We start from the raw sequence: 576716 nt of genomic DNA on the forward strand, positions 1-576716 counted from the left end.
CCACCTTCAGTGAGTCCAGGGCCTCCCTCTTTCCTGGTCTTCCTGAAAATGGGACATCGTTTTAAATTTAAAATCGCAGAGCACCTCTAGCCAAGAAGCTCTCAAATCTTCTTTTGCTAAAAGCTGCCGAGCCCATCACCCAAATGGATACTTAATAAAGATAAACAAGAAACCCATAAAAATGGTTACCTGTGCAGGATGGGGGGGGAGGGGGTACAGGAGTTGGGGGCGCAGAGAAGCAAGACTTCTTTTTGTTTGACTTTGGAAGCTCGTACATTTATTATGTGCTCTTCAAGAAAGTGAAGCCGTTTTTAAAGCTGGAAGCCCACGGTGGAAAGTGGCTGACGGCAGAGCGGCTCTGGCAGAAGGCGGTGGGAGGGGTGATGGGCAGAGACCCATCTTCTATTTTATAGTGGGCAAAATGAAAGCCTGCGGAGCTGGGCTATCTCTCCGGGTCTTTCCACAAGCCGTATCCAGACAGGGCTAAATATACTCCCCAGAAGACACAAAACACCCAATCCTTTTGAAAGATTTATTTTTAATTAAAAAATAGAAGTTATCTTAACAGAATCTGCTTGGCAGCTTCGGGGAGGGCAACTCAATAAAGCGAGAAAACCAGGGCTTCTCCGCTCTTGGGTCACCTGACTGAGAATGGGTACAAAGGCACACGGGTCTTCAAACGAACTTTATTCAGAAACAACTCTAATAACTCAGAACTTGCTTCCCCCACCCTTTTTTGCCCACCCTCACCAGCCCGGCCCCACCCCCCCGCCCCCACCCCCAAAAAACAACCAAAAACATTAAATTCTCTTTTAAAACGACAGAAATAAGTGCTGAGTTAGGAAGGAGGCCAGGCTTGCGGCCCGGGCTCCACCATGATCTCTCTGCTTTGATGACGGGCTGTGCAGGGGCTGGAGGGAGAGAGCCGGGGCAGCCCCCCGCCGTGCCAGACCCCGGGGGTGGGTTCTGGTACCCAGCCCCGCAGCCCTCGCCCCAGCAGGGGCAGGCAGTTCCAAGGCACTGTCTCCCTTCATCAAGGGCATCCGGTGGCTAAAACAGCCTTTCAGGAAGAGAAAGGCCTAAGGCAAGCAGGTCTTCATCAAATGCTTGTGATGAAAACCACTGAGACCCGTGGGGGCTGGGAGACGTGGATCTCTTCTCGCCGAGTTTACCAGGCTTTGGGGAGCGTATCTCTCTCTATTCTCCCTGACTTCCCTCTTTCCATTCCTCCCCATCTTCCCCTTCCCCCAATTGAGTTTTTATTTTAGCTTGATGGTGGGGGTTCCGAAGAGGCTATTGGCAACTCCTGGGGCTGGCCGGGGGGCTCTGCCACCTCTACGGAGACGTCGCATGCTTCCGATTCCTGGGGGTCACAGAGCTCCTCCTGTCCCTGGGAGGGTGCAAGGCGCTCCTGGCTCTGGGCCTGGCTGTGCATTTTCTCTTCAGCTTCAATCTCTTCTGATGTGGGGATGGAGTTCTTCTTGGGACGACCTTTGGGTTTTGTAGGTGCTTCCTGTCCACCTTTAAGAACCTTCGTGGGAGAAAAAAACAGTCATTAAATCTAATAAATAACTCCCTCCCTCCACTTTCCCACTCAAGAGGGTCTATAGGGTTCCTTCCCAGCAGCGATGGCCTGGCAAAAGGTATTTTCAACCCATCACCTGTAGAGTATAAAGACATCTTCATTCTTTTTATTATTGTCATTATTATTATTTTAGAGTGACATTTTAAAAAGGATTTTTTAAAAAAGATTTTATTTATTTATTTGACAGAGGGAGAAAGAACACAAGTAGGCAGAGGGAAAAGGGGAAGCAGGCTCCCCATTGAGCAGGGAGCCTGATGCAAGACTCGATCCCAGGACCCTGGGATCATGACCTGAGCTGAAGGCAGTCGCTTAACCAACTGAGCCACCCAGGCACCCCTTTTAAAAAGGATTTTATTTACTTATGTGAAAGAGAGAAAGAGAGAGAGAACACGTGCTAGGAGGAGTGGGTGGTTAGCAGAGGGACTCCCCACTGATCAGTGAGCCCGACATGGGGCTTGACCCCAGGACCCCAAGATCATGACCAAAGGAACACACTTAACTGACTGAGCCACCCAGGCGCCCCCAAGATATGTTCATTCTTTAAATGTTCAATTTACTTTCAGTGAGTATCTCATATTTTGGCTTTAAATAAAATGATCACAAACACATTAAATAATCCAACTTCAACAATAAGGAAAGAAATAACAATTAAAATATTAAAGCAGTACCTATCAAGCTGACAAGGTAAAAAGCCAATATTTATAGCAAGCAGGAAAATAAATACTCCAGTGTGGAAGTGTCATTGGTACAACCTTCTCAAAAGGGAAACTGAGAATTCAAATTAAGTCTTAAGATGTGTATACTCGGACAAGAAATTTCACTTCTAAGTAAGTCATCAAAGACTGAGATGAAGACTGATCTGTAGAAAAGTTCATCAAAAAGTTGGTTGTAACAGCAAAAATTGGGGGGGGGGATACTTTAAAGTTTAGTTATATGATTGAGTAGATAATTATAGCATATCCCAGAGAGAGAATACTTGATAAACATTACAATCATTTGTGTAGAATGTTTAATGACATGGGAAATATCATTAACGTACTTTTGTGGAAAACAGGTTATAAACCAGCATAACCCAATCTGGAGGACGGATGACCGGTTTTCAGTGTCAGGATCATGAAGAATTTTTCATTTTTCTTTCTTTCTTTTTCTTTCTTTCTCTCTCTCTCTCTGAAGAATTTTTTTTTTTTTTTTTTCTTTCTTTCTTTCTTTCTTTCTTTCTTTCTTTCTCTCTCTCTCTCTTTTTTTTAGTAGTCTCTATTTTTTTGGTACAATGATCATGTGTAAGTATTTCTGTAAGAAAAAATGTTACAAGAGATATACAACTGAATGGCTCAAAGATGGAATAGAGAATAATAGTAAGTTCCAGCCAGTTTCGAAAGTTGAATCACTACGGCAGTTGAATTCTTACAGCTGCGTCTTTGGGAGAGTTCCTGAAAGACTGAGCCTCAGCTTCCTAGTCTACGAAACCGAGATGATACCACCTCCTCTCACAGGGGGATGACTAGGGTGACCAACAGATACAACGTACACAAGAGAGCAAGAACTCTTCCTGCTCTGCAGAACCCAACTCCCCACTCTCCTCCCCTGAGGAACTCAGCTTGCAGGGTGCTCCTGTGGGGAGCCTTCCCTGACCTCCCAGGTCCACGCCAGAGGCCCTCCACCAGGGGCAAGGTGAGCTCTTCCCCTTCCTCCGTTAGAGCACTTTTCACAAACCACTGTCCCTGCACATTTACTTGCCTGCTCCTCCCACTCTGTCGCTCCAGGGAGCAGACGTTCAACAACTGCAGGGGAAGAAAGATACAGAGCAAGAAATGTAACAGCGCGCCAAATAGCCTTGGCTGATCGCAATGGACTTGCACATTTATTGTCCCAATGTGTGATGTCGAGAATACCGTAACTTACAAAGGCAGAACTTTAAAAAGACGTGTATGTTACTTAAGAATATCACAGACGGTCCCTGAGCTCTGACTTGGTGTCCTTGCAGCTTTCCTGGGCAGCTAGTGCCACGCGCTTCAGGAGGACCTGGATTAGCACGGATAATTAGGAGTGAAATGTATTGTGCTACTTACATAACCCACTTAATCTTTTCTTCTGTACTTGAACAGAGGTTCCTTGAAGGTAAATCCTGCAACTTTCCCTTGCTTCGTGCTCCAGACAAATCACTTTCAACTAATTTTACACAGTTAGTAAATACTTATCAATCAATTATACCTCTTTCTTTCAAGAGAAGCACAGGACCTCTGGGTGCTGAACTGTAGGAATGAAGGCAGTAACTCAATAAGCCAGAAATTCTTGTTTTAAACAGCTTTATTGAGATAAAATTCACATACCATACACTTCCTAGTGACAACTAAGTGATCTTTTGTACAGTCAGAATTGTACAACTATCACCAGAATCCAATTTTATTTTACTATTTTTTAAAGATTTTATTTATTTATTTGACAGAGAGATCACAAGTAGGCAGAGAGGCAGGCAGAGAGAAAAGAGGAAGCAGGCTCCCTGCTGAGCAGAGAGCCTGATGCAGGACTCGATCCCAAGACCCTAAGATCATGACCTGAGCCGAAGGCAGAGGCTTAACCCACTGAGCCACCCAGGCACCCCAGAATCCAATTTTAAAACATTCTTAGCACCCCACAAAAGAAACCCCATACCCATTAACAGTCACCTGTATTTTGTCCCAGGCCTTGCCCCCCTGCCAACCCTAGGCAACCACTCATCTGCCTTTTGTCTCTACAGATTTGCCTGTTCTTGCTATTTCATATGAATTGAGTTACACAATATGTCATCCTTTGCCACTGGCGTCTTTTCACTCAGCATGAGATGCTTTCAAGGGTCATCCATGCTGTAGCCTAGATCAATACTTCAATTCCTTTTTATGGCCAACTAATAGCCATTGTGGGAACAAATCATATTCCATTTACCCATTCATCCCTGGAGAGACGCGGAGGTTGCTACTACCTTTTGGCTGTTGTGAACAGTGCTGCTGTGAAGAGGGTACAGAAACATCTGTTCACTTCTTTTGGGTGTATCCGTACAATTGGGATTGCTGCGTTATATGGTAAGTCTGTTTTTTTGTTTTTTGTTTTTTGTACCTTCCGGACTATTTGCCAAAGCGATTGCACCATGTTCCAATCAGCAGTCTATGAGGGATCCAATTCTCCATATCCTCACCAGTACGTGATGGTATGTCTTTCTGATACCAGCCACGCCAGAGGGAAGGCCGTGGTACCCCATGCTTGTGAGTTACATTTCCCTGAGGACTGATGAAGAGGAGCATCTTTTCCTGTGCTTATGGGCCAGCCATATGTTTTCTTGAGACAGAGGTCTATTCAAATCCTTCACCCAAGTGAAATTTGGTGTAAGGGTTCTTTTTTTTTTTTTTTTTAAGATTTTATTTATTTATTTGACAGACAGAGATCACAAGCATGTGGAGAGGCAGGCAGAGAGAAAGGAAGCAGGGCCCTTGCTGAGCAGAGAGCCTGACTCGGGGCTCGATCCTAGGACTCTGGGACCATGAACAGAGGCAAAGGCAGAGGCTTTAACCCACTGAGCCACCCATGCACCCCGAGGTATAAGGGTTTTTTATACACATTCAGGATACAAGTCCATCATCAGATACAAGATTTGCAAAGACGCTCTCCCGTTCTGTGTGTTGTCTCTTCCCTCTCTTGGCGATGTCCTTCACAGCATACAGGCTTTTAGTTCTGATGAAGTCTGATTTATTTTCTCTTTCATTGCTTGGGCTTTGGTGTGCTCAGGCGATTTTGCCAAATCCAAGGCAGTGAATATTTACTCTTAAATTTTCTTTTTGCAACACTCCTCTGGCTATTCAAGGTCTTTTCTGGTTCCATAAAAAAATATGGAGCGCTTCACGAATTAGCATGTCATCCTTATGCAGGGGCCATGCTAATCTCTGTATCGTTCCAATTTTACTATGTGTGGCAGAAGCGAGCACTACTCTTAAATTTTCTTCTAAGAGTTTTACAGTTTTAGTTTTTACCTTTAGGTCTATAGTTCACTTTGAGTTGTTTTTTGTATAAGGTGTGAGGAAACCCAGAGGCTCTCAATGAACACCTCTTTTTAGCTGGGGATCTGCTCAGCCACTGCACTTTCCACGCGAACAGCAAACACACAAATAGGAAGGGGACCTCTAACAGGGTAGAGATGCTGACAGAATGCACCTCTGGGGAGAAGGCGTCCCTATATTCCTTTTCACATAAGTCAGCATCTGATTTTTATTTCAGTCTGAGTGCAGGCTGTTGAAAGTGCCCAGATGTGCCAAGATGGAATTTATGTGTTGAAAGCAGCTCCACTTGGTATGAAAGAGGTTATACAAAATTAAGTTGCCCCATATAGTAATCAAGTTATAAAAGGGCAGGTCTAAGGAAGCCACCTAATTGGCAAAAGAAAGTCCAGCCCAGCAATTAGAGAACACCACCCACACAGCTTGGATAGACCCCACCTGGCTGTTTTCCTACTGCACAGAGGGAAAAAAAAAAAATCAAAACAATCAAGCCATTTTCTAAATGGGATAAAACATTCCAGCGCAAGCAATAATTAGGAGATAACTACCCTCTTGGCTGCTTCCCGCACTCGACCTCTGGCCCCTTGCCTCCCAGAACACCTGAGACAAGCAATTATCTCATAACCGTCCCATGCCAGGAGCCGTGCGTTCTCATGCACCCCGTGGCCCTCCTCCCCGGGGTCCCTTCTGCCCAATTATTCCTAAAGCCAGTTTAGTCCCCTTGGTCGGGGGAGTCCAGACAACACACCACACGTGAGGCCACATGCCCCTTTGAGAAACGGCTAGACACCATCTACTTCCATTAGTAGTGTTTGCTGCTAGCCGCAGCTCCCCTCACCCCTCAAAACCCTTCAACGAGATATTCAAATATGCTGTGGCTGAAGATGTCAGGACAGGCCTGTTTCCTTTCCAAGGCACTTGGGTGGGAGACATGCAGTTAGATGGCAGAGCATGGACCGTGAGCGCAGGGAGGGGCCCTCTACCTCCCCCATTACTCAGACAGGAAACTGAGCAGGCACAGGTAATCTGCCTTGGGCCAAGAGCAAGCCAAGGGCAGGGCTGGGATTTGAACACACAGCCCTGCCCACTTGACTCTAACGCTCTTACCAATATCTCATTGTGCATACTGAGCGAGGGATGTGTCAAATGTGCCTCTGTGATTTCTGATTCTAACACCGCTCTGCAGTTCCCCAGTCTCCCGGCAGACCCTGGGTCACGGGCGCCTTTCCCAGGGGTGCTTTCTGCACCTTTTTCTGTCTTCATCTGCAGCTCTCTGGAGCAGGGAGAGTCGGATCAACTGATGACTATTTCCATGAAGCTGAGAAGTTGGGATTCCCTAGCACAAATCTTTTTCCTGCACCCTGCTCGACAGCCTTTCCCTGCCGGAAGACGCCATGCTCCACATGCTAGAGCACTGAGCCGGAGCAGGCCCGGCAAGAAAGGACAGCCAGGATGGTTCTCATCCAGAAGACAGTTTTGGGGCCCCAGAAACCTGTAGAATTCAGTTTCTGCTTATATGTTCTCTGGCCTCCCAAACTGGATTCTCTGAAGATGTAAATTACATGGCTAACTAAATAATAATAATAATAATAATAATAATAATAAAAGGAAGAGGAGGAAGAGGAGGATGGTGGTTAATACTTCTCAGCTGCGTTCTATGCAGGAAGCACTGCTCATTTAGCACCACAGCCCTATAAGGTATTTATGTATGAGGCATTTTATTAATGGGAAGACAGGACCCCAGAGGTTAAGTAACCTGCTCAAGATTACATAGAGAGTAGCCATTTCATGGAATTGTTGACTATCTGGAGATCTGCAGTGCCCCAAGATGAGGACAGCGCCTGCTCTGTGGCCCACCCAATCCTGTGATCAGGGCAGGAGGCTGGTGTCTATTCGGATCCTCTCACTGAACTGGGTTTTAGAGCTGAGAGAGACCCCTGAATGATAAGGCACTTTCGGCCCGTTGCAAAACTCTGGGTCCTCCTGGAACTCAAGCCAAACAGAAATGGAATAGAGGGTGAGCGTCCCATCTCGTGTGCAAGATGAAATTTACCCAACCCGCTAGAAGTTACCAACGCTGACCGGTAGGAACTAGTCTGAGATGCTATCTGGCCTCTGGCAGCGCTCTCCTTGGCCGCCCTGTGAGTAACTCTTGAGAACCAAGTGCTAATCTTTTTCCAGTTCCAATTAGGTGACTAGCCTTGAGACATCTTTATTACCCAATTAGCTTTTTCTTTTCCTCCCAGTACTTGAAGAGATAGCCTTGAAAGAGTTCTACCAGGAAAACATATGAGGCAATCTGGATCCCAACAATGCTTCGCTGTTGAGGGGGAGTCAGAACTCAGACCCGCAATGGAACTACCACCCTCCCATTTGTAGTTCTGGCCTTTCTGAAGCTGTTCAAAGAGGCCCCGGTGTTCTGGCTCCTTCCTTGTGACTGTGACACCCTCCCCACCTTTGCCTGGCCCTCTTCTATTTGTCTGCTGAAACCATTTTAGACACCTCTTCCCTGATGCCCTCCCTTTCTCTATCCTGATTCCAAACCCAGTAAATTCCACTGTGGTCCCGATCCCTCTGAATAATTACTAGTTTCACAGGTCGGTCGTCACCCACCTGACGGGGTACTCTTTTCTCATTTTATTTTGGAATGGACATGTTCGTGACTTATCTTGGCATCTCCGTTGCCCCAGTGCTCCATTCCTACGCTCAACATTTAACTGCTAGAGCGGACACAGCGCTTGGCACTCCCGCCTCTCCTGAAGGGACCTGGATTCGGCTGGCCCGTGGAATGCTCTCTGAGGTTAAATCTGCTGAGTGACTTCCATTTTGCTTTTGGTTACGGTGCTGACCCTCACTAACCAGCTCGCACTTGTGCCGGCAGCCCAGTAGCTGGTGAACAACAGGTGACGTCAGAGGCAAAGGCACAACGCTCGTCCCATGGGCAGCGGGCGGAGCTGGCAGGGATGTCAATTCCTTAACTGTCTGACTCATGAAGAGATCGCTGATAACTGATTTCAACAATGCCTCTGCCACTCGGGAGACATTGATTTCGATGATGATGATTGACGAGGAAGGAGGTGGGTGGCGGACTTGCCCGAAATCAGCCGGGGAGGGACAGGCATGGGAACTCGGCCCAGAGTTTCTAACTCCCAGATCTGGTTCTTTCCGAGATCAGTTCCCCGGGAGGTTACCATATTATTTTCTTCTTTCTTTCTTTTTTTTTCCCCCACTAGATTTTATTTATTTATTTGTCAGAGAGAGGGGGAGAGAGAGCAAGAGTATACACGTGCAAGTGCGCACACAAGCAGGCAGAGAGGCAGGCAGAAGAGAAGCAGGCTCCCCGCTGTGAAAAGAGCCCCATGCGGGGCTCAACCCCAGGACCCCAAGATCACAACCTTAGCAGAAGGCAAACGCTTGACCCATTGAGCCACCCAGCTGCCCCTCAGCCATCATCTTCATGTACCGTAGCATTCTGGAGGTTTTGGAACGGCATATTTCACCAAATCCCATTTATCCTTCAACTTTTCCTTACACCCTTCTCAAATACCCAACCCCTGAACACTTCTGCTTCATATACCTACAAGAATTGTAATTCACCATCACATGCTCCCTGGCTGCTTTCTGGACCTTGACTCTCCAATGGGGTCACAAATGCCATGAAGGCAGGCTTACATCTTATTTCATTACTTCCTATCGTGCCTAGGATAAGGCACGGTTCACAAGAGATGTGAAGACACACGAGTGGAGTCATTCAGGATATGTGTGTTTGTACTGACATCTTGGCCTCTCTTTGCAAGCTCTCCGGGAGCCGTGCCGCCTCCCCCTGAACATCCTTCCCTGGCAGGCTCAGGTCCCCCCAGAGGAAATGATGAGATTTGCCCAGGAATTCCCTTCCAGGAATATAATAAATGCCACCTGGCTGGCTTTTTTTCCTGTTAAGAATTAATTTACAATGTATTTCTTTTTCTCAGATGACAGCAAGGACTAATGTTTTCAGAAAAAAATTATTGGACAAAAGCACAAAATTGAGAAAATGTCTCTGTATCTAGTAGCTATTAAAAATATCTATTGACTCACCTGTTTTCCTGAAAACTAGGGGCCACAGAAGGACCTCAGTTTTAGTAACTGTAAAAAAACCCATCATATTCTAGCTCTTGAACACCAGGAAAGATGGCTTGTGGCCAGATGGGTTAGTAAATTAGAGTGTCGTCCAAGCAGGTCTGGACTACCTGGTTTGCACCAGAGGAGAAAGGGCCAGAAAATTTCAGTGAGGGTGTGAGGAAGGCCCAGGTCACAGGCCATGGTTGTACCTGGTTTCTCCCGAAAACAGGCTGCTTCCCACCCTCTCGTCCCAGCTCACCTCTTATCTCTGGGCTTTGACCTTTTCCCTTGTGGTTTACAGAACTGGCAATGAAACATGCAACCACTTTGGAAAATCCAGATTTAACAGATTTTTCATAGTTGCTCTTTTTTAAGAAAAAGTGAACTATGATGAAGCTGAATCCTTCAAAATATGGAGATGTCTATTTGGTGTTTTTGTTTGTTTGTTTTTTAGCAAGGGGCGTTTATGATAATAGGTCCATTTAGAAACCAAAGATGGACTGCTCCATTAGCAAGGTAATAAAACAACCTTAGGGAAATCACCAGGGGAACCTGGGAGCTTGCGATCACATGAATCCCCAGCCCTGTCACAGACCTCTGCACTCAGGACGCGGGGAGAGCCTCGACTTCTGCATTTGTACCTGCAATCCAGGTTCCTCTGATCCCCACTAAAGCCTGACAATGCCTACATTCTAGCCCATGTAGCCCAGGAACAAATGTGCCCTATATGTAATCATAAACAAAGAGTCCTGACTTCTAATCTTAGCTCCTGGTGGGAGGGGGAAGGAAGTTCTTAGAAAAGGCCAGCAGGTGGGGTGAAAACTAGCAACTGAGAAGCTTGTGAGCTTTCTTTTATTTCTAAGGAAACTGTGGAAAAGAATATCCTTCTGGTCAGGAAATCCAGGTCAGGAGGAATGGCTTATCTGACCATGCCAATGGCCTCCCTCCCAGCCAGCATCATAAAAGGCCTTCCACTCTCCAACACCCAAGCCATCAGTGGTCCCTCCTGTCTTCTTCCCAGCCCTGTGGTAAGAATTTTCCCCATCATGGTGGGCACGCGGTGAGACTCCCTCTCTTCCTTACCATTTTCTTCCACTTCATTCTGCGGTTCTGATACCAAGTCTTCACCTGCAGTTGAGTGAGTCCCAGAGACTGGGCCAAGTCCAACCTGGAAGGCACGAGATGCAAAGGAAGGATGAGGAAGGAGGAAAGGGGCAGAAGGGATGGGGTCCCGCAGACTAGCTCCAGGCACCGATATCAGAGTGCGGACGTCCCCCATTGAAGCAGTTCTTCCCCAAAGAGCTTTACTTTCCTTCCAAGTATCTCATGGATGAAACTCTGGGAACCTGAGAAATGGATGCCTACAACCCAAGGGCACCTGGGGCCATCATCCTGGAAACATCCACTGTCTGCTCTGGACCCGAAAAGGATTTCTCAGCCTTGATTATAAAGTTCTCTTTCTGACCTGACAGAGTCTTTATGTGGATCCCATATAAAATGAGGACGCTGTCCCCAAATCCAAACTGGAAAGGAAAAGTAAAGACCCGTCATTCTTGTCAAAATCCTCATCAACCCAGATGCAGCACAAGCCCTCCTCCTGCAGGGGGGCCTTCCCACCCCCACGACACCTCCCACAGCTTTTCCCCTCTGGACCTTCCCACCAGTCAGCTATCACCTGGGGGGCTCCACGTTGTCAAGGGTTCCCTGTTTCCCACAAGTACTTTCTGCCTCCCCGATTTAACAGCAAGGGCCTCTTTTCTGTCCACAGATGTGCCTATCAGGTTCTCAGTCCAGACCAAGGGCTCAAAAATACTTTCTGATAGACAGATTCATTCATCGTAACTGCCCTGAACTGTTAAAATTTCGGTTCCAGAAGAAACATTCAATCTGTAACCCCTCCTGCTTCCCATTCGATCGATAACCGTGGTTCTGCATTTCTCTGTAGCCTTCTGTGAAGCCCTGAAGGTCAAAGCCATTCCTGGGAAGTGTGAAGTTCGGAGCTATTTCCAAAGATCCAGCAACCCTTTCCAGGGAACTGCGGTGGGATCCCAGCCTCTAGCTCAGACCCCAACAACCCATGCTGTCTTATTTATTCCTTTCTACGATGCTATGAAGTAGGTATAATTATTCCCATTTTACGGATGAGAGATCTGAAATTTGGAAAGATTAGAATCTCTCGGTAACCACGGTCAAATCCTGTCTGCTGCCTGTTTTTGTAAATCAAGTTTTTATTGGCATATGGACACTCATTTGTCTGCCTACGTCCATGGCTGCTTTCCTGGTCCAGGCTTGGAGGCGAGCCGCTGTGATAGAGACTGAAATGACTTTCTTTCTGGTCCCATACAAGAAAAATTTTGCTAGCCCCGGGCGATGATCCTAGAGTGAGAGGTGCAGCTAGGATGTGAACCTACTTACGTCTGGCTTGTCTGCCTCCTCCTGTATGGGGCTCTCCTCCACCCACCATATTTTTACACAAGTTCGATTTGTCCAAGGGAAGCTCCTGCTCAAAGCTTTTGAAGAGAAAATGCAAACAACCCAACTGGAGTATATCAAATGCGAAAGAGAGCCAGGCTTCCAAACTCAATCCTCAAGACTACAACTATGGACCAATGTTGAAAAAAACCCCAGGTCTACTACCTGAGCACCAACAGGAAGGACCCCTCCTTGAGCCAACATGAGCAGTCTCCCTGTAACCTCTAGAGTGACAGCCTGGGCCAAGCACCCTTGCTATAGGGAGGATGGTCACCACTTTCAAAGTCCAAGGTTTCTGAAGATTACAGTCTGTGGCTCTGAGGTTCCTCCTGTTACACAAACCTTCCCACCCACAAGCCTGAGCCATGGGGATGCCCAAGAATGTGTTCTCGGCCACACTTTCTTTCCCCAACGTCTGACCGTGAGCAAGACCAGCAGGTATTGGCAATGAAGGTTCCAGGTGCCACTTGCTGCACTGCAGCTGCCCAGCTCCCCTGCTCTGACCAGAGGGCACGATTGCAATCTCCAATAATAAAAACAGTCTTCCTTCCCCCAGAACCTCAGAACCTGTCTCACATTGGCAATTCACATATCTCCAGTTGTCCCAGGGAAAGGTGACTGGAAGCTAATAGTTTTATTGAAAGTGATTAACAGACTGAAGCTAGTAAATTCCCTGTGCTGAGAGCACTCAGCCCTCCCCATTAATGAAGCATTGCTTCCCAAGCAGCCGTTCATTAGGAACCAAAACTCCAGGGGGCTGTCCCACAGGCTTCTGGTCTCCCAGGCTCCCACCGCGCCTGGCAGCCCAGTTCACCTGAGGCCATCAGGTGCATGAGTCAATGGCAGGCTCAGTTCACGGCTCTGCATTAGCAAGTGGTGTTAGCTCACTTGGGAAAAATGCACCCCTGACTCACTCTGGCTACAGAAAGGCGCTTCACTGTCATCGGCTTTCTCTCATTACCTGCCACCGTTACAAATTCTCACTTCCCTGCGTATTCGCTTAAATGGGGTCACCTAGGAAACTGGAGAAACAAACAAAAGGGAAGAGGGAGAAAGCTGTGGGAGGAGGGAGTGCTCATGGCCCTGGTCACGTAGGGAGGTGAGGAACACGGGAGAGGGCGGGTGAAGGCGGCAGCTCCCATGCCAGCCAGATGGTGTCCTTCTCCCCAGGCAAGTGAATCAGTCCTGCGTAGGTCACCTGAGAGGTGCCTGGGCAGGTATCAGGAAGTCCCAGGAGCTTGATGAGGAACGAACAGTTCTGTTAAAACGTTCTCTGACTTCCAGAAAATAAGCCTAACATTTTACCCATGCTTGTTGAAGCCCTTTGGGTGTTACTACCATACAAGTCATAAACAATGGTGCCCACCTCCACTGGATGCCCAGCTCCCCGAGGCCCTCCTTTACCTTCTGGGGCCACCAAAACACCTGCTGATAACTGGGCATACCTTCTGTCACTCCCCGATTCACAGCCGCGTCTCCACTGTCTGGCCAAAGCCTCCTTCAGAGGCTCACGTCCCAACAGGACTCCCACTTTCCCCCACCAAACCCTCTTTGTCCGCTGCCTTGCAACTTCGGTTGTGGTATCCCTGTCTATGCAGTGACCCAAACCAGGAGGCACAGGCTTCCCAGCTCTCTCTTCCCTTCCTCACGCCGGTGTCAAGCCTGTCCATGCCACCTTCAAAACTGTTCTTCAATCTATTCCCTTTCCTCGGTGTCCACTGTCACCACCTTAATTCAGGTCTTCAGGGACTATCCCTGGGTTTCCTCCCACTCCCCTGCTCCATCGCTTCCATCTCAGATCAGACACCGAGGGTGCCACCAGGGCGAGGAGTCTAAAAGGTAAATCTAGCCACATCCCTCCCCACTCTTAGAGGCTGCCAATGAAAATGAAGTCAGCATTCTTTGGCCAGACACATGAGCCTTCCACCTCCGGCCTCCTCCCCTGCTGCACTCCCATTTGCACTGTTGGGAACCTGCAGTTCCCTCAGCATGCCCAGTGAGCTGTACCTCAGTGCCCCTGTGGGCCATTCCCTCTGGGACATAAGAGTCAAAGCTCTTCTGAAATGTTGCCTCCTCTGAGATGCCTTCCTGAACCCCATCTCACACATACTCAACAATGTCTCTGGGCTCCTCCAGCCCTTGGTAACATACCGGCACCAGGACCCGTGCCTTGGGTTGTGGGTACTTGCTGTCCTGCCCTCCCCTAGCATCTCCTGCACAGCATAACTCTTTGCTCCTACTTTCTGGATGCACAGGCTTGGACACCATGCCCGGCCCCCAGCAGACGCCCAGCACCCAGCTGATAAGGGCTTGATTAAGTGAAATCAGTAGCCAGATGCTCTTTAGTGAGGGATTTGTACACCCCTTTTTCACTTAAATTTGCGTCAAACAGCTAACTAGCTTAAGAGATGCATGAAAGTTTCCTTCCCTTTCTCTTCAATAGGACTGGGATCAAACCTAATACAGACAAGGAAATGAGCAAAAAGAACAGAAAAAGGACCTGGAAAATCCTCCTAGTAAACAGGATCACATATTAGCTCAGCCCTCTCCAAAGCCCCAGAGTGAGTTTGAAAGAATAAGTTAAGACATACATTCTTGCATATTCTGCAGTTAAGATACTAAAATTAAAGAAAGGAGGTGAGATATGAAGGTCTTTGAGTAAATCAGGGGTCACAGTCCCCTCACCTGGATTTCAAAAGGGTTTAAAGAAAGAGCCCACATCTGGGTCCTGCTCTTCTCTTAGCCAAGTGGTTCTGACTTAATATCCATTAAATCTACTCCAACATCTAGCAGCTCCTGAACCAAATCCATCCAGGCCTTCCCAGTTAAGGGCCAGGCCTGCAGCCTGAGTCAGCTGGGGAATTGCAGAAGCCCGAGAAGGTCCCGGGTCCCCATCCCACAGCTAACCCGTCACTGCGGCTAAGCCTACATGTAAGTGGCTTTAAAAACCAAACCTGTTTGCTAGCTCAGAGCCTGGGCAACCTATTCACTAAACTTGACTTTGATTCTCACACTGGAGTAGTTAAGTTAAATATGGGGATACAGCTGGGGCTTAAGGAAGACGAGCACCAGTGGGCTGGGTGCTGTCGAACAGGCTGTGACATGCACCAAGGGTGAGACTCCTGCCATCGTGTAGAATCTCTCTCTAAAACGGTCCTTGCCCCTCTCTCTAAATGAGTCCCTGTGGCTCTCCATCCCGGCCTGAGAGCAAAAGGTGTCACCCCTTCCCGAAGGCCTTCCCTGTGGACAGTCCCTTCCCCGGGTTCTCACCTGTCCGGGGTGGACAAGTACTTCTGCTTCTGGAACTTCTTCTCCAGGCCCATGAGCTGCAGCTCGGTGAAGATGGTACGGCTCCGGCGGGGCTTCTTCTGCCTCGGCGTGGGCTGCTCCGTCTCCGACTCGCTACTGCCAAGAGCCTCACCCCCTGGGGCCTCGTTGGACGAGGCCTCGGAGACCGGGTGGCAGGACAAGGCCTGGGCAGCTCCCGGGGGGGCGGGGACCAGGTGGGAGATGACCGCGGGCTGCCGGGTGATCACGGAGAGGAGAGGGTATGCCCGAAGGGAAGCGGGGCCTGGAAGACAAACAGGGCGCCAGGTCATGAAAGGAGCCGGAGTGGAAGAGAGCCAGGGCCCCTCAGAGGACCACTCGCCCACTTTCGTCTGACGGGTGGGGCCTCCTGATCATAAGGAGGTAGAATGGAAGAAAGGGAAGAGGACCTAGAACCGCTTGGGGGGAGGCAGGTGAGCGTTGCTCAGTCTGGGGTGTGAGAACATTCAAGTTCCTCGCGGCTAAGAGGAGACTCCTGCAATTCGTCTGGTTTTGAGCGGGCATGTCCCCGCCTCCTCTCCTTGAAACCCCTAAATTCTGGTTTCAAAGATATGGGTCAATGGTCTGAGCAGATGAAATAAAAAAGCTCAAAAAGTTATCAGAAAAAGATATAAACATGTAAGGAAGGATACAGAATAGCTTTGTAATATACAAACTGCCTGAAAACCCCCTGGGTGTTTATAAAAATACATAGTCGAAATTATGAATGAATTCCTCCTGAGAGGTCTCTAGACATTGAATCATGACATTTTTCAGAGCTGGAAGGAAGCTTAAAGGTGATTTAATTCAACTTTTTCATTTCAGAGACAAGACTGAGTGAAAGGCTAAGTGACTTGCCCAAGATCACAGAGCCAGGAGCAAGAAAATCCAGCAGTCAAACCACGTTCTTCTGGCTTACTGTCCAGAGGTCTCATCACATCAGGAATCACAGGGATACACCAATCACCAGAGGGGAGGTACAAACAGAAACAGACTTTAACTCACATGAAAACTTAGATCCATTCTGACCTGCTGCCTCCAGCACTGTGTGAAGGAGAACTGTCGGGTTGGGTGAGGGCTTGGTTGAGGAAAGAGAGCTGGGGTTGAGCAGCCGACATCTGCTGTGGGCATTTGCGGGGGTGTATGGTGGCATGGAGGCCAGTTATGTGCCACTCCTGCCTTAGGAATTTCTAGGCAGAAGTACCATTCCACCAAGAATCTGTTATGTCTTTAAAGTTCAAGTACAAGAGCTCTTCTTTTTCATTATTCGATAGGATTGTGCTTAAAACATGCTAAGTCATTTTATCTTACTGGGCCTCAGTCTTGCCATCCAAATAGCGAGTAAAAGCAAGTAATTTTAAGGAATTCTTCAAGCCCTAATATGATGCCATAAAAGTGCCTCTCATCCCAAGCCCATCTTGACACCTGATAAAAGATAGAGAAGACTCAGGGGTTGCCATTTGGGACTCATCCCAGCCAGGCAGCTCACTAACAGGGCAAAGGCAAGCCTGTGAGCTAACCAACGATCCCACTAGCTCTGGATTAAAACCAACCCAAGTCACAGAAATACCCGGTGCTACTTGGGCTGTACTTCCCTCCCCTGGGTTGGCATCTGTCTTCATAGTCATGCCTGTGCTTCTGTTTTGGGCCCCAGTCATAGTTATTAAAATAGATAACTTCTCTTGTTCTTTGGGTCTTTCTCTTAAGGCCCAGTACAAACCACAGACTTGTTAAATAGTAAATCACCAATGTCTATGTCTTCCATTAACTCTCCAGCCAATGCCAACATTGTGTGTTGTGGATTCTTTCTCAGGGGGGGAAAAATCATCCAGGAATGAGTTACAGCAAGAAAATGAGGATCCCTGGGCCTGTGGTTTTGGATCTCCCAGGACACATTATGAAATATGTCTTCTCGTGAAAACAGTATCTGAAAGTTTCTTTACAGGTACAACATAGTTCTCATCTTGAATCATTTTATTCCTTTAATTCTGACATTTCTTTTTAAAAGGAACTATCTTTATGAAACAGGCTAACTTAGAATCCAGAAGCTTAGGAGCTTACCAATGTAGGAAGTGGCTGGTTATCTACCGGCCTGTAAGATTTGCAATCACCAGAGTTTAGGCTTTCTCTTTCTACTCCCCGCTGGAGTAAAACTTTTTTCCCCCAACATTAAAAAATATTTGGGATGTGGGGTAATACCTGGTGTTGGCCAGGATATGGGGAAATGGGCCCTCATATATTGTTGGCGAGATTGTAAACCAGTATAGTGTTTTAGAAAGACAAACTAAGCAATACCTCTCAAGTACTGATCCAGGCGGTTCTATAATTTGAGACCAATTTTCCCATATGCACAAAGATTTAGGGACAAGCATATTCACTGCAGCCTTGATTATAATAAGGAAACAGGGAAAATAACCCACATATCAACAGGAAAATGATTAAATAAATTATATATCTATAGTATGAACTACAATGTAAGCACTAAAAAGACCTATATAAATACATAGATTACATGAAAAAATAAACTAAAATGGAAAAAAATTCTAAAGTAAATTACTGAGCGAAAATAAAGGTATGGAACAGTTTGCATTTCATTAAAAAAAAAAAAAAAAAGCCTGGATGTGTGTCTGCATTCATAAATGCATTGTTTTTAAACCCAGGAAGTTAGTCACCAAGCTATTAACAGTGATTAGCTCCAGAGAAGGCGTGGGAGTGAAGCAGGGCGAAAAGTACTGTACATGTATGACTCTAATCCTGTATTTAATCCTGCCATAAATGTTTACTGAGCATCTACTATGGGCTGTACTCTGTTCTAGAAGTTGGGGATAGAGCTGTGACCCACATCAAGTCCCACCTTCAGGAAGCTTACATTTCAGTCGGGAAGATAGAAAGCAAACAAACAAATATATGATGCCAGGTAGTGATACATTCTCTGAAGAAAAACACAGCAGACTGTGAAGATGAGGGAGGGAAGGAGGGGGCAGGTATTTCCGAGAGGGGAGGCAAGGCAAGGCAAGGCAAGGAACAGATAACAGTTCTGGCAAATGGGTGACTCAGGGCAGAGGAGAACATTGGGAAGGGCACCCCGGGGGCAGAGAACCAGCTCAAGCAAAGCCCTAAAGTGGGAATGGGCTTGTGTTCAAAGAGTAGCAAAAAGGCAGAGTGAACCATGTGGGGGCGGGGGGAGGGGGAAATAAAGGTTCCAAGAAATAAAAATTTGGAGAAATAGGCTGTAGCCAGATCACATACGGTCTTGAAGGCCAGGGCAAAGATTTTCTTCAGAATGTGATAAAAGCATTAGCGAGATCTGAGCTGGAGAAGGACATGATGTGCTTTCTGTCCTGAAGAGCCCCATGGCTGCTGTGCGGGGGCCTGACTGCAGCAGTGAGTGTGGAAGCAGAGGAGTAAGCTGGGAGGCAAGGCCACCTTCTAGACCAGGCACCACTGTGGCGGGAGCCAGACAGGGAGCAGCTGCATCATGAGAGGGGGGTCCGCTCAGCGTGTGCTTTACAGTGAGGGGTGGAAGAGTCTACGGATGTTGAGTGTCATGTCCAAGCTACTAAGAGCTGCCATCTCAGGTCTGGATTTCTGGCCTTGGCATATACAGGAATGACGGTGCCATTTGCTAAGGAGGGAAAGATGGGGCAAAGAAGAGACCAAGATTTCTGTTTTATTTTTTTTTAAGGATTTTACTTATTTATTTGGAGAGAGAGTTCAAGAGAGCACAAGTAGAGGGAGGGGCAGAGGAAGAGGGAGAAGCAGGCTCCCCGCTGAGCAAGGAGCCCAACATGAGACTTGATTCCAGGACCCTGGGATCGTGACCTGAGCCAAAGGCAGATGCTTGACCAACTGAGCCACCCAGGGGCCCCAAGATTTCTGTGTCAGACAAGTTGCTGTTACACATGGTAGATGTTCTGAAGAGGCAGCTACCCACACTGGTCTGGAGTTTGGAGAAGAGTTTAGGCTGGAGACACAGCCTTGACTCTTGGGAGCACATGTGGTGCGGAGAACCACAGGATTAAACGACATCACCTAGAGAGCTAGTAAAATAAAGCAATAAAGAGATCCAAAGATGGAGCCCTGGGGTATGCCAACATCTGAGGTCATAAAAACGGAGAGAAGCCCATCAAAAGGACCAAGGAAAGGGAACCAAAAAGCAATAGGAAACCACTCTGCCATGTATCCCAATTTCTAGATGATTCTTCTGTCTTACAGCTGACCTTTGAGCAATAGGGGGTTAGGGCACTGACACAGCAGTTGAAAATCCATGTATAAATTCTGACTCTACAAAAACATAACTGCTAATAGCTTTCCAGTGATCAGGGGCCTTGCCAATAAACAGTGAACACATATTTGTTATGTTATTGTATTTCAGTATACTGTATTCTTACAGTGAAGTAAGCTAGAGAAAAGAAATGTTATTAAGAAAACTGTAAGAAAAAGGAAATACATTTGCAGTATTGTACTCTATTTATTGAAAAAAATCTGTAGCTAAGTGGACCATGCAGTTGAAATTCCTATTATTCAAAGGTCACCTGTATTTAGATTTTACGTTAAGCATGTATTATTTTTCTAATTCAAAAAAGGAAAAGTTAGACTAAACAAACTTCAGTTTTGTTCTCATTGTTAAGTTTTAGTATACATCCAATTTGTCAAAAAAAGAATTTTCGTGCTCATAAATGGTTAAAATTTCTTCTAAAATCTCGGCCAAACAAACAAAAACCCTCAACAACCTAGAAATCCCAGCAATGGAGTATAAATTATGTTTGGTTTTATGACACTGTGAGTAAAACAAATATTGTGTGTTCTGAGCAAAGGGGACTCTCTCTCAGCCACCCCTGAGCCAGTGGGTCTAAGGAATTTTCTCCTTTCATGATAGATGATGTTTGAGTTCTCATGCTAGACAGAATCACATTCTTTCTTTTAAAATAAAAACTGTATAATATGGAGAAATTATGGTCTTTAACAAGCGGTCCTGGAATGACTCGATATCCATATGCAAAAAAAAAAAAAAAAGTAACCTAGAACTCATAACTTAATTTAAAAACTAAAAATGGATCATAGATCCAAGTAAATACGAACTTATAAAACTTTTAGAAGAAAACATAGGAGAAAAATCTTTGTGACTTTGGGTTAGGCAGGGAGTTCTTAGCTATATCACCCAAAGAATATCACAGTAAGGAAAAAGGTCAAATGCTGGTCTCCATCAAAAATAACAATTTTTACTTGGCAGAAGATACTACCAAGAGAACAGAAATATAAGCTACAGACTGGAGAAAATATTTGTAAATCATACACCTGACAAATGATTTGTATCCAGAATATACTAAAACAAACAAACAAAAAAAAAACTTCTCAAATTTTAGCAATTTAAAAAATCACTCCATAAGAAAATGAACACTTTTATTTAAAAGATTCTATTTATTTATTTATTTGTCAGAGAGAGAAAGGGAAAGCATAAGCAGGAGGAACAGCAGGCTCTCCACCAAGCAAGGAGCCCAGTGTGGGACTCGATCCCAGGATCTTGGGATCATGACCTGAGCCAAAGGCAGATGCTGAACTGACTGAGCCACCCAGGCTTCCCTGAACAAAGATTTTAAGCAGATACTTCACCAAAGTGGATACACAGACAGTATATAAGTACATGGAAAGCTGCTTAGCATGATTAGCCATTAAGGAAATGTATATTAAAACTATGACAAAGGGCAACTGGGTGACTCAGTTGGTTAAGCGGCTGGCTCTTGATGTGGGCTCAGGTCATGATCTCAGGGTCCTGGGATCAAGCCCCGGTTGGGGCTCCACACTCAGTGTGAAGTCTGCTTGGGATTCTCTCTCTCTCTCCTTTTGCCCCTCCCCTCACATAAAAGCCCAGGTCCAAATGTTTATAGTGGCATTATTAGTCATTATCAGAAATGAAACAGTCCAACAGCCCACCACTGGGATGGAGGGACAAACTGTGGGACATCCATCCAATGGAATCATGGAATACTATTCAGGAATAATAAGGGAAGAAAGTGTTGATACACACAGCATCAAGGACAAATTTCAAATGCATTACACTAAGTGAAGGAAGCCAAGACTCCAAAGCTATGGAAATCCATTTACAAGACATTCTGGAGAAGGCAAAACTTGAGATGGAGAAGACACCTAGAAATCAGTGGCTTCCAGAGAATAAGGGCAGAGGAAGACTTTGACTATAAGGAGGCAATATAAGACAATTGGGGGTGACAAGGAATATCATTATTATTGAAGTGCAGTTAACATACAATGTGACATCAGTATCAGGTGTACAACAGAGTGATTGGGCTACTTTTCACCTTACACTATGCTCACCACAAGTGTAGTTACCATCCGGTGATGAGGCTGGTTTGTATCTTGACTGTGGCTCTGGGTTAGACAATTTGACGCATTTGTCAGAACTTGTAACTGTATACTAAAATAGTGAACTTTTACTGAATATAAGATAAAAAAAATTTTAAACCCCCCAAAAGGTAAATAAGTACTTTGATTGCTATTTTGTTTTGGGGTGCTTTTTTAAAAAAAGATTTTATTTATTTATTTGACAGAGAGAGATCACAAGTAGGCGGAGAGGCAGGCAGAGAGAGGAAGGGAAGCAGGGTCCCTGCTGAGCAGAGAGCCGGATGGGGGGCTCGATCCCAGGACCCTGAGATCATGACCTGAGCCGAAGGCAGAGGCTTAACTCACTGAGCCACCCAGGTGCCCCAAGTTTTGGGGTGCTTAAACACATTTTTTTTAAAAAATTTGAGCATAGTTGAAACAGTGTTACATGAGTTTCAGGCGTACAACATGGTGATTCAAAACACATTATGCTAGCTTGTAGTGTTGTCACCGTGCAATGCTATGACAGTTCCATGGACTGTATTCCCTACGCTGTGCCTTTTATTCCCATGACTTATTCCTTCCATAACTAAAAGCCTGTACCTCCCACACTCTCCCCTCTGGCAACCAAAGGTTTGTTCTCTGTATTTATAGATCTGATTCTGCAATTTGTTTGTTTGCACATTTGCTTTAAGGTCTTTCTTTCTTTCTTCCTTTTTTTTTTTTTTTTGGTTCAACATATAAGTGCAACTACATGGTATTTGTCTTTCTCATTCTGACTTATTTCACTTAGAGTAATACCTTCTAGGTCCATTTATGCTGTCTCGAATAGCAAGATCCCACTCTTTTTTTTTTTTTTAAGATTTTTATTTATTTATTTGACAGAGATCACAAGTAGGCAGAGAAGCAGGCAGAGAGAAAGAGGAAGCAGGTTCCCTGCTGAGCAGAGAGCCCAATGCGGGGCTCAATCCCAGAACCCTGGGATCATGACCTGAGCTGAAGGCAGAGGTTTTAACCCACTGAGCCACCCAGGCGCCCCAATCCCACTCTTTTAAGGCTGAGTAATACTCCATTGCATGTGTGTCTGTCTGTCTGCATCTGTGTATATATATGTCACAATTTCTTTCAACAGGGAAATGCTAGAATCAAAAAGACAAGAAATAACAAATGGTGGCAAGGATGTGGGAAAAGGGAACCCTTGTGCACTATGCTGGAGGTGTCAACCCATATAGCCACTGTGGAAAACAGGATGGAGGGTCCCCCCAAAAATTAAAAATAGAACTTCCCATATATGACCCAATAATTCCATTACCGGGCATTTACTCAAAGAAAATGAAAATGCTCTTTCATTTTAATTATAAAAGTAACACAATCTGTTATAAAAGAAATTTAAAACATTTCGGAACTATATAAAGTTGAAGTCTCCTCTCACCACTGTCAACCCTGGGCCTTAGAGCTTAACTTCTGTCACTATCCCCACGTATTAGCAGAAACATACAGATGCTCCAAATCTAATCTCTTGAGACCTGTAGTTCCCAAGTGTTCATTTGGGGAAGTATAAATGCGTCACTTTTTTTCTCTAAAGGGGTAGCCAACAATGTCAACACCATCTACTGACCAGTCTAGTGACTTCAATGCTACCTTTAAGATTCACTAAGTTCCCAAAGAAATGAGACTGGGAATTTTTGTTCATTCTGGGAATTCTTGGGAGTCTGCTAGGGACTTCTAGTCACCAGAGTTCTGAGACTCTCCTGCTCTCTAGAAAAGCAGCACTACCCTTCCCCCAAGGGCTGCCTTCTGGGGAGGTGATCGCCCACTGCTACATTAAGGTGGTGGGTGTGAGGGACGATGGGAGACGGGGAGACAAGGGTTAGGAAATCAGAGAAAGGGGTACATTTCTAGAGACTGCTGTGAGTCTGCAACTTTGGGGAGAGGAATGGCTATTAGAGAAGATTTCTGAAAACCATTTAGGGTGTATACTTTGTATAATCCATGAATATACCCTTTCAGAAGATCTAAAGAACGTCATGCTCCAGGCTTCTGTAGCCAGATTTTTATTGTCTTTGAATATGATTCTGAATATACACTGGGTCATATGGGGCCCTAAAAATAATTAGGATAGGTACTGGATTCTTCTAACCTACTGAACTAATATACAAGCTGACCACTCCACTTTAATTATCGTGGTTTTTAAAGGGAGTTTTGTTATCTGGGAGAATAAGTCCCCTTCTCTATTCTTTTTTACAGAATTTTCTTGGCTATTGTCATTACTTTATTTTTCTAGCTGAATTTTAGCACCAACTTGTTAGTCTCGAAAAAACCAATCCCACTAAAGTTTTGGTTCAAATTACCTAACCTTATAGATCGATTCACAGAAAAGTGTTCTTTTGAGGATCCTACCCTCTGGTAGGTTGGAATCAATTGCTGTTATTTAAAAATGGCTTTTGGAGGAACACTCATACACCACTGATGGGAATGCAAATTGGCACAGCCATTATAAAAGTAGTATGGAGGCTCCTCCAAAAATTAAAAATAGAAATACCATTTGATCTAGTAATTCCACTATTAAGTACAAAATACCAATTCAAAAAGATACATACCACCCTATATTTACTGTAGCATTATTTAAAACAGCCAATATATGGAAGCAACCTAAGTGTCCATCAATAAATGAATGGATAAGGAAGATATGGGCTATATAAAAACATATCCATAATGGAATATTATGCAGCCATTAAAAAGGATGAGATCATGCTTTTTGAGACAATACAGATAAGCCTAGAGAGGATTATGTTAAGTGAAATAAATCAGACTAAGGAAAAAAAACCCACATGACTACATTCATGAGTTAAGAAAATTAATAAAAAAAAATTATTTTTTATAATAAAAAAATATTTTTTTTATAATAAAAAAATTTTAATAAAAAGCAGAATCAGACCTAGAAATAGAACAAACCAAGGGTGGCCATAGGGGTGGGAGATTGGGGAATGGACAGAATGGGTTCAGGAGAATGGGAGGTAGAGGCTTCTAGTTATGGAATGAATATGTCATGGGATCAAAGGCACAGCATAGGGAAGAGAGTCAATGATATCGTAATAGCTATGTATGGGGACAGAGGGTGGTTCTTCTTGTGATGAACACAGTATAATGTGCAACCTTGTCAAATCACAATGTTGTACACCTGAAACTAACATAACATTGTGTGCTGACTACATTCAGACAACAGATAAATGGCTTTTGGACATTTTACGCAATTTGGTTCTGATGCTTAAACCCAGCAAAAAACCTTCATCAAAAACAAAGCAAACAAGGGCACCTGAGGGGCTCAATCAGTAGAGCACATGACTCTTGATCTCGGGGTCATGAATTCAAGCCCCATGTTGGGCGTGGAGCTTACCTAAAGAAGAAAAACACAAATTTCTAAGGAATGACAGTGATGTAAGACACCATCCTTTACAGAAACCTATAGTTGCAGGCATCCTGACCTGACCTCTTAGGCAAGTTCAAGGACAAAGCTGCACTCTACTCCCTGGCTGGGAGCACCGCGTGATGGTGGAGGTGCACACAGGGCCACTGGGATGAGCATACATGTTTGGGGCTTTCAGGAGGACCTCCCTTGTTAGTAAGTATAGGACCGCAGTGGAGCAATGTGTTGAGTTGTGCGTCCTTGGAAGGAAGGAGCTTGGCTGCACCAGAAGTCAGGGTCTGAAATGTGCGTGCTTTGGAGAACTGAGTCTCCCAAAAGGCAAACCCAAGGGGAGCAGAAAAGTGAGATAAAATGCATTTCAGCCAGCTGTTTGCTGTCTTTTCTTGTTTTATTATATGACCCAATTCCCAACAAAACAACACCAGCCCCGAGCTTTAGTGTCTCGAAGCACTGGCAACTCCCATTTCATATTCCCCCAAAAGTACTATGTGACTGTCCAGCCACATTTTTATATTTTGGCTAAAAACCCAATGTAGGTTTTAAAAATAGTAGGAAAAAGCTTGCAATTAACACATTCGTTAGGGGGCACTGCAGTAGCTGAGAAGGTGGACGGTGTATAGTGCTGGGTATTAAATAGGTCTTTCCCTTTCCCTGAGAATCATCACTATGTGAAAATGTTGACTGACGACAGCTGCTTTGCTCAGCTAGATCATTTACATACACTTGTGAAATTCAAGTACGGTATCTGCCACCGAGGAATGACTGCCCTAAACCAAGGACATTGTTTAAACAAACACATTTTTTAGTTGACAAATGGAGGGCAAACATAACCACAATGAATGCGTTTTCTAATCATTGTTTTCCTTCAAGCAGTCCCCCTCACCAATGCTTTGCTGCAGGATGGATATCACATTAACTGTGTGTATTGTGTACCTACGAGTGGTTCCCTGCCACTTGACTGGCTGTTTTGAGAATCGGGTTTGGGATTCGAAAATCTGAGCGCATCAGCAGTCGGTGTGCCCTGGGACAACCCAGGGTGTATGGGATGATACAGAACATTCGGCAGGCTCAACAGAACATTTTCCAGCTGTGCTGATTCTGGAAACTGTAACCTCGTGCGTGTGACTGTGTCTGGGCCAAAGAGAGGCACAGCCCAGGCACATCTCCTCTGTATAAATCCTCCTTCATGGCAGAAGCCTGTCCCTTCCAACTACAGCTTGATTTGAACTTCAGGGCAGAATCTCCAAAGAACAGTGTCTGTTCCTATGCATCTCCTGTGGGCTTCTCTTCCATTCTTCCAACATACCAGTCCCCAAATTGACTCTCCACACCCACATTTCCTGTGGACACGGGCGAGGGCCAAAGGTCTGAGTGGATAAGAATCTCTAAGCTGCTTGCTTGACTGATTTATGTTCCAGGAATGTGTGACCTATATATCTGTTGAGAGCTTCAAAGGGTTGAACGCAACACATACAAAGACATGGAGCAGAAGTACTCAGATAACCTGGCAGACTCCACGGGACAACTGGGTGGTTTTAGCTGAGTTTCCTGGGGAAAATCATAAAATCACCCATGCCCAGCGATTCCCATAGGCTCACATTCCTGCCACTTGGCTGGTAATGTGGGGTAGGGGAAAGAAGAGGCTCTCTACCATTGACTTGTGGAGTGATCTCGAACAGGTTCCCAACACTTTCCTCGTTTCAATTTCCTCTCCCATGAAGCGGGGTTAGTAAGAGTTCACCCCTGAAGATTTCTGTGAGGACGCAGTGCGTTACCATTTGTGGAATGCCCAGCGGGTTTTCGTTGCTGTTCCCTCCCTTTCCTTTCCTGCCTTCGCTGGAGTTGCCTGATGCTCTCTGAGTAAGCCAAAGGAAAGCAGGGAACATTTTCTTAGAGAGAAAGCAGAATGTACCCGCACGTACTCGGGAGCTAGGCACAGGGGTCTCCTCATCCTCTGAGCCTTCAGAGGCAAAGCAAGACCATCCCATCAGAGTCCACCAGTTTCTCCTCACCACATGGTGGGGGGAGGGAGGGTCTTCAAATGCCTTACAGCTGTGTAGTGAGACTGACAGCAGCAAGGGGTCTAAAGGAAATTGGTGGAAAGGCTGACCTGGTGGGACATGGAACATCCCCTAAAATTATCACGACTCTAGAAATCATGTGCAGGTTTTGCAGGCCTGTAAAAAAAGACTTCATAGAAACACTTAAGAGGCGCAAAGCTCAGCTCTTCCCAAGGGGAAGAAGGATGGAGGCAAAGACGGCTGCAGCTGGGACAGACCAGAGTCAATTTCTGACAACTGTGGAGAAAGGAGATGCGGGGGTTAGGACTCATTTGCCCTGTCTAATGCCGAAAGAGGGAGGAGGTGAGCCGAGGGTAAGTGGTCAGCAGACATGACGATTCGGTCACTGTGTGTCTAGATGGATAATCTGTAAGCATGAGACAGAAGGGGAAGAGGAATGAAAGCAATCATAAAGACGCTCCAAGGGGCCTTTTAACTCTGGCACACGCCAAGTTTCTAGAATGGTTTCGCACAACTAACGAAAAGAGAAAATGTTTAAAGAGGCCAATTCAAAAGCTGACAAAAATGCCTTAGCCAGGGGCGCCTGGGTGGCTCAGTGGGTTAAAGCCTCTGCCTTCAGCTCAGATCATGATCCCAGGGTCCTGGGATTGTGCCCTGCATCAGGCTCTCTGCTCAGTGGGAAGCCTGCTTCCTCCTCTCTCTGTGCCTGCCTCTCTGCCTACTTGTCATCTCTGTCTGTCAAATAAATAAATAAAATCTTTTCTAAAAATGCCTTAGCCATTAACTACTTCACTAAAGGGGGGGGGGCATTTTGATGGGTTACGTGTAAATGAATTAAAAACACACAGAATAAACCTATTCCAAAATCCACACAAGACTGTCATACTGTCGACTCTGGAATAAGCATCAGCTAAATAAAAACTTAAGAAGGTTCACAAAGGTTGAAAAGTAAAGGAGGTAGGGAGAACACATTTGGGAGGAGTATTTAGAAAATCAGAGGATATTGGAGCAAGGCTGGTAGGCTGACGGCATGGCGCCATCTTTCCAGATTCTTGAGCTTTGCACAGAGACTAGCTCAGTCTTTTCACAGTCAGCCTGCAATGTCGTCAAAGCTGCAGCTGCCCACAGGAATACTAGGCTACACCAAGAGCTCGATGAAATCAATTAAGCCAGTTGGGGCAGAAAGGTTTAGGACCTTCCCCTCCTGCCTGGAACGTTGAACTACCCAAAAGTGGTCACCATCCACCCTCCGCCTTTGCCACTCCCCGGCTCCTGCTGCCAAGGAACATACTGGAGATGGAACTGTCTCTCTCCTCCCGGCCATTCTGTTTTCTACAGACGCCCACACCTGCTTTCATCCACACCTCATAACCACTCACTGACGGAAAGCTTCCCAGAGCAGCTGTTGCTCAGCACAAAGACTGAATTAATCACTCCTACCTTCATGCGCCCACACCACTGTGTGTGTCCTTATTCACCCTTAACTTAATTCAGACCTTGGAGTTAATTTGTTTACTCCTCTACTTCTCACGAAAATGCAAACTTCTTTAGGACAAGAGCGAGAAGTACATCTTCCTGGCATTTAACTCGGTGTCCTTACTTGAGCTGATTTTTACCTGGAACCAGAAGATCAGGACTGGAGATGTGCTTCTGCCACCTTTGGGATCTATGGCCTCAGGTCAAACCAGATTCCCAAGTTTCTGTTTTCTCTCCTATAAAAAGGCAATACGATACGTCTCCACAGCTTGCTGAAGGTTCACATGAGATAATGAGCAGGAAAAAAAAAATTCCAACAATGAAGAAGAGTACCAAAGGAGGCACTGATTTTTTTTTCCCCCCAATGCTCAAAAGGAACTCATGTTCCATATTTTGGAGATGCCTCTATTCATTGGAAGTCACAACACAGCTCTCTTAGGCTAGCCTAATCCCCCCTCTGCTTCATATCTTGTGCTTTGCCACTTCTAGTTAAGGTCCTGGTGTTCCACGGGTGCAGTGTACACAAAGCTGACCAAGAGGAGTCCTCTGATTCACTGTCACTGTCATCAGTGAACTTGACCCACAGCGACACAGCTCTATGCCAATTGCTAGAGACAGGAAGACAAACCATTCCTATCTTTGCCCTCAAGAAGCTAATTACTCATTGGGAAAATGAGACATTAAAATTTAAAAAACCAAACAAACAGGAAAACAAAGAAGAATGTGGCAATGCTGGGCACCATGAAAAACCCTTGGAATTCAGGACAGATGGCTGGATTCTAGAGAGTACAGGGCCTTGGCGCAAAAAGAGGAGCTGGGTTGTGGGGAGAAAGGAGGGAATGGATGCCAGAGCCACTGTCAAGGAAAAACCAATGGGACCTGGAAAACCACGAGGCTGGGGTAGGAGGTAGGTGCAGACACAGGCAAGGCACAGGGAGACTCAAAGACTCGAGTGGTCCGTGATGGAAATGTGGCACCCTTGCCAGGTGAGAATGTCCTGGTAGAAAAGACAAGGCTTACAGAGGCTTATTTGTTTGTGGTGACAATTAGATACCCAAGTGATGATACCTAACAGGCGGGGACAGGAACAGATGGTTCTGCCCAGAAACACTCGGAGATGGATATGGAGATTGTCCCGAGAACCACCAGAGTTGAAGGGCTGAAAGTCCGATCCATCTCCTAGAAAGAAAATTCAAACAACAGAGGATCAAGGACTGGGTCCTGGCATACGACTTTGTTGATGGGCCTGGAAAAGGAAAAAGCAACAACGGGCGAGACACACTTGCCTAAGGAGGAAGCAGCACAAGGGGAACGAGTACGGGCTCAATGAAAATGGCCAGAGAATGACAAACTTCTAGTAAGTTTACTCACTCGGGAATCATCTGCCTTAAGTTCTGAAACTTTCCCCCCCTTCTCTGCTACGTCCAGACCGATCTTCATAGTATCTCTACCAGGCAAGCTGGGAAAATGGGCCTCATGCCTCATGCCAGGGCACTGGGCAAAGTTTCTAGAAAAAGCCACAGGAGGTTACTTTTCTGCAAATGGCCCCGTGGGTCCATAGGCAAGCTCCTGATTACCCAGAAGGAAAATCATTTGCCAAACTTAGAACCTATCTCATGCCAAAATGTAATTTTCCAAATTCAAGTTCATTTCCTCCTTCTCCCTGTGCATTCTAATCCTGGTTTAAATGTATTCTCTCTAGCTTGCCTTTGGTTGCAAAGAATAGAAACAAAGTGGGATAAAAGAGAATAAAATTCAATTTAAGTTAACAAATTATGGAATACCTCGCGTAGACACTGTGCCAAGAACTGGGGATAAAACAGTACGCAAGACAGACCAGGTCCTTGCCCAGCTTATGTTCTGGCCAGATGGCAGACACTTAAGAAAGCAGTAATTCAGGGTGCTATAAAGAGCATTCAGTAAGAGGATTTAACCAAATATAGGTGGTCAGGATGCCCCCACAAGAGCGTCATTTAAATGGAGACATGAAGGATGAGATTAGTGGAGATTCTAACCAGAGAGTAATAGGGAATAAAAAGAAACAGGTAAAAGTTTACAAAGTTGCCAAATACGGACTGTAAAAAAAAATTTTTTTTTTTTTTAAGAAAAACAAGAAACCCAGGATGGAATGGCACTTGGGCCTTATCAGAGAACACCTGAAGAGCTTCTAAGGTGGAAGCTGGGTCTGCTGAGTGGGGCCATTGGGAAGAGTTCTCTGTTGGAACACGAAGGCAAGTTGCTAGACCGGACTGCTCTCAAACAAACCAGGGTCTGGTAAGGCCCCCCAGGTATAGGCAGGGATTGGAAGATTTCCCTTTGCCATAACGATCGGCAACATACGGGCATTTTCTAAGAGCCGCCTCCATGTCACACACTCATATCGTTTCTGCGTAATCCCCCTGTTTTCTGATAAAAGTTCCTCCTTAAAGGTTATACAGCGAATGAGCTCAGGGAACACAGAACCACGTGGCAGAAAGGGCTCAAACTCTGGGGAGACGCACCCCTTGAAAGAGAGGAGGAAAGAGCAGCTCCATGTTGGGCAGAAGGATCTTGTTGGATGGAATGGACCAGTTCCTCTCCTTTTCTCTTCTACGCAAGCCAGTAAGGTCAAGTGGGAGGCAAAGAGCAGTCAGACAATTGTACAGCAGGAATATCAGTATGTATTGCTCTTGTAGGTTGTAAAAGGCAAGAGTAATGAAGCATCATAGTAGGAATAACGGTAATAAGATTCTGTAAAACAGTGAATGTGAATCATGGGGACCACGGTTACCCAACTGGCCGACGGGCACCAAGGATAGTTGCTCCCTACAGCAAGAAGGCTTTCCCCTTCCCTGCGCGGAGCCAAACCTTGTCGGTTAAGATGCAGCTCTCCCCTCAACAGCGCCAACATTAAGCTTATGGGGGTCGCCTTTAGTCCATGATGAGATCTTTGTCGGAAACTTCTTCATCTGTACACGGGGAAGTTAGAGGGTTTTAAGGTCCCTTTTGGTACCGAGATGCAATGATTTTATGAGCAATGATCACACTCAGAGCCAATGTGTCTCCCTTCCATTTCTCGACCCGACTGTACAGTCTTTGCCTTAGCTTTCTATTGCCCATGCTATACCTCCCATGCTTTGCCAGGACACCAACCGAATACATTATTAGCTGAAAGAAGCAAGTGTGCTGAGAACAAGAGTGCTACTGCGTGCAGGTAAACTTCTCCATCATGACTATGTTTCTGTTCACAAGGAAGTGATGAATTGTGTACTCATCCGATATCTCCACAAGTGATCCAGATCATAACTACTCAAGGCCAAAGACTATCTTTGCATTCAATCTAACCATGTACAATTAAGACTTTGAGGCTATGTGATTTATAGCTAATGACACAGTGAGTAACACAACACAGACATTACTTTTTCTAGCCCGGCCTTTGATGTATGAGGCAGATGGTATTTGACAGACACAGAAAGTCGATGTCTGAACTAGGACCAGAGCTCAAACCCCTAAAGGGAAGCACAAAGGTTCTGTTTATGTCACGTATTGCCTTTCTAGGTGGGAATGACCAAAATGCTGAGTAGTGGCTGGCCTCAGACATTTCTTTTCTTCCTTAGCGTGGTGTGTTGTGTTGTTTTTTTTTTTTTTTTTTAAATCATTAACTGATTCTGCAACCCAGTGTTACAAACACTGTGATTTTAATAATGAGAGGCCATGGTAAATACCACTTTGGAAGTTTCTGGGCCTTTGCAATTTCCTTTCATACACCGCCCCCCCCCACCCCCAGCTATACTGAAGCATAATTGAGAAATAAAAATTATATATACATATAAAGTATACAACGTGATGATTTGATATAGGTACACATTGTGTAATGATTATCACAATCAATTAAATTAACATAGCTATCAGCTCACATAATTGCCTTTTTTGTGTGTGGCAAGAACACACTTGGCAAATTTCAAGGATATGATACATTATTATTAACTATGGTCACCGCCTGCTGTGCTTTAGGTCTCCAGAACACATCTGTCCCATAAATGGATGTTTGTACTCTCTGACCAACAATTTCCCAATTTCTCCAACCACCAGCTCTCTGTAACTCTTTTCTTCTCTGTTTCTAGAAGTTTCTAGACTGCACACATGAGTGAGACCATCTAGTATTTCTCTATGTCTTATTTCACTCCACATAATGTCCTCCAGGTTCATCTATGTTGTCACAGATGGCACGATTTTTTTCAGGCTGAATAATACTCCATTATATGTATACACTACATTTTCTTTATCCATTCATCTGCCAATGAACACTTGGGTTTTTTCCATGTCACAGCTAGTGTGAATAATAGTGCAATAAACATAATAATGCAGAAATATCTTTGCAAAAATGATTTTATTTCCTCTGGAAGTAAACCCAGAAGTGGGACTGCTGGATTCTATGGCAGTCCTATTTTTCATTTCTTGAGGTACCCTCTGTACTGTTTTCCACAGTGGCTGTAATCCTGTGGCCCATTTTTAAGTTTCCTTAGCTTAAGTGTTTTAGAGATGAACAGCTAACAATCTGATATGTCACAAACCATTGAAAGACTTCTGATTAGAAATTTCTCCTAAATCAGGCAAATACACATTTAGGAAGAGTGGAGGAATGCAAGGGCAGACCTCTGATTTATGTATTACAACTTGATGGCCTACAACGTTGGCATTGATTTGCTCACTTAAAAAAAAATGATAATAATAATTCACCCTGTGTTAAGGACAGTAGGAAGGGTCAATCTCTAAAAGAAGAGAGGCTCCCTTGACAAAACACTGCATTAGTCTCATGCCTCTTAAATTCTACCCATATCCAAAGCAATGGGCAGACAGAGGGGACAAAAGAGGGAAAGCTTATCGAGCACGATCCTGGGCTAGATTCTGTGTGTACCTATCTCTAAGTCTGAGCAAAAACTACCAGTGATGTGGGCACATATCTGGAATCTGAACAGATATCTGTCTGATTCATGGCCATGCTCTTTTAATTATACCACACTACCTTCCAAAATTCTAAAATACAATTTACCAGGGAACTTCCCTTCTGATATTTCTAGTGTTTCCAGGTAATCAGTGTACGTGCATACATAGCTAAAGCCTTCTGCTTCTTCCAGCGGTTGCTTATGAGTTACGCACTGGTGTTGGCTCATATTGCCTGAGCAGAGTCCATCCTTATCTCAAGGCCTCCATAACTTTCATGATGCGGTGCCCAACTCCCAAAAGAAAAAAGCAGGCAAGGAGATATTTTGAATTCTTCTTAAATCACATTAATTCTTTCCCAGTAGGAAGCAACATGTTTCAATGTATAAAATTTAAATCTACAGAAATATAGACACCAAAAAAAGTATATTCCCACATACAGAAGAACCAGTGAAGTTCACAGATTTCTGCAAGATAAAGGGGTTCCTATTTGGAGACGCTCTGCTTGGAAGAAAGATGGCACCGCAGTTTTAGCCCAGGCCAGAAAAGAGAACAAACAGTCGTGTTTCCTGAGGAGCAGTCTGGGTTGAAACAACATATGACATTCTGAAATCCATCTAACACAGAAATAATGGCCCTATTACCAAGACGTAAGAAGTGAGCCAACCCATACACATGGGCAAAGAATTCAGATCTGTAGCCAGATGCCCAGGTACTTTCTCATTTTCCATGAGCCTTTTCCCCATTGACCCTGGGAGAGGTAGAGAGGCATTTTTTATAGAACTTGCAACCATTATTCACAGAGATATGTATCAACATTGCTTTGGGTTTCCCTTAATTACTCAAATACATTTCCCCTCCGCTAATAACAAGTTAGCAAATGCTGGAGAAAAGTAAGGGGAAAAACAAATGCTCCCCTTCTTCATTAGATTCTGAGCTCAGGATTATAGGCTCGGGCACCTGGGTGGCTTAGTGGGTTAAGCCGCTGCCTTCGGCTCAGGTCATGATCCCAGAGTCCTGGGATTGAGCCCCGCATCGGGCTCTCTGCTCAGCAGGGAGCCTGCTTCCTCCTCTCTCTCTCTCTGCCTGCCTCTCTGCCTACTTGTGATCTCTGTCTGCCAAATAAATAAATAAAATCTTTTTTTTTTAAAGGATTATAGGCTCAAAATGGTCATTCTGTCAACAGAAAAAAAATAAGGTCAATAAACTGCGGTGTAGAATTGTGCCAAGATTTACGTCAAAGGGATGGATTTTTAAAATAAGTACATGTTAAATTTTAGGATGTCTTGGGTCAACTGAATAAGATGGATGTTAGGACAAGGTTTTGAAATGTAATCAGAAATGTTAATGCCATGGTCAGCATATTTCACTTTCTAGGTACTATTCTCAGCCGAAAGGGGTAATACAAACGTGAGCTATACTTATCTTATGACAGGGACTTCTGGGCTAGCACAGTCTTTCCTAGAATATCTCCCTTCTTGTTGTCAACACTACAGAACCCACTTCCCACACCAAGTATAACCACCAATGCAGATATGACTTGGTTCTGCCACTGGTCCCCCTCACGCCTGTGATGTGTATTCCTCTCCGCTCTTCAGATGCAGCACAAAAAAGAGGATTTTTGACAAGAGCAACTCACAGGCCCCCAAATGTGCCCTGCTGGCTTGTGCTCCTTGAATTGGGCCATGACTGTCTTCCCTGACCCAACTCCACTGGCTTTCCGTCCAGCTGCCCATTCAGGCCTTTTCGGGCCAGACCCTGCCTTCCCTCTGCCATCACACAGCTGACAGCATGAGATGAGAGCTACTCTGGGGCCAGTGCCTTCCCTGCCCTGGGGGATGGGGCAGAGAGAGAGTAGGAACACCGGGGTGTTCCTCTCTGATCCAGCTATATCCACATTACGACCCCACCTCTCGGAGAAGGACCGGCAGAAGGCAGGAGTGCCACATACAAATAAAACCATTGGACAGACAGACTCTCGGGACACTCCAAAAGTCTCCAAAAGCAGCCTCAGGCAGCAACCAAATTATACCAGAGATTTAAAAATAAAAAGCACATTCAACCTCATCTTCTGTACCAGCCCCCGGCCCCGGATGCACCTGCAGACCACGGGAAGGCCCACAGACAGAAGAGCCGGCCCGTCTAATTCAATCTTACGAGAGGCAGATAAAGCGAAGAGCAGGAGAGTCTTAAGAAATCCACAGCTCTGAAACCGGATGGGTCTTTCTGGACACAGATTCTGAAAAGGGAACTAAAAGCCCAGGTGACACCCGACCCCCAAAAAAGAAGTCTCAAGAAATAGTATCATGGGAGATCCAGGGACATCGGGGGGACGTTATGTTAGGCCATCTGTTCACTTCGAAAACATGTAGGGACACTACTTTTATTTTTTTCAGGAGGAAGGGTAAAAGGGAAAGTTGGGGTAGGAAGAGGGGAGTCTGTTATACCAAATCTTGATAAATGTTTTAACACATCCTGTGCAATGCATACTCTCATTCCTCAGCTTATGAGTCTTTGAGAGATTTAGTCCTAAGAAAGAGTCAAAAGGTCCCAGGTCAAAGAAAGTCAAGAGCTAAGCTGTCCAAACTTTGGGGCGCCTGGGTAGCTCAGTCAGTTAAGCGTCTACCTTCAGCTCAGCTCATGGTCTCAGGGTCCAGGGATCGAGTCCCGCCTTGGACTCCCGATGCCTGCTTCTCTCTCCCTCTGCCCCTTCCCACCGCTTGTTTTTTCTCTGTCTCTTAATAAAGAAATAAAATCTTTAAAAAAGGAAAAAGAGGTTCCAAGATCGAATGCTCCATGATCTGGGAAATGATTTGTAAACATGTGGTCGTCTCTGAGCAAAACGGAAAGGTGCTGAAGGTGACGGCTGATGCATTTAATATTACATACAATACATACATATTGTAATAAGTGGGATCAGCAGGGCAACTGCTGTTGCTTAGCCAAAATCTCTGGACTGAAGTAGGAAGAAAAGCTTGCTGTGTGCGATAGTTATGTGAAAGCATTTCCCACGATATCCTGCAGGCTTTGTTTAAAAAAATTTAAAAATAAATAAATAAAATAATAGGTAATAATAATAATAATGAGGTGAAAGTCTTCTCCTGATGAAAGAAAAGGGCCATGAGGAAAACTGGCTGGCCTAGCCCCACATAATGATGTCATGGAAAACATCTCAGAGCCTTGCAGTAATAGGCAACACCAGCACACTTAAAACTCACCATTGTCATGATTAATACCATCAAAACACTTATTAAGAGCCTAATTATGAGGCCTATCATAGGGAGTGAACTGAGATCACCAAAGCCACACTTGCTCATAGGTTTATAATGGGGTTGAGGTGAGGGGAATCGTCTTATTTTTAAATTAAGATTGGATATTAAATCATAAATAAAAGTAAAATCAATTAACATTAAACTGACCATTTTAAACAAAGGAATAAATGAATTGTACTACTTACTATGACTTGAAATGAAATACTTAATGCCCTGGAGCCAAGAAGAACAATGAGTCCATTCATTAATTGTTATCTCATTATTTGGGAGCTCTGCTGACAGCTCTATTGTTCACCCTAATTATTTTTGGCCTAAACTCTCTAGCCCTTACAATAATCATTAGTAAGGATGCATCTGAATTTCTCACACCTAGCTCAGGTAGTATTTTCACATACCTAGGATATGTGCAGCTGAGGCCCTGGGTCTTTCTTAAGCCAATGCATGACAAAGATCACAAGAGAGCTACAAACTGACTCAAATTCACTCCTGTCTTCCTAGTGCTGGCATTCCCACGGAGAGCTAACATAGGACTTGAGCATACAGGTATCAAGAGAGCATTATGGAGGCCTATGAGAAGGATCTCTAGAAGCTTCCTATCCCAGAGCTGGAGATCTCATTCAGTGGAGAAAGGTCTCTGGTCATTAAAGACCAACCAGTCCCTAGTAGCTGTAATTAATACTCAAGAGAAGACAGCAGGGGAATGAGAAAGGAGGTTGATGGGTGAGCTGAGAAATACTGCCAGAGCCCTCCATTAGAATCAAAGATGGTACTCCTTAAAATTCCTTTGTCTCAGATCCTCTTCGAGAAGCCAGATAAAGTAGCTTAGTCACAAGGCCTAAATTAAATAACAGCCAGAACTGAACTGGGTCAAAGGTCATACTATCCTCACAATCCTAGCACTCTCAGAGCTTAATTTCAGAAAAAAATCACCCCTTCCTTTCTCTTAATATTCACACCAAAAAGTACACTTTTTATTTACTCCAAAATCTCTCTACCTTACTCATGTAAGGAAATTCAAACTAACACCACCCCGAAATTACCCCTGACGTAATTCTGGTCCTATCCCACATACCCGCCATCTCTGGACAGAAGGGCGGGCCATCCTTCTCCCAAGTGCCCCACACCGTTCCCACCCTTTCCCATCCCACTGACTGACTCTGCTTAGGCTTCCTGCAGTGAACACTGACACATCTTTTTAATTGGTGTTCCTGTCTTCAGGCTTGAAGCTTTTCCCGAAAACAACTTTTCATCACTACACCCCTTCCCCCCAAAACCTTCAAGGAGCCTCCAGTGGGCAGAAGATAAAGGTGAATTCCACGAAATGGCAGTCAAAACCCGTGACGAATGGAACTGGTCTCCAAGTTGCCTCGGCAATAATCACACAGTTACCCAACCTAACCCGCTACTTAGTCAATGCACAAAAAATCCACGTTGCTCACTCTGGCCTCCCTCCTCTGCTCACGCTGGTCCTACAGATGGTGGTCACAAGCTCAGCTCAGGAGCCAACACCACCTAATAACCTGTGTGACCTTGGACACATTTCTTTGGCCTCCATAAGCCCTGGCCTCCCCACCTGCAGCACAGAGAACGAAGGCCCGCAGCTCCGAAGCACTCTTCAAGAACTTGATCCGTGCACGGTGCTCCGTGGGGTGCATGTCATCATCGTCTGCTTTATAAATTATAAAATTAAATGAATTCTTTGCAACTCTTGAAGGTGACGCCCAAAGTTCACCTGCAACAATAGAAACTTTTCCCAAATACATCCAAGGCTGCCTCTTGGAATTCTTAGAGTGCTTAAATTTCCAGGCATAACATAGCAGCAAATAACCCCGGTTTTCTTCGGGTTTGTTGGGGTTTTGTGCTCCTCTACCCAAAATAGAAGTTTCTTGTGTGTTTGTTTCCTGTGTGTCTCCAGCAGAACTTCCTTCAGGGCCCAGCGCAGAACCGGCACTTAGACCCCCGCTATCCCCTAAACAAAACTAATCTCCCTATTCCAAACTCACCTCCGCCCATTTTATCCATTACTTCTTTGGCACACCTTACATTATCACTTTAAGTTTTCAGCATTAAATTTCAAGCTCCAATCAAGCACCTGAAGGACAGGAGCCTGATTTTATACCTGATTATCTTCCGAAGAGACTCCTTCCTAGCAGTGTCAATTTCAACTGCAACTTAAAATGACCTTGGGAGCTTTAAAAAAAAAAAAAAAAAAAGGTAGTAATTCCCAGTCTCCATCCCCAGGTGTTCTGACCTAATTGGTCTTTGGCCAGGCCTGGGGATTCTACTGTGCAGCCAGGGTTAAGAGTAACTCGCAACCAAATACAAACTATAAGTCAACAGATTGTTGCTGACTTACTGATCAGCAGGCCGCTGGACTCTAAGGAAGCCTCGCAGTCTTCCTGTCCTCCAAGTTAACCAACCCATTTTCTGTGTTCTTTGCCCTACATGAGCCTCATCCCAGTTCCTACTGTTCTCCTGATTCCACCCAGCCCGTTAACCTAAAATTCAGTTACAGAATTTCCGTCTGAGCCCAGTACCCTGAAGATTTAAAGGGCTACTGACAGAGCATAACTTTGTTGTGTCCCTAATATTCTCATTAATATCCACTTTCTGCCTTACTTTATAGACTCTCAGCTTCAGTGGAGGGTTACCAGAGCACAACCAGAGAAACCATGAAATCCGCTGTATTACAGACCTGTTTCAAGCCTGTCCAAGAATGTCCTTGGAAGGAATCCTGTTACAGTGCAGGCTTGTTTAATACAGCCATTACTTTGGATTCTGGGTAGTGTATTAGACTCCCCTTTAATTAGCTAAGGGCAGCAAAGGTCACTGCCCGTCTCTTAGGGTTCGAGGTCAATCATACTCAAGTAGTATTCCCATAGAAACTTCTCTTTTAAGAGCACCTAAATATTTCCTGAACTTCTGCAGTAGACAAAATAGATAGGGTCTCCCTCCTTGGAGAGCTTACAGTTTAGAGAGAGAGTGGGCATAAATGATAATACAATACACAAGTAAACAAAGAGATAACCCTAACTCATGACAAGTGCTATGAAAGAGAGAAACAGGGTGAGTGACTTAGCATGGCTGGGTATGGCTTGGGGGACTGAGGAGATGGAGATCTTTTAGAAGATATCTCAAGGTTAAGAACCAGCTGCAGAAAATGTTCCAGGTAGTGGAACAGCATATGCAAGGGACCAGAAATAGAGAAGAGCTTAGTGTGTTCCAGGAACAGTGTAGAAGATGTAGATGAAGCACAGCAGGGCCAGGCTGGGCAGGTTGATGTGGACTTTGCTAGGCCTGTGGACTGTCTGCTGACCCATCCTGTTCAGCGTTCACAGCTCCCTTCCAAGGCAGGTTGAGGTGCTCAATCCTTCTTTTATTATCCCTTTTCGGTGCTTTTATCCAAAATTTGTCTGGAAGCAGACAAGGTGTGCTTATCAAATCCTCTCATGTCACAAAAAAGTAATATGTTGCATGAAATAACCAAGATTTTTAGTGCTTGGTATGGACTAAGTTCAACAGGAGTGAACCCATCCTTCAGTGGCTTTCAGGACAGAACCCAATCTCTTCGGCCAGCCGTGCGAAGCCCTGCCCACCCCCGCTGCTTCCGCCCTCATCAGGGAGCCCGTTGTTCAGCCAGTCCTGCAAGTACCCTCCGGCCTTTTCATGCCCCTTGGTCTTGGTCTTGCAAAGTGTACTCTGTCTGCCTGGTTCTCCTCCACCTCCTTAACTTCTATTTGTCTTCAAAGAGGTGACAGAGATACCAGATCCTCCCAGGATCCTTCTCTGGCCCTCTCCCCACATTCTTTCATTCCAACAGGGTTAGACAGCCCTCCTTTGTGACCGCCTAGCACCCTGCATACACTCCTATCGGAGCGCTTGGCCCATACGGGGAATTTCCATTTAATTATGTGTCTTTCCTACAAGACTGAACTTGGTGCCAGTACTGCACGGTGGTTCGGAACTGCATCTGAGAAACAGTATCCAGTAGAGCCCCAAAAGGTACTCAAAATTTACTGAATGAATGAGTGAATGAATGAAATACAGGCTGGAAAGCACCTGACTTAACAGTTGTTTGTGGAGTGCAGATGGGTGAAAGGTGGGATTCGAGTTGATCACAGTTCCAAGAGCCCAGCCAAGCCTTCACTAGTGGAAGTACAAAGCACAGACTGTGCAAAGGGCATTGGGTCCAATTGCTGAAACCATCCTTTAAATGCAACTTCGCTCTCCACAATAAGGTGATGGAAACAATACCATGTCTGGATTTCTAGATGAACCAGACAACGAGCTCCTAGAGGGGGGAAAAGCTGTGTCTTATCATCTTTGTGTCCCTAGCAAGGAGCATTACACACAGAGTAAGGGCTCCATGTAATATACACCCACTGCATATATTAAATGAAGGTGGAGGGAGTTTAGTCCAACATGACTTAGCAGGACTAGAAGAGCCTTTGGATATCTGAGGGTCCCACACCCGGACAATTAGATTCCTACTGCGTGGCTCCAGAGTCTGAAATGAAGACTGTGAGTAGGTGGGTTTTACTTCATGAACACCTACAAAGGAATGGGCTGCCTAGCACAGCAGCGGGTGCCTTCTTCCCCACCGGACGTGCAGGCAGAGGCTTGGACAACCTGGGGGTTCTGAGGAGGAAGTGCCCTCCGGCACGTGGGAGGAGAACCAGGTGGCCTCTCGGGTCCTGTCCAACGGGCTCTAAGACTCAGAGACTCCACACTTGAACATGAAAAAGGTGTGTCTGTTTCAAACATCCTTTTGGTAGGCCACGGTCAGTGTTTCTCATCAGATACCCACTCAGTGCTCCCTGGGTTCTTTCTCCTCCAGCGTGGATTTTTGAAAACAACAGAAAATCACAGTGGCTTTTTTTTTTTTTTTACTGATTTTTAAAGGTTTTGGTTTTGCTTTGTTTTACAAACATGTGTTTTATTTTATTTTTTTATTGAAGTTTTCGGTGTACGACATACGGCTTCAACATTTGTATGTGAAGTGATATGGCTTGAGCCACCATTTGTCACCATACAAAGTTGTTACATATTAGTAACTGTATTCCCTGTGCTGTACATTGTATCCCCACGTCTTCTTTATCTTATGACTGCAGATCTGTACCTTTTAATCCCTTTCTCCTATTTTTGCCCATTTACCTGCTCTCTAAAACAAATTCCTGTGGTCTCTCCAATAGTCTCTCTCTTCATCTATTTTATGCGCTTTATTTATTTTTTAAATTGTATCCATTTTATAGGCTTAACTATTACTTCAGAAGCCATAAAAATCCAAAAACTTGAAGGTAAATTCACTGTTTACCAGAAAATGCATGCTGAGCTGAACGGAAACCCTAAGGAACAGAGAAACCCTTAAGCCTTGTTGAGTCTGGTTCGTCCAGCACAGAGAAAACCCATATGTCCATGCTCCTCACAGGGCCCTTCAAAGACACAGTCCACTGCTTCTTGTAACATGCCCTGACCATTGTCCCTCCCACCCCGTCCCTACAGTGCCTGACCACAGGCGCCTCTCCTCTGGCAGCCTGCACCTTCGTCTCCCCACCAGCCTGCCAGCTCCTGGCCAGCAACTGTGCATTACATACCCTGTCTTGACACAGGACATCTGAGGGACAACATGGCCCCGAAATTTAAATGCAAGTTTGGGGCGTCAGACCTGAATTTGAGTCCAGAAAAATTGTGGGGGTCCTGACAGAATTATTCATCTCTCTGAGCTCCATTTTTCTAAACTGTGCAATGAGGACAAAAGTAATAATTATGCCATAGGATTATTGTGGGAATTAAGTGACACTTTTATGAGTTTTATTAATGAGGAGTTCCTTAAACACTTGCTTCAAATACTCGACACAAAGGCAGAGAAAGACAAATACTGGCTGGTGTCTCATACATGGGTTCTAAAAGAAAGTCTGACTCATAGGGGCAGAGTGAGAAAGTGGTTGCTAGGGGCTAGAAGATGGGGGGAAATAGGACAGGTTGGTAAAAGGGTATCAGATGAGTAAGTCCTGAAGATCTAATAGATAACACCATGTTGTATAATTAAAATTTGCTACAGGAGTAGAACTTAAAAATGCTCTCTTACACAAAGAGGAAGAAAGAAAGAAAGAAAGAAAGAAAGAGAGAGGAAGGAAGGAAGGGGAAAGGGAAAAGGAAAAGAAAAGGAAAGGAAAAAAATAAAAGAGGGAGGGAAGAGAGAGGAAAAGAAAAGTATGTGAGGTGATGGGTATGTTAATTAACTCCGTGGAGAAAAATCCTTTCACAGTGGATACATATACAAAATTATCATATGTACTTGAAAAATCTTAAAATGGTATTTATCAATCATACCTCAATAAAGCTGGAAACAGAGAAAGGGCACTAGAGATATTAGGTGAATGTGTAGTTATCATGATTTAAGAAGGTGCATTTATGTTTTAAAGAATTTATTTAGGAGTTAACCTTGTGCAATGGGCTACGCTTTGCTCTGTAGTAACAAATCCATGTAAGGAAAAAAAGAAGCCATTTGTCCAGGAATTCATAATCTAGTACAGCACTAGATAAGTAAGACACATAGATATTCATAAAGCAAGGCGTTCCATTACATATAGAATAAAAAATCGAAGGCCTATAGAAATTAGGAAGAGGTAGTGAAAACTTCTGCCCACCATGTTCAGGGAAGGGAATGGCAGTGAGCTGTGCTCAGAGTAACGGGATTTTGATCAACAGAAGGAACAAAGACAAGCACTGTAGGCAGCAGGAACATCATGACCAAGATAAAAAGACAAAAACATGCAAGACAGGTTAGGGAGACAAAGTCACAGAAGAGAACCAGAAGACTTGCGCTCGGATGTGAAACAGAGTTTCTGTACTTTGAACCTCTCTTGTCCATTAAAGTCACTGTTTCTTCCAAACTCCACACTTTCTGGAGACGGATCAGAGGTGGGGGTAACGGAGAAATCAGGAACACGCATCCTTGAGCTTGCTGCCTGGGACCAGGCGAATGGTGATCCCATTAAATAACAGATGGATGTCAAAAGCAAGACCTTCTTGGAAGGAAGGGGCACAGGAAGAAAGATGAATTTATCAGACTTGACGACTCTATTGTATGAGGGTAAATTGGTCACCTCCATGAGACAGTCCACTCGAATTACCTACCCTCTGGAGGGTGAGTGGCACAGAAAATTCCCTCAGTTTTATGATACTATGGTTGGAATGTCTCAGAACTGTCAGGTCCAGAGGAAAGAAATGCTTCTGCCCAAATGCTCGGAGGCCTTCAACCCCTCAGAGCATTAAGGGGCTGGATTTCACTGCATCCGATGGAAATCTCTCTCAGATCATGCCATGGTCACAAGGAAGCAAAACACGGATCAAGAGGATATATGCATGAATGTATATATAACCCACATATTTTTTTTTGCATACTTCCAAATTGCATTGTTTATGCAGCTGTTCACAAACTCAGCTTCTCTGTTTATTTTTGTCCTTAGAGGAAACAGAGCAGAGGGTTCTGCCTATTAGGCGAAGGAAGATCAAAGAGTCCCCTTCCCGGCCGGAGAGGGTATTCCGCTAAAGCCTTCCATCTGAGCGGAGATCAAAACAAGCCTGCTGCCCTCCGAATGGCTCCTCCGCCAGCAAGCTTACAATGGCACCTGTTCGAAGCCTCCTTTCACAGCTCCCACCAAAGGGACAGGCTTTGTGCTTTCCTGGGAATGAAACGTGAAATAACAGCCAGGCTCTCCAAAGAGAAAAGCACTTCCCACCAGATTTATTGAACATTCCTCTACCAGAGTAGGTAGTATGGTGGTTGTCCTATGAACCAAGGAGGGACAAGAGCCCAGAAAGGTCAACCAGCAATGGGAAGGTATCCAGCCATTAGTACATGGACTTGGGAAGCAGGAAGACACTTGCTTTCTCTCTTGGGCCAATGGCGGGTGTGTGTGTGTGTGTGTAATCAATGCCCTCTGTGTTTTCTCTTCCCATCTCTACAATGTGTCACCCTCTTAATTAGTTCTAATCACCTGAAGCAAGACGACAGAGTGACATCTCTTCCCGGCACCATTTTGATTGGCACATGAGACAGGCCTACCCTTGTAACCTGTGAATAGAGCATTGTTCACCATGTCAGCCTGTGGCCTCCCGTGAAGCCCTCTCCAATCTGACTGGGGTTTACTTCAGGATGTGCCAATTCCCGTCAGAACTGCAATGCAGCTAGCTGGGTGGCAGGGGGGTGCGTGACTCTGGCCTCTGACGCTTCTCCTTCTGGGAACTTTCAGGGCAGAATGGCCACTAGACATACCATCTCTCTCAGAAACTTGGATAAGATGATTATTTAGGATAGTTCCACACCCCAACCCCTGTTCTGAGGCTGCCCTTACCACGACTGACCTTCCTGTGCCTTCAGAAAAACACAAATTGCCATTTGATCCCAAATCAACTTGGGGTGGGAGCCATGAAGAACTAGCTCTGCAGAAAACGGGGTGGGGACTTCGGTTACTTCTTTCGTGTCTAGGTACCCGCAATCCGCTATCAAGTCTGCAGCAAAAGGTGCAAGTGGGTCATACGGCTGACATAAAGTGGACAGTCACGCGTGGTAGATATGCCTTGCGTAATCACGCTGGACCGGGGCCAAAGGCAGCAGGGCGTGCAGGGACGGAGGTTGCTATCAGAAGGCTGAAGGTGGAGAAGCCAACAGGAGCCTCCTGGAGGAACCGGGAAGAACAACCACAGACAGATCTGGACTTCACTCTGCCTTTAAATAGGACTCCTTCCAAGAAGGAGTGCAAGGATCACCCAGTTTCCATGATAAAAATTACATCTGCAACACAGCTGGGCTATACCCACTTCTAGGCATGGAGTAATGGAAGGGAAGAAAGAATTTACAAGTACACGGCTGACAGCGATGACCATCCCAAACAGCTAACTGCTGATGGAAACCCCTTAAGGAGGCTGAGAAAACCAGTGGAGTTCAGAGCTCTAGAAAGCTGTGGAGCTGCCGGGCATGCCAGTTCCACCCAAGGACTGCAATATTTCATTGCAAGGACACCATCAGCATTCCACCTCTTGCCTTGCTATGTGCCAACGTCTCCAAATACTACACATGCACGTAAAAGAAGTGATTTCCTACCGCCCTCTTCCTCCTTGAGGCAACTTCTTTGGATATCCTGTTGGAGCGCCTCCCTTGGCCTGAACCACTTCCCTCCTTGACTGTCTTCTCCTTGGACAGACCTCATGCTCCTCCTGGTTTCTACTGCTGTTGTCTGTCTGTTTTGGATCGCCCTCAGGGTCCAGAACGTTCTCTCACATACTTGAGACATTCAATTTGCAGTTGTTGCCTGATTTGTTAACTGACTGATTTCTCCACAAGACGATCTACTAGGAACCCGTCATAAGAGGAGTCAGCCAACCAGGTAATCGGACCGCTGAAGTCCCAGGATTTACAAACATAATGAAATGCTTCCTTTAACTTCTGAAATGTTAACATATCATGAAAACATTTCATAAATAGCTCGTTTGTCTCTTTGTACAACCCTGTACACAATGAAGGCGTTATTATTCGCCCTTCTTCACAGATAAGAAAATTGCAACATTCCTGTCTTAAGCAGCCTGCCTAGTCACGCACTGATTTTCACATCAGTGCAGTGAACTCAATCATTCAGTTGTCAAGAGCTGATCAGATCTATACCAGTAGGTGACACCTGAGAGTTTACATACATACTTTCTCATTTAATCACCCTAATAATCCTACATTATGGGTATCATTATGCCTTTTTTTTTTTAAAGATGAGGAAACATACTCAGGGTGTCTAAATAATTTGCCCACAATTACACACCTGATGGGGAGAATTTAAACCAAAGTCTGTTCCTTAAAAAGCTGTAGGCTATGATTCATACACAGTGATGCTTCTCAGGGAAACCTGGAAAAACAGAGCCAAGCCTCACCACTCCAGGGCACCAATCACCCCCACTACGTCCCACACGACAATGGCTTACATTTGTTCAGACACTTCTAGGTAAGGGTATGGATGTCTTCGACATATTTGTTTTTATGTCACCCACCTTCCTTATCATAAACCGCAATCTTTCTAGTTTCCTGTAAGCCAAACAGCAGGCACTTGAGTCTCTGCCATGCTAAAAATGTGGTTTCTTGACATGTCCCCTTCTCTGACAATTTCTTCCTACCCTACTTTAGCCGAGTTCCTTCTCGTCATACAGTCACATCCAAATTCACCGCGATGGTGGTTCTGTCCCAACCATCTGAATGAAAATGATACGTCAAGGTCATTGACAACCAAGTGTGGGTCATGACTCTGCATCTCCAGCCAGCTCCCAGACACTGCCGGTGCTGCTGGCCCGGGGACCATACCCTGTCTGATGCTGCTCTCGACACTTCTCAGTCTTGAGTTCTTCGGACCCCTCAACTGCACTGAACACCCTGATCACTTACTCCTTTCAAAATTCTCTTCTGGACCCTCTTATCTGATTTTTCTTTCATCTCTCTGACAGGGGAGGGGGGCTGTTTTGCTCAGGCTCCAATTCTCTGCTGTTCATTAAATGCTGGGATTCCCCAGGGCTCCCTCCTCGGCCCATTCCCACCACTGCCCCAGTTCACGGTCTCTGGCTGGATAATGACAAGAGCTTCCTAACTGCTTCTCCTGCCCTCAGTCGTCTGCCTGTCAAAGCCATCCTCCAAAATGACTCTCCCCCCAAGCCAGACCCAAGTGTTAGTCCCTTGCTTAGAACCATGATGTGATTCCCCAGGGCCTCCGGAATAAAAGCCCTACTAGCACAAGACCCTACCTTCAGCGCCTTCAAACTGACCCGCCTGTAGGTCCCAGACACGTGCTATGCTGTCTCAAGCCACATCATCCTTGGTCCTATTCTCCCTCTTCTCAGCATGTCCCCGGCTTCACCCCAAGGAGGCTCATTCCCCTGGCTTATTCCTATTCATCCTTTAAGTTTCAGCTTGGGCTTTCTCATCCATAAACCCTTCCCCAGCCTTTCTTTTCCTGCTGCCTCCTACACAGACTGAGCTAAATCCCTTCTTTTGTGCTCCCACGGTGCCGCCACGCTTACCTTTTCCAGAGCTCTCCACAGAGTACTTAATTGACTTATAATATGTTTGTATCCCTTTACCACTCAATGAGCTCTGCGGGGATAATTCATCTTTGTAGCTGCTCCCTCAACCTTTGGAAAGGAGTGGGCGTTCAATGAATGTTTTCTGAGCTGACTTAAATCTCTATTGCTCCTGTGCCAGATGGAGGTGCTCAGTTGGTGAGCCGCCACGTAAGGGTCTGTGGTTCTAATCAGAGGACCGTCTTTCTAGATTCAAGAGAAGTGGCCACCGACTTCTGGCTGAATTTGTTCTCTTGTTCTCCCACTTTGCCCCCTCAGTCAATCCGAAAGTCTTCCCATGAGAACAGGAATCCAAATGGGAAGCTGTCTCCAGCAGGGCACCCCTGGAGAGACGACAATGCTGGCACTCTGTGTGTTACCAAGTAATACTGATGGACTTGCCTAGTGGGCGGGCCGGAGCTGGTCCAGTGGCCATCATATCGGTACATGGATCATCATACAGGGAGCCTGCCATGATGTTCCTTGAGCGGCTACTGACAAACGTCCCCATGCTGTTTCTCTTTCTGAAAATATCCCTACAGTTGAACTGCAATCCTCAAATGGTTACCTTAAGTAGGTAAAGTAGTCTGGCACGATTTTCTCTGAGCAGGTCATCACTAAGGAACAACACAGCCCCACCATTCTGAGAACAAGGAAACTCAGATCTACCCAGGCCCCTTCTCTCCCAAACCCCATCACCGGCATCCCACTCTCTCAGGGTTTTATAAGCCATATATTTAGAACTGGATTCAAACATGGCTTTTGCCACTAGTGCCCCACTGTGTTCTGAACAAGGTGAATGAACACATTTACTGGGCTCCCATGATGATTCTGATAAACTCAGTCAACCAAATGATCAAAGAACCAGAATCAAAATACTCATATGTGAAGCTCGGAAATTCCAATGGGAACAGCAATAATAACTCTTTTTTTTTTTTTTCATTCACTTGTTGCAACTACGATTCTAATGCTTTGCAATGAACTGTGAATGATTAAACTCTCAGTTAAATTTACTTCCGCAAACATTTATTGAGCATCTGCTTGAAACAGGGAAATGTGTACACCATGTAATTACATTGTGCATTTTCCTAAGTTTCCTAGTTGATATTGAAGAAGCTCCAAGTATGCCACAAATGAACACGATATCTGTGGTCAGAAGAAAAGTCCAAAAGAAGTCAAATGACTTACTCTAGGAATGTAAGTCACTCTAGGAGCTCACTACAAAATTAAAAATAAACTCAGTAAATAAATGAGCCTCCATTCCTGGTAAAACAAAGCCCTAATTTCGTCAAGAGACACAGATGCTATCCTGACCTTAAGACAGTAATGATGAAAAGGAGGGATTTTTGAGGCAACAGGGACTCATGATTCAAAAACACACAACTCACCCCTAATGGTTTGCATTGTCCTTCTGCTACACAAGTCTTAGGTTGAGTTTATGTGGGCTTATTTTTACTTTTATTTATTTATTTTTAAAGATCTTATTTACTTACTTGAGAGACAGGGTAAGAGTGCGGGAGTAGAAGCAGAGGGAGAGGGAATAGCAGACTCTACATTAAGCACACAGGCTTGATCCCAGGATCCTGAGATGGTGACCTGTCACTTAAGAGTCAGTCACTTAACCAGCTAAGCCACCCAGGTGCCCTTATATGGGCTTATTTTTTAAGATTTCATTTTTATTTATTTGACAGAGAGATAGTATGAGCCGGGAGAGGGGCAGAGGCAGAGGGAGAAGCAGACTCCTCTGCCGAGCTGGGAGCCCGACGCCGGGCTTGATCCCAGGACCCGAGATCATGACCTGATCCAAATGAAGGCAGACGCTTAACTAACTGAGCTACCCCAGCATCCCTGTGGGCTTATTTTCTCAAAAACACGACTTCCAAAGAGGCATTTCAGACAGTATTACCATTAATAGTCTACTAATATTTTGCACAACTACACTTATAACAATACATAAAGACTGGTGATAAAAATAATTTCCCTAAGGTCACAAGATCATCAACCATCAAAATAATGTTCAATCCCATTTGCTATAATATTCAAGAAAAGGAACTCATTTTAGCAATGTCTGCCTCTGCCTATTCATCCTGGAGGCCTCAGCTTAGAGGCTGCCTTCCCTGGACCTTCCCTCACTGTTGCCCCAAGTTCTTGTCTGGGTTAGGTGGCCCTTGGCACACCTACCTTCCCCCCTCATGGAATCTGTCATTTGATGTTGTACCAGTTACCTTGTATTTCCTCCTCTACCTCTCCCACAAGAATGAGGGCAGAAACTTTGATGCTCTGTCATCACACGTGGGAGATAAGTGCTTGAGAGTTTTTTCTTAATGAACACTAGTTGAAAGAATAAGGGCTGTGGTCTAGGGTTGTTTTTTAAAAAAATATCTATTTATTTACTTGAGAGAGAAGGAGAGCGAGAAGGCACATACGTGAGCAGGGAGAGAGGCAAAGGGAAAGGGAGAGGGAGAGACAGACTCTTCCAGCAAGCTCCCTGCTGAGCGTGGAACACGGGTTTGGTTCCAGGACCCTAAGGTCCCAACTGGAACCAAAATCAAGAGTCAGCCGCTCAACTGACCAAGCCACCTAGGCACCCTGCCATTTCTTTGTTTTAGTCAGAAAGTTCAGTGTGGATCACTCCATCATTTAAGAGTTAAATTGAATTCACTAACTTTTTTAAAATTAATATAATGAATGTACAGTGTTATATTAGTTTCAGGGGTACAATATAGTGATTCAACAATTCTATACATTACTCAGTGCTCTTCGAAATAAATGTACTCTTAATTCCCTTCACCTATTTCATCCATCCCCCACACCCACCTGTCCTTTGGCAACTACCAGTTTATTCTCTGTATTTAAGAGTCTATTTTTTTTTGTTTTCTCTTTTTTCATTTGTTCACTTGTTTTGTTTCTTAAATTCCACATACAAGTGAAATCATGCATTACTTGTCCTTCTCTGGCAGACTTATTTCACTTGGCACCATACCCTCTAGATCTATCCATGTTTTTGCATATGACAAGATTTCATTCTTTTTATGGCTGAGTCATATTCCATTTTAAACACACACACACACATACGTGCACAGGTGCACCCCGCATCTTCTTTATCAACAGATCTACTGATGGACACCTGGGCTGCTTCCATAATTTAACTGTTGTGACGAATGCTACAATAAACATAGGGGTGTATGTATCCCTCTGAATTAATTCTTTATATATTCTTTAGGTAAATACCCAGTAATGGAATTACTGGATCACATGGTAGTTCTATTTTTAATTTTTTGATGAGCCTCCATAACTGTTTTCCACAGGGGCTGCAATACTTGGCATTCCCACCAAAGGTGCACGAGGGTTCCTCTTTCTCCACATCCTCGCCAACACTTGCTGCTTTTTGTGGTTTTGATTTTAGCCATTCTGACAGGTGTGAGGTAACATCTCATTGTTAACTCACTGAAGTTTCTAATGCAGACATATTAAATTCTTGATAAGTTTGTATAGAATCCAGGGCACCTGGGTGGCTCAGTCAGTTAAGCATATATGCCTTTAGCTCAGGTCATGATCCCAGGGTCCCAGGATCGAGCTCCTCATCGAGCTCCCAGCTCAGCAAGGAGTCTGTTTCTCCCTCACCTTGCCACCCCTGTTGCTTGTGCTCTCTCTCTCTCCCTGTCTGATGAATAAAATCTTTTTTTAAAAAAGCTTGTTTAGAATCTGATTTGTATAAAATCTGAAAAAAATCATAGCCATCTATACAATTTCCTGAGCACAAAAATAGGGTAGTGAGTTCATTAATAATTTTATTATTAATTTCATCAATATTAATAATTCTACATATTTAAATAATTATTTAATAATTTAATCTAATTTAAATAATTGATATTAATAATTTTATTTCCAAACGGGTTACACTCTGAAACGATGCTATGACCGATTTAGGGCATCTTCCAGTAACTGCCAGCAGGGGATGGATTCTTTCATGCAAAGATGTTTAATACAAGTTTTATATATCAGGTGACTTAATTCTTGCAATTTCTCCATGCTTTTCACACCTCAAAGTCCTAAGAGGTTTTGCAATTATTCTGATCACCAAATTTATGGGACATGAAGGTGGCAAGAACTCTGTCTCTATTTTACAGAGGTTTAACTAAGGAAGAAAGGAAAGGATGTTGTGTGACAACAGAGTGTAAAGCTCCCCGAGCTACACTGGAACTGGCTGATGATTCCACCAGCCTTTCCTCTGGGGCGTCGTGGAGCTAAGGGTTCAGGGACTCTGGTCTTATGAGACGTAGTCATCGTCTACAACTGCAAGTTCCAATCCCGTGTTCTCTAGCATGCGGTGTCCTCATCAAATTCCAGCATATTCTATTACTCCCATTCCCTTTTCATGTTTAAGCCGTTGTGAGGAGTTGCTATGCACTGGTTAACAGCTGCCATTGAGCTCCTGTCCCCCCCACCCCAGGAGGTTACACTTTAGTCTTGTAGATTAACTTGAACTGAACCATCATCCCTCCTGGGGAAGTACAATCAGTATGAACTTAGAGAATTAGAACAACCGCAGACACTTTAATATAAATAATAAGGGCTTAATTTAAGGATTCGCACACAAAAGTGGACAATTCCACATAATAAAGGCTATAAGCCAAGTGTGACAAGCTGCATATTATAAATTCTTGGACCAAAAAAAAAAGGGGGGGGGTCTGAGGAGGAGCAGCAACATCTGACAACTGGAGGTGTGGGATCAAGATGGTCCCTTGATAGGAGAAAGATCGCCTGAGTGGAAAACAGGGAGAAGGTGAGCAAGAGAAAAATATATTGCCTAGAGTAAGACGAGTGCTGAAAGGAGACACCGGACTAATCTCAGCGGGTTCAGTAAGTTATAGTAAGGTTCAAATCCACACTGTTGGGGCGCCTGGATGGTTCAGTGGGTTAAAGCCTCTGCCTTTGGCTCGGATCATTGTCCCAGGGTCCTGGGATCGAGCCCCATATCAGGCTCTCTGCTCAGCAGGGACCCTGCTTCCTCCTCTCTCTCTGCCTGCCTCTCTGCCCACCTGTGATCTCTGTCTGTCAAATAAATAAATAAAATCTTTAAAAACAAAACAAAACCACACTGTTTTCTTGACCTATTAAGCACCTAAAATATGCTAGGTGCCAGGGGCACAAGGATGAATAAGGCATATTTCTTGCCCGACAGAAGCTCACAGTCCCACAGGGGAGACAGTCAAATAAATATGAAATTTCAGGACAGTATACGGGCTAAGTCAGGTACTGCTGGAGCTGGGTGCAAGGGAAGGGGGCAGCTAGTGTGTGACAGGCTATGCATCTAGCCATCTTGGTGACCTTCCTCTGCAGATGTATTCCCCGACTCTCTGATGCAGAAACCTAATGACATATAGGTATATACATACACACACACACTTCAAATTTATTTCAGAGGTGAATTCCTTTGTCCCATGAGATTCAAGAGATCTAGCTTAGTCAGTCTCTACAGCAAACCCAGGGGCACCCAGCACTATGACACACCCATTTCCCAGCCCAGGAGGGAGAGGCTGAGAAAAAGCAGGGCAGCTTGCCCAGTCACCCACTGCATGCACACGCTCTGTCTCCAGGACCCATTGCATTGCCACGCCGTTCTTAAAACAGACTGTAAACTTTCGGAGACTGTCATTCAGAGGAACCAAGTCAAAACCCAACCCATCCCCGCCACGGCCCCCATTGGCCCATCCCCCTGGTAAATGCAGAGTCATCGGCCCATCAAAATTAGAGGAGCACTGAATGTCTTACGTGCTGAACCCTGGCTATTTCAGGATGGTGGCAGAGGGAGAGGGCTGGACGGGTGCTGGCAGGGTATGACGGGAGGGCCCAGGGAGATTCCAAGAACACGAAGAGTCTCATACCCACCCTTAAATGCGTGGACCTCCCTGGCCCTTAACCCAGTCTAATCCAAAGGACCTCATTAAGATCTCTCTTGCAAAGTCTCCGTTTCCTTCCAAGGGAAAAGCCCAGGACAACCTGCGGACAAGCTGAGGTCGAGGTGCCCTGTGCTACTGCTGGGTGATGCAGCCACGGGATTTTTCAAGCTTAGTGCTTCTCCTCGAACGTGGGTGGCGGCAGCCGAGTCACGAGACCATGGAAATACTGTCAGGGACAGAAGCCCGGCTCTGGGAACCAAGTACAATCTCTCTTAGGTCAGCACAGTCGACCAGGTGGGGAAAAGCAATCGACAAATCACACCGTTTTTTAAATGATGCTGAGTAAGTTAAGATGCACTGAAGCAAAAAAATAGGACTATGACAAGACGCTGCTGGTTTCTAATTTACAAGTGGAACTATAGGTTCCTAGAGCTATTTTAGAGGAGCTATATTTAAAGGCATAGTAAGACCTCACCGTGATCTTGGTTAAGTAACTTAGTCTGGGATTTGGTTCTCTTTCTAGCAAAAAAACAGCGCAGTGGACTATAAATTCTTTCCTGTCTTAAACCTCCGTGCTTTTGTATCTTTCTGCAGATAATTTCAGAAAGTTCTTAAAGACTATCTTTTAAAGTTGAAAAATGCCCAAATTAAACATTTCTTTTCTAGTCTCCAAATAAACAGGGGTTGCGGCAAAGACCGTCTTACCTAAGTAATTGTCCTGTTTACTGTTTGTTGCTCTGGATGACAAAAGCTTATTTAGTATCTCCCTTACAGAACAAAGTACTTCACGTTCTAGTTAAAATTATTTAGTATTTTTAAACACCTATTTGATTAAAATATATATAAAACTTCTGTGGTAAAATGTGACTTATTTTCCAGTGATTTTTACAATAAATACTTCAATTTGTTTAGAAAATACTACTTACAAATCATTCTCAATTCTGGGAAAAAGTTAATCAAAAAATCAATTAAAAATAAATCCATTTAATATGCAGTCTGCATCCTCAAATAAAAACTACACCTATCTGTGCAAAAAATAAGTATTACCATTTTCACTAAACTGTAAGACTATCCTTTTCATCGGAAAACTATTTAAGGGAGTCCTCCTGATCACTGGTTTTAAGAAAAGGCATTTAACAGGGCGCCTGGGTGGCTCAGTGGGTTAAAGCCTCTGCCTTCAGCTGGGGTCATGATCTCAGGATCCTGGGATCGAGTCCCACATCAGGCTCTCTGCTCAGTGGGGAGCCTGCTTTCCCCCCTCTCTCTGCCTGCCTCTCTGCCTACTTGCTTTCCCTCTCTGTCAAATAAATAAATAAAATCTTTCAAAAAAAGAAAAAAAAGAAAGAAAGAGAAGGCATTTAACAAGAATGCTCAAAGCAACAATATCCCCGGGGTGCCTGGCTGGCTCATGGGTAAAGCATGTGACTCTTGATCTCAGTGTTGTGAGTTCCAGCCCCATGTTGGGTATAGGGATTACTTAAAAACAAGATCTTAAAAAAAAAAAAAAGGGCAAGACAACAGTATCTTTAATGAGGACTGGACACAACCTAAAAGTCCATGGACAGAATGGATAAATACATTGCATTATATCTCTACACTGGGGAGCACACAGTCATGAAAAACTGAACAAACAGCAGCAACATATAACATACACGAAGCTTGGGAATGTAATGCTACGTAAAGCACAAGTCATCAAATATACACATGGGACGCTTGCATTTCTATAAAGTTCAAAAATGAAGAAAGCTAAGCAATCTCTGATTTAGGGATTCAAACATATGGTGAAACTACAGAGAAGAGCAGGGCAGAGAACTGAGACACTTGTTGCCTCTAGCGGAGGAAAAGAAGGGGACAGGGTCAGGGAGGGGCACAGGGTAACCCCAGGAGAAATGTCCTTCCCTTCAACTCAGTGGCAGGTACACAAGTGTTCAGTTTCATCGACTCACATTTAATTTTTTTTCTGATATTAACAATAAAATAAAATAGGGTTAAATCATATCCACCCTGGAACAGTACCTAAAGCAGTAAAGTGTAATGAGTAAAACACGGAACTACGTCCATCTTTAGCTTACTTCGCAAACATGGACACTAATAGGTTCCCTTAGACTTTAGCCATGGAAGAACTTCACTGTTCTTTGGGGGAAAATACATCCTAATCATTCTAGGGACAGTTGTATAGCCTAGAAATAAAGGATTGGGTAAGGAAAGCCAAATGAGTCATAATAAAAAAAAATCAGAAACATTTTTTTAAAATATTGCTTATGATCTATTTTGCACCCAGCACCGCTTTTTAAAATATGAAATTCAGGGCATCTGGTTAGCTCAGTCAGTTGAGAATGCGACTCCATTTTTTAAATTTTTTTATTTATTTAAATAAACTCTAACCCAATGTGGGGCGCAAACTCGCAACACTGAGATCAAAAGTCGCTCACTCCTCTGACTGCGCCGGCCAGGTGCCCCAAATGTGTGACTCTTGATCTCGGGGTTGTGAGTTCCGGGCCCCATGCTGGGTATAGCGATTAGTTAAAAATAAAATCTTTAAAAATTCTTTAGAATTAAAAAATAAATAAATAAAAAGAAAGAAAAGAAATTCTTCAGGAGTCTAAGCTCCCTATTAAGCAACAGAGCTCCCTATGTGGGACAAAGTTGTGATTTCTCTTCTCCTCCTCCAGCCATATTTTTTGAGAATCCCTGTTTGTCACACTGTGGTGAACACTGTAGAAATCAGAGATTATCCCCTCCGGTACTTGATCTCTAACCACGTAAACTGTGATTTCCTCTCTCCTGATACCCTATGCCACCCAAGCAGAGGTCTGTCTCTTTACTTCTCTGTTTCCTCATTTTTAAGTGCAAGGAATACTAGTCTCTCACATGACTGTGGCAGGAATTAAATTCATTAATTCATGTAGGCATTGAGAGCAGTGCCTGGCACATAGTAAGTGTTAAATAAATGTTTGCTGTTACATTTATTTTTATATTTATATTTATTTTGTTTTTCATTGTTATTATTGTCCCTTTGTCAAGTTCACCCCCACTCAGAAAAAGAAATCACAGACAGCATGTCCCATGCATGCTTCTCTTTGAGGTCGGATTTTACCCACCAACATCAGTGACTGCTTCTTCTTGAGTTAACCTACCTTCTGGGTACACACCCTTCACCAAGGCCATTTTAGTGGTAAGGCCAGTACCTGAGGGATTCTCTGCTTGGTGGTTGGATAAACACAACGAGGAGGAAGTTATCACCAGTCAGCTTCATTTCACACCTCCTACTTCACAATGGGCTTCCTCAGTCCAAAGGCTGCCTGGGACAGGGGAAGTCTCATCCCAACCCCAAGCACCTAAAACAAAATAAGAGTGCACTGAGCACCAGGGGAATCATGCTTTGTCCTTCTTGAAAGGTCTGGGAGCCCCGAACCTGAATGGTTGAAAATTCCAAAGGCACATAGAGATGGGTGTGTATTTCTGCAGCAGAATGCAAGCTGCATTGCAGTCAAGTGCTTTACCCAGCCGTGCAAAGCCTCCTGGCTAGGGCTGTAGTGATGTAACTGCAGAAGTTGTATTATTATTGCTATTATTTCCAGGGATGGGCAATAAGTTAAAGTTAAATAAGAAGCCTGTAAAATGTCACCCTCAATGTCAACCTCAAAAAGATAAATGTCAGTCATTTGGAGACTCCCAAGCTCTTATAAGCTGTCGTTCTCAGCTTTCCTCTGGGAAAATGAATTGAGAGTTGGGACAGCAAAGAAAATTTCCCAGAATTCAGCAGAATCTTGACCACTTTACTGTCAATATTTCTAACCCTTCTCTTGGTGCAGAAAAATCTTGTGTTATTTCTAGAAAGGTTTAGAAATTCACCCTTAGCTCCCAGAGCCTTGTCTCAATTTAAGAGAGTCCCCGCAAAATTCCCACTAAACTCCCATTTCCAAGGTCGTTCACATGTCACAGGAGGACAACAGAGCCTTGGTCTGTGGTGAATCAAAGGAGGGGTTTGGTGGCCTAGAATAACTAGGATGACATCATCTGTTGTGGATCAGAAGTAACTTTATTAGCCAACTGTGGAACCCTGCTCCAGTAGTCTAGTCCAAGGGCCTGCAAACCTTTCCTGTAAAGGGCCAGGCAGTAAAGAGTTTAGATTTGGGGGGCCATACCGTCTCTGCCAAAACTGCCCCTCTCTGCTGTCACCCCATGAAGCCCATCAAACACAATATGTTGGCAGGTGTGACTTTGCCCTCCTCAAACTTCATAGTCACCGATATCTGGACTTCGCATAATTTTCATGGGTCACAAAATGTTCTTCTTTTGATTTCTCTTTTTTCCATTTACAAATGTAAACACCAACAAATGTTAGTTCCTAGCAGTAGAAAAAACAGGTGGTGGGCCAAATGTGGCCCACTTATGGTCCCGCTGTCTTAAAAAAACACAGTAATGCGTGTTAGTACCCTGAAACAGAGGCAGTGAAGGGCCCAAGACAGGTTTTCTGACAGGATTTGCACTGCGAACTCTGCTCCCACTCGCCCTGTTTACAGCAGGGGACATGTGATTTCCTGCCTGGCACTGTATGCATACGGTTACTGTATTATCGTATTATAATGATCTTTTGTGACCCAGGATGATGAAACTCTTCAACGCATCATTAATGTATATGCTAATGAGGCAACGTGCATGGCTGGGCAGGCTGCTGCCCAATCAGGGGTCATCAACTGCCCTCCGGGACCAGGAACGCCTCTGGTAATAAGCAGGTACTCACCGGGCAATTTCCATAATGAAATATTCCATTCCCATTTTTGAATCTGTTCTCCTGATGGGGACAGCACATACTGCACAGATGTCGAAGGACCCACGCTCCAAGCTTCAGTAGCATAACCTGTTTCCTGACCCCTAACTCTTCTTTCCTTGTTTGCCAATGTTCTCTCCCACACCCCACCTCCCACCTCTCACCCAGTTCTGCCTACTCCCCTCCTACTGGGTTACAAATGCAGGCACAGTACTTCTCTGAATTCATAGCTTTAACAGAATATTCTCAACAGGCTGCCCCAAATCCTTATCTCCCATTGAGTCCTATTTCAACAATGGTTTTGAGGAACTTAGGGAACAAGGTGAGTCCTCCCTACACAATTCAGTCTCACTCCATGGCAGCCATGATGACACACCAGTGGGTCCTACTCCACTGGCTTTCACCTGCCCCTCCCCCTACCACTGAGCCTGGACGATGTCACTAGACACTGCCTGTAGGAATCATCACTGTAAATGGTGGGACAGATGTCCCGCCCTGTTCACCGGGGCTTCCCTCACACCATTGAAAGGGAGAAATCCTCGAGAGAATTTTTCTCACCCTATGGAGGGGATTAATCAATTAAAGTATTTCATTAGCAGATACTGGACCTCCTAAGATACCACTGACTAGTCAAGAAACAATTCCAGGAGAAACCCATGTCCAACTCCAGTCCACGCAGCTCCTTCAACACAACAGCCAGCATTACCACTTGAAATGCAATCTTAAACTAGCCCCAGGAGCAATTTAAAAGCTGTAAACCAGGGCCTTTATTTGGAACTCCCTGTGAATCACAGACCCAATAATATACTGCGACAACAACTGTTTCCCAACCTGCTACCTTTTCCACATCGCCAATTAAAAAAGATCCCAGCTGAATTTTTTTCTCTCAGTACGCTGAAATAAGAGAATATTTGGGCTCTCTTGCACAAGAAAGGACTATCCTGAACTGTACTCTTCAAAGAAGAAAAGAATGCAAACTGGCTGGGAAATCCTGCCACTTTTCTGGAACAGTTCTTGAGATACACAGCTGTATGATGAAATATTTCCTATGGGTAATTATTCCCAGGCAACTCTTGTAAAAAAATAAAGGAACAAAGCACATTTTGTGACGATGTCACATTGACCTGTTTGTCCCACTCGTTTAGAAATTTACAAAATTCTGAATTCATATTATGAAACAGGAAGGTGGGTATCTAACGTTCCCATTCATGAAGACTTGACCTTGGCTCACAGACCACCCGGGTTGCAAGCAGCCTTAAGAGGCAATTGGTGCTATGACATAACTCACAAGAATGCCCAGGAGTGAAGGGGTTGTTTTTAAAAATATTTAGTTTTTCTTGAGTTTAATTCATCAAGAATAGTGACTTTTCTCAAAAGGGCTGTGCTTCAGTCAACCAAGATGCTGTTATGATTATAAGACTATTATTTTTAACAGAAGCTATCAGTTACTGAGCATTTACAAGCCGGGAACTATGCTAAGAGCTTTGTATGCATTATCTCATTTAACCTACATGACTAACACTATTAGGCAGCTAATATTATTTTCCTTTTGTAGATGAAGAAATTGAGTGTCAGGGAGGTTAAATGACTTGCTGAAGGTCAGGCAAACAATAAAATGCACACAAACCCAGTACCCTCTGACTCAAAATCCATCTACTAGGATCATTCCACTAAACAGCTTCCTGTATTCAAGTTGTGGGGTACAAAGGACATCAATCTCACCAGCAAGCTGATATCTATACTACAGTGGTTCCCAAACTTGACCTTTCATTATAAACTCTTTTTAAAAACAGAGACTCCCAGGGGTGCCTGGGTGGCTCAGTGGGTTAAAGCCTCTGCCTTTGGCTCAGGTCATGATCTCAGGGTCCTGGGATCGAGCCCTGCATCAGGCTCTCTGCTCAACAGGGAGCCTGCTTCCCTCTCTCTCTCTCTGCCTACCTCTATGCCTACTTGTGATCTCTGTCTGTCAAATACATAAACAAAATCTTAAAAAAAAAAAAAAAAGACTCCCAGAACTCACCCCAAGACCCACAACATATAATATGAAACAAAATAGTCTCTTAACCTATGAAGTGATGCCAAATAAGAGGTCAGATTTTTTTTCCCCACTAAACTTAATAGTGAGTATTTCATGAAAAATATTCCAAGCTTTCACTCTCCGGGCAACTAGTGGTCATCTAGTTGTTAAGCATATTCTGTGGTTCATAAGAATGAATGGATGATGGGTGGAGGAAGGGAGGGATGGGAATTCCACGCTTGAGCCCCAGAGAAAAGCTTTCTTCCGAGGACTGCAGCTCATGGAAGTCATGTGACCAAAGAAGCCTCAGGCATGTCACAAGGATCAGGACACCTGGAGCAAGGAAATGGGTTAAGAATCACAACGCCAGAAGGCAATAGGTCTACAATCTCGCTTCCTCCAAAGACAGTACCACTTCTTAGAATTCGTCTAGATGCATTTATAGACTCAAATAATCACGGAAAAGGAAAGGCTGACTGGCACACAGTGATTGTAAATATGTGTAAAGGAGTTAGCAGGTGCAAAATAAATTCCTTCACAAAGTTCATCAGACTTTGCTTTATATACAGTATGGATCCGACCCGCCCCCATAGAAAGGAACAGGCTTGACTTCTAACTTGCGTACTTCCCTATAATTACACATAGCATGGAGCTTTATACGAAAGAAACAGACCTGAATTCCAATCTCAATGGTGCCACCTACTCATTTGACCTTGCTGCCCTTTCTTCATCTCCCCGAGTTTCCCTTTTCCCATCCGAAAAGCAGTGCTTATTACAACAGCAACGATTTCATTAATGTAAACACCCTCATGTAGGCAAACACCTTATATCTGCCACAGGGTTACCATTTACACTTATTGTTATTGCTATTTTGCAGCTACTTAAAAAGTGAAACGCACTCTGTTGGCGTAGCAATTGTTCCAACTGCCAAGGCTCAAGGTCCCAGTTTAAAAAAAACAAAACAAAACCCAAACCAGTACTCCCATAGAATGTTCCTTTATGCTGTGCTCAACACCAGGGATCGAAAACGTGCTTCCAAGTTACACAGCTGTCTAACGTGCTAAGAGCAATAATGAGTTGCCATGATATGCAGGGATAACAAAATTAACAACACCCTCCAAACAGTCTCCTCTGGGGCGACTGACCAATTATTTCAATAAAATGCTCAGTCATGAGAAGAAAAGGACTCAGGCTGGAACCTAAGTCAAATATATCCCTATCTGTCTCCCTGGGTGAAAACTTGCTAAAAAGCGACTGCAGCTATTCTAAGTCCTCGCCTGTTTTTTCCCAAGTAGTTGCAAACGGAAGATCCAAGGTGGCTCTCTCCAATTTGTTGCCAGTTACGGAGCCCATTGGCTGCGAGAACAAGTCCTTCTGCAAGTTACTTACTCCGAGAGTCCCACGGCAGCTCTTTGGAACTTTCCTTTGTAATGTGCTCTCCATCGACAGCCTCCAGCCCAGCCAGTCCCTTTTATGAGGAATAAGATTCCACGGAAAAGATCCAGAAGGTTAACTGAGCAAGACGCAGCGAAAACTGCCGTCTGTCTGATTTCCTCCAGCCACAGCGTGCATCCGCGCAGGTCAGATGAATTGCAGACTTGCTCCTGCAAACCATGAAAGTCCACTCACTGGCAACAAATCTGACAGATCCACCGTCCCCTCGGCCGTGTCCAAATTGGCCACAGTCCTTTAGATGTGGTCATTAATTCCTGCTGACTGTGCCACTGCCGAGCACTGGTAAAAGCTCAGTGACACCGGCTGCGGATGATCTGGGCGGGACGCAGGCCCTAAAGTGCTTGGATTGATCTGCTTCTCCGTATGTGCAGTGGGCTCCTGGGCAATAAGGGGTTTGGGGCGCACTCAAAAAATCACCGTTGAGCTTCTGACTCCCCGCAAGTTTAGCAAGTTTTCACCCAGGGAGACAGATAGGGATATATTTGACTTAGGTTCCTACTAACATCCTACTGCTGACCGGAAGCCTTACCGGCAACATAGACGGCTAACCCGTGTTTTGCATTCTGCGAACACGTAAGCTGGAGGAAAGAAAATGTTACGAAGAAAATAGTAAGGAAGAAAAAAATGCTGTATGGAATTTATTTTTAAAGAAAATTCATGCATAATTGGACCTGTGCAGTTCAAACCCGTGTTGTGCAGGGGTCCACTGTATTTAGGCAGAAAGGGATGGTCGAGGAAGAGGAACACATTGGCCAACTCTGGACTGTACGAACTGTTTCACCTGCACTGAAGAGTTTTTTTCCCTCTGAAGGGACACAGAAGGATAAAGCTCCCAAAGGCTACTTTTTGGCCAAACTGTCTTAGAGCACTATTTCTAAACTGGAACTACGTTGCAGAGAAAAGAGAAATGTCCCGGCTGTTAAGACAGACTGAACAGATGTCACTGTAGAGTAGCAAGGTCTCCGTTACCTTCTCCAAACCATAGGATGGTCATTTATTATCCCTAACACACAGCTCTCTGTGGGATTTCCACGGTAACAGTGCTCATCCCTTCCTAACAAGCCCTGCTACCACACGTCAATGCTTCCACAGCAAATCATGGTTCCAAAACATAAGGAGAACTCACCCAGTTTACATGCCAACACCAACATCATTGGTCCCTGTTTATAATCTTCATTTTAACATTTTTAGATTCTTTGGTATTCCTAGCTATCCCTAGACAATTTTTTTTTTAAGTTAAATTGTCCATAGCAATGGACCACAGGTCAAAAGCCAAGGGTTGTATACCAGCTCAGCAAATAGATACAAAAGCAAGATGCAATAAAAGACAACTGATTGTGATTTTAAACATCAACAACATTAAGAAGGGAAAACAACCTAATGGCTCTTGCTCGCATGATTATTGATGTGTACCTGAAATAAACAAACACTTCAAGGAGCAATTTCTTCCTAGTCCTAGTGACGGGCTCAGAGATGGTTTACTCATATGCAAAAGTATCACTTGGGGGAATGGCAGCTATCTTGGTGATAAATAGTATCTCCATCTAGCCAGGGGAGGAAAGTGAGATCCAAAAGCCAATTACAGCAGCTACAGTGGTTGTTTTAGTGAGACATGTACACATGTGTCTAATTATAAAGTGTTCTTATTTCCCTACTGTGAGACTGCCTACAAGTTCTGCATTTAAAAGCTTCTGTGTCAGGACAGAAAAGCTATTAAGAAAACCATCAAGCGTTCCACAAGATCAAGGGCTTTGTGAATATGTGAGGTCTCCCACACTATCACTTTTCAATGTTTACATTATGAAAAATTTCAAACATAGAGAAAAGTACAAAGAGTAATGTAATGAACACCTGTATACCTATGACCAGGCTTTGCTAAATCTGAATGCTTAGCCATATTTACATTAGGCCTTTTCTTTCCCTTAATAAATAATTACACAGGAAAATAAAGACCCGTGGGTAGCCCTCCTCATCCCATACCCTTGCCTCCCTCAATAATATAACTATTAGTCTGCTTGTTTTCAAGTAGTATATAAATAGTATCAATCTACAACTTGTTTTATTCTCAACACTATCTTTCTAAAACTCACCCACATTCAGACATGTAGAATATGGTTCTGGCTCATTCATTTTCATAACATAGAAATTCATTGCATGAATAGACATATTTTTTATCCTTTTTTCCTTCTGAAGAGTGGTTTGTTTTTGATTTGTCATTATCATAAGCAACACAGAAATGACCAGAAATTCTTAAGCATGTGTCCCTTTGCACACGTGTACAGTTTTCTCACGGCATCAACCCAGAGGTGGGGCTGCTGGGCTGTAGCTTTTCTGGGTGTTACCACATGGCTCTCCAAAGGAATTGTACCAAAATAATATTCCCACCATCAGTGTATGAGAATATCTATCACGTCACATCGCTGTCATCAGTTGAGAGTTTCAGATTCTTCAATTTTTCTCTATCTGATTATGTGAAATGGTACCTCATTTTAATTTGTGTTTTCCTGATTCCCAGGGAGGCAGAACATGCTTTCATTTTTATTGTCTAGATATTCATCTCTAAGAACTGCAAATCTTTCTACTTGCCTTTTTACTGCTTTGTAAGAGATCTTTATGTATCCATGTGACTTTGAGAAAGTTACTTAATTTCTCAGCTTCCCATCTATAGCAGTAATAATACCTACCTCCAAGGGATGACCTCTAGCTGATCTTAAAGCTCTTAGCCCAATGCCTATTATATGATAGGCACTCAAAAAGAAAAAAGTCACCCTTTCTAGTATGGTTACAAATGTGAAGAAGGGCCTTCAGGCTATTTCTAGCATTTCTCCCAAGTTTGTAGCTGCCTTTGGGATAAATAAAATAGGACTCAAGAGGAGGAATCTCAGCAAATTTCTTTGCCCAGGCGGCTCCCCCACCACAGAAGACATAATATCAGGACTTGGTTGTTTGTAAACTACCACGAGGGAAATGTACAAAGTTGATTCTCCTAGCCATTGCTTAAACTAAACTTCCACGTTACACTTCCTTCAATATACAAGACCCTGTCTTTGAAATGACCATAATCCTGAATTTCAACAAAGGTTAAGTTACATAGTATAAGGAACTCTGAGAAGAGGGAAGTGAGTGCTGGAGGTTGGCAGGTGAATCAGTATTAGGGACCTGCTGGGCATTCCTGGGGTGGAGATAAAGCTATGGCTTCCTAAGATTCCACCAAGCCCTACACCATTCCATCTTCCCACATCATAAGCAATCCTTGAATTAGAAAAGCAAAAAGAAAATCACATTGCTTATCACACATATAAGTTGTTGTTTTTTTTTTTAAATAATGATACTGACATCACCAAGGCAGCAGGTAATCCTACATGACTCACACTGTGAGAATGCTTATGTGTCCCCCATACCCAGAAGAATATGTTCCTCGGGACATGCTGGTAAGCTAGAAGGATGCAATAAAAAGGAGCCACGTAAGCTTGTCTGCTTGGACTCTTAACATATTTAGTTTCGTGCGGAGATCCTCCCAGATTGGCTTCTACTCAGCTGTATCTTGACCTTTCCTTGGAGAAAGGCCATGTTCATCTTTCTGAACTCTGCCAGTGGGAGTCAGGGAGCGTAGATCTCTGTATTCCAGGCCTATCAAGTAGTCCTGACATCAGCTTCAACTGGTGACTGGCAGAGTCCCTTTTCAGATGTACTTGCACATCATCTAACGTTCAGAATTCTCTCCCTCCGTATTTAATTTCAACGGGCGCTGAAGAAACCAGAGACTTTGCTTTGCAGCTAAAGAAAGAGGCCCTCTATCCCCCTATCTTCTCCAGGGCAATCATGTGTCAGAGTCAACTCCAGCCCAAACATAATTAGACCATCTTCTGATACCTATCTAGCAGCACTGCTTTCTTCCTTAAACGTGTGCCAAGTTTCCACTTTCAAGAAGTTAAATTGCCATATAAAAATGCCCTAGTGATGATGAGTAATTAGACACTGTAATGGAAAATTAACTGTGTTTTTATTTAGAGCATTCATTTTAACAAGACTCTTTTTTTTTCTTTCCTAACTGTTCTTAAGCCACAATGAAAATACATTAAATCCTGAGGGGCTGGGGAGGTTTTCTGGTTAAAAACAAACAAACACACACACACACACACACACACACAAACACACACATAAACTTCTTCCTGGAACCACTTACTTTGCGAATATCCCCAAGTTTATCCAAGGTTCTGATCTGAACCACATTATTATTGCATTATAAGGCCAGTTCTCACCCCGTCATTTGTGCTATGGAGGAAGAAATAGCCATTCCAACCACACAGGCCCCTAATGCAGAGGTAAGCACTGGAGAGGTGGCACACGGGGTCTTGTCACATGTGGGGAGGCTTCCCCTAATACCCTGCAGTCCCCTCTTCCCCTCTCTGTTCCCGTTGCTGCCAAGGGAAGCGGGTTGCTTGCAGCCGTGGCTCTGGACGGCTCCATGAGCAGCCGGGGGCTCTGGGCAGCCCTCCGTGAGGAAGCTGTGAGACTAGGGTTCAGCTCTGGGGCCGCACTAAAAATGACCCCACGACACAGCACATGTGACGGCCTTCCCCAAGGAAGAAGGGTGAAAGAGGCTGAAATCTGGACATCTCATCCCAGTCCCCATGTCCCTCTAGTCCCACGTTCCAGTGACGAGTTCATCATGGGTTCAGCCACAGGACCTGAGTGCACTTTGATCTGGAGCTGGACGAGGGGCCAGCGGGGCAGTGTTCCTCTGGCAGTGTCCCCACCCATACAAGTTCATGGGTGTCATACCAATGAACCTCAGACCATGTGGCCTACCTAAGCTTTCCAACTTTGTTCCTGCGGGACCTCAACAATAAAGTGCAAATGACACCTAAAAATGCTTCTGGCCTGACATTTATTCAGCCCTCCACAGTGAACACCGAATGCTGGGCAGTGCCCAGGCCCTGGGTCTCTCGTTTCAAGGGGCTCCCTGTGTATCCAAGTAAAATCAATCTTCGCCACTGACTATCCAGGCACTGACAAGCATTTCGGAAGCCCCCTTAGGTTGGCCCGTGCGGTCCCACAGAAGGACACTGGGCTTTGGGCAAGGCTCCCTTGAGCAGTTACAGAAGTTTCAGGCAAACCTGCTCTTTTTCTTTTCCTCTATCCCTTCCTTTTGTGGGTTTTTTATTTTTTCCCAGTTTAATCTCTCCTTATAATTTAAACAACCTTTTGTAATCATTACTGCTTTCCCTATAGATCCCTAGAACGTATTCGACCTACAATCTTTTCACTTCGATTCCTCAGTTGGGTTACAACCAACAACTTTGTATAGTCCACGCTTATATCCAAATATGGTTTCAATCTGGACACACAACCCACAAGAACACCGGCAGACTGGCTTCAGCAGAGAAGTACCACAAACACCGTTTCATTCTGGCTGTATTTAACGAGGTTAATATGACATGTTGGCTGGCAATGGCACCCCTTAGGGGGAGTTCAAACAGAAAAAGCTATCTGGTGAGCAAAAATATTTGTCCCAATGCTCCTCGGTCCCAATTCCAAACTGCCCAGTATGTTCTAGAGAATGACAAAGAAGGGTTTGGCAGTGGTTCTACGGATAGTTTAGAGGAATCTGTAAAGTATCCCAACTGTGAGTCAAGATTTAGAATAAATGGGAATGTAATGAACTCGTTAACAGTGCCATCACCAAGCAAGAATGAAGATGTGTTGAAGGAAACTGCTGAAATTCAATAATACTAGAGACTGTAGACATTTGGAGAGGCATTTTAACCTGTGGACTAAATTTCTAATCATTTTCCACTTGGTTATTAGGGAAATCAGAACCAGAGAAGAAACCACTGAGAAGCTATATTCACCAGTTAAAACGGACTCCCGGGGAGACCCTCAGCCTCTCTGTTTCACAAAGGCGTTATAAAATTGAAGGAGTAAGCGAGGCAACAACTGAGGAGGCCCAAAGAGCTCAGTTCCAGGTCCACTCTGACCCTGGATGAGTCCTATAGCCTGTGCGTCCCTCGATTTGTTTACCCTGAGAATGGGAACAGGAGGAGCAGTTACAAATAATCACTAATAAATGCCCATCTGCCTCTGGCAGAAATACACATGCCTGTTGATAATGGTCACCCTCCCAAACCGCAATCTACCTTTTTCCATTCCAATGGAATTATATTCCAATCCCCAACCCTGAGAATAAAACCCTGAGGGTTTTAGGACTGAAAGGACTGAAAGACCACACTGAGATTTGGGGAGTCCCGGGAGCCAACCCCATGAAGCAATGGCTGGCCGCCCAACTCCCAAGTAGTCATTACACGTGTCCCTACCTCATTTCATTTTTCACTGGGATGACACCCAATCTTTGTGATAAAATGAACCCAAAGACACCACCCCAAAGAACTTGTTTCTCTTGGATCCACCGAAGCATAAAATGTTCTCAATGCCACCTCTTCAGATAAACACCCTTCCCCAAGTGCCCCTCTTAATTGGCTGGTTAACTGTCCCTTGGGTGCGAGTGCCCAGACTTATCCCGGGTATGTGACCAGGTTGGAAAAGTCCTCCTGATTTCTGAGTACCCTAACAAGGATGGCTGTGGAGAGCGTGGACTAAAATGGTGTCTAAGCACTGATGTGACCCTAGCGCTTCACAAAAAAAGGATACTGTGTTCCGGGAGATTGGTCTGTGATCTCTGTGACCCCTTCCAGCTCCGTACCTCCACAGTTGGTTCTACAAGGCCAGCCAGTGAAGGTTACTGGGAGACTCAACAGAACCATTCCCGCAGGGAAGGAGAAAGAAATTCATCTGTAGGTTTCAGTGGGTTAATGAAAAGCCATGTGCTGGTCCCAGGCAGCACAACGTCCAAATATCTACATTCACCGCCCCCCCCCCCCCCGCAAAACGCACATGGGCAAGTCTGGGGTCATTCTAGGTTCTAAGTTTAAATATCATAGAATTGTAAGTAATTAGCACAGCAGGCTGGCTTCTCAGTATCCTCAAGAAAACTCGTAGAATAAATTGTTATGTCTTTGTTTTCGTGAAGCAGGCCATTCATCTTTCCACCCTCCGCCTGTCTCTAAATATCAAACTGAAAGACAGAGCTTTCAAAAACGACCCGCCGGCATCTCTGCCCCATACTCCACCCCGAGAAGCCAGATTTCTTTGAGCAACTCTTCCACCAAGAAACAGTAATCACGACCAGAAAAATGAAATTATGCACTCAAGAGTTCAGCAGTATTTATGACAGCCTAAACGGCACCTCATTTTTAGCTTTTACTCACTGTCAAAGTTCTAATGTTTCGGAGAGATTGTTAACCGATTTCTAAATGGCAATATATTTCCATTCCAAATGGGGATGTCTGTTACCACATTTTAAAATAAAACCAATGTGTTATACACTAAATAAATCCCAAACATATTTCACACCTCATCAGGGGTCCGAGCAACAAACTTTTCTTTCAAAAGGAGGATCTCTTTGGGCATGGTGTTGTAAATTTTATTTTAGATGTTCCTTCAGTTTGTCTTCAAAGGACAGGATCCCCTTTCTCACTGTCTAGTTCGTGATGTAGAACATCATGTAAACTTAAATAAATTTAGAGACAGCCTTCCAAGCCTAAAATTACTGTATTTGTAATAAGAAAGGGCCTGTTTAAACAAACAACAATTTTTTTTTTTTTGGAGGTGAGCATTCCATCAAGGTTAGCGTGTCTAATAATAAACTGCTGTCAGGTAATGATCTGCCTAATGAAAAATGTTTCCATTTCTCAATTTACTTGAATACATGCTCTTCTGCCTGAGGAGTTTCAGTACCATAAATTGGCATTTGGATTACTAAATCCAAACAATGTAGACTGCTTAATTATGTAGAGGCTTCTTAAATGCTGTAGCTTTTTTTTCACCCCAATTTTATATGCTTATTGTGCAGGGTGATAATTTTTTTTTAATCTTATTTCATTATTTTACCTGGCAAAGGTCACTTTTGGTAGTTATTTAAATCTCAAAGACAGCAAATCAATGGATGAGGACAAGTTCAGTAATTTCAACTCCATTGTATGCCTTTCACTGGATTTGAACTTTTTACATATTGGTTCTACCAAAAGTGCTAAATATTTATCTCTATCCAGAAAAAAAAATACACACACACATATATATATATACACACATATATTCATATGTATTGTAGATACATACATATATAGTTGTATTGAATGTAGAAAGCCACTAACTTAATACCATTTTTAATTAATAAAAAGGATTAAATTTATCCAATCTAAGATTTTTGATCTTGAACATTTTGATCTTAACTGTTAAAAACAACAAAAATGCTTTGAAAGCATGGTATTTGCAAAACCCTTGAGAAGTCACTAATGGGATTCCCATGATCTAATACATGTAAGGCTTTAACTGTAATTGTAAACCCACTAAAGGCTTATGACCTGAAAGTATGGACTATTGTAGCCAGTTTTTATGGGTTTAATTCCACCAGCAAATCCCACTTTCTGTATTTTAAATTTCAATGAACACAAAATCACAACGTTTTCGTAAGAACCATCTAAAGGAAGTAAACACTGGAATGACAGGGCAAGAAAACCATTAGCAACAACCACCCTTTCACATAAACCATCAATGAACTTAAAAGCACAAGACCAAGCAAAACTTTTAGTTCGTGATACATGTGCAATTCACCCTTAACATTCTCAGAACTACCTATGAATCATCTTATTTTCCTCTGACTTATTTCCATACGAGGCTCAATGAAACACGGAAATTAGCCCCTATTGATCACTGGATCACTGTTTTCTGAGACTATTTATTACTTTTTTTTTTTTAAGCATGTTTTTACTATGATCCCATTCCGTGACTGCTGGAAGCCAGGAAAATCTGCCTTCGGGTGAATGCAGAAGACAAAGTCATTAAAAACTGTGCCAGCCCTGAACTAACCTCAAATATTCAGAATTGTTCTGTTTCCTCCTTAGGTCCTGCAGAAATGCAATTCGTAGCAGGGTGTACTGAAATTTGTGATTAAATCTTTTTTTTTTTTCCCCCTCAAGGAGGTTTGACTTATTATAACAAGTGATGATTTATGCTCAACACAAGACTCAGCCTACCTCCCCTATCTAATATATAGGTAGACTACTCATTCAAGGGCATATATATGCATGGCAAACACATAAATGTAAAAATATAAACATCAAGGATATCTACCTTATTTCCAAAGTTTCTTATTTGTTTCTTCTCTCATATACTTCTTGGTCCTTAAAATTTAATATTACAAGTCCTGTTATGGGCTATCAGGCCCAATTCTACCTTACAGATAAAATTTATTTTACATAGGCATACCTTAATATTGTAATCATTTCATAACCAAATACATGTGGAAACAACTTGGTTTTCAAAGAACTTTGCTGTAAGTATTTACATACATTATTAATTGATGGTCCTACAGGGACAACCTATTAAATCAAAAGAAAATACAGAATTCTAAGCATGTGCACTAGAAGCTTCTAGCCTGGATGTTTAAAAAAAAAATCTTTTAAAAACACTGCTAGCTCTTCACTTCACTTTTTCAGTGAAAGTAACAATTTTTTTTTTCTTTCAGGGCATCCATGCAACAAACATAACCTCGAAGTTTCTTTTAGTTGGGAAATACTAAATTTTTACCTTTAGATGAAAGCACAGACAGTTACTATTTTTGATTTAAAAAATTGCTTGAACTTCTCTCTCTCTCTCTCTCTTTTTTCTATACTTGGTTTTCCATAGCCTAAATCTTTATAAAGCCGGGGCACTTTGAAACTTGGATCTTCTCTTAATGCACTCAGAGTTTTCAAAATACCTTTGGATTTACTTTCCACATAAACCTACGACTTTTTCAAAGTATTTATAAAATGTTCTTTATCTTTCCTAGCGGTCTTGGTTAGGCTCTTGTGGATAGAGGAAACCAGACGTGAAGAATGTTTTTATTGTTATAACTGTTGTTTTTTTCAGTCCCTTAAAACCAAAAGGGGGTGATCTCCCCAGCTTGCACTGCAGGCAGAACTACTGCCCCAGAGGGAGAGCCTTGTAAGTGAAGTTCAATTTCAGGGTTTGGTTAAGAACCTCAGGACACTGATTTACTTGTAAAATCCCCAGTGGAGACAAGAGGAGGCTGGACAACTGAACTCAAGGCGAGCAGCAACACCACCACTTCCCGAAAAGAGTGATTTAGGCGCTGAACCGGGTCAAGGGTTTGAACTTTCTGACCGAAAACCACAGCGGCGCCGGGGAGGAGGAAGCTTTCTCCCTCGAGCAGGATCGCCGGCGTGGCACGAGAGGCCGCTGCTCTGGGCCCGCCGCCTCCGCTCCACGGCCAGCCCTGCGATCCACACCTTGCCTGGCCCGTCCTAGGTCGCCGACGCCTCTGCGATGCCCGCCTCGGACTAGACTCGTCCGGCACCGAATCCCCTCGCCCTCCGGTGGGAGGACAGAGGCGGGAAGGCGCCTGACGCCCTCGGGAGAGCCACCATACCCGACTAATGCCCCCACCACCGGCGGGGCGTCTTACCGGTACAGGAATGCAGGGGCTTGGGTCGCACGACCAGCGACGGGCACACGGAGTAGAGGGAAAGTTTCTCAAAGTAATCGCAGGTCTCCTTGGAAAGGATCTCGTCGATCATGAAAGTCTTGTAGCGCCGCCTGGCTGCTTTGAGCTGGCCGGGAGAGCTCAGCCGCAGCTCCGCGTGGCAGTGCATGGTGAGCCGGGGAGAGCGCCTGCCGGCCGGGGCCGCAGGAACTGGCGCGCCGGCGGGAACCTGGGCCCCGTTCCTCGGCCGCCGGGGAGACTGCGGGCTCGGGAGGCGCGCAGAGGGGAGCGGGCACCGGGCGCGCCGGCCGCGCGTCTAGACCCACCCGCGAAGCAGCATCTTCGCGGAGCCTTTTTGGAACAGCGCAGCTGTCAATCAGCGCGCGCTTCCTGCGGGGCCCGGTGCCGAGCCGCGCCGAGGGGCGTCGGCGCCCACCCCGCCCAGCCCGCCCGTGCAAGTCGGCCGCGGACCTGCACGCCTCGTGCCCGCCTCTCTCGCTCGCCTCCTCCCGCCTCGCGGTGTCTCGCGCTCCTCTGCCAGCCTCTCTATTTTAAGACACTCGCTTTGGCTCTCCTCCCCGCCCCCCTCCTGGGACGCGCTCCAGGTGTGTGTGCAGGGTGAGCGCGCTCGGGTGTGCGCGCGGTGCGCAGTGCGCGGTGCGCGAAGCGCGCGCCGCCCCCGCCCGCGGGCCGGGTCTGGGCAGCTCCTCTGCGACCCGACCCCGCGCACCTCTTGGACTGGGTCGGGTGCGCGCAACCCGCAACCGGGGGAGCAGGCGCGTCTAGGTCTCTTGCTAGAAAGAAGTCGAGTCCTTGCTGAGGCTCCCGAGGCTGCGGGCCACAGAGCCGACACCCCAAGGACCCGTGGGTCGTTCTTCTCGGTTTCCCAAGGACCCGCGGCCTCCTCTGCAGTTCTACGCTCTCAGCCCGTGCTGAACCGCACACTTGACCGCCCCCACGAGATCCTAAATCATAAATGACACTTGCCTGACCGTTATCCCAATAACAAATAGTAAAAATGGGAGGGTAATCCTCCAAAAGCGTGCGTTCTTTCTTGTTTTAACGTTTATGAACTGTTTTCGCCGCAGCAAGGGCCAACGCAGCACGATCCGGGTTGCTCGCGGGCCCTCCGGCGGTCAGCCCCACTCGAGGATTCTGGTCGCCCGATGCTCGGGGCAGCGCAGCTTTCGTTCCCGGGTCGCTCACAGCGCTTAAGGTTCGGGGAGCCCACGAAGACACGCGATTATTGGGTGGCCTTCCTCCCTCCCCCTGGGGTCCTAACCCCGAGTCTGTTCCAATCAGTATCTGTACGAACTTATGTGTTCGATTGGAATTGGTGGGCGAGGGGGACCCCCAACCAGTCTAGGCGCCCGGGACGACTCCCGCTGCCTGCGTCCTGCCACCCAGCCCGGCAGCCAGCCACAACCGCCCGGTGGCACCGCTTTTCCACGATTTTGTCTCCGAACTGGTGTGTGTCCGGCCGGAAGGAAAACGCACAAGAGGGAGACAGAATTATAGACGCATGGCCTTCTCCGAAACCGAGTTTGGGGCTGGTGACATCTCGCGGGAAACCTGTAAGCGGCCCGGAGTCGTAGCGGGCTCGCTGCAGAGCTGCTCACCCAGGAGCCCGAGTCGCCGCTGTAGAAAGCGGACGCGCGCCCCTGGGTGGGTGGTTCAAGTCGGACCGAAGGGACACACCTGGAGGACTAGTAAGTAGGCACTTAGAGAAAATAGCGATCAGCCGAATTAGAGCCTCGTATTAGACACGGATCGCAATGCGAATTTGAAGCTCTTCATTCTCGATGTGTTCACGTGTGCCGAAGCTCCCTACTCCTACCCTCCTCTCAGTTTAGAATTATTTTTCGTTCATTCTCCTCCACGCGCCGGCGGCTAGGAGGCCAGCAAAGACTGCGGCTAGGTGTTCCCGCCGCGGAGGACGTCCCGCCGTGAGGAGGCGAGGTCGCCGCGATGAACCCGAGAGCGCCCCGGGCTCTGGTGACCAGCAGTCCCCGCCGTCTGTGCGCTATTCCCCAAGGGGTTTTCCAGGGCGCGGGCGCAGCGGGGACCAGCGGCGCCACGAGCTGGGGACGGTCCCAAGGGCGCGATGCTCACTCCGAGGGCAATGGGGGCGGGTGGTTATATTTTGCCCCTGGCAAGCGTAGAGTTGTTGACAGGCGCCGAGAAACGGTGTTTGGTGGGGGCGACCCCACCGGCAGCGCGGATCTCGAAGTGTGCTTGGGGCGCAGCACCTGAGCGACAGCCTTTCCTTACACCTGGCGATCCTGGCGAGGGACTGAGCGTTACCCGTGTGGACTATTCGTCCGGTCCTGCCGGGCGCTTACGGGACTAGCTGACTCCAAGTTACTCTTCCGGGCCTCCCCCGCGCCACCCCGCAACCCCTTTTTTCCCTTTCCAGAATTATTCCATCTCCCCCCACCCCGCCCCGCCCCGTCTCACCCTCTCTGTCCCTTTAACTGCCTTGACTCCTTCCCCCTCTTCCTCCCATTCCTCCCTTTCCCCCACTCTTACCTGCACTTGCCCCCCCCCCCCGTGGGACGTCCCCCTTCTCTTTTCTCTTCCGCCCTCCCTTTTCTTCACCCATCTTCCATCCCGGTTTCTCTTTTTCTTTCTGCCCTTCTCTTCCCTCCCTTGCCCCTTCTCCTCTTCCTCTCTTCCTTCCCTCTCTCCAAACGCGGATCTGCAGCCGCGCTCCCGGGTCCTCGCGTCGCGGCGCCGCCACACGTGAGGCTGCCGGCAGCTGGAGGCGGCGGGGACAGCGCCGAGAGCCCCGGTCACCATGCCGGGCGGGAATCGGCCTCGCCTCTGCTCCCGGCTCGGGCTCTTGCCCACAGACACAGAATGTGCTCACACTCTTCCTCAGACTGTTCTTTGATTTGAAATCTGCAGTGTTTCAAATAGCTTAAGAATTTCGATTCAAGTCCTTGGATTTTCCACCTTCTCGATTTTCTGCACGGAGGCAAGACCCCACGTCCCGGGTGTAGGGGGAGAGAGAGATTCCGGCTCTCTGCCGCTTATAATCAAAGTTGAGCCTCAGTATTTTCATTTATAAGTGGAAGTCGTAATACCTACCTACTTCACAAGGTGGGCCTTTCATAATCCATGCCTTTACACAAGCTGCTCCCCTTGTGGGAATGCCCTCCACAGCGCAGTCCCTCCCTCCTTCACTGCCTGAAAAGCTAGTTCAGGACCCATCTCATATGTCACCTCCGCTGAGGAATCTTTCCCCACTCCCCAAGGCTGTTGATTCCTACCTGGACGTGTTTATTTCACGCCCTGGGCAAGGAACTCCTGGTGTGTTCTCCAGCATAGCACCTGGCACAGAGTAGTTTTCAATAAGTGTGTCATAAATAAATGAATGTATGAAGGGAACCTGGGTGGCACAGTCCACTAAGCTTTGGGCTCTTGGTTTCCGCTCAGATCATGATCTCAGGGGTGAGATCAAGCCCTGGGTGGGACACCACCCTCAGCAACCCATCCACCTGAGACTCTCTCTCCAGCTCCCTCTGCTCCTCCCCCACCTCTAAAATCAATCAATCAATACATAAAATCTTTCAAAAAGAAATTAATGCGTGAAAGCTGGGATCATTACACAATGTGTGTGAAAAACCCAAGCCCATGATGGGACTTCAAATCTTAATTTGTTGTACTGAATTTGTCTTTCTCCTCACTCATGTCTCTGCCACTCTCTTTCCTCGATATTTTTGGGTTTTTAGCAATGGCATCTAGCCCAATTCCCATTTTGCTCCCATCTCTCTCTTTTCACTCCCTCTCTCCTTCCCTCAGACTGTGAAGGGCTTCTGTGGGAGGAAGCACACCCTGGCTGTCAATCACAAAGGGGGGCTTTGGTCAGGAATAGTCAGGGGTTTAGTTTCCAACATTAATGAAGTGGCTGGAACAGCAAACATCTGCCAAAGAGACTCAAACCTTTTCCAGCTGCTGGAGACCCACAGACACTTCCCAGCCTCCAGTGGCTCCATCCTGGCAGGGTCTGCCCATGCCCAGGGAGGGGAACACACAGAGGAAAGGGCCTATCTACACTGAGCCACACTTGGGCAGGCACAGAAGGGGCTAACAATTCACACCCTCCAAGAGGCTTCAGGAAATCAGCCTCCTGTTCTATCTGGCACCAGATTCCTGGGGATAGAGCCCAGGCAGAAAGAAGGGGACGGGATATCTCTGCCAAGAGGCTCTGACAATCAGAAACCAAAAAATCGGTCTTTCCTACTTCAGCTCGTACCTGGTATCTCTGCTCAACTAGAACTCATAAAAGTGGTTTGTTTGTTTGTTTGTTTGTTTTTAAAGATGTATTTATTTATTTTTGAGGGTTGGGGGGAAGGGGCAGAGAGAGAAGGAGTGACAGACTCTGATGCAGACACTGCTCTGAGCATGGAGCCCCACCTGAGATGTGGAGTCCGACCCAGGTTATGGAGCCCATTGTGGTGCTCTATCTCACGACCCTGAGATCATTATCTGAGCTGAAACCAAGATCCTGAAGCTTAACTGACTGAACAACCCAGGTACCCAGGTGTCCTTAAAACAAAATGGTTTTTAAAAAATCCTAGGGCAAGGTTTCCTGGGTGGCTAGTTAGTTTAGCATCTGTCTTTGGCTTGGTCATGATCCCAGAGTCCCAGGATAGAGCCCCACATTGGGCTCCCTGCTCAGCGGGGAGTCTGCTTCTCTCTCTGCCCCTCACTCCACTCATGTTCTCTCTCTCTCTTAAATAAATAAATAAAATCTTTTAAAAAATTAAAATAATAAAAATTAAAAAAAAATAAAAATCCTAGGGCAGGCTTTAAGTTGCATGGAGACTCTAACTGTAGCTGAACTTAGCTTCATGTCTAGTTAATTCCTTTTATGATCTTGGGCTATGTGTCCATGAAGATATTCAGAAAAGACATGCCCAGAGTCTTACAACCAGCTTTTCTCCAAAGAGGAGAAGGGGGACAAAAGAACTTTTTATATTCTAGTAAAGTGTATTTAATAACTTGTATTTCAGTCGCTAACTTTTGAAATAGTTTCAGACATGTAAAAACAAGAGAGTGATAGCCTTGTAAGTTAATATTCCCCTGGGCCCCAGGGCCAGGCCAAAACTGCTGTCTGTGGGGCCCAGCACGGCTGCCTTGCACAACAAGAAGCTAAAGGAGGTATACAAGGAGGCTAGCTTATTTGTAATGATGATATTAATTTACCAAAACTGCTCTCATACATTGTAAAGCATCTTTTTAAGAGAGGCACAAATGTAATCCACTTGACAAATGGGTTTGGGAAGGTCTAAGTCCTTCTGTCCTTTCTCAAAACATCTTTCTGGAGGGAAAGTTTAAACTGAAAAAAAAAATTAAAAAAAAATCAAGTTAGTTAAGACAATAGCTGTATCTATAGCACAGAATACATAGCACAGAATATTTTCGTGCAGAGTGGAAATACCATTGGTCCACCAAATGTTTCCAAAAGTCTTAGAAGTTTGGTATACAGATTAAAATAATTTCTTTTGCTGATCCTTTCTCTTCCCCCCCCCCCCACTTTTTTTTTTTTTTTCCTGGTGCTATCCTGGCCTCAAGCAGCTCTATTTCTGCCAATAGCCTATGTGCTTCAGTTATCCCAGCTGACTGACACAGCCCGGAAAGTAGAATGTAATCTCTCCTACCTTTCTCATACTGTGGTGAAAATGAACATGGAAGTTGAGAGCATCCCTGGCTTGGACATTAATTTTTAGCCCTTCACTAAGGAGAAAGCTACAACCAGAGAGAAAAGGCACTTCTCAGTATTCAGTGGAATGGTGCCCTCGCTGCCTGGGGTACGAGGAAAGGACTTCTGAGCTGGCAAATCCGAGTGCCATCCGCCCCCCCCCCAATCACCCAGTAGCTTCCCTGACCTCTGGTCTCCAACAGGAACATGGGGATGATACAGCCAACTGTCAGGTTTGCTGGAGGGTTTCACGAAAGAGCGTGTGCCCAGCACTCAGTTACACTAGGCCAGTCTTCCCTTCACCTTCACCTTGAGTCCAATGCAATAAGCCATTGGCTACCTTCCCAGGGGCACCTGGGTGGCTCAGTCAGATAAGCATCTGCCTTTGGCTCAGGTCATGATCCCAGGGTCCTGGGATGGGGCCCAGGGCCCTGGGATCAATCCCTGCATGGGGCTCCTTGCTCAGCAGGGAGTCTGCTTCTCCCTCTGCCTCCTCTTCACTCTCTCTGACAAGAAATAAATTTTTAAAAAGATTTTTATTTATTTATTTGATGGAGAGAGAGAGCACAGATAGGCAGAGCGGCAGGTGGAGTGAGGGGGAGCAGCAGGCACCCCACTGAGCAGGGAGCCTGATGTGGGGCTCCATCCCAGGACCTTGGGATCATGACCCGAGCTGAAGGCAGCCGCCTAATAGCCTGTCACCCAGGCGCCCTGTAAATAAAATCTTAAAAAAAAAAAAAATCACAAAATAAAACTGCATTTTCAAAAGCATCAGAGCCTTTGCTATTTCACATGTGTTTGGAGTTGGTGTTGACTCAATGTTCAAAAGTCAGGATCAACCACGAAATACAGAGTGGAAAGAGAGGGTGTTGGAGTTCGGGACTGCCGTTAACTATCAGGGAAATGGCCCAGCCACCAAGAGTCCCCGAGGTGCTGTTTACCATCTGGTACCTTGAGCCACAGACACGGCGCATCTGCAGGAATCAATCATTCTAACCGGCACTTCACAAGGGACGGGCTCATTTATTGTTGTTATTGCTTTGTCTGCCACCAAAAAACAAAACAAAAGAAACCCAAAACCCAGGGGGGGAAAACCCAACTATGATGTGCACCCACTGGGTGACATCCCATTGAAATTATCTCATAAAGTATTTTTATGCTCTGTTTAGCCTCAAGTGGGCCTCAGCAAGGTTTCTAGTGAATTCTTGGTAATCTTCCCTCACACGGGGCCAGTCAGCGACCCAGCAAGGCAGGATTTCAGAGAACAAGCTGTTACCAGTTGGACACTCACATCGCCTGTTACCCAGGACAAGAAGTTTCCTGTGTCCGCCAGCACAGGGAAAGCCTCACGGGGCCAGTTGGCCTTCTGAACACAGGAAGCCAAAACAACGTTCATGAGAGCTTTGGATGCATAAAGAAATCTGCTGACGTGGTTATTATCAGCTAATACAGAACAGCATTTACTAAGAACACGGGGTGCCGCGTGGCCGTCAGAGAAGGTAATGTTCTTGGAGCTCCAGGTTCTTAAGAAAGGGAGACTGTAGAAACTCCAGGACATAGGCGCTAAGCGTCTACTTTGGTCTAAGCATGGAGGGCATGCGTTTGCCCCCACACCTGCCTGGGCCCAGAGTCTGTAAACTTTCTTTCTTTTTTTTTTTTATTTTTAATTTTTTATAAACATATATTTTTATCCCCAGGGGTACAGGTCTGTGAATCACCAGGTTTACACACTTCACAGCACTCACCAAGGCACATACCCTCCCCAATGTCCATAACTCCCCCCCCTTCTCCCTAAACTTTCTTTTTTTAAGAGGAATGAAGAGATGGAAAGAAAAGAGGAATTTTTCAGGCAAGGTTGAGGAGAGACATTTCAAAACCTTGTTGGTCAGGACACCTGGGTGGCTCAGTTGGTTAAACGTGTCTTCACATCTGGTCATGACCCCAGAGTCCTGGGGTCAAGTCCACAACGGGGTCCTTGCTCAGTAAGGAGCCTGCCTCTCTCCTTGCCTGCTACTCCCCCTGCTTGTGCTCGCACTCCCTCTCTCTTTCTGATAAATAAATAAATAAAATCTCAAAAAAAAAAAAAAAACCCACAACTTTTTTGGCTAAATAATTTCAAGAGAAAGCCTTAATTTCAGGAGAAAAAGGAAAATGGAGCTGAGTTACCCAGCCAGAGATTCATATTTGTCGTGTCCTGTCCTGGGGTTCAGCAGAGGTCAGCAGGCTTTGGGGCAGGGAACAGAATATAGACAGTTTCCTTCTCTTTCTTTCTTTCTTTCTTAATCAAGGCACAGTTGTTTTGTTTTTTTTGTTAAAGATTGATTTATTTATTTGAGGTGGGGGAGGGCAGAGGGCAAGGGAGAGAAATCTGTAAGCAGAGTGTTGCAGAGCACCCAGCTGGGTAGGAGGCTTGATCCCAGGACCCCGAGATCCTGACCCTAGTGGAAATCAAGAATCTGACGCTTAACTGAGCAAGCAACGCAGCCGCCCCTAGACTGTTTCTTTTTCTAAGAAATAAACCCTAATTTGAAATATTCCTTACAATGATTGGCTTTTAAGAGAAAATCAAGCTCTATGAGCTATTCGTAGTGAATATTTTTATTATCAGTAGAGATTCCAAGACAGCAAATGTGCTCAAGCGAAATGGAGCATCAAAAGATAATGTGGAAAGTTCTGGTATTAAACACTCTCATCTAAAACATCCAGAAACAAAGAAAAATGCAAACATATCATGTTTTAGATAATCTGAGTCAAATTAAATTTTGCTTCAATTTTTTCATCCAGAGACTTTTATGCAGAGAAGTATTTCATTTCACTATGAGCAGACAGCCGCAAGGACAATCTTTATAGATCTCTAATGCTCTTCCTTGCTTACTTTCAAAAGTTACAGGGATGCTCAGGTCTAAATAGGCTATAAATTACTCAAGTATATGAATGAGGGGGGACCAGTCTCTGTGCTTTCAATTACGCAGGCAGCCTGAATTTTTAAAAGGGATTTGAAGTCATCACAGAACAGAGGATCCCTGATACTATTGCCAATCCACATCTCGATACGTTTACTTAAGTCAATTACTGAATCTCTTAGATTATGTCTACACAAGCTGCCAAAACATCTGGTCATTTCAATCAGTTCAATAAAAGGTTGTGCCAAGCCAGGGGAAAAAAATTAGTCAAGTTCGTCCTTTGTAAAGGCAGAACAATGGATTGTTTTCTCAGGGAAGACAGTAAGTGGAGACAGCTCAGAAGGTTTTGGTTTTCTCTTCTGAAACCAAAATGCAGTCCACAGTTCCTGAAGGAGGTTGTGATTTTTATCAAGTTAATGTTTGGGAGGTGTTCTGCCAGAATTTCAGTCCGAAATGTTGTGGGTATGAAGATGACGTAGCCATGTTTCTGAGACAATTCTGGGCTCCTCTGAATTCTATGTTCTCAAGGTTGGGACCGTGCCAGAATTAAGCCGGACTGATGTTTGCAAAATGTTGAAAAATAAAAGTAGCAAAACTAGAAATCATAGACTAGTATTTATTTTCCCTGGACCTCACATCCTGTGAGCATGTGACCTCACTTTGAGGAAATCTGACGTATGATTTAAATCACCAAACACAGGTACATATAGCTTTCATCTAAATCATTGTTGCAAAAGTGTTCCTCTGTAAAATAGAAATAATGCACTTCTTTTATTTCTTCGGATTTTTATGTGATATCTTCAGTGGATATTTGGAATTTCAAATCATTATCTTTATGGGGCACATAGAGACAGCTCCAAGAAGAAACAACTACTCAGAGGACAGTTTTTGGATCCCAGCCCAACTTTCTGCTCGTATTAACCCATTTTCCTTTCATATTAAGGTTCTCACTCAGGGACTAAAAAAATCCTCTGATCCGAAATGCTCTGTGGAATGATTTGGTTCAGAAATCCATATTAGGATGCAAGCTCCTGCTTGAATAAATGCACTTGGACGAACACATTTTCATATTCATTTCGGGCAACATTAAGTACAACTAATCTACCCATGTCCAATTTTATATGGCTTTTTTCCTGTGCACTTATTTGACGTTTCTTTAAAGCCATAGACAATTAGAAATAATTATTGTTATAACTGAATAATGTAAACTTTATATTGTCTGAGATGATTCACCCTCCCACTGAATATTCCAGAGTACATGACCACTTAGGCTGATGTCTGCATATAAACTTGTTAAATGTCTATAGCTTAACTGTTAAGGGTTGTCAATGAATTAGTAAGAAGAAGAGGGAGGAGGAGGAGGGGGAGGAAAGAAAGTCAGTCAATCTGTCTTCTTTGGGTGAGAAAGCAGCTCTTTACTTCAAGGACAAAAAATTAAAAGAAATCCAGTCTCCAGGTAGGAGGAAGATAATTTTTGAAAACGAGAAAAAGAGTTGTATTTAGAACTTCAATCTGAGCAAAATCTTGCTTTATAAAATCTGGGGTCTAGTTAAGGAATAATGTTCATGTGGCCAAGGGGAGGATTTTAGTTTTGACATGGGGAGGCTGGAGGTTAGTAGGGTCAAGACTTTTTGGAAAATAAGGCAGAAAGATTCTGGAACTAAGAACACAATAAAGGAGGAAGATTCAAGGAGTAGAGGATAGATTGTAGTTGACTTCTTGTAGATAGAACCAGAATTTGTTTTCCATCTGTAAAGACTAATTATGCAGAATTTATGCCTTCATGTATCCAGCATAATTTTGGAAAAGTAGATTTTATTGCCCTGAAGTCGATGGCTTGGAGATCAGACAAGGAGCAGGGCATAAGGGAGGGTGCAGAAGTGATGAGAGACACAGACCGGGTATCAGGAACAGAATATGCAGATAGGGTCCCAAGAACCACAAAAGGATTAGCGAGTGCTTGAAGGAAAGTGCTCGACCTTGACTTCCAACTTTAGAATACTTACATGTGCATGCACACACACACACACACACACAAAGTAGCCTACAAATAGGTTACTGTCCTGATGACCACCTAAGAAGTAATTTACAAGGTAATACTGTAGAAAACAGAGAGACCCAAACAGAAGAGACCAAATTAGTCAAACACTGTTTGTAGGACTGTAAACTGGTATGACATTTCTGGAAGGCAGTTTGGCATGGTGTCTCAAATTTAGAATCAATCCAGTAAGCCCAACCTAGGAATTTAAACCAAGGTTGTGGTTCTCAGACATGACTGTACACATAACAACCTAGTAGGAGAGCTTGTTTAAAAATTCCCGGCTCCTGGGTCTCTTTCCCCGGAGATCTGTAGGTGTGACAACTGATATTTTTAAACAAGCAGCCTTCTTAATTTTGCTACTGTCTAACAAACAGGTGCTAAAGAGATAATAATAAAAGTGGGAAAAGCTGTAAGCAGAAGCAAATATGTTAACTGTAAAATTCCATAAAATTTCAGGAATGGGAAATATCTCTTTCACATCTCTGAACCTCGGCTCACTGTTTTTACAATAAAAATGCATACTCAATGCCATTGCTGTGAGATTAAGTAAGGATTCCACGTAAAAGCCTTAGACAATCCTTGACACGTTGTTAAAGATCAACGAATGCTAGCTACACTATACAATGGCAAGTGGGGAAAAGGCATTTAAGTAATAGAATGTATAATTTGATTTAATTTTTTTTAAAGATTTTATTTATTTATTTGACAGAGATCACAAATAGGCAGAGAGAGAGAGGAGGAGGAAGCAGGGTCCCCGCTGAGCAGAGAGCCCGATGCGGGGCTCGATACTAGCACCCTGGGATCATGACCTGAGCTAAAGGCAGAGGCTACCTGAGCCTCTCAGGCCTCTCAGAGGCCTGAGCCACCCAGGTGCCCTCGATTTGATTTTTGAAAAATTCTTTACATACGTATGCATAGAGAGATGCCTGAAGGCCTATTCAGGTATTAACAGCAGTAAGTTCTTGATGGTGGAATTTCAAGGGACTTACTTTCCTTTCTGAAGTTTTGAGTGTCGTTTGAATTGTTTTACAATTAACATTTATCATTCCCCCCCAAACATTCTATTAAGTTCAAAGAAAGAAATTGTACTTCAGTAATGTTTTACATTTGTATAACACTTCCATTTACAGAAAATTTCCAGGTGTGTGCCTTCATGCGAGCCTTACACAGTCCTGTGAGTGAAAAAGGACTTCTTGTTTCCAGTTTACAGATGAGGAAACGGAAAGGAGGTGGTTTATTTGACACTCACACAGCGTTAACATTGCAGATCCTAGGGTTTGAGAAGACACGGGTCTTTTGGGTCTAGCAGCACACCTTCTACTGGACATTGCTTCCTCATTGATCCCAGTTTAATATGTTTAAAAAGGGGGGGGGGGATAGGGATTGCAGTTTTACCGATGTGTATTTTTCTTATCCTCTGCATTTAAAAAAACAAAATCAAAACCAAAAACAAAACACCGAAGCATTTGATAAACCTGAGATAAACTGAATACTAACAAGAGTGACTTTCATTTGATTTTATCAAATTCAGGTGTTTGATGCCAATCTTCACCAATCACTTGCCAGGTAACTTTGGGGGGCAAAAGCAGTCCTCCAAATACAGTCCCAGTCACCTGTTAAAAGTTAACAGACGCTCCAAGAACAAAGCAAAAGAGTTGCCCATGATGTAGAATGTGGCCCGTCAGCGGGGTTTCTTTGAGTTCTCACCTGTTTGTTCAGTTCCTAGCTGTCAGGTCCAGCGTCCAGAGCTTGACACCAAGCAAGTTCAGCTTTCCACCGAGCGTGGAACCGGGAGAGGATTCTAAGGGAGCCGTCGCGTCGGTGTGGCCGACACTGCCCTCTACCGGATGAAGAGGAAGTGCAGCGTCTGTGCTGTGGAATCCCGTCTCCCTCTACTGGTAGAAAAAATAACTACACGGAAGACTCGCTTTTAGTGATGGGGAGTCCGGGCTCATCATTATCTGTCCTCTCTACCTTGCTTCCGCACAGAGGGGCTCACATGGGCTTCGGCATGTATCGTTCTGTGGGTGCTCGGAGCAGACATTTAAATAAGTCTGCGATAGCTAACAGGTTCTCCTCTTCTCCGCTCTGGGGACTCCCTAACCCCAATTCTGTGGCGGAGGTATCAAGAGTTGCTATGCTTTCCTAACATAGTGAAGGACATCAAGGGACACTGTTTATCCTTGCTGATCCTAAACTCTAATCTTAGTCCTGACACTCTCACTCTCAAAGATTTAAATTCTCCACCTAAAATGGTTTATACAATTTAATTCTACTTCTGTTTAATAAAGGCATTTAACAAGGGAGGCTATGAGAAGAGCACATGATACAAGTGGAAAGTCTGTGGCACACAATTACAAGATCCGGGACTGAGCCCCATACAAGCGATTAAGATAGAGTGCAGCTCTAGTCCCATGCAGGTTTGGGGGTCTCAACGGTAAGGAAAGGCTGGCTCTCCTAAATTAGTCTCAGAGATCTAATTAGCGGATGTTGGTAGATCTCTCATGTATCCAGCAATATGTATATAATTTTACATTTTAATTATGGATCAGGTGCACCAACAGTACTCTGAATTCCTACATGACACCTGGTCTCCTTTCACTCGGGTTATAAACCCTTTTGAAAAACAGGTGAAGGTTGGACAAGGGAAAATGTAAGACATAAAATATTAATAAGGAGATGACTATGAAAGAAGAGAAACAGAGAGAACTCAATATTTCCTATGGAGAGAAAGCCCTGACTCTATAAATTGTAAATTCAAAGCTGCCAGTGACTTTGTTATTTTTCTTATAAAAACAAAAACAAACAAAGAGGCTAGTTCCTTAGCCTCTCTCTTTTTGCAATGGATCATCCTGAGCAAATCCGTCTTGCCAGGTATAAAAAACAAGTTCGTACATAACTGCAGCAACTCCCCACTCCCTCCACAAAGTTTTCAAAACAAAACTTCAATTCACGTGACTGCCTAACCGCAAGGGGACTCCATGGGCAGTGATTAAGAAGTTGGCTGAGGTGCTACATTCTGAACGACTGTTCAGCCAATGAGATGACGTAGTTTGGGGACAGGATATTGTGATATTTCAATATATTTAATACTACGTTCTTCTTTGCATTGCATTGCACTGTATTGTCTTAATGGTGGCCGTGACTTGTGCTTTTGTTATATATCTAATGTATGCAAATTGAACAAAGAGATCATCTATCCTGTGAATATTCATTAAGCATCTACTTTGCCCCAGGCCCAGTTTTTGTTCAAAGAAATACACACTGCCTGTCCTCAGAGTAATACACCATGTCTGTCCATAACAGACAGATACTCAAGAGTTGGTACTGGGAACTATGGGAGCACAAAAGAGAGGTACCTGGAGTCGAGAGGGATCAGGGATGGATTTGGAGAGGAAGCGATATCCTAGCTGAGACCTGAAGGTAGAGCAGGAGTTAGCAAGGGGTATAGGAGCTGGGGACAGCATTCTAGGCAGATAGAAAAATTACCTAAGACCTAGAGCCAAGTGAAAGTGTCTTGTCCTGGCATCTGCAGTACTAAGTGTGGTTGAAGCGTAGGTTTAGAGGGTAAAGTGTTAAGAGGAATTGAGAGGAGAAAAGAAGGGCTGGATCATAAAGAATCTCTTAAGCTATTTTTAAAAAAGATTTTATTTATCTATTTGACAGAGACAGAGCGAGAGAGGGAACACAAGCAGAGAGAGCAGGCTTCCCGCCGAGCAAGGAGCCCGATGCAGAGCTCCAACCCAGGACCCTAAGATCATGACCTGAGCCGAGGGCAGACTGAGCCACCCAAGCACCCCTTAAGATATGTTTTTGGTTTACATTTTTATTCTGAAGCAATGATAGGTGCTGAAGCACCAATGATAGGTGTTGATGCAGGATGATGACATAACCTCAGTTGTGCTTCGGGAAGTTCCAGCCACAGCGTTTGCAGGGTACAGACCAGAGCTAGAACATCCACCTGGAGGCAGGAAAACCAGTTTAGGAGTGACTGGATTAACCCACATGAGAACCAGTGGTCTTCAGAAGCAAAAGGGATGAGAGAAAAGGAGAAATTGAAGTGGTTTTCAGAAAATAGAATCTCAGACTCAAGAATGATTTTGATGTGGGAAAATAAGGAAGTCGAAGTAAAGAATGAGATCCATTTAACAGCCAGAAGAAAAAGAACTCCCATAATAAGAAGAACACTAATGACTCAATTAAAAAGTAGGCAAGGGGCATGAATAGATATTTCTCCAAAGAAGAGATGCAAGCAGCTAATAAGCACATGAGAAAAGGTTTCATGTGGTCAGTTGCTAGGCAAATGCAAATCAAAACCACCCTGAGTTATCACTCCACACCTACAAGGATGGCGATAACCAAAGAACACAGAAAATAACCAGTGCTGGCAGGGAGGTGGAGAAATCAGATTGTCCATCGTCAGTAGGAGTATACAACCGTACAGCTGCTGTGGAAAACAATGCCTCCCAAAGCTCAGTACAGTGTTCCCACATGGCCCAGTAGCTCCAATCCTAGGGACATACCATAAATAACTCAAAACAGGGTTTTAAACAGAGTCTATTCCCAAGAGAATTGAAAATATACGATCAGGAGTGCCTGGGTGGCTCAGTCAGTTAATGGTCTGACCCTTGGTTTCAGTTCAGATCATGATCTCAGGGTTGTGGGATTGAGCCCTGCATTGGGCTCCATGCTCAGTAGGGAGTCCACTTGAGAATCTCTCTCCCTCTGCCTCTTCCTCACTCACATGCTCTCTCTCTCTCTCAAAAATAAATAAATAAATAAATCTTTATTAAAAAAATCCTGGAGCTAGGGGTGCCTGGGTCGCTTAGTGGGCTGAACCTCTACCTTCGGGTCAGGTCATGATGCTGGGTCCTGGGATTGAGTCCCGCATCAGGCTTTCTGCTCAGCAGGGGGCATGCTTCCCCCTTTCTCTCTGCCTGCCTCTCTGCCTACTTGTGATCTCTGTCAAATAAATAAATAAAATCTTAAAAAAAAAAAGTCCTGGAGCTATAGACATAAGAACTATGTCCTTTTATGTATTTTATCTCAATATTTAAAAATATTTTTAAATGCCCTTTAAAGTTAATGACTGGCTCACTTAGACAAATACAGAATGAGCACACTGTCCTAGAAAGGGAAGTCAGCTTCAGTTTTGTCAACGTTGACCTTACTGATGCTCACTGTAATGTTGTCTCAGCTCAGGCTGCCATCACAACACAATACCGTAGACTGGGTAACTTAAACAATAGGAATTTATTTCTCAAAGTTATAGAGACTAGAAGTGCAACACCAGGGTACCAACAGGGGCTGTGCAGGAAGTGAGAACATTGGCCTTTGGTTCCAGACGATGCCTGCACCCTATGTCCTCACATGGTCCTTCCTCCATGTGTGTCCCATGGAGAGATAGAGGAAGCAAGCTGTCTGGTGGTGCCTCTTATAAGGACACTAATTCATCACGAGGGCCCCACCCTTATGACTCCATCTAAAACTAATTTCCAATCTTCAAATATGAACACATTGGGTGTTAGGGCTCCAACAGATGAATCTGGAGGGAGTACAGTTTAGTTCTTGGCAGTGGTGCTAGATTCCCAATTTAGAGAAATCTAAAAAGAGCCTGAAGAAAAATGAAAAAACCAAATGATTCATTTCAGATAAATTCAGGGATATTGACGAGATGACATAAACAAGTAAAATAATGCTTAGTGGTTGTAAGAGACTTCAGAGATGTCCCCAAGTTCCCTGCTGCCTGGTATACATGATCTGTATAGTGCCTGGCACTGTGTATCACTCCTGGGAGTATATGGCAAAAGGATTTTTGCAGAGGAGGAGATGATATGGGTGGGTCTGGCTTAATCACGTGAGACTTTAGATTGGAGCGTAGACATCAGACACAGATCTAAAGCACAAAAAAGATTCAGTGCACCATGGCTGGCTTCAAGATCGAAAGGACCACGAGGCGAGGAATGGGGCCCGGCTTGGTAGGCTGAGAGGAGCCCCTGTCAGGAGTACGGAGCTCCAACTAAACCCGTCAATTCTGGCAATGACAAGATTGGGCTTGGAAGAAAAACTTTCTCCAGTGCTTCCAGAGAAGGGTTCAGCTGCCACCTTTCATTTTAGCCTTGAGTAAGTCTATCCATCCTTGATACGCTGGAACTATGAGCTGACCCACAGAACCAGGAGCCGCTAACACATGAACGCTGTTTGTGATGATTTGTTTCACAAGACAACTAATTAGCAGAGCTGTCATAGGTTTAGAAATTATAGACATAAAACGTCATTACAGTGAAGGTTCTCCACCAGTCGTGGCTGTTATCACTGTGTAAACTCACAATTACATGATAATGACCGTAATGAAGATGTTTCTACCAGGTGCGCTGCGAGAAGGCAATCCTAAGTCTTTCTGAGGGATCTGAGCAAAGTTCCTCTGAGAAAGCAGACTCTGACTTAGAGATTGATGAATGAGTGAGTTTGTAAGCTACCTCAGCCTGGGCTGTCAATGAGAAACAGAACTGCTAGTACTTCATTCATGGAGCGTTAAGTGAAAAGTGGTGTCTGTGAAGAGAAAGGAGGAGATAAAGATGATCAGGCCTTCAGGGTCTAGTTCTTCCCTGCTTACAACCGTCTATATGGGGGGAGGGAGAGCTCCTGGCTGGCTCAGTCAGTAGAGCATACAACTCTTGATCTTGGGGTCAAAAGTTCCAGCCTCACGTTGGGTACAAAGATTACTTTAAAAAAAAAAATTTTTTTTAATGATGGTAAGCTACCAATGTTGGAGACAAGACAATGACAGTATGGGTCACCTGGAGACCCTAGCATCTCATTAGGACACTGTTAGCATTATGTATGGAAAGCCACCTTCTTTGTATTTTTGTGCTTGTTTGAATTTTCCAGATTCTCTGCAGTAAATATATTTATTACTATATAAAATTCTATATTACAGGTTATATATGTAAGACATTATTATTTATATAATTGGAAAAAATGTTATTTAGAAAGGGTAAAATAAAACACAAGAATCTAATCCCCAAAAAAAATTTTAAGGTAAACTGAGGCATATTAAAAAATGTTTTTAAACCCTCTATATGGAATAAAATTCAAATTTCTTAGTAACTACAAGAACTGGTTTGTACCTACATCTTCCACCTCACATTCGATCACTACTCTTCAAGTGCTGTTGTAAATTGCATTATTTACCCCAATTCTTCACCCTTCCCTGTAGCCATTCATTTGTCGTGCAACTTTTCAGCACCTTGTCAGCACACTTGGCTATGTGACTCATTGGGCCAATGGAACGAAGCAGAGGTGATGTGTCTATTTGGGCTCAAGACCCTGTCCATTCCTACTTAAACTCTTTCACTTCTGAAATCACCATGAAAACAATATACCTGGCTAGGTCACTGTCCCCAGAAGGCTGAGGAGAGACATGTAAAGGCGAACCAAATTAACTTCACCAGGTTCAACTCCAGTCAGTCAGCCCTCAGCCAACCTGCCAATCCAAGAGAAGAAACCACTGCGGATTTGAGCTTCATAGTTTTGTTTGTTTGTTTGTTTAAGCTAACTGTGGCAATAGCTGATGATAAAAAACAAAATAAAACAAAACATGGGAATATGAGACACCTGTTCATATAATTTACTTGCTAGAATGGCTACAATTCTATGCTGTTTCTCTCCTCAGGAAGTAGAGTCTATTTCTTTTCTCCCATGAGTGTGACTTGGCCTTCTGACTGACTTTGACCAATAGAATGCAGCCGCAACGACACCTTTCTGGGCCTGGTACTGAGGAGAACTGGCAGTCCCTCTTCTCTTTTGGGAGTCACCTGGCATGTAAGAAGTCCAGCTACCCTGACAGACCACGGTGCTGTGCAGAAACCCAAACCAGCCATGTGGCAAGACAGTCACCATGGAGGGGAGTCCCATAAAGCCGGGCATGTGAGTGAGAACCTTTTGAACTATCCAGCCCAACCAAGTTGGTGACCTCACAACATGGAACACAACAGGGGGCAGATGAGCTGCCCAGCCAAGTCCTTCCTGAATTCCTGACCCATAGAGTTATTAGAAATGATAAGTCATTGTTTTGACCCACTAATTTATGGGGTGGTGCTTTGGACAGTGATACACAATGAAAATTCTCATGCCTTCTAGACATCTTCAGGCCTACAATGACATACTGCTCTGTGGCCAATGTTACCATTTATTCAAGTAGTTAAGATTCAGTTCAAGGAGAGTGATTCAGGTGGCATAATTACTTGGTGTCCCAGAGTCAGATATTCTATCTCTGCTAGGGCAGAGTAGCAAGTAGGCAAATCAAGAATAGTTGTCCATAGAAGAGGGTATGGCCCTGCCCTGGGATCTCCTACTGGAGCTTGCCAGAAGTTTCATAGAGTCTCTGTCTGCCACAGACACTTACAATAATTTTAGGTCTGCTGGGTTTTATAGTGCAATTCGTGGGGCAGTTGGAAATAAAGCCTGGACCTCCACCAAGACTTCTTGTACTAAGCCCCACCCAAAATATGCAACCTTATGGGTTACCCAATGCGTGAGTCAGACCAGCCCAGCCAAATGTCATATAGGATACTCTGAAATCCAGAGGCCCACAGACTGCGCCCTCCTTTGTGGTGGGCAATGCAAGATACAGCAACTTGTATCATTTAGAAGCAAATATCCCAATGTGCCTCAGACTACAAGACCCTAGTAATTTCATTGATGTACCAAGCATGTTGGAACTCCCACCCTCTAGCATATAGGCATCATATCAAGGGACCTAGAGTGCTTTCTAATGCCTTCTTCCATATGCAAACAGAAAAACAACACCAATGTCAAGAGCCAGCAGGTATTCTGTGGGATAACAGAATGATCAAGCTCATTCTGATTATATATATATATATGCATATATATATATTTTAAAGATTTTATTTATTTATTTGACAGACAGAGATCACAAGTAGGCAGAGAGGCAGACAGATAGAGAGGAAGGGAAGCAGGCTCCCTGCTGAGCAGAGAGCCCAATGCGGGGCTTGATCCCAGGACCCTGGGATCATGACCTGAGCGGAAGTCAGAGGCTTTAACCCACTGAGCCACCCAGGCGCCCCCGACTAAATTATATTAGAGAGCAGGAGACAGAACATGGCTCTAAGATAAGAAAGTCAAGTTAATACTATTATTCCTGCCATGTGAAGGCAAGCATTTTCTGATTATCTTCTCTGATAGGAGTAGCAGGCAGGGAAATGGCCAAGAGTCGCACACCAGGAGCCAAAGGCCATGTTGATATGTTCCCATAAAGATGCTTTCTCCAGAAATACAGCCGTGATTAGCATCACCGCCTAATTAAGTTGACCCTCATCTATAATCTTTACAACTATTCATCTGGCTCTTGCACAAACTAAATAGGAAAATTTGAAAAGGATACAGAAATGTGAAAAAGAATGTATAATGATGGCATAATATTTTTACTCTTTCCAATAGAATAAAGTAACTAACAGAAAACCCAAAAAACCATGTATAATGTTTACAGGGAAAACTAAAGGACAAAGTATCCCCATGAGCTGTAAAATGCAAGCAGTGAGGGCAACCCACCAATAGCACAAGAGCAGCAGGGCACTGTTACATGTGTGAGAGAATGCAGATGGAAGCAATGGGTTATCTGACAAGCCAACATCAGGTGAACCCCAAAATAGCAACTGGTATTCCCTGGAAAGTGTGATGCTCTCACTTAAGAACAGCAGCTGAAACTGAGAAGTTTTGCCTAACCCAATGGTAGGAAAGCCCTAGGAGTCCAAGGTAAAGACAGAAAGGTTTGGAACTCCTTGTCTCCATTAACTCTCAAAACTGACCCTCCAAGAATCCCTTCTGGAATAGGACCCACACTGAGGAGAAGGTCCCAAGAGTGAAATCAAAATTTTATAGGACAAGGATAATAAAGAGAAAGGAAGGGGCGCATGGGTGGCTCAGTGGCTTAAAGCCTCTGCCTCCGGCTCAGGTCATGATCCCAGGGTCCTGGAATCGAGCCCCGCATCGGGCTCTCTGCTCAGCCGGGAGCCTGCTTCCACCTCTTTCTCTGCCTGCTTCTCTGCCTACTTATGATATCCGTCCATCAAATAAATAAAAATAAATAAATAGATAAAATAAAGAGAAAGGAAGAAAAGGCCCAGATAAAGTAGGGGGAAAGGAAATCTAAGAAAGCAAGCCACTATATTTTTTTAACCCCACTCTGAATTATGCTTCTGTCTAAAATTTCAGGAAAACTACTTTCACATAAAAAACTAGCAATAAGAAAACATCAAGGTCAAATCCCATTGAAATTCTTATAAGAAAAGAAAAAATAAGGAGCAAAATAACATCTTTCCTGAGACATAAACATGTCAAATCTTATTCACAAAAGAGAACTGAACTTCTATTTCAAAATAAGTTAAGAGACATTTTTAAAATAATATAAGCTCTCTTGCTTCTGAATTAATTCAGTCAAAGAGCCATTAGTCAGACCCAGGCAAAGAGGGAGATTGAGCAGAAAGGTGGCCTGTCAGAAGGTTGTAGACAGAGGGAGAGGTGGCCAAGTGAGATCCATGGATGGGGTCAAAAGACTGGTTACATAAGGAGATTGAGTAAATACATAAAAATATTAAAGACAGGAGGGACCAGGTTTTTCACTGTCAGAGAAGGGAATCATACATTTTCACTGTAAGAGAAGGGAAAACTACAAGGAGCTGTTGGTTGTTGGAAGGGAATTGGAGATGTTTTTATGAACTTACAGTCTTCCACATAAAAAGAATAATTAAATATAGATGCTTATATGTGCATGTGTACTAGTCTGTTCAAGCTTGTAACAAAATACCACAGACTAAGTCTCAATCAGAACACATTTATTTTTCATAGTTCTGGAACTGGGATGTCCAAGATCAATGGTGGCCAATTCATTTCCTGCCTGCCAAAAGCCCTCTTCCTGGTTTGCAAGGAAGTCTTCTTGGTGAAGAAAGAGATCCTCTTTCTCCTCCTCTTCTTATAAAACCATGAATCTCATCATGAGGGCCCCACTCTCACGACTTATCTAACCCCAACTACCTCCTGAAGGCTCCATCTTCAGTTACTGACTTATTGAGGAGCAGAGCTCCAGCATATGAATTTGGGAGGAACACGGGTCAGTCAATAGGAGTGTGTGTGTAGATGTGTATGTAATTCCTAGCTCTGTCCACTGAATCTGCCTTGGAGCAGCAATATCCTTGATAGCAATGAGCATACCTTGCATACTTAGACCTTGGTTTCCAAATACCATTCTTCACTAAAAGGAGAAATGGCTAATTCTAGGGCTGGGGCAGAAAAAATACAAGATGAGTCTGGAACATTTTATTGTGGCCAAAAGTTAGGGAGTTAAAAGAATGATGGGGTCAGGGGCAGGCATGTGCCTCGGGGGTGCAGTTGGTTAAGCACCCATTTCTTGGTTTCGGCTCAGGTTGTAATCTCATGGTTCATGAGATCAGGTGCTGTGTCCAGCTCTGCACTCAGCTCAGAGTCCACTTGTCTCTTGCCACCTCCCTCTGCTACTTCCCCCAGCTCACTCTCTCTCTCTCTGAAGTAAATAAAAGTAAATCTCAAAAAAAGAAAAGAAAGAATGATGGGGACATGTCAAAAGTGCAAAGGAACCCGTATGAAGGGGCTTCCATTAGATATAGCTGGGGCAAATTAAGAACCAAAATAATGATAATAAAAAATTACATTCCACTGAATAAAAGAAGGAGTCCATGAGCCAACACTGAAATAAGTATAAATGAAGAAATAAATCAGGAGAGAGAAAAATAAAGAAAGAAATACATCAGGAGAGAGAGAAATAAAATTTTTTCCTTATGGTAAAATGCTAAGTGGTAAATAAAGAAGAAATGATGAAATAAGAAAATCACTATTTAGGAACCATTGGAATAATAATTCAGGCAAGAAATATTAATATTCTTAAACTACTGGAATAAAGTTGGGTAGGTAATAAAACATTTACACAGTTTCAGAAGATCTCACCACAAAATAAATATGAATTATAAAGGGGGAAAGCATAATTTTACAATGGAGATATTTCTCCACTTAACTGACCAAAGTAACATCACCAGTGACAGAACAAATCCACAGCTGCTGGAATGCAGTGGGTAGAGCCCAGTGCCATTATTTCCCTTATTAACTCTCTAGAATGTCTGGAATACTGGCGCCACCACTGGGGAAAACAGTATGGAGGTTCCCCAAAAAATAAAAATAAAATTACCATATGAGTATGGAATTACCTCATAATTTCACTACTGGATATTTACCCAAAGAAAACAAAACATTAATTTGAAAAGAAAGGGGCACCTGGGTGGCTCAGTCGGTTGAGACTCTGGCTCTTGATTTCAGCTCGGGTCATGAGCTCAGGAGCCTGGGCTCCACACTCAATGGGGAGCCCACTTGAGGATTCTCTGTCTCCCTCTACCCTTCACCCCAGTTGCTTTCTCTCTCTAAAATCAATCAATCTTAAAAAAAAAAAAAAACACCTCTGTATATATTGCAGCATTATTTACAATAATAATTAAGATATGAATGAATAAAGATATGATTTATCTATATGATGTGATATTACTCAGCCATGCAAGAGAACAAGCTCTTGCCATTGGCAACATGGATGGATCTAGAGAGTATTATGCTATGTGAAATAAGTCAGACAAGGAAAGACAAATACCGTATCATTACACTTATATGTGGAATCTAAAAAACAAAACAAACAAGTAGAAACAGACTCACAATTACAGAGAACAAACTGGTGATTGTCAGCAGGGTGGAGAGTGGGATACATCTAGAGGCTGACTGTGACCCTCTGGGGGATATTGAGGTCAGGAAATGCCATCACTGAATTCTCCCTCTGCTCTGCTCCCAGATGCTGGGGCCTCCTGGGAGGAGGCTGTGCACACAGCTGGTGCCCCAGCTTCTGGGCTCCTGCCCAGAGTACACCCTCCTTTATCACCCGGCACTGGTGGTCAGCAGTGTTATGTCTATGAGTTCCACAGGATCTTAGCCAATACAGAAACAGTTCGTTTTTTTTTTCTTTTTGTAAGATTTTATTTATTTATTTGACAGAGGGAGACACAGAGAGAGAGTGAACACAAGCAGGGAGAGTGGGAGAGGGACAAGCAGACTCCCCACCTAGCAGGGAGCCTGATGTCGGGCTTGAGTACAGGACCTTGGGATCATGACCTGACCTGAAGGCAGAAGCTTAATGACTGAACCACCTAGATGAACCTAAAGAAACAGTTAACTGGGGACTCCCAGAAATGCCCATCTCTTAGTCTTTCCTTGAAAAAGGCCTATTTGCATACTTTAAAAGCTGTTGCCTTAAAAGGTCTGGCTTCATTCAGCCTGCCTCTAGGTGCTGACCAAGACCCTCCTCTTTGGGATGCTGACAAGTCTTGACACTCCCTCAACTCCTGGAAGCCACTGACAGAAGGAAGAGGACAATCACAAAGGTTTAAGAGAAAACAAAGAGCACAACCCTTCGGCCCCAGGCCAAGCTAAACAAAGTTTATCTCCTACTCCCAACCATTTCATCAGATTGAGAGAAGTGGCTGTAGTAGCTGAAGTACAGAAACCAACACAGAGAATCTATCTGCAGATTTTCCTCATCAGAAATTTTGGAGGACTGAAGGGAGTATCGTGATATATTCTAAGTGCTGAAAGAGCAAAAATACCAGCGAGAACTCTACCTGGTTGGAAGACTGTCCTTCAGAATTGGAAGGGAAATGAAGAGTTTTGTTTTGTTTTTAAAGATTTATTTATTTGAGAGAAAGAGAGGGAAAAAGCAAGCATGTGCCTGTGTATGCAAGAGCAGGGAGAGTGGTTGGGGAGAGAGAAAAGCAGACTCCCCACTGAGAGAACAGAGCCTGGCAAGGGGCTTGATCCCAAAACCCTGAGATCATGACCCAAGCTGAAACCAAGAGTCAGAGGCCCAAACAACAGAACCATCCAGGCACCCTGAAAAGTTTTCTAGACAAGGAAACACCGAAGGAATTCAGCATTACAAGAAATGTTAAAGAGACTCTAAACTGAAATAAAAGGACACTAATTAGTAACAGGAAAATATCTGAAAGTATAAATTTTGCTGGTCTAGTTAAACATAGAGTTAAATTCAGAATACTCTATCAGTGTAATGCATTGGGTAAATCATTTATAAATCAAGTATGAAGGTTAAAAGGCAAAAGTATTAAAAATAACTATAACTCTAATAACTTGTTAGTGAATGCAGGGTAGAAAGATGTAAATCATGACATCAAAACCATAAAATGTCAGAGGAGAGAGTAAAATAATGTGGAGCTTTAGTGTGTAGTCAAAGTTGTTAGCTCAAAATAAGCTGTTATAAATATAAGATATTTTATGTAAGCCTCATAATCAGGAACCTAAACACTTGATAGATACGCAAAAGATAAAGGAATCTAAGCATACCTCTGTGGAAAATCATCAACTCACAAAGCAAGCAACAGAGCAAAAGAAGAAGAAAAGAACAAAGGAATTCCCAAATTGCCAGAAAACAAGTAACAAAATGACAATAGTAAGTCCATACCTATCAATAACTACTTTAAATAAAAAGGGAGTAAATTCTCCAATCAAAAGACATAGAGTGGCTGAATGGATTAAAAAACAAAACCAGGGGCGCCTGGGTGGCTCAGTGGGTTAAAGCCTCTGCCTTCGGCTCAGGTCATGATCCCAGGGTCCTGGGATGGAGTCCCGCATTCAGTACCTTGCTCAAGGGGAGCCTTGCTTCTCTTTCCGCCTCTGCCTGCCACTCTGCCAGCTTGTGCACGCGTGCTCTCTCTCTCTCTCTCTCTGACAAATAAATAAATAAATAAAATGTAAAAAAAATTCTAATGGCATTTATCATAGAAGTAGAACAATCTTAAAATTATATAGATCCACCAAAGACTCCAAATAGTTAAACAATCATAAGAAAGAGGAATAAAGCTGGAGGCATCATGCTCCCTGATTTCAAAGTATATGACAAAACTATAACAATCAAAACAGCATGGTATTGGCATAAAAACAGACACACAGAGCAATGGAACAGAACAGAGAGGCCAGACATAAATCAATGCATATATGATCAGTTACTTTGTGATGAAGGAACCAAGAACATACAATGGGAAAAGGATATTCTCTTCAACAGATGGTGTTGGGAAAACTGGACAGCCACCTCTACAAAAGAATGAAACTGACCTGGTATCTTACTACCAGGTATCCACAAAAATCAACTCAAAATGGACTAAAAGCTTGAATGTAAGACCTGAAACCATAAAATTCTTAGAAGAAATCACAGGTCAAAACCTTCTTGACCTAACTCTTGGCAATGGTTTTTGGGTTTGACACGAAAAGTAAAAATAAATAAACAGGACTACATCAAACAGAAAACCTTCTGCACAGCAAAGGAAACCATCAACAAAATTACAAGGCAACTCACAGGATGGTAGAAAATATATGCAAATCACTTATCTGATAAGGAGTTAATATGCAAAATATATAAAAACACAAATCAATAGCAAACAATCTGGTTTTAAAATACGCAGAGGATAGGGCACCTGGGTGGCTCAGTGGGTTAAAGCCTTTGCTTTTGGCTCAGGTCATTATCCCAGGGTCCTGAGATCAAGCCCCACATCTAGCTCCTTGCTCAGCGGGGAGCCTGCTTCCTCCTCTCTCTCTCTCTCTCTCTGCCTGCCTCTCTGTCTGTCAAACAAATACATAAAATCTTTAAAAAAAAATAGGCAGAGGAACTAAATTGAAATTTTTCTGAAGATCTACAGATGGCCAACAGGTATATATCAGGTGGTCTACATCACTAGTATTCAGAGAATGCAAATCAAAACTGTAATCGGATATCAGCTCACACCTGTTAGTATGGCTATCATTAGAAACATGAGAACTAAGTGTTGTTGAGGATGTGAGAAAAGACTATCCCATTGGCAGAAGGTAAATTGGTCAGCCACTGTAGAAAACAGTACGGTTTCCTCAACAAATGTGTAAAAACCTACCATGGTCCAGCAATCTTGCTTCTGGGTTGATATACAAAGGAAATGAAAGCAGGATATCAAGGAGATATGTGCACTCCCCTGTTTGCTGCGGCATTATTCACAATAGCCAAGATATGGAAATAATCTGAGTGTTCACCAGGGGATACATGGATAGAGATGTGGCATCTATGTACAAAGGAGTATTCAGGCATGAGAAAGAGGGAAAACCTGCCATTTGTGACAATAGCGGTGGACCTTGAGGGCATTCTGGCAAGTGAAATAAGCCAGGCAGGAAAAGGCAAATACTGCATGGTATTAATTACATGTGGAATCTTTAAAAAAAAAAAAAAAAAAAAGTCAAACTCATGGAAACAGATAGAAGGAATGTGGTTGCCAGGGGCTGAAGAGGAGGAAGTGGTAGAAAATAGAGATTGGCAAAAGGGTACAAACCCTCAGCTCTAAGATGAAAAAGTTGTGAGAATCTAATGTAAAACATGGTGACTCTAATTGCTAACACTGTATTGTATAATTGAACTTCAATATTCTCACAGCAAAAAAGGATACATATCTGAGGTATGGATGTGTTAATTAAATAGGGTGGGGGGTTCTTTTCACAATGTATGGGTGCATCAAACAACCATGATGTACACTTTAAATATCTTCCAACTTTGGGGTGCCTGAGGGGCTCAGTTGGTTAAGTGTCTGACTCTTGCTTTTGTATCTGGTCATGAGATCGAGCCCTGCATCAGGCTCTGTGTTCAGCATGGAGTCTGCTTGAGATTCTCTCCCTTTCCCTTTGCCCTCCCACTGTTTGCACCGATGTACTCTCTCTCTCTCTCTCTCTCATAAATGGACTAAAACCTTCCAATTTTATATGTCAGTTACACCTCAATAAAACTGCAATAAAAATTAAAAATTTAAAAAAAAAATAGGGAAAGGATCTGACCAGACATTTCTCTGAGGAAGTTACACAAATGACAAACAAGCACATGAAAAGACGTTCGGTAACATTAGTCATCAGACAAATGGCAATTCAAATCACAGTGAGATACCACTTCACACCCACCAGGAGGGCTCCCTGTCAGAAGCGCTTCTGGGAATTCTAACAGGGTCTCACAGGTGCTCCCCAATACACTGGTCACTTTAATTCTCTCCACAGAACTGGGCAGGCAAGAAATCCAAGTCACAGGCATTCTTTCAATCATTTTTTCCCTTCAGGAGAGTAAGTGGGACTCTCTTATGGGATCAAAGGCATGTGGTTGTTTTCTTTTGCCTTAGGATGACTTCTTTTCCAGAAATCCTTATAAGTCCCCTGCATATAAGTCCCTGGAATAATGAATAATGAATAATAACAGTTGCCTTGCAACTGTTCACAAGCTACTCTCAGCACGTGTGAACCTTAGCATTGGTCATAGCTCTGGTTCCCTCCTAGGCATTTCCTAAACCCACATACAATTAATTTCTAGCTTTCTAATTGTGTTCAATCAAACACATTTCAATCTCATTTAGTTACAAACTAACTAAAAATTAGTTAACTAATTACATATTAGTTAACTAATTACAAATTAGTTAACTATTACGTAACTATTCATATTACTTGTGTTTGTGTAACTGACTAATTTTATTCCTGTCTTTTCTAGGGCTGCATTATGATTTTAGTGGTCTGAGGTAATTTTGCCCTCTTGGACTTCTTCCTCCATAAAAATGCTAAAAATTATATTCTAAAAATAGTAAAATTGTATCTAAAACTGGCATTGGCATAAAGATAGATATATTAATATTACCTGATAACATATTTTCTTCCACCTAAAAGTTAATTTTTATTTCTGATTATAAATAAATTAAAACATTTTCCTGGGTCCCTAAAAATATTGCAGACTCCAAACCTGGGTCTTCTGTACCCATTGGACTTAGTTGGCCCTAGTCTTTCCATCTTTGTACCCCTGGTTCCCTGGCATGAGAACAACCAATATTCAATACATTTTTGTTGATTGTGGTTAATATTCTACACCAGCCCACTTCAAAAAGTTGAGAATCAAATGAGAGAATAGTTTCAGAAGCAATTTCTAGAGCACCTGGGTGGCTTGGTCACTTAAGTGTCTGCCTTCAGCTCAGGCCATGATCCCAGAGTCCTGGGATCGAGTTCTGCGTTGGGCTCCCTGCTCAGTCGGGAGTCTGCTTCTCCCTCTGCCCCTCATCCCACTCTCATGTGCTCTCTCTCTCTCTCAAATAAATAAATACAATATTAAAAAAAAAAAAAAAGAAGCAATTTCTAAACTGTGACTTCTATGCAAATAAAAGGGATTTGGGAGAGAAAGAGAGATGTCAGTTTGGTGAATGGAATTCAAGTTTTCATCCAGAAGAGAGGGAATCCCAGGCTGCTCACATCATTAGAAGGCAAAACAGGAGAAAATCAAAGACATTTTTGCCTCCTGCAATATTTTGTTAAGACCTGGGCCTGCATAGTTCTCACCCCTGAATTTGGACAGCTGTCAAAAAAACCAGCAGGAAATGGGGAAAAACATATGTCAAGACACAGGCAACATCAGACTGTGAAAGCCACACCACAGGCCCCATTCCAGCAGATGGCAGTATGTCAACAGGGAGTCAGAGGGAGCATTTCTAAGAGGCCCCAATTAAAGGGACTTGGGTTGATGCCAAAGCAGGGGCACTGTTTGTTTGAATTATTGCTGATAATTTTTCTTCTCATCTAATGAGGATTTTTTTCATCAACAGCAAAGAATACAAAATGAGGACATTATTAATCGTCATTGCCCACAGTAAGCAAGATAGTTAAGACATGCGAATAAATCAGCACTATTTATTGGACGTCACCATATACAAATTAAATTATTATCACCATCATCATTATTATCAATTAAAAAATACCACTGGTATCAACTTTTCATTGAGTTCACAGTGAAAGACCTTTGAGTACTGTGGGTGGAAATCAATTCTTTGGGTGAGGTTGTAAATTGTGTAGGCGCTGCCTGGGACAGTGTTCCTTCCAAGAGGAGGCAGAGGGCTGGAGCAGTGCCGTGGTGTCAGAGGCCTCCTCTCCCTGTGCCAGGCACAAGCCCCAACCTTCCATGAGCAGCTGAGAACTTGCAGAAAACTCCTGCTTGGCATCCGTGCCTCCTCTGACCAACTTGTGGAGGCAGGTACAAGAACATGGGTCTTGGGGCGCCTGGGTGGCTCAGTGGGTTAAAGCCTCTGCCTTCAGCTCAGGTCATGATCCCAGGGTCCTGGGATTGAGCCCCATATCAGGCTCTCTGCTCAGCAGGGAGCCTGCTTCCTCCTCTCTCTGCCTGCCTCTCTGCCTACTTGTAATCTCTGTCTGTCAAATAAATAAAATCTTTAAAAAAAAAAAAAAAAGAACATGGGTCTTGCGGTTAGGACATCTGTAGCAGTCTGCTAGGGCTACCTTAACAACCTGCCGCAGACTAGGTGACTTCAACAACACAAATGTTATTTTCTCACAATTCGGGAGACGAAAAGTCCAAGATCAAGATATCAACAGGTTGGTTTCTTCTGAGATCTTTCACCTTGACCTATAGATGGCCATCTTTTCCATATATGTTCACGTGATCTTCCCTCCACAGCCGTCTGTGTCCAATCTCCCTTCTTCTAAGCCCATCCGTCAGATTGGATGAGCCCCCTACCCCCGGCCCCCAGTGACCTCATTTTAATTTAATTACCTCCTTAATGACTCTGTCGCCAAATGTGGTCACATTCTGAGGTACTGGGGATTAGGACTTAAATATGTGAATTTGGGGGACACACAACTCAGCCTGTTACACACCCAAATTTCTTTTCTTTTCTTTCCTTTTTTAATCAGAGAGAAAGTGAGCACAAGCAGGAGTGGCAGGCAGAGGGAGAAGCAGGCTCCCCACTGAGCAAGGAGCCCAGTGTGGTACTCAATCCCAGAACATTAGGATTATGACCTGAGCTAAGGGCGGCCAGTTAACCAGCTGAGCCACCCAGGCATTCCCCAAATTCTTATCTTGGTTTTCCCACTAACTGGGTGATGTAGTAACACTAAGTAAGTCACTCTCTGAGCCTCAGGCTTATGGGTCATAAAATGAGGTTGTTAGATTATGTCATCTCTGTGGTCTAAAAGTCTGTGATCACTATAACAACCAATACAAGGTTGCATTTTGCAAGACCAGGAGCAGGATGATTTCCAAACCAGCCACAAAAGACAATTGGTCTGCACATGGAAATCAACATGTGTATGCACACAGGTGTGTCCATATACTCATGTGAGTAAGAAAACTGATTTCATTAACTGATGGTGGCCACCTTCCACACACGCACACGTTCTCAGTGCTTTCAGGATGTCTCAGAACAAAACACAATGAGAATATATTTTCTCCAAGTTAGTTGGTAATTTCCCCTTTATTATAAATTTAAGAGAAAAGAAAAATGTATTTAAGGGCCCCACAAGTAATCAGTCTCCTGTTAGTTTTCCATTGATCCCATCCTCTTTTAAGTGTCCCTGTCCATACATGTGATGTTCTCCGTGTGTGGATTACACTCCCCTGCCCCAATTCATATTCTATTTCTGCTGGGCAAACAACTATATCAAAGCTCAGCTCAGGGGAGCCTGGATGGCTCAGTCAGTTGGGCATCCAACTCTTGGTTTCAGTTCAGGTCATGGTCTCAGGATCATGGGATCAAGGTCCACACTGGGCTCTGTGCTTAGCATGGAATGTGATTGAGATCCTCTTTCCCTCTTTCGCTGCCCCCACCCCTGCTCTCAGTCTCTCTTTCAAATAAATAAAATCTTAAAAAAAAAAAAAAAAAAAGCTCAACTCAAATGTCCCCTCCTTGTCTGGACCTTCCCAGAGAGAGTCATCTGCTCCTTCCTCTGTGCCATGTAGCACATGGTGTAATTTTCTGTAATAATAATAATAATAAAAAGTAGTTGCCAACATGTACATAACACTTATTTTTGTGCCAGGTAGAAGCCTATGTGCTTTATGTATAACAGCTCATTCAATCTTCACACCTATGCTATGAGGGAAAAAGATACTATTATTAGTCCCATTGAACAGATGAAGAAACTGAGGCGCAAAGAGTTCAGTTAACATGTCCAAGTTTAGAAAGTGACAGAACAAGGCTGCAAAGCCACAGAGTCCTACTGCAGAGGTTTAGCCAACCGTTACACAGTAGATTCTATACTACGTTGTTTTGTAATTAGTATTTGTTTACATTTCTGTATCTTACTAGACGGCAAACTTCTCGGTGACAAGGACCCTTTCTTATCCACCTTGTTTCTTGTGACCTAACACAAGACCTGGTCCACAATAAATGTATTTGTCATTCAGCCATTCTCTCATTATTCAAGCATATAATCCCTGGCACCTTCCCTTCTAGCAATGTCTCCCCCTTCCTGTTCCTCTCTTCACCGTTATATCCACCACGGCATCCCTTCACCAGCCTGTAGTCCTCAAGCCCAAACCAATTACCAAGTGCATCTATCTATGGCTGGGGTTCCCTATGGGACTCTACAGAGGATAAGAGATTGGTCCAGATGACCTCTAACAATTACAGTAACTAACATGCATATCTCAGCTTCAAGGTTAGAGGTGCCCCTTCTCCCATGTTCTCTTTGGTCCTCCATCCACTCAGTTTCAGGAACTAGAAGAGGGGAACAGATAGATAAATGGGACACTTATCCCAGGAATCATTCCACCAAAAGAACCCCATACAAAGGGAAGTTCTTATCCTATAGTCCTAAAAACACACATTTGAAACATGTGGTTTTGTTAAGAATTGAATGTTCTAATCTATACACACAGAATAATAAGACATGGCTTTGATACTACATACTCTGTTTCTTTCACTATTAGTAAGTTGGACATTAACTCATGTCCAACCACTGTATTAAGGTCTTCACATGCAATATCTTCTTTAGTTTTCACAAAAACTAATGAGGCAGGCCCCCTTTTTGTCTTCATTTGACCAATGAAAACCATAAACTGAGAGAATTTACATAGTTTTCTTAGGATTCCATAGGCAATTAATGTCAAAACCAGGATTTGAACCAGAGCCAGAGTACTTAGCCCTCCGCTCTATGGCTTCCTATATCACTCTCATTTTGCTCCTCATTTTTCTCCCTGTATCTCACCTAAAACAGAAAGCAGCAGAAAAAGAGGAAAAGGACAAACAGAATCAAAGAAAGAGTAGCAGATTTAGATGGAAGGAAAGAAGGGGACATGAGGAAAGGACAGGCAGTGAAAGAGGAGACAGAAAGTGGGTAATGGAGCTGGCTATTGCTGTACCCCATATTTGTAGTAAATCAATGTCAAATATAAAGCCACTGGGCAAGTCTTTTCCCATTTGTCTTAAATAACAAAATTCTGGGGGTACCTGGCTGGCTCCATTGGAAGAGTGTGCAACTCTTGATTTCAGGGTCATGAATTCAAGCCCCACAGTGGGTACAGAGCTTACTTAGATAAATATATTTTTTTCTAAAAAGAAATAAAAAAGATTCTGTAAATGCACCTGTAAGATTGTGTCCCAGATGAGTCAAAGGTATCCATCCAGACATGTCCTGTGGGCAGGTGAGTGACCTTAGACTCTTAGAGTACCAGATGCAGATACTAACCAGAAAAGTCGATTTAGTCGTTCCTCCTAGCTCTCCAGTATTCATTCATGTGGCGGGACCCCGACAGCCACTAGGCTCTAGGATGTCTAGGCCAATGTAATATATCCAATCAGGACCTGGCCTCAATAACAGAGAACTCGAAATTTTCACTCTGGGCTGTGTGCTTCCATTCTGTCCCAGAAGCTAGCCTGGTTTCACTTCAGAATGTGCCAAGGAGGTAACTTCGAAGGCAGGGAAATATTCTGAAACGCCCCCTCTCCAAAGAACACTGGTGGGTAGATGGAACCATACTACATTCTTTTTTTTTTTTTTAAGGTTTTATTTATTTATTTGACAAGCAAGGGGAGTGGGAGAAGGAGAAGCAGTCTTCCCACCGAGCAGGGAACCTGACTGGTGCTCGATCCCAGGACTCTGGGATCATGACCTGAGTTAAAGGCAGATGCTTAACCCACTGAGTCATCCAGGTGCCCCCATATACATTCTTTATCGGTCATGCAGCAGTCAAATTAAAAACACAGTGGTCTCATTCACCTTCTCTCAGCTCTCCCCTATCCCTGCATGGACATCACATGCACCTAGCAAATAAGCAGACGCACAAAGCAGAGCCAGGAGCAAACCAGACTATCCTCTACTCATCTGGCTTTTATCTCTTGAGTGTCCTCCACACCAATATCCCTCACCTAACTTAGATGATGTGTTAGAAGTAGGCCATAACGCTTGCGCTTTGTGGAGTCTTCACTTTTCTCATGAAAAAGGCAGAGCGGCCCTTCATTCAAAGTGTGGGCATTTGTTATAATTAGGTAAGGAATGCTGGAACTCTGGGGAAAAGGATTGAGTTCTGGACAAAAGGAAAGGAAAAAATTACAGAAGCTTCAACCCCGGAAGTCCGGAAAATGGTGGAACATTCTCGAAGAAACAGCCACAGTTGGCCAGCAACTAGATGTGTGACCGCAAGCAAATCAGGAACCTCTCTTGTTCTTTCACCAGCAACAAAATAAGAGTTGAATTCCATGATCTCCAAGATACACATCTAGTTTGAGAACTCGATTCTGCTAATTCATCCCAGGGAGGGTTTTCTGAAGAAAGAGAAATTTCCAAGGGAGAGGAGAGGAAAGAATGTTAGGTAGGGAATTACAGCTTAGCTACTTTCTCTTGATGAAAAGATCAAACTCACAGCAAATTATCCTACCAAGGGACTAAGAAAAGAAATATAGATGTGAAATGATTATTTATACTTCAGCTTTTTACTAGTGAAAATTCTTGTCTATTTTAATTAAATTGAAGACTGAATTTGCTTAACCACTGAATTTGTTTAATAGGCTGGCATTAGAATAAGAGATCTATCATGTAGCTCCATAATTTCTCATTTTTTATTCTGAATTTAATCATACATTTTGTATAAGTGCAAATGTAAAACATTTTGATGCAAAATTCATAGAACAGAAGCGTATTAAAATGAAATTTAAATGGAATAATTTCTCTTTGACAGCGACACTCAATAACTTCGGTCTTAGATTTAGTTCAGAAGCTGCCGTTCCAAAGAATCTGTGAAAACTGCATCATGAGTCAACTGAAGAATTGTGAGCTAGAGGAAGGTTATCTTCAGCACCCTCTCCCATCCCTGTCACACTCCATGCCTTTCTTCTCAGTAACCTGGTGACTGAGGTGCCTTTCCAGGCACCCCTGCTCTCTCCTTCTGTCCCTCGGCCCTTCAGGATCCCCTCCCTTTCCTCATTTCTCCATCTGCTCTAACCCCCAGCTTGACTTTGCCTTTCACCCAAGCCTCCAATTCCCCAGATATTTCTCCATCCCACTCATCAAAACTAGGCTGTTCTGTCTTCCATTTCCCCCCGCTACATTCTTGACAATCTGTAGTCTGCTGTGATGGCCTCCTAAAAATCCAAGTGCTCTGTGGCGTATCAAGAGAAAAAGAAGGCAGGTAGCAAAGGAGGAAATTGTCCTGGGCTTGGCTGTCTTAGGGAGACTGCCGTGAAAGCTTGGGGGGTGATTTCTGGAGTTCACCTTCAAAGGGTTATTATTAATAAACAAGAGTGGTTTCAGGACAGAGTATTCTGACATATACTCGTTAATATGAACAAATATTTAAGGAGAGTCAACGGGGCAATGAGCATTAAGAAAACTGTCATCTAAGGGAAAATTCAGGGAATTAGAAATGTTTATCGTGGAAAAAAAGAGACTTAAGAAACCAAATATCATACAGGAAAAAGTATTTGATGTGTAGCTTTGACCCCACAGAGTGAAGTAGGAAGAGTATTTGAATTACAGAAAGGGAGATTTCAACTTCATGTGGCAGAAATCTTCCTAAAAAGTCAGATGTGTGTATTAGTGGGAAGGACTAGTCTGTGAGATCAGAAGCTTGGGTTTTGGTGAAGATAAGCAAGCAGAGGGGAACTAGTCCCACTGAGGAATTATTCTTGAAGAGGGAAATGTGATTAATGACCATCCGTTGAACATTTTTTGTTTTTTTTTTTTTTTGAGATAAGCCCCATGCTCAGTGAGCAGCGCAACAGGGCACTTGAACTTACCACCCTGAGATCAAAACGTAAGCTGAGGTCAAGAGTCAGATACCCAGGGGAGCTGAATGGTGTGGTTGGTTGAGCAAACAGCTCTTGGTTTGGGTTGGGGTTGTGATCTTGGGGTCATGGATTGAACCCCAGGTCCAGCTCCGTGCTCAATGCAGAGTCTGCTTGGGATTCTCTCCCTTTACTCCTCCCCCCAACTCTCAAATAAATAAATAAATAACTCTTTAGAGTGTCTGTCCAGTTATTTCTCAGGCTCCTAGGATAAAGCCTTCTTACCTGACCAAGAGGTAGCTTAAGGACAGAAAACCATGGCAGTCATTACAGAGCAGGCTACAGAATTACAATCCCAGTGGGGACGGGAAAACTATTTTGGAATTTGTTTCAGGATTGGAGGCTACTGGGTGAAGCTAATCAGGAGACTCAGAGGCTGGGAAAAGATTCAGATTTCAGTGGCTGAATAGATGCAGTTGCTAGCTTTAAAATAAAGCAGTCAGTTATTTTACCGAGAAAGTAGGATTATTTGGGAACCGCAGAAGAATTGCAATCTGGAAAATGCAAGCCTGGCGAAATCAATGGCAAGTCAGGAGAACACGGGAGCGGAACATTATTTTATAAAGAAAAAGGAGGAAGCCAGGAGACCATGCCTTGTATGAAACTCTACTGGGAGGAAATGAGAGTCTGGGATTGTGATGGTCCCTGCTGTCTGAGCTATGTCAGTTTCTCATTGGTTGGGTCAATGGGACAAAATCTTCCTTCCTCCTGCTGAGATAGTAAGTTTAAGCGTTTTCTTTTTCTTCTTCTTTTTTTCTCTCTTTCTTCTTTCCTTCCTTTTTTTTTTTTTTTTTTTTTTTTCTTTTTTGGTTAAGTGTTTTCTTATTGAAAAAATGCAAGCAAGCTATGTTCTTCTGTCAGGGTCTGTGGTTGACAAGTTGGTAGGGCCTTGAGGATTCTGCTTCTGGCCTCCTGACTCCCTATAAGTGAGGTTTCCTTCCATCAGCTTCACAGAGTTTTCACCTGGAACTGGGCACACTACCTACATCCCAACCCTAAAGGGTGTGGTTTGCCCAGAAAACTGGGCCAAGAATATTGGAATCATAGGGGAGAAGTTTGGAAGTGGTAAGGGCACCTATACACGGTAAGCTGTGGACAGCAGGCGGTTTCCAAACCAAGGACTGTCATTGGTCTGTCTGTTCAATCCTCAGATTCCTCCTTTGTGTTCTTCTCAACAGCCAACTGAGGAGAAACTTGACTCCAGTCTGGTAAGGACGGTTGCAGAAGGAGAGGAAGGGAACAAAGCACGTCTGAAGTCCCAAGATAATGACCAAACTAATGCACCAGAACTAATCAGAGACCAGGGGAATCTGCTGTTTGAGGTGGCTCCTGGTGGCTCCGTCTGTGTTAACAGCCAAAGTGTCAGGAGAATCTTCTGGAGGCCTTTCTTGATGCATGAGAGAGACCTGAGGAGACTTCAAGAGAAGGGACCAGCCTGTGCTACCCATTTCAAGTTCATGAAACTCAGTGGTCAACACAATCTCATTACCCCGCCCCCCTCCATATGACTCTTACTGGCATTTACCGGCATTCATAGCTCAGACGAGAGCCACAAAGGTCAACATCACATTTTCTTTCCAGTCCCAGCATGTCTCTTGGGTCAAGTCTCTGACCCAATACAGATGGGATTCCTTCAGCAGAAGTGACCCTGAGGCTCCTGAGTGATCCTGAGGCAGAATTTTATTTTACTGTTTACAATGCAAACAGGATGCTACATACTTCAAGCACAGCAGAATTAATAAACCTCCCGGAAATGCCACAAAGTCCTTGAGGGGGAAAAATAGCCTTGATTCCAGAGAAAAGGAAAAATTGTAATAATGATACTCCCCCAAAGAAACCACTTAAAGGAGTCAGATGATTTTCTAACACAGAGAAACTAAAGTAAAACACCACGAACTAGAGCGAATGCCAAAAGGAGGTCCCTTGAAATAGTCAATATTGTAACATTACTATCCAGATGGCTCTCTACGGCAGGCAAACTCTATCTGAGAAGGAAGTGGGTAGGAGGGAGGGTGAGAGAGGCAACATTCACTCCAGGCAAGGAAAAGGAAATGTGCATTTAATTTTAAACTGTCCTCCTGGGCACCCCATGGCTTGAGACCACCAGAGTACCAGGAAAGGAAAATAGGAACATTGTGCTCTGGGCGTGTGTGTGTTCTCCCTAGGGCGTTGTTTACTCAGTTCCCACGTGTTACCTCAGGGCAGTGTTTTCCAAAGGGGGTCCTACCCACTACTGGTTCTCGTTCCCCGAGATGTTAATGTGTGTTGCTGCTGAGGGCTGTCTTGTGACCAGCTTATTTCACAAATACCAGATATATCAACATTTCAAATGTTTGCTTACTGTAGAATTTCTAGACTGCTTTAATCTGCTGACGGACACTGTAACTTTCCCAGCAGGGAACTAGATGGCATTGCTCAAATTGAGATGAACCGATACTTCTCACGGAGAACCTTCTGGACCTAGATAATGCTGCCTGGCAGATATCTCTTACCCTCGTATCTTGTCTGCCATTCAGTCTTGAGATCTGTTTCAGATTTGTTTTTTCCTTCTATTCATACCCCCAGTGCCCTAATCTGAGCAGCAAGGCTCTGTGTTCTGAATTCTATTCTGCACACTACCCAGCCTTATCTTTACCAAACCTGGCCTAACTCCTCTGTTTGCCTTTGAGATCCCCAAATCTGCACTAATAATGTCTTACCTGTGTACTCTTACTCAAAGGAATGAACATTCTTTGAGGGCAAGATACGTGTACAGAACTCCTCTAAGCACTTAAATTATTAGCTCCTCTAGTACCTCTCCAGAACCTCATGAAGCAGGTACATTCTTTTGCAATTTGTGAAATGGGGCAAGCAAGATACAGAGAAGTTCAGTAACTAGCCTGTGGTCTTGTGGCACATAGGCAGCAGAGCCACAGGATGAAGTTCCGATGTCTGATTGCAGAACCAAGGCTCGTGACTACCAGTCTGCACGCCTCTGTGTTCCACCTGCCCTAATTCTACTTTCTCACAGAGTTTCCCAGCCTGGAATGCCCTCTCTTGTCTTCCTTCTTCCACTGCACAAGAGCAACAACACTGTCAGAACTCTGGGCTCTAGAAAGCCCAGTAAAGAAGTATGGACTTTGGGGTACCTGGGTGGCTCAGTTGGTTAAGCAACAGCCTTTGGCTTGGGTCATGATCCCAGGGTCCTGGGATCGAGTTCTGCATCAGGGTCCCTGCTTGGCCAGGAGCCTGCTTCTCCCTCTCATCTGCCCCTCCCCCTCCTTGTTCTCTCTCTCTCTCTCTCTCTCTCTCTGTCAAATAAATAAATAAAATCTTTAAAAAAAAAAAAAAAAGTGTGGACTTTGTCCTGAGGCAATAGGGAGCCATTAGAGGAGTTAAGGAAGGTGCATGCAGCGTTAGACTTGGGCTGTTGGTAGCTCTCGCCAAAGACAGAGCACAACACATACTGGGTTAAATTTGACAAAATCAGAGAAGGGCAGAGAATAAGGGTAACACACAGGGCATGTAAATGAATAAATTATTTTAACCTTCCCAACCAGTGAGGTCAGTGAATTGTTCTCATCACCCCATCTTAGAAACGAAGAAACTCAGGTACCGAGAGAGCAAGGAACCTGCCCAATGCTACCTAGCTAGAAAGTGGTAGGACCAGGATTCAGGCAGAAATCGCTAATTTTCTTTAAGATTTTATATTTATCCAATATGGGGCTCAAACTCACAACCCCAAGGTCAAGATTCACATCTCCACCCATGGAGCCAGCCAGGGGTCCCTGCCACTGTTTCTTTCTTCATTTTTTAAAAGATTGTTTATTTGTTTGTTTGTTTGTTTGGTGGGGAGGGGCAGAAGAAGAGCAAGAGAGAGAATCCCAAGCAGACTCCACATGCTGAGCACAGAGTCTGACTCTGACTCAGGGCTCAATCCCATGATCCCGAGATCACCACCAGAAGAGTTGGACACCCAACCTGAGCCACCCAGGTGCCCCTGAAACCGTTCTGTTTCTAAAGTGACACTCTCTTAATACTTCAAAGGGAGCCCTCCTGCCTCTCCTGAGTGCATTTATACTATTTTTATACTGCAGATTGGATGCAAAAAGCCTGTGAGGAGCCCATGGCAGGTCAGCCACTTGGCGGGGGTGGGGGGACATTGTGGCATCCAGAACGAAGGCAGAAGCAGGATCAAGGCAGACAAGCAGGCAGATTTGAGAGCAATCCGGGAGGGAGAGCCCACCCAGAACAGGTGCCCATAAATGAAGGGTGAGAAATAAGGGAGAAAGAAGACCCAAGGGTTAGTCTCAGCGTTCAGGTTGGAAAATTGGGTGCCACTCCCAGCTCTCATTGCCTGGTGTGGGGGTCTGTCCAGCCGTCTTCTGCTGGGCTGCCGGGCTCCCAGATCTTCAACCTTAGCCCTGTTAGCGACACACTGACAGCCTCGCTTTGGCCAAATGAAGAGACAACTAGGGATATTTACAAAACATCCTATGATTATTTTTCCTTTCAGTGGAGGCTTGAGTTATTAGGAGGCATGGATTGTGTGTCAGGCATAGGGCAAGACATCAGACTCAGTGGATGGGGAGACGTGGATTAAGGTACACCGAAATACATATCTCAAAAAAAAAGAAAAAAAAAGCCACTCCACTGACAGCCTGGAAGGTCAATGGGACACATGGTAGCCTTTTTTATGATTTGAAGAGGAAAGGAGTTCTGTCTGCCCCAAAATCCCCCCACAGATGTCACAACTCACAATTTGAGAGTCCCTGGACTTCCAAAAGATCTTGGAGCTCACGTAATCAAATAGATGGAAAGTGAGCCCAGAGAAATTCTGTGATTTGTTCAGTATCACACAGCTTGTTACTGGACCTAGACTGACAGTCCCTGAATTCCCCTGATGTCTCACTCTCTCCAGAATCTTCTTTGATAACAGAAATACCAGAGAGAAGGAGAAGCAATCCTTGGAACTTTCCCAGACCCTTCAAGTGAATTCCTGAGAGGCTTTCATTTGTTCCCCATAGAAGGATCTTACAGGATGCTTTACTTAGAGAGGCCACTGATAAATCCCTCACCTAAGAATTCCTTTCTCCACAGCAAGCAGCTGGGACAGTGCTCCTGGTACCCCTCCAGGTTGCAAAGGGACATTGTCCTCGAGGGACACCATTGATGCCTCTGCTCAGCTATTTGGGGAACAGTCTGCAGACCTCTTTTAAACATCCTGGGGACCATCTATGCCTTTGTCCAAACAGATAGGCCCCAAGTCATTGAATCCTGAATCTTTAACAAGATGGATCTCTTATCTCGCCCCGCTCGTAAGATAAGACTTATTATCCTAATTTTACAGATAAGGGCCTGAGTCCCAGAGAGGTTAACCGACTTGCCCAAGGTCATATCGCTAGTAATTAGAACAGTCACTTAAGGCTATTACCTACTTAGAACCCTAGTGGCATAGAATGTCAGGGCTGGAAGGGATCTTATAAATACAGTGACCATATTTTCAGAACCCAAAACTGGGACATTTAGCCTGAGAAACCCAAGTGCATTTGCAGGGACAGCAAACAGATTATTCGAATTAGTGCTGCCCCAGAAAAAGGGATTTATGGCTGCGGTTCTTAGAGATCAAGTCCAATCCCCCTCATTTCATCGCTGGTTGAGGCAACTGAAGGCCAGAGAGGCTGACTGACTTGCCGGAGGTCGTAGGCAGAAATGTTTTCTGTTTTCTCAACTCTGAAGGTTGAGTCAACAGGGCGTGGGTGGGGGTGGACAGAAAGGGGCCATTGTTCCAGGCTGCTTTTCCTCAAGTGGACTGACCTAACCCCACAGTGCCTGCTTGCATCCAGAGTGGGTGGGACGGTCCCCCAAACAGCCCAGGGGTAACACTGAAGCCAGAGAAAGCTCTGGGTCCTGGGCTCTTGCAGACTGGGGCACCCAGGCCAAGGGAATCTGGAGAATTAAAAATACTTCTCCTTCAGGAGGGTCACATTCTGTAGAAAGTACACATTATTTTCTAGGCATCCTTTCTTTTCTCCCAGAAACAGGACTTTCAAATGACAAGATATAAACTAATAACCCCTCCGGCTTCCTAAATGCTGGTGTAAATCAAGGAAACAAGTCTTTAACTGTCAGGCATTTAATAAGGATCTACATAAGCCCTGTAATGAGCTAGGCCCTATAAATATTTATTATTAAATCTTCAATTTGCCCTTAACCCCTCCTTCGTGCACTGTTTGACCTCATTTTATATTTAGTAAGAGAAAAGAAGAGAGACTAAAAGAATTAGCTCAAGGGCTCCGGGTGAGTCCCTTTCCAGCCAGTGCCTTTGGCCCAGAGGCCCTGATGGCTAGATCAACACTCCTTCCCATATTAAAAAGTGCATTTCATAGCGTCCTTTTAACACTGCAGCCATCCAAATTAGGACTCCAAGTAGCAGATGGAATCCTTCCAACTGTCAGCCTAACCTCTCCTCTATGCAAATGCAGAACCACTCTGCTGATAGAGAAATTGCTTCCCGGAAAACCAATTTCCTCCTTATTGTCCTGCAGGCTACTGAGAGACACCCTACTGGGTGGGGTGGACTCCAGGCCTGCTGGTTCCACCGGGAGAGGGACATTGCACCGAACATGTTGCTGAGGCTGAGATTTGGAAACTGTTTGAATGGGAGTTGTGTTCCCAAGTCCCCCGTTTAGAAATTGTTTTCCTGATGCTGATTTTCCATTGGTCTGATTGCCTTGCACCCTCCGAGGCCTGGACCTAGTGTTCTCAAAGCCTCAGTGCCCACAATACACCCGCTATTGTCCCGGCTCAACAATTATTTCATTCATTACTTCGTTCATTCATTTCCTCTAAATTTGTTTCCAAAGAACCGTAAAACCCACCATTCAAGCGCACCCTCCATTCCACTGGCAGAGAATCAAGATGGGAGGTGAATGGCCAGACTCTACAATGCGTTCCCCAACACTCTGTCCAAATTAGGACACTTTGCTAGGTCCATTCACCCCAACCTTCAATCCTGCCTTGGATGAAAGCAAAGTGACAGCGAACTCGAGACGAACTAATAAAAACCCGATCTTCTCTGATAGCATCTTCTTTAATTATTTAAAAAAGGGACAGCCTGTTTAAAAACCCTTCCTGTTTCAGTTCTTTTGTTAAAACTGTCTTCAAGTCAGTAATAGGTTGTGGAATGAGAGGAGGAAGGGGCTGGCTCTGTGGAGGGTGTACGGCAGGAAAGATGCTTTCTGGATGTAAAAAGAAGGGTAATGTGATGGGCGCCTGGGTGGCTCAGTGGGTTGAGCCGCTGCCTTCGGCTCAGGTCATGATCTCAGGGTCCTGGGATCCAGTCCCGCATCAGGCTCTCTGCTCAGCAGGGAGCCTGCTTCCTCCTCTCTCTCTGCCTGCCTCTCTGCCTACTTGTGATCTCTCTCTGTCAAATAAATAAATAAAATCTTTAAAAAAAAAAAAAAAGAAGGGTAATGTGAAAGACCCCGTTGTTTAGTAGTAAGTTATGCCCACATTTTCCTTGCCAGTCCAAAATGCAAATGTCAGAAAAGATACCTCATAATTTTGTTATTTAAACTGGGAATTCTTGGTCTGGCAGAGGGTCTAACCTTACAGATTTTTATGTTTTTAGGTAGTCTCCGCACCCAGTGTGGGGCTTGAACTCATGACCCTGAGATCCAGAGTAGCATGCTCTCTCAACTGAGCCAGCGGCGGGGGGAGGGGGCGCCTAAACTTACAGATTATTAAAGAGCCGATCTGAGAAAGCCAAGAAAACAGTCAAGGTGAATTTCTATGGAGACTTGCTGGTGCCCGTGAACACAGTTAGCAAGCGTGAGTCTCAGAGCTTAAGGACTGGCCCTGCCACTCGCTAGGCATGGGACCTGGGATGAGTTACTAATTATCTTCTCCAGTCTTTAACTTCCTCATCAGTAAAACAGACATCATAACATTTACCCGGCAGAGGTGATTTGAAGATGAAATGGGAATGGGGGACACATGTAAGAGTTTAGAGGGAAACCTGATACAGAGTAAATATACAATCAACGTTCTCTTAGAAATGAATCGGGCACTCAACAAATTGAGAAGAAATAAAGTCAGTAGAGTGACTAACTGGACTTTCTCACATCGTTTCTGGTAAATTTATTTCCTCATTGCACTTCATACTCTGGTGTATGCATTTGAATTCCTCACATAAATTTAGTAGATGTGTGCTTAATTAGGATTAGACCCCACACTCCGTAAAACTTCTGGGTCTTTGAATTAGAGGCCACAAAAGAAAGAAAATTTGGATAGAAGGTGGTAGGAGGGAGAGATGGAAGGTGTGGGCAGAGCTGTGGGGCCTGCTCACCCGCTTTCTTAGCACACGCAGGGCGTTTGGGAATCAGTTGCTGTCTCCTTGAGTGAGGAAGGAACTAGATGGAGAGAACACAAAAGCGGCTGATGGAGAGAGGGGCTCAGACTGCAGAATCAGCGATCAAAGAATAAATAAGGAGGAGAAGAAAACAGAAGCATGCTACCCACTGTCATCAACCGCCGCCCTTGGGCGTTTCCTCTCTCATCCCTTTCCCAACCCCTGTTGTGCCTTAGACAAATGTCAGCAATGTTACCAGAAGCACCTACCTGGGAAAGGCAACGTCCAGGTATTGTGGAAAATAACAAGATGATTAATTTTACTTAATAACCCTTGGTCAGAGCTTACCATGTGCATGGCACCTTTCTAAGAACTTTATAAATATTAACTCGGCTGATCTTTAGAGCAACTCAGCGAGATGGGTATTTTATTATGCCTATTTTACAGCTGAAGAAACTGAAGCCTGATCATCATAAACTACTTTTTATTAGTGTCTCTGATGTGGTAGGATCTTGCTAGATCTTAAACACAGTCCTCGGAACACTATAAAACGGAGTTATTAGTATTTGTCCCACAGAAGAAGAACCTGCAGTTCATGAGGCTTGAGTGACTTGCCTGTAGTCACGCCGACAGTGAGAGGTCAGAATCAAGCTCACAGCACCGCTCCACCTTCTGGGTCTCCAAGACACACACTTTACCTCCAGGAAGCTTAGATGAGGTGAGGGATAACCATGCCAATGTAAGACAGATTCAAAAGTCATAAAAGCGTAGCAAGAATTTCATAGGTTCTTTCCTTCCCCAGCATCACCACCTTATAGGATGGAAGCTCCTGTGCTGCCAGAAATCATCAGACTTACAGAAAAACTTGAAGTCAGACCCTCTCTCTCCACTCAAAAAGTACCCTGATGGGGTGCCTGGGTGGCTCAGAGGGTTAAGTATCTGTCTTTGGCTCAGGTCATGATCCTGGGGTCCTGGGATCCAGCCCTGTGTGGATCCAGCCCTGTATCAGGCTCCCTGCTGAGCGTGGAGTCTACTTCTCCCTCTCCCTCTGCCTCTCCCCCTGCTTGTCTCATTCTCTCTTTCAAATGAATAAATAAAGTCTTAAAAAAAAAAAAAACAGTAACCTGAGTCCTGGAGGTTTAATGACTGACTCTCACATCCCATTCCATGGCTGCCTCCATTGGCTCCTGCCCCATCACACCCCACACACTGATCCCCAGACTCTCTCTGCCGGTACTCTTCCTTTGTCTCTGTGTCCATGTGGTTAAAACAAAATAATCTCTGGGACACCTGGGTGGCTAGTCATTAAGAGTCTGTCTTCAGCTCAAGTCATGATTCCAGGGTCCTGGTATGGAGCCCCACTCAGCAGGGAGTCTGTTTCTCCCTCCGACCCCCACCCCCATGCTATTCCTCTCTCTGTCTCTCTCTCTCTCAAATAAATAAATAAAATCTTTTTTTAAAAAAAAACCATAATCATCTCTGGGAAAAGAAGGGATCTCAAAGCCATCTCAGTAAGACAAGGGAGACAGAAAGAGAGGGATGGCTGGACAGGGTGAGAAGGGAAGGGGAGCTAGGGACTCGGAGGGTGGGATTCAGAGGTCTTGTTCCCTGGGAAGCCCTGAGTTCGGCCCCTGCTGCTTTGAAGCCTTGCCCTCTGTCCATTCTGAAAGGTCTCAGGCAAACCTGGCTGAGCAGGTTAGTGCAGGGGCGGAGCCCTGCAACTGCTCTAACCCAGGGCCGGTATCACCTGGAACAGCCAGAGTGCACCTGTAAATCACACCTGCCCGGCAGTCCACGTTCCCTTCCTCCAACACAGGAGCTTGGATTATTCTGGGCGGGACTATGAGAGGGAGCCACGTGGCCAGTGCTTGGGGAGGATGAATTCAGATGTTGGGAAAAAAGACAGTACAGAGCAGCAGGTGGGGAGTAAGCAGGGAGTAGCCAGTCTGGGACAATTGCCTAGAATAAGCGCTATTGTCTGCCACGGACATTTCTGTGCCAGCCTGGGCCTGCTGAGCTGACCACATTTAAAGGGCCAGTCGCTGAGCTGACAGAGGCAAGCTGAGATCAGTCCAGGAGGAGCAGGTCATAGCAATGAACCTGAGTTTCATCACAGGATAGGAAGACAGAGGCCAGGAGCTTGTGGGAGCTATCACGGGTCAAGACAGGAAGTAAGACAGAAGGTAGAAAATGGTCCAGGAAGAAGGCTGGGAATAAGTCTGGGTGACAGTTCATTCTGACCAAAGGCTAGCTGGCTGGTGTCATCGCAGATTGTTGGGCTTAAATGAGCAGGACCTAAACAGAAACCTAGCAGCCTCTCTAGATATTTAGGGATAGATCCGCTTTACACTCATGATCTTCTCATACCCTGAAGGGCTACTGGCACCCCTGCTCAGTCTGTCCCTGTGAGCTCTTCCATTGTTACACACCTTCCATGCGCTATTCCTCTCTGTCATGCGAAACCCACATCTTTTACCATCTTCCCTCCTTTGCAACCGAAACCGTGGAGACAGAAAGGTTTAAGCATCTTAAACTCCACACTTTACCTTCATTTTACCCATAGTGATGTAATCCATCTCCTGCTTCCAGGGAGACTATATGGCTTCCTTCTCCCTTTGGACACTGAGTGTGGGGGAGCTGTCACCTGGATTAAAGGCCCACTGACAAGGGTGCTGCGGTTACCTAGAAACAGACCTGTAGGAAAGGTGCCTTCCGGATCAGAGTGGGGCTGGTTGGACTCCTGGGAAACTGGTCCCACCCATCGCCACCCCCAGGACATTTTAGTTTAGGAATGGTAAATCGGGATCTCCTCTAGCAAAATCCTTTCTGGGTCACAAGTCAGAGTTCAGTGGGAATCCATCTGGACAAAGAAGGTTTTCCATCTAAAGGAAAACTAAGGGGATCTATTTGTATGGAGAGAAAGGAAGGAAGGACGGAAGGAAGGAAGGATGGAGGGAAAGAAGGAAGGGAGGAAGGAAAGGAAAGGAGGGAGGGGAAAAGAGAAAGTAAGACAGGCATGTGATGCGGAAGAATAAGGAATAATAATAAAACAACAGTCATGGCTGTGCCCCTCGAGAACAACTTGTCTACCTTTCTCCGAGCTGCATCTTTGACTTGAGAGTCAGTTATAGATGAATAGGAACTAAATAGCGCTGAAGAAAAGCATGGGAGAAGCAATGTGGGTGTGATGAGTTCAAAGCAGTGGGGCTACACTTCCTTTTACGAATTTCCTAGCCAAAGACTAATTGGTAAAGCCCTTTATGATTCCTTGTCACAGGTTAGGAAATGCAGATGACATGTCCTGCTGTCCTAGTGTTGCAGCTGCTTCCTTAACATTTCTTCGAGGGATGTCAGTACCTCCTGGGAAAGGCACCCTGGATGTATGCTTGTGTGTTCCTTGAAGGCAATGGCCCACCCACCTCGCCTAATACACTGCCACCACATACAAGCAATGAATAAACTTTTCTAACTTGAAGAATTTCTCTTGCTCCTTGGGCTCCTTTAATTTGATTTCACAGTAGCCTCCTGATGACATTCCTTGGCTGGTGCTCCAAATAACCACTGCCATGTCTAATCTGGAACCTAGTGGCGGGAGGAGTAAACCTTGTCTTTGCAGTTTCCCATCTACTAAGGTAGGGCCCTGCCAGTGCCGCGGCTGGGCACCAAGACAGGCAGAGCAACTTTGGAGTTTTTGCCAGAAGTTCGCACAGAAGCAGCTTTCGTAAAGGACCCACATGCCTGTTCTTGTGCTCATGCATTGCACGGAAAGGGGGAAACTAAATCTGGCATCCAATGCCCAAAGAGGCTTGGAGAAAAGTTTTTGCAGCCAGAACTGGGACTTTCCTTGAGGTTGGACTCAGCCAATCAGAGTTTTGCCTGATGATGTAATGCTCTGCAAACAAGTTTTATTGGTGGGAAAGCTCTTAGGTGTTGTGAGGGTGTAGAGTTTCCACTGCAGCTCTGGGGGGAAAATTGCGGCTTCATTTAAGGTTGTCCTGAATTCCATCATGCTTATATTTCCACTCCACTCCAAGCTGAGCTTATATTTGGCACTCATTAAAAATTGGGAAATCCAGAAACTTTCTTTTCTTCTGATGTCAAAAGCTGCTGATTCTTCCGCGTCTGCTATTTTGCCGTGGGTATCTTCGACAAGGGGCCTTAGGAAGCTGACCAGCAGAGCACAGGTACATCACAGTGGGCAGGAAACGGTGCCACCACAGGTCAGGTTGTAGAAAGGACTTTCTGGAGGGTGGGGAGGGTGGTGTGGGAAAGGACGTTATGCAGGCATATGTTTCCATCTGATCAATTCGCAGGCACACACATGCCTTAAGTCCGCTCTGCACAGAGACGCAGCACTAAAAATAGCTCAGAGCTGATTTCCCTCCTTTCCAATGTATCGTCCCCGGCTCTAGTGCCTTTCCTCCCCCAGACAGAGCCCCTGCTGTCTGCCAGTCTGGGCTGGAATTAGCACACCCGTGTCTGCGAGACTTCGGCATCCCTGCTGGCTGGTGAAGGCTGATGTGGGTACTACGGAACTCTAGCTGCAGCTGTGTGGCCCTTGGTTACCTGCCTCCAGGAAGCTGGGAGCACCCGCCCCTAACCACATATTAAAGGGATGTCATTGACTGACTCAGTCTCTCTGTTGTTTCGGACCGCAGGCTGTCCCTGCCCTGGCCAGCTCTGCAGCACACCGCCCCCTTTCCCTCTGCATCATCCGCCCCACCCTCACCTCTTCAGGGAACAGCGGAGGAGCTCCCTCCTGCCTTGCTTCAGTCCTCCTAACCCTTCAGTCAATTCCTTTCCCCCTGCTTTCATCTTTGCCACCCCTCTTTCCAAGTATGTGACACGTAATTACGGTCGTCTCAAACTGCGTTAGTGACTCATGAATATGTTTGTGTATTTCAGTTCTTTGAGCTTCTGTGTACTAACTATATTTACTTTCCCTCTCCTAACAGTAGAAACAGCACTGGGCTTGGACTTGAATGCCCTGAGAATAAAAATTGGGATCATGGATGCCTGGGTAGCTCAGTCGGTTAAGCACCGACTCTTGATGTCAGCTCAGGTCATTATCACAGGGTCCTGGGATCCAGCTCCCTGCTTAACGGGAAGTCTGCATGAGATTCTCTGTCTCACTCCTCCTCTGCCCCTCCCCCTACTCACATGCTTGCTCATTCTCACAAATAAATAAGTAATTTAAAAAATATTGGGGTCACAATGCTTACATTGCAGGGGTTTTGTAAGATTAAATGAGATCGTATGTACCTGGCAAAAAGCAGGAACTTGGTAAATATTAGTTGAATCTGAGGGGCACCTGGGTGGCTCAGTCGGTTAAGCATCTGCCTTGGCTCAGGTCATGATCTCTCAGGGTCCTGAGATCGAGCCCCACATTGGGCTCCCTGCTCAGTGGGGAGTCTGCTTCTCCCTCTCTGCTCTTTTGTCTTCTCTGTCTCTCTCTCTCTCAAATAAATAGATTTAAAAAAAATTAAGTTGCATCTGAGTCCTAGAATGTGAACTCCAGGCATCCCCTTCTCCCATATACATTGTCCTATTTTCCCCAGTGCCTAGTCCTCTCAGGACAGGGACATTTAATAAATGCCAACAGACATGCCTTGATTTTTAGGATACCTCTTCAGATCTGGCATCCTTAGCAAATGAGTAATTTGAGGCATCAACAAATGGCCATGATAATGAGATGACACCCTTGATAAGGAAGCTTCTGCAGCCTGTCCCCCCACCCCCACCCCGTGCAGGTCAGGAGAGGGAAAGCGAACAACTTTAAAGGCCAAGGCAAGCAAAACCACCATGAGTACATTGGGATATTCCTCCTGGTCATTGGGAAGGACCTTTCTCCAACTCCTTCCTCTTTCTTTTCCCACCTGCTCTTACTCTCCACAGACTTTCAGCAGATTAATTTCTACGGAGGTGTTAACGGATGCCGCACCACTGATAATGCAGTAGCTGATAAAGGCGAATGGACCCAGCCGGACTTGTCCTGCCGGCTTTTCCACCACATCCACAAAGAAACTTCCAAACAGGGATCCCAGGACTCTGGGATCAGGACCAAAGCGGAAGGTAGTCACTTAACAGACTGAGTCACCCAGGTGTCCCAATGCAATCTTTTCTTAAAAGCGTTCTTTGTGTCTGGGGTTGGCTGGGTGGCTCAGCCGTACAAGCTTCTGACTCTTGGTTTCTGCTCAGGTCATGATCTCAACATTGTGAGATCAAACCCCATGTCTGGCTCTATGCTTGGTCAGAATCTGCTTCAGATTTTTTCTCCCTCCCCCTCTGCCTCTCCCTGCTTGTGGGCACACATTCTCTCTCTCTCTCTCTCAAATAACTAAGTAAAATCTTTTCTTTTTTTTTAAGTGTTCTCTGTGTTTTATAAAATATCTTTCAAGGAGACAAACATGGGGGTTTGGGTTTTCACCCATGGTTCTCAATAAACCAGTAACAGTTCTTGGTAAATGAGGATGACTTGGCGAGTCTAGGTGTTTTCTCCCACCTTACTTCTTCATGTTGGCAACTAACCCACCCTCCTGAACACAGCTATGCCCAGCAGGAAAGGGTGGGTGGATGATTCGTGCAGCTATTTAAAGTCTATCTTGGAAAGCCTTTCTGAGCTGATGTACCAGTTCTGGTAGGAGCTGTGGTCCCATCTCACCAAACCTGCTTTGCTTTGGGCACTGAAGCCTTGTATCCGTAGGTCCACTCTACCCCATTCTCAAGCCAATGTAGGCCAATGTAGGCACGAAAGAAACTGGCTCATCAGTAGATCTTGTGCTCCTAGACCTGGTATTTACTTTCTCAGAGGTGAGGCATCAGGTGACCATCTACCCTCAGGGAAGCCATCTCCCTTCCTCTTTTATCCTTGCTTACAGTGACTGGGTTACAGTTTCCTTGTTTTCCTCATGTGTATTCCAGACCTTCTTCTGGGGTGACCCTTGTTGGAAAGCCCTGTCCCTCGGTAGGACCCTGGCACTATGTCGAACTATTTGCTGGGGCCTGACCCAGCCATTCAGATCACCTAGAATGACCGCATCGACCCTGATGTCAAGCCCCACTGTGTCTACACAGTCTGCCCCAGTCTTTGACTGGAATGGTGCCTGGTGCAGCCTTAACTTCTCATAGTACTGGTTCCTCATTTAGACTGTGGGCTCTTTGCATGGACCAAGATAGTGCCGAGGACGATTCTGTTGACTGTCTTATCTGTGGCCACTTAAATGCAAGTGACTACATGTCATAACCTGCTATGTCTTGAAAGTAAGACTCAAATGGTAGCACACATTTGAAGCACGTTGCTCAAATCCCACTTCCGTCCCCACTCCTTCTTGGCTTTCTATTCCGACGTTAATTTCTACCTTCGGCACTGCCCTAATCTGGCAGCCTCCCTAACTTTTTCATCCTATTTGGACCTGGCTTTCCTCCCTAGTTTCTAGCCAGCTCACCCGTCTGCCTGGTATTTCCACTGTCTCAGGGAGAGATCCGTGGTGCACCTCATAGTCCCTCCAAAACCCACATTCTTTCTCCTGGCCAGACATGTCAGGTCCCAGCCCTCAGTTTTTTGTCCCTTCCAACCATGGCTGAGACTTGCCTTTAAAGAGCTTGGCAGAGAACAGGACTCCTTTAGGTTAGTTTAGTTTTTTAAAGATTTATTTATTTGAGAGAGAGAGTAACGGGAGAGAGAGAGAGAGAGGGAGAGTGTGTGTGCTCAAGTGGGGAAGGGGCAAAGAGAGAGGAAGAGACTCTCAAGCAGACTCTCTGAGGAGTGTGGAACCCAACTCGCGGCTCAATCCCATGACCCTGAAATCATGACCTGAGCCAAAACCAAGAGTAGGACGCCCAACCTACTGAATCACCCAGGCACCCCAAAACAGGACTCCTTGAGTCTTGGACTCTTCTCTTCCTGGTGTCCTCCCCAACACCCTTGCCCAACCCCCCAACTCCACCACAGCCAAATCCATTGTGGACTCTTCTAAAAACCATTGCAAGCACACAACCACATATCCTGGGGTGTATGTGTGTGTGTGTGTGTGTGTGTGTGTGTGTGTTTAAAAATCAGTCTTAAAGTCAGTTGTTTACTTGTCATACTGTAAATTTTGATTTTTGGATGAGGAAACATGCTCACCATAAGTGAATGTAGCTCATTGGATATCCCAGGGAGTCCCCCACATTTCCCAGCCTCTGTTGCAGCTAGAAGAGGGCTGTGTGCAGTTCTTACCTGTACACTATGAATGGGAGTGTCTCCTCCATCTCTCTATCCCCCTGCATTTATCTTGATAGCATATTGAAATGGATCTCTGAGCTCTCTGATAAAGATATGGCCCTATTGACCCACGCTGGATTTGATGTGAATAAGAAATACACCTTCAGGGGTGCCTGGTGGCTCCGTGGGTTGAGGCTTCTGCCTTCAGCTCAGGTCATGATCCCAGAGTCCTGGGATCAAGCCCCGCATTGGGCTCTCTGCTCAGCAGGGAGTCTGCTTCCCTTCCTCTCTCTCTGCCTGCCTCTCTGCCTACTTGTAATCTCTATCTGTCAAATTAATTAATTAATTAATTAAAAAAAAAAAGAAATACACCTTCAGTATGTTACATCATTGAGATTTTAGGATTTTCTCTGTTATCACAGCATTGCTTAACATTACACTGACTAACGCAATATAGAAACCCTAACCAAGTATGGGGTTTTGTTTCTGCTTCTACCATCACCCCAAAATTGCCTTTTAAATCGCTTAAAATTTATACAAACCTTGTGTGCTTATTATGGAAAATTACAAAACACAAATAAACTAAAAAAAAGAAAGTAAAATTCATCTATAACCTGTTAGCTAGAAATAACTACTGTTAAAATTTTGGGGTCTACATTTTATATTTTTTTCCTAAGTATATATAAATGCATCTTTACATATTGTTCTGGAGTCTACTTTTAATTTGACAAAATATTCTGTATATTTTCCCACAGCAATAAAGATTATTCTAGAACATAACCCTTAATCATTGCACAGCTTTGCTTTATAGCTCTAACCTAATTTATCTCTTGTTGGAGAGTCTACTATCTTCCTCTCCCTTCAGTAACATTTCTGTTCCTTTTCTACATATTTTATCCTTTACTTTCCCTCCCACTCACAGACTGGCTCTTCATCATCTACATTCATAAAATGCAAATGAGACAATCCAAAAATAATTAAAGTGGCCATGAAATTCACAAGGTGATATTTTTGGATGGGGAAGGAAGAAGCAAAGTTTTTGCAATGTATTCATCCTCTTAATTATTATTATTGCTATTCTTATTCTTATTTGTTTGGGAAATCTTGGTTTTTATCCTCTGAGTAGTAACAACTGTCTCAGAGGGAGCCAGGGAGATGTCAGGATGTAAGTGAAAGGAAGCTGTTTAAATTAAGATTAGGTTTGGCTGCAAGAAATGAAAAACACAACAAACTCTAATTAACAGTAGCTGAAATGAGCAGAAGTATATTATTTCACTCTTGTACTAAAGTCAGGAGGTAGGCACTCCCATATGGCACTCCACAGAGTATCAAAGATCCAGACTTCTACTAGCTCTACTGAGCCTTCTCCCCTCCTCCATTCTCAAGGTCACCTCACAAGGTCCAAATGGTTGCTTTAACTCTAGCCATCACATCCACATTCCATCCAGAGGAGAGAATATGAAGGAAGGAAGGAAAAGAAAATGCCACTGGTTTTGGAAATTGAACATATCATGTCTGCTTAGTCATCTGGCCACCTTTTGATGCATGAGATGCTGGGAAATGTAGTGTTTATCCTCAGTGTCCATGTACCCAGACAAAAATCGAGGGCGCTGTTACTATGAAGAAGGGGGAAATGGATATCAGATATTGGGATGCAACCAGATATCTCCGCCATAAGAAGCACCAGGTGATTAGTAAATACCAAAAATCTTCTAAAGCAAATAATCCAACCATGGGTACTTTAATGACTGTAACTATAAAACTATTTTAGTCCCTGGTAGAGGAGGATCCAAGTCAAGGAAAATATTGATTACATCAACAATGGGGTAATCAAACTCTCACCGTGAACAGATGGGCTAAGTAAATACACATTCGGTGTTTTAATCCTGTTGGATTTCTGAAATCAGCCAACTCCTTCTGGATGAACATGTGCTCAAGGAAAGAGCAACTGATAGCCCTTTGAGCATCTTAATTAGCACCTGGTCTCATCAGGCTGGCGATGTACAATGCAGCAGGAGCTGAGAGCTATACATTCTAGGGCACACCTAGGTCTCCCTCCCAAATTCCTCGGATAAAGAAAGTGAGAAGAGTAGGCTGTATATATAGCATGAGAAAGCCAGTCTACTTCACATTCTTGTGCCTTGGTTTTTGCGGCTTCAACTGCCTACAATCCTTTGTCCCTTCTCTATGTAAGGAAATTCCGCTCTTCTTGCTCAGTTTTGTTCTTCTTTCTCAATTTAAAAGATACTATTCAAATATTTATTTCTCAGGGTGCCTCTTCCTTGAGGTTTTAGTTTTGTGGTCAATTTATCTGTTCATTCAGCACGTGCCAGGCACAGGGTGGGCAGAGTCACTGGTAAACTGGACAAGTCTGAGCCCTTGAACCACGTAAAAGCTTGATTAGGTTGGCAAGTGTTGCACTTGCCCCATAGTGCAGGGCTCCCTGTCTGAACAAAGGATAGAGAGCTTCTGAGAGCAGAAACTTGATATTTTAATTACCAAATACTTAGAGAGTTCTCCCTGTATGCCAGCACTGTTCTACCCAATGTGCATTAAGTAGAGTGATCCTTCCAAGTCTTAGAATAATCCTATGAGTTGTATTTTCATTGTTATCTCCTTTTACAGATGATGAAACTGAAGCACAGAGAGGGTAAGTGACTTGCCCAAGGTCACACAGCTAGTCAATAGGGAAGCTAAAATGGGATCCAGGGAGTCTGTGCTCAGCCCCTATGCCATTCTTTCTTATTTACCCCATCTGCATTTAATGCACCCCATCCTAGCATTTAATGGGATGCTTGGAATGTAGTAGATATCCAACAAATTTTGTGCTGAATAGAATTCAGCTAGTTGTTCTGCACTGGGCATGCTATCTTCTGAGACATAATTTCTACAAAGATAAAGAGAAGAAATTGGACTGGAAGATCTCTAAATAATCTTTTAATTTAGGTCTGGAAGAGATCTTGAGGGTCCAGCTGATGGAGCCCTGGACTTCAGCCAGGCTTCATGTGTAGTAGATAGGTGACCATTCTTTCCGCTTATCAGGTCCTTTACAAGGCCCCATGTTTTGAGTCTAAGGATTGGATGACTCACAGATTTTATGAATAATGTACCACAGCAGGATAGATAGGATATCTCAAAAGTTCCTTCAAAGGGTGGAAAGGTAAAGTTCTTTCCTCTCACATGGACAATAGTTTTGTAGCAAAGAATATTCTGGTCACATTTCACTTCAGTTTCAAGAGACCTTGGATTATGTTTTGAACTGCTTATTTTCTTGTAGTGGACTATTATAAAGGTCCTCAGATCTCTACTTGTTGTAAATTTGGCTCCAAACAATACCTTACCCCCAACAGATCACGCTAAATTACTCTTTCAGATTACACTTACGGCATGCTATTGCTCCCCAAAGACCTAAGGGTACAGTGCCAGACCTTTGACCAACAGCCAGCAAAATCCCCATCATCTGACCAAATGCCAGTTTAGGTCATTATCCTTTGGCCAGTCTTCTCCTCCCTACAGTGCGAGTTGGCGACATTCGCCTCCACCACCCAGCTCATGCTGCCTGTTAATCACTGACTTGGCAGGACTGCCTTCGCTAGTGTAATGGTTAGAAGCCGGCACTGAGTTGGGGGTAAATCTGACCACAGTAGGGAATATTGGTGGAGATGACTTTCCCTAAGCTTCAATCAGTGGCAGTATTATTTTATCTGTAGGGCTGAAGTCAACAGGGAGCGGGAATGTATATCGTTGTGTTTAGGGATGAAATGTACTTGACGTGGTTTTGCCTCTTTAACTCTGAAAGTCTGTGACATAATGCCTTGCTGAGGCAGGAATTGAAGACAAGTCCTGTGAGGTTCGTATAAAGTTCCCAGTGAGTCTCCTCACCAGCTAGTGAGCCTGACCAGCCACTTGATATCTGGGTCTGGCTCATTTGGGCATCTAATAAAGGATCTCCTTGAATTTTCTTGACGATCCAATGAGATACTTCTTACTATCCCAAGTTTACACACAAGAGAGCCTTATATGTTCTAGTGCTATTCACACATTTTAAAATATTTGAAGGTCTAAGAATATGTCTTTTCTCTCCAGGTTTTATTTTGTGGGGAGGAGAGCTGGGCATGTGTAGAGAGGTGAGGTCATCGCACATGCCATCAGCAGCAGCACAAAATGTGACCTCTTTATTTATTTTTAAATTTATTTTATTTTAGAGAGAGTGAGTGCATGTGCATAAGGATCCCAATGTAGGGCTCAATCCCATGATCCTGAGGTCATTACCGGAGCCAAAATCAAAAGTTGGACACTTAATCGACTGAGCCACCCAGGCACCCTCAAAGTCTTCTCTTTTAATTGCTGCATTAATTTCTTCCCTGCCCCCACCCGGTCTCTGCTTTCATCCTCCCCCCCCTCGAATTCTTGTAAATGATATCGTATTCTGTGTGTATGTGTCTTTAATTTACACACGTGGTGTTGGGCTTACATCTCATTCTCTCCCTTACTTTTTAAACTCCAAACTCTGTTTTAATATCCATCCATGTTACTAAATGTGTATCTAGGTCAGGGCTTCAAACTGCAGCATGTTATTCCATAGTATTACATTCTTAGCGTTTTACTTACCCACTCCCCTAGCTGTGGACACTGAGCGGTCCTAGATGTACATATACTATATGTCTCATCTCTCTATATGTGGAACTGATGTGTCATAGCCCATATGTAAACCTCCCTTCGCTAAATATCACCAGATGGCTTTGCAAGTACTGGTACCTGTCTGCACTCCCACTAGCGGTGCATACCACATTTTTTATATCATTCACCAAGGTTTTATTTGGATGGATTTTTGGCTTTTCTTAAGTGTTTGTGTGGTTGGGCAATTAATTGGAAATAGTAACAAAGAAAAAAAAAAGAGAGGGAGGAGTTGGGTGAGTTGTGGCCCTTTAGGCCCCTCCCCCAATGTTTGACCTCTCCTATTCCTCTACCGTCTTTGATGTTCCTATTCCTTTCAGATTGTTCCGGAACCTGTTAGAGGAAAATTTCCCTGTGAACCTTCACCCTGAAATGCCTCTTTCTTTTTTTTTATCAGAGTTTTCATCAGACCTCAACAGAAAGTTCTCCCTGTTCTTGGCCTTAAATACCCAAACTCTTCCCATTTGTGAGGTCCCATTGAAGATCTGTGTCCTCCACAAAACCCTGTCTAACCACACACTGGCCTATGTGTGTCTCTTTTCATTTTGACTGTATGTCTCTCATTTGGGGGACTTGCTTATATTTGGTTTAGCCCTTTGTTGTGTTCTATGTTGTTCCCCAAAAGAGAGATAAGATGCATAAAACTGGAATGTTCGATCAGCTCCATCCTTCCAGGAGGCCACTAATTTCTGACCACAGCCTTCATTTGACTTACACTCTCCCAGCACTTGTGGGAAAACCAGATCTTCCCAGGCAGTCATACCTACCCCTCAAGTCAATCTCCTATTGGATTATAGAAATATTTCACTAATAGAAGAAATATATTTCAAGCATTACCTCTGTAGTCTTGCAAAATCCCTCTCTCACCAGTTACGTAGATCCTTGCTGACTCAGAGTGCGTGGGGTTAGGGTACAAGGTGGATCCCAGGTGCATCTGTTCCCAGTGGGGGCTGTCACCACTGATCTTCCAACAACCACCTATTCCTTCCCTGAACAAGCAGGTTTCCAAGCAGAGAATGAGCTCCTTCTTTCTCTCTCTCCCCAAATTAAATGAATTGAGAGACATACCCTCTCATGCCACTGAGACAGTATTATTTTCCATTCTTACTTTTCATATAGAAACTCCACATTGTAACAAAATGTACTAGTTTCATAACCAAAATTGACTCTTTTTTCTCACAATTGGAACTTTAGCATTTTTCATGATAGTGTAGATCTACCCATAAAACTACATTTCCCAGTCTCTGTGGTAGCTAGAATTTCATGTGACAGTTATTGCCATTAAAATGAAAGCCAAACTTACCGTCTAAGACTTTTGGTAATATTCCTCCAAGAGAAATCAATTAGCTAGCACTCACCATTGCCCCCTGTCCTTTCTTTTTCTTCCTGCCTAGAATGTGGTCATAATGCCTGGGGGGTGGAGGCGAAGCAGGTGCCATTTTGGTATCATGAAGATGAGAACAGCGTACTGGAAGAATCGCTGAATAAAAAGATAAAGGGAATCTGGGTCTCCAATGACAACACGGAGCTACCAGACACACCCTGGACTAGCTTCCTCTAGGTGCATTAATATTTTAGGTGCATAACAATTACATTATTAATGTAAAAATAATAATAACAACAATACCTCTAACTTGTTCAAACACTATTTTTGTGTTTCCTGTTACATGCAGTCACACTCAAATCCTGAGTGCCATTTGTCTGTCTTTGACGGATCTCTTCTTTCTAAGAATCTTGCATGGTTTCAAAGGCAACCTAGTAGGAAAAAAATCTGATTATCTGTAAGGAGAGCCTAGCAGCTCCCCAGGCCAGAGCCCATATCAAGCAAGTGTATTCCGCATCTCTTCCATCTCAGCAACTGTCTGTATGTGATATGGGATATCATCACCCAGGGGCTTAAAGGTTGATGTCTCCACCCTTGCTAGTGGAGAATTCCTCCAATGATAAAGGCTCAAAATGCCACATACTTGCTGTCCCAGTTTTTCTTGCAGCAAGGGTATGTGTATGTGGACTACTTTGGGCTACAGAGATCTGCGGGGGTGGGGGGCACCTAGGAAGCTTCTCTAATGAAAAGGGACACGTGGAAACGAATGTCCCTTCTTCTTCAGCAGAAATATCGCCTAGAAATGCTGAATCATCTTTTGATCAGCAACATACTGAAGATGGCAAAGACATTGAAGGGAAGCCCTTGAGTCCTTGACTTATTTCCAAGTCACACCACCAATCCTGTACACTAACTGTCTTTGGACGTCTGGTGACTGTTTACTTCACTTTTGAGTATATTTTGTTATTGGCACTTAAAAGACCTCTAAGTGATACAGGGGTGTCAGAATAGGCTGGCTCCCTCTTTAGAGTTTCTAGCCTCTTTTCTTTTCTTTCTTTTTCTTTCTTCTTTCTTTCTATCCTTCTTTTTTTCTTTCTCTCTCTCTCTCTCTCTTTCTTTTTTCTTCCTCCTTCCTTATTTATTTGAGAAAGAAAGCTGTGGGAGGGGCAGAGGGAGAGGGAGAAAATCTCAAGCAGACTACCCCCCAGTCCTGCTGGGCTCAATATCATGACCCTGAGATCATGACCCGAGCCAAAACCAAGAGTTGACACTCAACTTACTGAGCCACCCAGATATTCCTCTAGTCTCTTTCTTTAAATCAAGCTCATTGATTCCTTCACCACATAGACTTCCGGACATCCAGCATGGCTAGTAATCAAGCCCAGACATGTCTGATTCTGCAAGGAGTGTATAGTCCAGCCTTTGTGATGGAGCTCTGCCTTACATGCTCAGTGTAATCCCCACTCTAATTCTTGACTTCTCAGTGTTGCAAATTTTAACGTAATAACCATTGTATGGCATGCTTTTATTTTATTTTTTTAAGTGAAACAATTGGAGTCTTGATGCAAAGTATTTAGAAGGGAATTAGGAGTTATAAAAAGTCAAAATTATAAAGAGGACCCCAAAACATGAATTAAAATGCATAGAGTCAAACATAGTCCTAAACTTTAATCACCTAAGTGAAATATTTGGAAATAAGTTACAAGTTTTTAGGGACAGTTAACAGCATTCAAATAAGACACCAAAAGATAAATATTGTGTTTGCTACAAATAAGAATCATATTATTATTGGCACATCCCCATACATCTCCAGATGAGATATTTGCTTCTTGTCAATCTGGTGGTATTAGTTTATATTCTAAATCAGGTAGGGACTGTGGGATAGTAAGCCAAATATTTAATATTTCCATCCAAACTCTCACAATACATATAAATTTTAAATTGTTCTCTGGTCTCTTTTCACACAATGGCAGTCATGCTGCTTAGATGGTGAGTTCTAAACTTAACTCCAGCTCTGTCTACCTGCACAAAATAATGATTTCTCTCTCTCTCTCTTTTTAAATTTAAATGCCATTTACCTGCACAAAATACTTAAATGAAGAGTGAAAATTGCAATCCTCTGACTGGTTTCAGACTTGTATGCAGAACATTGGAATTACTGAACTTTTTACTTCTCACAGAGATATGGGCAAAGAAGAGATAGACTCTTTGTTTTTTTTTCCTGAAGAAGATACCAAATGACGAAAAGGAAGGCTCTGATTTGTTATAATTAGGGGAAATAAACTTGTATCTCCGGGTAGTACAACTACACATTGTTACCAAGAATGTTAAGCTTCCTGAATGTTGAAGCAGTATTCCAAGAGGAAAGACTGCTAAATAGAGATTTGGGAATTATCTTTTAGAAGAGATTAATTTAGTAAGAACATCATGGGTTAGACTAGGTTTTCAGGCCAGTCAGAAACCAACCCTGGTCTAAATACGAATTAGGTAAATTCTTGGGTAGCTGTTACTAAGGGACTTTGACTATCATTCAGACCACCCTTTGGTTTTTATTCTATTAGCAAGCCTCCTAAGGAGAAGGTGAGTGACTGGTACCCACCCTTCCCCCACCCCCGCCACTCTGCACCCTGACCTAACCTCCAGTAGTGACCCTGTCAACTTCAAAGCAGGTCAGGAGTTACAGGAGAAAGAGGGCTTTGGGGATCTATCCCTCAGAAACAGTCAGACTCTAGGTGGGCGTATGCCTGAGGAATGGCAGTCACAGAACCAGAGCAGAAAGGAGGTTGAAGAATCAAGTCATTTTGATTTTCACAATTGAGAAAATACATCCAGGGTCTTATTCTGGATGACATCTCAGATTCCTTGACTCTTTCAGTTCCGTGTTCTTTCAGCACACCAAAAGGCTGTTAAGAGAGTAAGGATAGGGGTTCCTTGGTGGCTCAGTTGGTTAAGCGTCTGCCCTGGGCTCAGGTTATGATCCCAGAGTGCTGAGATGGAGACCCGCATGGAGCTCCCTGCCCAGTGGGAAGCCAGCTTCTCCCTCTCTCTCTGCTTGCCGCTCCCCCTGCTTGTGCTCTTTCTCTCTCTCTCTGTGAAATAGATAGATAGATAGATAGATAGATAGATAGATAGATAGATAGATCTTTCAAAAAATAGAAAGAGTAAAGATAAAAAAAGAAGATGCTGCAACTTTTGGATCAATAATGTGCATGAATATTCTCCCAAGAACCCAAGAAAATGAAAAGGACTTTGCTACAGGTTTCTAAATCTAAGAAAAGGCTTCACTGAAAATGCAAAAATACCCTCCAAATTAACAGTCTCCCCTGGGTGTGACAGAGTGGTACAGACACTATGGTCAGGATAAGAAATGGCGGTCCCTCCTCCCCACCTTTGGGGTTCTGGCCAATAGTGTGCAAGGACAAAATGCTGGGCTGTGAGTCAGAGCATAGGCATGTTTAGGATTTTAGTGATGGCTGCTTTGGAATGGCAGGGCTGGGTTTAGGGTAGTGGGCAGAGGGGAGACTCTGCTTACTGGATGGCGGCAGTTCTGAGAGAGAGAGAGAGAGCTATGCACGAACAAGCATGCATTGCCCAAATTTTGAAGGGACAGGTAGGTGGTGAAAATAGACATGAGAGTCTCACTAATCACACCAAGGTAAGACACTCTCCGGTTTATTAGAGGACATATTTTAATAGGTAAGGCCTTGTTTTCATTTCATTTTTCAAAAATTACTTAGTTACCTTCAAGTTTATTCTTTCAATGACCTTTAGAGTTTTCATAAAAGTCATCCTAACCCTCAAAATAGGACAAAGGTGAGCAGCGCACCTTTTTAATGTCATACCTTCTTCGCTTTGTATAAAAATAAACTTAGTTCATTTTTTTTCTGCGAACAAAGTTTTCAGACTTGGTGAAATTACTTGCTAAGTTGTAGATTTTTGTCTGGTAGAGATACAAATAATTTTTGTCTTGTGAAACAGGTCATCTCTAAGGTCTATGTCCTGTTGGGAATAATTCAGTCTTTTAAAAAAGACAACTATCATATGATCTCCCTGATTTGAGGAAGTGGTGATGCAACATGGGGGCTTAAGTGGGTAGGAGAAGAATCAATGAAACAAGATGGGATTGGGAGGGAGACAAACCATAAGTGACTCTTAATCTCATAAAACAAACTGAGGGTTGCTGGGGGGAGGGGGGTTGGGAGAAAGAGGGTGGGGTTATGGACATTGTGGAGGGTATATGCTATGGTGAGTGCTGTGAAGTGTGTAAACCTGGCGATTCACAGACCTGTACCCCTGGGGATAAAAATATATGTTTATAAAAAATAAAAAATTAAAAAAAATCAAACTTGGCATTAACATTTTTAAATTTAATTGATTATATACACTGAGATTTTCAAATGCTCTCTGTATCAATCATAACACGTTGGGGCACCTGGGTGGCTCAGTTGTTAAGCATCTGCCTGTGGCTCAGGTCATGATCCCAGGATCCTGGGATCGAGTTCCACATCTGGCTCCCTGTTCAGCAGGAAACCTGCTTCTCCCTCTCCCACTCCCCCTGCTTGTAGTCCCTCTCTCGCTGTTTCTCTCCCTCTGTCAAATAAAAAAAAAAATCTTTTTAAAAAGTCATACCATCTTACTGGTTTCCTCATAATGATCTTTGTTCATTTTATAGTTGCTTGATAGTTATGATTGTATCTTTTTGTAAATTAACCTTTAACAGAATAATTTTTTTCCCTGGTATCTCTGTAAGAAGTATCTTGTTGAGATTTTGATTGGAACTTCTTTTGTTTAAAGATCCTTTTGGGGAGAATTCACATCCTGAGACTTACTAGTCAGGAAACAGTCTTTTTGTAACCTTTCCATAGGGGCGCCTGGGTGGCTCAGATCATTAAATGTCATTAAATGCTCAGGTCGTGATTCTGGGGTCCTGGGATTAAGCCTCACATTGAGCCCCACATTGGGTTCCTGGCTCAGTGGGGAACCTGCTTCTCCCTCTCCTTCTCTTCTCCCCTGCTCATTCTTTATCTCTGTATCTCTCTCTCAAATGAATAAATAAAATCTTTAAAACCTTCCCAGATGTTTTATGGTTTCCTTCATTTAGATGCTGTACGGTTTTTATTCAGTTTATTCTTGGGTAACTTATATTTTTGTTGCTGTCAGTGAGAATTGTTGCCATTTTTATTTTCTAATGGGTTATATTTTGGAATATCAAAAAGTTTGTGTGTGTGTGTGTGTGTATTTATTCTATAACCTGCCACCTTACTGAATTTTTGCATTATTTCTAAGGGTTTTTTTTTTTGGTTTTTGCAGATATTCAATAATATTATAATCAAATAGTGAAAAATTTCCCATTCCTTTGTCAATATTGGTAATTCTTACTTTATTCTCATAGAGCACATTTAGAATAGCACTGGGTAATAGAACAGTGGGCATCTTTGTTTTGTGTGACATCATCATACTTATTTTGATGTGCAATTTTCTTTTTTAAAAAATTTTACTTATTTATTTGACCGAGAGAGAGACACAGAGAGAGAGAGGGAACACAAGCAGGGGCAGAGGGAGAAACAGGCCTCCCCAGCTGAAAGGGGAACCTGACTCGGGGCTCTATGGCAGGACCCTGGGGATCATGACCTGAGCCAAAAGCAGACACTTAACGACTGAGCCACCCAGGCGCCCGAGGTGCAATTTTCAAAAGGCACTAGAGAGAAAGCCTATTTTTGTAAATTGACAAAAGGAAAGGTATTTTCAGCTAGCTCAACTCTATTTTCACCCAGATGTCCTCTTAATATATCTCAAGCATCACATCATCTGTGTATTGGAGACAGGTAGAGTGGGGCGGCTGGCTGGCTCAGTCAGTGGAGCTTGTGACTCTTGATCTCGGGTTCGAGCCCCACGTTGGGTGTAGAGATTACTAAAATAAAATAAAATAAAATAAAATCTTGAAAGAAAATAAAGACAGGTAGAGAGCTCTCTTTAATATTGTAGAGCGCCAACAGACCAGCTAATTATTATTGTCTTAATCTCCACCATATAGGGCTCTTGTAATGTTCTCTAAATGTACCTGGCATCTCAAAAAGAAAGGCATGTCTGGGAGGTAAAAGAAGGTCTTTTAAAGTTGGAAGCACACTTAGAGGAAGTGATTGGAACAGGGTGCACCATTCTGCTCCTCTCGCTCCCAGGATGCTCTGTTCAGGTGAAGGGAAGGGCCAAACAAACAGCACTCCCGTTCCTGCCAGATGGCCCTAGTCACTGCTCTGGCTCTGCCAAGGGCTGGGCCCCTGCTATAGAGTCTGCAGAGCTGAAAGCTGAATACAGAATACTTTTCTGTGCCTCTTGCCTGTGGAGCAGACTTGTCTGGCCCAGATCACACTTGAATAGATGAAAAGAATCCGTTTTTGCCTTGGCCAGAGGCCTGCCGTGGGGGCCACAAAGGCGCTTATAGGCACACTGGAGTGGAAGGGCAGCAAAGACAGAGGAGAGAAGACTTAGGAGATTTTAAGAAGAAATAAACAAATCCTCCAGAACATTTCCAGCTGATGTAGATTATGAGATATTTCAATGGCCCCTTTGCTCTCATTTGGAAAAATGAAAATTGCGAGGAAACTAGTTATAGCCTCTTGTGGTTTCACTCCAATCTTGTCTCCCAACCTTTTTAAGGAAATCTAGGTAAAAAGAAAATTATAGCCTCTCGAGGTGGGACCCTGGGAGATGAGAAAACATATGGTGAACAAGATGGATTTCTCCCCTGGAAGCTTGATCCAGGAATTCAAGGGTTTAACAAAGTAAGAGAAATGCCAGTTCCTGCATGCTAATAATGTTGGGAAACCTAGCAATGATTTTTTTTTTTTTTTTTTAATCAATGTGCTCTGTTTGGTGGGTCATTGCGAGAAGTAGGCCCTTTGTTTCAAAGTTGTCTTTGGTATAGCTGGAAAGGCAAGTCCTCCTCGCCCCCCTTTTACTGTGGTTAGGACCGATGTAATGGGATTCTCGGAGAAATGACTGTGGCTCATGTTCCTTTCCTGAGTGCTTTGTAGAAGTCAGTTGCAGCGATGTTTAGGGGAGAGCTGTCTGCAGCCCTAAACTGTGCTTGAACAAGGTCCTGAGCTAGTGGGGAAGCTCCACCCTTCTAGTCACCAGACTGACTACGCTTGGCTATTTCCAAATGAGAGGAAACATGTTTTAGGAGAAAAAGTAGTAGGCTCTCAAGACTATCCTGGACTGTCAGGTAGATCCTCATCCACGTTTTTTCCCTCTAATTTATTTCCACGCTTGTATCCTTAATGCTCTTTTCTGGCCTTTGCTTGTGTATAGGGTGGTTTATCTTCCAGGGAGATGCAAACCCCCGTAGCAGCCACACTTGGGATGCATGTTAAAATGCAGACTTCCAGGTCCCACCTCGGAAGCACTGAATCAGAATATCTGGGAGGGAGGAGGAATGTGCATATTTAATGATCTCAAGTTTGAGACAAACTGGGGCTCTGAAGACCCAGAGACCTGATTCCAAACTCCAGCGCTGTCGGTTATTGTGTGATCTCAGCCAAATTACTTAACCTCTGTCTCGGTTCTCTGGGAGGCAAAGCTGGGACAATTATATCTACTTGATATTGTCGTTGCAAATATTAAGTGCGACATTTCTAATTAGTGTTCACAGCTTAGCAGGGAGCAGAGTAAGCCTTCAGTATATGTTACTGATTCTTGGGCTAACATCTCACTAAATGGTAAAGTTCAGAGCCCCCTGGGTGTCTGCAGATCAACTTAACCTTACAGGACCGTCTCCCTTCGCCCTTCAGTAGCCTGGCTTCCCACACCAGCTGCCTTACTAAGCAAAAAAGAGCCAGCTGGTGCAAACCCTTGTCCCATGTGTTTGCCCAGGATAGCTCTTGACCCCACTACTTCCTGCCTTGGTCTTCTTATCTCTCAGACACCTGGCTCTGTTCTCTGGCTTCCATATGTGTTGCTTTGCTCAACTTGGTAGCTTCTTCAGGCTCTTGGACTGTCTTTCATCCACATGCTATCTTTATTTTGGCATTATTCACAGTTTTCTGTAAAAGACTCCCTCCTCCATTCTCCTTCCTGCGGCTCTCCCAGGGGTGTGACTAGGTTCTCCCTCCCCTGTCAGAGGAAGGGAATCCAGACAAACCAACCTGGAAGCCCGAACTCTTTGTGAATAGACACACACAGAGCAGTAGAAAACAATCAGAGTATTTGCTTTAAAATACTGGCCTCCTGCAGTTAGAGCTTTTGGTCTGTCCTCCATTTTATGAAAGCTTTTGTATTTCCTTATAAACCCCCTTCCACGCTTTTGCCTTTCAAAGCTGAAAAGTGGGTTTGTGCTGAACCTTTTCAGGAAGGAAGGTGTGCTCACTAGGGTGTGTGAGAACAATAAAAAGCATTTTGAGCATGACAGCTTCCAACTCAAGGAGCTGGTTATTAACTGCTCAAAACTTGAAATGCCAAATATGTGTGAGTGGGTGGTTATGATTCCTTTCTCTCCCTCTCTTCCTCTCATCTTTTCTCCTTCTCCCTCCAACTCAGTTCTTGAACTTGTTAGCTTCAGCCCTTGGGTACTCTTCCCAGGAGAGCAGTACAGAAAAGAAACATCTCCAGCCTTGTTGTCCTTCCTTAACCGTTGAGTGAAAATACAAGCAGTGAAAATACGGAGTCATAATGTATGAATCTCAAAACACCAAAGATTTTCATTTTTTTTTTATTTGACGGAAAGAACTTATTTGACGGAGAGAAAGAGAGAGAGAGAAAGAAAGCACACAAGCAGGGGGAGCTGCAGGCAGAGGGAGAAGCAGGCTACCTGCTGAGCAGGGAGCCTGATGTGGGACTCAATCTCACGACTCTGCGATCATGACCTGAGCCAAAGGACAGATGCTTAACCAACTGAGCCACCCAGGCAACCCATTCTTTTTTTTTTTTTTTTTTTAAGATTTTATTTATTTATTTATTTGAGAGACAGAGTGATAGAGCACAGGGAGAAGCAGCAGAAGGAGAGAAGGAGAGGGAGGTTCCCCACTGAGCAGGGAGCCCCAAGTGGGGCTCGCTCCCAGGACCCTGAGATCATGACCTGAACCAAAGACAGACGCTTTACCCACTGAGCCACCCAGGCACCCCTAAACTAATTCATTCTTATACCTTGGTTATGGAAGGAGCTGGAAAATATTACTGTCCTTGGTGTTTAGGTGTGGGATTAGAGGAGTGGAAGCCTTTAGTAATTTCCCCAAGGTTGCTCTGTGAGTCTCAGTGGAAACAAAACTTTAGTAACAGCAGCAATTAGTACGTCTTAAATACCTGGCAGCCCTTGGCATAGCTGACCTTCTATCTCTAGAGATGGATCTCTGTCTCACTTCCTCTCTCACACACGCACATGCACACACATTGCATAGAAACAGGAACTTCACTTCTCCTTTGGCTCTGTCTTTTACAGAGTAACCAGTGAAGTTTGATGACACACCTCAGAGACACACTTATTGGGATTAAGAAAGTCCTGGATGTGTGAATAACAAAAACCCTGTATCACCCCTTTGGGATTAGATGGAAGCACACCCAAATCCCAGAGACCACCGATCATAGTTACACTGCTTGCAAGCGATACAAAAATTGAGGTCTTAGTAAGATTACTTCAGTGACTATGCAGTAATCAAGATAGTTTATAAGACAGATTTATATTTATAGGAAAATCAAACAATCATAAAATTAATGGGTATCTGGATCAGGCATTGAGGGAATAAGCTAAGGCTGTGTGTATTTCCTCTAATAAACTAAATTTAGGCAGTAATTAGTACCAGACAGCATTGCCTGTGTTTCCAACTGCTCCAGGATTTTGGTCAATTATAAAAGTATAACCATTCTACCAGAATATGCATGAACTTTGGAACTTTTCTGGTTTGATCAGTCAAGACCTAATCCTAGAACCCGTCTTTGAGACCCTTTCAGGACTTTCCAAGGAAAAATGGAAAATCTGTGTCAGATAGTGTTTAAGGAACACCCTGCTGGGGGTCCTCCCTTTTTTACTAAACAAAACCCTTAAGCCAAAGGGTTGATGCACTGAGCATGGAATTCCAGGTATCAGCTGCTAGGTGAAGAAAGACTTCTGATTCTCCCAAGTCCCTGATATGCATGCTTGCTTAGCAAGGGTGACCCACTAGCTATCACTAATTAGAGCAAAAAACACTCCCAGCACTAGAACTGTCCAAAAAGAGGAGAATTATTAAAAGTACGATGACATGGACATGGATCATATGAAAGCGATGAAGATAAGTAGACATGAAAAATGAAAAGCCTTATTAAGGGAAAAACCAGATTGCACACATTATTTTCAATGTGATGCTGTTTCTGTTAAAATTATATATTAGAATATAATATAAAATATAGAATACAAAATATATATATTAGAAATATATGCCATGTATTTATATATATAAATCTATATTTATATAAAATACATATTTTAGAAAGATATGTAGGCAACATATACCAGAATATTAACAGTAATTATCTCTAAATTATAGGATTATGGATTTTTCCATTTTACTGCCATTTCCAAGTTTTAAAGAAACTTGAATTATTTTATCTGTTTTGAAATTTTTATTTTTTCAGACATAGAACACTACACATAATGTTCATGAATTAAAAAAAAAAAAAACCCTCCCAAACCTACTTTTTATTGAAAAGAAGCATCATGGGCCATGCTGCTTTTTGCTTCCTAAAGTAAGGAGAGATTCGTGAGCAGCTTGGGAATTCATCAATCATTCACATCTCCCATGTTCCAGGTGTCAGGTATAGGGATCTAGGCTAAATAAAGCTGTGTTGCATCCCAGAGCTCCTCCATAGAGAAGACAGGAAATTTCCATGGTGCCAGGCTAGCACGCAGAGTTTCCAGTGGCACAAGGCTATGGTAGCTCCTTTCATTTCACCCTGGACACAGGTGGAATAGCAAGATATTCTTTGAGGAAGGACAGGTTTTATTTCGTCTCTCAGGTTAGCTCATTGGGCTCCTGCTGTTACTGGCCACTCAGACACTTTAAAATTAATTACTGACACAGTTTCCTAAAAGAAAAGTCTGGCATGCAAAAGTACTTTCTGAGAAACAAAGTCACTTCAGCCTGAAGACCAAGTTTAGAGGTCACGCATCAGCAGATAACGGTTTACGTAACTGTTTGTCTTTGTTCCTCTAGCCATATGTGACCTTTCCTCTCCTTCCTGCTGACACTGTCCCCAACAGAAAAATACAATCTGTTTAGCCTGATGTACCTTCCTTCCCTCCTGAGCTTCAGCAGAGAGTAATAATAGCAGCCGCAAGACTGTTACTGAATGTAAATACTTTATTTACTTTTGTATTTAATTTATGCATCTGTCCAGTGTTTGCACAACTGTTTGAATCTACCCCTAGATTAGCCTTTGCTGATTTGATCTCTCTTAAACTCTAAGAATGGAGAAATGGAGGAGACTCCTGGTTCACTCTTCTTTGTCCAACCTCCAACCTGGTACCATATAGATGAGGACTCAATTAAAAAGGATGCTCTGACTGAGAGCTAGTCATCCCCTCCCCCCCTTTTTTTAAGATTTTATTTATTTATTTGACAGAGAGAGATCCCAAGTAGGCAGAGAGGCAGGCAGAGAGAAAAAGAGGGAGAAGAGGCTCCCTGCTGAGCAGAGAGCCTGATGCAGGGCTCGATCCCAGGACCCTGAGACTATAACCTGAGCAGAAGGCAGAGGCTTTAACCCACTGAGCCATCCAGGCACCCCACTAGCCATCTCCTTAATGCGATCTTTCTCCCTTGGTAAAAGGAAGGGCCCAAATTTCCCGACCTGTTGAGAAGAAATATGAGGGTTGACTTGGTTTTTCCTATAAAAGGATACATGGTAGAATCAAGGTGATGGTGAGGAGGTTGGTCTCTTCCCACAAAACGGTACCAGAGGATTTGGGCAAGGGTAGGGTATGAAAACTAGCCCGGAAGCAGGGCTGGGACATGTGGAATGGGTTGGGATGGAACACTTGCTCTCTTATTGAGGCTTCCTGCCTGTCAAAAAATACCAGGTAAGGACTGGGAATGTGAAATCCCAATAGTTTGACTAATCAATGTACGAGAGCTGAGCTTGGGACACAGCGCTGGAATGTGGGTTTGTTTTTGACGTTGTCTTTTTGATGTGGGGAAGGTCATGGCCATTTGGACACTAGGTATGGATACTGGAGGCAGTGGAGGGAAATGCAAATGCAGGGACCACTGGTCTATCCTCCAGTTGCAGAGGGGAAGAATGTGGGGGAAATGCTGCTTTTCTGTTTAGATGCGCTTTCTCCAGCAATGTACAGATAATACATTCTTTAAAAAAATTTTTTTAAAGGTTTTATTTATTTATTTGACAGAGAGATCACAAGTAGGCAGAGAGGCAGGCAGAGAGAGAGAGAGGGAAGCAGGTTCCCTGCCAAGCAGAGCTGAAGGCAGAGGCTTAACCCACTGAGCCACCCCATGCTCCCCTACCAGATAATATATTCTTAAAGAACAATCGCTTCCAATTTCAACATACATTTATTGAAAAAGAGATGCCTTTCATTGAAAAAAAAAAAAGGATAATAAAGTGTAGGTTGGATGTTAGTCAGAATCCAAATCTCTGTGCCTCAGTTTCTCTGAAAGTTAATACTGCCTCATACCTGTGGAGAAAGCCTTAGGTCTGCTGTTGAAGGGTATTCCACAAAGCATGGAAAATGCTGAATTACCTAAACTATAATTTTCTCAGCTGCTTGACCCTTTTCTCTCACTACTGTAGTCCTTTTTAACAAAGTATTCTGTAGTCATGAGTAAAATGGTTGCTGTTGCTTTTTGGTTAAAATCCATCAGGAACTAAAGAGAAATACTTTTTAAATTAGATCATGACCCAGAAAAGGAGTGAACTAGTAAGTCTGTTATCAGCTCTGCTTGGGATTGGCCTTTTACACCACTCTGAGGAGCACTGTTGTTTATTTTCATCATGAAATACATAAGAGAAAAAATTGAGTGGAGAAGAGGGGACTAATATTTTGATAGGGTAGTTTTATTGTTTTGTCTGATGTATTATGACCCCAAAACATCTACCTTCCCAAAACCAGGGATTGTCCCTATTTAAAGTTAAGCACAAAATAACTTCCAAGGCCAAGTGCAAGGGATTTAAAAATAATAATAATAAAATGGCATTTTGGATTATCTACTACAGTTCTTCCCAAGTTGCCCGGGAAACGTAGCGTCTGAGTTTCAGAATCATAGGTAACTTCTCAGCCAACATGTATTTTGAACATAGCAGGAAAACACAGATGTTTTAGACCTTCTGAGATGCATTAATTTCTGGAAACTGGAAACGGTAAAAGACAAAGTCGTGGGAGGGGGGAGTTGCAGGGAGCACCCTGGGAACGCAGCAGCCCTGAAGTTGAATGACCTCTCTTTGATCTCTCACTTTCCCAAGTCATTTTCCCATGCACTTCCTCAACACTGGTTTCAGTTCTTTAGATCTAATAAAAGGCTCTGGGGTTGGGAGCGTCACCCAGCAGCTGAGTGGAGTGCTGATTCAGCCAGAGCTCTGAAGGAGGGGTAGAGTGCTCAGTGTGTTTACAGTGAAGAGTGTGTGTGTGTGTGTGTGTGTGTGTGTGTGTGTTCTCATGAGGAATAGCAGCATCTCATCACCCTCACTGCTGGCCCAGCCACCAAGAGGAGATTTATCTTCCTCCAAGCCACTTAAATTAAACATACGCTTTAAATAAAGCAGCCTGTTTGCTGGGAAAACACAGCTTCAAAGTTCTCCAGACCTGATTTCCCTTCCAAACATTTTGCTGCCCCTTAAGGATCCTGCATATAGAAATGGTATAGCTGCCTCGTTGTTAATTCTTTCATGAGCCTCTACGTAATTTTGCTGGCTAAAAAGCAGAATGAATACTTTATTCAACAGCTTACATTTCATTGTGATTCCTTTCATTTCCTGATCTCAGCTCACATCTGACTATGAAATGGAATCTCGGTGGCTCATGATAGTGCCAAGTGTAGAGCTCAGGCAGTGGGTTGCTCTGATACTTTGGAACACTTTTTTTCTGATCATTTTAGAAATGCTGAGTGTTTTTTTTTTTTTTTGAGTCTTCAGTTGTATTTCAAAATTGGACTGATTTCTGCCTCATTTTCAAAATATTACACAAAGAACTTGGGGAGGCCTATTAGTCACTGTCAATTTCCAAATGTCCTTTTTTCCCCAAAGCATTTTCAGAATAATCAAACTATTCTGCTTTTACGACCCAACTAAAGAACAAAGTGAGCAGGCCCATTTCACAGATGGAAACACGGAGATGTCATCAACTTGCTCAAAGTTACAGAGTGGACAAGATAGGAAAATGACAGCAAGAAGTAGCGTCTGCTAACATTTACCTCATTTCTTCCCAAGGTGGTGTTTATTTTAGTTCGGAATGAGAAGACATTTCATATAACTTGGCTTTAATTTTCTGTTTCTTTAAAATAGCAAAACCTAATTACAATGTTAGAATATGATTTTGCCTTATAGGCACTAAATCCCTCACTCGCTATGTATCCCTCACTGCCGAATCTTGATGTTTTCTTAGATTTCTGATGTAATTTGTTTTTATTTGATTTGCAGTAAATTACAAATTATATAATTTCATAATCTGCAGTTGTTCCCATTTGTAAAAAGTGTAAAGATACATCCATAGCAATAACTAAACCAGAAAATCAGTGAGCACATAGATCCTGTACTCTGACAGTACAGAATTTTTGCATTTGTTTGGCGATGTGGATACAGTCTTGAATAAACAAAGTACTTGACCTCATGGAGCTTTCATTTTGGTAAGAGAAGCAAATAAACAGTTACAAAACATAATCATGTACGTGATCTTTTTACCCCCACCCCCCCAAAAAAAGCAGAGTAAGGGGATAGAGAAAGCAAACTTATTGAGATAGTAGTTGAAAAGTTTCCTTTAAGGGGCACCTGGGTGGCTCAGTGGGTTAACCCCTGCCTTCTGCCAGGTCATGATTCCAGGGTCCTGGGATCGAGCCCTGTATCGAGCTCCCTGCTAGGTGGGAAAGCCTGATTCTCCTTCCCCTACTCCCTTTGGCTATGTTCCCTCTCTCCCTGTGTCTTTCTCTGTCAAATAAATAAATAAAATCTTAAAAAGAAAAAAAAAAGAAAAGGTTACTTTAAAAGAAGGGAAGTGGCACTTGCTGATTTAAGAACAGCTGGAGGGGGACGCCTGGGTGGCTCAGTTGGTTGAGCCGGTTGAGCTGCTGCCTTCAGCTCAGGTCATAGGGTCCTGGAATCGAGTTCTGCATAGAGATCCTTGCTCTGCAGGGAACCTGGTTCTCTCTCTGCCTCTGCCTGCCACTCTGCCTGCCTGTGTGCACTCTCTCTCGTGCGCTCAGTCTCTCTCTGACAAATAAATAAATAAATAAAATCTCAAAAAAAAAAAAAAAAAAGGACAGCTGGAGGCTGGTCTCCTAGGGGCAAAGTGAATGTTAAGAAGGCAAGACTGGTGAGACACCTGGCTGGTAGAGAATGTGACTCTTTGTCTGGGGGTGTGTTTGAGCCCAACGTTGAGTGTAGAGGTCACTTAAAAAAAAAAAAAAGACAAGACTAGAGAGGTGCATGGGTGCTAAGTGGATGGGAAGACAAGGGAAGGGCTTTACATTTGATTGTAGTGTGATTAGAATAGAGCACTGGAGACTTTCCAGCAAGGAATCTGATATTATCCTCCAAATATGTGAAAAGAAATACTCTGGTTGCTAAGTTGAGACTAGACCATAGAGGAGAAAAAATGGAAACAGGAGACCGGTTAGTGACCCAGGAGAGAGCTTATGGGGGGGGGCAGATGTGGGTGTTCAACAGGGAGTAAAGAGACTGAATTCAGTATATGTTTTGAAGGTGGAACTTGGATTTGCTGCTGAAATGAAAGCCGTGTTTGAGAGAAGAGATGTTTTTATCATGAGAGGGGAAAGACTTGAAGGAAGCCACTTTGAGGGTTTTGTTTTGTTTTGTTTTTGATTTTGTAGGCTCTATGTCCAACATGGGGCTCAAACTCATGATTCTGAGATCAAGAGTGGCTTGCTCTATCAACTGAGCTGGTCAGGTGCCCCAGTTTTGTTTTTAATGTAGAAAATGTAGAGCTCTGAGTTGGATACATTCAGTTTGAGCTATCCAAGTGGAGATGACACGTAGGCAGCTGGATATATGAGCCTGGAGTGCTGGGGAGAGGTCAGGGTTAAAGATATACATCAGTGTATGAGGCTATTTAAAGCCAAAGGCTGGAGGAGACTGCCCTGGGAAGGAGTATAGAAAGGGATTAGAAAAGCCCAAGGTCAGAGCCCCGGGCGCAGCCAACATTTAGAATCCTGGAAGAGGAGAAGGCCTCAATGGGAGAGACAGCAAAGGAGCTACCAGCAGGCTGAATGATTCAAAGCAGACATGTAGAGGTGCAGCTGGTGTTAAGGTTCAAAGACTGAAAAACACAATCTTTGTGGGGGAACAACCAGAAGTCCTAAATGATTGTGATAGAAGCTAATGTGAACCAAAATGTGACCAGGAGAGGACAGGAGATGCAACGTTTATCATTTCAATGCATGCCCCCAGGGATGTGTCACATTCTCCAAATAGGACTGCGGACTACTTTCTAAGATGTTGCTCAATAGTAGCTTTTTGTTGCAAAGGGCTCTCTGTTTAAGAGAGGCTACTCCAGGGGCATCTGTAAGCGTTAGGAGAAAGAGACACAGAGAACACATCTTTTCAAATATCTATTTTGTTGTCTTGCTTTACAGAGACACTTTATGGAGCTGGACCAAAAACAAAAAACAAACAAACAAACAAACAAACAAGGTAATGTCAAAATGTCACTTTGGGAGAAGTCTATATTAAACCTTGCCCACTTTCAGCAACTCGTATTTCTCAAGGCAGCTGCTGAGCATTCTATCTGGAGATGAATAAGCTTCCCCCCACCCGCTTTGCTCCATTCCCAGGCTCTGTCTATACTCTAAACTCAAGGTTAGGTGTTGCAGTTGTCTGTGTGGCTGCCTTCCTCGCTGGCTCTGTTTATCTGCGCCATGACGCTGCTTCAGTGCCTGGAGGGGACTGCAGGGCAACAGATCAGAGATGCCAGGAGCGAGCCCAGATGCTTCTGCCTGGGAGATGACAGTGCCAGGCTGAGGGCTCCAACAGCTTCAGAGGGAGGGCAGATTTGCCTTGCTTTTTCCCTCTCTTGCCCCTCACCTCGGGAATATTCACTCAAACCATAACAAATGCAGCTACTTGACATTACATAACAAATATTAACATATTTTACACGAAGACAAGCTTTTGCTATTCTAGGTGATATTGCAATTTGGGGGGCATACATGTATTGAATCACTAAAGGTGTTATTAGGACAGAGGTAATTGGTTACAAACATGTGAAACACATGAAACATGTGAAACACAGATGGCTGCAGAGTGGCCCAGAAATCATAATCTTCAGTTTATCTGCAGGTTTAGCAATAATAACTGCTATTCATAGGATATTTGAATGTTTCTTTCCAAGGAGAGGGAGTGCTGACTCAGAATAAAAAGTAAGGGGCATCAGCACCCTTAAGCTTGCTCAAACATCTCTGACATTTGGAATACACATATGGAATCCATTTGTTCTTTCTCTGAACTCGATATAATAGCAACAGGGGGAAAGTTACCAAAATGTTTTGAGACTCTGAAATAAAAAGTCATCCAATGCACACATAAATCCTAGCTCCTTTCTATATTATTCACCTTCTCCACTGGTTGAGCATAGCACTTAACATTCAGCCACTGCAGCTCAATTTTGGGGTGGGATGGCAAAACTGTGGGACATGAAAGCCTTCAAAAAGAATGCAGGATGTCACTATTGTAGTTGAGGGTAGGCAAGGGACTAGAGTCTTGGGCAAAACTTGCTTCCCATGCTGACTTGGTTTATTGTCCCGTACTGGCTTCCTCTTGACATCACAGGAAGTTTTGTGTTTAATGCTCACCAGTACAGGGAACAACACAAGTTACTGAATCCCTCTTTGCATACATGTCCCTCTATCCAGAGGTGGCTCCCTGTGGCCAAAAGAAAAGCCCCGGAGCTGTTGCAGTTTGGAGAAAGAGTAATTTTTAAACTGTGGGTTTGTGTTGAAATTAAGCTCTCCTGTTTTCATGATTTACTGTAGGAAAGTATCTACCTTAGGGAAGTATCTACCTTAGGAAGTATCCATTAAGACTGTTAAGGATCCTAAGTGTACCTGTTTCCAGCAGGTGGCTAGGATACTAGGATATAATTTATTTGAAGTAGGCTTTTTAAAATGTTTGCATCCCAGTTTTCCCCCATATAAATCTTCTCATTCTATCCCTTTTGTTCTCTGCCAGAAGATACCCAGAATCTTGACCTTGAAAGAAACTTTGGTTATTTTTTAAAAAAGATTTTATTTACTTATTTAATGAAAGAGAGAGAGAGAGTGCGAGCACAAACAGGGGGAGGGGCAGAGCGAGAGGGAGAAGGACAAGCAGACTTCCCACTGATCTGGGAAGCAGACCCTGGGGTTGTGACTCAATCCGAGGACTCCAAGGTCAAAACCAAAGCCTAAGTGAGACACTTAATTGACTGAGCCACCCAGGCGCCCCTAAGGAAAACTTTGGTTACACTGAAACTGGCAAGAGTGGGATTATTCAGCCTGTTCACTCCCTAATTTCTCCCCAGGATGTGTAGAAATCTTGTTTCATGGACATGCCCTTGGAATTCTGCTAATTGCGGTCAAGGCCACGTTTTATATTCAATGGCACTCACTGAAATGACTGAATGCTGAGTGGACCCGTATCACTGCAGTGACATTAGACGATGCGGTATCTGGCATCTGTAGGTCTGAAGACTAAGAGTTAAATTATGTAGGCTTACCGCCCCCCTCCCCAACATTTAGATACTAAATGAATCAGAAGTGAAAGGTACATATATAAAAGAAAACGAAAATAGAACGGTAGAATGTCAAGATATATTCTGTTACACAGATGGTTATTGCAGGTGCATGTTCTACTCAGTCTCTGGAGGCTGAACAAAAGGAATTTGGGGTGTAGGGGGCGGAAACCAAGAGCAGGGCCGTCCACAGGCAGGGGCTTCCCTGCGAGCTCCTTCACTTTCTCCAAAACCGCTTTTCAGTCTAGCCATGCACCTCCGGGATTACTACTCTCTCACCCTTGCTTGTCCTTCCTCTCCCCTGACATGTCACTTCCAATCTTCTGGTCCATAACTCTGAAGAAACCAACTGAAGGAACTTTCGGGCCTCCGATTCCCCATAATAACCGATGCGAGCTGGTTTTAGAGCAAATGCGCCAGAGCTGGAGCGGCGAGGATCTTCCTGACTTGAGGCAACGCCCCCTCTCCTCCCCCGCGCGGTGACAGTATTCTGGGGTCAGTTGGGGGTGGAGAGGAGCCACTGCCGTAGTCTCGGAGGATGTCTCTTCCTGGTGTTCCTGCTGCTGCGGCAGGTTTTTTATTTTCGCACCGCAGCACAATGCAGGAGCCCAGGCAACAGACTACGCCCGAATCCCCAGGGCAGCAAGCATCTCAGCCCCCTTCCTGCTCCCCGCCGGCCCTCGCGCCCCCGGGGAAGACTAGCCACGCTCCCTTCGCTGCCCCCCACCTCAAACCCCCCTCCCCGCAATGCACGTGCGCTCGCGGGACAACAGCAGGCGAGGCCTGGGCGCGCCCCCGCCGCCCTCGGCCGCGCGCGCGCTCCGCCCGCCCTCCTCGCGCGTGCTCGTGCCCGCAGCCGCGGCGGCGCGCCTCTTCTCCCCGCTGCGGGCGTCGCGGGTGCAGGAGGAGGCGGAGCGGAGGAGGCGGAGGCTGGGCCGGCGGCGGGCTCCGGCAGGGCGCGCCCCGAAGGCGTCGGGGTGGGGGTCTCGGGCACCGCAGGACCGCGTCCCCGGGGCCGACTGCGCCGGGGGAGGGCGAGCGCGGTCGTGTCGGAGGTGGGGACTCTGAGGCCGCGGCCCGGAGCCCGGCGTCCCCGCCCCCGAGCCTGACGGGGCGGCGAGGCGGGATGAGGCGCTGGCGCGGGGGGCTCCCGGCCGAGCCCCCGCGGCTGCCCTCGGCGGCCAGGCGCTAGGCTCGGCGGCGCGGGCGGTGCTCGGCGGCGGCGGCGGCGAGGAGGAGGAGGAGGGCGTCGGGCCCGGCGCCCGCGGAGGGCAGACACGGAGCGGCGAGCGGGTCGCAGCGACGCCGCGGCGGCGCGGCGGGGCCGCGGGGCTCGGTAAGGCGGGGGCCGCGGGAGGGCCGGGGGCTCCGGTGACGTGGGCAGGCGCCGCAGGGAAGGCTGCGGGGGCCTTGCTTTCCTTTTTAGAAGAATTCTTATTAAAGTAAAGGTTCCGGATCGAATGTTCTTGGAAGACCATCTCGGGTTTCCCCCGTACCACCCCCACCCCCATCCCCGCCGGACTCATTTCTCCAGCCTCCCCGGGTGGACCGCGCTCCGGGCGGACCGCCTCCCGCGCTCGCATCTCCAGTTTCCCCACGGCCTGGATTGACCAGGGATTCGGACGGATTTCTGGCCTGCTGCAGTGCTTCGCGCCTGAGGCTCAAGTCAGGCAAGAGCCGTGACTCCCAGGGAATGGCCGAGTGGGGGCTCTGGGGACACTGGCGCTCCCAGAGGAGCCGCCGCTCGAGCGTTACCCTCCGCTGCCCACAGGCGACCTCGCGGTGCCCGCCTCCTGGTGAGCGTGGAGCTGGCCGGGCGAACCGTCTCTGCTCGCAGGACTCCCTTGGAGTTTTCCCTCTCATCTTTCTAATTGGCTGAAGTTGCCGTTGCATATTGGACGGTACCAGAGACTTTGGTGCCCCCCCCCCAGCCCTGAACTCACCCGCCACCCCCTATAGTGCCTTTCTCATTTTGTTGACTTGTGTAAATATTTATGTTAAAGATTTTCGCAAACAGATCGCAAGAAACTGTAGGGAGAGAAAGTCAAACCTGATTTCTTAGCTTTAGTCTACTTCTGGACCCTTGATAACTTCACCTTCTGTTGCTGGAGCTTTAAGAAGGTGGAGGGAGAGGACTCACAGCAGGATGCTTGGGATGCAGTTTAATAGTTATCTTTTAGGAAATAGAATTTGGATAATTATGATTTTGATTCGCGTGCAGAATTGCAATCTGCTTTAAAGTGCTTCGGGCACTGCATGATGCTACATGGATAACTGGCAGCTGGGCCACATCGAATTGTTGTCAGCATCTCTTTTATTTTCCATTCTTTCAGAGTTTTATTTGGCACAGATTTAGACTTTTTAAGTCAGTCTGAATGGAAATAACTTCTGATACACGGGTTGCTTTTGTAAACATAGTCTATATTCATATTTCTGTTGGAGGAAGAAGAAGCATGTGGTACTAGAGTACAGTGGTTATGAGAGTCCAGAAAGTGTGCTAGCTTGATTCAGTAATAAGAGCTGTAATATTTTTGGGTACTGATGGTTATGATTCATTAATGTATGTTCTCTTATTGGTTAACTTGAAGTCCAACTCGGAATCTTGATATTTGCTTTTTGGACTCGAGAGTGAAGGAAATAGATGCTTAATTGCTGCTTCCACATGACGTCAAAGTTTTTCAAGTACTCATTGGTATAAATCTTTTTAAATAGGGCTATTTGTGAAGATGAGGGATTATGGTGTTCTGATTTCCATTTTCAGGAATATCTGGAGCCTACTTCATTCCTAAAATTGGATATATGGCGATGCCTTATAGAACAAGTCTCTAGAATGGTGTGAGTTTCGAACTGTGCTCAAACCAGTCATCTTCATACTGTAGTCCTTATAGCAGTTCATGGAATAAAGCAGCACTTTGGACAGAGACTTGTCCAGCCATAGCTGGTGTGGAGGCCCAGTTTACTGCATGGTCTTGCACATTGAGGTGGGCGATAAAGTGTAAGTGGGCCAGAGAGGAGATGTTAGTTGGAAGAACCTTCCTTGGTTATATAACTGTTTTGTTTTCTAGGAGTGACTAGGAAGCAGCCAGGCAGGTTCAACTGTCATTAGAGTCTTTGATGTTGGTTTAAATTCCAGTAGTTCTGTTTCTTTTATTTTCTTTTCCCAACCCCCACATCATTTTCCAGTCATCAGCTGGATGACTTTAATGACAATACATTCGTCTCCACCTCCCATTCTCTTTCTCTTGTTTTCTCTTTAGATGTCTTATTCAGCTGGGTTTTTCCTTTCCAAGCTGGGCCACAGTGTATTGTCTGCACAGTATATATAGGTCCACTGTTGACTGTAAATGCATTTAACAAATGCCAAGGAGTAACACCTGTTTTCTTCAGAAGACTGTGGTAGCAGAAGAAAAATGGAAAACATGAACTAAATATTGTATTTTAAAGATTGTGTAATGTTGTATATAGATAATGGCTAATGTTCTTGAGAGTTTGTAGGATGTAACCTGTTACAACTCTTGTAATCTGATGTCCATGGAAGTAGTTAAGAGACAAGAGGATTTGAAACCAGGTCATGGTTGTAGTTTTGCCATTTAGTAGCTGTGTGGCATGGTTCCCTCTTTGGGCAATTTATTTACATTTCTGAGCTTATTTTCCTTATGTACAAAATGAAGATGAGAAGGCTTGCATTGTCTTTCTTAACAGAGTTGTGAAGGATGAGATGAGAGAAAGAACGTGAAAATGCTTTATAAAATTTGTTATATATGTAAGGTATTAATGGCATTACAAAATTGTTTAAAATATTTTAACATCAATTTTTAAAAATGCACATAGGGATGAGAATGTGTTAGATCTTTTCCTCTTCCATTTTTTTTTTTTTCCTACTTGGAAGATTTTGTGATTTTTTTTCCTCAGGAAATCCATATGTAGTACCTATGGCTTTGGATTTTTTCCTTCTTCTTCTTCTTTTTTTTTTTTTTTAGGATTTTATTTATTTGATGGAGAGTGAGTGAGAGAGAGCACACACACAAGCAGGGGGAGTGGCAGGTAGAGGGAGAGGGAGAAGCAGGCTCCCTACCCCAACAGAGAGCCTGTTCATGTAGGGTTTAATCCCAGGACCCTGGTATCATGACCTGAGCCGAAGGCAGACACTCAACCAACTGAGCCATCCAGACCCTCCTGTAGTTTTGGATTCTTCGGAATTTTTGGCCATTCTGGGATAGGTGTCAAACTTATTGAGACTTTGTGAGTTTCTTTAAAGTACCATTTCAAAATACCAAAAGAGGGGCTCCTGGGTGGCTCAGTTGGTTAGGTGCCTGGCTTTTAATTTTGGCTCAGGTCATGATCTCAGGGTCCTGGATCGAGCCCTCTGTTGGGCTCGTCAGGGAGTCTGTTTGAGGATTCTTTCTCTTTCTCCCTCCCCCCCCAACTCCTGCTAGCACACTTGTCTCTCTAAACAAATAAATAAGTAAATCTTAAAAAAAAAAAAAAAAGACCCACAATGTCAAAGGAGGATACAAGTTAGGATTTATGAAAAGAACTGCTTAGAAAAAAGGTATTTTTTTATTTGTCTGCATTATTTAGTATAGAAGTTGGCAGCATTCACTCAGTAGGCCAAATGTAGCCCATAGCTTTTTTTTTTTTTTAATATTTTATTTATTTATTTGACAGAGAGATCACAAATAGGCAGAGGCAGGCCCCCCGCAGAGCAGAGAGCCCGATGTGGGGCTCGATCCCAGGACTCTGGGATCATGACCTGAGCTGAAGGCAGAGGTTTTAACCCACTGAGCCACCCAGGTGCCCCCCATAGGTTGTTTTTTGTGTGGCCTATGAACTAAGAATGATTTAAAAAAAAAATATTTATTTATTTGAGAGAAAGAGAGTGAGAGAGAGAGTAAGAGAGCATGATCAGGGGGGAAGGGTAGAGAGAGAGGCATACTCCCCGCTGAGCATGGAACCCAATGTAGGACTCGATTTCAGAACCCCGGGATCATGACCAGAGCTGAAGGCAGATGCTTAATTGACTGAGCCATGCAGGCGCCATAGAACTAAGAATGATTTAAAAGTTTTTATTTATTTATTTTTTTAACGAATATTTATTGAGTACCTGTGATTTAAAAATTTTAAATGGAAAAAAATCAAAGAAGAACATTTCATAGCATATATAAGTTGTATGAGATTCATATATCTGTGTCCATAAGTGAAGTTTGACTGGAACACAATTATGCATGCTTGTTTGTGTATTGTCTGTGGCTAAATCAGCTATACAACAGCAAGAGTTCTTGCCACAGAGACATTGTGGCCTGCCAAGCCTGAAATATTTATGATCTGGCCTTTTGTAGAAAAAGTTTGCCAACCTCTGATTTAGGACTTAAAATCTTTTGCTTTACTAGCACAAGCCTTATTTCCTATCAGAGCATTACAGGGGTTAGGACCCCTGTAAGTGTGCTCATTTCTGCTCTGGTATTTACAAACTTTGGACAAACTAATTAACATCTTGGTGTCTGAGGTACCTTCTTAATTGAGAGTAATGGTAGAATCTGTTTTAGAATTTGTAGTGATGATTAAATGATACTTGTCAATACTTAACACAATATAAGCATATAGTAAGCACTCAGTGAGTCATAGATGATGATAATAATGTTGATGATTAAATATGCCTAAAATATTGTAGGTCGCCTTTGCCCCTATATTACAGAGTTGTTTTCTTGAGTGGTATTCTACTTGTTACTGAATTTTCTCCTTACTGAAACTATTAGTTAGCAACTGATAATTGGAATAATTTGAGAAATTTCCCATAAATTATACTATGTTTTTATTAATCACTTGCTTATTTAGATGGTTAAAGTGATTGAAAAGAAAATTCTGCTCTATTTTTTGGAGATCCTGGTTCTTAACCATTCCCTGTTACTGTTCTATGTTTGCACACAATTTAAATACCATTTCTAATTTGGAACTGGTATTTTTTTTACTCCCTTTTTTTTCTTAAGAAAGATATCTGAGAAAAACCTATTTTAATGAGGCCAGCGTGTTAGATAACTTTCCTTGCATGTATATGACACTCTGAATTTCCCTTATGATTTGCATTAGCATCTTTGTAACATCTTCAGAGTTGAAATAATAAAACAATATTTTTTCCTAAAGGTGGACCTAGTATACTTTCTAGAGGCTTTGATATTAAGCTGCTTTTTGAAGTATTTGGTTTAAATTATCTTACAACTGAGAAATTGGATGTGCTTCTCATCTTCAAGTGCTGGTTTATTTAACATGAATACTAAATTAAGAGTGAGCAAATAAAGGTCATTGTTCTAACGGAGTTAAACAGAACAGAATTGGGGTCATTGTAGCTCTTGCATTCCTGCAAATGGAGAAGTTTCTGCCTCAGATGATGCTTAAGTGCAGTTGGATGATCCAAGGGAGATAAGGGAGAACATTAATGTTCCCGCACTGTCCTTGGTAGAACAGGGGGTAGAAGCAGAAGGGCCCTCCGGTAAAACCATAGAGAAGCAGTATCTGGAAAATTGAAGTGCAGGCTTCTAATTGTAGCACCTAAAAAAAAAGTAGAAACCTAAAGAAGACCCAGTGTCATGAGGAGATTAATATTTGCTCTTGAGGTTAAAACAAAGAAACCAACCAGACATTATCTAGAGAGATGAAGTTTGAGAGTGAATATTCCCCCAAGTAAGTAAAAAGTAGAGATTTGGTAAAATGCATGTTTATAGTTTCACAGTATACCTTGACAAGGGGGTCTTCTCTAGTAGAGAAAGGAGAACAATCTTAGGACAGGTTAAAAGGAAATGAGAAATGAGGTGTTTGGTTTAATTTCTCCTAACGAACATATGAACGAGAATGCTCAGAGTGGAAGTAGAATTCTGGTTTTCAGAGAGAGCCTATTTGGCTTACAGTCATATATCCATTTACTACCTTATTTTATCTTTGGATTATAATGTACATTAATATTGGAGGTTGCGGAGATGGAAATCATTGAGAGCAAAAGCATGTGGGACTTATGTATTATGAGTGTTATGGTATGTTTACATTGTCTCTATCAGAAAAAAAAAGTGCCCTACTCTGGGTAAGAATGCTAGAGTAGGTATGCTGTTTCTCTATCTTTAATTAGTAAAATCTCTATTATCTGGGGTTCTGTCTTAATAATCTTGGATAAGGCTTGATCTTGACTTCATTGTTTTAATTCCCTCGTGTGTAGAATGGAGAACCCCACAGTCCTAACCCCATTGTTTTATATCCAATGGCCTTCCCAGATTCAGTAACAACGCTGGCTCCAGTAAGATGAGGGAAACCAGATCTTTTTTTATCAATGAACTGAAAAGTATCCATTGAGTACGTACTGTGTATTTTGCACCATACTAGATGCAGTGGAGAATAGATATTTAAAAAGGTGGTATTGAGTCTCTACTCTCAGGAAGTATCATTTCATTGGGAAGATAACTCTATTATGAAAAAGAATATTATAAAAGAGTTGGCAAAAGGAGAGGGGGGATGATCCTTGATGTGGCAGTTTGAGGACTTGTGATGTACTGTGGGAAAGGATACTTAGTGGCCTTGAACATTTGTAAAATGAGCCTAGTGGACTCCCTTCAGCTCTGAAATTTCCTCATATTTTCTCTGACAGAGCAGCAGCTCTCTGAATCAGCTCTCAGGAGACAACCCATTTGACTGCTTAGTTCAGGCCAGATTTTTACACTCATTCTGTGTAATAGCTTGATTTACTAGAAGCTGGGAAAGGGTTACTTAAATTTCCTGGAAATGCATTCAGAGGACAACCTTTCTCATGAAAAGTCAAGCATTTGAGAAGTGGCAAGACACAAGTGTCCCTGCTTCTGAGGCAGTAAATTTGTGTCTTGGAACTCAATCATTTTTGCTTTCTTAAGGTCTTCACTTCTGCATTATTTTCTCTTGTAAGTTATTCTCTTATTGGATCACCTCTTTTTTGTACACTGACATGCCTTACATTACTTGGAGCAGTGATGGTTAATCATTCACCAAGTGACATTTTCTGCACCTTCCTTTTAGTAATAGGACCCTCAGGGTTTATCTGGGCACACGGCCACCCAACTAGACTACATTTTCGCGACCTTCCCTTACAGCTACGTGTGACCATGTGATGAAATTTCGGCTAAATGGATGTGACCAGAAGTAATGTGTGTGATCTGGGTCATGGCTTTAGAAAAGAAGCTGTTGCTTTCTGTTCCTTTTCTCCCCCTTTGGCTGAGGATGGTATAGTTAGTGCTGGTGCGTATTATTCAACCTTACAGGTGAGAGCAGCATTTTAGTGGGAGAAGGATCCTTGGATGGTCTTATGGAGCTTAGTCACCTGCTAGCAATTAACTGGTCATTTATCTTCAGATGGTTAAGTGAGAGGAATAAAATTCTATCTTGTTTGAACAACTAATATATTAACTGAATGAATAATTTCTCTTACACTACCTTTCCTTTACCTTATGATTTCCTTTAGCTGTTGACCAATTTCTTTGGTCCTTTTGCAGTAACAGTTGTTTATATGTCCATGTCCTCTTCCTCATCATTCTTCTCTTCTTTAGCCTGATTCGTTTGAGCTCTTGTTCCAGTATGCTACTGAAATTTTTTTTTCCCCCAGTTTTATTGAGAAATAATTGACATCACTATATAAGTTTAAGCTTAAACATATAGCATGATGTTTTGATTTATGTATGCTGTGAAATGATTGCCATAAGAGGTTCAGCTAACATTCATCTTCCCTTACAGTTATAATAACAAGAAAATAACAAAACTTCTTCTTGTAATGAGAATTCTTAGGAATTGCTGTCTTAACACCTTTCCTGTATATCCTACAGCAGTATTAGCTAACTTCATCAGGTTGTACATGACATCCCTAGTACCTGTTTATCTTATAACTGGAAGTTAATACCTTTGGACCACCTTCCTCCAATTTCCCCTTCTCCCCATTCCCACCTCTGGTGAACAAAAATCTCTTTTTCTGTGAGTTTGGGGTTTTTAAATATAATCTAATTTTTCTAAGATTTTTGCATGTAAGTGAGATCATAGAGTATTTGTCTTTCTCTGTCTGACTTATTTCACTTAGCATAATGCCTTCAAGGTCCATCCATGTTGTTGCCACTGGGAGATTTTCTTCTTGTTGTTTAATGGGTGAATAATACTGCATTGTGTATATATCACAGCTTTTTTTATCCATTCATCTACTGATGGACACTTATAGTTGTTTCCATGTCTTAGCTATTATAAATAATGCTGCAGTGAATGTGGGGGTACAGATATCTTTTCCAGTCAGTGTTTTTGTTACCTTTGGATCTGTTCCCAGAAGTGGAATTGCTGGATCATATGATGCAGCATATGGGAGTACTATTTTTATTTTTTTGAGGATCCTCCATACTGGTTTTCATAATGGCTGTACCATTAGTCCCAAGAGTGCACAAGGATTGTCTTTTCTCCACACCTATGCCAGCATTTGTTATCTCTTGTCTTTTTGGTGATGGCTGTTTGAACATGTGTGAGGTGAGATCTCATGTGTGTGTGGTTTTAATTTGTATTCCCTAATGACTACTGATTTTGAACATCTGTTCATGTATTTGTTGGCCTTTTTGTATATCGTCTTTGGAGAAATGTCTGTTCAGGGACTTGGCCCATTTTTTAACTGGGTTGGTTATTTATTTATTTATTTGCTGTTGAGTTGTAGGAGCTCTTTGTATGTTTTGGGTCTTATCTCCTTATTAGATATGTGGTTTGTAAATACATTTTTCCATTCTGTACATTGTCTTCACTTTGATGGCTTCTTTTGCTGTGCAGAGGCTTTATTTTGTTGTAGTCCCACTTGTTTATTTTTTATTTTGTTGCTTGTCCTTTAGATGACCATGGTGACTATAGCTTTATAGTATAGCTTGAAATCAGGAATTGCGAGGCCTCCTTTTTTATTCTTCTTTTGTAGGATTTCTTTGGCTATTTGGGATCTTTTATGGTTTTGTATAGATTTCAGGAGTGTTTTGTCTACTACTGTAAAACATGCCTTTGGAATCTTGATAAGGATTGAATTGAATCTAAAAATGGCTTTTGGAAGTATTGATATTTTAACAGCCTTAATTCTTCCAGTCCATGGACATGGGCTAACTTCCCCTTTTTATTTGTGTCTTTAATTTCTTTCATCAATGTCTTGTAAGTTTTCAATGTAGAGATCTTTCACCTTCTTATTAAATTTATGTGTAAATATTTTATTGTTTTTGATGTTATTGTAAGTGGAATTGATTTCTTTATTTCTGTCAGAGATTTTGTTAGTGTATAGAAACACACTGATTTTTGTATAATGATTTTGTACCCTGCTGCTTTACTGAATTCATTGATTAGATCTCATAGTTTTTGACTAAGTCTTTAAGGTTTTCTAAATATAAAATCATATCATCTGCAGGTAATGACAAATTTACTTCTTCTTTTCTAACTCTGATACCTTGTTTTCTTTCTTTCTTTCCTTTTTTTTTTTTTTTTTTTTTTTTGGCTGATTGCTCGAATTAGTACTTCTGGTAGTAATGTGTTGAAAAGGAGTGGTGAGAGTGGACACCTCTTATTCCTGATCTTAGAGAAAAAGCTTTCATCCTTTCACCATTGAGTGTGAGTTAACTGTGGGCTTGTCATATATAGCCTTTATTATGTTGAGGTATGCTCCTTCTGTGCCTAATATCTTAAGAGGGTTTTTTTTTTTTTTTTTTAAATCATGAATGGATGTTGAATTTTGTCACTTTTTTTCTGTGTTTAATAAGATGGTCATATTCTTTTTTTTTTCTTTTTTTTTTTAAACATGATTTATCTCATTGATTGATTTGTGTATGTTGAACCATCTTTGCATCCCAGGGATAAATCTCACTTCATCATCATGAATGATCCTTTTAATGTGATTCTGAATTCAGTTTGCTGGAATTATATTAAGAATTTTTGCATCTATATTCATCTAGGGATATTGGACTGTAGTTTTCTACTATGTCCTTTTCTGGTTTTGGTATCAGGATAGTGCTGACCTTGTAAAATGAGTTTAGGAGTGTTCCCTTCTCTTCAGTTCTTTAGGAGAGTTTGAAAAGGATTGGTGTTAATTCTTCTTTAAATATTTGGTAAAATTCACCAGTGAAGTCTTTTGCTCCTGGACCTTTCTTTGTCAGGAGATTTTTTTTTTTTTTAAAGATTTTATTTATTTATTTGACAGAGAGAAATCACAAGCAGGCAGAGAGGCAGGCAGAGAGAGAGAGAAGGAAGCAGGCTCCCGGCTGAGCAGAGAGCCCGATGCGGGGCTCAATCCCAGGATCCTGGGATCATGACCTGAGCCGAAGGCAGCGGCTTAACCCACTGAGCCACCCAGGCGCCCATGTCAGGAGATTTTTGATTCAGTCTCCTTACTATTAATTGGTCTGTTCGGATTTTCTTATTCAGGCTTGGTAAGCTATATGTTTCCAAGAATTTTCCCATTTCTTCTAAGTTGTTTGTTTAGTTTGTTCCCATATAATTGTTCATATGAAATTGTTTTTAATCAAGGCTTCAGTGACGTGTGTTGCCAAAGCCAGTGATGAGTTGGTTCAGTGTCTACATATTACTGACCTCTCACCAACATTTCACATTGGTCAGTTAACTTCCTCTGACTTCCTTGCTACCCATTCTTTATGTCTTTATGCCAACTTATCTCTGTCCTCTACTGCCTCCCGAACATTTGGAGTGTCCCTGGGCTCTCCTCAGGTGATTTTACCCATTTTCATGGTTTCAATTACTGCTTATATGGTGATGAGGCTCAAATTCCCATCTCTAGTACTGATTGTTCTTCTCTTGAGCTCAAAGTTCCTCTAACTCCATTCTTCCACTTGGATATCTAATAGGTACCTCGAATGTAACATGAACACAGCAGGCCGAACTATGCATTATTTTTTTCATTTACTCCTCTCACCACCTCTCCCAAGTCTTTGGTATCTCAAGAAGGGGTACCACCATCTGCCTAGTGGTGTAGGCCCATGGAGTCATCCTCCATTTTTTTCTCTTCTCATCTCATGTTAAGACCTGGCAACTCTACCCTGAGAGTACTAGATCTGCCTACATCTAAGTTTTTTTCCCTGTTAGAAACCGAGGCAGTAGCCTTTCTCCTCTGGAAAATGGCAGCAGGCTTCTCTGCCTCTTCTTTTGTTTCTGTCCTACTCACTACCTCATACACAAGAGGCTGAAGTAATGTTAAGTGTAAATCTGATCATATCACCTCCTTAACTGACTTTCTAATACACCTAACACTAAAACTAAAGCTGAAAATTTTATCATGGAAACAAAACCTCCATCATGGAGTTTATGAAACCCTGTACAAGTGGTTCACAACTGGGGAGGATTTTGCCCTTAGGGGACATTTGGTAGTGTCTGGAGACATTTGTGATTGTCAGACTTAGGGTGAGGTGGTGGGGGCAGTGTTTTACTGGCATCTAGTGGGTAGAGGCCAAGGATGCTGTGGAACATCCTAGAGTGGACAGGACAGCCCCACCAACAAAGAAAAAAGGTGGTGCAGAATGCCTATTGTACATCATTAGTGGACTTTATTTTTCAGAGCAGTTTTAGGTTCATAGCAAAACTGAGTGGAAGGTACAGAGATTTCTCCTATACTGCCTGCCTCCACACAGGCCCAGCCTCCTTTATTATCAATATCCCCTGCCAGAATAGTCCATTTAATTTATAATCCCCTTCTCCAAAAGGTATTTGAGAAGCAGGGCCTCTTGGCTAGATACATAGTGTATCCCTAACATTTTTACTTAATAAATGTTTTTTGATGACAGAGGGGCCTGAGTCCATCATGAGAACCGGAGACAAGGTTTTCAGTGATAATGATAAATCAGAGGATCCAACTGGGAACAATAGGGAAGGTTATGATTTTCTGGAGGATAGGGGAAAAAAATCCCTGAAGTAAGTCTGCTTTAGCCTTTATTTTATAGTTAATATTGTAGAATAGAGGAATTGACCTCCATTTTTGTGAGGAGGCATATGACAAGAGTAAGCTGACAGCAGGAACCTTTTAAGAATGAAAGGTTATCTCAGGTTAAGCTTTCATTTTGCCTTGTGTTTCACACCAGTTAACTCTGCATGTTCATAAAGCTATGTGTACATAGATTATTGAATACTGCAATTATGTCAGCTTCTGGGGAATTCGTGGTCTTAGCTTTCTCCAAAATCAGAATTCCTTTTCATTATCTTTGGAAGATAATTGTCTGCCCTCTTCTGTATTTGCAACACCTGATGTTGCAAACTGTAACTCAGTTACATGACTGCCCAACTCTTTTTAAAAAGAGTGCTTATTGTTTAAAAATTACTCATTATATTAAAGTGTAGAATGTACTCCCTTGCACTTCCAATACAACACAGATCTGCTGTATTTTCCACATGATAGCTTTTTAGCTATCATGTGAAAAATGGCTGGTGTTTTTAAAATCTTCCCACTAGCCTTTTCTCTTTTTATGCTAAATGTACTCTTTTTCTTTAAAAATTTCCTCATATGACAAGGGATTTAGATCCTTTTCCTGGCCCATCCCTAACATTTTTGGGACTCAGGGCAGGAATTCAAATTAAAGTCCATATGCCATATGTCTGAAAATGTATAAGTCACAAATCAAGCTTACTGATTGCCTACCTTTATAAATAAAACTTCATAATGACCTAAAATCAGAGCCAGAGCGGGAATTCTCAGATTCTTTGTTTCATGCCAGAAGAACATAGTGTAGTGCAAAGAACCAGCCTCCCACCTGACATCCCCTTCTCACCCCAGGTTCCTTGCATGAGGAACTTTGTCCTTGTACATAGAGGGACACGTGTCCCCACGTACCTTTCACACAGCAACTTTTTTGCTTTTTAAGTTTATTTATTTTAGTAAACTCTACATCTGATGTGGGCTCAAACTCATGACCTCAAGATCAAGAGTTGCATGCTTTCCTGACTGTGCCAGCCAGGTGCCCCGGCACAGCAACTTTTTTACTATCCCTTGGGCATAGGGCTGTAAATAGTGATGGTAGAATCATCTACCCTTGGGAGGATCAATTCAGAGAAGAGCCTTGAGCAATCCTGTAAGTAAAAGATTCTGGGGTCCTTGGTAAGAGGAGGGCTGGGGTAAGTAAGCTGCAGTTGTGTATACTTTTAGGCCCTGAAAACAGCTGGTCAAGTGTGTGGCCAGTGGGAGGTCAGTGCATGACCCCCCAGGACTCCAGGCCCAGGATGGGTGTTCCAGTTGCCTATATCCACAGAAGTACTGTTCTAGCACAGTCAGACTTTGGTCTTCATTCTGTTTGCCACAGCTGGTTATTGTGGAAAGTGTTGCATTCCCTCTTACAGTGCTCCGCATTACACATGTTGTTTTAATTAGAGCTGCTTAGCCATTGTGCCAGACAATGCTCTGAATGTGTTACAGATGGGCTAGACATACTGATTTCCTGAGTCCTGAGAGAGGATGGTCAGAGACAGAGTGGTAAGAGTTTCGGGGCTGATCACTGCTGGCTGCCAACAGCCTGGCTTATTTACCTCAGTGTGTCTGTACCAGTATTAGCATTTTCTGTATGTGTCATAAGTGAAAAAGATTGGGAAATCCTGCTCTAGATTGATGTACGATCACTGTGTATAAAGTGTTTTGCATAAAATCTTAATAGCATTTCTTATCACATTATTTGGTTTGCCTGACAGTGTTGGAGATGTCAAGGTAGGTTTGTGCTCTTCTTATTAATGAGGATATAGATGTAGGTTAGGTAGCTTAATGTAGCTACATATTCTCAGTCAACTAGGACAGTTGAAACTAGAACTCCGTTCTTCTGACTCTTATTTTGGTATATTCTTTCTACTAACCCAAATTGGCTTTCATGTATTTTTTTTGGACAGTCTATTACTTCTGGTTCATTTAGGGCATGAAGGCAATTTTGGTAGAGTTTTTCTTTCTCAACTTCTATAATGTCATCTGCCTTTGTCGATACTTTTTAATCTAAAGACTGTTTTACATTTAATTCCTATTAAAACGTTTTTCTTTTTTTTTCTTTATTACTGCTTAATTGGTGCATCATTTTGAAACTTGATTCTCTCTATTATTTATTTTGATAGCTCTTGTCCCTAGATTACTGTCATATTCATACTTAACTCTTGAATGACCTCAGTTTGAACTGCATAGGTCCACATATATGCAGATTTTTAAAAACATATACAGTAATGTACTGTAAATATACTTTTCTAATTATTTTGTTAATATTTTTTCTCTAGCTTTATTGGAAGAATACAGCATGTAGTACATATATATATTAATTGACCATGTTATTGGTAAGGTGTCTGGTCAAAATAGTAGGCCATTAGCAGTTAAGTTTTTTGGGAATCAGAAATTATATCTGACTGTGCAGGGGTTCTGCCCTTAACTTCTGCATTGCTCACAGATCAGCAGTTATGTTTGTTCAGAATGGTTACCTCTGAGTTGTTTATAAAAGGTTAGATTACATCAAGGCAGGAGAATGTACAATGTATTTTAGAAATTTTTTTTTCAGAAAGCAGTTATAAAAAGTTCTAGCCCTTAAAGCTAAATTCATTACTCTTTTTATTTAGTGTCCATTCTGTATTGATCTTTACAAATACTATTTTATTTAAACCTTGGAAAAATGTGGTCATTTGCTCAGGTTGCCTAACTAAATGGTGGATTGATTCACAATTCAAATCTAGGTGTGATCTTTCCTTTTTTTAAAAAAGGATTTATTTATTTATTTGGCTGACAGAGATTACAAATAGAGAGGCAGGCAGAGAGAGGAAGAAGCAGGCTCCCTGCTGAGCAGAGAGCCAGATGTGGGGCTGGATCTCAGCACCCTGGGATCATGACCTGAGCCGAAGGCAGAGGCTTTAACCCACTGAGCCACCCAGGCGCCCCTAAGTGTGCTCTTTTAAGTATTGTGAAATGACTTCTAAAGTTTTAATTTGGGCTGGGAAAGAGATGTTTTCCAGATTTATATTCTTCTTTTTTTAAAAGATTTTATTTTTAAATTAATTTCTTCATCCAAAGTGGGACTTGAATTTACAACCCTGAGGTCAAGAGTTGCATGTATGACCGAGCCAGCCAGGTGCTCCCCAGAATGTTACCCATGCATGTTCCCTACTTCCCCTAGGAATTATCTGGTCTAAGTGTCCATAGTGCTGAGGTTAAGATTAAAACCCTGCTGTAAGGGTTTTAAGTAGTCAAGGTTTTACTTTGAATGTGTGGGTGCTTTGATGTTTAGCTGACCGTCATGGTGATAGTCCTTATGCCTCCAGAGTCTATATTCTTAATTTGTCTGCCTCCTTACTTGGGAGCAGGTAGTCAGTGAGAGGAGAGCATGATGTTTATCCATTTCAGTCCTGTGTTTTTTTCTGGGATCTAATCCTACAGACTTTTTGAATGTCAAAGATTGAGCTTTTTACGTTTAAATGCATATTTTTCTTAGAACTTTTGATGGGGAAAAAAGCTTATGAAACATAAGCAACTAAGCTTGGCTTTTGCATATCAACTTGCTAGCCAAGGTAATTTCTATGAGGTATTGTATTTATTGGTTAAAGCACAGATTTGAAGGGATGGTTGCTTAGCATTCTAATATAAGTTCTCTCTCTTTTCTTTTGTTCTTGAATTTCAAGGTATCACCAAAATGTCATGGTAGCCCTTCTGAATTTCTTCACTGTAGCATTCCCAGACTTAGATTTTGTGATCCTTTGATCTAGAGTGCTGTACTCCCCTCCTTAAACTTAAGTTTCGTTGTGTCACTCTTAACCAACAAGAATTACAGTCCTGCTATACTTACTAAATTCTCAGGCTTGTTTTTCAAGGAAATCTTTATAATCCTCACTTCAGGATTTGGCTTCACAAAGTGCTAAATATCTGTCTTATTAAAATTATCAACTGCTGGGATGCTTGGGTGGCTCAGTGGTTTAAGCGTCTGCCTTCAGCTCAGGTCATGATCTCAGGGTCCTGGGATCGAGCCCCGCATCGGACTCTCTATTCAGCAGGGAACTTGCTTCCCCCTCTCTCACTGCCTGCTGCTCTGCCTACTTGTGATCTTTCTCTCTCTGTCAAATCAATAAATAAAATCTTAAAAAAAAAAAAATTATCAACTGCCAACATTAATTATTATTGAAATGCCGGGAACTATTCTTAAGCCCCTTGCATCTATTGTCAGCTTAATCATCACAGTTGCCCCATGAAGTAGTTACTCATACTAATTTTTTTTATTGTAGTAAAATTTACATAACAATATTTGCCATCTTAACCATTTTTAGGTGTATAGTTCAGTAGTGTTAAGTATATTTGCATTGTTGTGAAACAGATCTCCAGGGCTTTTACAGCTTACAAAATGAACACTCTACCCATTAAACAACAACTTCTCATTTCTCCCTCCCCACAGACCCTGGTAACCTCCATTCTTTCTGTTTCTATGAATTTGACTACATTAGATGTCTCATATAAATGGAATTGTACAGTGTTTTTCTTTTCATGGTTGACTACTTCCCTTAGCATAATGTCTTCAAGGTTCATCTGTGTTGTACCATGTGACAAGATTTCCTTTCTTTTTAAGGCTGAATAATATTACATTGTATGTACCTACCAGATTTTGTTTATCCATTCATTCATTGAGGGATACTTGGGTTGTTTCCACCTCTTGGTCATTGTGAATAGTGCTGCTGTGAGCACGAATTGAAAATATCTTGAGATAACTACTTTCAGTTCTTTTAGATATATACCCAGAAGTAGAATTGCTGGTTCATATGGTAATTGTTTTTAATTTTTTGAGGAACTGCCATACAGCTATCCTGTTTTCCACAACAGCTTTGCCATTTTGCATTCCCATCAGCAGTGCACAGAGGTTCCAGTTTTTTCCAATTTTTCCCATATCTTCATCAACCTTGTTATTTTCTATTATTTTATTTTTTAATCTCTATGCTTGTAGCCATCCTACTGGATGCAAAGCGATATCTGATGGTGGTTTTGATTTGCATATGCCTAATGATAGTGATATTGAGCATTTTTTATGTGCTTGTGCCTATTTGAATATCATCTTTGGGGAAATATCTATTCAAGTCCTTTGCCTACTTTTTAATTGGGGTTTTTTGTTGTTGTTGTTATTGAGTTGTTGGGAGTTTTTTGTGTATTCTGGGTATTAATCTCTTAACATATATGATTTCAGATATTTTATACTGTTCTGTGGGTTGCCTTTTCACTCTTGTTAATAGAGTCTTTTGATGCACAACAGTTTTTTTTTTTTTTAAAGATTTATTTATTTATTTATTTATTTGAGAGAGAGAGAGACAGTGAGAGAGAGCATGAGCGAGAAGGTCAGAGGGAGAAGCAGACTCCCCATGGAGCTGGGAGCCCGATGTGGGATTCGATCCTGCGATTCCGGGATCATGACCTGAGCTGAAGGCAGTCGTCCAACCAACTGAGCCACTCAGGCATCCCGATGCACAACAGTTTTTAATTTTGATGAAGTCCAGCTTATCTATTTTGTTTTTTGTTGCCTGTTCTGTTGGTGTCCGACCCAGGAAGTCATTGATGAGTCAATGACATGAAATTTTTTTCCTTATGTTTTCTTCTAAGTGTTTTATAATATCAGTGCTTTTGTTTGGACCTTTGATCCTATTTGAGTTAATTTTTCTGGATAGCGTAAGGTATGGGTCCAGTTTCATTTTTTTGTATATGGGTATCCAGTTTTCCCAATACCATTGTTGAAAAGACAGTCCTTTCCCAACTGAATGGCCTTGGTACCCTTGTTGAAGATCGTTTGACTATATATGTCAGTACTTATACTGATTTTGTAGATGGGGTGATTGACATTGAGGTGTGACTAGAGTATTAACACTTAAAAAAAATAATTAACCTCAAAATAATCTGTATTTGGTACAGTAAGAGGAAAGAAGTTTTTTAGGGTTCTGAGTTCTTTTCTTGTGGTAGTCTTTTTCCAGGATGTTAAGTATCAGGAACTTTGCACCCCAGTTCTGATGGGTTGCCACCTCTTTGTACTAAATTGGTAATTTTCAAACTCTTAGCAACAAAATCCCTATTTTCCCCAAGCAAAATCTTAGGTGACCTCCAGTGTTTCTACTGATGATTAGTATTTTTTAATATATATGCTCATCTGTAAAATAAATGTATACTTACTCATTTTTGCTGATGAATGTTAACACAAGTTCATGCATTTCTGGTTTGTAGTGTGTTGAAAATGTGTGTGTTATGGTTTTAAAAATTTGTGCCTGTTATAGTTTTAAAAACAGGTAATCATGTACCTACAGGAACACCTTCAGATCAGATGTTTGCAGAACACCTGATGCTTTCCCACCGATGTCAGTGTGAAAACCAGTAGCTTATTTAGATATCTTTGAGGTTCAGCTTGTGATTACAGAGAACCATTTTTCTTTATGCAGAATTAGAGTGTTAAATATGAGAAACTCTTGACTTCTTTAGTGCTAAGATGTGAGGCTAATTGAAAGCCTAACAACCTGGCCCAGAATGATTTTTTTCATTTTTCTACTTAGTCATTTTTCTGTGTGACCTACAGTGGTTTAAACTTAAGTTCACATCATGTATTTTAAGATACTGACATTGATAAAGGTATCAGAATTTTTGTAGTTAGTTGTAAGAATTTTATTCTTTGCGATAAGTATGTCAGCAGCATTTGTTAATTTTGGCAGATAGTATTTTTGGGCTTAAGCATTCTTAGATAAAGTAAGTTGTTCAAGAAACAAATCATTCTGGGGCGCCTGGGTGGCTCAGTGGGTTAAGCCGCTGCCTTCGGCTCAGGTCATGATCTCGGGGTCCTGGGATCGAGTCCCGCGTCGGGCTCTCTGTTCAGCAGGGAGCCTGCTTCCCTCTCTCTCTCTCTCTCTGCCTGCCTCTCCGTCTACTTGTGATCTCTCTCTATCAAATAAATAAATAAAATCTTTAAAAAAAAAAAAAAGAAACAAATCATTCTGACATAAAAGGTTATTTTTCCTAATGGAGTGTCTCCTACAAATTTACCATATTTATAATAACATGGACTATTTTTTAAAGCTGTAATTATTACCTAATTACTGTGTATTGATATTAAGTAATTTTGCAGAGCCCAGGATGCTTGAAAATTGGTGTAGCTGGCTGATACTTTAGGTTTAGCAACAATAAGAGATATTGACTCCTATTCAGGATATGGTATAAGAGTGTTTAAAAAGGAAGAAAGCTTAAAGGATTTATTTGATTTCCTTTATGATTTTTTAAAGACTTATTTGAAAGAGAGCCAGAGCATGTGAGCAAGTGAGAGGGGAGGGGCAGAGGGAGAGTGAGAGAGAATTTCAGGTAGATTCTGTGCAGAGCCTGATGGGGGGGGGGCGCTCAATCCCATGACCCCAAGATCACTACTAGAGCCAAAATCAAGGGTCGGATGTTCAACCAACTGTGTCACCTGGGCACCCTGGAGTTCCTTTCTTTTTTATGTCTGGTATTCCAGTGTGTGTGTGTGTGTGTGTGTGTGTGTGTGTGTATTGTGTTTGTGTATGTGTATGTATGTATGTATGTATATACCACATTTTCGTTATCCATTCATCTGTGGATGAATACTTAGGTTCTTTCTATGTTTCAGCTCCTGTGAATAATGCTACAGTGAACATGAATGTGAGGTAGCAGTTTCATTTCCTTAGGGTATGTATCCAGAAGTGGAGATTGTTAGATCATAAGGTAGTTTTAATTTGAATTTTCTGAGAAATAATTGTACTGTGTGCCATAGTGACTGTGTCAAATAATGTTCCCACCAACAGTTGCCAAAGGGTTCCCTGTTCGGTGACAGCCATTCTAATAGATGTGAGCTGCTATCTCATTGTGGTTTGGATTTGAATTCGCCTGATGCTGAGTGATGTTGAACATGTTTTTGTGTACCTGTTTCTGTTTGTAGGGCTTCTCTGGAAAAATGTCTCTTCAGGTCTTCTGCCCATTTTTGAATCAGATTTTTTGAAAATGCTATATCTTTTTTTTTGGAAAAAAGAAGTATACTTAGTATGTAATATATTTATATTTTCTTTCCCTCCCTCCCTCCCTCTATTTCTTTCTTTCTTAATTTATTTGAGAGAGAAAGCGAGAGAGGGGGAGAGCACAAGCCAGGTGAGGGGCAGAGGGAGAAGCAGGCTCTCTGCTGAGCAGGGAGCCTGATAAGGGACTTGATCCCAGGGGATCATGACCTGAACCCAAGGCAGACACTTAACTGACTCAGCCGTCCAGGCTCCCTATATTTTCTTTCTTGGTATGTTTCTTTATTGTACAGTAATATTGACTTCATTGTTGACTCATTTGGGAAAACAAGTAGGTTCTCACATGTGTGTTCAACTATTTTCTCTTGGGATACATTCTGAGCTAACATTTTAAAAACTTATTGAAGTGTATAAAGCCATATTTTGAAATAATTTTAAAACAGTATTAGCTAGTTTTAACAGCTCTTTATTTATAAGTTGGCTTAAACTAATAATATTAATTTAGTAGATATTTACTAATCTATATATTAGAAGTATATAAGGAATAAAGCAGGGTTTTTATGTTCTTTATATTGTCAGAAATTAAAAAAAATAACATGAGTGCTAGAATTGTTTTAGTACTAACTTTTTAGAAGTTGAAAAATTCAAAACTCAAGAGTTATATTTTAATTCTATTATAGTTTATGTCTGGCATGCCTGATTTATTGTTTCATAAATAAGTATTGCTTATGAACATCTTGCCCAATTTTCTTATTTTCTCCTAATTGTGTATGAGGGGCAGATATTATTTCTCCATTTATATAAAGCTCTATCTTCATTTATCATGCTGATACAGTTAGTTATAAAAATCATCAGACTGAATATTTTTTCTTCCAACAATAATAGTAAAAGGAATTTGCATATATTTTTCCTAGTAGCATATTAATTTCATGATAAATATGATTCTAATATATAGTTGACCCTTGAGCAACATAGGTTTGAACTGCACAGGTCCAGTTAGACATGGAATTTTTTAAGGAGTTGATAGCCAAAGCCACCAGGCATTTATTTACAGCTCCGCATGCCCGTCACTACAGGATGGAATTGAAGGTGACTGACCTGAGTACACTGAGAGGCTCTCCGAGGCCCTAGCAGTTCCCAGGAGCCGCACCGGGCAGGGTTGTAGATCTCCCCATGTGCTAACAGGGCAGCTGGGTGGAGCACCCCGGGCTGGCAGGCAGGGGGTGGGCTGAAGTGGAAGGAGGTGACCAGAGAGCAGGGGTGTGCAAGGAGTGTGCAGGGAGCACATGTCCCCCTTGTCCCTGCCCCTCAAGTGTGGCTGGAGCTGCAGCTGGGCTCAGGCCGGTGGTATACCTCCAGGATGTCATTGCTGCCAGCACACACACCAGTTGTCTGTCACTGACCAGGGCCTCCAGACTGCAGAACATCTCCTCACAGCATCTTGCTGTTGCTACTGCCTGCCTGGCCCACATCTATGCAGATTTTGTCCGCTAAAAATACCCACAGTACTGTGAATATATTTTTTCTCCCTTTTGGTTTTCTTAATAATACTTTCTTTTCTTTAGCTTACTTTAGTATAAGAATACAGTATGTGATACATATGGCATACACAATATGTGTTAATCAACTATTTATGTTATAGGTAAGGCTTTTGGGCAACAGTAGAATTAGGTTTTTGGGGAATCAAAGGTCATATGTAGATTTTCAACTGTGGGGGAGTCAGCACCACAACCCTTATGGTGTTCAGGAGTCAACTGTATTTAGTTTGCCTTTTTTTTTTTTTTTTTTTTGCTGCACCATTAATACTGTAGAAATTATTTCGTGAGATGTTCAAAGTCCAAATTACTTTGATTACTAGAACAAATTGCTTTATCAACAATTTGCTCCTGGTAGGAAGTACTTTTCATACATTTATTTGCTTAAGTGTATGTCCTGAAAACTATTTGGTGAATTCCTCATCCCTGCTTGCTTAGAATAGGAGAGTTTGTTTTTTACTGGCTTTTTCTTAAATAGAGGATCTGGTTTTAGCATGTGGAACTAATAAATTCATGTAGCTTGTATTGTTCTATTAGAGGGGGATGCTCTGAAGCAGGAGAAAAGTTTCAGAAAAATTTTCAGATTAGACTTAGCCAGATTATGATATGAAAAATATAATATTCTTAGTGTTTCAGGGTTATGGACTTTAGAAGTAGAAAAAGAAACTCTTGGTTAAGTAAGCCTATAAAGGTCCTAGCAGTTTAGAAATGTTTCTGAGTTAATTTTATACAAAATCTGGAATGACTTTTTCTTTAAAGCCTTTTCTTCTGTTTAGCTCATTTCAGAGCTACCTTGTACTAAATTTTAACAATATTTCTGTATTCCTCTAATCTTTGCTGCGTGATTTATTCTTTTTTCCTCTTTCAGCTGTCTTCCTTTGTATTTTGTGCTCATGAAAATAAAAAATCTGAGATTGGATCTGTTTTCTCTGGGGAGAATCATGTTTAGTACAGTAGTGGGGGCTCAGTAAATTTAAAGTAGTATGACCAACCTTCTGAATGCATTTGCCTTAGTTAGAAACAATTATGGAAAGTTTTCTGTGTGGAGGATGTTCTCTTATCTTGGTATCAGCCAAGTCCTTTCAGCATCTTTCCTTAGTTTGTGTCCGGGTAGTTAGTTCTCAGCTCTGCTGCTAGAAAAATTTTTTTCAAAGATGTTCATGCGATTCCTTTTGTGATTACTTATTGGATAACTTTTTTTGGGGGGTAATTGTAATTATTATTTTTAAAGATTTTATAAATAAACAAATAAATATTTATATATCATATTAATTTATATAATTATTAAATATATTTATATATCATAATTATAATATAAATAATTTATATAATATATTATATATAAAGATATATATTTATTTATAAACATAAACATAAAAATAAATATATATGAGAGAGAGACATTGTGTTATAAATATTATATTATGTATTATATATATGAGAGAGAGAGACAGCAACAGAGATAGAATGCAAGCAGGGAGGAGAGGAATAAAGCAGGCTCCCAGGGAGCCCAACGTGGAGATCAATCCCAGGATACTGAGATGATGATCTGAGTCAAAGGCAGATGCTTAATAGACAGAGCCACCCAGGCACCCTGGGGCGGGGGCAGGGGGTGTAAATTATTTTTTGATTTTCAGCTAAAATAACAGTATTTTATTGTGCTAGAATAGATTTTGGAGATTGCTATTAGCACATGTGAGTAGTAGGAATTTATTTAAAAATTGGTGGTCTAAGTGGACAGTTTTAACAATTAAATGTATGACTTTTATGCTTAAGAGTTATTAAAATGTACAAATAAAGGTAAAATTACTTGTATTTTAAATTATTAATGCATTTGTATTTATCCTTTAGGTTCTTTTCTATTTTAGTAAACTTTATAACTTTGAGAGCTCTCATTTAAGCACATCTATTGTCAGATTTTAAGAAAGAACTTTTAGATTTATAACTGTATAAAATCCCATAATATATTTCTTTCCTTTTTATCGTGTATGATTTAAAATATAGAAGGACAAGGATGAGAGAAATCCTGAAAAATAAAGTCAGTGAAAAGCTTTACAAAATCATAAGTATGATAATTATGACAAGAAATCACAAGACCATTACTGCCAGTGATGGTCTTTGTGTTTTACTAGACTCAACATTCATTTATGTCCAGGTAAATAAATTATTTTATTTCACAAAAGAGATTTAATAATTTACAGCTGAAGTGTAAATGAAATACTGTGGCCCTTCAGTTAAGTAATGCTTATGCAGGCCTCAGATGTAAAAGTTCAGTCAGTGTCATTGTTGCAGTTCATGTCATTGAAGGAATGGGGACAAAAGTTTGTTTGTAACTACCATGGAACTGAGTACAAAGACGCCAGTGACCTTTGAACTTCTGTGGCTGTGCATCTGAACAAGGAATTGTTTGAGGATGGGAAAAGCTGCCAGTAGACTTAGGATATGCTTTCTCCTGGCTTTCTACAGAATTGTTGAATGACCCTACTCCAGAAAAACAAAAGTGTAAAAAAAACCCCCAAAAAAACCCCAAAACAAAACCAAGAAGGCACCCCCAAACTCCCCAACCCCCCCAAAACAAAACAAAACAACAAAACAAGAAACCTTCCACACTAAACGCTTAATTGGCAGAAATTCTTATTAGTCTCAGAAGAATCTTAGGTCCACACAGCTAAATCCAATTAGGTACTCATATCTCAAAATGATAGTCTCTGTAAAAATGTTATCTTCATTTACAAAAATGGCAATATTAATTGCAGCCATTTTATGCATGGACAAGTTTGGTAGAGGCTTGGGGGTTCCTTCCTCTAGAGTTGTTATCTTTTTAAAACCTCTCCTCCAGCTCTGTTGGTTGAAAAGTCCTTTTGTATCTGGGTCACACTAATTCCTTAGTTTTCTGTTACATTGTTTAAAAGTTGGGCATTATTCAGACAGTGAAACCCATAAATGTTTGTCAAGTAAATGAGTGAATTAATAAATACACAGGAAAAATGTTTTTTTGTGTGAGAAAGTAGGAATAATGTCATTTGCAGTACTTTTTTTTTTTCTTCTCCCAAGGTAGTTAAAAGCTGGTAACATCTTTCAATAAAAGAATACCATAAATACAGTATCTCTTTTGCAGATAAAGAGTCCCTTAGGCTCTGAGTTTACTTCTCTTGGTTGCACTAGCCAGTGTTCAAACTGGGGCTGAGATAACAAGGTTTCATTTCAAAGCTGTTGTTTTTGAAAACAATACTGCCGTTACCATTTTGGAGAAAAGCAGTCTCTAGCTTATATGGTTGCATATCTCTTTTAACCGTGATTAATAAAGCAGGACGTTTGTATTTGAAATCAGTATAGTGGTACGCAGTTAAATAAGTACATGTACTTTGAGGTAATTCCTCCTTGCCATCTGATCTCTTTATGATCAGTGGTCAGCACTGTGAATTGGTTTTTAGGTTAGGATACATTGCAGAGATCTGATCATATTACTTAACTGGAGCCATGGCGATTGAGTCTTGAATTCATTAGCAGCTTTGTCTTTGTGAATGAGAAGGGGTAATGTGTAAAAAATTAGTGTGGCAGTTATTGTAAGAAAAATGACTTTTAAAAATGATATTATTTATTTGTTTTAGAGAGAGCAAGAGAGAGAATGAGGCGGCAGCAGGGAGAGGTAGAGGGAGAGAAGCGAGGGAATCCTAAGCAGATCCCATGTACCGAGTACCGAGTGTGACATGGAGCTTGATCTCACAACTCTGAGGTAGTGACCCAAACCTAAACCAAGAGTCAGACGCTTATGTGACTGAGCCACCAAGGCATCCCAGAAAAAAGGCTTTTAAGTAATTTTTAAAGTAACTTTTCTAATGTGTTCATGTATTAAAATAGGTTCAGAGAAGTTTAATGAATTCTTTTTTTAAAGATTTTATTTATTTATTTGACAAAGAGAGAGAGAGATCACAAGTAGGCAGAGAGGCGGGGGGGGGGGGGGAAGCAGGCCCCCTGCTGAGCAGAGAGCCCAATGTGGGGCTTGATCCCAGGACCCTGAGATCATGACCTGAGCTGAAGGCAGAGGCTTAACCCACTGAGCCACCCAGGCGCCCCGAAGTTTAATAAATTCTTAACTGATTGATACTTGGAGAATTTTATTCGTTATATTCCATATGAAAAATTACTTAGGAAGCTTAATGTGTGTCTTGATTTATCAGCTACTCTTATGAAATAGAACAGTATACTGGCCGAAAATGCCTAGTATGACTAGAGCCTCCAGGTGTTCGTTGTCCTGAAGACCAGCTGCTCTGTGGAGGTAGAGATACAGAATGGAGAGGACTGTAGCTTTGAAGGGAAAGTTTGGCTGTCTGGGAAGGTGTTTGGAAGAGAATGGGACCTTGCTGGGAGCTGGATCGGGATGAAAAGAGGGACATAGCAAGTACATAGCTACAGAGGAGCCATCTTTCAGATTCTAATCTGTAGGAAACCAGAGAATGGAATCAGAACAATCAACTGCAGGCATTAGATGATCTTTATCTGACAGAACAGACAATCCTTAAATGTTTTGGTGATTTAAAAAAATTGAACTTCCTTAGGTTAACTAATATATATATTTTTTATTCAGTTTTAGCTTTGGTTTATTTTAATTGAACTCTTTCCTGTGATATGTATTGAGCTTTGTTTAGACTTTATTTTTTTATTTTACTTTTTAATTTTTATATATTTATTTGTCAGAGAGAGAGAGAGAGCGCGCGCGAGCGCAAACACACACACAAGGAGGAGTGGTAGGCAGAGGGAGCCTGATGTGGGACTTGATCCCGGAACCCTGGAATCATGACTTGAGCCAAAGGCAGATAATCAACTGACTGAGTCACCCAGGCATCCCTGAACTTTATTTAGACTTTACTGTATAGTTTTTTGAGAACAAGTAAAACTTAGCACAAAAAAGGGATGGTATTTGACAAAATGCTGTAGAATTGTTACGCAACATTTAGTGAATTGAACAGTCCTTTTTAAAAATCTTGAGTGAAATGTGTGAAGTTACTCTTTTAGACAAAAGTAAGAATTTCTTTGAATAGTCCACCATTTCATTAAATTGATAATATATGCAGAGAAAGGAGGGCTGAGGAATATGAGAAATACTTGCAAAATATAACAGTATTCACACGTACTATATTGAGAGGAAAAGTTTGTTTTCTGCTAACTGTATGTCAGCAGAAAAGGGCCTCATTACTTGAGTTTATGAAATGGCAAATGCTGGTAGCTAAGTTAATTTGAGTGCTGAATAATGCTTTAGATCAGAAAAGGACAGACTGAGAATTCATTGTTTATTCTGAAAAAAATTTGTCAGGAAATAAATACTCTTTTCAGGATTTAAGATGGTCTGTTGTTTTTTTGATTCATTATTAACTACATCCAAGTACTATTTTAGAATAGTACTTGGAGAATTTTATTCATTGTATTCCATATAATGGAATTTTTGGTAATTTTTTAAAAAAAGATTAAAATTGAAATATGAAAGCAGAACCATTTGGACATCTTGTAAATTGCTAGATAAAAAAAAAATACACTGTATTCAGTGTTGGTAAGCACATTATGTACTCCTCATAGCTGTGGGAGATTTCTGATTGCCTCACTAATACCCGTTTCTCCCTTTTCCCTTTCTAATAGGACTAACAGGACGTAATAGGACGTTAAGTTTTGTTACAAGGAGAAGTAGGCCTAGCTAAAGCATTTGTCTCTCATTTAGCTGAAGTAGCTATGTGACATAGGCTGGTCAATGAGGTGTAGACAGAAATGTTTGGATGTTTTTAGGAAGGCCTTTTGCTCATTGCTTTTTCTTCTTGCCTGGAAATTATACATGATGCCTTGGAGCTGATCCAGTATTGTAGAGACTTTCAGAAAAAAAGCCGAGAGATTTCTAGCAATCTTAGCCCATATATTCTTCAGCTGCCAGTCAGTCCATAAGTGCCTCTTTCAGAACTTCCATTTCAGGAGGAGAGTAAGCCCCTATCTTCTTTAAGCCACTGTAATTTGGACTTCCTGTTAACACACATCAGAACATTATTCCTAACTGATAAAATAATTTATATGACCATTATGATGTACCTTCAGGAGATTTGGAATCTTTGGTAATAATTTAACAAGAGGTTTATGTAATTTCAGATCCAGAAAATCCTAAGATTTTGGGGATTATTTCTGTCTTCTAGACTTGATTGCTCCAGCTGCATAATCAGCTGGATGATGGATAATGGTTACTGCTGGAGGTTTGAAGGAGATGCAAGGAAGTATTCAAACTAGTCTAGCATTTCCCACTGTCATTTTATTTTCTTTCATTTCAAGTCCCTGACTTCATCTGGGTCCATAATCTGTGTTGAAACTATTAGACCTCCTTCTGAGTGGAGGGAATTCAGAAAGATACAGCACATTAGGGTCCTCTGGATTGGTTAACGATGGAATCTAATGACCTGATCTCCCTGTGTATCAAGATTAATTGTAGAGATTGTCCTCCCCACCCTCTTTTATAAAACTTATGTGTGATATACATACAGGGAGAGTACACAGATCCTACCTGTAAAGCTCCGTGACTTTTCACAAACAGCGTACATCTGTGTAACGAGCATCTGATCAAGAAACAAAGAAATTCCCTTGTTACTCTTTATTTTTAAAAGATTTTATTTATTTATTTGACAGAGAGGGACACAGCAAGAGAGGGAGCACAGGCCGGGGGAGTGGGAAAGGGAAAAGCAGACTTCCCGCTGAACAGGGAGCCGGATGCGGGGCTCTATCTCAGGACCCTGGAATCATGACCTGAGAAGAAGGCAGACACCTAACGACCGAGCCACCCAAGTGCCCCTCTTGAGGATTATTACCCTCCAGACTTCTAACATTATAGATTAGTTTTTTCCTGTATTTGTATCTCGTATATATGGAATCATTGTGTCTGGTGTCTTGTTCGGTGTTCTCTGTGAGATTTATCCATACTGTTATGTATAATTATAGATCATTCTTACTGCTTTTAACATTCCATTCTGTGACTGACTGTGTACCAACTTACCTCATATACTGTTGCTGAGCATTTGGGTTGTTTCTAGTTTTGACTATTATGAGTGCTAAGAACATTCTAGAACATTCCAGAACATATCTTTTGTTCAACACATGTAAGTGTTTTGTTGGTTATATACCTTGGAATGGAATTGTTGGATCATAGGCTATCAGCAGTGTATGATTGTTTAGCTCCTTTGCATTTTCTCCCGCACTGGGTGTTGTAATTGTTTTTAACCTAGTCATTGTGGTGGGTGTATATTTTGTGAAGCACCTGTTTAAGTCTTTTGCTTATTTTTCTGCTGAGTTGTAGGTCTTTTTATTATTGTTTGTGGGAGTCCTTATTTGAATTCTGGATACTAATCCTTTGTCATATTGTATTGTGAATATCTTATCCTGTTCTCTGGGTTACTCTTACACTCTTTAAGTCTCTTTTGAGGTATAGGTCTTAATATAATACAATTTGTCATCTTTTCCTTTATGGTTACTGCTTTTTGGCTATTGTAAAAAAATATCTTCATCTACTATAGTATCACAAAGATGATGATCTGTACTTTCTTCTATAAAAGCTTTATTTTTTCACCTTTTGTAACTAGATCTGCCCTGATTTTTATGTAGGATCGAGGGGAATGTCCACAGTACATTTTTCTTCCATGTAGGTATGTAGTTGAGTCAGTGGTATTGATTAAAAACATCATCTTTGCCCCCTGTACCATTAAAAGCATCATCTTTGCCTCCTATACCACATTGTCACCCTTGTCGAAATCAGGTAATCAAGTATGTGTAGATTTTTTCTGGACTTTAGTTAGTTTTTCTTCCCTTTTGCAAATATCATACTGTCTTAATTACTATAATTTTATAGCAGGGTTTGTTAACTTTTGTGTTAAGTTCTCCAGTTTTGTTCTTCTTTTAAGATGGCCTTAGCTGACATTGGTGACTATCAACTGGATAGGTGGAGTTTATATTCATTTTGTATGCCTTCTAACTTCTACTGGGTACATCCTTCAACCAACTGAGATACTGGCTTCATCTACTTAGCTATCAAGAAACCCAGTTAGGACCTCTAACCCCTTAATGGATTTTCAGATTTGTTGAGTAAACAGAAAACAATTTCTTGGTGTACACATAATACATCACATTTACAATCAGTGCTCACTTTTACCATAAATCACTGCAGTGTGCAGTAATCAAATATTTAGTTCAAATGTGTGTATTTAATTGCACTGATGCTTAATTTTCTCATTTGTAAGTAATCAGCTGTTTTGTTTATCATGACCAGCTCTGTAGATGCCATGCTTAAGAATTAGTTTGCTTCAAAAAGATGAAACAGGAATAGTGAAATAAAAATAAGATGAACCCATCTGGAAGAATGAATCATTTGTGCATGACATTTAAAGGCAATGATCTTTGTTAGTAATATGATATTGTCAGTTGGAAGAAATTTCTCCTCAGTGTCCTGCCTTTTTTTCCCCTTCCATTTCATGTTGATCCAGTTGGGGGAAATCATAAGGTTCTAATGTAAAATAGTAATTACTTTTCTTCAAAGTTGATCATTGATAATTTTACTTATTTCTTTGGGGATTGGAGACCAGGAAGAAGGAAGAGAAATTGGGAGCATTCTGGATACAGTAACTGTGTGTTCCAAATTTCCATATGATATGATACATGTCATCATGCAGAATACATTACTTAAAACTGAGGTTATGTTGGGAAATTGAAAATACATGATCATTACAATACGGGAACTTTTTTTCCCTAGTTTTTAAAATAGGGGCCAGATGATCAGAGATCTATGTGCATGTGGGCTGTGTGAGTTTCTTTTCTCCTTTAAATTAATAAGTTACAAGAGTTCATGTTTGATTCAGAAATTGGAACTGAACGTGAGTTAGGCATATAAAACTCTGATCACACCTATTTTCATTAGAAATAAATAATATAGTTTTCTTTATAATTAATTTTGATAGAATTAGAGTTGAACAGTTAAAAATTATGTAATAACATCCTGTTTGAGTTAGAATTACTAACCTACCCAAATTTGCTTTGATACTTGGGAGCAAGCAACCCATTTACACAGTCATATGGTGGGGAAGAAGTTCTGTGTGAGTGGGTCAGGCACATATTTTTCCTTAAGAGCTCAGTGGCAGCATTTATTGAACAGGTAATTATTGAGTGCATACTGATTATCATATAGTTTATAAGTGCTGGGAATATGAAGATGAGCAAAACAGATGTGATTCCTGCCATCCAACTTTCCAACTAGAGGTGTGTGCCTTAGGCTTATAACTTGTTGTATTTGCGCACTGGTAACAATAAACTTTTTCTCCAGCTTTATTAAGACAGAATTGACATAATATTGTGTAAGTTTGGGGCGCCTGGGTGGCTCAGATGGTTACGCATCTGCCTGTGGCTCAGGTCATGATCCCAGGGTCCTGGGATTGAGCCCCGCATCGGGCTCCCTGCCTGGAGGGAACCTGCTTTTCCTCTCCCACTCCCCCTGCTTGTGTTCTGCTCTTGCTCTCTCTCTCTGTGTCAAATAAATAAATAAAATCTTTAAAAAGAAATATTGTGTAAGTTTAAGGTGTCTAAGGTGATTGTTTGAAATGGATATATATTGTAAAATGTTTACCAGATAAGGTTGGTTAATACATCCTTCATCTCTCATAATTGCAAATATTAGTTTTTATTTTGGTGAACATATTTAAGATCAACTCTCAGAAACTTCCAATTGTACAATACAATATTTTTAACTGTAGTCACTGTATTATACATTAGATCATTGGAACTTACTAGTCTTATAATAGAAACCTGTACCCTTTGACCAACATCTCCCTTTCCCCCATTCTTCAGCCCCTGGCAACAATGCTACTCTTTGTTTCTGTGAGTAAGTAATTTTTAATTGCTGTTCAAGGATTCAGGGTTTCTACTCCAGTTAAGTGTCAAGTTTCTAGAGCACTATGTTAGTGTCAGATTTTCATATGTTGTGGACTGTTTTTCCTTAACATATAATTAGTTAATAATTTGTAACCTGGCTGGATTTAGCCTTTCACACTCTATATAGTACATACTCTTTCCGAAGATTTTAAGGCTTTGTTTTTGAGTACTCAGTGAAATGAGCATCCAAAATGAATGCGCACTGTATGTCCTTATATATCACATTTCCTTATCTCATGGGCTTTTTGCTTGGATTGGAAAACAATGAGAATATATACCTACTTATCCATTAATTACAGCCCTACATACATAAAGAATATATACCTGCCTATCCATAAATTACAGAGTATGTCCTCATTAGTAGATACGATCTGTTTACTTACGTAACAAAGTTCCTGTTTAAGAAGCAAAGCAAGGTAGTGAATAGGAAGAGGAATGGATCTTTTTCAGAAAAGTTTAGGTGATTACTCCTTAGGCAGCTAGGAGTAGAAGCATTTGGTAGGTTTGGTGTCCCATCCCTTTGTTTTCTTTGTTCCCCTCTCTGCTAACTTCAGGAGCTTCCTTCTGCCTTCTTAACATACTCTCTGGCTTTCCATTCTTCCTCAGAGCACACCTGGGTGTATTTTATCTAGATAGTTCTACTTTTACACCTTTTGTCTTGCCTTTTTCCTTCACAGCTACTGCTCTAGTTTTGAGAGATATTCAGTTATTGCAGCAGCCTCCTTACTACTCTCTCTACCTAAGCCTTTTCCATTCCAGTTCATTTTTCCTCCATTTTGAAGCCAGATTAATTTTACTGAGATGCTCGTGTGAAAATTCAGGGAGCTTCCCTAGTTGATATTCTCTAGTTGGATTTAGAGTTTGGCTAGAGAGAGGCTAAAGCATGGTGTGTGGAGGGAGTAGCATTTCCAAGACTTTAATGTTTTAAACCGTGGCAGGATCGTTACATCAAGGAGACAGCCTCCAAGGAAGACTACAGGGGCGCCTGGGTGGCTCAGTGGTTTAGGCCTCTGTCTTTGGCTTGGGTCATGATCTCAGGGTCCTTGGATCGAGCCCCACATCAGGCTCACTGCTCAGCAGGGAGTCTGCTTCCCCTGCTCTCTCTCTGCCTGCCTCTCTGCCTGCTTGTGAAAAAAAGACTGCAGTTCTTTTAAATGTATAGTCACTTACCTCCAGGCATGCTGGCAAAGTCAGTCATATTACTTTATGGTGGTGTATTGCTTTAATTCAAATATAAATATGCCTTTATTTTATTTTATTTTTTTTATGTAGGCTCCATGCCTAGTATGGAGCCCAGTGTGGGGCTTGAACTCTTGACTCTGAGATGAAGACATGAGCTGATATCAAGAGTCAGATGCTTAACCGACTAAGCCACCTAGGTGTCCCCAAATACAAATACGCTTGAATCTTGTTTCTCTTACAAAGTTGAATTTGGAAGACCTGTTCTGCCATTTGTATCCAATGACTGGTTCCTATTAACACTTTCCTGGAGTATTTCACTTACTCTATTGTGTGTTTGTTGTTGTTGTTGTTAATAGAAATAACTAGTTTGTAATGGTGATCAATATTTTATGCAGTTCAGCAAGGATCTTTGATGACTTAGAATCTCTTGTTGAGGACAGAAGTTGTCAGTTAAACTGTTAATTGAAAGCAGTGTATTAACATAGCATCTAGAAAACAGTACCAATTAGTACAGGTACTATCTGCTGATTAGCTGTCCATTGCTACCTCTCAAAGACTAGATATGGCCGTGGCTTAGAGTAAAACTGTTAAAGGTCGAACAGACTGAGTAGTGTAAGGGGTAGTAAAGGTGTTAAAGATGGTAAAAGTATACCATGGATATAAAGTTAATACAAGTTTAGCACTGGTTCTAAACTATAAATTGGCTTCTTTTTTTCAGATCATGACCTGGGCTGAAGGCGGACGCTAAACGACTGAGCCAACCAGGCACCTCAAGATTTATTTGTTTTAGAGAGAGAGAGAGACAGAGACAGAGTGGGAGAGCACACATGTGGGCATGTGTGGGCACATGTTAATGGAGGGAGGGGCAGAGGAGAGTGGGAGAGAGTATGTCAAGCAGACTCCATGCTGAGTGCAAAGCCTAGTTAGTGTGGGGCTCGATCTCACCACCCTGAGATCATGACCTGAGCTGAAACCAAAAGTTGGTGGTTGTTCAACCTACTGAGACACTCAGGGGTCTCAAGATTATTAGAAATATTTCTGTTAAATATGTAACAAATACATAATCTTAAAATGTAGTTGCATTTGAACATTGAGCTTAAGCGAATTAGATGTCATTATCTGTGCTTTTCTGAATATATTTTCATGTGTTCATATATTCCATATTCCACTTTTTAAAAGTTTACTGTTTTATACCATGTGGTTTTTACATTCAGAGGCACATTTTCTTCTCAGTGAAACTGTTCCAAGGTTTTCTGATGTAGGCTGGTGGAAAAATGACTCATTTAACAGAATTGTATTCGACAGTCAGGACTATTGGAGCACATCATATTTCATTAAGGGAGAGATGCTTGAGAAAAGGAGTCTGTTAACCAGATAAAAGTATTGGTGTCTTCGCTAACTTCATTATCTTATCACCATCAGCTTTGGAGTTACTTAGCAGTGGATGCCTCATCAAGATAGGGTCAACTTATTTCCTTGTCTACTGCTATAGAATCATCACCAATATCTAAGAAATCACAACTCGCTAGTTTAAATAATAATGTATTTTCTGGATCTGTGCCAAATTTGAGGTTAGATTTTAGCAGTTAGTATAACTTCTTAACATCTGTTTCATGAATAAATGACTCTGTAAAAGGCAAAAATAGTGTAATGGAATTCAGACACTGCTCTGGGTATGTTAAATGGTGTGATTTTTCTGAGGGACATTTTAGGAATGATTGTGTATTGAGCCTTGAAATGTTACTTTTGACCTAGTAATTCCACTCTTATGATCTTAAAAGTAATATAACATGTACAAAAAGATTTAACCAGAGTGCCTTGGTGGCTCAGTGGATTAAGCATCTGCCTTCAGCTCAGGTCATAATCCCGGGGTCCTGGGATAGAGTTCCACATTGGGCTCCCTGCCCAGTGGAGAGTCTGCTTCTCCCTCTCACTCTCCCTCTGTGCTCTCTCTCTCTCTCTCTCAAGTAAATAAATAAACTCTTTAAAGAAAAAAAAAAATTTAACCCAAAGATACTCAGTGTAGTATTACATCTAATGGTGAAGATTTGGTAAATCATAATATCCAACAAAAAAATAGGTGATTATGATGTATCCGTATAAGGGAATGTTACCTATTTATAAAATTTAGTTCTGGGTGCCTGGGTGGCTCAGTGGGTTAAAGCCTCAGCCTTCAGCTCAGGTCATGATTCCAGGGTCCTGGGATCGAGCGCTGTATCGGGCTCTCTGCTTAGTGGGGAGCCTGCTTCTACCTGTCTCTCTGCCTGCCTCTCTGCCTACTTGTGATCTCTGTCTGTCAAATAAATAAATAAAATCTTTAAAAAATTTATTTCTGAAGATTATTTAATAACAAGGAAAAACCATGATACAAATGTAAGAGTTATGAAAAATTCGATAAAACGTTGAGCTCTGTTAGATAATAGCAATTAAAAACATAAATCAGACATGTATATACAGACCTGGATAGATCATCAAAGCACATTAAATGCAGAAAAGCAAGTTGTAGAATAATGCACACACATACAGAAAAAAGTAAGATATTTATAAAAATGCATTAAATAAGTCATATTTATACCCACATATAAGCATGTGCAGGCATAGAAAAAACTCTGGTTAGTCAAATTATTAATAGCAGTGACTGCAGTTGGAGATAGGAAAAGGCACATTTTTGACTCGTACTTGAATTTTAACAGTGAGTATATTTGTATATTAACTTGTAATTTAAAAAATTTTAAAAAGCTCTGAAACTTAAGATTCTATTCTGTAAAGAAAAAAAATTCTGTAAGATATAAGCAAGGGGTATCTCTGGAAGGTAGTTCACACAGTTCTTAACCTTTTTTGCATTTTTCTGTACTTATCAGAATTTTGGCAATGAATAAGTATTATTTTTATAATCAGAAAAAGCAGTTAAGATTTTTTAAAAAGCTGAAATCATAGACAGTAGCACATAGGCAGGAGTAAAAATTGCCTTGATTCAGATCCTGCCTCTGCCATTGACCGGTTTTGTGACCTTGGCAGGGATGGGGGTAGGGGGGCCGGTGTATTTTTTTTCACAGGATTATTTTTGAAGATTATTATTTTCTATTATTTATTTATTATTTTAAAAGGTTAAATGAGAGATTAAGCTATATAGGTTAAGTTTTATAGTGTCTGGCATACATTTGGCACCTACACAGTTTAATTTCCTTCTTGTTTTTCTCTTTATGACATAATAGTTAAAACTCTGCAAAAAGTATCGAAAGATACATTAAACTATTGACAGAAGCACAAATGTATCCAAGAATTGGATAGTTGAAGAGCTTATGACATGATGGCTTTAGGCTTTAGAAGTAACTCTGCTATAGGACAGAAAGTGAAAATGTTCATTAGAGCAAAATAAAGTTTTGGTATTTCACTTCTGATGGTAAGAGGAGGCTGGGTATGAAGCCTCCATCTTCTGTATGAACCAGTTCTTAGTCAGCAATAACATGGTTTTCTCAGTACAGCTTATATAATTCCCCACAGGTTCCACCTGATTAGCGTTTTTTTTTTTTTTTTAAGATTTTATTTATTTATTTGAGAGAGAGAGACAGTGAGAGAGAGCATGAGCGATGAGAAGGTTAGAGGGAGAAGCAGACTCCCCATGCAGCTGGGAGCCCGATACGGGACTCGATCCCGGGACTCCGGGATCATGACCTGAGCCGAAGGCAGTCGTCCAACCAACTGAGCCACCCAGGCGTCCCCTGATTAGCCTTTTAAATCTGTGTTGTAGCTATGTTTTTATTCATCATGGCCATCAGTATTAAGAAATAAAAGTCTTCAGGATTTCAGGATCATTAAAGTCTTCTAGTAGTAATTCAGTATGTAAAATGAGATATCCTCATTGATTTCAGAGGTTGTATTTCAATGGCATAAGATAATTAGGGAAAATAGACACCAACATAAAATTCTTAAAGCAGTTAACAATTACATTCTTCTTATGCATGTTTATGAGAAGTACAATGAAAGTGCAGACATTTCCCCCCTGCCCCTTCACGGCTCCGGGTTTGCAGAGGAGGTATCACAGGCTTGAGAGGGGAAGACTAATTGAAATTCAGCTGCCAATGAAGTGGCAAAGCAGGGGTCTAATCTTAGATCCACACTGGACTTCTGAGGCACCAGCATGGCTGCCTCCAGTATTGCTGCTAGATGTTTTCATAAAAAAGAGGTTTGGTGGATATCAAGTATTTTTGTTATGCCATTTGTTTCCTTTTTTAGTCACATTTCTTAAACGAATACATTTGATATCATTTATGGCTATATTTCTTCTTCCAGTGTTTCTCTTGAATTGCAGCCCTGCAAAAATGCCACATATTGTAAAACATTTTGGGATAGATTTTCATGTGGTAGAAAGTGAGTGTACTTGGGAAACCACTTTGTGTGACTCTGAGTCAGCAGCGGGGTCTCAGTCATGACCTGGCCTTGAGTGCCTCTTTTCTTGAGTATTTTTAATAATAAAAAAACTCAATATTAATGCCAGTTCAGTGTTTTTCATAAATATGTGAAATTCTTTAGAATCCATCCTTCTGAATTCATTTCCATTTTGGTATATTTATATTTTCTTTTATGCAACTTCTTTTTCCTAAAAAGCTAGAAATATACTGTCCTTTTCTTTAGCTTGTAGTTGATGAGTCGTCAGTGATTTTATTTTGGGGGGGGTCTCAATTTTGTCCTTGTATTTTTTTTTTTTTTAAGATTTTATTTATTTATCAGAGAGAGAGGGGGGAGAGAGCGAGCACAGGCAGGCAGAATGGCAGGCAGAGGCAGAGGGAGAAGCAGGCTCCCTGCCGAGCAAGGAGCCCGATGTGGGACTCGATCCCAGGACGCTGGGATCATGACCTGAGCTGAAGGCAGCTGCTTAACCAACTGAGCCACCCAGGCGTCCCATGTCCTTGTATTTTTTAACTTGCCATATAGTAGTTTGACTCATTACAAGTGATCTTAGAATTTTGTGCTGTTCTTAATGAATTCTAGAATAGTTGTGGTTTTTTTTTTTTTTTTTTTTTTTTACTGCTTCTCTTATTTTACGGACATATATTAATCTTCTTATTTAATTCAATATATTACTGTCATCTTTGCACTACATCATTTGTTCTAAGAGCTAACCTGACTGGTATTGTGTTGTCCTTTTGTTTTGTTTTGCTGAATGACCATGTGAGAGAGGAAGTGAACTCCAAGCTCCTGGAGGCCAAGATTAGGTCAGCTTTACCCATATACTGTGTCTTGCACAGCCCCTGGAACAAAGTAGATACACAGTAAAACTGCGTTTAGGAGGGTATGGCTAAGCAAGGATATAGCAGAACAAACCATGGGGTTATAGTTAACTGAAGCCAAAGTCAACAGTGTTATTGTTTGGGTGGGAGTTTGGAGTTGGGGAGACACAATGAAAATGAGGAGAGGGAAATCTTAGAAGTATGTGGAGAAACATAGTGGTAATGATATGTGGAAGACTCACATTCCAGTTACTGTGCAGTGAGCTTTATATGCAGCATTTGATTTAATCTGTGCAGAGTACAAACAACAGCAACACAACAAAAGAAAGGGGCTTGAACTCAAGATCCTAAGATCAAGAGTTGCATGCTCTACTGACTCAGCCAGCCAGGCACCCAGTACAATGATTTTCTTTTTTAATTTTTCCTTTATTTTTATTTTTGTAACTTCTTTTTGTTTGTTTGTTTGTTTAAGATTTTATTTATTTGACAGAGAGAGACACAGCAAGAGAGGGAACACAAGTAGGGGGAGTGGGAGAGGGAGAAGCAGGCTTCCTGCTGAGCAGAGAGCCTGATGTGGGGCTTGACCCCAGGACCCTGGCATCATGCCCTGAGCTGAAGGCACATGCTTAATGACTGAGACACCCAGGCACCCCAAGAGTGATTTTCGATTAGATTTATTAGAGTTTGGTTAGGGGTAAGTTAAATTTTCAAATAATACTGTAATCAAAATAATGAGATTGAAGATATAAATAAAAGAGCTCTTGGAACTTCATCTCAGGAAGTCATTCTTGGTGTAAAATTCTGTGAGGCAGATATTAGGGAATGTTAGGCTAATACAGACTCCGGAAGAAAGTAGGTTTTCCCTAGATGGTTAGATAGACTGACAGAGATAAGCTTTCAAAAGTGCCTTTCAGTTGTATCCTATGACTTGATCAGATTGGGTGTAAATAATTTTGAAGGAAGATGTTTGGTTTCATCATTTGCCTTTTATTAAACATTTTTATGGTTAATTTAAAATGAAGGTAGAATAAATGATTAAAAGGAAAATTTCCATTGACTCAGTTTAATTTTTAATTTTAGGAGCTGTAGAGGAGAGAGTCCTTCCTACAAATACTAAAGAGTATTCCCTTCCTACAAATACTTGAGAATTTTCTCAGTTATTCCTAGGAAATACTTTTTTTTTCCCTAAAGATTTTATTTATTTATTTGACAGATCACAAGCAAGCAGAGAGGCAGGTGGGTGGGAGGGGGGGTTGCGGGGAAGCAGGCTCCCCCTCGAGCAGAGAGCCCAACGCGGGGCTCCATCCCAGGACTCTGAGACGAAGGCAGAGGCTTAACCCACTGAGCCACCCAGGCGTCCCGGAAATACTTTTAAAAATGTAATTTTCTTCCTGTTTTGCTCTTGCAAAAGTTTTTATCTTCCTGAAAGTATATTCACTAGAATGCAAAGGCTGTGCTTATAAATTTTACAATGTTGTAATGTGTTAAAAATGACCTTTAAAAGATAGATGGAAAGTTGCTATATCATACCTTTTGTATATTGTAAAAGAAAGTATTTTTCTTCCTTTAATGTAGAACTGGAAGATGAAATAAATTGATTTTTATAGATTTTTTTGAAGACAGATTAGTAAAATTTGATATGTTTTTCTTCTGGAAGAAATACTGTCAGAATAGAAATGTTTTTCCTCTTCCTTTATTGTATGTTATTTGTGAGGTCTATTTAAAATTTTTTAAAAAGTCTCATAGAGGGGCGCCTGGGTGGCTCAGTGGGTTAAGCCGCTGCCTTCGGCTCGGGTCATGGTCTCAGGGTCCTGGGATCGAATCCCGCATCAGGCTCTCTGCTCAGCGGGGAGCCTGCTTCCTCCTCTCTCTCTGCCTGCCTCTCTACCTACTTGTGATCTCTCTCTGTCAAATAAATAAATAAAATCTTAAAAAAAAAAATCCATTTAAAAAAAGTCTCATAGATTAGTTTGAAGTCATCAGACAGGAAGTGTGAGTGCATGTGAAGACGAACCTATGAATGAATTTGATTAGTCGTTTAAAATCTTATGACTGTTGGTAACTTGCCTCATTCCCAGCTTTGAATGATGACTTGAACTAGGTCTGCACAATATTTAAATTTAAAAAAAATTTAATTCAATTATTTTGATTAAAAAATACCAAATAATTCACCCATTTTTTTCTACCTCACAGCCTTCCCCTCTTGCAGCCGATCTGTTCTATCTATGAGCTTGTTTTTTAAAAATTTATTTTTATTTTTATTAGGGTATGAGAGGCCATATGGTATTTATTTTTCTCTGTCTTATTTCACTTAGCATAATGCCCTCAAGGTCCATCCTTGTTGTCACAAATGGCAAGGTTTCATCTTTGTGATGGCTGAATACTACTACATTTTATGCATATCATAATTTCTTTATCCATTCATTCATTAATGGACATGTCTGCTATTTCCATATCTTGGTCATTGTAAACAGTGCTACAGTGAATATGGGGGTATATATATCTTTTTGAGTTAGTGTTTGTATTTTCTTTGGATAACTGCCTAGAAGTAGAATTGCTGTATCATATGGTAGTTCTATTTTTAATGTTTAGAGGACCCTCCATACTATTTTTATAGTGGTTGCACCAATTTACATTCCCACCAGCAGCGCTGAGGGTTCCCTTTTCTCCACATCCTTGCCAGCACTTGTTATTTCTTGTATTTTTTCTTTTTTTTTTTAGAAGTTTTTATGTATTTATTTGACAGAGAGATCACAAATAGGCAGAGAGGCAGGCAGAGAGAGAGGGGGAAGCAGGATCCCTGGTGAGCAGAGAGCCCGATGTGGGCCTCCATCCCAGGACCCTGAGACCATGACCTGAACGGAAGGCAGAGGCTTAACCCACTGAGCCACCTAGGTGCGCTATTACTTGTCTTTTTGATAGTGGCAGTTCTAACAGGTATGAGGTGATACCTCATTGTGGTTTTGATTTGCATCTCCCTTATGATTAATGATACTAAACGTCTTTTCATGTACCAGTTGGCTATCAGTATGTCTTTGGAAAAATGTCTATTCAGATCTTCTGACCATTTTTTAATTGGATAGTTTGTGTTTTTCTGCTGTTGAGTTGTGTTAGTTCTTTGTCTATTTTGGATTTTAACCTTTTATGAGATACGTGATTTGCAGTTATTTTTTCCCTTCAGTAGGTTGCCTTTTCATTTTTTTGATTGTTTCCTTTGCTGAGCAAAAGTGAATTTTTAGTTTGACTTAGTCCCACTTGTTTATTTTTGATTTTGCTGCTTTTGCTTTTGGTGTTAGATTAAAAAAATTATCACCACGACTTGTGTCAGGGAGCTCACTGCTTAGGTTTGCTTCTAGGAGTTTTGTGTTTTCAGATCTCACATTTCACATTTCTAATTCATTTTGAGCTAATTTTTGTATATGGTATAAGAAAGTGAGTGGTTCAGTTTCATTAACTTTAGCACATGGCTGTTCAGTTTTTCCAGCACCATTTATTGAGGAGGCTGTCCTTTTGCCACTGTATAGACTTGGTACCTTTGTTATAAATTAATTGGCCATATATGTGTATGGCTATATCTGGGCTGTCTTTTCTGCTCCTTTGATCTATGTGTCCTGTTTTAATTGCTATTGCTTTGTGATGTGGTTAGAAATCAGGAAGTATAATGCCTTCAGTTTTGTTCTTTTTTCAAGATTGCTTTGCCTATTTGGGGTCTTCTGTGGTTCCAGGCAGCCTTAGGATTATTTGTTCTATTTCTGTGAAGAGTGCTGGGATTACATTGAATCTGTATATTGCCTTGAGTAGTATGGATATTTTAAAATATTAATTCTTCTGATCCATTAACATGAATGATCTTTCCATCTATTTGTTGTGTTGTCCTCTGGTACTTTCACTAATGTTGTAGTTTTCAACATATAGGTCTTTCACCTCCTTGGTGAAATTTATTCCTAGGTAATTATTTTGGATACAATTATAAATGGGATTGTTTTCCTAATTTCTCTTTCTGATAGTTCATTTTCAGTGTAAGGAAATGCAACAGATTTTTGCATGTTGATTTTGTATCCTGCAATTTTACTGAATTCATTTATTCTAACAATTTTTTAGTGGAGACTTTAGGGTTTTCCACTTATAGTATTATGCCATCTGCAAATAGTGACAGTTTTACTTCTTTCTTTCCATTTTGGATATTTTTTATGTCCCCCTGCACCGCCCCCCCCCCCCCATTGCCACAGTCCTTTGGGATGCAGGAATGTAAGCCTATTGGGCCACCAGAGCCAAGTGATTAAGGGGTGTACCTTGGGCATCCAGTTGCAAAAACTGGGCACCAGGCATATATATAATCCCCCTCCAGGAGATATTTTAGCTCTGGAGCCTGGTAGAGGGTGAGTATGAAAATAGTGTTTGTCCTCCAAGGTCTCTGGAAAGGATTACTGTAAACCACTAGATGTATGTTTAACCCTTAGGCCACAGTCATGATGAATAGCTAATAGGCCTCAGAAAGAAAGAGCTCCTGGATTTGTTGCCTCTTGCGGTACCCTTGGGGTGGTAGCCATTTAAGAATGCTGTTGGTTATAGTGTTGTGGGACCTGTGAGCGTAAGCTCCACTTCCCACTAGAGCCAGGCAATGTAGAAGTGATTCCTAAAAAGGAGCACAGATCGGAGTGGTAGACAGGGGTATGAGCTCCTTTTTGGGTGATACTAATTATAGTCCCTCATGGCCAGGAATGCAAGCCCCCAGGTATCTACAGCCAGGTGATTGAGAGGCATCTCCTGGGCAGCAGCCACAGGAATCAGGGCACCAGATGCAGGAAAAGGCTCCATTTGGAGATACTAGTTCTATGGAGCATGGCAAAGGGTGAATGTGGAGATGGGGCTCACTGGTTTTCATCCTAGAGAATGTTCCAGCAGGCGCCTAGATGTGTGCTAAATTTAATGCCTGCTCCTCAGGCTGAGCTTTTTAATGTAAGCAGGTGAGCTTCCTTCACCTTCAGTCAGGACACCGGCATAATCGGACACAGACCCAGACACAGCTGCCTCTGAGCTGGGCCCTGAGGTGGGTGAGTCTATACCTATGAGTTCTTTGAGAATAATTTCTCAGATCACTATTGTCTTGTAGTCTCAGGATATGGGACCTGTTGGTTTTCAAAATTAGATATTTTGGTGGCTTGTCAAGTGCAGGTCTAAAGTGTTGGGGTGTCTGATACGGAGTTCCTTTTCATTCTTCGTGGCTGCAGATTGCAGCTCTGAAGGTGAGATTGTTTCTCATCCTCTCTTAGCTGCTTTGATGTAGTTTTCTTCTCAGTTCCTTGAAGTGTAGTCATCGCTCAATCAGACTTCAGATTTTTTTTTTTTTTTAGGAGGAAATTGTTCCATATGTAGCTGTAGACACACTGTGTTTATGGGGGTAAGTTCAGGATCTTCTTACATTTTGAAACTGGAACCTTGCTGTGGTGTGCAGCAGAAGGCGGAGAAGCATCCTCCAAGCCTTAGGCCCCAAGAAGGGTGGGGTGATCCTTTCATTATTAATATTTTATTTTAAATATTTTATTTATTTATGAGAGAAAGAGAGAGCATGCACATGAACAATCGGGGAGGGGCAGAAGGAGAGGAGCCCATGCAGCAGCCAGATCCCAAGACCCTGGGTCATGACCCGAGCCGAAGGCAGTTGGTCAGCCACTCAGCTGCTCCACTGACTGAGCTACCCAAGTGCCCCTGATAATTTACATTTTTAATGTATAAACATCTTGGTCGTTAGCCATGGAGTATTTGCATGGGAGTATGATAATACTCTACTCACTTCTGAGAATTGTGGAATAAGCATTTTATTGCTGTTTTAAAATCTATTTTGTATAGCTTATTCACTATTTGCTAGATGAAAAGCACTGCTGGGCCCGTAGGGGAGTGGTGAGTAAAAATCAGCTCTTGCATAACAGTGTATTTTTGATAGAAGGTAGACCTGGGTGAGAAGACAAAGGGGGCACTCGGTGGGAGAAAGACTGCCTTTGAACTGAAAATGAAGTCAGCTATGATCAAGTTCCAGATCCAGACTTTGATGTTATATGTTTTTTTTTTTTTTGTAAAAGGCCCATTTTAGTAGCATGGTGATGGTAGAGATGAGTTTGAAAAACAGACGGGCTGGATGAAGGATAGGCCCCTTTAAAAATCCATTCCAGTGTTATGATTGATCACCCTGAAAAATTAGTTTGAAATGTCCACAGAGCCAGAGGGTTGAATTAGAAATTGCTAGAATGGATCAGACCAAAGGTTTAATCTCAGTATTTGATTGCCTCTAGTGATTTACAGTTAAAAATAGTTCTATTGCTATGGGAGAACATGGCATTCATCTCTGATAGTACCTTAAAGGTTGAGTATTGCCCTATTTCTTTGAGCAGTGAGTGATTTATAGCTTTGTCTCAGTTTTTCCCCCATAACTTTTGGGCTCATGTTATTATACCTCTGTTTATTGTATTTTGAGATACTGGTTTTCATAACTTTATTTCATTCTGTAGGAAGTAGAAGTTTCACCTTTTTCCTGTTTATCTTAGTCATCATCAAAGGATCCTGCTGATTTGATGGTTTTAGATTTCATGTACCATCTATGCTTTTACAGATTGTTTTGTCCTAGCCATTACTTCTTTTAACTGAAGACTTTTATTTTTGGATTCTCTGTATTTGATGATGCTCTACTTTAACTTTGACCCTTTTTTTAGTTCTACCACATTTGGGTGTTTCTCTGCTAGAAATTTAAACACTGTTGGTTAGAGTCAGTACTAGAACTGACTTCACAGTGACCCCTCTTTAAGTCCGTTTCTCATCTATGAATCATCTCACTAAAGCTTAAGTTGACTCAGATGTTTAAAACTGTGATCCCTTTGAAAGCAGGGATTGTGTTTTATTGATTTATGTCCAGGGACTAGTATAGTACCTGACCCTGGTGGGCTGTCAATAAAGGTTTGTTGAATAAATGAATGAATGGAATGTTGTCCGTGGTTTAGTGAATATTTGAGTAGAGTAAGTGCTTGATTTACTTATCTAGTAAATACTATGAAATAACTCTCCATAAATATTCAGGCATAGTGTCTCTTAAAACATGACTTATGACAGTGGCAATAACCACCCCCAAATACTGGTCATAATCCTTAAGAAGTACAGTTATTTAAGGGGTGCCTGGCTGGCTCAGCTGGTGGCTCTTGGTCTTGGGGTTGTGAGCTTGAGCCCCATGTTGGGTGTAGAGATTACTTAAATAAATAAACTTATTAAAAATACAGTTACTTAAGAATTAAGAGTAAATAGTAACTTACTCATGGTATTGTGAGGAATAAATGAAATATACTATATGTATATATATGTAGTAGCCAGCCTATGTAAAGTACTCAGATTTGGCTGCCGCTCTTGTTTGTGTTTCATTGTTGTGGATGCACAGGTCTCTCATTTCTCAGAGACTTTTATGTGATATATGCAAGGCATTTTGTTAGGTATAATGGGAGATAAGTAAATAAAAGTTGTGGTTCTTATTTCAAGGAATGTAAAATTCATTTTGTGATGACTGTAATATATATTTATAAATATATTATAAATAATTACAGATCAGTATGTAGTTAAGTGATGCAAGAAAGTTACAAAATACCATGAGACCACTAACATAGGAAAGATCAAAGATTACTTTGGGTTTGTGGAGGTAGAAAAGTGACATCTTAACTGAGCTTTGAAGGATAAATAGGATTTTGAAAGGTAGGCCTAGGAGAGACGCTATTTCCTAGGGCACATGAGCAAAGGCACAGAGGTTGGAAAATAGAGCATGTATGTAGTGGAATAGAATTATAAGAAGATAAGGCTGAAGAAGGAAGAAGAAGTCCCCATGTTGGAATCAATGCAAGCAGTGGAATTTTTATTTTAATTATATAACATTGGTAAATGATGGCTTTTTAAAAAAAAATTATGTGAGAGAGAGACTCAAGCAGGGGGAGTGGCAGAGGGAGAGGGAGAGGGAGAAGCAGACTTCCTGCTCAGCATGGGCAGCCTGATGTGGGGCTCTATCTCAGCACCCTGGGATCATGACCCGAGCTGAAGGGTCAACCAACTGAGGTCAACCAACTGAGCCACTCAGGCACCCAAATGATGACTTTTATGATGTGATAAGATCTATGTTTTAGGGGGCGCCTGGGTGGCTCATTGGGTTAAGCCTCTGCCCTGCTGGGGTTTGAACCCCACATGGGGCTCTCTGCTCAGCGGGGAGCCTGCTTCCCTCTCTGCCTGCTTCTCTGCTTGCTTGTGATCTCTCCCTCTCTGTCAAATTTAAAAAAAAAATTAAAAAAAAAATAAAATTAAAAATAAAGATCTATGTTTTAGGAAGATTGAGTAACTACAAAATGATTTGGTGGATATAGGAGAGGGGGAAGTAGGGAAATGGGAAGACTTTTCCCATGCTTTCAGAAAGTTGCTCACTTATTCTCTGCCATATTTTATGCTTTGTCTTGGAGATAGTAAACTGTATCCTGTTTACTTGAACTGTGATTGTTAGCTGGTATTTCAGAGCATAGAATATGAAGACCGAATTAGCATGTGTCTGTAGGAATGAAAGGTAGATTGGATGACAAATGCATTACAGAGGTGGGACAACAGGCTTGGTAATTTCCTGTATGGGTTAAGGGAGAGGTAGAAGTTAAAGATGACTTTTAGATTAAAAAGAAATTTTTTTTAAAGATTTATTTGAGAGAGAGTACAAGTGCATACAGGGGGACAGGCAGAGAGGGAGGAGGAGAGAGAATCTTTAAGCAGACTCCCCTCAAGTGCAGAGCCCAATGTGGGTCCACCCACCGGATCCCAAGATCACTACCTGAGCTGAAATCAAGAGCTGGGCATCCAACAGGCTGAGCCACCCAGGCATCCTGACTTTTAACCTGAATGACTTGTGGACTCACTGAAGTTATTATTTGTAATGTACGTTGGGAGATAAAGAGGGTAAGCTACTCTATGTGAACAAATGATGTTTGTTACTTGAAACATTTTGAGTTGTCAGTGAAGCATTGAGTTGGTGCTCTTTAGGAAGCAATTCGCAATAGGGAGTTGGAACTTGGGGAGTAGAGACCCAGGGGTGGCTAGAAATATTATAATATAGATTTGTAAATCATACCCATAGATGTGGCAGATGAAGCTTAAATTGTCATGGGAGAATGTGTGGGTATATGTTCTGTTATAATATGCCCATTATAAAAAAAGTCTGGTTGTACAGAGGGTATATCCAAAATCTCACTACCCCCCAAAATTTTACTACCCAGATATAACTATCATTAACATTCAGGAAGATCATTCTAGATTTCTTTTCATATATATTTGTAGATAGGTAACAATTGTTTATGACATTTGCATTCCTAAAATGTGAGTCCTGGACAGGGCTAGGAGGAGGTACTCATTCTTAGAGTCTGGCAGGTATGTGCAAGTGCTTGATGCTGAGAGGGATGCCTCCTATAATTTTAAACCCTAGGTAACTTGCTTGCTCACCCAGCCCAGGTCCTGTCTGTAAAACAATTAAACAATAAAAATTCCTTTACAGTTAGTTTGTATTTTTATTAATCAAATCATGAACATGATTTTAAAAATCCATATGCCATGGGACTTTTAATGAAAAACATCAGTTTCCTGATCCTGTCTTCGTCTCATCTAACTTAACCCTATCTGGCCTCCATTTCCTGGTGTATAGAGGGAACTGCTGTCAACTTTTTTGACTTTTTTCTCCCCATTGTTTACTATTATATTTCTTAGTATTATGCTTTTACTGGTAGTACTTGATTTAGTCTATTTAGACATTATCTAAATTCATTTAGACATCATTGAATATTTTCTTATTTTATCTTTTTCTAGAAAGGCAGTACCTTGGATTTAGTTTGTTACAGGGCTTTTTGTTATTGAATAATTCAGCCAAAATTACTGTGCTATGCCTTTGAAGGTCCTTTGTAAGAGGTAAATCCAGTGGAATATCCAGTTTATTTGTCCAATTTATAGTATCAAAATTGACTATCTTAACGTGTTCTGCAGATTTCATTTTTCTTCTAAAAGAAAAATCTAATGAAATTTTAATGAAGTGTAAGCTACAGTACATTGGTGTCCTTTAATTAAATAAAACTTTTTTTTCTGTTGTTCATCAAATGTGTAATCTATGTACCAGATACCCACTTACGCTTTTTGTATATATGATTTCATGTATTCCTCATAACTCATGGTTGCTAGTATCTTCATTTTATGGGTGAGGAAATAAAGAGTTAGAGAAGTTAAATAATTTGTCTAAAGCTGCAGTTGTGGTAAATAGTGGAGCCAGAATTCAGACTCGGGAATGTCTAACTCTTAAATCTGTATTCTTAACCACTGACTTGAGCTACACATGATGTTCTCTTTTGGTTTCCCAGATTTCTTCAGGGACATTCCTTTTTACTTCCTCTGCTGAAATGTTGCTTTTAAGTATAGTCTTCAAAATTTACATAAAATTTGCTTTTGCAGACTAAGATGTTTTTTCAGTTTTTATTAAAGATAGGAAAGATTTACTGCAGTGGTTTCTTATGATTATGATGACTAAAAAACATAAAATACAGATTTCATGTTCAAGCATTTAGGGCTTGGGAGAAGGAGAGAAGAAATTCATATAACCAAGCAGATTATTTATCTCTTGTTTGATTCACAAATATATGCTTATTTAAGGTCCTGTGTTGTGTCTCCAGAAATTCAGAGATAAATCGTGTAGACTGTGTCCTTATGAATAATCAACTAAAAGTATACCTATAGGCAATAAAAATATCCTGTAATATATTTTTATCTTAAATTAGGTAAATTAGGTATTATGGGGATTTGTTGAAGATATAAGGACAACTTGTAGCAAAGGAAATGACTTGAGATGGGCATGCTAAAGGATCGATAGCGCAATTACGGAATGGTCATTTCAGTAGAAGTTTACTGAGGCAGGAAATTTTGGGGGCATGTTGTGGAATAACAACTAGTTGGTTTGATTAGGGTTTTCTTTCCCAAGTTCACATAGCTAGTGATGTTTGGAATAAGAAATAGAATCCCGGGCATTCTGACTCTGGAGCATGCAGTGGTAGCTGTTGTGCTAAATTGCTGTATGCTCACCTGGAAATTTACCTGTTAACCCCTTGGGGAAGTTATTCATCAGGAAAACAAGTTTCCTGAGGGATCGATGGAAAGAGATGAGGAGGTGATCAGCAGAGTGGGGGATAGGTTAATGAAGATGAGCACTGACAAGAGTGGGATTCACTTTGGGGGCAGTGATCAAGAGAGGTGGCAGGAATGTGACACATGATGGAATTAGTTCTCCTTAGGGTTCCAGATAAACCCTGGTGGGTTAAGGATGACTGCCTATTCTTTGCTACTTTTTAAATGAGGCATTTAAATTATACTGAGAAGAACTTTCTTCTGTTAACATCATTTAAAAAAGTTACTTTTCATAGCACTTCGTGAATTTAAGTGGTATTTTAAAGTTAGTTTACATTATTAATGTCATAAAGTTATTTAGCATTATAAAATGCGTGACCTTTATTACAGTTCTTACCTTTAAACTGTATTGCCTAAGAATACACATAAGTGGTAAACTGTATTTTCTTTTAAACTCTATTTTCAAGAATGTGTTGTTCATACATGAAAAAATAGGGAGCGTAAAATTAAATCTGGAGAGAAATATTTCACGAACTTAATGGTCTCCAATTATTTCTGCTTGTATCAGCTATTACATGTTCCTTCCTTGGGGCGCCTAGGTGGCTCAGTCATTAAGTGTCTACCTTCAGCTTAGGTCATGATCCCAGGGTCCTGGGATCAAGCCCCGTATCAGGCTTCCTGCTCAATGGGGGGTCTGCTTCTCCCTCTCCCACTCCCCATACTTATGTTCCCTCTCTCGCCATCTCTCTGTCAAATAAATAAATCTTAAAAAATCTTTAAAAAATCTTTAAAAAAGTTCCTTTCTTAGTAGGGAAGAGTTTGCTTTGTTGACTCGCCATTGTTAGCTATACATGGGGGAAATGCACTTACAAATTAGGGATTAAATAATTTAGATTAAGCATTTGATGTGTTTTGGTTATCAGAAAGTCAAATTTTTGTTTTTTTAAGGGATCTTTATTTATTTACTTGAGATAGAATGAGAGAGGGAGAATGCACACAAGCACAGGAAGCAGCAGGCAGAGGGAGAAATAGACTCCCTGCCAAGCAGGTTGGGGCTAGATCCCAGGACTTGGGGACCATGGTCTGAGATGAAGGCAGCCGCTCAACCGACTGAGCCACCTGGGTGCCTCTGATATATTATTTCTAATTTTCCAAAGGTATTTGACAATATTAGCTGACATGTTTTAAATCTATCCAGTTGTTATAAAATCCACTTCATTTGTTTTGCATTTTATTTTAAAAAGCAGATAACATTTTGAGTTAATGAATTATTTAAATCAGTATTAGAAATTATTAATATGAGAAAGTGACATGACTTCTGCTTTTAAAGATTAAAAATTTTTTAAGATCTATGTGATAAGCACAGGGTGATGAAGTGTTAAATTATTATATTGTATACATGAAACTAATATAACACTGTGTTAACTGGAATTAAAAATCTTAAAAAAAATCGTAGGATCTGTATTTCTGAAGCTTTGTAATTGCATTTAAAAATTATACTATGAATATGCTCAGTCATCTCATTGATATCAGTGTAAGCCAAGTGCACAGTATGGCTCAGTAAAATAAAATTACATATTAAAGTTTCTAGGATTGCAGTTATCAACTTTATTAGATAATCTTTATATGCTTCTGCAAGCTATTTATGGTTAACATTTTGTGGTGTAGCTATACTCTTTGGATGCTTTCATAGTCTTGCATCTCTCAGGTCAAATAACTGGCTTCATACTATAAAATATAGATTTTAATGAACCAATAGGCAACAATAAGAAAAACATTATTTCTCCTGTGTCCTCTGAATATGAATGAAGAAGGCAATAAGATGTACATAATGGCCTTATAAAAAACAGCACTATAATAATGACTGATAAAAATTACTCAGTTCTTGGGCGCCTGGGTGGCTCAGTGGGTTAAGCCGCTGCCTTCGGCTCAGGTCATGGTCTCAGGGTCCTGGGATTGAGGCCCGCATAGGGCTCTCTGCTCAGCAGGGAGCCTGCTTCCCTCCCTCTCTCTCTGCCTGCCTCTCTCTCTACTTGTGATCTCTCTCTGTCAAATAAATAAATAAAATCTTTAAAAAAAAATTACTCAGTTCTTTACCACTTATTTTATATAGCACTTAGTAGCACAGTTCTGGTCATTACCTATAGAAAATTCTCAGAAAGTTCCTTTGACTTTTTTTGATTGATGCCCCCCCCCAGCTTTGTAGAGAAATATAGAAATTTATGGTTAAGGAGAGTCAGTGGGTGAGAAAATGGGATAGACCTTTAGAACTTAAGGAGCAGTTAAGAAGGTTGTCTTGGAATAAGCTTGAATGTGCCCTTTAGGAGTTTTGCAAATTGCCATTAAGATTTGTGGAAATGTAAATGTGAATACTGGGTCCTTTTGGTAGTTTGCTCTTTCGAGTACTGTACAGGGGTATGTTGCTGGAGGCTGTGGCATGAGATACCATTTGGGAGGTCGTATTGTACCATAGTTCAGATTTCTGGAAAGTAGTAGCAGGGAAAGCAGTCTAGCAGGTAACAGCCTGTGTTTGCTTAGAGGAAGTCATTTGGTAAAACTCAACTAAAACAAATAGTCACAACTGCAGTCTCCTTGCAGAATGCGCGTTTCATCTGTGTGAAAATGATTTTTCATTCTTTTCTTGGATTTCTGTATATACAGATAGGAAGGTAGTTGGTCACTGTTAACTGTTTTTATTTTTTTTATTATTTTTTTAAAAATATTTTATTTATTTATTTGACAGACAGAGGGAGAGAGATCACACTTAGGCAGAGAGGCAGGCAGAGAGAAGGGAAGCAGGCTCCCCACTGAGCAGAGAGCCCGATGCGGGACTCGATCTCAGGATCCTGAGATCATGGACCTGAGCCGAAGGCAGCGGCTTAACCACTGAGCCACCCAGCTGCCCCTGTTAACTGTTTTTAAGGCATTAAGAGTAGGCACCTTGCATTCCTAGTCTACAATGCAAGTTAAGCATTGTGTATAAATCAGTGTGCTGCAATGAAGAAGCCATCAGCAGTATTAGAGAGGCGCCAGAATGAAAGGATGAAAGGCATAGTCTTTGAAGGAATTCTGAGGTAGGAAGCAAGGAAAACTTAATCTGTCAGAACAGCAAAAAATTATTTTATTTCTTCAGTTTTGCATTAATATTTGCTGGATATTACATATACTGTACTGTCAAGTAGTACATACGTCTACACCATTTTGTGGTAGTCCAAACACCAAGGACCTAACAAGAGCTGAAGTCCAAAATAAGGAATATTTTGAAATACACTAGGCATTTTACTTCATCTGTTCTTTTAACTGCTTTTGCATTAAATGCAAAATTCTGGAGAAAAAAGAATAGGGACTTCCTAACTAGAATCCTTTTTTCTTATTTGTGTACATGTACATGTTTGCTAACCTAGAATAAAATCGACTGATGGTAGGCTAGTCACAACTTTCTACCGAGGTATACATAATGTTAGATGTGCATCAAGTAGCTCTAAATGTCTTTGAAATTTCATACTTATCTTAAAATCCACATGACATTTTGCAATGTACATACTGTAATATATTGAAATTTATGTAACAGTGTTTAAAATTGACCCCATAGGAAGATGTGACATTTTAACTTTTTGTATTCCTTGGGACTTACATGTTGAAAAGTAATGTGAAGATGGTCAGTTTTCGGCATAATTATCTGGTGTTGAAATTTAATAGTTTGAGGCGTACCTGGGTGGTTTAGTCTGATAAGTGTTCAAATCTTGATTTAGGCTTTCTTTTTTTATTTTATTTTATTTTTTTTATTTTTTTTTTTTATTTTTTTTTTAAAAGATTTTATTTATTTATTTATTTGACAGAGAGAAATCACAAGTAGATGGAGAGGCAGACAGAGAGAGACAGAGGGAAGCAGGCTCCCCGCTGAGCAGAGAGCCCGATGCGGGACTCGATCTCAGCATCCTGAGATCATGACCCGAGCCGAAGGCAGCGGCTTAAACCACTGAGCCACCCAGGCGCCCCTTGATTTAGGCTTTCTTGATTTTAGATTTCATGTTGTGAAATTGAGCCATACATCAGGCTCCCTGTTGGGTGTGGAGCCTGGTTAAGGTTCTTTCTCTCCCTCTCTGTTCCCTCCCCCCCTTAAAAAAATACTAATAGTTTGAGATTCCCCATGCTAGGAAGCCCAGCCAACATTTCACTTTTGAAGTATGTGGTTGGTGTATGAAGGAAATTATAGGTCATTTAAGATATAAATACTTTGTTATTTACTACCTAATGGAGAAAAAAAAACCCACAATTCTTCTCAAAAACCAAATAAGGGCAATTATTTTTCCAGTTAAAAATATGAACTCTCTAACTAGTGAATCAGAAGATAGACATGAATGGATATGGGTTGTTGGTACAATTTTGGTAATAATAGATATAAATCTTTATCAAGTGGATAAGCCAATCTAATTTATGTATAGGTGAGAATAATAGCATTTTAAAATGTGAAAGGAGTTGTTCATTTTAAGTCACTTGATGAATTCTAATGTAAAATTCTTAAAAAGCTAAGAAGCTTATAAGATCTATCAGAACCACTGAATGAATGGTGCACTCTTTTTCTGTGGACAATATTTTCATCATCCAGGTTGTGAGTGTACAAAATTAGGATGATAAGAATAGCTACCTTGGAGTAGTTTCTCTGGAAAAATACCAGTACTCTTCAGAATGTATTTGTTTTGCATTATAGTCTTATTTAAAAAATAAAGAATTTATTTTTTGAATGATACATTCAGATATTCAGAAGAAATAGAAGAATTTACAATATCCACTCTTTGCATATCCTAGATATCTTGAGTATAATTATTATGTGCACATATATTTTTTCCTTTAAACAGAAATTATAGCAATATTATATATTTTTCTGTACTTGAAAAAATATTTTTACATGATACATAATTCTGTATCATTATGTAAAGTGTCTCCTTGATCTTTCTGTTTTTAGGACTTCCTGATATTTCCTTGAATGGCTGTATCCCAGTTTCTTTTAAATCAGTGCCTGTTGTTATACTTGTAGGTTGTTGTGTTATTGTTCTGATTCCATAAATACGTTAGTGTTGAAAGTCATTTGTTTCATACTTCCAGGCAGAAATAATGTACAGATAAGAAAAAAGTAAAGAAGAATGTCGACAGTGAGGTTGGGAGGTGATAGCATTCTCCAGAAAGGGCTTTCAAAAAACTTGAACTGCCCTGGGTGGCATGCTGGCATCTACTGAGAGAATCTTATGTCATGAGATCTGGGTTTGTGTTTCCATTGAACTGGGATGTACGCAAGCCTAAAATTCTGAACTATCTTTTTCACTTTACCGTCATTATGTTTTTCTAAATTAAAAAAAGAAAAAAAAACTACTTGTGAACATTTTAACCAGTGGTTCTTATGTACATTATTTTCCTGCTTTCCTTTTAATACAGTTTATCTATGTATTTCTAAAAATATTTTATTTAAAAACTCAGTGATTTAAATTTTATAAAAAGATTATGGTGCTCTAATCTTTGGGATTTCTTCCACTTGATATTACAGTGCTAAAATGTATATTTTTACTTGTCACTAAAGTTTATTCATCTTGTATGTATGTTTCATTCTATTACTACTAACCAGAATTTATTTATCTGGTCTTCTGTTTATGGACATTTTGGTTGTTTCCCAGTTTATCTGTGACCAGAGCTTCTGAGAATATTCTTACACTTGTTTCTATTGTACATTGCAAGAGTTTCTCTTAGGAAAATGAGCTGTTAGATCACAGCATATGCGAATGTCCCACTTCAGGAAACAATGCTGCTGTGTTTACCATAGTGCTTGTACTACAACAGACAAGTTCCTGCTTCTTTCTGTTGTGAATACAGACAGGACTCCTGCTCTTATGGGAATTACATTCTCGTTAAGTAAATAAAACAAGGTACTTTCAGAAATACTGCAATGTTATGCAAAGAATAGCAGGAGTATTGGGAGCTGTGTGGTTGGTGGTCTTCAGCCAGTTTCTATTTATTAGAGATAAGAGTGATGGGAAATTATTGTGACGGTTGTTTTAGTGTGGTCATGGAAGGCCTCAGGAGGGACATTTAAGGTGAGACCTAGATTAAGAAGCCTCTGGGTCACAATCTGGGACTCTAATGGTAGTAGTGCAGAGGTTCTGGGGAAGGGATCAGCAGGGTCTGTAGCAGGAAAAAAAAAGCCCCTGTGGTTGGCAAGCAGCGGACTAAGAGGGAAGTGAGAGGTGGGCCGGGCTGGAGCGGTGACTGTGCAGTGAAGAGACATTAGAAATTTAAATCAGTGAGTGATGTGATTGGGTTTAGATAAAAAAAAAAAAATATATCACTCTTGCTACCATTTTGGTGATGATTACCAGACCAGGATGGGCAGGAATGGAAATAGGGAGATGGATCAAAAGCTAGTCCTAGTGAAAGATGGTGATTGTGGCTTAAACTAAGGTCACAGTGGGGAGGAGAGAAATAGAGTCAGCGTCTGTTTTATAGATAAAACAACAAGATTTGTTTTATTATTTTGGATTTTTAGGGATACAAGCTTTTAATTTCCAAAACATGCTTCAGTGGTGAAGAAATGGGTATATATGAAAGCTCCCAAGCACTTTCCTCTACACTTTGCACTAATGCTTCATGTTCTGTGGCCATACACCTGGTTCTGACACTTTTATCTTTTGGCCCTTCTTCTGGCCTTATGTCTTTGCAAAAATGTCTATTCATTTTTAAAGTTGGATGGTTGGTTTTTTTGGTGTTAGGTTGTATAAGTTCTATATATATATTTTGGATATTAACTCCTTATTGGATATATCATTTGCAGGTATCTTCTCTCAATCAATAGGTTGCCTTTTTGTTTTGTGGGTGGTTTCTTTTTCTGTGTAGTCCCCAAAATTAACTTTTGTTTTACTCTAGACATACTCGTAAATAGGTCGCTAGAGTCAATGTCCAAGAGATTACTGCCTGTCTTATCTTTTAGGAGTTTTATGGTATCAGGTCTCTCATTTTGGTGTTTCATCCATTTTGAGTTTATTTTTGTGTATGGTATGTATGGTATTTTTATGTATGGTATTAAATCAGTCCAGTTTCATTCTTTTGCATATAACTGTCCAGTTCTCCCAGCATTATTTATGAAGAGACTCTTTCTTGCCCATATGAAGGGATTTTGGCAGATATAATCAAAGCCTCAAGTCAGTTGACCTTAAGATATGGAGATTATCTGGATGGACCCAATCCAGTGACAAAGGCTCTTTAAGAGAGAGTTTTCTCAGGCTGGTGGCAGAAGAGAAAGTCAGAGATTCAAAGCAGGAGAAGGGTTAGGTGTGTCCTTGAAGGCTCAGAGATAATACTGGGGAGGCATGTTGTGGAGAATATGAGTGTCTTCTAGAAGCTGAGAGTGGCCCTAGGCTGACTGCTAGTAAGGAAACAGGAACCTCAGTCCTACAACTGCAAGGAACTGAATTTGGCCAACAACCTGAATGAGCTCAGAAGAAAAATCTTTCCAGAGCCAACAGGTGGGAGCAAGCTGGCTGATACCTTGATTTTGGTCTCATGAGACCATTTATTAAGATAGTCATTGATCTCATCAGAAAAGCTGTCAAGCTCACAATATCAGATACAGATTTTCCAGAACTCTAACTACATGAAAGTTCAAATTTTATCATTTGCCACAAATACTGACATTTGTTTTCCTTGAAGTGACAGGCTTACTTCATTTTTGAGAAAATATCTGCCAGATAACATAGTTTGAGGATACTGCAGTTTGCCTCCTGTTCTTTCAGATAAAAATTGTTTTCAATTAAAAATGGGGCTAGTTCGTCTTGTATCTTATTCACTAAAGTGATTTCTTCAGGATAATCATCTGTTGTATATTGAAGTCTAAAGATTGAATAAAAATGATTTTTATCCTTTAAGAATTTCGAATGAAAGTAGGTTTTGGTTTTTGAAACTGTGAGTGCTTGTTGGTGAAGAAAACAATGACTTACTACTAGTTGTTTACACTGCTTTTGTTTGTGGCTGTACCACCATGTACCATGTACCATCATGGTAACACAGTGAAGAGGTAATAAGTTATTAAAATTGTTTTATTTTGGCAGACTCCTGAAAGGTTCTTGGGTATCCTTGGCTGTACTTTTAGAACTGCTGTTCTGTGATGTTACCAGCATTTGCATTGTCAGTTTTTCTGTTTTAACACCTAACGGGTGTATCTCATTGTGTTTTTCCTTGTCATTTTCTGATGACTAATAAGAATTGAGCACCTTTTTATATGCTTTTATATCCATTAGGATATCTTCTTTGTAATGGGCCTATGTAAGTGCCTCTTGATGGGAAGTAGACAGTTTTGGACCCACTTCACATCATATATTTACTGAACATCTGTAAGTCAAATTAGGAAAAAATGTCATTTATTACATAGCAATTTCCTTTGTTTTGGAAACTTTTTTTTTAGATTTTATTTATTTGACAGAGAGTGAACACAAGCAGGGAGAGTGGCAGGCAGAGGGAGAGGGAGAAGCAGACTCCCCACTGAACACAGAGCCCGATGCAGATGTTCAGCTGGTTGAACCACACAGGCGTCCCTTTTTTTTTTTTTTTTAAGATTTTTTATTTTTATTTATTTGACAGAGAGAGATCACAAGTAGGCAGAGAGGCAGGCAGAGAGAGAGAGAGAGGAGGAAGCAGGCTCCCTGCTGAGCAGAGTGCCTGATGTGGGACTCGATCCCAGGACCCTGAGATCATGACCTGAGCTGAAGGCAGCGGCTTAACCCACTGAGCCACCCAGGCACCCAGGCGTCCCTGTTTTTGAAACTTTTTATTGAAGTATAACCTTAGTTCAGTGAGGTGCTCTATACTTTCATTAACTTTTTGGTTTTTTTAAATTTACCAATTATTTTACTATTTCATGTATCTTTATTATTTATTTCTACTTGCTTTGAATTTATTTCACTTGTACTTGTCCTAGCTTATGAGTCAACATTTAGATAATTGATTTTAAGTCATTTTATTTTCTAATTTAAACATTTAAAGTTCTAAATTCCCCTTTAAATACTACTTTGACTACATCCTACAAATTTTGATGTAGTGTATTTTAATATCATTTATTATGAAATATTTTCTAATTTCTTTTAAATTTTTTTCTTTTACTCATTTGCTATATTTATATGTTGCTTAATTTCTAAATGGTTTGAGTCTTTTCTTTTTCTTTTCTTTTCTTTTTTTCTTTTCTTTGAGTTTTTTTTTTTTTTTTTACTGATCATCAATTAAATCAAGTTGATGTAGTAATGATATTCAAAATCCCATATTCTTAATGTTTTTTGTCCAGGATTTTCTAGAGAGGAAGAGAGTTGTTAAATTTTCTAGTTATTATATGGTTGTCCATTTTCCCATTTATTTCCATTGGTATTTATTTCATGTATTTTGAAGTTATGTTATTTGGAACATATACATCCATGATTATTGTATTTTCCTGATGAATTGACTTTTTTATTATTTGCAAATGCCCCATTGTACCTTTGATAATACTTTTTTCTTAGTAATAATAGTCATGCCAGTTTTCCTCTGTCTTGCTCTATTGTTTATCTTTTTCTATGCTTTTACTCTCAACCTATCTTTATGTTGGTTTGCAGCCCTTTGGCTTACAAAGAAGTTTATAAAGAAGCCTTAACTGGGTTTAGTAACATCCACCTGGCAGGTATTCTCAACACATCACTATCTCAAGGCTGTGTCCTTGGAGCTACTTCAGGGAGTGGGAAAGGCAAGCAGAATGCCATTGCAAGGACAGGGGAGCAGTGAGGAGCATCTCATAGTCCAGCTCACGGGTCAGTGGTCATGTCTTTTTGATGACGTTTTCCAACACTTCGTCTTTATTTTTAAGGTGTATTGCTTGTCAACAACACTTAGTTGGGTCTTTCTTTTTTATCCAGTCAAACAGCCTCTGCATTTTAATTAGAGTGTTTGGTCTGTTTATATTTAAACTACCTGCTAATTCCAATAACTGGGTCATTGCATGACTTTTTCTGTTGACCGCTTTTTCTCTTCACTATGACTTAGTCATTTTTTTTTCTTTTGTTATTATGTACTAATCATTATGTATGAAGAAGCATCATAGAGATGCCTGTCTTCTGTTATCTTTTTCGGAATATTAATTTTGCTTCTAGTAGACATTTAAATGACTGGCTGATCACACCGAATATTGAGAACCTTGGTTTGACACTACACTAGCATGGACTGGTTTGGCTAGTCCAAGGACTTCTTTAATCCTGGGACACTGTCTTTATTCTTCAGCTCTGCAGTGTAAAGCCAGTAGTTAACTTGGCTTGGCTCAATTAAAAATTCTGTTTTTCCTGTAGTGGGCAGCAGCTGAGATAATCTTACTCAGCCTCTTTCAGCCTTCTAGTTTTTCTTGCACATGTGAGTTAAAGAGTCAGCCAAGAATTTGAATTGAGTTTATTTTAGAGTATAGGTTTCCTCCTTAGCCCTCTTTTTTTCTAGAATTTCCACCTTCCAATTTACACTCACTGTGGTGACACCTAAACTCTGTCATTTAATACCTCTAGCAAATAAGACTATGGCTTTCTGTTTGAACTATAGGCACTCCTGTATCATGGGAATTGGGATGTGCTCTCAGGAGAAAAGGTCATCTTTGTGGCTGTCACCTCTGAGTGTTGTTTTTTAAATGGTTGAATCTCTGCTAGTTTTGCTGACTTTCAGTTACTATTGTAGGATGGGTTCATTTGGGAAGCAAATTATGGGACAGAGATTAATGTGCAGGAAGTTTATTAGGATATTATTGATATTGACACCTGTGAAAGGGAAGGAAGTAATGGGTGGAGGGAGAAGTTAGGCTGTGATGCAATCTGTAAAAAGACTTGAGCTGACCTAATAGGGGCTTCTGAAAATGGGATAATCCTTCAGTATTGTCTAGTTGGAGAGATGGGGCCAATCCTGTTCATCTCTTCATTAGATGTAATTCTGTAGTCCCTCTTCAGTTTTTTCAAGTACTTTTCTTGTATTTTATCCACAGGTGATAGTTCTTAACCTGTTGGGGGGATAAACAACTTGGAGAAATAGAGTCTACTCCATCACTGTCAGAACCAAGACTTTTCTAAGTTTTTAATAAATAACTATAAATATATATATATATATATATATATAATACATATATTTGGTTTGCTGGTAGTATATCACACTCATTTGGCCATGTGAAGACATGTCAGGAATTTGGCATTTACTTTGAACTACTTGCCTATTAGTGTATTTAACAAAAAAGTGCTTCTCTACTAAGGTTTCTTCAGTAATTAGAAACCATAATTGTTAGCTACATCTTTAGTAGCTGTCAAAAATAGGGAAGGATTTCCTAGCATAAAAGAACATCAACACATGAGAGTAAATATTTGCATAAGAGCCGTAAAGCATTTGTATGCTATATAAGTGTGAAAAATTGTTTCGTAGTTTTGAATACTGTATTAAATTATAAGCTCTTATTTAATAGATTTTTACAGTTTACAAATTAGCTAATCATTGAATTGATTTTATATGTAATATTTGATAGTTTCTATTGAAATCATTTAGTTCAAAGATATTTTAATATTATTTTTCAGAAAGTTTTACTCTCAGGCACACACTTGTGAAATATTGAGAAATATTGTTTTAAAAGTATATTCTGGTTTAATTTGATGTCACAAATTTAGCTTGGAGAGGACAGAAATGCCTAAATTCAACAATTGTTTGCTTTCCTGCCATAGCCCAACAAAAATGCTTTTCCCTAAGATGTTTTGTTAAAACATAAAGTAAATTTGTGTAGTAAATAAAATAAATTACTTAAAAAAAGTAAATAGAACAACCAGTAAATGCATTATGGAATACAGTTGCATTATTCATTGTATGTTTTACTTTGCATTCTAATTGTAAACCCAAATGAGAAAGATGAGGGAGAGTGAGGAGGAAAGCTCTCTGACATATATCTATCCAGATCCAAAAGCATTACTTTTTTTCAGTAACATTTGAAGCATGTCTTCAAAGATACAGATTGAGAAAAATATTAAGTACTTTTTTTTATATATATATTTTATACAGTAACCAGTAATGTTAAACCTTAGTTTAGGTTTGTGTTCTCAGCCTTTGTATTGCAGTAATGATTTCTTTCACAAGAGTGCCACCTGATGTTCCGGTTCCTTAGTAGCAGCTGGCTGCATATTTAATTTAGCAGCTTAACAATATTTGTGTCCTGTTGCTTCTTATCATATCACATTAATGTTATATGTAACATGTCTCTTAATATGCCGACTGTAGTCTAGTTAAGATCATAAAAATTAAAATCCATAGCTTAGTTTTTAGAAATTGACTTTTTTATATCTTAAGGGATTCAGATACATGGTTTTTTTTCTTTTGGCCCTGAACCTTGCTGATAGCCTTTCTTTGACACTATGTTTTATGTCCCTGCTGTATCTCTGCAGACCATGAACTCTTGATTGGCAGTTAATGCACATGTCATTGAAGTTGCTTTATGGTGGTGGTGGTGGAGGTGGTAGAGACAGATTTTATCATAACACAGTGTAAAAACAGTATTAATTAGCTCTTTGGTAATTCAGAATGTTTGATAATTGTGCCAGTAGTATAAGGATTAATTAGGAGCAAAGTGTTCTTAAAAGATTTGTGAATCGAATTATGATAAACATGATTTCAGAAAAATTGTTTAAAGTAAGAGCGATCCCCCCCATACCCATTTATATGACCCGTTTATGTGACTGATGCCTTAATTAATACACATCTCTTCACTTATACTGATTTCTCTAAGGCCTTCTATCAGGACGTACTTTCTCTGAGAAGTTAGTAAGTTAATGAAGACTGTTTTTGCAGTAATGTCCAATTTGAGCCAAAAGAACATTATAATGAAGCTTCTATTTGGGGTGCCTGGGTGGCCCAGTTATGCACCTGACTCTTGGTTTCAGCTCAGGTGATAGTCTAGGGGTCTTGGAGTTGAGCCCTGCATCAGCTGTGATGAAACACTGCATCAGCTTGGAGTCCGCTTGAGATTCTCTCCCCCTCTCTGTCTGCCCCTCTCCCCACTTGTGTGCGCATGTGTGTACACTTTCCCTCTCTCCACCAAATAGATAAAATCTTATAAAATAAATGCTTGCATTTGATAAAAGTAAGACATTAAGACAGTTGTATTTTGTAAAAAAATACTTTAGATTTCAGATTTTCATAAATCTAAAAACTGGTTCAGGCAGTGCAGCATTATATAAAGAACACATGGCTTGAGTTTGGACTCTTCTCTGTTTCCTGTTCTTGTCTTAGGGTTTGTGATGTAATGATTAAACAACTTTATTTTTGCGTGGCTTAGGCATAGCCAGATATACCTTCATGGGTGGTTGTGACTTCTAAATAAAATTACACTTCATGGGTGGTTTGTGGCCTTCTAAATAAAATTACACGTATTAGGATAATGGCTTTTGTTAGTTTTTCTCTGTTTTCCTGCTCTCTATATCTTTTTTTTTTTTTTTCCGCTGCTCTGGTATATAGACTTTCTGTCTACTTGGTTTTTTTTTTTTTTTTTCCCCACTACTTTTTTAAGGTAGATGGTTAGGTTATTGATTTGGGAGTTTTCTACTTTTTAAAATACAGGCATAGATGGCTGTACATTTCTTTTGATCTCTGTTTTCGCTGCATCCCCTTGGTTTTGGTTATTTTATTTTCTTTCTCACTTATCTCCATGTATTTTCTAATTTCCCTTGTGAATTCTTCTTTAACCTACAAGTCATTTAGGTTGTGTTAATTTTCACTTACGTGTGAGTTTCTCACATTTCTTTCTGTTAACTTATTTCTAGTTTCATTCCATTGGGTTTAATTAATCAAGACATTTAATGGCCTAACATATGGTTTATCCTGGAGAATGTTCATGTGCACTCGAGGAGAATGTGTATTCCAGTGGTGTTTGGTGAATTATCATAGAGATAGGTGTCTGTTAGGTCAGGTCGTTTACGTTGTTCAGGCCTTCTGTTCCTTCTTCATCTTCTAAGTGTTTTATCACAATGCCTCGTTGAAATCACGGCACTCCCTGTTTCCTGTCTCAGTTCTGTCAGGTTTCGCTTCATGAATTTTGCATGCATGTATGTTTATGATTATTTCATCTTGGTGACAGATGGACCCTTTTATCCTTATAAAATGTTCTTCGTCTCTAGTAACCATTTTTTTCCCTTAAAATCTTAATTTGTTACTATAGCTGCTCCAGCTCTGTTTTTGTAGTTCCATGAAATACTCTTTTCCATCCTTTCACTTTCTAATTAAAGTGCGTATCTTGTACAAAGCATATAGTTGGATCCTTTTTTTTGAGAAACTATTCTGCCAATAGCAAGTTTAGTTGAAGTTTTTAATCTAGGTACATTTAACATATTTACCAAGATTTTACATCTGCCATTTTGCTGCTTATTTTCCATGTCTAATGTCTTTTCCTTTCTTTCTCTGTTATGGCATTCTTTTCTGTGAGCTATTTTTCTAGTGCATCATTTAAATTTACTTGTTTTTTTTTATTTTACAGTATTTAAATTTTTTTTTTATATGTTTAAGAAATCTTTACACCTAAGGTGGGGCTCAAACTCAAGACCCAAATATCAAAAGTCACATGCTCTTCTGACTGAGCCAGCAGGGTGCCCTTATTTTACAGTATTTTTTTGAGTTATTTTGTTAGTGGTTGCCTTGGGGATTATAATTAACAGTATTTTAATATATAACAATCTAGTTTGAGTTAATACCAACTTAATTTCAATGAGCAAAAACTTTGCTTCTGCATAGCTGCTTTTTCTCCTCTTCCTTTGTGCTATTATTTCATTCAAATTACTCTTTATACATTGTGTGCCTATCAGCACACTTAAAATTATTACAGATAGAAGAAAAAAATTACATCATTATTGATTTTTAAATATTGAATACTAGTTGAACTGGTAATGGTTTGGAAAATTAAATTCATTAAAATATATTATGAAAATTAGTTTTACCCATTTTGAATTATTTCTGTAGGACAAGTCACCATTGCAGTAGACCTTTGCTAATCAAGGGAATATATCAGTATTCCATTGGTTTTCATTAGAAATACAGAATCTCCCTACTCCAGCCCTATTGAATTAGAATCTGCATTTTAATATTTATTTATTTTCCAGAATCTACATTTTAACAAAATCCCGAGGTGATTTGTTTGCACAGTAAATTTTGCACAGAAGAAGCACTACACTACTAGATTGTTAAAGGATGAATAGATTCACAGATGAGTGCAGGCAGCCTCCTAGCTTCTGGGGCTCAGCTTGGTGCTGGGGTTTGTTCCCCTCATCTCTGCTGCTAATGAGTTTTATCTTAAGAACAAAAACACAGACAATAATGATAATCACAAAACTTATTTTAGTTTTAGTAGGGTTTTAGGAAGGAATAAAGTTAAAATGTATTTTAAATTTGTTCTTATTCACTAATACATGGACGTTTATGATATAATATTGACATTAAAAATCATGTTCTCAATTAAAAATATATATGATGATTTTCTCTTAAACATTTTTTGAAACTGTTCTCAGCCAGAAGTGTCTGACTCCTTAAAATAATAAAGGTTTTACATAGGACTTTTTTTGGGTACACAGTGTAACATAAAAATTTTTTTGTATGGGCTTGGGAAAAGTATGTGTTTGAAACATCAGTGTCTTCAGTTATTTTGTGTTATCCCTTTCCCCACAAGTTAGAATGTATGTTGTAATTTGAATCAGTGGTTTTTAAACGTGACCTTACAACAGAATCATGTGAGAGGCTCTTAAAAATATTGGTGCTTTCACCCTATCCTTAGAGAATCTCATTTAGTTGGTGGGTCTCAGGCACTGAGAGCTTCTAGATAATTCTAAAATGTGGTTAGGTTTGAGAACTGTTATACTACTTGGTTCGGTTTTATGTGTTAAATAGTTGTAGGCCTGAATAAATATAACTTGGGCCTGATATATTACAGTACAAATTCTATACAGAAATAATGATCAGACTTTAATCTGTCAAGGAATCACCTAGAAGTTAACAATGCATATTTTTGAGTCTTATTTCATTGAATAGTTGTAGAATTGATCCTAGAAACCAGCATTTTTCGAGGCATTGCAGAGGGTTGTGATGCAGGTTGTTCACGATCTGTTGCATTAAGACAAATTGGATTCTGGTCAGAGGATATATGTCTAATGGGGAATTTGCCTCTCATGTTGTGAAAACTTGACTCTGGCAAGTTAAAATACATATTCTTTAAATATATATTCTCTTCTCCTCTAACCTTTCCAGTGTTGGAAAGTTTTTTGGTCTAGGTTAACCCTTGAACATCGTGAGGGGGGGGGTAGGGGCATCAATCGTGTGCAGTCAAAAATCCCACACAACTTTTGATTCCACAGAACCTTAACTACTATTAGCCTACTATTGACCAGAGACCTTACCAATAGCATCCATAGTCAAAACACATGTTTCGTATGTTATGTTTTATATACAGTGTTTTTATAATAAAGTGAGCTAGAAAATCTTATTAGGAAAATCATAAGGAAGAAAAAATATGTTTACAGTATTGTACTGCATTTATTGAAAAAAAAAATCCACATGTAAGTGGACCCATGCAATTCAAACCTGTGTTGTTCAAGGGTCAGCTATATATTGATTACTTAAAAATGTGCAGTTATTAGAGACATTTGATAACATTTGTGCTATTTGCATTAAAAACAAAATACTTGGGTAAAAAACAAAATACTTTAATTTGCATTAAAAACAAAATACTTGCATTAAAAACAAAATATGTTAGGAGGAGTTAATTATTAAGCACAGTTCACAATTTCATTTTAATTGAATACCTGCAGGAGGCTTGTTTGGACCTGGGAATAACTTCACTGAAGCTTTTCTCTCATACCTCCTCCTATCTTTCTGTGCTGCTTTTGAAAGGGACCCTCCAGAATTCTACCCTAACACCAGTTTAACCACTTAATGGGCATATGATACTCTGCTCTTAAGCAAAAAGTACTAAGAGTAACATTTGGGCTTTCTTATTGGGAAGCTGTGTGTATTTTTCAGTTAGTAACCCCCTGATAAAAGTGGCACTTTCTGTTTTTCTCTAGAAGAGAAAGGTAACCTTTTGTTTTCTTCATCTTGTTGCACCAAGGCTAACATAACTTTTTTCCTTTCCCTCTTAATTTAAGAGTTTATTCCTATATCTTAATTGATAGTCTCACTCACAGTTCTCTTACACTCCTAACCCATACCTTTCTTGTGACCTAAAATTCATCTTCAGAGGCCACTGGGTGTCTCAGTTAAGTGTCTGCCTTCAACTCCAGTCATGATCCCAGCATCCTGGAATTGAGCCCCACATTGGGCTCCCTGCTCAGCGGGAACCCTGCTTTCCCCTCTGCCTGCTGCTCCCCCTACTTGTGCTCTCTCTCTCTGTCAAATAAATAAATACAATCTTAAAAAAAAAATCAGCGTTTTTATCTTTTTTCTTTGTTTTGTCCACTTTGTGCTTTCCTGGACACTCCAGATGGTGAATAAATGTGCTAAAGGGGTTTAGGCCACATTATCCAATTAATGGTACTCTAGTTTTTAAAAAGATAATTTATTCAGAGTATGTTCCAGTTAAAGGAAAAGCATATTTGCCATCAAATCATCTGCTCTGCCTGCTCTAGTTTTCTTAAGCAATCTGTGAAAGAGCTGTAGCTCCAAAAACCTCATCTGTCCAGAGTTTAATTCCTTTACCCTGTTTATCCACGTGCTTTAGGATGAAGAGATGTGTTTGGAAATGAGATTGCCAGGATTTGTTTTTTTAGGACAAAGTGGTTATGTATCAGTGTGTTTGCAGCAGACTAAATTATGTGGGATTCAGAATGAGCATTGTGTATGTGTGGATGAGTAGTTAAGGTGAATATTAATAACCTCTGGATATTAAGTATTTTTATTTGGAAATAGGAGCATATCTCTATCTTCCTTTCCCCCCGTGGAAGACCTAATACTAGTAGTTATGTGGCAGAAAAATAAAGTTCTGGTCTGACCTGAGAAAGTTTGAGATAAGTCTTAGTAATTTACAAATAATATGTTAATGTTATAGAACCTATCTATCCAAATATTAGAGAGGTTTGAAAATTAGTGGAGATATTACATTTCTGGACCAGAAGAATAGAGGTTTGGGCTGGTGAGTCTGAGAAGTTGCCAAAGAACATGATCTCTGCTGTTATGTGAGACTTTAATTCTCTACTCTTTTGTGCTCAGATTATATAACAGACCTCAGAAACATGTAGCTGGAAAATAGGTTTAAACTTATTTACGATTTGGAGGATGGGAATACTAGAAAAGTTTCTGAAAGGGTGCCTCCCGCCCCCGCTAAACTTAATAAAATGGTAAGACTAGAAGGAAAAGATAGGCTTTTTTTGTAAATCTTTAGCCTTTTTATATCTGATAATTAATAACTACCTAAACACTGTGCATAAAGTATGATGAAACAATTTTTTATATGTAGTCTTTTATACATACACTTGAGATTTATATTTATTTCTGGTGGGAAAGGTACAGCTTTCAAAATAAATCATTTTTATTTGAAATGCCCCAGATAAAAGGTGAAAAGAATTTTTAAAATCTAGTTTTAAAATTCTCAGGAGCATAATCTGAGTTTGAAATTTAATAGGTGTGTGTTTGTAGATTCAGTACCTCTCACCAGTGTGACCAAGACACTGGTTGATACAGGGTATAAAGAGCTGTCTCTGCGACCCCTCTCTGCTCTGAAGAGCCACATTAGTGCTCTCCAGGGGTTGGCTGTGGCTTTCGCTGGGTCTGCAATAAAAGTCAACTCTCCCTTTTTATTTTTAATTTTTTAAAATGATTTTATTTATTTGAGAGCATGTGTGCACAATCAGGGGAAGGGGTAAGGGGGTTGGGAAGGGAAAGGGAGAGAGAATCTGAAGCAGACTCTGCCCTGAGAAGCCTCACATGGGGCTCAGTCTTGGGACTTTGAGATCAGAACCTGAGCCAAAACCAAGAGTTGGTTTGCTTAACTGACTGAGCCACCCAGGTGCCCCAACCTCTCCCTTTTTAATTAAGACTCATTCTCCATGCTACAGATGTTGATCTCACTAGCACTTCCCAGTGAACAAACCTGCTAGGTGCCGGATATGTCAGAATAGATGTGTGTGTGTAGTGGGATGGAGGATAGAGTACATTAAAGGTACAGGGAATGGCTTTTGTAAAAGAACTTGGTGATTCACAGACCTGTACCCCTGGGGATAAAAATATATTATATGTTTATAAAAAATAAAAAATTAAAAAAAAATAGAAGAGGACAATGAAAACAAATTATATTAGAACCAGTGGGGTGTAGCTAAAACTGCATATATAGGAGGATTATTTATCTTAAATATCCATATTAATGAACAGGAAAGAATTAGAGTAAATGAATTACCCTCTAACTCAAGGAGAGAAAAAAACCACATATATCCAAAGGGAGCAGAGGAAGGAGTTAATAAAAGGTGAATAATGGCTTCTCAGATGTGTCCTGTGAATGTGTTACATGGTGTATTAGTTTACTCTGGCTGCTTCAACAAATTACCACAAACCTGGTAGTGTAATAGAAATTTATTCTCATGGTTTTAGACACAGGATGTCAGAAATCAAGGTGTTGGCAGAAGCCCCCTCCCTCCAGACGCTCTGGGGGTGGACTGGTTCCTCACTTTCTCTTGCTTCTAGTGGCTGCTAGCATCCTACACTTACGGCTGGTTCACTCCAGTCTCTACCTTCAGGTCACTTTTTCCTCTTCTGTGTGTCTCATCTTTCTTTGTCTCTTAAAAGGATACTTGTGATAGCGTTTAGGGGCCACCTAGATAATGCAGGTTATTTCTTATTTCAAGATCCTTAAACGTAATCTGCAAAGATCCTTGTTTCAAGTAAAATAACTCACAAATTCTAGGGACTAGGACATGGATATATCTTTAGAACCCGTAACAGATTACTGCCTGCAGCAAAAAGGACTTTGCAAATGTGTTTAAGGTAAGAATCTTAACATGGGGGGATTATTCTGGATATCTGGGTGGGCCCAAGGTATTCTCAGGGGTCTTTACAAGAAAGAAGCAAGAGAATCAGAGTGACTAGTAGATGTGATGATGGAAATAGGTTAGAGTGATAATGTGGGAAGGCTGTGAGCCGAGGAATACAGCTGGCCTCTAGAAGCTTATGTACGAAGAAAGAGATTCTCCCCATCTTCTCAAGGGACCAGCCCTGTGAACATCTTGACTTTAGGTCAATGATCTGTTAAGTTTCATTTGGAACAGAGCATGGGCACATAAAGAATATATTTATTTATTTATTTATTTTTGAGAGAGGGGAGAGGGCAGACAGGAAGACACCGAGCACAAAGCTGGACATGGGCCCTATCCCACAACTCCGAGATCAGGTCCTAAACCAAAATCGAGACTGAACTACCTAGGCGCCCCGACACATAAAAAATTTAAAGAGCTGTAAGATTTGTTCTGCTGTGATGAAAGAAATACGAGAAACTGAATGAATTGGATGATATTTCTAGGAAGGTTGTAATTATACCTAGAAGACTGACTCTAGAAGAGTGAGCAATTATAGAAGAAATAGAAAAACTTGTTAAAGAACAGCAACCCTCCTTGCCATCCCAATCCATGAGACTGGATGATATATTGGAGAGGAAGTCTACCATGCCTTTATCAAAGGCGTAATACCAGTGCCATTTAAATAGAATGGTGCAGAGCGTAGAAAAAGAAGGACCAATTTCAAAAATTTTAAAAGATGCTAGCAAAACTTCGCAAAGATTGCACAAAGGATTGATTAGTCTCACAAATAGATACCAGTGTAAAGATCCTTAATTATTTTTTTTTTTTTATTTTATTTTATTTTTTACTGCCCCCTAAATATCCTTTAAATATTAGTAGAATCCAAAGTTCATTAAAGAATAATGTACCACGATCAGGATGTGGTTATTTCCTCCCCCTCCTTGAAAGCAAAGATAATTCCTTTTATAAATCACCATATAAATAAAGCAAATGAAAAAATCTCATTTTGAAAAATCATTTGTTAAAATTCAACATCCATTCTTGATAGAGGAAATATGTGACTGTTTGCTTTAACCTGATAAAGTCTCTGTGTGTGTGTGTGTGTGGTGTGTTTCCAAAAGCCTGCACCATGATTACTGAGCAAACACTGGACACATCATCATTAACCAGAATAAAATAATGATAATCACCGGGAAGAAGGACTTCAGCCAGGAAAGTGTTGCCTGTGTTGAGTCTTAAAAGATAACTCCTTATTTACCAAGCTAATAGGTGAAAGGCTGTTCAAAACAGAGGGGCTAAGTATCACAAAGGCATAGCAATGTGAAAAAAGAAAGAGAGGAACTATTATCTAAATGATTGGACTTAAGCAAAGTTACAATTGGGTATATAAACTCTGAAAATATATTCCCTGAAAACCTTTGTTTACTTTAGTATCCTTGAGCTGCAGTTAATCCATGGGTTAGTTTTGAGGTCCGTGCACAAGGTGAAAGTAACGCTTAGTTAAAAGTATCCCTGAAGGGATGCCTGGGTGGCTCAGTGGGTTAAGTCGCTGCTTTCGGCTCAGGTTATGATCCCAGGGTCCCGGGACTGAGTCCTGCATTGGGCTCTTTGCTTGGCAGAGAGCCTGCTTCTCTCTCTACCTCTGCCTGCTTGTGTCCTCTCTCTCTCTCTGACAAATCAATAAATAAAATCTTAAAGTTTCCCTGAAAACCCTTTAAATTTTCTATGAAGAACAGAATAAAGGCATACTATCTTCATAAATCATCAGAGCTTTTTTCCAGCAATGAAATAGATTTGTTATTTTTTCATTTGAGTACCAGGTGACGTACATTGAGTTAGATTTTTTTTCGAAGCTCTGTTTTATTAAAAATGGCTTTCTTTAAACCATTTGAAATCCTACCCAGTGCTGAATAGGTATTGTTGAGTTTGCATGAATTAATCGCATATTAGACTGTGCTACTTACTCTGTAGCTGTTGTACAGAGAGATTGTAGTAGATACTTGCTTTCCTTTCTCAAGTTTTTTTTTTTTTTTTAATTTAGTATTATGTTTTTACAATAGGATTCTTTTTTGGGGGGAATCCTTTTCCCAGTCTGAGTTACTTAGGAATTAAGGAGGGTTTCTACCTTCCTGTTGCAAGGATAAGATCCATGACTCCAGACCTGACCAGAAAGCACAGTACAGTCTTTTGAACACAGTTTGAACCAATGTTCAGGAGTAGGTAAATAGTCTAACATGGCCCAATTAAAGTGAATCTGTGGTGGCTATGAGAAGAGGAAAGAGTGCAGGACAGTGGCCACCCTGTGATGAGAAGGACTGTGGCTTGTGTGTTGTGATGTGGTAGAAGGAGGCTGGTCAGTAATTGGTTGAAAAGTTATATACTACATGTGGATAGGTGTGGCTTATTCTCCTGTGAGGTGCGTTTTCTATATTCCTAAACGGGTTGTTCTGCTGGGTATAGTCTCTGCATTCACCTAACCCCAACCCTGGTTGACGAACTGAGGAAGGTCCTGCTTATTGTGGGAAGTAAAGACTTCCTTCTACTGTTGTCTGTGGCTGCTTTCCTTCTACAAAGGCAGAGTTGTGACAAGGAACATACGGTTCACAAAGCTTAAAGTATTATCTGGTCCTTCATAGAAAAAGTTTGCCAACTCCTGACTTCGTTCTTTTCAGCAGATGAAAATCACGCATGAACAAAAGCAAAATTCATTCTATGTTCACGTTGCTCCTTAATGTATCAATCACTTTGGAATAAACTTGTATTTTCAAAACAAATGTTATAGCAAAACCATATCTGAAACCTAAGATTTTATAATAAATATGAAGATTTATTTATTTTAGAGAGAAGGTGGGTTGGGGGAGGGGCATACGAAGAGGGAGATGGGGGTAGAGCAGTATCCTCACTGAGTGGGGAGCCTCCACACCACACGGGGCCTGATCCCAGGACCCTGAGATCATGGCGTTAGCCGAAATCAGGAGTCAGATGCTTAACTGACTGAGCCACCCAGACGCCCCTGAAACTTAAGATTATAGCCGCCGTCTGGACAGCAGGACAAAGTGAACAAGTGAAGACGCTTTTCCTGATAACATTTGAACCTGCTGAATCTGTGGTTGAAGTGAGGCCATCCTTAAGTAATTTCAGTTATATGAGTCAGTAAATTTCTTTTGTTTAGTCCAGTTTGATTTATGTTTTCTACCATTTGCAATAGAATTCTTTTTTTTTTTTAAAGATTTTATTTATTTATTTTACAGAGAGAAATCACAAGTAGATGGAGAGAGGCAGGCAGAGAGAAAGAGAGGGAAGCAGGCTCCCTGCTGAGCAGAGAGCCCAATGCGGGACTCGATCCCAGGACCCTGAGATCATGACCTGAGCCGAAGGCAGTGGCTTAACCCACTGAGCCACCCAGGCGCCCTGCAATAGAATTCTTAAAAAAGACTTTTTAAGGGTAGCTTTAGATTTACCAAAAGGTTACACGCAGTACAGAGTTCCCATGGACCTACATCCAGTTCCCCTTTTGTTAACATCTTACATTTAATGGTATGTTTGTTACATGTAATGAACTAATATTGATACATAATTGTTACCTGTGGTCCATACATTATTTGAATCTTTAGTTTCTATGTAATTTTTTTTTCCTGTTCCAGGATACCAGATTACCGTTAGTTATCATTTTTCCATGGACTCTTTTTGGTTGTGACAGTTTCTCAGACTTCCCATGGTTTTGGTGACCTTGACAGTTTTGATTAGTACTAGTAGGTTATTTTGTAAAAGTCCCTCGATTTGAGTTTGTCTGACTTTTTCCTCATGGTTAGACTGGGGTTATGGGTTTTAGGGACGAGTACTACTGCAGTCTTCTTTTAAACATCGCTTCAGGCATGGACAGGCATGGACAAAATAAGATAAACAAGAGGTAGGTTGTTTTTATCTTCAAGATTTTTGTAATATATATTTAAAAAAGTCATTAGTACACACGTCCCTCCAGCCCCAAACTAGAGTCTATGGTGTCCTTCCCCGTCTCTTCCTGTCCTCGTTTACCACCTCAGTTGATCATCCCTGTAGTGTCTTGTAATCTTTGATATTTTGGCTGTTACAGGGCTCTGTATCTAATTGAAATAGGTGTTTTTTTTTAAATGGCTTATGTAACATTATGAAAATGTTATACTAGTACAAAATGTTACCTACAACACAGAAATTTTATTGAAGAAAAGGGAAGCTGTTACATTTTCAGGAGATTTTAGTCTAATATTTATGTTTTAATAGTGCAGCATTCACTTAATGCAGCTGAGATAGAGTGCGTTATTTTCGACATATCCTGCAAAGTGTTATTTAGTTACAGTTGTAAGTGTGCTGGGATGACATCTTGGACTCTTGTATCAGTTACTTTTCTCCATTGTTGTTACAGCATCTGCCAACTGCAAGAAATTTCAGTATATTATTAGATACTGTCATTTGCCTTTAGCAAGTAGTTCTGACAAATGAAAGATTAAAATTGAGCTGCTATAGGTAGTAAACCGCATCCTTTGTGTCAGATGAAATACCTCCTGGGGTATTTTTCTGGTTTGACTGAAGCAGTGATTTTGTTCATTTTCTGTGAAATATGAATTTCGTTGAGCATAACAGCATGTTAGTGCCTGAGGGGCATCTCTTGATTACCCTGTATCTCAGTTTACATCATTTAAATTTCAAATAGTAGAACTATCAAGTGAGTTAAAACATTTGAGGCTTAGACAAATAAAAATTCATGGATTCTTTATTTTATTTGAAATGTACTGTTATGAAATATAAGCCTTTGATAGGGTTTGGAGAATAAAATAAGACATTATATATATTTGGGGGGACAACTAGAGAAAGACCAAATAAAAATACAATTTGAGATCCAAATTAATCATGTCTGGTAGTCCAAATAATGTTTCTTTATAGGTAAAATGGATAGTTTTTTTAGCCCTGAAATTAAACCTTTGTTCCCTTTTTTTTTTTTAAAAGGTTTTACTTATTTATTTGAGACAGTGATGGAGAGCAGGTGAGCATGTGAGTGGGGAGAGGGAGAAGCAGGCTCCCCACTGAGCCGGGACCCTGATGCAGGCAGGCTCTGTCCCAGGACCCTGGGATCATGAGCTGTGCTGAAGACAGATGCTCAACTGACCTAGCCACCTAGGCCACCTGACCCCCTTTTTTGCCTTATAAGTATTCTGGATCATGGATCTATAAGAACATAGACTTAAGAATATAACATGATAGGAACTTTCCTAGAGCATTTTGTACAAGCGTACCTTGCTCTAATTATCATCTAGAGTGTTTACATCTAGAGTATGTTGCATATACTATAGTAGCTATAACGTACCAGTTGTGGTAGATTCATGCAGCATTTAAATAAGAACTGTTAATGAAGAAATAGGTATAAATTAAGGTAAGTTAAGTGGTATGGTTAGTAGCAGTGTAAATGTTATTGGTACAGCTTTATTGTGAATAATTTCCCCCAGTAGACCCAAGAATTTCAAAATAAAGAAGTCAGAAGGTGGTGACTTTCTTGCAGATTTCTGGAGCTCTGAGCCAAGAAAATAAAACTTGCTATGTGTGTGTATTATAAACCCCATGATTTTGCTTTTCTTTACTACTGTGAGGGCCTTATTTGCTAACGAGGCAACCAGTGAGAGGGTGTAGTTGATGGCTACATTGCTAGCACCGTTCATTCAGCCTCTTAGTAATCACAACTGATGTACAGCACTTCATATTTGAATTGATCAGTTTGAATTAATTGTAAGTTATAGGGTTAGCAATGGCTATTTATACAATTTTAATACTCTTCATTTAGGAATGCTGTTTCTTTTGCTTGGATCACCAGTCATTTCAGAAAGAAAACCTATATATCATTTTGGGAGTGTGTAATTTCTGTGCTTATTTCTTTCTTATGTAAATACCTGATCATTAAGCAACTGGCCTGTCAAATAAGTAGAATCAACTGAAGAATTTCAAATGCATATTCTAGGTTCTGGTCTCTGGAAATCCAGTGTCTGTGGGTTTGGGAGAATCTGTACTTTTTTTTTAGCTACTCCTGTGATTCTGATGTCTGGTCAAGTTTATGAGTCAGCCATAGTTTGTGTAATTCTCTGATATTGGTTTTAAAACATTTTTATACAGTTTTTGCTATACTGTAATGTATGTGTTTCTGGAAAATCTTGTGCTTTTACAAATCATGTACTAAAAAGGTCTGATAAAAATAGAGTTGTACAAATTGCTCAGAAACTCTACAGCTCTGTATCCAGAGCACTAATAAAATAAAAAACAATCCTAATAATAACAGTGCAGTTAAAAAGACAATGTCAAATTGCTAGTAAGGAAATATTACATTAAATACAGGATTTTATCTTAGAAAAAAAAAGGTGATGGTTACCATGATGACAAGGGGTCATGAAGCATTGAAGCTGCTGAATTACAGAGACAAGGGCAAAGTATGCAAAAACGAGTAAGTAGCATGCAAAAGCCCTACCAGACACAGTGTGGGACCAAGTTGAGAACAGCATCAGAGTGGTGTGAATGGGCGTTATGTACAGTCCAATGAGCCCCTGCATTTTACTGCGTCCACCATATGGTCGTGAACTTCCTGTTACACTGCATGTATCTGACTGAAAGCATTAATGTGTGGGGAAAAAATATTACATATAACCTGAATGTGATCTGATCCGTGTTACAGAAATGTGTTCTAGCAGAAGAGATCATATTTAATGATCATTTTGGGAAACTGTGTAGTGATCATATCTGGAGTTGGTCTCCCAGCTATATCCTTGTGTCCGGGGGCAAATCACTTATCCTTTTAATGCCTATTTCTCTTCTATTTTAAAAAGTATTTTGAAAGTGTTTTTCAAAATATTGTAGGACAGCAGACAGGAGAATGCTTTGGACTGGGGAATAATTTGAAAAGTTTTTGGTGGAGGAGATATTTTAGCTGTTCCTTCACAAATAACCTAAGAGATAAATACCACTTATAGATTATGTGATCTTGGGCAAGCCTCAGTTCCCTTAAATGGAATATAGGGGATAGTGTTGTTTTCTTGATCACACCACTAGGTTTTTGTGGGTATCAGAATTAAAATGAGATACTTCCTGAAAGTTTATTATACAATTAATTGTAAGGTAGGAAAAGGAAACATGAGTTTCCTTTCTTCCTTTTTTTTTTTTTTTAAAGATTTTATTTATTTGTTAGAGAGAGAGTGAGTGAGTGCACAAGCAGGGTAGTGGCAGGCAGAGGGAGAGGAGGAAGCAGACTCTCCATTGAACCCATTGAGCCCAGTGTGGACTCAATCCTGGAACCCTGGGATCATGACCTGAGCTGAAGGCAGATGCTTAGTTGACCGAGCCACCTGGGTGTCCTGGAAACACGAATTTCTACAGTTTAGTTTACTTTCTGACTTCAGATGAGGTAGTCTTTAAGATTTTGTCTAACTTTGAAAGTAGTTGAATTTCTCACATTTTTGTAAGTGCTAATCGTTTCAAGTTCTGTGTATTCTCTGACCCAGATATTTCTCTGGTCCTTTATTTTTTTCAGCATTAAGTAACCATTGGCCAAATTCTCCTTTACTGTTATAGACATTATACCAAATACTCAGACAAATGTTCCTGATTTCAGAGATTATAGCCTAACAGGAATATCAATCAACCTAAAAATTACCACCCCCCCCAATATTGATTCACATCTAGTGTCTGCACAGTTGAGAATTCTGACACCTTGGTGTTATTTCCAGAAGGTTTTGAATAATTTTCTGATGTCCCCAGATAACCTGGTTAATGTTTTATGTCATCTGCGAAATTTAAAAAAAATTTTATTTATTTGAGAAGGAGTGGAGAAGCATGAGCAGAGGGAGTGGCAGAGGGAGAGAAAGAAGCAGACTCCCCACTGAGCAGGGAGCCTGATAGGGCTTGATCCCAGGACCCTGTGATCATGATCTGAATGGAAAGCAGATGCTTGATTGATTGAGCCACCCAGGCGCACCTCATCTGTGAATTTATAAGGAGTTACAAGTTTACTTTTTGCCTTACTACTCTTTTTTACCTTCGCATTTTGCCCTTAGCTAACCAGAGACTCCATTTCATCTAGCTCTTCCTCCCCATCCCTGCTTAAAACTAACTTCTTTTGTGTTGCCAATTTCAATGAAATTAAGTTCTAAATAAAATAATTTTCAACTTAAGGTTTGAATACTGAACAAGCTTGATACTCTCAGAGATAATTTGCTTTTAAATTTTTGTTAATCAAAATAAATCTCTAAATAGGTTATGAGTCAGTTTTATTAACCAATGTGTGCATTTTTTTGAACTGTTTGGGGATAGAAAAAAAGGATTGGAAATTTCTGTTTTAGACACTTGAAGGAGCATCCTTAGTTTTTTCCTTGTAAAACAATGCCGTGACCATATTTTCTTGTTGCCTACTCATTTCCTATAATATGTTACACCTGTGTTTATTATTAAGCTCTTTAATATTAGAACTGCTATGTAATTATGGGAAAGTTATAATGAATTAAATTCTCAGTGCTTTTTCTTTTAAAAGTTTAGTTCCGTAAAATCTGTGTTTTTGATGTAAGATTCCCACCCTTCCCTTGGCTTAATTTCTTTTTGTCATTTGCTTTGAAATATGTCAGAATGCTTTAAAAATAGTCTAAGGTGGCATTTTTATTGTGCTTTTATCTGTTGTATATTTGAAAAGTGACAGAGTGGATGGTGATCCTTGCCTGCTTTGATGCTGGCAGAAAAACCAGTGCATGATGAATTGTCTTCCATTTGTTCACTTAAGAACTCCTTGTTAGTGTGTGGATATAGTTGATAGTTGTAGAATCTTTTCCTATTTTAACTATTCTTTGGCTTGTAGATTTTGATACACTGGCCAAATAGTAACAGTGTTTTCTCAGATGGATGGAGAGGAGACGGTCTAATTCTTGGCAAACTCTGTTACTTGATACTGACACATTGGATTCACAAGCTCATGAAGATATTTATTCCCCTGTATGTGAATCGGTGTTTTCTAAGATATGCAGCCCATTACATAGGTGAATCTTTGGCCTCTTGATTCCTACTAATCTTTTGTTTTCAAATGTTTAAGAGTTTGTAAATTAAGTTTAGTGTACTAGATTTTGGTGTATTTCTCTATTTTAGCTTTATTCATCTAGTTGATAGTTTATTCCAGGATCTCAGTTGTTTCTAATACCTGCCCAGATAGGAGCCCTCATAGTTACTGTCCTTTCCGTTAAAGATATTCCATAGTTCGTACAGCTTTTATGTTGCCCTTCTAAAATGATAGGGACTGAGTAGTGGCAAACATGCTGGGTTGAGTTTTAGTACTAGTCATAGATTGTCCAGATGTGTGCAGATACTGCCGATGGATTTAGTAGATCATGTAAGGGGATATAGTTAATGTCCTAGATGCAGTACAGGATGCAAGAGCCCATGTAGGTTAGAAGTCAGAACAACACTTGAAACCTCTAAATGTGCGTTGCCTCATACAGCTGTCCCACTCATACCTTTTTAAGTCATTGCAAGAATATCTTCTCTATGGCCCTTTGGGTACTTTTGTTTTTGTATTTATAATATTTTACCTTTTTTTTTTTTTTTGTTGTTGTTCATTTGATTAGTATTTATTTTAGAAGCCTGGTTGTTGAGGCAGAAAGTATCAAACTAAAGCATTCCATATAGCTTTTTTCTTTTTTAAAAGATTTTATTTATTTATTTGAGAAAGAGAGTGAGAGAGAACATGAGAGGGGAGAAGGTCAGAGGGATAAGCAGACTCCCCGCAGAACTGGGAGCCCGATGCAGGATTCGATCCCGGAACTCCGGGATCATGACCTGAGCTGAAAGCAGTGGCTTAACCAGCTGAGCCACCCAGGTGCCCCTCATTCCATATAGCTTTTAAGAATTAATGCCTGTGGGGCACCTGGGATGGAGTCCCACATCAAGCTCTCTGCTCAGCAGGGCGCCTGCTCCCCCCCACCCCTTTGCCTGCCTCTCTCTGCCTACTTGTGATCTCTGTCAAATAAATAAATGAAATCTTCAAAAAAAAAAAAAAAGAATTAATGCCTGTAGAGACGCCTCGGTGGCTGTGGGTTAAGCATCTGCCTTTGGCTCAGTTTGTGATCTCAGTTCTGGGATTGAGCCCTAAGTCAGGCTCTCTGCTCAGCAGGGAGTCTGCCTCTCCCTTTCCCTCTGCCCCTCCTCCTGCTAGTGCTCATCCATGCACCAACGCTCTCTTTGTCTCTCTCAAATAAATAAATAAATAAAATCTTTAAAAAAAAGAATTATTGCCTGCCTGTAAAGGCAATATGAGAGCTAGAGGGGCCTGTAGAACCAGACTGAATGTTAGAGAATATACAGGATTTGGTTTCTTGAACAATCGCATGACAAGAATAAAGGAGGAGAGGGAACCTTAAAATCACAAGGTACTTAAGAGACTTATTAACTGTAATACCACCGTGTGTGGACTTTGTGACTCAAACAAGCCAACTGTTAGAAAAAAAGTCCATGAGAAATGGAAAGCCTGGCGCATTGGCTACATATTTATGATATTAAGGCATTATTGGTTAATTACCTTAGGTGAGATCATGATATTTTAGTAATTTAAAAGAGTCATTATCTCATGAAAATGTTTATTCTCCTAAGGAAGTTCAACGTTTTTTAGTAGATCCAGAACATGGATTCATGAAATGTCTTTCTTCTATTATACCTTCTGGTTTTTTTTTTTTAGCACTATTTACAAATGTTGTGGTACATAGATAGTTTATATATCTGATTTCATCTGATCACTTCAATTGCAGTATAATTGGGCATGGTTATTCTGATCAGATGAGGAAATTGAACTTAAGAGATCTCGAGCAAATCGCTGGAATTTACGTAAGTAATAAGTGGCACAGAGGAATTTGAGTCATCTTAACTTCATTAAATTAAAAGAAAAAAATCCAACATTATTTCCTAAATGGAAACCATCGATACTCAGAAATAGTACTGTTGTTTTCAAGTTGCTTTGTATATTTAACTTGAATACTACTTAAAATGGTGAAACAGTATCTTAATAAATTACTAATCAATACATAACAAGTTAGTTCAGTTCTTAAACATGCTTAATTTACCACAAGGACATAGTGATATAATTTGAAGATTCTGAATTGACACTTAAGAAATAACTTTATTATTTTGAAGTACTTTTTCAGAGATTATAAAATATACTTTGCATTTACTACATCTTTTGAAAATACCACATGAAAAGCACCACAGATGATAATATTAATGTCTGGCTTTAGCCAAATAAGAAGAAATAGGCAGATACTCAATTCCAAATTAATGTGTCATTCAAACTTAAATGTAAATCTGTGTATCTTTTAAAGAGCTATCTCCGTTAACTTTTTGCTTCTCTATTATAGTTTACTCATGAAAAGATTTACATTATTATTTTTGTAATTAATAAAATTTACCAGAATAAATTTCTATAACAGTGGGTAATAGGAAAAAATACCTGTTTGCTGAAATAAAGCTAAATGAGCAGATAAGAACTTAATTCTCCTTGCTAAGAAAATAAAATTAAAGAATTATTGATACCAGGAGTAGAAGTACACTTATTTGGAGATACATCAGAATAATTGGGCATGATTCACATTTACTAGTATGGGTTTAACTTTTGTTATTTGAGGACAGGCTGATTGTGCTTTGAGAAAAATACTTGGAATTTTATAAGTAGTTGGATGTTCTCTAAGACATGAAGGAGCTTGCTGTTGGCTCCCACTGTGACTCTTGCCACCCTTGTCAGCTGATAGTAAGGGAGCGAGTGGTATGAAATAGGTAGCAGGCTGCCAAAATTTAGTTGAGTTGCAAATCAACATGCACTAGAGTGAGCCATCCAGGTAAGGATACTACTAGGTAAAAGCATTTGATTAATTGACATTTTTTCTAGTATATTGTGGGAGAGACTCCACTAAATTATGTTATGCCATACCCTGAACTTTTTAAAAAAAGATTTGATTGATTGATTGATTGATTTATAACAGAGCAGAGGGAGGGTCAGAGAGAGAGGGAGAGAGAGAATCCCAAGCAGAATCCATACTGATCACGAGTCTTGATGCGGGCTTGATCCCGTAACCCCAAGATCACAACCTGAGCCTAAATCAAGAGTTGGGCCATTAACTGACTGAGCCACCCAGGCACCCTACCCTGAGCTTTTCAGGCATGCAGACTTAGTACAGCTGTTTATTTTTTGTTGTTGTTTGTTTGTTTTGTTTTTGATTTTTTTCTTTTTGCTTAGCCCTAATTTAATTTTTTTCACGTAGTGATTTCATCCTGTTCTCTCCCAGACCTTCTACTAAGATAGAGTTTACTTGAATCACTTGCTTTCTCCTCCGATTATCACTCATTAAATTTACATTTGACATTTTTCTTTGCAACATCATTAACATTAGGAGGCAGTCTGGTTACAGGAATTACTAGAAGTACTGTACATAAATTTCAGTTTTTGCCAAGACTATAGTTTTCTAAGGCCCTAAACTTGTAAAAGGAATGTAAAGCCTTTTTATTCTCTGTACCTCACTGCTTATGACATTATCAGTGAGAATTCTAGCTCAGAAAATAATTTCTTTAATTCAGCATTATATTATAGAATATAGAATCTTTGTTGTCTTTATAAAGCCTTTTACCGGATCAGTTGTAGCATAATTAGTTCTTAATTTTTGACACTATGCTTTTACTTACTACTTTTTAAGCATTGTTTTCATTTAATCATTACTTATAGATGTTGTATGTTAGTGGCCTTAAACTCATTGCCAGAAGAATTATGACATTTCAGAGTTTAACTTTGTTAACAACAGTATAGTTTTATTTTATCTGTAGATTGAAACACTATTTTAAGTAGTGTCTCAGACCAGTGAGGTTATCTCGAGATATCTGGATTGTGATGAAGCAAGTGTTTTTGTTTTGTTTATTTACAGAGTCTACTAATGGAATGCTCATGCTGAGACAACTTGCCTGTTCTGTGTGCCCGTGGCTTGGTAGTTGTAGGAATTGTTCTATTCAGTCTCTGACGAATTTCATTTGGAAGAGTATGTTAATGCAGATATCATGTTCTTTTTCCCTTGTGCAAGAGCACCTTGAACTCTTGAGTTTTGGAACAAAGTATTCTTGGGTTAGATTTTATGAACTTTTGAAAGGGAAACAGTGAAACAAGGTGATGTGGTATATGAATTTGACAGTAAGCAGATGCTGTCTTTGCCCTTACAGTAGAGGCATTAGGTTTCTTTATTAATGAGGTGCAAATTCCATAGATTTTGGTTCTTCTTTGAGGAGGGATTAAATTCCCACTGTAGAGGAGGAATTAAATTTATTTTAATTCCTATTAAATTAATTCCTATTGCAGATTTACATCTGATTCTGAGATTCCGATACATAAAGAACTTCTAAGTTTCCTTGTTCAGCCCACATAATTGTTTTTGCTTTTCTCCTTTGCTATTTTACTTGTTCCTATTCATCATCATTTTAGATTTGCCTTGGTGTATGCAAGAAGATTGCCTTATTTATGCATACTGACTTTATTTATTTTTGAACTTATATTCCCTAAGCTTGGCACTTATATTTTTCTGTTGTTCACTTGTATGTATTTGTTCAATAAGCATTTATTGTTGATGTCTATTTTATATGAGATGGCAGAAATAAGCATTCAGCTATGCAAGAGAAAAACTATGGAAGGGATCTTTTAACTTACGAGTTAATTTGTTTAAAACTAAAAAATTAAATTGCTAACACATTTTTATGTTAGAAATTAAAAACTTATAGGTAAATTAAAGAAGAAAGTAAAAATTACTCAGTGTTTTTGTTATATGATCTCCTATGTGTTTTTTATACACACACGCACACACACACACACACTATTTTTCTTATAATAATGGAATCTAATCTATATAGTGTTTCTGATTTTTTTTTCAGTTACTGATACCAGACAGACTATAGCACTATGGTTAAAAATTGTGTTGAAGAAGTCTGATTCAGTAGACTGAATTTCAGTATTTTTCTTCAATCAGTATTTGCATGGGATGAAGATTCTAGAATGTGTAACAATTGATGGTAGTTACTGATTCAGTGAAAACATAGCCTGAGATTATATATTGTTGAAGGCAGTATTCTACATTATAATAAATATTAACACATTTTAAAACTTGAATACCAGAAATTATGCTTTTAATCTTTGCTTGGTTGACTAAGGATATATAATTTTAAAACAATAGTTGATTTTAGTTAAATTTTGAGTGAGTTTGTGCGTATTTTTGAGAAATTTCCACTAAAAATCACTCATTAATGAGATTGGAAATGTCATGGTGAACTGTCTTATGATCTAATTTTATATGTATTTTGTAATCCTTATGTTAATGTATTAAGGGGAGTATATGAGCTTTTGCTTCTAATTTTTTATTTTCATCTATATTCATGAAAGGGATTCAAATAAGTAGAATATTATCTCTTAGTTGAGACTTGTTTCCTTTTATATATTAGATTACTACTCTTTTAAAATAGTGGTAAAAATTACAAAGTGATATGACTGAAGAAAGCCAAATATTAAAGATAAAATATCTTGTTTCTCAGTTTTTATACAATTATAACAATAAAAACATTCCAAGGTGTCAGTGATGATGAGGATGATGGCTGTCATTTATAGAGGATCTTTACTGTGCAATAGGGTAGTTTCATTATGCATTATTTCTGATTCCTCTTTTAGAGATTACCAAACTGAGACTCAATTTAAGCTACTTACCTCAAACCACACTTTCTCTAAAACATAGTTGAGATTTGAGCCAATGTCTATCTGATTTCAAAATATTTCTATTTCTATTGAAATTTGTTTTCCAGTTTCATGACACAGCTTTTTGAAATACCAACATATTCTTTATTTTTTTATTTTTTTTAAAAAGGTTTTGTTTATTTATTTGGCAGAGAGAGATCACAAGTAGGCAGAGAGACAGGCAGAGAGAGGGGGGAAGCTGAGCAGAGAGCCTGATGTGGGGCTTGATCTCAGGACCCTGAGATTGTGACCTGGGCTGAAGGCATAGGCTTAACCCACTGAGCCACCCAGGTGCCCTGAAATACAACATATTTTAAAAAATGCATATATTGTTGCAATAGGGGAGATACCTTATTAAGATATCCAATTTTTTGAAATTTTATTTAGCTCTTTTGAAGAGTTATTCTGAGTTAGATCTCTTTGAATATATATTTCTAAAGAGGCAAATCTGCTCTAACATGATACATTCCATTTTCTAGTCAAATAGACTTTTTCTTTTGGTGTTTTAAGTGACATAGAGGATCATGTTAAGTTAATTGTATATCTTAGATATTTTAATGAAACAATTTATCAGGAAACAAATACATTTATTATACTTAGATAAATTTTAATGAAATAAAGTATGCATAATTGTTTGCCCTTTAGATATATTGGTAAACTGAATCAGATGTCTGTGTGTGATGATCCAGAACCCAGGAGTATTCTGTAGTAAAAAAGAAAATAGTTATTCTCTTGAAGTTAGTCATTGCAACGTAAGAATCCTACAAACAATCTACTGCTGGTTAGAAAAACAATTCAAAAAATTTTTAAAAAGTTTGATTTATTTAGAGAGTGTGCACAAATGGGGGGAGGGGCAGTGGGAAAGGGAGAGAGAGGATCTCAGACAGATTCCACTCTGAGCAGGGAGCCCAACTCCGGGCTTGATCCCATGACCCTGAAAACGAGCTGAGCTGAAATCAGGAGTCGGCTGCTCAACTGACTGAGTCACCCAGGCACCCCAGTTAGAAAAACAATTTAAAGGTACAAGTAATCTGGAATTGAGAATAAATACATAGTATAATAATGATTAATGATGGGTAACATTTATATATTATATATGGTGCTTTTTATGTTGGAAGAAAATCTTTAGTTATTGAAAATATTGGAGGAGGAATTGTGTTTAACTTTTCTTTCTAATGTAATTATTTATATAGTAATACTAATAGTATTAATGTATTAATAGTATTAATACTAATAGTGTTAATATAATATATAATATATAGTATTAATACTAATAGTATTAATATAATTAATACTAATACTCTAAAGAGGCAGATTTGCCTCTTTAGAAATATATATTCAAAGAGATCTAACTCAGAATAACTCTTCAAAAGAGCTAAATATCATACTTTTATATATATATATATATATATATATATATATAATATAAATTACACCTAGACATATGCTCCTCACATTGAGAATACATAATTTTCTGAAGAGTCTGTTTGGTATATCTGTATTTAAAGGTATTTTTTTTTTTTTTTTTAAGATTTTATTTATTTGACAGAGGAGAGTACAAGCAGGGGGAGCAGCAGGGAGAGGGAGAAGCAGGCTCCTGCTGAGCAAAGAGCCTGATGTGGGGCCCAATCCCAGGACCCTGAGATCATGACCTGAACTGAAGGCAGATGCTTAACCCAATGAGCCACCCAGGCGCCCTGGTGTATCTGTATCTATTTAGAGTCACAGTTGTGACGCATTCTGTGACCAAAGGTTGGTGCCCAGTTCAGGAGATATTTATTGAGCCTTTGCTATGTTTTGAACAGAATTGATAAAATGAATTCTAATATAAAGTGTGGGAAAAGGAGCACTGAAATGGGAGTATCAGGACCTCAGTTCTCTTGCTGCTCTGCTGCTGCTTTGTTTCGTGATCCCTGTGTGCACCCTTTCTTTGTAGTCCACCCAGATGTGTGGAGGGTGCTGTGTAGAAGTGAACGCAGGTTGTCAGTATACAACAGAATTACGAGATGAGAGCGGGTCAGTCTGGTGAGCTAAATGTAGATCATATTGAAAGCCACATATTTTCCTCACAGAAATATTATTTTACATGGTGGTTAGATTTTAGGTAGATTTTTAAAAAGTACTTTAATTACAAACTTTACAAAGTGAATAACCCTGGACAAATCATTATGCTAACTTCAATTTCTTTACCTTTAATATGAGGATTATAATAGCTCCTATGTATGAGAATTACATAATAAATTATAATTAATTTTGTAAGGCCCACAATGTTTGGCAATTAAGTACTCAGTGTATGTTTGCTGTTATTATTACTACTGCTACTAGGAAATTAAGCCACTTTAAAAATATTTCTCTTGAAAAAAATGCATCTAATTCTTAAACTGTTGTGAAAATTCCTCTTCCTCTTGCTGTGGTAGACTTAGGAACTTCCCTATCCCATGTCTTCCTTACCTCTTGGTCAGTAGATGATGAAGACTCATTTGATTCTAAACTCTCCATGATGGCTTCTGTTTAGATCAGAGACTTGTGCCCCACAAAAGTTTGTTGGAGAAGTGAAGCCTGGTCAGGTTTTAAGCCAACCAGGGGAAAAAGGAGTTAAAGCAGTTGTGGTCTTCAGGAATATGGAGTCTTCTCAGTTTTTGGTAGCCCCTGTGATTGACTCCACTGTGTGCCTTAAGACATGCTCCCTGCTGTTCACTGCCTTAGTTAGCACTGAAGAAGGGAACAGAACATGTTGATTTTGAAGTTAAAACTGTTTTGAACTGATAGAGTCAAAACTGTGAGACCTGTGGAAGGTCTTGGTGCACTGGTCAGATTGGTGGGATCAAAGGCTGTCACTGCAGCAGAGGTGTCTGGGGAGGACAGTTCTGCAGTGGCCCCAGGACTAGAAAAGGTGATTTCCTGAGTGAGCTATGTTGGTCAGACTGTCCTCAGGAGTCTCTGTAAAAGTTCTGCTTACAGTTCACGTTTTCATGTTTGAAAGGAGTTGAAGAGGTGAGGCAATCAATGACAGCAATGAAAGAGCAAAAAAAGTAGTTAAAAGGAAAGGTACATAGGATTCATGAAACACATTAAAGGGGTTAGATTTGTTTAGGAGGAAAAAAAGACCTAAATACTTAAAATAGCACTTAAAAATCTGATTCTTTGCTAGGGGAATATAAAAGACTACGTTAAAATTAGTTATTATTTTGCGAGGGTGGTGTGTGCATGATACAGTGAAAACCTGTCTCCCTCGCGGTCATCTGCGGTCATCTTCTCGCTACGTTTTGCCCTTGGAGATGGCAGCTGTCACGGGTGCTGTCCTGTGTATATTCTGCACACGTAGTCCTGTGTATTTCTCCTTCCTCCTCTTTGCAAATGGGAATGGTAGCATTTCATATATCCTGTGGTACACCTTTACCTCTTTCTTCTTTGCCTTAATAATGTGCCTTAGGGTTTGTGTCCTGTCATGACCAGTAGGGCTGCCTTGTGTTTCTCGTTCCCCCATCTGTACAGCCTTCCATTCTGTGGAGAGTCCATAATTCGATTATCCAGTTTTCTGTTAAATGAGCAAGTTAGGTGGTTTTTGCTGTTATAAATCTTACTGCCCTGAATATTTCTGTTCATTCCTTATTTCTACCTGTGAAAATAAAGTGGTTTCCTAGAAGGGAAATTGCTGGGCGAAAAGATGAGTAGCTGACATGTCAGGGGTTGGTACCAACGTGGCTGTTTCCTGAGGAACAGCTGTGTCATTGCCCGTGTTACAGATGCTATACTTTTCCCTCATTTCCCAGCAGGTCATTTTATGGCTACCATGGGCGTCTGCAGTTTAAATGATGTGTAAAAATGTTGCATGCTTTTGTTTAATGTAATCTTCCAGGCCCTTAACCTTAGAGTGGATACGTATGTATGTACGTACTTATCTATCTTTAAAAGGTCACAGACAAGCCTGGCGGCTGTTAGGTCGCATTTTGGATACCTGAGCAAGGTGTCTCTGGCAGTTATTACTGCGGGGAAGGAAAGATGGGTGTAGTATTAGAAGGCATGAAGTCGGGCAGGTCCCTGCAGCATGCTTTTCTTCGCTCTGAATTGTGATCCTCCTCAACTGTGAGGTCTGTAACTGTGCCTCCCTCTCATTGTGGTTGGCCCAGGAGACTTTTACATATAGCGTTAGTCTTTCCAGTTTTCTGTTTACCTTTCTGAATTCTGAAATAGCAAAATAAGAAAATCCTGCACTTTGAAAATGTGTTTTTAACTTAGTAACTGGAGACTTGTGTAGAGAAAAATTGTTATTAAATCAATAATTAGTGAAAAATCACCTTGATTTGGGTTCTGAGTTTGATTATGTAGGTCACAGAGCCTGAGGCAGTGGGAGGGGCCTGGGTGTCCCAGGTGCAGAGCAGTCAGAGGCAGTGAGTGTGCTATGTGTGATTTCCTGTCTTTACCCCAACTGTAATTAAAATAGCACGTAATAGACTGTGGCCCGGCATGATCACATATTGCTGTGTATCAGCCACACATAAACAGAGCTGAACACCTTGAACGTTGGTGGTGGTCTTTATTCCATGCCTTGAGGTTTAAATTTTTTGACTACAAGATGGAGACTGAAAGTGAGAGTAGCATTTCAGGAGATGATAGTGTCTTTTGGTTGGATTCTGAAGTTTTAACCGAGATGCCTGGCAGTGAAGAGGGAGAGAGGGAAGACAACTTCAGGTAATTATGGAATTCACAGCTCTCCCTTCTCACCTTTGTTTCTCTGTCCACTCCCTCTACCATGGCACTCCTTCCCGATCTTCTCTATTTTTAAATCTCTTTTCTGGTAAGATTGTCTTTTCTCTGGGGGGAAGGTTTGGAGCTGAAAAGAACAGGTTTCTAGTTGTACATAGCACTCTTCATTCCACAACATGCCCTGAGCTTATAAAATGCATTTTAAATGACTTGTTAGAACACCAGGAAGAGAAGGTGTTAGACAGGTTTTGTAGTAGCGTTTCAGGAATTTCAAGTAGAGACTCATAATGAATGAACTATCTACCACTCCTTCCTGTGTCTGATTTGTACCTAATAGATTTGATCTGAATTTGAATGTAGTACGTTTTTCTTCCTTTTTCCTTTGCTTTTTTTTTCAATGTTTGTGTATATATGCCCCTACATGCATGGATGCTTTTGTTGTCTTATTCATGTGTATGAAACATTTGGACTATAAGTACAAATTAATTATTTCATGGCTTTGATCCCTATTCTTATCTCTGACCTTATATCTCACTCTCCTTCCCCTCTTGGGAATCTTTCTTGGCTTTGAATTTCTACTTGTAACTTCATAACTGAAGTTTTTAGGGAATGCCTCCTGATTAAGCAGATCTCAAAGTGTGATAGTACTAGTGAAGAAAGAGGTCTTACCCTGCTTGTGGAAACAGTGCCATTGGTTTATTAATTCTGTTACAAATTTTAGGAGACTTTTTTTTTTTTTCAAACAGGGTTAGCAGATTCATTCTTTTAGAGTTATTAAATCATCTCTTGAAGAAGTTTGTTCTACATATTATCATTGACACCCACACGAGCAATTAAACATCTATTATATAATTTTACCTGTGAGTACTTGGGTAGGTGAACATACCATTATTTACATCAGATCTTATCTTTATGTTTAAAGTTCAAAAAGAGTCTCTCTCAAGTTAATATCTTTATCCACAGATTTGGTTTTTAAAGTCTAGGGTAAGAGTGCCTGAGTTGCTCAGTCGGTTGAGCTCCTGTCTCTTAATTTCAGTTTAGGTCATGATCTCAGGGTCCTGGGATTGAGGCAGGCTCAGTGCTCAGTGCGGAGTCTACTTGAGATTCTCTCATTCTTCCTCTGTTTCTCCCCCCGCTTGTGCTCCCTTGTACCCTCTCTCTCCAAAATAAGTAAGTAAAATCTAAAAAAAATAAAATAAAAAAGTAAAGTCTAGGATAAATGGCAGAAAGGATTGAATATAAGGAAGTCTTGGTAACCCACATTAAATTTGCCACTCCATGGCTAAAATGAATAAGAATGTTTTAAATTTGTAGAAAAGTTTAGTACAAAGTCTGAAAATGTACTATTAACATATGAAATTCTTTTTTTTTTTTTTTTTGTATAAACTTTCTCATTCTTCCCATAATTTTATTTGGCCTTTCTTATTTGAGTAAGCTTCTCTCCCAAGATATGCTGATGTTGCATATATTCTTTATAATATGGTCAGTGTCTCATGGACAGTTAGGAAAAATAAAGTATTTATTTTGTTGGTATTAAACCTGTTTGACTTGGTGTAAAATTATAAAAGTTATTTTGGGATATTAGTCAAAGGAAGAGACAACCTAGACTTTGTTGTTGCAATAGATTTGGTACTGTCATCCTTGATTTACTTGTTAGGCAGCAGGAGCCTGTCTGGATTTTCTTCTGACTTAAATTTAAAAAAAAAAAAATCTGTGCAAGATTGAGCTTTCTTTTCCTCAAGACTCTGTGATAGCATTTTCATCCTGAGAAACTGAACTCTATTGCTTGCACTGTTTTAGGAAACCATGACACACCATAGGGCATTGGTCCTTTTTATAGTGATCTTTCATATCTGAATATCATCAAGGCTCTCCCAGACCAAATACATCTTTGAGGTTTGATTTTAAATTATTTGAAAGTGCAAGAAGAGATCTGGGTAAGGCCCATGTCATGTAGTGTTTCTCACCTGTTAAGACCTGAGGAAATGCAGCCGCACAGTGCTTTGCCACATTCACAGCAGCGTTCCAGCTAAAATGCCTAACAGAAAAAATGCGCGTGTGGGTGTTGAAGGTGAAGGGTTGGATGGTAGGAGTTGTTGCTGTAACCTTCAGAGAACCAAATAGTAGACTCAGTGTTATGTATGAAAATTATTTTAGTAAAAGCAATTTAGTAATAAAGAAAATATACAGAAAAGTCTTCATGTATTTCTTTTAAAAATCTGTGCTAATACACGTTAAATCAAACTGTCATTCTTTATATTCTAGTTAATTTCATTTACACACGCACACTCCGCTAGGGCAAAGGATTGTGTACTGTTCTTTATCTCTCAGTGGTTTCTAATCTAGTTTTAAATTGATTCTTAGAAAAATAGCACTGTGTCATTTGAGACACCATGACTGATAAAGTCAGACCATACCTGTGGTGTAGGTTTGTGGAGTTTCCAGCTATCATCTGCTTTAGGAGGAAGCACTCACAGAGGGGCATTCATATTTGTCCAGTAGGTTTTGGAATGGAGTTTATTTTTAGACTTGGTTGGAAGAAAGGATACTTTTTCTAATATTCTAGTATTGTGGAACATTGCCCAGTTTCCTTCATAGCAATAGTTCAAACTTGTCTACCACTGAGTCACAAATCTCTCATTTTCTGATTTCTGATTTGTAGAGTGAAATTACTACCTACCATTATCACTGTTAAAATAGTTCTTTGATTAGAACATTTAGAGATTGTCGTAGTCCTTAGAATAGAATAGTCCTTAAGGATCATGAAAAGAGCCCTCTGTAAGTAAGTAAGAGGAATATGAGGCAGAAAAAGAAAAGCAGAGATGTTTTAATTATTTTAAAAGGGCACCTGGGTGGCTCAGTCAGTTAAGCGGCTGTCTTTGGCTTAGGTCATGATCCCAGGGTTCTGGTTTCAAGTTCCTCATTGGGCTCCCTGCTCCTTGGGGATCCTGCTTCTCCCTCTGCCTCTCTCTCATGAATAAATAAATAAAATCTTGAAAAAAGTTTTAAAAATGAAAAATTTAACTTTGGAGTTGTTGTATGCAGTGTATTAAGCCAAATATATGTTATATACAGTATGTCACTTATCAGTCCTATAGAGTAGGTAATATTTTTCCCATTTTCCAGATGAAGAAATTGTCACTTAGAAAGTCACACATAGACCAACATTGTAAGCATATGGTAGAACAAAATTTTGAAACCAGGTGTAATTGAATTTGAAAGTGAACGACTTTAGTGAAATATTTAGCTGCTAAATGTTATTCTCTGGTAAGTAATAACTTTTAAGAGACTTTTAAGCTGACATCTTAGTTCTGAAATTTCTTCTTATTAAGGGATTTTGAGATGGCGATGTGTATATGATGAACACAGAAGTGAACTAATGCATACAGTAAATGTGACCTTTCAGAGATTCGACCTCCAGCACACCTAGCAATTATTACTAACTCATGGTCATGAAAGGTTCTGGTTCTTTGGCATTTAAGGTTAGAAATGTTTATCATATAATCTGCTTGAATCTTTTCTAGTATTATTGACACATACATAGACTGGCAAGTGTGACATGTAGTTCAAAACCCAGATGATACAGTGAAAAATTGAACCACATCTTTAGAACTGTGCACTTTTATTTTAATTAATTAATTAATTTAGAGCATGAGCAGAGGGAGGGGCAGAGGGAGAGAGGGAGAATTCCAAGCAGAGTCTACAATGAGCACACGGGCTTCATCCCACAACCTGGCGATCATGACCTGAGACAAAGCTAAGAGTCTCTTGCTCAGTGAACTGAGCCACTCAGGTGCCCCACAGAACTATGTACTTCTAGAATCAGTCTGTAGATACCCAGATACCCCAATCAGATCTTTGCTTGAATCTCCATAATAATGTGATTTTAAGTGGGAAACTTCCAACTTCAGTTAAACTAGATGATTTGGTGAACATATTTTAAATTCTTTTAATGTCGCTATTGGTTTATAGCATCATAAAACTAATAGTAGTTCATGTACTTGATTGGTTAGTTGGTTGCTTTATTAATTTTCTGCCTTATATGAAATGATACTGTGAGTTAGAACATACTGCAGCAGTCCAAATAGGTAACAATGGCTTGGAATATGATATTATATTTCTTCTAGGTTCTTGCTTTTCTTTTAGATCTAGAATGATTTATTTTGATTGGCTAAATTTCTCTGGAAGCCCACAAAGCTATTTCACAATTCCCAGCTTTTAATACCATGACTCTTCTTTTGTTGTCTTCAGAAATTATTGATTTTGGGATCCCCAGTCAGCAATTTTTTTTTTTTTTAAGTATGCTCTTCATACCCAATGTGGAGTCCAACACAGAGCTTGAACTCACGATCCTGAGATCAAGACCTGAGCTGAGATCAAGAGTCGAATGCTTAATCGACTGAACCACCCAGGCGCCCCTCCACCATCCCAGTCAGTTTTTATGAGCCTGGAAGGATGGAGAGGTAGCATTAACAATTAACCAAAGACATATATTACCAGTATCCCAACCCAGGTCTATTTTATGGTCTATGGCTTTTCATAGGCATTTTAATAATCTGTTGTATATGATGTGAAAAAAGATGTGTATATATAAAAAGTGATATTCTGTAACACTGGATTTATGATCTAGATTATAAATTAGCCCTTAATATATTCTTACAACATAAAATATAATTTTTACCAAACATACTTTTACCAATGTCATAAGGATAATAAATTTATTTTGTGATCTGCAAAGTCTGATGTGAACATCACTTAATCTCAGAAAATTTTATGTGGTAGTGGAGTTTAGCCTTTAGGCTGTCTTTATAATCTGTGAAATAAATCTTGTCTTAACTATGAGGCATGCTGGTACAAGGCTTTCTTGGTATTTCAGTAATTAAATTCTTTGGGATGGAATCCAAGGTGAACCTTTCTTGTATTTATCTGTATGAGTTTTTTGATGTTTAAGAAGGGCCCTAGAGTAGAGAAACTATATACAACTATATGAGAGTTCTGGCCATCAGGTTATTTATTTAAGCTCCTAAAAACCAATTTTTCGTTAACTTTTATATTTAACTTAAACATTAAAACTCCCTTAAGCAGTCATTTGCATGTTTAAACTTAGTAAATGAAAATCTCTGAAATGTATAGAACTCTGTTTATAAATGTAATATAGTCAGTTCCCTTAAAAAGAAAAATTAGGTGACAGCCTAGCAAGATTAAAATCAGAACAAGCAAAACCTTTCTAGATATTTAATTTTAGAAGATCTGATGTACTTTTACTTACCATTAATGATCAGCTTCCCTTTCCATGCTTATATTGCGATCTGTATTTTCTTTATTGTTTGAAAATCAAAAAATTTCTTCCACTTAGGTGTGCTGCTTTTTCCTACCATGGTTCTCTTTTCTTCTCTACCTCCCCACCTTTTAACACAAGATTGGCAGAATACTTTTCCATCTTCTTGCCTTCAGTCCCTTTGGATACTCTTAAATTTACCAATATTTTACGCTACCAGAAACCCTAGTTTTTTTGCTAAGGTGTTTTAATTTTTTTTGTCATTTATTCAGATCTAATTAAATGTATCATTGCTTAGTGCCTACTGTTATTTCCTTCTTATCATCTTCCATCTTCATGTGTCTCTTCTGGCTCATTTGTTTCCTGGTGGATGTTTTCTTGAGTACTTTGTTGACATAAGTTCTGTGAGCCACATACTCTGACTTCTTGCATATGCTCATGCCATTTACCCATCTTTTCTTTCATAGGTAACTCATACTTTCTCTCTGAATGCTTCTAACAGTTTCTTTTTGTGCTCAGTTTACATGTGTTAAAAAGAAATGGGTGAATTATTTTTTTAAAATCTAAATAATTGAATTTAAAAAATTTTTTAAAAAGATTTTATTTATTTATTTGACAGGGATCACAAGTAGGCAGAGAAGCAGGCAGAGAGAGTGGAATGGAAGCAGGCTCCCCGCTGAGCAGAGAGCTGGATGCAAGGCTTGATCCAGGACCCTGGGATCATGACCTGAGCTGAAGGCAGAGGCTTTAACCCACTGAGCCACCCAGGCGCCTCAAAGATTTTATTAATTTATTTGACAGAGAGAAAGATCACAATTAGGGAGAGAGGCAGGCAGAGAGAGAGGAGGAAGCAGGCTCCCTGCCGAACAGAGAGAGCCCCATGCGGGACTCGATCCCAGGACTCTGAGATCATGACCTGAGCCGAAGGCAGAGGCTTAACCCACTGAGCCACCCAGGCGCCCCTACATGTGTTTTATCATCAGTTCTTCGGCTTAGAGCTCAGTGACTTTCATTCCTCAGATTCAGGCCTTCATGTTGAGACAGATTTTTTGTTACCTATTATTTATTTAATTGTTGCCTCTCCTCTGTTTTCAGTAATTGTCTTCTTGTGGAACCTATTTCTTGCATATAAAGTCTGCTTAATCCGTCCTTTACTCAATGTATATTTCTCTTTACATTTTTATTTTTTGGTTTGATGTATTTCTTGTTCTTTGGGCCACTAAAAAAAAAAATATTCAATCTTCCAAATTCAGTCTGAGTAGGGAAATAATTTTTAAGTATAGATACAGCATATACACTGGCATATGTAAATAATACATTTATGCTGTTGTGTTCTTTAGCTCTGTGACTTTATTCATTTGGTGTACATGTGCTGTTTGTTCTGACTGAACAGAATTTATGCTTTTAACTTCTAAGCTAGATTTCGGCCCTTCTTTGCCTCCTTCAGCTGTTTTCTTTAGTAGTCTCACGATGCGTAGAGCTTCTTGTGGGTGCAGACACCCACATTAGGAGCCCTAGTCGTCCTAATTGATGGTTTAATTTCTTTACAGAGTAATTTTACAGTTTTTATTAATCCCTTGGGGGCAGATACCTCTTTTGTTGTGGGGAGAAGTGGGAGTGTAACCTCCTTCAGCCTGTTTTCCTCTGGTTTACCAGTCAGTAGGAGCCCACTTGATTTTTGTCTTCCAAAAGATTATCAAGATCTCTGGCCTGCTGATTCTACCCATATCATTCTGTTAAGGATTTATTTCTTTTTATTTAGCTCTCAGAGACTTTTCAGAGACGTAGAGGTTAGTTTCTTAACATATGTGCAGTCTTGAATTGGAAGTCTCCTGGTACTTTTTTCCATGGCTTTTGAGAGGAAACCTCTGAAGAGAGCATTCAGTGAGGCCAAATCTTGGTGTCTGTTATCCAGTCTAGTGGGTCTCTAGAGACGTGAATGGCATGTTTCAGTGTCTTCTGCAGGATATAAAGTGGAAACTTCCAGGAGAAAACAGTCTGCCAAATCTGGAGTGACTGAGATGTGTTAATGCATTTTCCTACCTGCAGAACAGCGCTAAAAATAGCGTTATCAGATAGTAACTAGTTAGAAGATGTGAAAAGGTGCCAATTTTAAGAACAAAAATAAAATACCCAGAAATAAACTTAGTGAGAAACTAAGATGTATTTGAAGAAAATATAAAGCATTACTGAAGGACATAAAAGAAGTTTGGGAGAAATGAAAAGATACACCTTGTTCATAGCTGGGAATAGTCGGTATCATCAAGATGTTATTTTTTTCTTTTTTTTTTTTTTAAAGAATTTATTTATTTATTTATTTCACAGAGAGATCATAAGGAGGCAGAGAGGCAGGCAGAGAGAGAGAGAGAGGGGGGAAAGCAAGCTCCCTGCCGAGCAGAGAGCCCAATGTGGGGCTCAATCCCAGGACCCTGGGACCGTGGTCCAAGCTGAAGACAGAGGCTTTAACCCACTGAGCCACCCACGCACCCCAAGATGTCAGTTTGTTATAAATTCATGTATAATAAGAATGCTTTTAAAAAACCTAGACAAACTGAGGCGCCTGGGTAGCTCAGTGGGTTAAAGCCTCTGCCTTCGGCTCAGGTCATGATCTCAGGGTCCTGGGATCGAGCCCCACATCGGGCTCTCTGCTCAGCAGGGAGCCTGCTTCCTCCTCTCTCTAAACCTGCCTCTCTGCCTACCTGTGATCTGTCTGTCAAATAAATAAATAAAATCTTTAAAAAAAAAAAACAAACCTAGACAAACTGATCAATAGGTTGATCTTGGTTAAATAACTTTACCAAGAAACTTTGGGAAGATGAAAAGAAGCAAGGGCTAATGCAACCAGATACTGTAATATAGAGTCTTCATAATTAAAACCTTGTGGTGCTGGTACCTGAAAAGAAAGCATAATGGGATGTAATGGAAAGCCGAAAAATACACTCAAACACATAGGAAGACTTAGATATGATAAAGATGGCTTCTCAAAAATGAATAGGGACTATGTGTGCTCTTCAGTAAGTCCTTTGCGGGAAACTGCATACACATCAGTAGGAAAAAAATATTGAAGTTCTGCCTCTTAGCAAGGATAAATTCCAAAATGATCAAAGATACAAGTGTATTAAATGAAATCATAAAAATTTTAAAAGAACACATGGGAAAATTAAAAAAAAAATTTGGGGCCAGGGAAGGCTTTTAGAACTATGATTTAAGACGCAAAACCCATAAAGGAAAGAGTTACAAAATTTAACTACATGAAATATAAAACGTGTATTCTAAAAAATAAGCAAGGACAAATGACAACCTGGGAAAAATACTAAGAACTCATATTACAGATGAGGAACTAATCTCTTTAATATATAAAGAACTAAAAATAGGTAAGAAAAGACTGTCCCAATAGAAACATGGGCTAATATATCAAAAGGATATTTTTCATCACTGAGAATTTGTCCTTCAGATATACATGCACATGTGTAGAAACAACATGTTTATAAACTTACTGTAGCATTGCTTGTAATACTAAACAATTGGAAATAATTCAAGAATCTATTGGTAGGGTACTGGTTAAATTATGGAATATATCTACACAGTGGGATGTCATACAATTGTGAAGACAGCAAAGAAGCTCTTTATATACTCCTATGGAAATCAGAATACTATGGAAATATTAGAAAATATTGGTGTGTAAATATACTTTTCAGTAAAAAGTGGGCTGGTAATGGAGGAATAAAATTGTTCTTCCATTTTTTGCACAAAGACCATATTTACACATTGCTTTCAGATTTGTTATGGATATATTCTTAAGACATGAAAAGATTACATATGAGTAGATATATTCATAAAGAATCTGGAAGAATATATAAGGCAAGGAGCTTAATGGCTAGGAATTGGGCAGGACTTCTGTCTGATAAAATTATAATACCTATTAAGAATTATAGTATATCTGCCATTTTCAGCTGGAAGTGACTACAACTCAATTCCACTGGCTTCAGCAAACAGCTGACTCCATTAGTGTTACAAGATCAGTTTCTTTATTTTCTGGGAATTCTGGGAATACTGGGTTTATATAAGCATTTAATAGTGTATATAAACCAACCAGGATAAATATAAAATATGCTATATTTTAAGCAGCTATATAATCTAATTTATTAAATCCTCTGAAGGTAGGAAGATATAGTACTCCTTATGATGACAGTTAATGACTATTAGTTGCAGACATAACTAACACCTTGCATCTTCAGTTTTACACTTCAGCCATGGGTAAAATAAATAGGATATCAAACTTGATACCCACGGGAAGAGCTCTTCTCTGCGGTGGAATTGAGTCATATTCTTTCACAAACAGACAGATATAAATTGAGTCATGAACTCAGTTCTCTCTTGTCTGTGATAGAGTGTAGATGCCTGTCTCTTATTTGTCAAATACCACCACATGCTCAGACCATAAAATGACTTTCTAATCATTTCCTGTACCATTGGGGAACAACTTCCTGGCCATGAAGTGTCACAGAGCCAGAACCAAACTTAGCAAAGAACCAGCAATGAATGCAAACAAAGATTAAGGGAATAAAAGGAGAAAGATAAAATTCTATTGTGCCTGGAGTTTTACTTCAGGGATCAAGAAAAGATATGCCCAAGTGTAAGCAGTATCTTAGGAAACGCTTCTCAGGCAATGTGTCACTTGGACTTCTCTGTGGAATTTAACACTGTCAAGTACAAATTTTTCACAAGCTGTGAACAAGATTCATACAAAGATAAAGTGTGTGTCAGAGATTTAAATAATTTTTAAATGAGTGGGATGGTGAGGCTGGTTCCCATAATTTGAGGAATGTTTTTTTTTTTTTCTCCTTTTTCCTTTTGCTTGAAAATATGCAGGTTCAAATCTGATGTTTTACAGAAAATTTGTAAATAAAGCATGGGATTCTTTGGGTTTTATGGTTGGTAATCTTAACACTCTGTCTTTTCTGTTAGATTTGAAACTATAATTAATCATGTTAAGGGTAAAATTTGCTCATAGTTTAAAAAGCATGGAACAAAAGGATCAATTAAATAAATAGATATTAAGTTTGTATGGAGTTGATTAAGTGTTCTATGACACAAAATACATACAATATAAACATAATTTTAATCTTTTTAAAATGTGTAATATTTACCAACAGACTTTTTATTTTACACTTTTATTAAGGTATAACATATAATAAAATGCATAAATCATGAGTATATAGCTTGAAGAATTTATATAAATGTATATATCCCGGTAAACACAGCCCAAAACAAGATATAAATTAATGTTAGTATGCCACAAAACCCTTGCCCCTCCCAGTCAATACCTGTCCCAGAGGTAACCATTATTCTGACTTTTGTTACAGTGGATTTGTTTTGCCTGTTCTTGAACTTCATGTAAATAAAATTATACAATATGTACTCTTTCCTCCCCAGCTATAATTGTCATATAATATTGCTTAAGATGGTCAAAATGATGATTTGATACACTTATTTATTAAGATTAACATATACTTTTGTCTGGCTTCTGCTTCTCAACACTTATGGGATTCATCCATTTCTTGCAGATGGCAGCAATGATTCTTTTTCACTTCTGTGTAGTTTTACGTGGAGAATAGTGTAAATTACTTATCTATTGTATTTGGCTTCCCCCCCATTAAATGTATAATAACAGTATGTATAAAACATTTGATTTTTGCATTTGACCTTCTTTGCTGCGATTTTGCTGAATTATCTTATTCTAACTGCTGAACACATTGTGTCATCTTTAAATGATGAGAATTCTATTTTTCCCTTCTTTCTTTCTTTCTTACTTCCCTTTCCTTCCTTCCCTTTCTCCCCTCCCCTCCCCTTCCTAAGTTAGGCTTCATGCCCAGCATGGAGCCCAAAGCAGGGCTTAAACTCAAGACTGTGAGATCGAGACCTGGGCAACATCGAGTTCAATGCTTAACTGACTGAGCCACCCAGGAGCCTTCCCTTCTAATTTTTTTACCTTTTATTTCTTTTTCTTTCTCTTGTACTTATTTTTATTTTTTTTTAAAAAAGATTTTATTTATTTATTTGGCAGAGAGAGACACAGGAGAGAGGGAACATAAGCAGGGGAAGTGGAGAGGAGAAACAGGCTTCCCGCTGAGCAGGGAGCCTCCATGTGGGCTTGATCCCAGGACCCTGGGACCATGACCTGAGCTGGAGGCAGCCACTTAACCACTGAGCCACCCAGACTCCCCTCTTTAAAAAAAAAACTAAGACATCAAGTGTAATGTTGTATAGAAGACATTCTTCTCTTGTTTATGACCTTATTAACCATGCCTATCATAAGGAGAGCATCAGTATTCACCATTAACTATGATGTTATTTGTGTGTGTGTTTTAATAACGTTCATGTATCTATCTATATCTAGAAAAATTATGAATAGGTATTAAATTTTACCTATTAAAATGACAATGTTTTTATTCCTTTATTTTAATCATATGGTCAGTTATAGCAGTTGATTTTAGAATGATAAAACAGTTTGCATTTTGGACTAAAACTTACTTGGAAATGGTATTATATATCCTTTTTGTAAACCAGTGGGTTTGATTTGTTACTACTTTGTTTAGAAGTTCTGCAGCTATGTTAATAATACTGACCTACAGTTTTCTTTTCTATTAATGTCTTTGTCCCCTTTTGTTATGAAGACTATCCTAACTTCATGGAACCGGTTGAAAAGGGATCTTCCTTTTGTTTTTATACTCTGGAGGAATATAATATCGCTCTAATTTATTCCTTGAATGTTGGAAAGAACTCACCAATGAATACATTTGGGTCTGGAGTTTTCTCACAGATTCAGCTTTGTTAATAGCTATAGGCCTTTTCACAATTATTTGGTTTCTTGTTTCAGTTTTGGTAAGTTGTGTTCTTAAGGAAATTTCCCCATTTCAATGGAAATTCACACCTATATGGAATAAAGTTGTTTATATAATTGTCCTCAGAATCTTTTTGTCTGTAGGCTTTCTAGTTGTAACTTTCCTTTCATTGTTTATATTCTGTGTTCTGTTTTTTCCTTGATGAAACTTCTTGGTGTTATCTATTTTATTAATCTTTCAAGGAGTCGGCTTTCTATTTCACTGATTTTTTACTTAAACACTTTTTTTCTTCTTTCTACTTTCTTGGAATAATTTGCTATTCTTTTTCTAGCTTTTTGCAATAGAGACTTAGAACATTTGCTTTCAACTTGCCTTATTTTCAGTAATGTACACTTAGAGGTCTGAAATTCGCTGTTTTAGTTGTGTCTTTCACGTTTTTATCTGTTGTATTTTTATTACCATTCAGATAAAAATATGTTCTCATTTTCACTGTGATTTCATGTATTCAATTCATGAATTACTCAGAATTGTGTTTTGTAATTTCCATACATTTGGGAGAATTTCTAGTTATTCTCCAGTAATTGATTTTTAGTACAGTTCTGTGCTGGTCACAAAACACTTCGTTGATGATTTAAATTCCTTATATTTTTTGAGACCTGCTTCATTGCCTAGATTATGGTCTTTTGGTAAATGTTTAATATGCTGTTGGAAAGGACTTATATTCTGCAGTTGTTAGGTTCAATGTTCTAGTTCAGGTTGAAAAGGTAGGTTGTTCAGATCTGTATACTTAGGACACTTTTTTTGTCTTATTCTATTGGTCACTGAGAGATATCTGTTAAAATCTGCAACTGTAATTGTGGATTTATTTATTTTCTTTTTAGTTCTTTCAGGTTTTGCTTTTGTTTATTATATCATGCTTAACACTTTTTAAAAAAAGATTTTTTATTTATTCATTTAAGAGAGAGAGCGAGCATAAGCAGGGGGAGGGAAGGTTCGATGGAGAGGGAGAAGCAGACTCACTGCTGAGCAGGGAGCTCCTTCTTGATGGGGCTTGATCCCAGGAGCCTGGGACCATGACCTGAGCTGAAGGCAGAGGCTTAACCGACTGAGCCACCCAGATGCCCTGTTTTCTTAACATTTTTACCATGAAATGTCCCCCTTTGAGTATTTTAATTAGAATTTTTAGTCCATTTAATTTTTTATTAAGATATAATTTGCATCTGTAAGATTCACTCTCTTAAAGTATACAGTTAAGTGGCTTTAGTATATTCACAAAGTTGCACAACCATTATCATTATCTAATTATTGAATATTTCAGAAAGAAATCTCTTACTTATTAGTTCAGACATACCTCAGAGACATTATGGGTTTGGTTCCAGACCACCACAATAAAGTGAGTATCACACTAAAGTGAATCAAATGAATTTCTTTGTTTTCTAGTGCATGTAAAGTTTATGTTTAAACTATATTGTAGTTTATTAGGTGAGTAATAGCATTATCTCTAAAAAAACATACATACCTTAGTTAACAAATATTTTATTGCTAAATAATGCTACTCATCATTTGAACTTTAAGCAAGTTGTAATCTTTTTGCTGATGGAGTGTCTTGCCTCAGCGGCAGCCGGCTGATCAGGGTGGTAGTTGCTAAAGGTTGAGGTGGCTGTAGCAACTTTTTTGACAAAAGACAACATGGAACTTGGCTTCAGCGATTCAGTTTTCCTTTTATGAATGATTTCTCTGTTGCATGTGATGGTGTTTGATAGCATTTTAACCACAGTAGAACTTCTTTCACGACTGGAGTTGGTCCTCTCAAGTCCTGCTGCTGCCTTGTCAACTAAGTTTATGGGATAATCAAAGTCTTCTGTTGTCATTTCAACAATGTTAACAGAATTTTCATCAGGAGTAGATCCTATCTCAAGAAACCGCTTTCTTTCTTTCTTTCTTTCTTTTTTTTTTTAAGATTTTATTTATTTATTTATTTGACAAAGCGAGATCACAAGTAGGCAGAGAGGCAGGCAGAGAGAGAGAAGGGGAAGCAGGCTCCCTGCTGAGCAGAGAGCCCGATGCGGGGCTCAATCCTAGGACCCTGAGATCATGACCTGAGTCGAAGGCAGAGGCTTAACCCATTGAGCCACCAGGCACCCAAGAAAGCACTTTCTTTGCTCCTCTGTAAAAGCAACTCCTTACCTGTTCAAGTTTTATCACGAGATTGCAGCAGTTCAGTCCCATCTTTAGGTTTAGTTCTGATTCTAGTTTTCTTTTCTTTCCATCACACCTGTAGTTAGTTACTTCAAGTCTTCAGTCCCTCAGAGTCATTTATGAGGGTTAGAAAAAACTTTTTCCAGTCTCCTATTTATGTTGATATTTTGACTTCTTCCAGTGAATCAAATGAATGTTCTTAATGGCATCTAGAATGTTGAATCCTTTCCAGAAGATTTTCAGGTTTTTTTGCCCATAATGAAGTAATTAACTTTCTATGGCAGCTAGAGCCTTATGAAATGTATTTTTTAAACAATAAGACTTGAAAATTGAAAATAACTCCTTGGGGCACCTGAGTGGCTCAGTGGGTTAATGCCTCTGCGTTCAGCTTGGGTCATGATCTCGGGGTCCTGGGATCGAGCCCCGAATCGGGTTCTTTGCTCAGTGGGGAGCCTGCTTCCTCCTCTCTCTCTGCCTGCCTCTCTGCCTACTTGGATCTCTGTCTGTCAAATAAATAAATAAAATCTAAAAAAAAAAAAAAAGAAAATAACTCCTTAATCTGAGGGCTGCAGAATGGATGTTGTATTGACAGGAATAAAAACAACAATAATCTCATTGTACATTTCCATCATACCTCTTGCATGACTAGATGCATTGTCAGTGAGCAGTAATGTTTTGAAAGGAATCTGAACAGTATGTCTCAACATGGGGCTTAGAATATTCAGTAAACCATGTTTTAAACGGATGTGCTGTCACCCAGGCTTTTTTTTTTTTTTATTACATTTACAGAGCACAGGCAGAGTAGATTTAGTATAATTCTTAAGGGTCTTAGCATTTTCAGAATGGTAAATGAGTACTGGCTTCAACTTAAAGTCACCAGCTGCATTAGCTCCTAACAAGAGAGCCAGTCTGTCCTTTAAAGCTTTGAAGCCAAGCATTGACCTGTCCTCTCTAGCTATGAAAGTTCTGGATGGCATCTTCTTCCAATTTAAGGCTGTTTTGTCTGTATTGAAAATCTGTTGTTTAGTGTGTCCACTATCACTAATTATCCTCGGTAAATCTACTGGGTAAGTTGCTACAGCTTCTGCATTAGCACTTGCTCCTTCATTTTGCACTGTTATGGAGATGGCTGGCTTTTTTCCTTAAACTTCATGAATTAACTTCTGCTAGTTTCAGACTCTTCTGTAGCTTCCTCCTCTCTCTCAGCCTTCACAGAATGGAAGACAGTTAGGGGCCTTGCTTTGGATTAGGCTTTGGTTTTAAGGGAATGTGGGTGGTTTGATCTTCTATCCAGACCACTAAATTTTTCTCCATATGAGTGATAAGGCTGTTTTGCTTTTTTAATCATCCATGTGTTCATTTGAGTAGGAAATGCAAGAATTTTTCCTTTGCATTCATAACTTGGCTGTTTGGCATACAAGACCTAGATTTTGGCTTATCCTGGCTTTTGACAAAATTTCTCTACAAAACTTAATAAGTTCTAGCTGTTGATATAAAGTGAGAGACATTTGGGGAAAAGAGGGGCTGCTTGGGTGGCTCAGTCGCTTAAGTATTTGACTCTTGATTTTGGCTCAGTTCATGATTTCAGGGTCGTGAGATCAAGCCCTGCATTGGGTTCTGTGCTGGGTGTGGAGCCTGCTATAAGATTCTCTCTCTCCCTTGCCCTCTGCCTTTCCCTCTCACTCTCCTTTTCTAAAACAAACAAACAAACAAACAAACAAAAAAATAAATAAAGTGAGAGACATTTGACTCTCCTTTTCACTTGAACACTTAGAGGCTATCTTAGAGTTATTAATTGGCCTAATTTCTATATTGTTTTGTCTTGGAATAGGGAGGTATGAAGAGAGGGAGAGAGATGGGGGGAATGGCTGGTTGGTGGAGCAGTCAGAACACAATGGCCAGTTGGTGGAGGGATCAGAAAAATGCATTTATTAGGTTTGGCATCTTGTGTAGCCATAGTTGGTGGCATCCCAGAACAATTATTACGATAAAATCGGAGATAATAGATCACAGATCACCATAACAAATACAATATCCATGAAAAAGTTTGAACTACTAGAATTACTCAAACGTAACAGAGACATGAAGTGAACAAATGCTGTTGGAAAAATGGTGCTGATACCTTACCTTGACACAGGGTTTCCACAAACCTTCAATTTTTAAAAAAATACAGTATCTGTGAAGTGTCATAGAATGAAGAGAAATGAAATGAGGTATGCCTGTGATAATTTTCCATGTCTTCCTCTTCCCAGCCCATGGCAGCCACCAGGTATACTTTTGTCTTCTGTGAATTTTATTATTTTTGGACATTTTATATATATGCAATAATAAAATATACGGTCTTTTGTGTCTGACTTCTTTAATTTAGCATGTTTTAACTATTCATTCTCATGGTAGCATGAATCAGGATTTCATTCTTTTTGTTTTTATGGTTGAATAATATTTTATTATATAGATTGGTACATTTTGTTTGTCCATTCTGCAGGTAATTACCATTTTGGTTGTTTCTACTTTTTGTATATTATAAAGAATACTGGTATGAATATTCATGTATAAATTCATGGTGGACCTATGTTTTTATTTTTCTTTGTTAAATATCTAGAAATGGAATTGCTGAATTATATGGTATTTTCTATTTAGTATTTTGAGAAACTGCCAAACTTTTTCTATAGTGGCTGCACAATTTCAATTCCTACCAGCTATAAATGAAGGTTCCAGTTGCTCCACATGCTTGTTAACTAGTCTGGTCACTTTAATAATTATTAATAATGTGTTTGAATTGAATTCTGCCACCTTCATACTTATTTTTTAATTCGTCTTATTCATTCTTTGTACCTTTATTCTTCCTTTCTCTGCTTTCTTCTGGGTTAATCAGATATGCTTTATTCTGAAAGATTTTCTGTTTTTAGGTTTTTAGTTATACATTTATTTACTATTATTCTAATAGTTACTGTGAAGATCAAACCATATTCATTTCTAAAATAGTGCTTATTTCATTTCCTACCCAATTGAGAATTTCTGTATTAATTGACTGCATATGTCTCTCCTATCCTTTGTGCTTTTTTTATGTCTATTATAAAACTTATAGGACACTGTTTTTATTTCTGTGTCAGTTTGTAAACCATTATTTACTTATACTTTCTCACTTTTTCCTTGTGCTTTTCATAAATTTCTGTAGTTTTCTGACTGAAGGCTCAGTTTCCTTCAGTCAGAAGAACTCTACTATTTCTTTTATTGTAGGTTTCTTGATGATAAATTTTTTCAGCTTTTGTTGAAAATAACTTATTTCCCCTACTTTTTTTTTTTTTTTAATTAAGTGTACTCTATGCCCACTATGTGGAGCCTGAACTCCTGACTCTGAGATCAAGACCTGAGCTGATACAAAGAGTTAGACACTTAACCAACTGAGCCACCCAGGCACCCCATTTTCCCTGCCTTTTTAATGGATGACTTAATGAATGATGTTAGAGGATTTTAGTTTGGCACTATTTTTTCCTCTTACTATGCTGAAGGTTTACTCCATTGTCTTTTCATTTCCATCGAAATGTCCTCCTACATTGTTATTGTTGTGTCTTTGAAGTCAACCTGTCTTTTATTCTCTGGCTGCTTTTAAGAATTTCAAGTAGTACTTTGTTTTTTAAGTAAATTTGGGGTATTTTAATAAGTTGTAAGATATGTTGAATTTTTTTTTATCCTGCTTAATGGACATTGGACTTTTTGAATCTCTACTTGATGACTTCTGAAAGTTTTGAAAACATTTTAGCCATTATTTTTCAAATATTGCTGTTGTCTTGTTTTCTTTTTCATCATCTCCCTTGTCTCTGATTTTCTAATTTAGACATATTTGAGACCTTCTTAGTCAAGTCTCATGTTTTGTGTTGTTTTGTGTATTTCTCTTTTTTATTTGTCTGCGCCAGGGTGGATATTTTCTACTGAGCTGTCTTCTAGTTCACTAATTCTCTCTTTAGCCATATCAGTTGTTCTGTTAAACCCATTCAGTGACTTCTTAATTTCAGATGCTGCATTTTTCAATTTCAGGATGGGCATTTGATTGTTTTGCAGATTCCAATTGTCTCTTAAAATTCTTAATCTTTTCATCTAGTTTTAAAAAATGTTATTGAATGTAATAATCATAAATGTTTTTAGTTTTGATTTAAAACTTGATAAAACTTGGTGAGAATTTAACTGATTTCTTCTTACTAGCTTCTGTCTTCTTTCCTGCTTTGCTCTAAGCAATAATTGCTTGCGAACCAGCTCATCATGGAGAGTCCTGTCTTTAGTGTTCAGACTAGCTGGTTGCCTCAGTTTTCTGATATATCCAAGAAAGTTATGATTTCTTAGGTTATCTTTCCTTTTGTCTTGTTTGGCTGGATGCAGTGCTTTTTACAGCTTTCACTACATCATAAGCAGAAGGCAGAACTCCATCATAAGCATTTTAAAGTCCCTTTCTGATAATTTTAAAGTCTGAAACAAATGTGAGTCTCTGTTTTGACTTTTTCCCCAATTTTTGCTGATTTGTTTATGTTAATTAAAATTTATTTTTAATTTTTTTAAAGCATGCCTTGTAATGTTTATTGGATACTAGATTGGGTAAAATATTTGCAGAGGGTCTGTAGAATGTTATTTTCCTCTGAAGAGAGTTATTATTATTGTTATTTTTTAACTGGCAGTTCTAATGCTATAAAGTCTTGGTTTTTGGATTTATTAGAGTTCATATATTGCTAGTTTGTCCTTACTCCTAAGGCATGGCTTTTCTGGAGTCTCAGGAGCCCAGGGTTTCTTTTCTTTTTTCAATGCTCCTCCATCTTGACAGTGCTTGCTTGCCAGCCTTCATCTCTACAGCATGACTGGGCTGCAGAAATGTCCTATTGGCTCTTTAGTTGCCTATCAGCTGTTTTTGGATAGGTTTCTCAGCATCTTGTCCTGCATACTTGTAGGCTCTGGTATTAATTAATGGTTTCAGGGGAATTTCCATGTAGATTTATGGGTTCTTTCTCTACACGTCTTTTTAGGGGTCATTTGTCACACTGAAGCCCCATCTGCTTTGGCAACTGCAGCTTACAACCTCTGCCAGCTTAGTCCAGTAAGCCTACAATATTATGCTTGGGCCTTATTTTCATTATTGATTTAGAAAATCTCTTATACAAAAGTAATATTTAAATGTGGAATTTGCTTTGTAAGCTCTCAGAGAATGTAGCCCCAGAGCTCCTACTTGTATTGATTGCTTTCCTGTGCCTTTAGAAAAGTTGTTTCATATGTTTTGTTTAGCCTTCATTGTTGTTCTTGAGAGTGTATATTCCTGGAATTTCTTAGGCTATATTCCTAGAATTTTACTAATCCTGGAATTTTACTAATGCTTAGCACAGTTCCATTAATATTGGTGGCTGTTGCAAATCTTTTCTAGGTTCCTACTGGGTTAAACAAATAACATCAGTCTTACATAATAATTACCACAGACCATGAGAATTACAAAATTATTAACTTTACATTTATCTTTCGGAATAAAAGTGGGTATTAGGTACATTAGGAAAGATACCTGAAGGCCAGAGTACAAATGGGGAATCAGTACTAACCACTAAAGCTGTTAATTAAACTTCAAATCTGACATAATTTTCTATTTTTTGAATTATAATTACTGGAAGGTTTTCATACAGTTGGGACTTCTTACCATAGTCTCTCGTGTTTTTATCTCTAGGAAGATGAAGTCTTCGGTACATTCTGAGGAGGATGATTTTGTCCCAGAACTACATAGAAATGTTCACCCTCGAGAGCGGCCTGATTGGGAAGAAACACTTAGCACGATGGTAAATCAGTTTTATGCATATATATGTGTATATAGTTTACTTCTATAAGGAGAAGGAACTGATGAATCCTTACGAACTTTTTTAGTGTTTCTTTCTTATTTTATTCAGAAAGTAGCTATTGAGCAAATAATCTCTTCTAAGCAATGTGTGCAGAGCCCTGAGCAAAACACACCAGCTTCCTGACTTCATGCAGCTTATATTTTAATGGTTTAAGAGGAGACGGAAATAATTAAGTATATAGTATGTCAAATGATGGTAGGTGCTATTGTAGAAATTTATGCAGAGTAGTGGAGTTACAGAGTGGTAGGATAATGTGGGAAAGGATGGTTGGTAGCTTTATAATAGAGGCCACAGAAGGCCTCTGGGAGAAGGTAAAATTTGAGCAGAAGGATGTGAGGGAGTGAGTAGTGTGCTTATCTGGAAGCATCATTTTAGGCATTGGAAGGACAAGTTAAAGGCTATCGCATAGGAATAAAAAGTAAGCTGGAGGAAACGCAAGTAGGACATGTGGCTGAAATTGAACAAGCCAGGGGAAAGTAGAAGGAGATGAGGCCAGAGAGTGGTTTGGGTGGATAGAGAGCAGATCATGTAGTTTCCTGTGGTACTTTATAAAGACTTTGGTTTCTTTGCTGAGTGAGATGGGAAACCATTGAAGGATTTTTGGCTGAAAAGTGACATGATCTGTCTTAAAATTTTAAAGGAAGTCTCTGATTTCTGTGAATAGGCTAAAAAGGGAGGCAAAAGAAGAAATAAGACCAGTTAGAAGGTTATTATTATAGGTGAACAGTAACAGTAGCTTGAACTGGAATGGTAGATAAGGTGAAAAATGGTTAGATTCTAGAGAGAGTTCTGCAGATAAAACCTACTGTTTTTGTGGATTAGTGGGATGTTAGAGAGTGAGCTAAAGAGATGTTAAAGCTGACTACATTTTTTGGCTTAATCAACCTGAAGAATGGAGTTACATTTACTGAAATGCTGGAAAAGCACTTTTTTTTTTTTTTTTTTGGAAAAGCACTTTTTATTGGGGATTGGGTAGAAAAATCCTATTCAGTGTAGTTTTATACATGATGGTTTGAGATACACATTTAATCTGTTACAACTTTTTGTGGTTTGGGTCTGTTAATAAGAATGGTGAAATTCCTTTTGTGAAGAATAACATTTTACTAAATTGTAGTAAAGTTAATGTTTCTTACCACCAAAATTTGAATGCAAATATTCATGTCACTGATGATCTGTAATGAGTTTTTACATATTTGATTTTTGAAAATGCCTTTTCACTCAGGAATTGCCAAATACGTATCCCAACCAGTTCATGAGCATGTGATTTTAATTGAGCATATTTTTCTCTTGGAAAGCATTTATAGAATTCTATTAGATTCTTCTCTTGATATTGACTTTTTAATATAACATAATATTACAAACATCCCATTAAAGATGAGGTTGAAGCTGCTCCATTGCAAAGTTAAATGGATTTTGCAGTGTGGACATTTTCTGGAAAACCTTGCTGGAACTGTAGTTTGAGTTCAGAAAATATGTTCACTGCAAATTTTTGTGGTAATGGAGATCTCTCTTCTTGTTTTAGCGTTTGGTATGTTGGAAAATATGTATGACAGCTCGTGATTGTGATTCTAACATTGATCAGTGTTTCTCATAAGCTATGTTTTGCTTTGCAGTTTTAGGTTAGATTCAGTGAGAAATAGCATCAAATATGCAGCAAAAACTTAATTATAAAAACCATTTAGCATTTGTTAACAGAGATCGAAAACAGGTCCAACTGAACTTTTTCTGTTTCACCCATATTTTTTACCAAAATTGGCATGAAGTATCTTAGTAGATTCCACTTGCACTGAATGAATGTTTGTTGAATTTATTTCAGAACATTGTCAGCTGTGGTTGTCCTAGGCAGACTGCACATGGGGCTAATTCTTCAGCCACTTTAAAGTTGCATTGACTCCTTAGCAGCTTCACAGTATTGGTTACGTTTGTTGACTCATCAAGAGTTAAGGGAAACCACTTGAAATCATTTTGCCTCATTTTCATATTGACTCTTAATTTTGCTCTCAATGCCCTCAAGTGTATTCAAGCCTGTACTTACTGAAAGACTATTAGGCTTAAATCAGTTTGTTTTCTCTGGATTTCTTTGCTACAGTCAAACATGATTTAATTGATTGACCATTAGCCAGTGGCTTTCCTTGCTCTGCTGACAAGTGATCTACTTGAGAATTTACTCTGGATGCAGCCTTGTTTTTATTTTTGTGAAGAAATTTTAATTTTGTGTGATGCTTTACGCACTTACTCCGTTTTAGAGTTTTTTGACTTTTCAGATTGTTGTTTTCCTGTGAGTTGAGAATATTGTGGTGAGTGCATAGTTGGTGATGTTTGATCTATATTCTTTCTTTCAGCACGGCTGTAGTGTCAGCACATAATAAACAGTTTTTTTGCGATCTTATTTGATAACGAAACCCACATTCTCCTATGTCTTAAAAGCATGACATTGGTAGTCCACTTGTCTCTTTTTGGCTTATTTTTGATATATTGTGTACAAATTAGTGATTTTAAGCACATGGTATGGTGATACATGGGGAACTTGCAATGCTGCTGTGTTCTAGCTTCATAGTACGGTGTATGGTATGCTGAGCCGCAGTATGAATTGATGAGTGGCTTGTAAGGTCTCTCTCATAGCTACTCAGCTCTGTCACTCTAACATGAAAGTAGCCATAGATAATACATAAATGAGCATGGCTATGTTCCAATAAGACTTTATTTATGGACACATATTTGAATTTTTTGTAATTTTCACATGTCATTAGGTAATCATCCTCTTTTTTTGTTTGTTTGTTTGTTCCCCCATACATTTAAAAATGTTAGCTTATGGACTATACAAAAACAAACATAGGGCTGGGTTGGCCCAAGTTTTGGCCCCTTCCTTATATAATTGTAACTTAAGATGTAAGGCTTTCTGAAACCTTTCAGATAGAAAAATAAAATAAAATAAAAATAAAAATAGAACCAAATGTTTTGATTTTACTTCTTATAGTATGTTGTTCATATCCAGGTCTTTTCTTTTTTATTTTATTTTTTTTAAAGATTTTATTTATTTATTTGACAGAGAGAAACCACAAGTAGTTGGAGAGGCAGGCAGAGAGAGAGAGGAGGAAGCAGGCTCCCTGCCAAGCAGAGAGCCCATGCGGGACTCGATCCCAGGACCCTGAGATCACGACCCGAGCCGAAGGCAGCGGCTTAACCCACTGAGCCACCCAGGCGCCCCCATATCCAGGTCTTAATACGTCATCTCATTCTAGTTGATTATGGATGTTTCTATTTCCTTTTACTATATTGTGAGTTTTTGAGAAAGGATAGAGATAATCTTTTATTCATTTTATTGAAGGATAAAGTTTACGAAGATATAATCATGACTTTCATACAGATATAAAATGAACACATGCCGAGGATATTTAACTCATTAACTAATGAAGGAACCAATGAAGTGTCACAACTCGATTCAAAGGAGATTTCGTTCAAAGGAGAATTCAGAGTGCCTTACTGTTAGAGATTAATCAAGCTAAAATAGATGCAAATGGATGCAAAAGCTGGCAAAACTCTTTAGTTCCACTAGACACAATTTGCATTTTTGTGGGCAGGAATTATTTGTACTATTAGTTTTCTGCAAGTTAACTTCTCTGCAGAGATGGAAAATAGTCTCAGCAAAGACAAGCCCCACACCCTCTTTCAGATTAATGAATCCCTAGAGGTACTAGCATCCCACTGAAAAAATGCTCAGTACTCCGGCTCACTGTGAGTGTGTAGAAACACAACTCTTTTAATGATTTTGTATTCTGAAGCTTTACTGCATTTGTTTATTAGTTCTGACAGTGTTTTTTTTTTTTTTTTTTAAAGACTTTATACTTTATTTCACAGAGAGAAAGAGAGGGACAGCGAGAGAGGAAACACAAGCAGGGAGTGGGAGAGGGAGAAGCAGGCCTTCCCTCTGAGCAGGGAGCCTGATGCCAGGCTCGATGAGGGGCTTGATGTGGGGCTTGATGCGGGGCTCAATCCCAGGACTCTGGGATCATGACCCAAGCTGAAGGCAGATGCTTAATGACTGAGCCACCCACTGAGGTGCCCCAGTTCTGACAATATTTTGTTGGAGTCTTTAGGGCTATTTATGTAATATGTCGTATAGAAATAGTTACAGTTTTACTTCTTCCTTTCTGATTTGTAGGCCTTTTATTTCTTTTTCTTGCTTAATTGCTCCGTGTAGGATTTCCAGTACTTTTCTGAATAAACATGTTGAAAGTGGGCATCCTTGTCTTGTTCCTGATCTTAGAGGAAGAGCTTTTAGCTTTTCATCATTGAGTATGATATTAGCTATGGGTTTGTCAAATAGGGCCCTTATGTTGAGGTACATTCCCTGTATATTCATCTAGATTGAGAGTTTTTCTCATAAATGGATGTTGAATTTTGTCAGATGCTTTTTCTGTATCTAGTGAGATACTGATATGATTTTTATCCTTCATTTTGTTAATGTGGTATGGACATTGATTGATTTGTGGATATTGAACCATCCTTTGATCCCTGTATGAATCACACTTGACCATGGTGTGGGATCCTTCTAATGTACTGTTGGATTCAGTTTGCTTAATATTTTGTTGAGGATTTTGCTTCTATGTTCATCAGGGATGTTGTTCCATAAATAACTTTTTAAGTATGTATTTATTAGAGTGTGTGTGTTGGGGGGGGGTGCAAAGGGAGAATGTGAGAGAGAATCTCAAGTGAACTAACACTGAGTGAGAAACAGGGCCTGATCTCATGACCCTGAGATCATGACCTGAGCTGAAACGATGCTTAACTGACTGAGCCATTCAGGTGCCCCTGTAATTTACTTTTCTTGTAGTGTCCTTGTCTGCTTTTGATATCAAGATAATGCTGGCCTTTTATAATCAGTATGAGAGTGTTCTGTCTTATATTTTGGAATAATTGAAGAAGGGTTGGTATTAATTCGTCCTTAAATGTTTGGTAGAATGCAGTAGTGAAGCTGTCTGATACGAAATTTTATTTGTTGGGAGGTTTTTGATTACTGGTTCACTTTCCTTACTGATAATCGATCTGTTCTAAATCATTTTAAAATTTAAACAATAAACCCTTCAGTAGCACCCTATCCTTTTGTGATTTATGGTTTATTTATTACTTTTCATAAATGTATAACAAAATATAAATATTATTAAAAAATCTAATAAAAAACTACAGTTTCTCTTAATTTTTAAGTGAAATATTTATTTGCAATTAATTAGCAGTGAAATCATTTAGTGAAAAAAGTTAGGATCTTAAACAGATAAGATAAAAAACCTGAGGAAAGAATCTTTAACCAGTTCTGAATATTTTAACCACTTTACATCATACTCCTTAATGTTTTATTGTATATTTTATTTTTAGTATTGATTATATCAGTATTCTCAGAATGGATCCTGTTAATTCTCAAGGGTTTTTTGTTTTGTTTTGTTTTGTTTCTGGAACAGTTTCTCACTTGAGGGTTTTTTTTTTTTTTTTTTTTCCCATTAAAATTAGCATGTTCAAGGCTTATGGCTAAAGCAGGTCATATTGTATCTAGTAAAGAAGTTGTTACTAATAAAATAAATACAGTGGACCTTGGTGAAAATGCTCTTAGATGCTAACAACTGGAGTTCTGAAAATTAAAACAAGTTACAAATGTTGAATTTCCAAAATATCAAAAATTTTACAAGGGAAGATAACAAGTTAATGCTGAATGTTGTTAACATGTGTGTGTTCCTCTGCACATGCCTTCCCCTTTCCGTGCTTGGCTCACGTGCATACACGTGTGCTCTCCCATATCCACATACTTTCTCTCTCTCACACATGTAATCACAGCCACAGTGTTCCTGTAAGGTTGGCTGGCTCTTTTCCTCTGCCTCTCTTCTTCCCACCTGCTAAATGCAGGCATACCCCTGGGGTCTGTATTTTGTTTCTTTATGCTTGTTTCTTCCACTTCTTTACTGTTCCTGCAGATTGGGCCATCATCTCTCTATCGATGACTTCCATGTCCCCATCTCTAGTTCTGTAAAAATTCATTCCCCACTGGAAGGTCCTGTAGAAACTGTGACCTGTAGAGGTTCACTAAATCTCAGCTTTCGTCCTTCCAGAAATGAGTTTCTTCCTTTTAACTTGACGGTTTATGTTAATAATACTAACTTCGTTCCAGTCACTCAAGTTCAGAGTCCTTGGATTTGTTGTAAATCATTTTGCTCCAGTCATGTGGCCTCCTCACTCTTTCTCAAATATGCCAAGTATTCTCTCACTTCAGGGCCTTTGCATTTGTGTTCTTTTCTCCTGGAAAGTGCCTTCCTTAAGTGATCTGCAAAGCTTGCCCGGCTCCTCCCTTCTGGTCTCTTCAAATATTCCAGTCAAGTTCTGCCTTTACTCACCCTCTTAGAAGAAAGCCCTGCCTTCCTCTCTGCCTTTTTTACTGGCTTTCATTTTCTCCATCGTAAATGTCATTTGTGTCATTATTATCTTTCTTTTCCATTAGATTATAATGGAATTTGAGTACAGGGACTTTGTCACTTCTGTTTACTGTTTCATCCCTTGTGTCTGGTATAACGAATTCTTAGTAAATATTTTTTTGAATCAATGAAATTGTCATTCTCTGGACTAGTAGAACCACTGAATTTTCCTGCTTTATTATCTCATTTGTTAGATGTTAATATGAATTTTCTTCTTTCTTTTCTTTTTCCTTTTCTTTTATTTTTCTATTCTCTCTCTCTTTTTTTTTCTCTTCTCTCCCCTTTTTAAGATAAAAGTGAGACCATTGGTACATTTTTCTTAGACTTTTCAAAAGTACCCTTTGTATTGGACCATTTCCCCCGTCTGTTGCCTACTTTCTAAAGAGGAACGAGGACTGATTAAAACAGCTGGATTATTTCTTCCTGAATAATCTTGAGGAAGAGGTAAATTTTGGAGGAGGTGTGTATTTTGTTTATTGCTCCTTATTAATAATTGTCCACTCTGTTTGGTACTTAGACTGGTTCTTTTTACCCATTGAGCTGTAAAAAACCTGCAGTTTGAATAAAAGAAATAAGAAGTCTTTGCAAATGTTCTTTAAATGAATGTCTAGCTCTCTTGTTACTGCATGATATTTAACAACGCATTTTTGACTGTTGGGTGAATTTTACTTATAACTCAGAGAAACTGAAAATGTTTATCATGTCCCAGTCTTCAAAAACTGAATGTTTTGTTTAGTTTTGCTTTCTGAATAATCACAAATGCAACCATTGATTAATATGCAAAGCCCAGGTTTTGAATTCCTGCCAGATATATTCAGAACTCTTCAATAAGCAACTCCAAGCCCACCACATTCCATGGTGCATCCTTTTCTGGCTGAAGATTGTGGGAATTCTCTGGCATGAGTCAAGTGGCATTAATTATTGAAGATAATTAACATACTACTGAGAGTTCTGAGATATATATTAGGTGAGCCATAGGAAATTGTTAGTTTTATAGGTTAAACAAGCTCAAAATTGGCAGTTTTATAAGATTAAGCCTAAAATCTTTTGAACTGTTGAACTGACTCAAACTGGGTATTTTGTTGTTAATTATTCAACTGAAAACTACTGTTGACAACACAGGTTTGAACTGCGCAGATCCACTTATATGTGCATTTTCTTGGGTAAATACAGTATGGTACTGTAAATATATCTTCTCTTCCCTGTGATTTTCTTTATAATGTATTTTCCCCTAGCTCCCTTTATTGTAAAAATACAGTATATAACACATATAACATGCAAAGTGTGTGTTAATTGACAATTTATGTTATCGTTAAAGCTTCTGGTCAGTAGTAGGCTATTAGTAGTTAAATTTTTGGGGTGTCAAAAGTTATACTCCATTTTTAAGTGTGCAAGGGGTCAGTGTCCTTTAATCCTGTGTTAAGGGTCAATTGTACATTCCAAATATTATGCTACTTAAGGCATTAAGTGATCTGGATATTACTTTTACTGAAGCAATTTATTAGATAGCTTTTCAAAAATTTTTTTAACTTAGGAAACACTCAGGAAGAAAGTACATAAAACATAAAATTGGAAGAGTAATGATTCTTAACAGATCTCAACTGAAGTATCATGGATAATCTAGAATCTTGCTGTTTTTTTCTTTAATAGAAGTTTCCCAGTGAAGTGTCTCCCACATTTGTGGTTCTTTCTTCCCTTCTGCTCTTCATTTATTCATACCCTGCCTTATTTCAGAAAGAGCTATAATACATATTTAAATATTACATGCAAATTTTTATTAGTAGATCTGGTGAACAAAATTCAAATATAGAAATATACAAGTATCATTTTCTAGCAGCACTGAAGACTAGCAGTAATTTACCCAAATAAAGTCCTTATAAAGGTAATAGTGTACTGTTTTTAGGTTTTCCTACATCATTTTAGTGATATTGTTCAACATAATATATGATAGATTTAACAGATTTAGCTTTTCTGTAGTATTGGGATAATTATTATTACTTTCCCCCTTATTGTCTTTTGTTCCTTTGTAAGAAAGGGAATAATACTTAGATCAATTAAAATTCAATAGCTTCTATAAACATGTTTCACTTCAGAGATTTGTTCTATGTGTGTCTTATGGTGAAACTATGGTTGAGTATGGACACTGGCAGCCCCATTTGCCTTTCTTGAATGGATTTCATATTCAAATCTTGATTTTTCAGTTATGTATAGGGTAATGCATATGTATCTGTATAAATCATCCTTGGCTTATGATGGGGTGACGTCCTGATAAGCCAATTGTATGTTGAAAATACTTTAAGTTGAAAATGCATTTTTGTTGAAAATGCATTTGATACTTCTAACCTACTAAATGTTATAGCTTAGCCTAGTCTATCTTAAACATGCTCAGAATACTTACATTAGCCTATATTTGGGCAAAATTATTTACCACAAAGCCTTTTTTATAATAAAGTGTTGGATATCTCAGTGGATTTATTGTATGGCATTTTACTGAAAGTGAAATACGGAATGGTTGTATGGGTGCAGAATCATAGCTTTTCCACACGGTCCCATTGTTGGCTATGAGCTGTGGCTCACTGCTACTGCCCAGCATCACTGGAAAGTATGGTAGTGTATATCGCAAGTGCAGGAAAAAGTCAAAACTCAAAACTCAAGAGTATAGTGCTTATTGAATGTGCATTCCTTTGTACCATTGTAAAGTTAAAAAGTCATTACGTAAAACCATCTCAAGTCGGTGACTATCCGTATATGTATACAGTTCTACCAACATAAAGATAGCTCCTGTGATTTTTTTTTCCTATTTAAGAGGCCAAATATTTTTCCCTTTACTACTATATTTAAGCAGAAGTGTTATTTTTCATCATCATTATGGAAAAACATCATTTATAACCTTAATCTAAAGCTGTTGTGCTCTCCCTCAAATTCTGAATACAAATAATTAAAAAATAGAATAAAGAATATTTGAGTCTGTCAAAGGAAGAAAGTGAAGAGTGGCAAAAAGTTACCATTTTTTCCCCCTGAGTTATTTTTACATGCTTTTTCCTAGCCTTGTACATAAAGAAGATTTTGATCTAGGCTTCCTTTCTCTTCACATATGTTGTATTAGGATTTTTTTGTTCCTTGAAGAAAGGGATGTTTTGGGGCCATTTTGATAATAGTATATTCTGTGCTGCTTGCATTTTGATGTCCTTTGTGAATGCTTATTTGGTGATATTATTGTTGATTTTCTGTAACAATTTCATATCTACCTTTGTTGCTCTTAAGTAACTACTCATTTTGAATAGTTTGCCTTTATGCCCAGTATAGATTTAGTATTACAGTCTTGCTTATTCAGCTTATTAGGAATGTGCATGTATGTGTATGTACCTTTGTGTACATTTTTTCTGCCTTGTGAAAATGAGATTTTATATAAAATAATTTATATTTCATTACTAGAATTATATATGAATACAATGATAGCTTCATCATTTAGTAATTAATATCATGAAGCTGGGTTTGAGATTTCCTGCCCTTCTCTGTTGTTCTCTATTGCAGGAGGTGAATCCCTGCAAACTGCATTTCCTAGGCTCTCTTACCAGCAGGCTTCTGGGTAGGCTTGGCCAGTGGGAGGCACTGGTAGAAGATTGGAGGGCAGGAAAAGGGGAGAAGACCAGTTATTTCTCCTTCTTTTTCTGCTTTGAGATGTTTCTCCACCGTAGTTCTAGCTCCTACCACATTAACTCATGATCAACTCATGATCTTAGCTCAGTGATAAAAAAATCCATTTTATTACTAGAACATGGGTATATCTCATTATAACTATGTTTTTACTCTTATTCTTTCTTAAATTGCCTGTAAATATGAGTACCTAGTTTTGCCTATTGGAATTATATTGAGTATCTAATCTCATTTAATTATGAGTCGTGATGCATTTGCATATGGTTGCTATAAGGTAGGTAATGTGCAGAGGTGGAAGAAGATAGCTAGCTTGCTTGCTTTTTCTCTTCCCCTCTCTCTTTTTCTCAGTAAAGCTCTCTTCCTTTATAGAAACAAAACATCCTTATATAGAAAATACAGAAGAGTGAGAAAAAAAAGAACGACTCACCCATAATCCCATTTCCCACACTGGTGGGATCGTTTTGGTGTATTTCCTTCATGTCATCTTACAATGCAGAAGAGTTTCTAACTTAACACCCATATAAACACAATTTTCTTCTACAAATTTCTCCAAATTGTTACTTTCAGAGAATATTGCTCTGTTAATATATTCTCTTTCCCCCATCATGTCTGGAAATGTAATTTTATACTTATAAACAGTATATAGTTTTATATCTTTTTCTTATATATGCATTCTGCCTTATTATTAAGGTGCTGCAGTGAAGGGAAAAATGGCTCTTGCCCATTGTGCATTATGAAAGGTGTCATAGGTAAAAGGGTTGGCTGGTTCACTGGGAGAGATCTGACTGATCTGACAGGTGTCCCTGTGAAAGGGGAATAAAAAATATTGCCTGGAGAGGGAAAGTAATTTTTTCCTCTTTGTAGGAGAAATGAGTGAGGGACTTTTTTTTTTTTTTTTTAAGATTTTGTTTATTTGAGAGAGAGCGTGTGTGAGCACAAGTTGACAGGGGGCAGTAGGGGCAGAGGAAGAGGGAAAAACAGATTCCCTTCTGAGCAGGGAGCCTGACTCAGGGCTCAGTCCCACAACTCTGAGATCATGACCTGAGCACAGAGCCTTGAGACAATGGCCTGAGCCAAAGGCAGATGCTTAATGGACTGAACCAGCCAGGTGCCCCAAATGAGGGTCTTGAGAGCTGCAGAATGAGTATGGAACTGTTTGTGGTGTGCACACTGAAGTATGGGTTGCAAGGGAGAAAGGAGAGAAGGCTGTTAATACTGAGTCAGATTGGTGTACCTCCCACTGGCTACCAACTCTACCTGCAGAAACCACTTTCTTCCCAGGGCTTGGCAGCAGGAGTCTTGGGAGAGTACTGAAGTCAGCGCATTCAGTGGAGACTGGGAGTGCTGGAAAGCAGAAGCTCCTGGGGCTTTGCATCACAGTCCTGGGAAAAGTGAGGGAGAGTTTTGTTCATTTTTTTAAAAGATTTTATTTATCTATTTGAGACAGAGATAGTGTGCCAGCTGAGGGGAGGGACGGAGGGAGATTATTAGTATTATTAGTATTTGTATTTTAGTATTAGTATTCATTATTAATATTATTATAATAATATAATAATATTATACATTATTAGTATTCATTTTTTATTGCTGTGTGAGAAATTACCACATTATTACTATTTGTTTTTATTGCTACATGAGAAATCATCACAAATGTAGAGACTTAAAACAATATTAATTTGTTGTACAGTTCTGTAGGTCACAAGTTTGGGCAGGCTGAACTGGGTTTTCTGCTCAGGGTCTTAAAAGGCAGAAGCCAAGGTGTTGGCTGGGTTGGGCGCTCATCTCAAGAGTGAAGAATCTGCTTCCTACCTCATTTAGGTTGTGGGCAGAGTTTTAGTTTCTAGGTCTGAGGTCCTAGTGTCCTTGTTGACTGCTGCTGGGGGATGTTTTTGTGATTAGATTAGGCCCATTCAGACAATTATTTTAAGATCAACTGACCCGGGACTTGGATTACGTCCAAAAAAATCTCTTCCCATCATTCCCTAGCTTTGTGTTTGAATGACCAGGAGGTAGGAATCTTGACAGGAGTTTGGGGGGTGGGTAGGGTGCCTTCTTTAGACTGTTGCTTACCACTGTGTTGCATAGTTTTTCTCTATTATATATGCTTCATGATATAGTTAACTCCTGGGATACCTTACCTGATGGAAATTACAAATATTCCAGGAGATTTAAAACCGGTAATACTTTATAAAACTATAAATGTTTTTATGATTGCCTGGGACAAAACTTATGTGTATCATGTGTTATAATTGGTGTAAATGAAAACTCTTAACAAAGAAATTTAAGGACTAAATAATATCCTATAATATAGGAAGTATTATTTGATGTTTTGTTAATTATTAGGACCTCGAATTTGCTTTATATTTTTCACTTCAATGAATATCTTTATGATGAATTTTGCCTTTTCTTTTTACTATTGTCTTATGAGGAACTAACTTATCTAAAGAATATGAAGATCCCACATTACTTATTAGGAGTTTCATTAATTTGTTTTCTAAACAGCAATGTTTAGTATCTTTTGTGCCCTATCTTTTCAGTCTTAAAAATTTTTGGTCTTTCATATTTTGAGAGAATAAAAGTTGTTTCTCATAATTTTTCATTTAAAAAATCAATTGTCTTTGAACGTTTTTTTCTTCCATTTGCCTATATTAAATGTTTTTTGTTTTTTGTTTTGTAATAAAAATTCAGTTTACTTGCTATGACTAATTTAGTGTGGCATGTTGTTTCTTCATTGGTTTCAGTTTCCTCTTCAATAGAATGGCTGAATGAGATTTCTTTTAGTCCTCTGATTTTATGTTAAACACTTTTTCATACCCTATTTTTTTTCCTAAGTTAAAAATCTGTAATACCCTAGGTATTCTGCTGGTATCTGTTAAGATGGATTTTCTAGACTTTGGGAGAAGATAGTCACACACATGGATTTAACAAAAGGGATGGGCATTGCGTTGGGACTGACTTTAGAAATAGCTAGCTTTATGCTTCTAGATCGGGACACCGTGTGTTACACTAAATCACTTCAGTTACACAGTCATGGGAGAGCTTTACTTGGATTTGGGATCAGGATAACAGGCATTTGAAAAATTCTTTGAAGATCTGTACCAGTGGCAGGGATGGTGGAATATTTTTCTGGGTTAGGGAGCAGTAAAACAGAGAGGATAAAACATTGCCAGTTCCTATTTTTGTATGTTTTTAGGATCAAATAATGTTTTCCTGAAATGGATGAACTGTTCCCTTATGTGGTTTAACTGGTTCAGATTAAGGAGAAACAAATACTGACTGTTCTTGTTATGGATGCCACATCTTTTCAAACTGCCCTAGCTTGTTGCCAGTGAAGATATACTTTGGCTTATAGTTAGCTTGTGGTCAAGTACAGGCTTTAGATCTTGTTACATGAATTCTTGTCAAACAGCATGCACCGCCCCCCCCATCATACTTATGAAATTGAGTTTTGAAAATCATTTTGGGGCTTTAATTTTTGTCTTTGATGAACTCTAAAGTGATTTTAGTTTGTCTTTGCAGTGTGTTAAATCTCTTCAACTTTTGTCACTCAGAGTGTTCATATTCCTTCTAGTTCTCTTCTGTCTATATATTTGATAAATATATGCTTTCATTTATCTTTTATAAAAATTTTGAGAAATCTAGGAATAAAAGAGCCCTGTATCTGCTGCCTCCTTCCTTTTGCATAGGGATTTGCCATATAATTGACATTTAACATTTTTTGAGTTTTGAATCAGCTCCAAATGTCTAACTGTATTAATATTGAATTACCATTTTAAAATTCTATCCACGGGTATATCACAGAAGACTCGGCTATTTGCTGGCTATAGTTAAGTTTCAGTGTACCTATTTTTTTTTTAAGATTTTATTTATTTATTTGACAGACAGAGATCACAAGTAGGCAGAGAGGCAGGCAGAGAGAGAGAGGGAAGCAGGCTTCCTGCTGGGCAGAGATCCCAATGTGGGGCTCAATCCCAGGACCCTGGGAGCATAACCTGAGCTGAAGGCAGAGCCTTTAACCCACTGAGCCACCCAGGCGCCCCTCAGTGTACCTTCTGCATTTGTCTAGCAGCCTTAGTCAAAACCACCACCACCAAAAAAAGGGAAATGATAAGGGCTTCTACATAACTTCTTTGATTTATGTTTGTATCTCTTATGCTGAAAAATCTTTGTTTTTAATGACATTAGCAATTACTTATTCGCTTTCATCTTCTACTTTTGATAGTTTCCAAATAATAATGCAAGTATTAGTGAAAATATGTTGTTCCCTTTTATCTCTAGGAGGATATATCCTATTTGAGGTCTGTTGCTTTGCATTACTACTATTTGAAATAATTATAATAATAGATTTTCTGTTATTAAACCATGCTTAGTATTCCTGAAATAAATTAAAACCCAAAACATTGGGCTTCTTTCCAGGTATTAAACCAGTCTTGCATTCCTGGGATCTGCCTCATTATGGTGTTTTCTTTTTAATCTATTATTGGTATCCTTTTTAAACTTTTTTAAAAAAGATTTTATTTATTTATTTGAGAGAGAGAGAGATCACAAGTAGGCAGAAATGCAGGCAAAGAGAGAGAGAGGGGGAAGCAGACTTCCCGCTGAGCAGAGAGCCTGATACAGGTGTCGATCCCAAGACCCTGGGATCATGACCTGATCCCAAGGCAGATGCTTAATGCCTGAGCCACCCAGGCGCCCCTCATATAACAAACTTTTTATAGTCTATTTGTAATTATTGTTTTACACTTCAAGCAGAATGTAGAAACCTTGCCTCCATGTAGGTCCCTTTATCTTTCTCCGTTAATATTACAGTTTTTATAAGCATTACATCTGCATTCATTGATCAGTATTACAATTTTTGCTTTTCAACTGGCATGTATATTTTAAAGAACTTAAGAGGAGGTTAACAATCTCTTACTCATTTATTATTTATTATTATTATATAATATATAAATATTATATATTTATTATTATTTATTATTTCTATTGCTCTTCCTTTGTATGAGAAGACCCATGTTTTACTCTGATATCATTTTTCCTTCTACATGAAGAGTTTTTGTTAGCATTTCTTTTAGAGCCCCTCCACTGGTAACAGATTCTCTTAATTTTTAAAAATCTGACTATGACCTTATATTTATGTCCTTTCTGAAGGATATTTTCATTTGATGTAGTTTTCTGTATTGAGAGTTCTTTCAGCATTTTATAAATGTTGTTCCACTGTCTTTTGGTCTTCTGGGTTTCTAATGAGAAATCCAGCCATTTCAATTCTTATTACTTTATATGTAATAGGTCTTTTTTTCTCTGGTAGCTCTCAGGACACTTCTTTTATATTGCTTGTAAACAGCTTGATTATGTGTTGTTTTGTGGTTTTCTTTTTGTTTGTCTGTTTGTTTTATTTTTGTTGATCTTGAATCTGTAAACATGTATCCTTCAACATATTTGTTATATTTTCATGAAGGAGAGTTATTAGTTCAAATAGGTTTTTTCTTTTCTGTAACAGTGTTTCTTCTCAGTAGGTATCTATGGGTCTGTTCATATTTTTCAGTCTTTTAAAACATTTTAAATATATGCTCCTCAGACATAGTTTCTTTTTTCTCTCTTATTTCCATTCTGCTCTTGAGTCAAGTCAGAGGTTTTTATTTTAGATATTACATTTTTCAGTTTTGAAATTTTTATTTGATCTTTTAGTGTGGTTTACGGTTTTCCTCGAGGAATTTTTGTCTTTCCATTGGTTTCAATATCTAATGCAGTGTGTTTATTCTCTTTATGTTTTAAAGTCTTTGGTAATTCCAGCATCTGTTTCATTTCACAGTTGGCATTTCTTGATTGTCTTTTCCCTTGGGAATTGCCCATAGTTTACTGGTTTTGATGTATCTAGTAATTTTGGGTTGCATCAGGGACATTTTGAATGTTGTTTTGTGAGACTGGCTCCACTAACATCCTCTAGAGAATGTTGACTTTTTTTTTTTGGTCCTGTCAGGCATCAGCCTAGTTGGGTTCAGACTGAGCTTTCTTTCTGGACTTCCTTAGGTGGTAGTTTTGGCATCAGTTCAGTTTTACAGCCTTTGCTACATCTTATTTTTCTTAGGGATTTCACACACAGTGCTCTGAAAGGATGCTTTTCCTGGTTTCTTGGACTGGAAGGGTGGCGTTCTCCGAGTTTTAGCCTCTAGTATTGCACATATTTTTTCCCAAGGGGGCTACTGGTAGGTCTAAGTAGTGAGGAAAAAAAATAAAAAAAATAGGAAATTATCTCTACCATCTTTATATAACAGGGTCCTTTAAAAATTGTTTTTCTATTCAGAAGAATGGGTTTTCACTTAGGATCTTATGTGCCCATGCTACAGCTGAAATGGTATCAGGTCTGTTCTTGGGCCAGTGTGGAAGAGATCAATGAGGGAAAAAAAATCTCTTGACTCTTTCCCCCCACATTCAAGGGGCAGTTTTCAAGTCCTTTCGCCAGAAAGTTGGATTACCCTGAGAGTTTTGCTGACCCTACCTGTCCTTACCTCCTGATTCAGCCTGTCCTTGGGTCAATCCAGGAGGTAACAGAGTGGGGGAAAATGAGGGGCACCCTGCCACTTTATTAATCACTCTTCAGCTTTCGAGTGTGCTTCCAAATCTACCTGCCTCGTTAAATTTTCTAGAGCTCTAAAGTAATTGCATGTTTATATTTTATCTCATTTTGTTATCTCCAGAATTTTTATTATAAATAGTGGAAGAGGCTGGAAACTTCATATTCTTTTTTTGAAATAAATTTTGTTGGATATAGAATTCTCTGTTGACACTTATTTAAGAAAGCAACTAAAAGTGCTTAGTCCGAATGTTCTGCTTTTATTCTATTTATTCCTGTGAATGTAATGTATATTCTTTTTTTTCCCCTTTGGCAGCTATTAAGATTTTCTTTTTATCAGTGCTTTTTAGCCATCTGATTATAATAGGCCCTGTGTAATTTCCTAAGTGTTTATCAGACTTTTTATTTATGAAATTTTCTGGATCAGTGTGTTCATAATCATCATAAAATTTGTAAATTTTTAATCCATTTTTTTAAATGTTTTTTCTATTCCTCTTCTCCTTCTTGATCCCCCCTATCACCATCCCCAGAGAAGGCATTTTCCTCTCCTTTTTTGACTTCAGTGACATGTACGGTTTTGGTTTTTTTCCAGTTACATGTATGTTTAATGGCTTTATGTTGTTGCATATGTCCGTGAGACTTTTTTTTATGGTCTTTTTCTTTCACACACAAAAACTAAAAAGCAAACAATTTTTTGTGCGTTGTTTTCTTGCTACTTCTTAAGTTCACTGGTCTTTTCTTCTGCTGTGTGTCTATGTGCTATAACCCTTTTTAAGTGAATATATGAATAATTTACAGAATAAATAATGAAAACCCACTTTATTAAAAATTTTAATGGGAATTTAAGCACAGCAAACTTCTTTATGTCAGGTAAATTTTGGTACACAAATTTCGTAAAAATCGAGAGAATATTGTTACATACTATTTTAGCAAATTAAGATGATCTAAGTTGTTGCAAAATATTGTGTGATAAAGTCTTTTCAGTTGAATGAGTGACTACTGGAAAATATTTTCATTTTGTTGTTAAAAAGATATTGTTTATCATAATTTTTAAGTTGTACAGTATTCATCTAGGATATTATCAACCTGAATTGTCATTTACATGATCAATTTCACTGCATATTTTTTAAGAGTCTAGAGTTAGAGTTTATCCCTTACCCCTGCACCCGAAACGGCCAGTCTGTTCTCTGTATTTATGAGTTTGGTTTTTTTGTTTGTTTGTTTTTGTTTTTTGAGTTTGTTTTGTTTTTTAGATTTTACATATAAGTGAGATCGTTTGTATTTGTCTTTCTCATTCTGACTTATTTCACTTAATATAATGCCCATCAAGATCCATCCATGTTGTTGCCAATGGAAGGATTTCATTCTTTTTTATGGCTGAATAGTATTCTATTATATATACATCCTTGCAAATCTCCTCTTAAGTCATTTTAACTTCTCATCCTGTTTTTTCCTCCCTATTGCACTCTGTGGCATTGGCTATAATAACTCAGTTTTTCTGTTACAAACCATAGGTAATATATTGTAAATTTTTTTTACAATAGATAATTGGATTTGCTGTTTATTTTGTGCAGAATATGAAGACCTTTCTGATCCTGTTTGTTTTTAAAATCATGCAGTTGAAAGCTGTCACTAGAATTAAAAAATCATATCTGAAAACTGGCAGACAAAAGAGTAAGCTAGAAACAGATGTCACCTGTATTTTGGTGTGAGAAATGCATGTTGTGATCTTCTAATTATGTTCATATTGCCATTTTAACTTTTATTAATCACCGTAACCAAGGTTATTTTTTCCAGTTCCCTGGGGGAGATTTTAGTTTTTGTTGAGGCAGATAATATAACAACTGATTTTGAAACTTGATTATAAGAGTATAATAATTCATATTTCACAGAAAATTTTTTCTTATGCAGTTAAGTATTTGAATTAAATTAATATTTTTTCCTTATTCTTAGTAAATCAAGACTCAAGTAAGTTATAGTTTTAAGAAGAGAATATTAGTATGTATTGCTGTTGGTACAGGCAGCAGAACCATTAAAATTATAATCTGCTTTTTAAAACCTATTTATACTAAGGGAATAGTCCTAAACCTTTTGTTTTTATTTTTTTAAGGCGAGAGGAGCTGATGTTCCAGAGATCCCTGGAGATCTTAGTCTTAAGACATGTGGCAGTACAGCCAGTATGAAGGTTAAACATGTGAAAAAGTAAGTGGAATTGTACCGTGGGTTTTAAGTGAATTTTTAAAATGGGAATCAGTTTTTTAGTTCTCTTAAAACTTTTCTTTAGATTTCTTACTACATATGCTTTTACTGTCCATACATTAAATTATACTGTAAGCCTAAATTATGACTTAACAATTAGTGGGATAGATACTGAAGATTATCTGCTTGTCTAAAAATATACTTTAATTTTGTTCTTGTGACAACTTTATGTCATTGGCTGTTAGAGTGTGTTTGTTCAACAGGAGCAATCCAAGTGTGTCTGTCTTGGTGCCCTTAATACATGCTCTCACTCATTTAGAAAAATCAGCCTGTTGTTTGAGTTACGGGATTGCTATATCTCAGCTCTGCCTTTGAGAAAACCTGAAATGGATGCTAGTAGTTGATTCCTATATAAAATATCTGAAGGTGTTCCATTTCAGTTTCCAACAGACAAATCATTCCATATTTTCCAACTGAAGCTTTAATACCCCACCCGCCACCATCCCATTAAGTTGGTATTAAAAGACAAAACCAGAAAGCCATCTTTTCACCTGGCAGAGCGTTAGGCAGCTATGTTTTCATTGTAAATAGAGAAAAGACAAAGATAAAAATATTCATTCTGCATCCAGACCCACTAATCCAGGACTGATGGGCTGCGACAACATTCACAGGTAAAATCTGGTTTTATATTTTGTTGGGAATGCTCCTTCTGATTAGCAGTTGGCTCTTCACAGTTTTCGTAACATTCCCTGAAAGCATAGATTTTCTATGGGCCTTGCCTTGAGACAAGGATAGGAGAGTGTAGTGATGCTTTTTATTTTTATTTATTCTTTTAATTCATTTTGGTTTTGACCTGCACTCTAAATGTAATTCTCATTTGATTCACTGTATTTCGGGAAAGCTTTGTGTGGATATATGTGTGCTCATGCGCATGTGCTTATTAAATAGTTTCGCTTGCATGAGCTCTCCAACCCATTTTAGTTTTTCCTTAGGTTTAGTAATTTTGACTATTCCAGTATCTTGCATCTCACTTAGTTATTTCATGTACTTCAGGTTACCCTTCACTAAAGGTCACTTTCCGAAGATGGCTGAATGTGCACATTTCCATTATGAGAACGTTGAGTTTGGCAGCATACAGGTATATTTGAAATATTTCCTACATACTGAATTAAGATATATCTATATCTCTGTTCTTTTCTGTATCTCCTTTTCTTAAATCTATGTATCTGAGAGGTAACACTTAGAAGTAGTATTTTTTCTACTGATGTCTTGTTGGTGGATGTGAAAACTTTTATTTTTTTCTGTTGACTAATACTTGATGTGTGATGACTCCTAATTCAAGTGGAAATAGTATAATAGGATCACTATCAATCTCAGCATTTCTATGAGATTCCTAGACAACATTTGCTATTGTTTTCTAGCATGAAGCATTCTAGTTGTTATCTGACTCTTAGGTTGGGCCAGAGTAATGGTGGTTAAATCAGAGTGAAGTGGTGTAGCATGGGGGAGATGTACTAATGGAGGTTTTCTGAATGTTTTTTCTTATTGTGAGGTATAGTATGTGTATAAATATATATATATATGTTTATAAAATATATGCATATATATATTATTATACATACATGTGTACATTTTAAACCCCAGGCTAAGAGATAGAAATTTCCTGGGTGTCCTTCCTCTGTTGCATTTGCCTTCTCTGCCCTAAAGATTACTTATACCATGACTTTTATAGTATTCATTCTAATTTTTTATAGTTTTACTATCTATATCCCTATTCCACATGGTGTTTGGTTTGCCTGTTCTTAAATTTAAATAATTGGAATTATTCTAGTCCATTCAGCAAATACTTACTGAGTACTATATTATACATATACTAAGTACTATATTATACCAGGCACTGTTGTAGGTGCTTTGGTTGTATTAGTGAGCCACAACTACAACCAAAACCAAAGATGCATTCTTAAAGAACACAGAGGATGGCCAAGAAGATAAGATCTATGATAAAAAGGTAGGACATGATAAGCACCAGGGGCACTGTGGGTAGGTTGAACTCTCAAACCTGGGTAAGCTTCATTACTGTGTGTATTCTTTCTTCTTTCATTCAGCATCGTGAAACTGGTCCCTATAGATGTCTATACTTATAGTTGGTTCAGTTTGTTACTATATGTTAATCTACAGTGAACATATGACACATGTAATTTATCCATTCTTTTCTTGTTTATTTGTTGGAAATTTGGGTCATCAGTTTTGGCCTCTTGGAACACTATTATATACGTAGCCTGGTGCATATACACAGGAGTGTCTCATGGTGTGGTAGAATTTCAAGGTGATAGCAGATCCACATGTCCAGCTTTACTGACTAAAGCCAAACTATTTTTTTAAATGATTTACAAATTTATACTCCCCTAAACAGTAAATGAGAGTTGCTGTTCTTCATTCTTGCCAACTTTTGGTTGTTTGATACTTGTTAATTTTTACCCATCTGATGGAGATGTAAGTCTCTCTCATTGTATTTTAATTTGCAGTCTCTTGATTTTTAATGCAGTTGAACATCTTTTCAAATGTTGGACATTTGAGATTTCTGTTTTAAATCTAGATCAGGTCTTTTGCTCATTTTGTTTTATAGATTTGCTTGTATTTTTCTTATTCATTCATGGGACTGCTTTACATATTTTAGATGTTCTTTCATGTTGCATCTAGTCCTTTATTGTTTTTGTATCTCCCATATTGTGGCATGTTACTACACTCACTTTATGCTGCTCTCATTGTACAGGCTTCATTTATTTTGTTCTTCATTTTATGTATTTTGTGTGGTTCTATGTATGAAGAAACCTAACTTGTAGTATTATTTTTTTTAAGATTTTATTTATTTATTTGATATGGGGAGAGAGAGAGAGAGTAAGCACAAGCAGGGGGAGTGGCAGGCAGGGGAGAAGCAGGCTTTCCGCTGAGCAAGGAATCCAATGTGGGGCCCCATCCCTGGGATCATGACCTGAGCCGAAGGCAGATGTTTAACCCACTGAGCCACCCTGGTGCCCCTAGCTTGTAGTTTTGCTGTCATATGATTTGCTCCCCTTCTCTGAACTTATGAAATTGTCTTTTTTTTTCCCTGTTAAGTTTCATAGCTTTGACTTGAACATTGAGGTTACTTGGAATTCATATTTATAGTGTGAAAAAGAGTGATACTAAAAACCCCGAGTATAATAACTGGTCAGAATGGATGTTAACAGTAGCACTGGAGCTGAGCGCTAATGGCCTTCTCCTTTTGATGCATCGCCCTTGTACTTATATGGATCATTGGTGGTCGACTATTTCAGTATTTTCTCAGGTACCCACCAGTCTTTTTTGAAAGGAGTCTAGGGGCATCTGGGTGGCTCAGTTGGTTAAGCATCTGCCTGCAGCTCAGGTCTTGATCCCAGGGTCCTGAGATTAAGCCCTACATTGAGCTTCCTGCTCAGTGGGGAGCCTGCTTCTCCCTCTCCACTCCCCATGCTTGTGCTCTCTCACTGTCAAATAAATAAAGTCTTTTTAAAAAAAGGAGTCTATTTTATTACTATTTAAAAATATGGCTATATTAGAGTTCTCCAGTGAAACAGAACCAATCTGTGTGTGTGTGTGTGTATGTGTGTGTGTGTGTGAGAGAGTAGAGAGAGAGAGAGAGATTTTTTTTAAGGAATTGGTTCATGTGATGGAGGCATGGTTAAGTTCAAAATCTCCAGAATAGGCTGAAAAGAAAGGGAAGGGTTGTTGTTGTAGTTTGAGTCCAAGGGCAGTCTGCTGGTAGAGAGTGCTCTTCAAGGTAGGTTAGTTTAGTTTTGTTTTGTTTTCTGTTAAAAACTTTTAGCAGAGGACAATCCGCTTTACTCAGTCTTCTGACTTAAATGTTAATCTCATCTAAAAGATAACTTCACAGAATTATTTGGAGTAATATCTAACCTGAAGTTAATGTATAAAATTAATAATCACAGTCCATCCTGCCAACTTGGCATTACTCTTTTTTTTTTTTTAAGATTTTATTTATTTATTTGACAGGGAAATCACAAGTAGGCAGAGAAACAGGCAGAGAGAGAAGGAAGCAGGCTCCTTGCTGAGCAGAGAGCCCAATGCGGAGCTTGATCCCAGGACCCTGAGATCATGACCTGAGCTGAAGGCAGAGGCTTACTTAACCCACTGAGCCACCCAGGCGCCCTCAACTTGGCATTCCTTAAGCCATTCTGAGTCTCTAATAAATAAGAAGGTCTTGCTTTTGCCTAACATCATGATCAACTATTTTTCACAACCAAAACATTCTAAGCATTTTCCTAGAAGAGCATACAAAGTCCCTGTGTAATTTACTCTTCTTGATATCCTTTAACTTAAATACTATAATATAAAGTTAAAAATACATAAGTACAGTGATACAAATCTTATGTAAGGTGATAAGAGAGAAGAAAACAGATATTTGCTATGCTACACGCACGCACACACACATGCACACATTCAGAGCAAAATAAGGTTATATTCATGGCATTATAGTCTTGGCTTGTGTAACTGGTCATGTGGCTGTAGCTGGAGTTACAGCTGCATTCTTCTGCTTCTCATTCTATATCCCCTTTGTGCTGAGCAAGAATCTCAGTGGTTTTGTTCTTTACCTGGTGGGATGACCCATACCTGAATTCTGGATCTGGCCATTAATAGCCCTGCCTGAATTGGGTTCTGGTAATTTCCCATTGTGTTCAGTGGCTGGACAGTGGTAGTTAAGGGATGTCCTAAGGGAGCTCCAGTATTCCAGATGTATTCTTCTTTACCTCTGTAGTACAGTAGCAGTCTCAATTTCCCTTCAGTAGTCAGGGTCAGTCATCCCATCTAATGCCAAAACTCACATCTTGGCCTGTTGATTTAGAGGCATAAGGAACCCAAAGTGGCCGGGTGGCAGTTACTTTCAGGTCAGTGGGGTTGTTACTTTGTCTTCTGGTGGAAGTGTTCCTCCCTTTGGAACTAAGACATTTAGGGTAGTAGAGCAAATAGCTGTGGGGACAGGAAGCACAAATTTTGCTAGTGAGTCACTATGAGTTATATTGAATGGTCCCACCCCAACTTCCACCCCCTGATTCCTGGTTCTTCAATCTGATTAGCTTTAAAGATACTACTGACTCTGCTCACGACAGTAAAGAGAGGATGGAGAGTGGATAGTCCCTGGCATGATGGGGCAGGGAATATCACCATTGGATACTTAAAAGAGAGGAAGTTCTGGGTGGCCATATATTTGCGATCTTTGAACATTTTTCCATACTGTTAAGTAAGTTAAAATTTTTATTTCTTTCATGATTAGTGATGTTGAACATTTTTTCATGTGTTCATTGTCCACTTGTGTATCTTCTTTGAAGAAATGTCTGTTCAAATCCTTTACCCATTTTTGAATTTGTTTTATTTTGTTCTGTTTTATTGAGTTTTAGGACTTCTCTGTATAACCTATTTGTATCTTTGATCCAAAGATAGTCTTCTAGACGGCATATAGGTAGATTATGTTTTTTAAATTCATTCTGTCATCTCTATATTTTTTAATTGAAGTACAATTAACATACAGTGTCATTAGTTTCAGGTTTACAACATGTTGATCAAACAGTTCCATACATTACACAGTAACTGCAGTCACCGTCTGTCACCCAACAACATTATTATAATATTGACTATATTCCCAATGCTGTACTTTTCATTTTCATGACTTATTTATTTTATAACTGAAAGTTTGTACCTCTTAATCCCCTTTATCTATTTCACCTATTCCCCCCCACCTCCCTTCTCCCCTCTGGCCACCATCTGTTTGTTTTCTATATTTTAGAGTCCGTTTGTTTTTTCTTTTCTTTCTGTTTTCTAGATTCCACATATAAGTGAAATGATATGGCATTTGTCTTTCTCTGTCCTACTTACTTCACTTAATGTACACCCTGTAGGTCCATCCATTTTGTTGCAAATGGCAAAATCTCACTCTTCTTTTTATTATCGACTGATATTCCATTGTATGTATGTATGTATGTATGTGTATATGTGGATATATTTAATGCATCTTTACTCATTCATCTATTGATGGATAATTGGTTGCTTCCGTATCTTGGCTAATTGTAAATAATCTTGCAATAAACATAGAGTTACATATATCTTTTTCATTAGTATTTTTGTTTTCTTTGGGTAAATATCCAATAGTAGAATTACTGGATCATATGATATTTCTATTTTTAATTTTTTGAGAAGCCTTTGTACTGTTTTTCACAGTGACTGCACCAATTTGCATTCCCACCAACAATGTACAAGTTTCTTTTTTTTAATATTCTTGCTAACCATTGTTATTTCTTGTTTTTCTTAAAGATTATTTTATTTTTCTTTTTTTAAAAATTTTATTTGAGAGAGGGAGAGATTGCATGTGTGTGAAAGAGAGAGAGAGAGACAGCAAGCATGAGTAGGGGGGAGGGGCAAAGGGAGAAGCAAACTCCCCCCTGAGTAGGGAGCCCAATGCTGGATTCAATCCCAGGAACTTGGGGTCATGAACTGAGCTGAAGGCAGATACTTACTGCAGATACTTACAACCTACTGAGCCACCCAGGCACCCCTGATTTATTTATTTGAGAGAGTGAGCGAGCACCCAGATGTGAGGGGCAGAGGGAGAAGGAGAGAGAATCTCAAGCAGACTGCCCACTGAGCACAGAGCTTGACTCAGGGCTAAATCTCATGACCCTGAGTTCATGACCTGAGCCTAATCCAAGAGTCAGGTGCTTAACTGACTACGCCACTCAGGTGCCGCTACCATCTTTGTCTTTTAGTTGGAGAGTTTAATCCATTCTATTTAAAGTAAATGCTGAAAAAGAAAGACATATTTCTGTCATTTTTTTATCTTTTTTCTTTTATGTATTATAGATTTCTTGTCTTTCATTTTCTGCATTACTGTCTTTTGCCTTTGGTTGATTTATTTTTAGTGAAATGTTTAAATTCCATTCTCATTTCTTTTTGGTATATTTTGTAGCTGTTTTCTCTGTGGTTACAATGCGATTACATTTAATAACCTAAAGTTATAATACTCTAATTTAAAATTATACTAGTTTAATAGCAATGACATACAAAAACTATGCTCCTTTATAGCTTGGTCCCCATCCCTTTCAGTTATAGTTGTCTTAAAATTATGTCTGTATGTTTGTGTGTCCAAAAACATAAACTAATAATTTTTTAAATGTTTTAGCCTCTTAAATTATGTTGAAAACAAAATGTGTAGTTATAAACTGAAAAAGCTAGCAATACTAGCTTTTATACTCACAATTTAAAGGAGATATTAATCTCTGAAGTCATGTAGAAAAAAAATTGGAGTTACAAACAGTTGTTACAATAATACTGGTTTTTATAATTGCCCACATATTTACCTTTACTGAGGATGAGTTACTGTCAAGTGTCCTTTCATTTCAACTTGCAGGAGTCCTTTTAGCATTCCTTGCAGAGTCGGTATATTGGCAGTGATCTTCCTTACCTTTTGTTTAACTGGGAATGTCTTAATTTGTCTCTCACTTATGAAGGGTAATTTTTCTGGAGGTAATATTCTTGGTTGACACTTGCATTCTTTTAGCAGTTTGAATATATTGGCCCACTGCTTTCTAGTCTCCAGAGTTTCTGCTAAGATACTTGATAATCTTATTGAGGAGCCCTTGTGACTTGTCAACTGTGTGACTAGTTGCTTCTCTTTTGCTACTTTTAAGATTCTCTCATTGTGCAGGCATGCCTTATAGGTGTTTTAGAATTGGTCTCAAGCCACCAAAATAAAATGATTATTGCAATAAAGTGAGTCAGATGAATTTTTGTTTCCTAGTGTATATGAAAGTTATGTTTACATTATACTGTAGTCTGTTAAGTTCATGATAGCATTGTCTAAAAAACACACGTTTCTTAATTTTAAAATTTGCAGAATTTATTAATTAAATTAATTAAAAATTTAGTTAAAATTAAAATTAAATTAATTAAAAATTGAAGAAATTGCTAACCATCATCTGAGCTTTCAACAGGTCTTAATCATGGTTCACAGATCACCATAACAAATATAATAATAATAAAAAATTTAATAATAAAAATTTTAAAACATTGAGTGAATTAACAAAATTTGACACAGAGACACAAAGTGAGCTAATGCTGCTGGAGAAATGGCAAAAACAGACTTTACTTGATGCAGGGTTGCTACAGACCTTCAGTTTTTAAAAAACACTGTATCCAAGAAGCACAACAAAATGAGGTATGCCTCTATTTGGCTTTAGAGAGTTTGATTCTCATGTGTGTTGATATGAGTATCTTTAAGTTCATTTTACTTGCAGTTCATCAGCTTCTATCCATGTCTTTAATCAAATTTAGGAAGTTTTCAGCCATTATATATTCATATATTATCTCTGCCTCATTTTCATTGAGACCTTCATAATGTATATGGGATAGAACCCCATAGGTCTCTTAGGTGTCACACAGGTCCCTTAGACTCTGTTCACTTGTCTTCTCTCTTTTCTTTCTGTTCCTCAGACTCAATAATTTTCATTGTCCTATCTTCAGGTTGGCTGATTCTTTCTTCTGTCTGTTCATATTTGCCCTTAATTTCCTCTTACAAAATTTTCATCATAGTGTTTATACTTTAAGGCATAGAATCATTTTAAATTATTTTTTAAAGATTTTACTTATTTATTTGACAGTCAGAGATCACAAGTAGGCAGAGAGCAGACTCCTTACTGAGCAGAGAGCCTGATGCGGGGCTCTATCCCGGACCCTGGGATCACGACCTGAGTGGAAGGCACAGGCTCAACCCACTGGGCCACCCAGATGCCCCTTTAATTCTTTTTTAATGTAATTTCTACACCCAGTGAGGGGCTTGAACTTATAACTCCAAGATCAAGAGTTGCATGCTCCACTGGATGAGCCAGCCAGGTGCCCCCATAGTGCCTTTTTAGATTGTATATCTCTTTGTTGATATTTCCATTTGGTTCATTTCATCATTTTCTTGATAATCTCCACATATTTCTTTAGTTTTGGGGGTACCTTTAAGACAATTGTCTTAAGTCTTTTATTAGTAGATCCACCATCACTTTTTAAGGAAGAGTTTCTGTTGCTTTGTTTTGGCCCTTTCAATTGGCCATAATTTACTGTTTCTTTGTATGCTTTGTTGATTCAAACAGGACATTTTAATGTAATAATGTGGTAATTCTGAAAATGAGTTCTTATCCCCCTTCCCCAGATTTTATTTTTTATTTTTCTTGTTCTTCTCCTCCTCCTCCTTCTTCCTTCTTTCTTCTGCATTATTGTTTTAGGCCTACTCAGTGCCAAGGATTAGCCTGAGGTGAAAACTGGAGGTCTTCTCAGATATTCTGTGATCCTTTGCCTTCCCTGATCATATGACACTTTCTAATTTTTCCCATATATGCAGTTCCTCTTCAATGTTCTAGTCTAATGTCTGGCTTCCTTGGAGGGGAAACAGAAAATTGAAGGAGGAAAAAGGTATATAGGCTTTTAAAATTTCTTGGAAGTGACTTCAGCTGTTAGGTTCTTGCAGCAGCATAGGGAGGTTTAACAACACTGGTCATCTACCTGTTTATTTGCGGCTCTGAGATCAGAACCAGCAATTAGGGATCAGAGCACAGATTCTTTGATATTTGTGGGACAGGGTCTTTTTGCCTATCCCAATCTGATTGATTCTGCTCCTTCAGTGCATGCATGGTTGCCTTGAATGCTGAGGGATTGGGCATGGTTAGCTGCTACTGTGCTAAGAGCTGAAATGGACTGAAATTAGCATAACTTACTAATCAGACCTTTCCCTGGAAGTTGCAGGCCTTCAGTACACTCCAGAAATACAAATATATAATTGCATCAGGCAGATTCTGCCAGATCTGCTATCTAGGGAGCTTTTGTTTAGATGGGAGATTCCTGGTGCTTTCCTATTCCACCATTTTCCTGGAATCCTTACCTTTTTTTTTTTTTTTTAAAGATATTATTTATTTATTTGAGAGAAGGAGAGAGAGAGCATAATCGGGGAGAAAAGCAGAGGGAGAGGGACAAGCAGACTCCATACTGAGCTTGGGGTCTGACATGGGGCTTGATCTCAGAACCCAAAGAACATGACCTGAGCGGAAATCAAGTCAGACGCTTAACCGACTGAGTCACTCAGGTGCCTTGAATCCTTACTTATTTTTAAATATAAGATTGACAGTATGTTCTAAGGAACAAATAAGTATGAAAACTTTGTTAAATGTGTTTGGAATAGGTCATCAGCTTTATGCTTGGCAGCTCTATTATATCCCTGTAGGTTATTCACCCTGCCTGTTGACTCAGTTGTTTTTTAATATGTCTCAAATGTGGGACAGTCTGTAGTTTACATACTTTTTTTTTTCACCCTGATCTTAGGAATTTCTCCTAGATTTATGGATTTCTTGTGTTTCTAGCTCACATACTGAAAATATGTAACTGCAGTAAGCCATTGTGTTCTAGAAGATGTCACAGAATACTAAAGTTTTTAAATCTAGACAAAGTCATGTTTAAGACTCTCAGTTATAAAATGACAATAAGTTTTATTAATCTAATATCAATTATGATTTTTATTTTTGTTTAGACTGTAAAACACAATTGCTTATGAAATACTTTAAATATTAAGAGTTCATTTGGGCCAGTAATTTTATTACCATATAATATACAGAGGAAACTTTCATAATCTCTTCTTTGAATTCTGGTGTTGCATAGCTTACTGCTCAGCATCTTCATGTGAATGACTAATCAGCATCTCAGATCTGGCATGCCTAGAACAGTCTCCTCTCAGACCTGCTCCTCTTGCTGTCTTGTCCATGTTGGTCAATAGTAAAACCTGTCTTTCCGGTTCCTAAGACAGGACAAAACCTTTAGAGTCATCTTGGACTTACCTCTTTTTGTTATGCCTCACATTCAGTCTGTCAGCAAAACTCTTGGCTCTGTATTTAAAATTCTTTAAAAAATGGCATCTTTAAAGTAATTAAGGAAAATTTAAAATAAGTTTAAAATAAAGGAAATCCGACTACTTACCTCTTTCTCTTCTATCTGCTGTGGTCGTTATAGGGGGATTATTTCAAAAGCCTTATTTGGCACAACTGCAAGAATGAGTCTTTTAAATATAAGTCAGATCATGTCACTTTTTCAAAACCCTCCAGTTACTTCTCATCTTCTCCATAATAGAAGTTAAATTTCTTAACATTTCCTAAAAGGAATTATCAGATTTGCCCGTAACCTCTTTGACCTCATCTCTTCTTTTACTTCTCTTTTCCTGAGACATAGTATCCTGTCCACAGTTGCTTTTATTTTTTTTTTAAAGATTTTATTTATTTACTTGACAGAGACAGAGAGATCACAAGTAGTCAGAGAGGCAGGCAGAGAGAGAGGAGGAAGCAGGCTTCTTGCTGAGCAGAGAGCCCGATGCGGGGCTCGATCCCAGGACCCTGAGATCATGACCTGAGCCAAAGGCAGAGGCTTTAACCCACTGAGCCACCCAGGTGCCCCCCACAGTTGCTTTTGCTCCAGTATACAGGCTCCCTTCTCAGGACCTTTGGACTTAGTTCTGTTTTCTCTCTTTGGAAAGCTCTTCTCCCTGGAAATCCACATAACTTACTACCTTCCCCTCTTTGAATACTTGCTGAAATGTTATCTTCTTCGAGAAGAAAGTACTTTCTCTCCTTGCAGCTACTGGTCACCAACATTCCTTATCTCCCAAATTAATTTTTCTCCACTGTCTGGCATGCTAATTATCTTATTATTATTTATTCTGTTTTTTTCCCACCTCAGCAATCTAGAGTAGTGCCCGACACATTAAAAATCATTTGATGAGTATTTCTTGAATAAATGGACAAATGAATTTATGTCTGAAAAATAAAATTTGCTTTAAAAATGCTTTTTTAATATTTTGGTTCTTTTCAGCATTTAAATATTGCTCTTATATGGTAAGAATATATTCTTTATATTATTATGAAACAGCAAATAAAATGGATGGTGACATTTATAAATGCAAGTTAAAATTCCCTTTATGTTCTCTCTTGTTAACTATTGTGTGTCTGGGTAGAATTTTTTTTAAGACATATAGCAATATCTCTAGATACAGCTCCAACTATAACCATCTATCTAGCTATCTATAACTTAAAAATATAGATGGATTGCTACTATAAATATTGCCTTGAAAGTTTTTTTTTACTTGAAAGTATATCTGGGATATATTTTTTTATTTTAGTAATTTGGATTAACCTCATTATTTTCAGTTATGTAGTATTTCATTTTATTATTATACCATAATTTAATCAGTTCCTTATTGGTGTATATTCCAGGTTTTATTGATGGGAGTATATGCATTAAATCATATTAGATGTTTAGGTTGGATCAAGGGTGTATGTGTTTAAAATACTGACAGTTGTTTCTAAGTTTATTTTTGAAATTTGCTAGCTTTTACGAGTTGTATATTTTATATCATGGTTTCCACTTGATTTATTTTTATTTATTTTTTGGTATTCCTAATTGTAAACTCTTTGGAGGATATGTCTCACTTTTTATTTCTGTAGGACTCAGCACAGTCTTTCAGTAGCAGGGGCTCATTAATGCTCTTGAATGGAAGATACATCTTTGTGATGTTTCTTGTTAGATATGCTAGGGAGTCAGTCATTTAATAAACATTTATTGTGTATTGGCAGTGTTGTGACAGAATACTGTATGTCGTAAAGAGTAAAAAAAAAGTAGGACAACATTATTTCTTCTTTTGAGATGTTTAAACTTAAATGGAAGACTAAACTGTAGAAGGATAATTATACATATTAGAATCAAGTTATGTTACCTTGGAGTTAATTTCATGTCCTCATTTATTTGTACATATATATATATTCAATAAATATGGAGAAATTAACTATTTTGAAGCAACAGAAAAATGCTGTGCAGAGGAGATGTTGATTGATATTTTAAAGGATTATAGGAATTCTCTTCGTGGAGACTGGGGTATCATGAATAAAGGTCAAGTCTCAAAAGACTATCCAAGTATTCATTACATCATCTATAGTAAAAAGTTAGCAGTAATACAAATGTGGGATGCTTTGCTGACTCAGTTGCGGCTCTTGGAGAGCTCATGGCTGTTGATCTTGGTGGTGTGAATTCACGCTCCCTGTTGGGTATAGAGATTACTTAAATGAATAAATAAACTTAAAAAAAAAAGAAAAGAAAAGAAGTAATACAAATGTTTAGAAGTTGGAATGGGTTATGTAAATTATGGATAATTCATACAGGGAAATCCTGTGCAGTTACTTAAAGTCAGGTAGAATATTTACTGAAGTAGAAACATTATTCTTGCTATATTATAGAGTTTGAACAGAGCAAGATACTGTTTCTATAAGAAAAAAACAAATGTAAGTGTAAAGTAATTGGAAGAACTTGTAGGAAAAAGGTAATGGTTACAATTTTTGAAAGAATGCTTTGGTAGTAGAAAAATGACTTCCGTGTTTAATGCTTAGAGCAAAGGGTTGTGATTTTTTTGAAAGAATGCTTTAGGAAAAGAAAGATGACTTCAATGTTTAAAGCTTAGAGCAAAGGGTTGTGACTTTCCTCATATATGTTTTTTGTAAAATAGAATGTTTTACAAGTTTCTCTCTCATTTTGAAGGACAGAGTAGTTCTAAATCATATTCTACCTTTTGAGAGCAGAATAGGCACTGAGCATCCTCAAGCATTCCTTTGTTTTTGATTTAATTTGTACCTGATAAAATAATTCTCAAGCCCATGTGTATTTTTTTCTGGTGGTTTAGCAAGTCATATGCTTTAGATTGCACAGATGTGTTCAAATCCTATTTCTAAGTCACTTTTGGCAGACCTGAGCCAAATTATCTGACTTTCCTTTTGAAATCTTAGTTTAATATCTTCAGGTGTAATCTGTGGCAAAAGGTGGCATTGTCCTGTTGAGGAGAAATTATTCTGATGTGGCATAGAATGGGTGTGGCCAGCTGTTGGTATGTTCTCATCATGCCATACTGTCTTGACCACTAGGGAGATTGCCAGTTAATCTTAGCCTTGTTTCCCTTGTCTTCATGCTAAAAAGATGACAGCTAAGGTTCCTTCAGCTATTATGGATTGTAGATGAACTCTGAGCTTGATTTAAATGAACTGGTGATGTGACAAGGTAAAGAGGAGAAAGGATATAATATCATAGGCAAGAGAGGGTGTATCATGTCATGTCCTTACTTTAATACCTATATTAATCTTTAATAGAGCATGAATACACTGTCTTTAAAAATTAGGACAAAGAATTACTCTGGTCATAGAAATAGATTGTTGAAATATGTTTTTATTCCTGGGACACAATCTGCTTGCTTAAATATTTTAAAATACTTTTGATGTTGACCTATATATTGTACTTGTCCACTAGACTGAGTTTGGTGCATTCATGGTCACATCTTGTTTTAAAAATAAATACCACGAATGTTTGTGGAAATGGGAATTAACCTGTTTTTTGAAGATGTAGTAGAATTTTCCCATTAAAACCTTTTTGGCCTGGTTTCTGTTCAAGGACTTAACCTTTACCATTTTAATATATGATTTGATTATTAAGTCTAGACTGGTTCTTTCGTGTGTCCTTTGGCCAATTTTTTTCATTTATATTTTCTTAGAAAATTATCTATTTTATATAGGTTTTTCAAATTTATGGGTGTAAGTGATACAAGATATTCTTGAAGTTTGGTCTCATTAGGAAACCCTCCCTTCTCTTGTCTCTCCTTTCTTTGCCTCCTTCTTTCTCTCTTCCTTTCTACATTCCCCCTTTGTCCTTTTCTTCCTCCAACTCTTCCTTCCTCTCTTACTATGAATTCCCGAGCATACGTTTTACTATTTTGCATTTTTTTTGGGTTGTTGTTTGTTTCTTGAATTCAGAGTTCAGTTTTTTTTTTTTTTTTTTCTGGAAGAGTTGTGAATAACCAATATGTATGCACTTGCTTGATGTTGGAAAACTAGTAGTATCATAAATCAGCTTTGTCAGATATTAATATTATTTTATATTTGCTTTTCTTGAGAGAAATAAAACTCTGTAGGTATTGTTGATACTCATTTTTAGCCACTGTTTTTTTAATAAATGCATTGAAGTTTGGAAATTCTTCCACTAAATAGTGCTTTGAACAAAGGCTGCAGGTTTTGGTTTGTAAGTGTTGTACTATGTTTTGTTTAGAGTAATTGAAACCCTAAAAAAAAGGAAAAAGATAAGTAATTTTTAGAAAGAGCTTTTTGTTTTATGTAAAACTACATGTAGTTTTAAGTTCTGTTTCTTAGTTATAAAGATTATTTTCATTTTTTTTATTTATTTAAATTTTAGTTACTATACAGTACAATATTGGTTTCAGGAGTAGAATTCAGTGATTCTTCACCTACTTACAACACCCAGTGCTCATCATAAGTGCCCTATTTAAGTACCCATCACCCATCTAACCCATCTGTCATCCACTTCCCTCCATCAGCCTTCAGTTTATTCTCTGTCTTTAAGAGTCTTTTAGGGCTTTTTTTCCTCTCTCCTTTTCTTCTTTCCCCCCTTCCCATATGTTCATCTGTTGTCTTTGTTAAATTCCATGTTTGAGAGCATATGGTATTTGTCATTCTCTGACTTATTTCACTTAGCATAATACACTCTAGATCCATCCACGTTCTTGCAAATGGCAAGATTTCATTTTTTGGTGGTTGAGTAATACTCCATTGTATCCATTCATTAGTCAGTGGATATTTGGGCTCTCTCCGTAGTTTGGCTATTGTTGATAATACTGCTGTAAACATCAGGTGCATTTGAATCTGTATTTTTGTATCCTTTGGGTAAATACCCGAAGTAGTGCACTTGCTGGATTGTAGGGTAGTTCTATTTTTAACTTTTCGAGGAACCTCCAAACTGTTCCGCAGAGTGGCTGCAGTGGTTTGCATTCCCACCAGTAGCTCAAGAGGGCCCCCTTTTCCCTCATCCTCGCCAACACTGTTGTATCTTGTGTTGTTAATTTTAGCCATTCTGACCTGAGGTAGTATCTCATCATGGTTTTGATTTGTTTCCCTGATGATGAGTGATGTTGAACATCTTTTCATGTGTCTGTTAGATATCAGGATGTCTTTTTTGGAAAAGTGTCTATTCATGTCTTCTGCCCATTTCTTAAATGGATTTTTATAATTTGGGGGGGGTGTTGAGTTTGATAAGTTCTTTATAGATTTTGGATACTAACCCTTTATCAGATATGTCATTTGCAAATATCTTCTCCCATTCTGTAGGCTGCCTTTTAGTTTTGTTGTGTCCTTCACTTTGCAAAAGCTTTTTATCTTGACGAAGTCCCAATAATTCATTTTTGGTTTTGTTTCCCTTGCTTCAGTGACATGTCTAGTAAGAAACTTCTACAACAGAGGTCACAGGGGTTTTTGCCTGTGTTCTTCTCTAGTATTTTGATGGTTTCCTGTCTCACATTGAGGTCTTTCATCCATTTTGAATTTATTTTTGTGTAAGGTGTTAGAAAGTGGTCCAGTTTCATGTTGCTCTCCAGTTTTCCCAGCACCATTTGTTGAAGCAGCTGTCTTTTATCCATTGGATATTTTTTCCTGCTTTGTCGAAGATTATATAGAACATATAGTTGTGGGTGCATTTCTGAGTTCTCTGTTCTGTTCTATTGATCTGTGTGTCTGTTTTTGTGCCAGTACCATTTTGTCTTGATGACCACAGCTTTGCAATATAGCTTGAAATCTGTAATCGTGATGCCTCCAGCTTTTTCTTTTTCAAGATTGTTTTGGCTATTCAGGGTCTTTTGTGGTTCCATGTAAATTTGAGGATTGTTTGTTCTAGCTCTGTGAAAAGTGCTGGTGGTATTTTGATAGGGGTTGCATTAAATGTATTGCTCAGATAATCTAGACATTTTAACAGTGTTTGTTCTTCCAGCCCATAAACATGGAATGTTTCTCTATTTCTTTGTGTCCCTTTCAATTTCCTTCATAAGGGTTCTGTGGTTTTCAGAGTATAGATCTTTTACCTTTTTAATTAGGTTTATTCCTAGATATCTTACTGTTTTTTCACAGTTGCAAATGGGATCAGTTCCTAGATTTCTTTTTCTGCTTTTTCATTATTGGTGTATAGAAATGCAACAGATTTCTGCACATTGATTTTATATCCTGCAACTACTGATTTCATGTATTAGCTGTAACAATTTTTTGATGGAGTATTTTGGGTTTTCTCATAGAATAACATGTCTTCAGCAAATAGTGAAAACTTGACTTCTTCTTTGCCAATTTGGATGCCTTTATTTATTTATTTACTTAGTCTGATTGCTGAGGCTAAGACTTCCAGTACTATGTTAAATAGTTTGGTGAGGGTGGACATCCTTTTCTTGTTCCTGACTGTAGGAGAAATGCTCTCAGTTTGTCAACACTGAAGATGGTATTAACTGTGGGTGTTTTGTATATGACCTTTATGATGTTGAGGTATGTTGTATCTATCTCTACTTTGTTGAAGTTTTTATCTAGAAAGGATGCTGTGCTTTGTCAAATGCTTTTTCTGCATCTATTGGCAGGATCATATGGTTCTTATGTCTTTTATTAATGTGGTATATCACATTGATTGATTTGGAAATCTTGAACCACCCCTATAGTCCAAGACTAAATTTCATCTGATCATGGTGAATAAATCTTCTACTGTACTGTTGAATTCAATTTAATAGTATTTTATTGAGAATTTTTGCATCCATGTCATCAGGGGTATTGGCCTGTACCTTTTTTTAGTGTGGTCTTTGGTTTTAGAATCAAGGTAATGTTGGCTTCATGGAAGGAGTTTGGAAGTTTTCCGTCCATTTTTATTTTTTTGGTACAGTTTTCTTCTTTAAATGTCTGGTAGAACTACCCTGGGAAGCCATCTGGCTCAGGCTTTTGTTTGTCAGGAGATTTTTGATTACTGATTCAATTTCTTTGCTGACTATGTGTATGTTCAAATTTTCTATTTCTTCCTGTTTGTAGGTTTTTAGGAATTAGTCCATTTCTTCAGGTTGCCTAGTTTGTTGGTATATAATTTTTCATAGTATTCTCTTATAATTTGTATTTATGTGGTGTTGGTTGTGATCTCTCCTCTTTCATTTGTGATTTTATCTATTTGGATCCTTTCTCTTTTCTTTTTTATAGGTTTGGCTAGGGGTTTATCAATTTCACTAATTCTCTTGAAGAACCATTCATGGGTGTTTTTTGTTTGTTTGTTTTATTTTGTTTTATTTCTATATCTTTTAATTCTGCTCTAATCTTTATTGTTTCCTTTATTCTGCTGGCTTTAGGCTTTATTTGCTGTTCTTTTGTATCTCCTTTAGGTATAAGGCTAAGTTGTATATTTGATACTTTTCTTGTTCCTTGAGGTAGGGCTTTATTGCAGTATACTTCCATCTTAAGACTGCCTTTGCTGCATCCCAAAGGTTTTGGACAAAGTGTTCTCATTTTCATTTGCTTCCATGTATTTTTTAAAATTTCTCCTTTAATTTCATGGTTAATACATTTATTCTTTAGTAGGATGTTCTTTAACCTCCAAGTATTTGTGATCTTTCCAAATTTTTTTCTTGTGGTTGATATGAAGTTTCCTAGTGTGGTGGTCTGAAAACACGCATGGTGTGATCTTGATCTTTTTATACTTGATGAGGGTGGATTTGTGACCCAGTATGTGATCTGTTCTGGAGAATGATCATGTGCATTTGCAAAGAACATGTATTTTGCTACTTTAGTTTGAAATGTTCTGAATATATCTGTTAAGTCCATCTGGTCCAGTGTGTTATTCAAAGCCATTGCTTCCTTGTTGATTTTCTGCTTGGATGACCTGTCCTTTGCTGTAAATGGGGTGTTTAATTCCCATGCTATTATTGTCTTATTATCAAGGAGTTTCTTTATGTTTATTCCTAATTGATTTATGTATTTGTGTGCTCCCCAGGTGGGGGCATAAATATTTACAGTTGTTGATGGATAGACACCTTAATTATGATATAATGTTCTTCTTCATCTCTCGTTACAGTTTTTGTTTTAAAATCTACTTTGTCTGATATAAGTATAGCTACTCTGGCTTTCTTTTCACACCCATTAGCGTAATAGATGGTTCTCCATCCCCTTACTTGTAGTCTGCTGGTGTCCTTGGGTCTAAAGTGAGTCTCTTGCAGGCAACATATAGATGGATCTTATTTTTTTTTTATTTTTTTTTATCCATTCTAATACCCTATATCTTTTGATTGGAGCATTTAGTCCATATATATTCAGAGTGATTATTCAAAGATATGAATTTAGCGCATTGTGCATTGTGTTTTTTGTAGAGTTGGTGTTTCTGATGATGTTCTCTGTTCCTTTCTAATCTTTGTTGCTTTGGTCTTTTTTCCTCCACTTAAAGAGTTCCCCCCTTAAAATTTTTAGCAGGGATCACTTTACTGATTGGGAATGCCTTTAGGTTTTGTTTATCTGGAAAACTCTTTATCTCTCTTATTCTGAATGACAGCCTTGCTCAATGAAGAAGTCTTGGCTGCATATTTTTCCCATTCAGCACTTTGAATATTTCCTGCCATTCCTTTCTGGCCTGCCAAGTTTCTCCTGACAGATTTCCTAAGAACCTGATCTGTGTTCTCTTGTAGGTTAAGGACTCCCCCTCCACCCCTCCCCAACCTCCGCCTTGCTGTTTTTAGGATTCTTTCTTTGTGCATTCTGTGAATTTAACTATGATATGCCCTGGTGATGTTCAACTTTTATTCAATTTAATGGGAGATTTCTGTGCTTGTTAGATTTTGATATCTGTGTCCTTCCACAAATTAGGGAAGTTTTCATCTGTATTTTGTTAGAATAAAACTTTTGCCCCCTTTTCTCTGTCATCTTCTGGGACCCCTATGATACGAATGTTACTAAGTTTTAATAAGTTGCTGATTTCCCGAAGTCTACCCTCCTGGTCCATTACCTTTCTTTCCCTGTTCTTTTCAGCTTCGTAATTTTGCATAATTTTATCTTCTGTATCACTGATTCGTTCCTTTCTCTGCTTCCTCCATCCTCATTTTTATGGCCTCTATTTGGAACTGTATCTCGGTTATAGCGTTTTTAACTTCGGCCTGACTAAATTTTAGTTCCTTTATCTTTGTAGTAAGGGATTCTCCGGTGTCTTCTATGAGTTTTAAAATCCCAGCTAGTATCCTTATAATTGTCGTTTTAAATTCTAGTTCAAACATATTATTTATATCTGTATTGATTAAATCCTTGGCCATGAGTTCTACTTCGTGTTCTTTCTTTTGGGGTAAATTTCCTCATCTCTTCATTTTATCCACAAAAGAAGAGAAGAAAGAGAGAAGGAAACAAACACACAAACAAAAGCCTCAAAACAATGAAAACAAACAATAAAAAAAACCTAGCTCCTGGGGGTATTTTGGTCTGCTTGTTAAAAGAACCTCAATCTCAAAATAACAAAATAAAATTAAATAAAATGAAAGTAAGTTAAAAAAATGTAAAAAGTGTGTGTATATATATATATATATATATACACACACACACACATATATAAAATATATAAATTGATAACATAAGAATTAAAACTAATTTAAAAAATAAGAAAATAAATGAAAAATAATAAAAATTTTAAATTTATAAATTATATATTTTTATAATGAATTTTTATAATAAAGTATTTATAATTTGATTATTTTATAATAAAAATAAAAAAATAAAATAAAGATTAAAAGTAAAAAGGAAGCTTGATCCTGTTTTCCCTAGAGCTAAAACTTTGCAGCACCCTATGATCAGTAACTTTGGTGGAGCCAGTGAGTTGTTTGTGCTGGTCTTCTGGAAGAAGGGCCTGTTGTGATTCTTAGGTGGACTTAACCCTAGTAGGAATGTGCCTCTAGAGTGCAGGGCATGGCCGGGCTTGGTGTAAGCCATTCTGGCCTCCACTCGGTGATGTTGTTTTCCTTCTTGAAGGTTCTCAGCCTTGTCAGGAAGGATGAATATCGGGGCACCCTGCTCTCCAGCGCCAGTGCTGAAAGTTTGCACCCCCGGCTCTTCCATGAGCTCTGTAATTCAGTCACTGTTATGTCCCCAGTTTCTGTCAGAACTCTGTTCACACTGACTTTATCCAGGTTTTTTCATCTGGGGCATGTGACTGAGTTCCCAAACTCCAAATTTTAGAGACTTTTGCGTGTGGACCTGCACATGTTTTTGCCGTTGGCCAGCTTGTCTCAGGAAAATGATGGCAGGATCCCACAGTCGTTCCCAGTTGTGGCACCAAGACTTGCTGTTCTCAGCCACCTTTCTTGCTACTACGCTTGGGAACAGTGCAGCACATTGGTGCCACCCGTTCTTCTTGTGACCCAGGGGATTCTCAGACCATGCTGTCACACGTGGGCTTCTGCCCTGCTTTGCCACCTAAGCACATTTAAGCTAGGCACATCTCCCACTTCAGCAGACCTCTAGAAGTTCAGATTTTGCTCTGCGCTGCTCATCATACTTTGTGGTAGATTCTGTAAAGCAGGCTCTTTTCCCGCTGTTCTATATACGGCTGTATCTCCCCTAATGCAACTCTCCGTACCTCCCACCTTCCAGAAGGTGGTTGATTTTCTCCATGTAGACTTGCAGTTTTTTTGTTCTCTCAGACCTCCAATTGATTTCTTGGGTGTTCAGAATGATTTGATAACTATCTGGCTGTATTCGTGAGAGGAGACAAGCTTAGGGTCCCCCTACTGTGCCATCTTACCTCCTCCATGCAGTTTTAAATTCTGTGAATTTACTGTCATAATAGCACTTCTCCCTGTTGTCTCATCTCCAAACACAAAGATTTATCACATTTCTTGAAACATTTTTCACTAAGAAGGAAAAAAAAATCTCTTGCAGTATGCAAAGATATATTCAGTTTATTCTGATTTCCCTGTTTGAAGCATTTCTCACTTCCTGCTTTGCTTTATGTGGTACTGCCATCTAGCGTGTGGAATACTAAAATGGATGTGTGTGGTTTACATTTTCTTTTATCATTTGGTCATCAGGAGCTGTGACTTAATGGTTCTTCCTGTCTGATTTTATATAAAGCATTAAGTTAAATGATCCTGAATGCAGGAGCTCAGGTGTTACCTGAAATAAAGCATTGGAAAAATGAATCGAATACCTGTTTCTTGACCATTCTCTACTAAAGCTTATGTACAGGGGTCTTGGAAGTGCCAGTACAGCCTTGTATCATCAGATGCATTCTTGTCTTGATAGTGAGAAATGTGGAAAGAGATCGTGAATTTTGACCTGAATGTAAAAATGTTGACAAGTTGAAGTATAAAATAAGCTCCCATGCCTCAATTTTAATTTCTAAGTGAGTTAATGAGGATTAAAATAAAAATACAGGCCAATATTTATTGAATGCTTTTTGTGAACCAGACATTATTCTAAATAATATTTACATCTCGTCTTATTTACTCTCCACAATAGTTTCAGATGAGGGTATTGAAGTAAAAAATGTTTAAGAACTTACCCAAGATCACAGGTAAGTGGTGCAGCTAGTGTTGAATAAATAAATTGAAAAAATGTGAAAATATTCTGCATATTTTTAATTAAAGAAGTCCTAAGAAAGGATTAAAAATGACAAAATTCTTGTCATCTTGTCATCTGAAATATCCCAATGTAGTTGAAAGTAAGAAAGTAAAGAAAGTAAGAAAGTAAAAAAAATATGATGCATAGTCACACAGCATAACCTGTGTCCTTAACTAACTTCCTCATAAGTAAAACAGGACTAAATATAACCACTTCAGTGTATATTACGGAGTACTGTGGGAATTAAATGAAGTGAAAATTAAAAACAAAAACAGATTGTTCAATAAATTTTAAAGAACTTTAGAGAAAGACAAATGTTTGAAGGAACTTTGGTGTAGACAGACCATAATCTGTAAAATAAGAAAATACATGACCTCAAAAAAAAAAGAAAATACATGACCTCATGACCTGAGTGTAGTGTTGATGGGGTTGAGGCAGTGGGTGAAAAAATTCTTTGCAAATAAGAAGCTGTATAACTAACAGGAATATTATGATGAACTTCTCCTTAACATGAGAGACTGTATTGCTGATATACTTGGTGATCTGATGATCAGTTTATTTAGATATAATATTTCTTTTAACATAGAGAATAACCATAAAAATTGTGAAATGAAGAAAGTAAGTTAAAATAACATGATTTTTCTGTAATTGTAATTTAAAAATTTAGCTTCAGTTTCAAATAGAATTAAACCTGTGGGTTGAAGATATTGAAATTGTTATGTATTTAGAATGTTTAAGGTTTAAAATAATGGTAAAAGAAACCAGAGAAAACACATTATTGTGTCCTTCTCCTTTGAATAGAAAAATTGAAAATCTTTTGTTAACAAATTTTTAATGGGCAAGATAGGATATATATGGATTCTGCATTTTCAGTTTTAGCATTTTTTTAAAAGATTTTATTTATTTATTTGGCAGACAGAGATCACAAGTAGGCAGAGAGGCAGGCAAAGAGAGAGGAGGAAGTGGGCTCCCTGCTGAACAGAGAGCCTGAAGTGGGGCCCGATCCCAGGACCCTGAGATCATGATCTGAGTTGAAGGCAGAAGCTCAACCCACTGAGCCACCCAGGTGCCTTAAGTTTTAGTATTTTAAATACCTGGTATCTTTTAAATACTTGGTATTACCAGTTCAGTTGATGACTGACTAAATGTTGTGTCTTTTTGGAAACAGACTAGGTTTTCTTCCTGTTTAAAAATTTATCTAAATATGGGTGCCTGGCTCAGTTGGTCAAGTGTCTGCTTTCAGTTCAGGTCATGATCCCGGAGTACTGGGATCGAGCCCCACATCAGGCTCCCTGCTCAGTGGGGAGCCTGCTTCTCCATCTGCCCCTGCCCCTGCTCATGCTCTCTGTTGCTTGCTTGCTCCCTCAAATAAATAAAATCTTAAAAAAAAGAATTTATCTAAATGTGAATGTTAAGGTTCATAGAAATAAGTGCCAGCAACACGTTTTGGTACCTATCAGTGGGACTTTCAGTTATTAATAAAAATGAATTAAACCAATGAAAAAGTTAGTTCCCTCATCTCGTTAATACTATGTAGTTTTTTCCAGACTAGTAGATATTTCTATTTTAAAAAAACAGTTTTATATAAAAGTACATATAATATGTGCATAACCTTTTGAAACAAAAGCTGTGATAATTTTAGTGTTGCTACATCTACTGAAGAATTTATTTTTCCTCAAATCAAAACAGATAAACTTTCAATCCTACTTTTTGGCACATTCCATACTAATACCTTTTCATATGCTAGGAAATCATTGTCATTTAAGAGGATGGTTTCAAATGAAAAGTTCACATAGTGAGTTATTGGTACTGCTGTCAGGTTGAGGGCATCTTGTTGAGCTGAGGTGATTCTGGTATTTAAGAACTGATGAATGAACAGGGAAAATGTGGGGTGTGTGTGTGTGTGTGTGTGTGTGTGTGTGTGTGTGTGTGTATCTTGCATATGGCAAGATTACATTCTTTTTGATGGCTGAGTAATACTCTGTTATGAAATCTTGCCATTTGCAAGGACATGGATGGAGTTATAGAGTATTATACTGAGTGAAATATGTCAGTCAGAGAAAGACAAACACCATATGATTTCACTCAAATGTGCAATTTAAGAAATGAAACAAACGAGCTGAAGGGGGAGAAAAGGGAAAGAGAGAAGCAAACCACAAAACAGACTCTCAACTACAGAGAACAAACAGATGTTTACCAGAGAGGAGCTGGATGGGGGATGGGTGAGAAAAGGTGATGGGGAGTAAGGAGGGCACTTGTGATAAGCACTGGGTGATGTATGGAAGTGTTGAATCACTATATGTACACCTGAAACTAATATTACACTGTATGTTAATGAACTGGAATTTGAATAAATTCTTCGTAAAAAAAATAAAGTTACTATATCTGTTAATCAGCTGAGGACACAGTGCTGTATGCCAATCTGGAAGGAGAAACAGATTGTTAGGTTTATTAAGATGCATTTAGGTCTCTAGCTTTTTCCCAAGAAATTTGAAGAGCTATTTTGTCTGTTATTGATTTTCTTCCCTTATGCTGAAATTAGAACTTACTTCACTTACTACCCACCTAAGATATAACTCTGACATAGAGCTGTTCTTCCACTTGGCATCTTCCACTCAGTCGTTTCAAAGTAGAATTTTCAGTGTTGATTATTAGGATGTTGATGATACATGTGAGTAGAACAGATAATATTGTGTAACAGAAATGATTTTTTATTTTCCACATCTACTATAGGCTACAGAGGTGAAGGAAAATGTTTATAAACTGGATAAGTATGTCACAGTGAAACTGCAAGCATAATAGGTCTATAAAAGATGAAGAAGTCTTTGCCCCATTTGCAAGCTGTTGATTAGGCTTTGATGAATAATTTTTTATGTGGGTGCGGTGATTTTTACTGTGCTTTACATTACTGATTTCTGCTCTCCATGTAAAAAAAGGACTTCTCTGAACATTTGAATGCTTGCTGAATAGAGTTGTATTTTTAAATATTGTAACAACACTAATTCCAGATTGGTTTCCATGGTGATAGAAAAGTGAATTCAGTATAGGAAAAATAACTTCAAAAATAGATTTGTTAAGAATCTAAAAGTAAGGGACTTAGAAATTCTATTTTTCATTCTTATAAACAAAGGATTGAGATATCATTAAGTTGAAGGAAATAAACATGATTTAAATCATGATACTTGTGTCATAAGTTTCTTCAGGTGAATGTAGCCTAATCTTTCATAGTGTATACACTTGGTACTTATGGTTCAGGTTCTATATAAACACGCTGATGTTGGGACTTGTGCATTGGATGTCTTAAAACCCACAATTCCAAATGGTTTTACAGAATACCTTATATGTGCTTGATCCTTACATGAATATCCCTGATGAAGTAGATAAGTGATTTTTCCCACGGGGGAAATAAGCATTATACCAATAAACATAGTAAGATAAGAAAAATGTAATGCATGTTGTAAGAGTTCTTATAGGTAGTCAAAGGTAAGAGAGGTTATTTCATATGGCATTCAAGAAAGACTTTGTTGAAGATTGAATAGATTTTAGATATCCAGAGCATTTAGCAAGGAAAAATAAGATAAAGGTACCTGGAAGGGAGAGGGATGGATGGGGTAGAATGATTGGGGAAAAATATGTTTTAGAAGATATATGAAGATATTACCTTCCTTCAAGGCTGATCTCTGGCTTAGGAACTTTGTATTTAAGTTACTTTTTTTTCTTAGAGAGAGAGAGCGAGCGAGAGAGCGCACGCACATATGTGCATGGGAAGGGAGGGGCAAAGGAAGAGGGGGAGAATACCAAGCAGGCTCAAGATCATGACTTGAGTCAACATCAGGTGTTGGTTGCTTAACTGACTGAGCCCCCCTGGCACGTCTAAATTACTTTCTTAGTAGGAACTGAGAAGGCACTATGGGATTTTGGGAAGAGAGTACCATGTCCCATGTGTAGTGGGTAATGGAGAGAAACCATTTAGAAGACTACTGCAGTTATCCATTCTGCAGTCATGTAGTCTAGATCCTGTGAGGTCTAGAACCAGCGAAGTAGCATTGGAGAATGGGGAAAAAAAGGGACAGGTATGAAAGACAAGTTTTGGGGGACAGGGGAGATTCTAGGGAATTAAATGTTGAGGTTAGATCTTCACCATGGGAATATAAAAAGCGGATGTTTGGAGAGGAAGAGTAGTAGAGGAATCTAAGATGATTTGGTTGGTCAATTAGATGGATGTGGTTATGCTATTTATTTACTTTAGGAATTCAGGAGGAAGGATGTGGTTATGCTATTTATTTACTTTAGGAATTCAGGAGGAAGAAGAGAATTTGTAAGGAAAGGTATGTATTCAGTTTGGTTCTTGAATACAATATTCCAGGGGACAGTGTTGTTTATTCAGTCATTTATTAAATATTTAGGGATCATCACTTCAGTTTCAGATACTTTTCAAGATGTTGAGATGATAGGTATGTATGTATCTCACTTTTTCATTATGTATTATAGTTAAAAATCTGTCAAATACATGTTGCAAATATTTTCATCCTAGTTTGTGACTCCTCTTTTCTCTTGGTTTATGGGATCCCTTTTGTGATTACTTAAAAACTTTTGATGTCGCCAGTTTTATCAGTCTTTTGTTCTTTTTGTGTTTTAGCTAAGACATTCTTTTCTTCTATCTCCATGAATATTATTATTTTTTGCTTTTATTTTTATTATTTTACATTTTAAGATTTTGCTTTTCACACTTAGCTTTTTTATTTACCTGGAATTATTCATTGGATATAGTAGAAGGCAGGGGTCTAGTTTCTCCTTCTAGTTATCTTAGACTATTGCTTAAATAATAATTCTTTTCCTCAGTGATATTTTTTTAAAGATTTTATTTATTTATTTGATAGACAGAGATCACAAGTAGGCAGAGAGAGAGAGAGAGGGAAGCAGGCTCCCTGCTGAGCAGAGAGCCCGATTCGGGACTCAATCCCAGGACTCTGAGATCATGACCTGAGCCGAAGGCAGCGGCTTAACCCACTGAGCCACCCAGGCGCCCCCCTCAGTGATTTTTTAAGGCCTAAATGGTCATATATCAGTGTCCAAATGTACGCATTAATTATCTGACTACTTTCTCTGACCTATTGGTCTCCGGCCTATTCCTGTGCTAGTACCACACTATCTTAATTAATAGATTACTATTACTTATTATATAGCAAAACACCTCAAAATGTAGTGGCTTGGGGCACCTGGGTGACTCAGATGGCTAAGCATCTGCCTTCGGCTCAGGTCATGATCCCAGGGTCCTAGGATCCAGCCCTGCACCAGCCTCCCTGCTCAGGGTGGAGACTGCTTCTCCCTCTGCTACCACCCCCACCCCTCGCTTGTGCTCTTTCTCGCTCTTTCAAATAACTAAATAAAATATTTAAAAAAAAAATATATATATATATATATAAAGAACTTAGTGGCTTAACATGCCAACCCTTTTATTATGTTTCATGATTCCTGATTCAGGTGGGAAGCTCTGTGTCGATCTTGCTTGGGTTCTCAGGTGGCTGTAGTCCTATAGCGATGGTGGCGGAGCTGCATGTCTCGCGCTTCTGCGCTCCTTCACGTGCTCTCTCGCCACATGGCGTTTCATCCACCAGGACCCTTTCTGTGAACTCTTTCTATGGCACTGTACTATGGTCCTTTGACATGAAGGCTTAGGACTCTAAGTGTAAGAAAGCAGAAACTGTTAGACTTTTTAATGACTAGTCTTAGAAGTCCCTAGGACATAGCTTTTCCCACATTTTATTGGTTCGGACAGTTACAACTGTAGCATAAATTCAGAAATGGAGAGAGAAGCTCTCCCTCCATGAAATGTAAAGCAAGAACCTCCAGAGAGGTACTGAAAGGTAACTTCACAGCAAAGCTTGATTTCCAGTAGGATACATTTCCTGATTTCATCATAATTATCTTGGGAAGAAAAAAATTTAAACTTTTGAAATTTTGATAAGAATTGCATTTAATGTATAGGTTAATTGAGGATAATTACTGTATTTATCATGCTGAGTTTTTAAATGTTTGAATTTATTTATATCTTTCACATCTTTCAATACAGTTTAATAATTTCCTTTGAAATTCTGCACATCTTTTGTTGGGCTTATTTTTAGGTATACAGTTTCTGTTGTTAACATGAATTGAACATTTTTTCAGTTACATTTTAACATTAGATACTATTGATTACTGAAATTCTGTTGATTTTTTTCACCTTTAAAAAATCCACTTTCAAAACACTTATTGAGAGAGAATTCATACACAGTATAATTCATCTGCTTAAAGTATACAATTCACTGTTGGTTAGTATATTCACAATGTGTGCAAACATTGCCAAAGTCTACTTTAAAACATGCTTATCAGTTACAAAAGAAATCCTGTACTCATTATCAATCATTCTCATTCCATTCTAAACCTGTACACCAACCCCTGACCTTTCTGCTTTGGTCACCCAGCCCTGGTAACCACTAGTCTGCTTTCTGTCTCCATGGATTTGCCTCTTCCAGAAGTTTTATATATATGGAATCATACAATGTGTGATCTTTTTGTAACTGTCTTTTTTCACTTAGCATGTTTTCAAAGTTCATCTAAGACATAGCATGTATCAGTACTTCATTGTTTTTATCATTGAATACTGTTTCATCATATGGCTGCATACCCCATTTTATACATTTAAGATTTTGCATTTTAAATTTAATACTTCTGGGAGACTTCTGCCTTGGGAAGATGAAATAGACAATGGTGAGTTTCCTTTGTTTTTGTTTTTTTCTTTAGTCATTTCAACCATTTTATACAATTCATTGGCACGAAGTGCATTTACATTGTTATGTAAAATTACCACTACCCATCTCTGGAAGTTTTCATCAACACAGACAGAAATACAGCATATGAAAAATCAGTCAATGTAATATAGCACATTAACTGAATGAATGAAAAAAACACCCGTGTGATCATCTCAGTTGATGCATAAAAAGCATTTGATAAATTTAGCATCCTTTCATGATAAAAACACTCAACAAACTAGGAACAGAAGGACACTCTGACAAGAATAAAGACCAAATATGAAAAACCCACTAGCTAACATTATATCCATGGGGAAAAACTGAAAGCATTTCTCCTAACATCAGCAATAAAAGCATGCCTGCTTTCAACACTTCTGTTCAGTGTGATTCAGAGCAATTAGGCAAGACAAATAAAAGGAATCCAAGTTGGAGAGAAAGAAATAAAATTATCTCTGTTCACAAGTGACATGATATATGTAGGAAAATCATAAAGATTCCACAAGAAAACTCTTAGAAATAATAAATGAATTAAACAGAGTTTAAATTTAAATTTAAAATCATCATTCCTATATTAATGGCATTTCTATACACTAAAAGTGAATAATTTGAAAAAGTAAATTAAAAAAATAATTCCATTTCCAATAGCACCAAAATTAATAAATCACTTAAGAACACACTTAACAAAAAAGGTGAAAGACTTGTAGACAGAAGGCTACAAAATGTTTCTGAAAGAATATAAAGAAAACCTAGTAAATGTAAAGATATCCTGAGTTCATGGATTGGAATGCTTAATATTTTTAAGGTGATGATAATACCCAAAGTCATCTATATCTTCATTGTAATCTTATCAAAATCCCAGTGGCATTTTTTTTTTATAAAAGTAGAAGAACCCATCTTAAAATTCATATGAATTCTCAAAGGACTCCGTATACCCAGAACAATCTTGAAGAAGAACAGAGTTGAAGAACTCACACTTTCTAATTATAAAGCCTACTACAAATCTAAAGGAATCAAAACAGTGTGGTATGACATAAAGATAGTTATATAGACCAATGAAATAGAATAGAGAGCCCCCAGATAAACCTTCACATGTATGGTCTATTGATGTTCAACAAGATTGCCAAGTCTATCCACTTGAAGAAGGGACAGTGTTCAGCAAACGGTGCTGGGAAAACTGGATATCTGTATGCAAAAGAAGGAAGTTGGATCTTATAAACTCAAAATGTAACTAAGACATAAATTGAGAACAAAAACTTTAGAACTTAGAACATGTAGGGAAATCTTTATGACACTGGATTTGGCAATGATTTTTTGGATACGACACCAAAAGTTAAAGGCAAAAAACAAAAGATTTCATTGAAAGTAGACACTTTTGTGCATTAAAGGATATTATCAAGAGAGTGAAAAGATAACCCAATAATGGGAGAAAGTACTTGCAAATCATGTATCTTATATGGGATTAATTTCCGAAGTAAAGAACTACTACACCCCAAAACAATAAAACGAGATAATTCACAAGTGGGCAAAGAATTTGAATGGACATTTCCCCAAAGAAGTTATTCAGATGGCCAATAAGCATATGAAGAGAAGCTAATTTATCCATTATTGAAAGTAGTGTATTAAAATCTAATTATTATTGTAGAGCTGTCTGTTTCTCCTTTTGATTCTATCAGCATTAATGTAATTTGGGGGCTGCTTTGCTTGGTGCATCTGTATGTTTTTTCAGGCTTTTTGAGATAATGATTGACAAATATAAGTTGTATACATTTAAGGTACATAATTTGATGTTTTGATATATGTATACATTGTGAAATGTTTACCACAATCAAGCTAATTAACATATCCATCATTTCACATAATTACTCTTTTTTTGGAATTGAGAACCCTTGAAATCTATTGCCAGCAAATTTCAAGTGTATAATATATTATTATTAACTGTAGTCACCATGCTGTGAATTAGTTCTTTAGAACTTACTTTCCAACTGAAAATTTATACATTTTCCTCTGTATCTTTCCCTTTCCCCGTCCCTCAGCCTCTTGTAACCATAACACAACTGTTTCTCAGAATTCAGCTTTTGTTTTCAAAAAGACTCTGCATATAAGTGACATAATGAGGTATATGTCTTTCTGTGTCAGACTTTTCTACATGTAGCATAAGGTTTTCTAGTTTCATCTGTGTTGTCACACAGTGTAGGATTTCCTTCTGTTTGTGGCCGCATAATATTTCATTGTGTTTGTGTAGTATATATGTACACATGTGTGTATACCTGTGCATATATCACATTTTCATTATCCAAGTGCAGATGTACACATACATGGTTTTTGTATCTTGGCTACTGCTCATCGTGCTGCAGTGAACATGGGAATGCAGGTGTCTTTTTGAGATCAAGATTTTATTTCCGTTGGATATACATGAGTGGGACTGTTAAGTCATATGGTAGTTCTATTTTTAATATTTTGAGGAACTTTTATACTTTTTGCCATAAGGACTGTACCGATTTACATGCCCACAACTATTTCACAAGGCTGTCCTTCTCTCCATATTCTTACCAGTTCTTACCTTTTGACTTTTTGATAACAGCCATCCTAACAGTGTTGGACTTATCTCATTTTGGTTTTGATTTTCATTTCTTAGATGATTAGAAATGTTGATCATTTTTTCATATACCCATTGGCCTTTGTATATATCCTTGGGAAAAATGTTTGTTTAGGATTTTGCTTATTTTTTAATCAGGTTATTTTTATTGTTTTTATTGTTACTGAGTTGTATGAGTTCTTTATATATTTTGGATAATAACATCATATCACATATGTGGTTTACAAATATTTTCTCCCATTCTGCAGATTGCTTTTCTTTTTTCTTTTTTTAAGGCATTTTAGTTTATTAGACATAGAGCCTTTCTTGCTTACAGGGGGATTTTCAAAATATAAAAATCATATTATATGTTATATTGGGTTTCTTAGACCCATTATTTTATTTTATTTTTTTTGTAATTTTATTTTATTTTTTTTTCAGTGTTCCAAGATTCATTTTTTGTGCACCAGACCCAGTGCTCCATGCAATACGTGCCCTCCTTAATACCCACCACCAGGCTCACCCAATCCCCCATTCTCCTCCCTTTCAAAATCCTGTTTGTTTCTCAGAGTCCACATTCTCTCATGGTTTGTTGTCCACTCCGATATCTCCCAGCTCCCTTCTCCCCATCTCCCCATGTTTTCCGTGTTATTCCTTATGCTCCACAAGTAAGTGAAACCATATAATTGACTCTCTCTGCTTGACTTATTTCACTCAGTATAATCTCCTCTATCCCATCCATGTTGATAGAAAAGTTGGGTATTCATCCTTTCTGATGGAGGCATAATACTCCATTGTATATACAGACCGTATCTTCTTAATCCATTTGTCTGTTGAAGGGCATCTTGGTTCTTTCCACAGTTTGGCGACTGTGGCCATTGCTGCTGTGAACATTGGGGTACAGATGGCCCTTCTTTTCACCACATTTGTATCTTTGGGGTAAATGCCCACTAGTGCAATTGTAGGGTCATAGGGTAGCTCTATATTTAATTTCTTAAGGAATCTCCATACTGTTTTCTAAAGTGGCTGCACCAACTTGCATTCCCACCAACAGTGTAAGAGGGTTCCCCTTTCTCCACATCCTCTCCAACACTTGTTGTTTACTGTCTTGTTAATTTTGGCCATTCTAACTGGTGTAAGGTGGTATCTCAATGTGGTTTTGATTTGAATCTCCCTGATGGCTAATGATGATGAACATTTATTCATGTGTTTGTTAGCCATTTGTAGGTCTTCTTTGGAGAAGTGTCTGTTCATGTCTTCTGCCAATTTTTTGATGTGATTATCTGTTTTGTGAGTGTTGAGTTTGAGGAGTTTATAGATCTTGGATATCAGCCCTCTGTCTGTAGTGTCATTTGCAAATTGCAGATTGCTTTTCATTTTGTTGATTATATCCTTTGGTGTGCAAAAACTTTTTTAGTCTGACATAATCCCAGATGTTTATTTTTGCATTTATTGCCTATAGCTTTTGGTGTCAAATCCAAAAAATTATTGCCAAAATCAGCATCAAGGAGTTTTTCTTCTATTTTCTTTTAATATGATTGTTAGTGGATTCATATCCTGTGTTTTATTTTTTGAGTTGATTTTTGTGTGTGGTGTTAGATAAGGTATAAGATAAGGATCCAGTTTTATTCTTTGCATATTTCAGCTTTCCTGTAATTTATCAACGAGACCATCCTTTTCCCATTGTGTACTCTTTGCACATTTGTTGAAAATTAGTTGACTAAGGGGTGCCTGAGTGGCTCAGCAGGTTAAAGCCTCTGCCTTCGGTCAGATCAATATCTCAGGGTCCTGGGATTGAGCCCCACATTGGGCTCCCTGTTCAGCAGGGAGCCTGCTTCCCCGCCCCCCTGCCTGCCTTTCTGCCTACTTGTGATCTCTGTCTGTCGAATAAATAAATAAAATCTTAAAAAGAAAAAAAAAGACAATTAGTTGACTATATTTCAGGGTTCTTGATTCACTTCTTTTGGTCCTTTGGTGATTCAGTTCCAGTATCTGTTTTTATGCCAATACTATATCCGTCTGATTACTATAGCTTCGTAGCACAGTTTGAAGTCTGGAAGGAAGTGTGATTCCTCCAGCTTTACTCTTGTTGCTCAAGATGACTTCAGCTATTCTGGGTCTTTTGTGGTTGCATGTAAATTTCAGGAATTTTATTTTATTTTTGTGAAAAATGCCACTGGAATATTGATAGGGGTTGTTATAATCTGTAAATTGCTTTGGGTAGAATGGACATTTTAACAATATCAGTTCTTACCAGTTGATTGTATCTTCTTCAGTTTCTTTCAACAATGTGCTACTGTTTTCACTGTACAGATCTTTTACCTCCTTTGTTAAATTTATTCCTAAGTATTTTACTCTTTTTTGATGCTATTATAAGCAGGATTTTGTTTTTTTTAAGATTTTATTTGTTTATTTGAGGGAGAGTGAGAAGAGAGCAGGGTGCACAAGTTGGGGGAGGAGGTGCAGATGGAGAAGCAGGATCCCCACCAAGCAGGGAGCCCAATGGGGAGCTCAATCCCAGGACTCCAGGATCATGAGCTGAGCCAAAGGCAGGTGCTCAACCCACTGAACCACCTAGTCACCCCTGTGAACAGGATTTTTAAACTTTTTTCAGATATTTCACTATTAATATATCGAATTGCAACCAAATTTTGTGTGTTGATTTAGTGTCCTGCAGTCTTACTGAATTCATTTATTAGTTTTAATGTTTTTTGATAGAATTTATAGGGTTTTTTGGTTGTTTTATTTTTACTTTAAGTTCATGTCATCTACAAAGAGATATGTTTTATTTTTTCCTTTCCGAGTTCAGTGCCTTTTATTTCTTTTTCTGGCTTTATTGTTCTGGCTAGGACTTCCAGTACTGTAATGAATAAAAATGACAAGAGGTGTTCTCTTTTCTAGTTTCTGATCTTAGAGAAAGGCTTTCAGCTTTTCATTGTTGAGTATGATGTTAGCTCTGTGTTTTTCACATATGGCTTTCATTGTGTTAAGGTACATTTCTTTTAGGGGTGCCTGGGTGGCTCAGTGGGTTAAGCCTCTGCCTTCAGCTTGGGTCATGATCTCAGGATTCTGGGATTGAGCCCCGCATCAGGCTCTCTGCTCAGCTGGGAGCCTGCTCACTCCCTGTCTCTCTGCCTGCCTCTCTGCCTACTTGTGATCTCTGTCTGTCAAATAAATAAATAAAATCTTTAAAAAAAAAAGATACATTTCTTCTATACTTAATTTGTTGAACATCTTTATGATGAAAGAATATTGAATTTTTTTCAAATACTTTCTATGCCTCTGTCGAGGTGATCATATGGTTTTTTGTTTCATCCCATTATTATAGTGTATCCCATTATTGATTCTATATGTTGAACCGTCCTTGTATCAAATTCCTCTTGATCATGGCCTTTTAATGTGCTGTAGAATTTGGTTTACTAATATTTTATTAAGAAATTTTACATGCATGTTCATTACGGGTATTGGCTTAGAACTTTCTTTTCTTGTAATGTCCTTATCTGGCTTTGTTTTCAGTATAATGATACTTTCATAAAATAAATTTGGGAGTATTCCCTCTTCTTCATTTTTATGGAATTTGAGTAGGGTTGGTGTTAATTCTTCTTTAAATGTTTGACAAAATTCAGCACCAAAGTCATTAGGCACAGGCCTTTTCTTTTTTAGAACAGTTTTGATTATGGATTCAATCTCCTTGTTATATTCAAATTTTTTATTTTCTCACAGTTCAGTCTTGGTAAGCATAGGTTTCTAAGAACTTATTCGTATCTTCTAGGTTATCCAGTCTGTTGACATATTATTGTTGGTAGTATAGTCTCTTGTGAGCCTTTGTATTTCTGTGCTATCACTTATAATGTCTCTTTAATTTATAATTATATTTGAGTTTCTCTCTTTTTTCATTGTCTAGCTAATGGTTTTTCAATTTTGTTTATCTTTTCAAAAAGAAAACACCTCTTAGTGGTTGTTTTTCTTTATTTCATTCATTTATGATCTATTTCATTTATTTCCATTTCATTTATTTTTTGATTTTCTTTCTTTCTTTCTGCTACCTTTGGTCTTAGTTTTTTCTTTTCCTAGTTCCTTTAAATGAAAAGATAGGTTGTTTATTGGAGATCCTTCTTCTTTAATATAGGCATTTGTCACTATAAACTTTTCTCTAAGCTATTTTTGTTGCATCTTACAAGTTTTGTTATATTTTACTTCCAGGTTTTTTTTTTCAAGATATTTTTTGATTTTGCTTTTGATTTGTTTTCAGACCTATTGGTTGTTCAGGAGTATATTATTTAATTTACACATATTTATGAATTTTCCAGTTTACTTGCTGTTACTGATTTTTAGTGTCATACCATTTGGAAAAGATAGTTGGCATGATTACAGTCTTCTTAAATTTTCTGATACATATTTTGTGACATAACCTTTGATCTGTCCTGGAGAATGTTTCATGTGCATTTAGGAAGAACATGTAATCTGCTGTCGGAGTGTTTTGTGTGTGTCTGTTAGATCCTTTTCTCTTAAAATATAGTTTAAGTCTAATGTTTCATTATTGATTTTCTTTCTCTCCATGTTAAGAGTGGGTATTAACATCTCTCATTGCAGTTGTATTGCTCTTTATTTCTCCTTTTGTTTTTGTAGATACTTGCCTAATGTATTTTGGTGCTCCAATGTTGAGTGCATAAATATTTACAATTGTTATATCTTCTTCATTAATTGATCCCTTTGTCTTTATGTAATGACCTTTGTCTGTTGTGACAGTTTTTGACTTAAGCTTTATTTTGTCTGATGGAAGTACAGTCATCTCTCTTGTCTTTTGGTTTCTATTTGCAAGGAATATTTTTCCCCTGTTCCTTCAGCTTTATTGTATATATCTTTTCACTTTTAGTCCTTAAGCTAAAATGAGCATCTTTTAGGCACCTTGTAGTTGAATCTAGCTTTTTATTCATTTAGCCACTCTGTTACTTTAATGGGAAATTTAAGCCTTTTACATTTAAAATAATTACAGCTAGAGGCTGGGAAGATAGTGGAGTAGGAGGACTCTAAGCTTACCTAGTCTCTGAGATACAGCTAGATAACACATCACTGTCAACAACCCAGAAAATGACCTGAAGACTGGCAGAACAAATGCCACAACTAAAGGCAGAGAAGAGGCTACAGCAAAGAAGATAGGAAGAGCAGAGATGCAGTGGGAGCTAAATAGATGTGTGGGCTGTCTGTGGGAGAAAGGCATCTGTGGGTGCTGAAAAGGAAGAGATACAGACTCTCATACCAGGGAGTTCACACGGCGAAGCTAAATCCCCTTTACATTGGGCTTGGAAAACAAAAACTTTGTGAGTTCTTACAACCAGTGGGACTTAAAGCCTGCAATTTAAAAAATTAGTGGGTTTAGCTCTGGGAGAGCTGAAGGGCAATAGGACTTGAGTCCCTGCCCTTGAAGAGATAGCACAACCAAAAAGCCCACAGACATACAGCATGGAAACAGTTTGAAAAACAGGCCTGGGGCATAGGGGAGGGAGAGTTATTTACTAATCTTAGAGTGTGTCATAGAGGGACAGAGATTGCTGGGCAATTCCTCCAGGAACAAGGCAGCTGGTAGGTGCCACTTCACTCTCCCATTCCTGAGATACACACAGTGGCCACCTGTGGGAACCAGCAAGCATTTGCTACCTAGCTTCAGTCCCTCAGGGAATCTGCCCTTTCCCGTCATGCTTGCCTCAGTCCCACCACTGTGGGTTCTCTCCCCTAGAGGATCACCACATACTTTGCCAGCAGTGTGTCTTTGACCTGTATGCAAGGCCTTGGTTTAGGTGGTGGCAGAAGTGGTGGTGGGCCCCCTTCTGCAGAAGAATGGGTATATGTTGTTAAAATTGTGAGCCCCACACAAAGTGCGATCCCCTCCACCCCAGCTGGCCTTGGTTCAGCACTAGCAGCAAGTCTCATTTTACAAGCAGTTTGGCTGGCATCTTGTTAAAACTGCATGCCTTGCCTGGCCACCAGGTCTGGGGGTGAGGGGGTTCATGTCCCCTGTTGCTGATGCACAAACCTTGCAGGCACTGTGTGATTAGTCCCCTCCAGTATGCTATTGGCCAAAACCCATTCAAACCAGCGCCATAAGCCTGAAAAGTGTGCAGGCAGCTTCCAAAGTGGCCAGCACCACATCAAAGTGACTCCTGTCCTTGGGAGAGGGGAATAGACCACCCACACCAGTCAGACTTCAGTCCCAGCAGTAGGCTGGGGACAGATAGTTGGTCCAATTGCAGTGACCACCCACCAACAAAAACATCTCAGGGGACAACACACAGTGTGCCCTACAGTTTGGTGCTACTTGGCAGATGCGTGGTCTGATGAAACTCATGCCCAAGAAGGCCCCAGATTGGTCCACTGACACCACAGAGAGCAGACATTTCCGACAACAGGCAAAGGAGAGCCACAGCAGCTGACTGGACTGAAGGAAAAAGCAGCCCAGCAGCCACAACAGTGGGGTACATGCAACACACATAGCAGACACCCTCGAAGTGCCAGATTCCAGTAAGCATGGAACATTGCACTGCAGGGCACGATAAGATCTCTTCATGAGGCCATTACTTTCAGGAGCAGGGGATATAGCTGACTTTTCTAACACAGAACAGACACACAGAGTTAGACACAAGAGACAGAGGAATATGTCCCAAATGAAACAATAGGTCAAACCACAATAAGAAATCTAAGTAAAATGGAGATAAATAATGTGCCTGATAGAGAATTTAAAATAAATGTCATAGTGGTACTCACTGGACTTGAGAAAAGAGTGGAAGACATCAGTGAGCCTTTAACAAAGACATATAGAAGAACCAATTAGAGATGAAGAACACAATAAGTGAAATTAAAAATATACTAGATGGGGGGCACCTGGGTGGCTCATTGGGTTAAAGCCTCTGCCTTTGGCTCAGGTCATGATCCCAGGGTCCTGTGATCTCGCCCCACATTGGGTTCTGTGCTCAGCAGGGAGCCTGCTTCCTCTTCTCTCTCTGCCTGCCTCTCTGCCTACTTGTAATCTCTGTCTGTCCAATAAATAAATAAAATCTTTTTTAAAAAGATGCTTAAAAAATAAAAATACACTAGATGGAATAAAGAGCAGACTAAAGGAAGGAGAAAATGAATCAGCAACCTAGAGGACAGAGTAATGGAAAGTAACAAGCTGAACAGGTAAAAGGAAAAAAAAAATTAAGCACAATGCAAATAGATTTAGGGAACTCAGTGACTCTATCAAGCAAAAGAGCATTTGCATTACAGGGACCTAAGAAGAAGAGAAAAGTGGGCAGAAAATTTATTTGAAGACATAATAGCTGAAAATTTCTTGCATCTGTGGAAGCAGACAGAACTCCAGATTCAGGAGGTACAGAGATCCCCCAACAAAATCACCCCATGGAGGTCCACACCCTAGTAATTAAAATAGCAAAAAGTAGTGATAAAGAGAGAATTTTAAAAGCAGCAAGAGAAAAGAAGACTGATACATACAAAGGAAACCCCATAAGCCTACTAGGGGATTTTTCAGCAGCAACTTTGCAGGCCAGAAGGAAGTGGTATGATATATTCAAAGTGATGAAAGGAAAAAACTGCAGCCAAGAATATGCTATCCAGCAAGGCTGTCATTCAGAATAAGAAAGAGTTTGCTGGACAAAGAAAAGCTACAGGAGTTTGTGACCCCTAACCTGGACCTATAGGAAATGTTAAAAGGGAACGCTTTCAGTGGAAGGAAAAGATCATAAGTAAGAGTAAGAAAAGTAGGAAGCACAAAAGCAGTAAAAATAAGTATACATGTAAAAATCAGTCAAGGGTTTCACAGAATAAAAGGATGTGAAATATGACAACCACATACCTAAGTCATGGAGCGAGGGGAGAGGAGTAAGGAATGAGTTCAAACTTAAGTGTCCCATCCACTTAATATAGCCTGCTGTATGCAGAAGATATTATATACAAACCTAATGGTAACAAAAAACCAAAAATCAATAATAGACATGGAAAAAGTCAAGAGAAAGGAATCTAAGTATATCACTAAAGAGAACCAACAAACTGTGAGAGAAGCAAGAGAATAACAGAGAACTACAAAGACAATCACAAAGCAAGTAACAAAATGGCAATAAATACACACGTATGTGTGCTATTTATATGCTGCCTATGAGAGACTCATTTAAGACCTCCCGACACATACAGATTGGAAGTTAGGGGGTGGAGAAACATTTATTATGCAAGTGGATGTGAAAAAAAAAAGCCAAGATAGGAATACTTTTATCAAGCAAAATGAGGACTTTAAAACAAACACAATAATGAGACAAAGAAGGAAACTATACAAAAATGAAGGGGACAAGAAGATACAACAAATTTAAACATTTATGTATCCAATATGGGAGCATCCAATACATAAAACAGTTAATACAAATGTAAAAAAAGCTAATTGATAGCCATATGATAATAGTGGGGATCTTTAACATCCCATTTACATCAGTGGACAGATTCTCTAAACATAAAACCAACAAAAAAACAGTTTTTTTTTTTTAATGACACACTGAACCAGATGGAGTTAACAGATATATTCAGAACATTCCATCCTAAAATAGCAGAGAATACATGTTCTTTTCAAGTGGACACAGAACATTCTCCAGAATAAATCACATATTAGACCACAAAATAAGTCTCCAACAAATTCAGAAAGATCAGTCACATTGTGCATGTTTTTTTGACTGCAGTGCTATGATTGATACTAGAAATCAACCACAGGAAAAAATCTGGAAAGAGCACAGATACATGGAGGTTAAATAATAGACTACTAAACAATGAGTGGGTCAACCAAGAAATCAAAGAAGAAATCAAAATTACCTGGAGAGAAATGAAAGTGAAAATACAATGGCTCAAAATCTTTGGGATTCAGCAAAAGCTGTTCTGAGGGGTAAGTGTTTAGCATACAGGCCTACCTCAAGAAGCAAGAAAAATCTTAAACGAACAACCTTTCACCTTAATCAACTAGAAAAAGAACAAACAAAACAGCAAAAGGAAGGAAATAATAAAGATTTGAGCAGAAATAAATGATATGGAAACTAAAAAATAGAGTAGAATAGATCAATGAAGCCATTAGGTGGTTCTTTGAAAAGATCAACAAAGTTAATAATCCTCTGACCAGACTCACCAAAAATAAGAGAGGACTTCAAGTAAACAAAATCAGAAATGTTAGTGGAGAAATAACAACTGACACTACAGAGATGCAAATAATTACAAGGGAATATTATGAAAAATGATATGCCAACAAGTTGGATACCCTAGAAATGAGTGAATTCCTAGAAATGAGTGAAATACATAACCTACCAAAACCAAAGCAGGAATTGAAGCAGGAAGAAAAAGAAAATTTGAACAGACCAATTACCAGCAATGAAATTGAATCAGTAATTAAAAAACAAGCGAACAAACAAAAAACCCTTCCCAACAACATAAGTCCAGGCCCAGACAGCTTTACAGGTGAATTGTATAAACATTTAAAGAAGAGTGAATACCTGTTCTTCTCAAACTTTCCCAAAAAGTGGAAAAGGAAGTACATCTTCCAAATATCCATGAAGTCAGCATTACCTTGATACCAAAACTAGAAAATTTTAACACCACAAAAAAGAGGGAAACTACAAGTTTATATCTCTGATGAATATAGATATGAAAATTCTCACCAAAATATTAGCAAACTGAATGCAACAATACATTAAGAAGTTACTCACCACAATTAAGCGGGGTTTATTCCTGGGGTGCAAGAGTGGTTCAATATTTGCAAGTCAATCAAAGTGATACATCAATAAGAGAAGGGATAAAAACCGTATGATCATTTCAATAGATGCAGAAGAGGCATTTGACAGAGTAGGTTTAGAGGGAACATACCTCTCATAATGAAGGTCATATGTGAAAAGCCACAGTGAACATCTTCAGTGGGGGAAAAACAGAGCTTTTCCTTTAAAGAACAAGACAGGGATGTCCACTTTCCCTACTTTTATTCAACATAGTACTGAAAGTTCTAGCCATAGTGACCAATAAATCAGATAACAAAAAATTAAAGGCATTGAAATTTGTAAGGAAGAGGTAAAACTTTCACTCTTTGAGATGAAAGAGTGAAAATACTAATAGAACTAATCAATGAATTCATTAAAGTTGCAGAATACAAGATCAATGTACAGAAATCTGTTGAATTTCTACACAGTAATAATGAAGCAACAGAAAGAGAAAATAAGAAAACAATCCCATTTACAGTTGCACCAAAGATAACAAAATACCTTGGAATAAACTTAACCAAGGAAGTGAAAGACCTATACTCTGGAAGACTATAAAACATTGATGAAAGAAATTGATGACAAAACAAAGAATGGAAAGACATTTCATGCTCATGTATTGAAAGAAAAAATACTTTAAAATGTATATAGTACTAGAAAGATTATAAATATTTAATGCAAATCCTATCAAAATACCAACAGCATTTTTCACAGAACTAGCACAAACAAGTTTAAAGTTTGTGTGAAACTGCCAAAGACACTGAATAACCAAAGCAATCTTAGAAAAAACTGAAAGTATCACAATTCCACACTTCAGGCTCTACTAATCAAAACAGTATAGTACTGGTACAAAAAGAGACACAAAGATCAATGGAACAGAATAGAAAGTCCAGAAATAAACCCACAATTATGTGGTCAAGTACTCTTCAGTGAAGATGGCAAGAATAGGCAATGGGGGAAAAAAAGTCCCTTCAACAGATTGGTTTGGGAACACTGGACAGCTACAGGGAAAGAATGAAACTGGACCACTTCCTTTCATCATACAGAAACACAAATGTAAGATGAATTAAGGACCTAAATGTGAGACCTGAAACCATAAAAATCCTTGAAGAGAGCACAAGTAGTTATTTCTCTGACATCAGCTGTAACAACATCTTTCTTGATATGTATCTGGAGGCAAGGAAAACAAAATAAAAAATAAGATACTGGGAATATATAAAAATTTTGCACAGCAAAATTTTGCAAAGCAAAGGAAACAACCAACAATACTAAAAGACAGTCTACTGAATAGGAGAAAATATTTGCAAATGACATATCCAATAAAGTGTTAGTATTCAGAATATATACAGAACTAACAGAACTCAGCACCAAAAGCCCCAAGTAATCTAGTTAAAAATAGAAGACATGAACAGAGATTTCTTCAAAGACGACATCCAGATGGCCAACAGATATATGGAAATATGCTCAGCATCACTCATCAGCAGGGAAATGCAAATCAAATGCGTAATATCACTTCACATCTGTCAGAATGGCTAACATAAAAAACTGAAGAAATAAGTGTTGACAAGGATGTGGAGAAAAAAGAACCTGTCTGTACTGGTGGTGGGAATACAAATTGGTACAGCATTGGGGAAGACAGTATGGAGGTTCCTCAAAAAATTAAAAATAGATCTAACCTATGATCCACTAATCACAGTCCTGGGTATTTATTCAAAGAATATGAAAACACTAATTTGAAGGGATATGTTCACCCCCATATTTATTGCAGCATTATTTACAATGGCCAAATTATGGAAGCAGCCCATGTCCATCTATAGATGAATGGATAAAGAAGGTGTGGTGTATACAATGGAATATAATTCAGCCATAAAAAAGATGAAATCTTGCCATTGGCAACAACATGGATTTATCTAGACAGTATAATGCTAAGTGAAGAAATCCCTTTAATGAAGATGGTGCCAAAGGCCAAGAAGGAAGCCCCTCCCAAAGCTGAAGCCAAAACAGAAGCTTTGATGGCCAAGACAGCAGTGCTGAAGGGTGTCCACAGTCATACAAAAGAAGATCCACACATTGCCTACATTCCAATGACCCAAGACACTCCATCTCCAAAGGCAGCCCAAATATCCTCGAAAGAATGCCCACAGGAGAAACAAGCTTGATCACTCTGCAGTCATCAAGTTCCCCCTGCCTACTGAGTCAGCCATGAAGAAAATAGAAGACAACAATAATTTGTGTTCATTGTAGATGTCAAGACCAACAAGCACCAGATCAAATAGGCTTTGAAGAAGCTCTAGGACATTGAAGTGGCCAAGATCAACACCTTGTGGAGAGCAAGGCTGGCTTCTGTGATGCTTTGGTTATTGCCAACAAAATTGGAATAGTCTAAACTGAGTCCAGCAGCCTAAATCTAATTTCCTTCACCATAAAAAAATAATGCTAAGTGAAATAAGCCAGTCATAGACAAATAGCATATGATTTCACTCATACCTGGAACTTAAGAAACAGACAAAAGAACAAGGAGTGGGGAAAGAAAAGAGAGACAAAGCAAAAACAAGTTCTTAACAAGAGAACAAATTAATGGTTGCAAGGAGTGAGGTGTGGGTGGTTGGTTGAAAAGGTGAAAGGGATTAAGAGTCCACTTGTCTTTTGGGTTTTCCATATAAAGAATCATGTCATCTGCAAAGAGAGAGAGTTTGACTTCTTCATTGCCAATTTGGATACCTTTTATTTCTGTTTGTTGTCTGATTGCTGTTGCTAGGACTTCTAATACTATGTTGAACAAGAGTGGTGAGAGTGGGCATCCTTGTCTTGTTCCTGATCTCAACGGAAGTCTGCAAGCTTTTCCCATTGAGGATGATATTTGCTGTGGTCTTTCATAGATAGATTTTATGAAGTTCAGGAATGTTCCCTCTATCCCTATACTTTGAAGCATTTTAATTAGGAACGGATGCTGGATTTTGTCAAATGCTTTTTCTGCATCAATTGAGAGGACCATGTGGTTCTTCTCTCTTCCCATATTAATTTGTTCTAACCCATTGATTGATTTGCGAATGGTGAACATATCCTTGTAGCCCAGGGATGAATCCCACCTGGTCATGGTGGATGATCTCTTTAATGTGCTGTTGGATCCTGTTTGCTAGGATCTTGTTTATAGCAGCAATGGCCACGGTTGCCAAACTGTGGAATGAACCAAGATACCCTTCAATGGACGAATGGATAAGGAAGATGTGGTCCATATACACTACGGAGTATTATGCCTCCATCAGAACAGATGAATACCCAACTTTTGTAGCAACATGGACGGGACTGGAAGAGATGATGCTGAGTGAAATAAGTCAAGCAGAGAGAGTCAATTATCATATGGTTTCACTTATTTGTGGAGCATAACAAATAGCATGGAGGACATGGGGAGTTAGAGAGGAGAAGGGAGTTGGGGGATATTGGAAGGGGAGGTGAACCATGAGAGATTATGGACTCTGAAAAACAATCTGAGGGGTTTGAAGTGGCGGGGGTGGGGGAGGTGGGAGGTTGGGGTACCAGGTGGTGGGTATTATAGAGGGCACGGATTGCATGGAGCACTGGGTGTGGTGCAAAAATAATGAATACTGTTATGCTGAAAATAAATAAAAAAGAAAAAAGAGTCCACTTGTCTTCATGAGCACTGAGTAATATATAGAATTGTTGAATCACTGTATTGTACATCTGAAATTAATATAACACTGTATGTTAACTATACTGGAATTAAAATAATCTTGTGAGTGAAATAAATGAACAGTTAGACTTGAGAATTTAATCCCTTGGTTAGTGAACTGGGAATAGGACATAAGGATGAGGAATGAAGTAGTTAGAAGGGAGGAGGGGTGAGACTGTCTTGCATATCTCTAAGAGAATCATTTGCCCTGGCTGGTTTTAACTGGACATTCGTCCATACATAGAAGAGTAGAAACCTTAACTACTCTCATTCAGCCTTAATTTTTAAAAAGCCTAAAATTAAAAACTGACTTGCAAATTATAGTAGTACTAAATGAGAAACTTTAAGGGGAAAAGATTAATGACAAAGAGTTTTGCTAATTTAAAGCATGAAGGGTACTTTTACTTTGTTTTTGTAATGAAGTGTATTTAACTGTCAAGCCACAACATATAGAGAACAGTAGATAGGAAGGTTAAAGATTTATCTTAAATTTGTATCTCTACTAATTATTTTATTATGAAATTGATTTCTGACTAGATTGTAAGTAGTTCTGTGATACTCTGCTTCGTCTGCTTCGATATTCTGACATCGTCTTTGAAATAATTGCAGTTTCTGTTAAGCTTGTTTTAGGAGACTACATTTGTTTAGAACGTTTCATACAGAAAACTGTTCACTTTTTAAGGTTATGAACTGTTTCTCATGGGTATAGAATTTGCTCATTAAGCTTATAGCATTGATCTCATTGACTTTAACCTTACAGATTTTGTTCTAAATAAAGCAACCAATCCAAAAAAATAATTATTGATAGTTCAGAACATTTTGTTAATTGTTCAGTTTGATCCATATTTCCTTTGTTATCTTCTTACTCTTGCTATCTTTGTTGATGATTTACTGAGTAGTTGTGGCCTTATACTTTGTTTCCTTTCTTCTACTTTTTCTTTGTGATTACTATGAAGTTTACATAAAATATCATATGATATCCCGCTTTGAGCTGATATGAACCTAAGTTGGATTGCATAGAAAAACTGGTTTTCTTCAGTTCACATTTTAGGTTATTGTTATTACAACTTACATCTTTTTATATTTGGTATCTATTTAAAGGCTATTGTAGCTATAGTCATTTATTGTTGTCTTTCAGCTTTTATACTAGAGTTTAAAGTGATTTACAGGTACGCCTGGGTGGCTCAGTGGGTTAAGCCTCTGCCTTCAGCTCAAGTCATGATCTCAGGGTCCTGGGATCGAGCCCCTCATTGGGCTCTCTGCTCAGCAGGGAGCCTGTTCCTCCCCCCTCTCTCTCTGTGTCTGCCTCTCTGCCTACTTGTGACCTCGTCTATCAAATAAATGAATAAAATTTTTTAAAAAAAGTGATTTACATACCACTTTCAGTAAGAGAGATTTTGAATTTATGCATTTAGCTTTATTCTTAAATTTTATATGTTTATGTTTTTACTTTGTTTACTAGTATCTTTTCATTTCAGCTTGAAGAACTCTCTTTAGAATTTCTTGTAATGCAGTTATAGCAGTGATCTCCCTCTGCTGTTATTTGTCTGGGAAAGCATCTCTCCTTCATTTCTTATGGGCAGCTTACCGTGTATAGTAGAATTGTTTGTCCGTTTTCTTCTTTCAGTACTTTGAATATATCATCGTAGTCTCTCGTGGTCTGCAAAATTTATGCTGAAAAATCTTATAATGCTATGGGGATTCCTTTGTACACGAAAGTCTCTTTTCTCTTGCTGCTGTTGAAATTCTTTTTGCTTGATTTTTGACTGATTATAGTATGTCACGGTCAAATCCTCTTTGGGTTCAATACGTTAGGTGATGTTTGAGCTTCACACAACTGGATATCCATATCTCTTCTCAAATTGGGAAGAGATCAGATAAATTTTTTCCCCTTTTCCTCCTTCTCTTGGGACTCCAGTAGTGCATGTATTGTTACACTTAATATATCCTGTAAATTCTGTAGTCCTTCTTCATTCTTTTTCCATTTCTTTTTCTTTTTGCTTTTCTGACTAATTTCAAAATACCTATGTCTTTAAGCTCATTGATTATTTCTTCTGCTTTGAGATTGAGTCTGTTGTTGCTGTTCTCTATTGAATTTTTCAGTGCAGTCATTATATTCTTTAGCTCTGTGCTTTCTGGGTTTTTAGAAAATCATTTCTACGTCTTAAACTTCCCATTTTGTTCAAGTAATGCTTCTCTAAGTTTGTTTAGTTGTCTGTCTCTGTCTCTGTCTCTCTCTCTCTCTTTTTTTTTTTTTTTTTTTGGTACTTCACTAAATTTCTTTAAGATGATTATTCTGATTTTAAAAAGATGATTATTCTGGATTTTTTGTCTATTACCTCCTAGATCTTTCTTTTTGGGGGTCCCTTATTAAATATTTATTCCATAGGTGATGTCATGTTTCCCTGATTTGTCATGATCGTTATGTTCTTGCACTGTGTCTGCACATTGGTGGAAGTGGTGTCTGCTTCCAGTTTTTATAGGTTCATTTAACAGGAGAAGACTTTGAGCAGTCACCATGGCTGGTGAGTTTGAAAGGGCCAGCTGGTTGCATCTGTACATAGTGTTTGCTGCTGGGGTCTCTGATAGATGAAACCCCCGCACATCTTTTGAGGTCAGGTGGATTGCTGGCTTGGCTCTGTCATCAGGTAGGACCACTTGCAGGGCTGTGATTGCACATAGGTGCAGGCTGGGTTCAGTAATCATCCTTGGTTAGTTGTGCCACACTTGGTACTGAATGGCCAGGTCATGCCAAACTGGGGTTTATATTTTGGTGGGTCTGCAGGCTGGGCCCTATGACTAAGGGAGGCTAAAGGCTATCTGTGCTTTTGGGCAGGGACACAGGCTGGTCTCTGTGATGATGGAGGATATGCACATCTTTTGCTGTATTTGGGCATGGTAACTGGTGGGATTTTCTCCCTGGTCAGGGATTCTGGCTGTGGCTCATCAAGAGTGTTCACTGACTGGTTTCCTAGGGTGGGCAGGGTCACAGGCTGTGTCTTGCATCTGAGTGCTGCTGCCTGGAGGCCAGGCCCTGCAGTCTGGTAAGATCACTGACTGCCCTCTCTAGTTGGCTGATCTCTTGATTGGAGACCCCAACCAGGCAAAACTGATGACTGTGTCCCCTGAGCTGACCTGCCTACCATTTTGGCTCTGAAGATGGGTAGAGGTGCAAGTGGGGCTTTCTTATCAGGCAAGGTTGCCAGCAGGGTCCTGTCCACTACCAATATTCGTTGACTAGTTTCTTTGTGCCCCATCCTCTTTCTTTGTTACAAAATGATCCCATGTGGTCTACCCCTGTCAATTCCTTCAGTGTTCCCTGTGAGGCAAGACAGAAATGGGCCTCCTGAAGTTCACCCCTCAGCACTGGGGATGCTAGATATCTCTCTAGGGCTCTTTTTTTTCCTAAAGAAAAACCATAGCCCTAGGGAATTCTTTTCAGTGTGTTGCTGTGCTGGCCTAGGAAAGGGGTGATGGCCATTACGAAACTACTCCTTTTTCCCTTCTAATATGACTTTTCTCAGTTTTTTGCTCTTAAGTGTTTGTGTTAGCCTCACCTCCCAAGTTCTAGGATTTTCACAAACAAATTCTTATGTGTTGATAGTTGCTAATGTCTGTTTTGGTGGGGAGAGGTGGTCTAGCGTTCACTGATTCTTCCGTCTTCTTGACATCACTATTCATATAATCTCTTTATGTCTTTCTCTCTTTCCTTCTGGGATTTTCACAATGTATGTTTTGGTCTTTTTGAATGTGTCCTGCTGGTTCCTGAGCAACATTTTACTTTTTAAAATTCCTTTCTCTTTCTGTTATTTGAACAGTATTCAGGTTTCTCCTGCTTTCTGAAACTTAGTGTTATACTACTTTGCTTTGATGTAGACCTAATGTTAGTACAGTAATGGCTATTTTGATAAAAGTGAAAATCCTTTTGGGATTTCTTTCTCTTAATGAAAACAGGTACTAACAGAGGTCTTTCATAAAAGTAAGGTGGTATAATGCAGACTTTTGGAAAGTAGAGGATACGCTTTGCTTCATACCATTTTGGCTTTTAAAAGGTTTCAAAGGAACGCTCTACCTTTGGATAGTGGGGGAAATCTGTATTTTGACTTACCCTATCTTTAAGTAAGCTGTTTCTTCTTCTTGCCCAAATCTGCTGTTGATCCCTTTAGTTAGAATTTTTATTCATTCCTCAAATTTGTTTTTTGTTCTCTTTTTTTCTTTTTTTTATTGATATTTTCATTTAATTATACATTGTTTTTCAGGTTTCCCTTAGTTCTTTGAGCTCTTTGAGTGTGTTTTATATAGTACATTTGAGATCTGTTAGGTCCTTATATTGCTTATATTGTTTCTTATTTTTTTTCTTGTGAATTATCCATATGTTCCTGTTTCTTTGTATATTTTGTGAATTTTGTTGTTGCGTACTTGACATTTGGATATTATAATGTGGTAACTATGGAAATCAGATTCTATCTCTTACCACAGGTATGCTGTTTTTGATCTTGAGGGCTGCAGTCTGTGTTTTTAGCGACTTTTCCAGGCTGTTTTTGAAAAGACTGTGTTCTGTGTCCTATGTGCTCACAGATGTCTCTTCTTTTACTTGTGTTCAGATAGTGTTTTGTTAGGGAATTCCTTGAATGCCCAGAACTAAAAATAAAAAATAAAGAAAATAAATAATAAGCCAGTCTTTGCACATTTCCTTTGTATTAAGAGACTCATTCAACAATTAACCAGGCTTTTTACAGCTCTGTCTTAGCCTGGAGGGTAGAGGTGAAAGCTTAAGAAATCTTTATGTCTTTTGTGCGTGTGTCCTACTCTAAACATATTCATGGCTTTCTAAATGCCCCACCATACACACATACTTTTGAATGCTCTCATTTCCCAAGGAACCTCTCTTCTCATCTCTTTCTCCTGGACGTTAAGCAATCTATATTATGTCTTAGCTATAATCTTTTGCTTCAGGTGACTGAAGACTTTTAGTTCACTTTGCAATATTTTAACGATGCTATTTTTTTAAAATCCCCCAGGGTGAATTCCAATTTAGGTGAAAAAGAAACGTATTCTTTGTGTCAGCCCTTCATGTAAATGCAAGGCAGATCAGAACAGACAAATACAGTAGTTTATTAATGATGTCTCTGCTCCTTCCAGACGCAAGGAGCAGAGGGCGCTAGGGCTGCTGTGGACAGGAGTGTTGCTGAGATGGGAAGGGAAGGAGCAAGTGTGGGTAACAATACCACGGAGCTCTCCTGCAAGTCAGAAGTCACCATTTTTCTTGATTCATTGTCTCATGCTGATTGTAAACTTTCTACTGTATTCTACATTACTAAGAAAGTTGCTTGTGAGAGTTACTGCTGGTTTTTCTGTGAAGGGAATGGAGTTTGGAGTTGCCCCCCACCCCAACCATTTTATTGAGACCGTTTGACTGTCCACACCATCTGACCATCCTCCCTTTCTGTTACGTCCACTCCACCTTTGCCTTTTGGGGGAAGTTTTTCCTTCTCTTCCTCACTCTCTCCTTCGCCCTAGTTCTTCTTAAGAAGGTTGATTTTATTTCTAGTCTTCATTTCTTCTGAATTTACGGCCATTTTAAAATTTGAAACTCTTCCTTGTGGTTTGGATATTCAGGAGTTGTGGGGCTTTTTTTGGTTTGTTTGTTTTTTTTAACCTCCATTGAGGGGAATTGAAAATTGGTGAGATATCTAAAGATCTCATTGTGCTTTACTGCTGAGCCACCAGTTTTCTGAACTGAGGGAGAGCATGTGCTCTTTCTCTGTCTCTTTGTGCCTGGTTGCTAGTTCTCTTTGTTCTCCAGTCCTTTCCCCAATCTCCTGTGCAAACACAGAGCTTGCTTCTGTCTGTCCTACTGTGAACCTTGGTGTAGAGTTGCTGCTTACTCTCTGAAGCTCTGGTTGCCTTCAGGTGTTTCTCCTGGCTTTTCTGTGCCAGCCTTTAGTTGTTGAATCTCTTGAATGCCCCAGAAGGCAGTCTCTGAGCCTTCTTGACCTGCTCCCTGTCTGCAGTGGTTAGCTGCAGTGTGCTGGGGAGACACCACACACATCATAGGTTCCTCCTTCTCTGGGCTCCTGCTGCTCTTCCCCCAGCCTAGGCTGTATTGATCCTATAACCTGGGGTCTGGTGGGTATTAACTCTTTGCTACAAGGTTTCTGTGGAATTTTCGTTCATTACTCCAGTCCATGCACAGTCTTGAGCGTTCGGCTGGTTTCTCCTTACCCTGTCTCATGCAGGTTCTTTTTCCTTCTGCATCTTTACCAGGCTCCTGAGCATGTCCGTGGGTCTCTTCTGTCTCATGAATGTTCATTTCCCTTTTTAGTTCATCTAATTCTTTTTTTAAAAGTATAATTTTGTAGTTAATCTGGCTTATTTTGGTTGGTGTGAGAATGATCATTATCTTGTAAGTTTCTACTTAATACCAGAATGTTTTTAAAAATAGTTCTGTCATTCTGCTCTCAAAATAGAAAATATGTGTTTATCTTTTTTTTTAATAATACTAACTATAATGATGGTAACATTAAGCACTTAAGAGTAGTAGGCGTCTTGGTGAACACTTTAAGTGCATTATCTCATTTGATACTGACAAACTTGAGAATAGGTACTGTTAATCATTCTCATTTTCCCAAGGAGAGATTGAGTAGGTATGTCAGTATTATACAGCTAGTTAGTGACAATTGTGAACTCAGGGTTCTAGAGCCTGAGCTCTGTCTCTAGAGCAGAGTTGGCAAATTCACATCCCTAGGTGGGACAGATGTCTGATATAAATGCAAGAAGAGAGTAGTGCATGAAAAAATAACAAAGCAAACAGCATGATGATGGACAGTTACCATTCAGCCTAGGCACTGGGGTCAAAGTGTTTGGAGAATACATACCTCATTTAAAGGGTTTGGTCACTTTTCAGTTCCAGCTGGTTATTGCTCAGATGAGAATATGGGTCTAATATTTCAGATTTTCTAGTAGAAGCCAGAAATCTGTATTTTTCATATGAAATGACTCAGTTTCTAAATTCTTGCTTCTGGTTCAGGTGAAAATAAAATAAAATCTGATGTTCAGATACACATGAGAAGTCTAAAGGAACACGTGTCTGCAGGCCCAGACTGTTCTCTGGGAAGCCAGTTTCCAATCTCTGGCATGAGTCCGAGCTGTCTTTCACCCACTTTGCCCATGCTGCCTGTCAGTGCCCTCACTGCCATCCTGTCACATATGTGCTAAATAAACTCGGGAGTGAAGACCTTCTCTTGAATGGACATATTTTATTTACTGCTGTTATGCAGTTGTGCTACTTTAAAGTATGAAGCCAATACTTAGAAACATATTTTTGAAAACATCCTGAATTCTTTGTTTTATCTTCATAAGCAGCAGAGTTCCATTGAAAGGCATATCTCAGAGTGAGTCGGTGTGAGGGTTTAAGTGTTACTGAATGCCTCGTTTATTTGTGTTCATTAATCATGACTTTCTCTCCCCCCCCCCCTTTTGACATAGCTCTCACTTTCAGAAGAACAGAATGAAGTAATGAAAAACGGCTGTGAATCTAAAGAGCTGGTCTACCTCGTGCACATCGCTTGTCAGGTATTTCTGTGGATGTGTAGATTCCTTTGAATGCATTTTTTACAGTGTCTCATAGAATTCACAGAAAGAGACTCGTATGGTATTGAAATGAAATTGGACTGTGTATGACCATGGTTAAGAAAATAAACGGTATCCTTTAAAAAAGGGACAAATGTTTTCTTACAAAAGTACATGGAATGCCCAGTTTAGTATTGTAACTTGTATATCTTCTGTCTGCATTTTTAGAAATCTTTTAAGGCTTTAGACATTTGTGGACAAATAACAGTGACTATGGCAACACAGATGTTTCGTTTTATTCTTTCTCCCAGTCGTATTGGCAATTCTGCATGTGCTCAGGGTTAAAACAATTAATAGAATCAGTCCTACAGATACTCAATTTACAAACTTAAATGAAAACTCTTCTTTATAAGAGTAAAGGAAATACATCTTCTATTGATGATAAGATTAAATGAATCACCTACTGGTCACCTCTTACAGTAAAAGAGCAAACGTCTCTGCCTGAAATGCTCACTTTCCTACCAGGCAGGAAGTTTTGCTGTAGTGGATATAGTGTGTGTACATGTGTGCATGTTTTAGGAAGATACTGTTTCTTGACTCTTAGTGTTAGAACATTTGTGAGGATAATTACCGTGACTTCTCTTAATGAGATTTGGAGGAAGTCATCTATTTCCTCCACCATGTAAGTAGTTTAGTTCCTTTTTCTTACTTCACTATAATTAAGCCTTACGTGTAGTTTTGATTAGTGATTGTAAAGTAACTGTTTTTTGAGAAAAGCTTTCTTTTGTGCGAAGTTTTTAGTTCTCTTTGGGAAAGAGTCAGGGGCATTTATGGGCCCCCCCCCAAATGTTAATCTTGTACCCGAAGTTAAAAATTACATAATCTTGAAAAGTTTAATGGTCATCTCATATGGGAAATACCTCAGCTCCTAGTGTTAGTGATTTTAAAGAAAACTTTTCAGAATTAAGTGCTTTTATTTATTGGTGTCAGAATATGAGATTGGAAATTGAAAATTTATAAATTTGTATACAATTTGGAAATTGTATACAAATATGAAACTTTGGCCATCTTATTTATAAATTTGTGTACAAATTTTGTTTTATATTTTATTTATTTATATATAATTATATATATATATTTATTTATATATTTTATAAATAAGATGGCCAAAGTTTCATATTGTTAATGTATGTTTTATTGTGTATCATCTCAGTTCCTTTGAGGAAGTAGGCAGCTCTGAATCACTAAGTGTCGTGTCATATTTCATAAAATGCTTCTTTTCATGACTTAATTTTTTTTTCAAAATTTTGTTTTACACAGAGAAGAGAGAAAGCATAAGTAGGGGGTGAGGGAGAAGCAAGCTTCCTACTCTGCTGGGAGCCCAGTGTGGGGTTTGATCCCAGAACCCTGGGATCATGACCTCAACCAAAGGCAGACACTTAACTGACTGAGCCACAGGTGCCCCATCGTGACTTAATTTTTAAGTGAAAATAACACATACATTTTGGTGAACCATTACTCATACATAAATATAAATGATATCTTCTTTATCTGCAGTACATGATTGACATGTCATTATTGACATGTAATTAATTAATCCCTCTATAACCTAACATCTTTTAGCATCTTTCTTCTCACTATTAATTTCCATATGACCTGACAATGCAAATAGTTTTATTCTCATAAGCAAAATCTAATATTACAAACATTTATGCTATTTTTTAGGTGACCTTCAAAAGGTAAGCATGATATTTTGGAACCATATGTCAGAATGTATAATTGTCACTTGATTATACTTACATGAATTAGTGATCTAGCTAGTTAGGCTGTTTCCTGGTTGTAAGTATCTTGTCAATCTGCTTAAAAAATTTAAGACTACTCAGTATAGTACTCATTACATCAAAGTAGTAATTTACTGCAATGTAATAATGCCATTGCACTTCTCTGCAGTACTATAAGTGATCATTGAGGCACCCCCATGGCTTATTTTCTGTTTCCTTGCCAAATGTGTCGGTCATAAATCATATTAAATTGGAATCCTATATTTTTTTAATAACTAATAATATATAGACTTATAATCAAGCCCTCTCTTTTTGCCAATGAGGAAATTGAGGCCCAAATTACTGATGTGACTTTCCTAACTTTATATGAAATCTTAGCAGGAACTGCTAAAGATCTGATTGCCAGTTTTTTCTGCATCTCAGTGGAATTCACAATCTAGAACAGATTTAAGAGATAGCTTACTTAGTCTTCAGATAAGATACGATCACCATTACCTGCTGATATTTTTTCATATATTGCATATTTTTACTAATTTCTAATTTTTAAAGTATCCTTGAAGTTCTCTTTATTTAACCTACTCTTCTCTTGTTCTTCAATCTTAGAAAATGGCCAATTTAAACAACTGTGTTTTTTTTTTTTTTTGAAGTTAAGTACTGCTGATTCTTTTAGGTCTTATTTTTGAACCTTTTAATTTTGCTTTTGCCTCTGCCCTTTAGGTTTTTATTTCTTGTTAAATTGTGAATTCAGAAATGTAAACCATGTCTTTCATACTGAAGTGATCCAAATTCAGTAGGCATTTCGATTATGTGTCTAGTGTACAGATATTATGACACACAGTACAACATTTCATTCCTTCAACAATTGTGTGAGGTAAATAGTCCAGTTTTCATCTTATAGATGATGAATCTAAGACTCAAGAATGTTAATAACTTCCCCAAGGTCGTAAAATTAAAGAGAAAGACCAGGATTTGAACCTCAGTCTAGTGTTTTTTTTTTTTCCCCCCGATTCTTCTGTCATTTTCTGATATGATTTATAACTGATTAGCTACTCTGAAATGTGTAAGCATATCCTAAATGTTAATAAAGAATTACAGAAATGTATTGAGAGTGACAGTCAAATTTCTTTGCATGACATAAGTGGAGAGAGTCTAGGTACCATTCATATATACATATTTGAAGACATATATGTATCTTTTTTCTGATTTAAAAGTGTGGGTTTATGGGTTTTTAGGATAAAAATACTTCTAGAAATTTTGGAAAATATGGGAGGTGGAGAAAAAAAAAGAAAGTTGCCATGAAACTACTGTCCTGAGATTGCCCGTTTATATTTTTGCATATTTTTGCTTTGTTTTACATAGTTGTATTTTATAATTGAATACAGGCATATATATATATATATACACACACACATATATATGTATATATATAACCTTACACAATTTTTAATTTATAAAGCATTCTTCCATGTTACTAAAATCTCTGTAAATACTAGTTAATTACTTAATTTACTGTATAGTTGACATACAATATTATATTGAGTTATAGGTATACCAACAGAGTGGTTTGACATTTACATACAGTACAAAATGATCACCATCTCTCACCATACATAATTATTACTCTATTATTGACTATTCTTTATGTTGTACTTCATATCCCTGTGACTTACTTATTTTATAACTGGAAGATTGTACCTCTTAATCCCCCTCACTTATTTCATGCATCCCCCAAATATCTCCCTTCTGGCAACCATCAGTTTGTTCTTTGCATTTATGAGTCTGTTTCTGTTTTGTTTGTTATTTGTTTTGTTTTTTAGAGTCCACGTATAAATGAAATGATAAGGTGTTTGTCTTTCTATGTCTGACTTACTTCACTTAGCATAACACCTTCTAAGTCCATCTGTGTTGTCATAAGTGGCAAGAGTCCATTCTTTTTTACTGGCTGAGTAATACTCCATGCACCTATATTCCATAACTTCTTTATTCATTCATCCATCAGTGGATACTTAGTACTTTCATGTCACATTTATTGTAAAGATGATTCAGTGAAGTCGTGCATACAATAGCTCTCTGAATTAGTGTTTCATCTTATTTGGGTGAATAGCCCGTTGAGGAATTGCTGTATCATATGGTATTTCTGTTTTTAAACTTTTGAGGAATCCCCATATTATTTTTAATAGTGTTTCCACCAATTTACATGCCCACCAACAGTACATGGGGACTCCTTTTCTTGTCTTTTTGATATTATCCATTATTTCTTGTCTTTTTGATATTATCCATTCTGACAGGTGGGAGTAACCTCTTAATGTGATTTTTATTTGCATTTCCCTGTGATCAGCAATGTTGAACATTTTTTCATGCATCTCATGGCCATCTATATGTCTTCTTTGGAAAAATGTTTGTTCAGGTCCTGTGCCCATACCCGTTTTTTAAATGAGATTTTTGTTCTGTGTGTATGTCTTGGGTTGTTTGAATTCTCTATTCTCTATATGTTTGGGATATTAACCCCTTGTCTGACATATCACTTACAAACACCTTCTCCCGTTTAGGAGGTTGTCTTTTCATTTTGTTAATGGTTTCATTCTCTGGGCAAAAGCTTTTTAATGTGCTGTAGTCTCAATTTTTTATATTTGTTTTTGTTGCCCTTGTCTGAGGAGACAGATCCAAAAAAATATTGCTAAGACTGATGTCAGAGTGATTATTGCCTGTGTTTTCTTTTAGAAGTTTTATGGCTTCAGGTCTTACATTTAGGTCTTGAATCTATTTTAAGTGTATTTTTGTATATGGTATAAGGAAGTGGTTCATATTCATTCTTTTGCATGTAGCTGTCCAGTATTCTTTAGAATACTTCCATTTATGAAATCAACTGTCTTTCCCCAATGTGTGTTTTTGGCTCTTTGTCATAGATTAATTGACCATATACACATGGGTTTATTTCTGGGTTCTCTACTCTGTTCTGTCTCTTTTCGTGCCAGTACTATACTGTTCTGATTACGATAGCTTGAAAGTGTCATTTAGAATCTAGATGCATGATACCTCCAGCTTTGGTTTTCTTCAAGGTTATTTGGCTGGGTGTTTTGTGGTTGCATACAGATTTTAGAATTTTCGTTCTAGTTCTATGAAAAATACTCTTGCTATTTTGATAGGGATTGCACTGAATCTCTAGATTTCTTTGGGTAATATAGACATTTAAACAATATTAAATTTTCCAAGCACGAGCATGGTGTATCTATACATTTATTTATGTCCTCTTTCCTTTCTTTTATTGATATCCTCTGGTTTTCAGAGTAGAGCTGTTTCACCTCCTTGATTAAATTTATGCATGGGTATTTTACTATTCTTGATGCAATTGCAAATGGGATTGTTTTCTTAATTTCTCTTTCTGCTAGTTTGTTATTAGTATATAGAAATGAAACCGATTTCTTATATTAATGTTATATCTGCAACTTTACTGAATTCATCCATTATTTCTAATAGTTTTTCCTCCAGTGGAGCCCTTAGGGTTGCCTATGTATAGTGTTACAAATATTTACAGCATGTTAGCAGCAGATAATGACAGTTTGACTTCTTCCTTAGCAATTAAAATTCCTCTTATTTCTTTTTCTTTTCTGATTGCTATGACAAAGGCTTCCAGTACTTGGTTGAATAAAAGGGTTGAGACTGCATTCGTGATTCGTCACTGATCTTAAAGCAACAGCCTTCAGCTTTTCACCATTGAGTACGATGTTATCTGTAGTAGTGTTATATATGACCTTTATTATGTTGAGGTATGCTCCCTCTGTTGCCACTTTTTTGAGAGTTTTTATCGTGAATGGATGTTAAATTTTATCAAATGCATTTCCTGCATCTATTGAAATGGTCATATGGTTTTTTATTTATTTTGTTAATGTAGTATATCATATTGATTGATTTGTGGCTATTGAAACATCTTTGTATCCCTGTCAAATCCCACTTGATTGTGGCGTATGATCCTTATAATGTGCTGTTGAATTTGGTTGTGTAATATTTTGTTGAGGATTTTTGCATTTACATTCTTTAGGGATATTGGTCTGTAATTTTCTTTCTTTACAGCGTCTTTGTCTAGTTTTGGTATCACAGTAATGCTAGAGTCATAGAATGAACTTGGAAACATTCCTTCCTCTTCCATTTTTTGGAACAGGCTGAGAAGGCTAGGTATTCATTCGGTCTTCTTTATGGTTTTTTTTTTTTTCAAATTCATCTGTGAAGCCATCTGGCCATGGACTTCCGTTTCTTGGGAATTTTTCCATTACTGATTGAATTTCATTACTCGTAATTGGTCTGTTTAAATATTCTGTTTCTTCTTGATGAAGTGTTGGAAGATTTTATGTTTGTAGGAATTTATCCATTTTTTGTAGTTTGTCTAACTTGTCTAACTAATTGTAGTAGTCTAATAATTTTTTGTATTTCTGGATTGTAAGTTGTAATTTTTTTCATTTCTGATTTTATTTACTTGACTTCCCTCTTTTTTTCTTGATTAGTCTGCTTTTGTTTTGTTTTGTTTTTCTTTTTGTTTTATCTTTTAAGTAATCTTTATACCCAGTATGGGGCTCAAACTTAAAACGCTGAGATAAAGAGTTACAGGCTCCACCAACTGAGCCAGCCAGGCATCCCTGGCTAAAAGTTTACAAATTTTGTTTATCTTCTCAAGGAACCAACTCCTAGTTTCATTGATCTTTTCTCATATTTTTAGTTTTTATTTCCTCTTTCTGCTTGATCTTTATTATTTTCTGTCTTCTAACTTTGGTTTTATTTCTTTTTCTTTTTCCAATTTCTATAGGAGTAAGTTTGAATTGTTTGAGATTTTTCTTGTTTATATAAAGATTTTACTTATTTGAGAGACAGAGATAGAGATGGCAAGAGAGAACACAAGTGGGGAGGAGAGGGAGAAACAGACTCCCTGGGGCACAGAGTCCAGCACAGGGCTCAATCACAACCTGAGCCAAAGGCAGACACTTAATCAACTGAGCTACCCACGTGCCCTGAGATTTTTCTTGTTTCTTGAGGTAGGCCTATCTATATTGGTCTAAACTTCCCTCTTAAAACTGCTTTTGCTATTCCCTTAAATTTTAAACAGTTGTGTTTCCATTTTAATTTTTCTCCAGGTATTTTTTTCACTGCTTCTTTGATTTCTTCACTGATCAGTTGGTTATTTAGCCTCCAAATGATTGTGTTTTTTCTAATTTTTGCCTTGGAATTGATTTCTAATTCCATACGATCATGATGGGAAAAGGTGCTTGATATGATTTCAGTCTTTTAACACTTACTTTAAACTTGTTTTATGGCCTAACATGATATGTTCCGAAAAATGTTCCATGTGCACTTGAAAAGAATGTGTGTTGTGCTGTTTTGATAGTTTTCTGTGTATATGTATGTCAAGCCCATCTGGTCTGATGTGTTGTTTAAAGTCATTGTTTCCTTATTGATTTTCTGTCTAGACACTGTATCCATCAATGTAAATGGGATATTAAAGTTCCCTACTGTTATTGTGTTACTGTCAGTTTCTTGTTTTTGGTCTGCTATTTACAGTTGTTACATTATCTTGTTGGATTTATCTCAGCCATTATGTAATACTTTTCTTTGTCTCTTGCCATAGTCTTTGTTTTAAAGTATTTTGTCTGATACAAGTATTGCTGTACCAGCTTTCTTTTTGCTACATTTACATGGGGTATTATTTTTCTTCTTTTCATTTTCAGCCTGTATGTGTCTTTATGTCTGAAGTGACTCTCTTGTAGGCAGCATATAGATGGGTCTTACATTTTTATCCATTTAGTTAGCCATTGTCTTTTCACTGGAGCATTTAGTCCATTTACATTTAAAACAATTGTGGATAATTTTGTATTCATTGCCTTTTTGTTAATTGTTTTCTAATTGTTTTGTATTTCTTTTATTCTCTTACTTTGTAACTTGACTTCTTAGTGTTATGTTTGGATTCCTTTCTATTTATTTTTAGTGTATCTATTGTAGTTTTTTGTTTTGTCTTTAACATGAAGTTCGTATGTAACACTCTTTGTATATAGCAGTCCATTTTAACCTGGTGGTCCCTTAGATTGAAACACATTTAAGAAGTACTACATTTTTACTCCCCACCTCTTGTTTTATGTATTTAACTTCATATTTTCTTTTTACTTAGTGTATCCCTTTACTAATTACTGTAGATATTGTTCATTTTACTAAATCTTTTAACCTTCGTACTAGCTTTATAAGTGATCGATCCACCATCTTTATATATGTTAGCTTTTACCAGTGATATTTTTTCTTCCAAAATTTTCTGACTTTTAGTTATGGCCCTTTCCTTTATGCTTAAAGAAATACTTTGAACATTTCTTGTAATGCCAGGTTAGTGGTGAACTTTTTAAAATTTTGCTTGTCTGGGAAACTTTATATCTCCTTCAATTCTGTATGAAAACTTAAACAGTTCTTAGTTGTAGGTTTTTTCCTTTCAGCAGTTTGAATATATCATGCCACTTCTTTCTGGCCTGAAAGCTTGGTGCTGAAAACTCAGCTGATAGTCTTATGGGTAGTCTCTATACACACTACTGGCTTTTCTCTTATTGCTTTGAAGATTCTCTCTTTATCTTTAATTTTTGCTATTTAAATTCTCAATATGTCTTGGTGTGGTTATCTCTGGGTTTGTCTTGTTTGGGGCTTCCTTGACTTCCTGGACTTGGATGTCTGTTTTCTTTCTCAGGTTGGGGAAGTCTTTAGAGGCTCTTTAAGTGGAAGCCTCAAGAATCCCTGTGGGAGGTAGTCCAGGCCAAGTGGTTACGATCCCAGGCTATGATGTAGTCTGAGTGATAGTTACAATATTATAAGCTGGTATAGCATGGGCCTGAAGCAGTGGAACAGATAACTGTCATACAGTCTCATTTAACCACATTGCTGTGTCTCAGGTGAATATTAACCATTCTGAAAATGACTCAGGGGGCGCCTGAGTAACTCATTTGGTTAAGCATCTGCCTTTGGCTTAGGTCGTGATCCCAGCATCCTGGGATCAAGTCCCACATTGGGTTCCCTGTTCGGCAGGGAGTCCCCTTCTCCCTCTCCCTTTGCCTCCCTCCCGGCTTGTGTTCCTTTTCTCTCTCTCTCTCTCAAATAAATAAAATCTTGGAAAAAAAAAAGTGACTCAAATGCTTTGAAAAATAGATCTTTAATGCCTTGCCCAAGCTCCCAGTGCCCTGCCTTTCATACTAATCATGATCTAGAATAAAGTGTCTTACCAATGTAAGAATATTATTTTTTAAATGTTCCTTCCATTTTTTTTTTAATTCTCTTTTTCAAGTACACAAACTGAAAAAGAGTATTATGTAGAATAAACAGATTGGCCGGTGTGGATGAAAAAACACTCCTGTGTCTTGATATTGATCTGAATGGTAATACTTTATCTTTTCTAAAAATCATACTGATTTTTTCTCTGCCTATTCCTTACTTTTCAGAAAGCATAATGTATTTAGTTTGAATTTAATAAATATTAATAATAATTCTAGGAGATCTGGTCTCATGTCAAAGAAGATACTAGAAAAACTTTTACTGTCTCAAGTGTTGAATATTCAGTAATTTTTAAAAGTTCAAAAAGAGAGAAACCCTCACACTAATTGAGCCCTATTACTTAGAATAAATCATTAAAAGTATAATGTCAATGGTAATGAGTCTCCCTGCCACTCAGTGTTCCATTGTTTTATTCTTTAGCAAGTAAGCAAACATTAGCTTTTAAGTGTTGATTTTAAAATAGCAAATTTAAACCTAGCTGTTACAGAATTTATTTTAACATGTGTCCTAAGGAAAATCCTTTATGATCTTTGCTTTCTGTAAGTATAGTTTTGTTAGTGTAAGAAATTGCTGCTTAATAAAGTCCTATTTTTTTTGTTGTTGTTTCATTGTAAGCTTTAGACCGGTTGAAATGAATGGTTTATTGTGTTTGGATTGTATTAACTACCTTTGTATTTTAATGAGAATTCATCATTATATAATAGTCTATTTTTTCTGAGGATCAAGTTTTTTATAAATATTTACTGTACTCTGAAAGCTCCTTTATGTCCTGGTAGGTGGGGTAAACAGTTGGCTTTAGGGGAATGCTTTCCTGCCTCAAAATATCTCCTGCTTGAAATTCCACCATCAGAAATGCATTCCTTGGTATTAAATATCTCCTCCATTTAGTCTACAAAAAAAAGGCCTTATTGAAGGGTGGGGATGTCTAATCACATTTGTAGAACATCTGTGTATGAACAAAATATATAGATAGGTTTTGTTAAACATCCCAACCTTGTAACTCTTTTGTGAAATGTGTTACTGTTTTCATTTTATAGGTGAGCAAACTGTTGCTAATAGATGTTAAGTAACTTATGTAAAGTCCTATATCTAGGATAAAGCCCTGCTGAGGTTAAATCAGTTCATTTTCTTTTCAGATCATTCTTTTTTTACTGAACGTCATCATACCATTAAAGAGAGAATTTATTCTTTTTCAGTTTACTTTTCCATGATAAAGGGACTTCCATGGACATGGGTGAGGACTGTTCTTCTCAGAAAGAACAGCAAATATATCTAGAATTTGTCTTTTTCCATTTATATTATTACCAAACTAGCCCAAGGTGCTGTATCTTTTTGGGATGTTGTGATTAGTATTTGTGCTTGTATCCTATAATCATTTAGAACCCTTTAAACTGCTGGAGTGATGTAAAATGTAAATTGAAAATGTTATCTTCATGGTTAACACTCTTCAATAAATTTTCACTGTATTTAGAGCTGAACCCAAACTGCTAACCAAGTCCTGTGGAAGTCCCACCTGATCTGGATCTTGCCTACCTCTTCTGCATCCTGTCACGACAGTCTGCTCATTTCTTTGTTCTGGTCACGCTGACTTTCATTCAGTTTGACTAAGTCCTTTCCTACTATAAAATGTTGAATATTGCTCATCTTGTAACTCCGTTCACACTGCACTGGCTGTGTCTGGTGCCTTCTCAGTTTTTAGGTTAGAGTTTAGATACCACCTCCTCAGAAGGGCTTTTCCTGACTGCCTTCCCTGAGGTAGGTTCTTGTTTAATCTCCTCACAGAATGAAGTTATAATTATTTTACTTATGTATTTATTTACTTTAAAAAGTATTTGTTCAAAAAGATACATGCCCTTCTATTTTTATTACAGCATTATTTACAATAGCCAAGCTATGGAATCAACCCTAGGCAGCTATTAATAGATGAACAGGTGAAGTTATGGCATATATATACACAGTGGAATATTATCCACCCGTAAAAAAGAAGGAGCGCTTGCTACTTGTGGCAACATGGAAGGAACTAGAGGGTATTATGCTGAGTGAAATAAGTCAGACAGAGAAGGACAGATACCATATGGCTTCACTTATATGTGGATTCTAAAAAGCAAAACAGAAATAGACTCAATTATAGAGAACAAACTGATGTTTGACAAGGGGAGGTGGTTGGTGAGATGGGCAAAATAGGTAAAGGGAGTTACAAAATACATAAATCATGGAGTGTAGTAATATTGCACGATGACAGATGGTAACTACACTTACTGTGGTAAGCATTTTGTAATGCTTATAATTGTTGAAGCACTGTGTTGTGCCCCTGAAACTAGTGTGTAACATTCCATTTCAGTGCTACTTCAGTAACACTTACTTTTCTCAGTAGAAATAAATTTTGAGAAATCAGAGGTTTGATGGTTCTCTGGCATTTCTAATGCTTACTCCAGTTCTCATACTGTGTAGGTCCTCAGTAATGAGAGGAAGAAGAACACATTTTTGTCTTAGAAATTTGTTCCTCTGTACATTAGTGATTTCTTTTTCTCTCATCCTTTTTTAGCCTTATCAAGAATTGTTGATATCTTGTTACTGGTTGGATAACAAAAATTACTTGATAGTAATAACTATTAAGGTTAGAAGTTAGCAGTAAATTAGAAGTTTAAAAATTTAGGCAGATACACATAATGAGTTTTTTTTAATTGTTTGTGTTTTATTTATAAAAGAAGTAAATTTCTAAAATATTCTGATCATTTGTAGTTGATCCTTGAACAACACCAGTCTAAGTAGCATGATTCCACTTACACATAGTTTTTTTTTTTAAAAAGATTTTATTTATTTGACAGAGATCACAAGTAGGCAGACAGGCAGGCAGAGAGAGAGAGAGGGGAAGCAGGCTCCCTGCTGAGCAGAGAGCCCATTGCAGGGCTCAATCCCAGGACCCTGGGATCATGACCTGAGCCGAAGGCAGAGGCTTTAACCCACTGAGCCACCCAGGCACCCCTAGATTTTTTTTTTTTTAGTAAATACAGTGTATTCCTGTAAATGTATCTTCTCTTCCTTAAGATTTTCTTAATAACACTTCTTTCTTCTACCTTACTTTAAGAATACAGTAAAAAAAAAAAAGAATATAGTATATAATATAACATATAAAATATGCTTTTTGGCTTTTTCTGTTATTCCGTGGCTTCCAGAGTAGACTATTAGAAGTTATGTTTTGGAGGAGCAAAACTTAATATGTAGATTTTTTTTTTTAAAAAAAGATTTTATTTGTTTATTTGACAGACAGATCACAAGTAGGCAGAGAGGCAGGCAGAGAGAGAGGAAGGGAAGCAGACTCCCTGCTGAGCAGAGAGCCCAATATGATCCCAGGACCCTGAGATCATGACCTGAGCCAAAGGCAGAGGCTTAATCCACTGAGCCACCCAGGTGCCCCAATATGTGGATTTTTGACTGTGCATCGAGGTCAGTGCCCCATGTTGTTCAAGGGTCAATTGTATTTTATTCAGTTTATTTGGAAATTTGATGATTAAACTGCATCTGAAATTTTTGCATATGAAATTTCAGGTTCTTTCGTATCTGCTAAAATGGGAGGTATTTTACTATATTTAGAATTTTCTCAGTGAATTTAAAAGTTTTAGATGATTTGCAAACTATATTGAGGTTTTAATTTTGTGAATGATAATCTGTTTAAAAGAAAAGATTTTACTGGGATAAGAACATTTTTAAAAAATCGAAAGAAATCAGTTCACTGTTGTATAATTTTGACTGAATTTTGACATCCAGTCCCCCACCATACCACCACTTACTTTTCTAGGTTCTTTTGCATTTTTGTGGTTGGTGGTTATTTAGTTCCTTGAGTAAACTTCTTAGAAAGAAGAAAACATGACTACTTTTTAAAAATTAGTATATTTTTTAGAATAGTTTTAGGTTCACAGAACACTTTAGTGAAAAGTTCAAGGTTCCTGTATACCTCTTATCCCCACATATGCTCAACCTTGTTCACTATGGACATCTTTCCCCCCAACCTGGTATCTTTGTTACAATTGATACTACATATCTTTGTCACCAAGGGTTTAGTCATCGTGTTGTACATTCTGTGGGTTTGGACAGATTTATAATAATATATACCCACCATATGGTATCATACAAAATAGTTTCATTGCCCTAAAAATTCTCTGTGCTGTATTTATCTTTCACTTCTCCCTAACCAGTGGTAACCACAGATATTTTTATTGTCTCTGTAGTTTTGTCTTTTTTCAAAATGTCATATAGTTTGAATTATTACAGTATATAGCCTTTCCAGCTTGGCTTTCACTTAGTAATATGCATTCAAGTTTCCTCCATGTCTTCTCATGGTTTCTTTCTTCTTAGTGCTGGATAATATTCCATTGCTTGGATCTACCACAGTTTACATACACTACCACATTACATCCACCAGCTGAAGGACATCTTGATTGCTTGTAAATTTCAGCATGCATAAAGTTGCTATAAACATTCACATGCAGGCTTTTGTGTGGACATAACTTTTAGCTTACTTGATAAACACCAAGGAGTCTAGTTGCTGGAACCTATGGTAAGGTATGTTTAGTTTCATAAGAAACTGACATACTGTCTTCCAAAGTGGGTTTACCATTTTGTATTCCTACTAGCAATGAAATAAATATCCTGTTGCTTCACATCTTTGTGAGCATTTGGTTTTACTAGTTCTGGATTTTTGCCATTCTGATAGGTGTGCAGTAGTATCTCATCTTAGTTTGCATTTCCCTGATAACATGTGATATGGAACATCTTTTCATATACTTAATGGTCATTTACGTATCTTTTTGGTGAGGTGTCTGTTAAGGTCTTTGGACCATTTTTAAATCAGTTGTTTTCTTATTGTTGATTTTTAAGAGTTCTTTGTATATTCGGGATAATAGTCCTTTACCAGAAAAATCTTTTGTCAAGATTTTCACTCAAGTCTATTACTTGTTTTTTCATTTTCTTGATGGTGTCTTGACACAGCAGAAAATTTTTATTTCATCGACAGTCAGCTCATCAATTCTTTCATGGATTGTGCCTCTAGTGTTGTTTCCTAAAAAGTCTCTCACCAAACCCAAGATCATCCCTGTATTCTCCCATGTTACTTTCTGAGTTTTATTGTTTGCATTTTACATTAAGGTCTGTGATCCATTTTGAGTGATTTTGTGAAAGCTATAAGGCTATATTTATATTTTTTCCCTGTTGATTTTTTCAACACTAGTTTTTGAAAAAGCTTTTTATCTATTTTATTGCCTTTTCTCTTTTGTCTAAGTTTGGTTGATGATATTTAGGTATTTCTGGGCTCTCTATTTTGTTACATTGGTGTTTTTATTTTTTTTGCCCATACCATACTGTTTTGGTTATTGTAGTTTTCAGATAAGTCTTGAAATCACTTAGTGTCATTCTTCCAACTTTGTTCTTCTCTGTCAATATTGTGGTAGCTATTCTTGGTCTTTTGCCTCTTTATACAAACTTTAGAAACAGTTTGTTGATATTAACAAAAATAACTTGCTTTGGTTTTGATTGGCATAGCACTGTCAATCCTGATCAAGTTGGGCAGAATAGACATCTTGACAATATTGAGATTTCTTATCCTTGAACATGGTATAGCTCTCAAATATTTTAGTCCTTTGTTTACTTCTACCAGAGACTTATACTTTTCTTCATATAGATCTTGTACATAGTTTTTTAGACTTAGACTTAGACTTAACTTTTTCTTTTTTTGGAGGGTGCTGATATAAATGCTATTGTGTTTTTAATTTCAAATTGAGCTTATTCATTTTGGCGCCTAGGAAAGCAGTTGACTGGATATTAACTTTGTATTCTGCTTTTTGGTATAATCACTTAGTAGTTCCAGAAGGATTTTAGATAATTATTTTGTAGTGTATACCCAAATGATATGTCTTCTGTGTGCAAAGGCTGTTTAATTTCTTCCTTGTCCATTTGTATATCTTCTATTTCCTTTTCTTGCCTTAATGCATTAGCTAGGAATTCCAGTAGAGGGTCGAAAAGCAGTGGAGAGAGGGGACATCCTTACCTTGTTCCTGATCTAATTTGGAAAGCTTCAGGTTTCTCACTATTACATATGATACCCACTGTAGATTTTATAGACAGTCTTTATCAAGTTGAGGAAGTATCCCACTAACCTTAGTTTACTGAGAATTTTTACATTGATTGAGTGTTGGATGTTTGCAAACACTTTTTGTACATTTGCCAATGTGGTCATGTGTTTTTACTTCTTTAGCTTATTGATGTGATTAATTTCATTAACTAATTTTGAATTTTGAACCAGCTTTACATGCATACCTGTGATAGATTCCACTTGATTTTTGTATATAATTATTTTCCATGTTGTTGGATTCAATTAGCTAATAATGTTGATTTTTTTTCATCAGTGTTCTTGAGAGATGTGTTCTGTAGTTTTCCTTTTTTTGTAATGTCTTTGTCTTGTTTTGGTAGCTTGTTAATTCTAGCCTTATAGAATGAATTGGGAAATATTCCCTCTGTTTCAATCTTCTGAAAGAGAGTCTAGGGAATTAGTATAATTTCTTTCTTAAGTATTTATTTCTTAAATATTTGTCATATTTGTTATAATTCAAACATTGTGAATCTTGGCCTGGAGCTTTCTCTTTTGGAAGCTTATTAATTATTGATTCAGTATTTTAACTAGATATAGGCCTTATTCAGATTGTCCATTTCTTTTTGTGTAAATTTTGTCAGATTGTGTCTTTTGAGGATCTGGGTTAGTTTCATCTAGGTTAACATATATGAGCATAGAAGTTATTTATAGTGTTTATTATCCTTTTAATGTTCATATCTGTTGTGATGTTCTCTCTTTCATTCCTGATATTAGTAATTTGTGTTTTCTCTTTTTCTTTTACTTAGCTCACTAGGGGTTTGTTGATTTTATCAATCTTACCAAAGAATCAGCTTTTGGTTTTGTTAATTTTCTCTGTTGATTTCCTGTTTTCAAGTTTATTGATTTCTACTGTAATTTTTTTAATTTAGTCTGTTTGCTTCGGTTTAATTTTCTGGTTTTTTTTTTTTTAAAGCTAGAACTGTAGATAATTGAGTTTAGCTCTTTCTTTTTTTCTAGACTTCTATGTCTCTCCAGTTCTGGGAAGAGCAGTTTGCCCTGTCACCTCATTTCTCTCATGGATCTATGAAGAGTTACTGATTTTTCAGTTTGTTACTTGTTAGGACAGCTTTTTACTTGTTCAGATTTTTATTTGTTAGGACAAAAGGGGCCATCTCTAAGCTCTTTATATACTGGAAAAGAAATTGGAAGTCTGATTTACTTTTAAACTGACAATAAGATCATTTCTGAAATACGACTGAATCACAATTGTTTTCATTGGGCTTCTTATTTTTATTGGTGCTTGATAAGACAGAGCCAGAGGAACTAAAAAGCTGACCTTGCAGAACAAATGTAAAGCACAAAATCCTCTTTTAAAAATACATTTTAAATGTATTGTAGGAAGAAGTCTTAAGTAAGAAAGCCCTACCAACTTCTTTCTTACTTCTTTTAAGCAAAAAATTAATAGCTGGAACTGGTAATTCAGCCAGTATGGAAAATAACCTGTGACCTCTAAAGATACATTACTTCCCTAGTTGAAACCCTGATGTACTTAAAGGTAATCAGTAATGGTGTTGTTTCCTTTGAGTTTCTGCACTTTTGGTGACCAGTCATTTGTTCTGCTGAATACTGTGGGGAATTGTTTAGAAACTCTGTTTTCTAATTTTACTATGTTTGGCCCAGAACAAGTTCTCTAAGTCAATAAAGAATAGAAATAACCACCATGTACTGAGCCATTTCTGTTACCTGGTACTCTACTAATCACTTTACATTAATTTACTTCATTAAATTCTTAAACAGCCAGGACTCACAGTGGGGACATTCTGATCCTAACATCAATTTCTTAGCTCTTTCTTTATGTCAAGAGGTAAATCTGTTTATTTTCAGAATCTGTGCAGGTAATGTAAATAAGGTAAATAGCGTGCTATGATAATTACTCGGGCAAATTAGACTTTGCAGTGCTGTACCTAAAGTAGTCATATGCACTTTTTTAAAAACACTTTGGGCCAAACCCAATCAGAAGATGGAGTGGATAAATTTAAAATACTGTGGGTCATGGCAGTAAAACCTTCTTGTCCAGATGATAATATAATTGAATTATTCTTATTTGACATGTATTTTAACTGATACTCTCTCACATAACCTATCTGAAATTTTGAGTGAATTACTTAATTTGTGATTAGATCCATAGAGAAGGAAATAAAATTTTGTCACTTATTTTGGACAATGCACTGAATACTTGCTGTATACTAAAGGTATAAAATGCATCTATGCATTATAAAATGCACATGTACTCCTGTTCTCACCTTTAGAAGAGGAACACAAAAGAATGGGACCTTGTATCTATGATAATTGGTTCTTCTAAAATATATCCAGAGTATGAAACAAAAAAGTCAGTATCTGTTTAATCTCTGTGATAGAGACATAAGTATGTGATAAATTTTTTGATGTACGATTCTGATATTTGAAGCATCCCATAATTTTAAAAAGGTGTATGAAAGAGAAAATAATTGCAACTATAACCTGTTTTTATTTTTTTTTCTACCTTTGTTGTTTGTTTCTTTCTTTTTTTCTTTTTTGTCATGCAAAGGAACAAGTATTTAACCCCCTGTGGTATTTAGGAAATCTTTGGGTTCAAAGGCAGTGGTAGAACTGAGAAAACAGAGGAACTTACTTCAGCAAAGAGTAAAAGAATGACTTTTCATAGCAGAAGAAACAACACTTAAAGATCAGGGAGGCAAGAAAGGGAGCAAACATCTCAAACTGAATAAATGCAAGTAATTGAGCATAACTGGAAGCAAAGAAAGGACATGGAGGAGTGATGACTGAGATCAGCATATAAATTTAGATAGAGCTCAGAGGATGAAAGCCGTGATATGTGCAGATATGTTTGGACTTTATCCTTTATCCTTTATCCTGTGGCTCCCATTTCAGGCTGATCATCAGAATTAACTGAATCCCATTTCAGCTATTTCAGCCTCATGGAACTAGTATTTCTGAGAACAGTGACCAGGACACTGTTTGTTAAAAGTCTCTGCCACATGTATTTTCTTATTTCATTCTAGTAAACCCTCTCAGACAGGGAATTAGTATTGTTCTTCACCCATGCAGTATAGAATTACAGTCCAGAGTAGGACAATACAAGTTTATCATGTTAGTTTTAACATACCTGTGGTTTGAATTCAATATGTCTCTCTCCTGGGAAGTGATGCCTTCTGTTTCTGCCCCTTTAGGCTGGGGCAAATGGAGAAGAGCTACACTGCATTTCTTCAGTTCTGAGATGGTTGCTCTGATGGGTATTTCCTGTACTCCTTCCAGATTTTTTATGAGGTGAATGCCTCTGTATAAAATTAGGTTCAGTTGCAAAACTAAATGGGTGTGCACTTGGGACCTGCTCATTAGTGCTGACCATGGGAGTTTTTGAAGGAATTGTGATAATGTTTACCTGATAAGCTTTGTGTTTTGTACTGATGGGGAGGGAGCAGGGGAGATCAAAGGTAGAGAGTATTAGCAGTAAGAGAAGATGTTCATCCCTACTAAAGCTTGGGTTATAAAAAGTAATAGAGTCAAGAGAAAATTAGAAGGTAGAATGTAGTAAATATGCCCTGTGAGTGGATTTTCATTTTTTTTTCTTTTTTTAAAGATTTTATCCATTCACCTGACAGGCAGAGATCACAAGTAGGCAGAGAGGCAGGCAGAGAGAGAGAGGAGGAAGCAGGCTCCCCACTGAGCAGAGATCCCGACGTGGGGCTTGATCCCAGGACCCTGGGATCATGACCTGAGCTGAAGGCAGAGGCTTTAACCCACTGAGCCACCCAGGTGCCCCTGGATTTTCATTTTTGATGAGCTTGCGAGATTGGGCAAGGAGAGGAAGAAAGCCTGTGATTGTTGGGAGGTATAATGAGTTCTAGATAATACATCCATATCCAATGCATATTGACTAGGACTTCAGTGGTTTCGATTTTCTAGTCTTAGTCTTAGAAAATGTTGGTGATAACTATCGATAACTTCGTTTTATTTTTCTTTAATTTTTGATAATATTCTCCCATCCAAAATTATTTTATGGTTCTTTCTGTGGGTTTAAGGTCACATGCTGTCTTACCGTCTAGCAGTTATTACTCCCAAAGAGAGCCAGTGGACTTTCTACAGCCAGCAGTAGAAAGATGGTCAGTGGAGAGTTTTATCTTATTTTCCCTTACTGACATTTTAATGTACTATAACTCACTAGGGTGTTTCAGAGTTTACCTGTTTACCTGGGCACCTGGGTGGCTCAGTTGGTTGAGTGTCTGACTCTTGGTTTTGGCTCAGGTCATGATGTCGTGGGTTGTGGGGTCCAGCCTGGCATTCACATTAGGCTCCATGCTCAGCAGGAAGTCTGCTTGAGGATTCTCTCCCTCTTCCTCCTCCTGACCCCTGCTCATGTGGTTTCTTTCTCTCTCTTAAATAAGTAAATAAATCTTTAACTACTTACCTATTTACTATGAAGTTGATGAGCTTTTCATCAGCAAATGTAAAATATCCTGAATATAAAGTCATTGTAGAAAAGCTTCTTTTCTTTCTTACCATAGGGCAAAAGTTGGATTGTTAAAAGAAGTTATGAAGATTTTCGGGTACTTGATAAACATCTCCATTTGTGTATTTATGACCGACGATTCTCCCAACTCTCAGAGCTTCCCCGTTCTGATGCCCTGAAGGACAGTCCAGAGGTAAGCATTTAGTACTTGCAGCAGTAATCACTGTATATAAATTAGTAGAAAGTTTTGTGTGTATACTAAATAAAGGCTTATATTGAACAATCAGGATGATTCCTGGGATAATTTAATTATTTCATAATAAAAAAATTAGTAATGCTCTAAAGAATGTTTAGAATAAAAGTAGCTCAATGGATGAAAGCCTCTGCCTTCGGCTCAGGTCATGATCTCAGGGTCCTGGGATCAAGCCCCACATCAGGCTCTCTGCTCAGCGGAGAGCCTGCTTCCCTTCCTCTCTCTCTCTCTGCCTCTCTGCTTGCTTGTGATTTCTGTATGTCAAATAAATAAAATCTTAAAAAAAAATAAAGTAGGTTTGGAGTGTAATTCTATAAAAAAATTCATAATATATAAACACACTACCTATATGAGCAGACCATTCTTTAAAGGGAACAAAAAATATGGAAGCAAAAATACGGAAAAATGTTGACCTCACTAATAATTAGAGAAAGGCGTAGTTTATGATGACATGCCGTTATCTGTGCCCTTACCTCCACTCCTGCCATACTTCTAGTAAAAAGAGAAAAAAAAATTTTAAAAATTTAAATGAGAAGAGATTCTTTAAAACATCAGAAAAGAACAACCATCAAAATTGTGAGGAATCTTTGGGAGTGGGTGGGGTAAGATTTATGGAGATGAGCAAATACAGTAGAAAAAACATGTATAAGAGGATTGAAGAAGACAAACTAGAAGTCTTGATTGTATAAGCTAAATAAATAAAATAACTGAAAAGAGCAAACAAGGCTGTCCTCAGAGAGAAAGTAAGGTGATCAGCCGTGGAATGAGAGCAGAGTTGTATAAAAATAAAAAAATCAGAGATCTTGGAAATGAACATGTGCTTATTTAAGTTCATTTTAGTCATCACAAACCTGAATAGTTGGACTGTGTGCAACATGGACACAGATGAAGAGAGCATTAGTGAGCTGGGAGAGCAAATTTTTTAAGAATATAGCTCCAGAACAGAGAGAAGGATGAAAAGTTGGGAGAGAATAATGGAAATCACAGAGAATAGATCCTGAAGTTCCTACTTCCTTTTTTTAGGAGTTCTATGAGGATACAGTAGATGGAAGTAATTAAAAATTAATATAAGAAATTCCCTAAAACTAAAAAAAAAAGTCATGTTTCAGATCAGATGGGCCCAGTAAGTGCTAAGTATGATGACTGGAAAGATATGCATTTAGAGACACTATAGTGAAATTTCAAAATGCCAAAACAGAAAACCCAGAAAGATTTTGGAGAGCAAAACGCTTTCTTAAAAAAATAAGAATTGTTTTGACATTAGACTCCTCAGCAGGCGCGTTGGATGCTTGAAAAGAGTGCAGGTACTTTTCACATCCCAAGGGGAAGCCCTTTCAAATTTCTAATTAATTCCAAGGCAGTTAAGAAGGTAGGACAAAGTAGAGATCTCCTCAGTCTTGTAAGAACTGACACACAGCAGGGTCTCAGGAACATCTTAAAGTCACAGATTCTTTTGTATCATAGGGAACCTTGGAAGTCCATCTCCGTTTCCCATCTCCACCTACTTGTCACATTTTTCTTTCTCAGGCTGTCTCAGGACATGGCCACCAAGAAAAGTTCCCAGGTTTTTATTCTCTCTTTTTAAGACAGCCACCAGAATGAGTTGAAATTTTGTATCATAATTCCTAATTCTTACCATAACTCTTGTTAGGCCAGCTAATTGGTCCTGGACCATTCCACGGACCCATGGTGTGCAATTGCACATGAATGTGGCTGTCCTGTCACAGCTGCATGCATGGAAGATTACAGCAGGTCCCGGAGAGTTTCAAGGTAGCCAGGAGGAGGTTGGGCAGAAAAGGCCAAGTACGTCTGTGTCTGCTATAATTATCTTTTTTATATTTTCAGTATAAAATTAAAGACAGCAACAAGGTTAGAAGCTATAAACTAGTATGACCCCTGATGACAAGGAGATAGCAGTTAAAGTTCTTTACAAGACAGGGGATTTCTGTGTAAGTGCTTGTGGTTTCACTTAATGGAACTCTTGAGCCTCTGTGAAGAATCCCCTATAACTATTAAAATGCCTAAAAATCTGCAGATTTTTTGCCCCCAGAAACCAATTTATACCAGTTACTTGAACAGAGTGCTGTATCTTGACTTTGAGTTACCACTGAATCTTTTCTTTCCCTTTAGTCTGTCACTCAGATGCTTATGGCTTACCTGTCCCGCCTTTCAGCAATCGCCGGCAACAAGATCAATTGTGGACCTGCCCTTACTTGGATGGAGGTATTATCTAATTCACCTCATATCAAAATTTATTTTTAAACTGTCTACTTCAGAAATTTAATATTAATTTAATTTTGATAGCTATTGAGTTTCAGGAATCCAAGAAAGGGAGTTTATTCTTATTTTTTGGAAAGATAAAGTGATACATTAAGGATTTTTTATCTCAGATCTATCTTTCTTTGAGAATCCAGTAAACTAATTTAAATATATCTTGTAAATTGCAATGGCACCTCTTACTTTGGTATTTAATGTATTAACATATATATATATATATATATATGTGTGTGTGTGTGTGTATATATGTGTGTGTGTGTATTTAATTGACTTAGTAATTGAAAATATTTTTCAATTATTTATGAGCAAGAGATAATTCACCTTTTGAGGAGTCCAATTTAAGATTAAGTATTGCATATTACAGTATCCAGAAAATATGCTAGGTATTTCTCCTTAATTTGCATATGTAAAACTTATATTAATCTGTCCTCTCAGTAGAAATTGGAAGACAGGATGGAAAATAGAATGTGGAACTTAGAGCCAACCTGCATTAAGATACTGGCTCTTCCATTTTTGGCTGTGTGATCTTGGACAAATTATTTAATTTCTCATGATTTATATAACCTCTTTTAGCTTTAGCATCTTCATCTTTAAATGATGATAATGGTGTTAAGTATCTTTTAGAGTTATGAGGATTAAATTAAATCATGTTCTGTGCACAGTACAATGACTAGTATACACTAAGTACTCAATATATAATAGTAGTTTTTTAAAGATTCTTCAGGTGTGGTTTCTCAAAATCAAATTGAATGCTTTTTATGAATAGTCAAAGAAACTTTTGCAAGTCCCATGTCTTTAACCATCTCATAGTTTATTTTCTTTGTTATAGATTGATAATAAGGGAAATCATCTTCTAGTTCATGAGGAATCATCCATTAACACTCCTGCTGTTGGTGCTGCCCATGTTATCAAGAGGTACACTGCTCGGGCCCCTGATGAATTGACTTTAGAGGTAAATGACTAAAGACTCAGGCCCTTTTCCTGTACTTCATTGTCTTTCAGCCTGGAATGCCATCTATTTTTATTAAATGACCATATTCATCCTTGAAAATTCAGCTTGTATCTCCCATTTCTTTTAGGAAGTCATCTTTGATCTTCTCCCTACTCTGTGCAAATACCTATCCCCAAATAGCCTGGATTGACTTTCTTTTTTTTTTTTTTTAATTTTATATTTAAGTAATCGCTACATCTAATATGGGGCTTGAACCCACAACCTCGAGATCAAGAGTTGCATGCTCCATGACTGAGCCAGCCCAGCACTCCTATCCCTGACATTTCACTTATTACACTCAGTCATAGTTGTTATCCTGTTTATCTCCATGACCTTGAGAGTCAGTCTTTTGTCTTTGTGTTTTTAGTACTAAAAATGATAACCAATGATACTTTCTTCTCATTGTTTGTTCAAAGATTGAGTTAAAGAACAGATGGAAAGTGAAAAGAACATTTCTTGCTATCAGATACAAAAGGAGGAGAATTAAGTTTCTTTAATATTGACTGATGAGACAAAAAAACTGCTAACAGTTGCTCAGTTTAAGAAAAAACGATACAAAGTTTTAGGTTCCATACATAAAGGAATGCATGTCTTGAAAGATGCCATGTCTGTTAGCAAGAATGAAGTGAAGATAACTCTTTCATGGCCTGAGAGATCAGTTGTTAATATACAAAGAAAAATTCTTAAAGCAATATGTATACCATAGTAATACTGTTCTGAAGTACTTTACTATGTTTTAACCTAGAAATCGTAACTTATTTTGTTTGAAGAGTGTAACTCCCATTCAATATATTGTTTGAAACTATCATTATGATTTTTGTATTTATGATTTTGCAAAAGTTTGTATACACTGACTAGTTTGTCATTTAGAGTGAAGAAAGTAGGCTATTAAGTGAAAATGTTATATTGTACCATCTATTGAAAAAAGTATAGTTGTCATCCAACTTTATACTTACTGTGGGTAACCAGGTGATTGTAGACATTGTAAGCCTTTGTTATATGATTAAATAAAATATATCAAATGCTTAAAACAGTACACTAAATGTTATTAATAAAAGCTATGGTTGTTCTAAATATGAATGCTTTAAACTGTCCCTTGTAAGTGGATCTGATCCCTTTTAGTAACAGTAACAATATTTTAGCAGAAGTGGTGATGGTGGTATGACACCTGGCATTCAAAAATCGTATGGTCTAAATTTGGCTTTCTGAAGTTCCTGCACATATGTTGCTTGGATCCCCATCTTCGTGCTTCTTAACTTTTTTTAGAACTCTTCTTTACAAATGGTAAAGATTATTAAATTTTTTACAGAAAAAGGTATTATGTTTTTCCAGAAATAATTATCCTGAGAATAAGGATTGTACTTTAATTTTTTCTTCTAGTTCAGATTTTAAATTCTAGACATAACAATTGGTTTAAAATTTGACTAAAAGGTTTCACTTAAAATTCTTCCTTGTAGGTGGGAGACATCGTTTCTGTTATTGACATGCCCCCAAAAGTGTTAAGCACGTGGTGGAGAGGCAAGCATGGATTTCAGGTAGGCAGCAAAGAATTAGGTGTGAAGAAGTTCAAAAAACAGGTTTTGCTTATTCTTCAGTAATATTTCTCTTTACAGCATGTACTGGCAATGGACTTTGTCAGCAGAGATAGAAAAATGTAGATGATATTAGACTTGGATTTCCTTTTCTGCTTACTCTGTGGTTGTTTAATCTTCTTTTTTAAATGGTGATATAACCAAAGTTTGAACAGAATTACAGTTCTGATGACCACTTTTAGATTATCAGGCCTATAACTCCACCTTGCTTTTAATACTGGTTTTGAATCATAATTCACATATTTTTTCTGTTCTCTAGAATTAAGTCAGTTTGATCAACATTTTTTATAAAGGAGAAGGGGGTGGGATTATGGACATTGGGGAGGGTATGTGATTTGGTGAGTGCTGTGAAGTGTGTAAATCTGGTGATTCACAGACCTGTACCCCTGGGGATAAAAATATATGTTTATCAAAAAAAAAAAAAAATTTAGCTTTGCCCAAAAAAAAAAAAAAAAAAAAGGTATTTTAACTGATATTTAAATAATATGTTAATTGCATACCAACAATGGCATCTAAAGCAGTGTCATTTTTCTTTTTTTATATATTCCTAAATAATTTGAGAGCTAATGATGGACTCTTTAGATTGACTAACACTAATATCCATAGGGTATGTAGGTTTTCTTTTATCAGTTAAAATCATCCATAGAAGAGCATCTGAAAATGCCTTAAAATTGTGTCTTTAGTATGTAACCTGTGAATTTTTTATGGATTTTGTGGTCTTCTTATAAAGGTGTTCCTAAAATGCTACATAAATAAAATGTTCATTCTATATAGCTAGAAATACTAGTAACTATTATATAAATATCTTGAGCTTTGCATGTTAAATGGAAACTAGTATTAGGTTTTTATAAAATATATTTTATTTAAAAATAATCATACAGTTTAAAACAGGATAGCATGGTGTTAAGAGTGTGGGCTTTGGTGCCGGATTGCCTGGGTGTTATGCTGTGTTACCTTGAGCTTGTTAATTTTACTTCTCTGTGCCTCAGTTTCCTCATTTGTAAAGTGGGGATTGTAAGACCCTTCTTTGTTTCATAGGATTATGGTAAAGATTTCATATTCGAGGTTAAAATATGTGAAGTACATAGACTAGGCCTGATGCGTATTTTTCAAAAAAAATGTTGATTTTTAAGTTTAAGTAATTCTGTTTTTTTTATAAATTTAATTTTATTTAAATTTTTATAAAATTTAATTTTATCTATCCATTATAAGTCATCTATAGCAATTTAATTTGTTGATGAAGACCAGGAAAATCATATACATATTATGCCACAAATTCTCTTGTTTGTATAGTTGGGGTCTTTTATTTGTCTCATTTCTTAATTGCTATGCATAATTGGTGCATTTGATTAAATATAAAACTAAATAGAAAAGTAGGGTCATCTTTTTTCCTATTAAGTAGTCAATTCTCCATATTCATAAACTGTAGGGTCTAAGAGATGATTAAAAAAATAAATTTGGCTTTAAGATGGCTGTTTTTTTCTTGATTTTGCTATCTTTCTTATAATTATAGACAAGTTATTTGCTTTCTTTGTACTTGAGCTTCTTCTTAATTGGAAAGTTCCATTTAAAATCTCTCTAGTTATTCTCAGCATTTTCCTTCTATTATTGTAAAACTGGTAGTAGGTTTTCCCTTTTTTCATGTGACAGACAATTTATTGAGATCTGACTCTGTGCTAGGCGTAGATTTATCTTCCTAACTCTTTTATTTAGGGTCACACGGAATAGTTTCTTGCCTAAACAGATTATTCTTTTAAATATTAATATATAAATTAACAATTGTTAAAAATTAGCTTGTTGCCAAACTATATTAAAAATAAAAATAGATTTTTAAACTTACACAGGATTTATTTTTAATTGATAATGAAAGGATATTTTATATAGCATTGCTATTTGTTTTCATTCTAATTGGTCCTGGAAGGGCTGTCATTTCTGTTTATATCATGCTGGAAAATACAGATTTGAGAAGAGTTGATTGTGGGCATTGGGGGGGTGTCACCCGTAAAAACTAGGAGCAGTCTTTAAACATAACTGTCAAAATGTCATTTGTAAGAGGAGTCCAGTACTTTAAGGAAATAATGCACACAGTGCACTCTTCCTTGATGTTCCTAAGCGCTCATCCATTCCATTTGTAAGACTGCCTCATGGGTTATTGCAGGGAAGGTGTGAATGGGAAGGCATGTACTGAACATCTGTTATGTGCAAAGTACTACTGGGCACTTTATACACAATGTTTTCTTTAATCTCCACAAAACTATTAACCCCTTTTATGGAGGGGAAGCAGTTTGAGAGTGCTAATAAACAGTCAGGAAGAGATGGAGTAAGGACTGCTCCTTACTTATTCAGGTCTGCTCGATCACATTGCCTAAGAAGCACAAAGCATGATTTCTGCATTTACTCTTATATTACTAACTTTATTCTCGGTTTTCTACCGTATGGAAAGGAACATCTTTCCTTCTCAGGCAACAAAGGAATGCTGTAAAGATTAACCAACAGAGGACTGTAAAGCATACAGAATTACTGGTAGAAGCATTGCTATCACAATATGTTATGTTTTTATGTAATAATTAGTATATTGCATCTGGGGAAAAAACTCCTCTTCAAGCTCTTTGTAATGTTCTCTACCCTTGTTATGTATTTTTAAATGATGAGCATGTGTCCTTCCTTACTCAGATATTTTATCGAGAGAGGAAGATAATTATAATTTATTCCATGTATGTGATAATTATAGATGAGATTCCTGATTTTAAATTTTGAAATAACTGGAATAATGGCTTAGTCTACTGGTTTTCACATATGTATTTTTTAACTCGGTGGAATTGTTAATCAAACAGAATCTCACGCAGAACCTCAGTGTGAGAAAAGGCAACAGTGGAGTTGTGCTGGTGAGGTTAGTTCAAGTCAGGTGCTCTGAGCCTTATTCCCAGGGGAGCATGTCTGATTGACCTCCCCTGGGTCTTGTGCAGCATACCAGAGGGGCCTTAGTAGAGCTGTGTATAAACACTACCATTGGAAAAGCACTTGTTTTGGTTTCTAGTAGTATATAGTGGTTATATTACCTCACAGGCTACTTTATAATTTTAATTTTTAAAAAAAATTTATTTGTCAAAGAGAGAGAGAGAATACAAGCAGGAGGAGGAGCAGGCAGAGCAAGAGAGAGAAACAGGCTCTCTGCTGAGCAGGGAGCCTGATGTGGGACCCTGAGATCATGACCTGAGCTGAAGGCAGATGCTTAACCAACTGAGCCACCCAGGCATCCCTATAATTTTTATTTTTAAAAGACAGTTAACATTCTCAAAATATTAGAAGAACTTGTTCTTTATAGGAAGCTTTTTAAAAATATTTTACTCATTTATTTATTTTAGAGAGAAAGAGTGGGAGCAGGGGGAGGAGCAGAGGGGGAGGGACAAGCCAACTTCATGCCAAGCACGGAGCCTGATGTGGGGCTCAGTCTCACAACCCTGAGGTCATGACCTGAGCTGGAAATCAAGAGTCAGACTCTTGACTGACTGAGTCATCGAGGCTCCCATATAAGAATGTTTTTTATTGACTCCTTTTAAAAAGAAGGCTAATACTCAGATTTTTTTTTTTTTATTTCTCTAATGTAAATTAGATTCTGGAACTTCATAGATTCTGGTATAGATGGGTGGTACAAATTGAGAATGCAAATAATAATCACAAATATACTTCTGTGAGTTTTTTTGTGTTCTCAAGTATTACTATTTCTGAAGTTCGTCTCTTCCTTCATTTGTCTATTAGGTGATGATTGGTGGACGCTGTAGCAAAATACTATTGCCTGGTTGACTTGAGAACTAGGAATTTATTTTCTTAGGCATTTTGGAGGCTGGAAGTTCAAGATGGAGGTGTTGTTAGAGTTGGTTTCTTCTGAAGTTTCTCCTCCCAGCTTACAGATGGTTGTCTTCTTGCCATGACCTCATACTCTTTCCTCTGTGTGCACACGTCCCCAGTGTCTCTGTCCCTGTGTCCTAATCACCCCTTCTTATGAGGACATCTGTCAGATTAGCATAGGCACACCCATATGACTTTATTTAATCCTAATTGCCTCTTAAAAGGCCCCATCTCCATATACAGTCACATTCTGAGATACTGGGGGTGAGAGCTTCAACATATGAATTTGAGGGGGATATATACAATTCAGCTCATCATAGGTGCCAATCAGCCCTTTAGGGCTGGTTTGAAGGCCATTCAGGTACTCTCACATAGACTTGATAAGGAACAGGGTCCCTACCTGAGCCAGCTGTTCTCAGGCACAGCTTAGAGGCATTGGCCATAATTGCTGAGAGGCTGAGGGCTTTTGGAAGAAGAAGCCCCAGAGAGTGGCTGCGCAGCATTTGAAGGGGCCCACTTCATTCTCACAGGCTGGTATTGGGCTCTTATTTTGTTCATGGCAGAAGGCCCTCTCGGCTTTGAGCACCGTGCCCCAGGGTGGAACAAGGAAGGCAAACAGACCTCAGTGTTCCCCTCTGGGCCTCTTAGATACTTGGTAGGTTCAGAACCCAACAAGATTTCCTGGGAGTTCTAGGAAGGTTCCTGGAGGAGGTGATTTTGGATGCAGAGTCTTGTGTATTTCTTTTGAGGATAGGATGTCCAGATGACTGAGGCACACAGGTTAGACATGTAACTGCCCATAGCTAACTTGATTGATTTTGGACGTACAGATGGACTTTGTAAACTGGGCTTTGTCAGTGGACCATGGGGGAGGACACACCAAGGTAGGAAGGCTGTGCTAATAGTGTAGGGGCTGGGCTTGACCTTGAGGTAGCTTTCAGTGGGTTTTTTCTGGGAGTCAAGACATTTAGAGCTGACAGTTCTCAGGAGAGAAAATGAAGAGAAGCAAGGATGTGGGCCACTGCTTCCCAGGATGGAGGCCAGCTCTGGTGTGTATCATGCTCTGAGCACTGCTGGAAATGTGATTGTCCGTGTGCAGGCCCTGTGCATCTCCACTTGCAGGTCTGCTCAACTTGATGTGTTTATGATGTATTACATAGATTCCACTTTTTCTTTTGTTACAGTCATGTGTGTTTGTTGTCTCCTTTCTGGCCAGCTCTCAAAGTATGACAAAGTCCAGGCATCTGTGCAGAAGCCTTCCCTTGGTATTGCTGTGAACCGATGCTGTAAAGTGGCTGTTTTTTGTTTTTTAAAATTATTTTTAATTAAGACAATAATAGACCTTTTTAAAGTATAAATTTATAGACTAATTGAACAGATAGTATATAGAGTTTCATATAATCACCTCCAACCCGGACAGACATATACACAGCTTCTCTTGTTATTAACGTCTTGCTTTATAAAATGCTGATCTTCGTTGACCACCAGCTGATCTGCAGAGATTATAGACAACACAGAATAAGTCCTCTTTCTGGAAGTGCTGTCTAAGGATCTAATGCTTCTTAGATCCTTGGCCAAAGTCACCGGGATGCAGAATGTATGGATATATGTAATACAGAATGCCAGTTTCACATCCTGCCCCATAACGATTGAAATAGTTTTGGGTTTTTTAAATTATAATTAAATGAACCAAATTTCATACATTATTATTAGCTATAGCTCATTGTTTACATTAAGGTTCACTCTTTGTGTTGTATAGTTCTTTGGGTTTTAATAAAGGCATAATGACATGCATCAACCATTCCAGCTTCATACAGAGTAGTTTCACTGCCCTAAGCCCTGCGCTCTACCTTTTCATTCTTCTTTCCCCATAATCCCTGACAACTACTAATCATTTACTGTCTCCATAATTTTGGCTTTTCCAAAACATCATAGAGTTGGAGTCCTCAGTGTGTAGCCTTTCTAAATTGGCTTCTTTTCCTTAGCCATATGCATTTAAGGTTCTTCCATATCTTTCCAAGGTTTGATAAGTCCTTTTATGTCACTGATATTAATTGTTGTGGATGTGCCATTTATTGCAGGACATCTTGGCTGTTTCCAGTTTTTGGCAGTTACTAATAAAGCTGCTGTAAACATCCATGTGCAGGTTTTTGTGTAGATATAAGTCTTCAGCTCCTTTGGGTAAATACCAGGGAGTGCAGTTGCTGCATCCTATGATAAGCCTGTGTTTAACTTTGTAAAGAAACCACCAAACCGTCTTTCAAAGTGGTTGACCCGTTTTGCATTCCTCCCAGCAATGACACTGTTGAGCGTTCTCACCAACATTTGATAGTTCTCAGGGTTTTTTTTGGATTTTAGCCATTTTATTAGGTAGGTAGTGGTATTACATTATTGTCTTAATTTGCAAATAAAGTCCAACTTACAGCATTTACTAATATATTTAAGGGTGTTACACTGCTGTCTTCATTCTTCTGTTACAAGTAATTCCTTCCTTTAGCACTGATTTTCAATCTTTAGTGCACTTAAAAATCACCAGGGAATCTTGTTAAAATGTCAAGTCCCAGGACCTAAGCCCAGAAATAATGTCTCAGTGGTTGTGGTACCTTATTTTTATCTATGTCATTCTGGCCCATGTATTCCTCAGACAGCTCTTCTAGAAGGAGTGCTTACTTTGTACTGTAGGTAAGCTCTGCTAAACATCTGGTGGTTGATAAAGATGAGCATTTTGCCAAGTTTTAGTCTGTGTATTGTTTTAGACCATAATTTAGCTGTGGGAACAGAAGGATTAGTTCATCCATGTGTTTTAATTATACCGTGACTCTGTTTCTTTTCTTAAACTTCTGGGAGTAGGAAGTGTGAAATTATATTAACTATAGTTATTTGAAATTCTGAAATCTGTTTTTAGTTTGTTTCCTAAAGTATATATTGAATCTTTTACCTTTGTTTTACCATAGAATGTACTTAAGCAAAACCCCCCCCCAAGACCCCAAGAAATAAAAACCCTAAAACTAAACAACAAAAAAAAAAAACCACAATTTTTTTTTTCTCATTTTTTAAACTAAATGTCACCAGCTTTTGTGCCTGGCTCTAGACCCTTGTTGGAAATATGAGGTAGAGTATGTGGGGAGCCCTTTTTCTTAGGTAAGAGACATAATACATATACAAAGATAATTGTTATTATCTTTCAGGATTATTTGTTTGTGTAGGCAGTTTCTCAGAGTTTTATCTGGGAGCTGCTAGGATCAGAATGACTTGAGAAGTATCTTAAAGCTGGGTATTACCAATCAGAATTTTGGGGACTGGAGACAGGATTCTGAATTTTATCAAGTTCTTCAGATAATTATTAAACACAAAATGGGATAACCAGGGAGCAGTCTCCATTATTTATACTGTGCACAGATAAAAGAATAAATTAAACACAGTTTAACAAATGTTCTCTTTTCCACCCAGGAAATCTTTCTTGAAACACATTTGGGATGCACTTAATGGATAGAATACCACTTAGAGATTGACTGAATTTTATACAGCTCACATTCTCTTAGTTCTTCACAAGATGGTAAAGGATCAGCTTTTTAATTTTTCATAGTTGCCTTAGAATGTCCTGCTAGTGTCTTTGTGTACAAATATGAGAGAAGCAGTTCTTGAACAATAACAATGTCCTTACCTCAGGAGTTTCATTTAATTATAAATAACTTATTTTCAGAAAAGTATTATTTATCCAAAGGGAAGATATTTGGAAGCCTTTCCCTTATAGTAGTTTAGTGAAGGAATGAAGTTTACCTGCTCATTTATTTAAAAAAAAAAAGTATATTTATTTATGGGATCCAAAGCTGTGCCTTTTTCCTTACTTACTGTTATATGGGACACCATATTTCTTCTCTAGTTAAGTTTTGGGAGATCATGTAAATCTTCATCTGTAATGTTAAATAACTTTAAGGAAAGGGAGTATGTGATACTATAAATAAAAGCAGTTGTAACACTTCTTCATTGCTTCCTTAGTGTGCTGTTCTAAGTGCTTTGCATTGACCTTTAATTCTTACAGCTCTGTAGAGAAGGGACTATTATCTCGTACTGATGAAAAACTTAAGTGTAGGGGGTAAAACAACTAGCCCATTGTTATTCTGCTGTTTAATATCAGAGCTTAGATCAATTCCTAGGTATTCTGGGCAAAGAAGAGATCATAGTAGTAATTTAATGAACCAGTAGTGGCTTGTACTTGTTGACTTGTATGCATAATAGATTTCTACAGTAGAAAAAATGAGAGTAAATCATCTCTTCTTAACCTGTCATTTAAAAATTGCAGAAATCTAGAGACGAAAGATTTAGATAAATTGTTCTGATTCAGAAAGACAGTACGTAATGGTATAGCCAGGACAGTACACAAGCTTGCTGAGTTCCAATTCTGTATTATTTTCGCCCCTTGGATCATAAAAAGATGAAAATTTTCTTAAATTATTTTTTGTATTTCTTGTTGCTGTTTTTATTTTTCTTGTTAGTGCAATTGGCATTAGCAACTGCCATTGATACTTGTTTCTTGATATCCTTTTGCTAATTTATAACATCAGAGTATGTCCTATCAAATGATATTTAAACATTCAGTTTCATGGAAATTATTGGCAAAATGGCTTAGAGCAGTAGTTCTTAACCTTGTCAAACTCTTCACATCCTCGTTATAATAGATATTTTCTAAAATCCTTCTGTATGATTTCTAACATGACATTTACAAATGATGTAACTACCTACAAACAATTTCAGAAAAGGAAAAATCATTTTCACATGTAATATAGAAGAAATACAAATATGTATTTAAAGTATATACATATATCCTTGAAATGTAAATATTGGGAGCAACTCCATGAGAATCTTTTATTCTAAATGTAGTCCATGGACTAGCAAGATTAACATCAGTCAGCAGATACAATAAAATCTACTTAGAATAACATCAAAAATAAGAAACACTTGGTGATATATCTGAAAAAAATATGAAAGATCTCTGTACTGAAAACTGTAAAATATTTTTGAGAAAAGTCAAAGAATATCCAAAAAAAAAAGGAAAAAAAAAAAGGAGAGATACACCCTGTGGGTGGATTGGAAGTTTTTACATTGTTAAGATGTCTTTATTCTCCACAGAGATCCCAGTCAAAATCTTGGCAAACTTTTTTATAGAAATTGATAAGCAAATTAATCCAAATGAAAATGCAAAGGAGCTAGACTAGAATAGACAAGATAAATTTGGAAAAGAACTAAGTTGGAGAGCTAGCATTAATTGATTTGAAGACTTACTGTTAAGGTACTATATCAAGAGGGTATGTTATTAATGGAAGGCAGACAAATAGAATAATAGAATAGAATAGAGGCCAGAAATAGACCCAAACATATACATGGACGAATGATTTTCAACAAAGATTCAAATCAATTCAGTAAAGAGCACATGGTCTGTTTTACAAATGGTACCAGAACAAATGGATGTTCATACACAACCATTATAAAACAAAACAAAAAACCTTTGATTTGTTTTTTAAATCATCTGTAAAGACCCAAAATGGATCACATACCCAAATATAAACTAAATGCTGCTTGAAGAAAACATAGGGGAAATTTTTGTGACTTCGGGCTGGGCAGAGATTTCTTAAATACAATATGAAACAAACAATTCATAAGATAAATTGAATTTCATCAATCTTAGAAACTTCTCTTTGAAAAACATCACTCATAAGACAACAAAAATAAAGCTATAGACTGGGAAAAAAATATTGGCAATGATTATATCTGTGAAAGGACTTGTATTCAGAAGGTATTCAATGAGGTAACAGAGCTCAATTTTAAAAGGAGGCAAAGACTGAAACTTCTCCAAAAGGATATATGTAAAATAAACACGGAAAGACATGCCCAGTATCATTTATTAGAGAAATGCAAAATAAGATATCGCTATGTACTTATTAGAATGGTGACACTGTGGAGGGATTGAAACACACAGGGTTGGTGAGAATGTGAGATGCTACAATTTGGAAAACAGTCTGTCAGCTTCTGGAGTTAAATAGACACCTGCCACTGATCCACGCATTGCACTCCTAGGTCATTACCCAAGAGGAAAAGAAAGCCGACGTCCAAATGAAAACTCTTATATGAGTGTTCATAGCAGCCATATGTATAATAGCCCCAAACTGGAAACATTTTACCAACAAATAAATGATTAATGGATAAACAAATGGTGCTGTCTATACAAAAGAATAATGCTCGGATAAAAAGGAATGAATTACCGATACATAGAGCAACACTAGTGATCCTCAAAATAATTACGCTGAGTGGAAGAAAACACAACAAAAGAATACATTCTTTTTTGGAGGAGTCAAGATGGCGGAGAAGTAGCAAGCTGAGACTACATCAGCTAGCAGGAGATCAGCTAGATAGCTTATCTAAAGATTGCAAACACCTGCAAATCCACAGGCAGATCAAAGAGAAGAACAGCAATTCTGGAAACAGAAAAACAACCACTTTCTGAAAGGTAGGACCGGTGGAGAAGTGAATCCAGAGCGACAGGAAGATAGACCCCGGGGAGAGGGGCCGGCTCCCAGCAAGCAGCCGAGCAACGGCACACAAAATCAGGACTTTTAAAAGTCTGTTCCGCTGAGGGACATCAATCCAGAGGCTAAACCGGGGCAAAGCCCACGCGGTGTCAGTGTGGCCCAGGTCCTGCAGGGTCAGAGAAGGATCGGGGGTGTCTGAGTGTCACAGAGCTTGCGGGTATTGGAACAGGAAAGCCGGCTACAGAGACAGAACCGACAGTAAGATCACAGCTCGGGGTTACCTTGAACCGGTCGCAGGCTCGGTGAGCTCGGAGCGCAGCCGGAGGTCAGGCAGACGGGAGTTACTGGGCGCTGTTCTCTGAGGGCGCACTGAGGAGTGGGGCCCCGGGCTCTGGGCTCCTCTGGGCTGGAGACCAGGAGGCCGCCATTTGTATTCCCACCCTCCGGAACTCTACGGAAAGTGCTCAGGGAACAAAAGCTCCTGAAAGCAAACCCGAGCGGATTACTCAGCCCAGCCCCTGGAAAGGGCGGTGCAATTCCGCCTGGGGCAAAGACACTTGAGAATCACTACACCAGGCCCCTCCCCCAGAAGATCAATAAGAAATCCAGTCAAGACCAAGTTCACCTACCACGGAGTGCGGTTTCGATACCAAGGAGAGCAGCAGAATTCCAGAGGAGGAGAAAGCAAAAAACGGAATTCATGGCTTTCTCCCTGTGATTTTCTTTTTTTTTTTTTTCCCTGTGATTTTTTTAGTCTTGCAGTTAATTTAATTTTTTTCTTTTTTATTTTTTTCTCTTCTTCTGCTAAAATTTTTTTTAACTTTTACCCTTTCTTTTTAAACGTTTTTTAACTAGTTTATCTAATATATATATATTTTCCTTTTTATATTTTTCTTTATTCATTTTCTTTTTAAAATTCTTTTATTTATTTATTTTTTTCTTTCTTTCTTTTTGAACCTCTTTTTATCCCCTTTCTCCCCCCTCATGATTTGGGATCTCTTCTGATTTGGTTAAAGCATATTTTCCTGGGGTCTTTGCCACCCTTTTAGTATTTTACTTGCTCCTCCATATACTCTTATCTGGACAAAATGACAAGGCGGAAAAATTCACCACAAAAAAAAGAACAAGAGGCAGTACTGAAGGCTAGGGACCTAATCAATACAGACGTTGGTAATATGTCAGATATAGAGTTTAGAATGACAATTCTCAAGGTTCTAGCCGGGCTCGAAAAAGGCATGGAAGATATTAGAGAAACCCTCTCAGGAGATATAAAAGCCTTTTCTGGAGAAATAAAAGAACTAAAATTTAGCCTAGTTGAAATAAAAAAAGCTATTAATGAGGTGCAATAAAAAAATGGAGGCTCTCACTGCTAGGATAAATGAGGCAGAAGAAAGAATTAGTGATATAGAAGACCAAATGATAGAGAATAAAGAAGCTGAGCAAAAGAGGGACAAACAGCTACTGGACCACGAGGAGAGAATTCGAGAGATAAGTGACACCGTAAGACGAAACAACATTAGAATAATTGGGATTCCAGAAGAAGAAGAAAGAGAGAGGGGAGCAGAAGGTATACTGGAGAGAATTATTGGGGAGAATTTCCACAATATGGCAAAGGGAACAAGCATCAAAATTCAGGAGGTTCAGAGAACGCCCCTCAAAATCAATGAGAATAAGCCCACATCCCGTCACCTAATAGTAAAATTTACAAGTCTCAGTGACAAAGAGAAAATCCTGAAAGCAGCCCGGGAAAAAAAGTCTGTAACATACAATGATAAAAATATTAGATTGGCAGCTGACTTATCCACAGAGACCTGGCAGGCCAGAAAGAGCTGGCATGATATTTTCAGAGCACTAAATGAGAAAAACATGCAGCCAAGAATACTATATCCAGCTAGGCTATCATTGAAAATAGAAGGAGAGATTAAAAGCTTCCAGGACAAACAAAAACTGAAAGAATTTGCAAACACCAAACCAGCTCTACAGGAAATATTGAAAGGGGTCCTCTAAGCAAAGAGAGAGCCTACAAGTGGTAGATCAGTAAGGAACAGAGACCATATACAATAACAGTCACCTTACAGGCAATACAATGGCACTAAATTCATATCTCTCAAGAGTTACCCTGAATGTTAATGTACTAAATGCCCCAATCAAAAGACACAGGGTATCAGAATGGTTAAAAAAAACAAAACCCATCTATATGTTGCCTCCAAGAATGTTGCCTCCAAGAAACTCATTTTAAGCCTGAAGACACTTCCAGATTTAAAGTGAGGGGGTGGAAAAGAATTTACCATGCTAATGGACATCAGAAGAAAGCAGGAGTGGCAATCCTTCTATCAGATCAATTAGATTTTAAGCCAAAGACTATAATAAGAGATGAGGAAGGACACTATATCATACTCAAAGGGTCTGTCCAACAAGAAGATCTAACAGTGTTAAATATCTATGCCCCCAACGTGGGAGCAGCCAACTATATAAACCAATTAATAACAAAATCAAAGAAACACATCAACAATAATACAATAATAGTAGGGGACTTTAACACTCCCCTCACTGAAATGGACAGATCATCCAAGCAAAAGATCAGCAAGGAAATAAAGGCCTTAAACGACACACTGGACCAGATGGACATCACAGATATATTCAGAACATTTCATCCCAAAGCAACAGAATACACATTCTTCTCTAGTGCACATGGAACATTCTCCAGAATAGATCACATCCTCGGTCCTAAATCAGGACTCACCCGGTATCAAAAGATTGGGATCATCCCTGCATATTTTCAGACCACAATGCTCTGAAGTTAGAACTCAACCACAAGAGGAAGTTTGGAAAGAACCCAAATACATGGAGACTAAACAGCATCCTTCTAAAGAATGAATGGGTCAACCGGGAAATTAAAGAAGAATTGAAAAAAATCATGGAAACAAATGATATGAAAATACAACGGTTCAAAATCTGTGGGACACAACAAAGGCAGTCCTGAGGGGAAAATATATAGTGGTACAAGCCTTCCTCAAGAAACAAGAAAGGTCTCAGGTACACAACCTAACCCTACACCTAAAGGAGCTGGAGAAAGAACAAGAAAGAAACCCTAAGCCCAGCAGGAGAAGAGAAATCATAAAGATCAGAGCAGAAATCAATGAAATAGAAACCAAAAAGATAATAGAGCAATCAACGAAACTAGGAGCTGGTTCCTTGAAAGAATTAATAAAATTGATAAACCCCTGGCCAGACTTATCAAAAAGAAAAGAGAAAGGACCCAAATAAATAAAATCATGAATGAAAGAGGAGAGATCACAACTAACACCAAAGAAATACAAACTATTATAAGAACATACTATGAGCAACTCTATGCCAACAAATTTGACAATCTGGAAGAAATGGATGCATTCCTAGAAACATATAAACTACCACAACTGAACCAGGAAGAAGTAGAAAGCCTGAACAGACCCATAACCAGTAAGGAGATTGAAACAGTCATTAAAAATCTCCAAACAAACAAAAGCCCAGGGCCAGACGGCTTCCCGGGGGAATTCTACCAAACATGTAAAGAAGAACTAATTCCTATTCTCCTGAAACTGTTCCAAAAAATAGCAATGGAAGGGAAACTTCCAAACTCATTTTATGAGGCCAGCATCACCTTGATCCCCAAACCAGACAAGGATCCCATCAAAAAAGAGATCTATAGACCAATATCCTTGATGAACACAGATGCGAAAATACTCAACAAAATACTAGCCAATAGGATTCAACAGTACATTAAAAAGATTATTCACCACGACCAAGTGGGATTTATTCCAGGGCTGCAAGGTTGGTTCAACATCCGCAAATCAGTCAATGTGATACAACACATCAATAAAAGAAAGAACAAGAACCATATGATACTCTCAATAGATGCTGAAAAAGTATTTGACAAAGTACAGCATCCCTTCCTGATCAAAACTTTTCCAAGTGTAGGGATAGAGGGCACATACCTCAATATCATCAAAGCCATCTATGAAAAACCCACCGCAAATATCGTTCTCAATGGAGAAAAACTGAAAGCTTTTCCACTAAGGTCAGGAACACGGCAGGGATATCCATTATCACCACTGCTATTCAACATAGTACTAGAAGTCCTAGCCTCAGCAATCAGACAACAAAAGGAAATTAAAGGCATCCAAATCGGCAAAGAAGAAGTCAAATTATCACTCTTCGCAGATGATATGATACTATATGTAGAAAACCCAAAAGACTCCACTCCAAAACTGCTAGAACTTGTACAGGAATTCAGTAAAGTGTCAGGATATAAAATCAATACACAGAAATCAGTTACATTTCTCTACACCAACAACAAGACAGAAGAAAGAGAAATTAAGGAGTCAATCCCATTTACAATTGCACCCCAAACCATAAGATACCTAGGAATAAACCTAATCAAAGAGGCACAGAATCTATACTCAGTAAACTATAAAGTACTCATGAAAGAAATGGAGGAAGACATAAAGAAATGGAAAAATGTTCCTTTCTCCTGGATTGGAAGAATAAATATTGTGAAAATGTCTATGCTACCTAAAGCAATCTACACATTTAATGCAATTCCTATCAAAGTACCATCCATCTTTTTCAAAGAAATGGAACAAATAATTCTAAAATCTATATGGAACCAGAAAAGACCTCGAGTAGCCAAAGGGATATTGAAAAAGAAAGCCAAAATTGGTGGCATCACAATTCCGGACTTCAAGCTCTATTACAAAGCCGTCATCATCAAGACAGCATGGTACTGGCACAAAAACAGACACATAGATCAATGGAACAGAATAGAGAGCCCAGAAATAGACCCTCAACTCTATGGTCACCTTATCTTTGACAAAGCAGGAAAGAATGCCCAATGGAAAAAAGACAGCCTCTTCAATAAATGGTGTTGGGAAAATTGGACAGCCACATGCAGAAAAATGAAATTGGACCATTTCCTTATACCACACACAAAAATAGACTCAAAATGGATGAAGGACCTCAATGTGAGAAAGGAATCCATCAAAATCCTTGAGGAGAACACAGGCAGCAACCTCTTCGACCTCAACTGCAGCAACATCTTCCTAGGAACACCGCCAAAGGCAAGGGAAGCAAGGGAAAAAATGAACTATTGGGATTTCATCAAGATCAAAAGCTTTTGCACAGCAAAGGAAACAGTTAACAAAATCAAAAGACAACTGACAGAATTGGAGAAGATATTTGCAAACGACATATCAGATAAAGGACTAGTGTCCAAAATCTATAAAGAACTTAGTAAACTCAACACCCAAAGAACAAATAATCCAATCAAGAAATGGGCAGAGGACATGAACAGACATTTCTGCAAAGAAGACATCCAGATGACCAACAGACACATGAAAAAGTGCTCCATATCACTCGACATCAGGGAAATACAAATCAAAACCACAATGAGATATCACTTCACACCAGTATTCAGAGTGGCTAAAATCAACAAGTCAGGAAATGACAGATGCTGGCGAGGATGTGGAGAAAGGGGAACCCTCCTACACTGTTGGTGGGAATGCAAGCTGGTGCAGCTACTCTGGAAAACAGCATGGAGGTTCCTCAAAATGTTGAAAATAGAACTACCCTATGACCCAGCAACTGCACTATTGGGTATTTACCCTAAAGATACAAACATAGTGATCCAAAGGGGCACGTGCACCCGAATGTTTATAGCAGCAATGTCCACAATAGCCAAACTCTGGAAAGAACCTAGATGTCCATTAACAGATGAATGGATCAAGAAGATGTGGTATATATACACAATCGAATACTATGCGGCCATCAAAAGAAATGAAATCTTGCCATTTGCGACAACATGGATGGAACTAGAGCGAATCATGCTTAGCGAAATAAGTCAAGTAGAGAAAGACAACTATCATATGATCTCCCTGATATGAGGAAGTGGTGATGCAACATGGGGGCTTAAGTGAGTAGGAGAAGACTCAATGAAACAAGATGGGATTGGGAGGGAGACAAACCATAAGTGACTCTTAATCTTACAAAACGAACTGAGGGTTGCTTGGGGGAGGGGGGTTGGGAGAAGAGGGGGTGGGGTTATGGACATTGGGGAGGGCATGTGCTTTGGTGAGTGTTGATTCACAGACCTGTACCCCTGGGGATAAAAATACATGTTTATAAAAAATAAAAAATTTAATAAAAAAATAAAAAAAGAAATTGGGCTTGCCAGACCTTGATTTGGAACTTCTAGCCTCCAGAGCTATGACAATAAATTTCTGTTGTTTACATAAAAAAAAAAAAGAATACATTCTTTTTTGACTCCATTCAAATAAAATTGTAGGAAATGCAAAGTAATGTTTAGTGATGCAAAGTAGATCAGTGGTTGCCTGGTGAGCAGGGATAGTGGTTGGGCAGGGAGAGGGAGAGATTACAAAGAGATAAAAGGAAACTTTTTGGGGGGTTGATGAATATATTCAGAAAATTTTTTTTTTTTTTAGATTTTTGAAAGATTTTTATTTATTTATTTATTGGACAGAGAGAGAGAGTACAAGCAGGGGGAGCCACAGGCAGAGGGAGAAGCAGGCTTCCCACTGAGTAGGGAGCCTGATGTGGGGCTTGATCCCAGACCCTGAGATCGTGACCTGAGCTGAAGACAGATGCTTAACTAACTAAGCCACCCAGGTGTTCCAAATACATTCAGAATCTTGATTGTAGTTATAGTTTTACAGGTGTCAGAACTTACCAAATGTATATATTAAATATGTAGCAGTTTATTGTCAATTATAGCTCAGTCATATTGGGAAGAAAAAAACTGGAGAAACACCTTTGACTTAATTTTTTTGTATTCAAACCAGTTGATAGTTTCTTTCACTTCTTACCTCTGTGCCCCTACATTTCTATATGCTCCTTAATTCTTCATGCCATTTTGATACTATACATTATTATCTCTTTTCTAGTTTGCAGATTCCTAAAATGTGCTTCTGCTTCTTGTCATCACCCCTTCCTCCTACCCTAAAAGGTATACACTGCTATTAGATTTTTCTTACTAAAACATACCTGTTCTGCCCCTCTTCTGCTCACAGTTTGTCACTTTCATTTAATAAAGAAGAAAAACTTCAACCTTTTTTGTCATGATGTGTGAGAACATCCATGATTTCTGACCCTGTTTTACTTCTCGTCTTACCGCTACTCTTTTTTTATAAACTCAGTTTCCAGATACATTTAACCATCATCCCTCCTTCCCTCATTACACAGGTTGCTCTTTTCATCTACTTGTTCTACACTTACAATGCCTTCTCTACTCTCATCTTATTCCTGCTAAGGGGGAAAAGTAAGGTAGAGTCATTAAAATTTTAAACCAACTGTAATTTTATTTGATATGTCATTGAGCTAATGGGGAAAATTAATCTCATTTGTTAGTTACTTACGGTATAATTAGCAGTTGTGCTCAATATTATCATTCCATTGGCTCCTCCAATTTCTGCCATTACCTTGCTTTTTTTTTTAATAAATTAATTTCTTTATTTTCATAAAAACAGTATTCATTATTTTTTCACCACACCCAGTGCTCCATGCAATCCGTGTCCTCCATAATACCCACCACCCGGTACCCCAACCTCCCACCCCCCCCCGCCACTTCAAACCCCTCAGATGAGAGACTATGGACTCCGAAAAACATTACCTTGCTTTTTTTTACCAAGACTGGGTTCTAGGGCCATCATTATTACATTGACTCATCACAGGTATGTGCCCTGTTTCTTCTCTTGCTTCACTAGTGGTTTCTGTTTGGCTTAATGTAAGAATAGACATTTTATTACTCCTCTTACTTAAGATCTCATCACTCTTTTTTCTTTCTTTCTTTCTTTCTTCCTTCCTTCTTTCTTTCTTTCTTTCTTTCTTTTTTTCTTTTTTGATATTTTCTTCCCTCAATAGAAGTGACAAGATAGTCTTAGTGTTTCTCTGTCTCTTCAGTCTTCTTTTTTACGGCACATCCTCCTCTAGCAGATCCTTGAAAGTTTGGGGTCGAACTGCCTTCTCATTCTGTGCTCTTTCTCTTAAACTATCTTATTTACTCTTTCAGCCTTAAATTCAATATTATTTGCTCATCTCCCAGATTTGTACCCTGATTCCTGACTTTATTTTTTTAAGGTTTTATTTATTTGGGAGAGAATAAGTGAGCGAGAGAGTGCGAGCACACACTAGCAAGGAGAGAGGCAGAAGGAGAAGCAGATTCCCTGCTGTGTGGGGCTGAATCCCAGGACCCTGAGACCATAAGCTGAGCCAAAGGCAGGTGCTTAACCGACTGAGCCATATAGGCACCCCTCCTGAGTTTGTTTCTCAGTTTCAAGCCTTAACATCCTACTGGAAGACTAATGTTTTTAACAGTACAAATTAAGGAGCTGGCATTTAAGTTTAAGGCAAAAAACCCAGAAGCAATGTGGTGTTCCTTGGGACATAAAGGTGGGGAGACACAATTAGGAATATCTCAAAGAACCAGTGCAAAAATTATTGGATGGAACCAGGAACTGGGAAGTCAGGAATTGAGGGAATTTGCTTACAGTTTTAACTCCTTTCTGTGTAGTAGCAGCAGCTGCTGCTCCTTTGTCTCATCCTTCTCCTTTTTTTGAAAACTACTTTCTAGTTCTAGCAACTTGGAGGTAATTAAAGATTCAGACCTAGTTCCAAAATCTTAAGATATGGACTAATTGACTAATGAACTTATGGTATGATTAACTGGGACTGGGATGGTGTTGGCAGGGGCACGTAGCCTGGACTGGACAGAGATCCTAAGACGGAGTGAGTTCTCAAAGAATATTTGGGGAGTGGGAAGAAGATAATTGACATTTCAAGGTGGGAAAGCATGAATTTGTCTTGTTTGAATATCCTGAGATTTTTCTTTAGCAATACAGAGGCATGCAAATAGGGTGGTATGTTGATTTATTTTGGAGAGGGCTGTTAGATTGGTTTGGCAGAAGGTTAGTATTACGAGGAAATTAAGGGTGCTGATATTTTTTAAAGTACAAATGATCAATCACAGGGTTCACACTAGGTAGCAAAAAAAAGCGATTGGAAGGGGACTAGGTATCCTAATGGGGAAATATATGAAGGGAAGGGGATGCAGTACCTCCGAATTTGACCTTCATTTGTCATGGAATATATGAATACTAGAGGCCTGGGAGGAGAGGAAGTTGTAGTCTGAAAATGAAAAATTGGAAACTCTCTGAGGCCGTTTCATAGTAGTTGTTCTAGTTGATGAAAAATCTGTGGCATGTCTCTGGAAGTTAAGAGCATTACTTTACTATGCTTAATAAAAAACATATTTTGTTATGCTAACAGTTCCAGAGTTTCACTAGCTATTAATTACATAAATCAACCACTAGAATAGGAATTTTAAAAAATCAGTGATAAGCACATTGTTGTTGTATTGAAGTTTCCTTTATATGTTGATTAGTTCCTCAGAGAAACCACAGTTAGGACTAGGCTCCATTGGTAAAAACAATGACTTTTTTCAGTTCCCGCCGTTATCAAAGTTCCAGCCTTACCTTATTGCAGTAGTGCCTTATCTAACATTTCCTTGCTGTTGTACCAAAATATTTTTTCAGTACACTCACTTTTGTATCCAGACTTATTTTACAGTTTGAGCCGATCCTCAAGGTAGAAGATGGTTCAAAGAATCAGATTGGAGTCTTACATTTAGATCTGTCCTTCTTCACTCACAGTGAGGTTGCTGTACACTTGTCAGGCTGCTTGAAACCTACTCCTAGGACTGTTAGAGTTAGGATTGGTCCCGGACCGAGTATATAGGTTTGGATTAGTGGTGAGTGAGCCAGAGCAAGTTGTGAATTTTTTTGGAATGCTGTAGCACAATTGGGAAACACAGTTGCAATTAAGAAATAAAGCATGTGAGTTTACAAGTCAGTGAATTGTATTAAAAATAAAGGTAGTAAACACTTTATTTGTAATGATTTTACTATATTTTGCTGTTATCTGTGCTGTTGAATAATTTCCGTCTAGTGTTCTTTAAGGCATAAAATACTACATAACAGGCCACCCTGTGTTTCTTTTGAGCTCTGCATTCAGCTGTGCCATGCTGCTGGCTTGAAATCAGCCATGGTAGGGGAGCATTTATACCACGGACTCTGGCAAATCTACAAATCAAGGCCTTTCCTCCTGAAGGACCAGGTGTTCAACATTTACCAACACACTGTGGCATACATAGTAGTCTTCTCTTATCCGTGGGGGTACCTTCCAAGACCCCCAGAGAATGCCCCAAACTATGGATAGTACTGAACATTATATCTACTGTGTTTGTCCTCTACATATATACATACCTATGATAAAGTTCATAAATTAGGCACAGTAAGAGAGTTACAAAAATAATAATAAAATAGAACAATTATAAAAATATAGTAAAAGTTATGTGAATGGGATCTCTCTCTCAAAATATGTTAGTGTACTGTACTCATCCTTCTTGTGATGATGTGAGGTGATAAAATGCCTATGTGATGAGATGAAGTGAGGCAAATTCGGTAGGTATTGTGATGTAAGGTTAGGCTGCCATTGACCTTCTGACAACGCGTGGGAAGGAGGATCGTCTGCTTCCAGACCATGGTTGACCGTGGGTAACTGAAACAGAAGGCAGAACCTATGGGTAAGGGTAGAATGGTCAACTGTAACAGTACTTCTTGCTTTTTCTCACTTTATCTCAAAGATTTGGGGGGAAACTACCAAATCGAAAATCTTTTTTCCTTCCTGGAATCTCATCCCTGACTTCTTGCAGCCTTATCTTTAAGATTTTTTCTTCTTTTACTATATTTTTATTCTATTCTATTCTGTCCTATTCTATTCTATTCTATTCTATTCTATTCTATTCTATTCTATTCTATTCCTATGTGTTTTTACCCATTCTTCTTCCCTATGGGCTCTAGATGTTGGTCTTTTCTCTCTCTTCCATCTTACTGCTATAGGTGAATCTCATTTTGATTTCTGCCAATATACCCAATTTCCCTCACCCTTCTCAGCTGTATAAATTAGAGCTTTAGAAATTGTCACTGCTGGCAGAAAGAATATATGAAATGGGATGACATAGCTCATAGATCATAGTGCCAGAGTTCCTGTCACTTTTAACATTTGACATTTTGTGTTTATCAGGATTGTTTATATTTCATGAAATATTAGCTTAAGCATGAGTCAGAAAAGTAAGTGCTCATTAACTGTATTTTTAGAGTTAGTTATATTCTCTTTTTCATCCTTGTGTATATTTTCAACAGAACACAGCCTCATTTTGTTTGTAATGGAAATTTTATAATACAAAAACAGAATTTATTCACTAATTTAGAATCAACTCTTCCAACTAAAAGGCTTATTAACAGGAGTGCTTTTGGTTTCGAGAAACAGAAAAGTGAACAGAAAAAGCTGATGGTCACTGTTGAGTTAGCAACTTAAAGATGCTAGACAGAAATTTCTAAGATTCTCTTGATCTTTCTTTTAAGGTCAACTGATGGTTCCTACAGATCTAATACCTGCATCACAGCAGGACAAGGGAGCTGGAACAGTAGCAGTAGAGCTGTCTGTGCATGTGCTCTGGCTACATCCAGATGCAAGGAGCCTGGGCACTGAATAAATAGTTTATCTAATAGTAATATTATACTTTATGCTAATAGTAATATTATACTTTATAGTAGTGATATTATACTTTATGTTAAAGGAAGACAGGTGAGCAGGGATTGGAGACAGGCCTTAAGTGAAGTTACCATGGACTGCTACATAGTACACAATGTCATGTTCATTCATATATCTAAACCTAATGCACTGAGACATATTTAAAATGTGCAAATGTAACTAATATATGATATAGTTGTCCAAAGAAGTTCATTAAAGTTTGTTCAGTCTAGGAAGTGATGGAAAACTAGTTTTATTTGATGAAAGGTATTCGAGTTTAGAAAATAGTGCTTTCACCCAAATCATTGTGGTAGTTAATATTATTCCCATTTTTACAAAGTAGGAAACTGAGACAGATGTTAATTGATTTGCTCCAGATCACAGAGCTTAGTAAATGGGCAGGCCAAGTTTAGAACCTGGTCATTTCTCTCTAGAAAATGTTTATAAATCAAAATTAATTCTTATTTTATGGGAAAAATGATATTTGATAGGGAAGGAACTCAAGTCCACACATGGACAAGGTAGTAAGTGTTATGTATTGTCCATTTAATGGTGAAGCCTGAGCCCGCTAGGCTTCGGGGAGCCAGTGCATAGGACACTAACACTTAGTGCATGCTTACTATATGCGTTTAGCTTATACTGATCCATCTAATTCTTACAACAACCCTTGTGAACTAGGTACTGTTACTGTGTTTAGATGAAGAAACTGAAAACAGAGAGGCTTAGTCACAAACCTGACCTTGTAAGCAGCAGACCTAGAACTGACCCAGAACTGAACCATTAACTCTTACCATTGAGGCTACACATTGGCCATGACACCATCCACCCTCTCACAATAACTGATTTGTGTAAGAGAGAATGAGGAGGATTTCTCAAGGTGATTCTTACCTGGTTCTTTCTAATTGATCTCAGAAGAATTTCTACTCTTTTATCTACATAGGATGTTGAATAAAATATGGTATGAAATTTCACCAGTAAAACAAACACTTAAAGCTGCATTTTGGAAAGCAATATATAGGGACTTTAAGAATCCCAAATTCAAATATCTTTTCAACAGACCTGATAACATGTTAGTAGCCCCTTTTCAGCTCATGATAACTGGTTACATCTTCATAATTTTAAGAACTACCATGGAATATCGATCCAGAAATTGGAATAAGAATGCAGCAAATACATATGTGAAAATAATCCCACACAGATGGAAGTTATACAGCTCAGAACTTCATGATGAGTCATAACTTTTGGAAGACCATTCCATTCTTCCCGAGTCTGTCAACAGAGGGATGTAAAAAGTGATGTAGTTTTCATGTTCAGCGTTAACATCTGTTGCATGGTAGCCTGATTATATTCCTATCTAAGGAAACATCTATAAATATTGGCAGAGATCTCCTTTTTACTTTTGTTTCGAGGCTGTTTATCTTTGTATTCTATTGGCTCTGCAGTGTATCTCTGTGTAATTTGGGTGGTCTGTGGTGAGCTCAGTATCTCCCTAATACAACTCCTTAGGATTCTATACCTAACGTCAGGAGCGGTTCTGCCACCAGGTCAGAGTGGTGTGTTTTCGGAGCCGGAGTCCGTCATTACCACCGAGATTATTGTTTCCTTCTCTTTTGCTTTCCCACATATTTATACACTACTAGCAAGAGTAAATATCAGGATTTTAAATGAGTGATTGTTTCACCGGTTTATTTTAGCCCTGTCATTTTTCATGAAACCTGTGAGAGAATGAAGAGAAAATTCACCCACAAAAAAGTTGGAATGTGATTTATTGTTGACTTATTTCTTTATATTATATAGAAGACAATAAATATAAAAGTTGGCCATAGATACAACGATACAACTAGGTTGAAATTTCAGCAAGTTTTTAGAGGTAGAAATTGTAGTACTGCTTGTATAGCTTGATATCAGACTAAATATTTTAATTTGTATAAAGAAAGTTTGAGAAATTAAAAGCTAAAACTGAAGAAGCAGACTTGGATATTTGGACTAATAATACACCGCTCTGTATACACATAGCAACAGATTGTTTTATTATTTGTTTGTGTAATTGGTATCATCTGTGATTTAGAGTCTTGGAATAACAGAATCCTTTGGGAGGGACTGTGGAGTACATTACTGGAATGGAATTGGCAGTGTTCACATACTGTTCTGTGCTCTGGTTTAGAATTCTCTTTGCTGCTTTTCTTCCTTAGGTGGGACTCTTCCCTGGACACTGTGTTGAGTTAATTAATCAGAAAGTTCCCCAGTCAGTGACCAACTCAGTGCCAAAACCAGGTGAGTACACTTTTTCATTAGTGTGGTTATCTTATCAACTGTTAAAAGAAACAGATTTTCTCGTTTTGGTAAATACATAGCTTATTTTGCTGTTCTTTCCATTTATTGATACAATATGCATCCTTAATTTTATGTGGTTTTGATTTTTAATATATTATTTCTCTATTGATGATTTCACAAAGGTGCATTTGACATTTTAGATAATTTCAAAGAACTACTTGGTCCATTAGGTTTTGTCATTATTTGTTTTGTATTATAGTAGGAATGTAGCTTATTAATGAGCACAGTGATTGAAGAAAAATAACAAGTTTAAAGAATTCACAGAGATGGTATGATTAGATGAAAATTAATAAATTAAAGAGAATGTATGTTTTATCGATGACTATGAATATCAAAGGTATTTTATTTTTTTAAACTGTTTTAAACAGCGTTTTCATTACTTAGTGTATTCACAGTGCTGTGTAAATATGTGGACTGTTTTATGAATAAGTAAAGCTGTGTCTCAGGGGGTGGAAATCAAGAAAATGGAAGTTTTTATTTTTATTGGGGTGATTTATTCTAGGCAAATTCTATAGAATACTTAGCCTGGAAGTTTTTAGTGTGATACAAATTTTTTAAAGGAAAACAACACAGACTGAAAGACTTTGGAGGAAAGAGGAAGTAATCAAATTTATTTCTCCCTTCACCCTTCTCCCTACTCTGCCCCAGTAGAAGAAAAAGAAAAGATTTCTGGGCCTCGGAATTTATTTGGACTGTTTCCCATAAGGTATTTTCTAGTGTTAGGACCTATGTGTGAGAATTAGGAGGAAAAAATCTTATTATTTTCCCACCTCTGTTCCTAAAGTATGTATCACACTATCTTTGCTTATAGTATTTGGGTAAAGTAAAGGGCAATAACCCCTTTTGAAGCTTATTTCTTCACAGAAAGTTAGGAATTGTAAAATTTTAGGCAGACTACCTTTAATGTTTAGTAGAGAAAAATTGTTCTCTGCAGTTCTACTTGAGGCAGGATTCTTAGTCTCTTTTCAAGACATTTTTATCCTCTGTTAAATCTCCCTTCTTTGGGTAAACACTATTTTAAAAAAACTTTCTCAGTGGGTACTTGCTCAGTAAATGGTCACTAGCGGTTTCAATGACTATAGGCTTCTTTTCTAAAATACGGCGTTATTAACTTAAAAAAAAAAATCCCATACCCATTAGCAGACAGTATCCCAGCCTGTCCCTGCTCCCCAGCCTAAGCAGCCACTAGTTTACTTTCTGTGTCTATAGATTTCCCTTTTCTGGACACTTCATATAAGTGGAATCGTACAATACATGGTCTTTTGTTATTAGCTTCTTTGACTTAGCATAGTGTTCTCAAGGTTTAGCCATGTATCAGAATTTAATTCTTTTCATGGCTAAATAATATTCCATTGTAGGAGTCTGCTATACTTTATCAACTCATTTTTTAGTCATTTCCATTTTTGGCTATGAATAATGCCTTTATGAACACTGATATACAAGTTTTTTTGTAGATAAATATTTTTATCTCTCACGCATGTATCTAGGAATGAAATTGCTGGGTCACATGGTAGCTCTGTGCTTAACCTTTTGAAGAACTGACAGACTGCTTTACAAAGTAACTCACCATTATACAATACCCCTGGCAGTATAGGAGAGTTTCAGATATCCTTGATATCCTTGTTATTGTGTTTTTGATTGTTGCCATCTTAGTGGTAATGAAGTGGTATATCTTTATGAGTTTGATTTGCCTTTTCCTGATGACTAATAATGTTGAGTATCTTTTCATGTGTTTATTAGCCATTTGCGTGTTTTTGAAGAAATATCTATTCAGATTCTTTGCCCGTTTTTTAATTGCATTGTTATTTTATTATTGAGTTGTAAGTGTTCTTTATATATTCTAAATACAAGTCCTTTATCAGGTAACATGATTTGCAAACATTTTCTCACATTCTGTGAGTTGTCTTTGCCTGTCTTTATTCTCTCTGTTGAAGCATAAAAGTTTTTAATTTTGATGAAGTTCAGTTAATTGTTTCTTTCATTACTTATACTTTTGATGTCTTATTTAGGAAGACTTTGCTTAACCAAGGTCAAGATTTACTCCTATATTTTCTTGGAAGAAGTTTATAGTTTTAGGTCTTAGATTTCAGTCTATGATTCATTTTGAGTTAGTTTTTGTATCTGTTGTGAGGTCCAAAGAATCTCAGTTATTTGTTGAAAAAAAGATTATTCTTTCCCCCATTGAATTGTCTTAATTCCCTTGTAGAAAATTAATTGGCCTTAAACATACAAGTTTATTTTTGTACTTTTGGCTCTATTCTACTGATCTATATGTATATTCTCAAGGCCAGTTCGACCCTGTTTTGATTACATTTGTTTTGTGGTAAATTTTGCTCTTAGTTTATTCTTTCTCAGGATTGATTTGACTTTTCAGGGTCCTTTGCAATTCCATATGAATTTTAGAATCAGATTGTCAGTTTCTATAAAGAAGTCATCTGGACTTTGATAGGGATTGTATTGAATCTCTGTATCAATTTGGGAAGTGGTACCATCTTATCAGTATTTATTAAGTCTTCCAATCCATGAACATAGGATGTTTTTCTGACCTTCTTTAATTTTGTTCAATGTTTTGTAGTTTTCAGAGTGTAAATTTTCTTTTTTTTTGTTAAATTTATCTTTTTTCTTTTTGATGCTATTGTAAACAGAATTATTTTCTTGATTTCATTTTCTTATTCATTGCAAGTAAATACAAACACAATTAATTTTGTATACTAGTCACATATCCTGAAATCTGTTGAAATGTATATTCTAATAGTTTTTTTTTTAAGTTGGATTCCTTGGTGTGTTCTATATTCAAGATCAAGTTATCTATGAGTAGAGGTATTTTTACTTTTTCCTTTGCAATTCGGATGCTTTTTGTTTCTTGTTCTTCCCCAAGTTCCCTGGCAAGACCTCTAAGAATGGCCATCTTTGTCTTATTTCTGACTTTGAGAAAACATCCTGTGGGATTTACATAGATGCCCTTTATCTTAGGTCTTAGTTTGTTGAATGATTTTATTATGAAAGGGTGTTGGCTTTGTCTAATACTTTCTAATCGATCTGTTGAGGTGATCATGGGTTTTTGTGGTCACTATTTTGAGGTTACTAAATTCAGCATCAAAAATGTATTGTGGTTTCTCATGCATTATTTTTATATATTTCTGCTGTGTAAACTTAACCTGTTAGGTATTAAGTCTCATCTTTGATAATTCTGCCTTGGAGGTATACTGTAAACTTAGTTTTTAAAAATTAGCTTAATATTGGTATTAAATTGTGCCAATTAAATACTTTCTCATATTTTGAATGAGAAAGTGACATTTCTAATAGTGATAACCTCCAGAAGCTTTTTTTTTAAAATTTATTTTTATTTGACAGATAGAGATCACAAGTAGGCAGAGAGGCAGGCAGAGAGAGAGGGAGGAAGAAGCAGGCTCCCCGCTGAGCAGAGAGCCCGGTGCAGGGCTTGATCCCAGGGATCATGACCTGAGCCGAAGGCAGAGGCTTTAACCCACTGAGCCACCCAGGCGCCCCTCCAGAAGCTTTTAAAACTTGAGAAAGTTGGGCACCTGGATGGCTCAGTGGGTTGGGCCTCTGCCTTCGGCTCAGGTCATGATCTCAGGGTCCTGGGATTGAGTCCTGCATCCGGCTCTCTGCTTACCAGAGAGCCCGCTTCCCCCTCTCTCTCTGCCTGCCTCTCTGCCTACTTGTGATCTCTCTCTCTGTATCAAATAAATAAATAAAATCTTAAAAAAAACAACCAACAAAAACTTGAGAAAGTTAATCAGTTATTGATAGTTCTGGAAGATAAGTTTCTATTAATAAACCTGAATGACACTGTTAATTCTAAATTAGTGATGACATGTAATGACAGCACACCTTCAAAAGCTAATATTTTATCTTTTGTGAGCAGCATTGCAGGGTTGGCATAAGGAAATGTGCATTCTTAATGTATTTTGAAAAGGATGATATGAATTCTCTCAGCCTCAGGCTTGTTTCACACTTTAAAACTGTCTTTGCCTACAGTATAAACAACTTGAATGTTCTATTTATTTTTAACATTGCCATCTGTTACTGTTAGATGCCAAATCTGATAGATGCAGCTATAGTTTGAGTCTGAAATTTAAAGCTCCCTATATTATTACACAACAAGGGCAATAGGAAAAATTTTCCCTTTGGAGCTCTTCTTAATGATCTCAATATGTTCAATTATTTGTGTATGTAAAAATAAAATCAATGAGTCACCATGTCCCAACCAAGAAAGCAAGGATTCATGCTGCCTTAAGAAGAAGGAGGTGTGGTAGAGTAGGGTTGAGGGGGGGGAGGGAGAGAAGGAGAAAGGAAGACAAGAAGAGGAAAGAAAAGAGGAAGAAAGATAGAAGCTTGTCCATAAGAAACTGGCAGTTAGTTCAGTCACTACAGGTTATGGTTTGATGGTGGTCGATGCGATTGAGATAGAGGGAAGAAGGGAAAGCATATGTGTTTTCTTTCAGTTTATCCTGTTCGGAGTTGATGGAACAGTTGGATTTATTTACTGATCTCTTTCTTCAAGTTTTTAGTTTTTCCAGCTATTATCTCTTCAGTGTTTTTTTGTGCAATAGTTGCTTTTTCTCTTTTCCTTTCCACATTGGTTACACTCTGATGTTGTCTCACACATCGTCTTTTCAGTTTGGATACTTTGTTTTGACCTATCTTAGAATTCACTGATTTTTCTCTTCCTGTAGGCTTCTCTTAAGCCCATCTAATAAGCTCCTTTCATTCTTACATATGTTATTTCTTAGATCAACATTTTGTCTTTTTTATAATTTCTGTGGTGGAATTCCTCATTTTCTCACATTAGCTACCTTTTCATATAGAAAGAAAGAAAAAGAGGAGTTGGGGAGGTGGAGAAAGGAGAGAGAGGAAAGTAGGGAGAGGGGGTAAGAGAAAAGCAAAGCAAAGCTTATTTTTGAAGTATGAACTTCTTAAAATGAAGGGCATAGGGAATTTAGAAGGCAGCTATGCTCACCACTATACCACCAACGCCGGCTCATAGGGAATTTAGAGATGCAAAGCCTCTGAAAACAGAAAATTTGAACAGAAATATAAAAATATCTCTTTGAAGGATTGGAAAGTTAATAAAGCAGTAAACACTTACTGAGCTAAGGTTAAGAGGAAGAAGAACATCGAGAAGAGCGACCCCAGTATTATGGAGACATTATTTCCCTAGGGTATCTACTGATGGAGTAGAGAAGGTCACAGTGTTAGTTAGTTCAGAGCCCAATAGGTTAGAGTTGCTGATAAATACCCCAAGTTTTGAGTTAGGAGTTTTGTGGAAATTGATAACTGATTCTAAACTGATTCTAAAATTTATATGGAAATGCAGAGCCCCAAATACCCACGACAATTTGAAAAAAAAAAAAGTGAGAAACTTACTATTTTAAATACCAAGATTTATTTGGTTTTTAAAAAGATGTATTTATTTATTTGAGAGAGAGAGAGCACCAGGATGGGGAGAGGGGGCAAAGGGAGAAAGAAATCCCAAGCAGATTCCTCTCTGTTGAGCTTGATCCCACTACCCTAAGATCACGACCTGAGCCCAACCTGCACCACCCAGGTGCCCCAAGATTTATTGTTAAAACTTCAGTTATTAAGATGATGGTGTTGATTCAAGAGTAGACAAATAGATGAGTGGAACTTAGTGTCCAGAAACAGACCTGTGAATGCAAAGGTGGCATTGCAGAGCATTATCGAAAGGATAGTCATTTCCATAAATGGTGCTAGGTCACCTTGAGATATATATATACACATATATGTATATATAATTTTTTTTTTAATTTAACCTGTATATAAAATCATTTCCAGGAGGAGAGTTACAGATTTGTATGTGAAGGGTAAAACAATAAAACTTTTGGAAGATAATATAGTAGAATATCTTCATGGCTTGTTTTCATGATCTTGGGGCAGATATAAACAGTAATCATAACCGAAAAGCTCAATGATTCAACTTAATTAAAGTTCAGAACTTTATCCTAATAAGCTGTTAAGGTAATGAAGAAGGCAGGCAAGTCACAAAATGAGAAAGATATTTGACAAAGGTCACATAACTAAAGTATGTGAAGAGTCCATAAGAAAAGGACGAATAAACTGATTGAATTGAGTAAAAACTTGAACAGATACTTTAGTAAGCATATGACAAAAAGGTCAACATCATTAGTCTTAGGGAAATGCAATTTGAAATCTTACTGACTAATGCATAGCCACCAGAATGGTTAAAATATAAGAAGAACAATACCAAAGGTTGGCAAGGATATAGATCAGTGGGAATTCTCACATGCTAATTAATAGTGGGAGTACAATGTGGGACAGTCATTGTTTGGCATTATATACTGAATTTGACACATACCCTGTGACCCAGCAGTTTCATTCTTAGATATATATAGAATGCTTATAGCAACTTTAGTCCTAACTGTCAAAAAAACTTGAAAATCTCAGAGGTATTCCATAATGGGATGGATAAATGAAGATACATTCATTGAATGGATTCTTCTACGCCAATGAAAATGAAATGAGTTCAACAATATGGATGAATTTCACAAAAATGAATGTTGAATCCAGTAAATGTTGAAGGCTGCTTTTTATACATACATACATACACTGTATAATTCCACATAGATAGAGAGAATTCAAAATCATAGAGCTCAAGACTGTTCTGTGGTGTTAGAAGTCAGAATATCAGTTACCTTTGGAAAGAAGGAAGGGGGTTAGATGATTGGGATGGGTAGGACAGAGAAGATTCTGGAGTGCTAGTAATGTTCTGTTGATCCTGGTGGTGATTATACAAGAATGTAATGTTGAGGATCTTTTCATGTGCTAATCGGCCATTTGTAGAAAAATGCCTTGTAAAGTCCTTTGTCATTTTTGAATTGGTCACTTTGCATTTTTTAAGTATACCTCCATCCAGATGAATATTCATTACAGTATTGCTTTAATATTCCAATGTTGGAAATCACATTTTCAAAATAGATTCGCTATTTCCATACTGTAAAATACTCTGCAGCCATCAAAAAGAAAGAGGAAGAGGCATAGGAAATTTTTGTTGTTAAATAAAAAAGCAAAGGACAGCATAGTATGATCCCATTGTAAATTCATAAAAGAGGACCTGGAAGAATACATGCCCAATTGTAGAGGGGAATGGGATTCCAATGGAGATAGCAAGAGACATTTCATTTTTTCTTTGTTTCTGTATTATTTAACCCCTTTACAGTAAACATGTATTACTTTATAAAATATGAAAAAAATGATCGTACCTCCTCTTAATTCCATCCTGTCCAAATAAGTAATTTCCAAGGGTCCTTCTTAATGCAACCACCCCATAAAATAGATATTTTCTTTTTTTTTTTTTTAAGATTTTATTTACTTAAATCACAAGTAGGCAGAGCAGCAGGCAAAGAGAGATGGGGAAGCAGGCTCCCAGCTGAGCAGAGAGCCTGATGCGGGGCTTGATCCCAGGACCCTGAGATCATGACCAGAGCCGAAGGCAGAGGCTTAACCCACTGAGCCACCCATGCGCCCTGATATTTTCTGACAATAGCTCTAACTTCTTAGATATTTTATTTAATTTATGTATATGCATGAAAAGCAGCACAGCTGGAGGGACAAGAGACTAGGCTCCAACTTTGTTTTAATCTCTGTGCCACATTTTACTGTGAGTGCACATCATTTGGCTTCTCTGACTTTTAATTCCCTTATCTAAAAAGTGAGGCAAGATTCCTTTGAAGATTAGGGATAAGACATTTAAAGCCCCTGGATATTTAATAAATGTCAGCTGTATTATTTATTGATATATGCTTAGCACTGTTATGTTATTAAACTCCAGAGAATCACAAACTAGATTTAGTTTACTTAGATATGAAATTAGTATTTATTTGTTGGTAAAATCTTTATGCCAACATGTAATTGTATATCACTGAAAGAAATGAATTACAGTAGTTTTCATGGGACCACGGTCGGGGAGGGAGCCTCTGTCAATGGCCCGTTGAATAGAGTTTGCATTATAAATTTTTGTCTTACTGTTTAGTGACAGCTAAATTTTTTGGTTAGTAGACATAGAAGTAGCTGAGGCCTTCATTTAGGGGGAGGACTTAGTAATTAGATGTAATACTGTTGATATCCTTATATTAAGAAGTAGTTTATAAGGTAACAAATTAACCCAAATATGTAGCATAGTTTTAAAATAAAATTTTTTGTTTGTTTTCTTCTTTTAGGGAACTGGTCCTCTAGTGACTCACTTCCTTTGTTGTTTTACTAATTTTTTTTTTTACCAATTTTGCCTGATTATAGTTTTTCCCTTTTCTTTTCTTTCTCTCTCTCTCTTTTTTGTTCCTGAATTGTTTCTGTTTTCTTTCTTTGAGTTTCTCGCACTTTGCTCTTCTGTAACCATGTTTCTTTAACATGTCATTTTATTACGAACTGACCAGACACTTTATATCAAATAAAGTAAGTTACATTTTTACTTACATTATGTGCAGTGAGTTTATGCTTATATTCTGGAGGCTAATCCTTCAAGAATCAGATATTAAAATCGGTACCCTAGGAGGTCTTGATATTAGATACAAAGGAGTACCAAAATGCTAGAAGGCCCTGAGGAATTTGCTTTCAAATACACTGCAAGCCACAGAATACTATTTTCATACCATGTATCAAGGACAAAGAGAAGATTCACACCAGCACGTATCTGTAAAGTGCTTTAGAGCTTGTGGATGCTTGTATTTCCACTATGTGAACTGGAATTCGAATGTTGGTACAATCCTGTGAGGTACTGGGAATAGGGAGAGTATTTCAATCCCCTTCCACACCTGTGTTAACAAGTGGGGCCACTGAGACTCAGGGAGGTCAGATAGCTTGCCTGAGGTTTCACAACTAGGATTTACTGACGCCTTCTGACATCTGGCTGAATCTGTGGCCAACACTTATGTAGCTGTTACTATGTGTCAGGTCCTGCACCAAGACAAAGATTAGCTCGTTTGCCGTTCAGTAACTCAAAATCCAGAATTTGTCCCACTCTAGAATATTGAGTAGAGATACAGTTTGACATTCTCTCTCTCAAAACAAATATTTATTTATTATGTTTAGCTTTTATTATAATAGGAGTGAATGAGAACATATTTGGATTTCCACAAGGCTTCTACCAACAGAAGAGAAATTAGGGCAAAAACTGGATTAAATGGAGGCTGACAAGAAGTGCTTATAGGACCCTGCTTAATATGATTTCAGTTCCGCCATCATCCTTTCTAATGCCTCTCTAATTAATCCAAAAACTATCCTGCAGTCTTTCCTCAAGCCTGCACTCTGGACTCTATTCTGTTCTAGCACTTTCAGCCATCTCCTGTTCCAGTCTTTCTTCCCGTGTGCTCTAACGGGCTCTGCTTCTGTGTGCTCTAAATACACGTGTGCTCAGAGCTTTCCCCGTGCTCCAACTATGCTAGAGCATAAAATGCTCTCCTCCCCAATTCGGCCACTTGCAATCCTCTCTGTTTCAAGATTCAGGCGGTGACCTACTTCCTACATGAGCGCTTCCCTGACCCGTCTCTCCCTCACCCCATCTCCTGTTTACCCCTAGCCAGACTGAATAGCAGCTCTGGCACTTTCTCATGAAATTGCTGTCTCCTCACAAGGGACAAGTATGTCTCATCCATCTTTCTCTCCCTCACAGAAGGTTCGTACAATGCTTGTATAATTAATTACTGTCTCAATATTTACTACTACGATGAATTTTTAGAATACAGCTTTTATCTGGAAATCCCTGGGTTCAGAAAACTTCAGTGATTTCCCTCTGTTCCAGAATTACGTATAAAATCTTTAGTCTAGAATTTGAGGTGCTCTGTAAATACTAGAACTAACTTATCTTTGTGATCTAACTCATATTTAGTGTCAGTAACCCCTTTCCTTACCTTGCAGTATGCTTTGGGGTCTCCCTCCTTCTCTTTGACTATTGATCTTTCTCCTGCCTCAAATGACTTACTGTGTTCTTCACGAAGGCTCTTCAGGCCACTGTGTGCTCATTTTGCTTGACAGATAGTATTAAAAGCTGTGTATTCTGATTCAGTGGGCCTAGGGCCAGACCTGAGGCTCTGCATTTCTAATAAACTCCCAGGTAATTCCATGATCCTGGTCCCAAGACTATGTTTTGAATAACAAGGGACAGTATTTTAGTCTGCAGTAGCTATTGTTTGTGTCAGTCATTTGGAAATAGTGTATAGTAATGAGTTCACTTATTTTGAACTTGGTATTTCATTTTTTGTGTCTTTTTTCCTTATCTGCTTGTTGACATATATATTATTTTATCCTGATTTACATCCTCTGTATATAAAACGCTTGTTCTAAAACCATTGATTGATAATTATAAGCATGAATATTTTCTTTTTTTTAAAAGATCCTATTCGCTTATTTGAGATCAAGAGAGAAAGAACGAAAGTGTTTATGCAAGTGCATGAGCTGGCCGTGTTGGGGGAGGAGGAGGGGCAGAGGCATAGGGAGAAGCAGGCTCACACTGAACAGGGAGCCTGACTGGGGCTCCATCTCAGGTCCCTGGGATCATGACCTCAGCCAAAGGCAGATGCTTAACCGACTGAGCCATCCTGTTGCCCCAGACTTGAACAGTTTTCACTCTAGTAATCACAAATGTTTCCTGCCCCTCCTGTATGCCCTTTAGCCAATGCTAGGAATGGGCCCCTAGTGAGTCTTCTCCTTACCCCCAAGTAAGTAAACCTTTTCCATTTTTGGTCATTTCCAGTATTCACTCATTCATTGGTCAGAATTTGCAGAGTACATACTAAGTCTTAGGGCTAAGACAGCAAACACAATAGACAGAAATATTGTCATGTTGGGATTTATATTCAAGTGTGATGAGAGAGAAGAAGGTAAACAAGTAAAATATGCAGTATGGTAGGTCAGTGCTGTAGAAAAATGAAGCCTGGAAGGAGGTGCGGGGGTTAGGAAGAGTGGGGATGTGGCTCATGTGGGGTTGTAATTCCAAAGGAGGGTAGAGTTCTTGGGAAGGGCTCATTAGAAGGTTGCTTTTGAGCAGAGGCCTGAAAGAAATGAAGGGAGCTATGCACTTACCTGGGGGGAGCTTTGCTTGAGGATGCTGAGCTGCACATTTGCCTGGTTTGTCACAGGATTTGCTAGAAGTTTGACTAGAACAGTGAGTGACGTGAGATGTGGTTTGGAGGTGAAGGGAGGGGTCAGGTTCTCTTTGGGACCTGGGTGCCACTGGACGGATTTTGGCTTTCATTTAAAATTAGATGGGAAGACATTAGAAGGTTTTGTGCAGAGCTTTTATTTGACTCGACTGACCTTGTTTAGCGGATCATTTTGGTTGGTGTGTTAAGGAAAGGAGAAGACATGGGCGCAAGAAGAGAGACTGGTAACTGTTGCAATAGGCCTGGCAGGAGGGGGGGTGGCTCAGAGCAGCACGGTAGCTGTGAAAGTGGGGAGAGGTGATTGGATTCTGGATATATTTCTGGCCATGAAACCTGCAGAATTTTTAGACATACTGTGAAATGTTTGAATAATTCAGCTAATTCTTAGAATAGTATGAGTAGAATGTAGCTATTGCCTTTCCAGTGAGCTCCCCTGTTGCTGCCTTCACCCACACAGGTGGGTGAAGGCAGGACAACCTCTACACATTCTGTTAAATACGAGAGAAAAATAACAAGTGACCTGTCCTGGGCCAGAAGCAGTCATTGGAGGACAAAATGTGATCCTTTCAGTCAGCCATTTTGTTTTGACTTTGTATTTTGAATACTTATCATCTCAGAAGAAGTTGCAAAAATAGTACAGAGAAATCGCATATACTCAAAATCCAACTTCTCCCAGTTTTAACATCTTACATAACCTACAACACATTCTCCATACCAAGAAATTGACGTTGTCACATTGCAGTGAAGGAGACTACAGACCTTGCTTTGCATTCAGCACTTTTTGCATCCTCTCATTTTCCTAACATGTATTTTTATATAGCGTAGAATGCAGCCTTTTGGGTTTCAGGTGAGATTTACTGTTATTAATTATGGAATTTTCCTTCACTCTGGCAAACTGTTGTCAAATTTATTGCTAACTGTGCTTAGGTGTTAGGTAACACAAGGGACAGAGGAGTTGTATGAAGTATTCCCAGATGGCTTTTCTATAGCATGGACCTCCCCCTCCCTCTTCTTTTTCTCCTTCCTTCCCCTTTTCTTTCCTGTTCTTCTTCCCTTGCCCCCTTCCACCTCCGTGTTGTCTTCAGTACTAATCAAGGAAAGGGTGGGAGGAAGGCTGCTTTTTAGTTTCTATTTTTTTTTTTTTTAAAGGATGGCTTTGCTTCTCCACTCTGAAAAAACTTTAAGAGCGTCATTTCTTACTCAACAAAATCCATAAATCCACAGCTGTTCCACTGGTAAAAATTAACATGTTTTGTTCTTGCCACATACTGGAACTTTCTGTGGTTTTGCCTATTTTAAAATTATATGAATTCATTGGTTCTCTTACTGTGGCCTACCACTTATCAACAATTTTGTATTCAGAGCTATGTTCAGAGAGGAAAGAGAGATTAAATTTGATCGATAGCAGAAGATTTCGGCATAGTACATGGTAAATACTCTCTGGGTATCTTGAATCTGGCAGTTCCTGCTCTTGTGACCTTGTCAGTCCCTTAAGTCCTCTCTCTGCCTTGGTTTCCTCATCTCCAAGATGGGAACAGTATTAGAATCAACTCCATATGGTTATAGGGAAAGACTGTGTAAAATACTTAGAATTATATCTAACACATAGTAGCATTATTTTATCAAGAACAAATATTTGAATGTAGATTTACATTGGTATTCGTAAAAAATAAGTCATTTGTAACAGAAAATATGTTGGTCTCTTACAATTAATTTATTTCTTCAAATCATTTTAAGTAGGTAAACACAGTGCAATACTGTTTTTTAGGATGAATATTGACTCCCTTGAATACTTACATAAGCAGCATTACATTTGGAACACTCGGATAACTTACAAAGGAGGAAGTCATAGGCAGGAAAATTTAATTCTAGATTTTCAATTCTGAAAAATACTTCTTTATTTTCTTCTCCTAATAGATGCTTAACAGGTTGTTGTCTCAGAATTGTTCACACAGAGGCAGTGTAAACTGATCCTTTTTTTCTTTTCTCCATGTTAGTGGAGTAACTAACAATCCTGGGTTGCTGCTGGTTTAGTGATCCAAGCTTTTACTGGCAATACATCTGCTTGATCGCTTTTCTTTCTTCATTGGGCCTGAAGTGCCTCTTTTTTATTGGATACACTCACTGTCTCCCACCCAGGTAACAAATATAAACCACCAAAGAATAAGTAAATTTCTAAAAGATTGCAAGGACAATAAATGGCCAGTTTCCTGCTGGTGTTTCGCCAGCGGGACTCCTCACCTGTGTGAGGTTGATGGGTGGAGCGAGACCGGCCCAGCCTGTTCTGCCAGTGAGTCTGAGTTGGGGCTGGGCCCTTCCTGCGGTGCTGCAGAAGCCATTCGAGCTGAGGGAAGGAGTAAGCTCCTGAAGGCGAGCCTCCTGCCCACACACAAGCCAGCTCGCCTTGGGTAGGGACACCACGTGGCAAAGAAAACTGCAGGAAAGGGGTGCCTGGAAACAGAGCCGGAGCCTAAAAGTGCTGTGGTGATCTAACTCGGACTTATCCTGAGGCGGCTCAGGTCTGAGCTGTGGGGGCTGTGATTCTTCTGCATGCTTGTACACGGAATGCAGAGCTCCTGTGCCCTGTGTCCTGTCGGATCCACTGCTGAGTACAGTCGCTGGGAGTAACTTTTAGTACTGATCCTAAAACCTGTGCCACAGCAAGAGGTAAGGATCTGTCAGTTATTCAAACGCTTGTCTCCAGCAACATTCAGAATATTTCACGGAGTCTGTTTTTACATTTTTGGGGGGATCATGTTTCCTTGATTGCTTTTATGTGCGTGGTTAGTCACTTCATTATTCAGAAAATGAGTAATTGAGCTTTAGTATTTATCATGTTTGTAGAGAGGATTAATTGTTGAAGTAGATTGTACTACATAGGTATTGGGTTATATGTCTTACTTCCCTGGCCAGTTTCAGGAAATTCCCATTTTTCTATTTCAAATCATCTTATATCTTAATGTTTTCTGGACTTGAGGTTAATGTACGAAAGTCTTCATGATTAAAGGAACATACCTTTGTATCATAAACAACCAGCACATTAAAAAACTTTTTCCTGGTGGTTTAATAATATTTCAGTTATTGACTAATGGAAAATGGGCAGTATTGATTAACTAAAAAGAATTTAACAGACTGCATTAAAAGGCTGTTCAAATTAGCATAAGAAAATAACCCTCCAGCCCTTTTACTTTAAGTACTGTGTGTTGTTTTTCCTCATAGGCGTTAATAACCATTTCTGTCCATAAAATATGTAAATTAACTTTTTTCCTGTTGCAGAGATTATTTTTTTTCAGCACTCAGGGTAGAATTCCGTATTTATGGTGTTTCTTTAGAGCTTGGTGACAAATGCTTTTCATTAAGATAGCATGGAAACTGGAATGTTCTCTGAATCACAGATCAGCCCTATTAAGCAGCCGAACGTTTTTCTGATTCTCGGGAATGTTCCACTACCATATAAATGACACCAATATTTTAATTTTCAAAACCATAAATGTGGGAGATTTCAGAATTTACAGTTCTTTTTCATTGTCAGGTTTTTAAAAGCACCTGTTGCTCATGTGATAATGGCTTGAGACCGTAACTCGTTTTTTTAAAGTATCAGGTAGTACTATGTGGTATTCGGCAGGAGGGAACAGAAATCTGAAGTTTCTTAGGTTAAGTTTACATTTAAGATGATTATAGGAAGGACTAGAAAGTGATCCCATGTTCATGTGCATCCTTCCTTAGTGATCTCAGCTCTGAATTTAGGAGCTACAACCAGACTTGATTAAGCCGGGCTTGGAAAGCTGACTCAGGTTCTGGCTAGCCCTGTGCTTTGGAGGACTCAACACATTTTTAGACCAAAGGTAAAGAGAAACTATAGTAGTAAAAATAACTCCTGCTTATTAACACTTACTGAGGTAGGTGCTTGGCATATATAATTTTATGTAACCATTATAGTAATCCTGACTGATAGGTATTATTACTGTCATTCTCATTGTGTAGTTGTTGGAATTGAGACTTAAACAGGTCATATACTCAAGAGCTTGCAAATTGGGAAGTGATTAGAGAGTGGGTTCAAAACCTCAGGTCTGTCCGACTGCAAAATCTGTGTCTTACTCTCCTTGCTAATGGTTTTTTTTTTTTTTTTTTTTTTTTTGTGGTGCAGGCTTTTAAGATTGCCTCTAAATAAAATGTCCTCATTATCAGTTCCACGCTTTCAAATACAGAACCTTTCCACTCTGGCTCCTGGGAAAAACAAAACAAAACAAAACAAACAAAAAAAACCTAACCCACAGAAACAAATGAAAAATGACCTATGATCGTATCAGTGTTCCACACCAAACTTTATGGCTTAATAGAGGATTAGATGACATCAAAGTGAATCTGATTATACTTTAATCTACATTTAATCTGTTTTGAATCTAATAAAAATATAATTTCAAGAAAAGAGTTTTCATACTGTTAAGGTTCTAAATTTTCAGATTTCTAAAACTTCATGTAGTATTTTTGATAGTCTTCTTATCTTTGATGTTACTGAATTCCCTAAGAATATGTAATTATTATACTTCAATTTTTATAAGCAAGAATCTATGGATAGATGTCTTCCTGAAATAATTTTTAAGCTTCTTGTCAAATAGTACTAGTTCATCCTGGAAAAATAAGATCCTGGATTATTTAAAAATCCTTATTAGAGATACTTCTGTTATCTGTATATTATATCCCATTCCTGTGTTAGAATCCTTTAGCATCAGAAATTTATATCCACCCCATGTTTCCTCCTACTCTTCTCTGCTAAATTGCAAATCTTTCTGTTCTGTATTTAGAAATGCAATTAGTCAGAGTCTTTTATATAATAACTGAGGTGGTAAAGTCACCAAGTTAAAAAAATTTTTTTTGCTTCATTTTTGTGCAGAGAACAAAACAAATCACATTTATTTTAATTTGTAATTTAAATTTTAAAATAAGAACCTGTAAATTTTAGCAAGAAGAATGTATAGCTTATTTATATCATACTGTAATCAGATAAGCTAAATTTGAGCCTTTTTTGATATTACTGAAATTTATAGCTCCTAGAAAAGTAAATGTGTAATGTAAATAATGAGAGCGTCTTATCTTAACCTGATGACCATTTTCCTGAGGGAACTGTGATTTATAAAGATCTAACATAACCATGCCCTTTCTAATTTATAACTGTTTGTGTGCTCCTCTAGGAAGAGCAGCAGCCTGATCTTGCTTTGGTTTCATTCTTCACTCTGAAAAAGAGATACATTTTTATTCGAATACTCAAATATTTTTTTAACCACAGGCATGCCATTCTGCTTAAGAGTTGTGCTGAATATTCTGAAGAAGCTGTTTGTTGCCCATTTCTGCCTCTCTTTTTCCAAGTGAATTGTTCTTATCTCTTCTGTGCCTGAAAGATTCTTCTCTAAAATTTACTATAGATTTATCTTTTGGATGCCTTCGTGTCATCCACCTGCATTCCAGAGAGCAGTGCCTTTTGAAATGCCTCTTCTCCTAAGTAAATGGAAGCATGCTTGACTTATGTAACTGTTAGTAGCTTTCCAATTTTTCAATCAAGAGCCATTACTGTCAATGCTATTTTTAATTTAGCATTGTGCATGACATTTCTCAAATACCTGGTTTCCTCCCTTTGAGGTTGGAATGTACAGATAGCAAAACTGTTACAGTCGTCCACATTCCGGAACCTCATCCCTGAGCTGGTCTGTGGGTCAGTCCCTTACAGCTGTTACATGCATCCGTTAGAGAACAGTTTTTTCTCTCAACTTCCAAAATAATTTATGATACATTGATCAAAAGAGTTTCTGAACTTTCTTGTTCCATAACAATTTCAACAGCATATTAAGATTTAATACTCAAATTTATCTAAAGGTTTTCTAGGACATCTACTTTTGGTGGTGGGCAAAGACGAAGAGACATGAAATTCAAGGATGAAACTTCTGTACTCTTGCTTTAAAAATGAAAAGTAATTCCGAGGGAGACAGTGAGGATTTTACATTTTGAGTATAAATCTGATAGAAATAAGTTTTTGGAAGTTCAGAACCTGTAGATCATATTTACCTTTTTTTTCTATTACTGCAGCAAATTCTGGAAACCTAATTCAAAAATTAATCTTTATAAATTATATAGCATTTTCTAGTAAAAACAATACTATAAATGGCCATTGTACTGTTTACCAAGGATTTGCTGGCAAATCAAAAAAATAATAGTATCTCATACAATGTAATCAACAACTCTGAATGCCTTTAACAATTAAAGATAGTATAATTATGCATCAAGTTCTGGAAATAGTTATATAAGCATGTTGTATAAATTAGTTATATAAGAACTCCTTACTACTATTTTAAGTTTTCATGGAGAAAAAGAAATAAAATGATTCAACTAAAATTATTTTTACTTAAAAGTGCTAAACCTAATATACTATGCATAAAACAGTAACATTTAACAGTGATCTTTCTATCTTAAATTTTTATACCACCCTTTTCCAAGATCATTAGAAAGCCTGATTTATTTTTTTTATATAGCTCTTTGATTTATTTATTTTTTTATATAGCTCTTTGATGAAGTTTTAAATGATGCCCTTTCTTTCCTACTGATGAATTTTTCTACAGCAAAGACATTTTCCAAGACTTGAGAGCTTTCTTTGCTTTTCTAACATTTTATTTTGTCAGAGTATTTCATGTCAGCTCATTTCATGAGCTGGGGACAGAGGGAAAGGGAGAAGTAGACTACCTGCTGAGCAGGGAGCCCATGCGGGGCTTGAACCCAAGACCCTGGGATCTCATGACCTGAGCTGAAGGCAGATGCTTAACCAACTGAGCCACCTAGATGCCCCTGTTCTTATCACTTTTAAGAAGAAAATTCTAGTGATCAGATAACTGGGTTATATTTTGAGTTTTAAATCATTTAGAGTTTGATACTAACACGGACTGAGTTTAGATAACACTCAATAAATATTAGCTGTACTATAATTATTTTTATAATATTACTATATCATGGATATTACTATTTCTAAATTTTCCTTCATTTTTGGGGGGTTAGGATTCAATTTTTGTTTTGCCCTTGGGCCATGGGTGGAGCCAGGTTGAGAGAGATCTAACACAAAATAGACCAGAAGATTTTGAGAGATAAAAGAGTCAGGGACGGAATTTCTTGGACATATTCTTATTCCATCAAGTAAAAAGTTACTCTTAAGTTCGGTGCACAAGAAGCTCCTTTACTCTGATTTGGAGGGTGTTTTTTGTAAGATCAAAGAAACATCATTAGAGTTATTTTTGTGTATTTTCACTTACTGACTTAAAGAACTTCCTTTATGTCCTTCATCCTAAAAGCTTTATATATGTTAAAATTCTTTTATATTATGCAAAAGGAAAAGTTACAGACATTCTGTAGTACTCAGAAAAGTGATTTGGGTTCAGTTTATTTTGTGACTTACATTTGAGTCACGTTAGAATCTTAACTATCTAGAAATTTTTCTTTAAAAGGTTTGTAGAATTATTATTCTAGTGAATCACAGCTTAATTTCTGAGTTCATTTAATTTCAAATAAAAGCTTTGTTGGTTAGTTTGGACTAATTCAATTGATCCTCAGAGCTATAAAGTAAATAAGAATTATATTAGATTTTCTCCGGCATGAGTGTTTACTACACTGGTTCCAAAGCTATGTTTCTCAGTTGCCCAAAGATCCTTTCAGGACATATGACAGTGCGTACTTAAAAATAAGTTAATTTTTGTATCTCTTGTCAATATCCCTATTAATAAATGTGAAAATACTAAGTATTTTCAGTTCACTTCAGGTCTTTAGACTGCAAATCTTCAATCTATGCCATATTTTTTTGCTGCTGTTTAAGGCATCAGTAATTTTGGAATTATTTGTCTATACTTATACTGTATAGAATTATTTTATTTCTGTTCCTTTATTGAAAGTCACTTCTAATATGTTTACAGTACTCCCTTGTTTATTACAGTTTTTAAGATGGAACTTGGGCTTGAGACGTTATTTTTTTAAACTACTGTTTCCTTCTCAAGTCTCTTGCACTCATTTACATCCATGCAAAGGATACAAGGGTAGTAGGAGTAAAGGGAACTTATCATAGAAGTATAAAACCAAGACCTTTTTTTTTTTTTAAGATTTGTTATTTATTTTTTTGACAGAGAGGTAGTGAGAGAGAGAACACAAGAGGGGGAGTGAGAGAGAACCAGGCTTCCTTCTGAGCAGGGAGCCTGATGTGGGGCTTGATCCCAGGACCCTGGGATCAGGACCTGGACCAAAGGCAGATGCTTAATGACTGAGCCACCCAGGTGTCCCTAAAAGTAAGACTTTTAAAAGTGGGTGTAAATTTAGTTTGCCACACTCAAAGCTTAAACAAGACAAACTAAATGATCTTCTTAAGATATGCAAAGAAATTATGTGATAAAGGTTAACAGTTGTTTATTTATCTTGGCAATTAAACATAGGGAATTTCTTGAATATAGTTAAGCTCTCCATCCAAAAACCCCAAGAAAATTTTATTCATAATGGTGAGACTTAAGAAACAATCTATATAAGTCAAGAATAAGATAATTGTTTATTGGAAATTCAGTGATATTAAGTAAGTTAAAGGATTGGAAAGGAAGAAGCAAATGAACAAATCTTTTTATCTACAAGTTAAAAATCTACTCTTACTTAATCCTCATAGCATCATAATTCTGTTAGGTAGATTTTTAACTTTTTCCTAGATGAGGAAAATGAAGGACTGAAAGTTACATACTTCTCAGGGGAACAACTGGAAGGAATCAGTGGTCCTTCACAGCACGGTAATTGTATTTTTATATACTAGTGACAATTAGAAAATAAAATTTAGAAAATAGTACCATTTGCATTAGCAGCAAAAACCATAAAGTTCCTGAGAATAGCTATAACAAAAGTTCATATGACCTTTATGGGGAAAGATTAGAAAAATTTACTGAAGGATGTGAAAAATCAATCTTAAATAAGTGAAGAGATTTACTGTGTTTATGGACAGGAAGGTTCAATGTTATAAGCCAGTTTTCATCCAGAATAATCTATAATTCAATGCAGCTTTAATCAGATTCTCCCCCATTTTTTTTCCTTCTTTAACTTGGCAGGCTGATTCTAAAATTCATATGAGAAAAGTAAAAGGCCAAAGATATAAAGGCTATTTTAAAGAGTAAGTAGAGGGGCCTCTTGCTCTAGATATTAAGACTTAGAAAGTGTAAGAACTTAAGAAATTGAGGTACAAATGGAGGGAGAGAGACTGACAGAATTGAGAGAACTCAGAAACAGACCCCTCACACACTGTACACATCTTTCTTTTTTTTTGTCTTTTAAAAAAAAATTATTTGTTCATTTGGCAGAGAGAGACACAGCAAGAGAGGAAACACAAGCAGGGGGAGTGGGAGAGAGAGAAGCAGGCTTCCTGCTGAGCAGGGAGCCCTATGCAATGTGGGGCTGGATCCCAGGACTCTGGGGGATCGTGACCTTTGCCAAAGGTAGACACTTAACGATTGAGCCACCCAGGAGCCACACATCTTTCACTTAAGAATCAATAATCTTAAAGATTAGGGGTCAAAAGTGAATATTCAGTAGAAGGTGATGAAATTACTGGTTATGAAGAAGGGAAAAAAATAATATGATTATATCTCAACCCCATTCTAATCATACAGAAGTTCCAAAAAAAAAAAAAAAAAAAGAAATAGATTTAGAGGAAATAGGACATGTTTTTGACCTTACTCATTTCCTTACTTGAAAGCTATGGAAACCATACTTAAAGTCATTTTAAAATCTGTGCAATAAAAGATAAGTCACAGACTGGGAGAAGATATTTGTAATGTGAATAATTAACAAAGGATTCATTTCTAGATTATATAAAGAATTCTTGTTCATCAGTAAGAAGAAGACGACATCAAACAGTAAAGTGGGCAAAGGGTATGAACATTTATTTCACTGAAGAGCAAAAGGGAATGGCCAATAAATGGATGAAATATTGCTTAACCTGATTGTCAAGTATAGAAACGCATATTAAAGTGGGAGAAAATTTCATACTAATCAGTTTGGTATCAGATAATGAAATGAAGACTGGGAACCCAAAAATTCATCCTTTGAGAGTATACATTTTGATAAATCATTTTAGAGAGTATTTTAGCAAAGTTGAAATATGGTTGAAAAATAATATCCTCTACAACCCACATCTGAACTTGAGTGCTGTCCAGGGAAAACACTTAAGAGTTGCTCAATGCAATATCGGTGGTAATAACAAAAACTTGGGAACTCCCTCAATGACAGTCAGTAGGAGAAGAGAAGTCTGAGTGGTGGTATATACTTATGAGGGAATCCTGTAATGTAGTTAAAATGCATATACTGAATCACAATTACATATTTTGAAAATACATAATTTGGGAGAAGGTTTAATATAGTATGATTCCATTTCTGCCTATTTTAAAAACATTTAAATGATAGGATATATTCTTTATGATTACATACATGTGTAAAGTATAAAAACTTATGTCATCAATTAGCCAATACATAGTAATAAAAAAGGGCAATTTTATAGTGCTCCCCTGAATGGCAAGCTAGAAAAACAGACAAATAGAAAGCAATTATAGAAACCTATACTAAGATGGGTCTGTTCATTATTTGGATTGTGGTGGTGGTTTCAAAGGTATATGTGCATGTCAAGACATATTGAATTATATATTTTAAACTTAGTTTATCATATGTCAACTGTACCTCAATGAAGCTCTCTAAAATTTTTTAAAAAACAAACACAAAAAAGTATATGTGGTAATAATACTGAATTCCTGATAAAGGTTCTCTCTATATGAGTATGGGATTGGAGAAGATAACCGTGCTCTATATTTGTAGTGCTTAGTTTTTTTTTTTTTTTTAAAAAAAGGAAAAATGAATCTGAGGAAATATATGGCTAAATGTTAAGACTGAAAAGCTAGATGATATGCACATCGATATTGTCATATAATTCTCTTAAACTTTTCTATATAATCAAAAATATTTTTTAAAGTAAGCATACCTATACAGGGCTCTACTACTACTAACAGTTGCTTGTTTTATTTTTTTTTCTTCTGATATTTTGATTATTTTAATTTATTTTTTATTTTCAGCATAACAGTATTCATTATTTTTGCACCACACCCAGTGCTCCATGCAATCCGTGCCCTCTATAATACCCACCACCTGGTACCCCGACCTCCCACCCCCCGCCCCTTCAAAACCCTCAGATTGTTTTTCAGAGTCCTTAATTTTTGATTACCCAGGACCTCCTAACCCAGGCCTAGTTTTCTGGTCACGTTTTCCCATCAGTTTGGCCTGAAAACAGTCTAAGCAAGTTTTAGGCCAGTAGGCTTTTAAATAGTAGTGAGGTTAAAACTAAGCATGTACTACAATAGACTTCCCCCGCCCCCCAACAGTTTTTTTCTGCTGGAGCCTGGGTGGCTCAGTCAGTTAAGCATTGCCTTTGGCTCAGGTCATGTTCCCAGGGTTCTAGGATTGAGCCCTGCATCGGGCTACCTGCTCAGTGGGGAGTCTGCTTCTCTCTCAGCCTGCTGCTCCCCCTGCCTGTGCTGTGTGTGTGTGTGTGTGTGTGTGTGTGTGTGTGTGTGTCAAATAAATAAATAAAGTCTTTTTTAAAAAAAATATTTAAAAAAAAAGTTTTATCTTTTTTTTCTTAAAATTCATTTTTAGGATACTCCTTTGAAGAGCAGAACTTTAGAACTTACTAGTCCGTGTATATAAGAACAAAGTGAGAAAGTCATTTTGATGTTTCTTAGAGGAAAATCCTTTCTTCATGCTTATTGGTATGACTAGATATATTATTTAGCCTTAACTAAAAGCAAGTTTATGGAATTTTGTTTTTAAACTCAAATATTTTCATATTTGTTTAACAAAATGTTTCAAAGTTTGCAACAGAGACAAAGCTTGGGAGGTTATAAGATCCTTAAATATCATGTAGTCCTGTTACCTGTCAGAATTCCAGTTCTCTTCCCCTGTTAAATTTCCACCAAATGGCATCGAATATGTGTTTAAAAACTTCAAGCAAAAAAGGATATTGTGCACAATCGTGAAAATCCACTGGACACGCTAAACATTATTTTCATACTTTATTGTACCTTAGGTTTAGTAATAATAATCTCTTTAAGTATTATACATCCCACCGTTACTCTTTCATTCATCTGCTTGACTTTATGAATTTATTACTGATCTTAGAACTCTGTGCTTATGATCAAATAAACCTAATGCTGCGATCCTTATCTGGCACAAATATCTTGTAATTTAATTTCCTGAGAAATTAATGTAAGCCCCGCATTCAAATCAGTCTAGAAGATTTCTGAGACCCACCCAGTTTAGAGAAGCCTGGTTTCGGTGAAATACTGAGAAAGTAAGGAATCTTTGGTTTTGCTAGAGCAAAATTATGCTGTGTAATTAGCAACACCTGGTGCCCCATATCTCCATGTCAAGGTTCACTATGGCCTACTGAACTGTATGCTTTTAGTGTACCCTGTAAGCTGGTTATTGGTATCATAAAGATCTACCTTGGAGATACTATGTTGTGTGTCATACTGCTAAAGCTTTTAACTACTGGAAAGACTGGTCTAGTTGGGTTTTTCTGTGGTTTAAAAAAAAGACCGCAGATGTAAAAATCTATCCTGTGTGAGGAACATGGAAGAAGTTAGCATTGTGGCCCATGTTGCATTTCAACTCCAGAAAAGGGAATTTGAATATAAACTGGCATGATTTGCTTTTGTGTAAATATTGTTTGTGTTTTACTCTTGATCTTTGATCTGTTTTATCTGTTGAAATGCTGTTCACCATTTTCGTTTCTGTAATCCAGCATGTTTGGTGGACCTTAACCCTAACACCCTTATGGTGGCGTCCTAGTTTCCTTTGTTGAAACGGGTTTATAAGCACTTAACTGTCTAAAGCCAAATCTCTACTCTACCTTCCTCAATAGAAGTCTTCTGATGTGAATGACAGTATTCCATAATTCTCTTCCTCAAAAGGTAGATTCATTAACTTAGTTTTCTGGTTTGTTATAAAGCAGTGGGTGGGGACAGTGTCCATGTCCGCAGTAAGCTTTTTCTGGCCATATTACTACCTAAGAAATGGGAAGGAAATATAAAGAACAAATTAATACAAAGAGACATTTATATTTGGAAGTATGGTTAGATATTCAAATCTGAGTATAACTAAATTGAATATTTTTATTAAATTCCCAATACAATGAAATTTATCCATCTAGATGGATAACTCATTATTCAGTTAGGGATGCCAGAGCCTTTTACCACAACTGTCTCTACCACAGTGGACAGTTAGATGAACAACGATAATGACAACACTATAACTGTGTAGAACATAGTTTAATCTTACTTTGAAGACTTAGAAGTCATTTAAGACTGTATGTCCAGTTATCATTTATCAACATTGGTTATTTTGGTATCTCAGATTGGAATTATAGATTAGTAGGTAGAGATCACACACACACCCATCCCAGTCTCATTACAAGTTGGATTTAAAGTTCCCACTTTATTTTAATGGGGTTTTTTGTTGTTGTTTTGGGTTTTTTTTGAAAGGTAGCAGAAGCAAGGTACCCAGCTACACAGAGTAGAAGCCAGGTTGTACATATGTTGGCAACATTTCCCAGGAGCCTCAGGTGCCAAATGGGATCACAGGGTTGGTGATGACACTCTCCATTGGTTCTAATTTTGTCCCCGCCCTTACTTAATTGAGTCTTATGTCAGTATTTAGGAAAAATTAGCATGAACAGTCTTGACCCTAACAGAAAAAGATGGCCAAGTTTCCTTGTTCTTGAGCCAAACTTAGCATATCAAAAGTGGAGTGAGAGCTGTCTTGTGTCCTGGAAAATGCAGTTCTACATAGGCTGCTCTCTGACTAATGTAATTTTATTGTGTATGAGAGTTTGGTTGGAAGATCATGATTATAATTTATTTCCATACAGTTATCACTGAATTATGAATGTGTGTATTTCCTGGTTAGCACAGAATTAATTCCACTCATTCCAGATATGATACTGCTAATTGCTGTGAAGAAATCTATTCCTTTCTCTCCTAGCGGGGTACCCAGTTCAGTATGGCAAACGACTCATGAACTTTTTAAAACTGTTCTAGCTCAGTTTGTACTGAAAAACTGTCATTCTCTTCCTTTCTTTTGGGGAGTGTTACTATGGACACATAAATTTTTATTTATTTGATGTTTTACAGTAAGTTGTCATCACTGGTTATGATGTTCGAATTTTCATTATGTCCCACAGCTGGCCAGTGGGAATCTTTTCACCTGTCGTCTTGGCACGGCTTCTTCTGGGTGTGGGTGTTTCCCTTGCTGTTACAACAGAATTTCCCCATCTCACCTTGTGCTTTTTGCTGTCAACTTGCAAACAGCCATTTCTCCAAGGAGTCTTGCTTTATTTCATTAAGGAATGATATTTAGCAAACTCACTCCTGAGACCAAAGGTGTTCATTGCAACTGGAATGTTATTGTTTCTAAACCTTTTCATTGACAAGAGCTTAGAAGAAATATGTATTTTAATTTGAAGTTCATGTTCACATTTCCAATTCAAGAGAACATTACTGGGGTTTTTCCTTGATTTCTTTGATTTTCTAATTGAATCACCTTTCTCTCACACTGAAAACCTTCATTCCTAACAACATTCATACATTTGTCCTACAATATGTATAAAATTACTTCAGAATCACTCTTCCAATATTATTACCAATAGTAAAACAGTTGAATGAAGTTAAATATTACTTTGTAATTTTTTTTGGTCTTAGAATATATTCCCCTAAGCATGGCCAATTTACTCTTTCCAAGTAATTTAAAGTAGTTGCTCTCTGTTGACAATGTTAACCAAGTTGGTATTTAGATACATTGTGTCAGATTATTTTCAAAATTAGGATTTGCTTTTTTAATGTTTTAAATTCTATTTTGAACATGTGAAAGGAATGTTAACATAATTTAAAAATGAAGCTATATAAAAAGGTATATATATTCAGAGCAGTTTTACTTTCTTCACCCATTTTCTTTACCCATTTTTATTAATTTCTGTTTTATCCTTCTAGTGTTTCTCTTTGCAAAAATAAACTCTTAGGTGCACACATACATGTGTTTGTGTTAATTTATGTGTGTTTGATATATGCATTCCCCATTCTTCTACTAAGTATAATGTTCTCTACCTTCCTTTTTGACTTAATATGTTCTGAGGATTACTCTGTATCAGTAGGTAGAGGGCAGCTGGGTGGCTCCGTCAGTTAAGCGTCTGCTTTCAGCTCAGGTCATGATTATCAGGGTCCTTGAATGGAGCCAGAATCATAGTTAACTCATCCAGTTCCCTGTTAATGCACATTTGAGTTTCTAAAACACAAATTGGGTTATTTTCAAAGTAACTTTTCTAAAATATTTAAACTGTTCAGTGTGTTCTCACTGCTGGCAATCCAGGCTCTATACAAAGGCCTTTGCATACCTCTTCAACCTCATTTCATACCACTGTCTTCCTCTCCCACAGTTCTCGGTGCCTTACAGATCCGATGTGACTTCTTCTTACCTTCCTACCCTGACCAGCCCATCCAGTATAGTTTCTTTCCCCTTGCCATTATTCCTTCACTCTGTTTCCTTACAAGCTGTTAAAAGCAATCTGAAATTACCTGGTTGCCTTCATTTAGGCAATATCACATAGAGTTGGGTTTTGAGCCAGACCTCCTGATCTTGAATCCTAGTTATATGGCCTTTGACTATTACTTAGCTCTCTGTGCCTGTGCCTTAGTTTCCTCATCTGAAAAGGGGGATAATAATAGTAGTTTCCTTACAGGGCTCTGTGAGAAAGGAATGGTCAGTAAATAAAAACACTTGTGTAGTTGCTATGTGTAGGAAGTTGCACTTCCTAAGTATAAAATAAATGCTGGCTATGTTGGTATTTTTATTTAGTTGTTCATTGTCTTTCTTCCTTCAGTAAGCTATGTGACAGCAAAGAGCTTGCCTAAGTTGTTCCCCACTGTAATCTCAGGACTTGGAACATTTCCTAAGAAATAGTAGGCACTTTCATATTTGTTGCTGAATGAATGAATTGAAGTTCAATTCCTCTTCCTATGAGACATTCTTGAAGATTGGAGACCAAAAGAATGCTCTCTCATATACATCATATGCGGTTGTCAAATTCAACTCAGATTTTTATCAAATTTGTCATCAAAGGACGAATGCCTACTATTAACATGTATCTTGGAAGTTCTGGCCAATTATGAAAATCTGAAACAGAAGTAAAAACTTACTCCTATCAGAAAAAAGGACAGAGTTACCATTATTTGCTTTGATGGAATTATATATCCATGAAATCCAAAAGGATCAATAAAAAATCCTTTTAAAATTGTTGAGAGTTTAGTAAATGATCAGATTTGAACTATAAATAAAGAAATTGTTTTTCAGTATACCAATAATTACCAGTTAAAGCCATAGTTGAAGAAAAGTACTATTCTACAAGAGGAGTAACAAATGCAGACTACTTAGGAATATTCCTAACCAGACATTTTTGTGGAATGTATCTTTTCATAAGGAAAAATAGAAAACTTACTGAGAGGTAAGAGGTTTAGAAAAATGATGACACACCCTGTTTCCAGATGATAATATTGAATATTGTAGAAACTAAAATTCTTTCAAATTATATCACTGTAATGTTGATACATAAAAAAGTTCAGTTATTGAAAAAAACCAAACTCATTTATACTTTTTTAATAAATCTTATCAAAATTATTTTAAAGTTTATGTAGAAAGTGTTTGAGAATGAACAGAAATGGTTTGATGGCCATTCTTTAACAGAGATGCTTAACACATTATCTGCTATCAACTAGGGGAGTACAATACTCCTACAAATCCAGTGACTTTTAATATAGTAATATTATGTGTGAAATACTTCTGAAGTTACCCAAGTATGCTGTAAATGTCTCACTAGCAGGAGAGTGCATGGTTTACATTTACAACAAGGAACCTTAGATAGAAAAGAGGTTGTAATTTACCCAGATTTTCAGGGCTTGTCAGTAGATACAGCATCAAAATTATTCTGACAATTCTAAGTAAATTTTAAATAATGAATGTAGAAAAATAAATTCCTTATTTAATCTGTGTTGGGTCTATGATGACTACCTTGTTACAGTTTGCGTAGGATTTCCTGGTTTTAACACTGATAATCTCATGTTCTAGGAAAAATGGGCAACTCATAATGGTTGATCACCCTCATACAGTTCATAGAAAAGATGCTTCTATCTGTAAATATTATTTCTCATAAAATGGAAAGATATAGAAGGCAAATGGCTGATCTGATCCATAAATCCCATCAAAGGCCATCTTGGAGTTCCCCAGGTCACATGTTCTTTCAATACACAGAGTTCCTACAAGAGGCTTCATGAGTTCAGGGGACTTAAGATTTGGGGTCACTCAAGGATCTTTACATGGTAGGATTCAGTAAGACTCCCACTAATTGTTGGCAGAGTGAGTAGGAGTTTTGAGGCCATTGTGGCTTCTCTCTCACAGCTAATCTCTGAGCTTATACTAGTTGTTATATGTTGACTTTTAGAGTAATTTTTCCTTTAGGTTGCACTTTTCAGAAGTCATTTTTTCCAGGGATTTGATTGTTTTCAATTTTTTGGCTGTTGTCTTTCTCAATATATGGGTCAGTGGGTATATTTTACTGCATAATAATGTACTTATTTCTTGCCTATATCTAAGAGGAATTAAGGTGACATATTAATATGTTATAGAAGTATGTTAATAGACTGATTTTTTTATATTGTATATGTATTTTATATAGCTATTAGTTTGACAAGTGTGTTCTATATCTTAATGGGATTATCCTCTTTATAAAACAAGAAAGAGGGATTTGTTTCTTTTTTCAGTTTTTTTTCCGGTTAACAAAAACTTTAAAAATTCTAACCACCACGTAAAATATTTTAGAAATTTACTAAAAATGTAAACCACATTTACACATTTTAGGTCTTACCTATTATAAAGATTTCCAAAGGAATATAGTAGAGTAAAACTCGAGTCCCATTCATAATCCTGTAGCATCCTTGGGTATGCCTTGGGAAGATGGCTGGTTTACCAATCTTGATTTATAGATCACAGATGATATTACTTAAATTTGCTGACAGTCTCATCAAGTAGGATCTCAAGTTGGTGAGAAGAAGGCATAAAATTCTGATGTTATTTATAGAGCAACTGTTCTTAAACCTCTGCTAGAATTTTCCTGCAGAATATAAAGTGTTCTTGTAATAGTTTGTTTTGTAGTCAGCCTGTTGAGATCTCTGTTGTTTTTTTCACAGTAGGTAAAAATGTAACTTCTTGCCACAACTAAGGTATTCCCTCTTTGTTATTATTTTTTAGTGTCTAAAAAGCACGGCAAGCTCATTACTTTCTTACGCACATTCATGAAGTCTCGTCCAACAAAACAGAAGCTGAAGCAGCGGGGGATTTTGAAAGAGAGGGTGTTTGGTTGTGACCTGGGGGAGCACCTTCTGAATTCAGGTTTTGAAGGTAAAAATAAAATTTATAATCTCATAATTTAAGCTTCAATTTCTCCATATCAATTCTCTAGAATCCATTTTGAAGCAGATTACACAAGCAATATCTATTCCATTTAAGCTCAGCTGCAAGGTATGGAACTTTCCACCTATCATTTGAGTTCTGAGATAACAGAATAAAGAAGGTTTAAGAATGCACTTTATCATCAGAGATGCTCGTGGTCTGTAGGATGAGTAAGACTTTCCTGCAAAGGAACGGTTAGACTTCCTTATTTTTGTATCTGTCCAGATAGCTTTCTCAGCCAGTTTTCCTCTCATATTTTATTATAAATTGTTTAAATTCTATTTCAGCAAAAAAGTCAAAGTTTGAGACTATAAAATACCAAGACCAGTCTCCCAATTTTTATTGCTAAAAATTTAAATTTCTCTATAAATTAAATTCTGATTCAAGAACTCAGTGGTTGGCTAAATGGATGGAGGGGATGAATGGATAGGAAGAAAGGAAAAATTTAAAATATAATACATAATATTTTAAAGTCTAAGTGCAAACAGAATAATCACAAGAATGCTATATTTATATAGTATATACGTAGTTGTGAAGAGAAAGGAGATATAAATATGGATAGTTAGATATAATTATATAATGTGTATAATCCTTCTTTCTTATATTTATTCTGTTTTAGTTTGGACTTTAAAATAGTATCCATATTCTATATAAAATTGATTTTGTACCAGATTTTTCTAAGATGAAAGCTCCTTTCAGAGTACTGCTTTGCTAAGTGACTCATTCTTTGAATGGTATTCCTAATGAATAATTAACTTTATAGAGGATTATCCTGTTAACGCTTTATAAACTTTTGAGCACCACCCTGTCGGAGCAAGTAACAAGCCGGACCTGTTTCTTCCACACAAAGTGTTGTAAGAAATCATGTAGGAACCTGACAAGGCATTTTAAAAAAAATTCTTTAAGTGATCTCTGATGCCAGGATTACTCAGAATGATCTTACAGTATTTCAGCTACCACAAACCATAATGTTTATAATTGAGTTGTTTAAAGATTATATCACAGTTATCTAAAGAACTGATTTTTTAAAAAATCTTGTCACATAGTACTTTTTTGTAGATAATGTGTCATTTACCTAGGCATCCTTAATTATAGAGTTAAATGTTTTTTGTTATCTTAGTTTCTTTTTTCTTTTGTATCTCTTTTTCATTTTTATTTCTTTTGTATCTAGTTTTGTTCAGCCTTGCTTGGATGTGATATTAATATGAGGGAGTGTTTTCTCATTTGTTCTGCCATGCTCTTTAGCTTTCACACATCAACTCAGCAAGTTTTAGTTGTACTTAGAAGTTTTGGGGGTGTTTCCATTGTTAGTATGATAGGAGAAGACAGATGCCAGTATCTCATTTCTTTATGAAAAATAACAGACTTAATAACTACAGTGTTGATGCATTCCCTAACTATGATACCTTTATTCTAGCGGAGCAAAGAGTTTTCAGGTATCATTTATTTTTTTATAGGACTTGTTTTATTTGTTGCACAATTTGAAATCACATTTCCTTAAAATGAGATTTGAAATGAAATTGTAAAAAAGTGAGAACTTTGTAGAAAGCTTGGTTCTCTAAAAAAAAACAAACAAACCCTTAGAGTTGGCTCAAAATACAAAAATTTAAAAACTCAAGGTGAGGAAACGCTGTTGCCTGAACATATTTCTGTGTTTGAGCAAGTGGCTTTTTAAGAAAACGACTATAAGTACAGAAATTTTTTTTTTTTAAGATTTTATTCATTTATTAGAGAAGAACACAAAGAAAGAGGAGAGGCGGGGGCGGGGTGGGGGGGAAGCAGACTCCCCACTGAGCACGGAGCCTGACACTGGGCTCTTTCCCAGGCCCCTGGGATCCTGACCTGAACTGAAGGCAAACTCTTAACTGACTGAGCTACCCAGGTGCCTGTAAATATACAGAAATCAGAGCACACGGGGGTGAGGGGGGGAAGGCCCAAATAACTCTGAAATTAATCCTTTAGCTAATCATATTTTCCTAACCAAAAATCATAATGCACATTCTAACAGCTAATAATACTGTACCAATGTACTCCTGGCCCAGAAGCCACCAACCTGACTGGAAGTCGACTCTTTCATCCTCTGTATCACAGAATGCATGCATGATATCTGGCATATAGAAGGGATTAATAAATGACTGATGAATGAGTGAGTGAGTGGATGAATGGATGAGAAAAGGGCAGAAATGAAACTGCAACTGTCAAGAAAAAACAAAGACCAGTTTGTGTCCTACTTAATAGCATACTTCTCATAGCCATGATTCTAATCTTAAGGGTCATCAGTTTCAACTTCGACGTGTGCTTATGTTGCCATGATGATATAAATACTAAATAAAAGTGGATCGTCTTATAGGATGTGTGGGGATAATTCTTAAAGCCCTATCATCTTTCGGAAGAACCAGTTTGAAGGTTTCAAGCTGTGTTTTGACTGGGCCGTTGTTTACTATGCACTTGCCTGGTTTGTTAGATGGTTTGGAAGGAAACGATAGTTAATAGGATGCCTTTCTAACTAGGATATCTTCTAATACTGCATTGGGTTCCCATATTGCTTTCTTATATGTTAGTGAAAAGAGAAACCAAATCTTTTCTTTTTATCTGCTGATACTATTTGTCAGATTCTACACTCTTTTCTTTAGAATGAAAGTTTGTGCTTTTCTCTTTCATTTTGCTACCCATTTTAAATAACTGTCTTATTTGTCTCTCTTAAGAATTCTAAGTAGTAGCGTTGTTCAGTTGGGTAATTTTATTTATGAAGACCCATTATGTGATTAGTGGACATTCAGTCTTTTTACCCAGGGAACATAAATTATAAAGAAACAATTCAGGTGTTTTCAATGAAGTATTATGTTTGCAGAACCTTAGCCATATTATCAGGGAAAGACTTCCAACTCCCTGCATTTTTTAAGTTTGCCTACCTGTTTGGGAGACTATAAGCAGGTATGAATTTAATTTCACATGTTTGTGAGAGCCCCAAGAGAATAATCTATACTTTTTAATGGATGGTAGCTTATTTTTGTAAAGATTATGTAATGTATACTAGGAGAGCCTGATAATACAAAAAGAAAACCCTGTATTCTGAAGGGCTTTATGTAGCAGGGTGAGTTAGCATGCTAATTTGGAGCATACAGAATGAGAAGTATCTTTTCAGAAAAAAATTAAAGCTCTGTGTGCCTTTCTTTCTTTGAGTCATTAAGTTAGTTACCCCAGTAGTCTCTAAATATATTTGCTTCGAAGTAGGTGATAGAAATTTTCCAGGTTCCAATTCATTTTATTTTACTTGTAGTTTGTAAGGATAGAAACCTAAGGCACTGAGGTTATCATTGATGGAATAGTATTAGAAGCAGGACTCAAGTTCATGTAAGATATTTTATATTTTACATAACAGTTTGATGTAGAGATTGCTCATAATATCAAAATGAGTCCAAAAAACATACTTGGCAACTCTGCCTGCCCTTCATCTCCCCCAACTAAACTCAGTGCCTTTCTTGTTACTAAAACTCTTGGACATCTTTAGAGGTAGAAAGCACACAGTTGAAAATGAGTACAGTTTCTCACGAAAACTCAGATTTACTCTGCTGACTTGGTCCTATAACTTTGTTGGGTTCACAAAGGCACTTATAAATTAATTCATTTGTTAATTTTGTACATTGTTTCAAGACATGCTCCTGGATTTTGAATACACAAAGATGGATGAAGCATGGTTTTTCTCCTTAAAAGCATGACAAATAAAGAGTAATAGTTGGATAAACAAGCAAGTAATATTTCAAAATAGCATAGTTCTTTGGGCTCCTAGAACGTAGTGCAGCTCCGTCTCCTTGGAGATATTCACAGAAGGCTTGCTTAAGAGACGCAGTTCATTGAGGTTTTCAACAACAGCCAGGTGTTTTTTACAAGAAGGTGATAGTAGGAAGAGAGACCAGGGAGAGGAGTCTACCAGAGAAGACCAGTCTACCAGACTTATAAAATGACTGGTTTGTACGGCAAAAGATGAGACTTCAGTTGCCCTAGAGCTGTGAAATATGGAAATATGGTAACAATAAGTAAATGCAACTGTGACGGACCTTATACTTTAGGCAGTATTTTGCCATGGTTAAAAATCAGCTTTCTCCTTGGACTGCTTGAGTTAGAATCTCATTTCTGCCATTGTTTCCTTCTTGCCCTTAGGTAAAACTTCGTTAAGATTCAGTTTCCTCTCTATATGATGGGGATAATGATAGAGCTTTCTTTCCCTGTGAATTTCTGTGAGAATTAAATGGGAGCATCTATTGTAAAAAAATTAGCTTGGCACATATTACATGCTCAGTAATATAGTTGATTTAAAAACTTTTTCAAAGCTAGGGAGTATACATTTTAAATGTAAATTGTAGGATCTGACAGAATTTAAAAGATAGAATGCCGGAAGAACAGCAAAAGGCAGGAGAACCAAGAAAAAGTCTGTTATAATAATAAAGTGGTATTATATGTGATAACTAAAATACATTCGTTAAATTAACTTACTAAAATATCTGAATTGCTTCATTTCCCAATCTGAATGTTTTATCCCTTGTGTAGTAGTTTTCTGTAGACCAAATAATGTTCTCCAAAGCTTCTTTCCAGGGATTTTAGCTAACACTCTCAAATGAAGATAGTAATTAAATCTGGTAAATTCATCATTCTGCATTATAAGACAAAGTTCAGATTTCAGCTACTGTACAGTTTTGAATGATTATAAAAAATTCTTAATTTTATACCTCAGTCTTTTCTAGACTATAGGCCTGGAACAGCTGTCCATTTGTGTCAGGTACTCAGTGAGGTGACCAGAGAGAGGACCCTTCTTTTCTTTCTACTTATTGATGAGCTCATAGTATTTAATGTAAAGCAGTTTTAATATAAGGATAGGCAGGAAATCAAAAGATTCCTTCTACTTGAAGTTGCTTTGACCTTTGCCTTATGTCAGTGTTTGGTTTATTGGATAACATTTAAAATTAGCAGTAGCTATGAAAAGATGGAAGAAACTTTTCAAAGTGAGAAATTGGAGCACTTCTAGGCAATTATAGTGTTGGAATAAGCATTAACTTTGTATATCCATTTTCTATGTATGAAATTCAGCTGAATATATATATATATATATATATATTTAAGTCTGGCATGGTTTAGGACAGAACAGTTCATCTTAGTGCTGTAACATAACCTAAGCAAGACTACTGTTGAAGACCTTCGAGAGATTATCCTAATAACATACAGATTCATTTACTTATCTAAATGTAATGGGAGAGAGCCCGTCTTGATATTCAGGAACCAGTTGTCTAGTTTAGATGTGAAGATAAGTAAATATGTCCTCATCACTTTTTGTAATAGGTTAATCTCTGCCCCTTATAATTTTAATATGCAGATTTTGTTTTGCTTGGGAACACTAAGACATCCTAATTTTTTTGTGACTTGCTGAGATGGGATACTCCTGGTGTAATCCATGTCTTTAAAAATTCTCTTCAGTGCCCCAGGTTCTTCAGAGCTGCACAGCATTCATCGAGAGATATGGCATTGTGGATGGAATATATCGTCTCTCTGGCGTTGCCTCTAATATCCAGAGACTACGGTAAAACCTCATTTGGCATTTTCTTTTTCATTCCTACTGTAATTTATTAAAATGAAATGATTTTTAAAAATTAGTCACATTGATAACCATAATTTTCAGTAATACAGTTTAGGTAAAGTAGGAAATCATATCCATAGTGTTCTCTGTAAATGTTTTCCTGGATCCCGTTTCTCATCTGTTGTATTTGAAAACCATGTCCCCTTAACATCTTCAATACTTGTATTTTGCCTCACTGCAGTATTTGAAGATTTAACTAAATTTTGAAGTTTGAATCCATGAAGACCATGAGAAATGAAAATTTACCCTGTAAAAATTTATTCCTTAATTCTTAATTAAAATCAACAAGTGAAGCATTCTGTTGAACCACCCTGGTAACCCATGAATAAATCTCACTTGATCAGGGTGAATGACTTTTAATGTCCTGTCAGATTCATTTTACTCATGTTTTATTGAGACTGTTTACTTCTGTATTCATCAGGGATATTGGCCTATACTTGTCTATTTTAGTGGATTTTTTTCCTCTGGTTTTAGAATCAGAATAATGCTGGCCTCATAGAATGAGTTTGGAAGTTTTCCTTCCTTTTCTGTTTTTTGGAATAGTTTGAGAAGAATAAGTATTAATTCTTCCTTACATGTTTTTAGATTTCACCCTTGAAGCCATCTCGTCATGGACTTTGTTGGGAGATTTTTGATTACTGAATCAATTTCATTGCTAGTTATCAGACTGTCAAGTTTTCTGTTTTTTCCTGTTTCAGTTTTGGTAGTTTATGCCTCTAGGAATTTATCCATTTTTCCAGGTTGTCCAAATTATTGGCATATAGTTTTTCATAATATTCTCATAATTATTTGCATTTCTACAGTGAAACTTCTTTTTATCTCCTTTGACCCCAGTGCTGTAGTGTATGCTCAAGTGTGTATGTCTTACGTATGCTACATCCTCTCCCTTTCTCAGAGACAAAAATAGTGGTCTCCTTTAGATGAGCAATAGATATTTTATTTTTGCTTAGTCTCCCAGGTTCTAGTCTATCCTCAATATGTTATTATCCTTTATTTTTCACTGTGGTGCATGGTAATTGCCATTATTCCACACAGATTTTAGTATTCTAATTGACCACAGAGGTCATCTCTATTTTCAGGAATGCAGGTTTGGAAAATACTTAAGTTGATTCTTGTGCTAAAGACAATGTCAGCCTTAAGTTTCAGATACAGCAGATCTCATATTCATTCACATTGTCCACATATACTAATCCTCTAGGTTGTTAAGAAGACCCAGGCCTATAGATGAACGTTAATTAACCTCCTGGAGAATGAGCCTCACCTGCCTTAGTATTCCAAATAGAACTTTCATTTCACTCACTTTACACTATAGATTTTGCTGGCTAGTAAATTTTGCTAGAAGTTGCTAGTAAATTTTGCTAGAACTTTTAGCTAGAAGTTGCTTTATATTATTTCTGGCTCCTTTACCTTTCTTCAGTAAAGTATTTCTGAACTATACTTCTTGTACCTGAGGGATTTCTTTACAGAGTTGCTCATGGACCAGCTGCTATTCAGCCCTAGTTTGCAGAATTGCTAGAATTTTGTATATTCGAACCGTTAGAAATTAGGAATTGTATTTTCAGTTTTCAGATCTGTGTTAAGAGCTGCTCATCTGTATGCATTTCAGAGATTGTTGTCCATTTTAATTTGAGAGCTGTGCCCATAATTCGTACTTAGAAAAATACGTGTCTTATGACCAGACATCCAGTTACTGCTGAAGTCCAAATAGAGTTTATGTAAAATATAATCACTTGAATAAAACATTAACTTTGGTTTCTGTTTTAAGCCCTATATTTGCTTTTTCTTCAATAAAATAATTTTGTTTTGTCTCTCATCTGTTAGCCATGAATTTGACTCTGAACATGTCCCCGACCTGACAAAAGAACCGTATGTTCAGGACATCCATTCTGTGGGCTCCCTCTGTAAGCTGTATTTTCGAGAGCTTCCAAACCCTCTGCTCACCTACCAGCTGTATGAGAAATTTTCTGTGAGTAAAGTCATTTTTAATCGAATGCTCTGATGATTTTATTCAAAGTGTATAAGCGTTGTTTACATGAGTAAGAAATAGTTCTGTGACTAAAATATGTCCTTTAAAGAAAACAAAAAAGCAGTTATTGCTAGCTAGTCTATAGTCTTCAATGTTTTCACATTTTCTTTCTTTTAGTTTCTAACTTTGATCCACTAATCTTATCACTGTTGACATTGGTTACCATAAAGTTTTTAAAAAGTTATCTTTCAATAGATTTCAATGTCCACATAGTATGGAAACAAAGTTTACTTTCTTGATACTCTGTGTTTCCTTGTTGTTCAGCATCAAAGAGTTGAGTGGAACTGAATTGTAAGTGAAGAACTTTCATTTTTACCAACAAAGACTACTGGTTTATTTCACATTGTGATTGTTGCAGGATGCTGTTTCAGCAGCAACAGATGAAGAAAGACTGATAAAAATTCATGACGTCATCCAGCAGCTCCCTCCTCCACACTACAGGTAAATCATTGTTCTAAGGTATCACCCAAAAGTACAAGTCATTTGATGTGAAGAGTGTTTTTTTTCCCTTTGGGTTTTTAACTATTTAAATTTCCGTGGAGTTCTATATAAACTTCCATTTGTTCAAACATTATGTTTATTTGTCATTGTATCCCAGGGAGCAGTGTTTGGCATCTGATAGGCACTTAATAAATGTTGAATTAATGAAATAATAAATGAACAAATGGATAGTTGACTAAACCTGGTTTTGTTGTTTTCTTTGTCTTTTGAGTCACTGAGAAATATTGGGGTGTGTGATCACATGTGTGAATATTTGACTTGTGATTGCTTGAGTCCAAAATATAGACAAAGTACTGAATTCCTGTTTACTGGATTCCTCTTTTCTTTTTCAAAAGATGTCCAAACTACATAGAACCACAGCCTCTAATAGGTGTCTCAGAATTCTTCCTCAGGAGATTCTCAGATGATCAACAGACCTGTTTTGGGGGTGTTTTGTAGGTTTTGTTCTTATTCATTGGTTTTGTTGTTGCTCCTTTTTTTTTTTTTTTAAGATTTTATTTATTTATTTGACAGAGATCACAAGTAGGCAGAGGCAGGCAGAGAGAGAGAGGGAAGTAGGCTCCCCGCTGAGCTTAATCCCAGGACCCTGATATCATGACCTGAGCCAAAGGCAGAGACTTTAACCCACTAAGCCACCCAGGCACCCCATGTTGTTGCTACTTTTTAAGACTTAGTTTAATTTGTATATTAGTTTGGACTCTCAGAAATATTTTTGCTCATATCTGAAAAGACCAGAATAAAATTGAAGATGACTGCCATTTAGTGAGAGAAAGAAAACAGTACAAACCATAGATGATGATATGCAAAAGGCAAAGGTAAAATTTTAAAATTTCAGTTACTGATAGAAAATTAAATGCAGTAGATGTTTTAGTAATATACAAATTAAACAATTTGGTGCTTTCTTTTTCAAAATGACTATATATATATATATTTTTTTTTTTTTTTTTAAACTCGGCACTAATTCAACACTAAAATTTTTTTTAATTTAGTTAAGTAATCTCTACACCCAACATGGGGCTCAAACTCATAATCCTGAGATCAAGAGTCATACACTCTTCTGACTGAGCCAGCCACATACTCCTAAAGTTTTAATCAACATTAAAGATCTCTTTTTTTTTAAGTCCACACTATAGCTGTAAATCATGATGATCAAGAGCCAAAAGTAACTTAGCATTGACTCATTGTGCCATTAATGTAGGTCTTAAGAGAAATGTGAGGAAATTAAAGAAGTTCTTAAGGACCCACTGAAGAGTGAAAAAAATACAACACAAAAGAGCTTTTGTGAAGGAAGCTCAAGAAATTCAGGTATTCAGGTATTCAGTCCTGAAAAAGAAGGTTTGAGGAGACAAATGTAATAATACACAGTGATTGAACAATATTTTAAGGAGGAAAAGGACTTTTTAAATTACCAGAAAAAGAAACCTACTGCAATATAACAAATATTAGCTTTGATACATCTGAATTTGAATTTGCAACTTCATCATTTCCTTCATGACCTCTCCAAGCATTAATCTCTGTATCTGTGAAAAGAATACTAATAATACCTTCGTAAGAAGATTTTTTTTATGTTAAAATGTGTGAATAAGTCTGGTCCTTAGTATTTTGTTTTTAATACAAAGCATAGCAAGACATTATTAGAATTAAGCCAAGACTTCTTGACTTGGTGGTTTTAATAGGAGGTACCGTGTAAATATGTCTTTTTTCTCTAACTTAAGAAAAAAAAAGACCAATATAACATATATGTACATAATTTTAAAAAAGTCAAATGGTCTGCTTTGTTGCCAGTGAAAAATAGCAGTTTCCTGCCTCACAGCTCCCCTTTCTGATGTCTCCTTAGCTGTTTCTGAATAACATGCTTATGTTTTTATTTCTTGATTTTTCATTTTTAGATGTTATTTTTACCTTCCTTTTAAGTAAATGAAATTTAGATTTCTTTACCCACCCGCCCTAATACTGCACAGACACACGTTTCCCCTTCTCTTGTCTTCATAGTCTGGTCTTGTCAACATTTGGAGTTAAATCAGTATTCACTGTGTTGTCATAACTTTGTTAACTGTTATTTATGTACTGTTATTTATGTACTAGACTTCTATTTGCTTTCCAGGTTAGCTTTGTGTGTGTTTGTGGAGCATTTGCCCATGTTTGGTTTACTAAGTTTCTGTTCATCACTAATTTATCCCTGAAACTCTCTCACAGGACTATGTATGTTCTCCCAGAACTTTTTTTGTGTGTGTGTGTGTGTCCCAAGGAAACACCCCTCCTGGAGCCTTTTATCCCACTACTCAGTCCCTTAGTCCAGGATGAATGCTCTTTAGAACTATAACACCTTCAGGGAGCCTGGGTGGCTCAGTGGGTTAAAGCCTCTGCCTTCAGCTCAGGTCATGATCCCATGATCCCAGGATCGTGGGATCGAGCCCCACATCCGGCTCTCTGCTCAGCGGGGAGCCTGCTCCTCTTCCTCTCTCTGCCTGCTTCTCTACCTACTTGTGGTCTCTGTCAAATAAATAAATAAAATATTTAAAAAAAAACTATAACACCTTCAACTCTTCCCCCTCATTTTGAAAGTTCTGTTCATTGCCTCCTGCATGAGTTGGATCCTTCTTTTTGGGGTGCCCTTGTCTGTCCTCCCTGCTGTGTAGTAGACATCTTCAGTAGCTTTCTGAGGAGAGCTATAAGGGAAGTAAATGTTTTGAGACATTGATAGGGAAATGCTCTTATTCAACTCTTGCATTTGATTGATAACTATGGAATTTGAGTCTGTAAATAATTTTTCCCATGATTTTGGTAGTATCACACCACTGTCATCTAAGCAGATATGCTGCAGTGATATCTGATTCTAGTCTGCCAGTTCTTAATATGACGCATTTTGTTTTGTCTGTATCCTTTCTGGATGCTTTTACATTTAGAACATACCTAGTTTTCAGTTTTCACATTGACTTGTCTTGGAGTGGGTTCTTTTTCTTTCTTTGCTGGGGGCACTTGTTGGGGCTTTTCCATCAGGGAACTTCCAAACATTTTTCTTGCTATTATTTCCTCAATAGTTCTCATGGCAACTTAAACCCAACCCTTTTCTCTATTCTCTTTCTAGATTTATTGTAGTTCTTGAACCAGTTCTTTCATTTCTTACCTTCTCTTTGTCAGTGTCCATGTACATTTTATTTATTTATTTGACAGGGAAATCACAAGTAGACAGAGAAGCAGGCAGAGAGAGAGAGGAGGGGAAGCAGGCTCCCTGCTGAGCAGAGAGCCTGATGTGGGGCTTGATCCCAGGACTCTGAGATCATGACCTGAGCCAAAGGCAGAGGCTTAACCCACTTAGCCACTCAGGTGCCTCCAGGCCATTTCTTGATTTAAAAGAAAATGATTTCCAAGAACACCCATTCTTATTCTTCTGAATGCTCCTACTTTATAGCATCCTTCTCTTACCTCATGGATATGATCTGTTCTCTCTATGAGAATATTACTAGTAATTGTAGGTTTTGTTTTAAATTGTTTTCTGCTTATCATAGAATTTGTTCCTTCCTCATTTGGCGACTCATCTTTATCAAGACTGCAAAATATTCAACAGATTTCATGGAAGCGAGAAATAAAAATTCTTTTTTTAAAAGTCATATTTTATAAGTGCAATAGCATTTAACTTCATTGTGAATTAAAATAATCTTGCATACACAGATTAACACTTAAAATTGGCTTTAGGTAAGCTTAGAATTTAAATCATATTTAGTCAAAATGGTTTCAGGAGAGAAACCTATAGGCAAAACAACTTATAGTGCCTTAGACACCAATCAGGACATTTTACAGAGGGAACCAAGACTATTGGTTAATATTGTGAGTGAATTAAGAGAACTTCAGTAAGAAGAGATATATATGGAGAGAGTGTAAATGCATGTGCATGTGTATGTGTGTGTGTGTGTGTGTGTATGTAATAGAGAGTATATATGTGTATATATCTTGTATGTATATGTTTCTCATATGGTAAAGTACATACATCTCCTATATATTTTATATTTTATATAAACAAATCTCCTAACATATGTTTTACTTACATCTCTTTTCCCCTGTTGTGTAGTACATTTATGTTACCTGATATATAGTGTCTGTGTGTTAGGTATTATAATGTAGGAACTTTGGAGCCAAATTATCTGTATGAGCTATGTGACCTTGTGACCTTAGGCAAGTCCCTTTGCCTCTTGGCCTCAGTTTCATTGTTTTTAAAATAGAGACTACTGGTACTTTTCTGTTAGGATTATTATGAATATCAAAAGAATAGCTCTTAGAGCAAGGCCTGTTCTGTAAGTGCTTTTCATATGAGTTAATCACCCCTTTTACTATTGTTATGTATATCTATGCTTTTACTTTTTTTGTTTTATCTATAGTGTGAATGTATAAATGTCTGTGTGTATATATACTTACATACATATATATCTCCTATAGAAGCAAGAAAATATTTTTTTAATCATGTCTAAATACAGTATTGATAGCATTTAACTTCATTATGAATTAAAATAACCTTGCATAAACATTGGCTTTCAGAAAGCTTCAGTATATATTGATACATATAACTTTTCTGTTATATTACAGTTATCTTCTTTAACTACATTCATATTTTTCCTACATCATATATATTCTCCCTTATTATATAAATATAGATATTTCTCAATAATATATAGATATTTCCTTTACTAATTATGTATGTAGCTTCCTTACTACTTATCTATTTAATCTTGAACATTATACACCTTTGCCTGTTATTTATTATATATTGTATATCCTACTATATGTTCTTTATATATATTTATGTAGGTATATATAGTATTGCCTACTTTCTGTATAATCCCTCTAAAACACAAGCTCCTTGAGGTCATGAATTTTTTTCTTGTTCATTACCATATTCTCAGAATAGAACCTTGCACATAGTAAATGTTCAATAATATATATTGCATATACATTTTATATATCTTATGCATCATACACTTGATAGCTTGCTGATATTATCTTCCGTATTCCTAATATATATTACCTACAGCACATGCCCACATGTTTTATATATATCGTATCCTATAAATGTATCTCCTACTCTGTATTATATAAAATTCATTTTGATGTATCTCCTGCTCTATGTTTTTATATCCTAGTTTCTTCTACATAATTTGAGTGTTAATCTTCTTTAATATATCTCTTTCCATCCCAACTTTTAAGATATTAATATTCACATTTCCTAGTTCCTCAGATATTCTTGAAAAAACATGATTTTTAATAGTGTTCTCTTATGTGAATGGGCTATATGTTATTTAACCTTTCCCTAATTTGCTTGTTTGTTTTGTTTCTTAAACCCCACATATGAGCGAAATCATATATTACTTGTCTTTCTCTGACTTATTTCACCTAGACTTTACTCTTTAGCTCCATCCATATTGTTGCAAATGGCAAGATTTCATTCTTTTTATAGATGAATAGTATTCCATTGAATGTGTACACCACCTCTTCTTTGTTCATCCACTGATGGACACTCGGGCTGCTTCCGTAGTTTGGCTCTGGTAAATGATGCTGTAATAAACATAGGGGTACAGGTATCCCTTTGAATTAGTGCTTTTGTATTTTGGGGCAAATAGCCAGTAGTTTCATTATTGGACTGTCAGGTAGGTAGCTCTATTTTTAACTTTTTGAGGAACGTCTATACTCTTATCCACAGTGGCTGCACCAGTTTGTATTCTGTGGTGGGTTATTTTCCTCTCTCCATTTTGAACATTACTCTGAAGACCATCCATTTACATGAATATTTTTGGAAATCTAGATTTTTTTTTTGAATGAAGACCTGAAAATTCAATTCTTAGAAGTCAAAAGGTACTAAATTTTTTCCCCAATATACAGCAATTTCCAAATTGTATTCTATGAAGATTTTTGCAGCTTGTACTCTGCTCATTTCATGGGACTCTGACTAAAATTCCCCATGAGCTTTTAAAAAACATTTTACAAACAGATAATGTGAATAAAATGCTATCTTTGGTTGTTTTGATTCTCATTTCTTCTAAAACATATTTCTGAAGTACTTAAATATTTCCCTTCCTTCATCTATCCCCCGACTCAAAATAATAAAATTTTACATTTCCTAAACCCATTTCTCAAGCTTCCCACCTTACCATTGTCTCCAGACCAGCCTCATTTCTGTCTGTCTGTCTGTCTTTTGTATCTGCATATGTATAGGAGGTACCAACAAGTACCGTTTATACTGCAGAGCAGTTGCAGTAGAGGATACTGACTGAGAGACTGGGAAGCCAAGCTGACCTTGATTTGAGACAGAACCTGAGCACGCCTCACCTTTCTCCTCCATAGTCTGGGAGGTGGTAGCACTGGGCAGGTCAGGCTGCTGTGGGAATTGACTGAGATTCCTGCAGAAAGCCTCTTGAGCAGTGCTGCTAGCTGCTGTCTGCTTTTTCTTCTCAGATTCACCATGGGCTCATCTTGGTCTTGGAGGCTCATATGCTGACCGCAATTGAACTTTCATAACTGTTGCAAATAACTGTCTCAAATTTCTGTTCCCTATACATTGTGTTTAATAGTTTCAATCCCTGTACAAGTAGGTGGGGACATTTTGAGAGAAGCAGGAGCTGCTAGGTAATACCTCTTTGTGTTTATCTGATTTAACTTGCGTTTAAGCTGATCATGCCATCTTTCCAAAAATGTTCTGCCCTGTTACTTAATATCCACCCCCATATATAAGTGTATATGTGTATATGTGTGTATATGTGTATATGTATATATGTGTATGTATAAATATGTGTGTATGTGTATATATGTATGTGTATGTGTAAATATGTATGCATGTGTATATGTATATATGTATATATAGTTGCTCAACTCTTCTCTCCCCTTGGTGCCCACTGCAATTTTTCTTTTAATCTTTTAGGCCTATGAAATACTGTTTCCTTTTATTAAAAAAAAGTTTAAATCCTCTCCTATTAGTGTAGCTGCTACAAGTAGAATAACATAACTTCATGATATCATTTGTTTAGGAACTAGTTTTTATGGAAGATTTACTTCACTGGTATTTTGAAACTAGATGTCTGACAGCCAGGAGCAAATATTTCTAAAGATTTTTAAAAACTAAGGCCGTTTTCTTGGAACCAGTCCTGTCAGAAGTGTTAATTTCTTACTGTGTCTACCTTAGATTTTTTTTTCTTATACTCTGGAGATGTGATTACTATGTATAGAATATAGGATTCATAATATTCTCCTGACACTTCTGTGGCAATCATATTCAGACCTAAGAAGCAACAAAAAATTCTGTTGGAGTTTGTATGGTTTCCTTTTCTATTTTTCTTTTGAAATCTTAAAAATTAATTAGTAGGGCTTTTATGCCCTATACTGCTACATACTGTTTATTTTCATTAATATGTTACATTGCATTTTCCAGAACGCTGGAGTTCCTGATGAGACACTTGTCTCTTCTAGCTGATTATTGTTCCATCACAAATATGCATGCAAAAAACCTAGCAATTGTTTGGGCTCCAAACCTGCTAAGGTAAGTTGCATTTGACTTACGACCTTAAGTAGAACTAGTCATCTTAAATCAAAGTCTAATTTGTCAGTGTTCCTTGAGGACAGTTTTTAAAAGTAAAATTCATCTGCTGTTTTTATGAGCATCTCCCTGAAAGAGGCAAGTGGGGCTTAGCCAAAGTATTAAAGTATGCTTTCTTCCTCTGGTCTGTTTGTGGTTTACACATTTAAAAATAATAATAATAATAATGCCCTTTAAAGCTGCTGTCTTTGGGATTCTCTGATGGTTATGTTGGTTCTCCCACAGATCAAAACAGATAGAATCTGCCTGCTTCAGTGGAACAGCAGCTTTCATGGAAGTGAGAATTCAGTCTGTAGTGGTTGAATTCATCCTGAATCATGTAGACGTCCTCTTCAGTGGGAAAATCAGTGCCGTCATTCAGGACGGGGCAGGTATGGCCCTCACAGATTTTGTTTATGAGGAACAGGGATAAACTTCCAAAGGCATGGAAAACTGTATTTCTCATCTCAGTTGAATAAATCGGTCTTTGGTAGAAAGCAGGTAATTTATGTCCACTTCTCAAAATGCATGGTGTAACAGTTACTTTGTGGGTGTTCAGTATTTAATGAATACTGCATTAGCCTTATTATGATCTAAGGTTATGACACATTAAAAAGTACCCCGTGCCACCTATTATTGATGCATATAAAGTTATATAATATGGAACAGTGAAAGAAAAAAATTTTTTCCAAATCTGAGATATCTGAGTGATACCAGGCCTTGCTTGGTATCTTTTAAGAAAGGAAAATAGTTATTACCTAAGGAATTTATATTTATATATGTGTCATTGTTAACATCCTGGTGTGTATCCTTCTTTTTCTCATCCATTATAAACCCCTTGTTGTTTTTGCCATTTAAATAAAAGAGCAGAGATACGTAGACAGATGGAGATTGATGTACGCACACTCACATTTTTTACCTATGCCAAAAATTTTGACTCTTTTCATCGCTTTTCTTTCTGTCCAAAGCTTCTCTTTCAAGACCCAAGTCATTGCTGGTTTCCTCTCCGTCCACCAAGCTGCTAACATTGGAGGAAGCCCAGGCACGAACACAAGCTCAGGTCAACTCTCCAATTGTGACTGAAAATAAATATATCGAAGTCGGAGAAGGACCTGCTGCACTTCAGGGGAAGTTTCATACCATAATTGAGTTCCCACTTGAAAGGTAAAATTCATTAAATCCTCTTCAGTGATATGATTTTCATAGTCCAGTGTTCTGTTCTGTTCTTTTTTTTTTTTTTTTTTTTTACATGGTTGTGTTCTAATATTACTATATTGATTTTGGGCTAGTCCCAGAAAAACTCATTCATTATAGGTGATAATTAATAGGGAATGATACAAATGATTTTCAAAAAAGCATTATAGCAGCATGTCATTTTTTAAAAAGACTTTATTTATTTATTTGACAGACAGAGATCACAAGTAGGCAGAGAGGTAGGCAGAGAGAGAGGAGGAAGCAGGCTCCTTGCTGAGCGGAGAGCCCGATGCGGGGCTCAATCCCAGGACCCCCGGATCATGACCTGAGCTGAAAGCAGAGGCTTAACCCACTGAGCCACCCAGGGGCCCTGCAGCATGTCATTTTTAAAGAAGATGAAATTTATTATAAAGGGCAAATTGTTGGGAAAAATAATACACTTCCACCATATAGGATGTGCTTTTCTCTCTGACATATGTTGTCTAGAAATTTATTTACAAATAAGCTGGGGGCATCTAGGTGGCTCATTTGGTTAAACATCTGATTTCAATTCAGGTCATAATCTCAGGGTCCTGGGATCAAGTCCTGTGTTAGGCTCCACACTCATCTGGGAGTCTGCTTGTCCCTCTACCTCTCCCTTGCTCATACTTTCTCTTTCTCTCTCATTCAAAGAAAAAAGAAATGGATTGGAATAACTTACTCAGGAAATAAAGAATGGATAATGACTCGTTTGACACTGGCTCCATATTAAGCTTAGAATAGACCAATACTTCTCATAGTGCTATCTCCCAACCAGCATCAAGAGATGAATGAAAACTATTCCCGTGTGTATGTGTCTACCACATCTTTATGCATTCATCTCTTTTTTTTTTTTTAAAGATTTTATTTATTTACTTGACTGAGATCACAAGCAGGCAGAGAGAGAGGGGGAAGCAGTCTCCCTGCTGAGCAGAGAGCCCAGTGCAGGCCTCGATCCCAGGACTGTGGGATCATGACCTGAGCCGAAGGCAGAGGCTTTAACCCACTGAGACACCCAGGCGCCCCTATGCATTCCTCTCTTGATGGACACTTAGGTTGCTTCCGTAGCTTGGCTATTTTAAATAAAGCTACAGTGAATGTATACTTTTCAAATTAATGTTTTTGCCTTGTTTGGATAAATACCAAGAAGTGGAACTATTGGATCATATCATAGTTCTGTTTTTTAATTTTTTGAGGAACCTCCACACTATTTTCCCTAGTGGCTGCACCAATTTATATTCCCACCAGCAGCACACGAGGGTTTCCTTTTCTCCACTGCCTTACCAACACTTGTTATTTCTTCTCTTTTTCATTTTAGCCATTCTGACTGCTATGAGGTGGTATCTCATTGTGGTTTTAATTTGCTTTTCCATGATGATAACTGATGCTGAGCGTCTTTTCGTGTGTCTTTTGGCCATCTGGATATCTTTTTTGGGAAAATGTCTGTTAAGGTCCTCTGCTTCAATCAGAGCATCTTTTTGATGTTGAATTGTGTGAGTTTTTATATATTTTGGATATTAATCCTTTATTGGATATGTCTTTTGCAAATATCTTATCCCATTCAGTAGGTTATATTTTGTTTCATATATGGCTTTGTTGTGCAAGTTTTTGTTTGCACAATTGCTTATTTTTGCTTTTCATGCCCTTGCCTGAGGAAACAGATTCAGAAGAACATTGCTAAGGCCTATGTCTGAGAATTACTTCATATATTTTCTTTTAGGAGTTTTGTGGTTTCAGTCCTTACATTTAGGTCTTTATTCTGAGTTTATCTTGTGCATGGTATAACAGAGTGGTCTAGTTTCTGTGTTTTACATGTAGCTGTCCAGTTTCTCCAACACGTTTGTTCAAGAGACTGTCTTTTCCTTGTTGCATGTTTTTGCCACCTTTGTCATAGATGAATTGACCATAGAAGCATAAGTTTATTTCTGGGGTGTCTTTTGTTCTATTAAACCATGTTTCTTTTGGTGCCAGTACTATACAGTTTCATCTATAGCGTGGTTCGACATCTGGGAGTGTCATACCTCCATCTTTGTTCTTTCTCAAGATTGCTGTGGCTGTTCAGGGTCTTTTTTGGTTCCTTACAAAGTTTAGGGGTTTTTTTTCTAGTTCTACTGTGATAGGGATTGCACTGAATCTGTAGATTGCTCTAGGTAGTGTGGACATTTTAACAGTATTAATTCTTTCAATCATAAACATGGTGTACCTTTCCCTTTATTTGTATCATCTTTAATTTCTTTCACTAATGACTTACAGTTTCCAGGATACAGGTGTTTCAGGTCCTTGGTAAATTTATTCCTAGATACTTTATTCTTTTTGATGCAGTTGTAAATGGGATTGTTTTCTTAATTTGTTTTTCTGCCAGTTGTGTTAGTACAGTAAAAAATGCAAAATATTTCTGTATATTAATTTTGTGTCTGCAACTCTATATTCATTCTTTAGTTCTACTAGTTTTTTGGTGGAATCTAGGATTTTCTATATATAGTATCATGTTATCTACAAATAGTGACAGCTTTACTTCTTCTTTGCCAATTCAGATGCCTACTATTTTTTTTTTTTTTTTTCTTTCTTTCTTTTTTTTTTTTTTTTTGTCTGATTGCTGTAGTTAGCACTTCAGTACTATGTTGAAAGAAGGTGGCAAGAGTGCATCCTTGTCTTGTTCTGATCTTAGAGGACAAGCTTTCACCCTTTTACCATTGACTGTGATGTTATCTGTGTGTTTGCTGTATATGGCCTTTATTATGAAGAGGTATGTTCCCTCTCAACCCACTTTCTTGAGAGTTTTTATTGTGAACAGATATTGAATTTTGTCAAGTGCTTTTTCTCATCTGTTGAGATGTTCCTATGACTTTTATTCTTCGTTTTGTTAATGTGGTGGACCATGCTGATCGATTTGCAAATATTGAACCATCCTCCCGTCCCTGAAATAAATCTCACTTGATCTTGGTAAATGATCCTTTTAATGTGTTGTTGAACTCAATTTGCTAATATTTTATTGAGGGTTTTGCTTCCATGGTCATCAGAAATATTGGTCTGTAGTTTTCTTTGTTTTATAGTATCTTCGTTTGGTTTTAGCGTCCAGATAATGCTGGCCTCGAAGAATAGATTTGGAAACATTGCTTCCTTATTTACTTTTTTGGAATAGTTTGAGAAGGATAGGTATTAGGTATTTCTTGATTTTTTTGATCAAAGATATATTCTTTAATGTAAATGGAGTTAAAGTCCCTTACTGTTGTATTACTGTCAGTTTCTCCCTTTGTGTTTGTTAATATTTGCTTATAGGTGCTCCTTTATTGGATGCATAGCTGTTTATAGTTGTTACAGCATGTAGTTGGATTGGTTCTTTTTTATTATGTAATACCCGCCTTGTCTCTTGTTATCCCTTGTTACAGTCTTTGTTTTAAAGTCTGTTTTGTCTGATGTAGGTGTTGCTACCCCAACTTTTTCCATTCTTTCACTTTAAGTCTGCGTGTGTCTTACATGTGAAGTGACTGTCTTGTAGGTCATGTTGTTTAATCCAATCACCCTATGACTTTTGATTGGAGCATTTAGTCTATTTACGTTTAAAGCAGTTATTGGTAAGTATGCACTATTACCATTTACTGTTTCCTGGTTATTTTTGTAGTTCTGTTTCTTTGTTCTTCTCTTGCTCTTTTTTCTTGTGATTTAATGACTTTCTTTAGTGTTATGCTTGGATTCTTTTCTCTTCTGTGTGTGTGTAGTTATTACAGGATTGTAATAACTGAGGTTCATAAATAATATTCTATGTATATAGCAGTTTATATTGAGTTGATGGTCACTTAAGTTCAAACACATTCTAAAAACACTGTGTTTTTACTCTGTTCTCTCCGTTTTATGTATATGGCATCATATCTTACTTCTTTTTATTTGTGAGTCCCTTTAGTGAGTTTTAAGATATAGTTGATTTTACTCTTTTCTTTTAACCTTCATACTAGTTTTATTTTTTTTAAGATTTTATTTATTTATTTGAGAGCATGAAAGGAGAGCATACAAGCAGGGGAGAGGTAGAGCAGGAGGGAGAAACAGACTCTCCACTGAGCAGGGAGCCTGATAGGGGACTTGATCCCAGGATCCTGGGATCATGACCTAAGCCAAAGGTAAATGATTAACTGACTGAGCCACCCAGACACCCCATCCTAGCTTTATAAATGATTGGTCTATTATCTTTGTTTGCTTTTACCCATGATATTTTTTCCTTTAATAATTTCTGTTCTAGTTATGGCCTTTTCTACTCAAAAAAGTCTCTTTATCATTTCTTGTGTGGCCAGTTTAGTGATGAATTCTTAGAACTTTTGTTTGTCTGGGAAACCTTATCTCTCCTTTGGTTCTGAATGATAGCGTTGCCAGGTAGAATATTTTTGGCCATAGATTTTTTCCTTTTAGCACTTTGAATATATCATTTCACTTCTTTATGTCCTGCAAAGTGTCTGCTAAAAAACAGGTGATAGCCTTTTGGGGTTTTCCTGGTATGTAACTATTTGTTTTTCTCTTGCTGCTTTTAAAATTCTCTATTTTTAATTTTTCATATTTTAATTATTATTTGTCTTGGGGTGGACCACCCTGGGTTCATCTTTTGGGGGGCTTTTTATGCTTCTTGGACCACCTCAATATCTATTTTATTCCCTGGGTTAGGGAAGTTTTCAGCTATTATTTCTTCAAATAAGTTTTCTGCCCCTTACCCTTTTTTTCCTTTTGGGACTCCCATAATGCAATGTTAGCATGCTCGATGTTTCCCAGAGGGCCCTTTACCAACCATCATTTCTTAACGTTCTTTTTTTCTTTATTTCTTTTTGGCTTAGGTGCTTTCTACTCCCCTGTCCTTCAGATTGCTTATCCATTCTTCCACATATTCTGATCTGTTGATTCCCTCTAGTATATTTTTCACTTCAGTTACTGTTTTTCAGCTCTGTTGATTCTTTTGAAATTTTTTTATCTCTTTGTTGAAGCTCTCACTGAGTCCATCCGTTCTCCTTTGAAGTCCCGTGAGTGTCTTTGACCATTACTTTGAACACGCAAATTGCTTATCAGGCAAATTGTCTATCTCTGTTTTGTTTAGTTCGTTTAATGAAGCTTTGTTCTGTTACCTCATTTGGAACATATTCCTCCATCTCTTCATTTTTCTTTCTGTGTATTAGGTAGTCAGCTATGTCTCCTGGTCTTAAAGTGGTGGCTTTTTTAGAGGAAGGTTTTGTGGGGCCCAGTAGCACAGTCCCTCCTGGTCATCAGAACCAGGTGCTCCTGGGGTGTGCCCTGTGTGGGCTGTGTGTGCTCTCCTGTCATAACTGGGTTGGACTGCTGTGGGTGTGCTGGTGGGTGGGTATGGCTCTCAGTCCCGCTGCCTGCAGTGACCAGCCATGGCCACTCTGGGCACACTGGTGGGCATAGCTGGACTTGAGTGCAGTCATCTGAGAGGCCTGGCTTTGGCTGCTGCAGGGTTGCTGGTGGGTGGGGCCAGCCCTCACTGCATGGTGTGCTGGTGTGCTGGTGTGCTGCTGGGCAGGGCTGCCACCTTCCCTCCCTGGGGCAGGAGTTGCCTTGAATGGGCTCCATCCTGACCAAGGCTGCCTACTAGTGTGGCAGGAACCACTTTGGAGGGGCGCTTGCAGGGACAGGTGGGCTGAGTGGGGCTGGTCTGAGGGGAACCCTGGCATGGGGCAAATGGTGCTAGCAAGGTAGATAGATGGTGTCAGAACTGGCTCCTGCCAGTGTTGGGGCAGCTTGGCTGAAGGAAGGTAAGAAAGTTGATGCCTACCACCATTTCCATGATTTCTTCAAAAATTTATAGTGTAGCAGTCAAGAGAGCAGGTATTTGGATATGTATATAACTGGGTTCCAACCCTGACTCCATCATTTACTAGTTTTATAACATTAAGGAAGTTACTTAGACTTAGTGTCATAATTTCCTCGGCTATAACCTAAGAATAATAGTACTTAGCTTGTCAGTTATTTTTATTTTAAATGAGCTACTACATAAGACATCACAGTGCCTGGCATTCAATTTATGTTAGTTATTATTTGTAATACTTTTCTTCTTTTTTGGTTTAATTCTGTTCACTCACACACAAAACTGTTTTCTTTAACTCTTTTATTTTGGAGTTTTAATAATTCCTACTTCTAAATATTTCTTATTCTTATTTCACTGATTGTGAGGTTAGATCTAAATATAAAAATCTGTATAAAAATTATCTTTGTGACTAGCTATTAATATTCAAATCTATACATTTTATTACCTTGTCATGCTTTAGCTATACAGTTCAGCTGTGCTGTGTAGACTGTGCTGTACACACACACATGCTACATGTATGCACATATGCAGCAGCTGTGCATGCTACATACATGACACAGCAGGTATATGCTATATACACGACACAAGTGGATGTGTGCTATGTACATGACAAGGCGATATGCATGCTACATACATGACACAGTGGACATGTGCTACATACATGACACAGCGGTTGTGTGCTACATGCATGGCATAAGGGGATGTGTGCTACGTACATGACACGGTGGATGTGTGCTACATACATGACAGAAGAGATATGTGTGCTACATGTTTGCACACATGAAGTGGCTGTGTGATACACAGGTACTGTTCCAGCTGTGCCCTCTCTAGGCTGTTGGGTTCTTTCCATCATTTGTTCATTTCCTCTAAATAAAGACAGCCCCTTGGATATCTTAATACAGACTACTTTCTCTCTCTTAGGAGGAGGCCTCAAAATAAAATGAAAAAATCTCCCGTGGGCAGCTGGCGTTCCTTTTTCAACTTGGGGAAATCATCGTCTGTTTCTAAGCGGAAGCTGCAGCGGAATGAGAGTGAGCCTTCCGAGATGAAAGCCATGGCTCTGAAAGGTTGGTGCTCCCTGCCGTTCTGTGCCACGCTGTCAGAGCAGCTGGCGTGGCCACTCCACACCCCTCCTCTTGGCCGGCTGTCGTCACGCTGCACACAGGTGCCCAGTATGTTGTGATCGTGTGCGTCAGCACAATGTGTCCACAGCCATGGTGCTGGCCACTAGTTGTCTTCTTCTACCAGTTCTTCATCCCCACACGCAGACATAAATATGCGGGGAATATGTGGAAGTGCCTGGTTTCTTGTGGAAATTGCAGATTATATAGAGTGTGGATGTGATTGAAATTCATAACATGGTTGTGTGCTATTAATAAAAAAATGACTGCTATGGTGTTTTATTTTTATTAATCTGTATTTTTATATATTTGAAATGTGACAAAACCATGTTTTAACATGCCTTTTAAGTTTTTAACTCTTATAACCAAGGAATCGATCTTTTTTATGGGATAACTCATTGGTGAGAGTATCTTACTAGATCAAGTAAATCTATTACTGTTGTTGCAAATACTACTTTTAAAAAATAATTTTAAAACTATGATATTAACAGCTTCTGAAGCTAGGAAGGACAATAGTACCTGAATGTTAGAAATATAATGTTTAATTCATTTAGTTCATCATTCAGTTTGCAATCATGTACTAAACATGTGCTAAATATTTAGATAGCAGGCTCTCAGATAGAAGAGGCTGCCTTCAGAGACCTACTTGGGAAACTGCATAAGAAAATAAATTTCATGCAGAATCATACCAATTGAAATAGGTATTTGTGTGAGGCATTTACAGTAGGACTTGTCAGTTCCTAAGGGGAAGAGGGCTAATGGTTAGAAATCTACCCTGTGACTTGGGTTTTGAAATATAAGTAAGGATTCACGTGATCACCAACTGAGAAATGCATTTCAGGAAATGGGAGCACAGTGTGTGCTAAGTGTGTGAAGCAGGGAACGTGGCTGGGTAGATCATGGTTCAGAGAGAGGTCATCAGGGGCCTCCAGTGCTTGCCAAAGAGTTTTGGTTTTGGTTTTGTCCTGTCTTCCTTTGGGGGTTATCCTGTGGCTTTAATATGTAACATGGTTCCATGTAGGGTATAGAGAGAGGACTTCAGCAGCAGTACAGGGAATGTACGAGGAGAGATAATCCTGGACACTGGACAGTAACTGTCCAGTTACAGGTGGTGTTACAGGTGGACAAGAGATAGTTACAGGAGGACAACCAAGAAACAGTGAGTGTCTGGGGTACACAGTGGCAGTAGACGTGGGAAATAGATTTGAGAGATACTAGGAAGTAGAATCTACAAGGTTGTGTGACCAAATGATTGTGAAGGATGAGAAAAAAAGAGGAGCAAAGATAATTTTCAGGTTCTGATTAAATGATTAAGGAGGTGGCAGTGCCGTTATTCATGTAGGGAGTGACAGTTAGGAGAAGAGAAGTGATGTGTTTATTGTGGACATAGTGGGTTGGACATGCCCAAGAGGTGATCAGTAGTATGGGTCTGGAATTCAATAAAGGAGTTTACTATAATCGGGAAATACAGATTTGTAAGTCGTCAGCAAACCCTAAAGATATAGTTTATGGGAGAGCCTGTTGAGTGAGAGGAGCAGGTTAAAAACTGGATCTGGAGAAAAGCGGTTTTGGAAAGACCAGAAAAGGTAGAGTAGTCATGAAAGTAAGAAGAAATGATTAAAAGGGTAGGCAAAGAACAAAAGAGATGAGCACTGTCCCCCGAAATAATGGAGGAGAGGCTTAAAGAGAAAAGCATCACCAGTGTTGAGTAGTGCTGGGAGGCCAATGAGAATATTTAACAAATAAGATTGAACATACGTAATTAAGGCACTGTGTTAGGTTCCTAGGACTTCCAGAACAGAGTGCTCCAAATTGGGTGCTTAAACAACTTAAAACAACCAATTTATTTCCTCACAGTTCTGTAGGCTAAAAGTCTGAAATCAAGGTGTCAGCAAGGCCATTTTCCTTCCAAAGGGTCCAGGAAAGAATCCTTCCTTGCCTCTTCCAGCTCCTGGTGGCTCCTGGCATTCCTTGGCTTGTGGTGGCATCACCCCAGTTTCTGCTTCCATCTTTACTTGGCCTGCTTCTCCATCTCTCTGAGTCCTCTCTGCTGAAAAGGACACCCTGAGTGGATTTAGGGCTCACCGTAAATCTAGTGTGATACCATCCTAAGCCATCATGCTGGTCTTTAGAAAATAAAAAAGGAAGATGTTTTAAAATTCATCTCTATTCTCAAGTTGATAATCCTTCAGAAAAGGGATTTTTCACACCGGAAACCATGTGAAAACAATACAGCACCTTATTCAATATGCTGCTTAAATTGAATATGTACAGATAATCACCCTTGGAAATTTAAATATGTGTAGAGAAGAACGCTGTTCCTTTCTCTACATATGTAGCAGTAGCAGTGGATAAAACCTCACACGGTTTGGTTTAATTCTTCAGGTGGCAGGGCAGAAGGAACACTCCGTTCAGCTAAAAGTGAAGAATCCCTTACTTCTCTCCATGCAGTCGATGGTAAGACTAAAAACATCAGTTGTTTTATTCCGTATTTCATAAAAGAACACAACAATCGAGTATATTTGATAAATACATATATAAATAGGCTACAGACTACCACTCCTAGACAATAATCATATCTATTTCGTACTGTCCATCGATGTCTTCTTATGGTACCAGGCTCTAATCTCTTCACTGTTGACATGATTGCTATTCAGTGTACCTAAAAATAGGTAACCACTTACATTTATTAAAGCCCAGTGGAAAATGATGCTGTTAGTATTTCTTTTAGATTTCATGAAAGCAAAATTTTACAAAGTATAAGATTAAACAGTTTTGATATTCACATCAGTCTTTTGTCTTGTAAATCACTTAACCTGACATTAAATTTCATAGACGAGATTGATTATAGGGAGCCCTCATTATCTGAAGATGGGATCCTCTGTACAAGGAGAAGAAAACTTAGACGTGAATCCTCTTAAAAAGGGGACCAACATTTTAGTAAAGGATATAAAAAGGTTTGATTGCAACTTGACAAAACTAAAAATTATGAAAATAAGGGTTTTTTTAGCCCTTAATTAACAAAAGTTGGGGTATAGTTGTAATTATGTACTAATTTTAGAATGAACAAAGGATTACTTCAATTGGAAGGAGATCTGGCTTTTTTGACAAAACCTTGTCATAATAGTAAATACAACATCCTTCACTTTATGTTGGCTTATACAGCAGGATTGTAAAAAGGGCCTTTTCTACAAAAATAACCCGAGAGCTAAACTGATTTCCCACGGCCTTTTCTTCATCTGTTGATATTGGGATCATTTTTTCTTTTGAGGTACCCTGGGGTGTCATCATCCTGGTCGACTTTCTCATCTTCATTTATTAACTCTTCTAACTGCCAGATCCTCAACGACCGACAGCTCTGCTTATTTCAAGAAATCCTCACACATCCCTTTAGTTGGGTGTCTGACATCTTAAGGGTTTTCCGAGATTTTCCATTTCACTACAGTTAAGAGACTGGTTCATAGATACAATGAAGTGGGCTGGATAGATGCCAGGATTAAGCAGAAAATAACGTTTTAGTAGAGATTAATTGTATAGGTAGTCAACACATTAGTGAACGTATTTGTGTTAAGGCAATTTCTGCCTCTGTAGAGCACATTTTCACCATGGTGATTCTAACTGTTGAAATAGAATGCTGAGCTCAAAGACCTGTGTTGCCAGCAGATGTGTAGCAATATCATAAAATTGTGATTGAAGGTTCTGCCTGAGAGACTTAAAGCCTATTCTTATTAGAGAAAAAAAAAAAAAAGAAATTGTTCTAAGTATCTGAAAAGAATCCTATAGCAAGTATATGTAAATGTTTTATGGAATTGTAGAGAATTTTTTAGTTGACATATTTACTTTTCAGAAGTGTAGGGAGGATTTTTCCCCACCCCAAAAACAAAAACAAAACCCTTTTGCTGTGGGATATCCAAAGTACTATTGAAAGTGGTTAGTTCTATCCTAGAAATCATGCATGAGATTAGTCATAAAATAAGACAAAAAGAAATCTTGCCCAAAGTCGCAGTGTTGGACTAGTAATAGAATCCAAGAGTTCTGAGTCTTTTTTTCTGTTGAAACCATCAAAGGCTGCATTCTCCCCCTGATGATATCAGATGTCTTTGTTACTTAGCATTTGGCTCAGAAGTCCCATCCGTTTGCCCCAAGAGACAGTTTCTGGAAAGAAGATGAGAAGTAACATTTCCTTACGCTATCGTTGTGCCCTCCTGCTGTCCTAAGTAGGTGACTTTTCATGGTATTGTGTGTTATGTGTCTTAGGCATTCATACTCTGATACCCGTTTTTGCCAGGTGATTCCAAGCTGTTCCGACCCAGAAGACCCAGGTCTAGCAGTGATGCACTGAGTGCCTCTTTTAACGGAGAAATGCTGGGGAACCGCTGTAATTCCTATGATAACCTGCCCCATGACAATGAGAGCGAGGACGAGGTAGGGCCGCTGCACATTCCAGCTCTGATGTCTCCTCATGCGGCTGAGGATGTTGACTTGAGCCCACCGGACATTGGCGTGGCCAGCCTGGATTTCGACCCAATGTCATTTCAGTGCAGCCCCCCTAAGCTCGAATCAGAATGTCTGGAGAGTGGGGCTTCCTTTCTAGATTCATTAGGATACTCCCAGGAGAAAATAAGCTCCAACAAAAAGGATACGGAAGCAGGCGGTAGCCAGTCTCAGACACCAGGAAGCACTGCAAGTTCTGAAGCCGTCTCTCCTCTTCAGGAGAAACTGAGTCCATTCTTTACCCTGGACTTGAGCCCAACGGAAGAGAAATCATCCAAGCCATCCTCATTCACCGAAAAGGTCGTCTACGCTTTTTCTCCAAAGATTGGACGGAAATTAAGCAAATCACCTTCTATAAACATATCTGAGCCAATTTCAGTGACTCTTCCCGCCCGGGTATCAGAAGTCATCGGGACCGTGTCAAATACGGCAGCTCCAAGTGCATCTTCTCCAACCTGGAGCAAAAGTGTGGAAGACAATGAGGCCATAAATAGATCCCCCACCCAGGTAGTAAAGATGAAAACCAGTGAGAGAGACGCCCAAGGAGCATGTGAATGTGAAGTCCAGCCCCTAGAGCAGGGGGCTGCTGCAGAAGTAGAGTCGCCAGGGAAAGAGGAGCAGGTCGTCGCGAGCAGTCAGAGTAAGGCTGTACCTTCTGGACAGACTCAGACAGGTACCATTTGTTTTCCTCCATTCTTTCCTTAAGCTAAGAGGGATCTCCAGCCCTGTGTGCCATCTGTGCCTTTTAAGAGAGAAATTTACTCCACAGCTAGCCTTTAATCAAAGAGAATGTTTTTCTGGGTGGTGCTGATGGCTCAAAGCCCTAAGTTAAAGTCAATCAAACAGAAATTCCCCAAAGGGCCAGTGGCCCTGCTTCAGACCTTCATAATGTCCCCTTTTGTCTTTGGACAGTCAGAATTCCTGGATAACTTTTGCACAACTTCGTAGCTCTTGATTTTATTTTCTAATAAAAGATATTATAGCCTTACAAGTTAACCAGCCAGCCTACACCATCAGATGTAAAAACTATCTTTAATAACAATCTGCAGGCACTTGAAGCTTGTTTTCTAAGCAGTCTTTTCTGAGCCAGATGAGGGACCTGCTTTTTCCCCCCCATCTCTGTAGCAATTCAAGAGGAAATTGCAATCTTTAAGCACTTGGTTTCAGTTTTCCTTCTGAACCAGATGTGTTTTCTCCAGCATTTGCATGTGGGACAGAAGATCATGGATTGCCGTTTTGAAAAATGGAAGGCACCTACTTTTTAGTGATCAAATGGGGAGAGTTTGGCTTTCCGTATAGGATAACTCAAGCTACTTTTTCACTCTCATTTTTTTTCCCAATTTCCCACCAGGAGCAGTTACCCATGACCCCCCTCAGGATTCCGTTCCTGTCAGTTCAGTCTCTCTTATCCCACCACCACCGCCTCCGAAAAACGTTGCCCGCCTGTTGGCGCTAGCGTTAGCTGAGTCTGCGCAGCAAGTCTCAACCCAGTCACTGAGGAGACCAGGGACTTCCCAGGCTGCTTACACAAATTACGGAGACATAGCAGTGGTTGCAGCAGAAGAGAAACTGCCTAGTTCCTACTCTAGCGTTACTCTAGATAAAGCCTATTTCCAAACTGATAGGCCAGCAGAGGAGTTCCACGTCCAGAACAATGTATCTGGGAACTGTGACCAGCCTATTCCAGATCTGGCCGCCACTGGGAATCTTACCTATGCCAGTGCAACGGAATCTGGGGAGCAGCTCCACCAGGCCGACTTCCCAGGGAATCATCCACATCGAACCTATTTACCTGGGGACCCAGACAAGGCCAGAATCACTTCAGTTCCCTTAACAGACTCTAAGTCGGATGATCCCCTGAGTTTCCCTGAAGATCAGTCTGGGAAGACCAATATGCCAACCGTCTCTTTTATGGAACAGGACCAGTGTCAGCTTCATTTCTACAGTGGAGATCAGCCTCCTTCGTATCTTGGTGCAGGTGTGGATAAACCCCAACATCACCCTTCAGAACTTGCAGACAAATCGCCCACACCTTCTAATTTGCCTCGGGACAAAAGCTACCCTCCTTCTGGGTCCCCTGAAGAGAATCCCAGCACGGCCGCCATGGTTTACATGACCGCTGCTCCAGCAACAGCCGAGATGAGCACCAGGGAAGCCAGCTGGGATGTGGCTGAACAAGCCACTGCAGCTGATTTCGCCACTGCCACCCTTCAGCGCCCTCCAAGGACTAATCGTCCCCTCCCACCGCCTCCTTCCCAGAGATCAGGCGAGCAGCTGCCGGTCGTGGGGCAGGTACAAACAGCCACCAGTGTGGGACTGAATAATTCCCACAAGGTAAGAAGGGGAGGGAGTTGGGGAGATGAAATGTACTTTTTCCAAAGGTATGTCACTTTTCAGCAGGGTGTGCTGTTCCCTTTGAGTCAGATAGGACATTTATCTGAAGTCCTGTGGCAGTTTCCATGAAACCTTTCCTGTCTGAGGTTGGACCTGCCTTTGTGTTGATGCCAGTTTTTCTCTGAGGAAGGAGCAGTCATTCAGTGATTCTAGTGCATACCTGCTGCCTTTTGTTCCTAAAGCATCCGGGTAGTTTCTTCATAGAACTACAAGGAGCTCATGATCAAATACATCAGACTGGGCTTCAGGTGTCAGGGCTGTGGGTTGGTCCCCGCACCCCCCTCCCGACTCCATCACTAATGCAGTGTAACTTTGGGCAAGTCGTTTTTAACCCACCCTCTGCCAGTGATTCACATCTGCACGGTGAATGTGCTTTATTCTCAATACATTTGGAAGGCTTTCTGCCTTGCAGACTTTTTAGAAATGTAAGAGCTGACAGTGTTTTAGGTCATTTTGTTATTTCCTTAGCATAAGCCAGCAGGTTGTTTTATAATCAAGCTTCTGTTTTGATGAGAGAATATTGGATGCAGAAAGCTAAGATTTCTTTCTAACTTTCTCAGATTTTAAAAAAGTGCCCCATGTGCTTTGTGGTCATCTTGAACTAAAAGGACTTTGCTATCTAGACTTGAGTGGAGGATGCTATTTCTAGCAGCTGCTTCTCAGGGATAGCACATTTGCAGCCTTGCTGTGAGGGTCATGTTTGGCGTCAGCTGCTGTGGACCAGGGTGGAGTAGAGGGTGGGGAGCGACAGTAACCGATTGGTCTGAATGTCTCTCGGACCAGTGTCACTATGTACAGCTGTGAGTCACTTCATAAATCTCTCCAGCTAGAATCAACCCTCTTTGTTTAACAAAATGTGCTTGGTGTTGAGACCAGTAGACTAGGTATATGTCTTTAAGCTTGACTATACTTTACACCTCTCTTTTGATCTGGACACTAAGTTGCTGCCACAGGCAACCTCACCTCACATTTAAAGCCTGTCACAAATTAGAACAGTTTCCCAAAGATAGCCATGGCTCTTGTACCAGGTGGCCGCACAGACTGCTTCCTGGACGTGCGGGCAGATTAGCCTCCTGTCATGTCCAGCGCAACCACATGGCTTGGAGAGTTTCAAGCTACCATCCAGATAGCCTCAACTTGTGGGTTACAGATTGAATAGTAATTGATTCCAAGCTCATGATATAACTGTCTTTCAATAGGTTCAAGTGATTCCAGCTCCAGAGAGACCCCCTGACCCCAGAGCCACGGACGATCCTGCACCCATCCTTGTCGGTGATGGCGGCGCAGCTGCTCAGTGTCCCGTTTCTGCCCCTGCTCTCCAACCGAGCCTTCCCGAAAAGGTGCGGGAGGGTGCCAGGGCCCCACCATTGCACCTGCGCGCCGACTCTGTCCCCGTGTACTCCTCCTGTGGCTTTCCCATGCCAGTTCCTCCCACCAGGACGATGGAGAGTAAGATCGCCGCTGCCCTCCACTCCAGTGGCGCAGATGCTCCCAGCAGTTCCGGTTACCATCCCTTCGCCACCGCGTCCCCAGCTTCTGTGGATGACGGTCTGCCTTTACCAATTCCCATCCCACAACCTAAGCATGCTTCACAGAAAACAACTTACTCCACCTTTGCCAGGCCTGATGTCACCCCTGAACCCTTTGGGCCAGAAAACTGTGTGCATTTCAGTATGAATCCCAACTGCCAGTACCGTCCCCAGAGCGTACCCCCACATCATAATAAATTGGAGCAACACCAAGTGTACGGTGCCAGATCAGAGCCACCAGCCTCCATGGGACCTCGTTATAACACATACGTGGCCCCGGGAAGAAATGCATCTGGACACCACTCCAAACCATGCAGCCGAGTGGAGTATGTATCTTCTTTAGGCCCCACAATTAGGAGTAGTTGCTACCCTGAAGATATTCCCCCGTACCCTACCATCCGGAGGGTACAGTCTCTCCATGCCCCTCCATCTTCCATGATTCGCTCTGTTCCCATTTCACGGACAGAAGTCCCCCCAGATGACGAACCAGCCTACTGCCCAAGACCCCTGTACCAGTATAAGCCATATCAGTCCTCACAGGCCCGCTCAGATTATCATGTCACTCAGCTTCAGCCTTACTTCGAGAATGGTCGGGTCCACTACCGGTATAGCCCCTACTCCAGTTCTTCTAGTTCCTATTACAGTCCAGAAGGAGCCCTGTGTGACGTGGATGCCTACAGCACGGTACAGTTGAGGCCCCTCCACCGTCTACCCAATCGCGATTTTGCCTTCTACAATCCTAGGTTGCAAGGAAAGCACTTGCACACTTACGCTGGTTTGCTCCCACGTCCCCGGGCCAACGTGACTGGCTATTTCTCTGGTAATGACCACAGCGTAGTCAACATGCCCCCAGCTGCTGATGTAAAGCACACATACACCTCGTGGGATCTTGAGGACATGGAAAAATACCGCATGCAATCCATCCGGAGAGAGAGCCGTGCTCGGCAGAAGGTGAAGGGGCCTGTTATGTCCCAGTATGATAACATGACCCCAGCCATGCAAGATGACTTGGGTGGGATCTATGTCATCCACCTCCGTAGTAAATCAGATCCTGGGAAAACTGGACTTCTCTCGGTGGCAGAGGGAAAGGAGGGGCGACATCCAACCAAGGTCGTCAGTCCTGAGGGAGAGGACCGCTTCTATAGAAAGCATCCAGAGCCAGAGTTCGATAGAGCCCACCACCATGGAGGATACGGCAATGGACCGCCAGAGAAACCCACTCTCCCTCAGAAGCAAAGTAGCCTCAGGAACAGGAAGCTTCACGACATGGGTTGTAGTCTCCCTGAGCACAGGGCCCATCAGGAAGCAAGCCATAGGCAGTTATGTGAATCAAAAAATGGGCCGCCATACCCACAAGGAGCTGGCCAGTTAGATTATGGGCCCAAAGGGATTCCAGACACTTCTGAGCCAGTCAGCTACCATAACTCTGGAGGGAAATATATTACATCGGGGCAGGAGTCTCTCAGACTGAACCACAAAGAGGTGAGGCTCTCCAAAGAGCTCGAGAGGCCTCGGGCTAGGCAGCCTCCTGCCCCAGAGAAACACTCCAGAGACTGCTACAAGGAGGAGGAGCACCTCCCCCCGTCAGTAGTCCCACCCCCGAAACCGGAGAGGAGTCATAGCCTGAAACTCCATCATACTCAGAACGTGGAGAGGGACCCCGGTGTGCTGTACCAATACCAAACACATGGCAAGCGCCAGAGCAGTGTGACTGTTGTGTCCCAGTATGATAACCTGGAGGGCTACCACTCCCCACCCCAGCACCAGCGAGGAGGCTTTGGAGGAGGAGCTGTGGGAACCTATGTGCCCTCCGGCTTTCCCCACCTGCAAAACAGGACATATGCTACAGCTTTGGGCCAGGGGGCCTTCCTGCCCACAGAGTTGTCTTTGCAGCACCCTGAAACACAGATTCATGCAGAATGAGCCCTGGAGCAATAGAGTTGAAGCAGCCTCTGCTGGACAGTGGACTGTTCTATTTTTTTCAGTAACCAAAAAGATTAAAAAAAAAAAAAAAGCTACAATCCCCCCCCACTCCCCGACCACATTAAAAACAACAACAACAACCAAGAAAAATCACCATCTTTTTCCCCTTCCCTGCTTCATCACCATCTCTTCCATCTCTAGGCTGTGATTTTTGTCATTAAAAGAGATCTGAATGATTGTAAAGCACTGTGTTGAAAACCTAGTGAAGAAGTTGTCACAGACCATACTTGCCGTATGGGGCTAATGTGTCAGAGCCTGAGGACTGCCTTTAACTGAATTTGAATTTAACCTTGTCCTTCTTAATATTTGCTACACAGCGCAAAGCGGTTTATGTCTAGTTCCTGGTAGGCTTTTGCATTTTTGTTGCATTTCTACTAACTTTCTCAGTAGCCATGCAGCTTGCCCAGGTCGCCACTTGGTTTTTGTCCCTTTATTCTCCCTGACTTTGAAGGGTTTCGTGCGTTAAGTTACAGTGGAGAAAAACTTCTCCCTTATCCTTCAGATGAGTCCGGCAGACAATTAGCACATTATAATTTGAAAAATAATAATAAAGGAATGAAGACTTTAAGCATCTAATAAAGACCCATTGTAAAATGTCAGGCCATTTAGATCCAGGCTGAACCACCTATTTTACGTTCTTACTTCTCAGAGTCGTTCCTCGCAGTGGGTGGGCAGGCTGACGTCAGCTGCAGAAGGGATTCTAAAGTCAGGAGTAAAGAAACTTCTTAGGCAGAAGTCGGTGAACGTCGTTAGCACTGTAAAACCCTGTCAGTGCTTCTAACGTGTCGCCTGCCTTCAGTTTTTTTTTTTTTCTCAATAATATTTGGTAAATAGTAATCCTGGTAAAACATTTCATGTCATTTGTTCTCCTAAAGCAACTTTTTTTTTTCTTTTTCCCAAATTGGGGTGGGGGAAAAAACCCAGCATGACTTGACTGGATAAATACATATAATTTATCATGATTACACATTTACGTGTTGATTTTTGTTTCTGAACCAGAGTACAGGTTTCTTGGGGACTGTTAAAGAGGCGATGAATTATTTGTTAGCTGAAAGCCCCTGCAACAGTTTCACTCCGCACACCGCCCCATCTCAGCAGTCAGAATCCCGGTCTGTGACCGTGTGCGTCCTAAGGGACCTGTGTGCCATGCGCTCACAGTCTTCCTGTAATTGCCATTTTTACACCAGCATTTCAGGTCTAGTCCTTACAAGCCCGTGGGCATGTTACATGTGTGGAATACCCTGGACTTCCTTTTGAAAGTCACATTCTGGTCGGACAGCTGTCTGGCCTGCCTCCACTCCCATCTCCCACCCCCTCCCCCTGCTCCAACAATGTCCACACCAGACCGACCAGGCCGTCCTGTATTAACAAACAAGTTTAGATTGTCCTTGCATTCCATAACTCTCAATCATACTTGAGTTTTATACATTCACATGTTTTAAAAGCTCAGTTTGTAGAAGACACTAGGAGAATATCATTCCATTTACTGGATGATTGCTGCTCTGGCTTTTTAAAACTTGGAATTAACTTTTCTTTAGAGCAAAGGAAGAAATCTTTTTAAGAGGCTAAATTCATGCTGCTATTATTGCTGTGAAGTTGTATAAAGATTAGGATTCATGCCAGTTCTTTCTTTTTTTTTTAATTTAAAAGAAAATCATGTGATTGCATATTAAGGGTTTATATTTAGAAAAAAATAAAGTTTTAAGAACACATTTATTTATATGTGGAAATACTCTATAAGGTTTTGTTTTGTCTCCCCAGAGTTGATGAGAGGAATTCCTTCAGTAAAGATCATGGTAGCAGTCTGGACACACTGACCTGTGAAAGGTCTGTGGGCATGTCTCTCCATCAAGCACGCAGACCCAATCGGCAGAATCACAGTTAGGGAACCTAATAGGATATTTCCTTTTAGCACAGAAACACATCAGGTGCTACATACAGGAGTTGGATCCTTGGCGAATATGCAGCGCTTTTTTTTCTTTTCTGTTTTAACCTTAACCATCTTGTGTCAGGTAGGCAACCCATGGCCCCTCTGAGATCACACACACCCCGTAAGTTCTCACCAGCAGCATGGAGCACAGGAAGGAGCCGGTATGACGAGGAGGTACAGATGGCGTTAGTAACTGAGAGCCCAGAAGGAAGCCGCTGAAGAGTCCTGTCCAGTTTTAAAATTTGTGGATTTGTGGTCACACACATTGTTTACTCCTGAACCTAAGTCTATTTCATGAATACTGAAGGTGAATTCCTCAAAACAATTACTTTATTTATGTCCTATGGGCTTAGAAATATCAGGTGAATATTTGGAATACAGAATAATGACCCCAATTACTGGTATAATTGTGAAACACCAACTTTAGGTAAAATCCAGAGTTGTTTCATTTAATGTATGTGGAAATGGCCTTAACTTTGGATCCAGTTTTTTGAGGGACTTTGCCTGTATCTTTCCCCAGAAATCGCATGGCAGGTCACTGAACCAGGTGAACTCAGCACTGTTCACCTTGTGTGTGACTTCACAGTAATATTCAAATTATGATCAAAGAAATGGAGCTGCCTAATGCATTAAACCCATAATTTTTTATAACCATGTCTCCAAATTTTATTTTTATTATTATTATTATTATTATTATTATTATCATCATCATTATTTTGCAAAACTTTGATGTCACAGTTTGGTTTGATTGAAACAAATATTCCCTGGATGTCTGGCCAGAGACTTTGCTAATAGCCCCCGAGGTGCCATTTTCTTATTAATTTCACCCGAGACTTAACTGTATTCAGTTTTCTTTTAAGGATGGTCCCATGGATAGGGCCTGCACACTTTCATAATGGCAAAGCATTTTGTTTTTAAAGTCGGGGTCAGGTTGAAAAAGTCTAGCACTGACTCTGTCGACAGGCGGGACCGTCCATCAGTGTGAGCAGTGGGAGGAAACCACATTTGAAGCAGCAATGGATGCATACAATGTAAATTGGAAATTTGCCCCTTGAGTTTAAAAATTAGGAGCCTGCAAAGTCCATTTATCTGTTCCCAGCCCTGTTCGTCAGTCACCCTTCATTATGTTGGCAAAGTATCATCTGAGCAGTGTGTGTAAGGAAATAATGAAAGCAAACGTATGTCAGAAAGTTTACTTCCAAATGGTTAGAGGCATGTGATTTTCAGTACTGTGTGTTACGGAAACGTCAGGAATGGTATATTTTAATGTCCGTGTGCACAGAGGGTCTTTTTTCCTTTCCTGATTAGTACTGTTAGTGTTCAAAGAATAAAACTGGTTGTTTTACAGTTTAGATTCTAAGGTAGCAAAACCTGATTTTCCAGCCATGACCTGCATGAGAGAAGCACCCTAGGAAGTCTTAGATCATACTTTTGAGTTCTTAACTTTAATTTATATAGTGTTTTTTTTATGTTTTAATATTTTTGTGAACTGGTGTAAATTGTTAATGCATATAAGCTTGTGTATTTTTGTAAATAGTTTTGTGATTTATTTCCTGACCCATATGTAAATATTTAGAGTCTCATTTCTTCAAAACTTATTTGAAGCTGAGTTGTGGGCTTGGGTTTTGTTCGTTTCTTGTTTTGGTTGGGGGAGGGGGGGAGAGAAGAGATTTTGTACTCCAATAATCCAGATGGAGATATCTTGTGGTTTAAAGCAAATGTCCCACTGAAAGCAATTCAAATATCAACAAAATTATTTCAGGTTAAAACAGACTTCTTTGTGTATGTGTTTCCTTTTTGCCATAATATGACTATAACAAAATGGGATAATCGGGGATATTAAAAAAGGTAAGTGTGTAACAGAGATCATTATACCGAACGGTATATATTATTTGAGGGAAGGGATTTAATGGCTCCTGTTTTATCTATCTGCTACAGTGTGCTGCTGGGCCAGGTTTTCCCCAGGTCAGACAGGTTGCTTCGTGCTGGGAATTGTAGACAGGAACCCACACCTGACTGCTGTGTCCTGACTCCCAAGCTGCCAGTTTTCAGGAAACTGGATTGGCTTCTGAGCTCAGGATTCTCCACAGGGGAGTTCTAAATAGCAAGCATATTTCTGAAGATTCCCTCGAAGCATCTCAGACATTCTGTTGACTTTTCAGAGAGAAGAGACCAGAAAAGAGTGTCCTCTCCTACACTCCGTGGCAGGCTGGTTTGTGGCAACACAAGTTCTGCACATAATCTAGCCACGTGGCCAGGGATCTAGAGCACATTGCTGTGCAAAAGTTCTTCTTAAAAGTATGTCCACATTGGCCGCTTTTTAAAAAAAAAAATAGTATTTATTTGACAGAGATCACAAGTAGGCAGAGAGGCAGGCAGAGAGAGAGAGAGAAGCAGGTTCCCCACTGAGCAGAGAGCCCGATGCGGGGCTCGATCCCAGGACCCTGGGATCATGACCTGAGCCAAAGGCAGAGGCTTTAACCCACTGAGCCACACAAGTGCCCCTGGCCACGGTTTTTTGAAGGAGGAAAAGACCCCTCGATATTCAGCTACTGAAATCTTAGTTTTTCTATTGGGAGTCATAAATTACAAATTATTCTGCGTTCTGAATTACGGGGGCCTTTCCTTTTTGCCTGTAGCAGGAAAAGTTGCCTGGTTAGTACAGACAACCCTGGCGAGCCTGTGTTTTCTGCGTACCTGCACACCACATTGCAGACTAAAAGCAAAGGAGCAAACTTTGCTCTCAGCGAACGTTCCAGACTTGAACATGTGTTCCCGTGGAAGTGATTCTGATGGGATTAAAGAAAAGACCTTATGACATTCCCACCAGGTCTTCTTTACCAGTAATTTCATCACCAAATTTACTTCATACTGATGAAAGTATGGTACTTACTTTTAAAAATGTGTATTTTTCTTTGAAGAATCAGTGGCAGATACATTCATGGCATTTGAGATTTTACTTAAATGTGGTATTCTATGGGAAAAGGCACATACATTTTAAAATACTGTTGATTCCCCATTGCAACAAAACCACAGGCATCTACAAACACCCAAACTAAGACATTCGAGTTGGTTATGTTTCTCAAATAGTTGAGACTGTATGTCTTGAAGATTGTGAGGCTTAATTTTTTATTTTAAGTATTTTAATAAAAATATTGCCAGCATATTTTTTTTAATTTTTTACTAACATATAATGTATTATTTGTTTTGGGGGCACAGGTCTGTGATTCATCAGTCTTACACAATTCACAGCACTCACCATAGCACAGACCGTCCCCAATGTCCATTTCCCAGCCACCCCATCCCTCTGACCCTCCACCCCTCAGCAACCCTCAGTCTGTTTCCTGAGATTAAGAGTCTCTTATGGTTTGTATCCCTCTCTGGTTTCATCTTGTTTCATTTTTTCCTCTCTTCCCCTATGATCCTCTGTCTTGTTTCTCAAATTCCTCGTATCAGTGAGATCATATGATAATTGTCTTTCTCTGATTGACTTATTTCGCTCTAGTTCCATCCATGTTGTTGCAAATGGCAAGATTTCATTTTTTTGATGACTCCATAGTATTCCATTGTATATATATATACCATATCGTCTTTATCCATTCATCTGCTGATGGACATCGAGGCTCTTTCCATAGTTTGGCTATTGTGGACGTTGCTACTATAAACATTGAGGTGCGCATGCCCCTTCGGATCACTACATTTGTATCTTTGGGGTAAATACCCAGTAGTGCAATTGCTGGGTCTTGGGTTAGATCTATTTTCAGCTTTTTGAGAAACCTCCATACTGTTTTCTAGAGTGGCTGCACCAGCTTGCATTCCTACCAACAGTGTAGGAGTGTTCCCTTTCTTCTAACAGACCAAAATATACTCTAAATCTAGTGTATAACTTTGTTCTATTCACCTGCCTGATCACATTCTCTCCCTTTTTTTTCTTCTTCCTTTTTCAACCAACTTATCAATTCCTTCTTTAAAATCTTTTTACTTTTTACAGCCATATTCCATCCCTTCATTGTATCTACCCTTATTTTTGTGTATATATATTTCTCTAAGATTTTGGGAGACAGGTTCTTCTAATAGACCAAAAATACACTCAAAATCTAGTGTGTGGCTCTGATCTATTCACCTATCTGATTATATTCCTTATATATATATTTTTTTTCTTTTCCCCTGGGTCTCAGTCAGATCTCTTCTGATTTGTTTAGTGTATATTTTTCTGGGGTCTTTGTTGCCCTTTTAGCATTTTGCTCTCTCATTCATCTCTTCTTCTCTGGACAAAATGACAAAACGGAAAAACTCACCTCAGAAAAAAGAACAAGGGCAGTACTGACTGCCAGGGACTTCATCAATGTGGACCTTAGTAAGATGTCGGAACCAGAGTTTAGAATGACGATTATAAAGGTACTAGCTGGGCTTGAAAAAAGCACAGAAGATACTAGAGAATCCCTTTCTGGATAAGTGACAGAACTAAAATCTAACCAAGTTGAAATAAAAAAGGTTATTAATGAGGTAAAATAAAAAATGGAGTCTCTAACTGCTAGGACAAATAGGGCAGAAGAGAGAATTAATAATACAGAAGAGCAAATGATGGAGAATAAAGAAGCTAAGAAAAAGAACTACTGGGTCATGAGGGGAGAATTCAAAAGATAAGTGATACCATAAAATGTAGCAATATTAGAATAATTGGGATCCCAGAGGAAGAAGAAAGAGGGGGGCAGAAGGTATATTGGAACAAGTTACACTGGAGAACTTCCCTAATTTGGGGAAGAAAATAGGCATCAAAATCCAGGAGGTACAGAGAGCCCCCCAAAATCAATAAAAATAGGTCAACACCCTAACATCTAATAGTAAAACTTACAAATCTCAGAGACAAAGAGAAAATCCTGAAAGCAACATGGGCCAAGAGGTTTGTAACCTACAACAGTAGAAACATTAGATTGGCAGCAAACTTATCCACAGAGACCTGGCAGGCCAGAAAGGACTGGCATGATATAATCAGCATAGTAAGTGAAAAGAATCTGCAGCCAAGAGTACCTTATCCAGCTAGGCTGTCACTGAAAATAGAAGGAGAGATAAAAAGCTTCCAGGACAAACAAAAACAAAGAATTTGCGACCACCAAACCAGCCCTACAAGAAATGTTGAAAGGGGTCCTCTAAGCAAAGAGAGATCCTAAAAGTAACATAGACCAGACAAGAACAGAGACAATGTATAGTAACAGTCACCTTACAGGCAATGCAATGGCATTAAATTAGTATCTTCCAATAGTTACCCTGAATGTAAATGGGCTGTATGATAGGTTATCAGATTGGGTAAAAAAAACAAGACCCATTCATGTGTTGTCTGCAAGAAACTCCTGTTAGACCCAAAGACAACTCCAGATTTAAAGTGAGGCAGTGGAAAACAATTTACCATGCTAATGGAATCAAAAGAAAGTTGGGGTGGTAATCCTTATATCAGACAAATTAGGTTTTAAGCCGAAGACTGTAAGAAGAGATGGGAAAGGACACTGTATCATACTTAAAGGGTCTGTACAACAAGATCTAACAATTGTAAACATTTATGCCCCTAATGTGGGAGCAGCCAATTATATAAGCCAATTAATAACCATCAAAGAAGTGCATCAAAAATAATTCAATAATAGTAGGGGACTTTAACACCCTCCTCATTGAAATGGACAGATCATCTAAGCAAAAGATCAACAAGGAAATGAGGGCTTTAAATGACACACTGGACAAGAATATGTTCTAAACTACAAACTTTGCTGCCATTATACCTAAAGACTCATCACTTATACATACAGATATCCGTAGTATAATGATACCCTTGGGGACATATTGAGATATAAGGAGTGTTGAGTGTTTGCTTCTGTTCCAAGGTCTCTACACCACTCTCCTAGTCTTGCTTTTTTTTTTTTTTTTAAATTTTCTACATCTTCTTTTTCTTTCTGCTCTTACTTCTTGCTGTTGTCTACAAACTACCTCTAACCTTCCTCTTCCTCTAACCATTCAAAATAAAAAAGCTTGTCAAAATAGTGAGCAAAAGAAACTTTGGACTGGGGCCCAGAAAGATTAGGACTTTGTGTCTCCTATTTTTCATTACTTGGAACCTCTTGATCATTTCTCTTAGCAAAGTGCCTGAGTAGCCAAGTTTCAGGAAGTGAGATATTACTGTATAAGTTGAGATGTGTACAATATTACTGTATTAGAAGGGAGAATGAAACCAAGAGTATGGGAGTTCTCCCTGCACAAGACATTCTGTGAGAAAGATATATGATTAGAACCCAGCATTTTCTCTGTTAATAACTGCAAAGTATTTCTCTGTGCGAGTCCCTAGGAGACCTCTAGCATCCACTGGGAACACCAGGGGGAAAGAAGAGAAGAGTGTTAGGCACACAGACAGCTTTGACTGTCCCTGAGTCATTCAGTTAGTGTGTGTGTGTGTGTGTGTGTGTGTGTGTGTGTGTCTTTTAATTTCCTAAAAACATTTTGAAAAGCATCATGAGATTTCTTAGCCACTTGTTCATGTTTTAAACTGGACAAGTGGTTGTTAAAAACACCGGAAAGTTAGTGAAACATTAGATTTCTTGGGCAACCACCAGATAGCCTAATTAATCAGGTCTGGCTTGGACTCCAGAATCCACAGTTTTAGCATCCATTACATGTGATTCTGGTCCAGAGGGACGATCAGTACTGATCCAGACAGCATCTTTAATAGCCTTTTCCAAAAGAGAAACCATTTTCTACTTCATTTAGCTTTACCACTTTTTCCTCATTCATACCTTGGTTCCCTATCACCTTAGTACGCTAGAACCCAAATTTATCTTTCATTTCCCTGTCCCCAGTGGTTAAATATCGAGCCTAGACTCAATTATTTATAACAATGACACATAAAAATTAGGACTAATTGAGCTGACAACATAGAAAGCAATTCAACATTCTCTAAAACAGGTAACATCAAAACCGATTACCGCAGCACTGGTTCCAATTATGTGCTTACGTAGTTCTTTTGTGTGGGGGACATTTAGGCTGGTTAGGAAGTGTATGTAGTTAGCGCATGCTGTCAATGCTCCAAACACTGTGTTCATGGAAACAACTCTTAGAACCAAGTGATGCACACTCCTTTCTCACCAAAAACCTTTAAAAAAAATTACCTGCACATAATTAGCTTATATATTTTAATCAGTTGTGGACAACAATATAGTGCTATTTTTAACAGCTAAGGACAGTTAACACTATGCTTACTCTACTCTTGTGCCTGTCCCAGCTGTAAGCATTTTACAGCTATCGACTCCTTTGTTCCTCCTAGCCCGTTGGCTTATAGATGAAGCCAAGACACAAGGTTGAACTCTGCCTGCTGTTAAACAGCTCATGAGTGTTGGAGCTGAAATTCAAACCCAGGCACTCTCAACATGAGTTTATGTTCTAATAAAAGCAGACTTTGAAGTTGGGTAGTTGAATCCTGACTGCTACTTACTAATTCTAAAACCCTCACTGAGCTACTAAACCCTTCTAAACTATTTCTGAAACTCTTACTAAGCCATGGCTTTCTTATCTCTGAAATGAGAAGAGAGCTTACCGTTTCTGTGAGGGCTAATTATGCAACAGAGGTCTCAGGAGGGCTTAGGGGGAGAGCAGGTACCCAACAGAAGTGGGACAAGACCTTACCCCAGCTACAGGAAAGAGGTCTCTATTATGTGCATATAATTGTTTCATTAAGAATTTACTTATACAGGGCGTCTGGGTGGCTCAGTCGTTAAGTGTCTGCCTTTGGCTAAGGTCATGATCCCAGGGTCCTAGGATTGAGCCCCGCATTAGGCTCCCTGCTTGACAGGGAGCCTGCTTCTCCCTCTCCTACTCCCCCTGCTTGTGTTCCCTCTCTCACTGTGTCTCTGTCAAGTAAAATAATAATAATAATTATTATTATTTAATGATACAACTAACTCAACTGAGTCAAAAACTGGAAGGTTTCTCATAGTTAGCAGATCTCTTTCAGGAAGATTCTCAGTAAGTTGATACGCAAGACATAACAAGTTGATTAAAATGAAACTTCACAGTGAAGTTTGGAGCATGAAGAAAGCCCTTATTTTTTGAAAATATTTTGCGGTTTTTCAGGGGAAACCTTTATGCAGATAACAATGATGATTACAGAATCATGCCTACCTTCTGTGTTAGAGCTACGTTCTCTCCATGTCATTCCATTAATTCTTAGAGCTGCGGTTCAGGAAATGATCTTAGGAAGACACGTGAGCTGCGTCTTCTCTGCCAGGGCAGTGACTTTCTGCAAGCCTCACTGTCTTGTACCTCCCTGAGCATCCGCCGGCCCAGAACTAAGCACCATGGCAGGAACAGAATGAGCCCTCCGCTTTGATGAGAACAGTAGGGGGAAACTGGTGCAGCATTTTACAAGAGTTGCCAAACAGAGGTGGCTTTAACTGTCTCTCCAGTTTTGAATGGTAATACTTGGTAAATAACAAAGGGCCTTCCCCTTGTTCTTAAATACATAGACATTTTTCCTGATTCAACATGTGTTAAACAAAATGACCAGCCAGAGAAGACAGTGATTGGATACTAACTAATAGATCTGACAATTTATTGATCAATATTAAGTACCAGGCTAGTCTATTTTTACATAAATTAATATAGCTCAGTCTTCCTAACAATGATGTGAAGTAGCATTATTGCTTTAAAAAAAAAGATTTTTTTTTTTTTTTTTTTTTTTTTTTTACGTATTTGACAGACAGATCACAAGTAGGAAGAGAGGCAAGCAGAAATGGGGGTGGGGGGGTGGGGAAGCAGGCTCCCTGCTGAGCAGCAAGCCCAATGCCGGGCTCGATCCCAGGACTCCGGGATCATGACCTGAGCTGAAGGCAGAGGCTTAACCCAATGAGCCACCCAGGCCCCCCCAGCACTATCATTTTTATTGCCCTTTTACAGATAATGAAACTGAGGCCCAGAAAATTAAAGCAATGTGCCCGAGTTCGTATCTCTGTAGTTGTTCTGTTTCTTTGCCTTTTTTAGGGAGAGAGCCCAGGATGAGGGGGTGGGCAGAGAGAGAGAGAATCTCAAGCAGACTCCCTGATGAGCCCAAGGTGGGGCTCAATCTCACGACCCTGAGATCATGACCTAAGCTGAGATCAAGAGTCAGAGGCTTAACAAACGGAGCCCCCAGGCACCCCTGAGCCTGTGATTTTTATTGGCATGCTACGCTACCTTCCCAAAGTGGATCTTCAAAGATTGTGAACACCCTTACTCAAGTGGTGAAGACACCATGCTACTGATTTGCAGGAAATCAACTCCTTCCTATCAGGCTGGGCTGGCCCTCTGCTGTAGTAACATCACCACAATCTCAGTACCTTAACACAACACAGGTGTATTTCCTGCTCAAGCAAACTTGGCTTCAGGTCCAGGTGACTCTTCTGGGTGGCGGTCCTCTGTGTGGCCCCACAGCCCGTTGGGATGAGGGCAGCTTCCCCATCCTTCAGCCAAATCGTCTGATACATATTCTTGGGAAGCTGTGGCAGGCGAGGAGAGAACAGCAGGGTCTTGCACAAAGTGGTTAAAATGTGGCCCAGAAGTAACTCAGGTTGTTCCTGCTCAGAGCTTATGAGCCAGAACTCGTTTCAAGGCCCTGCCCAAACACGGGGAAGGAGGCACTTGGAGGCAGTCTGCCATGTGTCTGGAAGCAGAGCCTAACAGGGCAGCAGTGAGCAGCACCAGCGTCGGCCGCACCACCAGGCTCTCCTCTTCGGTTCTCCCGTCCCGTTAATTACAGACAACTGCATCGTAGTTTGGGAAAATACTGCTGCGTTTAAAAGCCCCTGAGACGGGGTCAAGGAATAACAGTTCTTTGGACAAAAGAAATCGAGGGGCAGTGTTGGGTCGGCAGGTCTCCTGGTGAGGTGTCACTTTTGGCGGTTCCCAAATGGTAGCAAGACATTGGCCCTGCACCCACAGGTTTCTGATCGTAGATCAGAGAAAAGCTTCCATAAGCCAAGCGATGGCGTGTCTTGCTCCAGTCCCAGAGAAATGGAGGAAGGCTCGCTAAGGAGCCACCGTGGTCCGTGAATCCTGTGAGAGGTAAATGCAATCACCCTTCCTCTGCCCTCTCACTGACCTCACCGACCTCCTCTCCTCCTTCCACAAACCTACCAAGTCCGCTTCCATCTCAGATGACAGTCCTCCGCCAGCAACGCCCAGGTCCCAGATTTTCATGTGATTTGCTCTCTCACACTATGTCTTTGACCAGATGTCACCTCCTTGGCAAAGGCTTCCCTTGACCACCCTAGGCAAAGCAACCCCGGTTACTCTCTCCGTCTACTCACTCTGCTTTCTCATGCTCCCTGTCTGATAGCTATTCCTCCTCCAGAGTGTGAACTCCAAGAGCACAAGAACTGTGTCTTGTTCACTATTGGGTCCTAATGCTGAAACAGTGCCACAATGTGCATGGATGGTTGTTGAGCGGATGGACTGATGGATCTATTTTCCACAGTAAGGCAGTGGAGGGCAGGTACTCAGAAACAGTTCAGGTACTGGTATAGAACAGATTGTCTTTCTTCAGCAGCAGAATGAAGCCAGCATCACTTGTCTGGTTGATGTCCATATGCTACAAACACGTTTGCACTAGCAGTGTTGCTCGACGGCCCCAAAAGGAAAGCAAGGAGGCTTAGATGATCTCAGCTACTGGGATGAGAACTAATCAGAAAATCTTTTCAAAGGAGGTCGGCTTTGAAAACTGGAAAGTAGGGAAAGGGAGTTGCCTGGAAGAGAAGAATGGAGATGTTCTGAGTGTCCAGGAGTGCTTTGTTCCCATACTCTCATGTGCCCTACAAAGCATCTTAGGGTTTGGGCCCAAGAAGATGTTATGAATGTAGGTCATGGCAAATTTGGAAGAGAAGAGGAAACTGAGCCTTGGATAGTTTTCCACAAACCTCTATAGTAACCTGTGTACCAAGGGATAGTAGAATCTGGGGAAACATAAATGAGCTAGTTTCTGAATGCCGCCTTCTCCAAGCTACAGGAGTTTTGAAGGGAATTGCTAGAACATTTCATGATGTTTCCTAACCATACAGGATAAAGTTATTGGAAGTCTTGAGCCTTGGAAGCTTCAAGAACTCTCCGAAAGTAATGGCCACAGGCTCTAGATTTCACTGTTGCCTGGACCCTCCTGATCTAGAAGCTACCCCTTCACTTGGCGGTCCTCTCCGTGCCACGTGGCAAGTTTTTTTACACTGATTATGGTGGGAAATGGTTCTCTTTCTACCAGAGCTTATGATTATTAGGGTGCCAAAGGCTATCTTGATTTTTTTATTTTTATGGTCCTTTTCTTTAAAAAAACAAACAAACAAACAAACAAACCAAAACCTAAGACACGGAGGAGGGGCTTCCTCGGTGCTGGGCAAAAGCACCCAATGTTGGACTCAGAAAATACTTTGCTACATGAATAACAAGTGACTGTTGCAGGATAGAGTACTGACGGCATCACCGTTCTACCGTTCTACTTCAAGGTCATCTTGGCTCTCTGCGATGTTTCCCCCTTACACAAATGGGCACCTTTTCCCCCTATCTTCACTAACGTGATGTTTGTTCAAAGACGTCCTTAGGACCTCATGCCCTGGCTCTTCCCAAGCTCCTCAGCAACATGTTTAGCAAAACTGTAACCCACTAGTACAGAGAAAGAGGGGAGACTGGGTGCCGGGAGGCAGCCAGCGTATGAGTCAGCCCAAGGTCTGCACACCTCCCAGAAGAAAGGAGTTGACACTTGTTCTCATTGACCCTACATGGTGGAAGCAATCAGAAATGGATCATCACCCAGCAAAGATGTTGTAGGAGGAGGGGTGGAAACATTAGGCGGGTCATCTGAGCAAACCTTTGAAGTCCTCCCCAACCTGGAGGCTGTGTGGTATCTGTGAAGTCCCAAGGATTGGAGGCCAGTGCCACCTGGAGGTCGTTCGGAGCTGCCGGCTCTGCTGCCCAGTGAGCACCCTGCTCTCTCTACCCGGAGTGCTCTTCTTCCCCCTCCCTCTGGGTGGCATCTGCCCCCTCATAGACTTCCAGCAGCACTTTGATCCAAACTCTTCCCTCTGGCCTATATGATCTGGCTTTCTGACTTCGCCCTGATTTCTCTCTCTCATTACAATTAGACACTGGCTTCTTTTAAAATTTCTGCCCCAGGTTCCTTGTATATACTCTTCTCTCTGCCTGGAATGCTCTTCAAAAGGGAGGTCACTTCTCTTCCCTGAGATCTCCCTGCATCAGAGAGGCCTTCCTTAATGTCCTAGTTCGAGGTAGCTGCTCGATCATGTCACCCTCTTAATACTCTAAATAGCACTTATCACTCAAAAATTATTTGTAATTACTAGTTTGTCTAGCAATTGTCTATCTCGTCACCGATTTGTAGGTAAGCTCCATCAGCACTTTGCACACGGTCTGTACTCCAGTAGGTTTGCTGAAGGAGCAGACGGACGAATGAAGGATGTTTAAGAAACATCACGGAAACAATAATTTCAGAGAACTTCGTTACTTTCCTACTGCTCAGCCCCCCACGAGAAGACTGTCCTGTGTAACCACAAGGGGTCTCTTCCTGTGCTGTTGGGCCTCCACAGACCAACTGCCCAGAAATCAAAACAGCCACCAGATGGTGCTGTTGACACACTTTTCAATCACAAGGATTCCCGTGTCTAGGCAGCGTCCTCCCGACCTGATTCAACAGGCTGCTGCTTTCTTCTGTATTTCCTTTCCTCCCTCTCCCCTCCCTCAACTTCCCCCGCCCTGACTTTTTTACCTGAGCAGTTGAAAGGGCAGTGGCCTGCAGCAAATGCTGGGAGCTGACAGGAGGAGCTGCTTCCTTGGAATCAGCCTGAAAAAGGAAGGGTAAGGTTTGAAGGGCGTCGCACGGGACTTGGATGAAAATGTCATGTCTGGAGATCTCTCACAGGGGCTGGCTTTCACTGTGAGATTCCATAATTGCAAGGGATGATTTTATGATTTTAAGGTTTCCTGTTTTCAGGAAATGGCATAAACTGTGTAGAGCCTGGCTTCTCTGTTGCCAAAGCTGGATGCACGCCGGAACTCCCTGTGGAGCTGTTTTAAGATACATATTTCTACACGCCACTAAATCAGGTGCCTCTTTGATGGCCAGAGAAGTTGTATTTTTACAAAGAACTCTCCAGAAGATTCAGTGTCATTCCTCCGGTTTCCCTTCTAGGCCCTGTCAGTCCTGCCTTGTCTGGGCTTAAGCAGGCCCCAGGCCAGGGTCACCCAAGCATGGTTTCAGGGTCTTCATTGTTAACGGGAGTCTCTGAGCCCCCAGCTCCCAAAGATCATGTGACCCCAAGGTTTATAGAAAAATGGATCAAATAGATTTATGGTATTTTTTTTTTAAGATTTTTGTTTATTTTATTTGAGAGAGAGACAGTGAGAGAGAGCATGAGAGGCGGGAAGGTCAGAGGGAGAAGCAGACTCCTCATGGAGCTGGGAGCCCGATGCGGGACTCGATCCCGGGACCCCGGGACCGTGACCGGAGCCGAAGGTGGTTGCTTAACCAACTGAGCCACCCAGGCGCCCCTATGGGGGGTTTTTTAGCTGTAAAATTGCTTAGATCCACACAACACCATAGTACATTAAATTCTGTGAGAAGAATATTAATGTTGGATCACAGAAACATTTTATTCACAGAACATTTCTTCAGAACACAGGAACCATTGTCTAGTGGAATGTAATCTGGACTAGACGTCAGGAATTTTTGGTTTTGGTCACAGCTTCTTTATTATTATCCTTATTAGAGAGAGAGAGAGAGAGAGAGAGCCCTCCGGGGGGTGGGGGTCAAAGGTGAAGGGACAGAGAGAGTGTCTCAAGCAGGCTCCATGCTCTGTGCGGAGCTGGACACCAGGCTCCATCAATCTCACCACCCCGAGATCATGATCTGAGCTGAGATCAAGAGTCAGAGGTTCGGGGCGCCTGGGTGGCTCAGTGGATTAAAGCCTCTGCCTTCAGCTCAGGTCATGATCCCAGGGTCCTGGGATCCAGCCCCACATCGGTCTTTCTGCTCAGCAGGGAGCCTGCTTCCCCCTCGTCTCTGCCTGTCTCTCTACCTACTTGTGATCTCTGTCAAATAAATAAATAAAATCTTAAAAAAAAAAAAAGAGTCAGAGGCTCAACCGCCTGAGCCACAGGCACCCACTGCTTCTTTATTCATAACTGCACGCCTAATGTATTTATGGCCACCGGACTCTGTACCAGATTTGAGGATACCGGCCATGTGACTTTTCTAAGCTATTCCGTCCCTTGAAGACTCAGCTGCCTTATCTGTAACAAGGGGCTGGTATTTGCAGTCATGACTCTTCCAGAAGTGTTGAGGGACAAAGAAGTGGTATACAGGAGCAGAGCGTGGTGTCACGGAAGTGAGAAGGAGAGGTGTGTGTGTCTAGCGGGATGTGAGAATTAGTCCAAAACCTCTCTAGAGCTGAAGGTTTTCTTTCTTTCTTTCTTTTTATCTTTCTCCCTTCCTTTCTTCCTTTTCTTTCTTTCTTTCATTCCTTCTTTCTTTCTTCTTCTTCTCTTCTTTTTTTTTTTTTTTTTTAAGATTTTATACAAAGACACAGCGAGAGAGGGAACACAAGCAGGGGAAGTGGAGAGGGAGAAGCAGGCCTCCTGCTGAGCAGGGAGCCCAACGCAGTGCTTGATGCCAGGACCTTGGGATCATGACCTGAGCTGAAGGCAGATGCTAAATGCCACCCAGGCGCCATTTTTTTAAAAAGATTTATTTATTTATTGGTGTACTTGGGTGGCTCAGTGGGTTAAGCCTCTGCCTTCGGCTTAGGTCATGATCTCAGGGTCCTGGAATTTATCCCCGCATTGGGCTCTCTGCTCAGCAGGGAACCTGCTTCACCCACCCCCTGCTGCTCTGCCTACTTGTGATCTCTCTGTCAAATAAATAAATAAAATCTTTAAAAATAAAGAGATTTATTCATTTATTTTTATTTGAGAGGCAGAGAGAGAGAGAGAACACACAGAGGGAAAGAGACAGGGAGAAGCAGACTCTGCTGAGCAGGGAGCCCAACATGGGGCTCGATGCCAGGACCCTGGGATCATAACCTGAACTGAAGGCCACTTGGGTGCCATGAGCTGAAGGATTTCAAGCTAGCATGTACATTTATAAACATTTATTATAATAGCTGTCAACTATAATAACTTTGTTGTAATGGAACTAATTCACGTGATTAGTTTTAGAAATCAGATTGTCACAGGTCTTTATAATGAAACATAATTCCCATTCACTTTCAAATTTCTACTGCCTCTCAAGACAACCTTTTCAATTTGTTTGGGTGTCTCTTCTGATATTTACCATTCAATTTCTTTTTTTTCCCCAAATATTTTATTTACTAGAGACAGAGAGTGCACGAGAGGGAGAGAGCAGGGCCAGAGGAAGAGGGAGAAGCAGACTCCCTGCTGAGCAGGGAGCCCAATGCGGGACTCCACCCCAGGACCTCAGGATCATGACCTGAACCGAAGGCGGACGCTTAACTGACTGAGCCACCCAGGTACCCCTACGACCCAGTTTCTAAAACAATGTGCTACTTCTTGATTTTTCAATGTTAAACATCATGTATTAACTTCCTCCCCTGAGGCTGAGGGAGAGCTTCTTTGACTGGTGCTGTGTCTGGTGACTTCCCCAACAACACACATGCATCTGCACTCCATCTACATTTTTAGTTCTAGGTACAGTACAGAGCCCTTCAGTCAGTATCCAGTATTTTGTATGTATTTACTAATTCATTCTCGGTGCCTATTGTGGAACTATAAATTTCCTCTCAGTATGGTTCCACACATCAGATGCTCTCTGTTTCTGTGTGTTGTTCTTTTTGGAGAGTGGGGATGAAAGGGTGTCCCCTGAAACCCTTCCTCTTCCCACTCAAATATAGAATGGTGAAATGAAACAAGATGGGAGCTAGGAGGGAGACAAACCATAAGAGACTCTTAATCTCAGGAAACAAATCGAGGGTTGCTGGGGCATTGGTGGGGAGGAATGGGGTGGCTGGGTTATGGACATTGGGGAGAGTATGTGCTATGGTGAACACTGTGAATTGTGTAAGACTGATGAATCACAGGCCTGTACCCCTAAAACAAATAATGCATTAGATGTTAATTTAAAAATATATATCTAGAATGGTGGTTCTCTGGAACTGCTTCACAGCTGTGATTGCTGTGGGGCTACTCTTGGACTTCTCCCTGCGGGGAATCCCTTATTTCCTGAATCGCACCTCCTTGTCTTATTTTATTTCCTCTTTGTGATGGAAAACGGTGCAAGGGAAATAATTTTTGTGAATTTGAATCTCTGAAAAAAATTCTTTCTTCCTACCATTACTCTTTTTGATGATTTGGATCAATATAGAATTCTAGACTGAAAATCAATTCCCCTTATATTTTGAATTTTTTTTCTCTTTTCTGTGGCAAATCTAGCTGTTGAGAAGTCAGATGTCATTCTGTTTATTGGTCCTTATATGTGAACTCTTTTCCTCTTTGGACACTTTTATGATCTCCTTTTCCCTTTGGTGGGGGTCTTTGTAAACTAATTGTGCTGGGCATTCAGCGGCCCTTTCTTTTTTAAAAAAATTTTTATTTATTTTTAAAATTTATTTTCATTGTTCCAGAATTTATTGTTTATGCACCACACCCAGTGCTCCATGCAATACGTGCCCTCCTTAATACCCACCACCAGGCTCACCCAATAGGAAATATATGGTCTTTGGTTCTGGGGATCTAAAATACTTCCTTTAAATTTTCTTCTCAGTTATTTTCCCAACACTCATTACTTGGATGTTGGAACTTCTCCCTCTCTCTCTTTTTAAAAAGATTTTATTTATTTATTTCACAGAGAGAGAGTACAAGTGGGCAGAGAGGCAGGTGGGGCCGGAAGTGGGGTGCGGGGGAGGGGGGAGCAGACTCCCTGCTGAGCAGAGAGTCTGATGCGGGGCTTGATCCCAGGACCCTGAGACCATGACCTGAGCTGAAGGCAGAGGTTTAACCCACTGAGCCACTCAGGCACCCGGATGTTGGAACTTCTGAGCTGACCTTTGATTTCTCTTATCTTTTCTCTTCTATTGTCCATCTGTGACATTTTTATTTTACTTTGTGGGACATCGACTCATTTTAAAAATGAATCCTTCAAAAGAGTTTTTATACTTCTGTATTTTTGATTCTCAACAGTTCTTTCTTGTTGAGTGTTCTCCTCATTTATATCTTTTTGTTCATATTAGTGGATCCAGGCAGGACCGAGCTCTCTAAAATATTAAATGAGTTTTTATTATTTTCTTCTATCCTTTTCATTTCTTTTCCCCCTTAATTTTCCTTTATCTGTTTATTTTTGGTTTTGTCCCTTATATTAGAAACTTTCCTCACATCTCTGGCAATCGGTGGTTACTAGTTCAAATCTGAATGAGTTGTATGCATGTGCCTGTGCACACCCACGCCGACTGGAGGGTGTGTCAAGGAGGCAAGTCTACCTGGCTAGGGCAGCAACACAATTGGCAGAATGATGGCCCCCAAAGATGGCTGGGCTCTAACCCCTGGCACTTGTGACAGTGTTAGGTTACATGGCAAAGGGGAATTAAAAGTTGCAAATCAGCTGATCTCAAGGTAGATTCTCAATATAATCACAAGAATCCTCGGAGTGGAAGATGGGCAGAAGAGAGTCAGGGAAAGAGATGTGGAAGCCAGGCTGGAGTGATGCCATGTGAGAAGGACTCAACTCACCATTGCTGCTTTGATGATGGAGCCATGAGGTGTCATGAGCCAAGGGATACAGGAGGCCTCCAGAAGCCAGAAAAGGTGAAAAAATGGATTCTCCCCTAAAGCCTCGAGAAAGGAAGACACCCCTGTTGACAGCTTGATTTCAGCCTGGTGAGACTCATGCAGGTTCTTAACTTGAACACTGCAAGACAGTAAATAGGTGTTTTTGAAGTCACCAGGTTTTTGGTAATTTGTTACAGCAGCCATAGAAAATGGATAAAAGATCCAAAAGTTTTCCAGCTAAGGAAGCAGGGACAGTCAGAATAGCCAGGAAAATGTTTCTGAGACCCGCCGTAGTGGAAGGAACAAGGAGTCTCCGGAATTCAGCTCAATTCGTGGTGCCTGCTATGTCCATCTGGAGAATTCTTCTCTCTTCTCAGTAGCCCCAAGGAAATTCAACTGAACAGGAATTTGGGCCTTTCTAGTGAATCCTGAACACATCTGACTTCTTTTTCCAATATTTTCCCATCAAGATTTGCCTCAGGTCTCCCCTACCTCTGAAGGAAAGAGCAAGGACAGTTTAGAATGGACACATCTGCAGTCTCCTTAACTGTTCATACTAGTTTGGGTAGAGATGGAGCCCCCTGACTTGGGATACTCAACAGTGGTCAAACCCAGCTAGATTAGGGCCAAGAACCATGTCGTGTGGCTTGTCTTTTCACTTTCTCAATGATATCTTTTCATGATCTGAAACTAATGAACTTATTAATTAATTCTCTTCATTTTTATTTATTTGAAAATATTTTCATTTTACCTCCATTTTTTAAAAGATTTTATTTATTTATTTTAGAGAGAGTGCTCATGCAAGATGATGTGTATAGATAGATATACACACATGTATACAAAAATACAAAATATGTATGACATATATGTTTTTAATGTAGTTGGCTTAGGGGTGTAGAACCTTTGAAATCTATGGCTTAATATTTTTCAGCATTGTAAAATTCTCAGTTGTTAGATCTCTAAATATTGTCTCTGCCTTGTTTTCTGTCGGCTCTCCTGACATGCCAAGTGTATGTGTGTTTTAGACTCTCACCACAGTGTCTCTGTTTCTTACTCTCTTACTTTCCATTGTTTGGTTTCTCCGTGCTTGATTCTGGACATCATCTTTCCACCAGTTCATAAATTCAGTAATTACCTTTTCAGATGAATTTAATCTATTATTAAATCCATTGAGCTTCTTTTTAAAAATAGAATTTTATGTTTTTCAGTTCTGGAATATTCTTTTAAAATAAATAGTTCTCCTCTGCCAAAATTCTCCACAGTGGCTTTTATCATCTGAAACACACGTGCATAGATATTTTAAAGTTCATGTCTGGTAACACTTGTATCTATAATCCCTGTAAGTCTGTTTCTATTGTCTACTTTTTCTCTTAGTTTCCCTTTTCTTCTTGTGTGTTTGTTATTTCCCATTGTCTGCTGACCATTAGTTTTGAGAAATGGTTTGCTAAAAGAATTTGAGGACTAGAATAATATCACCTTGCTCCAGAAAGGACGCTCACTTCCCTCCATTGTGCATGTAGGAAGGCCAACACTTGGAGTTACCAAAGCCAGTTTCAGAAACTGAGAGACCTTTGAGCTGAATTGCAGTATCCTTGAGAGTGATCTACTGCTGTCAATTTGCTCCTAGGGTGCAGCCGTTTTGTGAACCCCAACCCAAAAGGAAGTGGGTTCATCAGACCATCCTTGTACACTGGCTCACCCCTATGCTGGGGAGCTCTGCGCTCCTTTCCTGGGACACCAGGCCCTACAAATACGCCACTGGGCCTTTCAGCCGGATTCTCTAGAGTCAACACACACTTGCTGAGGGGCAGTGCCCCAGCTACGGGGCTTACCTCTGGTCTGGGCCTCTGGACCTGGGCATCTAGATCTTTCCTTACTAATTCTTTGTGATCTTATTAGCTCGCTAACAAGATTTAACGATGCCTTCGAGAGCAGTTTTTAAGATTCTATCTAGTTTTAAGATCTGTTCTCAGCAGGAGGGTTGTCCTAAATTAATGGATTCCCATGACAAGAGCAGGAAGTTCTTTTCAGCGAAGACACTCTGACCACCAGCATTTATTCTTTCACATATAGTTTCAGATATCGTCCGGTAGCAAGAGTTGTATTTGAGAATACCTTTGATGGAGAGAGAGAGAGAGAGAGATTCAGTATGCTGGTACAAGAGGAGTTCAGGCTAACGTTGGAGCACAGTCAACCTCCAGTTACAACCCTTTGGTTCTGAGACTGGCCTGGGCAAGAATTTTCATTCTTTAGTTTAATAGTAATAATCATAAAAGACTCTTAATGCTATAAATCCCATAAAGTCCTATCAGAATGAACTGTGTCTATACAGATACATTTCTCTTGAGCTTAAAAAAGTACATTTCAACTTCTCCTAAAAGACAAATACATACCAAGCCCTAAAACATATTTCAACTTAGATTTCACAACCCAGGCAATTTGGAAAATAACTGGAAAGTATTTTTGTGACTAAAAGAAGCTCTTCCGAGCTCCCCCCTTCATTACCTGACTCATTCATTAAAGATGCATCATTGGACTTGCACTGTTTTCCTATGCTAGGGCTCCAAATCTTCAGAGTATGCACTCCTTAGCCTCAGAGAATTTATAATCTAGCTAAAATCAGACAGGTGAAAACCATCTGAAGTGATAAATATGCATAAGGCCTAAAAATGAAATGTACATATATTATGGAGTCCAATATCTAGAACAAGCATTGATGAATTATTCTGCTTCACTGATGATTTATCATAAACCCTCATGGCAGTTCAGAGCCATTGACAACCTTTGGCTTCCTCTGAGAAATTTGAAACTACCTGGGTAATCTAAAAGGCTTCATTTGTTAATGAGCACTAGGACTTATGAATTAAAAAGGAGTATAAAATAATAGGACTTATGAACTAAAAAGGAGTATAAAATATAAAAGGAGTATAAAATAATGTGGTCTGGGTATAGGCAAAGATAGGTGTCTGGGTATGAATTCTTACTAGGTCAGTGACCTTGATGGTGTCATTTGACCTCCATATCCCTCTGCCTACTCTTCCATGAAATAAGGGTGGGAGCATGCTTGTGCAGAACAAAGGGGCTGAGATCAGTTTTGCACTTAGAATATTCTGGGGCTTGGTAAAGTAGTCCATTAAATTCTTCTTCTTCTTCTTCTTCTTCTTCTTTTTTTTTTTTTTTCTGAAGGCGTAACCATGGTTAAACATTTACTTGGGAGAATTGAAGTATAAAAATGAAAATACTTTGTGAATTATTAGCAACATCATCCACATCAAGAGGGGAAAAGGGAAAATCTGTTTGTTTCCAGCCAAGAGACCTTTAAACAAATATCTTTCCAGTCCCCACTCAGATGTATGGTGTAACTTTCCCTTCCAAAATATCTTGCTGAACTTTCTTATCCTCATACCTGAAAGAATTGGCTAGTGACATTTCCTACCGGTGGTGATTTTGCTGAAAGAATATTGACTTTCTCAGTGTGCAGGGATCAGAGCCCCCGTGAAAAGGGTTCACTCCTGTCCTCGTCACCTGATAATATAGCTGTTCTCCTCTCCTGCCCAACTCGATCCTCTCTCCTCCTGCCTCTAACTGGAACTTTTGACTTTGGCTATTGCATGAATATCATCTTGATTATTGAGTCAATTTATTAAATAGCTTGGGATAGAACATGAATTGCACTGTATTTACCAGTTACCACCCACCAAAACATTGTGTCTTGTTAAAATTTAAATTGACCTAAAACAATAAAAAAAAAAAACTTTTGCTAATAATGAGCCCCATTCATTGGGCAATTTTGTTTCTGCATAGCCCTTTAATGTTGATATTCTTAAAGATTTTGTCCTAGGGCTTGTTCTTCCCTCTCCTACTCTTCCTAGAAATCGCCTCCATGCCAAGGATTTCCTTCCCTCCTGCTTTGTATCTTTTGCACAGGTTTTGTCCTGAGTTCCAGACATCAATCCAACTTCCTCCTGAACAGCTCCCGTTTGGGTATCCCACAAGCCCCTCAACTCCATGTGTCTAAAGAAACTAAAAATTTTCCTCCCCAAATTACACTGCCTTCAAAATTCTTTAACTATCCTTTATTGACTCAGTAACTCAAGCCAGAAACTCTCGGGTTGATCTCCTCCCCTTGTTCCAGCCTCACTGCTAGTAGCTTAGCTCAGTTCCTCATCATTTCCCACCTGAAGTATTGCAATAAGCACTTCTCTGGTCTGCAGTGGTTTTTTTTTTTTTTTTCTTAAAGATTTTATTTACTTATTTGACAGAGAGAGAGATCACAAGTAGGCAGAGAGGCAGGCAGAGAGAGAGGGGGAAGTAGGTTCCCCTCTGGGCAGAGAGCCTGATGCGGGGCTCGATCCCAGGACCCTGAGATCATGACCTGAGCCAAAGGCAGAGGCGTTAACCCACTGAGCCACCCAGGTGCCCCTGGTCTCCAGTTTTTAAAATTCATTCCATAAGGTGCAACCCAAGTGACCAATCTGATTACATTATATCTCTACTTCGGTTCTCAGTCAATGGTGTCAGTATTTTCCAACTGATAGAAAAGTGTGCATAAGCATGACCCAGTCATCTTACAAATCTGTAGGGCCCTGGACCACAGATTTGGATCTACTGGATCTCTGGGGATCTAAAAATCTGTGGGGTCCTGGACCACAGGTTTGGATCTACTGGATCTGATTCAGTAGATCTGGGACTAGGGCTCAAGAAGCAATATCTAATGAACACGTCAAACCCCCGATATGGGCGGTTAGATCCCATTCTGAGAAGCACCGTGCTGTAGGACACGTCAGTCCCTGGGTCTGGCAAGCACACTCAGTATTTTCTTGCATGCACTCCCTCTCCCACCTCATCTACATCTATTTCCCCATTCGTGTCTTAATCAGCATGCAGGCCAAGGACCAGGAGCCTGGGAATGCCTGGATCCTGACCTGCCACTCACTCATTTTCCTTTGAAGATCTCATGGAAAGAGGTCTATCCCCAGACTAGAACAGAAGTCAGAAAAATGCCATATTATTAACAGCTCAGATTATGCTCAATACTCTTTTGATTTCATGGTTCCCTTGTAAAAACCAAAATGTTAAACTTAGCTGAGCAGAGGATAAAGAGATGGAAACAAGACACCTCTATGAAGCCGGGCCTGAGTTCATTTGCCCAACTGATGATCAGTAGCTGGTCTATATCCAGGCAGGAGACCTGGGAGCACAGAACGAGGGTCAGTGGAGTCTGTCTAAGGAGACAGGCCTTACGAAAGTGCACTTATTGCCTGGGAGGACAAAGATTAAGAGAAGTACCATGCATGGCTAGCAATCTTTAAGCCACGGTAACTGCTCACTCGTAAAAGGCAGCTAATTTCTCTTCCCTTATTTTCAGGGAGGGGCCTTGGAAGGAAGATCATTGGGCAGGGGCTGGAAGCCTGGGAAGAGAGCAGATGCTGTTGCTCCTTGGCTGCTGGAGGAAGGATGGAATCAGAGCCACTCAAGGACAGAGCTCCACACTCCTTGCCATTAGAGACTCTTTGGAATACTAGAAAGAAAATATATTTGGGCAAAGATTGTTCTTTGCAAAATGGTAACTTTTGATTCAGGAATGAGATAAAGAAATATGAATTACATCTCCTGGAGAATGCAAATGAGTTTCTAAGAAGCCAATGAGAGTGTTTCCCAGGGTGAGATGCCTTATCTGGTTTAATTAAGAGCCCCAGAATTTCTATTCTGTGAGCATTCATCACATCAGGCTTCCTTTCTCCAAAATTAAAATGCAACCAGGGAAAAATTACTCAGCCCTGGGAACAAAGAGCTCTAAATTCTTTCAAAGAATTTGCAGGTAGGAAGAAGGGTTGTACATTTGAAAGTTGGAAATCTGGAATAGGGATAAAAATTAATATTCTACCTGTGATAATGTCGTTAGTGGATAATGCTTCCTCCAACATCAGATATGGCTCCCTTCCAGGTAGGAGCCGGACTCTTTCACTGGTAACTGACCTAAACTGAGGACCCATACAAGGCATCTGCTCTCAGAGAAAACACTTCTCAGCATTACTCATGCCCTCTTTCCAGATCTGGTTTTAGCCAGGTTGGGAGTTGCAGCTCTTGGCTGGGCCTGGTGGTTGGGAAGAGATGGAGTCTGTAGCAAGTGCCTGAGACAAGTGGCAGCTCCTGAGGAAGGCCAGAGTGTAGGGCAGAGCGTGGAACGTTTGGAAATCCAATTGGCAAAGTACACATGCTCAATCAAATTCCAGAGGCTGCTTGGAAGTCTGCTTTTCCTGGTCTTCATTTACCTTCGTGAGGCTTGGGGTTTTGTGCCACATCTTGTCCCTTGAGCTAAGAAAGAAGAGGTGAGGAAGGCTAAAATCAAGTTTCTGGAGAAACCAGATTTCCATTATACCAGCTACAGGCTGGGCTCAGACCTCTTGCTGAAGAGCACTCTTTGTCTCTGCTCAGCCAGCCATTCCTCCCACCCAGGTGCTCTGACCGTGACTGGGGGCCTAGCATGCCTGAGCCAGTCTCCAGCACTGCCATTTTCCCAAGAACAGACCTCAACTCAGCCATTCGGCAAAGAGCCCACAGGCACTTCCGGGAACAGGTCCAGAGCCTGTAACTCCCTTCTGGAGAGGCTGAGCCCTGGTCACCTACCTCCCAGCCTTGGCACAGTTAGAAAGTCTCTGGTGAAACCTACACCCCCAGCCCATGGAGGGCAGTGTGCAAGAGGCCAGCTCCATGGGTCCCCCAAATTCTAGGAAGGAGAGGACAGAAGAGAGGGAACAGAGATGTCCTGAGGCTTTACATTATACCTATATTTCCATATCTACAGACCAACTGCCATCCGCCATGATGGTACTCTTCCTTCGTGCTGTTTTATCAAATCCTCACAACGATTATGGGAGGAAGACATAATTATGGCCATTTGCAGATGAAGCTTGGAGATGTTAAGTGACATTACCCTTCTTCAGTGGTTCTCAAACCTTTGCATATACAAGACTCACTGAAGGGTTTGCGGCTACTCGGAATGCTGATTTAATAGATCTGGGATGGGGCCCAAGAAGGAGCATTTCCAGCCTGCTCTCTGGGGCCGCCGCCGCCGCTGCTGCTGGTCGAGGGCCCACACTGTGAGACACACGGGTGCCCACAGTCTGGTGGAGACGCAGGCACTAGATGGCTAGCGATCTGTGGGAAGCACGTGGGTGAAGGGAAGGGGGCATCCCGAAGGCCTGGAAGAGGTGGGCAGGGCCTCTGTGTTACCGGCTTCTCGTCATATTACATCGGTGTCCCTCTCCTCCTCTCAGCTCTACTTGTGGAGCAAAACAACTCAAGGAATATCAGTTGGGGTTCCATCAGAAGCAGAAACTACACATATTTTTACAGGGAAAATTTAATATAAAATAGTATTAACTATTTATAGGAGATTAACCACTCAGAGAGGAAAAAAAAACAAACAAACCTCTCAGGAACATCTTAAGGCTGGACACTGAGCTGCCTTCAGCTCAGATTATGATCCCAGGCTGCTGGGATTGAGCCCCACATCAGGCTCCCTGCTCGGGAGGGAGTCTGCTTCTCCCTCTCCTTCTACCTGCTATTCCACCTGCTTGTGCTCGCTCTCTCTGTGTCAAATAAATAAATTAATTTTTTTAAAAAAAAGAACATTCTAAGGCTGAGGTAAATTATTCCAAGGGGGGCCCCCTGGATGGGGAGGATGCTTGACGGGGCTGCCACGGGCCATGACAGGTGCACAGGTGGCAGACTCTGGCTGGAGAGCAAGGAAATCCAGCTTCCCACTGGGGCACGAGAATGCCCAGGCCAGGGGACAGGGAATCCAGGGCCAGACCCAGCAGCCCCTCCTGGGGTGTGAGCCAGCCGGGAATCCAGGCTGGGATTGGCAATGACACATACTGGAGGGTGAGCACTCTTGGGGATTCAGCTCATGGGCTCCTGGAAGCCATGGGGAAGAAGAAACGAAAGCACAGACCAAGGAGAGAGGCCCTTTCTCCTGCAGTGCCTCTTCCATGCCCTCCACACAAACTTAACCTCATGCCAGGTGGCAAAGGAGCTATGTTCACAGAATCCAATCTCATTATCAAGAAGTAAGGTGCATTGAGGGACTATCCATTGATAACTGCACCCACGGGGATCCCCTTACTTCGGCTCCAGTGTAAGTGAACCTTTGGGAACTGAGAAGCATGGTGGCCCTGAGAGGGGCATTCACCCGGGTTGGGAAATGGTTAGTGAGGTCGTCCTTGAAATACTTTCTATTCTGTCATGGAAACTGGTTGGAGGAAGGAGGCAGAAAAAATAGTTTGTATGAAGGATCGGAAGGGGGAGAAGACCCTGAACTTTCCCAAGGAGCCATTCAGGAGGAGAGAGAACTGCGGAGAGTGAGCTTTACATCTTCCCCAGAGCAAGTGCCATTTCAACAGAGAACTTCACTTCCTTGGGCCAAAATGGGTGGGAGGAAGCCGCTGCTTGTGTCACCTCACTCCTCCATCTCCCCTTCCTACAGTGACCCCCACCCTTGATTTTCACCCTATTTGCTGCTGGCTTTCCTCTGTTGCCCCAGCAGGTGCTGGTGTCCCCTGACATCCTGTCCAAGGCTGCTTCTGCTGGAGATGGGTGCTGAAGGCTGCAACTGGGACCTGGATCCCAAGCAGCTTGCTTGGGAATGGTCACTTCTCCCTCCAATGCCAGCTCAGGTTCTCAACCGGAATGTAGCCCCTGCACCCTGTAAGGCCTGGGTTCCCTTCCAGGAGGCTCCAAGGTTCATTGTGGCAAATGACCAGGGACGGCACATGGGTATCATGTCATGTGCAGCCTCCAGATGTTTGAAGATCCTCTAGGCAGGTCAGGAGCAGAGAGGGATGGATACCCGGATAAATTCGCAAATGGAAACCTCAGCCCTGCAAATCCCCAGGGATCGACCACTTGCCTCAAGCTCAGCACAGCCCAGGACCCCGCCTTCTGAGTGGTTAGAGCGATTTTCAAACAGGAAGTAGAAGAATAAAGCATGTTTTGACACAAAAGTTATGATTCGTGAGCGGAGTACACATTGGAACGACCACCCATGCAGCCCACTCGAGGGAGGAGTGGCCCAGTCGTTGAAAACAGCAGCTGTCTCTTCGCAGCGCTGATGCATCTCGTGTTCGAAAGGGCCACCTGGGTCGCTGACTCATTGTCCCTCTTGAATTAAGATGGGTTGTAGCAGGACCTCTTAGGGAACCGTAGGGAACCTGAACGGTTCAGGGCAGGACATGAATCCTCCACGCTGGGTCCCTGATGCAGGGGGAAGCCTGTCAGTAGGGGGTCCCCGGGCCAGATGCCCTGGGCTGGCCGAAACCTGACAAGACCCCAGGAGGAGAGCCCGACGAATCAAAATGAACTCTGGAGACTCTTGCTCTCAGCGGTCAGAAGGTAGAGATGGAGGGCGTAGAGACTGTACCTCCCTCCAAACCAGGGGTGGGAGTGGGGGAGGGGAGGGAGCCTCATGGAAAGAACATGACCTTTGAGCTCAGTCCTGACACTGAACACCAGGTCTCTCACTTTCTGGGTGAGCTCCCTCTGAGTTTGGTTATTCCCTGACAACACCAGGAAAGAACTTCGAAATACTGCGGGAAGGATTTTAAGAAATGATATATGTTCAGGGGCGCCTGGGTGGCTCAGTAGGTCAAGCCTCTGCTTTGGCTCAGGTCATGATCCCAGGGTCCTGGGATCGAGCCCTGCAACCGGCTCCCTGCTCGGTGGGAAGCCTGCTTCTCCCTCTCTGGCTTCCTCTGTTTGTGCTCCCTCTCTCTCTCTGTCTCTCTCTCTGTGTCAAATAAATAAAATCTTAAAAAAAAGAAAGAAAGAAAGAAATGATATATGTCCAGTACTTAGCATAGTGTTCAGCAAATTGGCTGAATTGACATATTTAACCAGAAACGGGGAGGGTAGGAGGTGATGACCCCTATGTTCTTTTGCACCCTAGGTAGATAATTCTGTGAGTTTCAGTTTCTACCCCAGAAGCTGTTGTTGTCCAGCCCTGGGGTCCTTTGATGGCCTCTTCTTTCAGCTGCCTGTGGAGACCTGCTCGCTCCTGAGTGGCCTCTGGGGGTTGTGGGGACTGAGGCACAAGTTGTCAGGACGGAGGCCCCAAAGTTGAAACGAAGCCCGGGCCACCAGGGACTCTTGTGGGCGGGAGAACAGGGCGACCAGGAGGCCGCCACAGTGGGGAAGGTCCTCAGGAGCCTGGAGGACGGGGCACCCGAGGACTGGGAGGCCCTGGACCTGGACCTGGCTTGCAAGGACCTCGAGGAGGATGGGCGAGCGGCGGCAGCGGCCTGGGCAGAGGGAGCCATCAGCCGCGGTGCCTCATCTTTACCCACTCTGGCCAGGACAGAGGTGAGGTTCTCACCTGAGATGGAACTCGGCCCCCGAGTCTGAGAGCTCCGTCATGGGAGACATCATGGCCCTTCTCCTGGTGCAGCACAGGAGCTGGGGCCGGGCGCTGCCCTACTGATCAGCGACCGCTGACTTCGAGGGGTGTTTTTAGCCACGGTGTCAGGTCCAAGTGGACCGTTAGGAGTCCTTTCTTAAGGGAAATGATTTCAACAGCCCCTCCTTGCCCCGCGCCTCCCCTAACTTTGCCTGTGCCACCTCTCAGCGTGGCTCAGGCTTCCCTGAAGTTCCCGGGAGGAGAGCCCCCCGCCCCCGTCCCTCCCCTGCTCCTCCACCCAGAGCTGGTGCAGGGGGCCAGCTGCAGGCCTGGATTCCCCCTGGGAGGAGGGCTTTGGGGGAAACTGCCTGATGGATGACCCTAAGGGGGTGTCCTATACAGGGGGCCGTGCTGACCCCCTGGGGAAGGGTGTTAGCGGTAGGTCATGTCTTCCGTTTGTCCCAGATCTCCTGGCCCCTTCTTCCACTCAGCACCCCAGGACATGACCTCACACACCGCAGCCATGAGGTCTAGTCAGTGGAAGGAGGCTGCGGCGGGCAGAGGTGGGAGTAGAATGAGATCCTCCTATTTGCTTGCTGGGGGCCTGGCTGGTGGACTTCCCCATCCCGCTGTCTGCCCGGGTTCAAGTAGCTTCCCCTCACCTCGGATCTTTGGTTCCAGAGACAGCGCCCTCCCTGTGGCTTCCCCTCCAACGGGCCCCACCTTGGCTAGTAGGCCTGGCATTAAAATTCCCGAGTTACCCTGTTGGCAGGCCCCCTCTGTTTCCAGCTGGGACCAAGGCTAATCACTGGGCGAGCCTTCTCCAGAAGTCTCAGGGGCTTCTCGGGCCCAGTCTCTCTTATGGGTTTGGATCCTGAAGCCAGACTGTTGGCATCCACATCATTGTTCCCCCGTTGACCCCCACGGTGACTCACTGTCCCTTTGTGTGAGAGGGCACAGTCATGGTGGGTACTGGGTGGTTCGTTACGAGAGTGGTGTGAGGGGGCGCATACCCAGCCCCGGTGAGACCTGGCTCAGTGAACCTGACCTATGGCTTCTCTGTTTCTGCTGCTCCTCCCTGCTCGCCTGCATGTCCAGGGGGGCGGGGGGTGGGGCAGGCCTCCACTGGGGCATCTGGCTCTGCGTCTCTGGGTAGACATCGCATACCTTCCTGATGACTGAGGGAATGTAGTTATAATGCGATTCCTTCCTGGAGAAACGTCCGACTTCACAGCGAGAAGCATCCTTGGAGAATCTTGGTTGCTCACACTCTACAACCGTGGAAACAGAGGGCTCGTCGTCTTCCCCAAAGGCACAGGGCTGGTCACTTAGTGCCCCTCACCAACCCCAGTCCTGCGCCCCAGCCCCCTACAAATGGCTTTCAGTTTGTGTTTGTGCAGACGTCTCTAAGTTGTGTCTTTGTGTGATCACCGCCCAGCCCCGCGGCTTTACTTGGGGTGGACAGAGAGCTCCTTTGGTGATGCAGGGATAAATATATGTCAGCGTAAAAAATAATCATTATCCGCCGAATTCTGGTGCTTCCACTTTTTTTTTTCTTTGTTCTCTTCAGCATGGGCCCTAATAACAAACGAGGACAGCCAGTCCCCCCTGTTTTCTGCAGAGAGACTCTCCCCGGCGGTGAGCTCGGAGATGCTCGCGCTACTGACAGTGTGGTGCAGAAGACAGAGCTCGGGCTGGGGGTCCCCCGGAGCCCTGGGCTGAGACCTCAGAGGGAGCAGGGCCCCGGGTCCCCCTGTGGGCTGGCCAAGAAGCCCAGCACAGTGTGGGTCCTAATTGCCCCGGAGGAGACTGCGTGAACTTGTCTCTGCCAGCTACCACGAGAGGCCCTGTCCTTGTGCAGGTCGGTCTGACCTGCAGTCTGCCCCTGGACTCCCAGCCTTGCTGAGACTCGGGGGCAGGTCCTCCCGGTTTGGGTGGCCCAGGCTCTGGGAAGGAAGAAGTTCATGGGTGGGTGTGAAGTGAGGAGGAGCTAAAGGGAGAAGTTCTGCAGCAGAGAGCCATGCCTGGAGGGGGAGCAGTACTGAGGAGAGGGCCCGCCATGGGACGGAAGGGCTCTGCATCTGTCCCTGAGCCCAGTCTCTGGCACAACTTGGCTGTCGATCAGATGATGCTCAGAGCAGCAGTCCTTGGCTCCAGGAGGTCTTTTCCCAAAGTGGATGATGGAGATGACGCACTGGGAAGCTTTGTGGCTCCCAGGATGGGGCGGGGGGAGGGTACATGGGGATACACATTCATTCCCCCAACACGCAGCTTCCGTCTCCGGGACACCAGCTGCAGGGTTGGGGCTGGGTGTGGTGGGCAGAGGAGACAGGTGCACTGCTGTCTCTTCCTTGGGAGTGGGGAGGGCATGGGCTCCTCTCCCCAGAACTCGCCCAGGGGCTGGATTGGTCAGGCTGATGGAGGCCACGGCTTGTGGCCATGAGAAAGGAAGAGCCCTATTATTTGCCATCTCTTTCTCCACCCTCCTTTGCTCTGATGACCTTGAAGAGCCTTTTGTTCCTCCTGTTCCAGTTCAGTTTCCATGGGAACTGGAGTGGCCGCGTCATCTCTCTGCTGAGGTGCCGGCCCCCAGGATGCCACGAACACCTAGGGGAAAAGCTGGCAGAGAACAATAAGCCATCTTAGAAATTACCCCGCAGGCCACTTTATTATATTCTGCCTCCTCGCTTATATTCTGCCTAAAACCTCACTAGGGTTTTAGGGGTTCAGTTTGTTTCCCCGTGCTCACGGAGGCTGTGGGGGGGCTAGGTGCTCTCTTTCATTCCGTCTGGATCTTTGGTCCTTAGCAACTGGCCTGGGCCTGGTTGGTGTGTGATAATTGCTTCCTGAGGGATTCATGGGCGGGGACTGTGGGCACATGAAGTAATGCCATGTCCTCTCAATAAATCCAGATAACAACATAGGGCTCTTTGAGTTCTGGCCTCTCCCCAAATGTGCCACCTGACAAAGTGACTTCATGACGCAGTCATGAACTAGATGCATTTTATTTGAACTTCTCAAACAAGATAATGGTCTATTGACAAGTGGTCACTTACAGCCTGATTGATTGATAACGATGGAACTTTCTGCAATAGGCTGTGGGGTGCTCAACAGGACCTTGGACAGGGGACAGAGTTGAAATGAGCCATCTCCTCACATTAGTTCTTACAGAGCTGTTGAAAACAGACTCTGGAGCCGTGTTTCTGGCTCAGATCACAGCTCTGCCACTTAGGAGCTGTCCGAGTCACAGTGTCCTCATCTGTAAAATGGGATGATAACAGACTTAATCTCATAGACTTGCTGCATTAAGTGGATGGATACACAAAAAGTACTCAGAACAGTACCTCCCCAGGGTAAGTTCTAGAAATCTTATTACCATCATTATCCTGTTTTACTCATTCCAAGAGACATCTCTGAAATCTGAATAACTTTTTTTTCTATCTTCTTGGTAGATAACATATGGTGTGGGTTACAGTAGGTTGTATTTTAGATTCAGTTCAATTCATTATTGTTGTTGTAATTATTTCCAGCCTCTAGCACAATATCTGGTAAATAACGAGGACTCGATGTACTTTTAGAAAAATCGCATTCTCTGGAGACTTAGACCTCCCAGTTGTCTCCCCAGACCTTCCCCTCCTGGAGTCAGATTGCTTAAAGGTATGGCAATGTGATCGTCAGTGTGGGCTCAGTGATGATCAGAATAGAAGCCCCATCAGGCAGACAAGCAGCTGCTCATTCTAGACATGTGGTCATCTCATTTCCTTCTCCTTAGCCATCAGGCCAGATGTTTTAGCTGGCTTTTCAGTGTTGGGTGGGTATGTTGACTCATTTTGCATCATTCTGATAATCAGAAGGAGTCTTGTGTTTGGATTACTAAGAGTTCTCCAGAGAAACAGAACCAAGAGGATATGTACTACATATATAAAAGTAATTAGATTGTGAAATTATATGGCTGGCACGTCCCAAACCTACAGAGTAAGACAGCAGGCTGGAGACCCATGGGGGAGCCAGTGTTGCAGTTCAAGTCTGAAGACCATTTACTGCAGAATTCTTTCATGCAAGAAGGGGAGGACAACCTTTTGATCTAGCCAGGCCTTCAACTGATTGGGTGAGGCCCACCCAGGCTACAGAGGGCAATCTGCTTTTCTCAGTCTCCTGACATAAATGTTAATCTCATTCAAAATACCCTCACAGAAACATCCAGAATAATGTTTGGCAGACTATCTGGACACCTTGTCCTAACTAAATTGTCACAAAAATTCGCTGTCACAGTGACTTGCACAGAAGATGTCTGGAATAAAGCTGTTGTGTCCTTGCCTTGGAGAGACCACTGCCCCTCTGCTGTAAAGTCCTGCTGGTCTGGACTAAATTCTACAATTGTGTCCTCTATTACCCCCCAATAACCCTGCACGTTAGAGAGCAATATCTTCATTTTTCCAATGAAGAAACAAAAATCAGAGTTTATATGACTTATTAGTACATAGCTCTGGGCAACCAGGCAATGCAGTGACCCAAAGCCAACCTTATCTGTGGTTATCTCCTGCTTGTCAAAGATAATAGTAATTATGGTTGCTGTTGTTTTATTATATTTAGGACTTAGGCTTACTATATTTCAGGCACTCCTCTAAGCACTTGAGATATATTAACATTTAAAATGAGCTCAAGATCTTAACCATCCCCTAGAATGCTGCAGACAGATGTGATAAACAAGTCATTTGAAGGTGTGAAATTCCTGCAAACCCCATTGCCTGGGCTGCCCCCACCCCAGGGCTCTGGGCTGCCTGGGGCTAGCAGTCCCTCTCCCACCTGCCAAGCTCCTTCCCTGCTATTTTTACTGAACAACTGATTAATGCCAGCTCAGGGTGGGCACGCCCACTCCATGGCATTTGCATCTCATCAGTTCTTTGCACCTTCTAATTGCTTCTGAGATTATTTCCTCTCTGTTGGACGCATCTGATGAGGAGAGGAGGACATGTACAGGAATGGGGGACACTAGCAATACCCCGGGCTCATCCACATCCACCGTCCTGCACTCTCATTTTGCACCTTTTCTTCATTGTCCATAGCTCAGCCCTGCCATCCCCGTGAGAAACATGAACTTCATTAGCGGGACATCTGTCTGTCCCTGAGCGTTCACGCAAGGGCTGGAGTCTTGTGAGCATATGGCTGCTGTAATGTCTTTGTCCTCATCCTGACTCCCAGTAGAACTATCTTTGCAGTGAAAACCCATTTCTCTCTCATGTCAGGCCAGAGCTGGGGGTGAGGGAGGCACGAGAAAAGAAAGGAGGTGTCACCTTGATTGACAGGCTAGTTTGCATGTCTAGAGGACATGGGTCATTATGTGGTGTGAGCAGTGAGTGCTATGGAGACTGCGGGCATTCAAGGGGGTGGGGAGCACTGAAGCTTGGTTTGGTTAAGAGGAAAAAGGGGTTGCTGACTTCACCTGGGCAGGGGAGAATAAACAGGACTTTAAAAAGGCAATGGGAGGGGAGAAGGAAGGCAGTGGGGACCACAGGGAGTAATGGGACGGGGATGCCCCACAAAGGGGGTTCTCCACTGAAGGGTTGCCCTCATGGTCCACATCTCAGTGCTCCCATTTTCTCGCAGATGATCCCCTACTGTCCCTTTTCTAGGAGCTCATTCCTACGAGCATTTCACCATGGTAGGCTTCTAGCACCTGCGAACAACAGCACACAGTCAGAACCCTAAACTCAGCCCCCAGCCCATCTCTCTCCAGACGTCCACTGCCCCGGTTCTTCCGTCGGCTTCAGAGCCGATCTTTCAGAAGGATGTGTATACCGTCAGCCTCTGACTTCTACCTCCCATGCCTCTCGGTCCCTAGAGGCTCTTTTTCCTCTGCACGCACAGTCCCCTGCGACATCTCTTGCTCAGGGACATTTGTCAGTCCTCACCACTGTCTGGCTCTTGGCAGCATACGGCAATATTCACCACTTGCTTCTCCTTGAAGGGCACTCTCCTGTGTGCCCAGGGACCCCAGGCAGGTGCTACTAGTTTGTTCCCTACCTTTCTGACTGTCCCATCCAGGCTTCTTTCCCAACATGCATTCACTAGGACATGGTACCAGGGGCATGTCATTCTTTTTCCAAACCTGATCCTTCTCCACTAGCTTTGTCCCCAGAAGGATGCTCCCTGAACATCCAGTTACTCAAGCCCAAAACAAAGGGGTCAGTCTTTTCTCTCTCTCACCCTACTCTGTCCACTCCTCTCATTCCTATTACTGGGTCCTCTTCACTGTACCTTTTGAATGTCTCCAGTTAATTCTGTGTGTTAGTTTGAAGAATTAAGTTGCCTTAACTGGCCACAGAGTGCTCAGATGAAACATTGTTTCTGGAGTTGGAATTAGCGCTTGAATCAGTGGACTTAAAGCAGGTTGCCTTCCCCAACAGGGGAGGGCTTCCTCCAATCCATCGCTGGCCTGAAAGGGAAAAAAGGCAGAGGAAACAGGAATTTTTTTTTTTTTTTTTTTTTTCCTGCCTCGCTGTTGAGCTGAACATCTCATCTTGTTTTCTCCTGCCTTCAGATTGGCTCCCCTTATTTGTAAGCATTTGGGCTCAGACTAAATTATCTAGTCCACAGATGGCACAGGCTGGCTTTTCAGTTCCTGAGCCAATTGGTCATAAATCTCTCTTTCTTTACATATATGTTTATCTGGAGATTCCCTAAAATATATAGGTAATTATATAATCTGCTAATATATTTAATTTAAATATGAAATAATAAATATATATATATATAGATATATATATACTATCTATTCTCCTAGTCCAAACCACCATCTTATCTCTGTTCCCTGGACTAATAGAGATCTCTGCTGATTTAACTCACTTCCCTAACCACATTTCCCCTAACTCACTTCTCCGTTCCTGCCCTTCCTCTATCTGATTCTCCACCCCACAGCCAAATTGATCTTTTAGAAAATGGCAAATGTCATCATTTGGCAGCTGCTCTATTTAAAACCTGCCCGTAACCTCGTTTTGCTGCAGACCAAAACCCTCCCCACGGCCGGGAGGGCGTCTGAGCTGGCTCCGGGGAGGTCAACCACACACCAGCCACATCGCCTTCTCTATCACCACCCCCCACCTCGTGCTCAGGCACTGTCACTTGCTCCCACACCCCAGGCTCCTGCCCTCTTCCTGGGTTTTTCACAAGCTGCACCCTACGTTTGAGTACCTTTACTTTCTTAGCCTTTACCTAGTTCTTGTTTCCTTCTTATAAGTTCTCTCAGGGCACTCTGTTCCGAGCAGATCTCGAAATGCTAATTCAGCATTAATCATAGAATTCGTTTTCAGATACCTCCCCTACTCCCCAAATGGCTGCTTCTGTCCATCTGCTTCTCTGCGGTGCTGTGCCCACTAGGACCTCAGGAATCCCCACAACACCCCGACCTCTCTCCTGCTGGCTGGCTTTGCCCTCGAAACCACAAATCTGTTTGCTGCACTTTCATACTTAAAAACTCTTTGGTGGCTTCCAATGACCCACAGCTCTACCTGTCAATCTTTTCCACTTGAATGAAGGGGTTCCAGGACGTTACACAGAACAGCCCACATTAGGCACAATATTCTTCTAAAGTTTCACAGTGCACTTTAGAAATTCATGTGAAGTCTATATTCTAATCTATAATATCCATTTGGGAAAAAATAGAAACTATGTTTCCCCACAAAATCCACACACACTAAAATGGATGCACCAAGCAGCCATCTCATAATGTCCGTGGGGCCCCTGTATGCCATCATGATTGCCATGTGCTCCCAGGAATAGAAGCCTGTAAGTTTCAGAAGGTCAAATTTGATGCTTTTCGTAGAAGATGAGGTTGGGTCTTAATCCCACCCCTTTGGTCTACCTCTGGGTTTCCCACAGCTGCCATGGATAGTTCCCATTGGTGCTGACAAGTTCTCACCTCATGCATTTGAGGCCATTTTCTCAGTGCAAAGAGACCTTGCTCAGCCCGTTGTTCAAGGCAGCCCAATCCTGAAATTTTGGGGATTTAAAAACTCTAAGGCAACACTTAACTGATGAAGGAAAAGAGTTGGTAGGTAAATCCTCAGCTTCCATTGGTGGGTCAATTATGAGCCAGTTGGGTCTTCCAGGAAGAATAGGCTAAGACATAGTTAGACATGGGAGAGTCTTACAGAGGGTGACAGATAAATGGACTTTGAAGGCCAAGGCAGAGCCTGAAGACACCTGCAGCCAGAGGCTGGGAGATCATTATCTCCCTTTGCAAAGGACACTAAGCAACTGGCACTTGGTCAGGGGGCAAGCTACAGATCCAAGGCTTGACTGGAGGGCATGATGAACAAACAGAAGGAGATTGGATTTTTGTTAATGGCAGAAGTTAGGGTCTACTTGAGTTTTCAGGCACACTAATGGCCTGAAAAGGCCAGGTTGACTAGGAAGGTTGATGAGAACTGCAGGAGATGTCACTGTCACAGTGAACCTGAGATGGGCAAACCAAGGCCATCTGTCCCTGGGGCCATGTCAGAGCATTGTGAGCCCAACGTGGTCTTTCCCAGTTTCTAGGGTCACATCAGTGGGCACAGTCAATTCAGAAGAATCTGGGCCGTGGTTCTGCAGTAGCCCCATGTACCATTTCCCCCTCTCCCCTGCCTTGAAGACAGTACTGTATTCCCAGGGCCAGGCTGCCACATGGCTCTAGCACATCCCCTTTGGGGCCAGACCTGGGTTCATGTTGTGCCCAGCTGAGCTGTCCTCCCTGTCTGTGTGCTAGGGCAGGTTCCCTGTCCCTCAACCCAACAGGTGGTGGTGGCTGAGCAGGCAAGAAGATGAAATCCTGTCTTTTCGATGACTTCTGACATGTGACACCCGACTCCCTGCCTCTGATCTGTTCTCCTGTGCACAGGAGTCACCATGCTGGCGAAGATGGGCCTGCTGCCCAGCTATCCTGCACAAAGAGATCATGAAGCATGACTGGATTTGGTCTCAAATATGTACCACGTAAAATGCAGTGGTCAGTATGACCAACTCAGAGGTCAGTTGGGAAATAGACACTGCAGAAAACAGCATAGAGTTTCCTCAAAAAATGAAAATGGAATTACTGTTGGATCCCATGATTCCACCACTGGGTATTTATTCACTGAAGAAAGAGAAAACACTACCTCAAAAAGAGACGTGCACCCCTGTATTTATTGCAGTATTATTTACAATAACCAAGATATGGAAGCCCAAGTGTCCATCCATAGGGGAGTGCAAGATGTGACACATATAGGTATGGATCTATGATGGAATATTACTCGGCCATAAAAAAGAATGAAATCTTGCCATTTGTGACAACATGGATAGACCTAGAGGGTATTACACCAAGTGAAATAAGTCAGACAGAGAAAAACAAATACCATATGATTTCACTCATATGTGGGATTTAAGAAACAAAACAAATGAACAAAACAAGAAAAAAAGAGACAAACAAACAAAAAATAATGGACTCTTAAATACAGAGAACAAACGTGGTTTCCAGAGAGCGGGGGGGGGGGGTGGTGTTGAAATAGGTGAAGGGGATTAAGAAAGAGTACACTTATGATGAACTCTGAGTAATGTATAGAAGTGTGGAATCACTCTAGTGTGTACCTGAAACTACATAATACCAGCTGTTAACTATACGTCGGTGAAAAAAGGGAAGAAAAAAAGAATATCATGACATCAGGTAAAATCCTTGTCTCTTTATAGGTGTCCCAGAAGAAGAGAGAGAGAAACGGGATGGAAGATGTATTTGAAGGAGAACACCAAGATTATGAATTAATGCTCACTGAGGATTCTAGAGGGGTGTGTGTGTCTTGCGCATTGGTGTTGTAAACGTGTGAGTGAAAACATTACCATATATTGGACTAGTTTGTGAATCTTGGCTGAAGGATTTTGCTGCAGACACCTGAAGCACAGCTTCTTGAGAATGGAGGAGTCGTGCTGGATAAACACTTTGGAAATGAAAGTCATGAGACACGAAGACCATCCTTAAGTGAACAAAACAAACGCAGTGGAACTCTGGAACAGTTCATTGGAATTGCAGCTGAAGCTGCTTCTGGATTGTTTTCCAGAATATGCTGTTGTAGGCACAATTACATGAGACTGGGATGAAGTGAGTGGGGGGGGCAGTAATGCGAGAATCAACTCTATTAACTATTGATGAATTTTCCCAACTCTGGGTAATTCCTTAAGTTTTCCTCCCTGGGATCTCATATTGATAAGAAGCCAGTAGCTTCATTCCATATACCTTTCTGCCCACCAGCTATGTCATAGGAGTCAACTGTCTTTCCCCCAATTGATCTGAAAATGCAAATCTGTAAAGAGAATATGGAAATTCACTCTTTCAAGCTAGCTACATGTCAGACATCCTAATAGAAACCAGCAAGATGACATCAAGTTTAAAGGAATGCTTCAAAAGTGGAAATAAGGCATTTAGATGGGCAATGGAAGTCAAAAGAAACTGTAAAGCTACAAAGCCAAAAGAACTAATGAGGAGAGCAATTCAGAGCGATCTAGATCATGTGGCATTCAGGAAGAAAGTAGGCCATATTCAGAAGGAAGAGAAGAAGGTATTAGAGTGAATCCCCAAGAATCCTCTTGTCCAAGGATAGGTCCTCTTGTCTAGCCATCCTGGGGCTGGGGTGCCTGGGAGGGAGCAGCTCACTGCAGGAGGGACTTTGAAGGATGCACTCTGCCCGGGGTGGCTAACTGAGTGCTTTCTCATGTTGCATGATGTTGCTGTTTTCACCTCATGACTCTTCCTCCAATTCATTGTTCAGCATCTCCTCAGTACCTCAGAGGCTCTAGAAGCATGAGTTGTGTTTGTCTCTGGGAGGGTCTGTCTGAATTATCATCTCTCAGGGTGCTGGAAGGCAGGGAGGCATCATGAATTCCTTCTCTAGTTCTTTTGCAGACCTTCCTCTCCAGCCCACCTATTAAATGAAGGAGTTCCTCCAGGATCAGTCTTCTCTCTCCATGCTCTCTCTTCAAGGACGATCTCATCTGCAGACTCAGCTCCATTTCCCACTTATCTGCTGATGACTCTCAAACTCAGAGCTCTTCCTGTTCTCAGCCTCTGAACTCCAGATTTATATATTCAAATGGTGATTTTTGAGTGTCCTCAGATGTACCTCAAATTGAACAGGCAAATGCAGAGATTTGGTCTGCAAACATACCCATACCAGCCTCGCTCTCTCCACTGTCACCACCCAAACTCACCTCCACTCCAGTGCAGCAAGGCTTAGGGGATGACCCGACCATTTATCTGCTTCTGCAGCCAGAGGCCCGGGCATCCTGAAGGACACCCCCAGAATCCCATCATTCTATTGATGATTTCCTCCTGCATTTTCCCAAAGCCATCTACATCTCCTCAACTCCACTGTTGCCTCCTTAGACCAAGTTACCAACATTTCTCACCCAATTGGCCTCCTAAAGCATTCTCTGGCCCATTCTGAGACATTCTCTATTCTTCACCAGATAGGTATTCTAAAAAATACAAGTCTTTTTGGTGTGTTCCATTGCTCTTAACATTGAACATCTGTACCACCTCAGCAGCCTTGGTTCTCTGCTGTCCTCCAGCCCTGGCCCCCAGCACTTTCTCTTCTGTCCTGCTTCTATGCCCTCCCCCACATCATTCTCCTTCTCTAGCAATCTGACTTTTAAAGCAGTGCCCACACTGGGAGGGCTTTATTCACTCCCCCCGCTTCCACCTTGTGATTAAGCTTTTCCCATGCTTCAGACCTCAGCTCAAGTGCCACTTATCCAGGTCTGGTAAGTTCCACTGTTAGATGCTTTTAAAAATTGTCATTGCACCATATCTCGCTCATGGATGGGACTAGCCGAAGCTGAAGTTTGCAGGATATGTGAATTTAGTCCATTAATGCTAGTCTCCCCACTGGAATGTAAGCTCCTCCAAGATAAGAGATGTGTCTCTTTTGCCCACTGTTGGACTGCCATCCCAAGCACAGTGCCGGGTCCACAATGTTCTCACCTTCTGTCAAGGATGCCCCACTGAGGGTTGCTCAGAGATGGGTGGATGGGAAGCCCAGACTGCCGCTTCTGGAGGGTTTCCTGCAGCAGACTAAATTTCCAGTTGGGAAATGCTGCCTCCCTCTGGCCATGTGCAGTGATACGGGCGAGTGAGGGCTGTGGGGAACTGCAGGACCCTGGAGCTGCATCAGGACAGGTAACTTTTCCCCAGGTTCATGGTGAATGGCTGTGATTCCTTTTTGTTTGTTTTATTTTGCTTTTTCTTACTTACAGCATGAAAAACATCCTGGGAACTGGGTTCATAGTTGGAACAAGGGATGCAACCCATACCCATGTTTTAGCCAGGAGAAACTCAGTAAAAATCTCCCCAATACCCAGACTTGTTCTCTGCATGCTGTGATTCCACACATCACAGAGGGTAAATGGCTCAGTGTTCACGGGGGAAGGTTTTGCTGGTCGACCAGTTCTCCATAGATTAAACCGAGGAGCATGAATTATGAGTTGACAGTAGAGGATCTGAAGGTTTTGCCTGGAATTGTCATTGTGTTTTAATGGCGTATTTAAAGTGCATAAATTGTGAATACTGATTGGATGGCAAATCATTGATTTTATTTTACTTTTTTTATTTTTTAAAGATTTATTTATTTGAGAGAAAGAGAGCGAGAGATCGTGTGCACACGAGCAGGGGGAAGGGCAGAGGGAGAGAAAGAGAGAGAGAATCCCAAGCAGAATCTGTGAAGGGCTTGGAGCCCGACATGGGGCTCGATCTCCCAACCCTGAGATCAACCTCAGCCAAAGTCAGGAGCTGGACACTTAATTAACTGAAGCAGGTCATTGATTTACAGACAAAACCTGCCTTTTGAGTCTTTTCTTTCAATAATTTTTCATGAAAATATCCATGTATTTTTGTCTGGTCCTCTAGTAACCAACAACATGGGCATTTGTCTGTGTCTATGAAAGAGATTAAGACAGTTGGTCAGTGAGGCAAGTCAGATCCATCAATCTGAAAACTCTCCTCCAATGTGGCTGCAGGCTTCCACAGGCAGAGACCACTTTTTCCTCAGTTCTGCTTCCCCAACTGGCAGGATGCTCGGAGTACAGAAGGTGCATATAGAAATGTGCTGAATAAGTGAGTGAACGGTTGTGAGTTCAGTCTGGCCTGGAAAGATGGCCTAGAAAGACCTCTGAGGACAACCGATTTCCTCTGTAAAAACCCTTCTCCTGGACCTTTCCACCAGAAAAGGTTTCTGTTTGTTTTGTTTTTAAAACAACCTTGTTTTCATATGTGGAGGGGAAAGGAAATGGTAGGTTTAACCTGGCTGGGGGGAGCTAATATCCTTGGAGGAGCCCACAGAGGGGACATTTAGAAAGCAACAAGAAGCATCCAGCAGTGGAAGGTAGGAGGGAGGGAGAGAGTCAGAGGCCCACGATCCCATGACCGAGCCTGGGAAGGGGGGTTATGAAGGGGGAAACGGAGGAAAGTGGCTTAAGAGCTTGATTTCTTTTCTTTTCTTTTTTTTTTTTCTTTTTTGTTTTTGGAGATTTTATTTATTTATTTGACAGACAGAGATCACAAGTAGGCAGAGAGGCAGGCAGAGAGAGAGAGAGGGGGAAGCAGCCTCCCAGCTGAGCAGAGAGTCCGATGTGAGACTCGATCCCAGGACCCTGAGATCATGACCTGAGCCGAAGGCAGAGGCTTAACCCACCGAGCCACCCAGGCACCCCTGAGAGCTAGATTTCTTTGAGTGCCACACAAAGCAATCCCAGTTTTCAAGATGTTATACACAGTGTCACACATATGGATAGTGCCTTACAGAATGAAATTTTCTTTTTAAAATGAAAACTTTAAAACCTTTGAAGAGACCAGTTTTCTCTTTCACATGCTGCCGGGAAGCGTTGCAAGGCAAAGAGCCTGTTATGTACTTGAAATGAATGTGGAATGAGCTGTCAAGGTCAGCGCTATACAGCAGCAAAAATTCTTAAGTAGCCGAAAGGCAGCTTGACAGCCCCTGTGGGTGGCTCTGTGACCGCTGCTGGGCAGGCACGGGGGAAACGGCAGGAGGTGGACATGGGTGTGGTGTGTGGCCCTTAAAGGATCCTCGCACAATTGGATCAGTGTCCGACGCCCAAGGGATGAGCCATGATACCTGGAATGGATTTATTCAGAACGGCTCCGGAGTAGTACTGCGTTTACGACTTGGAAATATTTATAGAGTCGAGTCAGCTGTGGCTTTGGAGTGCAGCCAGCCTGAGCAGCTCAGAAAGCATCCCACGGTGGCTGATAAACTGTGACCCCCTGGGGAATGACAGGACCGCACATCTGAGCCCGTACCATCTCGAAATAGAACCGTGTCCCGTCGGGCTGCCCCTCTGACAAAACCCTTCCTGTTGCTTTCCACTGTACTTGGAAGGAAGCCCACACGCACAGCCAGGTCTCCCAGTCTGACATGGTCTGAGCTCTGCTTCCCCTCCCCACCACCCCACCCCACGCTGCAGCCACCCTGGCCTTTGTCCCGAGCTTCTGCCACCTCGGGACTCACACACCTGCTTGTCCCTCTCCCACCACTTTGCCTGATGAGTTCATTCCCCCTCCCATACAAGTCTCAACTCCAGCCTCAATGGAGGCTCCCAGCGTCCTTCCTCAGGTGTGCCCGCCCAGACTAATTCTCTCATTTGTGTCCTTTCCTGTCTCTCTCTGTGCTCCCCACAGGACAGCGGAGTCCATGGGGCAGAGCAACCTGTCCGGCTGGGTTGCTGCCGAGTCTGCAGTACCTGTGCCTCCTATGTCTGGCACGTAGAAGATGCTCGATAAATTTCTGTTGAATGAAGGAATGTGTAGGAAAACTGAGGCAATGGAAAGTGAGAGAGCCCCTGGACACCGTGTGGAGTCAGCTGGCATGTTCTGCCATGAGCTGGCTGTTGAAATGTCTAACCACACTCCCTCAGAGCCTGGAGGGAAGTTATGTTTAGGAGTAAGTTGCAGGTTCTCATGCCATTGGGGTTGAGATGCTGGGACACACATAAAACCGGAATGGATCCCCCCTCTCCAGGACTTTCTCCTTCCCTATGGAAAGACAGTGAGGGCCCCCTGAAGATGAGGTGTGTGCACAGGGCAGAATTCTAGTCTGGAAGCTTGAACTGAAGAGGAAGGAGGGTTGGGAGTACATTGGACACCGCCCCCTCCCCCCCGCCTCTATCAATCAGGGAGCGGTCGGGTCCCACCAACACCCTTCCCCTCCTTCCTGTCTGTCCTCCAGGAGCTGCCCCAGCAGCCCCTGGCAAGGGGAAGAGGTGGGAGGTGAATTCCTGAATGGCCATAGCTGAACACTTCTTCAGGTTGGGAGACAGAGCAGGTAGCACACAGGCGTTCGGATCCCGCAGGGCTGGCTGCAGTGGCTCCCACAAGCATGTTCATTTCAGAGGCGACCTGGAACGTGGCAATGACATTCAGTGTGTACACACAGAGGGATCCTGAATGCACGTCCCTGTCACCTACTTTCTACTGCCAACAGCCTCACCCGGCTCAGCCCTAGATGTTTCCACCCACACTGTTGCCACTCTATAAAGAAGGAAGCCCAGAGCATATGCGAATGCACCCAAATTCTCATTAATTCCTCCCCGGTGATTTGGGATTTCTGCCTTCACTGAGAAAGCTGAGGTTATTTTAGTATCAGCTTCTGAGTAGAAGTAAATAATCTCTTAGAGAAAAAGCAACGTTTCAGTTTTCGAAACTCCTCCTCTGGACACTTATTTGCCATAAAGAAGTCATCGTGCCTTACAGCTGGCATCTAGAAGAGTCTAACGGAATGGCCAGGCCACAGGCCTCATGTAGGTCCTCTGCAGCGCAAAGACTGGGCCTTCTGGGCCAGAGCGGGTTTTCTGAGGGTAATGTTCAGGTTTTTGCTCTTTTCCTAGTGATGTGTGTCTAATTCTCCTTCCCCAAACTGGTGTCAAGGCTTGATTGACAAACCGCCCCTTGAGGGATCCACTTCTTGGCACTGGACATCGCGTCTCCTTTCGGATACTGAACAGTACTGGAGTGTGGTTCCCCAGCCAGAGGCCATTCGCACAGGCAAACAGCCAGCCGTTCCCAGAGCTTCCTAACCTCAGCGTGTGGTTTCTATTTGCCACCACCACACCAGGAAGGCTCTTCCCCTCTTTGACCCAGGGCTAATTTGGAGACCCTGCACCCCCTTTGGCCTAGGCCACAGGGACTAATCTGCTTCTGCCTTGCTGTAGCCTGGATGCTTGTGTGGATCCCCAAATTCACGTGTTGGAATCTTAACCCCCAATGTGATGCGAACAGGAGGTGGGCCGGTGAAGGGGAACTAGGCATCTGTGAACCCTCACCAGACACCCAATGGGCCCTCACCAGACACCTAATCTGCCAGAGCCTTAATCTTGGACTTCTTTGGCTCCAGAATGGTGAGGAACGTGTGAATGTTATTTAAGTCAGCCAGCCCATAGTATTTTTGTTACAGCAGCCTGAGTGGCCCTAGACAGACCTGGGGGCCGTGGGCTGGCCTCCCCACCAGATGTGGGAAACGCTCCCAAGCACGCCAGGGCCATTGGGCCCTCCAGAAGTAAAAATATTGCTCCTTGTCCTATATGAAAAAGATGGGGGATTATTAGATGGGGAACAACCCTGGAGAGTTGTTTTACCCTTTCAGAATGGTTGAGGGAGGAAGCTTCAGTCAACCTCAATAGTTGAAAATCTCAACTGTTCCATTCCCCCTGGACTGACTGAACTGGAAGAGAAGCTGATCAATCGCAAACCCTCTATGGCTAATGACATTTTCAGCAGAAACTTCTGGGCTTAGCTTGAAAAATCTTGAAGCCCTGCGCCAATGTTAAATATCACAGCTCCCTCTGCCCGGGCCCCATTGTTCAGCAAGAGCTAAAGTTTTGCCAATTAATGCCGTGAATGCAGACTGCCAGTCTTGGGGGCTCCTTACAGAAGATCTTGTAAAAGTTATTCATTACTGAGGCAATGGAGATTCTGAATATTTAACACTAGCGCATGTGTGAAAATGATTTGGGGAGAGGGAGTGGATGATCTAATATGAGAACCCACGCTGACCCCAGGTCTGGCTCGCCTCAATCCAGTCCCTTCCCCACCTGTGCCCACACTCTACCCCAAAAGCTACTCTAGATACCGATGCTGCATTTTTAGACGAATGAGAACAAGAAGGACAAGCTTGCTTGTCCTTTGCCAGTGACTTTGAACCAGAAAACAGTAGCCATCTATTTAAAATGGGAAAGAGTGCTCTGTAAGATCAAATCTACTTTATTGGATGATTTTTTTTTTTTTTTTAAGCAGTGCCAGGGAGTTCTCTTTAATAAGAAGATTGACAAATCCTACACAGGGAGAAAGAGATTTGACACAGCAGTTTAAGGAGATGTTGTTAGCAAAAAAAAAAAACAAGCCAAGCAGAATAAGTGACTTCTTCTAGAAAGCAATAATTCCCCATTTAATCTCTTTTTACAGCTCATTAATTCTCTAGGCATCAGAAAAAGGTGTTTTCCAATTATCCTGCCACCGGAGAACATTGCTGGTGGATGGAAGCTGAAGGTCCAGAGCACAACAGAGAAATTAGTGATCTGAAGAGGCGGGGCTCTCCTTGCTCCTGCCCCAGCTCAGGAGATGAGCTGGAGGTGGGTGCTAGGCACGCTAATGGCCTCTCTGTATTTGCTTGGGAGGCGCTTGGCTCGCAGGTCCGCAGGTCCCGCCTATTACCATCTGTGGTCTTGAGCAAACAAAGTAAGTAAGCTCTCTGCACCTTGCTTATCTCATTGGTAATAAGGGGTCACTAAGATCTTCTCTATAGCATTTGAGAACTAAGGGCAATCACCCAGATGGTGTGCCTAACCCACAGCTGGGCACACAGCAGGTGCCCTGGAAAGGGCACACATGCAGAGAGAGGTTCGGGGCATCTTAGGAGACCACAGGCAGCTTTGTGTAATGTGCATTTTCATTTTTGGCAATTTCAGTACAGAAATTTCCAGTTGCTGTTGTTCTCATATGGAACACGTGGAGGAGGCAGGCTGGAAAGTGAGGCCCCAGGGTTAAGGACTGTGAAAGAAGGTGCCCAGTTGTTACAGATGGTGAGCAGAGTGGGGGTGGGGCTTCTCCCCAGACAGACACGGGCTTTTTCCTCCTCCAGCAAGGTCAATGACTCAGGCCAGGATCTTATAGCAGCAGAAGGAAATGACAGGACATGGGTTCTGGTCACACAAGGATGGCCTCTAAAGGGGAGAGTCACGGGCAATACCACACTCTACCTGGCCTGGAAACAGGGTCCTGGGCGACACTGTCAATCTTATCATGTGTCCCACTCATGGGGAGAAGAGAATTAGTGGCAACTTACCTTCTTCTGAGTTCTCGGGGTCTCCTTCCCTGTGGGGGATGATTTCAGAGAGAGAGGTCTTGGACGCTAAGACAGGCAGTTAGTTCCCAACACCCTCAGGGTTGTGAGATCTCTCTTTGGGATCTGGGAGATGTTGAAGCCTGTAGGACTTAGCAGTGGGCTCACCTTACAGACTGGCTTAGCTCAGTACTATAACTCATCAGAAGTGAGAGGTGGGCTCAGCTCACTCTGTAGCTCACTCTGTAGCTCAGGGCCATGACCCACACGCAGCTCTGGGACCCACTGAAACTCGGGTCCAGACTTGGCATATAGGAAGTGCATGTTTACACAAGAACTTCCAGAAAACTACCTGAAGGATGTTTCTAACTTCCGTGGTATCAACCCGATATGAAGAAGGATCTCCTTGGCACATGAAGGGCAGTCTTCCTGTGTTTGAATTTTCATGACAGAAAGCAGCTAATATGATTAATCCTAGTCATGGGGGCTCTGACTTCTCAGGGAGGGAGTGGAGACCTCATCTGCTTCCCTAACCTCTACAGCTTCCGCAGCTGGCGGAGACACGATAGGGCGTGGGTTCATGGAGGCCGCCGTGGAGTTAGAGAACTGGAGAGTGGCTCACTGGGCCAGCTGGGGGATGTTTCAGAAGCAGGTGTGAAGCAGGCCCTAGGCTCCTGTCAGCTGCAAGCGTACTTCACCAGGGGTGTCCCCATCCCTGCTTAGCTGCCTGACTGAAGGCTCTAACCCGCAGGCACTAACGGACTTTGACTAAGGCCGGTTTTAGGTCTGGCTGGGAGTAGGGGTGGCGTGCGAAGAAATAGTCCCCCAGAGTTCCGGTTCTAGCTCCTCCCTCCTCAGCTCTAGCTCCTCCCACCCCAGCTGTAGCTCCTCCCACCCCTGATGTAGCTCCTCCCACCCCCAAGTCATCCCATCTTCATAATGGACCTCCCTCCGTAGATGCCTGATAGCGTGCAGTTCCCTGCTTTGGGGCTCGAGGCTGCCTGCTTCCCCTTTCCATGAGGGCAGGATTCCAGTACATTCTCCATTCCCTCTGGCCCTGTTTCTCAAAGGAAAATGCCTGGAATCAGGATTCAGCCCCAGGTTCTGGGCAGGAGCAGCTTCGCTTTCCTCCCTGTGTCCCTGTGCCTCCTCTCGAGGTCCCGGCCAGGTGCCCAAGCACAAGGATCCCCTTCCTCTGCCTATGGCAGCCCCATGAGGGGCAGTTCCCCACCGCACGACCTAGAACACCCAGCCTCAGGGAATGTGGGCCCAAGATCCCAAAGCTGTCCACTTCTCTCGGCCTTAACTTTCTGTCTCCCTGCGGTGCAGCTCTCACTCCCAGGGAAGGCGCCTTGTAGCAAGCAGGAGAATGCTTCCATTACCAAAGGCCAAGCTGAGAGCTATGAAAATCCTAGTTCTGTGGCTCCATAATTCTGTGGCCAGGAAACATTTGAGAGCTCTGTCCGGGTCTAGGTCGGCTAATCAGGAGCCTGTTGCCGCAAGACATAACAGACACGCCTCATTGGCATGAGTCTGCCTGTCCGCCTGTCCACTTCCTGGGCCTCCAGACTGGAAAAGAAAAGCCATCTGCAAGTTGTCCTTCTCAAGGTCCTCCTCTGCTCTTTTCTCTTTTCTCTCGAGGGTCCCGGGCTTCCCAATTCTCCCACGGATTGCCCTCACCCGTTTCCTTCCCTTCCTCCTTCTCCTGAGACCTTACCTGGGTTCTCCTGGCCCAGCCGGCAGGCAGGAGGCCCAGGGGTTTCTCAGCTGGGTCTGGAGGCCAGGTCACCCCGGGCCCCCCTCGCTGTGCCTCTCCCCAGACAGGAGCATGGAGCCTGAAGTCAGAATGTCTCTGCAGTGACTGGTGCAGATGCTTATTTCAAACATTTAATTCCTCACCCCTCTGTTCTCCCTGCTCCTGGTTTCAGTTCTGGCCGGCTCATCTTGCCTTTGGAACCCCAGCTTTGTTCCTGGACCACACCCCTGGCTGAGGCGGTAGAAGAGGGCTACGGTGAAGGCTACGAGTACTTTGAGATTCTGGGGCCGAAAGTACCAGAAAGGAATGGGCTGCTGGGCTGTCCGACAGCTGGGAGCCGTGGGCCCCCGTGCGGTCAGGCATGGCCAGGATGCAGCCAACGACAATGCCACATGTGCTCGGAGGTGTGTTGTGACCGAAGCCACTGTCTGAGGGTCACTCAAAGGAGATCGGCTCTCTGGTAGGCTACACGTGACACGAGGGACACAGCATAGGAGATGCACAAGCTTCATGGATGAGAACAGATCATTCCTTCTGGGCCTTGTCCTCCGTGGCTCTCAGGAAAGGGACGTGGGTGTGGGAGCTGAGAGGCATTGCCTGCCTGACTTGCGTGGACCTTCCTTGACCGTGAGGTCTGTGAGCTCATCCTGGGACCAGGGGGTGGCATTTCTGGGCAGGCAGAATTTCTCCCCGCGGAGCCCACAGTATCCTCGGAGTGGTGGGAGTGAGGGGCAGAGGGGGACAGCCCTCTCCATGAATCAGCCCTGGAAGGAGAGCTGCAGATCAGTCTGTGAGACCCAAGGAGGGAGGGGATCCCAGCCCATGGGCAGAGGGACGTGTGTGTGGAGACAGAGGCCACCCTGTGAGGAACCCCATCTCGGCCTGGCCCTGAGCCACGCTGATGGAAGCTGGGAGGGAAGAGGCAGCACGGTCTCAGGGGCCCAGGCCAGGGGCCACCTGTTCAGGGAGGCATGAGCTGAGACATTCCAGGATGGCATATACTGTTCCTCCCCACAGAGTCTATGGCTCCTGGTGACACCACCCCCCCCCCGGCCCAAACTCAGCTCCTTCACCCCCTCCTCCACTGGCTCTGCAGCGGGGGCTATGCTCAGAAGCCAGGGAGGGGAGGTCCTAGGGCAAGTACCATCCTCACACAGAGCCCCTGTTCTCCCGGGACCCACTCAGACCCTCAGGCTCATCCTCTCCCTCCTGCTCAGCCTCTGTATCGAGCTCTGTTTCAGCACAGCCCCCCGGCAGGGGAGGGCTCGGGAGGTACTGGAGGAGCCGGCCTTCCCGCTTCATCTCCGCCAGCTCCTTGGCACAGCAGCTGGGCGTGTTGGTCTCATACGTGTCGTGGAAGGTGTTGTAGTCCACCTCATAGAAACCCTTTTCCAGTGTGAGGACCGGCGTAAATCGGTGGCCCCAGAGCACCTCGGTATCCATGTAGGAGCTCCGTGCTTGGCAGGTCATGCCTGTCGGGGACAGAGGGCATGGAGATTATGAGTAGCCACCACCAGCTGTCCATCGTCTGTCCGTCCGTCCATCCATCCACCAGCCAGCCAGCCAGCCTTTGTTGTACCTCTACTTGGGCTAAGCTCTGCGGAGGGTGAAAGCTGGGTAAGCTAGTCCTCACCCTGGAGGAGCTCTGGAGTGTGTCAGAGGCAGAAAATTAGAAACCAACGTGCAAGATTCTGTGGTAGCTTCCTAGAGATCAGAGTGGATAATTCTGGAATAGCTAGAGCCAGGGACATGTTTCCTGAGAACAATATTAAGGACTAGAAGATTGAGACACAGAAGAGGCTCCTGCCTCTTCAAGGGTTTGAACAAAGATAAATTCAGGTGGTGCGAATGTAGAGAAGCCGACAGTCTTGTAGGACACACAGGGATTGTTTTGGTTAGACGCGTATGGGCAGAAGCCGCTCGCGCGTGCGCGCTCTCTCTCTCTCACACACACACACACACACACACACACACACACCTTGGCTCCTTGATTTCAGCATGCTCCAATGCCTCCGTTCCCTGTCCCCCCAGCCGTCACTGGCCTATGTTATTTTTAGGTGTTGCTTTCTCTCCAGGGAGGAGAGCAGCTTTGTTTATGGATGAGGAAGCCTCTGTGCTTGGGGTCACAGGAAAGCAGCTTGCTGATATATAGTCTGGCCAAGGAAGGTACTGGCATGTGCTCTCGGGAATGAAGGAGAGGCCGGCTCCCACTTTCCAGGGTGGGCAATCTCTGGCAGGGGCCTTGTGCACACCACACCCAAGGGCAAGGCTGCTTCCCACCCATTTGTGCTCTGGTGCTGGGTACCCCGAAGGTGCCCCCCACACCATGGGCTTGCAACCTGCCCCTGCTCCCAGGGTGTGGCCTGGGCTGGGCCTTCCCATGCAGTGCTCCCTCTTCACTGCCCAGCAGGGATGTAGGGGCCCCAAGCAGGGCACGGATCAGCCTAGACCCAGACCGGGTATCTGCAGGCTCAGGGGCCTCAGGAAAGACACCGGAATGGGACCTGCATGGGAACCCATGGGCCATATGTCCTGGAGGCCTTCCTGTTCTGTTCACCCCTTGGGATGGGGCAGTGGGCTCCCCACAGCAAGAGACCCCACCTGTGTCCCTGGCAATCATCTTCGCATGCATTTGGGAAGGAAAGAAGCCCCTGGGGGTTCCAGGCACCGTGCTTTACGTATGATTCTCCATCGAATCCTCTAACTCCCCCAGCGACCCCAGGAGATTTGCTGATAGTTAAGCAACTTGCTCAGACATACACCAGCAGGCTGTGGGAGAACTGCGTTATCCCAAACTCGGCCTGAATCAGCAGTGCATGGTCGGCTCTGTAACGTCACCACCAAGCCACAGGAGTCAGGGAGATAACAGATGTGGTGGGGGGTCTCCTTTCCTTATCCCAGGGCGCCCCCCTGCACTCATGGGAGGAGAGAAGGTCATTGAGACAGGGCAGGTGACTTGTGGGTCATTGACCTTGAAGGATACTTAGGAAAGGGCCCAGTTCTGCTGGGTCACCACCTGATCTCTCTACGGTAGGTGGCAGTGAAGTCATGGGGGGGCGTGCAAGGCACAATTCTCCTGTTTGTGACCACATCTCTGCCATGACCCTTGTTTTGTGGCCTCAGAGTGGTGCTCTTCCCCCAGACACTCAGCCAGTGTTCTGATCCCGAGCCCAGGACCAAGGGCAGCGTGACCTGCGAGCCCCCAGCTCTGCCACAGGCTTCCTGCCTCCTGACTGTCCTTGGCCCCAGGGGCTCCCTCAGCTGCCACCATATGCTGCCTGGCCAGACTCCAGCTCCCAGCAGATGGCCAAGCAGCCCCCATCCGTGCCAGTCCCCAGAGCCTGTTCGTACCCCCAGCCATGTCCCTCAGGCTCCGGCCGAATGAGAAGGTTTGTGGAGGCCCCATCTGAGTTTCCCACGCAGCAACTACCATCCCGAAAAGTGAGGAAGGCTTATTTGGTCATCTCTGTGATTGGGCCCTGAAATTTCAGGGAGCAGTGTGGTGTGGTAGAGAACACTCTAGACTCATAAGTGAAAGACATGACTCCAACACTGTCTCCACGAAGCTGGGTGATGCAGCGTCCGTGTCTGTTAAATGGGGTTGGTGGGGTCCTGCAGTGTCGTTGCAGGAACCAGAAAAATAGGTATCACTCCAAGCCTGAGCGAGGTCTACAAGTGCTCAGTCTACTGGGTGACCAGGAGAGAGGGCAAAAGGAAGAGAAGGAATAAGAAGGAGGGTTCAGGGTTCTGCTGGAATGGGGCCTCGAACTTCCGGGGGCCCCGCACCAAGACCTTGGCCTTGAGGAATGGTGGAAATTCCTGGCTACCAACCGCCCATGAGAGTTGGCAGCTGAGCAGGGAGGTGTGGGGCTGGCTACTTAGAGGGCATTGGCTTGGGCACATGTGAATGCCTGGTGTCCTGGTTTTGGCTTGTTCCCTGTCCATTCAGCCAGCCTTCCACAGGGAAACCCAGGGACAGCCTTCTCCAGGGTGGAGGCAGCCAGATGAGCTGGACACCACCAAGTTCTACTGTGAGGAAGCCTGTGCACCCTAGTTCACTGTTTTTCTCAAAGCTATCTGATCATGGACCTCTTTTGGGGTAGACACATGCCCCAGGATGGGGTGTGACAGAGTAGCCTGTTGAAAGCAAGGGCCAGGTTGGGGCCCCCTTCCTTCACTGGTATCCTAGCTCTACGACTTGTTCTTGGACAAAAGTAGACCTATAACTTGCTGGTCTGTGCCTCTGTTTCTTTATCTGTAACCTAAGGAACGTCATCTTACCGAGAGTGGAAAGGCATTAAGTGTGACTCTTTAGGGACGCCTCGGTGGCTCAGTGGGTTAAAGTGTGACTCTCTATGTTTAAAGTTTAGAACTATGCACAGGAACTAGAGGGTTCAGTATACATTAACTCTTGTTATTACTCTATGTTAATTGAGTAATGATACCCCTCAGATCACAGTTAGAGATTGGGCTGGTTGAAAATCCCGGGATTCTTAGGCACCAACTTGAATCTTCCAGACCTAGTGGCCTAAACTCCCAGGATGTGGGAGGGTTCTGTGGCCAAGGAGAATAAAGTGTCTTACCTGTTGCCTCCACCATCCCTTCTAGAATGACCACAACTTCAAATTCCTCCTGATCCAGCTGGGCCCGAGACATCTCCCAGAAAGGGCTCTTCTCATTGATCTCATGGGAGATGATGAGTGGAGACACCAGGAAGAGACGGTCATCCCCAGTGTCGAAGCCCACGTTGATGTCCGTCTGGTTCAGGGGGATGAACTCCCCTTCTTTGGTCTGCCGGGACTTGATGAGCTTGGCGCGGATCGAGGCCTCCACAATGTGGGAGTTGCGAAGGTCCCCCACCCGGAACATGAGACAGAGCTTCTCGTCCCGCATGGAGATAACCGCGTTGTTGGAGAACATGAGGGTCTCTGCTCTCTTCTTTGGCTGACTAATCTTGACAAACATGCACCCCACCATGAAGGCATTGACGATGGAGCCGAGGATGGCCTGGACCAAGAGAAGTATGATTCCCTCTGGACACTTCTCTGTGATCACCCGAAAGCCATACCCGATGGTGGTTTCAGTCTCAATGGAGAACAGGAAGGCAGACACAAAGCCACTGAGGTTTTCAACACAAGGAATCCACTCTTGGTCACCAACATGGTCCAGATCACCCCGGATGTAAGCAATCAGCCACCAAATGAAACCAAAGAACAGCCAAGTAACGGTGTAGACCATGGTGAAGACCAGCAGGTTGAAGCGCCATTTGAGGTCCACCAGGGTGGTGAAGAGGTCGCTCAGGTATCGGTAGGTTTCTTGGACGTTGCCATGGTGAACGTTGCACTTGCCACTCTTTTCCATGTAGCGCTGGCGGGGCTTCTTGCCTTCCGCTAGCAGGCGAGTGCGGTCGGTGGCGATGGGGATGTAATCGCGGGCCTGTTTGGGAATCTTCTTCAGGTCCCTGGGAGTGACTCCAATCTCCATGTCCTGGTTCATAGCATTCCTAGAATCGCCAGCCATAGCTGGGATGCGTTGAGTTAAAAAAGACATCATCAGTGATGGGGACTGTGTGGATTCACTGAAACACAAGACTTCAAGATCACACCTGCCTCTGTGCTCTCCAAGGCCCTCATCTAATGCACAGTGGACCCGACAGCAGAGTCTTCAAGGGCAGGCACCATTTAAAAAAAATATTATTTGCTTGTTTCCCTGGCACTTACTACAGATTCTAGCATACAATAGCGGCTCAATAGTAGTAGTTGAATGAATAAGTATGCAGGTGCAAAATACACATGGCATTGAAAGGATTTAAGAAATCTGGGAGCAATTCAAAAAGAGGATAACCACAGCAATTTATTAATTGCCTGCTCTAGTCCATGCAATACACACAGACTGTCACTTGTTATCACAGCACCCGGCTGGAGCTGGAGCTTGATCTCCAGTAGGTAAACACTGAGGGCTTATGCATCATCTTTATTTCTAGGAGTCTCTCCTCCTCTGTCAGAATATAGGCTCCATGGGGCACAGTGGTGTCTGTTTTGTTCCCTCATACATTATTCCAAATACCCAGAGGGCACCCCAGGACATCTGTATACTCAAAAAGCACTTGTTGAATAAATGAATGAATAAATAAGAAAATAAATGAGAGTCCGAAAGAGGTAAGTGGTTAAGCCATAACCTGGGCCATCAGACACTCACATGGCAGAGCAGATAGCTGGATTCTTGCTCACGGGGCCCAGAGCCTGTGCTTTTTTCTCTTTATATCTCCCTGTCTCCTTCCTTTATGTCTCAGTTCTTAGCAGCAGACAGAAAGAAAAAGGCAGCGAGTGTCTGATTCACCATGTGGTCACTCCTTCTGTCTGAGGGGGGAGTCTGTGGCTGTCTGAGCCCTTACTAATATGACAGATCGCTGTGTAGACCCACCATTAAAAATCTTGACACAGTAATTCCCTGTCCTCTAAAAAAATGAAATGGACAAGATATTAACATTCCTAAGGTTTTCAAAAGGGCCGTAAACTTCTATGTAGAATCAAACGCAAACAAATGAAAGCCAAACTCAGAGAATAGATCGGTCATTGCTAGGGAGAGGGTATACCAGGCAAGCAAGGTGGGGAAGGTGGTCGCCAGGTACAAACTTCTGGTTGTAAACTAGGTCCTGAGGATGTGATGTACGGCATGGCAGTTAGAGTTAACAGTACCATGCTGTCTATCTGAAAAATACCAAGAGTAGACCTTCAAAGTCTTCATCACAAGAAGAAAATTGTAATTATATGTAGTGCCAATGTTAACTAAATTAATTGTGGCAATCATTTTGCAAAATACACATATATCAGAGTCATTATGTTATACACCTTAAACTACTAGAACGTTTCACGTCAGTTATCTCAACAAAATATCTCAATAAAAAATAACTTTGAAAACAGACTGTACCATGTTTTGGAGTTTATGCCACCCTTTAAAGAAACACCCACACATCTGGAACAGTCTGCTGTTTTTCTGATATTCTGCACACTCCGTTGAAAATACTTTAAGACTCTGATGCAGCCAGGAAAGATCATGAGAATCTCCACAGCTAATAAGCTTATAAGCTCCACAGCTTGCATTTCTGAGCATTCACAAGCAGGCCCTGTGCTAAGAAATGTATATGCATTAGCTCATTTATATGAGCTCACAACAAAGGTATTAGAGCAGAAATGCCACGCTCCCTCCAATTTTCAGGCAAAGACAAAGCTCAAGTAGTTACGTGGCCGAGTTAGGGTTTGAATCTAGGTTATCTGCTCCAGCCTGGGGTCTCAAGGTCCCCACCATATGATGGCTTGCAGACATCAAAGTTCTGTGGCTCCTGCTTAGACTGAAGAGGTGCTCACTCCAGAAAGTTCTATGAGCTTCTGATCCGGGAGGAATCCACCTCAGGGGATGCTCTTACTCAGCTCTTCATCTTCACAAGCAGGCTTGTCTTCATTTCACAGGCAGCCCCACTCCCGGGAAACAGGGAACCTGGTAGAACTACCCGGTTGAATGTTCTATGAGCCAAGAGGAAGATCTCACCCATCGTGGAAAGTCAGATGTTCCCTGCAGACCTTTCTCTTTGCTGCCTTGGTGGTTGTGGCAATTTCAAGGTAACCTTTAAAATACCGTATTGAAGGGTCATCCGAAGGGCTGTTTGTCTCAGACATCTCAGAATTTCCCATTCTGCACGGGGCCACCTGCTCCCCGCTCCCTCACGTGGCAGCTACAAAGATAAATGAAACAAGGAGCAGGAGGCTTGGTGCTGCTTTGCAGAATCATAAACATGATTTTGCTCTGCCCCTGGGTCTGACATTGTTTACTGAGGACTCAGGGATGCCCAAAAAGGGTGAGAAATACTGCTACTTCCAATGCCGTGGGGGATCTTCGGATCCCTGGGGGATCTAGGGGTCCAATGGGAGGGCTGTCCGTGGACTCCCTGAAACACTGGTGTTGGGCAGGGCGGGCAAAGTGCTGGCCAGAATGAGTCACTGGTTAGGGCAACTGGCAAAGCACATTCTCCTGCCTTCAGCTCTTCCAGAAAAATAGCTTTCCTGCCGATTTTCTGCACTGTTTCCTTCTTTATTTTTAAAAATACTTTCATAGGTTCTCGTAGGAGAAAGCCTTGCACTGTACTAGAAACAGAGAAAGGTTTTCTAGGACACCTCAGTCAAGATCTGAGAATTTTTTTTGTGTCCAGCAGACAGGGAAAGGTTTCACTTCAGATTTGAAATTGGTACCCATCCTCCAAGTGTGCTAGAATTCTTGGCACAAGTGTTTCCTCGCTCAGCCCAGGCTGAGATATGGGTTCTAGCTCAGCTTCCAAGGAACGTGTTCTGTGACCCAAGCAAAAACACTGTTCATTTTCTTTGCCTCAGTTTACTCTGTTGTAAACCCCAGATGATATTTTCTGCCATCCCAGCTCTGGGGGCTATTATGAGGATCGAGGGAAAGACTATATGAATGCAAACATAGATATAAGTATAAATGTGAATATATATACTCATAAACTCTCCTTGAAGTGGAATTTAGTGCAATATCCCATTAACTCCTATTTTGAGGATGAAGAGAGAGACCTAGAGCATCTAAGTCAAGTACCTAAAACACCAGTGGGCCACTTGCAAGGTCAGCAAGCTGACAGGTATAGACTCTCTCTGCCCCAGATTTCTTCCTAAGAGTAAATGAAATGCCCCCTCTAGAAATATTGGCCTCCGGTGCTGTGGGCCCATGATATAAAAATAATTTTCCAAGGGCAATGGAGATGAACTTTTGAATCTGATTTTCCAGATCTGATCTATTCCATTCACGTGCCCATTCAGCATTAGTTGAGGGATTGCGATCATCCAGCTTCTGTGATAAGAGCTGGAGATTAAGCAGGAAATAAGAGGAATGCAGACCCAGAGTTCGTGTAGCTTATAGTCTAGCACCGCTCCCTTTTGAGCCCAGGGCTCTGAGCAGAAAAACCTATGGAGAGAGAGGCAGGGGGAAGGGCTTTGGGCTGGAGGAGGCAAGCCAGTGTGAGAGGTGCTCCCTGCTGGACCCGGGAAAGGCACCAATGGCAGCAAATCCCATTAAAGCTCATCAAGCCTGGCTGAGGCGGTTCCGCCAGATCATCTCCTGCGTCTGCTAATAGGAAGCTGGGCCCTGAAATGATTAAAACTCTTGGGAAGACGGAGCCTGAAGTCCAGCAAAGTGGTTTAAATTCTTTGATGTAGAAACACAAACGGAGAAAGAATCAAAAGAGTCAAAATCAAAGGAGGTTGTATTTTAGGTGATGCATGAGTGACTCTGACAAACTTTTACGTGGACCTCTATATCAAGACTTCCCAAACACCCCACCACACACACAGTAAAGAAAGCCCTGTGTCATGGGGGTGATTTTTCTAGAAAGTAGGAGCCCGTGGACACAGCATCTTGATAGAAACTGCATTTGGAGGTCCAGCAGGATTTCTTGAAGGGAGCACTGGGCTGGGAGTCTTTTTTTTTTAAAGATTGAGAGAGAGAAAGGGACTCTGCAAGGGTGTGGGAGAGGAGGGGCAGAAGGAAAGGGAAAAAGAATCTGAAGCAGGCTTCATGCTCAATGCCCAGAATGGAGCCAGATGTGGGGGTTGGATCCCACTCCCCAGAGATCATGATCTGAACTGAAATCAAGAGTTGGACGCGGGGCGCCTGGGTGGCTCAGTGGGTTAAAGCCTCTGCCTTCGGCTCAGGTCGTGATCCCGGGATCCTGGGATCGAGCCCCGCATCGGGCTCTCTGCTCTGCAGGGAGCCTGCTTCCTCTCTGCCTGCTTCTCTGCCTACTTATGATCTCTCTCTCTCTCTCTCAAATAAATAAAATCTTTAAAAAAAAAAAAAAAGAGTTGGACACTTCACCAACAGAACCACCCAGGCACCCCTGGGACTCTTGTTTCAGACACAATTTCCTTTCTGCTGAAATGAGGATGGCAGACATCCTTAATGATTTCTTCCTTTCTGTCTTATATTTCTGGGTCAATATCTGCTTCCCAGAGTTTTGGGATATAGGATGAGACTGGGATATGGGATAAGGCTGGGGTATGGGAAAGGGTAATGGAGGAGTATATACTCCTATCTCAGACTAGGTATTTGTATGCTGTTCTATAGGAATCTAGATGGCTGTACTGGTTGTTAAACTATGAACACACTCTAAGGTGGTCACCCCAGTGCCCTCAAGGACCTTCAAGATGAGCAGGAAGTACCAAAGGTATTATCAAGGAAATACGTGTCAGGAAAGGCACATGCAGGATGGCAGAACTCAAAGATGCTCTCATGATTCCTGCCCCCAGAACTGGGGATAGGATACCACACCCATGATGCTCCTACGGCATGGCACAGCTGGCTTGAAGAAAGGGAGACTGTCTGGGGTGAGCCAGACCTAATCAGATAAGCCCTGAAGGGGACTGGGTTTTCCCCTGAAGCAGTAGATTGGCTTTATGAGGGGAATGAAATGAGAGGGAGAGGCTCTTCGCTAGCTCTGGAGAGGGAGAGGGACACGTGGCAAGGAACTTGGGGACCTCTAGGAGCTGACAGCAGCACCCCCCACCTTAACAGCCAGCCAAGAAACAGGGACTTCCTCCTCTGATCTCCAAGACCTAAATTCTGCCACAACCCCAGGAGTGTGTGGCTTGCTGACACCCGGAGTTTAGCCTTGTTAGGCCCTGAGCAGAGAACACAGTCATCTCATGCCTGGGCTTCTTATTTCAGAATCCTGAGCCGAAAACTGGGTGTTGTTCTACACCATTTAGTCTGTGGTCCTTTGCCAAGGCACAAATATAAGTCTAACAGAATAGAAGGGGCTAACCAGGTAGTAAATTGGAAGGCTGACTCTCACATGAGCGCCCATCTTCTGATTTCACCTTGAGATGAGGGAATTTCCAGAGAAGTTATTGCTCAAAGCCTCAGTTATTTTTCCTGCAAAATGGGGATCATGACGGTGCCAGCCAAGGAGGGTACCACAAAGACTGAAGGAAGGCGCATGCACAGTGCTGGCCGAAGCCAGTGTTCACTTTCCACCCAGGGCTGGAGTTGTGGGGGTGGGGCAATGAGGTTCAAGCAGTTCAGGGGCTCCTACTGTGGGTCAGCATCCTGCTTCCACAGCCTCATTTACTCCACGGGGAGGCACCGTCTTATTCCACGAAGAGGGAAACTGGGGGAGAGCTTAGATAACTTGCCCACAGTCACACAGGGGCTGCAGAGATGCTCTCTCGAACCTGCAGTGGTTGCAATGGACAGAACTGCTGCTGGGAGAGGAGTTCCCAGCTGTGCCTGAAGAACTTTCTAAGAACTGTCTCACCTGTGGTCCTACACAGAGGCAGAGACTGTTCCGGTGCTAAGATTCTGGTGAGGCTAGATCCTCTGCTCCTCTCCTGGGTCAGGATGAGCCGCTTCCCTGAGCCCGGAGGCGGGAGCCCAATGAAGAGGAGGAGGGGAAGTGACCATGACAGGGGAGCCCCGGTGCAGCAGGGATCTGTGAGTCCCTAGACTCAGGGTAGGGGTGCCTGGGGCGTGGGGTTGGGGTTTCCCCGGGAGTCCAGCACAACCAGTGGGGGAACCCCAGCATCCCCCCTTTTCTCAGCAGCCTGCTGGAGGACAAAATGTTGGAAACTGCAATTCTGACCTCTGCCTTATAGTTTCCTGCTGGCTGCCGCAGCTGCCCTTTCTGATGGTGGAACCAGCAGCTGGAGAGGCTCGGAGGGGCCAGGGGAGAGCAAGACCACACAGGCTCCTGGCCCAGAAGCTCATGTCCGAGCCCCGTTTTGCCAAGGAAGGGTCGTCTGATGGCCCCAGCCTCCCGAACCTGTGTCTAAACCACGCTAATGGGCTGGCTCTGGCCAGGGGGTCAGTCCTAATTTCCTGGCTTTTGAAATTACCATCCTTTAAAAAACAAGACAAACAAAAACACACACCCCCCCCCCAAAAACAATCTTAGTGCATTTTGAGGTCTAATGGCTGAAGAACTCAAGAGTAATAAATCTTTAAAAAACCATCGGCTATTTTCTTTTAAAGCCCAGTCATTTTGCAGCTGCTATTTGTTGTTATCAACTTGGGTGGGAACTTAGTCTTTAATTCCTGGATGTTTTGTGGTTTTATTTTTTGAACCCAAGTTCAGAAACTCTCTGGATGATAGCACATGGTATATTAGGTGTGCAAGGCCATTGAAAACTGCACCACAGATTCCTTACTTCCTTCCCTCCTTCTTTCCTTCCTCCAATCAGTGAACACCTGCCGTGATCCCCCCTCCGCTCCCGCCCCCCCATTTCGCCAGTCACTGCAAGTTCTACTCTGCTGGGCCCTGGGGGCAGGAGGAGGTATAGCAGCACTTCGATGGCTCTCTTGTGCTTTCTAGTCACAGAGATCTTGTGAAAATGCAGATTCTGATTAGGTTGGTCGGGAGTGCTCTGAGTCTGCATTTTATCAAAGAGCTCCCAGCCGTGTCAAGGCTGCTGGTCCTCTGAGTAGCAGGGCTTCTCCACTGTGGATGCACATTGCAATCAGCTGGGAGCTGGACCCCATGCTGATGCCTACGCCCCATACCAGGAGACCCCGGCCCAGGGGATTCTCATAACAACTGATATTGTGTACCATGGCTGTATTTTCTGCTGTGGGGGTGTCCCGGTCTTGTGGGGACACACAGTCAGTGTGCAGGGTCAGTGCAGTAGAGAGTGATGGAAAGACCAAGACTAAGTTCTTACTTTGGCTTCACCAGGGCGAGTGAGGTAGGGTCAGGAAAGACTTGGTGGAGAAGGTACATGCTGAGTGCAGTGAGGGGACCCTCTTGCCATGAGAAGCTCATGTACCAAACACCTGTTACGTGCCATCTCTGTGCTAGGTTATTTTTATGCAATGTCCCACTGAAGGCTTAAATAAGTCTGCCTCTGAGGTTATTGGTCCCTGGGGCTGTCAGAGGATCTGAGCCTTAGTGGGGGTCAGGCCCTGTAATGCCTGATCCAGGAAACTGCCAGAGGGACACACACCTGATCAGTACCATGATTCGGTTCATGATTTGCTGCCATGTTGCCTGACATGCCCAGGCTGCCTGGAGCCCTTTCCCTTTTCCTCCTGCAGGGGCTGTACCTTCCAGAGTACTTGCCTTCAGAGTGCTTCCTGCTGTGGCTTACAGCGGGTCCTTGATTTTTCTAATAATGGCAACATTTGCCCCTCAGAGGCACTGAATTACTCCAAGGAGAGAATGTCCATATGTCCTGGCTAAGACGTGTTCAGGTGTAATCCCCGAATGCCCCTTCCACTCCCAGAAATGTCTGTGTTGATGAATGAATAAAGAAGATGTGACGTGTAGATACAATGGACTATTACACAGCCATAAAAAAGAAATTCTGCCATTTGCAATGTTGTGGATGGAACTGGAGGGTATTATGCTAAGCGAAATAAGTCAATCAGCAATTGACATTACTCATATGTGGAATTTAAGAAACAAAACAGAGGAGCATAGGGGAAGGGAAGGAAAAGTAAAATAAGACGAAATCAGAGAGGGAGAAAACCATAAGAGACACTTAATTATAGATAACAAATTGAGGGTTGCTGGATGGGGCTGGATAGATGTGGCAACTGGGTGATGGACATAAGGAGGCACATGATGTAATGAACTCTGGGTATGATATAAGACTCATGAACTGAGGGCGCCTGGGTGGCTCAGTGGGTTAAAGCCTCTGCCTTTGGCTCAGGTCATGATCCCAAGGTCCTGGGATCGAGCACCGCATCAGACTCTCTGCTCCGTGGGTCTCCCCCTGCTTCTGCCTCTCTCTCTGCCTGCCTCTCTGCCTACTTGTGATCTCTGTCTGCCAAATAAATAAATAAAATCTTAAAAAAAAAAAGACTCATGAACTGATCTCTACCTCTGAAACTAATAATACATTATATGTTAATTAAGTTTAAATCTTTTTAAAAAGGGAAGAACAAAAAAGAAAAATAGAAATGTTTGTGTTTGGACAATATGGCCCCTTACAAGGAAGAGACAAGTACCCAGCAGCCGCGGATTCCGCTGAGAGCAATTCTCCTTTACCTGTTTTTTGATTCCAATATAAGCTCTTCTTAGACCTTCATTTTCAGATTTGTGATAGAGAAAAAGATTTTGAGAGATAAAATTCTCTTTATTCTGGGTAAAGCAATTATATGAACACATAATTATAACCAGAACTTGCTCTGGTTTTTGGGAACACAACGGGGAGTGATGGGGACAGAGGTGAGGTGAGCCGAGCACACGCGCCTCCTGACCAAGGTCGTTACTGTCCGGCCAGAGCTCAGGGCTGCCACGCAAGAATGTGGAGCTGCTGTGGTAAGACCTTCCTCTCTCTTTTTGCAGAAAAGCTAGAAGGAAAGACTTTTAAACCTGAAATTTTTTTTTTTTCAACACTGACCATTAATTCAACCATTTTTGAACCAGTGAGTTTATCAAAGAAAATATGTCTGTGAGTCTGAGTCAGTGTGTCGGCTGCCAATGTATACTTCAGGGTTCCTGGGTCAGAGATAGGCTTTTTCCTCACATGGACAAGTTGGACACTGGACTTGGAGTTATGCTGAGCATGGTGTGAAGAGCTGTGGTAGCACCAAAAAATTCTCCACGCTAATCGGTCTTCAATGAACACAACCTGTCAACCTGAGCACAAAGGACGCCGGAAGGCCATCCCAGGACTCATACTGTAGCAAAGACAGGGTTGTGTGGGCTTCTCTCCTGGTGCCCACCAGTCTGGTTCTCATGGTCCTAACAAGCCCTGTCTCCTCGCCCACAGCCTTGTTCTCTGCAGTCGCCTCCATTGGGCAGACAGCTGTCATGACCCCCTTGCTTTCCTACAGTGCATCTTCTGCTAGCAGCCTTGTCCTCTCCAGCCGCACACTTTGCAAGCATGCTGTCACCGGTAGAATCCAGACAAGCATCACAGGCCTCCCTTTCCATCATGGTGGAAGTGGTTCTCAGCGGGGAGAGATTTCTGACTTTAAATGCATCAAAAAATGTGGAAGGAGCTCTCTCCCCAGAAGAGGGCTATAAGAACAGGAGCATGGGTCCGGTCACCTCCCAAGCTCATTTCTGGCTCAGATGTAATGACTGCTGACCCCCAGGGATTAGGAAATCTTGGGATAACAGGACAGTGAGGCTCTGACATGAGTAGGGTCAGACCATGGGTGCTGGTCTTATGCCCAACATGTTCCTCAGTCTCAGGGGCCCACAAGGGCTTGGGGATGCATACTCGTAGCTCAGCTCCAAGCTGAATGCCCAGTGAAGGGGACTCTGGCGAGATCGGCTACAGCCAAAGTGAAATTTGGCACCCCTCTGTCTGGAATGCAAGGATCTCCCGTGGCTATGTGACAGCGGGGAGGGGTGAGGTGGTGGTGCGAGCGCCAGGAGCAGGGTGAAGGGCTTTCATTGGAACGTGGAGCCAGGGACAGGGTTGTTGGAAGAATGGACTTTGTCAGATAGGACACTTCATCACCGCGGGTGTCCTGGCACACCATGTCCCTGAAGGCTTAGCTGGGAAGGCCACTGCAAGGGAGCTGCTGTGTCAGGTGGACGAGGAGGCTGCTGAGGGACCCCTACATGGCCCAGATCACACTGCCCCTTCCTGGGGAGCGCTGGCAGCTGCATGCATCTCCCCAGCCCAGGCATCCCGGCCTCCACCCCAGGGTGGTCTTGGTCCCTCTGAGGGGCGCCCTTGATTCTGGCCCCTCCGCATGAGTGGGTATTTGGTACTTTAAATACGATTGGTATTTAAAGCCAAGTCAGGGTGGAGGTACGGACCAGAACTGTTCCCCAGAGTCCCTCAGCTGTCCCCAGTTTTGAGTCAGAGACACCCTGCCAGGAGCAAGCCCTTTCGGGAACATCTAGCCCACCTGTGCAGCTTTTCTGATGCCCTTTACTCATTCTGCTATTGTTCTAAGCATGAGTTCAGTTTGTTGGCTGTAGCTCGTTATGCTGACTTCTTGTTTTTCTTTGCCGAGTAGCCCTGGAAGAGAAATCTGTGTGTGCGTGTGATCAGAAGAGGCGCCTTGTTTATGTTAACTCCATCATCTCAACAACACCATAGAGTAAGATCAACGTGTCTGTCCCACAGGTAAGGAGGTGGAGAGTCAGGGAAGGCGGGGTGGGGGGTGTGTGGAGTGGGGGTGGGGTGAAAGTCACGTGACCCCAGAACAGCCCATCCTGCTTTGTGCTGCCTGGTGCTGACCCGCAGAGCCCGCACTCTTCCACTGTCCCACCTGACATCCATCCAAGTCCAGGGCACCAGACAGTGTGATCTTAGTTCTGAAGTGTAATCCTGACCTTCCTGCCCACTTAGCTTGCCCTGAATTACACACTGCTGCTGCAGTCCTGACCCTGGGTCTCCTTCCTATGTAAGAAATGGAAATATCCAAGGGAATCCTAATGTGAAGGAAATAGTTCCCGTTGTTTCAGGAAAATAATGGCATGAGGTACCTGGTTCCCTAACCTGTCTTATTCCAGGCTAGAAGGTATGCAACAAAGCAGTGTTATTATTATATGGAATTGTGATGGAAGAGTAATGGAAATTGGCATCTCTGTTCGGGCTCTTTCAGAATTGGATGGGCTCATGAGAATCCTATAATATGAATCCCACTTTCTAGTGGGAGAGCTGTGGCTTACCCAGGACACATAAATGCTGCTTTACTCACTGCCAAGGTGATGACGCGGTAGATGTAATAATACTGAACGTGAAGATTTATGTAGTATAAACACAGACAAATGCAACAATGGGCCAAATGGGTGACCTTGACTTTTCTGGCTCTGCCCTGAAGGGCACCAGTCAATGTCAGCAGGGGCCCCAGAAGATGAGTCTGGGGCGTTCAGAGCCTTGGGCAGCCCAGACAAGGGAAGGTAACTAGCTGCTCACTCAGACTGTGTCCATGGAGGGTTTGGCACCACAATTCTAAGGAAGTAATAAAACCTCATGCATTATTTTATGGTATCTGCAGAGAAACACATGCTCTATCAGAAGGGCTGTGGACTCATCCCATGCTTGCTTTGTCATGAAAGAAACAAAAATACCATGCTTGCTTTGTCATGAAAGAAACAAAAATACTGACACTTCACAATAAAGATAAAAAGCAAAGAGAGAAGGATTAAATCGTGTTTCACTCAAGAGCTTTTTTTTTTTGGAATACCGAGTTCTTGTCTGAAAACAGGAGCCAACAGATCTGGCATTTGCTGGTGGAGTTCAGTTCTTTGGAGAAAAGATCATTTTGGAGACAAAAAAATCATTCTGATGGTACTTAAAATATTTATTTGAATATATTTAAGGGAGACCAAATATATCCAGAAAATTTTAAAAGGGCAAAATTAGGCCTAATTCAGGTTATGGAATACAGATTTGTAAGTCTTACTCATGTCGTGAGTACATTTCCAGCAACTTAACATTTCATATGGTGCCTAATGATTGAGCTGGACCTCTATGGAGCAGGCCTGAAAGCTTGTGACTGAGGTTCCCAACCTGTGTGGCTCTCATTTGCGTAAGATGGAATATTTCATGGCCCTCCTTGGCAGGCTGCTGTGGGCCACCCAAGGGCTCCTGATGTCTGTTCTTCCTAATACTCAGCCATGGCTTACTGGCCACAGTCCCAATTCACCCACCCAGCCCCTTGCGGATGATGTATGAAAAATCGTGAGTAAAAGGGCATGAAAATCAAATTAATTCATTTTCCATTTTCCCCACATTTGTATCTGTCTATCCAGTACTTTTCCTTTTCAAGCCCACTATCTCTTTGAAAGCGAGCTGCATAGTTATGATACGTTCTCTTCATTGTAACCCTGCACTGTGAGTATGTATTCTGCATTAAATAATAAAGGAGATTAATAATTAAATCAAAGTGAAAAACCACTTGTTTCCTGCCTACAGCCCAAGGGACAGATTTCCTGGTCTGGTGCCAATTTATCAATGATGATTAGAGCCTAGGAGGTCGGAGAGGTACAGAGAAGATGGCAACGAGAAAGCAGGCTAATGTGACTATGAATGTACTTATGTACAAATGAAAAAGACGGGATGGTGATAGAAGGTGAGTGAATGCGGAGAAAAGACCAGAGAAACAGGCACAGCAGGTAAAATGCCAATAATTGGAGTTGAAACCTATTGGGGGCTCACCCTACACCAGATTGCATTCTAAATGCTTTAACCTATATTAACTCATTTAGTCATTTCAGAAAAGGCATGAGATGGGTACTGTTTCCCCCATTCTACAGATGAAGAAACTGAGGCACAAGGGAGGGTGAGCCCACTGTCCCAAAGCTGGTGTTTGCATGGATTAAAACCCAGGTGAACTGGCTCTAGAGTCACTCTCCAAGTCTAAGAACAAAAAAAAAAAGAAAATGTCCCAAATGCTCCAATAAAGAGGAATGAGACAAATCTTGTGGGAGAATGAATTAACAGGAAAAGCTAGTGAGAGTAAGAAAAAAATAAAGTCAAAGAATTGAGAGTGAAAGCAGGTCAAGAAACAAAGGTTGGAAAGGAGACAAAGTGAAAGTCCGTGGGGCATCAGAAATGAGTGTCGGGAAGAAGAAAAGAAAGAACAGAGAATGGGATCTATCAAAGGGAGTATGTCACTGGGCATACTACATTGGGTGTACTACAGACTCCTCTCCTTTGCTGTCTTAAATAATCTTCTCCACGCCTGCTCAAGGTAGATGTTCTTATACCCATTTCACAGATGGTAAACTGAAGGTCTGAGAAACTAAGTGCTATGTCCAAGGTCACACAGTTAGTTCATGGCAGATCAGAAAGAATTGGTGTTAATGACAAAATGTCGATGCAAGAAATTAAAGAGTAGCTAAACAAGTGAAGAAATATACTATGTTCGTAGACTGAAAGATTCAATACAGTGAAGATGCCAATTCTCCCCAAACTGAATATTCAGGGTTAACGCGATTCCTATCAAAATCCCACAAGAATTTTTTTTATAGATGTAGAGAAGATTGTTCTAAAATTTCTATTGAAAAGGAAAGAAATTAGAATAGGTGAAACAATTTTGAAAAAGAAAGAAGTAGAAGAAATCAGTCTACTAAATTTTAAAACTTATATAGCTAAGTCTATGTGGTAATGGAGGAGAGATAGACATAGACCAATGGAGCAGAACCCAGAAAAAGACCTTCACAAATACACCCAAGGAGTCTTTGACAAAAGTGCAAAAGGGATTCAATGGGAGAAAGATCGTCTTTTTAACAAATGGCACCAAAGCAATTCAATATCCATAGACCAAAAAAATGAATTTGACTAAGTCTCAAGCCTTATATAAAAATTAACTCAAAATGAATCATGCACTTAAATGTAAATGATACAGCTATACAACATTTATGAGGGGGAAACGTGAGGGAACCTTCAAGATCTTCAAGATCTATGGCAGGCAAAGAATTCTTAGACTTGACACCAAAAACCTCATCCATAAAAGGGGACAGTTGTAAATTGGACCCCATCAAAACTCAAAGTGTATGCTGAAAAAAGACCCTCTTAAGATGGAAAGACAAGCTTCGGAGTAGGAGACAATGTTTGCAAACCACGTATATGACAAGGATTGGTACCTCACATCTTTAAGGAACGCTCAAAATCCAACAGCAAAACAAACAATCTAATTAGAAAATGGGTGTAAGAAATGAAAAGATATTTAGGCAATGGCAGCATACGGAGAGCAAATGGAGAGCATACGAGCACGTGGAGAGAGAGTCAATATCATCAGCCATTAGAGAAATGCAAAACCAGGATGAGATATATTGCATACTTATCTTTCACAATGAAAGATAGTGACAATACCACATATTGGTAAGGATGTAGTGAAAAAGAATCACTCCTGCATTGCTGATAGGAAGGTAAAACAATGTTTCAGTTTCTTAAAGAACTAAACATAGTTACCGTGTGAACCATCGATTGCACTTCTGGGCACTTATCCCAAAGAAATGGAAACTTAAGTTCATGGAAAACCCCCTATACACTTATTTAGAGCAGTTTAAATCATAGAAACCTCAAACTGGATACAACAAGCATGTCCTTCAAGGGGTAAAGGTTGAACAAATTCAACAACCACACCGAAATATCACACACACACACACACACACACACACACACACACCCTTGGATGAATCCCCAGAGAATTATACTGATTGAAAAACCCAAAGGTTATATACCTATGATTCTATTTATATCACATTCTAGAGCTGACAAACTGTAAAAAAGGAGGGCAGATTCATGGCTGCTGGGGGCTAAGGAAGAGGTCGGGCAGGAGGGAAATAGATTTGGCTCTAAAAACAGGGCAACACGAGAGATCCTTGCTGTGATGGAAATGTTTTACTGCATGAACGTTTAAGGGAAAGAATCAGTATATGCACACAGATGGAGGGAAGGACCAGAGCAAGCAGAGGCCAGTCTCAGGGCCTCCTGGGGCTCCCTCCGTGGGCTCCCTTCTCTCTTGGTGCCTCGCTGCTTTTTGGAACCCCCTTGGGAAGCCTTCCCTGGGTCTCCCCGGCCTCCCTTTGGCCCCTCTGCCTCTCTGCGATGGCTCTTCTCTCTGATTCTATAACTTATCCGTGGGCACATCTGCTTTCCTCAGTCAGTCCCCGGAGAGAGCTCCAAGGTCAGGCAGGCAAGGTGTGTAAAGGACCCAATCCCGTAACACAGGTTCGAACACATGGTCTGGTCTGTAGTAGGAGCTCCATTCCCATCTTTCAAGGAATATGTGAGTGATTTTGAGTCCAAGGAAGGGCACTTTCTGAAGTGACTCGGGCACCCTGACTAGGGCTGTGAGGCCTGCATACCTTGCTGTCTGGGATAGCCCAGGGTCGCTGGCTGGGCATAACATTTGTCTGTCAGGGTCTCTTGGACCCAGGCACCGGCAGGATCTGGTATGCCCACTGGACGGCCGCCTTCCTGGAGCAGAGGCAATACCTTCGTCCCTGTGGCTCCTCTGCCTCTCCTCCTGGCCAGACTCTTGAACATCAAGCCCTCAAACCCGCCATCTTGGAAGGGACAGACTCTGAGAGCAAAACGCACAGGACACAGGGTCCCCCAATAGCATTTCTCTGCTGTCGTTCCCCTCACTCCTTTTCCTTTATGAGCAGCAAGAGAGAAGGCAGGACGATGGCATTAGGGCCTCCGTGACATTCAGGTAAGGGGCCTAAAATGTGACAAGAGGACATTTGCGGTGGGTGCACACGTGGGCCTCCACAAATCGACTCACAGGAGAGAGGAAGGAGATTCTGAAAGCTTGTCATGATCTCTCCTCCCCTTCCCCCTTCATGTATCTCCCTTTTGACCCCCTCCTCTGGCCCCTAGCCCCGCTGGCCACCAAATGGGTTGACGAGGAAGTGCTGTGGCCACCTGACAGACTGGTCCCGGGGATTCCTGACCTTTGCCCCTCAGTCCTCTCTGGGCTGGAATTAAAATGGAACTTAGCATTTACACACCAGCCAGGAGCTCCAGGGTCATGTGTTAAAGGTTTGGCTCTGACATTTAACTTAACACAGTTGTTGGCAAGGGCTGCTGCCATCCGGGGCTCTGCGGACTAGAATAGCTCACTTATCAGAATGTCAAGGTAGGAGGAACTAGATAAGCCTGGGGCACTGGCCGGGGCCATGACTCCGGCCCTCGGCAGCCAGGCAGCCAGGGTCTCAGGAAGGGTCTACTGTCCCATCGGGTTTAAAATAATCCCAGAGAAAGCCACCTTCAAGTCTCCTAGAGAAATACATTCAGATATTTTTTTTCAAATGCCACACTGCACATGCTTCTCGTCTTGAGGAAAAACAGAAAAATTCCTCCATGGGCTGACAACTGTCTCCACAAAGCACATCTCATGAAGGACCCTCTCTTGGAAAGGCTGCCAGCTCCCCGTGGCCAGTCTGTAGCTCAGACGCAGTGAAAAGTTGAATCTGAAAATGGCTCCTTTGAACCACCTTGTGAACTCCTCCTTTCTCTCCATGGTATATCCCCAACACCCCCGCCGGCCGCCCCAGCCTTAAAGTTTGAGCAGAATTGCGCAGAAAACGTAAGCTTTGGCGCTCACGCTCCTGAGTGGAAAAGCATTACTCTGCCCAAATGATCCCATTCCAAGGTTTTCCAAAATTATGTACTCCTGCCACATGCTAAGCGATCAAATCAAGGGCCGTGAAACTGATTTAAAAACAAGAAGCAGAAGTAGATATCATTTCCAAGAATGTGAGTGTCGCCTACACCCATGTGTGGCTTGGCCCACAGAAGGCAGTGGGAGCACGGTCCTTCGCAGGGCAGGTGGGAAGTGGGGAGGGGGGGCGGTGCTTGAGTTGTCCCTTCCCTGCTGTGGGGTTAACTTCTGCACAGGTGATTCCAGCAGTGCGAGAGTCTCCGTGTCCCTGGCTGAGAACCTCAGGCAGGCACTGACAGACAGCCCCACGGGGATCTTGCTTGCCGGGGACAGTAGGGCAGAGAGAACATCTGTGACAGAGCCACACTGATGTTTCTGCTGGACCCCCAGTGGAAGAGCTTGGCTCTGCTCACGATGTGCCCGCAGACTCAGGGCGGGGGTACCCATGAGAGACTTCTCCCTGGGGAATCCCAGTAAGCTTTGACTTCATCCTCAGGGAAGAGAGCCGTTTCGGGACAGCCCCAGCCAGCTTGAGGGGCCGGCCCCTTCTCTCTGCTCACAGGTCTGCCTGTCCTCTCTTCCAGGGGCACGGCTTGCTAGTTGGGGCTCACTCATTCTCTCTGTACTGTGGGTGAGCTCCTTTGAGGAGTTTCTTCAGGCGGATGCTGCCTGTGACATGGACCAGAAGGTGACAGTGGCTTTTGGAGAGGACGGGAGAAGTCTGTGTGAGTGGTCCCCTGTCAGTCACCGAGCTAGAGAGGCTATCTGGAACATGCCTGGGGGGACCTAGGGAGCACTGTCTTTCCCTGGAATGTGCAGACGAGCTCCCTACATGGCGTTGCCCCTTTCGGTGGCAGCCCTGGTGCTGTCTGGATCATTTAGGCTGTTGTGATAATTTATTATCAACCTCATAATTAGTAAACGGAACCCAACTAGTAATGAACACTTAATAAACGCTACAACACATTCCTTCCAGGGTAAAAGAAGGTTGTCTTTTTCTATCCTTAGGCTGTAAGTCTCTCCTCTCTGAACTTAGTTTCAGATTGTTTGGGTCCAAGGTAGTATAGGGGGTGGGATGAGGTGAAGAGGACGCTGGGAGGAAGGCGGGAAAGCAGTGGATGGAAGAAGCAGCAAACCCATCACACACACCGAACGCCTACGATCACACAGTCAGCATTCAATAAATGACCATTTCTTTGTATTATTGCCAAAAAGCAGAGTGAGGCCATCTCGAGGCAGATCAATAGTTTAAAATCCCAGGCAGTACGACCAAGCTTTTCGCGTCAGAGCCCAACCAAGGGCCTCTCCCTCTACTTCCCACGCCATCCACCCTGCTTGGTCCTTCCACCAGATTCTAGGGTGCCCCAGGATCTCATCCAGCCAGCTGATGGGATTTACACCCGGCTTGGAGGAAAAGACACAGATTTGGGAAGGTCAGTGCCTTTCAGGGTTAGTGTTTAATAGGGAAAAAAGTCTGGCTTTGAAGTCAGAGGACAAGGGTTTAGAGGATGGCGCTCTGCCGCGGCTCCTGCTCTCAACTCTAGCTGCGGTCTCATCTGTAAAGCCGGTGAATGACCTCCGCCCCACAGGACTGGTGTCCAGATGAACTCATACGACCGTGTCTGGCTCAGTTCTTGGTTCCATAAATATTAGCTGTTTTTCACTGCTTCTCTCCCACATGGAAAAGTGTTTTGTGGACCAGAGAGCCCGAGGGGGGGGGGGGAGTAAGTTTTGGAGTCAGACCCAGGTGAGAATTTCTCTTGTAAGCTGTGTACCTCCCAAAAGTTACACAGCCTCACCAAGGGGCTGTTGCTCAGCTGTAGGAAAAGGATGCAAAATCTGTTTCATTAAAAGGATCAAGAGAGAGCAAAGCACTTGGCACATTCTGACATGTGCCTGTTGATCTTCTGGTGGTGGAAAGGGGCTCTGGGAATAGTGCTGGGCTCACCTTACCTGACCTGATGTTTAGGCCAGACCCTGGAAATTTGGGGGGCCAGACCCCGGTCCCATTGCCATGAGGCTTCTCCCCAGTCCTGGAAGAAGGAGGGACAGCACTGTTTGATGGAAAGCGGAGATGGTTCTCCAGGGAGACACAGGGGTTTGGGAGAAGGGAAATAACGATGGCCTTCCCTATCCCCGTCCCTGCCTTTGCAGCCAGGACTCCTGGCCTTTCTGAACAGTTGGAAAGATGTTTAAAAAGAGATAGGGAGGCATGCAGGAAGTGACCAGGCAGCAAGGAGGGCAGAAATAGCAAAGGCCATGTTTCCAATTTGGCCAGACTTAAAAGAAAGCAAGAGTAAGCTGAGGGTCAGAGGCTCGGAGGGAGCTCCCCAGCCCTCTGCACCCCCCATCTGAAAGCAGAGCTGCTACCTGGGGGAAAGGTGCCTCCCACTCCCTACTGCCTTGGCCTCTCAGAGCAGGCAGGGGGCATTCAAGATCTCCTGGGGGGGGGGTGCACCCCAGCTCTGGTACCAGCACAGCATGTTTTTAGCCCTCTGAAGGCTGAACTCCCAGTGCCCAGGACACCTGTGGGCTCTGGGGAGCTCGGATTTCCCAGCTGGATGGTTGGACTTTAAACCTGCTACAGTGGTCTTAAATTAGATAAATAAGTAAGTAAGTAAATAAATAAATAAATAATAAAATTAACCCGCCCTAAGCCCTTCGCTGTCCCCATGGGCTCCCAAAGTGACCGGTGCTTGGCAAAGCTAACCGCCAGGAGCAAGGGGCACTTTGGGAGTGCACACCCTGCCTTCCAAAACAGTGAGCTGGAGAGAAAAGGAAGAAGGAAAAGAAGACAACTTACTTGTTGAGATCAGAGCTTCCGAGTCCCACTGATGCTAACTTCTGGAGCTCCCTTAGAGGCAGTGCGGGGGCCGCTCAGGGCCCTTGAGGGGACTCCCCCACCCCAACCATTACCACAGCCTCGGACTCTGCCTGGAGCTCCTCCCTGTCGTGGGGTCCTGCTGCGGGAGGCTCCTAAGGCATCCTGTCCCTTCCCTAGCCAGCCCCTCAGTCACTCCCTTCCTCCGGCAGCGGGAGGCTCTGCTCACGCTCGCACTCTCCCTCGCTCTCCCTCTCTCTCCCTCGCTCTCCCCCTCCTCCCCTCCGCCCGCTTCTCTCTCCCGGCTGTCTTCCCCTCCGGCCCCAGTACAAAGGACTCTCCCTGTAATAATGTGTAATAACCCACTTAAAGGGCTCAGGGTAGAGGCGGGAGGGGCAGGGGCGGGGCGGGGGAGGGGAGGCGGGCGGTCCCGGACTCCGCAGGTTCTGAATGAATAGGGTCCCGGTGGGCGGGGGGAGAGAGGACCTGAGAAGAGGGGCAGGAGGCCCTCCGCCCGCCTCGCGCCCCGTCCGTGCTACACCTGCCTGGGCTGGTGGTACTGGGGGTGTTTCTGGCCTTGCAGAGGCCAAGGACAGAGATGTGTGCCAGGGTACGTGTGCGCGTGTGAACGTGCACCTGTGTCCGCGTGAGCGCCCCCGTGTTTCGTGGGTGCGGTGGAGTAGATAGAAAGAAGGAAGAAACTGGAAGGCAGAAATTTGGACGGGCTGCTCAGTCACTCTGCCGTGCCCTGCCCCCACCCCCACCCCGGGTCTCGGGGTCCCTGGGGTCTGGTCGGAGACAGACCTGGTCTGAAGCTCCCAGGGCTCTCCACTCACCCCTTAAATGTCCTCTCCAGGGGCACGTGACCCTTGGCTGGGTAGGAAGAGCAGGAAATGCTCCCCCCCCCCCCCCCCACTGCTCAAAGAAGTCTCCCAGGGAAGGAGAGCCACTGCCCCAGTGCCTACCTAGGCTGAGTAGAGTAGAGCATCTGCCTTCCCTTTTGGGTGCTTCCCTCCCTGCCTGGAGGAGAGATGATTGCATGCATTTATTCCTTAGTTTGTGGAAGTTGCTGGAAAGGCAGCTGCAGATGGGGCTCCCCCTGCAGAGAAAAGCCTGCTGCCTGGGAAGGGGCCTGCAAGCTTCTCAGCGGACCCTTGCTCTAGGTCCTGAGGGCCTCCTCTCTCCCCGCAGGCCCACCCCATCAATGTTTGAGGTCGATGTGCGTGATACCATAGACTCTGCCAAGACAGTGACTGTGACTATCCTGTTCTCCGCTGTGTCCCCAGCACCTAGCACAAGTGCTTGATGAATACTTATCAAGTGAACATTGTCAGCAGCAGGAAGACTGGTTTACTAAATCACAAGAAGACAAAGTGTTGTCCCTGGGACTAGGGTGCCCCAGCCTAGCCTTTCAGTGAGCACAGCAACATGGCGGCGTCCCAGAAGCTTGGTCTCCTGATGGCCACCCCAGGGCTCCTGTTGCCATGCCACACAGCACAGCATGCACACAGCCCACTACCCAGGGTTAGAGCACAGAGGGTCCCCCTCCTCTTCCTCCATAGAGGGGTCAAGTCCTTCAGTGTGGCTGCAATCAGTCTTGACTAAGTAGGAAATCTCTAAGTCCCCTTATGAGATTTAGCTTGTCTCCCTGCTCATCCATTACATGTTGATCTAATGGTTTAACATTCTGAGAAGAAAGTTCTTAATTCCTTAATTTCCAAGCTCTTGGGAGAAGAGCCTCCACTGTGTAGCTCTGTGGTCTGAATGACATCCATTATATGAATTTTCTGAGCCTATGAGGTGCTTTGTCCTGGGGCAGCCATTGCTTTGGGTTTCCATATAAAAACCCTGGGATTTCTTCTGCCAAACTGGGGAGGTGGCTGACTTTGAAGCAAAATGTACAGTGGTCTGGGAAATATTTTGTAAATATTTCACAGTAATGGGAACTTGGACCAGGAGACAGAAAACCTGCGTCCGGTTCTCAACCCAGATCTGAAAAATGAGAAATATGGGCATTTTCAACTTGACTGGATTTTGCAAATTGGGGTGAACCTTAACCTTTCCATACACCTAAGTCTTCCAGAGAGCACAGACAACATTTGAGGAACAGAGACACAACTCAAGGACCGCTCAAGGGGATGGGCAGATTCTGGGGGCATCTTTCAGTGTCTGCAAGTTGATGAGGGGATGCTTGAAAGCGCTGAGAATTTGGGGGTGTCATCACTGAATTAGAGTCCAGAGCCACTGCCCCTGTCCAGCTCCCTCGATTCTCTTACCTGAGGGAGAGATGAATCACAATAGAAGTTTTCTTTTTTGAATGTGACACACAGGAAATTATTTTTTTTCCTATTTATAGAAATTCCATTTGCATTTATGAGACTGGTAATGTCTCATAAATATTTCCTGCCAGATAAAATATTAATTAAAAGAGTTTGATGAGTTATACTCTGAAGTCCTAAAGAAAACTCTTCTAAGACAAATATTTGAAGTCTTTTTTCTCATGTCAGGAGGATTCCTTATACATTATTTGCGTATGTTAATAAGTCAACCTATCAACAACAGAGATGTGTCAATTAATGAATATTAACTTGCCATATTTAAGAGTTGAAAAAAGTATGAGAGTAGTATAATAGATAACCTTGAAGATGCCACACAGTTGAAAAAACAAAACACAACGTTAACCTCATTTGTGAAATCATCCCGTATTAGGTCCCTTTTCCTCAAGAGACTATCAATAGCCTGAGTCTGGTGTTTTTTTTCCTCCCAATTTCTTTATGCTAGCACCACAGACGCACACCCATTCAATCAGTGAATATTAACCCTATATCAGGATTTTTGCTCTCACAAACTCTTTTGTTTGACGAAAGCCTACTACGTTTGAGACTTTGATATGTACTATGAGAAAAACAGAGAAGTATAATGGCAGTTTTGATCTACAGTGCCTATCAATTTAATTGGGAAGGTCAGCCTATGTGCGGGAAAAGTTAGCAGACAAATTAACAACTTGGGCTTTTACTTCATAGGTGCTAATTGCTGGGATGATGGTGTAGGAGAGATGGTAAAGCTGACACAGCTTGGAGAGGAGGCTCTGGGGGCTGACATCTGGCTACAGGCAGAAGAGGCATGTGATGGGAGCCCTGAAGTAAGACTAGGTTTTGAATAGGAGGCAATAGGGTCTGTATGCAAAAAAGGTGTGGGGAGGCAAGGCTCCCCTGTGTTGGGGACCTGAAGGGAGGGATTGGAGCTGGGGGAAATGGCAGGTAAATTGTGAGGAAGGGATAGTGACAGTGACTATAATTAATTGAGTGTCTATTATGTCCTCAGCCCAGCTAAGTGCTCCACATCGATGAGAATTTTACTCTTAGCACCTCACAAGAAAGATCGTACTACCACCATTTCTCAGATGAGGAAACTGAGGTACGGACAGATACAGTGTCCTCCATGGCACAGTCGTGAATAGTGATTTTCATGACCCAGTTTTGTTAGATTCCAAAACCAGATTCCTGACAGTTACAAGTGAATTGAATTGTGCCCCCCCCATTCCCCAGATTCATTTGTTGAAGCCTTAACCCCAAGTATGTTAGAAGGTGATTGTATATTTAGACATAGTGTTTTAAAGCGATTATTAAGTTAAAATGAAGCGGTTAGTTTAGGTCCTGATCCAATCTGACTGGTGTCTTTATATGAGAAGGAGATTGGAATGCACAGAGAGACACGGGGAGGTGGGGGGTGGGCAGGGTGAGGGGGTGGCGTTCACACAGAGCCAAGGCCATGTGAAGATGCAGAGAGAAGACAGCTATCTACAAGCCAAGGAGAGAGGCCTCAGGAGAAACCAGCCCTCCTGACACCTTGATCTTGGACTTCCAGCCTCCAGAACGGTGGGAAGTAAATTTGCTGTGTAAGCTACTCAGTGTGTTCAGTGTTCTGTTCCGATGGTCCGAACACACCCATGAGAAAACCATGCTGGAGGAGACTGCTTCTAGGAAGGGCCTTGCATCCCAGGCCATTGAACGTCCACTTTACTCTGCAGAAGAGAGAGACTGTTGGAGATTCCTGAGCTGGGGAGAGGTACGGAAGTCATTTTCATGGAGAGTTTCCTAGAGGCGTTTTGTGCACTATCCACCCATTTAGTCGTTTCTGTGAGTTACTCCCGAGCGCCTAGGTTGTGACTCAAGCAGCTGCAGAGTCCATAATTGTGTGGTTCACCTCTTCCCAGGGCTCAGCACAGTACTGGTATGTGGTAGATGATAAATAAATACTTGCCAAAGGAGAAAAAAGTGATGGGCTAGGTTTTGGCAATGGAAAAAAGTGGCAAGACAAACAGTGTGTCTTCGAGGAGCTTATAGTCTGGGGAGGACACCAGTCACCAGTCAGTAACTAATTCCACAACTGTTTGGTTTCAGTGCAGAGAGCTTAAGCAGCGCCATCCCATAGAACTTCTGCAATGAAGGAAATGCTCTCCAGTCTGTTCCCTCTACTGAGGCGTGCGTGGCTCTTGAACATGTGAAATGTGGCCACTGCGAAAAAGAAACAGAATTTTACTTGTTATTTATTTTTTGTTTTTTAAAAAGATTTTACTTCTTTGGGGCGGGGGGAGAAGCAAACTCCCCACTGAGCAGAGAGCCCTCTGTGGGACTCGATCCCAGGACCCTGAGATCATGACCTGAGCTGAAGGCAGATGCTTAACCCAACTGAGCCATCCGGGTGCCCAGGAAACAGAATTTTAAATCTCATTTTACTTCTTTTAAATAGGCACAGAAGTGGGTGGCCACGAGATCGCCCAGGCTAGGATCCAGGGAGGGCAGTCTGGGCTATGCGATGGTGCTGGCCTGAGGTGACGACAAAGATGGGGGCAGAGAGACCCTCACTGGTAGTGTGAGAGACTGGTAGTGTGCTCAGGGGCCAGCGGTATGAGCACTGCTCCTGAGACACTGTCAGAAATACTGACTTCCAGGCTCCACCCAATCCTGCTTCATTTTAACAAAACCCCAAGGGACACCTATGCACACGGAGGCTGGTGAGAGAACACAGGGTAGAAAACACAGATGAGGAAGACTAAGCAGACCCAGTGCCTGGCAGAGGCTGGGAAACAGGGAGAAGAGGAAGGGACCTCGGTCGCTCCTCCCTGAGCCGTGCCCCTTCCCCGCCCCTCCACTAAAGCCCTGATCACGGGGTACTGGGAGCTGCTTACCGGTCTCTCCCCTCTACCTACAATCTACATGTTATCTTGAGGGTGGGGACACAGGTTTTTAAAATCCTTGCATTCCCCGTGTCTGGCATCATGCCTTTTATTCAGCAAATGTTTGCTGAATGCATGCATGCCTCGTGATGGGAATCTGGAAATCAGAAGGAGCAGGTGGCTGGGACAGGAGACACACACTTCGATTGTAGATGCAGCGCGCTGCCTCCAGGCTGGACGAGCCTCTTAAATGGGGTTGTCTGAGAAGAGGGAGGAACGGATGCTGGAGTTGAGGAGGGCATCTGGGACATCAGCGGAGGGACTGCCATCTGCAGGGAAAAGAAGACTGGAACTCCCAGGCTAGTTTACCTATCTGGAAGACGGTGAAGAGGGAGAGGAGAAGAGGTCAGAACTGGGGGCCATGCTCGCATCTGGGGTGAGGGAGAAGGAGGAGGAGGAGGAGGACCCGGAACAGGACAGAATGGCTGGAGGGGAGCTCTGCTGAGGTGGGGGGGTGGAGAGTGAAGGGTTGAGGCGGCACCCTGCAGAAGGATGAGGGACAAGAAAACATTGTGGTCAGTGTCCCAGCTTCATTCACTAATAAAATATTTCCTTGAAAGACTTCTTTCAGAAAGACATGGGCTCAGTGGGGGTGGAGGCTAAGAAATGTGTCCCCACAGTTCCCGCTACCTGCGGATCCAGGAGTCAAGGGAAACAAAACCGAGGGGAAAAACTGCATTGATCAGGTTATCAAGAAGTCATTAATAAATGCAGGATGTATTAAATAAGCCTCTCTTCATGCCTGATTTCCATGCCTGCATCTCTGCTTCCAGAGTCGATAAGCATCCCACCTGTCACTGGGGACCCCAAATCCATTTTCCATAGAATCTCTTTGGTTTCTGACGTCAGTACCCAGTGTAGCTTGGGCTTTCCTAAGACAAGCTTGCCGTTCCTGAACGTCCTCTTCTTCACGAGTCCAGGCCGGGTGCCCAAGAGAGACATTTGCCACAGTTGGCTGCACAGTTGTAACATCTGTGCTCCTAGAAGGTGGGGCACGCCACAGCCAGACGACTCTGCATTTTGTCCCCAGCGTTCAGTTTTCAGTTACGGCACCACTGAGGGCAGATGATTTTTTCTTCCCTGTCCGTGAAGAGAGATGACATTTGAAGATGGAAAACAACAACAACAACAACAACAACACACAGCTTTAATTCTTTCCTAACTTTATTGATAAAATCTCATTCTGCTTTACCGAAAATTCCATAGAAATGCTTGACCAGCAGGCCCTGCCTGCCCAGGCCGGTTCCACAAGTGGCCAAGAGCACCACCTAGTGGTTGAAAGAGATTTCTCACGCGGTGGAACAACGAGTCCTTGGTTCATTTTTATCTTTGGTTTTTGTTTCATTAAAGTCATATATACACATTTGAAGCATCAAATGTCCCAAAATGTACTGGGTAGTTTGATAGGAAAACAGCCAGGCCTCCTCCTCCCCCATCTCCCAACCTCCAGACGCTCCTACTTTCATCTCTGCCATGTTTTCCCTGTTGTTTTAACCGCACATCTCTTAATGACACACCTGCAGTAATGCTTCTAGATGCTTCTGTTGTAGAGACTCTCTAACTTCCCACCACCAAAGATGAACTTCCCAGCAGTGTAGCTGGAACTTAGCTCCCCTCCCCCACCACTCCTACCACTTATAAGCTCCGTTCCCCTTTCCTCTTACCCCCAGTGGGATTTTGTCAGAATTCCTATCAGATAGTCTGTTGTAATACTAGTATGTCTATAAAATTTGGATGGAGCATAGCTGATCTCTGTGGCTGACCAGACTACTTTTTCTGTCCTGCACAACTTCTGGGTTTTCCTGGAATCCCCAAGTCTCTTGGTTTTGTTTGTTTTAGTTGCCTTTGCTCTTATCAACAACTCCAACAAAACATTTCCACCTAGGATTTCAAGCTCTTAAGATGTCCAAGAAAAAAAAAAATTAATTAAAAAAAATGTCTGGGTATAGCTGGTGTTTTGTTGATTTCATCTCTTGGGGAAATCTGCTCCGGAGCTTTCTGCTGCCTTTGGTCTGCATGGATTACCCTCTCTGCTGGGCACATGGCTGGCCTCCTGGCATGTCTTGTCCCCTCCCCTCTCTCTTACTGCCTCCCGTTTCCTGAGTCTCCTCTGTGCTTCTTTCTTGGTTCATTCCCTCACTTTGGAGCAACATGTTCTATGGTTCTTTTCTGGGAAAGACAGCATGTGAGGTCAACTTTTTTTTTTGAGACTTTGCATATCTGAAATATCCCTGTTCTACCAGATTGACACCTTGGGCAGGTACGGTGTTCTAAACCAGAGACCACTCTCCTTCTGAACATTACAGAGATGTCTTAATTTTTCTCCCATTTTTTGATGATTTTGAAATGTCCAAAGCTTTCATTTCTGATCCTTTTATATGTCCACTTTTTCTTTCTGAAAATGAGCCAGATCTTCTCTTATCATGTTCTGAATTGTCCCAATGATGTGGGACTATCTATCCATCTTGTTGCTTGTTAGGTAGACTGATCTATCATTGCCTTCCATTCTGGGAGATTTTCTGGCAATGCTTCTTCCTGTTTTCTCCATTCTCTCATTCCGAAATTCCTGTCACATAGATGTTAGACCTCGAAAACCTCTCATTTTCTTATCTTTTCTCTCCTAATTTCATCTCTTCGTGGTTTTGCTCCATGTCCTGGGAGACTTCCTCAACTTTTTCTTTCAAACTTTCTGTTAATATTTTGGGTTTTGCTACTGTATTTTAATTTCCAAGAGACCCATTTTTATTCTCTTAAGGTTCATTTTGGAGGGGTAGCATTCTTTTTACTTGCTTTCTTCTTCCTGCCCAGTCCCTATTTCTGCTAAAAGGCTTTTGCACGTCCATTTATTTTAGCTCCTCAGCTATTGGCTATTGGGTAACCTGCTAAGAGAAAGTTCTAGATCAGAGGATGGGGTTAACAAACTCTGGCCAGGCCATTTCATTGCAAGAACCCCGACTCCAGTTTTGTCCTTGGTGGGGGGGGTAGTCAGATTTTTCAGGAGCAGCTGTTTCAGTCTCCTGCTTAGAGGGTCAGATCCTGACTGCCGGTCTCTGAAATCAAACTGGGGGAGAGAATTGGGGACCATCTACTATGAATATGTTTTCTTGGTTCTTTTTTCAGGGCATGATAAACTCATCCTTAATGGTGCTCTGTGTCCCTCTGTCCAGGGGCTCTTCATTTTACCATCTCCAGGAATGACTCTCCAGACCTGTGTAAGGGAGGACCAGGTGAACTTCTTTTCAGCCTGGGCCAGGGAGGGAATCTGGAAGTCTAACTACTATCCTTCCTAAACAGACTCAACGAATCTTCCTTTTTTTGAGCAGCTTTGTTCACCTCGCACCCCAATATCTAGAGGTAGACCAGTGTTTATGTGCAAATTTGCTGGTTTCTGGTTTGTTCCTGCACAAGCAAAGAACACATCTGTTTTCTGGTTTTCAAAAATATTGTTATTTCTGTGACTGGTCCAGCTATTCTTACCCTTGAATGTTAATGTTTTTCCTAATGCTGTTATTTTATTGGGATTTCAGATGACAGCAAAAATAGGAGCATTACTTTATGGGGCACCTGGGAGGCTCAGTCATTAAGTGTCTTCCTTCAGCTCAGGTCGTGATCCCAGGGTCCTGGGGTCAAGCCCTGCGTCGGGCTCCCTGCTCGGCAGGAAGCCTGCTTCTCCTTCTCCCACTTCCCCTGCTCATATTCCTTCTCTTGTCATCTCTCTCTCTGTCAAATAAATAAATAAAATCTTTAAAAATATTTTAAAAAAATCTTTTTTAAAAAAGTAGAAGCATTTCTTTAATTCACCCTCTTTATACTCAAGTCATCCATTCATTTTTAATCATCCATTCTACAGACATTTGCTGACCCCTTGCTGGGCCATAGGCTCTGTGCCAGGCTCTGGATGGGCTGTGATGAATGAGGCTCTATCCTCTACCTGCAGAGAGGCCTACCCTCACGGTAGCAAATAAATAATAAATAGTTAAACAAGCTTATAGAGTGAGAGCACACAGCTAATGGTGATGGCTGGGTGTCTCCTATGAGGCCAAGTCTCCCTGGAGGAGGACAGGTCTTTGTCTACCAAGAGACCGGAAGGGTGACAGAGCTTAGCACATTTGCCAAGGTCCTTACAAATTCAGTCACCTGATTTCAAGCACAGCCATCTCCCAAGAGTGCCCATGAAAATCTAGCCTCCTAATATCTAGACAAAAATGCTAACTGATTAATTCACAGTGAGTGCCTACCTGTGCTGGGAACTAGAGCTCATGTGACGACCTGGTCAATGCATTGCTCCCTACAAGGGGAGACCTAAATGGGAAGTCATATCATGATTGGAACATTGTTAGGTGACCCTGGAATCTAGCAAAAGGCTTTAGTTGCAGATAGATTGGGTGGTTATTAGTCTTGGCTATTGAACAAGAAGGAAGGTCATAGTCAATGAACTGGAATATTGAAGTCTGCTGAAGGAGCTTCGCCCTTCTTTAGAAAGTGCCAGATTCACAGGGCACCCAGGGGTGTCATTTTCTTTACATACATCGGTTTGCATGAAGACCCAAAGGGGTTGGGCTTTGTCTAGAGAAGGTTCAGACTCTCCTCCCTGAATTCCAACCCCCCCAACCCCAGTGCACAGTTGCTCCATCCTCTCTCTGACACTCCCGCAATATTGAGGCATTTGTTGGGTCATGGGACATGGTCACTTACTAGATGGTGGGTTCTACATGAGCTGCCCTAAAACTGGCTGATGGTGAGCACGCCTGCTAGGGGATTGAAAAATCATAGGAAGTGTCTGTTGACCTCTAGAGGGTCACAGAAAAAGACTACCCTGCCTCCTTTTATAGTAACATTAGATAATACTGGGCCATTGTTCCAGAGAACAGGCTTCCCCTTATCTCAGGAGAACCTGATGATCATTTTCCCCAGTGTCCTTTGGTAAAGGAAGAAACCAAGCCCCAAAGCAGTTGGTGAGAGGGCCTGGAAGGGCTCTTGCTCCTCTGCTAAGATCTGCAGGCCACAATGGGGGTGGGTACAGGGATGGGCACTCATGGCCTCTGCCTAAGGAGCCAAGGAAGATGGGTGAGGTCAGGAGGAAAGGGGCAGGGTTGCACAAATAAAGGTGCAGAACCAGAATTGCCTGTGCCCATATCATTTTTGTTCCAGGACACCAGGGAAGCTCAGATAATGAGGACAAGAACATTGACCTGACTCAGGGTCATGAGACCAGGGTCATCACTCACCCTTCTCTGCAGTTACTCTCCCTTGTTTAAATGACAGCATAACATCATGGTCACAAGAGTGTTTTGCAAAGGACAAGACAGATAAAGGGAAGTTATCATGATGATCATTTTATAAAGCAATGCCAAGAGCCTTTTGGAGAAGAGAGTTCATTGCTGGGATTCTTTTGCCTGAGGGTAGAACAGTCCTACATCATATACTACCTGAACCTAGTTCAGGCTCTACTGGTATTTTCCAATCTCCAGTCTCCAAAGAGCATCCCAGACACCCTCCACCCCCATTTCCACAGCCCCTGCTGTCTCCAGGGCCATCGAAGACAGCTGTTTCCATCCTCACGTCCCAGTTGGGGACAGCATGGCTTGGCCATGCGTTGGTAGAGGACTTAGAACTAAAACCAGGATCTCCTAATCCTTGGTTATATTTGATCTTAGTATTACATATGATGATGATTAAGAATAAGAATAAGAATAAGAATAAGAATAGTAAGCTATGTTGATATGGAACTTAGCAATAACAAGGAATTACACACAATGTGGGGTAAGGCTATTATAATTTGTCCCATTTTCAAATGAAGAAGCTGAGACTCAGCGGTTACATAACATCATACTGCTATGAAGCAACAAAGGCAGACCTAAACTCAGACTTCCTGACTCTGAGTTCAGTGTTCTTTCTACTACCCATGTTCCCTGAGGCTGTCACCCTGAAATTTGGGGCCCATATTCTAAAGCACATTTCCTCCCCTTGAATGAGATCCTCATTACCTACACCCAAAGTCACAGTGGGGCCCAAGAAACATCAGGGACCTGGCTGGAAGGCCAGTGAGACCCACCCTATGGAGTCCAGGTTCTTAGATATTCTGTGAGGGCCCGGGGTTCATGGTCCTATATTCACCGTGGGCACTGAAGACTGATCCATGACATTAGTTGCTGGTAGATCTTTGAGCAACAGTGGTGATGGCAGGGCTGGTCTCCACGTAGGAAAACACTATTTACATCAGCTACCGTGGTGGAAAAGGCATCCACTTCAAGGTCACTGCACTGGCCCAGGATACTTGTGCTTTGTCATCGCTGAAGTTGGTAATTTCCAGAGCCAGGGTTTGTGTGCCTGAGTTCAGATGCTGACCTTCATAACTATGTGAGCCTGGGAATAGTGCTGTCAGGTATCTGCACCAGGGGAATTCGTTCCCTACTCAACCCTTTCCTCTTCCCCTGAGCATTCAGTGAGCACAGAAGTGGCCGGCTGAGAATGTATGAACAGATTTATACTGACTTCCGATTTTAAGGGGACACGTGTGAGCAACCAAGACTCAAGAACAAAGTGTCTGAGACACTTCCAGTGAGAAACCCTGGAAAAGCAAACACCAGTGTTGCTGCAACACAGAAACCCTTCCCTCCAGCTTTCCCAATGTTTCTGGCATGATTCTGGCCCTCTGCCTCTCTGTGACCCATCCCAGACCTGCTCCCCAAACAGACCAGTATAAAAGACAAGGCTATCCACCATACCTCCCTTCTGTGGTCAGCTGCTCTGGCTTGAACCTCAAGCTCTGTAGGGCTCTGGAAGGTTCGTATGTCTGAGGGAGTGGTGAGGGTGGTCCTCCAGGAGTCTACTGGCTGCCACGGGGCTGGTAGCCCTGAGGAATGAACACTGGCAGGACTAGGTCACCAACTAGCCACCCTTGGTCTTCAGAGTGGAGGCATGACCATGAGCTCTGTTGAGGGTGGGGCACTTGGTGTTGTCCTTAGCTCAGGCCCCATGGATGTGTGTCTTGGTCCTGGCACAGCTCTCTTGGTAATTTTCCATTAAAGAGAAACCCCCCACCCCCTCCCCTAAAACTGGAAAGTGCCTTCTCGGCTCACTTTGCCACAGCGTGTGTGTCATGGAAGGCCCTAGTGGAAGGAAGGCATGGAGCGCGCTCTGGAGATGACGTCACTGGTAGGGGGGCAGGGCTGCGGCAGAAGGAAAACTAGAGGATGCCACACACAGCTTGTATCTGATCTTGAGCACACCAGCTGGCGGGTCCTGGAAGCTTTCTTTTGGAGGGTGGTCATGCTTTGGAGGGGAGCAGGCTTCCTACATTAGCAGGTTGTACAAGGCAAAGGAAAGAGGAGACTCAGTTTGAATCATTCATTCATTCTTTGGACAAGATACCAAGCTCTGTAGCTTTGGAGTTGAGGAACCCTGGAGGATGCAATGATGACTCAGGTCAAGACCCTGTTTCCTGGGAATGTTGTGTCAGTAAGGGAGAGAGGACTGTGCTTGCAGATAAAAGTGTGCCCCCCCCCCCAAAAGAAGTACCAGCCAGGGACAACAAGAGGTAGGGGAGAAAGACACATCTGCTGAGTGGAGGTCTAAGATTCTTCTTCTTCTTTCTCCTCCTCCTCCTCCTTCTTCTTCTTCCTTCTTCTTCTTTCTTGTTCTTCTTCCTCCTCCTCCTTCTTCTTCTTCAAGAGTTTATTTATTTATTTGAGAGAAAGAGAGAAAGCATGAAAAGGGAGTAGGTCAGAGGGAGAAGCAGATTCCCATCCAAGCAGGGAGCCTGATGTGGGACTCGACCCCAGGATTCCAGGATCATGACCTGAGCTAAAGGCAGTCACTTAACCAACTGAGCCACCCAGGCGCCCAGTCTGAGATTCTTCTTGAAAAGTGTGGGGAGGTGGTCTTCTGGAGGCTGCTGCATCTGCTCTCTTCACTGGGGGAAGAGGACAAGCGAGTGGTGAAACTGAGTCTTCAGAATGCAAAGCAGGATTTCTGTGGCGCGGCTGCCCTGGGGGCTCCTGGGCCGTCTCCCTGCCCAATTTGTATTCGTCTCTTCCATCCACCAGACATCCTCTCAGTCCAAGGGCTAAGATGACCCATATAGATTTCATCCTTTCCCAAGGTTGTATTTTTATATACATTTATATATATATATTATACATTTTATACATATATATTTTATACATTATTCTTATATATATTTATATAATATTTATATTTTATATATTGATTTTTATGTATGTTTACATATAGTAAACTGCCCACGTTTTTGTCTGTCTTTGTTTTGCGGGAGTTCTCAGATTACCAAAAAACAGAATGAAAAGCAACAACACCCAAATGTTTCAAAAAGAAAAGAAATGTAAAAGAAATTAAAAAAAAAAAAAAAGAGGAAACTCTATAACCCAGATGTGTAACTTCACTGTCAAACTCAGGGTGCTCTGCCAGGCACTAGGGAAAAACTTTTTCGTTCCTCCTTGAGGTTTGCCAAGTTCCCTTGTTAGTTCCCGGAGGCTCAAAACCCACAAAGGATATTGAGGGAATATTTTGTCTTTGTAATTTGCTTAATATTTATGCCTCCATAGCACAGTCTAGTTAGGATCTTGGATTTGAGTCCTGGTTCCTTTGCTTATCATCTGTGTGGTCAGCTGAGGCCAGGCAGGGGCCATATGGTTTATTTAGCATTTGTGAATGAAACAAAACAAAAAAGTCACCTCTAGCTCAAGGCCAATCACCCTATGAGTTCTAAGGGGGTATTAATAAGAGCATAATATCTAGAATGAAGGAGGTGATGGTCCATTCCACTTGGGCTGGTTGGAGTGTACCTCTGGAATCCTGGGGTCCCAGGGCCATGTTTTTGAGAAAACTATAGGCAGGCAGGAGTGTTTACATGGATTTCATAGATAGGAGAAAGTGTGGGAAATGTGGGCAGGCCAGATTCCCTTTCAGTGCGTGGGGGGTGGGGCGGTTTGTCAATCTGTGAACTTCTCTTTCCATTCTAAGAAGGAAGCTGCCTGGCAAGATGGGGGTATGACATTTTTCAGTTGCTGGTCTGGTAGCTAGCTAGTGATCAGAAATATTGGAATGGCCAAGTTCACTGGGCAACCGAGGCCTGCATCCAGCCCAGGTCTAACTGGGATGTTTTTTGGAAGGTCATTCAAGACCTTGTAGGAATGGATTTTGCTAAGCCTCTGTCTCCTCACCTCTAAAATGAGGACTAGAAAAATAGATCTCTGTCTCCTTTACAGAGACACAGACAAGAGGGAATGCGTTAGCTAAGGGGCATGCGTTAGCTACGGCGGAGAGGAGATCATTCTCTTTCCCTCAGGGCCTCACCACCACTCCTCTGTGCTTCTCCTGAGTAAAACCTGTAAGAGGACAGGCCCTCAGCAGAGGGGTGGGTGGTGGAACAAGGCCTGAGTCCGGCCTCTTGGGGATGGGAGCACAAACGCTTGCCTGCAGACCTCAGACAGATGAAAATCCATTCAGTTAAAAGTGGGCAGCCTTTGGGAGGTTTCTGTTCTCAGGGGAAGGACATCCAACCTAGTCGTGGTCATTACTTAGAGTCTACCTGAAGGAAACAGACTGCAGCCATGTTTTATTTACCTCTAAGTGCTGGGAGAGGGAAAAATACTGTTGTGTTTAGTACTGATGTAGCCCTTGCTTCAGTGGAGCTGACTAAAATCTGTTCAGTCTCTGGAGCTTTTCTGAGCGGCAAGGAGGCCTCAGGGCACTTCTGAAGGATGGCATCTTTTTCTAGAAAGCCTGGCAGAAAGAGGAATGGGGCCAAGTCTGCGGCCTTTTGGCACCTTTCCTTCCTTGTTTAATGGCACTTTCTGAATAATGTGACTGGCAGGGCCCTATAACCAGCACATTGTGCGTTTTTGTGTGAGGGATCTGGGCTTATCAGATGTGACCCCACATGTCCTTGAGGGGGGAATATTTTACACTTGTCAGAATATGCTGGAGTTGTGAAAATAGGCAATAATATATGTAAACACAAAATTCTGAGTGAAACATGGCAAAATTCCTCGAGAGAACATTTTCAACGAAGAAAAGCTGCAAGCATCATCTTCTATAGCAACCCAACTTGCTGGCATTCCAAGTGTCTGTCCCCTCCCTCAAAGTCACACAGTAGGAACTAGACCCAAGGGTGGCACACTGTCCTTCCGCCATCTTGTCTCCACCTACCTCTCTCCTGCTTCATCTACCAGCGCATCTTCTCTCGATCCAACCTTCTTCCCTTGAATATTCCAGACATCCCAAACCTACCTGGGCTCCCAGACTTCCAAACGATTTCTCCTTTGTCCACTCCCCACCTTGATGGCCCCTCGGGTGAAATTCCACTTTCCAGTAGCACCTCACCATCTCCATGAGGCTTCCTCCAGTCACCCCTTCTCCTCTTTATTCGTAACACTTTACGTGCGTTTACGCCTCGTGGTGTTTGTCACTGTCTTCTCTACATAAAATGTTAAGGCCCAGGGCCATGTTTTATTCATCTCTGTAACTCCCCACCCACCTGGCACCGTGCTGTTTACGTGGCAAGGCCCTCAATAAGCTTTTAGTGGATTAAATGGAATCACCAAAATCCTCGCTTCGTTCAATTCCATTTCTTTTTTTTAAAGAGTCCCTTGACCTGGAATGTCTTACCGAGCCATGTGCTTTCATCTTCAAGGGCAGTCAGTGTTTCAGAGGAAAAGCATTTCATCTCCTGCACGCGGCTTTCTCAAAACGTCTCTGTTGCGAAACCTGCGCGGAGATGCTCTTTCCTTCTAGTCAGCTCCGTGGGATTCTCTACTCCTCCTCATTAAGCAGCATGCTTAATTTAACCACCTATCTTTCACCAGACACGGATTCTCAAGAAAATCAAGGCTTGAAGAAGGGAGAACACATTCCACTGAAGAGCCCCTCTGTCCTGTCCCTGTCGGGAGCTGGGACACCCACCTCGCCACCTGGGGGAGGGGGTGGCCGGAGACACAACAAATCTCCCTGACTTACAGATGGGAGACTAGGTCGGTGGCTGGATGAATCAAGATCCCAGCTCCGTCTCACTGTGTCCGACCGTAGCCTGTCAACCTGCTTGTCCTGCAGAAAGCGTGAGATTTTGGTGACAAAATCATGTATCTGGAAGTCTTGAACCAGACCCTGCTCAGCATTTCCTGACTGACTTTGGGACACAGGGGGCTGCCTGGGATGCGGTCCATATGGCCAAACAAGACCCCCCCTCCCAGAGCCAGAGTCAAGGAGGGGGAAATATCATCCACCAGAAAAAAAAATCACAGCCACAGGGCCCAGATACTGAGTGCTAGCCTTGGAGTGCTCTTTCTGAAAAGGATCCCTGACTGGGGGGTTCACATTTAGAGGGCTGGTGTGGGCAAGAATGTAGTAAGAGGTTCCTGGTGATGAGGTGAGCGGAGTAAATGGGGCATTCCCCTCCCTTTCCTTCCACCCCAAAGGATATGTGCGCTGAGTGGAAAGTCCCTGAGTCACTCAGTGTTTGTTGCTTGAAGTCACTTTCATCTCTTGCAGCATTGGGAAAAAAGACATTCGTTGAAAATTGGGCTCCTTATTGCTAAATAAAGAGTTTGTACCGTATTGATTTTTCTTGCTTGACACCGTCTATTGACTCCCTAATCTGGGAGGGGCGGACCTCCCCTTCTGTCAGCCCCGTTTTCTTTCACTCCTCCCTTCGCCTCCGTTCCCTACAGTTACACCAAAAGTTGTATTAACGCAATACCCAGGGTTTCCATCACTATGATTCCCTACATGTTCTTCACAGCTGAGCCAAGGGGTGTATTCTAAATATACTTTCTCTTCTTCATAAATGTGTGTCTTTAAGCGGAGCTAACAATTTTTGCATTTTTCTAGTTCTTTGTGTATCTATTACTCATTCCTCCTGCAAATCTCCTTCAGAACCATGAACCCCTCTTAGCACACCTCGGATGACTGATTTCCATGAGAGGCAGCCAGCCCCCAACCCGACCTCCAGGGTGGCCCCCCCACCTCACCCAGGCACATCTCTTCACACTCACCCACGCTGGCTCCCTTAAGCATCTGTCTTGCGCTCAGGTCATGATCCACAGTGCTGAGATTGAGCAAGACAGCTGAGAGGAAGGTCCACCAGGACTGACACCTGTGGGTCACTCAGGCTGCGGGGTCTAGCCCAGCCCCCTCCCTCAGGGCTTTGTGCTGGTAAGCATCCTTTTTAAGGGTCAGTAGGCCTCCAGATGTTTGAGGAAAGGCTCAAACACAAGAGAGAAAGATCAAGACAAAACAGAAAGGGCTCCTGGAGAGGTAAAGTAGGGAGCCAAAGGAAGGTCTAAAACCTACAGTTAGCTCCAGAAAGGAAGGACTGTACTGTAGATGTGAAATAAGAATGGGAAGCTAGATCTGTTGACTATGGCATGTCACACCAGAATGTGCCCCCAACAAATCTGGTAGGACAGGTGTCAGGAACTAATGAGAAAATCCCAGAAAGAAAGAAAGCAGAGCCATTTTTAAAATAAGATTTTTATTTATTTATTATATATATAAAGAGAGAGCACAAGCAGAGGAAGCAGCAGGCAAAGGGAGAAGCAGACTCCCTACTGAGCTGAAAGCCCAACAAGCTGAAAGCCCAATCCCAGGATGGAGAATCTGCTTTCTATGAGGACTGCCAACCAATTTTCATGTTTGTAGCTGGACACGTTGGCCCTGCTGGGGAGCTCCCTGGGCTCTCCCACTGCTGGGCTCTGAGAGCTGGTCACCGGCATCTTGCTGACTTTTCCCCCAGCTCCCTCAGCCGGGACTTGGGGTCAGCTCTCGCTCCGCCCAATTCCTTTGCTCTCCTGCTTCCTGAATGTTGCAAAAATCCCTTCTTGTTCTTTGTCTTTGAGGATTTTTACTTTTTTTTTTTTTTTTTTTTTTTTTTTTTTTTACTTTTTTAAATCCTTTAAGGGGGGCCTGGGTGGCTCAGATGGTTAAGCATCTGCCTTTAGCTCAGTTCATTATATCCGGGTTCTGGAATCGAGCCCTGGGTCCGGCTCCTAGCTCAGCGAGGAGTCTGCTTCTCCCTCTGCCTCTGCCCCTGCCTGTATGCTTTCTCTCTCTCTCTCTCTCTCAAACAAATAGATAAAATCTTTTAAAAAAAGATTTCTTGACTCTCATTTTCCTTGAGTTCAGGAAGGAGCAAAAATAAAAATTTGCTTAATCTAACATATTTTCATCTTAAAATTATTTTAAATTTCTTTTCCTGGGGTGCCTGAGTGGCTCAGATGGTTAGGTATCTGCCTTTGGCTCAGGTCATGATCCCAAGACCCTGGGATCGAGCCCTGTATCAGGCTCCCTGCTCAACGAGGAGCCTGCTTCTCCCTCTCCCTCTACTGTTCTCCCTGCTTGTGCTCTCTTGCTCTCTCTGTCAGATAAATAAATAAACTCTTAAAAAAAATTTCTTTTCCAGATTCTCTGAATGAGGTGGTCAGTGCTTTGTAAAGAATATATACTGTGCCAGAAAGGGTACAGTTAGAACTGCTGGGTTTTTTTCCTTTTAATTGAAGTATAGTTGACATACAATGTTAGATTTGTTTCCAGGGCATGACAAGAACTGCTCTTGAACTAAACAGAGGCTGGACAATGCCTGAAACCTCTGCTTCCTCCCACGGGGAAATAGTGTCCTCCTGGGAGACAATCCTCTCAGTGAGATAATGGTTGGGAGGAGTTTACACATCACAGGTTGGCCTGAATTTGCCCCCCCCCCAAACTTGGCCACTTACTAAATGTGTACCCAGAGAGGAGTGTCTTCACTGCTCTGTTGGTACACTGTTTAAAATAATGCCTATCCCCAGGGTGCCTGGTGGCTCAGTCTGTTAAGCGTCTGCCTTCGGCTCAGGTCAAGATCTCAGAGTTCTGGGATCAAATCCCATGGCAGGCTCCCTGCTACTCAGCGGGGAGTCTGCCCCTCACCCCCCAAACTCATGCTCTCTCTCTCTTTCAAATAAATAAATAAAATCTTTAAAAAGAAGATAAAATAAAATAATGCCTATCCCAAAGGCTTCTGGATGAATCGAGCTGGTGAGGGTAAAGCCCTCCATGCAAACTGGGAGCTCAGTCCATTCTGGGCTCCCCGCTTCCTCTCTTCCGACCAGGGAGAGCTGGCCTTGGCAGTGTTGCTCCTCTCCCCTTGGTCACCACACGTGCCCACTCCCGGCCCCCAAAACGAACGTGGTTCCGCGTTGCAGACTCCCGCCTGCATTCCCTGCCATCTTCTCTGTGCCCCAGCTTCTTACCTCTCAGACCTTGTCAGGCGCTACCCTTTGTGGGGTGGAAGGGCTGATCTGCTTTCCCCTAAATCAGACAGGCCCCCCTAAAGAACAATTATCTCTCCAAATTGCTCCTGTCGAAATATTAGTCACAAGTCGAATAATATCTTTGAAATGTTCCAAATCTCTTTAAGAAAAGAAAAAAAGAAAGAAAGAAAGAAAGCCACGCTGTGGACTCTGGGCCTCCAACTCAGGTGCGGAGGTCAGGAGGCTCCAGGAGGCTTGAGGAGGAAATGTTGGGGAACCCCTGCAGGGTTGGCACAGCTGATCACACAGAGCCAGGGCAAAAGGAGAGGCAGTGTCCCCGCCACGGAGCCCCAGACTGCAGAGGACCTTCTCCATGGGAGGAGAGGTGAGAGAAGCAGCAGGCTAAGAAGAAGGCCGCAGAATTTCTCCAAGAGGACCGCCTGTGGGAGGAGAGATCGAGAAAATGGATCACGTTGCTTTTACGGGATAGCCAGCGTTCCATCAGGTCAAACACCCTCACTTGGATCTTATAACCAAGATTCGGGGAAATGGAAGAACGCATCAGCCCTTCCCTCTCTGTTGCTTAGCAACAGCCTCTTTTTCCTTCCCTGTGGGTCCCAAGGGGTCGTTCTCACTGGGTGGGGATGGAGGTAAGATAATTACCTGGTCTGCCTAATAATAAGACATTCTGGCTTCTTTGGGTAGGAAGTGCTTGCCTTGTAGATGAATAAGGCACTTAAGAAACCATTTATTTTCCTCGTTTGGGGTTTGTTGTATACTGTCATCAAGAATGAATGTTTACCTTCGAGAGGTGCCTGTTTGCCCATGTGGGTATTTCAAGTTGTCTGGTGGATAATTGGGGGAGTAAAAGGCATACCCGCAACTCACACTCAGATTCAGAACATTGCCTCCTGCTCTGGAAATTACATCCCTAAAGTCCTTTTTCTGAATGGTCCCATGCCATCCCGGTGTCTCGAAGAGTCAGAACCCCCTGAGATTGTCCATCCTGGTGGAAGACCACGTGCCAACCTGGGGCCTCGGAGGAGAGGCACCAAGATAGGATTAACGATGCAGAGATCTTATTTGTGGAAACACCTAGGTGAAGAAAAATAGGAAGGGAGCCAGGAGAGCCAGCCATTGAGGGAAATTCAAGGTTGACTCTGAATGAAAGAGAGAGGGAGGCAAGGCTGAGCATCCTAGCTGGTCCTGGAGTTTAAGGAAGCTCCTAAAGGGCTGCACGAAAGTTTTCCAGCTAAAGCTGTTCCTGGAGGAGCCCCTCTGACAGCAGTAGCCTTCCTGGGTGGGCGCTGTGCTCTGTCATTGGGACTTGGACACCCCTCTCCCTGATCTTGCAGGCCTGCAGGTGCTCTCTCATGAATTCTACACCCACATTTGAGGACATGCACTGCTCGGGGCGTGGCGGTGGCAGGCAGGGGGCGTGACAGTGAACCAAGTGTTGTGAGGTTATCCTGCTGTTGGGTTGGGATCCTTGGAAAAGAAGGTAGAAGGTCACAGAGCTGAGGATTGAGAAAGGAGGTATTTTGGAGAAAAGGGTGAAGCTAGAGAAAAAGGAGCGACCGTGGGAACTGGTGTACCCACAGGAGACCTTCTGTGAAGGGGGAAAAGGCATATTTAACACGAGCTTAAATCTCTCCTCTTGTTCTTTTCCTGTGGTGTTGCTCCCTGGACTAGGTCTATCACCATCCAACTTCCCCCTAGAATTGCCACTAGAAGCTTCTTGATTGACACCTCCTGTATTCTTCTCCATTTACTCTAACAACTGATTATACTTACACGTGTTTGAAAAGAGCATTTCCTTTTTCCATGTGATTGTGCATTCATTTCCACTTTATGCCCCTTATGAGAATCCTGGTGTTAACTCTATTGTATAATTGAGGGGTATCAGAATCACACCATGTGTCCTCCAAACTTTGGAGCTGCTCTCCAGCTACTTCTGTTGTTTTTAATCTCTGAGACTCCAGTAAAGTCTGAAACCTCATACCATCTAGTGTGGTGTTGACTGAAGAAGAAGGGGCAGACAATGAAGAGATTTGTGGCTCACCCACATCTAGCACCAACCTCAGCCCCCCCAACCCCTCCCTGGAAACAAAGTGACAGCTCATCAGAGAGACTGGATGCTCCAGGGGCATGATCAGCAGTGAAGTGAGTGGTGGTCCTTAGAGGATACCGTAACAAGGAGGAACAGTCAGAGAGCATCTCAGGAGGGGTAAGATAAGAGCTCCTCTCCCTCAGGATAGACTAGAGGGAGGTGGGCCCTAGGGTTTGGGATGGGAAGGAGGAAAAAAAAAGTGATGCTTGGGGTATGTTGGCTTTCATGAGTGTTTACTCAATGCCAAGTGCATCACATACATTATCTCACTCCCCACCACCGACCTTAGAGGGTGAAGATGTAGGAATTTGCCCCCAAGAGACACAGTTGGGAGTGCTGGGGGTTTCTCCCAGTCTGTTCTGTAAAGTCCCTGCTACAAAGCTTTACTTTGTGTTGGGACCAAGGAGACGCATGAATGGTCAAGAGAAGGTCAGGGCAGGCTGACCTTTTGTAGCCACTGAGTGAGTCATGAGCAGGAAAACATTGGAGGGGCACCTTGAGGACCCCCCGATGCCCACACCCAGGGGGCACGTATCCTACGTGGACATGAGGGCAACCTCATGCGTTTGGCCTGGGACACTGTTAGGTTGGGCAAACTGGCTTTCTGGTTCCAAGCTATGGTTCCATAAACAAATCCTTCTTAAATATCCCGGCAGCTCAACACCTCTGGTGTATCTAGCTCATTCCACTGCCACGCCTACTCTTGTTGGATCCAGTTCTAAAGTAAACTATGTTCTTTGAGAGCTGTTGCATACCAATGAGTTGGCAGCCGGTCTGAACTGACCCACAGACTCATACAAACCAACAGGACCTCAGCACCCTCACCCGGGCTACCCAAACTCTTGGACCAGAGAGGCATAGTGTTGCCCACATCAACGGTCGGGCTGCTTTCTTGGGGACCAACAAACCAAGTTTCCTTCTCTACACTTACTCTGGCAATCCATGAGGTAAGGGGGAGAAAGTCTGCCTGGTCTCTTTGTAGAAAAAACAAGTCAATTTGGGGGGAAATTTAACCCTCTTTTCCATACCTCAAGTCTAGACAGACTGTCCACCACTCCTGGGGGATTTGAAGTGTGTTTTTAATTTGCTCACTTGATGCTCTCTATTGTATGACCACACTTGGATTACAAACTGTGAGCTTCTTCCCACCATCCCTTGGCCATTTCTCATCCCAGAGCTGGAGCACAGCAGAAGCCTTGGGTCCCACCATGCCTGGTTCCATGGTTTTCCCTTCTTGGTAACAGAAATATATGCAGGGATTCTGTCCCTGACAGCATCCTTTCCATGGCTTCAGGGACTTGCAAAACAGCAAACCTCCCTCAGAGCTTCTCCGTCATGAAGGCAGAGGATAAAGGCTAATAAGATCTATTATGGAAAAGGCGCAAGGCTTATCTGGGTGAATTGTGTTGGTGAGACATTTTGCTTACCTTCCCCCAGAAGCTTCTGTCTTTGATGAAACATTGCCTGATTGTGAGTGAATGCATTTGGATTTCTCAGCGTTTGCTCAGCTCCCTAAATTTCTGCTGTGACAAATGCTCTGTGGCAGTGGGTAGCAACCGTTTCCCTGATGCTCTGCATTCTATGAGCCCGAGAGTGAACAGGCATAGAGCCCCCTTCTCCCAACATCTCTGGCACATAGATTCTAGGCAGAGTTGCTCAGAAAAAGTGTGTCCTTTGCCACAGGCAAGCTTTGGGGAAATAATTTCTTTTTCATTAGTTGGGTGTACAAAATAGAGCAAAACATGGTGATGGTGGTAAGGGGGCCATTTTAGACGAGACTTTATCCAGGTCTCCCATTGGGACCCCTTCAATCACGGGCTTGGCTTCCTGTGTCTTGCTCTGCACTGTCTTGGGACAGTGTTAACTCAGTCAGCTTCAGTTTTTCAAAGCAGAGTGAGGTAGGGGTATCTGAGAAGGTATGAGCCAACAGAAAAAAAAAAACATTAAAAAAAAATACTTCAAGGCATGAAGATGGATTTTCTTCTGTGTAAAGAAGCAGCCCAAATGAGTTGAGGGGCAGGGCTGAACCTGCCAGAAAAGTAGTGAGCGGATTCCTTACGAAAGGTTCTTGGAGCTTTGGTGGCATTTGGTTTTCTCTGATTTTTTAAAAAAATTTAATATATAAGATACTGTAACTGCCAAGAATGCTTTGCTCTGCAGAGCCCAAACTTGGAATTTCTCATGCATGTCACTTTCCTGTTCTCAGCAATTCATTTTTTCTATGCTAGGTTACAAATATACCCTGGACCTTTTCACAACTCAGTGATTTTCCAAAGATTCAGCTTTGGCTCCCGTGCTTCGCCTTTTACCTGCCCCGTGACTTCTGTGGTTTTAATGCTTCCCAATTCCTCCTCATCGAGTTTTCATTGGGTTGCTTATCTGTCTCAGCAGTTTGACCCCGAGTTTAACCCAAACCCCTCTTGCTTCTACTGTTTAAGATGCTAATGATGACTATTGCCTTTCTTCTTTTCAATATGACCCTCATTAATATTATTAGTATTATATATATAGGTTTTTGTCCTCATTTGCCTTCCAACAAGCTTATAATGAGCACCTGTGATGTTGCAGGAACTGTGCTAGGTCCTGGGAAAGCACTGTATAGCCCCAGTTCTCATGGCACTTAGAGTTGAGAGGGTACACACATGGGAACAGGTGATCACGCTCCAGTAGGACACATGAATGGGGACTGCAGTGCAGCAATGTAGTCATGACATAATCACTGTATTCATGGGAAGGACATCTACTTTGCCTGAAGAAGTCCTCATGGAGACATGATCCTCAACATCCCTTGGTAGGCAGGAAGGGACCTTCTGGGGGCAGAGGAAAAGCATTCCAGAACAAGAAAATAGCACTTGAGTCATGAGAGAGCATATGAGCGGAAGATACAAGGAATACAAAGCTGGCATAATGGGAGATAGGTGGCCCAGGGAGTGGTGAGGAACGATGACACAGGAGAAGCTGCAGAAGGAATGCATGTGAGAAGGGACCTTGTGTTGGGTGCTAAGAGGCTCGGGCAGTTTTCCTAAGGTAGTGGGAGACCACATAAGATGATATTTATATTTTAGAAAGGTCATTTTGTTTGCCAAGTGCAAGGTGTATTGGAGTGGGTAAGACCAGTGCCAGGGAAACCATTAAGAGATTCCTACGAGGCAGAACCCACAAGATTTAGTGCCAGATTGGCTGCTAGGACCAAACGTAGCTCTGAAATAGGAACCTGAGAGTCACCTGGTCTCATTCGCGAACTTTCCCCAAAGTCCAAATGCCAAACTTAGAATGGAAAAGAGCGTTTTCTTGACATTTTCCTTCACATGTCCACTATGGTCTCATGGGTACAGAGACATGAACTAATGGTTCCCGGATGTTATGGGGAGTCAGTGACTGTGTAGGACAGGTGCCAGCGGTCATTTGCTTTTCTGCTCCACTGAAATGCATGGCTCTCTGGGGAGAAGGAGAGTTTTCAACAGACTGAGCCTGCATCTCTTTTTCTCTCTGGGTACCTATGCCGCCAATGCCCTGGATCCCTGCTGAACCCCTGTGTTGCCCCTTAGGAGGTCATGCAGGAAATGTGTCACTCCTTATTGTGGAAACTCGACGTTGGGACAATATCAGAAATAACGACAGAACTGCTGAAAGTTGGAAGCCCTTGAACCTACCATTAACTGTCCAAATGTATTCTCACTTTAAAGGAATCAGATCCTAAGTTGTCTTTCCTAAGGATTGTGCCTGAAAGCAAGTGCTATTTTCAGTCCCATTTTGCAGGGAGGTAAAGAAGACGAAGAGGGCAAGGGAACTGAGGGTCTCCTGAGTGTTTCCAAACATGGTCATATGGAACATGATGTTTGTAAGACATGCTGGGGTTAGTGGAGATCCTGCAGCAGCTTCAGAATGCTACATCAGGCCCAGATACTCATCTCAGGCCCAATATGGCCTCAAGGGCCAGGCGTCAATGTCCTGGTGCCCATGACCCTACAGGTACACTGAAAAACTCAGGGCTGAGTAACCAGAAACAAGTCACAGGGGCAGTAAATGGCAGAGCTGTGACTCAGTGTCAGCCATATATTCCTCCTTCTTTCACTTGGCAGGTGGGTGATAGGCCTTGACCTGTTAGGCGAAGTCTCATGGTTTGTAGTATCTGGAAAAACCGGCACTGTGGGGTTTAAGTCCTGATCTACTTTAGGGTCGCCACTTTAACTCTAGAACTTTCATCCTAGAGCTGAAATAAGTCCTTGAGTCCTGAAAGGGACTCAAAGAGATTCCAGTTTAGTTTTCGTTAGACCCAAGAAGACTATGTCAGAATATGCATGCATTGCTGGTTCAAGTCACTATGGAATAAATTTATTGGCTCAGAAATCTAAATTTGCCTTAATTAATTGAGGATAGTTGAATGTAATAATTGGTTTTAAAGACTTCTGCTCAATACCTTCTCTTTTCCCCACACCAACTGGACATTTTCAGAGGGGGAAGTGATGGTCAGCTTGATAAGGGGATTAAGGGAAAGCCCAAAGGGGATGTTTACCTTTATCTCCTGACAGTAAAGTTATTCCAATTTTACGGGTTGAGAAAAGAAAGTACTAGACTATGATAAGATGGCCTAGGCCAAAACGTAGAGGAAAGGACATAGACCTCCCCAGTCTGCTTTGTCTTTTGGGATCTATAAGATTCATGAATATTATTAGCTCTGCTCTAGATAGCAACAAAGTGGTTGACTTGATTACATAGTTCATAATCTTCATGAACAAGCAGGGAGTATGTGGAAACTGGAAAAACAAAATGGGATGAACCATCCAACAAACATCTTTGAAAGAAAGAAAGAGGAAAGAAAGAAAGAAAGAAAGGAAGGAAGGAAGGAAGGAAGAAAAAAAGGGAAAAAAAAGAAATAAAAATTAGCATGGAGATGTATAGAAGGTAGACCTCTAGAAAAGTCAAGAATAATCAGATAATAACCTTAAGGTCAAGGGGTTCATAGGAGTCCATTCTTGACTCCAGATGGAATGATCTTCAGCCGTGCTTGCCGAGCTTATTGTGAAGAATGTGCAGAGAAAGTGTCGCTGTCCTTGCTGTTTCTTTGTCAGAATCTATGAGCAAATAGAGAGCACTGTCCTTACCCATGAAACTCTCTGATTCTGTTTGAGGAATAATAGAAATAATAGAAAAAAGCAAAAATAATACAGAGATTGACAGCTTCAAGACTATTGAGAGTCCAAGACTATTGACCCCAAGTCGTTGCTCCAGGAAATGCTTATTAAGGACTTGAGCTGTTAATGTAAAATTCAACCCAACAGCATCACATTTAAAAAAACAGAACATTGGAATTAACTTTAAACAATCCTTCTAAAGGTTCATCAAGCCCAGGTCACCCATTGTGCAAAAGAAGAAACTAAGGTCTAGAGAAGCAAATGGACTTGCTCAAAGTTCCCAGGGAAAACACCAGCCTGAATCCCCTCAATGTCGTTTTGGGTCAGTAACTTTTTCACTCAAAGAAGCCTGTTGTTATTTTCCTAAAACGGTTCCCAGGGGGCAACTGTCTACCTCAGTGGGCATGCGCACATATTTACATCCTGTAGTTATCAAGCCTTGTAAATTTTGCAGTCTAGTTAGACAAATGACACCCCCTTATGCTTCTAAAGGAAGCTTCTTGAATATGCTATGAAATACAAGCCAGACATTTCCATTTATTTAGAATTTCCCCAGGTCCATCACCCTCTCTCACTTGCGATTGCACAAACACCAGTGTTTCTTGGCTTGCGTTCAGGAACTGTATTTACCAGGGTGTATCAATGTGGCGCCATATCCCCAGGGAGCAGATTTAAATATGCAACACAATGCAGGCGAAAGCAACAGGTTAATACTGTCTTTGCACTTAGAACAACCAAAGCTCTCTCAGGTGACCACCCCTAGGGGAAGACTCATGGTTCACTGCCTTCGATTAAATTCTTGGGAGCTTTCTGGCTCTATCCAGATCTGCCATTTGTCCTTGAGGAGCTCGACAGAATCTGGAAACCATGTATAACTGTTGCTAACTTCTCCCAGGAAAAGACTCCCCAAAATTTGGTCCCTTGGAGTTCAAGTCCAGTGATGTTATGTTCAGAGAGAAAAGAGTAATCCCAGCTTTGTGCTGGACGGCGCATTCGACCATTTCAGGGATCAAGGTATTCTGATGCTGTTAGGGATCTGGACCGCTGATGAATTATGCATACAGGAGAGAGCTCAAACTGGATTCAGAGATAAGTCACAGGAATGGTCCGAAGGTCACCTCAGAAGGCCTCTGGGGAAGTCCAAGCTGTGTTGGGCTTTTCTAAAGGGTGAAGACACAATCCCGATCCTGCCGAAGTTTCGGTCTCACTGGAAGGATGGGTGTGAGTGACGGGCATAAGTATGGCACCTTCTCACTAATGGGTCTCTCTTCCTGAGTCTGTTTCTAGGGTGGCCTGAGTGAGATGGAGTGCTTGGTCTCCTCTCGCAGCTACTCCATCTTCTCAGATGGGGAGAAGAGAAGCCCTGAGAGGTCCTAACTGAGAGTGCTCACATGAACCAGGCCTGAGAATCCCTTCAGGGGCTGAGGCTCTCTGTGCTCCTTGGCCTTGCACAGATCCCTTGTGTGGGAGAGTCAAGGTTTCCTTCCCGAACCAAAGCTAACCCTCACTGCTGTTAAGACTCTGATGAGATGAAGTCCACTGAGGAAAGAGGCTAGCTGAGAAGTGGAGAAAAACATGCACAGGATTTGGATTTTATTCAGCTTTTTATTCACGTGTTCTTTTGGCTGGGTGTTTCCCGTCTGGTGGATTTCTACGGACTAAGATGCTTCTTAAAGTGTCTAGTGGCAGTGAAAGGAGGGGAGGCGAGGGCTGCGTGCTGGGTCCAGGCTGGCCCCTAGAGCAATATGAAGTGGGGAGATCCAGCACTCGGGGCACAAAGTGACCCCATTCCTCCCGGGGACTCTGCTTAGAGTGGCAATGAAGTGAAGATGGGAAATGGGTCATCCTTTGAGGTTGGCCAAGGGTGGTGGGCTAAAATTGCTTTCCAATAGAAGCAGGGGCTGGTTTTCTCCTACGTACTGAAGACAAGATGACCGTGGGTTGAAATCTCAGCCTCAGAATTTGAGTAGATACCAAGGAGAAGATTGGGCTGTAGAGGTGTTGGAAGCCAGGAAGAGATCTAAGAGGGACCTGGAGTCCTTATGCAATCATGGAACCCACGTCCATCTGTCTGGGAGGTGGTTCAAGGGCTGCTGGCCTACAAGTGGGGCACGTCTCGGTGCTCTTGGAAGTCTCTTCCCTTCCTGAGTCCTGGAAGGGGGCTTAGCATGAGCTTCTGACTCTTGTCTTATGTTCCTGCACCACAAACACGAATCCCCAGTGACACTGTGTCTAGTGGCTTCAAGAAACAGATACGTTTTTCTAATGACATTCAGTGTAATCGTGTCCTAGGGACAGCTGCTTCTGGCTACCTCCCCATGTTCCAGCCTTTCTTCTGACTGCCGGGATCCACAGGATAAATGAGTCTTCTAGCTCTCTTCCTGCCTGAGGCTGCAAATACGTCAGAGGTGCCATTAACCCCAGGCAGCCAAGAGGTCAAGGCTTCCTCCCATCTCCCCTGCCACCTGCCCCTCTCGGCCCTGCTGCTTAAAGCTTTGGCCTCCTCATTCCTGAATATTGGCTGCTCTGTTCTAAGGGCTCCAGCCCCTCCGGTGGTGCCATTCCAACCCCCCACCCCAGCTCACCGCTTCATCATCACGGAGTCTGGCCTGCAATGGTTCTGTCTGTGTGCTTAGCCATGTGAGCAAGGGGGCCCCGGGGACTCCAACAGCCAGACCACAGAAAGGCCCATTTCCAAATGCAGATATGGGGAAAAAGCCAGGCATGTGTCATCATTGACTACAGACCAGATGCCCGGCCACAGGGGGCCCTGCCTGTGACCGTGACCGAGGACGGAGAGGAGGGGCAGCTCCCGACAGAGAGAGGCTGTTTCCATCTCTGCTCTGCTGACTCTCCCGACCCCGGGATCTGTAGAAGTAATCCTCCTGTGCACAGCATGTTTCTGCTTTTCAGAATATTCTAGGCACGGCCAGCAATGTGGCCCCCATGGCTCAGGGAGGGAAATGACTGTCTCGGGGCCTGGTCACCTGAGTTGGTCAGGGCAGAGCTGGGTCCCCCCCACTCCGGTCTCTGCGGATTTTCCTCAACATCACTCCTGGATTTCAGAGCCTCTCACTTTCTGGAGCAGCTCCAGACTGTCTCCTCCCTTCTGCTCTCGTTGCATCCTGATAGCTCTTGGTCCTGCAGTGAAAACCTCCAACCTGCGCGTCCCTAGGCCTCCTAGTCAAGACGATGCGGGCCCTATGTTCCAACTGGTGATACCGCCACTTTTCTTAAGAGAGAATCTTCTAGAATCCCTGACAAACGGAGAACAGAGAGGCTTCCCAAGTTCCCCAAACGCTCCCTTTCTGCAGGTGACATCCACATTTAAAAGGCACCCATTTCCCCACATATCCACCCCTCCCTGCTACACCTGTGAAGTATCCCGCTTTTATCTGAGGCAGACAGTTACTGCTTCTGTTTTAAATTGTCAACATAGGCAAGACTCTTCACTGGAAAACAGCTACAACACATGTCATCCTTCCAGTCAAACATTCTTCCTTATGTCTAACTGAGCTCCCTCTGGCTAAGTTCAAACTCGCTTTTATATAGTCTGTCACTCATCCATCTGAATTTTCCCAAACACAGCATCATTTTATCTGTATGGTGACCCCGGGAGATAGCTATTCCTGTTACTATTATTTGACAGATGGAAGAACTGAAGCTTGATTTGTGCCCATTGTAGGTTGGAGGCAGCTCCTTTCAGAACTCTCCAGATTTTCTAAGTCTGCCTGAAATTCGAGAACTCACTGAGCAGTGCCCTGGGCAGGTGCTGGTTGGGAGCGAGGGAGCCTGGCTGGCCCGGATGGGTTTGTGAGGAGGCTGCTTTTGAGCTTGCCCTTGGCCCCAGTGAGACCTTTCCTCTCTCATCTTGGCATTGTTACCCCCCAGTTTTGGTGCCCCATGCCCCCCTGATTACTGATACTTGCCAATGTCACTCCCGATTACTGTGGCTTTCTTAACCCTTAGCACGATCTATAATTACCATGATTATTTGGTTCCTTTTTATTATCTGTCCATCTCTCTCCACCTCTCTGAATATCAGTCTTATTCATATTATATCCCAGGTTCCTCACACAGATGGTAGACTCTGAATAAGTATTTATTAACAGAGGGACAAGGAACAACAAGAAAAGGAAGAACAAACAAGAAGGATAGAAAGAAAGGAAACAATTGGAAGGCCTTTCCTTCCCTTTGGTTTTCCTTTCCTACCATGGACATCAGAATTCATGCATCATATGGGCCAAATCTTATGGGACTTGTGGTAGGAAGGATCTAGAAGGCTGGGGTCCTCATTCCAGCTCTCCTCCTCCCTTGTAAAATAGAGATAATGATATCTACTTCATGGGGTCACCCTGAGGATTAAATGAAATAATTTCTGCAAAACCAGTTTCTGGCTCATGGTAGGTATTTAGCAAGTGTCATTCCCTTTTCTCTGCAGTAATTTCAACCTTCCAACCTGAGTCCTGCACAGTAAAATCAAACCCTGCAGTGTGCCTCCAACCATATATGAAAGGCTATCTGCCCAGCTGGTATGAAGATACATAGAGAATACACAGCCAGCCTTCTGTCTGTGCCAAAGAAAGTCACATTGAAGAGATGCATTTTAATGAGTTTCTTCCAGTAATTAAACCCAAGGGACACATATAGCAGCTGAAACCATGGTAGGCTGAATTCTAACTTTCTAGCTCTGTGAACTTGGATTAATAGCTTGGCTTCTCTGATCTTTGGTTTTCCCCTCCACACACTTGGAATAGCAATGATGTTGTGTATGTCATCGAGTAGTTGTAACTGTTGAGTGTATGCATGGAGAGCGCCTGGAAAGTAGTAAGGTCCCTAAGTGTTAGCTATTGTTGATCCATGGGTTAGAGGAAAAACTACCCCCCATACTAAACTAGATTCAAGAATATATCATGGAGCCTTCCTTAATTGCCAGTTACTTTTATTCATCCTTTTGTTTTGTTTTTATAAGGAAGTTCCACACCCAGCATGGAGCCCATCACTGGGCTAGAACTCATGACCCTGAAATCAAGAGCTGAGCTGAGATTGAGTTGGCCGCTTAACCAATGGAGCCCAGGAACCCCTCCTTTCATCTTTAAATAATATTGAAAGATACAACCCCTTCCTGTTTTCATTCATTCATCACTCCATCTATTCAACAAACACTAGCTATAGCCACAGAATCGTGTGCCATTCTAACAGTGGCTAATTGTCAGTAAAGTACGGTGGTGTGTGGTTGGCTTAGGTAACGGTTCTTCTCTGTATCTTTCCTTTCAAGGCTCAGCCTTGGATTGTACACCCCATGGAGGCCTGGGGCTTTTCTCTGGACTCTTGTGCTTGGCCAGTAACGCACACTGTCTCCTTGCTTCCAGCTACCCTTGTGCTCCCACAGGGGCCAGCCCAGCACCTCACTGCTCCCCTGCACTGTGCTCCTGCTTTCTCCATTTCGGCCACATCTTCAGCTTCTCCAAGCTTCTGCATGTGGTTCAGTTGCTTTTGCACTCATAAAAACGTTAACCCAAGACCAAGTGAATCTATGTTAAAAATGGGTGGTTTTCTGAGCATGTAAATGAGTTCTCAAAACCACGTGCATTTCTTCTCCGCATTTCCAAGGACCACAATGGGTTCGAAACACATGAGCTATATGTGCCACTATGCACTGTAGAAAATCTAAGCTTAACTTTGAAAGGAGGAAATAATGAGGAAAATAATGCCCGCAAATGCACGGGTTGCTTCTGAATACACATGATCATCCCTGCCACTGATAGGCATTGGCATTTCTGAATTCACCACGTGTCATTTTCATATCCTGACTGGATGTTTATTTGGTCATTAGTTAGGTGAGCAAATAAAAAATGTGTTCAGCTGTAATTTGGAGGAAAATCTCTCCTTTCTCTCTATCTCTCTCTTTCTCGTGCACAGCCCCATGGGTCCACCACATTGTCCTTTGAGCCAGGGGAGAACATGGACTTTCATTCATTCAAGAAATATTTGTTGAGTTCCCACTATGGATGCAGAGGACAGTGAGGTGGGCTGCTCTCTGGGAGGGTATGTTCTAGCAAAGGCGAGATAGACAGGAGGTAAACACGTAATAAAGAAGCCAACAAAGAAGATGACACCTGTAGTGATAAGAGGTGGGAGGAAGCTAAAACAGAATGGAGTGGCAGGTTGGTGAGGCAGGGGGCACCCTCTTAGATTGGACGCTGAGGGGTCTTGTTGCTGGAGGGTGGTGTAGTTGAGTGTCGAGGGATGGGAAGGAGCTGGACATGGGAAGACCCAGAACAAGGCATTCCCCAAGGAGGGAGCAGCATGCTGAAAGACGAGGGCAGGAGGTAGCATTGCAAGCTGGAGCAGCAGACTTGATGGAAAGACTGTGATACGAGGTGGGGCTGGGAAGGAGGGCAGAGCTCAAGTCATGTGGGGCCTCGAGGAAGCCAAGAGAGGCTTCAGCAGGACAGCAACATGATCTGACTTGGGGAATGCACCACGGGCAGGAGGGAGAACCAGCAGAGGGAAACTATGGCCCACTCATGAACTTAAATGTCATTTGGGCAAAGGTGGCAGCAAGGGGGATGGAGTGAAGACAGATAGGTTCTGGATATGGCCTGTCGAGAGAGCGGACGAGACCTGTGGATGAATCTTGCTGAGGTGGGGATGAGAGAAAGAAAAGAGTCAAGACTGAATAGGGTTTTGGTTGAAGTAGTGGATGGTGGTGCCATTGATGGAGCTGAGGAAGGCCCCAGTTAAACAAAATCAGTTAGAACACAGGTGTATTAGGGGCTAAGAAGAAAAGGAGGAGGGTGATAGGAACATTTTTTTGGAGCATTTTCAACCCAAGAGGAACATACCCAGACGGGCCGCCTGGGTCCTCCACAGAGAAAATGCACCTCCCCTTCTCCCCAAGTCCAATGGTGACAGGTCCTTAACCCCTGCTAAGAGTTTTTAGAGAAAGGTGCCATCACCAAGGCCTGGGCTCCAGCTGCCTCTGGATCTGGAAGTCTGGTCCGGCTAACCTCTGAGGAAATTCAATTGGTTTGGCACAATTGCATCTTCATGGGCTAATCGAATTGCATCCATTTATGGGCAATCTTTATTTATTTATTTTTTTTCCTTCTTGTCCTCACCCTTTTCTTCCTTTGTTAACTTTCCTCTAGCAGCAAAATAGACAAAATATTCTTCTCTGGGCCTCAGGTCTGCAAAAATAGGCCTCCGCAGTCCTCTTTAAAGCAGCCTAAAGCTACTCCCCATCCCAGAGGTTCTGGCGGGAGAGCCAGCTCGGTGAGCCAGAGAGAACAGAGGTAAGGGAGCCAGAAGGATCCTACCCAGGCCTGGCATCTCCCCCAGGCAAGACTACATGACCTCCTCAGCACTTCCTGCGCAGTTCATGGAGGCCCTGCTGGTCCTTGAGCTAGCTGCCTGCTCAGATATAGACATGGGGATTCATATTATTCTCCCAAAACCGACTCAACCTTTGGCTGCCTCTTCATCAGGCCTCCTCCTCCATCCTCTAACCTGACATTATTAAGTTTTTAATGTGAGGGACCCTCTGCTGGGTGTTCTTACACGGATTCTTACCTCATTATTGTGAAACAAGTATTCCTAGTTCCATTTTTTAGGGCGAACACTCAGGTTCAGAGAAGCGGATTAATTTATTCTGTTGACTAGTAGAAAAAATAGAGCCCAAGCCTAGGTTTCTGTCACCTTCCGGCCCACCTCCGCACTACCTTCAGGACATCTGTCGAACCTCATCCATGTTTTGCCAACCCCACCAACGAGCTTTCTGCAATGATGTTCTCGGTCTCCGTGTTGCCCCCAGCTTGGACCTCACGTCCCTCCTGGGTGCCAGGGGGCCAGCATTTCGGTCAGTGCCAAGCCCCGAGGTCAATTCCTTGTCGTTGCTCCTGGTTTTCCCTCCATCCCGTCTTCTCCATCTTGACCAGCACAGCTCAGGTCAACCTTAGCAAGATGGATCACGGCAGGACTAAAATGATGTTGGAAAAACCCATCACTGAAAAAGGAGACAGTTACTGGCAGTATGGCGGGTATGTGGATGGACAAGAACCAGAAAAAGGCGGTGTTGGCGGGACGGTACATCAGTCAGGTCTGGCCGAGCAGCAAAACAGGCACATCAAAAAGAGAGAAAGAGGGATAAGAAAAGAAAAAAAAAAAAAAAAAAGAAAAGGAAAGGAAAAAAAAGGCAAATATAACTCACGATGAGCTCTGGGATCTTTATTGTGACTTTTCTTTCTTTTTTGTTTTCCAGGCTTAATCAATTGCATTGGGAAACCAGCTGTGTAAAAACGCAGGTGGGCACTCCATCCCGGACCAGTCCTCCACGGAGCTGGAATTCGGGCTGACCCAGGACCACGTGTTGCCAGGACAGAGACTCCGTGGCGCCTGCTCTCACTCTCCAGGTAGACGGAACTCCTCTCCTTTCCTAGGAATGAGTGTTCTTAACAGGGCAGGGGCTATGCTTCACTTTCTTCGCTCCAAATCATCATTTATTTACGATACTTGATAAGATCAGCTTTGGTCCTGCGTCTGTGTAATCATGCAGGTCCCTATGATCTATATTAGTCCAGGTGAGGATTTTTTTTTTTTTTTTTTTTAAGGCAGACAGCTGAACATAGAGACAGGGTAGCCTGATACATTCTTTCTTGATCTTGATAGGAGCAAGGAAGCATGCAAGGAAATCTCTTTAAAAAAGACAGAGAGAGAGAGAGAGAGAGGAAGGGACCAGCCTCCAGGAACGCACAGTGGGTGGTTTTCTGTGGTTTCCTGTTGAGATCCTGAATGTAGGCTCTCCACAGCTGTCCCCTCAGCAAACAACCACAGAAGCACCAAAGGCCACCTCCCCCCTACAAGCCAATAATCCAATCATGCTCCACATCCCTTTAGCTTCTCTCTTTGGTGTGTGTGAGGCAGAGGGAAGGAATGATATGGGCGGGATGTGAGAGCGAGGAGGGGCTTTAATGGGTCCCATGGGATTCCAGCTTATCTGTGAGGTAGTGAGTGTTGAGTCTCCACAGAGGTCGGTATAAATAAGACTCAGATTATTACCCTGGTTTAGGATTAAAACAAGGGCCATGGGTAAGAAACAAGATGCTAGGAAAAATGAAAATAAAACACATACTGAGAGGAGGAGAGAGAGGGAGAGGGTGAAATTGAGCTCCCAGGAGAGCATGAGAGGATGAACAAGCAATGGGGGACATGTGAGCATGGGGGAGGGGCGCTGCGTGGGGGCTGGGCCGTGGTGTCACAGAGTGAGGTCAAGATCACTTCCAGGCATTCCATCAGAGAGCCTGCAAGTCCGTGGACCTGCCTGCTTTGGAGAACTGCATATCTGGGTCCCAAGCACATGACTTTGGCCTGACCTCCAGGCCTGGGAGGTGTGAGGGGCCGGTCCAAATGGTCCTTTACCCTGGAACTGCCAGGCCACGGTCATACCAAGGGTGGTTCTCAGTTCTGTGGAGCCCAGGGGAAGGTGTAGGGATGGGAGGCACCCACATTCTGCCTCAGCCTCTCCACTGATCACCACCTGGGCAGGATTGGAAAGAAGAATTTCACCCACAGGTGTGGGGAGAAGAGACATCTCTCCAAATTCTGGTAGACTTCCTGTATGGGAGTGAGGACAAGCAGAAGAATCTCTCTGTACCTCCGGGCTCTTGAGAACAAGACAGTGGTGCTGCAGAATCGCGGTGGCCACTGGCTGAAGGAAGGAGGTGCCCCATGCAGCCCAGGGCCTAAGAAATGCCTAGCGCAGTGCTTCTGGCTGGGGCTGGAGGACAAAGGAGGAAGCAGAAAACAAGAAGGGATGTTTGTTGAGTCCCTACTGGGCGATAGGCCACTTACATGTGTATTTTTTCTGAATACTATAGTATAATTACCAACCATATAGTCCTCCACTTAAAGTATACAATCATGGTTGCTTTGCATGTTCACAAAGCTGTGCAACCATTACCGCACAATGTCAGAACACAGTCATCACAGCACAAAGAAACGTCATAGCTACTGGCGGGCGTTCCCCCTTTCCCTCCTCCCCTCCTCCAGAAGCTACCAGTCTAACTTGCTCTCTGCAGATTTGCCTAGTGCAGACATTTGTAGAGATGGAATAATGCCACATCTGGCTCATTCTACCTCACAGAACACTTCCAAGACGCTTCCGTGTTGTAGTACTTCATACCTTTTTCAGGGCTGAGCAATATTTCATTGTACCGCCGTGCCTTGTCTTGCCTGTTGACTCGTGAGCTGATGGGCCTTTGGGTGGTCTCCACTTTCTGGCACTTGCAGATAATGCTGGTATCAACATTTGTGTGCCAGTCTTTGTGGACACTGTGCATTTTCCATGTAACCCCCATAACGATAAAATGGGCATTATCGTCACTGATTTCTTAAGAAAAACTGCAGCTCAGTGAAGTTAAATGACCATTTTTGAGACAGGGAAGCTTCTTTTGATTCAGGTGGACGAGGCTAGAAGAGCCGAGAAGGGGAAATGCGGTGGAGTTCCACTGCACCTTACCAGGTTGTGACACACACCATTGAGTAAAAAGAAATGGCAGGAATGAGAGAAAGTGCGTCAGCAGGGCCGCTGTGTGCTCTGTGGGCCTCCTCTCAGAAAGCTGGTCCTGCTGGCAGGGCCCTTGGGTCTGGGAAATGTCCTTCCTTTCTCGTTTCAGTGGCAGTTGTGAGGATTGGTCAAGAGCAGTTTGAGACTACGGCTGGAGCAGCTCATCAGGCTTGTGAGGAGTCAGGTGGGAAGCGTCTGCAGCAGTGCCCATCCCGAGAGGGTGCCTGGGGTGGGCTCGGCCTAGCAGCAAGGGCCGTGAGGAGGGGAATTCAGCATGGGCCAAGGGCGGCTCTATGGAATGGCATGACGGGTCACTGAGGCTGCTGGCTCTGCTTCTTTCTGCCTCCAGGGCTTTCCCAGAAAGTGCTTGGACATGGGAGTGTGGGTGACGTGACGTCCCATTAATGCAGCTCCGATGGCTAAGCAGAATCAAGCCAAAGCTGGTAATCATTGACCCTCAGAAGCTCCCTGGGGCAGAGCCGTAGAATCAACAGGAACACGGGCTCTCCAGCAAATCTCCTGGTCTGTGGTTTATCTGAGAGCCTTGCCCTTCCCGTCACCTTTCTGGGAAGCGTGTTGCTCCTGCAGCTTGGCACAGAGAATCCCAGAGTGAAAGGCATGGCAGATGATAATGTCATAGGGACTGTCAGTGTGTGGCAGACTCTCAGTGGAAAGGAAATTAGAGTTGGACTGAAACTGAGGATGCTAAGGGCTCGATCACGTTCCATGTTCAGGTTGTCATCAAAGCTCTTTCCAGCCATTTGCAAGATTGAAGCAAATGTCCCTATTTCTCAGATGAATACAGTGATAGGTTAGGTGGCACCCAGTGACTGACGTAAGCAATGTAAGTGATGTGAGTGACTGACTCCAGATCCAAACCGCACGTACCCACTTCTTCAGTCCTGCCTGGGAACCACTTGAGGCAACCCTCATAGGGGATCTTAAACATAAGCAAGAATGTGAAATGAGAAGGCATCCAGAGCTTCCCTCCAAACTCAAGAACCCAGTGTTCTGTGCCTTCTCTTTTGCATCATCTATGAGAGCTGGGCTATCCCACCAACCTGAGACCCTTCACGTCGGGCATGGCATCATGAATTCTAGTCTCTGGGTGCCATCACTCAGGCATTAGCTGAATTGGGCCATTATTTTAGAAATTTTCAAGGGTCGGAATTCTGTATGTTCTCTTGAAAACAAAGTGGAATCTCCTGTTGGGAACACTCAAGGAAGTATGTTCAGAATGTCCAGTCCATGGGGAATTTATTCGTTTCTGGGCTGGAAAGACTGAGTCGACGTAACACCAACCCAAACCACGGAGAACTATAAGGGTCACACTAATAACAGGATTCCAGCACTAATAACAAATACAACTTTTTGTAAACATTTAAATTATTTTACGCAATCCTGGTGCCATTTGAGATGGGTGGCTCAAAGATGAAATTTAAGAATTATTTCATTGTACATGTGCACAGTTTTCAGACAAACAAACTCCCCCAACACATACTTTTATAAGATAAACAAGGAAGAGAATGATATTTTATTTGCAAAAATCATTCTTCACTTTCTAAATAATCCAGTAAAAGATTTTTTTAAGATACTTAATATCTTAACACCTAAGCAATATGACTTACTATATGCAAGTGATTTCTGTTCACATACCATCTTTTGAGAATACCATATGTTGGTTCTAGATTATACATCCAGACCTGAACAAAGATGTCTGCACTGTCACGATTTCTTTTGAGTAGACATGAGAATAAAAAGGCCATGAGACTAGAAACATCTTTGGGTCATTGTGTTAATTCCATTTTCTGTCACAGGTTCATTAGAAACTAGAATTCAGGGGCGCCTGGGTGGCTCAGTTGGTTAAGTGTCTGCCTTTGGCTCAGATGATGATCCCGGGGTCCTGGAATGGAGCCCCCCATTGGGTTCCGTGCTCCACAGGAAATCTGCTTCTCCCTCTCCCTCTGGCCCTCCCCTCTGCTCATGCATGAGCGCGCGCTCTCTCTCTCTCTCTCTCAAATAAGTAAATAAAATCTTAAAAAAAAAAAAGAAAGAAACTAGAATTCAACAGGTAGGATAGTGACCCTCAAGAGGTCTGACCAAAGTGCACATGAGGGGTCTTAGAACTGATCCTTCCACCCTTTCCTTTATAGAGGGATCCCATCTGCTTCTCGGACAGATTGACTGAAATTTCACCCAGGATCCTCTAGGGATCTGTCCTCTCTCTTCAGTCAACAACACGTTTGCTGTATTTTACCAGGTGTCTTTCCTAATGGGCTTCCACCCTGATCCTATGTGCATCCTGACAAAGGCAATTTGGTAAATTCCAAACCCAAACCTGGGAGCTCTGTTGGCTACTGCAAGTTTTGGTGGAATGTGGAGCTTTGAAAGTCATCTCCTGACCCTCTTAAGAAGAAGCAAGGGGCTTGATGCTCACATTGCCTTCTCAGTAAACAAGGCAGTAGACCACCCAAGCTAGAACAAAACCAGATAAGAGTTTGGTTATGAGGAGCCCAAGGCCACAAGACCCAATCATCTGCCTGGTCCAAGTGCTGCAGAGACTGAGTCCCGCCAACAGAGAGCAGTGTTAGGTTCTGTTCACCTCCCCATATCCCCTTCTTCGAACCAAGCACTTTGAGTCTTTCACACCTTGCTGGAGCTATTTATTTCTTGACGAATGTTTCTTGAGGATCTACTCTAAGCTGTCACCGGGGATAAAGCAATGGAGGGCATGGACGGGGTCATTGCTGCCAAACCACCACAGAAGAAAATGTGTAGGTTGAAATGACTGTAGAAACTATACCCCACCCCCAAAGAAAAGAATACAATAAACTATTATAAGGGGAAGGAATCTGATGTGAATGGGGAAGTCATAGCCAGGGACTTTTGTCTCTTTGTGAACCTGCCATTTAAGTTTCTCTCTGAGACATGGCCTTCAGGTTGAACCTAAGTACCCATTCTGGGGTTGGGAGGAGGGAGAGTGGAGTTCCAGTGTCCCCTGTGTGTCTTCCTTTGTCTGTGTCCTCACTGTTGCCCAGGAATGACCTTGGCCACTCAATTAGTGTTGCTGAACTGACCAACTCCAAAGCCTGGGTGCTTTGCCTTTCTGCTCGAGCAGTGAGGACCCCAGGCTCAGCTCACTATCACTGGCAGGGTTTCCTCTTCCACTGGGGAGGAAGATCCCTATGCCCCCTCACTAGCCTCACTGTCAATGAACTTCTGACTGTGGACGGTGATGTAACTGCACTCTAGAGGTATCTGGAAATGTCTCCAAATGGAAGATGTCATTGCCATTACTTCAGATCATCACCAACAGTTGGCTCAAGCCAAGACAATCTATAGAAGTTTCCAGAGAAAGCACCATGCTTAACAGTACATCTTCAGCTGCTTCCACAATCATGTCCTAATTACTTTGACATAGTGACCCTTCCTGAACTCTTCCCAGCATTATGAGACCCTTCTTGTGACTTTGGGGCCCATGGCCTTTTCCACCAACGTGTACCTGTGGATCTAGTACAGTTGGCTCTGGGCCCTCTCCATGGGGGTCCCAGGGCCTTGCACACACTCTTCCTCTCTTCCCTTTTCTAGTGCTTTTGCTGCTGCTTCTTGTCCCTGGAAACCTCTCCCCTCCCCACCAATCCAAACCCTCCTTATCCTTTCCGGTTTTGTGTCTTCAGAAAAGCTCTTGCCTGCTATGGGATCTCTGTCTTATCACCATTGCTGGTGCATAGTAAGTAGGTGCCAAAAAAAATGTTTGCCTTCCCTTTGTTCAGTAACTGTTTTGAGTATGCCATACGGCTTAAAAGCAAGGACTTCTCAGTTAGGCAGAGCTAGATTCCTCTGATCTCTGCGCTTTGGGCTTTTTGCTTTGTGACCTTGAGGAAAATCGCTTAACTTTGCTGAACCTCTGTTCCCCAACTGCTAGGTTTATCATGTGAATTCAACACTATAATATATGTGAAGGATACTCTTGTGCCTGGCCCAACATCCAAGGCTTTCCAGACCCCAGAATTTCAGGGCTCCGATGGGGCACCGTTTGCACTGTGCTCTAGAGGGCGCTGTTCACACAGAATACAGGAGAGTGCAACAGGTCTCCCAACGCCGTCAGCAGGGTACAGGGTATGGAAGTCCTCCATGGCATCTTAATAGCCATTTCCCATTCTCAGGAGATTTTGCTCTGCTCTCGTCTTTCTCTTCATTCAGTCTGAGCTGTGGATCTTCACTTCTACCTTGACTTCCTCTGTCATCTGTGGCTTAGTCCACTCAGACCCAATACAGCAATGCCTTCTTGGTAAAGAGCTGAGCTCCCTGCAGTTTAGAAGAGAAGAATTCTTAGAAAACCTTTGGAATAGAAACCACGTAGATCCACCTGTGTGGTTTTGAGTTTCTCTTGTTTTCTGATGCTCTCTCATTCTGCTGTTACCGCTCCTCACCACTCCCAGGGGTGTGCTGCTTTCTCTTCAAAACTGTGAGCCAGGCATAGAGGAAGTGCCTCCTTTTGGTCCTTCTCCACCTAGCTGAGACAGGTAGTTAGGAACTACCTTAAGGAACAGTGATGAAGAATGATAAGGAAACAATCCTGAAAATATACACAGAATAAGCACCCAGCTTCCAAAACATAGGTTTCCAATTCCACAACCAATGCACACTGTCAGCAAAGGCTAGGAAGACCCTGTAGACATCTTCTTTGGGTCCAGCTTCACTAGCTCCCAGGCTGAGACTGAATTCGTGAGAACCTCACACCTCTTGACATTTCCTGCTAGGACCCAATCCACCTGCCATGTGGAAATAGAGGTCTTTGCAGTGAGAGTGTAATTATCTCAGGGCGACCAATGGTTGTGGTAAGCAAGACAGCTAGAGAGACTTGAAAACCTGTGTCTGAAAATTTTAACTCCTCTTTGTGACTTTTTGTATTTAAATTTGGTTATTTCCTTGATTCTTCACATCCGATACAAAAGCAAACAAATGTATAAAGTGAACACATGGCCTGTAAAATGGCTTTATGACCTTCTTAGTTATACCTTTTGTTCTGTGTGCTCTTCTGTCCTTTAGTGGTGCCAATGTGTCAGCTGAAGAACCTCCAGAAGACCCTGGTACTGTAACAAATCGGCTTTTTGCAGCTAGTGAGGACACATACCATGAAGAACTGTGGGGAGGCTCACTGGGGGCTAGGTCACAGTTAGAGGATCTGGGCTTGTTATGTGATTTGGGGAAGATTTAAAGAAGCAATACCTTGCTCTGGGTTAGATGTCAATAATTCAGAGTAATTCTATGAGTCATTATGTCAATAAATCTTATCATCTAGAATGGGTGAAGACTGGTGGATAGCTAATGTCATTATTTGTAAAGAAGCAGCAGATCACTTCTAATAGCCCACATGGGGGACTTGGGTCTTTTTTAAACAATGTTCAGGTTTTGGTCTGTGTTCAGGCATGATTACAGAATGGCCTTATCTGATATCGATGTTCTGTAACACTGTTCGTGTTTAACAGAAGAACACAGAGCCCTAGTGGGGACAATCAGGACAGCCCCTAGCAGTGCCAAGACCCTTTGCTGAGGGCATATGTGTATACATTCAGTAAAACGATCAAGGCTTAGTCAATGTCTATGGTTGGAGAAGGACAGCGTCACTCCAGGTGCCATAGCTCTGGGCAGGCTTGTGAAGAATCATTCTCGTACCCTCTATTCTCTTTCCACCTCTGTAAGATAAGGCTTCTGCTGCGGCCACAGACAAAGCCTTTGTCCTAGACAAAGCCTCTATAAAAACACATTCCCTTTTCCCAAGTCTTCGGCTTGATGTATGGTTCATAGGCAGTGATGTTCTAGGGAAGCTTTGTCACTTTCCTACAAGCTTTTGCCTTCACCTGGATGTTGTCTCCAGTATAGCCCATTTGACTCCACACAGCAGAGACTCCAAATGGCCTGGGTCAGTGTGACGCCTGGTAAACTATTACCCACATTTAAATTTGTACCCTAATAATAACAGTTCTGACAATTTATTGTTTGATCGCTATGTTCTAGGAACTTCACATATGTGATTGCACTGAGAACACACTCTAGTCTTGGAAAGTATATTTTAACAGCCATTTCACAGGTGAGGACACATGTCAGAAGGACTATGTGGCTTTCGCAGGTCACCTGGACAGAGCTGGAGTTCAAATCCATGACTCTGCATACCCAAGCTAGGATTCCTTCCACCTGCCATGCTGCCTTTAGTTATTACCTGTGCCATGAACATCCTGGCTTAGGTCCTCCTATCCTCTTTTAATCTCCATGCCTGGCACACCTCTGAAGTTATTCCGGTAATACTGGTGGCCCAGCTGGCTCCAGAGAAGTCTACAGAACACGGTGTCCTTTACGAGAGCACCAACACCCTTCAAACTTGCGATTCCCTGGCTCTTGTTCCCACACTCTTTTCATGGGAAGGAGCCAGGCACCCAGGAAGGCCTGTGTTTTGTGCCCACCCTGGACACAAGTGGATTTGTGGCTTCACAGTGGACTGGATCTGGGAAAATCCTTACCCCAAAGGAAAGGTGAGATGTTCCTGAAATGCTTTCCTACATCTAGCCTGGAAGAGTCCTGAGGTTCAGATATCCTTTAAGAGCTATAGGACCAGGAAAATTGGTTTCTACCAGCCCTGCCAGGGTCTATTTGAGAAGTGAACTGTCTGATGGTGCTAAAGACGTCAGCGGTGACTTCTCCCGGAATTACTGAAGGAAAGGGAAACAGCCATCTGTCTCCTGTAGGTTCTGGGGGTAGCCCGGGAGCTAGATGACTCAGGGCTTGTCAGGGGCCTGAACATTTGCAATCCCAGTTGGGTGGATAGCCTACAATAGCTTGAGATCATTTCCATAGGAAACAGGAAGTGCTCTGCCTCGCAGCTAGGTGCAGTGCACCTTAGCGAAGTTGTGTGCAGAAGAGCGTAAACTTGACACCCAGCCTGCTGGGTCTCCTCTTTTGATGGTTGTTTTAAACCCCATGCTTAAGCCTTTTGGGGCAGCAAACCTGCCCCACTACAATAACCCAATCGTTTCCTATCTGTGGGGGACTGGGGAGCAGGGGCTGTGGTCCCTAATTCTTTCTAAAGGTTTCCTAGCCTAGCACCCAATACATAGTAAATGTTGAATAAGTCAAGCGTTGGCTTGATTATGTTAACGGAGAAGGCCAAGACTGTGCCCCAGAATCCTGTTCGGTTCCTTGCTGTGTTTAGTTGGCAATGTTTGTTGACTCAGTTGATTGTTGGCTTAAACAAAGCAGCAAAATTTGATGGAAACTTGAACTCCTCCACCGCGGTTGAGAAGGAACCACAGAAAATCATTTGACTTCTGTACTCGGGAACCAGAACTTGTGGGTCCTACGTTTAACATAAAAATCTCAACTCTTGAGAAATGTCCACAACGGAAGTAAGGCAGTGAGAGACTTGACAACAAGGCAGACTCACGTTGTATGCAAATGAAGGGTGCATTTTTATGGGAAGAAGGAGATCCAAGAGGAAAATATGCTTATTTTCAGGAATTTTAAGGACCCATAAGCGGAATAGACCTCAGACTTCATTAGAATTACCATGAGTCATCCCTGAAGCACAACTGGACCACTGTTCTTCATACGGTTTTGTTATTTAAGTCAACAATGAAAATATCTCACATGGCATTCCACCACCGAGTGTGTGGCCCTTGCTTGCCTTTCCAGCCTCATGTCTCGCTGACAGTCACCTGGCTTCTCTCTCAGCCCCTCACACTCTCTTCTGTTGCCCCGGAGTCTGGGTCATTCACAATTACAGTGCAGTTGGTTAGTTACTACACACTCAGGTGTGTCTCTTCTGAAATATCGCCATTAGAGGAAGACCCATAGAAATGACAGAAAACTCATTGCTTTGATGCATGGGTTGATGGATTTCTTTGTGATCGCCCAACAAATAGTTATAGTGTCTATGACAAGTGAGTCTAACACCATCCTCACGTCTTGACCTTGATAACACATCTTTGCCTGTCAGATAAGATGCTCCCCAGGGGCACCTGGGTGGCTCAGTGGGTTAAGGCCTCTGCCTTCGGCTCAGGTAATGATCCCAGGATCCTGGGATCAAGCCCCACATCGGGGTCTCTGCTCAGTGGGGACCTGCTTCCCCCTCTCCCTCTGCCTACTTGTGATTTGTCAAATAAATAAATAAAATCTTAGGAAAAAAAAAAAAACGATGCTCCCCAGATCATTCCTACTGTTTCTCATCTTGACTTTGCCTACTTCCCACACTTGACTGGAATCTTCTTCTCAATGACAAGGAAGGTGCCATTTGGCAAAGGATTGCATCTCTAAAGTCTAGTACAGAGCCTGACACACGTACTAGCAGCAACATTGTTGAATCATGATAGAAAAATGAATTAATGAAAGCAAAAAGACAGTGACTTTTCTGTCCCCTGAAGTACTGGGCAGATCTCTGATAGAGATCTTTTAGAAAAGGTGTTCCTTTGGGCAGATGCACACCATACCACATTGTAATTGCTGGTGTCCTGAGCTCACTTCCTCATTTGACTGTAAGCCCCTTGAGAATGGGAGCAGGTTTGATTTGTTTTTGAAATCCTACACAATAAGCATACACTCAGTGTTTGGAAAGTGTACAAAAAGTCTACTTCCTGAGAACAGACTCTTTACAGAACAAGAATACTGGAGCACTGAAGGGAAAAAAAAATGGCAATAATAGAATTTGCCTGCTTTGCCAGGCCACTAAGAGTACCTTGGTAAATATTAGCTAATGTACAGCCCTTTGCTTGCTATTAAGATTTACTGATTTCAGTAGAAAGTAACCTAAAATCCATACATGCTATACAACACAGACAACCAGGGTCAATCTCTGACCACCCTGCAGTAAAAAAAATACATATTTGCTCTGTCTGTGGCTAGATGAGATGTCATTGTCTAAGCAAAGTAGGCTATGTGCTGATTACAATGGGTCTGCCATGTGAACTTTGGGTTTGATCAAGGGATGGATTTATTCCATATTCTTACATCCTTTCGGTATCATTCTTCTCACTCTTTGAGTAAATAAATCCACAGCATTGGCCAACACAGTACATGTGAAAAGTACCTTCAGTAAATGCCAGATTTTATAAAATAATTCCAACAATAAAGGCTGTTTTTTAAATCTGTTTCTTACATAACAGAGACTATTGTATATAGAGATTGACCAGTATCTTGTTTCTTCCTGGTGTGACCTTACTTTCATCTTACAAATATTTACTGATCTAAGTCTATATATTCACCTGTATCTTTGTGAACATTTGGAAATCTCAGGATCTCAGTGTGTTTCAGAGAACAGGCTCAGAGATCGATGATAACTAATTCTTTCTCATGAAAAGCTAACAGGCATGACCTATGAGAAACAACAAGAGAGCTATATAGAGCGTGGCAAAGGAGAGGAGGAAAATGCTGGAACTCATGCCATGCTTGCTGCCCAGGGACCTTAGCTGGGGGGCTGTCATGTCTTAGCATGACGGTATTCAAGCCATGTGAGGTCTGGGGAAAAAAAAAAAAAAAACTACATACCCAGCTTAGGGCTTGGGCTGAGAACAACCAATTGCCTTGGTTTAAGCCACCCAAGTCCACTATCAAATTAAGTGTTTTCAAGCTAATACAAATTAGCATCAGTTCACTGACCAAACCCTGAAATAAATTAGGCCGAGTCTAAAAGAAATCAGCCTGCAGACAGAGACCAATTCCCAAGGCCACTTCGTTGCTTTCCCCAGGCATGGATACATCAAGTCGGAATATGCTTAGGATGTTGGTAAGTGCAGACAGTCTGGGAAGACATTATAAGCTGCTTGCTTTTGTTTTAGCTCTTTGCAAGGCCAGGCAGATATTTTATTAATAATGCAGGCAAGGAAACCCAGACTTAATCAAGAGATAAATCAGAGGCTACTTATTCATTCTACAGAAATATTCTTTATCTTCAAAAATGAAATGAACTTGAGACTGGAAGAGAAAAGTTGTGAGGAAGAGAAACTCAGAAGGTGTATTTCAGGAGTCATCTCTGGAAATATAATGTGTGACAAAGCGAATGTGGATTTGCCTGATAAATGTTGGCTTGAGAATTATTATTTTATTTCTACAAAGAGCATTTAAAACAGTGTGTGAGCTTCCATGACACAGGGGGAGAGAGGAATGTAAACCAGGTTAAACTATGTGTGTGTGGAGAAAGGAGAGAGCCTGGGGAGGGGGTAGACTCTTCTTCAGTGTGCCTCAGTTGGGACCAACCCCTAGGACTCTTTGGGGACTTGAGATCCATGAGGGTTGGGTGGGATGTGGGCAGGGCCCACTGAGTGTGTGCACTGCTGTTTGCTCTCCTGGTAGCCTTTTCTTTCTCTGTAGCTTTAGAACTTGTCCTCAAAATTTCAAATCACCACAGCTGTGGTTTTCTCTTCACCACTTCTACCTGGTGTTGGCTTCTTGTGTTTTCACCTAGTTTAAGGCTATGAACAAAACACTGTGGGATAGTACTTTTGTTTAAAATGTATCACTAAGTTGGTTTCGCTTCCTGGTTTGTATGAATAAACACATTTTTGAAGGGGAATTTTGAAATCTATTTTAGAAACATATTTACATTTAATTAAAAATACCACGAAGACCTTGCTAACCATGGTGGGCGCACCTTGGAGTGGGGGAGGGCACAGCTAGGGGAGGAGGTAGTCTAGTGTTGATAACTGTGGCTTTCATCATTGTTGGCTGTTTAGGGGAAAATCCCTTCAATTTTCTTGCTGTAAACTGGAAGTCACAATAATATCATCAACAAGAAACCATTGAGTAGATGGTATTTTGAAGAGCTTACTTCATTCACTGAGTTATTCCATTCATGCTCATTGAATAACTTGTGAGCGCCCATAGACTGTGTTAGCAGCTGGGGTAGAGGAGTGAATAAAGTATGGTTCTATGTTTATGGAGAATTATTTGGAGTATTATTTAATTCAGAGCTTCCCAGTCCTTCAACTGAGAAGCAGGGAAGAAAGCATGAGATATTGATGGTGACCATCATACTATTCCTCTTAGGAATCTTGGCATATCATGGAGAGAAAAAGGAAAGGGGCTTGTACCTCCATTGAGCAAACTCCTGGGATCATATGGTAGGACTTGACCAAACTGTATTAAGGAGCTCTGTTCTAAATAGTCTAAAGCATTTTAAAAAAGAAAAAAGGAAGGTGACCAATATTTGTCTTAAAATGTTTCAGGCAAATATGACTTTAGAATATAAAATTTAATAGCTGAGACGCAGCCTATTAGAGGTTCCTCCTGACTGGAAGCAGGGAACCTTATGGTTTATGTTTTTAGTTGTCATACTGCCACTGGTTAGTACATGACTTTGGCTATACTATTAAAATTTTCTGGGGACGCCTGGGTGGCTCAGTTGGTTAAGCAGCTGCCTTCAGCTCAGGTCATGATCCCAGCGTCCTGGGATCGAGTCCCACATTGGGCTCCTTGCTCGGCAGGGAGCCTGCTTCTCCCTCTGCCTCTGCCTGCCATTCTGCCTGCCTGTGCTCTCTCTCTCTCTCTCTGATAAATAAATAAAATCTTTAAAAAAAAAATTCTGAATCTCGGTGCCTTCACTGGATAAGTGGAACAATAATTGGGACAAGATTTCTTTTACTATTGAGTGAGGATGGCAGTAAAGAGGTTTACTTTAAGTAGTATATTGATGAACCCTTTTAATGGTTATTTGTTTTTATATATTACAAAAAATACGAATGGTCCTTCCAGCTTCTGCTTTCACGGCTATTTTTGCTTAGCAGAAGGCAAAACTTTATTAAAGTAAAAGGAGAATCAATTTAAAGAATTATATCAGATAAATCATAATACAGGTCATAGATTGGTTATCACCTACATTTTTAAGTTTGTGTGTTACTGACTAAGGTCAGGAAACACTTGAATACATGCCCTCTTAAGTTCCTTCTATTCCTATCTCTCTGTAATTATTTTTCCTCTTTATAGTTAAGTAATATGATCTTCTGGTGGAAAGTTTCAATTGGAAAATAGTATTGTTGTATCCAGAATAAACTGTCAGCTTTCCTTAATGATCAGTAAATCAGATTGTTTTGAATGGTCTTTGATATATGTTAGTCGCCTAGTCCACTGTTGCTGTAAACATCATTTTGTTTTGTTTGTTTTTTATGTATTTCAGATCAGAGTGTTGACAGAAAGAATGTTCAAACATCTTCGGAAATGGTTTGTCGCTCACTTTTTTGGGCATTCTCGGCAAAGAGCCAGGCTGGTCTCCAAAGATGGGAGATGCAACATAGAGTTTGGCAATGTGGAGGCCCAGTCAAGGTTTATATTCTTTGTGGACATCTGGACAACTGTGCTTGACCTCAAATGGAGATACAAAATGACCATCTTCATTTCAGCCTTCTTGGGGAGTTGGTTCTTCTTTGGTCTTCTGTGGTATGCGGTAGCCTACATCCACAAAGATCTCCCTGAGTTCCATCCTTCTGTCAACCACACCCCTTGTGTGGAGAACATTAATGGCTTGACCTCAGCTTTTCTGTTTTCTCTGGAAACACAAGTGACCATTGGATATGGATTCAGGTGTGTGACAGAACAATGTGGCACTGCCATTTTTCTCCTTATCTTCCAGTCTATACTTGGAGTCATCATCAATTCTTTCATGTGTGGTGCCATTTTAGCCAAGATCTCCAGACCCAAGAAACGTGCCAAGACCATTACCTTCAGCAAGAATGCAGTGATCAGTAAACGGGGTGGGAAGCTTTGTCTCCTAATCCGTGTGGCTAATCTTAGGAAGAGCCTCCTTATTGGGAGCCACATATATGGAAAGCTCCTGAGGACGACAGTCACTCCTGAAGGAGAGACTATTATTTTGGACCAGATCAATATCAACTTTGTAGTTGATGCAGGGAATGAAAATTTATTCTTCATCTCCCCATTGACAATTTACCATGTCATTGATCAAAACAGCCCATTCTTCAACATGGCAGCAGAAACCCTTCCCCAACAAGACTTTGAATTAGTGGTATTTTTAGATGGCACAGTGGAATCAACCAGTGCTACCTGCCAAGTCCGGACATCCTATGTCCCAGAAGAGGTGCTCTGGGGTTACCGTTTTGCTCCCATAGTATCCAAGACTAAGGAAGGGAAATACCGAGTGGATTTTCATAACTTTAGCAAAACTGTGGAAGTTGAGACCCCTCATTGTGCTTTGTGCCTTTATAATGAGAGAGATGCTAGGGCCAGGATAAAGAAAGGCTACGACAATCCCAACTTCAGTTTGTCAGAAGTCAGTGAAACAGATGACACCAAGATGTGACAGTGGCTTTTCAACAGGAGTAAAGTGAATTTTTGAAGATACCTAGTGACTAGAAGTATTAGGAAGCAATCAACAATTTGAGGATATAGGATATGAAATTAGAACAAGAGCCTTCAATGTCTATCAGCACCATGCCCCTTGAACCCCACAGCCACAATCTTATAAGACACATAGCTCTACAAGGCAACTGCATTAGAACATGCAATATTCTTATAGGAAATGGCAATATGGAAGCCATAGGAGTTCACTTGGAATCTTGAATACAATTATTTGAAATCATGCAGTGTTGATAGAAACAGAATCCTCAAAAGTTTCATGGACAGGCCAAATGATATCTTAAAAGTCTCCTTAAAGAAGTTATGAGCTTTAGAAAGGATCAGGGGAAAACCATATTCTCATTTTGATTCTACTGATAAGAAACAAGCCACTTTTATTTTAACATTGGTGGCTTTTATCAAGGAAAAAAGGTCTCCCTTGGGAGAGCCATTTTTGGTTGGTTGGAGGAGATGAACTAATCAGAGATGGTAAGAAAAGACTGGTACTCCAAGAACATTTGTGAGGCTCTGAGCTTCTCCAGCCCTGGTTTTTAGAGCTTCCATCTTAGTCTGGGTCATGTTGTGTTTCCTGAAGAGCAAGGGAAGGCTCAGGCCACCGACTTTGCATCTCTACCTATCAATGTGGGGAGGAACACTGAGCTTAACCTGCTTTATAGCACATCCAGATGCTGCAGCCCAAGTTGGGTTTTGGTCCAAATGATATCAAATGGTACATTTATACAGAGGATAAATCATCACCCTAAAATCTCAATGAACATTTTCCTAAAGAAAGAATGCTTGATTTGAAAATGGTGATATTTCTTCCAGTTTGTACTAGGTGGGATAAGGGGCTACAAATCCATGAAAATAGTATTTGCTGGCCTTCCAAGAAGGCAGTGAAGAGTTTAAAGGCACAATGTCACCTTAGGAGGGACAGCACTTCCAGTGCTTCTGAGAGAAAAATTATCTTGTGTTTTTGTGCCTTGAGTTTGTACTGAAATGCTGTTGCTAAAGAAGACTTGTGGATTTGAAAGAGTCTGTGACCCCACAGGGAGGCAAACATGAGGTGTGTTTTCCTCTGAGGGCCCACAAGACATCTTCCTCAAAGGGACCAATTTAATATAAGGATTGATTCTTAGGGAACGGTTTTACTATGAATGTCTCATTCGGTTCTCCACCTCCATGATTTTGAATCGATTCTGGAAGGAATGGGACTCAAAGCACCATAGGAATCAAAATGTTTTCAGTGTGTTGATTCATAAATTAAATTTTGAAACTGTGCATGTGGTTCCAAAAGGGTCAGTTATTGTGCTTAAAGTTATTGTAACAGACCAATAGGGGACATCCCTCTTGCTGAGGGTGGACTTTCTCCTGGGTGATGTGGGTGGGATGGGAAGATGGCAAATAGGACCATCTGGATGCCAGCTCACCCTCGAGAAAATGACCCTGTGGTTACAGACATGCCTCTTTCTGTGCCATTCCTGATGATCACTCCAGTGTGTCTTGGGCACAAATGGCGGTGGTGGCAGTTTTCACTTATGATGGTTATGTCTTCCCAGACCTGGTATGAGTTTGTTCAGATTCATACACATGCTCTGGTCATTCTGAGCAAGACCAGTACAAAGTCTGATGGGCTAAGAGTTGTGTACTTTGTCAGTGGCCTTAACGCTGGATGCAACTGGCTTACACGAGAGATTAGTCCGTGCCTGTAAGTGTGCCGGCCCTGCAATTTGGTCTATTGACAAAGCTAAAAGAAATGAGGTATGGCAAGCCCAACGAAGCCAGAATTCTCTGCTGGCCCACTGTCATGAGGTTTTATGGCTCTGTAGTCCCTTCACAAACTGGCAGGTCAGAACACATTCCTTCTGGTCTGTTCTGCTCATTAATAGTATGCTTGGGATTTGGTGGAAGTGAAATGATCTTGTAAATCTAGTCCTTTTGATGGTTAAGAGAGCTGAACAACTGGAATCTTTGTGATTGGCATCTCCTTCTAGGTTATGCAGTGGAAATCTGTGCTTTCAAATATTCTTTTATAAGGATTAAGGCATTCTGCTACCTGGCTTCTCTTTCTTCATGAATATTCCCATCCAAACTCTAACAACCATTAATATACTTATATCCAATAAAACCCTGAGGAAATGAGGGTCCACAGGATCTTTTAATAATCCTAAGGGGTGGCTGGAACCCAAAAGCAGTATAAAAAACCTGGATGTTTAAAAACAGGGGGTGACTGAAGACATAGAATCTCAGTGAGTAAAGAAAATAAATGGGAAATAGAAGGTTCCAGAAGGCTAACTTGCCTAAAGGTTAATGCAAATGCTAAAGGCAGGGTTTTTATTCCAATGGAACAACATTGTTCCCAGGAGGAGCAGACCGTATTAGCACTGTAATTGCTACAGGTGTGCCATATTGTTAGATTTACTGAATTATCTATCCCAGTATTTATTCTTTCCAAGAAAAATTGCATACCATCACACTGTACCATATTCAGAGTTTTCCTGGGTACTGACTCCCTTTGAAGTGCCTGATTTAGTTTTCTTGCTATGGGGGTTTTGATTTGGAGAGTCCCAACCTGGTTTAATGTGCCAGGACTTGGGTCCACTCTGGTACCAATATTCAGATTTAAGATTTGAGAGGTGATCTACAAATTTATTTTCCAAGAGAGAAAGGGTAGACAGAAAAGATCCTCTTTAAAAAAAAAAAAAAAATCCCCTCTAAGTTGCCAAATCTAAGAAGTGAGAGGATTCGAGTGTCTCTTTCCATGGCTAATGGGCGAGTCACAAGACAGCAAAGAACTTTGCTGGTGGATTGCGTGGACAGTGGAGGTGGCTTCCTTGGAGATTTTTCCACAAAATGGGACACGGCTTCTCCACGGGAGGTTCGGTGCATAACACAGGGGATCTTTCCCCATCTAGAACAAACTTGAAAACCTCTGATGCGAAGAATGCAAATGAGCCCCTGAGCCCGCCCCTGGGCCGTTGTTGTCTGCCATTACAGGAAGTGCGTGTCAATCAAAGCTTGACAGGGGAGATAGAGCATTTTATTTTGGAAGCCAGAAGTTTGAGAACAATGACTGGAATTTCCTCTTTCTGTCCAGAAAGGGCTGTTTGTCACTGGGGAGATAAAAGTCCAGGGGTAGGGAATAAAGGTTATCGGGAACAGCGCAACACAGAGCCGTGTGGGGGGGCGCTGCGGGAGGAGGGGTTATGGAGGAAATCTATTTCAATGCCTGTCATTGAGTTTCCATTAAAAGAACATTCAGTTAGGAATTCAAAAATAATTTAATCTCCCCAGCCAGATGCACCCAGCTGGACTCCTTGGAGCCAAGCCCTGCAGACAGGGAGATCTGCACTTGGGGCTGCAGGGGCTAGGGACTGGGGAAGGGCACTCCTGCATCTCCAAAGCAAGCATCTTTGACTGCCCTGGGTGTTGTGGAAGACATGGGCATCTTTTAGGCTCATGAGACACCCCAAGACCTGGGCTATCACAGAAGAAACATAATGCCAGGGGCTACTTACTGAGTTCTTTCCTACTATGTTTGAGGTTCTGTTTTAAGCATTTCCTATACATTACCTTATTTAACTTCCCCAATGGCTCCAGAAGGTACTATTTTTACATTTATTTTTCACTTGAGGCAGCTCAGGTAAGGAACTTGTCCAGAGTTACTAGCTAGTAAATGGCAGGGCTGGGATTCAAGTTCTGATCTGTCTTGTAAGCCCACATGTTTAAAAGAGTTCAAGTCTGCATCCTACCATGGGCCCTCCCTCTGAAAGGACCCACCAGGGCCATCAGACATTTACCTTGAACCCAAGGAGAGTTGGCACGTATTTGGGAGGAACCCCTTATTGCTCAGCACAGGCTAGAGCCCCTGGCTGGTGCTTAATGAACGTCTGTGGACTTCCACGTTCTAGGAAGAGGTTGTGTTTCACCGAGGCCTCTGGGTAATTGGCTAAGTCAGCGTCTAGAAATTTCATGGCTATCCTGAAGATTTTCCTAGGCTGGTGCAAACTATCTTTGTACATCTACGTATATGCTAACTATACACGTAGTTACATGTCCTTTTATTTTGATCTCTGAGTAGTCTTGCATTGGAGGTAGAGGCAGATCTTATTTCCATTTTGACAGATGGACAATGGAGCCTCCCTTATTCCTATAGGACAGCGTCTACATTCTTCATTCACCTCTGTGTTTCTGGCACCAACACCGTGTCTCCCATGGCCAGTAAGTGGATTTTGAATCAGTAAATGGATGAATGAAGGATTTGCTTGAATCAATATGGTTAGGAGTGGATTTGAAGCAATATCCATCCAAATGACTTTTGACAAGCTACCTCAATCACCAGCTGAAGGGCTTTGATAGATGACTTCATTTCATCTCTGATGACATTTTTATGATGTGTAAAACTGAGCTTTGAAAAAGAGGTAAGGGGAGAATTAAATAAAATGAGGGACCTAAGGATCCCTTATGAACAGTAAATGATTATTGACGTGGTGGAACAAGGTGGGAGTGTGGGTTTGGAGCAGAGGGGCTGAAAGGCGCAAAGAGCCCAGAATGCACAGGCCTGGGAAGGGCTGGTACAGAGACCAGAGGAAGCCTCCAGAAGTAAGTGATAGGACTGAGGCTTCCTGGATATTGGATAGGCTGTGAGTTGGGGGAATCTGAGTAGGATCCTGGGGCCTGGGACTTCATTTCAAACCGGAGGCCTGCTGTGAGCCAGGCACTGGGGATGCTAGAATGAGGAAGGAAGGAACGATCCCGTGGGGCTCACACCAGCCTCATGGGCCAGAGCTAAGCTGGAAGACAGTTGATTGTGGAGAATGTGATTTTCTCACCTGATGCCCATGTGCTTAGTATAGTTTTCGTAGGTGACATTGACATGATGGTTAACAACAGGACTATTGACTACAGTTTTAAAATTGGTTGGGATTTAAAAAAGTCTTTATAATATGTCCTACCAGGGATATATTGTCAACAAATGGTTTTAAAATTACGGGAAGGAACGCTTCCCTTTGTGATTGTGTACCCAATTCACAGTTAGGTTCAGATGTCTCAGGTTTTTGTTTTTGTTTTGTTTTTTAACCAATTATTAGAGCTTGTTGATTGTTCCCCACTTGATATAACTGTTTCAGCAATTATGCAAAGAATTTATGTGGTTTCAAAAATCATAGACTAGAGTACGGAAAATTCATTGCTTGGTCTGTGCTCTCCCTCTTCCCTTCTTCTTCTGGAAAGGTAACCATTCTTATTAGTTTATCATGCTACTGTTTCATTTGGAAAAGTATAAGCAAAACATACATATTTATATCTCTCCATTCTTACACAAAAGGTAGCATTCTAGGAACATTGTCCCACAGTGTTTTGTTCCCTTAAGAATATATCCTGCATATCGCCACGTTAGGGTAATTGCTGATGATAACAACATCGCTGGGATCCTCCTCTCCACTGTTCTTCTCTGGCTTTTGCCAAAGTTGCTGGAATCTTGCTCCAGAGGCCCCTGTCCTGCTGTCCTAGGCCTGAGAGATTGTGGATGTGCCTGGTTTGCATTCCTCTTTGCAGAGGGCCTGCAGACCTTACTCTGAGGATGAGCTCACCCTTCCAGAAGGAGGGTTCTCAGCAGGAGACAATGTGCCTGGGAGCAGCAGCTCTTTAGGGATCAAAACTCCTTGGAATTTTGGCCAGTTAGAAAGTCAGAACAGGGGGCAACTGGGTGGCTCATTTGGTTAAGCATCTGCCTCGCTCAGGTCATGATCCCAGAGTCCTGGGATCGAACCCCGCCTCGGGCTTTCTGCTCAACAGAGAGCCTGCGTCTCCCTCTCCCACTGTCGGTTGCTCCCTCTCTCCCTCTGCTTGTGTAATCTCTCTCTCTGTTAAATAAATAAATGAAATCTTAAAAAGAAAGAAAGAACAGGTGCTCTCAAGGAAAACATCCTCATTCCTGTACATGGTCTGGGGTCTCTGCTAAGGAGTGGGGGGATTCATTTCCCAGGACATTCTGGGTCATCTCTTCTGATTGGGTTCCATGGACTCTTTGGAGGTTGGGAGATCAGGGACCCACCAATTGCATGCAAAATTCCATGCACAAATATTAAGATTAAAACAACTAAATGAATTAAATAAATAAAACACTCAGTAGAAGTGTGAAAAAAAAATCAAATCCCGAGGGAGGTAGAGGTGGGGAAGTCTTCTTCAGGATGGCACCCAACTGGGCTTAATA

General features: G+C 40.9%; 4 protein-coding genes and 1 non-coding gene across 13 annotated transcripts; 2 read left to right on the plus strand and 3 right to left on the minus strand.

Moving 5' to 3' along the window:
• Nucleotides 1-518: 518 nt before the first annotated feature.
• Nucleotides 519-73279, minus strand: BARX2 (BARX homeobox 2). Its single transcript, XM_004763909.3, has 4 exons — nt 72722-73279; nt 15454-15754; nt 10795-10879; nt 519-1531 (listed from the first exon to the last, which is right to left on the minus strand). Exons 1-4 carry the CDS (start codon nt 72906-72908, stop codon nt 1265-1267), a joined length of 840 nt encoding a protein of 279 aa, XP_004763966.1. The 5' UTR covers nt 72909-73279; the 3' UTR covers nt 519-1264.
• LOC123392204 lies at nt 5440-5541 on the minus strand. The gene has a single exon (XR_006606911.1). It is a non-coding gene; the product is annotated as a U6 spliceosomal RNA (small nuclear RNA).
• Nucleotides 73280-151294: 78015 nt separating the features above from the next.
• Nucleotides 151295-448450, plus strand: ARHGAP32 (Rho GTPase activating protein 32). 8 transcript variants are annotated; one of them, XM_045080353.1, is made up of 23 exons: nt 151295-151383; nt 259634-259742; nt 278599-278690; nt 279317-279358; nt 279741-279825; nt 331535-331621; nt 351337-351474; nt 353665-353757; nt 354641-354763; nt 356260-356337; nt 380603-380684; nt 410297-410446; nt 415967-416069; nt 417948-418092; nt 418511-418593; nt 426068-426175; nt 426458-426603; nt 427180-427375; nt 434148-434293; nt 436733-436804; nt 438636-439514; nt 440193-441175; nt 442435-448450. In XM_045080353.1, exons 2-23 carry the CDS (start codon nt 259638-259640, stop codon nt 444685-444687), a joined length of 6189 nt encoding a protein of 2062 aa, XP_044936288.1. In that variant the 5' UTR covers nt 151295-151383; nt 259634-259637; the 3' UTR covers nt 444688-448450. The 8 variants fall into 8 exon arrangements, with proteins under 8 accessions (XP_044936288.1, XP_004763960.2, XP_004763961.2 ...); XM_004763903.3 differs by lacking the exon at nt 151295-151383 and adding an exon at nt 239169-239601; XM_004763905.3 differs by lacking the exon at nt 151295-151383 and adding an exon at nt 258871-259021.
• Nucleotides 448451-495014: 46564 nt separating this feature from the next.
• Nucleotides 495015-520220, minus strand: KCNJ5 (potassium inwardly rectifying channel subfamily J member 5). Of its 2 annotated transcripts, XM_004763902.3 has the most exons (4): nt 519856-520220; nt 519006-519085; nt 499550-500488; nt 495015-496438 (listed from the first exon to the last, which is right to left on the minus strand). In XM_004763902.3, the coding sequence occupies exons 3-4, from the start codon at nt 500484-500486 to the stop codon at nt 496116-496118; spliced, it is 1260 nt and encodes a 419-aa protein (XP_004763959.2). In that variant the 5' UTR covers nt 500487-500488; nt 519006-519085; nt 519856-520220; the 3' UTR covers nt 495015-496115. The 2 variants fall into 2 exon arrangements, with proteins under 2 accessions (XP_004763959.2, XP_004763958.2); XM_004763901.3 differs by lacking the exon at nt 519006-519085 and having other exon boundaries at nt 519856-520219.
• A 21943-nt stretch (nt 520221-542163) lies between these two features.
• Nucleotides 542164-572395, plus strand: KCNJ1 (potassium inwardly rectifying channel subfamily J member 1). Its single transcript, XM_004763899.3, has 3 exons — nt 542164-542412; nt 554864-555014; nt 569328-572395. Exon 3 carries the CDS (start codon nt 569349-569351, stop codon nt 570465-570467), a length of 1119 nt encoding a protein of 372 aa, XP_004763956.1. The 5' UTR covers nt 542164-542412; nt 554864-555014; nt 569328-569348; the 3' UTR covers nt 570468-572395.
• Nucleotides 572396-576716: the final 4321 nt, after the last annotated feature.

The sequence above is a fragment of the Mustela putorius genome, unplaced genomic scaffold (genome assembly GCF_011764305.1).
Source record: "Mustela putorius furo isolate JIRA1106 unplaced genomic scaffold, ASM1176430v1.1 tig00000460_pilon_pilon_pilon, whole genome shotgun sequence".
NCBI classification, from domain to species: Eukaryota; Metazoa; Chordata; class Mammalia; order Carnivora; family Mustelidae; genus Mustela; species Mustela putorius.

What these genes read in the sequence shown, in the direction of transcription:
- BARX2 (XM_004763909.3), bottom strand. Translation starts at nt 72,908, where the DNA reads ATGCACTGCCACGCGGAGCTGCGGCTGAGCTCTCCCGGCCAGCTCAAA. An exon ending in TACTTGTCCACCCCGGACAG is followed by an intron (nt 10,880 to 15,453) that starts GTGAGAACCCGG and finishes CGTGCCTTCCAG; the next exon opens with GTTGGACTTGGCCCAGTCTC. An exon ending in GAATGAAGTGGAAGAAAATG is followed by an intron (nt 1,532 to 10,794) that starts GTAAGGAAGAGA and finishes TCTCCCACGAAG; the next exon opens with GTTCTTAAAGGTGGACAGGA.
- ARHGAP32 (XM_004763903.3), top strand. Translation starts at nt 239,486, where the DNA reads ATGGAGACTGAAAGTGAGAGTAGCATTTCAGGAGATGATAGTGTCTTT. An exon ending in AAGGTTAAACATGTGAAAAA is followed by an intron (nt 278,691 to 279,316) that starts GTAAGTGGAATT and finishes TTCTGCATCCAG; the next exon opens with ACCCACTAATCCAGGACTGA. An exon ending in CTCCCTCCTCCACACTACAG is followed by an intron (nt 418,594 to 426,067) that starts GTAAATCATTGT and finishes TGCATTTTCCAG; the next exon opens with AACGCTGGAGTTCCTGATGA.
- KCNJ5 (XM_004763902.3), bottom strand. Translation starts at nt 500,486, where the DNA reads ATGGCTGGCGATTCTAGGAATGCTATGAACCAGGACATGGAGATTGGA. An exon ending in AGGGATGGTGGAGGCAACAG is followed by an intron (nt 496,439 to 499,549) that starts GTAAGACACTTT and finishes TGTCCCCGACAG; the next exon opens with GCATGACCTGCCAAGCACGG.
- KCNJ1 (XM_004763899.3), top strand. Translation starts at nt 569,349, where the DNA reads ATGTTCAAACATCTTCGGAAATGGTTTGTCGCTCACTTTTTTGGGCAT.